The sequence below is a fragment of the Schistocerca gregaria genome, chromosome 1, assembly GCF_023897955.1.
Source record: "Schistocerca gregaria isolate iqSchGreg1 chromosome 1, iqSchGreg1.2, whole genome shotgun sequence".
Classification (NCBI taxonomy): Eukaryota; Metazoa; Arthropoda; class Insecta; order Orthoptera; family Acrididae; genus Schistocerca; species Schistocerca gregaria.
In genome coordinates this window covers 1,191,506,074-1,192,082,789 of record NC_064920.1, presented here as the reverse complement: position 1 = coordinate 1,192,082,789, position 576,716 = coordinate 1,191,506,074, and the positions used below count along the sequence as shown (strand labels likewise).

General features: G+C 41.4%; 1 protein-coding gene, 1 long non-coding RNA gene, 2 other non-coding genes and 1 pseudogene across 6 annotated transcripts; 4 read left to right on the top strand and 1 right to left on the bottom strand.

Moving 5' to 3' along the window:
- Window positions 1–260,812: 260,812 nt before the first annotated feature.
- LOC126284547 (uncharacterized) lies at window positions 260,813–275,068 on the bottom strand. Its single transcript, XR_007551497.1, has 3 exons — window positions 274,579–275,068; window positions 263,356–263,421; window positions 260,813–260,968 (listed from the first exon to the last, which is right to left on the bottom strand). It is a non-coding gene; the product is annotated as an uncharacterized LOC126284547 (long non-coding RNA).
- Window positions 275,069–294,981: 19,913 nt separating this feature from the next.
- LOC126284526 (uncharacterized) lies at window positions 294,982–565,092 on the top strand. 3 transcript variants are annotated; one of them, XM_049983541.1, is made up of 10 exons: window positions 294,982–295,094; window positions 340,417–340,566; window positions 373,525–373,597; window positions 421,097–421,151; window positions 462,041–463,812; window positions 484,879–485,047; window positions 493,671–494,196; window positions 499,402–499,562; window positions 506,879–507,393; window positions 511,208–512,972. In XM_049983541.1, the coding sequence occupies exons 5-10, from the start codon at window positions 462,411–462,413 to the stop codon at window positions 512,770–512,772; spliced, it is 4,338 nt and encodes a 1,445-aa protein (XP_049839498.1). In that variant the 5' UTR covers window positions 294,982–295,094; window positions 340,417–340,566; window positions 373,525–373,597; window positions 421,097–421,151; window positions 462,041–462,410; the 3' UTR covers window positions 512,773–512,972. The 3 variants fall into 3 exon arrangements, with proteins under 3 accessions (XP_049839498.1, XP_049839490.1, XP_049839483.1); XM_049983533.1 differs by lacking the exons at window positions 294,982–295,094; window positions 340,417–340,566; window positions 373,525–373,597; window positions 421,097–421,151 and adding exons at window positions 562,321–562,975; window positions 563,051–564,428 and having other exon boundaries at window positions 462,378–463,812; window positions 511,208–512,750; XM_049983526.1 differs by lacking the exons at window positions 294,982–295,094; window positions 340,417–340,566; window positions 373,525–373,597; window positions 421,097–421,151 and adding an exon at window positions 562,321–565,092 and having other exon boundaries at window positions 462,378–463,812; window positions 511,208–512,750.
- On the top strand, window positions 355,097–355,214 carry LOC126287626 (5S ribosomal RNA; annotated as a pseudogene).
- On the top strand, window positions 501,566–501,640 carry Trnas-uga (transfer RNA serine (anticodon UGA)). Its single transcript has one exon. It is a non-coding gene; the product is annotated as a tRNA-Ser (tRNA).
- A 9,729-nt stretch (window positions 565,093–574,821) lies between the features above and the next one.
- Window positions 574,822–574,903, top strand: Trnas-aga (transfer RNA serine (anticodon AGA)). The gene has a single exon. It is a non-coding gene; the product is annotated as a tRNA-Ser (tRNA).
- Window positions 574,904–576,716: the final 1,813 nt, after the last annotated feature.

Sequence of the window (576,716 nt, the reverse complement as noted above, 5' to 3'; positions counted from 1 at the left end):
GAGACTGGTTTGATGCAGCTCTCCATGGTACTCTATCCTGTGCAAGCTTCTTCATCTCCCAGTACCTACTGCAACCTACATCCTTCTGAATCTGCTTAGTGTATTCATCTCTTGGTCTCCCTCTACGATTTTTACCCTCCACGCTCCCCTCAAATGCTAAATTTGTGATCCCTTGATGCCTCAAAACATGTCCTACCAACCGATCCCTTCTTCTAGTCAAGTTGTGCCACAAACTTCTCTTCTCCCCAATTCTATTCAATACCTCCTCATTAGTTACGTGACCTATCCACCTTATCTTCACCATTCTTCTGTAGCACGACATTTCGAAAGCTTCTATTCTCTTCTTGTCCAAACTAATTATTGTCTATGTTTCACTTCCATACATGGCTACACTCCAAACAAATACTTTCAGAAACGACTTTCAGATACATAAATCTATATTCGATGTTAACAAATTTCTGTTCTTTAGAATCGCTTTCTTTGCCATTGCCAGTCTACATTTTATATCCTCTCTACTTAGACCATCATCAGTTACTTTACTTCCTAAATAGCAAAACTCCTTTACTACTTTAAGTGTCTCATTTCCTAATTCAATTCCCACAGCATCACCCGATTTATTTTGACTACATTCCATTATCCTCGTTTTGCTTTTGTTGATGTCCATCTTACATCCTCCTTTGAAGACACTGTCCATTCCGTTCAACTGCTCTTCCAAGTCCTTTGCCGTCTCTGACAGAATTACTATGTCATCGGCGAACCTCAAATTTTTACTTCTTCTCCATGAATTTTAATACCTACTCCGAATTTTTCTTTTGTTTACTTTACTGCTTCTTCAATATACAGATTGAATAACGTCGGGGAGATGCTACAACCCTCTCTCACTCCCTTCCCAACCACTGCCTCCCTTTCATGCCCCTCGACTCTTATGACTGCCATCTGGTTTCTGTACAAATTGTAAATAGCCTCTCTCTCCCTGTATTTTACCCCTGCCACCTTCAGAATTGGAAAGAGAGTATTCCAGCCAACATTGTCAAAAGCTTTCTCTAAGTCTACAAATGCTAGAAACTTAGGTTTGCCTTTTCTTAATCTTTCTTCTAAGATAAGTCGTAAGGTCAGTATTGCCTCACGTGTTCGAACATTTCTACGGAATCCAAACTGATCCTCCCCGAGGTCCGCATCTACCAGTTTTTCCATTCGTCTGTAATGAATTCGCGTTAGTATTTTGGAGCTGTGACTTATTTAACTGATAGTTCGGTAATTTTCACATCTGTCAGCACCTGCTTTCTTTGGGATTGGAATTATTATATTCTTCTTGAAGTCTGAGGGTATTTCGCCTGTCTCATACATCTTGCTCACCAGCTGGTAGAGTTTTGTCATGACTGGCTCTCCCAAGGCCGTCAGTAGTTCTAATGGAATGTTGTCTACTCCGGGGGCCTTGTTTCGACTCAGGTCTTTCAGTGCTCTGTCAAGCTCTTCACGCAGTATCTTATCTCCCATTTCGTCTTCATCTACATCCTCTTCCATTTCTATAATATTGTCCTCAAGTACATCGCCCTTGTATAAACCTTCTATATACTCCTTCCACCTTTCTGCCTTCCCTTCTTTTCTTAGATCTGGGTTGCCATCTTAGCTCTTGATATTCATACACGTGGTTCTCTTCTCTCCAAAGGTCTCTTTAATTTTCCTGTAGGCAGTATTTATCTTACCCCTAGTGAGATAAGCTTCTACATCCTTACATTTGTCCTCTAGCCATCCCTGCTTAGCCATTTTCCACTTCCTGTCGATCTCATTTTTGAGACGTTTGTATTTCTTTTTGCCTGCTTCAGTTATTCCTTTTTTATATTTTCTCCTTTCATCAATTAAATTCAATATTTCTTCTGTTACCCAAGGATTTCTAGCAGCACTCGTCTTTTTACCTACCTTATCCTCTGCTGCCTTCACGACTTCATCCCTCAGAGCCACGCATTCTTCTTCTACTGTGTTTCGTTCCCCCATTCCTGTCAATTGCTTCCTTATGTTCTCCTTGAAACTCCGTACAACCTCTGGTTCTTTCAGTTTATCTAGGTCCCATCTCCTTAAATTCCCACCTTTTTGTAGTTTCTTCAGTTTTAATCTACAGGTCATAACCAATAGATTGTGGTCAGAGTCCACATCTGCCCCTGGAGATGTCCTACAATTTTAAACCTGATACCTAAATCTCTGCCATATCATTGTATAATCTATCTGATACCTTTTAGTATCTCCAGGATTCTTCCATGTATACAACCTTCTTTAATGATTCTTGAACCAAGTGTTAGCTATGATTAAGTTTTGCTCTGTGCAAAATTCTACCAGACGGCTTCCTCTTTCATTTCTTAGCCCCAATCCATAATCACCTACTATGTTTCCTGCTCTCCCTTTTCCTACTGACGAATTCCAGTCACCCATGACTATTAAATTTTCGTCTCCCTTCACTACCTGAATAATTTCTTTTATCTCATCATACATTTCATCAATTTCTTCATCATCTGCAGAGCTTGTTGGCATATAAACTTGTACTACTGTAGTAGGCATGAGCTTCGTGTCTATCTTGGCCACAATAATGCGTTCACTATGCTGTTTGTAGTAACTTACCCGCACTCCTATTTTTTTATTCATTATTACACCTACTCCTGCATTACCCCTATTTGATTTTGTATTTATAACCCTGTATTCACCTGACCAAAAGTCTTGTTCCTCCTGCTACCTAACTTCACTAATTCCCACTATATTTAACTTTAACCTATCCATTTCCATTTTTAAATTTTCTAACCTACCTGCCTGATTAAGGGATCTGACATTCCACGCTCCGATCCGTAGAACGCTAGTTTTCTTTCTCCTGATAACGACGTCCTCCTGAGTAGTCCCCACCCGGAGATCCGAATGGGGGACTATTTTACTTCCGGAATATTTTACCCAAGAGGACGCCATAATCATTTAATCATACAGTAAAGCTGCATGTCCTCGGGAAAAATTACGGCTGTAGTTTCCCCTTGCTTTCAGCCGTTCGCAGTACCAGCACAGCAAGGCCGTTTTGGTTAATGTTGCAAGGCCAGATCAGTCAATTCTGGAGATAGTAAGATAAAATCGCTGTTGGTAAATGATTCCACGAGAGTGGCCGAAGCTGAAAAGTGGGTCCTTGAGGCAACTACAGACGCCAGAATAATGAAGAGAAAAAAGAAAGTGAAGAGAGAAGACGAGAAACTTGTAAACCAAGAAGATTATGCAGACTAGGGGCACCGTACTGTCAACAGGAAGGAAAACAATAGTGAGTGATTATAAGTAAGTAATCTTAATTTCGATTATCAGATGTCAATATTTCTAGAACATAACCTTGTGCTTGAAATGATATGCTGTAGTAGACTTTTTAGATAGACATGTTGTACGCATTACGTAAAGTTTCAAGCATCTAAGTTAGATAAACAGTGCATAGATCCCGATTATAAACAGGGAAACATAAATGAAATTTACTGAACTTCACAAATAATTATAATAAAGTCTGGTTTTTTTTTTTTTTTTTTTTTTTTTTTTTTTTTTTTTTTTTTTTTTTTTTTTTACAAAAAGGCTGTACATCCCGGATCGCATCCTTGTGAAACACCTTGGCATAAAGTACCAGATACAATATTTTATGCACCGTCCTTAGTATCTGCAGACTCTGGAACATTTTTCCTAATATAAGACTGTTTGCAGTACGAGGAAAATATACACAAATACTTCACAAGTGCACAAGTGATACGTACTAGCTGCTATATTAAAAAGAAACGGAAATGAGTGCACAAATGACCTAGTTAATCAAAGGTGTTGCTGGCTGCTGCAGGGTTGCGTAAACAAGAACACAATTTGTTTATTCGTTTGTTGTGGTCTTCACCCGAAACCTGTGTTGGTACAGCGTTCCGTTGTAATCTATTCTATGTAACCTTCTACATCTCTACCTAATTATTGCATTATAGTTCCATTCGAATCTGCTGATCGTTGTCCATTACCAAATTGATGGTTCTTTGGTGCCTCAGAATATGTCCTGTCAAGCAACCGTATCTTTTACACAAGTAGCGCTATAATTTCCTTTGTCTCCTCAGTTTGATTCAGTACCACTTCATTAGTTATACAAGCTACTTATCTAATACTCAGCATTCTTCATTAGCACCATATTTCGAAAGCGTTTATTGTCTTCTTGAATGTTTATATCCTGTGAGCCGGTGTAAAACCAAGTGTAGCTACACACTGTGTTCATTTGTGTACATAGCGTAATAATAATGCACGTTATAAGAAGCAATCTGACGTGAATACCACGAGGCAGTGCACTCAACACCAGTACTGCATCTAGCTGCACTTGGTGCATTAGATAATGTTTCTGTAAAACCTCCATCTGAAGATTAGCCTGAGTGTTCATGGTTGAATAAATCGTAAAAAAGCGACTGGCTGCATATTTAGTATCAAATAAACGCCAGTTTAAATCACAGTCGCAGTTCGTCATCCACAATGGATATACTGAAAAACATGCTTTTGCCTACTTGATTTACTCAAGTCAATACATCGTGTGTTATGCAAGACTTCCTACTGTACCTTTTTCTCATTTTTATCTTCTGTTGCTCACGATACCTGCTCTCTTATAGGTACCCATTCGTCTCGTAGTGTATTCCTTCCTCTATTTAAATCGATTTTGTGTCTCTGTGTTTTATCGCTGATACACTCTTAGAAGCTGTGGAGGTATTTCAGTCGAGATTGTCAAGATTTCTTAATCTACAAATGCCATTAACGTCTTCTGTCTGTCTACTAAGATAAGCTGTAACGTCAGTATTGCGTCACGTGTTCTCACATTTCACGGAATTCTAACATTGTGCTCAGTTTAGTTTGTGTAGACTGCTTCACCCTCTACACATACTCCCTCCACCTTCTAGCCTTCCCTTCTCTGTTTAGTTCCGGCTTGTCATCTGAGCTGTTGAAATTCGTACAGTTGCTTTTCTTTGCTCCAAAGATTTTTTTTAATTTGATTGTCCTACATGCAGCATCTGTCTTTTGCACATGTAACTGCAAAGCCTTTGTTGATTTGTGGTTTTTCACTTCCTGTCAGTGCAATTTTTTGCACATCTGTATCTCCTTTTGCCTACTTGATTTAATAATTTTTTATATTTCCTTCCGTTGTCGATTCAAGTCAACATATCGTGTGTTATTGCAAGACTTTCTACTGTACCTTTTTCCCATTTTTATCTTCTTCTGTTCACGACACCTGTTCTCTCAAACGTACCCATTCGTTCCGTAGTGTATTCCTTCATCTATTTCGATCAATCGTTGCCCAATGTTCCCTTTAAGGTTATCGACCCGCGATGGGTCTTAACTTATTAAGGTTTCATCTCTTAATTCGTGACAGTTACCTGTTGTAATCTGCAATAAATTATACTGAGTCTGCATCTACACCTGTAAATGTTTTAGAATTTAAACTTTTGTTTCGAAATGTCTACTGTACTGTACGTACACATCATTCTTTCATGATTCTTGAACAAAATGTTAGCGATGATTAAAATACGCTTGCGCAAAATTTTACCAGACGGCTCCCCCTTTCAATCCTTCCCCCTAATATTTCCTCTTCCTATCCCCGCCACCGAATTCCAGTCTTTCTTTACATTTCGAATCTTTGTCTGCTTTAGCAAACAGAATAATTTGCTTTATTTTATCTCAAATCTTTCCAAACTGTTTATCATCTATGGTGTTGGTAGACATGTAAACTTGTACCTGTATGGTGGGTTGGTGTTGGTTTTGTGTCTATCTTTGCTATGATAATGTTAATGGCACGTTAGAGAGAAGCTGAGTATTGTGAAACTATTTCATTGATTGTTCCAGTAACAAACACTAGCAAAGTGATTGAAATATATGATTTCAATAGATCAATAACTGAGGATCAACTGACAGACATATTCAGTTACAAATAAATGCCTCCCATATTAACTGTAATCTACTATCATTACAGTAAACTGTATGTAGGTACTGCAAATTACAATATTAAAAACTGTTATGAGAGTCACGAGAAGCTGGTATTCTGGAGTGATCACTTTTGTTAATGTTGTCGACTACATTAGGGATCAACCATGAACAGTGATTCATTGAATGTGTCTGAGCTTGACGTCACGTGTACCCCTCGAAGCTACGAGAACTTTCGGCGAAGTCTCTAGCGGACACGCCCGGTGCTATGAAATATTTATCATCCGATTGTAAGAAAATATCCCGTGAAAAAAAAAATTATACTGTTTTCCGTCTTACAGCCTTATATTCTCGCTCGATAAAGGGCTGAATTTTTTTCGTTATTCGTCATTGTTACTGGGCTGCACGAAATCAAGTACAAGACTGGACGTAATTTTAATGAAATTCCAGAGATAAAAGCGTATTGGGTAACCCTAAATTTGGTTCGTTTTAGACTTCCTATTAATGGAGATGAAATGTAGACATCGTATCGAAATTATAATTATAGCTGAGAGAAGAGCAATATGTATTTTCGTTCTCGATATATTGATCGATATGTTCAGTGGCGAGATATTGGCCGATATGTTCAGTGGATGGATCGCACTCATGGCGTCCACTTTCGTATGTTACAACTCAAGTAGGAGTGGATGTCAGCTAGAAGGGAGGTGTCGGGCAACACAGAAGTCTTTATTAATGAACTCCGCTGTTATCCGTGGCTCAACGGCCATCGCCACCCAGAATATGAGGATCTACAGCGGGAAAATGTGGATGGAGGACATTCTCCAACATTGTCGGAATGATAGGTATGTACTTAATACGTTGGTTGAATGCTATCCGTTATTATAAAATTCCGTCACCGTAGACGCTTAATCTTACTCAAGGTCAATTAAATGGAGAAATTTCTGGCCGTCAAATTAATTTAACATAGTATGTGCTTAAGAATTCGTACTTACGCACAAATACACAAAAAAAGGACTAGTCGTAAAAGTTAATTGTTAGGAAACTGTGACGTTGTTACTGCTTATTGATATTAAGGTACGACTCAACAAACAATAATATTCAAATCATTATCTGCCATAAACATTAAGGCTTGAAGTATATTACTTTTGTCGCAAAGTAGTGAAAACGAAAAATGTTTTTGTGCCTCGATAGTAAAACTGTCTTCGTAATTAATGCAGTTAGGGGCTGCTTAGTAAGATACATGTTGTTGCAATGTGCTTTGGTATTGCCTTTTTTTAATGAAAGCTTTGAAAGTCTACTATACAGCATGTCCGTGGAGGAATTGTCAGTGTTCAGGGATGTGACAGGAACGATTATTCGAAGCAAAAAGTCTGGTAAATATGGACTTTAAAGTGCAGACTAAGAGTTATGATCACTTGTTCAGCCGAAGATGTATGTTTCACATCAGTGATGACGAAGTGCTCATACCTCTTAAGGTACGCCCTTTGGAGCCCACGTTTACTAGATTGTTTTCTTTCGAGTGATCTTTTGTCACGCCCCTGACTATTGACCACTCCTCCTGAGACATCCTGCACATCATATGGACACGACCCCTGTGAACGAATCGTTTCGAAAACAGTGTCAAGTATATTTGTCAATCTGCAGCCATTTATAAGTGTGAAACCTTCATGTACCTTCTTCGACATTAATGTCGATTTTGTATATTATTCTCATTTTGTACCAGCTTGTTTACGTACGCGGGGCAACTTAGTTGATCAAAAAACCTGTCACTGTTTGATCACATAACTTATGCTGTCCACTAATCTCCAGTATTTCAAATATAGCTGATAGTGCTAGTCGCTTGATCGTTGAAATTATATACTTTTGTTAGAAAGACAATAGGTGTGGGAACAGGCTTATAGGCATAAGGTAGTGCCCCATTTGAGATAGTTTGTGAGCTTCCTTCCACCTTCTCTTGACCACCTGTTGGAGTGCTTTATCTAAAACGTGTTCTACTGACGAGAAAATCAGAGCTGTTCGTGTGAATATGAAATTAATAACGGCTTCACTTTCCAGAGGAGGAGAAATGCCATATGGTCGGATATAAAGTAATAACGTCATGTAACTAATATTTGTGGCTGATGAGCCACTAATGTTAGACAAGCTCATCAGCTGATATGAAAAACTTGAATGTTACAAGCAGGCTAGTTCGTTATCCGTCGGTATGTTGTGGTTGCTGGATATTCTACAGTAAATACTTTGCTAGCCGTCACTGACAAGAACGTGCGAAGATAATAGTGATATTTACTAAGCACTGCATTACTTTTTACTGACACAGTTAAGCTACAATGTGTGAATTTCAAGTTGGCACCGAGGGTTAGAAAACATAAGAAGAAAGTTCTGCCCACTTCTTGACTCTCACATGAAGAGCAGCGGTATAGGGTTGGGAAACAGTAACTACCTCCCTCGCACTAAATATCTGCTATGTATTGAGTATCTACGTACATGATTATACGCGGAAATAAAACGTACCTAGTAGACACATTCATGTCACATAATGGCGTTAATGGAGAGTGTTCCGTGTCAGGACTCAAAGGACTACTGCCTGTTCAGGAGCACTCAGGTCGAAGTTAAAGTTAAGAAATAGTACATACATCGTATCTCGTAGGAACAGAGTTAAAGCATATATCATTAAATAAACGAGAAATAACAGTGGCTTAACTAAGGTTGAGAGGGGTGGGGGGCTTTGGAAATGAATTTTGGTAATTTTTTTTCCCAATAAACATTCAAAGAATGGATATGATTCATCAGACTTTCAAAAACAAATCTTATCGCCAACGTCATCGAAGTTAAAGCAGAGACATGTTTTATTTGTAATACTTAGTACTACTGGAGCACTTACTCTGGAGACGCGTGTTGAGTTTGTGAGAAACGTATTGCTTGGTTTTAATTTGGAAAATAATCTTTCTACCTTAACAGAAGTAATTGGCAGAATAAATCACAGCAAAAGAGCAAACCAGAATAACTCGAAAAATAAGCTTCACACGAAAAAATGTGTAGAATCCAATATTGATTATTTTCGATGAGGACATCTACTGACGCAAAAATTTACCTGTCATCTCAGCCCCTTGGGGGTGGGGTGGGAAGTAACTTTAAAATTTCAAATGGAAACACACTTTTTTATTGTAGAATCAGATTCTACATAAAAAACTACGTACATTTTGTCCTGAACATTTGTTTTGATTCTTGGTAGTTGGCGCTGTAATTCAAGAAAATCCATGTTCTCATTTTTGGATGGAAAATGGTTACGGATAAATAAAAAATACTTATTTACTTCGTAAATATGGATTCGCTAAAACTAAAACTCTCCCCGTAGGGTGGGGTTTGAGAGAGAGGAATTAAAGTTTTAGAAATGTTGACCCAAACTTATCCGAATTTGCGGAAAAAATATTTGGGTCAACATTTCTAAAACTTTAATTCCTCTCTCTCAAACCCCACCCTATGGGGAGAGTTTTAGTTTTAGCGAATCCATATTTACGAAGTAATTGAGTATTTTTTATTTTTTCCGTAACCATTTCCCACGCAAAAATTAGAACATGGATTTTCTTGAAGTACAGCGCCAACAACAAAGAATCAAAACAAATGCTTAAGACAAAGTGTATGTAGTTTTTTATGTAGAATCTGATTCTGCAATAAAAAATGGGGGTTCCCATTTGAAATTTTAAATTTGCCTCCCACCCTGCCCCCAGGGGGCTGGGGTGGAGGGCTAATGTTAGCACCAGCAGATGTCGCTCTCGAAAGTAATCAACTTTGGATTCAACACATTTTTTCGTGTGAAGCTTATTTTTCGAGTTATTCTGGTTTGTCAACTTAAAACTACACCCTGTACGGTATATCAGGGAGACAACCTCCAAGAAAAATGTTTTAAAATTCCGCGAGAATATTAACTGACATTTTTGCTTCCTTTCCAAACGCCTTTGGCATAAGAGTTTTTATGCACACAGGGCCACATGGAAGATGTATGGCAATTTTTAGCCAGATATTCACCTCTTTTTCTGAATAGTTGCGAATTATAGTTGCAGATGCAAAAAGTAAATAGAAGTGTTATGCGATCGGAATAGCAAAGAAGTGCATGAAGAGCAGCATCCCTGTGGATCTGGTGCATAGGCCACAAGAACGTGGCCCCAGATGAAGCAAATGGAGTTTGTTAGAGGAGTGATACGCCATAAACCGTAAGATGAAAAAAGTAAAAGTAGCGTGTTATTTAGCATTTTACTGTAAAGTCAATATGTCTACACCTGACATATCGAGTAAACGATTTTTATTTTCAGAACCACTGGCAACTGCTGGGCCCCCTACGTCCACAGCATCAGTCAGAAGCCAACAATTCTGGACTGACAGTATCAGGTTAACACTAGCGTTTCAGTTAATTGTCGTTATTGAACTGGTGCTTTATAACTTGTGTGTTTTCCTGTTAAATTACAGATATCTTGGACAGCGAAGCTTCCAGTCTTGGTAAGGCAGACCAGGAACCAGGAGTCCTAATTAATAGTGCTTCTGAAGAACCAGAATTTTTTCCCCAGGTGTGAGGAATCAAAGAAGGTGGCCTTAGCTTTCTCTACTGCAGCAGATTTAGAAAATCCAACACCTGAACCAGTAGACAGCGGAACACTTCCAACTCCAGGTACCGATTATAGAACGTCATCTCGAAAAGATAGTGGTACATGGCCTACTTAAATGTTACTTTAGAATGATCGGCACTGAACGTTAACTTAATAGCTGTAAACATTTTTTTTTTCTAATTTATAGGTGCAGTGAACACCTTCATAAGCAAGATAAACATGATGAGAGGTAGTCATCTCGACAGTATGCTGTAAGCATTCAATGAGAGCTTGTCTGAAAAGTCAACCACAGATGATGCAGAATACTATTACTGCACGATTTTTGCTGCTACCTTGCGCCGGCTAGACTCTCGATCCCGCGAAAAGACAAAAATCGAAACTGGCAATCTGCATAAGATTTAAAATGCCCAAGTGAATCTAATGAGGCAACGTAAAACTGGCGTAAGGCCTAAAAATATACTGTCGTATTAGTGAAAGAAAAAATAAAAGTTATTTCTTTCTTTTTCGTTAACTACAATATGCAATGTTTTTATTTCATTTAAATTGTTAACAGGCTGGAGTATTTTTAAGTAGCCTTTATGTGACGCCTGTTCCTTTTAAGTTATTATTAGTATTTTCCGCTTCCTGTGTCAACTTTCAGGTACCTGGAAAGATACGAGCAGAATATTTGTGAAGGCTGCTCTCATCATGGCTCTGAGCACTATGGGACTTAACATCTGAGGTCATCAGTCCCCTAGAACTACTTAAACCGAACTAACCTAAGGACATCACACACTTCCATGCCCGAGGCAGGATTCGAACCTGCGACCTAGCGGTCGCGCGGCTCCATGCTGAAGCGCTGAGAACCGCTTGGCCGCACCGGCCGGCTGCTCTCATCAATGTGAATCAGTTTTATTTCAGTACATGCAGATTCATTATATTAACCGACATTCTGTAAGTTCTATATATCGTGCGCAGTTTCTTTAGTACATACGTATGAAATCGTTGGAGCAGAACAGCATTACAGTATAAGAGAATTTAACACTCTTCCCGCACACTGGCGTACCTCATTTCAAGTACCAGTTCAGTGATCTTACGTCATACATTAGATTTCCACATCAGGTTATCGGGAAGTAGCGACGTACGTGTGTCGAGGTTGGGTGCTTAATGTGGCCTTTCAGCAGGTCGTCCATGGAGAGGATACGTCGATCTAACCGCCAGAAAGTAAAGTGAGATTCATCGATGAACGTTACAGAATGCTCGCAATACCGCTATTCACCCTCGCTTTACACCACCAGTCTCTGTTTGTGGTGCGGTGTTAGCGGAAACGACAGACGGCAACTCGAAATCGTAATCCAAAGTCCAGCAATCTGCTCCAGCGGGTTCATGGCGACACTCGGCCTGTGCTCTCTGCCCGGTTTTCAGTTTTCATCTCTCTGTTCGTCAGAGCCAGTCCAACGATCGTACGATCCGTTCGTGTACTCCTCCAGCAAATACCTTGCCACACTGTTGTCGCGAGTCCATCTCGTCACGATTCGTCCTCCACTCGTTAAGCCAAAACGATTTGTTGGCATGATAGTCTCATGTCCATCATTTCTGTGATTCGATCTTCCCCAAAATCTGAAAGAAGGCGGGAAGCTGTACATGCTTGTGCCTCTGACCATGATGTCTTCATATCTTCACATAAAAAATTCCAGACACACCGAGTAACCATCATGTACTCACGCCATTCTTCGTCTGTAGGAATATATATTTTTCTGTACTAAAATATACTGAGAATAGGACTCATAGGGATAATGTTTTAACCTATACAGTTTGCATGAATAGAAAGGTAGAGTATCATTTTGATAGCGTTTGGTCACGGTGTAACATTTTACATTTGCGTCACTGGAGTTCCATTTAATATCACAAATTCGGCATCATAATTCGGGAGCTATAAATGCTAAAAAACCACTTGTGCAAGTCAGAACATCTGCCCAATTGCCCGGTACAACTTAGCCAAAACCGCTCCTCACTCTGGATATATATGGCCTCACTTAGAAGACTTCTTACAACGTACGCATCATCGACGGCTGTGCAAATTATTAGCGTTACTATTCTCTGTGACAGGTAGAACAGCAGTCAGAGGGCAGAGTGTATGTTGTTGTTGCTGTGGTCTTCAGTCCTGAGACTGGTTTGATGCAGCTCTACATGCTACTCTATTCTGTGCAAGCTTCTTCATCTCCCAGTAACTACTGGAACATACATCCTTCTGAATCTGTTTAGTGTAATCGTCTCTTGGTCTCCCTCTACGAATTTTACCTTCCACACTGCCCTCCAGTACTAAACTGGATATCCCTTGATGCCTGAGAACATGTCCTATCAACCGATCCCTTCTTCTGGTCAAGTTGTGACAGAAACTTCTCTTCTCCCCAATCTCATTCAACATTTCCTCATTAGTTATGTGATCTACCCATCTAATCTTCAGCATTCTTGTATAGCACCACATTTCGAAAGATTCTATTCTCTTCTTGACCAAAATATTTATAGTCCATGTTTCACTTCCATACATGGCTACACTTCATACAAATACTTTCAGAAACGACTTCCTGACACTTAAATCTATACTCGATGTTAACAAATTTCTCTTCTTCAGAAACGCTTTCCTTGCCATTGGCAGTCTACATTTTATATCCTCTCTGCTTCGACCATCATCAGTTATTTTGCTCCCCAAATAGCAAAACTCCTTTACTACTTTAAGTGTCTCATTTCCTAATCTAATTCCCTCAGCATCACCCGACTTAATTCGACTGCATTCCATTATCCTCGTTTTGCTTTTGTTGATGTTCATCTTATATCCTCCTTTCAAGACAGTGTCCATTCCGTTCAACTGCTCTTCCAAGTCCTTTGCTGTCTCTGACAGAATTACAATGTCATCGGCGAACCTCAAAGTTTTTATTTCTTCTCTATGGATATTAATACCTACTCCGAACATTTTTTTTGTTTCCTTTACTGCTTGCTCAATATACTGGATGAAAAACGTCGGGGATAGGCTACAACCCTGTCTCACTCACTTTCCAACCACTGCCTCCCTTTCATGCCCCTCGACTCTTATAACTGCCATCTGGTTTCTGTACAAATTGTAAATAGCTTTTCGCTCCCTGAATTTTACCCCTGCCACCTTCAGAGTTTGAAAGAGAGTATTCCAGTCAACATTGTCAAAAGCTTTCTCTAAATCTATAAATGCTAGAAACGTAGGTTTGCCTTTCCTTAATCTAGCTTCTGAGATAAGTCGTAAGGTCAATATTGCCTCACGTGTTCCGATATTTCTACAGAATCCAAACTGATCATCCCCGAGGTCGGCTTCTACTAGTTTTTCCATTCGTCTGTAAAGAATTAGCGTTAGTATTTTCCAGCTGTGACTTATTAAACTGATAGTTCGGTAATTTTCACATCTGTCAACACCTGCTTTCTTTGGGATTGGAGTTATGATATTCTTCTTGAAGTCTGAGGGTATTTCGCCTGTCTCATACATCTTGCTCACCAGATGGTAGAGTTTTGTCAGGATTGGCTCTCCCAAGGCTGTCAGTAGTTCTAATGGAATGTTGTATACGCCCGGGGCTTTGTTTCGACTCAGGTCTTTCAGTGCTCGCAGAGTGTATACTCGCGTGAAAGAGCGTTAACACTTGACAGACCTGGATAACGGCCTCACAATGAGTCTACATTTGGCCTGCTGATCGTGTCTCTAACACAAATCATTCTTAGCTTCTTTTTCTTCTCTTCTAAAAAGTAATATTTTATAATTTTCCATTTTCTAATTTCATGTATTATAATTTCAAGAAATAATCACCGCGGTATGTTAAACAGAAAAGGACAACACACTTCTACGCAGCTCCACCTACACGTGGCGCTGCATGGGTAAAGGTGCCGGTGGCCTCAGATGAGTAATCAAATTTCGTTGAACTGTTGTTGTTGTTGTTGTTGTTGTGGTCTTCAGTCCTGAGACTGGTTTGATGCAGCTCTCCATGCTAATCTATCCTGTGCAAGCGTCTTCATCTCCCAGTACTTACTGCATCCTATATCCTTCTGAATCTGCTTAGTGTATTCATCTCTTGGTCTCGCTCTACGATTTTTACCCTCCACGCTGCCCTCCAATGCTACGTTTGTGATCCCATGATGCCTCAAAGCATCTCCTACCAACCGGTCCCGTCTTCTTGTCAAGTTGTGCCACAAACTCCTCTTCTCCCCAATTCTATTCAATACCTCCTCATTAGTTATGTGATCTACCCGTCTAATCTTCAGCATTCTTCTGTAGATCCACATTTCGCAGTGGGGACCGTAAATAGAGTCTAAGAGGATTGAGTGGAGCAGTACGCCCCGCACAAAATTTATCAGATGGCTGGCCGTAGCTGTCTAAATGCAGCCTTGGAAAAAAACTTAGCCTTCCCAGGATGACCATCGTCGGTGATTTATGTGACTACCTGGAGAGAAGTCCCATTCTTCCAACGTTCTGTGGTGTTATTCTTGGCGACATGGTGTGGGGAGCCATTGGGCGTGACTTCGTATCACGGCTGGTAGTGACGGATTATTCATATGTTATTACCTTAAAGATTGTTTTATTAAAAAAATTCGGCATTAATATATACGGTGAAATAATAACAGATACACAATTGTTATAGGTAGAGGGCACTTTTTACTGTTACCAATCAGGTTATTGTTAAAAACTGCGATATAAGGTTTTAGCAGATTGAAATTTACTTCACTTCTGTACGGACAAGTTACTCAGTAAGTACAATATATGGTATGTTGGCATTGAATACGTTTCAAAAAATTTCTTTTTGTAAACTAAGATATTTCTATCACTAACTGTATCTCTCTTATTAATTACATTTTTAAGTTTGTCTAACAGATCTGAAGATGAGCAGCTAGCCAGAAACCGGTAATTGAAAATAAAAAAATAGCGATCGAAGGCTGAAACACCATATTTTTTTTATTACTTTTCCTCTTTCCTTCCCGGGTGCTTCGCGCCTTTTGCCAGGCAGTGTGCCCTGCCTTATGTGCCGCGCCCTGCGCTAAGGGGTGGGCGTGGCCATAGCTGGGCCCCCGGCCGGGCCTGTCGCCCACGCACCTGTTGCGGTCCCTGGGGCGGCTGCCGGCAGCCGGCATCGATCGCCTGACCCCAGCTGCAGCCCCCTCCACTACTCTGCTCCGCTTGGGTCACGTCCGGGCCGACCGAGCTGTGCTGCGACCCAGTTTCCCAGCCGCCCGGGACCGCCCGGTCAATCCTAGGCAAGCAATCGATTCGCCTGCTCCTCAGCAAACAAAGAAGCTGAATGCAATACTCTAACAAATCCGTCACCCTGCACCGAGGAACGTCAAACTGCGCTGATCATAAATTTAGTGTGAAAGCCGCTGTGATTAATACTGTGCTACTCGTTGTTTACACGACTTGTGGATTTCATTTTATTGCGCAATATTTCGACGACCGACCTTTAGCACTCTTTCTTTAGGTGTTACACGCAAGGATTATAAAAAGATCATTTGACTGATGTTGCCTAGAAACAGATCAGCCCTACGACTAAAATCGACAGGAAGATCATGACTCTTTTCACTTTCTTAGGCTCGCCATATAACGTCATTAGATGTCCTCCACCACAAGCAGGTGTGTCGCTAGGACATTATGGGCTTTTATATGGCACACAACGGAGCCATACCCGTTGCTAAACTATAGATAATGTGACTGCTTTGATCCACCCTGCCACGAACTCCTCTCCTGTGCCACCCACTTCTACATCTGCATCTACATTTATACTCCGCAAGCCACTCAATGGTGTGTGGCGGAGGGCACTTTACGTGCCACTGTCATTACCTCCATTTCCTGCTGCAGTCGCGTATGGTTCGCGGGAAGAACGACTGCCGGAAAGCCTCCCTGCGCGCTCGAATATCTCTAATTTTACATTCTTGATCTCCTCAGGAGGTATAAGGAGGGAGAAGCAATATATTCGATACCTCATCCAGAAACGCACCCTCTCGAAACCTGGCGAGCAATCTACACCAGGATGCAGAGCGCCTCTCTTGCAGAGTCTGCCACTTGAGTTTGCTAAACTTATCCGTAACGCTATCACGCTTACCAAATAACCCTTTGGTTCTTCTCTATCTCCTCTGTCAATCGTACCTGGTACAGATCCCACACTGATGAACAATACACAAGCATAGGTCCAACGAGTGTTTTGTAAGCCACCTCCTTTGTTGTTGGACTACATTTTCTAAGGACTCTCCCAATGAATCTCAAGCTGGTACCCGCCTTACCAACAATTAATTTTATATGATCATTCCACTTCAAATCGTTTCGTACGCACACTCCCAGATATTTTACTGAAGTAACTGCTACCAGTGTTTGTTCCTATATCATATAATTATACAATAATGCATCCTTCTTTCTATGTATTCGCAATACGTTACATTTGTCTATGTTAAGGGTCAGTTGCCACTCCCTGTACCAAGTGCCTATCCGCTGCAGATCTTCCTGCATTTCGCTGCAATTTTCTAATGCTGCAACTACTCTGTATACTACAGCATCATCCTCGAAAAGCCGCATGGAACTTCCGACACTATCCACTAGGTCAGTTATATATATTGTGAAAAGCAATGTTCCCATAACACGCCCCTGTGGCGCGCCAGAGGTTACTTTAACGTCTGTAGACGTCTCTCCATTGAGAACAACATGCTGTGTTCTCCGCTAAAAACTCTTCAATCCAGACACACAGCTGGTCTGATATTCCGTAGGCTCTTCCTTTGTTTATCAGGCGACACTGCGGATCTGTATCGAATGCCTTCCGGAAGTAATGGAAAATGACATCCACCTGGGACCCTGTATCTAATATTTTCTGGGTCTCATGAACAAATGAAACGAGTAGGGTCTCACACGATCGCTGTTTTTGCAATCCATGTTGATTACTACAGAGTAGATTGTGGGTTTCCAGAAACGACATGATACGCAAGCAAAAAACATGTTCTAAAATTCTACAACAGATCGACGTCTTCATCTCAGAATAGCACTTGCAACCTACGTCCTCAATTATTTGCTGGATGTATCTCAATCTCTGTCTTCCTCTACATTTTTCACCATCTGCTACTCCCTTCAGCATCATGGAAATCATTCCCTGATGTCTCAACAGATGTCCTATCATACTGTCCCCTATTCTTGTCAGTATTTTCCAATTCCTTTCCTCGTCGATTCTACAGAGAACCTCCTCCTTCCTTACCTTATCAGCCCACCTAATTTCCAACGTTCTTGTGCAGCACCACATTTAAAATGTTTATATTCGCTTTCGGTCTTCCCGCCGTCCATGTCTCACTGGCTACGATGCTGTGTTCCAAACATACCCTTTCAGAAATTTCTTCCTTAAATTAAGACCTATTTTTGGTACCAGCAGACTTCCCTGTGCGGGAAATGCCTTTTTCGCCAATGCTAGGCTGCCTTTTACGACCTCCTTGCTCCTTCCGTCATAGGTTATTTTGCTGGCTACTTAGCAGAATTCCTTAACTTAGTCTACTACGTAATCCATAATTGTAACGTTAAGTTTTTCGCTCTTGTTATTGCTGCTACTTCTCATTACTTTCGTCTTTCTTCGATTTATTCTCAATCCGTATTCTGTACTCATTAGATTGTTCATTCCATTCAACACACTGCAGCCCTTCTTCACTTTCACTCAGGGTAGCAACGTCATCTGCGAATCTTATCATTGATATCCTTTCACCCTGGCTCTTGAACCTTTATTTCCGTAATTGGTTCTACGACATATAGACTGAACAGCAGGACAAAAGACCCCATCCCCGTCTTGCACCCGTTTTAATCCGTTCACTGCGTTCTTGATATTCCACTCTTATCATTCCCTCTTGATTCTTGTGCGTATGGTATATTACCGTCTTTCCCTATAGCTTACTCCTATTTTTCTCAGGATTTTCAATATCTTGCACCATATTACACTTCGAATGCTTTTTCCAATTTTACAAATCCTATCAATGTGCCTTTATTTTTCTTCAGTCTTCCTTCCATTATCAAACGCAAAGTCAAAATCGCCTCTCTGGTGCCTTTACTTTTTCTATAGCCGTATTGATCGACATCTAACATTTTCCTGTATGTTATTCTTGCCAGCAACTTACGTACATGAGCTATCCCTTCTGCCTCATTTGATTTTAAATCTTCCATAGTTCTTCTAAATTCTGGTCCTGATACTGGATCGCTTACCTATAGGCTCGAGTTTCTATCACGTCGTCAGGTAAGTCCCCTTCCCCTCGCAGAGGCTCTTTCGACTTATCCGCTGTCTGCTCTGCATTTAACAGCGATATTCCCGTTGCACTCGTAATGTTAACGCCTCTGCTCTTAATTTCACCGAAGACTGTTTTGACTTATCTATATGCTGAGTCAGTCCTACTGACAATCATTTCTTATTCCATACCGTTACATTTTCTTATGTAGCCATTTCGCCTTACCTTCCCTGCACTTCCTATATGTGGGGGTTGCCCAGAAAGTAAGGCATCACAGTTTTTTCTTCAACAATTCTTCATTGAAAATCTTGAGAATTACACAGACGAAAGAATGGTGTTTTACCTATGCACCCTGTTTTCCCACGTTTCATAGACTTGGTACAAGGGTTTATGAAAATTTCGCACAGTTTCTTTCTCTGCAGTGAGAAATTCAGTGACGGCACGTTGCTTGTAACATATATCACCTACAGAGACCATTTCGAAACTGTCCGGCAGCTACGCTATCTGTCAGAAGTGACGGAAACTTGGCTCGCTCACTCATTAGACTTCAAATGGTACATACGTAACGTTTCGCATTGGTTGCATTGTTTTCGTTTGAGAAAAAAATGCGGTGCATTACTTTCCGGGCAACCCTCGTATTTCATTCCTAAGAGTCTTGTATTTCTGTATTCCTGAATTTCTCTAAACATTTTGGTACTTCCTTCTTTCGTCGATCAACTGAAGTGTTTCTTCTGTTACCCATGGCTTTTTCGCAGTTACCCTCTTTGAACCGACAGTTTTCTTTCCAGCTTCTGTCATCGTCCTTTTTAAACATGTCCATTACTCTTCAACTGAACTACTTAATGAGCTATTCCTTATCACACTATCTATAGAGAACTTCAAATGTATCTTTTCCTTTCTTGGTATTTCCGTACTCCAATTCTTTGGGTATTGATTCTTCCTAACTAAACTCTTAAACCTCAGATCACCCTTCATCACTACTATATTATGATCTGAATCTATATCTACTAGATGATACTCCTTACAATCCAGTATCTGATTTCGGAATCTCTGCCTGACCATGATATAATCAAACTGTAATGTTCCTGTATAGCCCGGCCTTTTCCAAGTATACCTCCTCCTCTTGTGATTCTTGAACAGAGTATTCGCTATTACTAGCTGAAACTTGTTACAGAACTCAATTAGTCTCTCTCGTCTCTCTTTCCTTGTATCAAGCCCATATTCTACTGTAACCTTTTATTCTACTCCTTCCCCTACAGCTGCATTCCAGTCTCCCATGAATATTAGATTTTCATCCCCCTTTACATACTGCATTACTCTTTCAGTATCCTCGTACACTTTCTCTATCTCTTCATATTCAGCTTGCGACGTCGGCATGTATACCTGAACTATCGTTGTCGATGTTGGTCTGCTGTCGATTCTGACGAGAACAGCCCTATCACTGAACTGTTCAGTTAACACATTCTCTGTCCTACCTTCCTATTCATAATGGATCCTACTCTCGTTATAGCATTTTCTATTCCTGTTGATATTATCATATACACATCTGACCAAAAATCGTCTTCTATCCATTTCACTTCACTGGCGCACACGTTATCCAGATTGAACCTTAGCATTTCCTTTTTCAGATTTCCTAGCATCCCTGCCACGTTCAAACTTCTGATATTCCACACCCCGACTCGTAGAACGTTATCCTTTCTTTGGTAATCCAATCTTTTGCTCATTGTCGTCTATCCCCTCCCAGAGATCCGAATGAGGGCCTAGTCCGGAATATTTTGCCAACGGAGACATCATCATGACACTTTTTCAGTTACAGGCCACATGTGTTGTGGATACACGTTGCGTGTGTTCAATGCAGGGGTTTCCATCGTCTTCCTGACGCTAGTCGGCGAAATACACAAAACGCATTCTCACCGGGAAGTGCGAACACCACATTAAAACATCCGCTCAGTTCGCATACTTCAATCGATTGTGACTCCAGGATACGAATATCATGGACAGTTTCAGTTTGGTCTCCCGCTTTACGAATGTCTCATTTTGCTTATCTTTGTAACTAATTAGGGAGAAGTTTGACTAGTGTTTCGCTCACGACAACTTATTTCCTATCTGACGGAAAATACAGTGGTCAAAATATATGTTTCATACTGCTAAAATAATAATACTGAACTTTGTGCTCCAGAAATACGTTATGATGTCAATAAACTGGTTTGTTTGTAATGTAATTCTGGCACAAACAATCCAAGTTTATACCATGAGAGGGCATTATGTGCACTTTAAGGCAACTTGTGATGTGTGTCATTACGAGAGTTATGCTTTTTCAGGATCGTTCGGACAACAATAACGCATGATCAGACGCCCTGTATATTCAGTCTAATGGAGCAGTGAGTGAGAAAGTTCGACGTCGCAGTAAATGTCGTGAGTCAAACTGATGTTTGTGGAATCTAGAACAAGCTTCTAGCGACAGAATCAGTTGGGCGTCACCACAGAAACAGCCATGGAAGAAAGACAACAGGTGTGCAGGACCCATATTAGCAAACAACAGAGAGCAGAAAACCTCAATACAACACGTTGATAGCAGTAGTTCCAAACAGCTGTAGGAGTGCTAGTAGCAACACAAACGGTGCGAAATAGAGTCCACGAGCAGGGATTACGTGCCAGAAGAACTCTCAAGGGTCCTCCTCTAAACCGAGTTCGGAGAGGGGATCGTATCACAATTACATGTAACCACTCTCTGTGGACTAGGCAGCAGTGGGGCACAACGCTGTTTCTTCATGAGCGGTATCAGTCTCCACTCCGACAATACACATACTCATGTGTTGGAGGCAACGAGGAGGGTGTTTACACCCTAACCACATCATAGACTGCCACCCTTATCGGGGTGGTTCACTCATGTTGGAATTACGTATGGCCGCAGGCCACCCTTGTGCCCGTACATGGGAGGGTGACTATTGTGAAATACCGGGACGACATCTTTGCAGGCATTGACGCTGTATTTGGTGAACGCTTTGGAGGGGGATTCACCCTAACGGACGACAATGAACACTTCTATCGTGAAAATCTCGTGAACAACTTCCTAATGGAGCCTAGAACCCGGTCGGATGGCATGGTCTTCACTGAGAATGCATGGTCGTTGTTAAAACGAACAGTTTTCAATCCTCCTGACCAGCCAGAGACCTTATACGGCATGATATATGCCGCTGTGGAGGAATCAGATAATATACGACAGGCCGGTCTGAGTGATTTGGTAAAACGTATGCCTAGCCGCATTCAAAAGTGTCTCTATTTACAAGAAGGCCACATGATTCATGAACAACGTGTTATGCACGATGATAGTGAAAGTTGTGACTGTATCTGACACGAAAAAAAAAAAAAAAAACCAGACTTGTTTCCTAATATGTCCAGTATTGACAACGGAGCAACATGCAACATTTATTTTGACCACCGTTTTGTCTGCAAACCGATGGTGTGGCAATGGATAGTCTATCATTACCTGTCGTGACGAGCTTGTACGGGGGAGCCTTTGAAGCAAAGGCACTATAATCAGCCAAGTTGAAACGAAAGCGTTTCTATCGCTATAAGGCGTGACGGCCGACCATAAGGAAGTGTCCTCGCAACATTTAGGTAGTGTCCACCCTAATACAAAATATGTGCCTTGAACCATCACCATCTCTCTCATAGGCCTACAAATTAAGCGCCAAAGGGCCGGTTTAAGGTCCAGGCGACACAATCCCCATTTGGGCGCTAACCTGAGAAGGTGCGCCAGGGGCCACAAGTGGAATATTTCTATATGGGAGGTGTGACAGTTAGTTAGCGACCGCTTGGGCCCCAAGCTGAGATGTGAACAAAACACGTGTCACAAATGAGAGTGCACTAGGGAAAAAGGGGGAGGTAGCACCAAATGATAAGTCGCTTGTGTGGAAAAATGTTCTCGAAACGACGTTGTGTGCTAAAGACTGGTCCAGAGAGGTCACCGCTGTCATACAATGAGGGTCTCGCCGTTCCCAAGGACTGGGAACTCAGACAGACAACCAGTGGGGACGTCGCAGGCGAAGTCAGCGATGCCTGAGGGAGAGGTTGAGGCGAGAAAAGAAAGGAGCCGAAAACCGCTTATCTCCCTTGTGCTGGCTCGTTCTCCGGAAAGACTGGTAGACTCCTATGGCATGTGACATGCCATATGTGGAACATACTGTTACAACAGTCCTGGAGAGGTAAAAGGAACATAAGTGAACGCAGGACTAAAACAATAAAGCCGAGCGATGCCTCGGTTATAACCACGAAATGACGACTTTTTTAATTCAGATGCCAAGCTCCCGAGCTGGCGTAATTAAGGAGCGTACAGAAGTACACGTGTACGAAAATCTAATATATAGGGCTGGATTGAATTTAAACGACTTTTGGAGCATGGCACTCAATTTATTCAGCTCTTGCTGGCCATTTCATCCACCTGAAGCGGAAAACGCTGGTATGAACGTGTCTTTCGTGGAATGACAGTGCGGGCTATGAAAACCAACGAGCATCAGAGGCCACAGCGGACTCCAGGAGTAGGACAGCTGGGAGAACACAGTTATAAATAGCGACTGGACTGGAGAGTATACAAAAATAGCACAGGTCACAGCAGCTGAAGCAGACGATTGGGTCCAGCCTCGAAATATTTTACATAAAAATGGGATTAACAACGCCCGAAGATATACCATTTGTCACACGAAAACAAAATTGAGCGCTCCAATCGCTATGACGTACCGTGAGTTAAACTTTTAGGAAACGCTAAAAGATGGTGAGCTTACCAACACTCTTCTGTAGAAACACTAATACACAGGACGGAGATACATATCTCACGAACTATTCTGATCGCACGTGTAAAACTTCCTGTTAGTGCAAATGATGTATGATATAGTGTTCACCTAAGAGTTTGAGAAACGCTTTACATGATGATTGTAAGAGTAAGCTTCCGCAGCCGTTGTCATTATCAATAAAATGTTCTGAAGTTTCGGTCGTATTTGCAAATGACCCTCCTCGGAGTGTTTTGCTTGTTGATGAATCAGAAAATCTTTATTTTTTATGTACTAGTGGAAGAAGCTATTCGTTACCTGATAGAGTATGATGAGGCTAAGTGTTAAACGTCCGTTATTGGCGTTTGGTGATTTCTTATTGTTGGTGGAAATAGCCGTCCTTGGTTGGTGTTTCAATACGAGTTCTTCACAACTTCACCATTGATCACTCAATAAGAAGCCATCAGCTGGTAAACCAATGACTTCATTTGACGCGTTTCGGGTAGAACCCATCCTCAAAATTATCTGCAAAGTAGATACATATAGCAAATAGCAGAAAAGCTAACTACACAAAGAATATACAACAGTGTGAAACTACAAATATTGTGAAAAACAAACAGCTGAATTACACACCATAAACACCTTGGTGATCGCATGTATAAAGAGAGCATATAACAAACAATGCTGTCATGGAAGAGTAGCTTACTTTCGACAAAGCGATAATCAGGAAGACAATTTAAGTCACCTGCGGGCGAAAATGAACACAAACAAAGTGCCACGTAGCGGTAAAAGAAAAAAAAATATCTTTTTTACTTTTTCGTAAGAAATGTACAAAAAAATAAACTTTCACATATGTTAAAAAAGTCAGAATAATAAAATGAACAAAGCATGAAAATTAGATTTGTATAGAAAGTATCACTGACAAAATGACAGATAAACAGAGTAAAATTCCAGCATAGATACATAAATTCAAACTTCTGTAAAAAATTACGTAAATAAACCAAATGAAGGAAAACAGTTTAATACGGCACATAAAAATTGAAATAATAAAAGTAATCACAAGATATAGCAAGTGCTCAAATCCTTGGAAGATTAGGTGGGGGAGGTCGCGCAAGTGAAACTAGTTAAAAGATAAAATTAATAATGTAATAATAAAAGATCATGGGAACGCAAAGGAAAACTGAGCACGTAAAACAATTTACGAAATCAACAGGCTAAGCGGTAACAACAAGCTATTCGGTACGTGAGTATTAATTATCATATTAGATGTAAATGTCACCGGGGACTCGAGCCCTCAAGAAATACATATTTAAGTATGCGAAACTGCTGCATGGAGGTTAAGATGTAAAAGAGTGGAATAATACATGCGGGAGTGCTTGGAATTACAGATTCAGTATTTCGCTGAATATTTTAAAGAAGCGCTGCGTCTATTATACAGCTGTTCGTCCAAAACTACAGATGGGTTGCACGATTAATGTTTGAAGATTACTAATTCTTCTAATACATCCAGTTCAAGTCCTTTCGGTTCAACATAGATTATCTGCAGCCCTCCATCTCTATGCCTCTCCCGTGATAAATGGGAACCACACCCTAGTGACGAAGTCCCTACCACTTTTAGCCGCATAAACTGAATTATAGGAGCCACGTGCAGTTTTCTAGACTCCTCCGCATCTATATCTATTACGTTTATCATCAAAAGAATTTCGCAAAAAAAACAGCCAATTTTTTTCCTCATACTAAATGTAATCTGTATTTAACTTTCTGAAATGCGCGCGCAATAGTGCCACTATGTGGTCTTGAATAAATAATAGAAGTATAAAGTGTTTTTTTTTCTGAGACTACGTTACATTGCATATCTCTTTTATCGAAGACTTCTGTTTTCCTCAATGGTACGCATAAAGGAATCTGAGTAATGTATCGGTACGATCTACTTTATTCAAGTACTCAGTGCTGAGATCTACCATGAGTAATCTGTTGTACACTGAATGAAAATGTACACTTTGGCATGCACTTGATTCAAAGCCTGTGCGAAATTCAAAATATCCTGTACATTACCATGGTACCCGAGCACGTCGTCGTTCACGTATCTACGATAAATAACATTTTTATCCGTGATTGGCAAATCATTTTTCAAGGTATTGTCTAAGTCGTTGATAGAAATTCAAGCTAGAATGCCACACAGGCTACACCCCATCGCGAGCTCATTATTTTGATGATAAATCTTACCACGGAACACAAAATAACTGAAGGAAAGAGTGAGACGAATAAGATCAACAATTTCATGAGCTTAGCCTTTACTTTTTTATGCTTCAAAACATTCTTACGAATGTTTTCCAAAGTTTCGTCAAGCGAAATGTTAGTAAAAAGAGTGGTAATGTCAATGTGGGTAACATGGAATCCTCTGGAACAACACAATCCCTAATTAATGCTGCCAACTCGTAGCTGTGCTTGAATGTCCGCGTATTAGAAAAATAGAAAGCTTCTTTCAGTTTGGTTTAGCAAATACTATTTATTAAATAATTTGGGATTTGAGAGCCATTCACGATCGGTCTCACCAGAAAATTCTATTTATGAAGCTTAATCTGTGACCTTAATTCGGACAATTTTAGATTCATAATGAAACGTCTTTTTTTAACAAAGTCTGAAGAAAATAATGAATTAGACTTATTCACACATTTTTCAAAGCGTCAGTAAATCTTTGCTTAAGATATTTCTTTACTTCCTTAATGCCGGTACTTTCAAAAATTTCTGAAGTCTTACTAACATAGTCAGTATCTGAAATGAATACAACCGAACTGACGTTGCCAGCTCTTGTTACGTCAACGCAACTTACACGTAACTTCGCGGTAAGGGTCCAGCCGGAAGACAGGAGGGCTTTGGATATGAATGGAGCATTAAGTGGTTTGACAAGGCCCTTGCGTGTTTTTACTGCCATGTCTGCCTGAAGACTTTCGGAAATGTTACACGGCTCACATACATTTCTAACGTCAGCAATGAGTCTTGTGCCACTCTGGCGGAACGTTTAAGCTCACTCCTTTGCTTGAGCTCATCAGAAGACAGCTCAAAAGGATGCGAAAGGATGCAAAAGGGTGTTTACACACGGCGTGCTTATTGCGCCTGCCCTCGGTGGTGCTTTGTGACACAAGTGTATCTAACTTGCGCGCCTGTCTACACGATAACACACCTCTTTCTCAAAACAGGAAATCGCTAATCGAATTACCCGAACTGAAAAGTTGTGTAAAGAACAAAGAACGTGAAAAAGTAAAAGGGAACTGTCCGATTTGCCATGTGAATTTGATGAATGTACTCAATCTCTGCAGTATCTATGCGACCATATTCTTTGTATGTCTGTTCTTGAGATCACAGATGCTCATCAGAGATATTACATTTTGATGAAAAACATCGAGTAAGTAGGATTGTATTAATGGAGGAATTATGTAAGCGAACGTGTAAGGTAATGCATTTTTTTTTATATTTGTAGTCGTGTTATTGTTAGAATATTACGTATGATTGACGTTTCCCGTAGAAATACTATAATGGAACATATAGTTTTGTATTATAATTGTTGGAATAAGTGTCAATGAAAATAGCTGTACACAGGAAAATTATTAATAACTATTTTGCTAACTTGTCTAGTTTGTAAGAACCTTATGAAATAGTGTATTGGTGTTATCGCTTAATGAGGCATAGTTATACTTGGAGTCTTCGTCCTCAGTTATCAGTCGTTTAGTTCCTCATTTTTCATTCTTTACCTTCATGAATGTCTTTGTAAACTCGCACTGTACATCGCGAGTTGTGCTGCAGAAGCGTTTTGTGGAAATTGGTAAGACAGAGTCCTGCGTTGCACATCGCAAGTACGGTAAACGAAATTTGATTTTTGACAGTCACATCATTAGTCCTGTATGACGAAAGGTTGCAAAGCAGACAAGCGTTCCGTGATCACAGGTAGGCCGACATGCTTGATCATCATCAAAATTCATGCCCACTGAAAGGTACAGTGATTATCAGAACGTATTTGTGAAAATATCGTATCATTCTACATCTACATTTACATCTACGTGATCACACTGCTATTCACAATAAAGTGCCTGGCAGAGGTTTCAATGAACGACCTTCAAGATGTCTCTCTACCCTTGCACTCTCGAACGGCGCGGGGGAAAAACGCGCACTAACTTTTTCTGTGCGAGTCATGATTTCTCTTATCGTGATGTTCATTTCTTCCTATGTAGGTGGGTGCCAACAGAATGTTTTTGCAATCGGAAGAGAAAACTGGTGATTGAAATTTCATGAGAAGATCCCGTCGCAACGAAAAATGCCTTTGTTTTAATGATTGTCACTCCAATTCACTCCATTCCAGAGGTTTAAAATCAGTAAAAAATTGTAGAAAAGTGCTATCTTTAAACCTTTCAAGCAGTTTATCAGAAATCGATGTGCGTTAAGTTTCATGCTCATTAGCTTTGTGATTACATTAACAATTCTGATACAGTGATTGTTTACAGGAATAAGATAAAGGTTAACAATATTCAGGGCCAGTATTTTAATCTGAATCATTTTGTTTTGCAGTCAGACAGCATATCTAAATTTGCTGTCTCCTAGGCGAGTTGTTGGACGTAAGCCTCCTAGTTAGTCTGGGTTTTGCATCGTCTTGCGTTCAAAACTTTATCTTCAACACAGTTCTGTTGCCCTGCACTGAGATTTACGTGTTGCACTACAGAAATAAGTTTTACCATTTTTCAGACGCCAACCAGACCCTTACAAAGACGAATTTAGAAGTTTGACATGGTCAACTTTCAAATTTTAGGAAGGACAGTACCTGTAAAGTTAGTTAATGCTTCTCTATATGCTTCTCTGATTACACTCTTAACCCACATCTGCTCACATCTACTTTTGATGGGTTGAGCGCTAAGAGACAAATTCCGTTACTTCGCATCGTTGGGAATGCACTGCTTATTAAATACAATCTTTAATTTTGAACGAACAGCTGTCTTGTAGACGCAAACGATACTTTACAATATACAGTGAAATAGCAGGCCTGTACGTCCAAGCACCCCCGACGTACCGGGTGATCAAAAAGTCAGTATAAATTTCAAAACTGAATAAATCACGGAATAATGTAGATAGAGAGGTAAAAATTGACACACATGCTTAGAATGACATGGGGTTTTATTAGAACAAAAAAAAATTACAAAAGTTCAAAAAATGTCCCGACAGAAGGCGCTTCATCTGATCAGAATAGCAATAATTAGCATAACAAAGTAAGACAAAGCAAAGAAATGCTCAATATGTCCACCATCATTCCTCAACAGTAGCTGTAGTCGGGGAATAATGTTGTGATTAGCACTGTAAAGCATGTCCAGAGTGACGGTGAGGCATTGATGTCGGATGTTGTCTTTCAGCATCCCTAGAGATGTCAGTCGATCACCACTTGCGACTTCAGGTAGTCCCAAAGCCAATAATCGCACGGACTGAGGTCTGGGGACCTGGGAGGTCAAGCATGACGAAAGTGGCCGCTAAGCACACGATCATCACCAAACGACGCGCGCAAGAGATCTTTCATGCGTCTAGCAACATGGAGCGTTTTTTTTTTTTTTTTTTGTTCTAATAAAACCCCATGTCAGTCCAAGCATGTGTGTCAGTTTTTACCTTTCTATCTACATTATTCCTTGGTTTATTAAGTTTCCAAATTTATACTGAGTTTTTGATCACCCAGTGTTATCCCATTCTTTAAATGTGCACCTCCATGCAGCTGCTTCCCGTACTTGTCACTTTTGTTATACGGATTTCTTGAGGGTTCGAGTCAACGGCATCATTGACATCTAATATGATAATTAATGCTCATTACCAGAATAGATTGTTATTACCGTTTAGCAGAATAGTTTTGTAAATTATAATACCCCCTCTATTTTCCTTTGCGTTCTTATAATATTTTTTATTACATTATTTATTTTATCTTTTTAATTGTTTTACTTGCACGATCTCCCTGACCTAACCTTGCGAGGGTTTGAATCCTTACTCTATCTTGCTAGTGCTTTTATTATTTTTGTTTTATTATACCTTGTTAATTTTTTTTCCTTCGCTTGTTTCATTGATTTAGTTGGTTTGGAGCTTTGAACGTTCTGGAATTTTTATTCAGTTTATAACTCATCACCCTGTAGTTTTGAACAAAGTGGTATGATTGTTTCAAAGTAAGAAATTTATTTATTGTTGGATGCTGTATAACGTACTGGATAACTTTTTCAGTTCTTTCATAAACATACCTAATTTCTTATATTCTTTATTAATGCAATGCTGATTAATATAGATTTATGTAGCACACGTTTCTCATATGCAGCCTTACTGAGCACTACCCCACGAAAATTATTCCTATGTCTTTTCCGCAGTTGCCATTACCTATTGGTAACCCCTTTTTCTTATCGTTGATGTCCGTTCTAGAATTTTACTGGACTCTATTACAAAACTGGCATTTTCCCAGGAAATTATACCATATTGTGACATCCTGTGCACATCTGCATAGTAAGCGAATAGCACTGTCCCAATAGTCCCTTATAGTATAACATTTCATATGCCTTCTTAACATGTAACAGTATTAATTAAATCATTTTTCAGTATTCTAACGTATTTTACGCATCTTAAACGAACTGCTGACCAAGCCGCGAGAAAATTCAAATGGCTCTGAGCACTATGGGACTTAACGTCTCAGGTCATCAGTCCCCTAGACTTAGAACTACTTAAACCTAACTAACCTAAGGACATCACACACATCTATGCCCGAGGCAGGAGTCGAACCTGCGACCGGTGCCAGACTGAAGCGCCTAGAACCGCTCGGCAACACCGGCCGGCAAACTGTAAGAAACTTCGTGTAATAAGTTTGTTCAGTGCTACAGCGACGTAATTCTTAGATTATATTGCTTCTAGCTTTTGTTCTTATGTCTCTAAAGCCACCTGTACCATTTTTTTCTCATTTTCCAGAGTAAAATTTGTCTAAACCATCCTTTTGCAGTTACCAGAGGCGTTCAGTGAGTAATGCAACACATTTTTGCTGCCCAATTTCGGGTGAAAAAAAGCGGAAAACAGTTTCATGAAGTTCGGACAGGTGGCGACGCTATACGTAGCCTTCAAAATGGCGTCTGCAACGGACGTGCGTTCCACGCAGAGAGCTGTCACAGAGTTTTTCTTTTGTCGTGGAAAACCAGAGCTTCGCAGTTATTCAAGCGCGCTTGAAGAATGTCTACGGAGATCGGTCAGCGAGCAAAAGCACGGCGAGTAGTTGGGTAAGGCGCCTGTCATCATTGCAACAAGGTCTTGCGAACCTGTCCGAGCTCCGCACACAACTCTGGCTCCTGCAATGTTGGAACGTGCGGACACTCTTACTCGAGGCGGTCGACCGATCTCAGTCAGACACGTCGTTGCACAACTGGACCCGAGAGAAGCTCATAAAACTTCATTGGACTGTTCTTTCTCACTGACCTACAGAACCGATTTTGCACCTCCCGATTTCCATCTGTCCGGCCCAATGAAGGATGCATCCCGTGGGAAACAGTACGTGGATGATGGGGAGGCTGGACGTTGGCTCCGACGTGGACCAGTAGAGTGGTACCACGCGAGCATAAAGGTGCCTCCCGGTAAGGTCGTAAGGCTGTCGTGCTGAATGGAGATGATGTTGAAAAACAGGTATTTGTTGCCAAAAGAGTTGGGAGTAACATGACGTACTGGTATCCTGAGTAAAGCCAGCTTGTTTTCAGAAGAAATGTACTGCGTTACTTACTGGACCCTCCTAGCGATTTTGTTGTTCTGAGAACTGTAACGAAGACTGTCCCATTCAGTGATTAACCCGCTGGTCGCCAGTGACGAAGCGAGTGGCTGCTCAAGTGGCGGCAGGTTGCGCAGGCGCGGCCGGCGCCTTGCTGCCGGTGTTCCAGCCAGCCAGCCGCGTGCCATTAACACGCCCCCCCCCCACCTCCCTTATTACCCCTTCTGCCCCCCCCCCCCCCCGCACCCGCTGCCCAACATCCACCTGTTGATGTCGCCCCTACCTCTCTCCTCTCTCGCTGACGCTCCCATCTAAAGCGACGGAAGGTAAGGGTTCGGCGGACTGGGCTCCCAGTGTTTAAGAACCTCATCTACCGCCGACCGTAATTACTCACAAAAATAAAACAAAAAACAGTCTGATCTTCACGCAGTCGGCCTGCACCGTGAGTTCCCACTTTTGGCTGCCGTGATTTCATCCTACACTGCGTCCCATTTTTGATGATTTCGTTTTTTACCTCAACAAGTCTACTGTGTCCTATATTCTAACTTTTGCCTCCTACTGTAATACTAATCTGTCCCTATTGGAAAATGCTTTCAATTCGCTCCTTTCATTGTATATTCCTGTCATAGGGCACGTAGCACTCCTGTTCGCCGTTCTTCTGGTGTCTTAAAAACTGTGGCTAGCGACACTGTTATTATAAAAATTAGTGTGAATGTACCAATAACTACGAACTAAACTGTGGGAATATTACTACCAGTTACTACTCGAACGATGAACTTCGAGAAAATGCACTTGCTCAAGAGACAACACAAATCAGAATACATAAGTCTGCACGATTTCGTGGCTGTTCACAACAATGATAAGACCTTGTGAGTCGTTAGGACGTGTCATATTCGTCTCCAGCCTTTTACAATGATCGACGTTTCGCTCCCTCTGCTGGGATCTTCTTTAGAGAGCCCACGGGGCCGGCCGGAGTGTCCGAGCGGTTCTAGGTGCTACAGTCTGGAACCGCGCCACCGCTACCTTCGCTGGTTCGAATCCTGCCTCGGGCATGGATGTGTGTGATGTCCTTAGGTTAGTTAGGTTTAAGTAGTTCTTAGTTCTAGGGAACTGATGACCTCAAAAGTTAAGCCCCATAGTGCTCAGAGTCATTTGAACAATTTGATCCCACGGGTGTCCCTGAATGGCTAGACACTGTCTACAGACAGTGTCGCATTTACTTACAAAGGGCTATTTCCCCGCGCTTTTACGGAAAAGTAAAGTTAATGGATAAAAATCTTTAGGTTTCTTGAACTTCTTCACATTGAAACGGAAAGAGACATCTAAATTTAACTTGAAAAAAACTTTTTACAGCCAAGATGTTATAACACTACCGTCTGCTGCAATTTGCTACTGCTGTTGTACCATAACCTTAAAGCAGGTTGTGAAATAAAACAATCTTATTAAAGCAATTATGGTATAACGTAACAGAGCAGTGTTACCCTCTGAGAGGAATTTTGTTGTGTTGACCGTGTTGTACATATCGGAGGTGGCTTATCGGAAGTGAAAGTCAGAATTACGGAAATATTTGAACAGTAACAAACAAAATTTTGCCTATCTGTACTGTTTAACAGGTAAAGAAAACGGTCGCCAGCCTAATTAGGCAACAGAATGATTAACATTCTCGTTCAAGAAAATAGTTATTAGTAACTTTAATGGATAAACACAACCTATACTTTGTCACACGTGAGTGCAGTGAACTCTTGACACATACGTATGTTTTAAGATTGAGGCTAACAACTGAAGCAGCACAAACTATTTGCAAAATTGTAACAGATACCGGAACACACTATTACTTTCAGGGCTTACACCAACTGAATGGTCTTTATAACGTTATTATTACTATTCACTGCAGAATCATTAATCGGATATAGGTTAAGTCTTTCTCAGTTAAATACTTTACTATTTAAAATGAAAGTTAATTGGAATCCAATAACAGGTTGCTTCTCACTATCATTTCAATAAAGAAAATATGGTTTTCATAATTAATGGTCTTTCCGTTACTTGTTACCGAGCATTAACACAATAGACAAACTGTGGATCCTGTTATACTATTCATATGCACTTCTAATATACAAGAGAGACAAACACTTAGCAAACATGAGTGTATAACGTTTCATACTGCAGTTTTCCACTCTTACTACGTTGAGAGACAAAATTAACATATATGTAAGATACGGACTCACCTTCTGTGATTTACAACAGGCAGTAGTGAGATCATTTACGAAGCAAAACTTTATAAGCCTCAGTCTTACGAACTCTTAATTTGAAGTTGGCAACAATACATTAATAAGCAGTTTTATTAGGAAAATTACTTTCATTAACTTTTTTTACTGTGTTAAAGAGGCATTAATTAGCAAAAACACTGGTCTTTAATGTTCTTTCAGTAGGGACACTCGGAAATCACTTTAGTTCAAACGGAGAGGAACCTGAGAGGTGTTATGATAAGGAGAAAAATCGAGGTAGCTACATAAATGCAGTTATAAATTACCTTATATTTGAGCACACTAGCACATCCATTTAGCTGATCCTTCACTGTACATTATTATAGTACTCCTTTACAGTGATTGCGCAATGTGGTGGCAACTGCAAGTCGGTAGGTGGAATTGCAGGTAGAATTGCTGGACTCTTTCATTTCTTGGTGGTGATGATAGATACAAATTCCAGAATAGTTCCAACTATTTATGCATCCATCCGAGGCATTGGAAAGTAGCAGGAAAAAACCTCTCTCGGAACCAGCACAATATGCAACATTTACATGGCAGTGCACAGTTTGGTAGCTCGTCCCCGACTGGTGGCTCGTCCCCGACTGACTCTTGTTCCACCTTTTCCACCTAGGCCAGCCACAATTTTCGCGCGCTACACAGTTCCGTCCCTGAGGGGAACCACAACAACTTTTACATACAAAATTACAAAGAACCCTAAGTGAGGATCAGCAGTTTACATAACAGTAAAGAAATACATTAAATAAAACAGAGCATTTGCACATACTGACATTTCTACAAAAAAATTATTCACACAGAAATTACAATTATATACAGTAAGTTTTGTTCCCTCCAAATGGGACAAAGAATTTAAAAGACAGATACACTACATTGCATAGAATCATATCATGACATAGAAGTTCTTACAAAGCAATGAGTATACAATTTTATGTTATCGATTCAAACAAACACATTTACAGAAGCTCAGTGATGTAACATTAAATGAAACAAAAACCAAAATAAATCATTGGAGTATTAGAGCTATGGTGTGTTGGTTAGTCCGTCAGTGAGTGATCACTGCGAGTTCCTGCTGCTAATAAAGCGTGTACACCGTTTGTTTGTTACATAGTTTTACGAGCTTCAAACAGGAGCGACTTATTTTCAGTTACCTGTGTAGTTACTAGTATATTTTTGTAATTTCTTAGGTGTTTGAGTGCTTACTAGGAACAATCTTTCATTTGAAAAACAGTGTAACGTACAGCACCGCCATTGCTATTGGCCCTCATATCGTACAGGCTTTTGTTTGTTTTTATTAGAACAGCTCAGTGTCGGTTAGACTGTCAGTGAGAGAGCACCTTGAGTTCATGCTGCTATGAAGGCGAGTACACCATTTGTTTGTTACATGTCTTTGCGAGTTTCAATCAGGAGCGAATTCAGAAACAGGAGCGAGTTCAGAAATGGATAGCCATTGCGATTGCTGTGTACAGATGCAAGCTGAGTTGGTGATCGTTCGCTCACAGCTCCAGGCAGTGTTGGCTTCCATCACACAGCTTGAGGCTGCTGCCAAGGGGCGTCACTGTGGGGGGTCGACACAGGTATGTGAGGGACGTCGAGCACGACCCACGTGTTCCCCAATCAGTCCACTGCTGTGGCCACCCTGGTTATTGCCTGCACTGAGGTTGACCTCTCACCGTGGTCGAGCAGGAGATCATTCCAAAGTCTGGCAGGCAGCGAAAGACTCACCGAGAGGCCGATCGCAGTGCGCGCCCGGTTTGTTTGACGAACAGGTTTTGGGCGTTAGATGTGGTGACGAAATCTCGATGGCTGTTGCAGAGGAAGCTTCTCGGCCCGCATTGTCTTGGCATTCACAGAGGGTGGGTTTGCTGGTAGTTGGGAGCTCCAACGTTAGGCGCGTAATGGGGCCCCTTATGAACATGGCTGCCAAGGAGGGGAAGGAAGACAGTGTGTATTCCGTGTGCATTCTGGTGGGAGTAATACCGGATGTGGAAAGGGTGCTTCTGGATGCCGTAAAGAGAACAGGGTGCAGCCAACTGCAGGTGGTGGCTGCACCGTCGCTTTGAATCGGAGAAGATTCCCTCTGGTTTTGGGCGGCTAGTGGAAATAGTAAAGATTGCCAGTCTTGCTTGCGAGATTAAGGCGGAGCTCACCATCTGCAGCATCATCGACAGAACCGACTGTGGTCCTTTGGTGCAGAGCCAGAGGCTTAGCAGGTTTGATATGGCCTGCCAGGACTTTCTCTCCTCTACCAACCACTCAGTTTTCTGCATCCTTCTGCAACGCCACATCTCTAATAATTTAGTTATCTTCTTTCTGTCCTTCACGCCATGATTCACGTTTCACTTCCATTCAATCATTTTCTCCAGACTTACATTCTCAGAAATGTCTCCCTGAAGTTTAGATCTGAGTTTGACATTGCTTTTAGGGGAGATTTCGCTCTTTGGCTGTGCTAGTCTGCCTTTTTTTATCCTTCTTCGTTCATCGACCGTGGGTTATGTTTCTTCTGAGTTAACAGAATTCCTTCACTTTGTTTATCGCGGGTGCCCAATTTTGATGTGGCATGCACCGCTAATCTCTCTCAGTCCTTACAATGTGCTCATGAAACTGTTCTTTAGTATCTTAAGCAGGCCAGTGTGTTTCAGGCCACAGCGTTGGTGTCAGCTGACGAGCCTAGAAGCTTCTGCGACTGGCGTACGTAGGGCAGAGAGGATATAGAACGCAATTTGATAACAGCAAGAAAAACACTTCTGAAAAATGGAAACATTGTAGCATATAATATAAAATTAAGTGTTAGCAAGTCTCCTGTAAAAATACCAAGTGCGATCAGAAAGTAATGGGAATATTTGTTTTTCTTACAGAATCTTTATTCGTCGACATCAACTTTGTCCCCTTCAAACTAATCCTTCTTGGATATAATACACTTGTGCCACCGCATTTTCCAATCTTGGAAGCATTCCTGGAACTCGTTTTTCGTTATGGTGTTCTGCTCCTGCAGCGAGTCTGTTTTTATCTCATCAGTGGTTGCCAAACGACGTCCTTCCAAGGTCGTCTTCAGCCTCGGGAATAGAAAGAAGTCGCAGGGGGTCATGCCTGTCGAAGACGGAGGCTGAGGCAACAAAACGGTTTCTTTTTTTGCCAGAAAAATATCGAACAAGCATTATCGAGATCCAATTTCCACTAGTGTTTTGGTCGTTTTCTTCGGACTCGCCCATGCAAACGGCACACAACTTCCAGGTAGTATTCCTTATTGACCGTAGGACCTTAAGGCAAGAACTCTTGATGCACCATCCCATCCCAAGTGATCGAACTTGTCGAATTTTTTCCGGTCTTGGCTCTTCAGGCAGTTTCTATAAGGACGACTGGGCCTTGGTTGCGACGGCATACCCCTTATCCCATGTATCGCCACCTGTTATAACCTTCTTTAGCAGTTCCGGATCGTTGTCGACTTCATTCAGCAACTCCTGAGTCATGTCTACGAGACGTCGTGTTTGGTCAAAATTCAACAGTTTCGGAACAAACTTCGCTGCTACACGTTTCATGCACAAAACATCCGAAAAAATTGGTTGGCATAACACAAAGGATAGGCCGACAGAATCAGAAACTTCTCTGAAGGTGATTCGGCTATTTTCCAGAACCATGCTCTTTATTTCTTCCATATTGCCGCAGTAATGTACAGGGTGTTTCAAAAATGTCCGGTATATTTGAAACGGCAATAAAAACTAAACGAGCAGCGATAGAAATACACCGTTTGTTGCAATATGCTTGGGACAACAGTTCATTTTCAGGCGGACAAACTTTCGAAATTACAGTAGTTACAATTTTCAACAACAGATGGCGCTGCAAGTGATGTGAAAGATATAGAAAACAACGCAGTCTGTGGGTGCGCCATTCTGTACGTCGTCTTTCTGCTGTAAGCGTGTGCTGTTCACAACGTGCAAGTGTGCTGTGGACAACATGGTTTATTGCTTAGAACAGATGATTTTTCTGGTGTTGGAATTCCACCGCCTAAAACACAGTGTTGTTGCAACAAGACGAAGGTTTAATGTAACCAAAGGACCGAAAAGCGATACAATAAAGGATCTGTTTGAAAAATTTCAATGGACTGGGAACGTGACGGATGAACATGCTGGAAAGGTAGGGCGACCGCGTACGGCAACCACAGAGGGCAACGCGCAGCTAGTGCAGCAGGTGATCCAACAGCGGCCTCGGGTTTCCGTTCGTCGTGTTGCAGCTGCGGTCCAAATGACGCCAACGTCCACGTATCATCTTATGCGCCAGAGTTTACACCTCTATCCATACAAAATTCAAACGCGGCAACCCCTCAGCGCCGCTACCATTGCTGCACGAGAGACATTCGCTAACGATATAGTGCACAGGATTGATGACGGCGATATGCATGTGGGCAGCATTTGGTTTACTGACGAAGCTTATTTTTACCTGGACGGCTTCGTCAATAAACAGAACTGGCGCATATGGGGAACCGAAAAGCCCCATGTTGCAGTCCCATCGTCCCTGGATCCTCAAAAAGTACAGGTCTGGGTCGCCATTTCTTCCAAAGGAATCATTGGCCCATTTTCAGATGCGAAACGATTACTGCATCACGCTATCAGGACATTCTTCGTGAATTTGTGGCGGTACAAACTGCATTAGACAACACTGCGAACACCTCGTGGTTTATGCAAGATGGTGCCCGGCCACATCGCACGGCCGACGTCTTTAATTTCCTGAATGAATATTTCGATGATCGTGTGATTGCTTTGGGCTATCCGAAACATACAGGAGGCGGCGTGGATTGGCCTCCCTATTCGCCAGACATGAACCCCTGTGACTTCTTTCTGTGGGGACACTTGAAAGACCAGGTGTACCGCCAGATTCCAGAAACAATTGAACAGCTGAAGCAGTACGTCTCATCTGCATGTGAAGCCATTCCGCCAGACACGTTGTCAAAGGTTTCGGGTAATTTCGTTCAGAGACTACGCCATATTATTGCTACGCATGGTGGATATGTGGAAAATATCGTACTATAGAGTTTCCCAGACAGCAGCGCCATCTGTTGTTGACAATTGTAACTACTGTAATTTCGAAAATTTGTGTGCCTGAAAATGTACTGTTGTCCCAAGCATATTGCAACAAACGGTGTATTCGTATCGCTGCTCGTTTAGTTTGTATTGCCGTTTCAAATATACCGGTCATTTTTGAAACACCCTGTATGTGCCAGGGCGTCGGGGCGGTCATTGTCATCAACGTTCTCTCGGCCCTCTTTGAAACGTTTACAACTCTCGTAAACTGTAGCCTTACTCACGGTAAATTCGCCAAAAGCCACAGTCGGCATTTCGAATACTGTGCTGCACTTTATTCCATTTTTCAAGCGAAATTTTATGCATGTTCTTTGATCCATCTTTTTCGAAAGTAGATTTTTTCCGAGAACTCGAAAACACGTATGACCTTCTCGACCTTTAAGTAAACTAAATATTGAAAACAGCTGCAAATGCCAACGTACATGGGGAAACTGCGTACCAACAAGATACAATGGAATTTTTAGGATCTGACTTATAAAGCTGGTGAAATTGAAAAATTCCCGATACCTTCAGATCGCATCCTATATAAGTTTGGAAAGTAGCCTTAAACGAAAGTGTAACATGAACTATAATGCTACAGAGAATAAGAGAATGATGAAGATTAAAAGGGTAGATCAGGTCGATAATTAAGAGCTACAGATTCGAATTACTGCTAAAATAAATTTTTAGCACAACTTGACTAACAGGAGGGGTCGGTTGATACGACAGAACCAGCCCGGGTGGCCGAGCGGTTCTGGCGCTACAGTCTGGAACAACACCACCGCTACGCACCAGGTTCGAATCCTGCCTCGGGCATGGAGGTGTGTGATGTCCTTAGGTTAGTTAGGTTTAAGTAGTTCTAAGTTCTAGGGGACTGATGACCTCAGAAGTTAAGTCCCATAGTGCTCGGATGCTGGAGCATCACGCTGTAATTAAGGTGCTGGCGGCCGGAAATAAAAATAGAAAAATGGCAAACTTCAGTGTGAAAGTGGAATAAATGTAAATGTTATGTGAGCTAGGTTGGTGTCTAGGCATTGTTAGAAAGAGTTATTTACCAGTACAGTAAAAGAAGTAAAATGGTACTTACAGTTATGGTTTGAAAGCAAATTTTCCACTTACATTCGAGGAAATTTAATATTCATAAAATAAAGAGATACTTTTTCTTGTTAGGTGAAACGATCAGATTTTGCAACGAAGTATGTTCTCCCTGGTAGCCATCTCTAAGCCATGTCTGATCGCCGCAAACTAAACTGCTGAAATTCAGCATAAGTATAGCTGAGGAAAGTTACAGGGAAGGAGGAGGGGTGGTAAAAATTGTGGAGGGACAAGAAGTAAACACCCTCACCCTCTCCTGGTCTCATCCCCGTACCGTTCTCGCCCATCCCCCATCCCTCATCCCCGGCAGTCTCCAACCGCCAAAGATTTCTTTATTCTCACGGGCTCAGGCGACTGTGCTTGCACAGTTAGTTAAAATAACTGAAAAAAATCTGTCACCAGATTAAAGTTTTTCAACGATTTCTCTGAAAGACTAACCGCGAGTATTAATCTAAACGGAAATGCTTTGGATCAAAAGGTGCTAATACCATTCTATTTGCGGGTTGGTCAGCAATGTTGTGACCGTGCATCGATTTCACAGTTCCAAGATGGGTAAGGACAGCAGCACACAATCTCTGATTTGGGATGGGGATACAAAACAATTTCTGAACACGAGAACAATGGTAGAAATGACATTTAGTCTTGATAAGTTTCAATACACAAGCTGTAATGACAAGATCGTAGCGAATTTTTTTGAGCTCCAGAGAGACGAGGACAACTGTGCCTGAGTTTTGTTTACGAACAAAGATCTTACCTGCTTACTGCAACGTGATCTGTTACAGTTACGAGTACAGCGCCCTCAGTGGTGCGAGAACCTGGCGTCGGAAGCAGAGGCTCACACACTTCGATTGCATGACACGTCTCCTCTCCAGTACTGTCCATCCAGAAGAGAGCTCTTCCACCCCAAAAACGGTCAGCCTTTCTTCGGGAGTTGGCTTTAGAGAATCCAGTCTTCATTGTGATGAGCACCACAGGTGACTAATGGTAATGATTACGTAGTGAAAATCACCTCTACCACCTGTTTTTTTCTTATAACTGACAGTTGGCAACACTCTCTTAGGATTTAAACGTTGGCTACAGTGCGCATACACAAGCTCTGGAATCTACGGTATTGTTGTCGCGCTTCGCAGCGCACGGATTAAGTAGAGGCAGTTTGGAAGCCAGTGTAGGAGCCCGCCTGCTGTGGTGCACACGTGTGTTGGGCGAGCGGTCGTCGCCAAGCTGCCGTACTGCTGTGTCCGCCAGCAACATCACAGGATTTGGTATTGAGGGTTGATATTTTTTACAATTTGCAGCGCACTTATTAATTTAAAGAAAAGGGTCTGTGTATGTGCGTAGTAGCAGACGGCAATTTTGATAATGATAGGAATTGAATTCTTAAGGGAAACCATTGTTAGGCGAATAGATTAAGTATTGATCTTTGTCATTGTTTTCTGTTGTAATTGTCAGGGAATTGTTTCACTATGTATTTAATTGAGAAGTATTTCAGTCTGTCTCAAGAGTTTGATTAATGTGCAATATTGCTTTAATGCCACTGGAGGCAGATTTACAAACGAAGCTATTGTTCAAAGAGCTTCTCGCGTTTTGTTAACTGAATGAGAAAGAATGGCTTTCAGAATATAATTTGTTGTTTGGATCATCATTTATCGAGTTTAGATTTGACCAAACCCTTTTTCTTGAATTATATGTAGTTGTCGTAAGCAGCCGCAGCAACAGCAGGAGCCGCCATACAGACATGCACTGCACTCAGCGTGAATAATTGGTTTTTTTATGTTTTTGTTAAATAATGGAATGCAGCAGATCCAGCAGTGGCAGCAGAAAGACCAAGTAAGTTATTTGTTGGCGCACAGGACCAATTCAAAATAAGTAAAGTTTAAGCGATCTGTGTAATATAAAGCAGCAAGAGTACAAGCACGAGTTTTTCAGTAGAAAACACGAGATAAGAAGGCAGAGCTCGCGACTTTCATAACACCTTCAGGTTGCCGAGTTGTGCTGCAGTCACGATAGTGGGTCTCGTTGTCACTTGTGATCAGAACCAGCTTAAGGTGTGGGCGAAGTGGGCCACCGCAGTCTGAAGGACGTCGCGCCTTCACGGCTTATGCAACTTCCTTTAACTCGTGAAAAATATTCAGCTAGGGCCAGTGAAAACTGTGACAGTGAGTAAAGATTTTACTCTTCATAAGGTGGGGAAATATTAACATATCACATCTCGTCCACAGTACAGTACAATTACTAAAAGGAGGAGGCTGCCTACGCCCATAGTATTCTTAATGTTAACTTGGAACTTCTCGTGTCGAATGTCCTTTGTTTACAGTTGCTGCCAACTTCAGCACTCCAATAATAGTGGTGTATTAGTAGCGGTGCTTAGTGATGTTATTCTCTGTTATCTATCATTGCCAATCTACAGAATGAATACTTGCTAGTCCATCGGTGTCCTCCCCAACGACTTACAGAAAAGTTATAAGCTGCAAAGGAAGTGTAATTCGTGGTGAAACTAGGAAAATCATACATCAGGTCACAGAATGCTGCGATCTGGAGAAGGGGAGAAAGACAATAGCGAAGGTCTGTTACGCGTTTGAAATTGACCGTCTCTATAACCCACTTACGCGTATCCCTGCCACTTCTGTATGTAATTTACACCTTAGCTACGGATCGGTAGGAAGCGTACTCGCCGGCCGGAGTGACCGAGCGGTTCTAGGCGCTTCATCCGGAACCGCGTGGCCGCTACGGTCGCAGGTTCGAATCCTGCCTCGGGCATGGAAGTGTGTGATGTCCTTATGTTAGTTTAAATAGTTCTAAGTTCTAGGGGACTGATGACCTCAGAAGTTAAGTCCCATAGTGCTCAGAGTCATTTGAAGCGTGCTCATTAGTGATTTGTTAGCTCTGCTGACAGTGGAGGCTTAGTCATTATTTGTCCTCTTCCCGCTTGCCCCTTCTTTCCGTACTCGTAATATAGCTGCCCTTTGTACATTTGCCGACTTGAAAATGCGGAACTAAACTTTGTTTACATATGGGCGAGGCCGAAGTCGTCCAATGAAAGGAAAAGATACAGTGTAATCACAAGGGTTTTTTCCCAAAAGAATCATTTAAAAGTCGTTGTTACGTAGGTTTTTAACAGGATCTCAACTATAACATTTTCATGGCTACTTGTTGTTGTGATCATCAGTCCTGAGACTGGTTTGATGCTGATCTCCTTGCTACTCTATCCTGTGCACGCTTCTTCATCTCCCGTTACCGACTACAACCTACATCCTTCTGAATCTGTTTAGTGTATTCATCTCTTGGTCTCCCTCTACGATTTTTACCCTACACGCTGCCCTCCAATACTAAATTGGTGATCCCTTGGTGCCTCAGACTATCCCCTACCAACCTAGCCCTTCTTCTAGTCTAGTTGTGCCACAAATTTCTCTTCTCACCAATTCTATTCAATACCTCCTCGTTAGTTATGTGATATACCCATCTAATCTTCAGCATTCTTCTGTAGCACCACATTTCGGAAGCTTCTAGTCTCTTCTTGTCTAAACTATTTATCGTCCACGTTTCACTTCCATACATGGCTACACTCCATACAAATACTTTCAGAAACGACTTCCTGACACTTAAATCTATACTCGATGTTAACAAATTTCTCTTCTTCAGAAACGCTTTCCTTGCCATTGCGAGTGTACATTTTATACCCACTCTGCTTCGACCATCATCAATTATTTTGCTCCCCAAATAGCAAAACTCCTTTACTACTTTAAGGGTCGCATTTCCTAATCTAATTTCTGCAGCATCACCCGATTTAATTCGACTACATTCCATTATCCTCGTTTTGCTTTTGTTGATGTTCATCTTATATCCTCCTTCCAAGACACTGTCCATTCCGTTCAACTCCTCTACCAGGTCCTTTGCTGCCTCTGACAGAATTGCAATGTCATCGGCGAACCTCAAAGTTTTTATTACTTCTCCATGGATTTTAATTCCTACTCCGAATTTTTCATTTCTTTCCTTTAATGCTTGCTCAATATAGAGGTTGAATAACGTCGGGGATAGGCTACAACACTGTGTCACTCCCTTCCCAATCACTGCTTCCCTTTCATGTCCCTCGACACTTATAACTGCGATCTGGTTTCTGTACAAATTGTAAATAGCCTTTCGGTCCCTGTATTTTACCCCGACCACCTTCAGAGTTTGAAAGAGAGTATTCCAGTCAACATTGTCAAAAGCTTTCTCTAAGTCTACAAATGTTAGGTACGTAGGTTTGCCTGTCCTTAATCTATTTTCTAAGATAAGTCGTAGGGTCAGTGCTGCCTCACGTGTTCCAACATTTCTACGGAATCCAAACTGATCATCCCCGAGGTCAGCTTGTACCAGTTTTTCCATTCGTCTGTAAAGAATTGGTGTCAGTATTTTGCAGCCGTGGCTTATTAAACTGATAGTTCGGTAATTTTCACATCTGTCAACACCTGCTACTTATAAGTCGCTCTTCCAGAATAGTAAAGACACTCCATATCGCCAGGTCTTATTTCCACCGCCCTCCCCCCTGCCCCGGTCCCCTACAAACAATCCTACGGGAGTTCTTGACTACTAAGTAAAGTCAGCGTCTGCCGAAATGGATGGTCAGTGCGAAAACATACGTGGTGGCAGAATACGATCTGATGGTAAAACTTTGACAAATAACGTAGATCAACAAAACGAAAAAGTTTGTTAATGCCGTTATCGAGAACTATAGAGGGAGCAGTGGCAACAATAGGAATTAGCGTAAGGATAGATCGTAATGTGAACAATATAAATGAAAATTCTCAGGTTTACTTCACAGGGAAATGAAACACTTCTTTGAAAATTTTGTGAAGGTCATAGGGTTTCCTTTTATAGGAGAACATTACTTGTGGAGAGGGAGAACCTACTTGCATTGTATGTTCAGCTTTATTGTGTTGTTTTAATTGCCTTCGTTTCTCGGTGGTAGCAAGAATTCACTGCGAACGTATCTTTTTTCTGTAGCATAATGTATTAATAACGAGTATAGTTTTATCTGGTACGTACTAGCCGCAGTTAATAGATTAAAATACAAGTTTTTGTTTCTCATGCTTTTCTACAGGAGAATTTAGTAACGGTGAATGTAGTTTATGTTTGTTTCATACGCTGCACGAACAGCGCAAACAGTTTAGGACCCCCGCTGCGTTTGGACTAAACGCGATTATACCGCTCGTGCGTCATTCGAAAGAACCAATAGCAGAACACGTCAATGATCCGCAGCGCGCCCAGCTAAAATGGGAATTGTGAAATGGACAGGTTATATCTACCGCCACGCTTCTCAACGGCTAGAGAACCGATCAGAGTGGCGCACGCAGTCATACCAATGTGCGTCCCTATTTAACGTTATGTTATTTTCTAATTCAGACAGATTGCTATGTGAGAATGAGTGTGAATCATTGTTTAAAACCGGTAAATATTGAATAAATAGGAAGTGATTGTTGATCGGGGTTGTAAATCGAACTAAAGCAAGTACAGAACTGTTTTGTAAGAACTTGTTTTATTTGTGAAGAAAAACAACGGTGTACATGCTTATTTATTGAGACTAAGGTGAGAAGTGAAGTTCGGTGGCAGGAGGAACAAGACTTCTGGTCAGGTGACTACAGGGTTATAAACACAAAATAAAATAGGGGTAATGCAGGAGTAGGTTTAATAATGAATAGGAAAATAGGAATGCGGGTAAGCTACTACAAACAGCATAGTGAACGCATTGTTGTGGCCAAGATAGCGTTCCAGGTGCGTTTCATCGGATTCAGATAATCCGAATTTGATGGCCAGGACATTAACGTGATTTCACTATCATGCTACTTAAACCACTGCAGCACGTGTCTGGCCTCCTGACACGGACAGTTACCCTGCTGGAAGATGCCATCACATTTGAGGAAGACATCAAGCGTAACGGGTTACATATGGTCCCTAATAATGTTCATACAGTCCACAGCTATCATGGTGCCTTCGGTTACTACCGCATGTGCCATGGAAGTGCAGGTGAATGTCCCCCACAACATAACTCTGCTTTTACCTGCCAGCGTCCGTGGCGCGCTGCACGTTTTGAACAGCTCTTCACGTGCATGGTGACGTATCTGGTACGACCATCGACCTGACTGAACAATAAACGGGATGCATCCGACCAGCCGACAAGATTCCATTGATCAGCGATCCTATCTCGAGGATCTCGTACCCCACTGTAATCAGAACTGACGATGTTATTGGGTCAACACGGGAACACGTAGGGGTCCTCTGCTGCAGAACACCGTCTTCAACACTGTGCGCTGAATGGTGTGCTCCAAAAAACTTGAGCGCCTGCGCCGGCACTTTACTCTGACGTCAGATCTGCCACACATCACCGTCTATCCAGTTTTAGGGAACAAGCAGTCCTCCGATCCCTACGTTCTGTGATGAGGTATGGACGTCCACCTTCTTGTCACCTACTCGTGGTTTCAGAATTATTCAACCACTTCCCATAGATGCTCACGACAGCAGCAAATGAACAACCGAACAACTTCGCTGTTTCCGAGATGCTCCCTCCGAGGCACTGGGGCACAATAATTTGTCAAAGTCACATAAGTCTGCGGATTTCCGCATTTGTACCACTTATTGTCGCTAAGATTATGCCCCAATGGCCCTGCTTTGCTCATAAACTTACCCTTCAGTGCCACCAGGCATCATACAACCTCGCGGTTGGCAGCGGCCATAATGTTTTGGCTCATCAAAGTAATTTACGAACATATACCCACAGATTGTATGCAAAAGTACTGCGATGCCTTAGATTACGCATAGTGTAAACGAGATATAGTCTGTCACAAAAGAAAGAAAACCAAAATTGCCGAAAAAATTTTATCCTTCAACTCGCATACTAATTCACTTGGTGGTGCGTCACCATACTGGCTAACATGTTCAAAAATCTGACACTATTGTCAATAATAATAAATAAATCATAAGTAAACTTTTATTTTAAAACAAGATGATACAACTTTACATATCAAATGGATATCAGAAATGCGCCTCCAGTCACGTCTTCGACCTGGAATCTCATTGACTGGAGTAGAATTGATCTACATCTACATCTACATGGCTACTCTGCCATTCACAGTTAAGTGCCTGTCAGAGGGTTCACCGAACCATTTTCATACTACTTGTCTACCATAACGCTCTCGAATGGGGCGTGGGAAAAAGGAACACCTAAATCTTTCCGTTCGAGCTCTCATTTCTCTTATTTTATTATGATGATAATTTCTCCCTACGTAGGTGGGTGTCAACAAAATATTTTCACATTTGCAAGAGAAATTTTATGATTGAAATATCGTAAATAGATCACGCCGCAAAGAAAACCGCCTTTGTTTCAATGAACGCTACTCCAACTCGCGTATCATGTCAGTGATACTCTCACCCCTATTACGCTACAACACGAAACGAGCTGCACTTTTTCGATGTCCTCCGACAATCCTACATGGTAAGGATCCCGTACCGCGCAGCAATATTCCAGCAAGGGGCGGACAAGTGTAATGTAGGCTGTCTTTTTAGTGGGTTTGTCGCATCTAAGTGTTCTGCCAACAAAACGCAGTCTTTGTTTCGCCTTTCCCACAATATTATTTATGTGGTATTTCCAATTTAAGTTGCTCGTAATTGTAATTCCTAGGTATTTAGTCGAACTGACAGCCCTTAGATAAGTGCGATTTATCGTATACCCAAAATTTATCGGTTTTCTTTTAGTACCCATGTGGATGACCTCTCACTTTTCTTTGTTTAGTGCCAATAGCCACTTTTCGCACCATACATAAGTTCTCTCTAGATCATTTTGTAACTGGAATTTGTCGTCCTCAGTGATGAGTTCCGCTTCGACTTTAGCCCCAGTGACCTGGGAAGACGTGTCTGGTACCAACGTGATTGTCACCCGCCGTACGGCGCGACAACCAGGAGCGATGGTCTGGGGTGCCATTTCGTTTCATAGCGGGAGCCGTTTGGTTATCATATGCGGTTCCCTTATGGCACAGCGTTACGTCCGATACTCTTACGCCCCATTTTGTTGCCCTTCATGGTAGGCCATCCTCGTCTTACACTTCAGCAAGATAATACTGGTCCGCCCACGGCGAAAGTTTTTACTGCCAGTCTTCGTGTTACCTAAACCCTACATTGGTGAAAACGTTCATCAGATCTCTCCACAATTGAGAACGTTCGGAGCATTATGGACAGGGCCCTCCAACCAGTTCGGGATCTGATGATCTAACGCTCCAATTGGACAGAATTTGGCACGATGCCTCTCAGGAGAACATCCAACAACTCTATCAATCGATGCCAAGCCGAATAACTGCTTTCATGAGGGCCTGAGTTGAAACAACGCTATATTGACTTGCTCATTTTGTGAAGCTCTTTCTCTTGAATAATGGTTCAAATGGCTCTGAGCACTATGGAACTTAACATCTGAGGTCATCAGTCCCCTAGAACTTAGAACTACTTAAACCTGACTAACCTAAGGACATCACACACATCAATGCCCGAGGCAGGAGTCGAATTTGTGACCGTAGCGGTCGCGCGGTTCCAGACTAATGCGCCTAGAACCGCTGGGCCACTGCGTCCGGCTCTTGAATAAATAATTCCTTTTTTTCTGAAATTGTAATAATTTGTTTGTCTGTACATGTAGGTCACATCTATTTATTTCCATCCCATTCTGACAAATCCTTAGCGCTGCGTCGTTTTCTTTTCATATTGTGTAACAAACAGACATCCGGTGAAAAATATTGCTAGTCTCAGATTCTTATCTACATGAACTACGGAAGCTCCTACATAATTAATTTTATGTTTTGTTTCACACGAACTGATCAGTAGATACCGTGAGCAGGAATTCTCAGTTAATTCGCGGGTAATGTTACATCACACAATCCTCGTCGCCGATCACCCGTAGGGTTAGCTACTTACTGTGTTGCTGGTCCCGGCGAAGGATCGACCCCTCGCACGGGCATGGGTGTGTGTGTTTGTCCTTAGGATAATTTAGGTTAAGTAGTGTGTAAGCTTAGGGGCTGATGTTCTTAGCACTTGAACGTTTTTGTTAGCTACTTACAAAAATTCAACAACCACTAACGACAATAAGCCACTTGACAATGTATCTGCCACATTCTTACAAGACTGATTATAGGAATAGCTTTTTCATCATAGCCATTGAGACTGTCCACTTGGTTTCGGCCAGGCTTCGGTGTCCAAGGGTAGTGGGTTAGTTAAAAGTTGAATCCTAGTGCGTGTTCAGTGGAAGCACTTAATCGTATAAAAATAATACAACTGGGCCATTCCCATGGATAAGGTGACAATATATCTCACGCATGTAATTCATGTAGTTCCTCTTCTCCTTCGAAAGTATGCAGTTCTCATAAGGAAACAGATTCTAATTTAATCAAAATGCATTCTTCTTTTTCATCGTCCTATGTTCTGATCAGCAACATTATTTCTAAACGCAAAACCGAAAAGCGTAAATATAACCGTCTGTATCAGCTGTATCAGCATTCTTTTAAAAACTAAGGAACGATAGCAGTGTTTTCATTCTTTGGAGATTTTACCCAACGATAGCCTGAAGCCTACAAAAGAGTCACCTGTAGACAAAATATCCTAACCATGTAAGTAAACCCACCGAATTTTCTAAGCGTCATGACGAACAACTGAAAGGTACTCAGTTGCGAAATAAAAATTTAAAAAAAAAACATATATCCTAAGAAAGCCCTAAGGGTAACCCTAGAGGTATTCTACTCAATTGCAAAATCCAAATGACGACACATTATTGGTGAGGAAAGTTGCGAAATCATGCAAAGAGAAATGTTTGGCGAGAGTCTGAAGTCGATACTTGCAGATGATGAAAAACCAACTGCTACCACGTCTTCATGATAGCCCACTGTCTAGGACTGTCTATTTTGTAACTCCCTGGAAAGAAGGACTATTGGCGAAGATATTTTCTGTCGTGCGAATTAGTTTTTTGTTGATACCGATATGTCATGGAGAAATTGTGTTGGTATATGGACCGATGGGATGGCAAGAGTGTGTGCTGTTTCTCTTTCTGTAAGATTCACACATTGCACGATACACACAGGCAGGCACTGGATTCTAAGTTCGTCCAAACAGAAGTCAATAAAGTTCTGAACTAAGCAGTTAGTGTTGTAAATTTTGCCAAAGCATAATCTTTAAACAGCTGGATTTTTACATTCTTTGTGAGGAGATGGGTTCTACTCATGATTCTCTTCCACTGCATACGGGCGTACCTTGGTTGTATCGTGGTAATGTTCTTCGTTGCATTGTGGAGCAGAAGGGTGAACTTCGTCTTTTCCTGCTGAACAGAAATCATACAATCGTGGCTCTGTTTTTGGGTGAAAAATGACTTCTGGTACTGTGCCAATTCGACGATGTTTTTGAGAAACTGAAGGATGGTATCGCAATACTAATATCGTCTTTCTGAGTTAGAAAGTACTTGCGTTTAAGAGAAATACTGGACTTTCGAAAATCCGGACGAAGAAGGGTAACTGAAAATGATTTCTTGTCTCGGTGATTTCGTGTATATACACTACTGGCCATTACAATTGCTACACCACGAAGATGACGTGCTACAGACGCGAAATTTAACCGACAGGGAGAAGATGCTGTGATATGCAAATGATAAGCTTTTCAGAGCATTCACACAAGGCTGACGCCAGTGGCGACACCTACAACGTGCTGACATGAGGGAAGTTGCCAACCAATTTCTCATATACAAACAGAAATTGACCGGTGTTGCCTGGTGAAACGTTGTTGTGATGCCTCGTGTAAGGAGGAGAAATGCGTACCATCACGTTTCCGACTTTGATAAAGGTCGGATTGTAGCCTATAGCGATTGCGGTTAATCGTATCGGGACATTGCTACTCGCGTTGATCGAGATCCAATGACTGTTAGCAGAATATGGAATCGGTGGGTTCAGGAGGGTAACACGGAACGCCGTGCTGGATCCCAACGGCCTCATATCACTAGCAGTCGAGATGACAGGCATCTTATCAGCTTGGCGGTAACGCATCGTGCAGCCACGTCTCGATCCCTGGGTCAACAAATGGGGACGTTTGCAAGACAACAACCATCTGCACGAACAGTTCGACGAAGTTTGCTGCAGCATGGACTATCAGCTCGGAGACCATGGCTGCGGTTACCCTTAACGCTGCATCACAGACAGGAGCGCCTGCGATGGTGTACTCCACGTAGAACCTGGGTGCACGAATGGCAAAACGTCATTTTTCCGGATGCATCCAGGTTCTGTTTACAGCATCGTGATGGTCGCAACCCAGTTTGACGACATCGCGGTTAACGCACATTGGAATCGTGTATTCGTGATAGCCGTACTGGCGCATCATCCGGCGTGATGGTATGGTGTGTCATCGGTTACACGTCACCGTCACCTCTTGTTCGCATTGACGGCACTTTGAACAGAGGACGTTACATTTCAGATGTGGTACGAACCGCTGCTCTACCCTTCATTCGATCCCTGCGAAACCCTACATTTCAGCAGGGTAATGCGCGACCGCACGTTGCAGGTCCTGTACGGGCCTTTCTGGATACAGAAAATGTTCGACTGCTGCCCTGCCCAGCACATTCTCCAGATCTCTCACCAACTGAAAACGTCTGGTCAATGGTGGCCGAGCAACTGGCTCGTCACAATACGCCAGTCACTACTCTTGATGAACTGTGGTATCGTGTTGAAGCTGCATGGGTAGCTGTACCTGTACACTCCATCCAAGCTGCGTTTGACTCAATGCCCAGGCGTATCAAGGCCGCTATCACGGCCAGAGGTGGTTGTTCTGGGTGCTGATTTCTCAGGATCTATGCACCCAAATTGCGCGAAAATGTAATCACATATCAGTTCTAGAATATTATATCTGTCCAATGAATACCCGTGTATCATCTGCATTTCTTCTTGGTGTAGCAATTTTAATGGGCAGTAGTTTTGATGAAAAAAATAAAAAAAATATTTTTATTATGTAAAAAATGAAAATGGATGAAAATGAAAATGTGGAGGTGGGGGAGGGGGGGGGGGGGGGAAGATATGACTTTAAATATTTATGGTATTTACTCTTTCAGTACGAACTTTGTTGTAGAACCCCTTATTTACGTGTGGTCATAAAAACTGATTTAGACCGAATTAAGCACATTTAAAATTACGTAAACCTTAGCAACCCTCTCATGCTGATAAATTCAAACTAACTGATTAATAACATTTATTTGAAACTTATTTAAACTAAAGTTTTTTACGTATTTCGGCCTTGGCACACATTTTCTAGATGCAGTGGGTTTTTAAATATTTACTGAACTCTTTCCGGCGTTAGCTATGGAACACAAGACTGTCTCTGTTAGCATAAAATGGTTAAATATTGCCAAGCCGACCTGAACGTTTAATTATCATTGACAAAACACACTTCACTATACGTTTAAGTTATTTGCTTTAGAAATGGAAAGAACCAACAGATTAACAATTTCAACGTTAATTATCCGCCTATGAATGCACAAATGTAAAACCAGTAATAAATTCAGTCAGCCTCAGGATCGCTGTGAAAGAAAAATATTTCGTAATTCACTGCTAATTTTACCTGCTCCCAATTTACGGGTTTGTTAAATGTGCCGCCGCTGCAAATCGTTCGGTCGCGGCACAGCCCAGCAACACCAACGATAATCGCTAAAAGTGCTGAAAAATACTTAAAAGAAATTTTATAGATGACATGGGCAAGATAATTTACATTAGTTATACACAATTTTGATAAATTCTAATGTTGTTAGACCATAACAATAATTTAAATAACACACCTGTACAATTTCTCCTCTAATGGCGGCTAAAGATAGATACAGACAAACGATGTCTACTCATTCATATAATGCTACGTCACAGGTTCCTCTCTCTCTCAGCTCTAGAGGAAGACGACAAAGAATACACATTATGTAGCTGATTTTGAATATCTCTTTGTAATCTTACAACATTATTTTCATCTGTGGCTATATTTTACATTTTTTCATCGCAGATATTAACATACACTCCTGGAAATTAAAATAAGAACACCGTGAATTCATTGTCTCAGGAAGGGGAAACTTTATTGACACATTCCTGGGGTCAGATACATCACATGATCACACTGACAGAACCACAGGCACATAGACACAGGCAACAGAGCATGCACAATGTCGGCACTAGTACAGTGTATATCCACCTTTGCAGCAGTGCAGGCTGCTATTCTCCCATGGAGACGATCGTAGAGATGCTGGATGTAGTCCTGTGGAACGCCTTGCCATGCCATTTCCACCTGGCGCCTCAGTTGGACCAGCGTTCGTGCTGGACGTGCAGACCGCGTGAGACGACGCTTCATCCAGTGCCAAACATGCTCAATGGGGGACAGATCCGGAGATCTTGCTGGCCAGGGTAGTTGACTTACACCTTCTAGAGCACGTCGGGTGGCACGGGATACTTGCGGACGTGCATTGTCCTGTTGGAACAGCAAGTTCCCTTGCCGGTCTAGGAATGGTCCTCGCCGATATCCCAGGAGCAACAGTGTCCCTGATTTGCTGGGAAGTGGCGGTGCGGTCCCCTACGGCACTGCGTAGGATCCTACGGTCTTGGCGTGCTTCCGTGGGTCGTTGCGGTCCGGTCCCAGGTCGACGGGCACGTGCACCTTCCGCCGACCACTGGCGACAACATCGATGTACTGTGGAGACCTCACGCCCCACGTTTTGAGCAATTCGGCGGTACGTCCACCCGGCCTCCCGCATGCCCACTATACGCCCTCGCTCAAAGTCCGACAACTGCACATACGGTTCACGTCCACGCTGTCGCGACATGCTACCAGTGTCAAAGACTGCGATGGAGCTCCGTATGCCACGGCAAACTGGCTGACACTGACGGCGGCGGTGCACAAATGCTGCGCCATTCGACGGCCAACACCGCGGTTCCTGGTGTGTCCGCTGTGCCGTGCGTGTGATCATTGCTTGTACAGCCTTCTCGCAGTGTCCGGAGCAAGTATGGTGGGTCTGACACACAGGTGTCAATGTGTTCTTTTTTCCATTTCCAGGAGTGTATTTCGTAATTACATTATGAGTATAGAAATATTACAATCATAAATACATCGAGAATATAATTACAGAAAATATTACAAAAATAACCAACGGTATTTACACAAAATTAAATAACATTTTTTGGTAAACAATTACAGTACATACGAATTGCTTCATAGCGGCGTACATAGTACAATTAAATGTCATTTCATTTTATTAATATTGTGTGTGCTGCCAGGGAACGTTACATTGCGCCCTGGCAGCATTTGGCAAAGAGTTTCTATACTTTGACACAATGGTGCTAGTAACGTTCTTTAAAATTCTGTTTTTTTTTTTTTTAATGGAGTGCCTCTTTTAATTAGTCCCAGGGTTATATATGTTCATGGCTCCCCCATTTGGGCGAAGGCAGACAGGAAACCTGGGCAAAACTGTGCCGAAGCCCAGCCATCCCAGTTGGTTCATGATTAATCTTGTCTCTATCACAGTCACATACAGTTCAACGAAAGTTTGTTGTGTGAGTTTAACAACTCGTAATTATCATTGTGTGATATATTGCAAGGTCACTTGTCCTAGGATATATCACTTAGTTTTTTGAAATCATTTAGTACAACGTTACTTTCATAATGTTCTCGCTACCTACGTGTTGCAAATCGATCTCCTACACTTGTTAGTGTTCATTTTCTCTCGTCAATTTACGGGTACACATAATAAGTGTTCAAGGTTTGTCAAAAATCGAGTTCATTGACATGTTATGCAGTTTGTGTAAATATTTTGGAATATGTCAATAATGCTGTAATTGGTGAGCGGTGCGAAGTGATTGTTGAGCGGCGCTCGGCGCGGCGCGTCTGCTCCGTGTAGGTCACCGCCGCCGGTGTTGACAGCTACGGCGCGGCGAGGCGTGTGGCTGTCTGGTCTGCTACGGGTTGCTGCGGCCGCTGCACGGCTGAAGTAGCCGGATGCGCGTTGTATATCAGCTCGTCCGTATGACATCTTCTTGCAGTGCTCCAGCAAACATGCAACAAGTTCCCAAACAGTGTGCTATCCTTATGGGCATTTTTCCTGCTGTGGGAAAGAACGCACACAGTTATTGGCAGTTATTATTCAGTAGGCCTTCACTAGTCTGGTTTGCACAATGTTTCGTTGTCACAGTTGCGCGTTTTATGGGCGCACAATATTTTTTCACTATGTCATGACTTGTCATTAGTCACACGCAAGTTTTCACCTTAGAACAAAATGTATCTGTGGTCAATGCGCTTTCCTGGCGTCCCTTGACACACAAAGAATATTTTTTTGTACACACGCACAGTAGAAGTTATAGTTTGACACTAGTTTGGTCCACCGTCTATTATCGGCTCACTGTCCGTGTCGTGTTAGTTCCTTGTCCACTTGCACACACGGCGATGATACAGTTTCTTATTGCTTGTTCGAAACAACCTCGTGACGTATTGATGCAGTTTGAACAATCACTGTCTGTCTCTGCCACACAATACTGCACTTTTGTTTAAGTTTTTTCAGTTACAATGTCCGTTGTGCAATTTTTTGTAACAGCACATCGTAACTTCTTTGTTCGCTCTTTACCAAGGTGTTTGATAATTGCGTACATGGTACAAAATATTAAAATTTCATATTAGTTTGCCCAAAAATCATTATTTATGTTCGAGTAGATTTCACTTGTGCATTCCAGCCGGATTCAGGGATATTGTTCAATAACTCCTTTGAAACTATGTCTCACTTTACTTGCAAGGTCCTACGTAACTACAGTGTATTCTCTGTAGGCTAAAATTGACTTGGACTGTATCAGGCTAGCTCTTTTTACTGATTCGATCTGCACGTGCTTCAATTGAAGCCTCTTTGTGCGTAACTTTGCGTTACTTAAATTTGCAATAAGTTTGCCTCCCATGGTGCCCTCGGGTCACTACTGGGTGCATTACTCTCTTTGATAATACTGGTTTGAAAATAAAGTTCTCAGGGTCTCATATTATTAATATTATTCCGGGTTCGGACCTGTCAATCTGACAGCTACACACATATAGATGTATATATACGTGTAATAGAAAAGACTGTACCAAGAAATATTTCAAGTTTGACACACATATAGAATATTATGCAGTACACAAACTAATCACTACTAAAATGTTCCTCCTGACTGATCTCTGTCATAATTTAACACTACAAATAATTGCACTAATCAGGTCATCTGTGCAGACATTTAGAGCATGTTTAAGGTAACACTAATTAAAAAGAAGACATAACAAAAATAATCATAAACAAAAGAGAAAGTCAATCATCTTCTTATAACTAAATACTTCTACACTAGTACATTATCTCTACAGATCACATCATTAATGTTCATTCATTTCCAAAAGAATGGTGTACCTCTTTACTGATAACACACAGGACTATTAGCCACTTACTGTAGGAATATTTTCACATCCTCACGCGGATACAGTCCCCGTACTCTCCATGATTGGGGATCTGCTAAGAGATAGCTACACTCATGTGGCACACTTACTATTCTAAAAGGTCCATTGTACACCAATTGCCACTTGCTATTCTGTTTCAAGGGTGCCGAGGACTTAGGATAATTGCGTAAGAGCACCAAGTCCCCAACACTAAGTTTCTGATTATTCGTCGCATGTCGATTGTATTTTTCTTTCCTTTTCTGAGCGCACCTGGTAAGTTTGCACCCTGCTTTCCTTATCCTCTCTTCCATAGGCTCAGGAATGACTGCGACCTTAGGCAAATGCGCCAGCCACTCATTCAGTACTCCATTATTATTTATTATAATCTCGGTTGGTGGATACCCCGTAGAGGCATGCGGGGTTGCGTTGTGAATTTCCAAAAATTTAGGTTTCAGATCTGGCCATCTTGTGTGCTTATATGCGATATATAACCTGAAAAATTTATTTAACTCTCCAAATGTTCTTTCTACTAAACTTGCTTGTGGATGAAAACGGGATATTAGTATGTGTTTTATACCTTGTTCATGTAAATAGTTCTTCCAGGTATGACCTGTAAAATAGGAAGCATTATCTGATATTATCGCTTCAGGCTAACCCACCTGCGTAAAATATTCTTTCCCTAACCATTTAACTATTCCACGAGCTGTGGCTGATTTAAGGCAGTATATTTTTAAGTATTTAGAGAAAAGGTCATATACCGCTAAAATGTACTTTAATCCACCCCTGGCTCGAGGATAGGATCCTGCTACGTCTATAGATACTCACTGAAGTGGCCGCTGAGGCACTATAGGATGCAGTTCAAACCTTGTGTATTTATTTTGAAACTTAGCTTTTCTGGCACAGAGGACAAGTCCTGATAATGGTACGAGTATGCAGGCTTATTCCCTTAAACTAACAGTACAGGATAAAATCCTTATTGTTTTGCCTATCCCAGCGTGACCCCATGCTAAGTGCGTGTGCCACACTACAGTTGGGATAGCCTGTTGCGGTATACACACGACTCCATGGTCATTTGACACACCTGTTTTATAATACAGAATATTATCTACTATTTTGAAGTTCTGCACACTTTTAAGATTGGTACCTTCTTTAATTTTGCTAATGACATCTCGCCAAATCGGATCAGTTTCCTGCAATGTAGACATATTCTTACACATATGTAAAAAGTCCCTCCTATATACCTTATCTTGTACTAAGAGTGTTCGATATTCCTCCGATTGTTCCAAAATCTTTGACACCGAGGATAGCCCTAGTGGGAGCCTCGACAAGGCGTCAGCTACAACATTATCTTGTCCTTTTATGTACATAATCTTAATTTTATATTCCTGCAATGCTAACCCCCATCTTAGCAAGCGGGTATGGTATAATTTGCAAGACATTAAGTAGCTCAGAGCCTGGTGGTCACTGAATACTTTGATTTCTTTGCCATGGATGTAATAGTTGAATTTCTTTACCGCCCAGACCACTGCAAGAGCCTCTAACTCAGTAGCGGAATATGCTCTCTCACAGCTGTTTTGTGTGCGGCTGGCAAAACCGATTACATTGATTGTTGTGGGGTCGTTGCTCCTGTCCCACTGAAACAAACAAGTGCCCAGACTGTATGAACACGAATCTGTCGCTATGCAAAAAATCTTTTGTCATGTCTGGGTGTCGCAGTATGTTTGCATTCACCAAGGCGTTTTTGATAGCGTCAAATGCTCGTTGACATTCTTCTGTCCACACCCAGTGCGCATTTTAATGCAACAGGCTCACAAACCGTCTAAAAAAGGATGCAAGACCTATAAACGCTTTGAGTTGTCTCTTAGTTCTCGGGCTTGGAAACCCTCGAATTGGTTCAAGTTCTTTGCTGTCAGGTTTGATGCCTTGTGGTGTTATTATGTGACCTAGAAATTTAATCTGATTACGTCCAAATTTGGATTTCTCAAGATTCCCTGTTACTCCCGCGTTCTTAAACCTTTCTAAAACTCTACCCAGTAGTTCTACATGCTCCCCCCAGGTGGCAGTAGCAATCACCAGACCGTCTACATACACTGTTACCCTATGCAGCAAATCCGGACCCAAAACCGCGTCGAGGGCTGTTATGTAAACTGCTGCACTTACATTTAGGCCATAAGGTAGTACCCTAAATTGGTAGCTCCTTCCCCCAAATATAAATGCAGTATATTTCCTCGATTCGGGTGTGAGCAGAATTTGCCAGAATGAACTTTTCAGATCCACAGATGTCAAATATTGCACTCCATGGAATTTCTAAATTTGCTCATCTAAGTTTTCCGGATGGGTCCTGACAGGTACAATAATTTCGTTTATGTCTCTTGCATTCAATACTAATCGTACCTGTCCGTCTGCTTTTGCCACCGCCACCAAAGGACTACTATAAGGGAACAAAGACGTTTCTATTATTCACCATTCGTTCAGATTTCTAATTTCTTTAGCTACTATTTCCTTCTTGGACCAAGGAATGGAGTATGAGGCTCGATAATAGGTTTTGTGAGGCTTCACCTCAATATTGTATTGATATCCCTTAACAATTCCTGGTCGTTCTGAAAATAATAATAACTGTACCAATAATAACTGTACCAAATCCTGCTGTTGATTTCAAATTTTCGGACTGTGATACTTTGTTCACAAGAGCGCCCACATTTGCTTTTAATTGATCACCTTGTACGTCTGGATAATAGAGATTTTGTCCTAGAGAATGATTATCTAAATGTAGTATCCACTGGTTCCTACATTTTATGTTAAGAGCATTACAATTAGACACAGGTACCTCTTCAGATCCGAGCATGGATAATTCTATCCTCCTACCCGTGTTCATCAAACTTAATTTTCCCCGAGAAAGATCGATTGCTGCGTCCCTTTCTCTCAAAAAATCTACCCCCAAAATGCAGGCTATCTTTAAACCCTTTACTACCCGTAACGAGCACGCTATGGCTTCTTCCCCTATATACATCTCTACCCACACTTGGAGTTTAATTATTTGTCGCTGTGCACTGATGGCTCCAGTGACTTTGCAATTGTTCACATGGAAAGTCGGCATACGCTTTTCCTTCCCCAGTACTCTGAATAAGTCCATACTCATGACACTGACAGTAGCACCTGTATCTACTATTGCTTGCACATCAATATTGCTAATTTTGATTTCTATTATCGCTTGAACTTTGTCTTTGTGCTCCTTTATGCACATGGGTGGTTCAGTTATTAATTCATGTCCCATCTGTACCCCGTCATTATACCTGAGGATACAGATTTACGATGTTTTGTTCTATGTTGGGCTGCTCTCGCTCCAAACCTCAGCCGACGATGGAGAGCGTATCTCGGCTGAATCTAGTTTGTTGGATTATTACTGGTGGATGGGTGTGGCTGCTCTGTGCCGCTGACCTCCACTATGTGTAAGTTCTGTTGAGTCGGCCGCCACGGTTGCGCAATTGGCGCATTTTGTGGTGGCTGTCGGTTATTGTCATATCTTTCACTGTTTTGCCGGTCCGGACTGGGCCTCTGGTTCTGTGGCCAAGTTCGGTTTGCATCGTTACAGGTATTGGTGTTCCACGGCCTCCTGGCATTTTTCCATCTACTATTGCTTGGTGGGCCTGTTTCATATCGGTCATCGAACCTCCTTTTCCGGTCACTGTTCACCGGTGGACTATTGCCGTTCCTGTCTCTACCTCTATTCCCGTTTTGTACATAATCTTGTCTCCTATTGTTACCTCCGCCGTTTCCATTATTTGGTGGAGGCGTGTTATTTCGACCATTTCTGTAACCGTTTCCGTTACTTCTAGCCTGTCCGGAGGCTGCCTTAACATCCTCCTGAATCAGGTCAGTTGAGTCCAGAACAGACAAGAAATGTTCCATGTCGTTCTCCGGTAGGTGTATAAGTTTTTCCTTTACGTGTATCGGCAAGTGTGATTTCAAAAGTCTGATCAAATCCCGGGATGAAATCTGCTCGTCCCAGTAACGGGTCTTATTAATGTATTTCTCAAAATATTTTCGCAAATTGCCTAATCGTGGAGAATACGGCTCTGGATTATATACCTCTTTCCGTAATCTCTCCTGAATACATGTTGACCAATATTTGGCCAAGAATGCCTTTTCAAATTGCTCATATGTGTCCCAACTGTCAGCTGCTTCTGTTGCCCATAATGCAGCATCTCCTTGTATGTTAGACAGAACGTACTGTATTTTCTGTGTATGACTCCAAACACTAGGCAAAATGTTTCTAAATCCCTTGATAAATACTACAGGGTGAACAGATTTCCTCTCCGTTGTAAAGATCTGAAACTGTCGGTTTCTAATCAGGCTTTCTTCAATCACTATTTTGGAGTGAGATTTGTTTGTTTCGCTACCATTGGTTGCCTGTTCTGTCTCGCAGTCGCAGTTTTTCACTGCTATATTTATATGCGTATCATTGTTGGACCTGGCTGGCGTCACACACGCCTGTCCGTCGCCGTGCAATAAACTGCTTTCCAGCTCCGCAAGACGACGGTTGACACTCCGCTGCCACCGCGGAATGTCAGTGTGTGCCGCCATTTGTAGGTCCTGCACATCCGCACTAGCGCCCAAGTCTTTGGCCTCAATCGCGGCGTGCACCTTCTCGTCTATTGCTTGACTGAGGTCGGTGTCTTTTGCCTCTAACCAGTTCGTAAATTCCTTTTCAATTTTGTTCTCCTGTTCGGATATTTTCTGCTCTATTACTTGACTTGTGTCAATTTCTAATTTTTCCATCCTGTTAGCCAGTACACTGATTTCATCTACGATACTGGCGTTAGCCACCTGAATATTATCTACTCTTTCGGCAAGTTCTTGCACCGCTTTGGGTATTGTTTCATAGTTTTGTCTCAAACTAACGATATCACTTTGCATAGCTTCCAAAGATTGCACTAACTGCAAGTCTCTCTCATGCTGGCGTCGATCACGCTGTGCTTGTTCATGCATAAACGTAGCTTGGAAATTGAGCATGCGCTCGAACGTAACTTTTAATGATTGCACTTCTGACACCTCACCACTCTCTGGTCCGTGTCTAGTGCGTGTGGGTGGCACAGTGTTTCTACTTTCAACTTAATCACTGGCTGGCAGTGGCAACACTTACCTTACCCTTCTGCCCCCAGATTCTCACATTGTACTTCCTGAACAACGCCACTAACATTACCTTGTGCCCCACTTTCTAACTCGGTATCACTGCTTGCTAACTGTTGTTCGTTATCCATGTTTATATTTTTCCGACTACGCAATCTAACCATAGTCAACAAAAGAAACAAAATCTGAACTAAATATCCTAACACTCAGGTTTCGCTGACATAATCACACAAGAAATGGTCATTTGTTGAAACACACGTATTATATACTGCGATGACTAACTACTCAAATGTCCTGTTATTAAAAAAAAAAAAAAACTAACAACAAGCACACCACTAATGATCCGAGAACACCACACTGAGGCTACTTTACTACCCACAGGACAACTACACTGTAGCTTTACCTTTTGGTGATCTATCTTGGGTGCAGCCGCCCCCTGGTATTGTGGTAGGTAATTAATTTTTTTATATAATGATCTCTCTTCTTCAGCTTGCCTCTGGGTATATAGTGTTCTCATGCAAAAAATCATATACAGGTATTACCACACAATATTGGTTAGGCAATACATACAATACATGAAAAAGTTGTTAATTGTTCTCCAACAAAGTTCGACTACAAGAATTCCCTAATTATCTCATGGATATTTTGTGGCCACTGCTTGTTCGGGCCACACGTTGTTGGGCGCCAGTTTGATGGAAAAAAAAATAAAAGAAATATTTTTATTATGTAAAAAATGAAAATGGGGGAGGGGGAAGAAATGACTTTAAATATTTACATTATTTACTCTTTCAGTACGAACTTTGTTGTAGAACCCCTTATTTACGTGTGGTAATAAAAATTGATTTGGACCGAATTGAGCACATTTAAAATTAGGTGAACCTTAGCAACCCTCTCTTGCTGATAAATTCAAACTAACTGATTAATAACATTTATTTGAAACTTATTTAAACTAAAGTTTTTTACGTGTTTCGGCCTTGGCACACATTTTCTAGATGCAGTGGGTTTTTAAATATTTACTCAATTCTTTCCCGGCGTTAGCTATGGAACACAAGACTGTCTCTGTTAGCATAAAATGGTTCAATAATGCCAAGCCGACCTGAACGTTTGATTATCATTGACAAAACACACTTCACTATACGTTTAAGTTATTTGCTTTTGAAATGGAAAGAACCAACAGATTAACAACTTCAACATTAATTATCCGCCTATGAATGCACAAATGTAAAACCAGTAATAAATTCAGTCAGCCACAGGAGCACTGTAAAAGAAAAATATTTCGTAATTCACTGCTAATTTTACCTGCTCCAGATTTACGGGTTTGGTTAATTTTATGGCGGAACAATTTTTTAAATGTGCCGCCGCTGCAAATCGTTCGGTCACAGCACAGCCCGGAAACAACAACGATAATCGCTAAAAGTGCTGAAAAATTCTTTAAACAAATATTATAGATGACATGGGCAAGCTAATTTACATTAGTAATACACAATTTTGATAAATTATGATGTATTTAGACCATAACAATAATTTAAATAACACACCTGTACAATTTCTCCTCTAATTGCGGCTAAAGATAGATACAGACAAAAGATGTCTACTCATTCATATAATGCTACGTCACTGGTTCCTCTCTCTCAGCTCTAGAGGAAGACGACAAAGAATACACATTATGTAGCGCTTTTTATACTACTGCTGATTTTGAATATCTCTTTGTAATCTTACAACATTATTTTCATCTGTGGCTATATTTCACATTTTTTCATCGCAGATATTAACATATTTCGTAATTAAATTATGAGTATAGAAATATTACAATCATAAATACATCGAGAATATTATTACAGAAAATATTACAATAATAACAAACGTACTTTACACAAAATTAAATAACATTTTTGGTAAACAATTACAGTACATACGAATTGCTTCATAGCGGCGTACATAGGACAATTAAATGTCATTTCATTTTATTAATATTGTGTGTGCTGCCAGGGAACGTTACATAGTGCAGGTAAAATTAGTGGAATTGGCGTAGTACATCTCGAAAACCTTTGTCAAGAGTTCGAGGATACATTTTCGGAATCTTCATCTGCTTGTTATTGGAACCACAAACCGTTCAAACGAAGATAACAAAAGAGCTGGCAACAGAGGACGGAGCTAATAGAATTCTTAAGTGATAGAATACTTCGAAATGAATTTAACTCGAAGTCTCTTAAAAATTTTTCAGTACATACTCGCAATGAATATCCCAATTTAAAAGAAGGGCAGTCAGTGGACTTGTTATTACCCCTCGCATCAACTTATTTGTGTGAGCCAACATTTGCCGCAATGTCGTCAAGACAAAATATAGCTCTCGGCTGTAACTGAAAGGGATCTGCGAGTTTCTGTTTGCAAATTTCAACCAAGACTAGATCCCAAATTCATGCGCACGCATCATACTTGGGTGTGAGGGTGCGACGCAAAACTTTTGAGAACTCCTAATCTCAGCCACGATATTCCGAATGAATTTATTATATTGATGTCAATTTCAGTTACTGATGAAGAGATTCTTAGGGTAAAAGAGGCAAAATATTTTTCGATGTCGCTCGACTCCACTAGAGACAGTAGCCGAGTTGAAAAAATGTGAGTTAAGGTTTTGTAATACATCAGCTGGCGCAATAGAAGAAAACTTTATCGGGTGTCTAGCCATCGCCGAGACAACCGAGGAATATCTTACTAACGCAGTACTGGAAGAGATAGAGATACATGGATTAGATATTCGAGACTGTTGTGTCCAAGGATACGACCATGGAGCAGATACGCCGAATATAAATAGTGGAGCTAAAACTCGAATATTAAATATAAATCCCTTGGCATCTTTTACACCCTGCGCGTGTCATAGTTGGAATACACTGTTGGCAGACGCAGCTAAATTCTTCAGCGACAGCAAAAACATTTTTTGGTTTTATTCAGGAAATTTATTTGCTATTTCCCAGATCCAGTAAACGCTGGAAGTTAATTTCAGGCAAATTAAAACTTACGATGAAATCTTTATGAGACAGAGGGTTGGAAAGCAGAATCACGGAAGTGAAGGCATACTATAGCAATCTGAGGATGTGGAATGAACTGAAAGCTTAAAAAATTACACGAAAGAATGAAACACATTCAGTGATTCTGATTCAGCTTCGAACGAAATGCTCCGCGTAGAATTTATCAGTCATTACTTTCATGCTATGGGATGTTATCGTATGTTAATACTGTAAGCAAATTATGGCAACCTGTAGAAGTTCATCTAAGTACTGCTCTTGAACACTTGCGTACATTTTGTGACTGGATCAAAGAATGTCGACAAACTGGGTTCGAGCAACAGTTGCCTGACGCTCGCCCTTTGTTGAGAAAAACAGTTATGATCTGCCAAAAGATTTTAAAAATGAAATATTACCCACCGAAAAGGATATTCATTTACGAAAGCACTGATGAAACTGTACAGTTTCACGAAAGCCAATACGAAACGGATATTTTAATACCATGATTGATCCCATACTGAGCAATATGGATTCTTTAAAATATTTTAAAAATATAGGTAAACTAAAAGTTATTCCAAACCGTATGTTAAAAATTTGTCAAGTTTTACACTCTGTGAAAGGTGTGGCTTCTAAACTTACCCGCCGGCCGGGGTGGCCGAGCGGTTTTAGGCGCTACGGTCGCAGGTTCTAATCCTGCCTCGGGCATGGATGTGTGTGATGTCCTAAGGTTAGTTAAGTTTAAGTAGTTCTACGTTCTAGGGGACTGATCACCTTAGAAGTTAAGTCCCATAGTGCTCAGAGCCATTTTTTTCACATCTACATCTGCATGATTACTCTGCAATTCACATTTAAGTGCTTGGCAGAGGGTTCATCAAACCAAAATCATACTATCTCCCTACCATTCCACTCCCGAACAGCGCGCGGAAAAAACGAACACCTAAACCTTTCTGTTCGATCTCTGATTTCTCTTATTTTATTTTGATGATCATTCCTACCTATGTATGGTGGGCTCAACAAAATATTTTCGCATTCAGAAGTGAAAGTTGGTGACTGAAATGTCGTATATAGATCACACCGAGACGAAAAACGTCTTTGCTGTAATGACTGCCATCCCAACTCGCGTATCATATCTGACACACTCTCTCCCCTATTACGTGATAATACAAAACGAGCTGCCCTTTTTTGCACCCTTTCGATGTCCTCCGTCAATCCCACCTGGTAAGGATCCCACACTGCGCAGCAATATTCTAACAGAGGACGAACAAGTGTAGAGTAAGTGGACTTGTTGCATCTTCTAACTGTCCTGCCAATGAAACGCAACCTTTGGCTCGCTTTCCCCACAATATTATCTATGTGGTTTTTACAACTGAAGTTGTTCGTAATTTTAACACCCAGGTACTTAGTTGAATTGATAGCCTTGATTTCTTTTGGAACTCATGTGGATCACCTCAAACTTTTTAGTTAGCGTTAACTGCCACCTGCCATACCATAAGGCAATCTTTTCTAAATCGCTTTGCAACTGATACTGGTATTCAGATGACCATACTAGACGGTAAATTACAGCAGCATCTGCGAACAACCTAAGAGAACTGCTCAGATTGTCACCCAGGTTATTTATACAGATCAGGAACAGCAGAGGTCCCAGGACGCTTTCCTGGGGAACACATGATATCACCTCAGTTTTACTCGATGATTTTTCCATCTATTACTACGAACTGCGACCTTCCTGACAGGAAATCACGAATCCAGTCGCACAACTGAGACGATACCCCATAGGCCCGCAGCCTGATTAGAAGTCGCTTGTGAGGAAAGGTGTCAAAAGCTTTCCGGAAATCTAGAAATACGTTATCAACTTGAGATCCCCTGTCGATAGCGGCCATTACTTCGTACGAATAGAGAGCTAGCTGTGTTACACAAGAACGATGTTTTCTGAAACCATGCTGATTACATATCAATAGATCGTCCGCTTCGAGGTGATTCATAATGTTTGAATACAATATATGCTCCAAAACCCTACTGCAAACCAACGTCAATGATATAGGTCTGTAGTTCGATGCCCGTATCAAGCGATTTGAGTTGCTTGCCCCTATGGTATCTACTTCTAAGAAACTCATGCTAGCAGCTGTTCGTGTTTCAAGTTTTGGAATATTCCATTCGTCTTCCCTGGTGAAGGCATTTCGGAAAACTGCTTTCAATCACTCCGCTTCAGCGGCACAGTCGTCGGTAACAGTACCATCGGCACTGCGCAGCGAAAGTATTGACTGCGTCTTGCCGCTTGTGTACTTTACATACGACCAGAATTTCTTCGGATTTTCCACCAAATTTCGAGACATTGTTTCGTTGTGGAACCTATTACAGGCATCTAGCATTGAAGTCCGTGTCAAATTTCGCGCGTCTGTAAATGTTAGCCAATCTTCGGGATTTCGCTTTCTTCTGAACTTCGCATGCTTTTTCCGTTTCCTCTGCAACAGCGCTCGAACCCTTTTTGTGTACCATGGGGGATCAGTTCCATCTCTTGCCAATTTATGAGATATGAATCTCTCAGTTGCTGTTGCTACTATATCTTTGAATTTGAGCCACATCTCGTCTACATTCGCATAGTCAGTTCGGAAGGAATGGAAATTGTCTGTTAGGAAGGCTTCTAGTGACACTTTATCCCCTTTTTTAAATAAAATTATTTTGCGTTTGTTTCTGGCGGATTTGGAAGAAACGGTATTGAGCCTAGCTACAACGACCTTGTGATCACTAATCCCTGTATCAGTCATGATGCTCTCTATTAGCTCTGGTTTGTTTGTGGCTAAGAGGTAAAGTGTGTTTTCGCAACCATTTACAATTCGCGTGGGTTCGTGGACTAACTGCTCGAAATAATTTTCGGAGAAAGCATTTAGGACAATCGCGGAAGATGTTTTCTGCATACCACCTATTTTGAACAAGTATTTTTGCCAACATATCGAGGGAAGGTTTTTTCTAACCTCACTAAATGAAGAATTGGAAATAACGATCCAAACTGATCCAACTTTGTTAGATATGTGGAACTACTGCTGCAGTACATAGCGGAAAACAACTTAGAACAAATTTGTCCAAATAACTGTATTGTCATTCCAATTTTGTTAACAATATCTGTAAGTGCAGCCTCTGCAGAAAGGAACTTCTTAAAATTAAAACTAAAACGAAAAATATTATTTAAGTAGTACAATGAGTCAACAAAGACTTTCAGCTTTGACAGTTTTATTTATTTAAGCAAGGATACAGCATCTAAACTAGATTACGATATTGTTTGTAGGGAATACAGTAAGGATGAAAATTAAAAAAAAATTGTTTCATTAATGTTTAACTGCTAGTTACTAATCACATTACTGAATAGAGTTACATAAAATTAAAATGATTTCATTTTTATGAACGAAGTTTGAAAAATTCGAAAAAACCTTTTATATTTAAAATGCACACCCTTTTGGCACCAGAGGGCCTCGAAAAGTTTATCTTGCCCACACCAAATATTGATATTCCCCAGTCACTGTATGTAATGTTAATGACCAAATCCAGAAACAATGACCACAATGACAGAATTTGTGTCTGCTGTTTTCTGGATGTGTCGATCAGCACGAGGTGTGCAAGTGACGTTATCTTTGTCTTCTTCGCAGTTTGAGCTTAAAAACTTCAATTTCAGTCGGTATCTTTAGTCACCCTTGCACAAAGTTTCCCCCGACATGCAACGAAGAGCTATGTATCGCCAAATGTGTTATATAATATTTCCTCTAAATCACAGGTAATGTATCAAACTATAATAACAACATGTTAAAAGAGAATATGGGCTTGGTGGTAGAAACGAGAGAGGAGAAAAGGTAATTGAGATCTGCCATAAATATCAGCTAGTAGTAGCAAATAGTCTCTTCAAGAATCACAAGAGGAGGAGGTATATTTGGAAAAGGCCGGAAGATAGGAGAAGATTCCAGTTAGATTACATCGTGTTCAGACAGAGATTCCGGAATTAGATATTGATTTGTAAGGTGTACTCAGGAGCAGATGTAAACTCATATCACAATTTAGCAAAGATGAAAACTTCGTTGAAGTTTATGAGTTTAATCAGGAAGAATCAATAAGAAAAGTAGAAGGATACGGAATTACTAAGGGATGAAGAAATACGCTTGAAGTTCTCTGAGGATAAAGATACAGCGATAAGGAACAGCTCAGTAGGGAGTACAGTTGAAGAGGAATGGACATCTCTATAAAGGAAAACACAGGTACAAGGAAGGTAACTACGAAGAAACCATAGGTAACAGAAGAAATAGTTCAGTTGATCGATGAAAGAAGGAAGTACTAAAATATTTAGGGAAACTCAAGAATACAGATCAGGAATAAAGAGACACAAGTAATTTTTTAGGAATGAAATAAGCTGGAAGTTCAAGGAAGTTAAGGCAAAATGGATGGACGGAGAATGTGAAGAAGTCGAAGAAGAACTGATTGTCGAAGGACTGACTGAGCATTTAGAAACGTCAAAAGAGCCTTCGGTGAAATTAAAAGAAAGGGCGGCAGCGTAAAGAATGCATTGGGAATTCCACTGTTAAATGCGGAGGAGAGAGCGGATAGGTGTAAATATTAGTTTGAAGGTCTCTGTGAGGGTGAAGACTTGTCTGATGACGTGATCGCAGAAGAAACAGGAATCGACAGGAAATATATAGGGGCTCTAGAATTAGAATCAGAATCTGAAAGAACTTTCGAAGATTTAAAAACTAGTAAAACAGAAGGGGTAGATGACACTCCACCGGAATTTCAAAAATCACCAAAAAACGTAACAACAAAACGACTGTTCTCGTCAGTGTGTATAATGTATGAGACTGGCAACATACCGTCAGACATTCGGAATAACGTCACAAACACAATTCCGAATGCGAGAATTACCGCCAAATCAGCTTAAAGTTGAGGCATGCAAGTTGTTGACAAGAACAGTATTGAGGAGTATGGAAAAGAAAATTGAGGATTTTCTAGATGACGATTCTTTGGCTTTAGAAAAAGTAGAGGTATCGGAGAGCCGTTTTAAGACTGAAGAAAAAACCAGGAATTGTCGACCTTGAAAAAGCGTTTGACAATGTAAAATTGAGCAAGATATACGAAATTCTAACGAAAATAGGGTAAGCTACAGGGAAAGACGGGTAATACGCAATATGTACTAGAACGAAGAGGGAAAAATGAGAGTGAAAGTCCAAGAACGAAGTGTTCGAATTAAAGAGGGTATGAGGCAGGGATATAGTCTTTCGTTCCTACTATTCAACCTGCACATCGAAGAAGCAATGACGGACACAAGAGAAAGGTTCGAGAGTGGGATTGAAATTCACGTTGAAACGATATCAGTGACAAGACTTAGTGATCACATTGATACCATGAGTGAAAGTGAAGAAAAATTACAGGATATGTTGAACAGAATGAACAGTCTGATAAGTGCAGAATATGAATTAAGAGTAAGAGAGACGAAAATAACGAAAAGCATCAGAAATGAGAACAGCAAGAAACTTAACTTCAGAATCGTGGATCACGACGAAGACGAAGTTAAGGAATTTTGGTGCTTAGGCAGCAAAATAACCTATGACGGACGGAGCAAAGAGGTCGTATAATGGAGACTAGCACTGACTCTCGCATAGAGAAGTCTGCTAGTACCAGACATATATCTTAATTTGGCGAATAAATTTCTGGGAACGGCACAGGATTTGGAGCTCAGTCCTGTGTGGCAGTGAAACATGGGCTGTGGAAAAACTGGAACAGAAGAGCAACGAAGCATTTGCGTTTTGGTGCTATAGAAGAATGTTGAGAACTGAGTGGAGTGATAAGGCAAGGAATGAGCAGATTCTCTGAAGAATTTGCAAGGAAAGAAATATATGAAATACACTGACAACAAGAATTATTATCAGTCTTCTTTTTGATGTGCATACCAGATTGTTAAATGTACTCAAATAATGAGGTTAAAATTGCCATTGTTTCGAACATTACAGTGATCTCCATTACTCTTTTTGGTTATTAGCCTTGTGACCAGTTTTGTAGTTTGAGACTGTCCATATTTTGCGCATTTCGTCCCCAGAAACAAATGTCATTCATTATTCATATAAACAACTCATATAAATTTACGTTAATATCCCACCACATAGTGATTTGTAACCGAAGACAATTGGAGGGAGCTGTAGAGGGTAAAAACTGTAGAGGAAGACAGAGGTTGGAATACATCCAACAAACAGTGAGAAAATAGGTTGCAATTAATTGCTATTCTGAGATGAAAAGATTGAGACCGGAGAGGAATTTGTGGCGGGCCACATCAAGACAATCAGAAGACTGATGACCCGAAAAGAAAAAAAAAGTAGGGAGAGAGAGAGAGAGAGAGAGAGATCGAAATGTTCGTATCAGTGCAAAGTGGATGCAGGCTACACTAGATACTCAGAGATGAAGAGACTTGTAGTAGCGTGGAAGAAAACAAGGCTACCTGAAGTCGGCCCCTACGGTAACGAGGCGACAGTTGGGAAGGGCTCGCTGCCGCGCCGCGCCGCGCCGCGCCGCGCCGCGCCGCGCCGCGCCGCGCCGCGCCGCCACAACTTCCTGGGCAGTGGCGGCCGTTGCCTCTCGGCTGAGGACTCTCCTCTTCTCTCTGCTTTGTCGCCCTGCCTTTAGAAGTTGCCGCGGCAGCCATTGTCTCTGCAGAGCAGCGCCACAAAACGCCGGCAAAGAAAACACTCCACGCACCTTCACACATCCTCTCCACTCTAAACACACAGTCCTTTTCTCCTTAGGAGCGTACACTCTTCGGAAAACTTTATTTTCTGTACGCTCATGTTCAGTGGAGGTTTCGCCTTTGAAAGACATTTGCAGATGATCCACCGCATAATGCCACGTCACACTGCAATAGTAATACTAACACAACAATAGCAGTAGTAGTAGAAAGTAGTAATTATATTTTCATTCATCTACACGTACATCTACATCTACATTTACATGGCTAGTCTGCAGATCACAATTCAGAGCATCGCAGACGATTCAGAGAACCATCTTTACAATAATTCTCTGTAATTCCACTCCGTAACAGCGCACCGCGAAAACAAACACCTATATCTTTCCGTGCGAGCTCTGCTTTACCTTATGTAGATCGGCGTGAACAAAATATTTTCGCCTTCAGAGGAATAAGTTGGTGATCGAAATTTCTTGAGAAGATCCCGCTGCAACGAGAAGCGTCTTGATTTTAATGATGTCCACCCCACATCCTGTACGCTGTCCGTGACACTCTCCCCTCTTTCTCGGCGATACATAACGAGCTGCCCTCCTCTGAATTTCATCGACGTACTCCGTTAATACTTTGTGGTAAGGACCCCACACAAAAGGCGACGAACAAGTCGTCGTGTGGATAGTCTCTTTAGAAGATCTGTTGCATCTTCTAAGCGTTCTGCTAATAAAACGCAGTCTCCGGTTCGCCTTTCCCACAACATTTTCAATGTGTTCTTTCCAAATTAAATTGTTCGTAATTGTGATTCTTAAGTATTTAGTTCAATTCACGACCTTTAGATTTCACTGATTTATCGCGTAGCCGAAGCTTAACGGATTCATTTTAGCAGTCATGTGTACAACCTCACGCCTTCCATTAGTTAAGCTTATTTGCTCCTGCACTCAAAATTTTTCTTAATCCAACATCGAGGTCGCAATCTGCGTGGTCTAGTATGAGCTCTCGAAAGCAATTACGCTGTTATCCCTAACGTAGCTTAATCATATGATCAATTATCGCTCCACGCTCATAGTTTACCTAAACCGTTTTGCAATTGACTTTGATCTTCTGATGACTTTAGTAGACGATAAACAAAACATGATCTGCAAAGAATCTAAGACGGCTGCTGAGATTGTCTCCTAAATCGCTTATAAAGGTAAGGAACAACAGAGGCCTGTAACACTACCCTGGGGAATGCCAGAAATCATTTTGATTTTACTCCATGATTTTCCGTGAATTGCTACGAACTTCGACCTCGCTGACAGGAAACCACGAATCCAGTCCCATGACTGGATCATTTTTACGGAGATATCAGAAAGGTGATGGTATTACATTTTAAAAACAACTGGAGTAAAATAAACGTCGTGTACTTACTGACAGGTCTAGCTCGGCAAGGGTAAGACAGGTATTCAGCTTTGGGCTTATGACAAGAACTATGCCAGCGTATGCCTGAAATAATTAATCCAAAAAATGGAAAACTAAAAGCGGGATGATCGGATCGAGATGGGAGCCTCCACCCTCCCGAATACAAAACGGTCTGTTTAAAAGAGTACAACGTCAATCTGTTTGTTCCTAGTGCACAATACTGCTTTGCAAATATGTTATTTAATAATAATCCAAAAGTCTAGTGTTACATTTTCAATCCATTTCTCACTACCAGTCACTCCAAACATCATATCACAATGTAACACAAAACGTACTTTCAGCTGACATTAGGAATGTAGAGATGATTTTACCTCAACTTTCCATGTGCTAGCCAGAAAAACTGAGTCAGAATGCCTTTGTAAAAACTGATTTTGAGCGCAGAAAGAAGATAAAGTGCTGGTTTTCTGCAGTTCAGAACTTTGTCGGTAAAGTATAGCAGACAAGGAAAAAAATAAAGAATTATTTACTTGTGTTACATTTTTCACCTAAAGCCTACTCAGTGTTATCTAAGTAACTCTTCACTGTATAGAATATACTAATTAATAGATACCTTTTAACTATCTTTTTAAATAAATTAGTTCTACTCCGTCTCCATTACGTTCTTGGAAAGTATTATTGTATAGATTTATTCCCTGACAGAATGTGCTGTTTTGATTTCTACGTCTTCCTTGGTAAATTCATTCTACACCTAGTCCCATAGTCATGGAGGGAATTATTTGTGCACTAATTATTATCAGTCTTCTGTTTTATGTGCATACCAGATTATTAAATGTACTGAAATAATGTAGTTAAAATTGCCAGTGGTTTGAACACTACAGTGATGTCCATTAATCTTTTTGGTTATTATCCTTGTGACCCGTTTTGTAGTTTGAGAACTGTCCATATTTTGCTCATTTCTTCCCCAGAGACAAATTTCATTCATTATTCATTTAAATAACTCATATAAAATTACGTTAACATCCCACCAAATACTGATTTGTAACCGTAGACAACTGAAACTGTGCTTACGTAGGAAGGCATTAATATTCGATCAGGCAGCTACCAGCTGATTGGGTCTGGTAGTATTACTATTTTATCAGGCAGTGATCTCAAAAATTTTAATGTCAGCTGACTGAGTATATATCAAACGTACACAAAAATGCGCCAAATCAGCGGGGAGTTTACTGGTAAATAACAATGAACCACTCATGCACAGTAAAACGTTAACAAACAATTTTTTCGAAAATATTTAATATGAAATCGTCGTAAATGAATGAATCTTTAATATTCGGTCACATAAGAGTCTGATTTAAGTTATCCTGAATAGGTAAAAATTGTATAGTCAATCTATATACATATATGACACTGACTACTCGTATCTTTCCCTGTCCGTTCACTTGTTATTGATCTGTCTTCATGCATGCTCTAAGTCGTCAAAGTGACAGTGATGGGACAACCAACTGGATTCAACAACTGAGTAACCATTAGATCGTTTTTTTAAGGTTTTTTCTTTAGCTAAATGTAACAACCGAGTGAAATTGGTCTCAATGAGCCATCAACTGTATGAACGTTTCTCACTCATGCTCCAGTTTCTAGTGATTTCACTCAATGTCAATATGCGTTAGATGAGTATGTGCCAAGCAAGATCGTAAGAGATGGAAAAGAGCCACCGTGGTACAACAACCGAGTTAGAAAACTGCTGCGGAAGCATAAACATAGCCAAAGCCTTGCAGACAAACAAAAATTACGCAAAGCGAAATGTAGTGTGAGGAGGGCTATGCGAGAGGCGTTCAATGAATTCGAAAGTAAAGTTCTATGTACTGACTTGGCAGAAAATCCTAAGGAATTTTGGTCCTGTGTCAAAGTGGTAGGTGGATCAAAACAAAATGTCCAGACACTCTGTGACCAAAATGGTACTCAAACAGAGAATGACAGACTAAAGGCCGAAATACTAAATGTCTTTTTCCGAATCTGTTTCACAGAGAAAGACTGCACTGTAGTTCCTTCTCTAGATTGTCGCACAGATGACAAAATGGTAGATATCGAAATAGACGACACAGGGATAGTGATACAATTAAAATCGCTCAAAAGAGGAAATGCCGCTGAACCTGATGGACTACCAGTTCGATTTTACACATAGTACGCGAAGGAACTTGCCCCCCTTCTTGCAGCGCTGCACCGTAGGTCTCTAGAAGAGCAAAGCGTTCCAAAGGATTGGAAAAGTGCACAGGTCATCCCCGTTTTCAAGAAGGGACGTCGAACAGATGTGCAGAACTATAGACCTATATCTCTAACGTCGAGCAGTTGTAGAATTATGGAACACGTATTATGTTCGAGTGTAATGACTTTTCTGGAGACGATAAATTTACTCTGTAGGAATCAGCATGGGTTTTGAAAAAGACGGTCGTGTGAAACCCAGCTCGCGCTATTCGTCCACTAGACTCAGAGGGCCTTAGACACGGGTTCACAGGTAGATGCCGTGTTTCTTGACTTCCGCAAGGCGTTCGATACAGTTCCCCACAGTCGTTTAATGAACAAAGTAAGAGCATACGGACTATCAGATCAATTGTGTGATTGGATTGAGGAGTTCCTAGATAACAGAACGCAGCATGTCATTCTCAATGGAGAGAAGTCTTCCGAAGTAAGAGTAATTTCAGGTGTGCCGCAGGGGAGTGTCGTAGGACTGTTGCTATTCACAATATACATAAATGACCTGGTGGATGACATCGGAAGTTCACTGAGGCTTTTTGCAGATGATGCTGTGGTGTATCGAGAGGTTGCAGCAATGAAAAATTGTACTGAAATGCATGACGATCTGCAGCGAATTGACGCATGGTGCAGGGAATCGCAATTGAATCTCAATGTAGACAAGTGTAATGTGCTGCGAATACATAGAAAGATAGATCCCTTATCATTTAGCTACAAAATAGCAGGTCAGCAACTGGAAGCACTTAATCCCATAAATTATCTGGGAGTACGCATTAGGAGTGATTTAAAATGAAATGATCATATAAAGTTGGTTGTCGGTAAAGCAGATGCCACACTGAGATTCATTGGAAGAATCCTAAGGAAATGCAATCCGAAAACAAAGGAAGTAGGTTACAGTACGCTTGTTCGCCCAGTGCTTGAATACTGCTCAACAGTGTGGGATCCGTACCAGATAGGGTTGATAGAAGAGATAGAGAAGATCCAAAGGAGAGCAGCGCGCTTCGTTACAGGATCATTTGGTAATCGCGAAAGCGTTGCGGAGATGATAGATAAACTCCTGTGGAAGACTCTGCAGGAGAGACGCTCAGCAGCTCGGTGCGGGCTTGCGGAGTATGGATGTAGATGGATGTAGATGTAGAGAATGTAAGACAAGTGAGTGATACAAGTCTCTGAGAGCTGCGTCAAGTATTTGATTGTTTTCATTCAGTCTAAGGGTGGGAGTGTTTTCGCTCACATATTTGTTTAGCCTTCCCGGTTATATATGTGCCGTAGCTACCCTTGATATGGAGCGCGGCATGCCGTGCCTGGCTTTGGCCACTTTTCAGGGTCACCTAAACCGACTTTCGGCCACTTTTAATGGGCACTTACGAGAGCGTGCTGAAAAATAGTACCTCCAAATTTATGTGAAAATTCTTAAAGCACTTTAAGTAAAACAAATGTTAATAAAATTCTACACATTTATTTTTCATTTATATACACTTATTTCTCAATATTTTTACCAACGAGCTACCAGTTTGTCGATGCCGTCAGTGTAGAATGTTTGAATGTTTGACTTTGTTGATTGAGCCACAGCCTCACCTCTGCTAACACCAGTTGGTCACGATCAAAGTGAAGACCTTGAAAGCGTTCTTTGACTTTTGGAAACAGATGAAAATCAGATAAGACCAGGCTGGGACATTATGGGGAATGAATGTAACTCCATTCTATGTCCAGAGTGCAGGCCTTCAGCTGGTCGATTTCCAATAATAAAATGCCAACAGCTGTCATTTTGGTTGTATTTGTTAGGCAGCCAGTTTGGGAATAACTTTATGCCATCTTCAGGCCTGCATACAGCGACTAACCCTAGTGTTAGAAACCAATGCAACACTGTCAACTGGCATCGTGAAGATTTTTCTCCCACGGGTATGGGCGCTCCTTGGACAGTTGCACACAATACGAGGGTTACTCGACATATGCAGGCCTGAAGAAGGCATAATGTAATGCCGAAACTGGTTTCCTAACAAATAAAACCAAAATAACCGCTGTTGGTATTTTATTATTCTGTATTACGGGGAATGATCGATGACAGAATACAGGGTGTCAGATTTTTGAAGATGTCACAGCGTTCGTGTGTGGTCTGCCATCGTCCTGCCGAAGGGGAAGGTGTTTCCTGTGCAGACAGACTCTTCAAATTTGAAACCTGATTATAGCACGCTGTTTCTCACACAAGTACATAGTTACGTTAGGCACTACCATCTTATATGTTACAATTCAGAGTCCTCCAGAAGCAGAGGCGACAAATGCAGGGTGACCATTATTGAAGTACATGAAAAAAAACAACATAAAGTAGTTACAAACTACGGCGTGCACACACTTTGTTCAACAGATAAAAGTCACTGCAGGTATTTGTATTTATGTTTTGACATGTTGGATATGCCTGTTGTTATTGGCGATGATGTGGCTCAGTCGAATGGCGAAATTCTGCATGACCCGCTGAAGTTGGAACATCGTTGCTATCGATTCCTGAATGGCTGTTTTTAGCTCAGCCATGATTTTGGGATTATTGCTGTACACCTTCTCTTTAATACAGCCCCACAAAAAGGAGGCACTTGTGTTCAGATCCGGAGAATATGGTGGCCAATCGAGGCCTATGCCAGTGGCCTCTGAAGAGCCCAGAGCCAGTATGCAGTTTCTAAAGTGCTCCTCCAGGACATCAAACACTCTCCTGCTTCGGTGGCGTCGAGCTCCGTCTTGCATGAACCACATTTGTCGAAATCAGGGTCACTTTGGATAATGGGGATGAAATCTTCTACCAAAACCTTCACGTACCGTTCGGTAGTCTCCGTGCCATTAAGGAATATCGCACGGATTATTCCGTGACTGGACATGGCACACCACGCAGTCACCCGAAAATGCGGGTTCCCAGTCCCCCAAATGCCCCAAGCTTGCTTAAGCACGAACACATCCAAGTGAAAGTGGCTCCGTCGCTAAACCAAACGATGCGCAGCCGCATATTAATTCCCATCATGCCGCGCAGCCAACCGTGCAGTTTGAACGTCCTAACGCAAACCGTTCAGAAGTTATGGCGATTTTATTTAATATAGATCAAAAACTGTCATCCTGTATGTAAACACGAAGAATAAAGATGTAGGATGTTAATAAAGTTTTTTTTTTTACTCAAAAACCTTTAAGAGTTTTCAGATAATGAATAGGAAGGTATCACAGTTTAGCGTGCCCTAATAGCATCAACGTTGCGTGGCAGAGAGTGCTTCTTACCAAGGTGCTTTCACCCGACATTATTTGGCAGAAAGTCCTTCTTATCAATATTGTGTCGCAGAGTGTGTATCCTACGGCAGTTGTGTGCAGAGGGTACTTCCTATCAATGTTGTGCGGTAGAGGAGTGGAGGGTGCGTCATATCGATGTTACATGGCTTAGGCTGCTTCCTCCCAATATTCTGTGGGAAAGGGAGCTTCTTACCGGGGTTGTATGACAGATATGACAGAGGTTGGTTAGAAACGACGTTACGTGGCCGAGGGTGCGTCCTACCAAAGATGCACGGTACAGTGCTTTCTACCTACGTTGTGTGGCAGAGGGTGCTTTGTTGCAGAGAATACTTCTTACCAATTTCATGTGGAGGAAGGTGCTTCAGAGCAGAAAACTGACACAGACATGTCCCCCCCCCCCCCCACCGCATGCACGCACTTCGATCACTTGCCTCTTAATCATGGTCGAGTCATGAAAGAGAACACTTATGTGGGTTCGCGGGGGTGCATATTTCTAGAATCCTCCCCCTACCACTCACGCTCGGACGTCGACTTCAATCAGCACCAGGCTATTTTCTGATGATTGGGTCGCCCCTCAAGGTGCGATATGCAACGCTCGTGCTCCCTACGAACAAGGGGGGGGGGGGGGGGGGCGGACTTACGAATGTTCACTGCCGAGCGACGGCGCTCCTTCTAGCCACGATGTACAAGCAATGGCGTAGCGGGGTGATCCCTTACATCCCTCGTACTTGATCTCCTGGTTCCAGCGTCCCTCACACCTTCGGTGGCGTTGGGCAACATTACGCCACATTTTGCACATGTATCAACATTTATCTTGGAACTTATTTATATCAGAGAAGAGCTTCCGCGCACGAGACCGCCATGCGCGAAGGATATTTATGTTTGGCTGCTACGACAGATAAGTCGTAATGTCACTGAACTCGAACACCCCAGGTTGCACTGGCCGAAGATTCCTTCGTACATTCGTTAGGGCACTGTGGTTCTCTGTCGCCTGTGGCAAGCTCAACACCAACCGACAGCTCCATGTAGTTGGACTAGTGGGGACTCTACTATGCCCGAAATGTCGCCAGTGGATGACGACCATCACCGCTTAACTTGTATCGCGGTGGAGGACGTCTGGCTCCTAGGAATACAGATGGTAGCTTGCTACCTCCGTGTGACCCCGCAACATACTACACCTGCTTCGTTCTTACACCCAGAGAGTGACTACTTTCCGGCGACTAAATCACAGTCGATCATCTGGGTCAAAGGTTGGACGGTCGCGTACCTCTATGGGGATGCTGCAAGTCGCGACTTGACTTTTGGTAATTCTTGCAGCAAGCCCACAATGAGGTTCATAGATGGTCACACTATCGGAAAACCTTTGCTAACTTTGTTCAGGCAGTCTTCCTCGACCCACCACGCAGTTGGGATGTGCCGGGTGCAGTCGGTGTGCACATTTGACAGCTGATAATGAGCCTCACGCTTCTCTCACCACTCAATATGTAATGCACATACTAAACCATGAAATGATATACATGTTCCTTCTAACAAAGTGTTCTTTATTGAAAATAAATAAACAAATAAATAAATAAACATCCCTGTTCCTCCAAATTTGAAAAAAAGTGTCAGCGCGACAGAATATCAATCCTAAGGGTCCGGGTTCGATTTTCGGTTGGGTCGGAGATATTCACCGTTCAGGGACTGGGTGTTGTGTTCTCCTAATCATCATCGTTTCATCCTCATCGACTCGCAAGTCACCGAAGTGACGTGAAATTGAAAGACTTGCACCAGGCAAGCGGTCTACCCCACGGGAGGCCCTAGTCACACGACATTTTCAGTTTTTACCATGATACAGACAAAATTGTAACAATTTGTTCCATACATTACTCGAGGCCTAGCTGACTAATCATATGTACACACCATATAGGTAATAGTTCTTAGCAGAAATGGTGATGAACTGGGAAATTTGTCACAATTTCATTTATAATATGATCAGTTACAATTTCGTCTGTAACATGATAATGCATGGGGCAATAACAGATTTGTTTGATGCTTAGCTGTAATAGAAAATGAAATGGAATAGTTTATTACAATTTTGTTTGATTCTGGTATTAGTGTACGAGAGTCTGTTGACATGGCTGCCATTGGCCCCAGTCACGATAACTGCAGTACCTCAAACACATGGTGGATTCTATTGGGATAAGTTAACATGGTGCCTGTCATTATCTCTGGCCATCTTCCATTAGTCAGAATGCGTTTTAAATCAATACTAGTAGCGTAGTGACGGTGTTGGCGTGGTGACTGCCATTACTCAGAACACATGGGTTTATTTACTTTAACTTGTAAGTTACCACTATAGTGCCAGTAAGTGAACTCTGTGTATTTTGTACAGTTGTACAGGATATCTTTATGTACTCGTACTTTGATAAATAACATCAAGAATTTAGATGCAGCGCTATCTAATTTGGGAGGTTCATTGCACTTCACACAGAAGGCAGGTACAAAGACAGAAATTTGCTCATTGTGAATGGGGAGCTAAAGAGAACAAAGATGAGGTAATACTGACTGGCTGTTTTGTTTCTTTGGCTGGTCTCGTGAAATACTGGGCTGTAATTGGGAGATCTAAAAGTACGTGTTTGTTTGTTTGTTTGTTTGTTTGTGTGTGTGTGTGTGTGTGTGTATGTGTGTGTGTGTGCGTTTGTTCGTGTTTGTGAATCACCCTCTAACACATAAACTTAACAAAAACGCACCCCCTGCCATGCAACACTGGCAAGAAATACCCTTTACCACACTACATCAATAGGAAGCTTGCTCAGATGGATGACCTTGAAAAGTAGTCAATTCTAGACACAGCATGCCCTGTTTCACCCCTGAGTGTACCTGAATCTCCAAGCATTGTTACTGTTGACAACTTTCTAGAGACAACTAAAGTATCTTACTACAGAGAAAGGCAAAAAGGAAGCATATTTCTATAATTTACGTATGTTCAACATTAACGTTTTTAGATTTATGTTTTTATTCAGATAAATAGGAATTTTTTGTACCTATGGTATTGGCATTAAGTACCAATTTTTGTTTGGTTTTGAAACTATGATTAACGGTGTTCCACGGGAAATTTGTGTTTATATAAATGAATGCTACCAAAAGCTTAGAACTTACAAAACAGTTGTCGGTTTCAGTATTGAAATGCTTCAGATCTTCAAGAAGTCATTCAAGACAGCTATCTTTAGACCAGAGGCCCCCAAACTTTTTTGTCTCGTTTTACACGTGATATTTTTTCAGTTTAGGATAGACCCCCAATCTTTCATATACCGAATTTTTTTTCAAATTGAGTATACCATAATCATGTTTGTGAAGTACAGTTTTCAAAACACATAAGATGTATTCGCTGTTGCGAATATGAACAACCAACAGCTGTGTAATGGAATGACGACAATGAAAATCTGCGCCGGATTGGGACTCGAACCCGGATTTCGTGCTCATCGCGAGCGGTAGCCTTACCATTTTTTTTTTCTTTTTGTTTGGAACCATTTTGTTCGTTGTTGTTCGTTGCCTTTGTTCGGGGCGGACGTTCCATGACACCTATTTAAGTTCATCGGTGATACATTCACTCAGTTTTTTATTGCAGAGGAAAGCAAACCCTCTGACCGAACACGCTGAGCTACCGTGCCAGCTCCATTTTGGCGACCCTAGCACGACTCACTGCTTGACCCAAACTTCAATATGTCATCAGCTGTGTCTGGCTGAGAGTCCTCTTCGGACAGCCCAGTGGTAAGGCTGCCGCTCGCGATTAGCGAGAAATGCGGCTTCCAGTCCCGATCCGGCACAACTATTCCATTATACAGCTGATGGTTGTCCATATTCGCAACTTTGAATACATTTCATGCACTTTATTACCGCTGTAATCGCCTCAATGCCTGTTCCTTCACTCTTGAATGCATGCATCGTAATTCTTAAAAACACAGGCATGGCATTATCGTAGATTTTAAAACCTCTTCAATGATTGGCAAAGTTAACTGTCCCCTGATAGTTCGCGGCTTTTCCAGTAGCGAGATATGGTAATGCGACCGAAAAACCACCATCTCTTTGTAGCATCCAGGTGAATATACCGGCCACCGTGGGTCCTTTTTGGAGTTTTTCTTTAAATATTTGAAAGTATTCTATATTCGAAAGCATTCTCTACTGTTTAATTGGGTTGATATCTTCTCTAATGATCCCTCAGCTGGGACGCTTTCATAGCGTCACTGCTGAATACTTTGTTACATGAAAGGCAGAAAGGTAATCATTTGTCCGACAATGACGGATTGAAGCCAAACTTCTAATAATAAACACTGGACTGTCTACCTTTATTTTCAGATTCTGCAATATCTAGTATGAAATATTATTTGGACAAAAATTAAGTTACTTAGATAAATATGATGAGACATAGCAATCAAAATCTACCCTCCCCTAACTCAAGAAATGTTCGCCACGTCTCTACGCAATCAGAGGATCTACAAAGTGAGAATACGATACAAAAATAGATCACTTACTTTCTCCCACACTCTCAAACAAAACTATATTCATTCCCTACAACTTGTGTGGTATCTAATTACGTCCACAAAGAGATGCATAAAGACTCCCGAGCTCTGCATCGGCGGAAAGTCGTTCGACTTCGACACGATCGTCTCATGTTGAGCCACAGGCAACCTCAGTGATGTTTCACAGAACATTGGGTACACAGCCATTACAAAGTGACTGTTGTGGCGTATTGTACTGTGCTGGACATTAATACCTATCTCTGGTCAGAGTCGAAGCGGTTCTTGACCCATCACGGATAGTGCCAGGAACGCTTTCCATCTCTCGAAAAAAGGCAAGGGATAGTATTTTATGGAGTGGAGCTAGAAAATAATTAATAATGTCGGTCAGTGCCGCGAGCAGAACAGCTAAAATAGTGTGTTGCTCCACACACTCTTAGCTGATTCTACGAATAGCGACGTACACAGGCGCAAGCGTCAGTCTTGTGAGAAGAATTCGGAATTTTGGTTGTGACATGTCTAAATAGTTTCCATTCTTGTGCAACACCATTTACATTTACAATGGACCCCCAATTATATTCCTCTGGCATGGACTCCACAGGCCGTAGACAACGTGCAGAGGCTACAGCTTACTATAGCACGTCCGTTTTCCTCTGTCTCGTCAGACTGATCCGTAAAGAGATAAAGAGCGTCTAGTTTCACAGTAAAGTAAAGGTGTGCTGCTTAAGGCTTTCTCGGCGGACTAGTTGTAGAAATGCTTCTTGTACGAAACGCTGGATATCATTGCGAACTCTCCATTATGTTTCTTATCCGTAACTGACTGACACATTCAGACGCGACGAACACACTGCTGTCGCATGATGGAAGACTGCAGTTTACACTGAGGTGACAAAATTCATGGCATAGCGAAATTCACGTGTGCAGATGGCTGAGACAGCGTGTACACAAGGTATAAACGAGCAGAGCTGTCAACGCATCTGAAAAGACTTCCGACATGATTATGGCCGCACGACGGTAATTAACAGACTTTGAAAGCGGGATTCTAGTTGGAGCTAGATGCATGAAACATTGCATTTCGGAAACCGTTAGGAAATTCAATACTGTGAGGCCCACAGCGTCAAGAGTGTGCCAAGAACCTCAAATTTCAGGCATTACTTCTCACCATGGACAACGCATTGTCCGGCGGCCTTCACACAACGATCGAGAGCAATGGCGTTTGCATAGAGCTGTCAGTGCCAGCAGACTAGCAACACCACAGAAATCAATGTATGACGTACGACGGACGTATACGTTAGGGCACTGCGGCGAAAGTTTGAGTTAATGGGCAATGGCAACGAACGATCGACGCGAGTCCCTTCGTTAACAGCAGGACATTGCCTGTAGCGGCTCTCCTCTGTTCGTGACCGTATCGATGGACCGAAGATGACTGTAAAACCGTCGCCTGATCGGATGAGTCGTATTTAAGTTGGTAAGAGCTAATGGAAGGGTTCTAGTGTGGTGCAGACCCCAAGTTGTCAAAAAGGCATTTTGCAACCTGGTGGTAGCCCCATAATGGTGGGCTGCGTTTACATGGAATGGACTGGGTCCTCTGCTCCAACTGAAACTATCATTGATAGGAAATTGTTATGTTGGGCTACTTGGAGACCATTTACATCCGTTCGTGGACTTCATGTTCCCTAAGAACGACGAAATTTTTGTGGTTAACGATGCGGTATGTCACTTGGCCACAACTGTTCTACACAATTCGAGTGAATGATTTGGACACTCAGATCGCACGACGTGAATCCCATCGAACATTTATGGGGCATTATCGAGAGGACAGTTTGTGCACAAAGTCCTGCACCGTCAACAGTTTGCCATCATGGACGGCTATAGAGGCGGCATGGCTCATGGGAGTTGCAACGACTTGTTGAGTCCATACCACATAGAGGTGCTGCACTAAGCCGGGCAAAGGAAGGTCCGACACGATATTAGGCGGTATCCCAATAATTTTGTCACCTCAGTGTGTTGCCGGCCGCGGTGGTCTCGCGGTTCTAGGCGCGCAGTCCGAAACCGTGCGACTGTTACGGTCGCAGGTTCGAATCCTGCCTCGGGCATGGATGTGTGTGATGTCCTTAGGTTAGTTAGGTTTAAGTAGTTCTAAGTTCTAGGGGACTGATGACCACAGCAGTTGAGTCCCATAGTGCTCAGAGCCATTTGAACCTCAGTGTGTTTACGGTAGCTAAAGCGCAGTCGTGAAGGCACCAGCGGTATTCCTGAGAGGACAGGCACGTCACACGTCGGACGACGACGAAGCATACAAGTAAAGAGTGTATATCCTGCAGTGCAACGAAGAGCGGATGACCAGTTGCTCTTTGCGGTGTGACGTTAATATTGCCGACGCTGAAACCCGTACTCTGCTACATTGGAAACCTGTGGTTTTGTTTGTAAGACTTGTTCAGCTGCGAATTTCGACCTCTTCTTTAATTACGGTTTCCCATCACGCTTTTCCTAAGTAAGAGAGAATTTTAGTACTTTCGTGTTGTATTCACCAAATAAGTTTGGTGTCCATGATAATGGTCGCAGGAAGTGAATCCCCACGACAGAAAGTAGGGTTGGCAGCGTGGCAGTAAGCAGCCCCTGTCTTGTCACAGGGCAAGATTTGATTACAACGGAAGTGATGTCGGCTACACAGTCAGAAAGTATATACGCAATCTCTCAGTCCTACCTCTGTTAATAATTCGGACTCGGCACATATTTCGACATTGTGCGACGACTGCAGCATCTGCGGGTCCAATGTCTGACCCAGTGGCTACTAACGGCAGCCTGTGATTTTTGCCAACTGTGCAGCGAAGTTGTGCGTCCGCGTAAATCCGCGGTCGGCTGATTAATGTTCATTTGCGAATTATTTGTCTGCGTCAGGCAGAAGTAGGATTGCTCCTTGCTAACAGCGCACTTGTGGCGTCAGAGCATAACTATGGTGGATGGATTGGATTGTCTGTAAGTCTTACAGCTAGAGTCGTAAGACTACCGTAGGCTACTGTGCACTACCGTAATTAAGCGTACACTACGGTAGCTTTCCTAGTAGCTATGGTCAGTAAAGTTAAGTACCTGCATTACCTGCACTTTGGGTGTGTTGCATAAATATAGAGCGTTACCTCATAACTATCGCTTTCTTTACGTATGCCATCGGTGTCTTACTAGATTCCCCTAAAACATCTAGAAACAGTGAGAGTATATAAACGGCCGCGTAACCTACGTAAAATTTTTGTTCTACATAGTTATTCTCCTGTCTATTACTCAAAAATAAACAGTATTTATAGCAAAACTGAAACTGTCAATGTTTATTTTAGGTTTTATTTGAAAATCATTGATTTGTGATGTGAAAAAGAGGTGTCTTGTAGTAAAAATAAAGAAAACAATACAACTCTATCTTATAGAGCGGTAAAACTCAATTTTCTCAACAAAAAGGAAAAATAAAACATACGACAAAACAAAAATATAACAAATATTTGTTCAATATGTCGTCAAACTTATGTATAACATTCTTCTGTTATTCATAAACAACTTTCGGCTTTATCAATAATACAGGTATCTACATCTACATCTACATGACTACTCTGCAATTCGCATTTAAGTGCTTGGCAGAGGGTTCATCGAAACACGATCATACTATCTCTACACTATTCCACTCCCGAACAGCGAGCGGGAGAAACGAACACCTAAATCTTTCTGTTCGAGCTCTGATTTCTCTTATTTTATTTTGATGATCATTCCTACCTATGTACGTTGGGCTCAACAAAATATTTTCGCATTCGGAAGAGAAAGTTGGTGACTGAAATTTCGTAAAAAGGTCACGCCGCGACAAAAAACGTCTATGCTGTAATGACTTCCATCCCAACTCGTGTATCATATCTGCCACACTCTCTCCCCTATAACGTGATAATACAAAACGAGCTGCCCTTTTTTGCACCGTTTCGGTGTCCTCAGTCAATACCACCTGGTAAGGATCCCACACCGCGCAGCAATATTCTAACAGAGGACGAACGAGTGTAGTGTAAACTGTCTCTTTAGTGGACTTGTTGCATCTTCTAAGTGTCCTGCCAATGAAACGCAACCTTTGGCTCGCCTTCCCGCCAATATTATCTATGTGGTCCTTCCAACTGAAGTTGTTCGTAATTTTAACACCCAGGTACTTAGTTGAATTGACAGCCTTGAGAATTGTACTATTTATTGAGTAATCGAATTCCAACGGATTTCTTTTGGAACTCATGTGGATCATCTCACACTTTTCGTTATTTAGCGTCAACTGCCACCTGACACACCATACAGCAATGTTTTCTAAATCGCTTTTCAACTGATACTGGTCTTCGGGTGACCTTACTAGACGGTAAATTACAGCATCATCTGCGAACAATCTAAGAGAACTGCTCAGATTGTCATCCAGGTCATTTATATAGATCAGGAACAGTAGAGGTCCCAGGACGCTTCCCTGGGGAACACCTGATATCACTTCAGTTTTACTCGATGATTTGCCGTCTATTACTACGAACTGCGACCTTCGTGACAGGAAATCACGAATCCAGTCGCACAACTGAGACGATACCCCATAGCTCCGCAGCTTGATTAGAAGTCGCTTGTGAGGAACGGTGTCAAAAGCTTTCCGGAAATCTAGAAATACGGAATCAATTTGAGATCCCCTGTCGATAGCGGCCATTACTTCGTGCGAATAAAGAGCTAGCTGCGTTGCACAAGAGCGATGTTTTCCGAAGCCATGCTGATTACGTGTCAATAGATCGTTCCCTTCGGGGTGATTCATAATGTTTGAATACAGTATATGCTGCAAAACCCTACTGCAAACCGACGTCAATGATATAGGTCTGTAGTTAAATGGATTACTCCTACTACCCTTCTTGAACACTGGTGCGACCTGCGCAATTTTCCAATCTGTAGGTACAGATCTATCGGTGAGCGAGCGGTTGTACATGAGTGCTAAGTAGGGAGCTATAGTATCAGCGTAATCTGAAAGGAACCTAATCGGTATACAATCTGGACCTGAAGACTTGCCCGTATCAAGCGATTTGAGTTGCTTCGCAACCCCTAAGGTATCTACTTCTAAGAAACTCATGCTAGCAGATGTTCGTGTTTCAAATTCTGGAATATTCCATTCGTCTTCCATGGAGAAGGAATTTCGGAAAACTGCGTTCAATAACTCCGCTTTAGCGGCACAGTCGTCGATAACAGTACCATCGGCACTGCGCAGCGAAGGTATTGACTGCGTCTTGCCGCTTGTGTACTTTACATACGACCAGAATTTCTTCGGATTTTCTACCAAACTTCGAGACAATGTTTCGTTGTGGAACCTATTTATGGCATCTCGCATCGAAGTACGTGCCAAATTTCGCGCATCTGTAAATTTTAGCCCATCTTCGGGATTTCGCGTTCTTCCGAACTTCGCATGCTTTTTCCGTTGCCTCTGCAACAGCGTTCGGACCTTTTTTGTGTACCACGGGGGATCCGTTCCATCTCTTACCAATTTATGAGGTATGAATATCTCAATTGCTGTTGCTACTATATCTTTGAATTTGAGCCACATCTCGTCTACATTCGCATAGTCAGTTCGGAAGGAATGGATATTGTCTTTTAGGAAGGCTTCTAGTGACACTTTATCCGCTTTTTTAAATAAAATTATTTTGCGTTTGTTTCTGATGGATTTGGAAGAAATGGTATTGAGCCTAGCTACAACGACCTTGTGATCACTAATCCCTGTATCAGTCATGATGCTCTCTATCAGCTCTGGATTGTTTGTGACTAAGAGGTCAAGTGTGTTTTCGCAACCATTTACAATTCGCGTGGGTTCGTAGACTAACTGCTCGAAATAATTTTCGGAGAAAGCATTTAGGACAATCTCGGAAGACGTTTTCTGCCTACCACCGGTTTTGAACAAGTATTTTTGCCAACATACCGAGGGTAGGTTGAAACGTGAAAAACAATTACCCCCCCCCCAAAAAAAAACCAAAAAAAAACACTAGAAGTTGTCGGCTCCCATTTTCTCTCTTATACATTCATTTACGATACTGTCCTTCAAAAAAAAAAAATGTTCAAATGTGTGTGAAATCGTATGGGACTGCCAAGGTCATCAGTCCCTAAGCCTACACACTACTTAACCTAAATTATCGTAAGGACACACACATACACCCAGGCCCGAGGGAGGACTCGAACCTACGCCGGAACCAGCCGCACAGTCCATAACTGCAGCGCATCTAATCCCATGCTGCTGTTAGTGTCCTCTACCAGTACTACCTGTGAGCCTAGCATTTATTACGTCTTTTATATAGTACACCAAAAACACCGTACTTTTGGCAGAACCTAACCCTGCTTACAGCGGAAGCACAGAATGACCCGTTTTAGGAGCGCCGTCTGTGGTGGTGAACCAGAGGTATGCGACGCCGCTCTGGGGACTGACGCCGGCGCGCCGCGCCTTCTGTGTACCGAGTGTGACGCCACAGACAGCACTCTGCAGCCCCTGTTGTTGTAACTTACACTGATGAGCCAAGTCATTATGTCCACTGCCCACCTAAAGATTGAAAGCCTTCTGGTACTGTTGCGGACACGTGACGTAGTAAGGAAAGAATATAAGCGGAAAAACAGACGAATGGACAGTCATTTCAGCGAAGATATGGGCCGCAGATGCGGAAATCCACTGACACAGGTGGTTTTGATAAATGACACATCGTTATGGCCCCGTGGCTGCAAACGACAATGTCTCAAACAGCGAAGCTAGAGGCCTGTTGGTGTACTACTGTCCTGAGTACCTATGGAAAGCGGTTGAAGGATGGTGAAATAACAGGGAGGCCATGTAGTATTGGATGACCACGTCTCATCACAAAACGTAGAGGTTCAAGGATCCTCCACTGCGTAAAGCATTATCTGTGTCTGGTCTGACGACAGAGCACTGTGCTGGGACAGGCACAAGTGTTTCAGAGTACGCCATTGTGAGGTAAAGGACGCCCTGGAAATATTGTAAGTTCGGAGTTCGCGTGGCCGTGCTGGGGCCTCTCGGCGGGTCGCGGCCCGGCAGCAACCACGTGGTGCCGAACGCTAGCTCAGCAAGAGGGGTAGCCCCAGCGTGTGGTCCAGTCGCATGGCTGCGAATTCCATGGTGACTCTGCGTCGATGAAGGAGACATGCTGGGAGTGCCAAAGATGGCGGACTTTGTGAAACATTAATGGAAGACATTTCACAGTTGGAATAGAAATTAATAGTAGCCAGATGAATCATTATACCACAAAAAGAAACATGTACATTACCATTATTTGCACAACGATTCTGATGGTGTAATCAAATTTTCAATATCTTTATTATTTTCAAGTTTAGTATCTGATGTTGTGTGCGATGAGGTGTTATCATGGAGCAATATGACTTTGTGTTGCCTTTATCCCGGTCGTTTTCCAGGTAATTTTCGATTTAAATCGATCATTTGCTGTCGGTAGGGATCAGTGTTAACGGTTTCACCAAGTTTTATCAGCTCATAATAGATTACATCCTTCTGATCCCTCCAAACACGGAGCATCGTCTTCTTTCCAAATCGATTTGGGCTTGCAGGGAATGTCGATGGTTTGCCTGGATTCACCTATGATTTACAACGCTTACGATTCTCAAAATATATCGATTTTTCATCACCTGTCCCTATTCGATGAAGAAACGACTTTCTTTCGTATCTGGCGAACAGCATTTCACAAGTGGTCTTTCGAGTTGCTTGTTGTCTTTCATTCACTTCATGCGGAACCCACTTTCCCACTTTCTGCACCTTTTCCATAGCTTTACAACGAATATAAACGGCTTTTTTCGTCGCATTCAATTGTTCCGTGAGTTGCTGTTGAGTTTGAGTATCATCTTCATCCAATAAGGCCCGCAATTCGTTGTCTTCGAACTTTTTCGGTGGTTTCCCGCCCCCGTCGTTTCTCACGTCAAAATCACCTTTTTTTTGGGTTACTGTGTGTTGACATTCGCTATCGGATGTTACAGGAAGCAGGTGGCGCTTCACATGCGGTGTCATGGACTCTACACTGACGGATAGCACCAGCTATATGGAAATTTCGGCTTCATACCTCTACACCTGGTACAATTCGGCAAAAAAGCCTGGAAATCGCTTCTAAGTCCTTTAGTAGGAAAACGTAAACACAACTAAGAGTTTTTTGTTCATCGGTTCAATAATTTATGACCCACACCATATGATATACTCCTGAGCTCTTTAACGTGGTCTCACTCTTTTCGTTCGAGTACCTGTGGGAATTGCTGTCGTTCAGTGACGAGTACAGGGAAATTTTTAGACTTGCTCAAGCACGCACGCACTTCGAGTTGTACCTATCGAGACTGGACCACTGGCCTTTGAATTTGTGACCTGACACTTGTATGTTAACTGAAAAGTACGAAGAAAGGGCGGAGTAGATAGACGATAGGAAATACGAAAAAGTGATACAATTGTTCAAGCTTAAACGTGAGGGATAAATATGGGTAAGGTTGGTGTAAGAGCAATAGGACAGCGGAGCCTCGTATCTCTGTCGCCTGTCGGGGTCAGGAAGAACGTCCTCACAGCGCAGTTGGTGTTGGGCCGGTTCCCGCGCCGCCAGCGGTACGGGCGAGCCTTCCCTCTCGAGGCTCCAGCATAAAGCCGGCGCGACCTTGGCGGAGCGTCAGCTCTCCAGCTCCCTGCGCGGGCCCATAAACCTGCGCTGTCCGGCGCTCCAGGCGTCTCCAGACAGCGAGCAGCGCAGTCGGTGAGGCGCGGCCCTCGACACGACGTGCTGTTGCTGACGGCGCATAAGAGTGCGAACCGACTGTCCCTTGACTTCTGTCAGTCAGCGAGTCCGTGACTCAGTCTTCTAGACGTCTTCTTGCGTTACGGCCTTCAACTGTAAATCTTGCTACGGCATCTGTCGTATTAAAATAAACTGTATCATATGCTCACTGTTTCGCCATTCACTGCTTTTAATTACTTTGACATCCACTGAAGTGTCTTACCTTCTCTTGTCTGGCGTAGTACAGCGACATGACATCTACATCTACATCTACATCGATACTCCGCAAATCACATTTAAGTGCCAGGCAGAGGGTTCATCGAACCACCTTCACAATTCTCTATTATTCCAATCTCGTATAGCGCGCGGAAAGAATGAACACCTATATCTTTCCGTACGAGCTCTGATTTCCCTTACTTTATCGTAGTGATAGTTCCTCCCTATGTAGGTCGGTGTCAAAAAAATATTTTCGCATTCGCTGGAGCTAGTTGATGAGTAGAATTTCGTCAAGAGATTCCATCGCAACGAAAAACGCCTTCTTTTACTGATTTCCAGCTCAAATTCTCTATCGTTTCTGTGACACTCTCTCCCATATTTCACGATAATACAAAATGTGCTGCCTTCCTTTGAACTTTTTCGGTGTACTCCATCAGTCCTATCTGGTAAGGACTCCACACCGCGCATTATTCTAAAAGAGGACGGATAAGCATAATGTAGACAATCTCCTTAGTAGGTCTGTTACGTTTTTTACTTACTGTCCTGCCAATAAAACGCAGCCTTTGGTTAGCCTTCCGGACAACATTTTCTATGTGTTCTTTCCAATTTAAGTTTTCAGTAATTGTAATACCTAGGTATTTAGATGAATTTATGGCTTATAGATTAGACTAATTTACCGTGTAAGCGAAGTTTATCGAGTTCCTTTTAGCACTCATGTGGATGACCTCACACTTTTCGTTATTTACGATCAACTGCCACTTTACGCACCATTCAGATATTTTTTTCTAAATCGTTTTGCAATTCGTTTTGATCTTCTGATGACTTTATTAGTCGATAAACGACAGCGTCATGTGCAAACAACAGAAGACGGTTGCTCAAATTGTCTCCCAAATCGTTTATATAGATAAGGAACAGCAAAGGGCCTATAACACTACCTTGGGGAACGCCATAAATCACTTCTGTTTTACTCAATGTCTTTTCGCCAATTACTACGAACTGTGACCTCTGTGACAGGAAATCGCCAATTCAGTCACATAATTGAGACGATATTCCACAAGCACGCAATTTCACTACGAGCCGCTTGTGTGGTACAGTGTCAAAAGCCTTCCGGAAATCCAGGAATACGGAATCTATCTGAAATCCCTTGTCAATAGCACTCAGCACTTCTTGTGAATAAAGAGCTAGTTGTGTTTCACAGGAACGATGTTTTCTAAGCCCATGTTGACTGTGTATCAATAGATCGTTTTCTTCAAGGTAATTCATAATGTTCGAACAGAATATATGTTCTAAAATCCTGCTGCATATCGACGTTAACGATATGGGCCTGTAATTTAGTGGATTACTCCTACTACCTTTCTTGAATATTGGTGTGATCTGTGCAACTTTCCAGTCTTTGGGTACGGATCTTTCGTCGAGCGAACGGTTGTATATGATTTTAAGTATGGAGCTAATGCATCAGCATATTCCGAAAGGAACCTAATTGGTAAACAGTTTTTATTAAGTGATTTAAGTTGCTTCACTACTCCGAGGATATTTACTTCTACGTTACTCGTGTTGGCAGCTGCTCTGGATTGGAATTCTGAAATATTTACTTTGTCTTCTTTTGTGAAGGCATTTCGGAAGGCTGTGTTTAGTAGCTCTGCTTTGGCGGCACTGTCTTCGATAGTATCTCCATTGCTATCGCGCAGAGAAGGCACTGATTGTTTCTTGCCGCTAACATACTTCACATACGACCAGAATCTCTTTGGATTTTCTGCCAGGTTTCGAGACAAAGTTTCGTTGTGGAAACTGTTGTAGGCGTCTCGCATTGAACTCCGCGCTAAGTTCACCAATCTTGGGGATTTTGCGTCTGTTTAAATTTAGCATGTTTGTTTCGTTGTTTCTGAAATAGTGTTCTAACCCGTTTTGTGTACCAAGGAGGATCAGCTCCGTCGTTTGTTAATTTATTACAATATTTCTTTGAGTTTAAGCCATACCTGGTGTACACTTATATTATTAATTTGGAAGGAGTGAAGATTGTCTCTCAAGAAGGCGTCAAGTGAACTTTCATCTGCTTTTTTGAATAGGTAGATTTTGCGCTTATTTTTCGAGGGTTTGGGGATTACAATATTCAATCTCGCTACGACAACCCTGCGTTCACTAATCCCTGTATCGGTTTTGATGCTCGTTATTAACTCAGGATTATTTGTTGCTAAGAGGTTAAGTGTGTTTGCAGCACAAACGTTTACTATTCACGTGGGCTTATGAACTAACTGCTCGATGCCGGCCGGGGTGTCCGAGCGATTCTAGGCGCTACAGTCTGGAGCAGCGCTACCGCTACAGTCGCAGGTTCGAATCCTGCCTCGGGCATGGATGTGTCTGATGTCCTTAGGTTAGATAGGTTTAAGTAGTTCTAAGTTCTTGGGGACTGATGAGCTCAGAAGTTAAGTCCCATAGTGCTCAGAGCCACTTAACTGCTCGGAATAATTTTCAGAGAATGCGCTTAGCACAATTTCGAATAATATTTTTTGCATACTTCCGGAATTAAACATGTAATTTCGCTAAAATATCGAGGGTAAATTACAGTCACTACCAACTATTATCGTATGAGTCGGGTACGTGTTTGAAATCAAACTTAAGTTTTCTTTGAACTTTTCAGTAACTGTATCATTTGAATTGGGAGGTCAGTAAAAGAATCCAATTATTATTTTCTTCTGGTTGCCTACAATAACCTCTGCGCATACTAATTCACAAGATGGCTCTAATTCAATTTCGCGATAAGTTAAACTACTTCTGACAGCAACAAACACCCCAGCGCCAACCGTGTTTAGCCTATCTTTTCGGAACACCGTTAGGTTCTTCCCAAAAATTTCGGTTGAGCTTCTATCCGGCTTTAGTTAGCTTTCAGTGCCTATAACGATTTGAGCATCAGTACTTTCTATTAGCTCATGGAGCTCTGGTACTTTCCCAACACAGCTACGACAATTTACAACTGTTATACCAAGTGTTCCTGTACCTACGTTCTTCCTGTTTTCAGCCTACACACTTTGTGACTGAAGCCCTTCTTGTGTTTTTCCGAGATCCTCTAACCTAAAAGACCGCCCAGTCCACGCCACACAGCCCCTGCTACCCTTGTAGCACCTGACCTATTCATCGGAACCCGAAACCCAACCACCCTTTGGCACAAGTCGAGGAATCTGCAGCCTACACGGTCGAAGAAATGTCTGAGCCTCTGACACGGTATGCCCTCAACAGGTCATTGGAAGTCGCCTGCATAAATACTGAGCCGTGCTGCCTCTGTGGCCGGCCATAATTATGAAAGGGTTGCCGGTGCAGGATTTTGTGGAAGAACTGTCATCTCGATTATGCTCCGCAAATGTTCGATACGATTCGTATCGTCTGATCTGAGACGCCAAATCATTCACTCGAATTATCCAGAAAGTTCTTCATACTAATCGCGAACAATTGTGACCCAGCGATGTGGCGCATGGTTATCCATCAAAAATTCCGTCGTTGTTAGGGAACATGAACGGCTGCAAATGGTCTCCAAGTAGCCGAACATAACCATTTCCAGTCAATGATCGGCTGAGCTGGACCAGAGGACCCCGCCCAGTCCATGTAAATACAGCCCACTCCCTTATGAAGCCACCACCATGGGCTTGTTGACGACCTGGCTTCATGGCTTCTCTTTTTTTTCACATACACAAATATTTGCATTGATGAAACTCGAACCCTGCCATCGTCTCTTATCAAACTAAATCGTGACTCATCTGACCAGGCCATGGTTTTCCAGTCGTAGGGTCTAAAAATATGGTTACGACCCATGGGAGGGGCTTCAGGCGATGCAGTGCTGTCACCAGAGGCAATTTCGTCGGTAGTCTGCTGGTGTAGCCCATTAATGCTCAATTTCGCTTCATTGTCCTAACGGATACCTTCGTCGTATGTCCATCATTGATTTCTACGGCTATTTCACGCAGTGTTGCTTCTCTGTTAGCACTGACAACGCTGCTCTCGGTTGTTATGTGACGGCCGTCGGCCACTGGGTTTTCTGTGGTGAGAGATAATGAGTGCTGCTGTGCATTTCGAAATTTTTTGGAAATTTGTAATAATGTCTTGTGGGACCAAACTGCTGAGGTCATCGGTCCCTAAGCTTACACACTACTTAATCTAACTTACGCTAAGGCAACATACACACCCTTGCCCGAGGGAGGACTCGAACCTCCGAGGACGGGGAGGGGGGGGGGGGGGGGGAGGGGTTGGAGACGCGAGGGCCGCGACAAGGCGCCCCTGACCGCGCGGCTACCCCGCTCGGCTCATTTCGAAGTATTGAATTCACTAAAGATTTCCGAAGTAGAGTGTCCCATGCATCTAGCTCCAACTACCATTATGCATTCACAGTCTGTTTATTCCTATAGTGCGGCCATGATCACGTCGGAAACCTTCTCACATGAATCACATGTGTACAAATGACAGCACTGCCTATCTATTGCCCTTTCATACCTCGTGTACGCGATACCACCGCCACCTGTATCTGTGCACATTGCTATCCCATGACTTTTGTCACCTTAGTATATGTAATGTGCATGATTTTATACTTCTTCAATTCTCGAATTTAAAAGTGTTTTGTATATTCAAAATTGTCAAACTTTATGTTTCTATATGTAGGTACATATATAAAGGAATGTGCTTGGGTCTGAGCTAGGGAAAATGAGGGTGGGGGTCATGCAACTTTAGCAATGCGTAATGAAATACTTTTGAGATTCCTCGACAAATGGCTCTAAATACACTTCTTACCAATTTAATATCCATTCCACGTTATAATTTCGTTCAAACTTATAATGAATTCATATCTGCCCATTTAGTGAAGACTCTTTCTCTGCCCACTTCTGTCCCACGCTGGATATGGCTCCTTGTCATTTCAAAATTCGTCATAATGTTTTCCATGACACATGACGACTGCAGGTCACCATAGGTAGCCAGCGTGACTCACATACGATAATCTGTTGCTATCAAACTGTCGATACAGATATCGCCAATTACGCATCTCCCACCAGCTCTAAATCAAGATGTTGTGCCAGTAGTCTGAGAGGATGATGGTAATGCTTTCTAAACCAGTCGACGAACGAAGGAAAGTTATTCAGCAGCTACTTAAAGCACTTACTAAGGACTTAAGAGCACTTACTTTAGTTCAAAAAGGGGTCCACTACTCAGGAACACTCATATTCAATAATTTTTCAGCAAACATAAAAAAATTTAGTTACAAATAAAGATCAGTTTAAATGGAGCCTGAAAGACTTACTGGCCGGCCGGAATGGCCGTGGGGTTCTAGGCGCTACAGTCTGGAGCCGAGCGACCGCTACGGTAGCAGGTTCGAATCCTGCCTCGATATGGATGTGTGTGATGTCCTTAGGTTAGTTAGGTTTAATTAGTTCTCAGCTGTAGGTGGCTGATGACCTCAGAAGTTACGTCGCGCAGCGCTCAGAGCCATTTGAACCTAATTCTTACTAGTGGCCAACTCCTTCTAATCCACTGACGAATTTTTTATTAGAAACAAATGATGTATTGTATATATATTCATACTATTCTAGTCCATTGACGAATTTTTTAATAGAAACAAATGATGTATTGTATATATATTCATACTATTAGTACCATTATTTCAGCTTTTTATTTAAAAAAATTGACATGTTCCACATCCACGAGGATCTCGTCAGCACGGATCTATGGAACGAAAAACTAATCTAATCTAATCTACGCAGTTGAGATATCTTTCTTTTTCATATACTTAGAATCTCCAAAAACCTTGGCAGCAATTAAGTGAAAGTGTTTGGTGGAATTACTTGTAAATTGTGAAAAAATTAAAACAGTCACTGAGTAAAAAAAGAAATTAATTAGATTTTAAAAATGAGGATCATTATTTTAATATATGTTGTTTTTTTAGTTACAGGTTTGGCTATGAACGTTATATAAATTACTTCAGCCAGTATGTCGTCTCCTACCTCATGAGTCGTGCTTGGGTAGCTCAGTTGGTAGAGCACTTACCCGTGAAAGGCAAAGGTCACGAGTTCGAGTGTCGGTCCAGCACATAGTTTTAATCTGCCAGGAAGTTTCATATCAGCGCTCACTCCGCTGCAGAGTGAAAATCTCCTTCTGGAAACATCCCCCAGGCTGTGGTTAAGCTATGTCTCCGCAATATCCTTTCTTTCAGTATTGCTAGTTCTGCAAGGTTCACAGTAGAGCACTTGCCCGCGAAAAGCAAAGGTCCCGAGTTCGAGTCTCGGTCTGGCACACAGTTTTAATTTGCCAGGAAGTTTCATATCAGCTTTCGCTCCACTGCAGAGTGAAAATCTCATTCTCGAATGACCATTTCCGACGTTGGATGCTAGTTACCCTTTATTACACAGAGTATTCCTACACTAACAGTAAACAGCATATAAAATTCAACGGCAAACAATTATACAAGATAGTAAAAGAAAATGGAAACAGCTATATGCGATTGCAGTCTTTCTAGGCATATTCCACTGATGAATTCTTCTCGGGTTATTGGCCGAGTGGTGGCGTCGTCTTGTCGCAACGTTTGAATGAGTTTCTTCGTCAGAAGATGATGGGTAGGAAACTCATTGAAACGTTGCGACAAGACGACGCCACCACTCGGCTAATAACCCTAGAAGAATTCGTCAGTGGAAACAGCTATTAAATATATTAAGTAACCGAGATTATAATGTCTTATCGTGTGACTGAAGCAATTTGAGAAGTGCTTGTCACTTCAGTTCCTTTGCGCATTGAGCTGCAGAGGTTCCCTGTAGGATATCTGAGTGCCAATGTTATTTGTAGTTGCCCAGTAATAATGTTTTCTAAAGAAATAGGTGAGGGCCAAATCTACAGTTGTCCCTAACATTGCAGTTCAGAGGACGGCGCAGCATAACATGGTCTGATACACCCACTTCTACTCATTCACATTTGTCTGGCTGAATTTTGTCGATTTCAAGCAGATAAGATGCAGTTCACTTTCCGCTATGAAATGGATAATCCCTTTACTTGAGTTCATAAAATGAAGTCTCGTTCTTTTGTTAATGGTTAAAGACAACTCGTGAATACTTCAGCCAGTGTCCTTATTGTCGTAGTCGCTTTGCCATGTACGGCTTCTCCAAATTTATGATTGAACTTCATTCATGATTTGCTCCTAAGCAGTTCCCCTCAACTTCTCAATATACGCTATCTGTTATCAATGGCATGCAGCTCCATATCTTATTGCGTAGGGGAGATACATTCCCAAAATTAGTAACAGTGTATCTGTTTGAAATGTCTATTTCGATACGTAAAGCATGTACCGTGAATACGTTTGGAGCACGGAATTGTATACTAGTGAATCAAGCACTTTGGGAAAACCAAAAAAAGGAGAGAATCAGAGTTTATGGGTGTGGAGGTGTGATGGTTTGTTAAAAATTAGGTGAACTGATAACATAATAAATGAGGAGGCTCTCCGCAGAATTAGAAAAGAAAGGAACACATAGAAAACTAATTTTCGACATCCTTCTAAAGCAGCACTCCTGAAATGCTTCGATCCTTTTCTATTACGGTTTTCTCAGTGTGTGTAGTCCACTGCCATATAATTCTGTTCTCCAAACATAACTTCTCGAAATTTACTTCCTAAAATTACCAAACTTTAATACCAGTAGAATTCTTTGCACCGCAATGCTCTCTTTGCCTGAAGTGATTTGCTTTTTGTGTCCTCGTCGCATTGTCCGTCATGTGTTACTTTGCTTCCAGTGTAGCTGAATTGTCTAATTTCCTCTATTTTATGCTCACTTATTTTGGCATTAAGTTTATCGCTAATATCATTTCTGCTATATAATTATTTTCGTCTTCCTCCCGTTTACTCTCAAGCCATATTCTGCATTCATTAGACTGTTCAATCCATTCAACAAATCCTGTACATCTACATCTACATCCATACTCCGCAAGCCACCTGACGGTGTGTGGCGGAGGGTACCCTGAGTACCTCTATCGGTCCTCTCTTCTATTCCAGTCTCGTATTGTTCGTGGAAATGTACGTCTTCTTCACTTTACCTCTATCGGTTCTCCCTTCTATTAAGTCTCGTATTGTTCGTGGAAATGTACGTCTTCTTCACTTTATCAAATTATACAATAAACAGCAAAAAACAAGCGAAGTTGCAATTTTAATTTCCTTCATTGGTGACTAGTTTCGAGTCCTAGGCTCACTATAAAATCGGGCCATAGAAGAGAAAACAAATAGTATGTACTCTGTACATTACACACGTTGCCACAGTACAAAGATTACTTATGAAAGTTGGTACATACCACTAAGCTATGCAGTACCGTTCATTACGACAGTCAAATGCTTGTTCGTTTCACTGAAACTCATGTAAAGTATTGCACCTAACTGGGAGATCACATTGGGGAGGGTCTAGGAAGACTAGCACAGAGATCGGTTATCGGAGCTGCACCGTCTAGCACCAACTTTATTTTATATATATATATATATATATATATATATATATATATATATATATATATATATATTGTTTTTATTTTTTCCAGTGTTTTATAAAATTATTAATTGCACATGCGGTAACAAGCATTAGAAATACATATTTCAGATAGAAACGAAATTTTCACAAGACGATGTTTAACTAGCAATTTCACTTTCACTAGCATTAGCAGCGTCACAAAATCCTATCACTGGCAACCTTTCACCCTGAATTTTAACCCAGACCTTGAAACTTTCTAACTTTAATGCATGAACCGTCCTTGGTAACTTCTTGATTGTGTGAATCATGTTGTTACGAATCTGGTGGTATATCTCTAGTCTCAAACGTACTGTAAACGAACTTGTATAGTGCTTTGGTTGTCACCTCCCTCACTGATTTTAGAGGGTGACAATTATTGAACTATAAGAAATAAAATCCTTATAACTTCTGAGCGGTTTGCGTTAGGACGATCAAACTGCAGGTTTGGCCGATGGGCATGACGGAAATTACTATTCACATGGGCACGAGGGTATAGTTTGGTTTAGAGACGAAGCCTTCTTTCTTTTGGAAGGGTTCGTCAAAAAGGAAAATTGGGACCGAGAATCCGTATTTTGCGATTGAGAAGTTTCTTCACCCTCAACGGGTGACTGTGTGGCGTGCAATGTTCAGTCACGAAATAATCACTGCGGCATTCCTGAATGGGACGGTCGCTACCGAACGAATGTTGTTTTGTGGCATGGGCCTCGATTGCCGCCATATTGTCCGAATCTGAACACATGCCACTCCTTTTTGTCGCTCTGTATTAAAGACAAGGTGTACAGCAATAACCCCAAAACCATTGCTGATCTGAAAGGAGCCATTCAGCATCGATGTTCCGACATTTCAGCGAGTCGTGCAGAATCTCGCTATTCGTCTGCGCCACATCATCGCCAATGAGAGCAGGCATATCGAACATCTCATAACCTAAATCCGAATAGCTGTAGTGACGTTTGCATGTTGAGAAAAGTATGCGCACGCCGTAGTTTGTAACTAATTTACGTTTTTTTTCATATAGTTCAATGATTGTCACCTAGTATCAATTCAGATGGAATGCGCTCGCCCTTATAATAATCGGAAGCCTTCCAAAGCTCTGTCAAAGTGTGACTGTAATACTGAATCACCTATCTCTACCGCTCCCTATAATACCATGGAAGTTATGCCCTGATGTCACAACAGATGTCCTATCCTCGTGACCCTTCTTCTTGTCGGTGTTTTCCATATAAGAGTTTCCTCACTGATTATACGGAAAATCTCGTCATTCCTTATCTTATCAGTCCACTTAACTTTCAACATGCTTCTGCAGCTCGACATCTCAAATTCTTCTATTGTGTTATGGTTTTCACATAGGCCATGTTTCACAAACATACAATGCTGGGCTCCAGACATACATTCTCGGAAATATGTTCCTCAGATTAAGACCAATGTCTGATACCGGGGTACGAAGTGTAGACAACCTCCTAGATGGTGTACCCCGGGCAACGCTGTAACATAGTACAGCGGCGAAAAGTCTACACATCCACGGCGGCCGGACGCGACAATGCCTCCCGGCCCACACAGAGGCAAATAGAGCCGAGTCTTAGCATGAAGAAGCTGAACGTATGCCAGTTCAACATAGAAGGCTACACGAGGACCAAGGGGGAAATCCTCGAAAAGATCTTAACGACAGAACGAGTGAGTGTCGTACTCCTACAAGAGACCCACCTCACAGATGAAACCATCAATCGACTGAAAATACCAGGATTTACAGCTGTGAGCTACACTGGACACGACAAACATGGCATAGCCACCCTAGTGAAGAACGAACTCCTATGAACACCAAAGTGGTACCAGCAGAGCATGCGATAGGCATAAAACTGGGAGAGATGACACTGTATGTCTACAAACCTCCATCAAAGAAATGGCCGACAGGTATCCTACCCGAGGCTAACCACCCAGCAGTTTACGCTGGCGATTTTAACTCTCAGCACACCAGATGGGGATACCCGGGATCCACAACTGAAGGGATTGGACTAAGTGACTGGGCAGACAACCGGGACCTAAACCTCCTTTTCGACCCCAAGGACACAGCGACCTTCAAATGAAAGGCGTGGGGCACAACGCCAACACCTGACCTGGCCTTCGTCACACGTGGAGCAACAGGTACACCCGTGCGAGCTATAAGAAGGGTCCTCGAGGCGCTCCCCCGGAGCCAGCACAATCCAGTAATAGTGGAGATCGGACTATCAATCCCAGTCATAAAATCCCCCCAATCCCCCGGTGGAACCTGAGGAAAGCTGACTGGAATAAATATCGATCCTATGTTGAGAAAACGATAAATCGGATACCACCAAAACCTGAGAACTACAAAATATTCGTAAACTTAGTACAAAAAGCGGCCCTAAATGCAATTCCACGAGGATAGAGAAAGGAATACACCCCCTGCTGGACGAAAGAGTGTGAAACACTACTGGAGGAATATGAGAAGACTGGGGACGAGGAGACTGCAGACCAACTGATCAATGCCATGAATGAGGAACGCAGGAGTAGATGGAAGGAGGCGATGGAAAATCTAGATTTTACCCACTCCAGCAGCAAGAGCTGGGGCCTGCTGAGGAAATTAGACGGTGCCACAGCGCCTAACAGACCCACTCTTGGAACCAGCGCATCTGTGATTGCAGCTGTCCTGAAACAGACCTCCAAAATGCAGCTAAAAACAGCCGAAAAGAGAGAAATTTCCCAAGAGCTAAGCAGTTTATTTTTTAATAACCCAACCAACATGGGCATTGTAAAAGATGCGGAGACAGAAGAGATATCCCAGGCCTTGAAGCTAATGAAGACAGGAAAAGTAGCCGGACCTGACAACATCCTACCAGAATTCTTAAAGGAATTGGGTACTTTAGGAAGAAGGTGGCTGGCCAAACTTTGTACGGAATGCATAAGCACGGGGGTTGTGCCTAAGAAATGGAAAGAAGCAAAAGTCATCGCAGTGCTGAAACCCGGAAAGACTGGAGATAATCCTAGGAATTACAGACCAATATCCCTGCAATGTAACTGCTATAAATTATTCGAGAGAATATTGCGGACTAGATTAACTCCATACATCGAAGCCAACCTCCCAGCATACCAAGTGGGTTTCCGAGCAGGTAGAAACTGCTGCGATCAAGTGCTGTCCCTTACAACCTATATTGAGAAAGGCTTCCAGAACAAGATGAAAACTGGCCTGGTCCTCATAGACCTCACATCAGATTACGACGCAGTACGGATTGAAGGGTTACTGCTTAAGCTAACTAAAATCATAAATTGCAAGCAGACTTACAAACTACTCAAGAACATACTAACGAACAGGAAAATCAAGGTCTCACTCCATGGTACGAACAGTAAGAGCATGGTTCTGAATAATGGTCTGCCACAGGGTACGGCACTAGCACCCGCTCTCTTCAATCTACACTCCTGGAAATTGAAATAAGAACACCGTGAATTCATTGTCCCAGGAAGGGGAAACTTTATTGACACATTCCTGGGGTCAGATACATCACATGATAACACTGACAGAACCACAGGCACATAGACACAGGCAACAGAGCATGCACAATGTCGGCACTAGTACAGTGTATATCCACCTTTCGCAGCAATGCAGGCTGCTATTCTCCCATGGAGACGATCGTAGAGATGCTGGATGTAGTCCTGTGGAACGGCTTGCCTTGCTATTTCCACCTGGCGCCTCAGTTGGACCAGCGTTCGTGCTGGACGTGCAGACCGCGTGAGACGACGCTTCATCCAGTCCCAAACATGCTCAATGGGAGACAGATCCGGAGATCTTGCTGGCCAGGGTAGTTGACTTACACCTTCTAGAGCACGTTGGGTGGCACGGGATACATGCGGACGTGCATTGTCCTGTTGGAACAGCAAGTTCCCTGGCCGGTCTAGGAATGGTAGAACGATGGGTTCGATGATGGTTTGGATGTACCGTGCACTATTCAGTGTCCCCTCGACGATCACCAGAGGTGTACGGCCAGTGTAGGAGATCGCTCCCCACACCATGATGCCGGGTGTTGGCCCTGTGTGCCTCTTTCGTATGCAGTCCTGATTGTGGCCCTCACCTGCACGGCGCCAAACACGCATACGACCATCATTGGCACCAAGGCAGAAGCGACTCTCATCGCTGAAGACGACACGTCTCCATTCGTCCCTCCATTCACGCCTGTCGCGACACCACTGGAGGCGGGCTGCACGATGTTGGGGCGTGAGCGGAAGACGGCCTAACGGCGTGCGGGACCGTAGCCCAGCTTCATGGAGACGGTTGCGAATGGTCCTCGCCGATACCCCAGGAGCAACAGTGTCCCTAATTTGCCGGGAAGTGGCGGTGCGGTCCCCTACGGCACTGCGTAGGATCCTACGGTCTTGGCGTGCATCCGTGCGTCGCTGCGGTCCGGTCCCAGGTCGACGGGCACGTGCACCTTCCGCCGACCACTGGCGACAACATCGATGTACTGTGGAGACCTCACGCCCCACGTGTTGAGCAATTCGGCGGTACGTCCACCCGGCCTCCCGCATGCCCACTATACGCCCTCGCTCAAAGTCCGTCAACTGCACATACGGTTCACGTCCACGCTGTCGCGGCATGCTACCAGTGTTAAAGACTGCTATGGAGCTCCGTATGCCACGGCAAAGTGGCTGACACTGACGGCGGCGGTGCATAAATGCTGCGCAGCTAGCGCCATTCGACGGCCAACACCGCGGTTCCTGGTGTGTCCGCTGTGCCGTGCGTGTGATCATTGCTTGTACAGCCCTCTCGCAGTGTCCGGAGCAAGTATGGTGGGTCTGACACACCGGTGTCAATGTGTTCTTTTTTCCATTACCAGGAGTGTATATATAGCTGACTTGCTAGAAAGTAAATCACGCAAATTTGCATTTGACCTGGCCATCGCATATCAGAGTAAAAACTACAACGATCTCGACGAAACACTGAATGCAGACCTTGAAGTCCTGAACACCTATTACTCCAAGTGGCACCTACTTCCCAACCCCAACAAAACAACCAGCACCATAATGCACCTCAACAACAGAGAGACACACAGAAAATTACAGATCTTTTCGAATGGCCATAACATAAGACATGAGGATACGCCTAAATATTTGGGAGTGAAACTAGATCGGATCCTAACGTACAGCTCACACCTCGGAGACACAAAGCAAAAACTAAAATCCCGCAATCCTATCCTTTCGAAACTGGCTGGAACAACATGGGGATGTGAAGCGAGCACTTTGAGAACTTCATCACTAGCCCTTGTCTACAGTGTAGCTGAATACTGTTCACCAGTCTGGAGGAGAAGTACACACGTATCTTAAGTGGATGTCCAGCTGAGGGCGACAATGCGAACAATCTCGGGAACACTCAGGGCCACCCCCTGTGCATGGCTTCCTGTACTAGCGAACAGAGAGCCTCCAGAAATCAGGCGATCACAGCTAGCCCTAAAAACCAACAGGAAAATTATAGACAAGCCGGACCTCCCTATCCACCAAGATCTGACACCGACAAAGAGGCTTAAATCCAGATCACCCTTTTGGAAAATTGGTGAAGAACTGCAAGCCTTTGAGCCGAGAACGGCCTGGAACGAAGTATGGTCGGCAGTTGAATTTAAGAACAAAAATTTAGTACACGATCCGAACAAGAAGATTGATGGCTTCAACCTACCAAGAAGAGTGTGGAATGCTCTAAACCGGGTCAGAACGAGTGTTGGGAGATGTAAACACCTGATGAACAAGTGTGGCCTAGCAGACAGCGCTATATGTGAGTGCGGTTCAATACAGGCAATGGACCATCTACTCGTGTGCAAAGTGTATGGCTGTGGTGGTAAACTCATGGACATACATAGACTCAGTGACTCAGCCATAGAGTGACTCAAAAACATATCTAATATAGTGTACAATTATATTGTTTTCATTTTTAGTATATAGTGATAAGAATATTGTAAATTATGCCTCTGTGATGCCGAACGAAAAGAAAGAAGAAGTCTGATACCAGTAGACTTCTCTTTCCTATCGACTCCAATTTTTTTTCTTCTCGTGATCAGAGACCTCCTTCCCCTCGTAGAGGCCTGTTACGTACTCTTTCCACCTATCCACTGTTTCCTCTGCGTTCGAGAACGGAATCCCTCCTGCACTCTAAACGCTGACGCCTTTCCTTTTAATTTAACTGAATGTTGTTTTGATGTTTCTGCATGCCGAATCCGTCTTCCCGACGACCATATTTTGTTTTCCAGTTTCTTCACGTGTTAACTGTAACCATTTCGCTTTTAGCTGTCCGGGGCTTTCTCCTTATTTCACTCCTACGTGACTTATAGCACTGAAAGACCTGAGTCGAAATAAGGCCCCCGGACTAGACAAGATTCCATTAGAACTACTGACAGCCTTGGGAGAGCCAGTCCTGAAGAAACTCTACCATCTGGTGAGCAAGATGTAATACCCTGAGACTTCAAGAAGAATATAATAATTCCAATCCCAAAGAAAGCTGGTGTTGACAGATGTGAAAATTACCGAACTAGCAGTTTAATAAGTCACAGCTGCATTCTTTACAGACGAATGGAAAACTGATAGAAGCCGACCTCGGGGAAGCTCAGTTTGGATTCCGTAGAAATGTCGGAACACGCGAGGCAATACTGACCCTATGACTTATCTTAGAACAAAGATTAAGGAAAGGCAAACCTACGTTTGTAGCATTTGTTGACTTAGAGAAAGATTTTGACAATGTTGACTGGAATACTCTCTTTCAAATTCGGAAGGTAGCAGGGGTAAAATACAGGGAGCGAAAGGCTATTTACAATTTGTACAGAAACCAGATATCAGTTATAAGAGTCGAGGGGCATGAAAAGGAAGCAGTGGTTGGGAAGGGAGTGAGACAGGGTTGTAGCCTCTCCCTGATGTTATTCAATCTGTATATTGAGCAAGCAGTAAAAGAAACAAAAGAAAAGTTCGGAGTAGGCATTAAAATCGATGGAGAAGAAATAAAAACTTTGAGTTCCGACGATGACATTGTAATTCTGTCAGAGACAGCAAAGGACTTGAAAGAGCAGTTGAATGGAATGGACAGTGTCTTGAAAGGAGGATATAAGATGAACATCAGCAAAAGTACAAATGAGGATAATTGTATGTAGTCGAAGTAAGTCGGGTGATGGTGAGGGGATTCGATTAGGAAATGAGACGCTTAAAGTAGTAATGGAGTTTTGCTATTTGTGAGAAAATTAACTGATGACGGTCGAGGTAGAGAGGATATAAAATGTAGACTGGCAATGGAAAACGTTTCTGAAGAAGTGAAGTTTGTTAACATCGAGTATAGATTTAAGTTATCACGAAGTCGTTTTTGAAAGTATTTGTATGGAGTGTAGCCATGTATGGAAGTGAAACATGGATGATAAATAGCTTGGACAAGAAGAGAATAGAAGCTTTCGAAATGTGGTGCTACAAAAGAATGCTGAAGATTAGATGGGTAGATTACAAAACTAATGAGGAGGTAAGAATTGGGGAGAAGAGGAGCTTGTGGCACAACTTGACTAGAAGAAGGGTCGGTTGGTAGGACATATTCTGAGACATCGAGGGATCACCAACTTAGTATTGGAGGGCAGCGTGCAGGGTAAAAATCGTAGAGGGAGACGAAGAGATGAATACACTAAGCAGATTCAGAAGGATGTAGGCTGCAGCAGGTACTGGGAGAAGAAGAAGCTTGCACAAGATACAGTAGCATTAGTGCTGCATCAAACCAGTCTCAGGACTGAAGACCACAACAACAACAGCAACAACGTGACTTATCTACATCTACATCTACATCCATACTCCGCAAGCCACCTGACGGTGTGTGGCGGAGGGTACTCTGAGTACCTCTATCGGTTCTCCCTTCTATTCCAGTCTCGTATTGTTCGTGGAAAGAAGGATTGTCGGTATTCTTCTGTGTGGGCTCTAATCTCTCTGATTTTATCCTCATGGTCTCTTCGCGAGATATGCGTAGGAGGGAGCAATATACTGCTTGACTCTTCGGTGGAGGTATGTTCTCGAAACTTTAACAAAAGCCCGTACCGATCTGCTGAGCGTCTCTCCTGCAGAGCCTTCCACTGGAGTTTATCTATCATCTCCGTAACGCTTTCGCGATTACTAAATGATCCTGTAACGAAGCGCGCTGCTTTCTGTTGGATCTTCTCTCTCTCTTGTATTACCCTATCTGGTACGGATCCCACACTGTTGAGCAGTATTCAAGCAGTGGGCGAACAAGCGTACTGTAACCTACTTCCTTTGTTTTCGGATTGCATTTCCTTAGGATTCTTCCAATGAATTTCAGTCTGGCATCTGCTTTACCGACAATCGACTTTATATGATCATTCCATTTTTAATCACTTATATTGTCATGAGAGCTACGATGGACTAAATAAAAGCTCTGCATCTTCAGGCTGAAGCTTTGCGGTGTCGTGCACGTGACATCAAGATGAGTGACACAGCCGGCGCATTCGCGGCCTCCTGCCACAGAGGCAGCTGCCGGTCCTCCGCCAACCGCCTGCCTCGACCTTGACCTGATGTTCCCTGCGTTGAATCACATGACTGTGACCCAACCCTTCCCTCCCCCCCGCCCCACTCCCAGCTAGCAGCGCATAAGCACAGCGAGCGCGTCTTCATTCTACCTACGCGAGCAGCGCACCTGAAGTAGAAACTGTGTCAAATTTATTTCTGCGGGCAGTGCTCAAACGACATCTTAAACCTTGTAACGTAACTACCACGGAAGCAAACGAACGGTTGCGATGTAATACACGTTCTGCTCGAGCGACTTTCTGGTCGGAAATGACTACTCGTGGTAGAAGCGCATCACACGCCAGGGAGTAAACCAGCCACCAGCCCCGTAGTCAGTAGACAGGTGACAGTGATCCAATGAAGGGTGGAAATGTCGAACCTTGGACATGCCAAATCTCACATCTGTCGGGACAATCAAAGAAGAATGTATCTCTTTTTGTACATAACTTACTTGTATCCAAAGAGGTGAGAAGGTATTTTGACACCACCTCGTCTCTGCGAAAAGATGTGGGACAAATAAGGATTAAATAATTTATTAAGTACGTTCTAGGTGCCACACCGGGCAATTGACTAGTTCTAATTTCCTATACGAGAGTTTTTGTTTCAAGTGCCATTTCTACACAGGCACAACATTTTATGCAGTAGAGACATTCTCACTAGTACAACTGTAGTCAACAGGTCAACAGAAACTATTTCTCATAACGAGAGAGGAGCAAAATGATGTGTTATATACCATATTCAAGAAAAAACACCTCAGTATTGACATCTGTTTCGTACACGACTCGATTCTTTGAATGAGATGTTGCTAAGTTTGCTGTGAAACTCACTGCTTCTTTGTGAAAGAAATGGTAATTTCCTCAACAGATCTTTCTGTTTTGCATCTTGTAAACAAGGTTGGTCTTTTTGATGAAATACGGCATTGCATACATCATCAGTGTCTTTCCTCCTTGAACTGACACATTCCCCCATTCCTCTATTTCAGAGTAATAATTATTGAGTGTTATTTGACGTGTATGAGTACGTGGCACTTTGATCGTACTGCGTCTGGACGACATACACTCCTCCGTTGACAGCGGAGCTTCAGCAGCATCTTTCAAAATCAATTGCTTTACTGTCACGTTAGTTTACAGCTTTATCTCTCATCAAAATCGGTATGCATTGGTATTACAAGGCTTTATAGTTTTAGCTCGCACCAATATTGAGGAACAAAGGCCTATATTAGCATTCTTCGTTTCCCTATAACTGCAAAATTTTCCTTCCATTACAAAGATTTTTATTGATACAAATAAAAAATTATATGTTTTGTTCTTACCAAACAAACTGTGCATAAAATCTACGAAAGTCTTGACGCACGATCCTTGGTACTCCACAGGGAAGCGCTGCCTGGCTCAAGGTAGTAATGATTGAAACAATTTCTCCATGATGTGGCACTTGTAACAACTCTAGCGACATGCAGCGGAGTTCCGAAAACATAAAAGTTGCGGAATCGCGTTTTGTGAAAAAATGACACTTGCAACGTTTCAGTTTCCGCTCATCAGTTGGTTGCGCAGACAGCAGAGTTCTGAAATGCTGAGTATTCTGAACACCGTTCACACTCAGAAATAGCGGGCTGTGTCATAGTCTGCTGACATCAGAAGTTGTGTTCAGTTCTCGACGCGTTCACTTCATGTATTGGATTTTGTGATTTTGTGTCTTCTTAACTTTTATATAACTATTTGCTCCGTTTTCGTGACAAACAGTAAAGGTTGCATGATAACCTGAAATTGAGTGTCCTCGCACGAGAAAACCCAAATACATGAAAGAAAAAATGGATACATTTTAGAATACATACAGAAAGAGAACGCCTATACTGAGCCTAAACGCAAAAACGGAAGTGTTAGGTGAAATATGTTTTTAATGAAAGTTATTAAACCAAATAAAGAACCAAAATAGTTCGATCGTAAAATTAATATCATATGATATGTTTATATGCAAATACTTTCTCGAGATAATAAATTTTTATGTTGTGAAATGTCTGGACGAAACTTTCCTATTCCTTCAATTGTCAGTAGTGTGGAGAATTTATCCTACAACCTTTATGCATTCTGCTTTCGTCATTAATAAACAAATCACTGAAATATGAAACAAGTGTAGGGAAGCTAAGGCGATGTGGCTGCAGGAAAAAATGTGAAGAAATATAAAGAGAAATTGCTGTCGGAAGGACTAACTCAGCACATAGAAAAATCAAAGCAGCTTCGATAACATTAAAACCAGGGGCGTTTAACATTGAGAATACTACGGGAAACAGCGAACTGGTGGAAGGAGAACACTGAAAACCTCTATGAAGAGGACGACTTGTCTGATGACGTGATGGAAGAAGAAAGAGAAGTCGACAGGGAAGAAATAGTGGCTCCAGTACCAGAATCACAATTTAAAAGAGCTTTTGTCCACTTAATATCAAAGAAGGCAGAAAGCGAATGGGATCGATAACATTCCAGCGGAATTTCTTATATCATTGGGGGAAGTAGCAATAAAAGATTATTCACGTTGGTGTATAGAATACATGAGTCCGGTGATACATCATCTACCTTCCGGAAAAACATCATCCGCCCAATTACGAAGGTAGCAAAAGCCGACAAGTGCGGGAATTATCCCGTAATCAGTTTAGTAACTCATGCATCCAAGTTGCTGACAAGAATAACATACAGAAGAACAGAAAATAAAATTCAGGATTTATTACAAGATGATTAGCCTTGCTTTAGGAAAGCTAAAGGTATGACAGAGGCAGTGAGAACAATGTGGTTGATTTTCGAAGCAAGAAGGGAGAGAAATCGAGGTACATTCAAATGATTTGTCCGACTTGAAAAAAGCGTTCGGCAATGTAAAATACTGCAAGATGTTCGAAATTCTGAGAAAAGTAAGGGTAAGCTAAAGGGAAGGACCGGTAATGTACAATATGTACAAGAACCAGGAGGGTGCAGTCTGACAGGAAGACGAGGAACGAAGTGCTAGGATTAAAACAGCGGTAAGACAGGGATGTAGTCTTTCGCCCCTTCTATTCAATCTGTAGAAGCAATGATAGAAATAAAAGAAAGGTTCAAGATTGGGATTGAAATTCAAGGTGAAAGCACACGAATGATAAGATCCGCTGACGATTCCTCAGTGAAAATGAAGAAGAATTACTGAATCCGTTGAATGCAATGAACAGTCTAAAGAGTGCAGAATATGAGTGAGAGTAAATAGAAGAAAAACGAAAGTAATGAGAAGTAACAGAAATGAGAGCAGCGAGAAACTTAACATTAGAATTGATGATCACGAAGTAGACGAAGTTAAGGAATTCTGCTACCTAGGCAGCAAAATAACAAATGACGGACGGAGCAAGGAGGACATCAAAAGCAGACTAGCACAGGCAAAAAGGGCATTCCTGGGCAAGAGAAGTCTGCTGGTATCAAACATAGGCCTTAATCTACGGAAGAAATTTCTGAGTCTGTACGTTTGGAGCACAGTATTGAATGGTAGTGAAACTTAGACTGTTGAGCAGCATTGAAGAAAATCGAAGCGTTTGATATGTCGTCCTTCAGCAGAAAGTTGAAAATTAGGTGGACTGATAAGGTAAGGAATGAGGAAGTTCTCGTCAAAAACTGTAGGGAAGACAAAGACTGGAATGCATCAAGCAAATAACTGAGATTGTAGGTTGTAATTGCTACTCTGATCTGAAAAGGTTGGCACTGGAGAGAAATTCGCAGGCAGCATCAAATGAGTCGAAGAATCAATGCAGAGGTAATGCACTAAGGCGCGAGGATTGACTCGGACTACTGGTCAAGTAAGACAAGAAAGTGACCCTCATAAAGGTGGCTTTATTCTCTTGAATTAATCGCACATTCAACCATAAATACTAAGCAGTTGAACAGTATCTGATAAGGTTGCTTCTGACTGTTTTTCTTTAACCTGAGCAAGCCTTCACTGCTGACTCGCGTCACCCACATCACTTTCCGCAGTACTTAATGTGACTGGGCTGCATTCAGATCTCGCCGTTTTTAGTACCTTTCCGTTAACACTACATACATTACCCTCAGCCATTATTGGCTTTCAGTTACTCAAGCTGCATTGTCCATGAAACATTATCACAGCTTGGAGAGCGCTGGTCATTCGTGCGAGCTGTAAAGCTACAGTCGTAAACGTAGTAAGCGTATGTTACCTCATAGCCTTCGTAGGTTCAGTCCAACTTTCGTGTTAATTTGCTTCTTACCAAGAACACTCACTCAAGAAAAGTAAACATTCTCTTTACTTTTAGTTCGTCGAAGAAATGTCGAAGATAAAAGAAACCTAGGACAAAGTTGAGAGAGATCATTATGTACGGCTGGGATGGTTCCCAGAGCTGAGTGATGGAAACCGTGAGAGTGATACAGCTGACTTAGAAAACGAGGATTGTGTGCGTGAAAACTACGAAGATTCAGGAAGAGAACAAGAAGCGTTAGAAAATAATGAATTTGACTCACAGGAAGAAGTAATTCAAGAGGTATCTTTTTTAGGAAAAGAAGGAATAACCAAATGGAGAAAAAGTAAACATCCAATAAATATTAGAAGAAGCTCTTGTAACATTACTACGCGTTTATCTGGACCCAAAATAAAACTCATATAATAAAAAAATAGCTACGGACTCGATTCATCTCATGTTAATTATATGTGGCTTACTGATAGAAGCCGACCTCGGGAAAGATAAGTTTGGATTTCGCAGAAATGTTGGAACACGTGAGACAATACTGACCCTACAGTGTATCTTAGAAAATAGATTAAGGAAAGGCAAACCTACGTTTCAAGAATTTGTAAACTTGGAGAAAGCTTTTGACAATGTTGACTGGAATACTCTCTTTCAAATTCTGAAGGTGGCAGGGGTAAAATACAGGGAGCGGAAGGCTACTTGCAATTTGTACGGAAACCAGATGGCAGTTATAAGAGTCGAGCGGCATGAAAGGGAAGAAGCGGTTGGGAAGGGAGTGAGACAGGTTTGTAGCCTGTCCCCGATGTTATTTAATCTGTATATTGAGCAAGCAGTAAGGGAAACAAAAGAAAAATTCGGAGTAGGAATTAAAGTCACGGAGAAGAAATAAAAACGTTGAGGTTCGCCGATGACATTGTAATTCTGCCAGAGACAGCAAAGGACTTGGAAGAACAGTTGAACGGAATGAACAGTGTCTTGAAAGGAGGATATGAGATGAACATCAATAAAAGCAAAATGTGGATAATGGAATGTAGTCGAATTAAGTCAGGTGATGCTGAGGGAATTAGATTAGGAAATGAGACACTTACAGTAGTAAAGGAGTTTTGCTATTTGGGGAGCAAAATAACTGATGATGGTCGAAGTAGAGAGGATAAATAATGTAGCAAGGAAAGCGTTTCTGAAGAAGAGAAATTTGTTAACATCGAGTATAGATTTATGTGTCAGTAAGTAGTTTTTGAAAGTATTTGTATGGAGTGTAGCCATGTATGGAAGTGAAACATGGACGATAAATAGTTTGGAGAAGAAGAGAATAGAAGCTTTCGAAATGTGATGCTACAGAAGAATGCTGAAGATTAGATGGGTAGATCACATATCTAATGAGGAGGTTTGGAATAGAATTTGGGAGGAGTTTGTGGCACAACTCGACAAGGTGAAGGGATCGGTTGATAGGGCATGTTCTGAGGCATCAAGGGATCACGAATTTAGTATTGTAGGGCAGCGTGGAGGGTAAAAATCGTAGAGGGAGACCAAGAGATGAAGACACTAAGCAGCTTCAGAAGGATGTAGGTTGCAGTACGTACTGGGAGATGAAGAGGCTAGCACAGGATAGAGTAGCATGGAGAGCTGCATCAAACCTCATCTAGCGTCTCGTATTCGTGCCATTTTTTCCCTTATTCGACAACAATACAAAATGACCTACCCTTCTTTAAACTTTTTCTATATTTTGAATTAGTGCTATTTTGTAAGAATCCCATGCCGCACAGTAACAATTTTCTCCCAATAACACCACTGGTACCACTTTTTTGACACTGTTCGGAAACAGGTGTTTTTAACAGTAGGGTACTTCACGTAGAAGCAGAAGGTCAGAATACCCCGACAAAGACAGGCAGTCACTTACATACGATACAACACTAATCAGCATTAATTAATTTATTTATCCGTACGAAAACACAGATTACTTTCAAAATATGTTGCCTTGACGAAACATATTTGCAGGTTCATAGTCCCAAAACGTTATCTTTTTATACGTATAACATTCCATCCAAAAATTGTTTTGAAGCTATTACAGTGGCTAGCAGCTCAGTCGATAACAGCATCGCCTGAGAAAGACAAAGATTCCTAGCTTAAGCCTCAGTTCGGCCCGCTGGTTTAAAGTCTCAAAACGCTCAATGCGATGGTGCCTCATTCTTCCTAACAACGTATTTCACATTACTGTCACCATAAAAGCTTACTGCTTCTTCGTTGTCAGTGTAACTGCAGGAGCCAAGTACCTCTCGGAAATATGTCTACGGCAGAATCAGAAAAGACGGTACGTAGATCATCTGAGTCGCTATTGAAGTACTTGGCATCACGGAGACTATGTACATTCGGCGTATCACGACTGTTTATTCAGTCATATCCAGCTTTGTGTTCGTGATATGATTTCGGAAAAAGATATGATGTGATTTCCGCGTAAAAATCTGACTAGGCTTGTTTGATTGCTCTACAGACCACGATGTGTATCCGGAACAAAAAGATTACAGCTTTTCCGACAAATACTAAGCTGGAACATACGAGCGCTCTGCTAGATCGGAAGAGCTAAATCTGTGGCTCTGTTTCTTAGTTGCAGCACTAAGATGTGTGGGACTCGTCATTATCAAGTTCTTTGTACATTGCATCAGCTTGCGTATGTGAGCTTAAGAGTTAATCGAATATTGTAGATCTCCGCACACCAAACTGAAAACCAAAAGTCGAAAGTGGAACTAGGAAACGAGTTTACTGCTTTGTCCATGTGCTCTGATGAGCCAAAAAACATTACGTAAGGTGATCACATTTCTGGGAGTCGAAGCTCGGACCAGTTTCATAACTGCTCACTGCTCAGAATGCCACAATGCTCCATAATTTTTGTAGTTATTAAAGCTCACAACTAAATGAATAGTAGGCACCAAATGATAATATAACAGACATAATCTAAAACATAGGCGCAAGCGAAGGTCTGTAAACAGAACATAACCATACACAGCTTTTGATACTAGTTAACCGAGTTTGAGAAGTAATAGAATTGCGAACAAATGTATTTCAAATTAAGTTTCACCATCATTATTGCTTTCAAAGTCCCCACTCTCATTTCAGTTTTGATGTTTTTATATTATTCAGCAAAGCAAATACACGCTCGCCAGCTGCATTTGTACCGGGAATACATAACACAAACTCCACAATGGCAGAAATATTTTCGTAAGGTACATACATTTGAACGATTTATACCAAACGCGTATCAGTGACAGTCTTTTCTACCTCCAGTTCTCTACTTGCTGAGATTTGAAAAACTGCTGCATATTAACGCACTCTAGCGGCAGCATGTTATCATTAGCGTTGCACTTCGGTAAACTTGTAGCGTTTTAGTAGCTCATCCCACATAGATACACAGTGCAAAAGAACCCATATGTAGTAAGAAAATGCATTAAATAGTCTGTTCACTGTTCAGTGTTATGTGCACTGCTATCATACAGTTCGCACACGATTTTAGAGAACTTAATGACGTTTATGATGAATACACTAAGTAGATTCAGAAGGATGTAGGTTGCAGTAAGTACTGGGAGATGAAGAAGCTTGCACAGGATAGAGTAGCATGGAGAGCTGCATCAAACCAGACTCAGGACTGAAGACCACAACAACAACAACAACAATGACGTTAATATATCCCTCAGATTCCATTTTGCTTAAAGCGATTCTTATAACGTGTGGTATGAACCTCGTTTTTCGTAATTTTATTATCTTCCTTCTTAAATTATGAAATACTTCTCCAACCTGTAAAACTATAATATGCTGTCCTTCTACCTTCACTACTGTAGTATCAAAAGTTCTACACTACTCACACCAATGAAATCCCTTCTTAGATATATTAGGGTTATCGCTGGGAAAATTTATATCAGTAACATCACCTTCAGCGCAAGCATTACTGAAGCTCCCGAACCTGAACGCGTCATCATGTAGGCCGTGAGAACGCATTAATATAGTGCGTCATGGTGTATTAGATTAGGGATACGATACTGAAATGAAGTATAGACACTTGCTAGAAGTAATTAGTTAGATGTTGAAAGTTCACGTGCCCGAGAATTTGATTTGCTTTCTAAAACTCGGAACATTTAGATGTCCCGGCAGAGTCCCATGCGGACAATGGGATTTGCCGAAGAAAAGCGGGAGTGTCACGTCCAATTTCTTTACTGTTATTTCACCTCCCCCACCCCGATCCATCCCATATGAGCAGAGTGTGGGCCGTCAGCGGATATAATTTGCCGCTCCACATGAGAGTAAAATTTTAAAACACATAAATAAAATCTGGACTTAGCGATGGACAAAAATAAACTTATTATACGATAAACAGACAGATCGTCAGTTGCATGTGTTAAAGTACAAACGTTTGATTGGGTGTTTAACTAACATATAGAGACAGATGAATGGAAAATGAGTGTGGCACACTAATGTAGAAGAACAGACAGTGGCATAAAGTAAAACGGAACGGCCGATGAGTTGAGTGATTAAATAGATACACAGATATACGAAGAGATAGTGGGTGTAGACGGCCAAGGTGAAGGGTATCATGGGAACAAGCATTTAAAGGTAGAGCGTAGAAGGTTTTTTGTGGGTGGATGTTTGGAGGAGGGATGGACGAAGAGTGGAGAGCCGCCCAGTCGGTTCGTCTGGTCACTTTACAAACACTTTACATTACGACCACTGCCCACGGTGGTACTGAATATCGCCTGGTGGCGTCGAACCCACTCGACGCGATAAGGAAAGTACACTAGGGATAAAAAAGACTATGTATGCAAATTTCTAGAGTTATTAGAGGAGAGAAAACGAATAGTTTTTGTTGTTATGTGACACCTAGGCCTATATTACAGGTGCACCGTTTCTGCGCTAAGGGTCGTTTAAAGGTTTGACACTGGGCTTGTCTTAGGTCTATACATTCACTTGTTTGGACTGCCTCGTATGCAACAATTACATCTTATTGTTTGGAAGGGTAAGTTTTCATAACAGTGCCCATGCCCCTGGATAAACAACTGGGTTATCACTGTTCATGTTGTGTTTACGTTGAAAGTTTCTACAGAAGTTACAGGTTTTTGAAGGCTGGTTGCTCTCTAGTCGAGTTTGCTGAAGTGCATCACACATATGGGGAGGCATGATACAGCAGCCGAGCAGCAAGGTGCCTGTGTGTAGTAAGATTTCCAGGGAAAACTATACCAAACCATAAGACATTTCAGAGACTTGATTGCTGTCTTCTTAAAACAGGGTCCGGTACGCCAGGCCGACGGGAAACTGATAGATCTCGCAGTGAGCGAACTGTTCAGTCTCAGCAAGCAGCGTTACAGCGAACTGAAGACAACCACAGCACCAGCCACGATCCATAGCGAAGGAACTAAATACCTGCAACACCAAAGTGTGGAATATCCTGCACCAGACGCTCACGCATCCTTTCAGGTATCAGAAAGAAGAAAAACCTATCGCTTGATGACGTTCACTTGCGTGTGTAATTCTGCTAATGGTTGTTGTTGTTGTTGTGGTCTTGAGTCCAGAGGCTGGTTTGATTCAGCTCTCCATGCTACTTTATCCTGTGCAAGTTTCTTCATCTCCCAGTATCTACTGCAACCTACATCCTTCTGAATCTGGTTAGTGTATTCATCTCTTGGCCTCCCTCTACGATTTTTACCCTGCACGCTGCCCTCCAATACTAACTACCAACGGATCCCATCTTCTAGTGAAGTTGTGCCACAAATTTCTCTTCTCCCCAATCCTATTCAATACTTCCTCATTAGTTATGTGATCTACCCATCTAATCTTCAGCATTCCTCTCTAGCACCACATTTCGAAAGTTTCTATTCTCTTCTTGTCCAAATTAGTTATCGTCCATGTTTCACTTCCATACATGACTACACTCCATACAAATACTTTCAGAAACGACTTCCTGACACTTAAATCTATACTCTATATTAACAAATTTTTCTTCCTCAGAAACGCTTTCCTTGCCATTACCAGTCTACATTTTATATCCTCTCTACTTCGACCATCAGTTATTTTGCTCCCCAAATAGCAGAACTCATTTACTATTTTAAGCGTCTCATTTCCTAATCTAATTCCCTCAGCACCGCCCGATTTAATTCTGCCAATGCTATGTGTGCCAAATTATGAAGACTCCTGACTTCCAAACTCTGATTTGTTTACTGCCACCACAAGGAGAAGAATATTTAACGGACACAGCAACTATGTTAATGTGAAACGTCGGCTCATCCATCTATTTGCAGTGCAAAAGACACTGGAATTTACGCATTTCCAACGTCAAACCTTCATCAACATATGTACTGCACGATAACCGTGAAAGAGGGTGCCCTATTTGCTACGATAATTCGGAGTATGTCATGGGCCACATATATGAGTTAATTTGTAAATTTGATAAATGTAATATCGCTTATAATTGTCTTTATAATTATACCCTTAGGAATCATGTTAGAGAGCAGATTTGTTGGTCAGAGAAGCTGGTTTTACTTTGTCAGAATAGAGTCAGTGTGTGCTAATAGCAACTGTATAGTAATGTACTCGGTTTGAAATGGACGGAAGCTGGCCCACCCTGCAGCAGAGGCGGCATTGTTAGGAGCAATTTTTGTAATGTGATGTTTAAACAGAGATATGAAGCAGAATGATTATTATATTGAACGAATAAGAAAAGGTAACGTGGTCTTTTGTATTTGTAATTACGTAGCATTCTTATTTTGTAAAAGCGTTTATAGTTTATATTTTGTGTAAGGTTTTTGTAAATAATTTATGCGATTCTGTCTTTTACTGCAGTAAAATATGCTAAAGAGACATTTTGTAAATTAGTGTATGTGTGAGAAGTGTGGAATTTGAATTGTTGCAATGACTTAATGAAGGTCAGTTAAAACTTAAATGTGTTGATTCAACTATTTCTTTGACTGATAGATCAGTACCCGATTTTTTATTTGCGTTCGTGGTTTTATTTGTCAGCACACTCGCATTGCACGTCGCGAGTACCGTTAGTGAAACTTTACTTTGACAGTCAGATCATTAAACATTAAAAAAAAGATTCCAGAGCAGGCGAGCGGTACACTGCGCACGGATAAGCCACAAATTTCATTGTAATTGTAGTTTAGAGTCAGGCACAGAGTGCTTTTACGAGAATATTGTCACTTTAAGATCAGAGATTTAATGAGAGTGAGCCGGCCGAAGTGGCCGTGGGGTTCTAGGCGCTACAGTCTGGAACCGAGCGACCGCTACGGTCGCAGGTTCGAATCCTGCCTCGGGCATGGATGTGTGTGATGTCCTTAGGTTACTTAGGTTTAATTAGTTCTAAGTTCTAGGCGACTGATGACCTCAGAAGTTCAGTCGCATAGTGCTTAGAGCCATTTGAACCATTTTAATGGGAATGAAATATTTTATGAAAGTGCTACAATACGATTTCAAGCAGATTTAAGAGATAAAATCAGATGCGTTTTATTCATTGATCATTTTTGTGTGATTACGATAATAGTTCTCGTACAACAGTTGTTTTCTGAACTAACACAGATCCGCAACATTCAGGGCCAACATTTAACAGAAAGTCATTTCGTCACAGAGTTAGCGTACGTAAATTTGATTGAGGACAGATTTCTTTCTCGCAGTCGTATTGTTTGATGAACCGGCTACTCTGGATTTCACGCCGTGTAGTGTTACTTAGCTTTGCATATTTTTACTTTACAATTCTACGAGCATTAAAACCATTTTGAAGAATACTTTCAGCCTCTAAATGCAGCCAATAGAAAGTATAAAAAGAGCATAAAATAACGTGGCTACCTCCTTTGCAGCCGTGTCTTCTTAAGTACACCCACATCACCATGAATTCATGAAATAGACTAAAATGAAATGGCATACATTGAGCGTGGGTATTAACAGCGTTCGCAACAATTGTTTTACACGTGCGCTGCCCTAGTTAACTCGCCGAAGCTACATCCCGCAGACAAACCCAGAAGTAACGCAAATGAGCTCCTCGCGAATGTAAACATGAAATCAAAGCGATACCAAAAATAAAAACAAAGACAATGCCTAACCATGCCGGGAAGCCCGGAAATTCAAATCCTCTCATGAACAGAAATCTAACGGTATACTGTGAAGTCGCTAGACACTTACAGATATTGAAAGAGATTGTAAAGATCCTGAAGAGGATATTTCTGTCACCTGCAAACTGTTCATTTAATGTATTATGATTTATCATGCTATGTGTAGTAAACTTCAATTGTTCTAGTAGATTCAGTTACCTACCTACATTTTATATATCCAAAACCGCAAGATCATCATCAATTCCCAAAACGGAATGGTCAGTTTTGAAATTATGAAGCCGGAAAGCGTCCGTATGTCCTTTGTACCTTAGCTTAAAGGACATAGCAGTTTCTCCTTTGTAGTTAGCATTTCCTGTTTTAAATTGATTTTTGTTGGCATCAGATCACTGGTATTTTTCGCCTTCATGCTGTAAATTGTTCTTTACCTTAAATCGCGGCTATCGTTGGTCTTAAATATTTATTAATAATATTTGCAAATATTAGCCACTTCCTTAGAAAGTTTACAGAAGTATAGAACTTTGGCTCTTTGTAGTCCGTGCGGCAATCGCCTTTACATTCACAGTGTTTTTGTGATAATCGTTACGTCTGGTTCGCTGTTTTTATGTTTATCTCAATCATTGTGTCTTGCTTGTTCACTGGGACTTCAAATACTCTATCTTCACTGTTCAAGAGAATTAGGGGAACACGAGTATCAAAGTCCGGTGTGTAAAATCTATTTTGATACAGGCGGTACCTGTGGTCTTATAGCATGGCTTGGTGCCTTGGCTTTCAATGTGGCCCACAATTAAACTCATTCGCCATCTACTGGCTGTATTTGCTTTACAGGTCTGGTGATCCCTCTGGAATAAGTGAGTACCGATGTCCTGTTGTTATCTAGTGAGGTAGACAGATGGCAGTTGTCATTTGTGGACGTTGTTTTCAACGAAGCACATGCAATGAGACATCTTCATGCAAACTGGAAGAGGGGTTTGTTTGATAAACTTTGCCTCTCCATGTGTCATCAGTAGATCGTGGACACACTACAGCGAGACATGTCAGTACACGAGCCGCCTCTGACAAGGTCGCCGAAGTATTACAGCCCCATGTGAAAGCCCAAATCTGGTCGTTCCTGTGTTTCAGCGTCGTAAGGATACCGCCAAAATAATGCAAGATGATCTCAGAAGGACCGCTGGAACCGCCGTGTCCGATTACACTGCGATGAGAAATAACATTACGCTTCAGACATGAGAACACCTTGCAGCTCACGTTCAGTTCTGCCGTTCCCTTGTCAATTAGCAACATCGCTACTGGCGAAAGGTGTTACTCATAGACTAATCCAGATATCCTGCGATGCAAAGTGATGCCCATGTTCGTGTGCGGAGACTAGTGGAGGGCGCCACCTGCCAAATGTTGCCCAGGAAGTGGACAGATTTCCAAGGTTCTGTGAAGCTGTGAGGACCTTCAGTGCTGCAACCATACGCATTCTGTCGTTGTGCTTGGTCGCCTTACTGGCAGGCAGTCAGCAGAGATGCCTGAACATTGAAGTAATGGAATGGCCCGCCATGAGTCCCGACCTACACCCCATCGGGCATGCTCGGCAGACGTGTACGTGGTCGCCCTGTACCGCCGCACATCCTCCAAGAACCCACTGGCTCATTGAAGACTGGCAAGGGATGCTACAGGGTGATCTCCGTAGACTTACAAAGCATGCCACGTAGGTGTCAGACAGTGATAAACGCACACGGCAGGCATACCTGTTGTAGAACATATCAAATACCAATGAAAAGCACCCAGTATGACGGGATGAATGATAGTTACCACTTTGTTTTCGAAACCTGTCGGAAATTTCATTCTTTTTGTGTAAACAATCGAGGATGTAACGATGTTTTGTTTTGTAGTTAATTTATGAAAGATAAAGGTATAGTTTGGTAACATACCCAGTCCTTCGTAATTGTTCAGTGGAGTATGTCACACGCCCAATGTCATGTTCCCCTAATTCTTCTTAGAAGTGTATACGACACCGGAAGTTTTTGCCTATTCAGATGACAACGGTTACTATTTATCAAAATATCTGTAACTGATGGTGATGACGATATACATTTCAAGAAGACGTTTCCATGTTATTTTATTTTTTATTTCTCTTCTTTATGCTTTTTACTGTTCTGTTTTGAAGGTTCTATACACTAATTCTGATGATAAACGGCTGATCTTCGAAACGAGTAAATTCTAGTGTTTTTTACACTGTAAATAGTTATTTGGGCAAACGTTACAAGAGACCAGTGGATTTGGTAGTGAAGAAATTACCTGACTCTAATTTCTGCGCCAGAATGACTCTCGACACGGAACCACCTTCAGAAACACCACTGATACCTATGCGTAACGGACTATCTGAACGGTTATTAATATTTTTCATCCTAGTGGGGAAACCTAAGTTCCAGCTCGTGATCAAATAATAACGTAATGTTCCACAAAAGGAAATCAAAATGAGTAAATGCAAAGGGTATATGCTCTATAGAAATAAGAAAACATATGCACTGAAATGAGTAATTTATTACAAAGACTCGCCTATGAAATATAATGTTAAAAGATAACAGTACAGGAAACCCATCTGGCAAGGAAAGCCTCCGTCACAATTATCTCAGCAGTAATGCTCAATTAGCGAAGTTACGTGAAGGTACGGGATTATCTATGTAACGCCTCCATCCTTGTGTAGGAATGGTAACGTTGTCCGACTGACTCCGTCTTGACATGGCAGTGATAGTGAACCACCCAACTGAAGAGCTATACAACTTGCATTAATCGATTAACTGCAGCTGTAAGATGTGAGATTGAAAGAACACGCCACTGAGGGTCTGACGCAACACCGAAAATTCCCTCAGAGATACTCACCGTAGACAGCTGACCGTCGTGGTGCTAAGGCTCGAACATCGGACTTCGCCTCTATCGCCACCCACGGACCCAACTCTGTGATGCGTGCTCGACGCCGTCTCTGTACGAACTCCTCTCCTCGGCAAATAGTTTTCTGTGGATGGTAATCACAGCTGAATAATCCATGCTTCAAGAATAAACCGCTTTCAGCTGTATATGCACTTTTTTGTGTAGGAGGACGACCAGTTTCGTGATGTCAGACCACACCTTCGTGTACAACTGTAACACAGGAAATTTATGTCGATATCACGATAAAAGAACAGATACCAGATACCTAACTTAGTAATCTGTACTCTACGACGAGCAATACGAAATACTCACACACCAGTAAAACATTTAAGTCCTGATCGGGAAGAACGGGGACGCAACCATCCCAAAATAAAATACTATTACCTGCAACGAGCAGTGCTTCATAGTTCAAATTGACGAGCTGGAAAATTGACATGTTAAAAGTGCGTTTCACTACTATGAAAAAAGGTCGAAAATTTCAGCTCGGCAAACTGTTAATCAATGGTACTATCGGGACCAGTTGTGACTCTTGCAAGAAAATATGAGAAGGAAACGGCCGTAAATGTGGCGAGACAATTCATGGCTCTTCCATCACGACAACGCACCCACACACTCATCCGTGATCGAGCGTGACTATTGTACAAGACACGCAATCACTACGCTGCCTCGTCATCCGTATTTATTCAGACCTAGCCCCTGCAGACTTCTTTTTATTTCCAAAGTTGAAAACCCCGTTGAAAGGACGAAGAATTGCAACCGTAGACGAGACACAAAAGAAAATCCGCAGACTGCGCTTGGCGCGATCCAGGAAGAGTCATACCAAGACTGTATCCGGAAGTGGAACCGGCGTTGGGAGAGGAGTATCAATTGAGGGGGAGAGTATGTCGAAGGAGACCATGCGCAATAAGTAGAAGGTAAGCACAGAAAAATTTTGTGGACCAAGTTCCGGAATTTTTTGAACAGACCTCGGCCGGCCGGAGTGGCCGAGCGGTTCTAGGCGCTACAGTCTGGAACCGCGTGACCGCTACGGTCGCAGGTTCGAATCCTGCCTCGGGCATGGATGTGTGTGATGTCCTTACGTTAGTTAGGTTTAAGTAGTTCTAAGTTGTAGGAGACTGATGACCTCAGAAGTTAACTCCCATAGTGCCCAGAGCCATTTGAACCATTTGAAGAGACCTCGTATGTTTTGTGAAGGTTCTGTGAGTATATCTAGTTCGTTAAATAAATGTCGGCAACGTTACCTTGGGTGGGCTTCAGTTATTACCTAGGTCTACATCTACATCCACACAGACACTCCGCAAGCCGCAGTACGGTGCGTAGCGGAGGGTACTCTGTACTACTGTTTGTCCTTTCCCTTCGTGTTCCACTTGCAAATAGAGCGAGGGAAAGACGACCGTCTGTATGCCTCCATATGAGCCCCAATATCTCGTACCTTTCACTTCGTCGTCCTTTCGCGCAGTGCATGTTGGCGACAATAGATTCGTTCGGCAGTCAGCGTAAAAAGGCGGTTATCTAAATTTTCTCAGTAGTGTTTCTCGAAAAGAACGTTGCCTTTCCTCTGGGGAGTCCCATTTGAGTTCCCGAAGCATCTCTGTCAGACTGATTTCTTGTTCGAACCTACCGGTAACAAATCTAGCAGACCGCCCCTGAATTGCTTCCATGTCTTCCTTCAATTCGACCTGGTACGGATCCCAAACGCCCGAGCAGTACTGAAGAATAGGTCGCACGAGCGTCCTGCATGTGGTCTCCTTTTGCAGGTGAACCACCCATTCCTAAGGTTCCCCCAATAAACAGAAGTCGATTATTCGCCTTCTCCGTCACAGATCTCACAAGCTCGTTCCAACTGGTATCACTTTGCAACTTTACGCCTCATATTTAAATGATTTGACACTAGTAATACTGTATCCGAACATAACAGGTCTGATCTTCCGAAGCGGCCACATTAACTTACATTTTTCCACATTTATGGCTAGTTGCCATTCATCACACCAACTAGAGATTTTATCTAAGTCGTCTTGTATCTGCCTACAGTCAATCTAACTGTTACTGCTCACACTTTGTGCATAAAATTCTAATTAATACTGTGATGAATGATCAGGACTGTCTTTATGGATTGTGAGAAAATCTTTGCTTTTGATCAACAGTGTATCAAGAAGTGTGTGCATTGGATATCTTTCTTATTGTAATTACGAAAATTTTCTTCAAATCTGTATTGGCCAGTGCCCAAAACAATTTCTAATTTTTTTTTGTGGGGAGCATGGGGGTTATGTAAGTAGGCTATTTAGGTTTATATATATTGGTAACGCCACGTAGCGCTCTGTATGAAAATCACTGACTGTGCTGTGTGCAGTGTGTGGCTATTTTGCATTGTTGGAATTTGCTATTGTAGTGTTGGGTAGTTGGCTGTTAACAGCGCGTAGCGTTGCGCAGTTGGAGGTGAGCCGCCAGCAGTGGTGGATGTGGGTAGAGAGATGGCGAAGTTTTGAGATCGGATGATCTGGACGTGTGTCCATCAGAGACAGTAAATTTGTAAGACTGGATGTCATTAATGATATACATATTATGACTTTTGAACACTATTAAGGTAAATACATTGTTTGTTCTTTATCAAAATCTTTCATTTGCTAACTATGTCTATCAGTAGTTAGTGACTTCAGTAGTTAGAATCTTTTATTTAGCTGGCAGTATTGGCGCTCGCTGTACTGCAGTAGTTTGAGTAACGAAGATTTTTGTGAGGTACGTGATTCATGATAGGTATAAGTTATTGTTAGTCAGGACCAATCTTTTGTAGGGATTATTAAAAGTCAGATTGCGTTGCGCTAAAAATATTGTGTGTCAGTTTAAGCACAGTCATTTATAAATTTTTCTAAGGGGATGGTTCATAACTTTGACACCTTACCGTAGATTGCTGCCCACCCTGTCCGCCAAATCATTTGAGTATGTAAAGAACAACATCGGTTATATCACACTTCGCTGGTGCACTCCTGACGAAACCCTTGTTTCTTACGACCACCTGCGTTCGAGGACGACATATTGGCTTCTGTTACTTAAGAAGTCTTCGAACCACTCACATACTCGTAACTCGGAGTATGGCTTCAGCACTCAGCACCCATAGGCTTCCTACATCATTTGGTGTGTCTCTGTAAAGGTTTTCTTCAGTTTAACGCAAAATATAATGCAGACGCTTTGCTCCTCTTACTCCGTCATCTCGGAATACTCAAACTGTGTGACACAGCGATCTAATTTTCCACATGCTCGAACCTTCGTTAACAGCCCTGCAATGGGGCACTCTGTCGAATGTTTTCCGGAAATATAGAAATATGGAATGTGTCTGTCGTCCTTCACCTATACTTCGCAGCATATCATGTGAGATTACACGCTTTCGTGCAATGAATACTTTTCCTCTTGATGATGAATTGCCCCAAAATATGATGCCATATGAAAGCAGTGCATGAAAATGGCCATAGTAGGCTAGTTTACTGATATGCTTATCACCAAAATTTGCAATAATCCTATTAATGTAAGTAGCTAACTCAAACGTTTAAGCAGATCATTAATGTGTTTCTCCAGTTCAATTCCTCGTCAAGGCATGTACCCAGAAATTTTCAGCCTTAGCAACAGACTTCTGTTCAGATGCTACATTCATCAATGGTGTTATGTCGTTTACGGCACACAACTGTATACGCTGTGTTGTTTCAAAATTTAGGTAGAGTCCATTTGCAGAGAACCACTTAATAACCGTCTGAATGACATTATTTACAATTTCCTCAGCTAATTCTTGTTTGTTGGGTGTGATTACTGTACTTGTATCATCAAGAAAACCATTTTTATCTTCATGAATATAGAGTGGCAAGTCATTAACATGTATTAAGAACAATAAGAGACCAAAGACTAAACCCTGTGGGACACCGTTCTTGATATTTCCGAGTTAGAGGACTCTGCTGATTTTTGCAGACTATCTATACTGCTAATTTCAACCCTCTGCATTATTCTAGTTAAATATGAAGTAAACCATTTGTGTACTGTCCCACTTATACTGCGATGCTTAAGCCTCTCTAGAAGAATTTCATGATTCATACAATCAAAAGCGTTTGAAAGATCGCAAGAAAATCCCAATGGGTTTTCAGACGATTTAATATTTAGCCGATGAAAGAATATATAGCATATACTTGGAGATAGCCTTTGAAAGATCACAAGAAAATCCCAATGGGTTTTCAGACGATTTAATATTTAGCCGATGAAAGAATATATAGCATTTTCTGTTGAAAAGCCTTTCTGAAAACCAAACTGACATTTTGTTAGTACTTCTTTTTTATAAATATGCGAAGCTACTCTTACATACGTTACGTTTTCGAGAATTTTGGATAGAGCTGTCAGACGTGAGACTGGGCGGTATCTGTTAGCCTCATACCGATTCCCCTTTTTGTGCAATTATTTAACAATAGCATATTTCAGTACATCTGGAAAACTATTCTAGTTCAATGAGCTACTACATACGTGGCTGAGAATCCTACTTATCTATTGGGAACAAGCTTTTAGTACTCTGTTGAAAATGTCATCAGTTCCGTGCGAGCTTTAACTTTTGAGTGAATTTACCTATTAATTTTATTAAATTGCGTAGGTATTGCCTCTTGCCAATGCAGCCGTGCATTTTCTACTGAACAGCTGGATTATGTTTCCTCTATAACAGTTGAAAAACGATTATTAAAAATATATTCTACTTCTGACAAACTTTTCATTGAGTTTGATTGAAATACAGTCTATAGGTGAAACTTCCTGGCAGATTGAAACTGTGTGCCGGGCCGAGACTCGAACTCGGGACCTTTGTCTTTCGCGAGTAAGTGCTCTACCAAATGAGCTACCCAAGCACGACTCACGCTCCGTCTTCAGAGCTTTACTTCTGCCAGTACCTCGTCTCCTACCTTCCAAACTTTATAGTTGCTCTTCTGCGAACCTCGCAGAACGAGCTCTCCTGAAAGAAAGGATACTGCGGACGCTGTGGCTAAGCTATGTCTCCGCAATATCCTTTCTTTCAGGAGTGGAAGGTAGGAGACGAAGTACTGGCAGAAGTAAAGCTGTGAGGACGGGCTGTGAGTCGTGCTTGGGTAGGTCATTTGGTAGAGCACTTGCCTGCGAAAGGCAAACGTCCCGAGTTCGAGTCTCGGCCCGGCACACAGTTTTAGTCTGCCAGGAAGTTTCATATCAGCGCACACTCCGCTGCAGAGTGAAAATCTCATTCTGGAGTCTATCTGTGCTCTCCTTAGTAACCCTCTTTGCTCTCTCAACATGTGGGAATGCACAGTAAATTCACATAGTAAACTTAAAAGGTTATCAAATATATACTTAATGAAAGTTTTTAATACTGAAATTGGCAGTATATCTTGGTACGCGTCTCGTTTATAATACTAAAGAACGATTACAGAAAGCAGAAGCCCAAATCACGGAACTAAGTCTAATCACAGTCACCCGGCGAGAAGCCGGCAAACACAAAAACCGTAGCAACTTCTTGGACATAGTAACGGTTGTCGAAAAAAAGAGTCTGAATGACAGCTGGTGAACGTTAAGAGCGCAATCACACTGACGTGTTTGAGGTCTTTTCGTACTTTGTTCTCATTTTCGTTCCCAATATTGGGGTGGGCTATCAGAAGGGAGACTATTGTACTTCATCCGTACATAAATAACACAAATGTATATATAGATTTTTTAAAAGACAAGTGATACTAACGTGACGATACATATTTACTTGGAGATACTATTTTGGCGGTTTTAAGTGCTGGAGCCCGTAAAACATTGTTAATTCTGTGTGGTTTTATTTTTTCTCTGTTTTTATTTTTTCGCTTTGTTCATTACTGAAATACGGTAACATTCACACATATTTTCTGGTTCATGTGTTTTTCCCTGTAGTACAAATTATAACTATACATTACTTTTTTTTGTTTTATGCTGCGTGTTTATTATTAATTTGTTTGTCTCTGGATCAAGCAATATATCAGTTTTATCTAATCTATTTTTTTTTCTAACAACCATGCAAAAATGTAATTGCTATACGAGTAGAAGAGAACGAGTTATACCGACAGTCAGAGAACCGCAGATAAGGTCTCGCACACACACACGCACACACACACACACACACACACACGCACACAGAGAGAGAGAGAGAGAGAGAGAGAGAGAGAGAGGGGGGGGGGGGAGGGAGGGAGGCAGGGGGTAGCGGGTCGGTATTGCGTCGGAATGAAATGAATGCCAGGTACTGCAGTGTGCTTAAAGTTAGAATACTGAAGGGACTGAATATTACCATGGATATTGTCTGCTGGAAACGTCCGACTCATTTAAATGGCGCGAGTTTCGTTAAGTGCTACAGACTACATTGACTATATGTACACGTGGGGAAGCCCTTGGGTAAAGTGCTATTGTTGCATGGCTGGACTGAATTGGTTGCTGTGATGTGAGTTACGAAAACAGATGTGTTTCGTATTCCTCCATTTGCAATCTAATGCGAATTCTCGAGCGTTTATATAGCAGACTTGTTTACAAAAGCAATTAAAAAGTTTTCTATATTTAAATGTTACCAACCAGATTCTAAGTTGTGACACATGTGGAAAAAATGGACGATCTACAATTCCAAATTCTGCTAGTTTTGCGCAATTTAAAAACTGTTAACTTGCTACTAACAACTACATTATGAGGCAGAAATGTTATTGTCGTGTATACAGAAACTTAGGTGAAATACAATACTAGTTTCTTCCGAACAGCATATAAGCAGCGGGAGTTGGTAGAGGAATATTACTACCCTCAACAGGTTATCACAATTGTATTTTGACACCGACGGACCTGCTGCAATTTCGTCGCAGCCGCGTAGTTGCTTACGACACCACACATCATACATCACGCACAAATAGGCAGCTTTAACACTCTCCATCGCCAAGAACCTCCCCCTCCAGAAAGACTCTCAATTTCTGATTTATTTTTTCACCTTATCATATACGTGTTCCTTATAATAGCTGGATTCAAAAATCCGTTTCCTTGCACCGTTTGTATACCCCACCAGTACTGCCACTTTACCTGATTTTGTTTTATTTGTCAAATGGCTCTGAGCACTATGGGACTTAACATCTCTGGTCATCAGTCCCCTTTTTATTTGTCGTTGTATGTACCTTTACGTCTCTTATAGGCATGTACTCCGGCATACGTGTGTTCAGCGACGTTGCTACATAACTTTACGATTTTTAAAGTTATGTATATTACTAAACCGCTATTCCGGAACCAAATAACAGTCTTAGTTTGCCTATTTAGCGGCTTTCAAGCGCAAAAAAAAGAAATTATTTTCAGTATTTTGCGTAATTATTGCCTGATATAAAAAAACAGTAAATTCTGTCATAATCTGCTCACTACGAGATATAATCTAAAGTTAAAAGTTTAATACAATAGGACAAGTATTGCAGTTAGAAAACGTGTACTTCTTTCGAGACAGTATAACTGACGGCGAGCAGATACCTGGACAATGTCCAGATTCATCTAGTATTTGAGAATGGTAGGACGTAGCAACTTCCACTAAACTTCACGCATTATTTCAAACCTTTACGAAACATTTTCTCGCTGACAACCCCTCCTCTCGCCCCCCCCCCTTTCCAACACACACACATACACAAATGAAAGGAACAAAGTTTATCGCTTACTATATTTTCAGTGTTCACGCAGTGAAATTTCAACATCGGGGTTGACGTTTTAATTTATTACTTCTTTACTACCGACTCTATTCGCAACATAGTTTGGAGTCAGAATATACCTGCGAAATTACAGTGTTGGAAGGCACAAAGTTCTCGATTACGACGTCATAACACTGACAGTAGTGAAAAACTAGCTTCCGCAAAACGGTGTGCAAATTACTCTGACTATATTCATCCAGCAGTTCGTACTGAGAGCATTTAGCTACTTCCAGCAAACGTAATATCCATAATTTCAAAACTTTCGTAAACTTCCTCCCATCTACATGCTTAAGGTTAAATATTTAAGATTTTGACACATTGAGTCAGTTGTAAAATAATCAGACGTTTGAAGCTGTGTATATGCGGCAGGTCGATTCTTAGGCTTTGCTGGTATTCTACGCAAGCTGAACGTGTAGTGCTCTGTCGTACCTAAAGGATTCTCACAGGCCTTCATAATGTCATAATTTAATCCTAAATTATATATGCTGATGTCACACATGCAGATAAATTGGTAACTGTATGTGTTACAAACAGATTCTGAATTCCTGAAATTTTAGTGAATAATTTACTACGGGTGGAAGTTTCTTATGCTGGCGTTTTACGTGTTTGCGTATTTAAATGCTCTGTTTGCTGAAATGTGGCGTCTGCTATTAGGTTTCTTTCTCCGACTAGCCACAATAAAGTAGGTTATTTCTCATTGATATTGCAAGATTCCCGAAGTAGCGAGTGAACTTCTTTACTTTGGCAATTATTGCTTAGAAAAATTACAATCTTTTTCGTTTATTTTGCGAAAGCACTCATGGAATTTTCGTACTTTATATTTTTGCGGGTTTCGTTTAGTGACTGCGTATGTAAATTTGCTGTACTTTGGTATCGAAACGGGGTTTTTCTGCTTTTAAATGGGTAATAATTGCGGTTCTGAGTTTAGGTACAAACACGGTCAAAATTTGATAATTTAATGTCTTCAGAGCTAGTTTCGTCACAAGCCCTCTTCGTGGGCCTTGTTATTGGGCCTGATGAGCCACGAATTCGTGCCACGTGAAATAAACAACACATCATCGATTTGCGTCCCATTCTGACATTCTCATAATTCTTTCGTGGTGCGTTGTGTTTCTTGTCTTAGAGTGTATTACGCTGATTCTGACTAAACGATTGCACGAACCAGTGAAGCGCTCAAAGTTAGACAGCACTCCCCAGACACGTAATGTTGCCACCGTCTGGAAGACATAAACTACCTCTACCGCGAAAGAGATGTTAGTGCAGGAATATTGAGGCACGAGCACGATCAGTGAATTGAAACAGAAATGTCGCTAGTGTAAAATTAATGCTGGTAGCTTGTTTTATTTGACGTGCTGACTGCATAAGTCTGGGATGAATTGCAATGTTGTCTTATTAAATTCCTACAGCTCTACTGTTTGTCTAACACAGTATACATCCGACATAAAAGAAAAATACTTAAAGGCCACCACACAGGAACCTCAGATCGCAGCCATGGGTAGCCAAGTCACGTGCTCTGTCCATAGATGTCACGTGTCCGTGCCATTCGCAGATCGCAGCGATCGATCACTGACAGCGCAGGCAACCAATCACCTGTCTCCAGCAAAATGGGTGGCTGCCTGCAACTCGTTTGTCTAGCTGTTGAACGTGTTTGTGTTGCTTTGTTTTGCTGGATATGGACGTAACGGTACGAGCTGCTGCCTTAACCCTGGTTACTAATCCCTCGTAAAATTTACGGCTGCAAGTGGTATCTCATAGTCGGTCCCTCCAGTCTCGTCAGTCTTGCGTACCTTCATGGAAAAGGTAGTTGTTCATAAAGGCTGAATTATATATTTCCTGACTGCAGTGATTTGCTCGTACTGATGATCTTGAAAATATATTGACGGGAAAAAATCGTAACTTTAAAAGAAATTAATGTTAAATAATAAAACTTGGTGAATACATTTGTGTAGGTAACATGTTTAAGTGGTTAACATTCTACGATCGCAGGTTAATTTAAGAGAGAGATAAGCTATTGCAAACGCGAAATGTTGGTACGCTAATAACTGGTGTAATCTCCAGAATGTTGAATGCAAGGCACGCAAACGGGCATGCATTCTGTCGTACTGGTGCCTGATATCAATTTATGGGAAAGAGTTCCATGTCTGTTGCATTTATTCGTTAAATACAGGGTCGGTTAACACTGTTTGTGGAAGACGCTAGAGTTGTCCGATGATGTCCAATATGTGTTGGACTGGAGACAGACCTAGTGATAGAGCATGCCAAGGTAACATGTCGAGACTCTGTAGAGCATTTTGGGTTACAACAGCGGTATTTGGGCGAGCGTTATCCTGTTGAAAAACAACCCCTTGGAATGCTTCTCATGAATGGCAGTGCAACAGGTCGAATCACCAGACTGACATACAGAATCGCAGGCAGGGTGCGTGGGATAACCAAGAGTGTGTCCCTGCTGTCATACGAAATCGCACCCGAGACCATAACTCCAGGTGTAGGTCCAGTGCGTCTAGCACGAAGACATGCTGGCTGCACGCCCTCAACTAACCTCCTCCTAAGTCCGGCTACTCGCCTGGGTGGTAACGTGTTCGCCTCCCATGCAAGCGGGCGAGGGTTCAATTCCCGGCCGGGTTGGAGATTTTCTCCGCTCGGGGACTGGGTGTTGTGTTGTCCTCGTCATCATTTCATCCTCCACAGCGACGCGCAAGTCGCTCAATGTGGCGTCGAATGAAATAAGACCTGCACTTGGCAGCCGAACTTCTCCGAATAGGGACCTCCCGGCCAACGACGCCATACGCTCATTCCCATTTTTACCTGCTTCTAACGAACACACGGCCATCCCTGTCATCGAGGCAGAATCGGTTTTCATCAGAAAACACACCTCCACCCTACATTCCCACGGGCTCTTACTTGACACAACATAAGTCGCAAATGGCGGTGGTTTGGCGTCAGTGGAATGCTCGATAAAAGGCGTCTGGTTCAGGTCTGTCCTTGAAGTAGCCGATTTGCATTGTGTCACTTTGATGGCAGTAGCTGCTGACATTGTTGCTGCAGATGTTGTACGATGCGCCAAAGCCAAAAGTCGAACACGATGATCTTCCCTCTCGGTAGTGCCCTGCAGTATCAAATGGTTCAAATGGCTCTGAGCACTGTTGGACTCAACATATGAGGTCATCAGTCCCCTAGAACTTAGAACTACTTAAACCTAACTAACCTAAGGACATCACACACATCCATGCCCGAGGCAGGATTCGAACCTGCGATCGTTGCGGTCGATCGGTTCCAGACTGAAGCGCCTAGAACCGCTCGGCCACACCGGCCGGCCCTGCAGTATCGCTGAAGGAATATCCAGCTTCCCGTATGCGTATTACAAAACATCTTTTAAACTCAATGAGTTGTTGATAATGACGTCTTTGTCGCCTGAAAAGTATTTTTTACTAACATCAATTCATCACGTCCATTCTCAAAGATAGCCAACGCTAACGGCCGTAAAACAAAACTGATTTGCATCCTCACAGTAATGTTGCTAACGCCACTCTTTTGCGAATCACTCAAAATTTGAGTAGACATAATCTTTCAGATGTAGAAACATGCCTACCAACTTTCTTTCATCTTGTACAACTCCTTCTTCGTGACGGAAGTTTTTACCGTTAGTGTATTACGAATACTTAATAATGGTATGCCTATTTTCTAATAATCGCCATACTTGTTTTATAGTTTAAAATTTATCGTGACATATCAAGCAGTCATAGATAGAAGAGTGTTAACTTATATCACGTTGGCCCTGTTCAGCGCTAATCTCGTCTTTCGCTGCTGAAAATAGCACAGCGTGGGTTTGATTTTCACTCTAACACATTGTGTGATTTCCTTCGTGAATCTGATAAAGACAAAGACGATGAAGAATGAAGTGGAGAGTAAATTTTTTTTCAGGAAGATAACATTATGTGCACAGACACTGAAGCAGCAAATGAAGAATCGGATGAAGAGTCCCTGAGTGACCGTGAAAGAAAGCAAATGACGATGTAAAATATTGTTGGAGTCATAGTAATTATAATAATTTGTAGCTAGTGTATAGCATAAGCTACGACTTTTTTCCGTAACATTTTGACCAATAAAACTGCCATTATAGAGTGTAAAACAAGGAATTTTGTACGTATTTTGTAAGTAACATACCACTGGAGATCTAACAGTTGAAATTAAGTAGTGGATAATCTAGAAACTATACCTTCCTTTGAACAAAGTTTGGAGTGTGTAACCTCTCCTATTGAAAATGTTCGTTGATGAATTTCGTGCTCCGATCAGCTAGCGGTAGAATGTCTGTTACTGTCGGATAAGGAACGTTACAAAAGAAGTCTAGATTCAGGCCAAGTGCGTATTAATTGTACTGCCAGCTCAAATAATCATATGCTGTCCGACGTGTAGGAGCACAGTTAAACGCAGATGCATACAAACTGCCATTACTGCACTAATCATGGTTACAGTTTATATACAGCAATAGTTTCTCCACTAAAGTTTTCAGCTTACGTAAGCTAAATAGTCTGAATCAGTGCGAAAATTTTTTTAGAGCGGCAAAGAACGCTCTGTTATTAATCCCTGTCTTTGCACTCATAAAATGTTTCGGTAAGAACGTAATATTATTTGGTTTGTAATAAATGTCAAACGAAGTAATGCTGGTTTATTATAGTCTAAGCATATCCTATCATTGTCTTAAAGAAGTAACTTTTCGCTAAGCTGGGTGGAATTAGTTAAGTACATTTCAGTCAAAGAGATTGCAATAAGATCCAGATTTCACCAGTTGCTTTAACGAAATCAAAGTATTTTCCCATAATTCGATACTGATATTCACTTCCTTTTTCGTTAAATTACTAACAGTCCATAACTTGGGAAAAAAGTTCAATCTTCCATTGATAATAATCAATTTAAGGCAAATTTCGGTTCTTTTCCTATCTTAACTTTACGTAATGATATACTCAAAGTTGCTGATCTACCTATTTCGAGCATAATGATTTCCAGCAGATCGCAAATCTCCAAAATGTAAAAACAAACTTGTATCGCCTACGTACAAGAGCACACGTTAAGTTACGACACGATCAAGCAAGCGCTAGAAGCACATTAACAATGTATAACTTTATCTTCTGTATTCCGCGGTGTCCTCAAAGACTACTCACAAGGAGTATTCTCTGAGTTCACTCGCTCCACTCCGTGATCTATAAGTACACTACTTTGCGATCTAATTTTACTTTAATTTGATACAAAAGGGACTCTTTTTTACTTTCTTTTGCACAAATACTAAGTTACTTTATACTGGATTTCTTTTCTATTTCTTTTTACACTGTTTCTCTTCAGTACACTTGCTACTATTTAAGTAATGCTATCACAGTGGGACTTTGCTTTCTTTTATTATAATTAAATTTGTATCCTGGATTTGGGGCTTGTATTGGGTTTTGGGTACTATTTTTATATTTTCAACTTTGCGTCCAAATGAAGCGGCGTTACAAGTAGTAAAATTTACAATGGTTTAGTGCTCTTTAGTTAAGAAGGAACGTTGTCCTCAGAATGCATTTTCACTCTGGAGGAGAGCGTGCCCTGATTTTAAACTTTCTGCGAGGCTCTTATGGTATGAAGGAGAAAACTTTTGTAGTTTGGAAGGCAGCAGGAGAGATATTTAGGGAGGCAGAGCAGTGAGAGCGGGTCGTGAGTCGTGCGGTCGTCAGACGGCTGTCTCAATTACGAGTCCCGATCTTCATTACATCCGTCTTCTCCGCGAAGCATGAGAAGGTCTCAAATTCAACACTGTCAAAGCTATCGCTTTACAACAGATGGCGGCAATCTTCACTGTAACAACATAGTCCAAACCACCTACTGTACTACGGAACTACGACTTATTGTAAACAATAGGCTGTAACAGCATCTGCAAGTAATGACACGAACACATCACATACTCTGTCTACATAATATACGATTTCAGACTTCAAAGAATGCACTATCTGATCAAGTGTCCGAAAACTTATTAGTGGGCATTAGCATGGAACACATCTGCGCTTAGCGTTTATGACCGCTAGAACTTCGCTAGGCACACTTTCAGTGCGGCTTCTTGGTGCCTGAGGAGGCAAGAACCGCAACCAGAGAAGGTCGTGATGTTGCATGCTGATGCCTGTAGCGAAGTCGACGTTCTAACAAATACCAGGGGTGTTCCATTGGGTTCAAGCCGGGAGTTACGGCAGGCCAGTCCATTTCAGAAATCTTCCTGTCCACAAACGATTGCCTTGCAGATGAAATCAAACGATCGTATGCATTGATCGCTGGGAGTCCTCATCTGGGGAAATTCGGCCGCCGAGCTGCAAGTGTTGTAAGTAGCCTGTTTATATGTTTGTATGTTGGCAACCCTACAGGCTGTAACTAATACCGCTGTGCCCTCGGTACGACACTCTGTGGTTGGACGGACTAGCAGTTAGCAGCAGCGGTTAGTAGTTAGCGAGCGGACGGCGTGGACATGTGTCCCTCGTGGAGACTCATTGTTGGCAGGACATGCATTGTAAAATGACGATGGATGTATTTGCTGATGATGAATTATTGACGACTATATAACTTTTGGAACTGGATGTCACATGAATAAGGTAAAATCTGCTAAATAGATTGTTTACTCTTCAGCAAAATCTTTCTTTTGCTGACCATATGCCTGCTAATACTTAGAGCCTGTAGTAGTTAAAATCCTTTCTATTTAGCTGGCTCTAGTTGCTGCTTGTTGTAATTGTTATGAAGATTTTATGTGATGTACGTGACTTATGAAAGGTATGGGTTATTGTTAGGATTTCTTCCAATTCAGGGCCATTCTTTTGTGTTAATTATTTGAAGTCATGTTGTCATTTTAGAGCAGTCAGATTGCGTTGCGCTTGTATACAATAAATGTATACAACGTATATAATAAATGAATAGTTTATTCAGTATGTCAGTGTTGAAATGATAAAAATAAGTAACGAGACAGTAGGTTCAGTTGCATTCAGCAGTTTAAGACTCACACAAGAAAGTTCCAGTGTTTGCAGTTGAAATCGTACTGTGAAACTTGGGTATCGATGGTGATGAAATGATGGTGAGTACAACACAACTCCTACTCCCCTAACGGAGAAAATCGCCTTTCTGGCCGGGAATCGAACCCGGGACCACTACATGGTAGTCAGACCCACTGACCACTCACCTGAGGGTGCGGTCTGCCTCATAGATGGTGCTTTATAATAGGGCGTATCGTCATGCTGATACAGTCGTTGTTGTTGTTGTTGTTGTCTTCAGTCCTGAGACTGGTTTGATGCAGCTCTCCATGCTACTCTATCCTGTGCAAGCTTCTTCATCTCCCAGTTCCTACTGCAAACCTACATCCTTTTCAATCTACTTAGTGTATTCATCTCTTGGTCTCCCTCTACGATTTTTACCCTCCACGCTGTCCCCCAAACTTGTGATCCCTTGATGCCTTAGAACATGTCCTACCAACCGATCGCTTCTTCTTGTCAAGTTGTGCAATAAACTCCACTTCTCCCAATTCTGTTCAATACCTCCTATTAGTTATGTGATCTACCCATCTAATCTTCAGCATTCTTCTGTAGCACCACATTTCGAAAGCTTCTATTCTCTTCTTCTCCAAACTATTTATCGTACATGTTTCACTTCCATACATGGCTACACATCATACAAATACTTTCAGAAACGACTTCCTGACACTTAAATCAATACTCGATGTTAACAAATTTCTCTTCTTCAGAAACGCTTTCCATGCCATTGCCAGTGTACACTTATACCCTCTCTACTTCGACCATCATCAATTATTTTGCTCCCCAAATAGCAAAACTCCTTTACTACTTTAAGTGTCTCATTTCCTAATCTACACTCCTGGAAATGGAAAAAAGAACACATTGACACCGGTGTGTCAGACCCACCATACTTGCTCCGGACACTGCGAGAGGGCTGTACAAGCAATGATCACACGCACGGCACAGCGGACACACCAGGAACCGCGGTGTTGGCCGTCGAATGGCGCTAGCTGCGCAGCATTTGTGCACCGCCGCCGTCAGTGTCAGCCACTTTGCCGTGGCATACGGAGCTCCATAGCAGTCTTTAACACTGGTAGCATGCCGCGACAGCGTGGACGTGAACCGTATGTGCAGTTGACGGACTTTGAGCGAGGGCGTATGGTGGGCATGCGGGAGGCCGGGTGGACGTACCGCCGAATTGCTCAACACGTGGGGCGTGAGGTCTCCACAGTACATCGATGTTGTCGCCAGTGGTCGGCGGAAGGTGCACGTGCCCGTCGACCTGGGACCGGACCGCAGCGACGCTCGGATGCACGCCAAGACCGTAGGATCCTACGCAGTGCCGTAGGGGACCGCACCGCCACTTCCCAGCAAATTTGGGACACTGTTGCTCCTGGGGTATCGGCGAGGACCATTCGCAACCGTCTCCATGAAGCTGGGCTACGGTCCCGCACACCGTTAGGCCGTCTTCCGCTCACGCCCCAACATCGTGCAGCCCGCCTCCAGTGGTGTCGCGACAGGCGTGAATGGAGGGACGAATGGGGACGTGTCGTCTTCAGCGACGAGAGTAGCTTCTGCCTTGGTGCCAATGATGGTCGTATGCGTGGTTGGCGCCGTGCAGGTGAGCGCCACAATCAGGACTGCATACGACCGAGGCACACAGGGCCAACACCCGGCATCATGGTGTGGGGAGCGATCTCCTACACTGGCCGTACACCTCTGGTGATCGTCGAAGGGACACTGAATAGTGCACGGTACATTCAAACCGTCATCGAACCCATCGTTCTACCATTCCTAGACCGGCAAGGGAACTTGCTGTTCCAGCAGGACAATGCACGTCCGCATGTATCCCGTGCCACCCAAAGTGCTCTAGAAGGTGTAAGTCAACTACCCTGGCCAGCAAGATCTCCGGATCTATCCCCCATTGAGCATGTTTGGGACTGGATGAAGCGTCGTCTCACGCGGTCTGCGCGTCCAGCACGAACGCTGGTCCAACTGAGGCGCCAGGTTTAAATGGCATGGCAAACCGTTCCACAGGACTACATCCAGCATCTCTACGATCGTCTCCATGGGAGAATAGCAGCCTGCATTGCTGCGAAAGGTGGATATACACTGTACTAGTGCCGACATTGTGCATGCTCTGTTGCCTGTGTCTATGTGCCTGTGGTTCTGTCAGTGTGATCATGTGATGTATCTGACCCCAGGAATGTGTCAATAAACTTTCCCCTTCCTAGGACAATGAATTCACGGTGTTCGTATTTCAATTTCCAGGAGTGTAATTCTCTCAGCATCACCCAACTTATTTCGACTTTCGACTACATTCCATGATCCTCGTTTTGCTTCTGTTGATGTTCATCTTATATCCTCCTTTCAAGACACTATCCATTCCGTTCAACTGCTCTTCCAAGTCATAGTCTCCGAACTGTTCCCCTGCTGTACGCGGTAAATAATGCTGTCCGACCGCTGTGGCCGAGCGGTTATAGGTGTTTCAGTTTGGAACCGCGCTGCTGCTACGGTCTCAGATTTGAATCCTGCCTCGGGCTTGGATGTGTGTGATGTCCTTAGGTTAGTTTCTGGGAAATGATGACCTCAGAAGTCCTACAGTGCTTAGAGCCATTTGAACCATTTGAAATAATGCAGTAAAATGTGTTCATATCGTTCCCCATTTAGTGTTTTTGTATGCGCAATACGGAGACCACATCTTAACCACGAGAAACACCTCCACATCATAACGCAGCCTCCTCCAAAATTCACTGATAGCACTATACATGATGACAGGTGAGGTTCTCTAAGCAGTCGCCAAACCAAAACCTTTCCGTCGGATTGGCGCAGTGTATGGCGTGATTCGTCAGTCCAAATGTCTCCTTTTCAGTTATGCACTGTCCAGTGGCATTGTGCTTTGCACCACCTCAAGCGCCACTTAGCACTGTCTACAGAAATACGTGAGCTTCTCGATCACTGTTCCCTGTTTCTTTTCAACACGGTGCGTAGAGACCAAGAAAGAAGTGCTCCGATTAAAAAGGACGTAAGACAGGCCCTACTGTCCAATCAATACTTCGGAGGAACAATGACGGACATAAAAAGGAAGGTTCAGGAGTGGAAATAAAATTCAGGCTGCAAGGATGTTAATGATAAGATTCGCTGATGACATTGCTATGTTGAGTGAAAGAGAAGAAAACTTGCAGAATCTGATTATTGGAATGAACGGTCTGATGAGTGCAGAATGTGGACTGAGAGTAAATCGAAGAGAAATGAAAGTACTGAAAAGTAACGGAAATGAGAACAACAAGAAACTTAAGGAATTTGCCTTGATGGAGCAAGGAGGACATAAAAAGCAGACTGTCACAGGCAAAAATGGTATTTCTGGCCAGGAGAAGGCTATGGGTAAGAAACATAGTCCTTAATTTGTTGAAGAAATCTCTGAGAAAGTACGTTTGGTACTAGCATTGAGTGGTAGTGGAACATAGACTGGGGGGGGGGGGGGGGGGGGGGGTGAGATCCAGAACAGCACAGACTTGAAGCTTTTCAGAAAAATGTTGATTGATAAGGTAAAGAATGAGGAGGCTCTCCGCAGAACTGACGTGGAAAGGAATATATGGAAAACTTTGTTAAGAATCGTTGAGGACAGAATTATGTGGAAAACACTAACAAGGATGAGGTAGAGGGTACGAACAGTGGAGGAAGACAGAAACTGAAATAAATTCAGCAAATAATTGAGGATGTAGGCTGCAATTGCTCCTCTGATTGTGAGGTGACGAGATTGACATGGAGAGAAATCCGTGGCGGACAGCATCAAAGCCGTCACAAGACTTATGACTCAAAGGAAAAGCACAGTCATTGTGCTAATTGGAACTCAAAAGTGATTGTCAGTGTCAATAAAATTCACCAACAGCTGTGTGCTTTAAGATATTACTTTATTTTATTGTGTACGCAACTAGTTTCGGCATTTCATTATGCCATCATCAGGCCCCACACGCATCTATCCAAATAAACGAACTTGTCGTGCAGCGCCATAAATCACTTGATATCGTGAATTCAATCGTTATTCAGTTGCTGAATTCGAAGATGTGATAGTAACTGAGCACACCTGCACGATTTCACTCCTGTACGTGTGTTCGTATAGGGCCTGAAGATGGCATAAGGAATGCCAGAACTGGTTGCTTTCACAATAAAATAAAATTGTATATTAAAGTACACGGCTGTTGGTGAATCTTATTGACATTGACAATTACTTGACCAGCCTATGTCCCCTGGCCATGATGGACCAACAGAGATCAAAAGTAATTCGTTGCGCTGATGTCATGCGGTTTCTTACAGGTGCCCTCTGCAGTGCTCGAAGCTCCCTGTCCATCATCACCAGAGGTCTGCGTGGCCTTATTTTAGGCCGGTATTCCACCATCAAATTTCTTTGTCAAAGATTTGATCAAAGATGTGATCAAATATTCCATCAAATATATTTGACAAAGATCTTTGACGTAGCGCTAGAATGGGTATTATTACACTGTCATCATAGTTTTCGTCCAAGTTCAAGATGGCTGACAACAAAAACTTGTTATTAACCGCAGCAGTTGCACGTACCACAATTGCACTGTGTACACATGCGGAAGAGAAGCTGGGGGAAAAAAGGAAACATACCTGGGTGAAGCCTTGGTTTTTACGACGACACGATAAAAGCATTCAACAAAACTTGTTACGTGAGCTTATAGTAGCGGACGTCAAGTCGTACATCAATTACTTAACAATGGACGAGCATTCATTTCTGTATGTGCTCAGTGAAGTGTATCCACATATCACAAAGCACAATATTCACTTAAGAACTGATGCATCTGCAGAAGACAGGCTCACTATAACACTCTGATTCCTTGCTACAGAAGAGGGTTAGGTTAGGTTAGATTAGGTTAGGTTAGGTCAGGTCTCCAATCTACGTAATCTATTTTTGTATTCAGCGTGCCTCACCTTGTAATGCGCCTCATCAGCTTCACACATCTCTATTAATTTTGTAGTTTTCGGCAAACACCAATTGTATTTACCGGCAATGTTTATAAAAACACTACAGACGACAGAATGCAGCGATGCTAGCGCTCCACGTGGTAACATGTCACATTGCGGTGAACATACGACCACCGACTTCTTTGATCAAATCTACAGCGAGGCCCTAGATTGATCAAATATTGGACGACATTTGACAAAGTCCCCTACTACGCCATCAAATATCTTTGACAAAGATTTTGGACAAAGATATGACAAAGAGATTTGATAGCGTAATACCGGCCTTAGCTGTGGCTTTTCATTTGTGGTTCACAGTCACATCACCAACAGCCGACTTGGGCAGGTTTAGCCCTAACCGAAGGTGGCCAGGTTCGATTCACGGTCATGACGGAGATTTTCTCCACCCAGAGACTGGATGTTGTGTTGGCCTTACATCTCATCGTAATAACTGACATGGCAGTCGCCTCAAACACACAGTCGTATCTTGATAGGACTGTACGTGTGGGAACCGAGAAAATGGCGTGGGAGGGGAGGGGGGGAGGAGGGGTTTCTCACTGCGCTCTTCTGGCCGATCTATTGTGCTGCAACGGCTTCTTGACTGGCAAAACAATGTCGGCCGTCTCTTTTTATACTGGCGTTATCGCCTCTCGTGACATCTAGTGGTCAAGACCGTATTAAATACCTGCCCGGCTACCTTAGATCATTTAACACTTCTACTTAATTATTATCAACTCGTCGGTAAGCTAATCCTCAAAACTTCGAAGGCAGATGAACTAACTTATCCAAAGTGCATGTCATCTGATGTTATCTAGAATCATAAGTAGAAGATTGAAACGAAATTTTTCTCCACATAACTGAAATTTTCGTAGATTGCCTGGATCTCCATGAAGTCTGTGGTTTACAGTGAAAGTGATCGGTTCCAGTTTTTAAACATTTATTCTTCCGTTCGTAAGAGCTGGTCAAATCCATCAAGACACATTGCAAAGCGGCCAATTGCACTGACGTTTTCAAAACACGTGACGTCACGCCGCGGCGCGGGAGCGCGCGGACACGGAATTTAGCGGCAGTCAGTAGCGAGCCAGTGGGTGCGTTGGACCTTCCATCTAGCTACGGACCCCCTTGAAGATGTCTCCCTCAGTCGGAGACGAAACGTTGGGAATTGACACAGAATTCATCAACCGACCACTGCATAACAGCCCAGATAATTCTAATGGACATGATATTTCCGGCCGTGAAAGTCTACATTTTAGTACATTGCAAAGAGTCCGAGTTGTACAGTATGTCTTGGTAAAACAACTGACTGGTTCACAAATTAAGAAACGTACTTTTTCACAACTTTAAATCTTAGTGAAATAATATTCAAGTAACACAGGTTACACTTCTAGATATCAGCTCAAATTGCCCGTCCCAGCAGCCTCGCTGCTTCCCTATTTATATATTCTAAATAATGGATGGTCACTTCGACCATTATTACTTAATAATGTCAACATATTTTTAATTTACGATTAAAAGTTCCAAAGCTAAGATGTCCTGATTACACAGAATAATACGCCTAAAATTACAGAATTGAATAATATGTGAAATTTATAATGTAAAAATCTTTTTAAATGTGAAAATTCCATCTAAATATGAGTACAATAATGAACTTCACAAAATTAATTAATACACGGTAACTACACAACGACTCACATTCCTAACAATAATTGAAGCTAAGAGGGTAAAACAAAACAGGTTTTGATTGACAGAATTTGTAACAGATGGCAAGAATTTTATAATTAGGCGTATATCTGGGTACAATAATACGAGTTCAATTAATAAAGTCATTAAGACAAAATGTTCTTTACAGCTTTGATCCTAAATTTACGTCTTACAATATGTGCCTTCATTTGCAAGCGACAGAATAACTTCTTGAATGAGTATACTACATTCCTAAAAGTCCAATTATTTGAATAATTACAGTTGGTGTTTAGTACCATATATTTTATTCCTACTGTTTTCACTAATTCAAGTCTTCCCCATTGCTATAATGAACACCACAGTTTGTTAAAAGCTAATTAGTCTCCAATTTAGTATCATTTTTATGAAATTCACGAATCACCACAATAGCAATCATTTTAAAGCGAGGTATTCTACTACACGATGTCAGGGAATCGAAGTTTTCATTAAATCTTTGTATATTAGGTATATTACAATCAGATACTTCATGGTGATGGATCGGGTTGCTCTAGACCCGCGTTGGGCGGCTGTTAAACCACAGTCACTCGGCCTGATAATTACTGTGGTCTGTTGTTCCTTGTTTGGGTGTAGACTTGGCCACTGTTTCTATGTTTCGATACAGTGTATCGATACCTGGAACTGTTTCAGTGTTTCGGAACGGCTGTGATTCACTGTTTCGAAACAGTGGTGTTTCATTCCGCCCCTGTCTCGGATAACCGGGCCAGATTCGATCTCGAGCCAGACACAGAAACTGTATCGTTGTTTTCAAATAAGGCTGTTTCAGTCCACCTGTGCTTGGAACGGACTAATTGTATCGAAACAGCGATGTTTCATTCCGCTCTGTGTCGGACGAGATTCGGGCTCGGCACAGGTACTGAAACACAACAGACCACTTCGTGAAACACTTTCAAGAGTGTCGAAATCTTTTTGACAAGCAATAGCATGAAGCTGAAGATGTCCGAAAATAAAGCTTCGTTTCTAGCTGACTGCCCTATTCCGAAATGGCGTAACATATGCTTTATAAACACTAACCAAACAATAAACCAATGCATACTATTCACATTCAAAATAATAAATATGTGAAAATAATTCAATTAAATTACACTTTTTTATAACATACGCTTCTCTATTCATGTACAGTAATCATATTAAGAAACGCAAGTAAGCCTACAACATTGTGAATAAAAAAAGGCGTAGAGTGACAGTTATTACACATTTACATAAATTTGATGTATAATTGCAAGCAATCTGATTGGCATATCACTGATAGTGTAATGGTGAAAGGGAAGGGCTGGGAAGCATGGTGAATTTATAGTAACGGTTCGAAACACCTTAAAAGACAAAATTTTTTTGGTGTTATTTATTCGAATTATTTGGCATTATTTGTGAGTCTATAGTCACTGTGCCTATTATCCACATTGATTCCCTTTTTGTGCATGGAAATTAGCAGGATGGGTCTATTACCCATACTAACGGAATGTGGGAATCCCTGTAGCATATCCGTTGTTTCTGCAGTTTGCTCCCACCTCCAGTTCCGTTCGTGGTGGTTCTTCTGTCTTCAGCTATGGCTGTCATGAGCTAATTTAAAAGTATGAAAGTCACACGACACGAAAGCAGCGCATTTGCTGCATGAAATACGAAATTAACAAGACGCCTAAGTGTTAGTTTCATACTTTCTGCGATATGATTAGCGCTCTCGCACCTCCAGATACTCGAGCGTCACGCCCTCCGCCTCGCCTTCCGTATACGCCTCCCGTCCCCCACGCGGATCCTCTGTGACCTCGTTCCTTTCATTCCTTTCCCCCATCTGCTCCTATTCCTCGTTCATATCCGCTCCCTCTACACGTCCCGCCACCTTGATCCCCCTCACCCCCTGGTTGTTCGCCCTTATCTTGTGGTCGTGCCGTAGCGGTCTCGCTTCCCACGCCAGGGTTCCTGGGTTCGATTCCCGGCGGGGTCAGGGATTTTCTTTGCCTCGTGATGGCTGGGTGTTGTGTGATGTCCTTTGGTTAGGTTTAAGTATTTCTAAGTTCTAGGGGACTGATGACCTAAGATGTTAAGTCCCATAGTGCTCAGAGCCATTTGAACCTGGTTGCTCCTCTCCTCTCCCATCCCTGTCCCCTGTCACGTCTTCATTATTGTGTCCCGTCTACCCTCCATCTCTACACCTTTCACCTACTTTCCCAAGGTGGCTTCCATCAACTCCCCCTCCCGGATGATGCCCTCTCTCCCTCCATTTATCCCTCCTACCAACTCTGATCCTCACCCCCCCCCCCCCCTCCTTTCCTCTGTCCTTTTCTCGGGCTCCCTCTCCCCACCTTCCATTCTCTTTTTTTCCCCACCTCCCCTCTCTCTGGCCCCGTCTCTCCCCCTAGTCCTTTTGCTTTTCCCTCCTCTGCCTTTTCTCATTCCCTCTCGCGTCTGCCCTGTCCTTCTCCACCCTTATGAGTCCTCTCCCTCCTTGGCCCCCCCCTTTTTTGTTTTTTCCTCTCCTCCCTCCTTGTTTTTCCCCCTCCTCCAGATCGCCCCCCCCTTTTGCCCTTGACTCGGGAGTGTCCTCTTTGTGCCGCCATTTTCGTGCAGTGTTTTACAGTGAGTGTTCCGTGTTGTGTGTCTTTTGGGAAATGTTGCGAATGGCCATCATACTGTCGCTGGGTGTGATTTTTTTATCTCTTGCGAACAGAAACCAGACTGTCGCATGTTTTTTTAATTGTGTGTCTACTATGTTACTTGTCTGATTCCTGTGTCTTTTATTAACATTGCCAACCCCTTTGCTTTCTGTTTTAACTTTCCGGCAATTTTTCCGACATTTTACACTTTAAGTCACCGTTTTCTTCTTCCGTTTTTAAAAATGTAGGCCGTAGAGCAGCGTACTAAGCTGCTGCCAGCCCGCCCCCTTTGGGGGTGGGGATTTGAAAATCAATAAAGGAAAAAAAAAGATAAAATGCGTAGGTTTATTAGATTACAAAACAGAAACTGTTTCACTGTTTCGAAACAGCGTACCGAAACATTACATTGTACTGTTTCATTTGTTTCGAAACAGTTACGTGTTTCAGTTTGCCCATCTCTATTTGGGCTGGACTGCGGCGGAGCTCTGTGCCTGGAGGCGCAGTCTGCCGTTGGCAGCTGGCCCGCCGACTTGGCAGCGCTCCAGCTCCAGCTCCAGTCCTGCGCACGTGGCCCTGACCTGCACACCCGTCCCTCGCACGTGCACCACGCCGCTCCGCCTCTCCACACCGCCACCTGTTAGCTCTGTGCAGAACGGTCCACAGACATCGTTGCATTCGTGATAAGTTTGGGGTGGCGTAATGGTTTAAACCGGCGGAACGTAAAGGCGAACGTCAGCGACTGGTCACGCACTCGAACGCCCTGGGACCTCTGCTGTTCCTGATCTGTATAAACGACCTGGGTGACAATCTGGGCAGTTCTCTTAGGTTGTTCGCAGATTATGGTGTAATTTACCGTCTAGTAAGGTCGTCCGAAGACCAGTACCAGTTGCAAAGCGATTTAGAAAAGATTGCAGTATGGTGTGGCAGATGGCAGTTGACGCTAAATAACGAAAAGTGTGAGGTGATCCACATGAGTTCCAAAGGAAATCCGTTGGAATTCGATTACTCGATAAATAGTACAATTCTCAAGGCTGTCAATTCAACTAAGTAGCTGGGTGTTAAAATTACGATCAACTTCAATTGGAAAGACCACATAGACAATATTGTGAGGAAGGCGAGCCAAAGGTTGGGTTTCATTGGCAGGACACTTAGAAGATGCAACAAGTCCACTAAAGAGACAGCTTACACTACACTCGTTCGTCCTCTGTTAGAATATTGCTGCGCGGCGTGGGATCCTTACCAGGTGGGATTGACGGAGGACATCGAAAGGGATCAAAAAAGGGCCGCTCGTTTTGTATTATCACGTAATAGGGGAGAGAGTGTGGCAGATATGATACGCGAGTTGGGATGGAAGTCATTAAACCAAAGACTTTTTCGTCGCGGCGAGATCTATTTACGAAATTTCAGTCGTCAACTTTCTCTTCTGAATGCGAAAATATTTTGTTGATCCAAAACTACGTTGGTAGGAATGATCATCAAAATAAAATAAGAGAAATCAGAGCTCGAACAGAAAGGTTTAGGTGTTCGTTTTTCCTGCGCACTGTTCGGGAGTGGAATGGTAGAGAGATAATATGATTCTGATTCGATGAACCCTCTGCCAAGCACTTAAATGTGAATTGCAGAGTAATCATGCAGATGTAGATGTAGATGGAACGTAAAAGTTATCGTCTTCTCTGGTAATGAAATCTGAGTATACATGGTACATCACATGAAACGTCCTTCCTTTCGTTTCGTGAATAGTTCAAGATACAGAAACGAGATTTCCAGCGAATGATGGTCGGAGGAGGTGTACGTAATATTGTTAGATTGGTAACATCCGTAACTCTTTTATCAACCGAGATACTACAGCAAATCAGTTTTTTCGTAAACGGGACGACATGTATGCTTTAATGGCATTCGAATTATTCTGAAAAAATTGTTCAAATGGCTCTGAGCACTATGCGACTTAACTTCTGATGTCATCAGTCCCCTAGAACTTAGAACTACTTAAACCTAACTAACCTAAGGACATCACACACCTACATCTACATCTACATTTATACTCCACAAGCCATCCATCGGTGTGTGGCGGAGGGCACTTTACGTGCCACTGTCATTACTTCTCTTTCCTGTTCCAGTCTCGTATGGTTCGCGGGAAGAACGACTGTCTGAAAGCCTCCGTGTGCGCTCTAATGTCTCTAACTTTATATTCGTGATCCCCTCGGGAGGTATAAGTAGGGGGAAGCGCTATATTCGATACCTCATCCAGAAACGCACCCTCTCGAAACCTGGAGAGCAAGTTACACCACGATGCAGAGCGCCTCTCTTGCAGAGTTTGCCACTTGAGTTTGTTAAACATCTCCGTAACGCTATCACGGTTACCTAATAACCCTGTGACGAAACGCGCCGCTCTTCTTTGGATCTTCTCTATCTCCTCCGTCAACCCGATCTGGTACGGATCCCACACATGCATGCGCGGGGCAGGATTCGAACCTGCGACCGTCGCTGTCGCGCGGTTTCAGACTGTAGCACCTAGAACCGCTCGGCCACTCCGCAGCCTAACCTATACTGAAAAGACGAATTAGATTTGGCGTTCAAACTTCTCGCAAAAGTATTCGGCAAATGTGACTATGCTAAAATACAAGGCGTCCTGACTGCGGTTTACACTTCTCAAGTGAAACCCTCATAGCAGGCTCCGTCGTTGTACAAGACTGTCAGAAAAAGTCTGAAAAGTTTGGTTTATTGTGGTGTTGCTGGGGACGCTGTGCTGAGAAACAACTGTTAAGAACAAAAATCGATATGTTGCGACGTATACGAGTTTTTTTTCAATGAATACAGGCAATCAGGATGTTGTGCGCGCAAGTTCTAGCTCTGGCACGCGTTAAAATGCAGTAATGCGTTGTCCTCTAGGGGTCCGTGAGTTACCACTCGTTGAAATGCTCCTTAGCCTTTAAAATGTGCCTTTTTTCGGAAGTAATAAATCTTAGCTAGGAGATCAAAAGCAACGTTTGTCCGGCTTGAGGAAACCGTACGAAGAACAAGTGTGGCTCCATTGTGTCTCACGGGCTGCTTGAATTTGTGCCCGCGACGACCTACACTCCTGGAAATTTAAATAAGAACACCTTGAATTCATTGTCCCAGGAAGGGGAAACTTTATTGACACATTCCTGGGGTCAGATGATCACACTGACAGAACAACAGGCACATAGACACAGGCAACAGAGCATGCACAATGTCGGCACTAGTACAGTGTATATCCACCTTTCGCAGCAATGCAGGCTGCTGTTCTCCCATGGAGACGATCGTAGAGATGCTGGATGTAGTCCTGTTGAACGGCTTGCCATGCCATTTCCACCTGGCGCCTCAGTTGGACCAGCGTTCGTGCTGGACGTGCAGACCGCGTGAGACGACGCTTCATCCAGTCCCAAACATGCTCAATGGGGGACAGATCCGGAGATCTTGCTGACCAGGGTTGTTGACTTACACCTTCTAGAGCACGTTGGGTGGCACGGGATACATGCGGACGTGCATTGTCCTGTTGGAACAGCAAGTTCCCTTGCCGGTGTAGGAATGGTAGAACGATGGGTTCGATGACGGTTTGGATGTACCGTGCACTATTCAGTGTCCCCTAGACGATCACCAGAGGTGTACGGCTAGTGTAGGAGATCGCTCCCCACACCATGATGCCGGGTGTTGGCCCTGTGTGCCTCGGTCGTATGCAGTCCTGAATGTGGCGCTCACCCGCACGGCGCCAAACACACAAACGACCATCATTGGCACCAAGGTAGAAGCGACTATCATCGCTCAAGACGACACGTCTCCATTCGTCCCTCCATTCACGCCCGTCGCGACACCACTGGAGGCGGGCTGCACGATGTTGGGGCGTGAGCGGAAGACGGCCTAACGGTGTGCGGGACCGTAGCCCAGCTTCATGGAGACGGTTGCGAATGGTCCTCGCCGATACCCCAGGAGCAACAGTGTCTCTAATTTTCTGGGAAGTGGCGGTGCGGTCCTCTACGGCACTGCGAAGGATCATACGGTCTTGGCGTGCATCCGAGCGTCGCTGCGGTCCGGTCCCTGGTCGACGGGCACGTGCACCTTCCGCCGACCACTGGCGACAACATCAATGTACTGTGGAGACCTCACGCCCCACGTGTTGAGCAATTCGGCGGTACGTCCACCCGGCCTCCCGCATGCCCACTATACGCCCTCGCTCAAAGTCCGTCAACTGCACATACGGTTCACGTCCACGCTGTCGCGGCATGCTACCAGTGTTAAAGACTGCGATGGAGCTCCGTATGCCACGGCAAACTGGCTGACACTGACGGCGGCGGTGCACAAATGCTGCGCAGCTAGCGCCATTCGACGGCCAACACCGCGGTTCCTGGTGTGTCCGCTGTGCCGTGCGTGTGATCATTGCTTGTACAGCCCTCTCGCAGTGTCCGGAGCAAGTATGGTGGGTCTGACACACCGGTGTCAATGTGTTCTTTTTTCCATTTCCAGGAGTGTATATGGCGCACTTCACTGCCAAGTAACAGGGGAACGGCGCAACGTTCCGAATTGTTTTCTTAACAACTGTTTCTGAACACAACCTCATTTGCGACACTCCTACAAACTTTTCAGATTGTTTCTTACCATCCCGTGTATTGCGTTTAAAAAAAATTCACTTATCCCTAGAGCAGGTAGTATTTGTCAGTACAAGAGGCAAAGTTCCTATAATTTTATGTCCAGAAACCAATACCCGTTGAGATATGGGTCTTTTATTTACCGCGCTACTGCTACCGTGGCAGCTTCGAATCCTGCGTCGGGCATGGATGTGTTTGATGTCATAAAAATGGTTCAAATGGCTCTCAGGACTCTGAGGTCATCAGTCCCCTAGAACTAAGAACTACTTAAACCTAACTAACCTAAGGAGATCACACACATCCATTCCCGAGGCAGGATTCGAACCTGCGACCGTAGCGGTCGCGCTGTACCAGACCGTAGCGCCTAGAACCGCTCGGCCACCCCGGCCGGCTGTGTGATGTCCTTAGGTTACTTAGGTTTAAGTAGTTCTAAGTTCTAGGGGACTGATGACAAGATGTTAAGTCCCATAGCGCTCAGAGTCATTTGACCCATTTCAACCTTTTTACTTGTGACTGGTAATGTGTAGTAATCTGTGTGGTTTTTACAGATGAGGCAGGCTTCACAAGAGGTGGCATGGTAAATTACCACAATATGCACTTGTGGTCACACACAAATCCTCGAACAATCGTGGAAATGAGGTGTTTGCAACGCTACAGTATCAATGTATGGACAGGACTCTCGGTCATAGAGCCATACACTGCACAAACCGATGAAACACCAGCACTATCGTAGAATGTTACTCTTTCAGAAGGTCAATGACTGTGGTTCACGCGCGATGGTGTAGAACTCCATTTTCTACGAGTCTTCTGACAGCACTTCGTGGGCCATCTACTTCTACATCTACATGGATACTCTGCAAATCACATTTAAGTGCCTGGCAAAGGGTTCATCGAACCATCTTCACAATTCTCTATTATTCCAATCTCGTATAGCGTGCGGAAAGAATGAACGCCTATATCTTTCCGTACGAGCTCTGATTTCCCTTATTTTATCGTGGTGATCGTTCCTCCATATGTAGGTCGGTGTCGCATTAGGAGGATAAAGTTGGTGATTGGGATTTCGTGAGAAGATTCTGTAGCAACGAAAAACGCCTTTCTTTTAATGATGCCCAGCCCAAATCCTGTATCATTTCTGTGACACTCTCTCCCATATTTCGCGATAATACAAAATGTGTTGCCTTCCTTTGAACTTTTCCGATGTAGTCCGTCAGCCCTATCTGGTAAGGATCTCACACCGTGCAGCAGTATTCTAAAAGAGGACGGACAAGCGTAGTGTAGGCAGTCTCCTTAGTAGGTCTGTTACATTTTCTAAGTGTCCTGCCAATAAAATGCAGTCTTTGGTTAGCCTTCCCCACAACATTTTCTATGTGTTCTTTCCAATTTAAGTTGTTCGTAATTGTAATACCTAGGTATTGCTGGTCGAGGTGGACGGATCGAGGAGGTCAGCTACCATGGTCTCCCTGTCTGCCGGATCGGAATATATGATTCTGGCTATGGGGACATTTAAAGGACAATACGCAGACGTTAGGGAGTAGGTGACCAATGCATGTGACACAGTCCAAATGGAGCCAGGTGTATTTGGAAGAGAGCGTGGTCCACTGGGAGGAAGGATGGAAGGATGTGCCAGGATGCGCTGTAACCACCTATGGTGTCTACTTGTACGCCACAGGTAGGAATCGGAGAACGAATTCGCCCATATCCCCATAGGTATTGGTTTATGGATACGTTATTCCAGGAGTTTTCTTCTAGTTTTTACCAATATTATCTGCTATAGGAATATGTGACAGTTCTGCTAAACATCCCGTGTGAAATAACAGGGTAAGCCCTCAAGGTTTAGGCAAGAAGTTTTTCCTCTTGTATCTTATTTACACATCATAGATTAGGGGTCAGCTCTGATTTTTGTAACTGTGTCTCTGTACTTCCAGGGTAATATAAATGGTTCAGATAAACTATCAAAAGTGCGTGCAAGCTCGTGTTTAAATGAACAGCTCTTGTGAAGCCGTGCAAACAGTCGAAATGTTTGAGAGAACGGCGGAGTGTGCCTTGAGAGCCCCACGCGACAGAGTTTACGCCGCAATAGCCAGTTTATGCCACCATACCTTCTCACTCAATCACATTTCTCGGATACTGTTGCAACAAGTTTGAACGCCAACATTAACGAGCGCTGTAACACACTGCTTGTCTTTCCATTTAAAAAAAAAAACTGCTTGCTTCTTTACATCGATTATTACAACAAAGTCACGTACCCCTCTGGTACCACTTTACGAAAAGTGGGAGATCCTGTAGTGTTGACTAAAAAATGGGATACGGATCTCAGGTGAGTCAGTCACCCTATCTCCATATGCGTAAAACTAGCACGGGCCCCGTATGCCACACCCGACAAGAAGCGAGAGGTTGCTTGCTGAAGATGTGCCAGATACATACTAACATTTGTACTTTATGACCAGATGGCCATTAGTGTGAACACTCCAATAAAGCGAGTGAGTCATTACGCTAGCTAATTTTTTACAATCTTTACAAACGCTTTTAGTGTGATATTACGAGGATGTACTTAAAAGTAAAGTGTCCTTTTTTATGTGAAAATTCTTGAAGCTTTTCAGTTAAAACAAACGTCATCAACATTCAACATGTCTATTCTCCATGTCTATATACACTGAGGAGCCAAAGAAACTGGTGCACCTCTCTAACATCGTGTAGGGTCCCGCGAGCACGCAGAAAAGTGTTGCAACACGACGTGGCATGGACTCGACAAAATGTCTGAAGTAGTGCTGGAGGTAATTAATGTCATCAATCCTGCAGAGCTGTTCACAACTCCGTAAAAGTACGAGGGGATGGAAACCTCTTCGGAACAGCACGTTGCAAGGCATCTCAGATATGTTCCATAATGATCAAGTCTGGGGAGTCTGGTGGCCAGGGGAAGTGTTTAAACTTATAAGTGTGTTCCTGGAGTCACTCTGTAGCAATGCTGGACTTGTGGGCTGTTGCACTGTCCTTCTGGAATGCACAATGGACATGAATGGATGCAGGTGATCGACAGGATGCTTAGGTACATGTCACCTGTCAGAGTCGTATCTAAAGGTCCCATATCACTCCAGCTGTGCACGCCGCGCACCATTACACAGCCACCACCAGCTTGAACAGTCCCCTGCTGACATGAAGAGTCCATGGATTCATGAGGTTGTCTCCATATCCGCTCGATACGATTTGAAACGAGATTCAGCCGACCAGGCAACGTGTTTCCAGTCATCAACAGGCCAACATTAGTGTTGACGGGCCCAGGGGAGCCGTAAAGCTTTGCGTCGTGCAGTCATCAGAGGTATATGGGTGGCCCTTAGACTCCCAAAACCCATATCGTGGATGTTTCGTTGAATGGTTCGCGCGCTGACGCTCTTTCATGGCCCAGCAGATCTGCAGCAAGTTGCAGTAGGGTGGCTCTTCTGTAACGTTGAACGATTCTCCTCAGTCGTCGCTGGCCCCGTTCTTGCAGGATATTTCTCCGGCCGTAGCGAAGTAGCAGATTTGGTGCTTTAGTCCTCTGAGGTGTTCTTTAAGTTCTTCAAACAGATTGAAATAGGATGGCGCTAAGTCAGAAATGTATGAATGGTGGTAGGTGATAGTAAGCCGAAGGCTTCGTATTACACTACTGGCCATTAAGATTGCTACACCACGAAGATGACGTGCTACAGACGCGAAATTTAACGACAGGAAGAAGATGCTGTGATATGCAAATGATTAGCTTTTCAGAGCATTCACACAGGATTGGCGCCGGTGGTGACACCTACAACGTGCTGACATGAGGAAAGTTTACAACCGATTTCTCATACACAAACAGCAGTTGACAGGCTTTGCCTGGTCAAAGGTTGTTGTGATGCCTCGTGTAAGGAGGATAAATTCGTACCATCACGTTTACGACTTTGATAAAGGTCGGATTGTAGCCTATCGCTATTGCGGTTTATCGTATCGCGACATTGCTGCTCGCGTTGGTCGAGATCCAATGACTGTTAGCAGAATATGGAATCGTTGGGTTCAGGAGGGTAATACGGAACGCCGTGCTGGATTCCAACGACCTCGTATCACTAGCAGTCGAGATGACAGGCATCTTATTCGCATGGCTGTAACGGATCATGCAGCCACGTCTCGATCCCTGAGTCAACAGATAGGGACGTTTGCAAGACAACAACCATTTGCACGGACAGTTCGACGACGTTTGCAGCAGCATGGACTATCAGCTCGGAGACCACGGTTGCGGTTACCTTTGACGTTGCATCTCAGACAGGAGCGCCTGCGACGGTGTAATCAACGACGAACCTGGGTGCACGAAAGCCAAAACGTCATTTTTTCAAATGAATCCAGGTTCTGTTTACAGCATCATGATGGTCTCATCTGTGTTTGGCGACATCGCGGTGAACACACACTGGAAGCATGTATTCGTCATCGCCATACTGACGTATCACCCGGCGTGATGGTATGGGGTGCCATTGGTTACACGTCTCGGTCACCTCTTGTTCGCACTGACGGCACTTTGAACAGTGCACGTTACATTTCAGATGTGTTACGACCCGTGGCTCTACCCTTCATTCGATCCCTGCGAGGTGCTTGTTCTGGGTACTGATTTCTCAGGGTCTATGCACCCAGATTGCGTGAAAATGTAATCACATTGCGGTTCTAGTATAATATATTTCTCCAATGAATACCCGTTTGTCATCTACATTTCTTCTTGGTGTAGCAATTTTAATGGCCAGTAGTGTATTATGGACAGTGCAGGGTTCGCGTGTGCTGTGGCATTGTCGTGCTGAAGGAGCTGCATGTGTGGGCGAGTCATTGAATCAGTGCTTTCAGGGCGTCGAATACAGCCAACGATTTCTCAAGTAATGACGTAGTTACGTTATACACCGCCAAGTTACATGCTACAATTTAGAGCCATTTAGCGTCAGAGGGTTGCAGCTTGGGTCAGTGAAGCGGAAAAGTCGAGCGACTAATATGCATGACATGTAAAACCTCAACCAATATTCACAACAGAATAAAATATTCGGAGGTATTACTTTGCAGCACGCTCTCGTATAACAGTACTACTAACTTCAGTATGTTTCAAATGCTGCTAGTAACATCATAAACGAAAACACTTGAGAAGTAAGTTAAGCATAAGTTTTATTGAATTATACACATAGGTGACAATATTTTTCAACAGTCACCAAGTCTCTGCATACATCGTTCCGTTATTCAACGGCAGAACTACACGCGTTGGCCACGGCGCCATTTTAGAATCGCTCCGTAAACGTCCTGATGATCGGAAAAATCTCATTCCCCCAGATGTTGTTTCAGCTTGCCAAGATGATGGGAAACACATGGTGCAAGATCTGGAATGTACAGAGGATCTGTATCAACCACGTCTGTGCCGCCTTCTTGAAATTGTTGGCAGCATTTCGCTACGGCTGGACGAGACATTGCAGTTGATCCATACAGAGCCAGAACGCCACTCGTGAGATTCAGAATCGTATTCTCCCGTGAACTACAACTTTAAAGTACTTATCACAGCTGCCGCGCCCTTTAGTTCCCTGACTGTGATGCACCTCTTATCCGTAGACCAGTAGAACTGTATCTGCAGAAAACCCAGAACATCTACTCTCTTCTCACAATGGTCCACTTTTGTTGCGTACTAGTCTTAGAGCTAGACTTTTTGCTATAAATGTGAGCTCATGGCTATTATGTAACTCATGACATCGAATAGGATAGCATCAAACATCTATACTAGTATCCAACACCAAATTTTACAACAAGCCTCGCAAATTATTTCTTTGGCCTATTCGGTGTGATACGGTCTGCCACTGATAAAAAATATGGGCAGAGATTGAATTATTCATTAAATAAAGAATCTGATAAAAAGTGATTTAGTTGTATTCCTCACTTAACTAATTATATTCATTGGATGTACAGACATCAAAAAAAGTTTTGCATCACCTCGGTACCGAGAGTTCCGGAACCTGTACATAAAATCAACATAAAAATCAGTTCTACCCTTCTTGTTGCTCATCAATACCACACATTGCTTGTTGTACCATTATACAGCGAGACCTTCAGAGGCGGCGTTCCAGATTACTGCGCACACTGGTAACTCTAATACCCAGTAGCACGTCCTTTTGCATTGATGAATGCCTGTATTCGTCTTGGCATACTATCCACAAGTTCACCAAGGCACTGTTGGTCCAGATTGTCCCACTACTCAACGGCGTTTCGGCGTAGATCCCTCAGAGTTGGAATGTGAAATTACAGTTTCGAGCTTTTCTGTGTCATATAGTAAATTTCTGAATTATATCAAATAATAAATTTCTTTTAACATACTGACATTTACTGTAAATAGCGGAAGATGAGCTATCGACCAGTTCCACTACAAGCTAAAGTACACAGTTTTAGTGACTGGAATCTCATTTCAGTCGACGCATTTCTAGACCAATAAGCTCAAGTCTTCAGGGATACATCGACCTTCACAGAATTATAAATGCTTGCAAGGTAAAAACTACAGGCTACACTAAAGCCATCTTATTCTAAAACTAGTCTCCTTACACAACTAGCTCCGTTGAATCCACCCACTTTTCTTACTCTGTAAAGCTTCCTCTTGCATCAGTCATGAAACAAAAATTCAATGCCAGAAAAAAATTTGTAGACCTGGAAACAGGACGAAGTTTTTGATCCGATAAAGCCATATACAACCTGAGGTATAGTAGACGTGTTGATAATGGTTTGAATGTCTCTCGGCAGCAGTTAGCATAGTGGCATAGCTACCAGAGTGCCAGTTGCGTCTACCCTTTTATAGGGAATTCTTACAGCCAGAAAGCTCAGTGTGGTGCAGACGTGTGAATAAAGGTAGCAACCTTGTCACGGGTACCCACTCGTGCTTCCTGCAGCCAAGCGAGCGTGTTTGAAAGTGGTAAAAGTGTCGCCTTCGGAGTGGCGGGACAGTCCTTTTGGAGAACTGAGATTGGACGTGCTGTGTCAGTTGTGCAACGATGCTGGTATCAGTGGTCACGTGAACATTCTCAGACCCGTAGACGAGTTTCTGGACGTCCAAGCAACACAGGCGCCCGACAAGATATTCGTATTGCAAGGAAGGGTAGCAGATCACACAATACCATACCACAGATAAGAGGAGTTGTCAGCCCAGACGTATCAACACGAGCTTCTGGTGACTGGTTACTAGCAATGGGACTACGGGCACACGCACCTCTAGCCCGTCTTCCACTCACGCCACAGTGTTAACGTGCTCAGCTCGACTGGTGCCGTCAGAGGACCACTTGGGAGATGGTCTTCAGTGATGGAAGTAGATTCTGGCAGCACGCAGGCGATGGCCGTTTGCACTTACTATGTAGACCTGGGCAGCACTGTCTCGTAGAGTACATTCGTCCAAGACACAATGGCCACACTGCAGGTCACCCTAACTCTTGAGTGAACTGGAAACCTCTAAAAGGGCGTACTATTCATTTCCGGTAGTGTAGTACTGACGTAGTGTGATTCAGCAGTCTACTAACCCATTTCTCGTTATTACGTCAGTGACGCGACAATGTACACTCGACAGGAAAAAAAGTGGGTCATCCCTGAATTCCAATGTGTAGGCTGCACCTGAATGTATGCAACCAACATTGCATATCTGTGTTGCACGTCGTCGCAACCCTCCACAGTACAGTCGTTGTAAGATACTACTAGAGAACACCGGTCTTTATGACAGTCCGTCCAGATGTAAAGTAACACCACGATAGTGCAGAAGAGATCAGAGAGCCCTTAACGTTTGTAAACTAAACTTGATTACAATAAGTGACATTTCAAACGTTATGGGACAATTAATTTTGTCACATAAATCGTTCAGTAATCCTTAGGCACAATTAAATATTTGAGACAGTATATGGATTTATAAAGTTGTATGGCAATTGGAAACACATTCTTTGCTGTCTGAAAGGTTTACGCAACACATGCTGAACGTCGTTCAACGTTCAATGGGGAGTGGATTCGCATCAACTTTATGTAATACTAAGCAGTTAAAAGAAAACGTGATTAACGGCGGCAACCACTCTATGGAAATCCCAACATTAACAGCGAATCACAAGTAATATCATTGTTCACATTACTCATCAACAGTTACTTGTACACGAAGTTGTACCTTAAATGACATGACCAACGTCTTTGTTCTGGATCCGGATTCAAACCCAGAACGTAAAGCCATTGTTAACCAAGCAAAGCTTTGTGCCTGATCGAGACTCGATCACTAGGCAGAAAGAGACGTCAAATATTGACGTTTGCACCAGTATCAGTTATCAATTCTCAACTTGAACGTAAATGACGATAAATTTTGTACGAAAGCAGGAACCCTAACATGACAATTACCTTCTTGGTAATTAACCTCGAAAGACGTTGTATAGTGTTGCATTGTCAAGGAATAAAGGATGCACATGTTTAAAATTGAAATGCCATCATGTAATGCTGGGGACAAGGATGCGAACCCAGCACCTAATCGGATTGTTGAATAAGTACGTAAAATCAGAAAGTAGATATCACAGTTTGTCACCAGTTGTGGGGTTGGAACGTTAAATGACGACTGAAGTTGTATTGCCTGACCGGGATTCGAACCCGGCGCCTACCGCCGTCGTTGTCTAACCACGAATAGACGAGAAATGTCCAATGTTGGTCCACCATCAGCGAGATGTGCACACATTTAACTAGAAATAAGGTGACGAAAACGTCTATGCTGACTGAGAGTCGAACGCCGCTCACATGGTTATAAAGACACATTAATAATCTACTTCATATTCAGTAGTAGCCAGGAGCAGCATGTTTAGTTGCAAACCTTAAGGCCTTACTCATCCCTAGTAACGTTTTGCCTAATATCTGCGATATCATGACGTTAATTTACAAGTGGATTGACTGCCGTAAAGAGCAATGTTCTCTAGTAGTCGTGTATCACTGAGATGTAAATGAAGTGCCTCAGCAGAAAGTAATTTCCGTCGTGCAGCACGTATTGTTTCAGAGACACTGAGTACATGATATAAGTGCACAAAACGTGTATTATATATGTACTATTATTTGGAGGAGCTGCCGCCAAACCTGTTCACTTTTACATTCCGCTAAGTTGTCGTGGTAGAACACAGGTTTTCTTAAGGCTACATCTAATGCACAGCGCTTACAAGAAAGTATAGTTTCCTGCGTCATGCTATTGCTAGCTAGGTGAAATATTTTGTGGTAGCTATGTTTAAAATGAATGTATTTTTGGAAGTATTGTTCGTCAAATATTTGAATAAATCGTCAACTGTAGGTGTGCCTGCACATTTTATAGCATAGTAGCTGTAGCTGCGTTAGTTTGTACTACAGACTTGGGTAGGTTAGGTATAACGTTTGGTCCTTCAAGGGGTGATCGTGACCATGCGGCCCGAGTCTGTACTAGCCGCGGCTCGCTAGCTACGGGCCAGCCAGGCTGGCCGAGGCGAGACGCAAGTGAGCGAGCTGGCGGTAGCGTAGGTGGGCCAACAGCCCGGGACGAGCCAGCACGGCTGCGCCGCATGCCTCTGCCTTCGCCGCTACGTTTGACGTAAATATGTTTACCTCCTCTCCTGGAATCAGTATAAGAGCGGCAAGCAGAAATACACATCAGGCTGTCTGCCATAATGGCTCACTAGGAGAGGTCTATTCGAGGTAGTGTCAAAAAATGGTTCAAATAGTTCTGAACACTATGGGACTTAACATCTGAGGTCATCAGTCCCCTAGAACTTAGAACTACTTAAACCTACCTAACCTAAGGACATCACACACATCCATGCCCGAGGCAGGATTAGAACCTGCGACCGTAGCGGTCGCGCGGTTCCAGACTGAAGCGCCTAGAACCGCTCGGCCACTCCGGCCGGGTGAGGTAGAGTCGTCGCCCTCATTGAGGAAGGAGAATGTTCCATCAGAGAAGCTGTCAGGCGGTATGGCGTACCACATGCCACTGCAACGAGATGGTGGAGGATCTGCCTTGAAAGAGGCACCACCAACAGTGCTCCTGGCTCAGGCAGGAAGAGAGTGAGCTCACAGCAGGAAGACCTAGTGTCTAGGAGCAGAGAAAATCCCTTTCTGAACGCGAAGCAGTTGCGGCGGGAGACCAACTTCCCCGGCTCCAGTGACACTATTCTCCGAAGGCTGAGGGACGCTGGACTGCATGCACGACGATCCGCCTGTGAAACAAGAGCTCGGCGAAGACAACGTTTTATACTGGCTAGCATTTGCGAAGCTCCATCTGAGGGCGTCGTGGGACAACGTCATTGCCACTGATGAGAAGTTGTTTTCCACCAATAACGACGGTCCACGAGTCGTTTACAGGCCGCAAGGGACTCGCCATCGACGCGAATATGTAACCACGACGAGAAGAAGTGGCCGGCTATCTGTTACCTACTGGGGTTGGAATTTTGCGAGATGGGTGGGAATTCTTCACAGGATATAAGGAACTCCGGACAGCTTGCAGTATGCCCACATATTGGAAAATGTGATGCCTCCGTCAGTGCGAATGCTGTACACAGAAGGGGACTTCACATCGGAGGAGGATCATTCTCCCATTCACAAGTCTGCATTTGTTCAGCAGCGACTCTCCAGGATTGGCGTCAACGTCATGGACTGGCCGCCACGGGCGGCTGATATGAACTCCATGGGAAACATGTGGGCTGAGGTCGCCAGAACATTAACAGAGAAATGGCCAACCAACCAACTACTGCGGACGCTCTTTGGGACTGCGTCCTGGAACCCTGGGAGGAAGTTGCTTCTTCAGGCTGTTACGTCCGACGGCTTATACATTCTATCCCATGACCCGTGATACAAGTACAAAATAATGAAGGATTCTGGATAAAATATTAGAGTTCCAAAAATGTTTTGTTATGTCTTCTTTTTCGTCATTTTTCCTCATTGGGAGCTAGTGGAAGATCGCGTGGCAACAGAAAAGATACAATATGGGTTAGCTTTCCTCTGAGTTGCCCTTTTAATTCAAGTGGGTTACTTTTGAATATACAGTTTGTTAAGTATTCTATTTTGATTTCATTTATACCCTGTCTACATACTTACAAACTAATCAGCGTACATGGACTCTGTCACAGTAGTTTTTGTTATTTCAAATACGTCTCTCTCTTCCCCTCCGTCCTCCACGCAATACGCCAACGATTTCATATCATGCTTACTCGCCGCGCGGTATAAGCCGAGCGGTCTGAGGCGCTGCAGTCGTGGACTGTGAGGCTGGTCCCGGCGGAGGTTCGAGACTTCCTTCGGGCATGGGTGTGTATGTTTGTCCATAGGATAATTTAGGTTAAGTAGTGTGTAAGATTAGGGACTGATGACCTTAGCAGTCAAGTCCCATAAGATTTCACACACATTTGAACATTTACAGGTTGTTTCAAAAAAGACCGGTATATTTGAAACGGCAATACAAACTAAACGAGCAGCGATAGAAATACACCGTTTGTTGCAATATGCTTGGGACAACAGTACATTTTCAGGCAGACAAACTTCCGAAATTACAGTCGTTACAATTGTCAACAACAGATGGCGCTGCAGTCTGGGAAACTCTGTAGTACGATATTTTCCACATACCCACCATGCGTAGCAATAATATGGCGTAGTCTCTGAATGAAATTACCCGAAACCTTTGACAACGTGTCTGGCGGAATGGCTTCACATGCAGATGAGATGTACTGCTTCAGCTGTTCAATTGTTTCTGGATTCTGGCGGTACACCTGGTCTTTCAAGTGTCCCCACAGAAAGAAGTCACAGGGGTTCATGTCTGGCGAATAGGAAGGCCAATCCACGCCGCCTCCTGTATGTTTCGGATAGCCCAAAGCAATCACACGATCATCGAAATATTCATTCAGGAAATTAAAGACGTCGGCCGTGCGATGTGGCCGGGCACCATCTTGCATAAACCACGAGGTGTTCGCAGTGTCGTCTAAGGCAGTTTGTACCGCCACAAATTCACGAATAATGTCCAGATAGCGTGATGCAGTAATCGTTTCGGATCTGAAAAATGGGCCAATGATTCCTTTGGAATAAATGGCGGCCCAGACCAGTACTTTTTGAGGATGCAGGGACGATGGGACTGCAACATTGGGCTTTTCGGTTCCCCATATGCGCCAGTTCTGTTTATTGACGAAGCCGTCCAGGTAAAAATAAGCTTCGTCAGTAAACCAAATGCTGCCCACATGCTTATCGCCGTCATCAATCCTGTGCACTATATCGTTAGCGAATGTCTCTCGTGCAGCAATGGTAGCAGCGCTGAGGGGTTGCCGCGTTTGAATTTTGTATGGATAGAGGTGTAAACTCTGGCGCATGAGACGATACGTGGACGTTGGCGTCATTTGGACCGTAGCTGCAACACGGCGAACGGAAACCCGAGGCCGCTGTTGGATCACCTGCTGCACTAGCTGCGCGTTGCCCTCTGTGGTTGCCGTACGCGGTCGCCCTACCTTTCCAGCACGTTCATCCGTCACGTTCCCAGTCCGTTGAAATTTTTCAAACAGATCCTTTATTGTATCGCTTTTTGGTCCTGTGGTTACATTAAACCTCCGTTGAAAACTTCATCTTGTTGCAACAACACTGTGTTCTAGGTGGTGGAATTCCAACACCAGAAAAATCCTCTGTTCTAAGAAATAAACCATGTTGTCCACAGCACACTTGCACGTTGTGAACAGCACACGCTTGCAGCAGAAAGTCGACGTACAGAATGGCGCACCCACACACTGCGTTGTCTTCTATATCTTTCACATCACTTGCAGCGCCATCTGTTGTTGAAAATTGTAACTACTGTAATTTCGAAAGTTTGTCCGCCTGAAAATGTACTGTTGTCCCAAGCTTATTGCAACAAACAGTGTATTTCTATCGCTGCTCGTTTAGTTTTTATTGCCGTTTCAAATATACCGGTCATCTTTGAAACACCCTGTATGTTTACTCGTTGTTAATATCTCTTCTATTCTCTTTCACACTGTCTCTCTCTGACACTATCGCCGCAAGTGCCCTTCTATTACACTCCCCCAAAACTTTGTAAACAAATCTAGCGGTTTCCAATGACGCTACATTTTCTTTTTTAATTGCTGCTGTCTTTACTCTCTATCATTTCTCTCACCACCTATGAAACCGTATTCTTTGATCTCCCCTTCCCTATAACCCATTCTTCGTTCTGAGAACAGTCCTACCTTATCTCTCGGTCCTAAGATAAAACGAACTGTGGCACACATCTAAGCAAGCAATACTTTGCAAGCATTTCACGCTTATATTTTGCACTTCTGCACTTATATCCATTCCCAGATCCCACCCTTCTTCCTGTTACGCGTCCCTTGACATCTACATCTACATCTAAATAAATACTCTGCAATTAATAATTATGTGCTTGGCAGGAGGTTCTGTGGTCTGATGGATTAATCTTGTATTGATGTGTAAAACGTGTAGGTTCACATCTCACGTGAGGCGTACATTTTTAACACACACAAGTAGCTCTCCTTCACCCCTAGTAACGCCAAGTGCAGAACGCCAGTAAGCTCCGTAGTTCAATATCCGCAGTAAAGATAACATCGCTTCGCTGCCGACTGGAGCAGAGTGGCATTCGTTTGAGCAGTGACAGATTGATAAACCCCGTAAGGCAGAGACTCTGTCACCAGTAAGCCGTCGTAAACTAGAAAACGTATTTCATTTAATGAAACAATGGCCATGTAAGTTCACAAGGCTCTTACTTTATTTGAAACTGAGACGTTGAAAATTGTGGTGCTGGACTGGGATTAGAATTCGATTTCACTGTGTTCCCGGAGATTGCAAACTCTTCTAAGCGTCCTCGAAAGTCATTTATCTGGTTTCGAATCCTCATCAGCACAAAATATTCATTATTTCATTTCAAGCCTTAGCATGTGCACTCCGAACTACTGGTGAAAAATAGTTGCATTTTCAACGTCTCTTGGTGCGTTGTCAGCTGTAACGTGTTCGTTTCAACTCACAGCCACATGATGAGCTTTTTATCACAACATTACAAGATCAAACGTTTCCTTACATCTTTTCAAGTTCAAATATTCCTCTCCATCCTACTGGTGAAAACGGATTTGGGTTTGACGTTGTGTTCGTTGTGATCACCAACGACGGTATGTTGTGGATTCAACTTCTAGCCAGCAGAGTATTTTCCATCACATCATTGAAAGTACAAACATGCCATTCCTAGCTATTATTGGAAAAGAATTGGATAGTTAAAGTTTCTTCATGACCACGTGTGCAGGGTTTGAATTCCATTCAGTACAGAACTTTTCGTCGCCTGATGTCTAGCAAAACTTGCGCCCATCTAGATACTGGTGAACCAACAATAGCTATTTATCGTCGGTTCCTGGCTAGAAAACGACTGTGCTAGATGCTGGCTTCGAATCCCAGTCAGGCAAAAACAATTATACCGAAAATCAAAGTTCCAGCATTTCGCTATTGGCGAAAACATTTGATATTTAACTTCTGATTTTATATACAGTCGTGCTCAAAAGTATCCGAACGACGTGAATTGCATTTCACCTTATTCCTATGCGACCTACATAACGCAGCTGTCTAGCAGGTCCTCTAATCACTCCTTGGTACAGTCGTTTGACTATTGAAAGTGGATCCAACAAATTACCACTAGAAAACACAGCTCTGTATCGCAATAACTCAAGATGTAAAGTAATACCACGATACTACAAATATCAGGGAACACCTCATCACAGATAAGACTGTCCTTAAGGCTTGTAAGCTCACATCTATTGCAGTAAATGACATACCTGAAATGTTAGCACTCTCATTATTATGTCAGATAGGTAATGCATGTAGTACGTTCGTTGTATTCATGATTTCCTCCTCAAAGTAACATACCGTACTTGTTATTTAACACAAAATGTCATAAAAAATTACATTATTCAAGAGCAGCTAGTTGAGAATTTGTATGAACTTCAAATGACACGACGAACCGCCTCGTTCTGCATATGGATTCAAACCCAGGTCATGCAGGCTAGGCCGTGGTGGCCGTGCGGTTCTAGGCACTTCAGTCCGGAACCGCGTGACTGCTACTGTCGCAAATTCTTCTCCTGCCTCGGGCATGGATGTGTGTGATGTCCTTAGGTTAGTTAGGTTTAAGTAGTTCTAGGTTTTAGGGGACTGATGACTTCAGATGTTGAGTCCCATAGTGCTCAGAGCCATTTGAACCAATCATGCAGGCTAAGATTTCGTGGCCGACGGAAATTAACAGTCATTCCTGACTAGCCATAAAGAGAGTGATATACCTCATTTTTGGACAGTATCAATTAGCAAATATCAACTTTAAATTACATAACGTAACATTTTTAACGGACGCGAATTCCTACCCAGCATCTGTTGTTCCTGTTAACGAACTACGAGAGATGTTAAATACTGCTTCTTCACAAGTAACTTACTTGAAATGCAGTGAGGTAAAGCTTTGTGTTGGACAGGGATTCGAACCCAGAGCCTAATCGGATTGTTATCGAAGCACAATCAACTATGAAATATCGGATTTTCTCAGCAGTAGCTAGATGTATTAACTGAAATGACGAGACGAAACATTAATTTTTCCTTCCCAGGACTCCAACTTTGCACGTATCGCTGTTATATTCTAGAGAAAGGGAACGTTAAGTATGGGTTTGTTACACCAGCAGCGACATGTGAGCATGTTTGAACTAGAAATAATATGTTGAAGTGTTCAGTGCTGACTGAGAATCGAACTCAAAACATATCGTTATTGACTACACACAAAGAGACGTCAGCTACCGAATTTCTCTCCACCAGCAGCTGGGAATAACATCCTTGAACTTACAGTGACCTCGCAAATAGTTCTGCGTCTCACTGGGAGTCAAAAACGTGGTGTTGATAAGACGTTGCGTGTTCTGTTACATTCGCTACTATATTTTTTTTAACGCAATTCTGCTGTCTGCTGAAATTATCAATTTAATGGAACTTTGAACATAATTCTCTTCACTTCTCAACCCAAAATAGTCGCATGTGGAAAAAAGGCTAACTTCTGCGTCATTTTGTTCTTTTCAGGTTTGATAGATGGCCAGGCAGCAGATGCGTCTCGAAGCTTTTGTATTATGTTTGGGGAGAGCGCATCGTGCCAAAATAGTCAGAAAAGTATTTTCTACATTAGCTGTCGTCTGGTAGTGGCATTTTATTCTTCTTCAAACCTTGTTTGACAGCTTTAACTCAGAACAAGTTTTCTACATGAATGTAATCAATATACTGCATGTGCATTGTCAGACTGTTATAAATAACATCAGAGAATTCGCATATATCGTTGATGCTTGATTTCTCTCTCATGTTTAGTATTGTTTTAACAGCACTAGAAGAAACCTTACTAAAACAATGCACTGTTTTAACAGAACTGAGTATCTGTACACAAGCGTGCCTCTATCTGCACGAATTAGTAAAATACTTCTCACTTAGATTTCGATTGGGTCTGTGTTTAAATGGTATGCTGTGTCATACTCAACAGGTATCCAAACGCGGCACTTCATAAATAAAGTTACGTATTCCTACAAACCCAAAATTTGCATGTCAGCAGCGGAAAGAGGCGTTACCTGTTGTGCAGCATTGTAAGTTTTCCACCACTGCACTTTGGGCTGTAAGTATTTTCTTGAGATTTGCTAATCAATTTATTTCCTTCAAACTTATCACCCTGGCATGGAAGTCTTAAGTGAAGAACATTATTGAATTTCGTATCGTTGACGGTCGATTCGAATTTCTTCAGAGACGCTTGTATTGTATAGCATCTTGGCAGTCAGAAAGCCGAGATCTACGACCATTAACTCAAATTACTGAGTCGAGCTGCCAAGAGGATTTGATGTGTAAAGGTTTTCTTCTGACTTTGTTACAGAATTTTTTTCTGGAAATTCGCAGCTCCATGAAATAATACACAAAAAAAGCTCCCACGCGCTGCCCGTACCACGGTTACAACTGACGATTTTTATTTCCGTTGGAACACGAGACACGGGAGGTACCACGCTGCTGCCAGCACGCCACTCTCGTCATGGTATTGGTCGCTCAGCCTCATAACGCCTCTTGAAAGATAATAAAAGTTGTCACTTATGTGAAGAATAGCATTTCTTTAGCCAAAACATTGAAATTTCTGTCTCAGTGTCTTAGTTTACGTGAGGATTATATACCACGAGTCATTCAAATGGAAAGGGAATATCAAGTGAATTTAGCGAGTCAGTTCAGTACCATACGCGAAAGTGATTGCACTGTCACAGTGTTGCCAAATGTTTGTGACGATGTTGTCAGTTCTCAGCTGTGCTAGGAACAGCTCTGTAACGTTATAGGAGGAGAATCCTTTGCTCGTGTCATAGTAGGATACGGAGAGAAGGCGCGGGGTTTGGTTAATATGCAGCGTTTTATCTTACCAGCTGTGTCAAACATTGAGGTGTGTAATCTTCCATCACGATTACAGTTTCCCACAAAATATATACGAATTAAACACTTACCTTGTTACTTTGTTACAAAAGATTATTTCAGTACAATAACAAGCCTTTGGAAATCAACTTTGCCAACCTGTCACGAAAAGTAAGATAACAAACACTTTGCACCTTGTGGCGATACCTGTAAGACACCGCTAGCCCACGCCTCTCGCGGTGTGCGTTTAACCCCATTTAAATGACGCGCCAAGCGCGCGCCCAGCGGCTGTACGATTAATTAAATAATCGGCGTGCTAATCACAGTTGAAATCTCTGGTCCAGAGGGACGTGAAGAGGCTGTGGTCCAGAGAGAGAGTAGAGTCAGCCGAGTCTTGTTCAGTCTTAAGAGTCAGTCGAGCTAGAAAGTGTCTTGTGAAACGATCATTCTGTGGATAATATTAGTGTGATGATTTCTTTTATATGTGTTGTGTTGTCTTCTTCGATGAGTAAAAAAAATTATAGGTAAAATAAATTTTTGTGATGTCCATCAATAAGTTCATTCCAGTAAAAATAGAACCACTTCCCTTCACCTTTATTCATCCTTTTTTCTTTCTTTCCTTACAACAAAAGAAAAACAAAAAATTACCACCCTCCCCCTTTTTTTTAAATTCCGGACATCACAACCTCGAAATCGATTGCATCTACGTGCAGTCTTGTGATCATACAAACAGAATTTCATGAATTGCACGAGAATGTAGAAAAATGTTGGTGCGAATGGAAGCTGTAAGAAACACAGTTTCCTAATTATTCTGTACCACGTAATAATCAATTCATTTGATAATTCAGAAGACAAGAAGCTAAAAATTATGCCCATTAAGACAGAAACTAAAGTGCAGATGCGGGCACGGTGCAGATGTACTCTTTTTCATCTTCAGATCTATACAAATAATGTATACTAACCAGCGTATTCATTGCTTTCGTAATGTTTCCCTCTTGTTTAGTCTTCTTATGATGAACTGGATCCACACACATGAGTCTGATTTTTTCTTTGTACCCTTCCATCTACTATCTTTGTGTGTTATTCTTCGGTGTTCAAAAAGCAAAATATTATGCCTGCTCCCGCGACGTACTAAAATGAGGTCGCAAAAAGGCTAACGAATTATAATCAAAATACAGTGAGACGCCAATTTGTCTGTCGTCATGGTGTTAAGTGGACAGAAATAGTTGGGTGTTATTGTCGTCTTTTCTTATTGAGATTTTCATATTACTGTGACACAAGACGTCAAGATAAATGTGTATATTCTCCGTGACGAAACATCCCACATTCCATTCATCCTGATCCATTCGTTACGTGCATCGTCGGCAATGAGTGATAGGAAAACTGTTGTGGGGTGACGAATAACAATAACAATGGTAGTAATTACAAATCAATAATCAGGGATGTTTACTGCATTACAGACGATCAACAAAGTAACCAGGAATGGCTGAGCGTGTAATTGGCGCACTGAGTAGGTGCTCTTACCACTTTGTTACTGAATTCTGTTCTAGTTGTTTGCAGAGAGAAAACAAAGAACCCCGAAGCCATACATATCGTTAGTACAACGAGATATTACCTATCAATTATCCTTGCTTTACATCACGAGACGAACATGGCGTCACTGAGCAGATATTTGAAATACATTTCTGTTTTCTCTCACTGGCTCTCTCTCTCTCTTTATTTTTATTTTAATTTTTTGAGGAAAGCATCGAGAAGCGCGATAATAAGCAAGTAGGCATATAAGCTGTTTACAGTTATTTTCATGGGGATACATAATCCAAAAATACAACTTTGAAGTGTGTTATTGCGTAATTCCAGTTATTGACAGTTTATTCGTGAGCTTGCTCGCATTCAGTGGGGTGAAACCTATCACAGAAGCAAGCAAAACACAAATATTTCTCGCAACATGCGCAACACATAAACGAAATCTCGCTTCACTGACGTGTTGTCGGATATGTTGCACGGAAAACATATCTGATTCATGTTGCTAAATCCAGCTCTATCAGATATCAATTTGTAAGCTTACGAAGTGTATAAAAGTATATCTTAAAATACTCAGAAAGGCCCATAGAGGTATTCGACTGAAACATAGCCATGACCTAAATTGTAACTGGGGTCGACAGCATCGTCGTCTACCACCTTGACAACTCGAGCGGTGACAGTGCCCGGCCGGTTACTTACGTTTACTGGTATCAAAGCTACAGCATCAAAACACAAAAATGTTAATAACCCGAAGATCATTAGTTTTGGAACCCATAGAAAGTAAAGCAGTCATTACTCGGAAAAGTGGTTTGAACACCACAGTGCTTTAATAGGCACGGTCTTGTTGGAGGTGGTATGCTGTTGCTTTCAACCGACTTTTGAGTTGACTTACCTAGCCAGTAAATATGCGAACCTACAGTTTTATGTGGCTTTCGGACCACAGTGTAACTCGGAATTTTTCACATCAACAAACACTGCCCCAGGGCAAATATGTGTAAAACGGCACATAAAAATCGTAGGACTGGTGAGGGATCGAACCTGAGACCTTCGTATCCATAGTCTTGCTCTTTATCACCTTGCCACCATGTAGCCAACACTGTGGTTTCTGCTTGCCATTAAAATTAAGGACCTCTCGTTTGTGCCTGCGTTGGCAGTTTCGTGTCCCTTAGGAGACCTTACCATTTAGGATTACCCTCGTATACGTGTGTGTAAACGCCCTCCAATGCCCCCTCAACGAAGACAAGGATACCTAGTCTAGCTTCAATATTACAAATACGCCTCAGTTTGTGGATGAAGGCAGACTTCGATGGTAATCATTTTGAATATTTATCAGTACTGTACCCATTGGTGTGAAACTCGTTTTCTACCAATGATTCCCACAGCTACAGGAACACTGCTTTAATACCTCTTACACAAAATACTTACGCAGTGCTATCAGACGAAAAGATCAACTTGACACAAACTGTGGGAAGTTTGTTTTACAACCTTCGTACCTGGATAAAGGGCTGTGTCTATTTGAGATATCTGTGAACGTTGCTGCATAAGACGATTTAAGAAGAAACTAAATTCCTTCAGCTACGCCAATGTTTAAAGAAATCGTGTTAACGGCACTAAATCGTGGTTTGTAAATCATTTACCAGCCGTATTCTGCCGCATTTCCCTGGTTCGAAGGCAAAAAGCTAACTGACAAATTTCACAAAAGGAAAAGGGGGACGAAATGTCACCCATTGGAAGAAGATATATTCCAAGCTCCACAGCGCCCTCTAGTACCGTGGAAGTTGGTCCCTGATGTCTTAACAGTTGTCATATGTTCCGGTCCCACCTTCTCGTTAGTATCCACCTTATGTTCCTTACTCTGCCGATTCTGCGGAGAACCCACTCATTGCTTACCGTATCAGTCCACCTAATTTCCACGATTCTTCTGTAGCGCCACATCTCAAATGCTTCGATTCTCTTCCGTTCCAGTGTTCCTACAGTCCATGTTTAACTAAAACACTATGCTGTGATCCGAAGGTACATTCTCAGAAATTTCTTTCTGAGTTTAAGGCCTCTGTTTGATATTAACAGATTTCTCTCGGCCAGTAATGCCCTTTTTCCCTGTGCTAGTCTGTTTTTGGCCCTCCTTGCTCCGTCCGTCATAGATTACTTTGCTGCTTGGGAGCACAATTCCTTGACTTCCTCTGCTTTGAGCACCTATTTTGATGTGAAGTTTCTCACTGTTCTCATTTCTGCTATCAGTTTTTCTCTGTCGGTGGCCCCTAATTGTCTAAGAATTTCGAACATATTGCCCCGTTTGACATTATCGAAAGCCTTTTACAGGTCAACAAATCCTATCAACGTGTCTTGATTTTACTTCAGTCTTGCTTCCATTATCAACCACAACGTCAGTGGTGCTTCTCTGGTGCCTTTACTTTTCCTAAAGTCAAACTGACCGTCTTCAGTTTTCCTTTCAGTTCTTTGAGTATCACTCTTATCAGCAACTTGGATGCATTAGCTCTTAAGCTGATTGTTCAATAATTTTCGAACTTATCAGCCCTTGCAGTCTTCAGAATTGTTTGGATGATGTTTTTCCAGAAGTCAGATCATTCGTGGGCAGCCTCATGCATTGTGCCAACCAATGTGAATAGTCTTTTTGTTGCTACTTCCCCAGTGATTTTAGATTTTATGAGGGAATATCATCTATCCCTTCCCACTTATTTGGTCTTAAACCATCCAAAGTTCTTTTAAATTCTGATTCTACTACTGGAATCCCTATCTCTTGTCTGCCGACTCCTGTTTCTTCTGCCATCACGTCACCAGACAAATGCTTCCCCTCGTAGAGACCTTCATTGTACTCTTTCCACCTATCCCCTCCCACCTCTGTGTTTCACAATGAAATTCCTGTTGCACTCTTTATCTGCCATCCTTTATTTTAATTTCAAGGAAGTCTGTTTTGACTTTTGTGCAGGCTGAGTCAGTTCTTCTGACAACACGATTGACCACAACTTCTCTGTACGAGATTTAATGGGCATTGACGTCATCGGAAGACCGCGCAGACAGGACCCGTTAACACGAGCGCCGTCAGAACGCGGTATGGTATTCCAACGGCCGCATGCAGTATTTAGCAGAGAATGTCGAAACATTACGGAGCGCGCGTGACTGCGATAACGCTAGAGAGGGACGTTAAATGAAAAGGCTTCTGTTCTTTGCATAATGGCCCTCCTTATCACGACTTGGACGGCGGTTACGGTCTGCTGCAGCGCCACCGAAATGCGCAACAGGAGAAAAAGGTTCCGCTATCGGAAGCAGCTACGCAGCTGGCGACAAGTTCGCGGAAGGTGGGCCTCTTTTATTGTGTTAGACGCGGGTCGTTCCGTAGCTCCATAAAGAGCCGCTTTATTCTCGTCATCCCCGCTGACCTCGCTGGGGGCTTGTTACGGCCGGTCGTGTAAAAAGCAGGACGCTGCAAAAAACCGTCGCGAGCGTAGTTCTGTCTCATGAGAGGCGTAAAATCTGGAAATGGCAGCCTCCTTCACGATAAAGGAGAAGCGACCGCTGTAGTGAGCAGGACCTTCTCAAGCGTACATTTATTTTTCTAACAATTGTCAGGTCAAACCACACTCACTGCACGAGAACAGTGCATAGAATTAAATCCGTGGTGGCTGAAAGTTCTATTCCATTTTGTCATTACATGGATAATTCAAGATATTGGAAACAGCCTCATGCTGTTTGGATTCAGTAGTCAAGGAAGTGGTAGGTCTGCTGTTGTTTTCTATCTACATAAATGATCTTTTGGATAGGGTGGATACCAATGTGCGGCTGTTTTGCTGATGATGCCTTGGTGTACGGGAAGGTGTCGTCGTTGAGTGACTGTAGGAGGATATCTACATCTACATGACTACTCTGCAATTCACATTTAAGTGCTTGGCAGAGGGTTCATCGAACCACAATCATACTATCTCTCTACTATTCCACTCCCTAACAGCGCGTGGGAAAAACGAACACCTAAACCTTTCTGTTCGAGCTCTGATTTCTCTTATTTTATTTTGATGATCATTCCTACTTATGTAGGTTGGGCTCAACAAAATATTTTCGCATTCAGAAGAGAAAGTTGGTGACTGAAATTTCGTAAAAAGATCTCGCCGCGACGAAAAACGTCTTTGCTGTAATGACTTACATCCCAATTCGTGTATCATGATGAGTTGGACAGGATTTGTGATTGGTGTAAAGAATGGCAGCTAACTCTAAATATAGATAAATGTAAATTAATGCAGATGAATAGGAAAAAGAATCCTGTAGTGTTTGAATACTCCATTAGTAGTGTAGCGCTTGACACAGTGACGTCGATTAAATATTGGAGCGTAACATTGCAGAGAGATATGAAGTGGGACAAGCATGTAATGGCAGTTGTGGGGAAGGCGGATAGTCGTCTTCGGTTCATTGGTAGAATTTTGGGAAGATGTGGTTCATCTGTAAAGGAGACCGCTTATAAAACACTAATACGACCTATTCTCGAGTACTGCTCGAGCGTTTGGGATCCCTATCAGGTCGGATTGAGGGAGGACATAGAAGCAATTCAGAGGCGGACTGCTAAATTTGTTACTGGTAGGTTTGATCATCACGCTAGTGTTGCGGAAATGCTTCAGGAACTCGGGTGGGAGTCTCTAGAGGAAAGGAGGCGTTCTTCTCGTGAATCAATACTGAGGAAATTTAGAGAACCAGCATTTGAGGCTGACTGCAGTACAATTTTACTGTCGCCAACTTCTATTTCGCGGAAAGACAACAAAGATAAGATAAGAGAGATTAGGGCTCGTACAGAGGCATATAGGCAGTCATTTTCCCCTCGTTCTGTTTGGAAGTGGAACAGAGAGAGAAGATGCTAGTCGTGGGACGAGGTACCCTCCGCCACGCACCGTATGGTGGACTGCGGAGTATGTATGTATATGTAGACGTAGAAGTTGCGGAAATACTGTTGGCAGACAACCTGCTCGATGGAAACGAGGGCTCCCATCTAGACACTTCATGAAAATGAGCGTTTGGCGTCATTGGCTGCGAGACTCCTTACGGGGCAGGTCCGGCCGCTTTGGTGCAGGTCTTATTACATTCGACGCCACATTGGGCGACCTGTGTGCCGGATGGGGATGAAATGATGATGAAGACAACATAACACCCAGTCCCTGAGCGGAGAAAATCGCCGACCCAGCCGGGAATCGAACCTGCTCCCGTAGGACGGCAATCCGTCTCGTTGACCACTCAGTTATCGGGGCGGACTTAGACACTTCATGAAAACCATTCATTTTACGTATAAGCACTTGGAGCGGTTATCGGTGTGCGACTTCGCCTCCTGGAATTCCAGCAATATTGCTACCCATTTTAATAATCAAACGCATAATTTGTAAGCACTGTGTATTTTTTGATTCGGTGTTTGCTACATTTTTAACTTGGACTCATAAATTTAACCTATGACATGGGCTGTTGCGCCTACTGTATTATCTGTGACGCATACGCACTTTTCTCCACAGTATACATCGCGTCTCTGAGATTTACCATTTCAGCGTGTAAATATACAGGTCAGAAAAAAGTCACGGGAAGGTGATATGCACGTATGCAGATGGCGGTGGTATCACGTGCATACAGTGTGGACGAGCAGTGCATTGGGGCAGATGTCAGGTGATAAGGTAACCGACGTGGTTACGGCCCCATGACGGGAATTAACGAGCGTCGAACGCGGAATGGTAGTTGGAGCTAGACGCTTGGGACATTCCATGTCGAGAATCGATAGGGAATTCAGTATTCCGAAATTCACATTGTCAAGAATGTGTCGAGAATACCACATTTCAGGCGTTACCTCTCATCGCGGTCAAAGCAGTGGCCGACTGCCTTCACTTAACAACCGATATTAGTGGCATTTGCGTAGAGTTGTCTTTGCTAACAAATAAACAACACTGTGTGAAATAACAGCAGGACACAATGTGGGATGTGCGACGAACTTATCCGTTAGCACATTGCCGCTAAATTTGGCGTTAATGAGCTATGGTAGCAGGCGACCGATGCGAGTGCCTTTGCTAACAGCACCACATCGCGTGCAGCAGTTGGGCCCTAGGCGACTGTAAAACAGTAGCCTCGTCAGATAAGCGCCGATTTCAGTTGGCAAGAACTGACGTTAGGGTTCGAGTCTGGCGCAGACCCCATGAAGCCATTGACCGGAGTTATCAACAAGGCACTGTGAAAGCTGGTGGTGGCTCCATAATGGTGCGGACTGTGTTTACTTGGTTATGTTCGCCGACTTGGAAACCATCTGCCGTCATTCATGGACCTCTTGTTCCCAAACAACGCAGCATGGCATGTCACCGGGCCGCATTTGTTCGCGATTAGTCTAAAGAAAATTCTGGACAACTTGAGCGAATTATTTGGCCACCCAGATCGCACGATTTATTTTTTCATGAGACCCAGAAAATATTAGATACAGGCTCCCAGGTACATGCCATTTTCCTTGACTTCCGAAAGGCGTTCGATAGAGTTCCGCACTGTCGCCTGGTAAACAAAGTAAGAGCCTACGGAATATCAGACTAGCTGTGTGGCTGGATTGAAGAGTTTTTAGTAAACAGAACACAGCATGTTGTTCTCAATGGAGAGACGTCTACAGACGTTAAAGTAACCTCTGGCTTGCCACAGGGGAGTGTTATGGGACCATTGGTTTTCACAATATATATAAATGACCAAGTAGATAGTGTCGGAAGTTCCAAGCGGCTTTTCGCGAATGATGCTGTAGTATACACAGAAGTTGCAGCATTAGCAAATTGCAGCAAAATGAAGGAAGATCTGCAGCAGATAGGCACTTGGTGCAGGAGTGTCAAATGACCCTTAACATACACAAATGTAATGTACTGCGAATACATAGAAAGAAGGATCCTTTATTGTATGATTATATGATAGCGGAAAAAACACTGGCAGCAGTTATTTCTGTAAAATATCTGAGAGTATGCGTACTGAACGATTTGAAGTGGAATGATCATATAAAATTAATTGTTGGTAAGGCAGGTGCCAGGTTGAGATTCATTTGGAGAGTCCATAGAAAATGTAGTCCATCAACAAAGGAGATGGCTTACAAAACACTCGTTCGATCTATACCTGAGTATTGCTCATCACTGTGAGATCCGAACCAGGTCGGGTTGACAGAGGAGATAGAGAAGATGCAAAGAAGAGAGGCGCGTTTCGTCACAGGGTTATTTGGTAAGCGTGATAGCGTTACGGAGATTTTAGCAAACTCATGTGGCAGACTCTGCAAGAGAGGTGCTCTGCGTCGCGGTGTAACTTGCTGTCCAGGTTTCGAGAAGGTGCGTTTCTGGAGGAGGTATCGAATATATTGCTTCCCCATACTTATACCTCCCGAGGAGATCACGATTGTAAAATTAGAGAGATTCGAGCGCCCACAGAGGCTTTCCGGCTTCTATCGCGACTGGAACAGGAAAGGGAGGTAATTTTTCAAAGAGAACATTAGATTCTTGCCCCTTACAAAATTTCCTCTCTCCTTGCCGTCGCATTCCGCGAGGAAAAGAGAGCGATACCCTGTGTGAGACAGAGTATACAAATAAAGCAAGACTTCTCACTTTGAGTATTGCCGCTACGTTCCCAGGTGTTCTGCTCGCGGGAAACGGCCAAACTTCCCCGGGCCACTTGAGATTCTTGGACACCCAAGTCGTGCTGTTGCTATTCAACTCGCCGCTCTGTCCGCGTTACCTAGAATCGCAACAAAACTGTTTTTCGCTCTAAGTTTGTAGTTTCCGCTGCATCGGGCACACGAGCGAATGTCCACGGCTTCCCTTGGCAGCGTGTTGGTGTATGCAGCGTCTTCGCCTGTCGCTAACCCCTGGGGGCCTGCCCTCTATGAAGCTTGCCGACATGGGCGCGCGACCGCCGCTCGCCCATGGTCACTACCTGTGTCCACCTGGTCGCCTGGCTTCCGAGCTGGGAACGCATCAGAAGAATTCCTGTCATGCACAAAGTGTACCAAGTTTGCAAAGAGAAGAATCAAAGCCTTTACCGATGCTTAATGACACAATAAATCACCTCCCTCATACTTCATATGTTGCAATAAACTAATGACTGATTTTAAAAGACATGATAACCTAAGACGCTTTTCAATGATTCCGGAAACCAGTAGTAGAAATGCTGAAGTGTGTTTACTCTGGAACGCTTGGAGTAATTTCAATGAACCTTGGTTCACACATGACTTATATATATAAAATAGTGCGGTGGGCGTGGGGGGGGGGGGGGGGGGGGGGGGAGGAGGTTGAAGTAAGACACTATAGCACCCCTAGATGTCGAGGAGAAGGGGATTAAAACTCTCGAACGTCTGCTGGAATTCCAAACACAACACGTACCATGCATTAAGATGGTGGGTGTGGTGGTGGTGGTGGAAGTGACGAGACTGATAAAAGCTCCTCGATACATGTACAGTACTTGTGTTATTGTCTTCATTTATATGCATGCTCGTTTCTTCTTATGTGCCCTGTTGTCATCTCATCTACATCCATTTCTCTTCCCTCTCGGTCTCTCCTTAACTCCTGATATCCACGTTGAGCTAGGCGATCCCGACTTTGCCAATTCACTGAGCCTCCCCCACCCCCCACCACCCACCCCCCATCCCTGTGGCGGTTTTTGTGTATCAACAACATGGACAAATGCAATGAATATGAATGATACGATACTCTATGGTATTCTGCGGTTTGAATTCACTCTGTTTTTTTTTTTTTTAGCAGTTGCATTGATTTGATTTTTTAAATGACACTGAAAATATTATACACATGTATAATGCATTACTCATAATACATCTTCTCCCGGATAACTATTTTGTTCAAAATGCGCAAGAATTCCACCTGACGTAGCGTAATAATGTTGACTGTAAGCTGTGTTCATATCACTAAAATTACAGGTCATACATCAGAGTTTTTATAATTTTTGGCTTCGATGGATTTAATTATTCTTAGCAAATTGATCATGAAAGGGAACCACAGAATACCACCCGCACACAACACTGACGTGTGCTACCAGAAATATTTTCCTCCGTGATTTGTGCGTAGCCTCATACATCAGCAATGAAATCTTGATCAACAATAAATACCATCAGCACTGTTCTTAGAAAATTCAGTCTGATTCGATTAATTTTTTCCTTTTTAAATAGAGTTCAGTACCACCGGTGCACATTTATTTCTTACACATCGTAATATTGTTTGCAGTTTCAAGCAATTTAAATTTGCCGCTGTGATAAAAGTTAAGATGGCGGCCAACAAAAGACATAGGATTTCCTTTTTAATTAAGATTTTCCTTTGCTCAATAAGTAATTAATCATTTAAATTGATGCTACCAATAAAAAAGTTATTAAATTGTTTTGAAAATTAGTTTAACACAAACCCATGCTATTTTCAACTAGAAGTACAGACGAAGTTGCTATATAATCGCAACTAACAATGGCTGCGCTTCTTGCAGCTATGATAAAACAATTAATAAAAAATTATGATTAAAACAGAAAGTGAATTTTCAATAATTAATCATAAATAGTTTTAACGCATTTGGGTCTATTTGTTTTTACCAGCAAATGAACAAAAAAGTACAATAATTTTGCGTTACATGTTTTTCATTCAACAGACCTCAATTCGATTTGCGTCTTGGGTTGGCGACGTACATCAGAAGAAGACGACAAAAGGGTACAAAAGAAAAGAAGAGAATGACATAGATTAACAAAGAATATGAGACAAATATTGTCTCTGTTTTACATAATTATAATCTTTTTAAGAAATAATTACATAATTGAATGAATATTATCCACACGTTCATATTCCACTCGTAATTCCCCCTCCCACCCACCACACACACCCAACTCCCAACTATAAAAAAATAGTAACGGAAAGAACAAGGGGGACAAATATTTAAATTAAATTATGCTCCAGATACGGAATGAAAATTATCAATACTGGATGCAGCCACACACACAGTACTAAATAAACATTGCGTTTTATGAAACGAATGCCCTGTGGCGTTTCTGTTATTTGCGGGCTGAGATAAATTAATTGGGTACCTATTCCCGCACTCTCGATCCTGAGCACTCAACAAATAATTCATTTTCTATTCAGGTGAAACGTCCATCAACATGGGGCGTAATATAAACCCCGAATTTTCACATCGGAAATGCAATTTCTGCTATTTAGAGGCTGGGATTAATTAATTTCGTATCTGTTCCCACATTTCCGTTCCTGAGTACTCAACGAATAATTCATTTCCAACTCAGGTGAAACGTCCATCAATCGGGGGCCTAATATTAAAAATCCCTGGATTTCCGCAACGGATATTCAATTGAAACTGCCTGTTTGCGTCCCTAAATATATCTGACAGCGTTGTTGAATAAAGTTCTGCTCTGTGTAAAATTTACAGTTCAGAGTCCCAAGAGATTTTATAAACTTCAAGGAATAAATATTAGGCATTAGTTCATTTAATGTTCTTCGCATCAAATAAAAGTTCCGTTGACTATTGCCGTTAACACTCTTCAATACTATCATTCAAATATTTTCAAACTACTAATAATAACGAATAAATACTGGAACAAATTTTAAATATATTCTCGAGTACACACTGCACGCATGACGCCTCGTAATTCCCTATCTACTGTTTTAAACATTTCGAGTAACATTTACATTGAATCGGTTAAATAACATGGCCTGGCGCAACATAAATCAATACAGCTGTCCGTTACTTACGCAAGTCGGTGACAGATTGGTACAGAGCTTTCAAAGTTATTCTTCGGTACCTACACTGGTGTTCCGAGCTCTGCTGTTCGGTCCATTGCCGCTCTGCTGTCACGACGCTAGCTGCTTAAGACAAGTACTTCTTTCCCCGGCAGTTTAGATTACTGCGCGGTGGTAAGCCATCCTTACTACAACAGTTCTCAGAATGATTAATATAAGTTTAATCCCCCACTTGCAAGTTGTTTCTGCGGCTCAGCAACATTTCCCCTTCATATCTCCTTAGTCCTATTACTCAGTAGAGGAAATAGAACAGGCCGGCTGATATAGACGGACCGTTGCAGCCTGGTGAATTAGAGTTCCGTTAATAAACAAGATCTACATTGTTTTGAGGAACTGTACATCAAGATAGTAACAGCAACATAGCTGTGAGTGCACATGGGGAAAAATCAGTCATAGTACAACACTTTTGGTTATTACTAAATTAACACTACACCGATAATATTACTCTTGTGAAAGTATTTTAATTTGACCGTGATCGTGCAAATAATGGTTAAGGATATGGACTATTTTCGTTTCTCTGAAGATATCTATTAAAAGGAAGCAGTAGCAGAACCAACTGAAATCTAACCAAGGTTCTACTAGTAACCCAGTAAACTGTAATTACGTAAGACGAAACGGTCGCCAGACTAATTAGGCAAATTGTACCAAGTACTGACGCTGTTCATAAAGAAAGTTACCTATTGGAACTGACTTTACCTGGTAGTGAAATACAGTTTTCGTTTATGGGACACGAGACAGAAGTACACTGTAACAAGAAATATACCAATGGTTTGGCATGACTAAGGAATATTAAAACATTTCGTCAACGTTCTTATCAGCACTTGTTGTTGATGTTGTTGTGGTCTTCAGTCCTGAAAAATGGCTCTGGGCACTATGGGACTTAACATATATGGTCATCAGTCCCCTAGAACTTAGAACTACTTAAAACTAACCAACCTAAGGACAACACACAACACCCAGCCATCACGAGGCAGAGAAAATCCCTGACCCCACAGGGAATCGAACGCAGGAACAAGGCGTGGGAAGCGAAAACGCTACCGCACGACCACGAGATGCGGGCTTCAGTCCTGAGACTGGTTTGATGCACCTCTCCATGCTATTCTATCCTGTGCAAGCCTGTTCATCTCCCAGTACCTACTGCAGCCTACATCCTACTGAATATGTTTAGTGTATTCGTCTCTCGGTCTCTCTCTACAATTTTTACCCTCCACGCTGCCCTCCAATACTAAATTGGTGATCCCTCGATGTCTCAGAACATATCTTACCAACCGATCCCTTCTTCTCGTCAAGTTTTGCCACAAGTTCCTTTTCTCCCCAATTCTATTTAATTCCTCCTCATTAGTTATGTGATCTATCCACCTAATCTTCAGCATTTTTCTGTAGCACCACATTTCGAAAGCTGCTATTCTCTTCTTGTCTAAGCTATTTATCGTCCACGTTTCACTTCCATACATGGCTACACTCCATACAGATACTTTCAGAAACGACTTCCTGACAGTTAAATCTATACTCGATGTTAACAAATTTCTCTTCTTTACAAACGCTTTCCTTGCCATTACCAGTCTACATTTTTATCCTCTCTACTTCGACCATCATCAGTTATTTTGCTCCCCAAATAGCAAAACTCATTTACCACTCTAAGCGTCTCATTTCCTAATCTAATTCCCTCAGCGTCACCCGACTTACTTCGACTACATTCCATTATCCTCGTTTTGCTTTTGTTGATGTTCATCTTATAGCCTCTTTTCAAGACACTGTCCATTCCGTTCAACTGCTGTTCCAAGTCCTTTTCTGTCTCTGATAGAATTACAATGTCATCGGCGAACCTCAAAGTTTTTATTTCTTGTCCATGGATTTTAATACCTACTCCTGACTTTTGTTTCCTGTATTGCTTGCTCAATATACAGATTGAATAACATCGGGGATAGGCTACAACCCTGTCTCACTCCCTTCCCAACCACTGCTTCCTTTTCGTGCCCCTCGACTCTTATAACTGCCATCTGCTTTCTGTTCAAATTGTGTATAGTCTTTCGCTCTCTGTATTTTACCCACTATACATATAATAAAGCATCAAGGCAATGATCATTAGAAGCAGATGATTTACTTATGGTGGGGCAGTATTAACTTGAACGTGAGTTTTTTTATCAGGTTTACTATTGGAAAATAATGTCACTGAAATGGTTTTCAGATACGTTTATAATTTGTACTGATTATTTTTTGTATTCTCAACGAGCATTCACTTCCTTTACTATTTAGCTCAAATTGGACATGTGGTACCTGGATCTGGTACAGTCTGAATATGTGTAGCTATTTGCTTATTATAATTCACAAATATTAATTAATGCTTACTTGTAATACGAAATTGAAATCTGACTCAACAGTTAGCATGGGGAACCCGAAATTAATCTATCAGTAGGTTCAGATCAAGGTTGAACATTTTAGTCACAACGCAATACGAGAAACACTTTTAACTATATGCATATGAAATTAAGAAGACTGTAACTTCCAAACCTGCACAATTATTAATCGTTCAAGTATACTAGCCAGAAGCTACTAGGAATATCACCGTTTTTGCAGATAAATGTAGTACTGTACTGAGATTTCAAGAAGAACAATCTTTAATCTGAATAGTTTAAATCTTTTCTTTCCAACTAGAATTAAGTAAAACTTTAACTTTGCTTTTATGGAAAATACGTGGAGTACTTGGAAACCAAGGACTACTGAACAATTGTGAAATTTACTACTCCCAAAGTTTATTAACTGTAGTGAAAGTTTATTGAAATGACTATTTAGCTCAATAAAGCACTTGAAATAGGATTCTGTCTAGCCAAATGACGAAAGATAAAATACTGGTGCTCAACACAAAGTTTACAGAACACAAACTTATTATTGAACAAGAAATTGCAAAAAAGGCGGGAAAAGTGTCCATGGCTCTTGTTGTGTAAGAAGTTCTGAAATGCTCTTCTTAACGTCGGATTTTCATAGTACACAGCTAACAGAAGTATGACAAGAGTAATAAGCCAAACTACTTCCAAATTCGAGTTATGTTATGTAATATGGCTGTTCTTCTTGCTTCGTTCGTTTCACAAGATGCGAACGCTTTGCCTGCAAGCTACCGATTGACCTTTCCCACGGAGGAGCCTTGCAGTTCGACGGTGAAATCCACCTTCTCTACTAACGCCAAAGCTATTTAATTGCGGAGGGTCTTCCCTCCAAGTTTCACATGATTATAAACCTACTGTCCCTATGCATGAAGCAATATTACAAATATAGTTTCAACATTTCCATTCTCTTACACAATATTATTTTTAACAATTACATCCATAGATTAATTACGATTACGTAAATTGTCATAAATAATGAAAAAAAAACATTGACGTATATGTTACATCGACGAGCATGATTATACAGAGGTCACAGTTAAGTAAGAACTGACAAAGAAGTTAGGTAAGATAAACACAGGTAATATCGATAAAAATGTTACAATAGCACAAATAGTTTCCCTTTTTCAGCATAATTACGCTCTTACAGCTCACAGGCGCCCAGTCAAAACGAATGAATGTGGCGCAAACGACAGAAAAGTTACATCTTAATTGTCCATCGTCATTGCTATATACGAAATATTTGAAAATATTTTAAATATTTCAGATTTGCTAAAAAATGTTTAGTTGAAGCAAAAGAGAGAAAACACCATGATTTCCAAAAACAGGTGGACCCGTGCTCATAATAAATTAAGTACTGGGTATCAGATTATACAAGCATTGCATTAAGACCTTGTGAATCCACAAGACTAACGGAAGTGTAAAAGTATCTAGCCTTTAAGCTATACCAAAATTTCTGCTGCATCAATAGTACCAAGGAGCAAGTCAGTAAAACTAACAGTTGATCAATCTCACGCAGGAACACTGAGATGCCGCTAGAATTTGTCAGTGTAGCAACAGTCTTTACTAAAAATCCGATACTGACAGATGCTGTAATGGTGCGATGGCGGAAATCCTGCGTACGTCTTACAGAGGACGGCTGTCTATGAGCTATTGGTACAATGTAAACAGAATATAATCCACCTAGCTCACATTAAAAGAACTGGTTCGAGTCAGCAACACGCCATGGACGTTTGAAATCGTATATCAATGTACTTAGTTTTTTCCCATTTTACCCTTTCCTATATCAATTTTTACTGTTTTTCGCTCTTTCCTTCGGGTGTCAGCGGTCTCCTTGATCTCTGGTATCCGGGGACATGTTTACGGTTGCTCTAGCCTAGGTACGGGTACGCACTCATCTTTCAAAATTTCGTCTTGTTCTTGTCTGTTCCACGTTGTATTCGCTAGCTATTCTATCTTAGCGATTCTCATTAAACACCTGGTCTTTAGTGACAAAGTAATCGAAATGTTCAGAAAACTTTCGTTACTGAATCGTCAGTTCTCCTTTAAAATCTTCTGTCTACTCTGTTTTTCACTTATTGATAACTCACTGCCATTGTGTTAACGTAAGGAAGGTATCGCCAAAAGAATCAACAGCACTAGCAGTACTGAATGTAAAATGATATTCCCATATAAATTGTCCAGATCACCCATCAATGTCGTTAACAACTTTCACATCTGGACCTTTTCCCAGAGGGAGGCGTTACAAGAGGAGCAGTAAGAGAAGCGGTTCTTACAATTGCTACTGTAAAACTGAGTGACAGTTCACACCAGATTCAAATATTCTTTCACGGGCAGTACACTGGATATAAATTTTCACTATTTCCCAACAAACCCTGTGTACTTTCAGGAAAGGATGATATTTCTGGCGAGGTGGAGCTCACAGTAATTGACTGCTTTGAGATTACTTTAATTTCCAAGCACAATCACAATTGTTTCTCGCGAAATTATCGATTTTGACCGGTATTTTACATTCTCAGATCAAAAACTACAGGCCGTGGCTGTTCCATCACAGTCGAAACCACGTCATGGTGAAGCTGAATAATCGCGTGCATTTTATGATCTGAAGGTGAACGGTGTCAGCCGGAACAAGTAATTTCGTTAGAAATAATTGTGATGACAATTCTATTACTCTCAGTCTCGTGTAAACTGGGTCTGATTCCACTGCAAATCATTTATGTCACCCGAAGAGCAGTACGCAACCAGTAAGTATATTCCAACTCGGCAGAGATTGACGGAAGCTTTCGACTGGTGCGCCATCCAACCACTGTATATCTCGCAATTCTGCTATGCAACAATGAGCACCCCTCAATTTTTGAATGTTTTTCGCACTGATACTCCGTATCGTACTGGCATAAATCAAAACAGATACACGCACAGATTGTGAACTTTTAATCTACAACGGAACTTCGACTGACCAAAAGTTCTCCAATTCATTTTTACTTTTCTCTTCGTCTCTTTTACTGCCCATTTACTCTTTTTTTTTACTATTCATTCCTTACCTCTAGCAGTAAAGCAGTATGTTCGAGCTCTGACCCATAGTGGAATAATGGTATTTTCAGTAAAATATCGGGCGGAATGGTAGTTGGTTTAGAGGGAATTTGGAGTATTTAGGAGGGGATTTCCATCTCTGAAGTTTACTTCCAACCAAGTGAACCCTCTGAGGCGTGTCGCCTTACAGTGCTCCTGTCTGAAGCCTGTGTATCGGGAGAATGAGCCATACGTGCACAGTGACAGATGGTCTGAAGCGGGTTCAGTCGAGTACCTAGTTCTAATTTTCATCGGCTAGAGGACAGTACTGCACAGAGACATTCAAGAAACAGGCAAAGAGAATGTTTTTGTGAATTTTTCTGTTTATTTCTTGAAGGCGTTTTTGTGTATTTGTGTTTGTAAAGTTTTTTATTTATTTATAATAGTGTCAATAATGCTTGAAATATGGCCTAAAGCCAATATGTAGATCATTGTTCAACGGATGAACGTTGTGCGACGAGGAATTTTGTATCATAATATGGTAAGTAAGTTTATGGTAGAAGGAAATCTAGTCCGAGTGCACATCGGTGAACGTTGGTGTTGTGTTTTGGCGTGTTGTGTGTGGAAAATGGTTCAAATGGCTCTGAGCACTATGGGACTTAACTTCTTAGCTCATCAGTCCCCTAGAACGTATAATTACGTAAACCTAACTAACCTAAGGACATCACACACATCCATGCCCGAGGCAGGATTCGAACCTGCGACCGTAGCGGTCGCGCAATTGCAGACTGTAGCGCCTAGAACCGCTCGGCCACTCCGGGATGCTGTGTGTGGAAAAACATATTTGTGTAATAATATTAGTTTCTTGGAGTCCTATACTTGTTAGTTTTATGTATACTACGTTACGGTAAGCTGTCCAGGCTGATGTTTTTGTTGCATGACAACTCCACAATTCGTTCTGTTATAAGACACAGTCACCCATGCTGCACATGAGTTATCAAATTTTGTGGAATCCATCATAATCTCGCCTGCCTTATTTTTCTCCTTGAATGAATAAATCATTGCGTGATATGCGTTTTAAGAATGATGAGGTGCTATTCGAGGTGGAAAGTTTCCTGAACGTCAAAATCTAAATTTCTACAACTACAGTCTCCGCCAGGTCATCCATCGTTGGGAAAAACGTGTGACTCTGAAGGGTGAGTACGTATAGAAGGGCTAAAGAGCCTCAAATACCATCATACTTGTTTGACAAAATCTCTCTTCTCTGTGCTCGTGTTTTCCAAACAATCCTGTACACGTACCAAAAACGTTTGTCAGTTTTTGAAGCTGACGCTGTTCGCCTCGTTAAGTATTTTGACACTAGTGGGAACGGCTACCAATGCAGATAAGGAATATCTTTGGCACTGTCTACGAAGAAGAAAGAGAGGACAGGATGCCGCTCCAGGGTATTTTGAAACTGAGAGAGAAATATACCCATGAAAATCTGTTAAAGGAAATATTAGTCTCAGAACCTGATGAATACATCTGTGTTCTCCGAATGGAGAGTCAAACTTTCAATAAATGTGTTACTTCGCCCCATGCTAAAATAGAAAACACAGGCATGTGAAAATTTATTTACTTCTTCTCCGTCCTCTAGTGACAGTTCATTAAAATACTACAACGTGGGAACATAGCGGTATACATTGTCCGTGAAAGACTCGGAGAACTTGGATTTTTGTTTATTTCGTTGTACTCTTGTTTGTATGTTGTGCGTAATACACTGATTTCCTTCTTAACCTCTTGATGCGTAATAAACAGCTAGGAAAGACGCAACATCTCTACCTTTTGGTAACTACCAGTGTTGTTTTGTTTTTATCCTTGATCGCAGTTGTGAAAATTCACGATGTTGTGTGGTAAATTGTAATAAACTCATTTTCGCTATACACGCCGGGCATCTTGTTCCTGTTGTCGTATCTGCCACCAGTCAATATTTCTCTCAGACACTTCAAACATGACCGATATTTAACATATAACTCAAACAGCCCCGTACACGGGCAAATATTTGTTTAATTTAGTAAAGTTTGACCAATATGTAGTGTACAGTGGCCACTCGCCGCGAAGGGGCATCTTGTTCCTGTTGTTTGGTGCACACGATAGAGCCAACTATAGCCTAAATGCTGGTTGAGCGTGGTGAATTGTCGCCCTGGAAAGTGCCACTGCTGAGGATGTAAGCTTCCACACACACACACACACACACACACACACACACACACACACACACACACACAGCTCAGTCGGAGACATCTGCCAAATTGCAACGCTCACACACTCACAAACACACACACAAACACATTAGCGCGTGCGTGCAGTACACTTGGATATATCAAAGAAAATTACTCATTGCATTTAAATAATTATTAAAAATCCACCTCGATTGCACAAACTACCTGGTGTTTACCTAGGTTTCAGCGTGGGTAACCACGCCTTCTTCAGAACAAATGTAAAACAGCTTGCCTAAATAGGCATAGTGAAAGGCTAAATTCAACACCTACAGCGGGAAGACCCCATGAAAAAATTTACAAATTTTTTACGAATTGGTGTTTGTAAAAAAAAAATGTTAGGAGGTCTTCCCGCTGTAGGTGTTGAATTTAGCCTTTCACTATGCCTATTTAGGCAAGCTGTTTTACATTTGTTCTGAAGAAGGCGTGGTTACCCACGCTGAAACCTAGGTGAACACCAGGTAGTTTGTGCAATCGAGGCGGATTTTTCATAATTATTTCGATACTTACGATTGCTGACGCGCTGCAATGCTGAAGGTTCCTACATTGCATTTACATCTCCCCCTCCTCCCTTTCAACCCGAGTTGTCCAAACGTTCCTCGTCTGCCGCTCGGGGTGTGTCCCATATGACAGGAGAAAAACGACATTCGGTGGCGGGAACCGAAAACAGCTTTTTTTTTACAAATAATGTAACTTTTATTGACAGATTTCGGAGGTTACACTGCTACTCAACAACGGGATCTGTGACAATCGAGAAAATGTCTGTGTATTCATACAGTTGTGTTATTTCCAAAGCCTTTCTGGCAGTTTATTCGTTCGCACATTTTTCCTCAAATTGTCGTTAATTTTGGATCTTGTGTTTATTAACATAATTTAAATTGTTTGCGGCTTCATTAGCACATGAGCACTGCAGAATGAAGGGGCAGCGAGGGGGCGGATGGAGGAAAACGCCATCATCAAATCTAGCCGCGAGGTGTGACGCGCTGCTTCCCGAGCAGGAATGCGCGCCGGGCCCCGGCTCGAATCCGCCCGTCTGATCAGTGTCGAGGTCCGGTGTGCCGGCCAGCCTGTGGATGGCTTTTAAGGCTGCTTTCCATCTGCCTGGGCGAATGCGGGCTGGTTCCCCTTATTCCGCCTCAGTTACACGATATCGGCAATTGCTGCGCAAACACTGTCTCCTCGTCCGCTTTCCTTGCCATTGCCAGTCTACATTTTATATCCTCTCTACTTCCACCATTATCAGTTACTTTGCTCCCCGAATAGCAAAACTCCTTTACTACTTTAAGTGCGTCATTTCCTAATCTAATTCCCTCAGCATCACCCGACTTAATTCGACTACATTCCATTATCCTCGTTTTGCTTTTGTTGAAGTTCATCTTATACCCTCTTTTCAAGACACTGTCCATTCCGTTCAACTGCTCTTCCAAGTCCTTTGCTGTCTGTGACAGAATTACGATACCCTCTACCAAATCCATTTCTTCAGCGATGCTCTATACCTTCACTCTGTGATAGCTATCTTAATCTTACTGATGGCAGTGCCGCTAAAGCAGAGTTACTAAATACGGTTTCCCGGAATTCCTTCACCAAAGAAAACGAAGTAAATACTCAAGAATTCGAATTAAGAACAACTGCCAACATGAGTAACTTAATCTAGAAATGCTCGTTGTAACAAATCAGCTTAAATCATCTTAAAAAATGCAAGGTCTGCTGTCCAGATTGTATGAGAGTCAGGTTCCTTTTAGAGTATGCTGATACAATAGCTCCATACTTAGCAATCATAACAACCTAAAGCCTGGCAAGCTGTACAGGTCACACCAATACTTAAGATACGAAACAGAAGTAATCCGCTGAATTACAGACTCATATCACTAAAGTCGTTTTGCAATAGGATTCTGGAACATCCACTGTATTCAAACAGTACAAATTACCTCGGAAAATCGATTTATTGACAAATAGCAAACATGGATTCAGTAAATACCGTTCTTGTGAAAGGAAACAATCTCTTTATTCTCACGAAGTGAGTAGTACTGTCTACAGGAGATGGATAAATTCATTCGATATTTTTAGATTTCTGGAAGGATTTTGATACTGCTTCTCACAAGCGACTTCTAATCAAACTGCTTGTCTATAGAGTATCACTTCAGCTGTGCGGCTGGATTGATTTCCTCTCAGGAAGATCGCAGTACGTACTAATCAACGGAAATTCATAGAATGAAACCCCCAAGGAACTGTTACAGGATCTCTGTTCCTGATCTATTTACGCGGTTTAGGAGGCATGCAGATGATGCTGTCATTTACCGCCTTTTAAAGTCATTAGATGATCATAATCAGTTGCAAAATTATGTGACAAGATATCTGCATGACGAAAAAAAAATGGTTCAAATGGCTCTGAGCACTATGGGACTCAACTGCTGTGGTCATCAGTCCCCTAGAACTTAGAACTACTTAAACCTAACTAACCTAAGGACATCACACACATCCATGCCCGAGGCAGGATTCGAACCTGCGACCGTAGCAGTCTCACGGTTCCGGACTGCGCGCTTAGAACCGCGAGACCACCGCGGCCGGCCTGACGAAAAAAGTGCCAGTTGACTCTAAATAATGAAAAGTGCGAAATCATCAACGTGAGCACTAAAAGAAATCCGCTGAATTAAGGTTACACAATAAATCGCACAAATTTAAAGGCTGTGAATTCAATTACAGACTTAGGGATTACAGTTACGAGTAACTTAAATTGGAACGAGTACATAGATAATATTGTGCGGAAAGACTGCGATTTATTAGCAGAACACTTGGAAAAGGCAAAAGGTTCACTAAAGAGACTGCATGGACTACGCTCGTCCGCTCTCTCCTGTAGTACTGCTGTGCGGTATGTGGTATCGATCACATAGGATTGACGGAAGACATCGAAAAAGTTCAAAGAAGAGCAACTCGTTTTGTACTATCGCGATATAAGGGAGAGAGTGCCACGAATACGATACGCGAACTGGTGTGGCAATCCTTGAAACGAAGCAGTTTGTAAGGCCAAAGTCGATATTATCTATACTTTGTCTCCTTTACTTATTGTGAAACGTCCCCATAGAAAAATTGTGCAAGACTGTGCTTAAACTGACACACAATATTTTTAGCGCAACGCAATCTGACTTTCAAAAATCCCTACAAAAGAATGGCCCTGACTAACATTAACCTATACGTTTCACATATCACTTACCTCACAAAAATCTTGGTAACTCGAACTACTGCAATACAGCGAGCACCACTACTGCCAGCTAAATAAAAGATTCAAACTACGGAAGGCACTAACCACTGATAGGTATAGTTAGCAAACGAAAAATTTTAATAGAGAACAAACAATGTATTTACCTCAATAGTGTTCAAAAGTCATAATGTAAATAGCAGTTCATGACATCCAGTCTTACAAATTTCAAAACTCCGCCATCTCTCTCCCCACATCCACCACTGCTGGCGGCTCACCTCCAACTGCGCAACGCTACGCGCTGTTAACATTCAGCTGCCCAACACTACAATGGCGAGTATTACAACAATGCCAACCAGCCACTGACTGCACACAGCACAGCCAGTGATTTTTTATACAGAGCGCTATGTGGCGTTACCAATAGAAAAACCTAAACAGCCTACTTACATAGCCCCCATGCTCCACACAAAAAATGTACAAATTGTTTTGGGCAGTGGCCAATACAGATTTGAAAATTTTTTTCATAATTACAATAATAAAGAAATGAAATGCACACACTTATCGATACAGTGTTGGTCAAAAGCTAAAATTTTCTCACAGTCCATAAAGACAGTCCTGATCGTTCATCACAGTAAAATAGCAGTGTTTTTGCTCAATGCCTGAGCAGTAAAAGAAAATGCACACTGAAGTAGTGGATTTCCATGCAGTCTTGAAGAAGTAGAGTTGTCCTTCCAACGGAAAGACAGTGCTGACTCTTGACATGCTGACAAGTAATGGGCCACAACAGAGCAAACCCACAGCAGAGTCAGTCAAAGTTTTGAAGAATATTGGTAGGTTGGTCATCACAGAGCAGACCCACTGTAGTCCTAGTAGAGATTATGGTATTGGTGGGCCACCAGAGGTGCAGACCTACTGCAGTCCTTGTAGAAATAATGGTATTGGTGAGTCATCAAAGGTGTAGACCCACTGTAGTCCTTGTAGAGATGGCTAGCACCCAACTGTTGCGACTGTGCAGGTGCACAATCACCATCGAAGAGTCTTGTGGACAATATGGCAAGTCCATAAACCACCACTTGTTCACTCACAAAGAATTTGTTTGAAATTTCCTTAGAACCAGCAATGCTGTTGTCCAGTCCCTTGCTGTACTATTAACACACGTGCAAACACTATCAGTCCCTACTTCTCACATATTGTCCATATACTATGACCAACAGAAACGTGTGCAGTGAAATGTAATTTACAAGTTACTTAATTTGATGAACTGGTGTCAATTACAATTTCATAACATGAGAATACAATAACAAAGGTACAAAATATATCATTAAAGAACATAATAGTACAGATAACTTTCGCAGTAATACAGGTTTTACAAATGAATCGAAATAACAAATACATCAGTGTTACAAGAATTATGACATAAGTACATACATAAAAGATCAGAATAACTTTTGAAACATCAACCTCACACATGAGCATTATAACAAAACAGAATAAATAATGTGTAAACATCTTTAAGAAGTAAATAACATGTTATTAATGCAAATTATGTTTGAGGATAACAGTATTCCTCATCATAGTGAACGTAGCTTAGTATTAGAAGAGAAAAAATTCTATGAAACAGTACACACAGACAGGAAGAAAATAAATACACAAGGGTACACAAACACATAGTGGGATTACACAAAAGGAAAGGACAGGGTTTGTTTTCAGGATAAGATTTGGTACTGCAGTCCAACCCAAAACTTCATTCCATAGATTGTCCCTCTTATTTCAACATTTGTTCCAGCCAAAAAAAAAAAAAAATCCTACCCAAGCATGCTTTCTGTATTCTGTTCACATCCTCTTTCAGAAATAGTTTTTCTCCACTGTACACTACTTTTTTGGCCAAACCATTTTCTTATAGCTTCTCAATGCTTTTCTTCCAATTCATCATAGTTAGTTTCTTATATGGCCTACCACTTCTCAAGCTAACTTAAATCTACTGAGCTCAGATGCTAAATTAAGGGACGAGGCAATGCAGCAGCACAAAATAATTAACACAAACAGCAATGACAAAAATTCAAATTGGCAAAGCAAGCAGCAATATTACAACTAATATAAGGCAATGATCAGAAAACAAGAAAAATAAATCAGTAGTAAAACTGGCTTAACAGAGTAATACAAAGTGAAATATAGTAGCGCTATGCCTGGCACACAGCAGCAGCAAATGCAATAAGTGATAACTAAACATGACAAAGCTCAAGCAGAAAAAAATATTGCAGTAAAGACAACAATGCAGAAAAGGGAAATGTCTGTTCACATATTAATATCTATGTCATTAAAGTGGTGTACCACAAAACTAATTCTACAAAAGATATTACCAAGTAGTTGACAAGAAAATTAAGTATGCAGTAACTGTTATTAATCCCTTCTTATTGTTCTTTCCTTTCCAAGTGCTCCTTTTTCGAAGAACGTGGGTCATGAAATGATTATTTAATAGATCTGTTGCCAGAAAGTGTTCACATTAGCAAATGCATTAATTTTATTTTATAAAACCAATGCTGCAACACAGCTGAAAACCAGATATCAAATGAAATAAGCAACTATGAAAGGCAAAGCATAAAAATATCATTCAATAGTCATGTGACATTTCATAAGTTAGTACAAATTCTCTCAACTCTCGTAGAAAGACGCTTGTCATTATCAGGTGTGCAGGTGCAAGAAAGCATCTTTCCAAGTAATGAGCGCGTCGTTTTTGCGATGCTTTCTACAAAGGCATGTCAATAGCGAGGAAAATGGCCTCTTTTTTTTCAACTAATGGCTTTCTTTTGTCAGGTGGCTGTCGCGCAGGTGGGTGCCCACGACGCATTACGTGCAGGTGGACACTTAACTGTCTTACCGATATATTTACGACACCAGTTTCCCCTACAGTGGCAGTCTCATATAAACAATTTCACAGGTCAAGAATTTGCGTTATTCATCTGTGGAAACAAAATCCTAATGATATAACAGTGTCCAAAAAATTTTCGTCGGCATTGTAATACATTCACGCAATTACATACATTTCATAACTCTTAAAGTACAATTCTTGGTTTCCAACAACCTTTTTCACAAACCAGAGTCCCTAACCACTACTCATTATTCCTTACCTTATTGGTCGACACTTCTTCAATATTTCATCATAACAGATACGTAGCATAATCAAATAACTCATATAGCATCAGCTTATTGATCATAAACATACCGCAACAGCACAGTACACATAGTCATCGTAATAATAACATCATAACACCTCAGTCAACTCTCAAAATCGTCGTAGTTTCCTATAATAATTTCAAAACCTAAAAAAAAAATTCTCTGCTCATGTCAAAAGTGTCATCTGCCTCAAACGTACTTTAAAAAACATTATCCCATACCAAATACATCATTCAAAGCTCGCATAGTATCACAATGGTTCCGAAAAAATATGAAAATTTCACAAAGCACAGACAAAATACAATTTCATAAGTGTGAAGTTATCCAACCGTGTAATTACGTAAACGTCTGTCACTGACGTAGTAAAATAAATATTTGTCTCTCTCAGTTAAATGATCAGATAGCTGTGTAATTCTGTGTTAGAGAAATATGGTACCGATGTGTAAAGATGTATAAGCAAATACCATATTAGCTAGGACTCCTTGTGCTTGCCATACACATGGTACACAAAGTATGTGTGTACCCCCTGAGGATTAATGTAATTGTATCCTCAGGTGTTACAGATTACAGCAATGGAATGAAATGTATCACGGAAAACCTTTGTATCATTGTACTTCAAATATCTTTAAAAATAAATGTTTTATGTACAAAATTAATCACTCAAATGCGTGTCCTGTAGCGCTAATGTGAGTCTTGCTGTAAGAAATTCTGTGGAAGTGTCGTAGTTATCGTCCTCCGAAAGCTATGTTCTGCAGAAGTCAATGTACTTACCTCATGATAAACAAAAGTGAAATGCTTTGCGTTTAGATATCGTAGTTACTACGCTTATTGCCGTGATGAAGTAAGTACTGTACTGTAACGTATTATTGTGCTACAGAAAAGGCTGTCTCATTGTAGCTATACCACAAAGTTACTACTAAAACATGTTTTCCTTTCCAGAAGAATTCAGAAAAACTGTGCAGATATAAAACAGATCGACCGCAAAAGCACAATGTAAATTGTGTCACACATTAGTAGCGTCGTGATATAATCGTGTAGCTATCAAAGAAACCAAATGCTAAGTCATCTTTAATCTCACAGACAGTACTTCAAATAAAGAATTTCTTTTCAACTAAACCAAAATGTTGCATTAAAATCTCATTAACAGTATATGTTCTAAGTATGTAAGCCTTATAGTCGTTACGTAATCGTGCAACTAACAAGCAAGAATGTACAAATACAACACTGTGTCGTCTGTTCACTATAACAATGCATTCGCAATTTCTGTTTAAAAATGTTCCCTAGGTTCTAGACTAGATACTTAACTTCAAAACATAGTTGTATGTTAACAGTTTCTCAGTGTGACAAAGCATACTAGAAATGTGAAGTGAAATGTTTTATGGCAAAGACAAAGTTAAAAGCAGATTATCTTTCAATAAACGGTTTTACATGTGAAATGTAGTACAATCCTTTACTCTTCCTAGTGCTCAGAGTTAACTTGAACGCAATTATCATGCGGTTTATGTCGGTAAAGAATGCTAAAATTTTTCTCAAGGTTAGCGCCTATGTTATTTTTCTCTGAGCCAGCCGGCGCACGTGGCTGCCTGCGGTGCGAGTCATTGTCTGCCTCTTTGTTGACGCGCGTCGTTATTGGGATTTGGAGGTCTAACTTATACAAATTCACCTTGTCGAGAAATCCCTGCTCTGTTTGAATCCCGCCAGTTCAGATGCAATTCAGGTCTGTCGTTACGATCACATCGTCTGTCGTCATGTCGGTAGATTCCATAGTTTCTTGTTTGTCGGTCATGTGGTGGAGAATTTCTTCCGGAATCGTAACTGCGTGGTGGACCGTTGCGTCTGAAGTTATTCTGTCTCCCTTGATAATAATTATTTTGTCTGTTTCTCTGATTCTCTCTGTGACAGTCACTACCGCGGAGAGGTGATCTTTCCCTGTAATTATTTCTACTCTGCCAACGGTTGTCATACGGGTGGTGTCTGTTTTGGTCACGATTTGTGTTGTGAGAATAGCCTTGTCGTGTCCCGTTATTATTTCTTTCATCGCGGAATTGCGACGGATGTGACCTGTAATTGCTGTGTTCCTGTTTTCGCGTTCCGCGATTGTCAGTGTGAATTTCTAATTCTTGTAACAGTCCCTGAAAAGCTTCAATGTCCTCTTTGCAACGCCCTGCCAAAATAATATGACGTAAATGTTCAGGCAATTTGATTAAGCAAATGCGGATGAGTTCTGAAGGGCTGTATGGGTTGGAAAGATACTGATTCTAACGTAACATGTCTTCGGAATATTTGACAAGACTGGAAAATTCAGATTGTTCGACATGTTTCATCATAATGATGTTATGTTTTACTCGGTCTTGTGTGGCTTGAGACCAATATGCTGAGAGGAAGGCATGGTAAAATTCTCCTTCACTGTGACAGTCGTGAATGACCGATCGCATTCTTACAGCTGGTTCATTCTCCAAGTAGCCACACATAAATTCTAATCTGTGCTCTAATGACCAGTTGGGAGGAAAACAAAGAGAGAATTGATGGAGCCACGCTTGTGGATGAATGTCGTTGCCAGAATTCTTAAATGTTTTGAATTTACGTGCAGAAACGAACAGCTTATAGTCAAAATCATCGTGTCGGCGAGTAGCATATCGGTCATTGTTACGTCGTTTCGACGGTTCCATCTCAAAATTCGGTTCACCTTGCCAATTTCTTTCATGATTTCCGAAATTCCCTGTGTTATTATTTTGTGGCTTTTCCGTATTTCTAAGTTCCTCTTCCTGTGTTTGAGAGCGAGTGTCCACTGAAATATGTAATTTTTGTGATCTTGTACTTCCCGGATTTCTCTTTTGTACTGTGTATTGATTTGATTTTGATTTTGTTTGAATTTTCTAATTTGTTCATACTCTTCTGTGTCAGTGATGGCTACGGGTCTTGTGTCATTCAGATCATCATCTGCCCTTGTAGATAAGTTAGTGAACTGATCCGAAAGTTCGGCTACTTTCTCCGATAGTGAACACATTTCCTCAGTGTGTTTTTCTGAACCAAGTTTCAGAGTGTCCATTTGTGTTGAAATCGAATCTACTGTGCCCTTTAAGTTTTCCTCAGTTCTTGCAAGTTGCGTAACCGAATCGGTGGATGCAACTGAGTCCATTTTAGCTTGCAAGGTGTGATTTTCACGAACAATAGTTTGCAGTTCTTATATTGTTGCTTCATGATTCTGTAATGCATTTTCATGCCGCGAAAAAAAAGGTTGAAAATGCTCACAAATTTGTGTTTTTACGTCATTACAGTCTTTTTGACATTTCGATTCAATGTTATGTAACTCAGTAGTTAAATCTTCACGTGTTTGTTCAAGTGTGGTGTCTAACTTTTGAAGCTTTTCCTGTGTTTGTCTCTGATTTTGTTCCATTGTGTCTAACTTGCTGTGTTTGTGTCTGGTATTGTTCCATTGTGTCTAACTTTTGAAGATTTTGTTCCATTGTGTCTAACTTTTGAAGCTTTTGTTGTGTTTGTCTCTGATTTTGTTGCATTGAAGCTTTTGCTGTGTTTGTCTCTAATTTTGTTCCATTGTGTCTAACTTTTGAAGATTTTGTTCCATTGTGTCTAACTGTTGCTGTGTTTGTCTCTGAATTTGTTTCATTTGTTGCATTAATTGCAATAATAATGTATTAGTGTCTGGAATCTGTTCCTCTATGCTTTTCGGCAGTGCATTTGCACCGGCAACATTCACATTTTGACAAGCAGAAAATGTGTCTTGACTCATATGAGAAGACGGCGAGGACGCAAAACCTGAATCTACAATATTTGCAAGATTGTGTCCTGCATTTCGGAATCCTGAGGCGAGCTGTCGCCGACCGATCGATCGATAATGCTTCCCTGTTCACTAATTGTTTCACTGCCTACACCATTCTTTGCAGCCCGCTCCATTTCCCTATGCACTATTACCAAATTACTACTTTAAACATTAGTTAATTCATTACATGGTGGCGCTAACACATTGCTTTCTTCTTCACTGTCATGTCTCAGTTTACTTTGGAGCCTAGTATTACGTTTTTCACACGCCATTATTGTCACAATATTTCACACGACAACATAGAAAAACACAATTTGAAGAGCAAAAATAAGAGAACACATTAACATAGCACTGAAAATAGTATCTAGTTAATTGCAAGCGCAGCTGCGAAATACTTGGTGCGAATCTACATGCATGCCAGAACTGTTTTACTGTACAACAATGAAAGACTACAACTACAAAGGAGATTCTCTACAATTACGCGCTAGCAATAAACAAAATCTACATTAATTACACAAACTACAAGAAAAAATCAGAAGATTCCAGTGAGGTATCCTCGGCTAAGGGTCGACATATGAAACGTCCCCTTAGAAAAATATACATGACTGTGCTTAAACTGACACACAATATTTTTAGCGCAACGCAATCTGACTTTCAAAAATCCCTACAAAAGAATGGCCCTGACTAACATTAACCTATACGTTTCACATATCACTTACCTCACAAAAATCTTGGTAACTCGAACTACTGCAATACAGCGAGCACCACTACTGCCAGCTAAATAAAAGATTCAAACTACGGAAGGCACTAACCACTGATAGGTATAGTTAGCAAACGAAAAATTTTAATAGAGAACAAACAATGTATTTACCTCAATAGTGTTCAAAAGTCATAATGTAAATAGCAGTTCATGACATCCAGTCTTACAAATTTCAAAACTCCGCCATCTCTCTCCCCACATCCACCACTGCTGGCGGCTCACCTCCAACTGCGCAACGCTACGCGCTGTTAACATTCAGCTGCCCAACACTACAATGGCGAGTATTACAACAATGCCAACCAGCCACTGACTGCACACAGCACAGCCAGTGATTTTTTATACAGAGCGCTATGTGGCGTTACCAATAAAAAAACCTCAATAGCCTACTTAAAATTGTGACGTCTGTGTAAACGTACTCTTTGGCATAACATATATATGAATGTTTTATTTATTATTTTTATCCATTTACGTAGTTGTAATTAATCTATGGATGTAATTTTAAAAGTAATATTCTACAAAAGAACGGAAATGTTAAAAGTTTACTTGTAATACCGGTTCATGTATAGGGTTCTTAGGTTTGTAATGATGTAAAGTACCTCCGCGACGAAAATGGCTTGTCAGTAATAAAAGAAGATGGATTTGGCAATTGGACTGTAACGCTCCTTTGTGACGACAGTTAGTTGGTGGCTAGCATGCGGACTGTTCGCTTCTTGAGAGCGGAATGAGGCAAGAAGAGCAGCATAGTTATATTACATAGCCTCGGATATGGAAGAAATTGGGCTCATTATTCATGGCGTTCATTGGTTAGTACTGAAATACAAAAATACGCCGGAAAGAGGAGAATTTTTAGACCTTATTATGCAGCAACAGCCATTTTTTAAATAAAAATAGCCACACAAAAAATCGCCACAGCTACTACCTTCATCTAAAGGCATCGGTTGAGTACTGTATAACTGCATGGACCAGTTATGTGTTTTATTCTTCGACGATAAGTTTGAGTTTCTGCAAACTTTGTCTTGAGCAACTATATTCTTTCCTTAATAATTTAACTAGACAGGATCCTATCCCAAGTGCTACGATATTTCCGATTTCCTATTTTATCAAACTAAAAAGTAATTTTCTTCTTTCACTACAGTTAATATACTTTGCGGAGTAGTAAACTTTACAGTTATTCAGTGGGGCATATGTTTGAAATATTCCCCGTATTTTCCATAAACGGATAGTTAAAATTCCAGCAAAGTACAGTTGCAGAGAGATCCTTTAAAGTGTTCTGCTTAACGAGCACCAGTTATAATTATTATGCAAGTTAGTAAGTTACAGAATTTACATTTTCATACATTAACAGTTAGAAGTGTTTCTCATATTGTGCGCAAAGTAAAGTGTTCAGTTTGGATGTGAGTCAGTTTGAAGAATAGTTACTGGATGCGTATGCCAGTCGTCGAGCCAGTTCTGCATTATGTGTGTTACAATAAGAATATCAAAGAAGTGCAACTTTCATTCTTATAACTCGTGTGTGCTGTAACAAGTAAATGGCTACCATAGTGGAAACTGTAACAGATCTAGGAACTCCATGGTTCATTTGAGCTATATAGTGCAAAGAATTGAATGCTCTTTGAAAATACAAATAGTAACCAGTACAGAAAATACAGTTACCTGAACACCGTTTCAATGACAGTATTTCCCAATAATTAGGCTGATAAAAGATCCTCATGTCTAAGCTGGCAGTGCTCCACCATTAATAAACATTTATTGGTAATCATCATTATCTGTATGCCTTAACACAGATAGTTAGTGCTACCGAGAGTCGGTTGCTGCTAGAACGTTTTAATATTCCTTCTGAGTTATTCATGATAAACCACTAGTACACTGCTTGCTAAAGTATACTGGTGTGTCGGTTCTAAGACCAAAAATAGTATTTCGGTATCAAGTAACGGAAATACCACCAGCTGACATTCTCTGTAAACTGTGCAAGCACTTGCTAAAAATTTACCTAATTTGGCTCTCTGCATAACTACAGTTTACTTATAATTAACAGAGCTTCGGTTCGTATCCCATTTGTTCTGATACTGCTTTCTTTCAATAGCAATCGTTACGAGAAAGGAACTTCAGTCAGATACCTTATCTATTAAGCACAGCAACGATCATGTACAAACCCTTTCACAGGAGCTATTATCGGTGTATACCTAATTTTTAGTAAGAACCGTTAGTGCTATACATTTTCCGTTGCGGCAAGACCTTCCCTTGAAGTTTCGATCACCAACTTTCTCCTCAGAGTGTGAACATATTTTGTTGTCACCCACGTACAGAGGGAGAAATGATCATCATAATAAAATAAGAGAAATCATAGCTTACTTGGGAAGATTAAAGTGTTTGTTTTTCTGCGCACTGTACGAGAGTTGAATCGTAGAAAAATATCTTGGAGGTGGTTCGATGAACGCTCTGCAGGGCACTTAACTGTGAATGGTGAATTGAATGTAGATTTAGATGTAGCTGCGCGTGAAGGAAGCTCCAGTAGTAATTCTGGAAAGTCAGAGAACCAGTGACAATGAAAATCTGAGGTGGTGCTGTCGGTGAGTTCAGATAGCTGTAATAATCCAGAATGAGATTTTCACTCTGCAGCGGAGTGTGCGCTGATATGAAACTTCCTGGCAGATTAAAACTGTGTGCCCGACCGAGACTCGAACTCTGGACCTTTGCCTCTCGCGGGCAAGTGCTCTACCAACTGAGCTACCGAAGCACGACTTACTTCCGGTACTCACAGCTTTACTTCTGCCAGTATCCGTCTCCTACCTTCCAAACTTTACAGAAGCTCTACTGCGAACCTTGCAGAACTAGCACTCCTGAAAGAAAGGATACTGCGGAGACATGGCTTAGCCACAGCCTGGGGGATGTTTCCAGAATGAGATTTTCACTCTGCAGCGGAGTGTGCGCTGATATGAAACTTCCTGGCAGATTAAAACTCTGTGCCCGACCGAGACTCGAACGCGGGACCTTTGCCTTTCGCGGGCAAGTGCTCTACCAACTGAGCTACCGAAGCACGACTCACGTCCGGTACTCACAGCTTTACTTCTGCCAGTATCCGTCTCCTACCTTCCAAACTTTACAGAAGCTCTTCTGCGAACCTTGCAGAACTAGCACTCCTGAAAGAAAGGATACTGCGGAGACATGGCGTAGCCACAGCCTGGGGGATGTTTCTCATTCTGGACCTTTGCCCGCGAAATGTAAAGGTCCCGAGTTCGAGTCTCAGTCGGTCACACAGTTTTAATCTGCCAGGAAGTTTCAGCTGTAATAATGTTTGAATAACGATGATTGAAATTCCGATTCATGAAATAACATACTTTTTAAACTTGAGAAATAAATTTTTGTAATTCGATTTACGAAGAAAGACAAAAAACTTCATTTTGTGAAGAAGAAAATTTTATCTGGGAAAAAGATGACCTTATCTACGGTTAAGCCTGACAATTGTTTTAGGACGAAATTGGGCTACCCTGCCATAATTCATCTAGGATACATTTACTGGGACAGAACAGATCAAGAGATGTTCCATACAATAACATTCGCCCAAGTATTAGACCTCATGAATAAGAGAGCTAATGTTCGCAAGGCAGGGACATGTTACATTAGTAATGCTTTTAATATATAATGCGAATATTGGGATTCTCTTCAAATCTTACATAACTCTTATAATCTCAAAGATAAAACTGAAAAATTTAATCATTACTACTTTGGTCCCTTCAGAATTAAAAAAGATTGTGCTTCCTAATTGCCTTGAAGTAGAGTATGTCAATTCAGGTAAATTTTAGAGGTTAAAAAGGACGATCTGAAATCCCATGTGTTGCGTTTCTCATTTAAACAAATAGTCCCATGGATCTGGAATTGTGTTTTACTGTACAGGATTTTTTGTCCTTAAAGTAAGAATATTTTTGCGCACCACGTCGCACCAACATGAATTTTGTGTGTCTCATACACCTCAACATTAAGGTTGTGAGGTGATAGTCAATGCAAATGGCCTGTTCACAAAAAAAATTTGTTACACATGATCCAAAGCTTCGATTAAAAGAAGTGAATTAATTAATATATTATCGAAGAAATTACAGGATTAACGGGTATAAGTGCAGATATATTAATGTGTGCTACCTTAATATGTACACACGTTAGTGCGTTGGGTGTTCGTTTCTCTGCGTCGAATAATCGTCCCTTAAACAAGTCACACAATTTACTACGTGGTGTTTTCCACAACGCCGTAATTGCACCACTAAGTGGAGTACCCCTGTCAGAATGGACTAACAATACTGCATCCACATGTCCTTACTTCAACAACAGGCCTACTGCCAAGAGAAAAATAATCACTAAAACGTTAGCTATTGGCTCATGTACTCGGACTTACTATCCAACCTAAACATTTACAACTTGTAATGGCTATAATTAATTATGTGCAAGTGACCTAAATACTGATCTAATATTGTATCTGCAGTTGTACCCATTACGCCCTGAGTATACATGTATGCAAATCATTTGTAATACTAAGCTGCTACATTGCTTTTGTTACTATGTACTCATATGACAATTGTGAACACCATGTGCAACACCTATGTTCTCTCTTATTTACATTAATTAACACTGGAGAATAACTTTGTTAGTCTCATAAGCAATTTTGCGTTCTGCTTAATATATAAGCTCCATACCTCCCAATACCATGTACAATAGATGAAATTAGAGATTTATTTATTTGTTTATACATGCAGTAAGCACTTGCCACTAATATTTCTTGTATTTTTTTCTGGTGTAGGACACTTTCAATTTCATTACTTTTTTGCCTGCTAATACAACGAAGCACCAAAGAAAGCGGTACAGGCATGTGTATTCAAATATAGAGATATGTAAAGAGGCAGACTACGGCGCAGAGGTCGGCAACGCCTATATAAGATAACAAGTGTCTGGCGCAGTTGTTAGATCGGTTACTGCTGCTACAATTGCGGGTTATCAAGATTTAAGTGAGTTTGAACGTGGTATTGTAGTCGGTGCACGAGAGATGGGGGCACAGTCTCTCCGAGGTAGCGATGAAGTGGGGACTTTTCCGCATGAGTGTGGCGTGAATATCAGGAATCCGGTAAAAAATTAAATTTCGGACATCTCTGTGGCCGAAAGAAGCTCCTGCAAGAACGAAACCAACGACGACCGAAGAGAATCGTTCAACGTGACAGAAGTGCAAGCCTTACGCAAATTGCCTGGTCGGACGAGTCTCATTTCAAATTGTATTGAGCGGATGAACGTGTACGGGTATGGAGACAACCTCATCAATCCACGAACCCTCCATGTCTGCAGGGGACTATTGAAGCTGGTGGAGGCTCCGTAATGGTGTGGGGAGTGTGCAGTTGGAGTGATATGGGACCACTGATACTTGTAGATCCGACTCTGACGGGTGAGAGGTACGCAAGCATCCTGCCTGATCAGCTGCATCCATTCATGTCCAATGTGCATTCCAGAAGGACAGTGCGACACCCCACACATCCAGAATTGCTACAGGGTGGCTCCAGGAGCGTAAATGGCTCTGAGCACTATGGGACTTAATCATGGATCACACTTCTGAGTTTAAACACATCACGCTGGGAACCAAATTCCAGAGACACGAACATTATTGAACATATCTGGGTTACCTTGCAACGTGCTGTTCAGATCAGATCTCCACCTCCTCGTACTCTTACTGACTTATGGACAGCCTGCAGGATTCATGGTGTCGGTGCCCTCCAGCACTACTTCAGGCACCGTCTAGTCCATGACACGTCGTGTTACGTGCTCACGGAGGTGCTTCACGATATTAGGCAGGTGTACCAGTTTCTTTGGCTCTTGAGTACATATGCGTTTATTACATGATACTTCAAACTTGTGCAGTAGCTTTATCAATACGTTCGTCACATTTTCAGTCTGTTTCGCATATGTTTCCTATGTTCCATGATGTTTCGGGGTTGTAGGCGGATAACGTCCACTTCTTGTTTTGTTATTTCGACTGTCAACCATTCAGCCATCTTAAGGTGAATGTATTGCACTGGAGTTTGCTAGTTCACATTGCTGACTTACATTAAAAAAAGCGCCGAGACACTTGCGCAAAGGCAGCAGCTAAGCCAAACGTAGCCCAGAACGATGTCGTCGAGGCCAAGATTTCCGTGGCAGAATTATGGATGGAAGGTTTTGTGGAGACACAATGATCGGCTTCGGCTAACTTACTGGGTTGTGAAAGTCCAGTGTGGCGATGATGTCCAAGGCATCTTTCGTGCACTGATCGCGTCATCTGATCAATGTAGGCTTTGTCACGCTGACAAGGTATTGCGTAGATTCCAGCCCTCTGCAATCCCAGATCGCCCTTTGCCAAACCGAGTGAAGAAAAATTCCTTATAGGTGGACGGAAGATAATTTTGACATAATGTCTTCATAAGACTCTATCTCATTTCGTCGAAAGATTGCCGACGTATGGGAGGAATGCCCTAAGTTTTATCTGCCCATTCTCCCCTTGATCTTGTGGATGGTCGCGTTTCTTCATTCTTAAAGCTATGCTGACCTGATTTGGAGAACATCCGTTATCTTTGAACACAGATATGAGGTGTTCAGCTCCTTTTCAAGGCTGTCTCCACCAGTCTCAACATGTACCAGGGGCACCAGCGTTCGAAGGACGGCCACAGTTCGTGATGGGTGCTGTGAGCTAGGCGCCTGGTCGTCCTGGTCAGTCGGAAAGTGGACGGATCACTGAGGCACTCCCTTTACCGTAGGCCCACACATACAGACCTGTATTCTGAAGCGCCACTGTCCAACACTCTTAACTCCAAGGAAGGACATTCCGTGGATTATTCTGCCGCGAAAATCCTTCAGTGGTTCAGTTGTCAAAGAGTCAGTGGAAATACGTCTGACGGAAGATGTGATTAAACGTGACTGCAGCTCTTCCTGAATTTTCTCTCCGTGATCCCGCATTTCGACAGCGAGCGCTTGTATAATATCATCGTTATGAATGCACTTGCGCCCCATAGATGGAGCAATATTTGAAGAGTGCGCGAAAATAGCTCAGGTTGCCCATGTACCGGCTATCTTTGCGCATGAATCTCCGTGCCGGTTTTTAATATAGTTAGCGATGTGAACTAGCAGTCTCCAGTGCAAAACCCTCACGTGTAGATGGCTCATTGGTTATCAACCGAAATATCGTGGCAGGAAGCCGAGTTACCAGGCTGTAATATCGAAACGGCACGGGAGTTCTCTTCATAAGGGTAAAATTTCAAGAATCATTTTCTATGTCATTCACGTCTGTATATGTACAACCAATTTGCTTGATAGCTTAGACCATCTTATAGTAACAAGCTTAGACGGACTTCATGCTGTCTATTAACTTTTTAGTCAATTTTGTGTTATTTATATTAATACACTACTGGCCATTAAAATTGCTACACCAAGAAGAAATGCAGATGATGAACGGGTATTCGTTGGACAAATATGTAATACTAGAACTGACATGCGATTACATTTTCAAGCAGTTTGGGTGCATAGATCCTGAAAAATCAGTACCCAGAATAAAAACGTCTGGCCGTAAAAAAGGCCTTGATACGCCTGGGCATTGAGTCAAACAGAGTTCGGATGGCGTATACAGGTACAGCTGCCCATGCAGCTTCAACACGATACCACTGTTCATCAAGAGTAGTGACTGGCGTATTGTGACGAGCCAGTTGCTCGGCCACCACTGACCTGACGTTTCCAATTGGTGAGAGATCTGGAGAATGTACTGGCCAGGGCAGTGGTCGAACATTTCCTGTATCCAGAAATGCCCGTACAGGACCTGCAACATGCGGTCGTGCATTATCCTGGTGAAATGTAGGGTTTCGCAGGGATCGAATGAAGGGTAGAGCCACGGTTCGTAACACATCTGAAAAGTCCACTGTTCAAAGTGCTCTCAATGCGAACAAGAGGTGGCCGAGAGGTGTAACCAGTGGACCCCATACCATCACTCCGGGTGATACGCCAGTATGGCGATGACGAATACACGCTTGCAATGTGCGTTCACCACGATGTCGCCAAACACGGATGCTAACATCATGATGCTGTAAACAGAACCTGGATTCATCCGAAAAAATGACGTTCTGCCATTCGTGCACCCAGGTTCGTCGTTGAGTACACCATCACAGGCGCTCCTGTCTGTGATGCAGCGTCAAGAATAACTGCAGCCACGGTCTACGAGCTGATAGTCCATGCTGCTGCAAACGTCGTCGAACTGTTCGTGCAGATGGTTTTTGTCTTGCAAACGTCCCCATCTGTTGAGTCAGGGATCGAGACGTGGCTGCACGATCCGCTACAGCCATGTGGATACGATGCCTGTTATCTTGACTGCTAGTGATACGAGGCCGTTGGGATACAGCACGGCGTTCCGTATTACCCTCCTGGACCCACCGATTCCATATTCTGCTAACAGTCATTGGATCTCGACCAAGGCGAACAGCAATGTCGCGATACGATAAACCGCAGTCGCTATAGGCTACAACGTGACTGCAAATGCTGTATGGGGAGAGAAATTGGTTGGAAACTTTCCTCATGTCAGCACGTTGTAGGTGTCGCCACCGGCGCCAACCTTGTGTGAATGCTCTGTAAAGCTAATCATTTGCATATCACAGCATCTTCTTCCTGTCGGATAAATTTCGCGTCTTTAGCACGTCATCTTCGTGGTGTAGCAGTTTTAATGGCCAGCAGTGTATATACATATTGTTTCATTTCTGTGGGTTAATAACCATGCTACTTGAATAGCAATATATTTACGTTTTTTGTATTTGTTTTAGTTTACACTTAGATGACGCCACCATTGATATTTTAACTTATTTTCGAATTCTCATTTATGTCTTCTTGTGACATACATGTCATAATTTGCTACATTATGATGTAACAACATGCAGCGTGGTAGGGACCACCACTAACGTTTAAGATGTATGTGCTGCGCCTGTGCGCTCCTTGCCTTAAAAAATCAAATCGCAGTCGCCACAATGCCAGTGGCGTGTTGGAACGTTTAAGTTTGGTTATTAAGTGTTACGAGTTAATAAACCAGTGAGTTTGTTATGTTGATCTCTACCGTACCTGATTGTGACTGGTACGCATTCTCTAACCTGACGCAAAGATTTCTCTCCGAGCTGGATATATTACCTCAGTTAAATGTTCTTATAATTATGCTGTGACCATGAAGATAGAGCGACGAAAAGTAAGACGTGGAAGCTTACTCTCGAAATTTTGCACAACAATAAACCATTGCCTTGAAGTGACAAAAGAATCTTAGGACCAACTGAGAATCGAACCACAGTCTTTGATTCTGCAGTCTGTTACTTAACCAGCGAAGACTCAGAACATCAACTTCCCATGCCTTCCCACGGAGACATACGCTAGTCAGTATAAGGGAGACAGAGTGAATTCCGCCAAGATTAAATGAATTTCCCCTCTCCATCTCATTCTTTTGTGTTCAGGGCGTCACATGAGCCTGCTGTGCGCAGTAAAAGCTCTGCTTCTATAACCTTACTGTGCAGGATTTCAATAAGTGCTTTCAGAATCACTGATTTATTCCTAAAGAATTTAATTTTCGAAAGAAGATAATGTGTTCTAAGAACGCTGTCTGCCTCTCTTGAGTTTTTCTCCTTTGCACTGGGGCTTTACTTCACTACCCGTCACGACAACAGGGCAACGCTTTCGAGTGCCCCTTACAGCGAGAAATGCTCGCGTGTAAAGAGGGCATTGTGCCAAATGCCATTTACTTCTGTGTAAAAGTCTCGCGACCTGAAAGAACGCGTTCAGAGCTACGAGAGCGGGACAGGCGATAAGGTGCTTCCTGTGAAGAATTGCTCGCTCCCGGCTTTTGTGCTGACAGAAGTGTTATGCGCCTACTATAAAACTTTGCTCCCTAAGCAGCAGACCATAAAGCGGCGACGGCGTCCAATTCCAGCGAAGCTGCTGATGCAACGCTCTGAATGGACCGATGTGCGTCGTTCTCAAAACATGCTACCCACACTCTCTCAGATTAAACTTAGCATTACAAGGATTGCATCAGACTGTCTCTTGGAAATATTGTTTTAAATTACAAACTTCCTTCGTCAAAAGTACGTCTTGTTATGAAAATCGTTGATCATACACATTTCAGTATTTATTATCGAAGCATCCTTGAAAGTCTATAATTTGTGTTTTGGAAATAATATTTATAACAGATAAATAAAAGAGAAGAGTAAAAACATGTTTTTTTGTTTTGACACTATTTTCTGTTTGTAAGTTGCAAACAGTTTACTGCACAACAGTTTCCGGATGTGTCAAATCCTTTTAAATTCATTTGCAATTTTTTACGATCATAAGTTTTAGAAAATAGAAAAAAGTTTGGCAATTTTGTATACGTTAATTGCACAAATGCAACAGCAACGCTTTGAGCATGCTGCGAAAGAGACTGGAATAAATTCATACGTTCAGTGCTGCTTTATTAATTCACGAAGATGGTCTTCATATAAAGAAAACATCGCATCGGAATGCAATAAATAACAAACTAATGATGTACAATATCTGTTTGTAGGCTTGCTTATCGCTAGAATGAGACTCTGCAGCGGAGTGTGCGCTGATATGAAACTTCCTGGCAGGTTAAAACTGTGCGCCGGACCGAGACTCGAACTCGGGACCTTTTGGAAGTAGGGGACAAGATACTGGCAGAACTGAAGATTGAGGACGGGTCGTGAGTCATGCTCGGGTAGCTCAGATGATAGAGCACTTGCCCGCGAAAGGCAAAGGTCCCAGGTTCGAGTCTCTGTCCGGCACACAGTTTTAATCTGCCACGAAGTTTCGTTGCTTATCGCTGTTCGAATACGAAAATCTGAAGTGAAAATATGGGACATCCGATCCTTCACACTATAATGTAAGTTGTTTTTGTAGGTGTTGTGAACTTCAGTCCGATAACTGGTTTGATGCATCTGTGCATGCTTTTCACTCCTTTGCGAGCCTCTTTAATTCCGAATACGTACTCCAACCTATATCCATTTGAACCTTCTTACTGTATTCATCCAAGTTATTTACAGCTTGTACAGAAACTAGACTGCAGATATAAAAGTCGACGGAAGCTGTGGATAAGAATTGAGTAAGACAGGTTTGTAGTCCATTCCCAATGTTATTCAGTCTGTACTTTGAGCAGTCAGTAAAGGAAAATCGGTAAGGGAAACCAAGGAGAAATTTGGAAGGAAATTGAATTTCTGGGAGAGATACGGCAAGTATCTTGAAAGAGCAGATGAATGGAATGGATGGTATCTTCAAAAGAGATTATCATTTGAACATCAAGAAAAGTAAAACAGTGATAATGGAATGTAGTTGAATTAAACCAGGCGATGCTGAGGGAGTTAGATTAGGAAACGCGACACTAAAAGTAGTAGATGAGTTTTGTCATACTCGCAGCGAAATAACTAATGGCGGCTGAATTAGAGAGTGTATGAAATGCACATTGGCAATAGCAAGAAAAGTATTCCTGAAAAAGAAAAATTTCGTAACATTTATCTCCCATATCTCCTTTTCTCTTTGTTGTTATTTCATCACCCTCGCCCCATACGGGTGGTGATGGGATGTCGGCTGTTTAATATTCCACTTTTCTGCCAAGACCTTTAAAAATATAACGAAGACGAAAAAACAAAAATTATTAAAAGATCAAAAGCCTACAGATAGGAATAATAACTATAAAAATTATGAATTTTGGTGGCATTTACATAAAAACATTAAAACTACTGTTTTTAAATAAAAATCAAAGGACAAAAAATACATACATTTAAAAACAGCAGTGCACTTTCACATAAAAGTTCAGGAATTTGCATTGGAAAGAAAATTATTTGGGAAGGAGAGAGTATGTTCTGTAGCGCTGAGGGGAGTAGGTAAAAGAATATAGAGATCGGTTGGATAGGAAACTATGGGGATGAAAGTTAGGCATGATAGTGGTATCAAAAAGAAAGGGAGGGGTAGAAACGGAGAGGGAAAGGAGTGCGTTGCCGTGATGTGAATGGAATGGGTGGAGAAAAGCTATAGTTGGCGGGACAGATAAATAGCGGAGCGAATCTCATTGTCTGGGAGAGGTAGTCAGTTGAAGCTGTGTTGATATAGGCAGTGGAGTGTGTGTAGGTGTAGGGACAGTGGGATGTTTTTATAAAGAGACGACAGCACACAGGGAATGGTGACCAAAAAGGAAGCAATAGTGTTATTCGAATCTGGTCAGTGGAAAGTATAGGATATGTGTAGGTGTTCGATGTTGGTGATGAGACAGCAGAGGATCCATGTGACGGAAGATAAATGGATGCAGAAAACGAGACGGATTGCATGAAGTTTACGGGTTTGGAGGGACATATATAACTTCGGCGGGGCGGACATGCATGCAACATTTGCATAGGAGAGGATATGTCAGATCAAGGTTTTACAGGGGTGGAGGATAGTGGATGGGTGTAATCCCCAAGGTCGGACAGTTTGAAGCTTTATCTTCTTCTTCTGTACGTATTATAAATTAAAGTCTCCAGACACAGTTCCTCTCTATATGTTCGGGCTAATCTAAGGAACTATTGGAGGCATTTTTATACAGTTTTCACTAATAAATCGACTGATTCAAGAGAAATGATTTATGCACAATTTTTTACCTCTAAGTAATGGTGAGTCCGTAATAAATGTACACTCCTGGAAATGGAAAAAAGAACACATTGACACCGGTGTGTCAGACCCACCATACTTGCTCCGGACACTGCGAGAGGGCTGTACAAGCAATGATCACACTCACGGCACAGCGGACACATCAGGAACCGCAGGGTTGGCCGTCGAATGGCGCTAGCTGCGCAGCATTTGTGCACCGCCGCCGTCAGTGTCAGCCAGTTTGCCGTGGCATACGGAGCTCCATCGCAGTCTTTAACACTGGTAGCATGCCGCGACAGTGTGGACGTGAACCGTATGTGCAGTTGACGGACTTTGAGCGAGGGCGTATAGTGGGCATGCGGGAGGCCGGGTGGACGTACCGCCGAATTGCTCAACACGTGGGGCGTGAGGTCTCCACAGTACATCGATGTTGTCGCCAGTTGTCGGTGGAAGGTGCACGTGCCCGTCGACCTGGGACCGGACCGCAGCGACGCACGGATGCACGCCAAGACCGTAGGATCCTACGCAGTGCCGTAGGGGACCGCACCGCCACTTCCCAGCAAATTAGGGACACTGTTGCTCCTGGGGTATCGGCGAGGACCATTCGCAACCGTCTCCATGAAGCTGGGCTACGGTCCCGCACACCGTTAGGCCGTCTTCCGCTCACACCCCAACATCGTGCAGCCCGCCTCCAGTGGTGTCGCGACAGGCGTGAATGGAGGGACGAATGGAGACGTGTCGTCTTCAGCGATGAGAGTCGCTTCTGCCTTGGTGCCAATGATGGTCGTATGCGTGTTTGGCGCCGTGCAGGTGAGCGCCACAATCAGGACTGCATACGACTGAGGCACACAGGGCCAACACCCGGCATCATGGTGTGGGGAGCGATATCCTACACTGGCCGTACACCTCTGGTGATCGTCGAGGGGACACTGAATAGTGCACGGTACATCCAAACCGTCATCGAACCCATCGTTCTACCATTCCTAGACCGGCAAGGGAACTTGCTGTTCCAACAGGACAATGCACGTCCGCATGCATCCCGTGCCACCCAACGTGCTCTAGAAGGTGTAAGTCAGCTACCCTGGCCAGCAAGATCTCCGGATCTGTCCCCCATTGAGCATGTTTGGGACTGGATGAAGCGTCGTCTCACGCGGTCTGCACGTCCAGCACGAACGCTGGTCCAACTGAGGTGCCAGGTGGAAATGGCATGGCAAGCCGTTCCACAGGACTACATCCAGCATCTCTACGATCGTCTCCATGGGAGAATAGCAGCCTGCATTGCTGCGAAAGGTGGATATACACTGTACTAGTGCCGACATTGTGCATGCTCTGTTGCCTGTGTCTATGTGCCTGTGGTTCTATCAGTGTGATCATGTGATGTATCTGACCCCAGGAATGTGTCAATAAAGTTTCCCCTTCCTGGGGCAACGAATTCACGGTGTTCTTATTTCCATTTCCAGGAGTGTATTTTTATGTTCCACATTTAGGTGTTTGGAGTGACACTGCGTGACAGTGATGGGAGCTACGAGCTGACCATCTCGAGAAGTGTTGGTGTCTGGCGGGAGAAACAATAAAATAACATTTACATGCGAACGTTACATATAACAGATACTATGTTAAGACCTCCTGTTTTGTAAAATTTGGTCTCATACAATCACACCTTCCACCCTCTCCCTCCCTCTCATTGTCTCTTTCTCTTCCTCTCCCTCTGCCTCCAGCCTAACTGTGAATCCCAGCCAAAATTGTTATTTGTGTATAATTTTACCACTGTAGCCAACATGATTCAATAATCATGTTGGCAACACCAACACCAATTTCAGTACAATTACTTAAAGTTTGTAACATACCATCTGATGGTATAAACGAGTATGAAGTTTAAGCTACATTAACTTGTCAAAATTGCATTTATATACCACCTGAAATATTTATGGCCAGCCCGTGTGGCCGAGCAGTTCTATGCGCTTCAGTCTGGAACCGCGTGACCGCTACGGTCTCTGGCTCGAATCCTGCCTCGGGCATGGATGTGTGTGATGTCCTTAGGTTAGTTAGGTTTAAGTAGTTCTAAGGTCTAGGGGACTGATGAGCGCAGATGCTAAATCCCATAGTGCTCAGAGGCATTTGAACCATTTTTGAAATATTTATTCCAACACTTTCATTTGATACCTCAAAACAAACATCTCCAAAATCCTTTAAAAATTATTCTATAATTACGTTGTTACGTAGTATATTCTTTGTACCTTGTGATAATTTTTTCGCTTCTGCTATACGATCTTTGCACCTAATAGTTTCCAGGCGCCATATTTGTTTAAAACTATGACAGTATACATGTGATGTGTTACGACAGTAAAAGGAACATGTGCCCACTGTAGGTACTCTATTTTAATTAATTTATTTTTACCGTTAGATATACGTTTAGCTTTTTGTCAAAAGAAACCCAAAATCATGTTTTGAAATAGTGTGTTGTTTCTCCACCAGACAGTGCCACACGTTCCTCCAAATGATCGTAACACAACACATACACACAAATGCTATACCAACAAATATAAATCCACCTGGCGATGAAGGTTTAAACCTTTGAAAAGTGTCGTGGAGATAAATAAACAGTGACTGGTAACAGTAAACTTGTTATTTCATGTAATAGAATAACAGCCGCTGCAAATGCAGAGAAAGCGAAGCTCGTGCAGCATTTGTTTCAGGCTTGGTGGTTTAGCTGACCGGCATGCTAGCGCAAAGTGTTCAGTCAGTAAGGTATTTAACAATGAACTTGAAGGGATATCGTGTGCCGTTCGTCTAGGCCAAAAAACGAGAACAATAACGAACAAAACGGAAAAAAAGAAAAAAAAGCTGTCACAGATGTCATGCGACATCCGCACAGAACAACTTACGAGAAACGACGAGTAAAGAGATCGAAAGAGAGACGACAGAAAAGGGGAAAAAACAAAGAAGCGGTAAAGTGCATATCTAGAGACGTAAAGTTCATGGAATAGGTTCTCAGGAGGGCCAAGGACTTTTTCCTTTGCCTTTTCACCTCCAATGATGTGGAGTTGCGCCACAAACGACACGTTATTCGATCCCACTTTCAGCTATAGGTCTCTTTTCGCCAGTTGAATAACTGGGATAGATTACAGACGTGCAAGTCGCTGAATAGGTGTCACTTGAAAGACCAAGCCATTCAGTCACGGGAAATTAATACTACCAAACTCTATACATATATCCTTCTTCTAGACATATTATTATTATTTTTATCATTTATTATTATGTGCGATTTTACTCTGTTTGATCACGCAAAGTTTCTTGATTTTTTTTTTCCACACTGCTCTCATTTTTTCTGCAAGGGCTCTCTTCCTTTTCTCTGTCTATTTTGTTCCTGCTTTCTTCGTAGATTCATTCTCTGACTTAACTCCCCATCAGTCCATTTTCTGCTTAAACACCTATTTGTCCAAACTGGCTGAATAATTTATCTCAGTTTTCTGTAGGTCCTTTTTGACCTCTTGTATCCAGGGTGTAGTTTTATAAAGAAGGTAAGAAGACGAGAGCTCGTAGAAATCCTTGGGTAACAGAAGATATATTGAATTTAAAGCAGAAAATATAAAAATGCTGGAAATTAAGTGGGTAGAAAGGAATACAAACTGGAAAAATGTAAGAATGTAGAGGCATATCTCATCCAGGGGTAAGATAGATACTGTCTACAGAAAAATTAAAGAGACCTTTTGAGAAAAGAGAACCACTTGTATGAATATCAAGAGCTCAGTTGGAAACCCAGTTCTAAGCAAAGAAGAGAAAGAGAAAATGTGGAAGAAGTATATACAGGGTCTATACAGAGACGATGTACTTGAGGAGAATATTATGGAAATGGAAGAGGATGTAGATGAAGATGAAATGGGAAATACGATACTGCGTGAAGAGTTTGACAGAGCACTGAAAGACCCAAGTTGTACAAGGCCACAGGAGTAGACAACAATCCATTAGAACTACTGACAGCCTTGGGAGAGCCAGCCTGACAAAACTCTACCATCTGGTAAGCTAGATGTATGAGACAGACGAAATACCCTGAGACTTCAAGAAGAATATAATAATTCTAATCCCAAAGAAAACAGGTGTTGACAGATGTGAAAATTACCGAACTATCAGTTTAATAAGTCACAGCTGCAAAATGCAAACGCGAATTGTTTACAGGCGAATGGAAAAACTTGTAGAAGCCGACCTCGGGGAAGATCAGTTTGGATTCCGTATAAATGTTGGAACACGTGTGGCAATACTGACCCTACGACTTATCTTAGATTGGTTAAGGAAAGACAAACTTACTTTTCTAGGATTTGTAGACTTAGAGAAAGCTTTTGATAATGCTGACTAGAATACTCTCTTTCAAATTCTGAAGGTGGCAGTGATAAATTACAGGGAGCGAAAGGCTATTTGCAATTTGTACAGAAACCAGATGCCAGTTATAAGAGTCGAGGAGCGTCAAAGGGAAGCAGCGGTTGGGAAGGCAGTGAGACAGGGTTGTAGCCTAGCCCTGATATTATTCAATCTGTATACTGTGCATGCAGTAAAGGAATTCGGAGTAGGAATTAAAACCCATCGAGAAGAAATAAAAAGTTTGACGTTCGCTGATGACACTGTAATTGTGTCAGAGACAGCAAATGACCTGGAAGAGCAGTTGAACGGAATGTACAGTTTCTAGAAAGGAGGATATAAGATGAACATCAACAAAAGCATAACGAGGATAATAGAATGTAGTCGAATTAAGTCTGGTGATGCTGAGGGAATTAGATTAGGAAATGAGACATTTAAAGTAGTAAAGGAGTTTTGCTGTTTGGGGAGCAAAATAACTGATGATGGTCGAAGTAGAAGGGATATTAAATGTAGACTGGCAATGGCAAGAAAAGCGTTTGTGAAGAAGAGAAATCTGTTAAGCTCAAATATAGATATAAGTCTCACGAAGTCTTTTCTAAAAGTATTTGTGTGCAGTGTAGCCATGTATGGATGTAAAACATGGACGATAACTATTTTGGACAAGAAGAGAATAGAAGCTTTCGAAATGTGGTGCTATAGAAGAATGCTGAAGATTAGATGGGTAGATCACATACCTAATGAGGCGGTACTGATTAGGATTGGGGGAAGAGGAATTTGTGGCACAACTTGACTCGAAGAAGGGATCGGTTGTTAGGACATATTCTGAGTCATCAAGGGATCACCAGTTTAGTATTGGAGGGGAGTGTGGAGGATAAAAATCGCAGAGGGGGACCAAGAGATGAAAACACTAAGCAGATTCAGAAGGATGTAGGTTGCAGTATTTACTGGGAGATGAAGAACTTTGCACAGGATACAGTAGCACGGAGAGGTGCATCAAACCAGTCTCTGGAATGAAGACCACACCAACAACAATAACAGCTATAAAATAAAAGCCCACTGAAAATGCTGCACCTGTAGTGTAACATGTTTGGATTAAAAAACAAAATTGTGTTTTGCTAAAAGCGGACGCTATCCAGAAACATATGTTTTATATCTATCTATATGTCTCTTCATGTTGAGTCCAACGAGTGTGTGTATGGGGCCACCCTAGTGGGAGGCGAAGTTAACTCTCAAGGTTGTTAGTCCTGAGATATATTATATCAGCCGCCACTAACATGTGGATCAGACACTGTTGGGGTGCCGCCACTGACATGTGGAACCGCCGTGCCCTTGGTACTAGTTTTGGTCCACCCTGGGTATTTTATTTCCCCAGTAGCCATCACATCTGGTGAGCATCCCACTACCCACCACCTGGGGAGGCGCTTGGTTGGAGACCAGTAACTCCCCCGAGTATCTGAAAATTGTCTTACATTGTTGAAATTATGTATCAAGAGGCTGAATCACAGTTTTAGTTCCTGGTAGAATCCGAATTATATTAACATTCTTTTCCTCTTCCTCTGTCTTTAACAGAGGTGACGTTATGTCCGGGCCAAGATTCGAACAAAAGAAATTAATTATACTCTGCAAATGGCGAGAAGACGTTTCGAATGAAACATTGAAAATTATTCTCTCCCGTTTCTTCAGATTTTGCTACGTCTATTACAAAACGTTTGGTAGTAAACAGATTTTTTAAAAATTTTTGTTCTAATTTACCTTGAAAATTCCTGAAGACAGGGATAAAGTTGCGGATGTGTCACAGCTATTCAACGAGTGCACAAGCGACTTTTTTTTTCCTCGCTCGAAGTGATAAAGTGCGGTTTGCACGAAACCTGACTGATACGCTTTATAGGCAGCTTTTCGGGGATACCAAAAAGCTTCGTCTTCACGTCAGCTACGAATATCATTGAACACTACTGGTCATTAAAATTGCTACACCAAGAAGAAATGCGGATGATAAACGGGTAATCAATGGTCAAATACATTATACTAGAAGTGACATGTGATGACATTTTCACGCAGTTTGGGTGCATAGATCCTGAGAAATCAGTACCCAGAACAACCACCTCTAGCCGTAATAACGGCCTTGATAGGCCTGGACATTGAGCCAAACAGAGCTTGGATGGTATGTACAGGTAGAGCTGCCCATGCAGCTTCAACACGATACCACAGTTCATCAAGAGTAGTAACTGGTATATTGTGCCGAACCAGTTGCTCGGCCACCACTGACCAGACGTTTTCAATTGGTAAGAGATCTGGAAAATGTGCTGGCCATGTCAACAGTTGAACATTTTCTGTATCCAGAAAGGCCCGTACAGGACCTGCAACATGCGATCGTGCATTATCCTGCTGAAATTTAGGGTTTCACAGGGATCGAATGAAGGGTAGAGCCACGGGTCGTAACACATCTGAAATGTAACTTCCACTGTTCAAAGTGCCGTCAATGCGAACAAGAGGTGACCGAGACGTTTAACCAGTGGCACCCCATACCATCAAGCCGAGTGATACGCCAGTTTGGCGACGACGAATACACGCTTCCTATGTGCGTTCACCGCGATGTCGCCAAACACGGATGCGACCATCATGATGCTGTAAACAGAGCCTGGATTCCTCCGAAAAAAAAATGACGTTCTGTCATTCGTGCACCCAGGTTCGTCGTTGAGTACACCATCGCTGGCGCTCCGTCAAGGAAAACAGCAGCCATGGTCTCCACGCTGATAGTCCATGCTGCTGCAAACGTCGTCGAACTGTTCGTGCAGTTGGTTGTTGTCTTGCAAACGTCCCCATCTGTTGACTCAGGGATCGGGACGTGGCTCCACGATGCGTTACAGCCAAGCTGATAAGATGCCTGTCATCTCGACTGCTAGTGATATGAGGCCGTTGGGATGCAGCTCGGCGTTCCGTATTACCCTCTTGAACCCACCGATTCCATATTCCGCTAACAATCATTGGATCTCGACCAAGGCGAACAGCAATGTCGCGATACGATAAACCGCAATCGTGATAGGCTACAATCCGACCTTTATCAAAGTCGGAAACGTGATGGTACGCCTTTCTTCTCCTTACACGAGGTATCACAACAACTTTTCACCAGGCAAAGCCGGTCAACTGCTGTTTGTGTATGAGAAATCGGTTGGAAACTTTCCTCATGTCAGCACGTTGTATGTGTCGCCACCGGCGGCACTCTCGTGTGAATGCTATAAAAAGCTAATCATTTGCATATCACAGCATCTTCTTCCTGTCGGATAAATTTCGCGTCTTTAGCACATCATCTTCGTAGTGTAGCAATTTTAATGGACAGTAGTGTAGTTTTACCTAGTAATAACATCTCCACTACACGCTTACCTGAGGTGAACTTCATAATTTTGCGACGTCCTTTCCGTATAAGTTCCTGAATCTGCTTAACTAGGTCGAATAAGTCTGTAAATCAGTTATTTTTACATTTCACTTACCCAGACTCATAGAGACTCATAGATCTGCCTCGGTAACACTGCACTGACTCCCACGAGCAGTTCTAAATCTTTCGAATCTCGGTTTGACGCATATTTCGTAACTCGTGCAAATGTTACTTCCATTTGTACAATTCACGTTCAGATATTACAAAGCGAAACAGACTTTGGGCACTGATGACTTTGAAGTGTTTTTTCCCTCCGTCGTTTAACCATAACATTTACAGCCTTAACTTTCTCACTGAAAATCTACTGCTGTAGATGTGTTTTTGGGCTTCATAGGTACTCTATTTTTGTTTTGAACTCTACTTAGCTCGAAAATCATGGTTCGAACCACAGTTCACGGAAATGCCCGAGTTATTTCCTGTGTCTTCTAATGTTCCACAACTTCTAACAAAATGTTGACATCATCGGAATGAATATCCAACAAATTGTCTAATAAATAGCACATATGTAGGTCTTCACGAGAAGCAGGCGATTTCGATTATGTGCCACGTTCTTCACATTGTATCTTTGAAATTACTTTGTTAGATGTAATTCCAATCTCTGTCTGCCTCTACAGTTTTTACCCTCTACAGCCCCCTCTACTACCATGGAAGATAGCATCTTAACAGATGTGCTTTCATCCTGTCCTTTCTTCTTGTTAGTTTTTTCCAAATAATTCTTTCCTCGCCAATTCTTCAGAGAACCTCCTCATTCCTTATCTTATCAGTCCACTTAATTTTCAGTGTTCTTCTGTACCACCACATCTCAAATGCTTCAATTCTCTTCTCATCCGCTTTTCCCACAATCCATATTTCTCTGCCATTAATGCAGTGCCCCAAACTTACATTTTCAGACATTTCTTCCTCGTATTACGGGCTATGTTTGATACTAGTAATCTTCTCTCGGCCGGGGATGTCCTTTTGTCAGTGACAGTCTGCTACTGATGTCCTTGCTTCATACGTTATGGGTTTTTTGCTTCCTAGATAGCAGATTTTATCTACTTAGTGATCAGAAACTCTGATGTTAAGTTTCTCGCTGTCCTCATGTCTGCTACTTCTAATTACTTTAGCCTTTCTTCGACGTATGAGCCATTTGAACCATTAGAACCATCTTCGATGTATCGACTGAACAGTAGGGGCGAAAGAGTACATCCCTGTCCTACACTCATTTTCAATTCGAGCGTATTCTTGGTCTTCCGATCTTATAGTAGCCTGCTGGTTCTTCTACATATCATATATTACCCCTCTTACCTCTATTGTTTCAGAATTTTGAACATTTTGCATCATTTTACATTGTTTGTTTGTCTTTAGTCTAGCTTTCATTATCAATCGCAACGTGAGAACTGCCTCTCTGGTGCCTATACCATTCATAAAGCAAAACTGATAATCATCTAACACATCCTCAATTTTATTTTCGTCTGTATATTGCTCTTGTCCGCAACTTGGATGGGTGAGCTGTTAAACTGACTGTGCGATAATGCTGGCGCGTGTCGGCCCTTGGAATCCTCGAAACAGTGAATGATGTTTTTCTGAAAGTCAGATGGTACGATCGCGAGACTCATACACTCTACACACCAACGTGAATAGTCGTTTTGTTGCCACTTTCCCCAGTGATTTTAAAAATGCTGCTGGTCTGTTATCTATCCCTTCTGCCTTATTCGATCTTCCAAAGCTCTTTTAAATTTTGATTCTAATACTAGATCTCCCAGCTCCTTCCTATCAACCTCCGTTTATTCCAGCATCACGTGGTCAGACAAGTCTTCCCTCTGACAGAAGACTTCAACGTGCTTTTTCCACCTATCCGCTTTCTCCTCTGCATTTAACAGTGAACAGACGCTCAGTAGCTCGGTATAGGCTTTTGTAGACGCTCAGTAGCTCGGTACGGGCTTTTGTTGACGTTTCGAGAACATACCTTCACCGAGGAGTCAACCGGTACATTGCTCCCTCCTACGTATATCTCGCGAAGAGACCATGAAGATAAAATCAGAGAGATTAGAGCCCACACAGAGGCATACCGACAATCCTTCTTTCCACGAACAATACGAGACTGGAATAGAAGAGAGAACCGATAGAAGTACTCAAGGTACCCTCTGGCTTGCGGAGTATGGATGTAGATGTAGACGTAGAAATCCACACTACACTCTAAATGTTACCACCCTTGCATTTAATTTCGCTGTAGTTTGCTTTGACTACTCTATATGCTAAGTCGGTGAGTCTAATAATCATTTCTTTTCCGATTTCTTCACATTTTTCATGCAGCCATTTGGTTTTAGCTTCCCTGAACTTCCTATTTATTTCATTCCTGAGTGAGTTGTATTTCTGTATTCCTGATTTTTGCTGAGCATTTTTGTACTTCCTTCTTTCAACGATCAACTGAAGTATTTCTTCTGTTACCCACGATTTCTTCGGAGTTACTTTCTTTGTGTGTATGTTTTTCCAACTTCTTTTTAAAAATGCCCTCTCCTCTTCAACTAAACTGCCTGCTGAGCTATTCATTATCGCAGTATCTATAGCCTCAGAGAGCTGCAAGCGTATCTCTTCATTCCTTAGTATTTCCTATTCCCTCTTCTTTGCATATTGATTCTTCCTGATTAGTCTCTTAAACTTCAGCCTTCTCTTTATCATTACTAAATTGTGATATAAATCTACACTCCTGGAAATTGAAATAAGAACACCGTGAATTCATTGTCCCAGGAAGGGGAAACCTTATTGACACATTCCTGGGGTCAGATACATCACATGATCACACTGACAGAACCACAGGCACATAGACACAAGCAACAGAGCATGCACAATGTCGGCACTTGCCATGCCATTTCCACCTGGCGCCTCAGTTGGACCAGCGTTCGTGCTGGACGTGCAGACCGCGTGAGACTACGCTTCATACAGTCCCAAACATGCTCAATGGGGGACAGATCAGGAGATCTTGCTGGCCAGGGTAGTTGACTTACACCTTCTACAGCACGTTGGGTGGCACGGGATACATGCGGACGTGCATTGTCCTGTTGGAACAGCAAGTTCCCTTGCCGGTCTAGGAATGGTAGAACGATGGCTTCGATGACGGTTTGGATGTACCGTGCACTATTCAGTGTCCCCTCGACGATCACCAGAGGTGTACGGCCAGTGTAGGAGATCGCTCCCCACACCATGATGCCGGGTGTTGGTCCTGTGTGCCTCGGTCGTATGCAGTCCTGATTGTGGCGCTCACCTGCACGGCGCCAAATACGCATACGACCATCATTGGCACCAAGGCAGAAGCAACTCTCACGCTGAAGACGACACGTCTCCATTCGTCCCTCCATTCACGCCTGTCGCGACACCACTGGAGGCGGGCTGCACGATGTTGGGGCGTGAGCGGAAGACGGCCTAACGGTGTGTGGGACCGTAGCCCAGCTTCATGGAGACGGTTGCGAATGGTCCTCGCCAATTCCCCAGGAGCAACAGTGTCCCTAATTTTCTGGGAAGTGGCGGTGCGGTCCCCTACGGCACTGTGTAGGATCCTACGGTCTTGGCGTGCATCCGTGCGTCGCTGCGGTCCGGTCCCGGGTCGACGGGCACGTGCACCTTCCGCCGACCACTGACGACAACATCGATGTGGGGCGTGAGATCTCCACAGTACGTGTTGAGCATTTCGGCGGTACGTCCACCCGGCCTCCCGCATGCCCACTATACGCCCTCGCTCAAAGTCCGTCAACTGCACATACGGTCCACGTCCACGCTGGCGCGGCATGCTACCAGTGTTAAAGACTGCGATGGAGCTCCGTATGCCACGGCAAACTGGCTGACACTGACGGCGGCGGTGCACAAATGCTGCGCAGCTAGCGCCATTCGACGGCCAACACCGCGGTTCCTGGTGTGTCCGGTGTGCCGTGCGTGTGATCATTGCTTGTACAGCCCTCTCACAGTGTCCGGAGCAAGTATGGTGGGTCTGACACACCGGTGTCAATGTGTTCTTTTTTCCATTTCCAGGAGTGTATATCTGCTCCTGCATACGTCTTACAATCCAGTATCTGATTTCGGAATATCTGTCTGACCATGATGTAATCTAACTGGAATCGTGCTGTATCTGGCAGACTTTTCTAAGTATACCTCCTCCTCTTGTGATTCTTGAACAGAGTATATCCTATTACTAGCTGAAATATGTTGCAGGAGTCGATTAGTCTTTCTCCTGTGTCATTCCTACTACCAAGCCCATATTCTCGCATAACCCCTCCTTCTACACGTAACTCCTTCAATCGTATTGCGATACTCCATTGCAATTAGATTTTAAACTCCCTTTACGTGCCGAATTACCTGTTCAGTATCCTCTTACAATTTCTCTTCATCTTCTGTTTGTGGAGTCTGTATGTATACTTGAACTATTGTTGTCGGTGTTTGTTTCCAGTCGATTCTGATAAGAACAATCCTATCACTGAACTGTTTGCAGTAACATACTCTGTGTGTAATCTTCCTACTCATAACTAATCCTACTCCCGTTAAATCATTTTCTGGTGCTGTTGATGTTACGCTATACTTATGTCACCGGAAATCCTCCTCTTTCCATTTCACTTCACTGACCTGCTAGGTCGATCGTTAGCTTTTCCCTTTTTAGATTTTCTAGCTTGCCTACCACGTTCAAACTTCTGAAATTTCACACTCAGAATCGTATTATCTTATCCTTTCGTTAGTTGTGGTTGGTAGTCCACCAGATTGTTATGGATGTTAATTCAGTTACAAATTCTAGCGAACAATTATTGTGAACAAAATTTTCAGAGATACTATGAACGGAATTTGAGTCCGCTGCTCGTGGTCTTGCTGTAGTGTTCTCGCTTCCCGCGCACGGGGTCCCGGGTTCGAATCCCGGCGGGTCATGGATTTTCTCTGCCTCGAGATGACTGGGTGTTGTGTGTCTATCATCATCATTTCATCCTCACTCACTCGCAAGTCGCCGTAGCGGCGTTAAAGGACTTGTGGAGGGGCGCGAGGGGTCTCCCGGCCACTCATTATTATTAACGGAATTTGAAATTCGGTTTACAAATCGCAATCACGTTGTGCTGTCAACCGTTGTGCCTCAATCAAGGCTTTGTGCCCGCCATGTTGAGAATGTGCTGTCTTCTGCAGCAACAGTAAAGGTGTACAATTGTCCAGCTGTCTAAGGAGCCACGAATTTAGCAAATTTCAACATTGTTTTAAATTCTTGCAATGTGTCTTAGCAGCTACAATGTTTGACATTGTGTTTCTTTCGGTATATTCTTCCTGTGCCAAAAAATTTCAGGGCAGGTTTCGACATGTCGGCATGGACACTTCCGTTGTTAGTACCACGCGTGTGAAGCTGTGGCGGATTGACACGCTGACATAAATTGAAGCGCTAGGAACACGTTTCCGTAAATATATGTCTGAAACATAACCTTGTATGGTTGTGAAACGTGAAACCATAAGCAGTACACGCAAGGAAAGAATAGAAGGTTCTGAAACGTGGTGCTACAGAAGAATCTGAATATTCAAGATACCATTGTTATGTCCTGTTAAATCAGAGGATAAACTGACATTCTAAATGTGGTAATTAACAGACGCAAAAAACTGCGTCGTCATAATTTCATTTCTTGAAGTGCAAATGTAAAGCATGAAGAAATGTGGAACGAAGGGGGACTTGGTAAACAGGAAACTTGGGAAAGACATATAAGTTAACAACCAAAGAATCCTGGTAGTGGACGTAAATCTGTCGGAACACCCTTCAAAATCAACGACACTGAAAAGTTTCGTTCAGAGCAAAAAATAGATGGAGTGACTACTGAGTGAAGGACGTCTGGCTTGTTCGTTACGTCTAAAATGATCTCATTTATTTTCAGAATTGAAATATTACATGGAACTACATAAAGGCAGTGTAGCAGGTCTGCCAAGAACGTGTCTTGCAGCTATTAATTTAATGAGTAAATTCATGTCTGAAACCTACATACACGAAGGCTTTTTTACTGTCATTGTTCCAATACATAACAGAAGCGGTCAAGACAAAACAAAAGGCATTACAGTATTCGCGAGAATCAACTTCGAAAACAGTAAATCAGACCGATCTTCGTCCAGTTATAAGCAAATTAAAGAGACAACAATTCCATTAGAAGAACGAACTCTACTGCAGTTGATAACTTTTCAGCGAATTATGTTTTCTTGACATATCGTTAGTTGTTACACTGTTCCGGAAAGATAAATCGTTTTTTTACAAGGTATTTTTCTTTCAGTAAATAACATTGGAAAGACATTGGCAGAGGTGGTAATTAGTCGTCAGCTACATCGTTGTCATCAGTCTCCACAGGTTTTGTGAACATAATGTAATTAAGTACAGTTAAGCATCTATGTAAAAATAAGTTCATAATAACTTTGGTTCAAAAAGAACTTTTTCACTGATGCGGGACTAGCATCTAACAGTTCAGTAGCGTAATAACAAATTATTTTTATGGCCAAATGAAATTTTCTGACGTCGGCCCAAGGCAATTGACTGTGAAAATAACACTATGCCGGCTATAATAAATGTATGAGTTTGTAGCGATACATCTGTCACCACCTTTTGTCGGCTGTATGCGATTTTCGCACAGTCAAGTGAAATTCTGCGCCGCTACATACGTTGCTCTAGTGACAATCCTTTCATTCTTTGTGTTTCTTGCATTTTCTGCGCTATTGCACATCGTCAGAACTGTAGCTCTCCTACTCATTCTCCGTTAGCCTTCCCAGAATGTTGAGGACTATATTACGCTCACGTCAAAAGCCTTCTCATGATGTAACGGATTGGATGCGATTATTTTACTCTTCGATAAATAAATTATTGTTCCAGGTTAATCGAGACGAATCTTTTTTTTACGCTTTGATGGCTTGAAAAAGCACACTTAAGAAATTCGAGCAGCCCTGATGTCAGCTGCTCCCAACCACTGGTGACCCGACATGATTTAAATCTGCAGAATACACAAGATAGTCGTTTAATATTTGTCAGAGGAAACCAGAATAGCCACATTAACCGTACGCTGCCGCATAATCGCGTGCGATGGTTTTCCCAATTGGAGGTAAGTTTTCATCACCCAGGAATTACTTTTAATTCAACGATGTTTTCCGTGATAGTGAGCTGGCTGGACCATCAATGTTCCTACAGGATATCATAACTGAGCCACCGACGGAAGAATCTTACAAGAGAATAGAAACTGAGGTCATCCGAAGAGTAACTGCATGGCAGGAATATCGTATCTGACAAACGTTCAAACAAGAGGACATCGGGGACGGTAAGCAGTCCCTGTACCACCGGCACTTAGTGGAGCGAAGTGGGTGGTTGTGCTGTTCGTGACAACCTGCTGCGTACTATACGGATCGACGCGTAGCACCACAGGTTAAGGTGAGCGTAGTGTCTCAAACGGAGTTGTCACTGAAGAACTTACAGGTCGCCTACAACAGGTTATCACTCTTGCACTAGTTAGCGTCGCGACAGAGCCACGCAGCGATACAGTATTAGCAGCTGTTACACCCATTGATCATGATTCGTTAGTGGCGGAGGTAGACACCCTATGCAAGCAGCTCAGCGAACTACAATCTCGAAAAGGTGCCTACACGAAGAAGAGATATTATCGTTGCAGACCAGGAGCCGATACTCAAATAATGCTTCGTCCCATAATACATATCCTGGCATCATGAGATGTTTGGAGAACAGGCGCGCAAGTGCATGAGTCCGTGCTCGTATCCAAACACCAGCGGCAGTCGATCTTACGCTCAGTTGAACGCCGGGAAGGATCGCAGTGCCTTGTTATCAGCGACTGAAGGTCAGGCCTAAGCAATCGAATATATACAGGTTCCGATGTGAGCGCACTGCTGCGGACCTCAGTGCATCGTTGTCGGCCACCGACCACGTTCTACTAGTCGACCACCAACAATTCGTCATTATCGGCGTAACAGAGCCATCGTGTGGAATTGGACTTGGGACCGCGCTGCACGTTCGTGTGGCACTCTACCGTCACCGACGCCTCGGAGCCAATCATCGTAGCTGAATGCCTGACATTCCACAAACTGATGCCAGACGTGGCGAATTATGGACTCGTGAACAACATGATGAGCCAGACTATGCAAACCAAAGACCACAAGTATTCTTCCATAGTATGCCAAAACCTTCTTTGACTAGGCCCCCTTGAGCTCTTTAAACAGGCGCAGCGTAATACCAAACCTATTATGTACACCATGAACAGTACCTCAGTGTCATGTAGGCATAAACGTTTGCAGTTCAAATGGTTCAAATGGTTGTAAGCACTATGGGACTTAACATCTGAGGTCATCAGTCCCCTAGACTTAGAACTACTTAAACCTAACTAACCTAAGGGCATCACAGACATCCATGCATGAGGCAGGATTCGAACCTTGTACCGTAGCAGCAGCGCGGTTCCGGAATAAAGCGCCTAGAACCGCTCGGCCACAGGGGCCGGCACGTTTTGAATCAGATCGCCTAGCAGTAGCTAAGGCAAAGTTTGCCATCGTGTTAAAGGAAGGCACAATCTGCCCCTTAAGTGGTCCTTGTTCGTGTTCAGTCCACGTGGTCCCTGAAAAGAGTGGAGTATCACGTCCATGCTGTGATTATATACCTCTTAATGCAAGAATGATTCCTGGCCGTTAGCCAGTGGTGCAATCGTGCCTTGCACGGTGCCGTAATTTTTATTGTGGGATCACACCAAGGTTTATTCCCAGATAGTGTTGCAGATAGAGATGTATCGAAAACAGCCACCATTACACTATTCGGTTTGTTTGAGAGTATGTGTATGAGCTTTGGTCTGTGCAATGTGGCTCAAATTTGGCAAAGATTTATTGACTCTTCGTTGACTATCTTGAAGACATCTTGACCTTTTCGGTCACCAAAAAAGAGCATCAGCAGCACCTCAGGCAGTACACCTGAAGCAATACGGTGTCGTTCCAAACACACCTAAATGTATATTTTGGTGATCTCAAGTCGATTTTCTCGGTCATTGTGTATCTTACGCATGCTTTTGCCGCTTCTCGACCAGTTTGAAGCTATTCTGTCCAGTCATAAGCCAAGCACCATCAAAGAGTTGCGTCGGTTCATCGGGATGCTAAACCTTTGTTGCCGACTCCTACGACAAGCTACAGAACTAGAAGGGCCGCCAACTGCGGAGCTGTGCGGCCGTAAGATCAAACGGAACTCTCGTGTGCACTGGAGCCAGGCAATGGACTCCACCTTCGAAGCGAAACATGGCAGATGCTACATTTCTGTCGCAACCTAAACTCCACACACTCTTAGCGGTAGTAGTCGAAGGAAGCCTACCATCTATAAGTGTGATACTGCAAGAATGGACAGATGACTCGTGGTGATCAATAGCTTTTTATTCTCAAAAACTTTGCCATCACAATTCATATGGTGTACCTAGGACCAAGAACTTCTCGCTGTTTATGAAGTCAAACACACTACTGGCTATTAAAATTGCTCCACCACGAAGATGACGTGCTACAGGAGCGAAATTTAACCGACAGGAAGAAGATGCTGTGATGTGCAAACGATTAGCTTTTCAGAGAATTCACACAAGCTTGGCGCCGGTGGCGACACCTACAACGTGCTGACACGAGGAAAGTTTCCAAACAATTTCTCATACATAAACAGCAGTTGACCGGCGTTTCCTGGTGAAACGTTGTTGTGATGCCTCGTGCAAGGAGGAGAAATGTGCACCATCACGTTTCCGACTTTCATAAAGGTCGGATTGTAGCCTATCGCGATTGCGGTTTATCGTATCGCGACATTGCTGCTCGCGTTGGTCGAGACCAATGACTGTTAACAGAATATGGAATCAGTGGGTTCAGGAGGGTATACGGAACGTCGTGATGCATACCAATGGCCTCGTATCACTAGCAGTCGAGATGACACGCACCTTATCCGCATGGCTGTAACGGATCGTGCAGCCACATCTCGATCCCTGAGTCAACAGATGGGGACGTTTCAAGACAACAGCCATCTCCACGAACAGTTCGACGACGTTTGCTGCAGCATGGACTATCAGCTCGGAGACCATGGCTGTAGTTACCCTTGACGCTCCATCACAACAGGACCACCTGCGATGGTGTACTCAACGACGAACCTGGGTGCACAAATGGCAAAACGTCATTTTTTCGGATGAATCCAGGTTCTGTTTACAGCATCATGATGGTCGCATCCGTGTTTCGCGACATCGCGGTGAACGCACATATGAAGCGTGTATTCGTCATCGCCATACTGACGTATCACCCACCGTGATGGTATGGGGTGCCATTGGTTACACCTCTTGTTCGAATTGACGGCACTCTGAACAGTGGACGTTACATTTCAGATGTGTTACGACCCATGGCTCTACCCTTCATTCGATCCCTGAGAAACGCTACATTTCACCAGGATAATGCACGACTGCATGTTACAGGTCCTGTACGGGCATTTCTGGATACAGAAAATGTTCGACTGCTGCCATGGCCAGCACATTTTCCAAATCTCTTACCAATTGAAAACGTCTGGTCAGTGGTGACCGAGCAATTGGCTCGTCACAATACGCCAGTCACAACTCTTGATGAACTGTGGTATCGTGTTGAAGCTGCATGGGCAGCTCTACCTGTACATGTCATCCAAGCTCTGTTTGACTCAATGTCCAGGCGTATCAAGACATTTATTACGGCCAGAGGTGGTTGTTCTGGGTACTGATTTCTCATGATCTATGCAACCAAATTGCGTGAAAATGTAATGACATGTCAGTTCTAGTATAATATATTTGTCCAATGAATACCTGTTTCTCATCTGCATTTCTTCTTAGTGTAGCAATTTTAACGGCCAGTAGTGTACTTTTAACTGCAGATAGAAGCAAGGGAATTCCCTGTCTGCATGAATAAGAATTCAAGATGTGGAGTGGTTACAACTGGTTTCTTATCTCTAGATAAGCTGAGGACAACTGGTGTCAGGTTATAGATTTGGGCTCCTTGGTGCCCCCATTTCTTCTTCCACAAAAAAACGACCAGAAACTGTCAAGGTCATCCAGGGCAATCACCCAGTTAATTCTGTGACTTATATTCAAGGTCATGGCGTCATCATAAGAAATAAAGAACGGCAGGAGTCCCAATAGGACCCATGGGGATCAATCACCCTCTCCTCCCTCCTGTTCACTCTAGATCTAAGTGTTGTCCATAGGGATAGTCAAGTATTTTATGTACTGAAGTGTCTGTCCCTAGTAGCTGAGTGGTCAGCGCGACGGAATGTCGTACCTAACTGACCGCGTTCGATACCCGGCTGGGTTGGAGATTTTCTCCGCTCTGGAACTGAGTGTTCTGTGTCCTTATCATCAACATTTCATCCCCATCTACACGGAAGTCGCCGAAGTGGCGTCAAATCGAAAGACTTGTATCAGGCGAACTGTCTACCTGACGGGAGGCCCTACCCACAATGCATTTCCATTTTTAGTACTGAAGGGATTTATAATAAATAATAACAAAGATAAAACAAATCAACTAATAGTTTACTATTAAGAATTTCTTTTTTGTGACATACTTCCTACAATCTTTCCTTTATTAACAGTGCTAGTTGTTTCTGTGATATACGCACAGTGAAATTTTCATTTACAATATTTTTTGTTCTAGTTTATTAACAATTTTTCTTTACAACGCTGTTTGTTATACATTCAGTGTACTTTCACAAAGAAATTTTTTCTTATTTACAATAATTTTCAATTTTTATTGTTGTATTTACAGATACATGTTTCTTATTTACGAAGTACCTTTCTTGAAGACTTATGACTATCAGATACAACAACTTAAATGCTATGTTTCCTATTATCTATTACATTTATCTTTTTCATTGCATTCGCTTACAATATACAGCATTTACATTTTCTTTCAGTGCACACAGCATTTGCATTTATTCAATCATTTCTTTCTGTTTATATTTAATCGATGATTTCTGTTCTGTGCGCAATACATACATGGAAAACAGGGACTGGGAGCATCAGGTAAAGAGAAAAAAAAGCACAAACACATACAGACACACACACAAATATATTTACAATATTTTTAAAAACAGGCATCGTGTGCAGCCAACAAATGTACATACACAGTGTGCGATAAAACATTCATACCTTCTCTCACACACAAAACTATGACAAATTCTCACTGAACTATTCTGCACATACACACAAACTACTTACTAATAAATAAACAACTACACACTCAATAACTCCAGCGAATAGTGTGAGTATGGGAGGATCCTGATTCCATCCCAACAGAAGAACCATTTGTTGCCCTAACGGAAAGCCCTACTTTCACTCGTAGTGCAGTATGTACCTCATGGCCTCCCGGTACAAAGATTAACTGGCGCACCATGTGAGGAGTGTGCCAACACACTCGGAACGTAACCACTCACAAATTTTAATCGTGAGAACCTGTGAGGCCACTCGATGCACGCTCTTAGCCCTCCTCCTGGTGGCATGCATCTTAGACCTGAGCCCCACAAACTCCACAATCTGTCAAACATTTGCCTCGTCTTTCATCAATCCAATAACCTTTTTGTTCTGAGGTGTTATTCCAAAAGGAATATTGGTCACATATTCAGACGTGTCGAATTCTTCGTGACTGTGCCTAGTTTTTCCATATGGATGACTACCTTTCACTCACTAAATGAAACCATCTGCATCTTTCTAGCCTCGCGGAGTTGATTCGCGGTCTTGGAGGTCACGTCACGGATTGTGCGGCTCCTCCTGCCGGAGATTCGTGTCCTCTGTCGGGCATGGGTGTGTGTGCTGTTCTTAGCGTAAGTTAGTTTAAGTAGTGTGTAAGTCTAGGGACCGATGACCTCAGTAGTTTGGTCCCTTAGGAATTCACACTCGTTTGAACATTTTTTTGTATCCTTCTAAAGTAACTAGTGGTCCACGAAGTTTGGCTTAGCAGTCTTAGTGAAAGCTGTATAAGTGACGTTTGGGAGAGGTCCAGCTTGCACATACTGATACAGACAGGTTTCGGGAACGGCACTGAAACCTTGATCATTTCCACAGTGAATTGTCCTTCACTGAAGATGGTGACCCGTCTGAAATTTGGTCTGGTGAAATTATCTCTTGCGTCAAAACACAATCTCGTGCACTGTGACACCAGTGCCACCAGTAAACTAAACGAACTTTGCGGTGTTCTCTAACATTCTCCATGCTCTTCTCCAAAAACGAATTATTCATTAATTTGTAAATGCCTTTCCCAGAATCACATGTCACGAGAGCATTCAGTAAGATATTCAAATCAATGTACTCCTTCAACCACGACCGCTGCTTGAGAGAGAGTCTGTGAGTTATACTAACAAGTTTCATCCCCAACCCGAGACACTGCTGCAGGTTTCTGTAATGCTTAATATAGCGATGTTTGTTCCCAGCGTTGTCAACAGCTTCGTCATCGAACCATTTTGCTTGGACTATCTGTTCCGGGCATAGCAGCAGGTCACTGGGTTCATTGTGCAGATGGGTGGGATATTCCGGCTCTGCCTACAGAACATGTTTCTCACCACCCTTCTCAGCCACATTATGTACCTCTTCCCTCAGTATGTCAGTTTTCTCCTTGGGCAGTGACGGAAACCATCCAGATGGCAGATGGTAGACTTCGTTGCATGGCTTGACTGTAGAAGCTTTTTACATCCAGGCAACTTAAATCGTCAAAAGACCTGTACTCCTCCTCACTCATTCGTGGGTTATTCGCCTTGGCATACCCTTGCACGCACTGGCAAAGTCTGCCACGTATCCTGTGTCCAAAAGCAAAGTTCGATGTTGACACGCGTCTTCGTTATCTTCGCGTCCCACAAAAGCCCAAACGCTGTGATGGAATAGAAGAAAAGATCCAGAAAAATGTGCCCACGCATGTACTCCAGAAATTCTCCAAGATGTTTGCAGCAGGTAGACGTCAGTACTCATGTCTTTTTTTTTGCGTATTCACCTAAACTTGTGATACTGAAATCCTGCCAAACTTTCACTGAATGTTCACACTTCGCATCCGTTGTGGCAGAGGCTGTTAGTTTACTATAGAACGCCATTGAGTTGGGCAGTGTGGTTTCGTTGAGTCTCTTCATCGAAACCATGTATTCGTATGGAAAGACTTCTTCATAGCTGGGGCTCTGGCGATATGTACATCCTCTGGACACATCCTCTCAGTAAATTTCTGAGGAGATGCGTGCAAATTGAATCCAGAAAGTGGAGCGTTAACCTTAGTCTCATTCTTTTGGGAAACGATATGAGCTCTATATTGTTGAACTAAGAAGTGGGCATCATATTGTAAGTAGGTTGTTTAGTTTTTTTAATTGGTAACGCCGCCGCTACGTAGCGCTCTGTATGAAAATCACTAGCTGTGCCGTGTGCAGTCTGTGGCTGGTTGGCATTGTTGTAATACTCGCCATTGTAGTGTCGGGCAGCGGCAGCTGGATGCTAACAGCGCGTAGCGTTGCGCAGTTGGACGTGAGCCGCCAGCAGTGGTGGACGTGGGGAGAGAGATGGCGGAGTTTTGAAATTTGTAAGAATTGGTGTCATGAAGTGATATATATATTATGACTACTAAGGTAAATACATTGTTTGTTCTCTATTAAAATGTTTCATTTGCTAACTATACCTATCAGTAGTTAGTGCCTTCCGTAGTTTGAATCTTTTATTTAGCTGTCAGTAGTGGCGCTCGCTGTATTGCAGTAGCTTGAGTAACGAAGATTTTTGTGAGGTAAGTGATTTGTAAAACGTATAGGTCAATGCTAGTCAGGGCCATTCTTTCGTAGGGATTTTTGGAAGTCAGATTGCGTTGCGCTAAAAAATATTGTGTCTCAGTTTAAGCACAGTCGTGAACAATTTTTAAAAGGGGATGTTTCATATGTCGACCCTTAGCCAAGGATACCTCACTGGAATCTTCTGATTTTTTCTTGTAGTTTGTGTAATTAATGTAGATTTTGTTTATTGCTAACGCGTAATTGTAGAGAATCTCCTTTGTAGTTGTAGTCTTTCATTGTTGTACAGTAAAACAGTTCTGGCATGCATGTAGATTCGCACCAAGTATTTCGCAGCTGCGCTTGCAATTAACTAGATATTATTTTCTATGTTAATGTATTCTCTTATTTTTGCTCTTCAAATTGTTTTTTTTTTTCTTTGTTGTCGTGTGAAATATTGTGAGAATAATGGCGTGTGAAAAACGTAATACTAGGCTCCAAAGTAAACTGAGAAATGACAGTGAAGACGAAAGCAGTGTGTTAGCGCCACCGAGTAATGAATTAACTAATGTTCAAAGTAGTAATTTGGTAATTGTACATAGGGAAATGGAGCGGGCTCCAAACAATGGTTTAGACAGTGAAACAATTAGTGAACAGAGAAGCATTATCGATCGATCGGTTGGCAACAGCTCGCCTCAGGATTCCGAAATGACAGGACACATTCTTGAAAATACTGTAGATTCAGGTTTTGCTTCCTCACCGTTTTCTCAAATAAGTCAAGACACATTTTCTGTTTTTCAAACTGCCAATATTGCCGGTTCAAATGCTTTGCCGAATAGCACTGAGGAACATGTTTCAGACACCAGTGCACTGTTATTACAACTAATGCAACAAATGGGACAAAAGCTTCAAAAGTTAGACACACTGGAACAAAATCAGAGACAAACACAGCAAAAGCTTCAAAAGTTAGACATAATGGAACAAAATCAGAGACAAACACAGCAAAAGCTTCAAAAGTTAGACACAATGTAACATAATCTTCAAAAGTTAGACACAATGGAACAAAATCTTCGGAAGTTAGACACAATGGAACAAAATCAGAGACAAACACAGCAACAGTTGGACACAATGGAACATAATCTTCGGAAGTTAAACACCACACTTGAACAAACACGTGAAGATTTAACTACTGAGTTACATAACATTGAATCGAAATGTCAAAAAATCTGTAATGACGTAAAAACACAAATTTGTGAGCATTTTCAACCTATTTTTTCGCGGCATGAAAACTCATTACAGACACGAAGCAGCCATAAAAGAATTGCAAACTGTTGTTCGTGAAAATCACGACACCTTGCAAGCTAAAATAGACTCAGTTGCATCCACCGATTCAGTTACGCAACTTGCAAGAACTCAGGAAAACTTAAAGGACACAGTAAATTCGATTTCAACACAAATAGACACTCTGAAACTTGGTTCAGAAAAACACACTGAGGAAATGTGTTCACTATCGGAGAAAGTAGCCGAACTTTCGGATCAGTTCACTAATTTATCTACGAAGTTAGATGATAATTTGAATGACACAAAACCGGTAGTCTTTAATGACACAGAAGAGTGCGAACAAATTAGGAAATTCAAACAAAGTCTGAATCAAATTAGTACGCAACACCAAAGAGAAATCCGGGAAGTACAAGATCAGCTGACACAGGTAATACAACAAATACGTATTTCAGAGGACACTCGCGCTCCAATACGGGAAGAGGGCCATAGAAATACGGAACAGCCACAAAATAATAACACAGGGCACTTAGGAAATTATGAAAGAAATTGGCAAGGTACACCGAATTTTGAGATGCAACCGCCGAAACGATGTAACAATGACCGACATGCGACTCGCCGACATGATGATTTTGACTATAAGCTGTTCATTACTACACGTAAATTCAAAACATTTAAGAATTCTGGCAACGACATTCATCCACAAGCGTGGCTTCATCAATTCTCTCATTGTTTTCCTCCCAACTGGTCATTAGAACACAGATTAGAATTTATGTGTGGCTACTTGGAGAATGAACCAGCCGTAAGGATGCGATCGATCATTCACGATTGTCACAGTGAAGGAGAATTTTATCATGCTTTCCTCTCAGCATATTGGTCTCAAGCTACACAAGACCGAGTAAAACATAGCACAATGATGACGAAACACTTTGAACAATCTGAATTTTCGAGTCTTGTCAAATATTTTGAAGATATGTTGCATAAGAACCAATATCTTTCAAACCCATATAGCCCTTCAGAACTCATCCGCATTTGCATAATGAAATTGCCTGAACATTTAAGGAATATTATTTTGGCAGGGCGTTGCAAAGACGACATTGAAGCTTTTCAGGGACTGTTACAAGAATTGGAAATTGACACTGACAATCGCGGAACGCAACAATTACAGGTCACACCTGTCACAATTCCGCGATGACAGAAATAATACACGACAAGGCTATTCGTACAACGTAAATCGTGACCAAAACAGACACCACACGTATGACAACCGTTGGCAGAGTAGTAATAATTACAGGGAAAGGTCGCCTCTCCGCGGTAATGACTATCACAGAGACAATCAGAGAAACAGACAATATGGGAACCAAAATAATTACTATCAAGGGGGACAGAATAACTTTAGACACAACGGTCCACCGCGCAATGATAATTCAGGGAGAAATTCTCCACCACTTAACCGACAAGAAAGAAACTACAGGAACTACCGACATGACGACAGACGATATAATCATAACGACAGACCGGAATTTCATCAGAACTGGCGGGATCCAAACAGAGCTGGGCCCTCTCAGCAAGTTAGGTCTCCTAATCCTAATAACGACGCGCGCCAACAAAGAGACAGACAATGACTCGCACCGCAGGCAGCCGCGTGCGCCGGCTGGCTCAGAGAAAAATAACATAAGCTAACCTTGAGCAAAATTCCAGTGTTCCTTACCGACGTAATCACATGATAATTGCTTTTCAGTTGACAGTCTGCATACTAGGAAGAGTAAAGGTTTACACCACATTTTACATGTAAAACCGTTTATTAAGAGATAATCTGCTTTTTAAATTTGTCTTTGCCATAAAACATTTCACTTCACATTTGTAGTATGTTTTGTCACACTGAGAAACTGTTAACACGCAACAATGTTTTGAAGTTAACTATCCAGTCTAGAACTTAGAGAACTTATTTAGACAGTATTTACGAGTCCATTGTTATAGTGAACAGACGTCACACTGTTATTGTGTGTGTACATTCTTGCTTGTTAGTTGCACGATTACGTAACGACTATAATGCTTACATACTTAGAACATTTACCAGTACTGCTAATGAGATTTTAATGCAACATTTTGGTTTAGTTGAAAACACATTCTTTATTTGAAGTTCATTCGGTGAGATTAAAGATGACTTAGCATTTGGTTTCTCTAATAGCTACACGATTATATCACGACGCTACTAATATTTGACACGATTTACATTGTTGCTTTTGTGGTGTATCTGTTTTATATCTGCACAGTTTTTCTGAATTCTTCTGGAAAGGAAAACATGTTCTAGTAGTACCTTTTGTGGTATAGGTACAATGAGACAGCCTTTTCCGTAGCACAACAATACGTTACAGCACAGTACTTTTTTCATCACGGCAATAAGCGTAATAACTAAGATATTTATATGCAAAGCATTTCACTTTTGTTTATCATGAGGTAAGTACATTGACTTCTGCAGAACTTAGCTTTCGGAGGACAACAACTACGACACTTCCACAGAGATTGTCTTACAGCAAGACGCACATTTAGCGCTACAGGACACGCATTAAACTATTTATTTTTCAACATATTTGAATTAGAAAGAAAGTTTTCCATGATACATTTCATTCCATTGCTGTAATCTGTAACACCTGAGGATATAATTACATTAATCCTTAGGGGGGTACACGCCTACTTTGTGTACCATGTGTTTGGCAAGCACAAGGAGCCCTAGCTAATATGGTATTTACTTATACAACTTTACACATCGGTACCATATTTCTCTAACACATAAATTACACAGCTATCTGATCATTTAACTGAGAGAAACAAACATTTATTATACTACATCAGTGACAGATGTTTACGTAATTACACAGTTGGATAACTTCACACTTACGAAATTGTATTTTGTCTGTACTTTGTGAACTGTTCATACTTTTTCGGAACCATTGTGATGCTATGAGAGCTTTGAATGATGTATTTAGTATGGGATCATGATTTTTAAAGTACGTTTGAGGTAGATGACACTTTTGACATGACCAGAGAATTTTTTTTAGGTTTTGAAATTATTGGAGGAAGCTACGACGATTTTGAGAGTTGACTGAGGTGTTATGATGTTATTATTACGATGACTATGTGTATTATGCTGCTGAGGTTTGTTTATGATCAATAAGCTGATGATATATGAGGAATTTGATTATGCTACTTATTTATTATGGTGAAATATTGAAGATGTGTCTATGAATATGTATATGTGTAATAAAGCAAGGAATAATGAGTAGTGGTTAGGGACTCTGGTTTGTGAAAAAGGATGTTGGAAACCGAGAATCGTACTTTAAGAGTTATAAAATGTTTGTATATGTGTGAAAGTATCACTATGCTGTTGAAAATTTTTGAACACTATTAAATTTAAATGATTTTATTTCTACAGATTTGTAACGCAAATTCTTGACCTGTGAATTTTTTTATATGAGACTGCCACTGTAGCGGAAACTGGTGTCGTAAGTATTTCGATAAGACAGTTAAGTGACCACCTGCACGTAATGCGTCATGGGCACCCAGCTGCACGACAACCACCTGACAAAAGAAAGCCATTAGTTTGTGCCTTTCAGAGGCACAGGTAAAAAAAAAGGAGGCCATTATCCTCGCTATTGACATTCCTTTGTAGAAAGCATCGTAAATACGACATCCTCAAACCTGAAAACATGATTACACTGTAGAGTTCTTAATTTATGTTATTTACTGAAATGAAATGATGAGAAATATTTCATGTCTATTGTCTTGCTAGCTGGAAGATTGTTTACTGCATTATGAAATGCCTTATGGCTAGCGAATGACGTTTCACGTCTTGCTTTGCCTATTTTGTTTAATATCTAGTTTCTTGTTGCAACACAGCATTGTTTAAATTAAAATTTAATACATGTACTAATATAACTACTTTCTGTCTACAGACCCAGTAAAGAATCATTTTATGATGCACTTCCTTAGAAAAGAGAGCACAAATAGACATTTCCCTTCACAGGACTTACAAAAATAATTTTTTTTACGATTTGGTAACTTATCTGCTAGCGTATATTCTAGTGATGCATCACTCTAGTGTTAAGATGTGACATAGGTATTACACATTTTTACTGTAATATTTTTTCTGTTTCAGCTTTGTCATGTTTAGATATAAATTATTACATTTATTGCTGCTCGCTATGCTTAATTGCATTTTTTTTGTCATTGCTGTTTGTATTAATTGTTTTGTGCCGCTGCTTTGCCTCGGCTTTGTCATGTTTAGATATAAATTATTACATTTATTGCTGCTCGCTATGCTTAATTGCATTTTTTTTGTCATTGCTGTTTGTATTAATTGTTTTGTGCCCCTGCTTTGCCTCGTCCATTAGTTTAACATCTGAGCTCAGTAGATTTAAGTTAGCTTAAGAGGGGGTAGACTATATAAGAAACTAACTATGATGAATTGGAAGAAAAGCGTTGAGAAGCTATAAGAAAATGGTTTGGCCAAAAAAGTAGTGTATAGTGGAGAAAAACTATTTTTGAGTGAGGATGTGAGCATAATACAGAAAGCAGGCTTCGATATGACTTTTTGGAAATAATGAAGAATGAAGGGAGATCTCTGAGAAGTAAAGAAAGTTTTGTTTGCAAAATACTGCAGTAAAACAAACCCTGTCCTTTCTTTGTGTTATCCCACTATGTGTTTGTGTACCCTTGTGTATTTGTTTTCTTCCTGTCTCTGGGTGCTGTTTCATAGAATTTTTTCTCTTATAATACTAAGCTACATTCACTATGATGAGGAATACTGTTATCCTCAAATATAATTTGCATTAATAACATGTTATTTACTTCGTAAAGATGTTTACACATTATTTATTCTGTTTTATTCTAATGCTCATGTGTGAGGTTGATGTCTCAAAAGTTACTCTGATCTTTTATGTATGTACTTATGTCATAATTTTTGTAACACTGATGTATTTGCTATTTCGATTCTTTTGTAAAGCCTGTACTACTGCAAATGTTATCTGTACTATTATGTTCTTTAAACATGTATTTTGTAACTTTGTTATTGTATTCTTATGTTATAAAATTGTAATTGACACCAGTTCATCAAATTAAGTAACTTGTAAATTACATTTCACTGCACACGTTTCTGTTGGTCATAGTATATGGACAATATGTGAGAAGTAGGGACTGATAGTGTTTTCACGTGTGTTAATAATTCAGTAAGGGACTGGATAACAGCATTGCTGGTTCGAAGGACATTTCAAAAACAATTTTTCTGAGTGCACAAGTGGTGGTTATGGACTTGTTATATTATCTGCAAGACTCTTCAATGGTGATTGTGCGCCTGCGCAGTCAAACAGATGGCTGCTGGCCATCTCTACAAGGACTACAGTGGGTCTACACCTTTGATGACCCACCAATACCATTATTTCTACAAGGACTGCAATGGGTCTGCACATCTGGTGGCCCACCAATACCGTAATCTCTACCAGGACTACAGTGGGTCTGCTCTGTGATGACCTACCTACCGATAGTCTTCAACGTCGACTGACTCTGTTGTGGCCCATTACCTGTCTGCATGTCAAGAGTCAGCACTGTCTTTCGTTCGAAGGACAACACTACTTCTTCAAGACTGCATGGAAATCCACTACTTCCGTGTGCATTTTCTTTTATTGCTCAGTCTTTGAGAAAAACACTACTATTTTACTGTGATGTATAATCAGGACTGTCTGTATGGACTGTGAGAAAATTTTAGCTTTTGACCAACATTGTATCGATAAGTGTGTGCATTTCATTTCTTTGTTATTGTAATTATGAAAAAAATTTTCAAATCTGTATTGGCCACTGCCCAAAACAACTTGTAAATTTTTTTGTGGGGAACATGGGGGCCTTGTAAGTAGGCTGTTTAGTTTTTTTTTATTGGTAACGCCGCCGCTATGTAGCACTCTGTATGAAAATCACTGGCTGTGCCGTGTGCAGTCTGTGGCTGGTTGGCATTGTTGTAATACTCGCCATTGTAGTGTCGGGCAGCGGCAGCTGGATGCTAACAGCGCGTAGCGTTGCACAGTTGGAGGTGAGCCGCCAGCAGTGGTGGACGTGGGGAGAGAGATGGCGGAGTTTTGAAATTTGTAAGAATTGGTGTCATGAAGTGATATATATATTATGACTACTAAGGTAAATACATTGTTTGTTCTCTATTAAAATGTTTCATTTGCTAACTATACCTATCAGTAGTTAGTGCCTTCTGTAGTTTGAATATTTTATTTAGCTGGCAGTAGTAGCGCTCGCTGTATTGCAGTAGCTTGAGTAACGAAGTTTTTTGTGAGGTAAGTGATTTGTGAAACGTATAGGTTAATGCTAGTCAGGGCCATTCTTTCGTAGGGATTTTTGGAAGTCAGATTGCGTTGCGCTAAAAAATATTGTGTCTCAGTTTAAGCACAGTCGTGAACAATTTTTCTAAGGGGACGTTTCAATATATGCTCAAGTTGTGTAGAAAGACGGTTATGTGACATGGCTGTTGACACTTCAGGTTGCATGAATTGTGAGCTGGGTCGCAGAACCTTCACTTTAGATGATAGTAGTCTCTAGGGGAGGTCTGCATCTCTACCCAGTGGCAGCCAACAATATGACAGCCAACTGCCTCCTCGTGCAGTGTGTAATTTTCCTCCGAGTGGGTCATGGGGACGTTGTCCCAACAAACATCAACTTCCCACAGAAGGTTTTGGGGCTCAGTGAACAAACATTACACAAGATTATCTCCAATGTAAAATTCAAATTTGTTTCGACTAGTCAAATGTGGACACAACTTGGCACACATGGCACCTACAGTATGTGCTGTTCTGTGAAGATGGTATAGGAGGCAGAAGGTTCGCTTTCACAACATGTGAAAGTCGCGAGCTCTATCTTCTTATTTCGTGTTTTCTACTGAAAAACTCGTGCTTGTACTCTTGTTAACTTTACTATTACACAGATCGCTTGAATTGGTCCTGTGCACAACAGATAACTTACTTGGTCTTTCTGCTGCCACTGCTTGATCTCCTGCATTCCATTATTTAACAAAAACATAAAAAAACCTTTTATTCATGCTGAGTGCAATGCATGTTCTGTATGGCGGCTCCTGCTGTTGCTGCAGCTGCTGCTGCTTACTACAACTACATATAATTCAAGAGAAAGTGTTTGGTCAAATCTAAACTCCATAAATGATAACCCAAACAAGTAATTCCTTTTTTTAAAAACTATATTCTCAAAGCGACTCTTTCTCATTCAATTAACAAAACGCTAGAAGCTCTTTGAACAATCGCTTCATATGTAAATCTGCCACCAGAGGCATTAAAGCAATATTACAAATGAATCAAACTCTTGAGACAGACTGAAATACTTCTCAATTAAATACATAGTGAAACAATTCCCTGACTTTTACAAAAGAAATCAATGAGAAAAATCAATACTTAATCTATTTGCCTAACAATGGTTGCACTTAAGAATTCAACTCCTATCATTATCAAATTAATCATCTGCTGCTACGCACATACACAAACCATTTTCTTTAAATTAATAAGCGCACTGCAAATTATAAAAAAAACATCAACCCTCAATACCAAATCCTGTGTCGCAGCTGGCGGACAAGGCAGTACGGCAGCTCTGCGACGACCCCTCGCCCAACACGCGTACGCACCACAGCAGGTGGGCTCCTACACTGGCTTCCAAACTGCTGCTAGTTAATCCGTGCGCTGCGAAGCGCGGCAACAATATCTTAGATTCCAGAGCTTGTGTATGCGCTCTGTAACCAACCTTTAAATCCTAAGGGAGTATTACCAACTCTTACATGCCACAGGAACAAGAAGGCAACTGAAATCGACATACCAATAAAGGGGCAACACTCCTGGTGGTGGGTGTTCTTAAACCTCGGTACGCAGTTCTAGACGGGTAATTTCCAGGTTTGAACAGATAACGAAGTAACTTTCAAGATAATCTTTCATACTTTTTTTGTCATCTGTCTTCTGACTGGTACCACGAATTCCTCTCCTGTGCTATCCTCCTCATATCAGAGTAGCACTTCCAACCTGCTGGATGTATTCCAGGCTCTGTCATCCTCTATTCCTTTACAGTTTTCGATCTCCCTCTAGTGCCATGGAAGTCATTTCCTCATGTCTTAACAGATGTCCTATCATCCTGTCCCTTCTCCTTAGCAGTGTTTTCCACACATTCCTTTCCTCTCCGATTCTGCGCAGAACCTCCTCATTACTTACCTTAGAAGTCCACCTAATTTTCAACATTCGTCTGTAACACCACATCTCAAATGCTTCAATTCTCTTCTATTCCGGTTTTCCCACAGTCCATGCTTCACTACCATACAATGCTGTATTCTAGACGTATATTCTCAGAAATTGCTTCCTCAAATTAAGGCCAATATTTCATATTAGTAGACTTCTCTTGGCCAAGAATGCCCTTTTGCCATTGGTAGTCTACTTTTGACGTCTTCCTTGCTCCATCCGTCATTGGTTATTTTACTGCCTAGGTAGCAGAATTCCTTAGCTTCATCTACTTCGTGATCATCAATCCTGATGTTAAGTTTCTCGCTGTTCTCATTTCTACTACTTCTCATTACCTTCGTCTCTCTTCGATTTACTCTCAATCCATACACTGCACTCATTAGACTGTTCATTCCGTTCAGCACATCATGTAATGCTTCTTCACTTTCACTCAGGACAGCGATGTCATCCTGAAACTTTCTTTTATTTCCATTATTCCTTCCTCGACGTACAGATTGAATAGTAGGGGCGAAAGGCTACATCCTAGTCTTACATCCATTTTAATACCAGCATTTCGTTCTTGGCCGTCCATTTTTTTTATTCCCTCTTGGCTGTTGTACATATTGTATATGCTCGTCTCTCCCTACAGCTTACCCCTACCTTTTTCAGAATTTCGAGCATCTTGAACCATGTTACACTGTCCAGCAGCTATTGTTCCACGTCAACAAATCCTATGAACGAGTCTTCATTTTTCTTTAGTCTTGCTTCCATTATTAACTGCAACGTCAGAATTGCCTCTCACGTGCCTTTACCTTTCCTATATTATTCTTGGAAGCAACTTGCATTCATGGCCTCTTAAGCTGATTGTGCGATAATTCTCGCACTTGTCAGCTCTTGCTGTCTTCGGAATTGTGTGGATGATGCTTTTCCGAAAGTCAGATGGTATGTCGGCAGATTCATACATTCTACACACCAACGTGAATAGTCGTTTTGTTGCCACTTCCCCCAATGAGTTTAGAAATTCTGATGGAATGTTATCTATCCCTTCTGCCTTATTTGGTCTTAAGTCCTCCAAAGCTCTTTTAAATTCTGATTCTAATACTTGGTCCCCTATCTCTTCTAAATCGACTCCTGTTTCTTCTTCTATCACATCAGACAAATCTTCCCCCTCATAGAGGCTTTCAAAGTATTCTTTCCACCTATCCGCTCTCTCCTCTGCGTTTAACAGTGGAATTCCCGTTGCTCTCTTAATGTTATACCCCTTGCTTTTAATGCACCGAAGGTTGTTTTGACTTTGCTGTATATTGAGTCTGTCCTCCCGACAATCATTTCTTTTTCGCTGTCTTAACATTTTTCCTGCAGTAATTTCGTGTTAGCTTCCCTGCACTTCCTATGCATTTCATTCCTCAGTGACTTTTATCCCTGTATTCCTAAGTTTCCTGGAACATTTCTGTACTTCCTCCTTTCATCGATCAATTAAAATATTTCTTCTGTTACCCATGGTTTTTTCGCAGTTACCTTCTTTGTACCTATGTTTTCTTTCCCAGCTTCTGTGATGACCCTTTTTAGAGATGTCCATTCCTCTTCAACTGTACTGCCTACTGAGCTATTCCTTTTTGCTGTATCTATACCCTTAGAGAATTTCAACTGTATCTCGTCATTCCTAATACTTCCGTATCCGATTTCTTTGTCTATTGATTCTTCTTGACTAATGTGTTAAACTTCAGCCTGCTCTTAATCACTACCATATTGTGATCTTTGTTTATACCTGCTCCTTGGTATGCCTTACAGTCCAGTATCTGATTTCGGGCCGGCCGCGGTGGTCTAGCGGTTCTAGGCGCTGAGTCCGGAACCAGGCGACTGCTACGGTCGCAGATTCGAATCCTGCCTCGGGCATAGATGTGTGTGATGTCCTTAGGTGCTTTCGGTTTAAGTAGTCCTACGTTCTAGGGGACTGATGACCACAGAGGGTAAGTCCCATAGTGCTCAGAGCAATTTGAGCCATCTGATTTCGGAATCTCTGTCTGACCATGATGTAATCTAACTGAAATATTCCCGTATCACCCGGTCTTTTTTCAAGTATACCTCCTCCTCTTGTGATTATTGAAACTCGTTACAGAACTCAATTAGTCTTTCTCGTCTCTCGTTCCTTGTCTAAAGCCCATATTATCCTGTAGCCTTTTCTTCTACTTCCCCTACAACTGCATTCCAGTCCCCGATGACTATTAGATTTTCATCCCTCTTCATGTACTGTATTACCCTTTCAATATTCTCATACACGTTCTCTATCTTTTCATCTTCAGCTTACGACGTCGCCATGTTTACCTGAACTATCGTTGTCGGTGTTGGTTTGCTGTCGATTCTAATAAGAACAACCGTGTCACTGAACTGTTCACAGGAAAACACTTCCTATTGATAACGAATCCTATTCAATCTTTTTCTCATGGTAACCTCCCCCTTGGCACTCCCTTCCCGGATATCCGAATGGGGGACTATTCCAAATCTTTTGCCAACAGAGAGATCATCATGACACTTCTTCAGTTACAGGCTGCATGTCATGTAGATACGCGTTAGGTGTCTTTAATGCAGTGGTTTCCATTGCCTTATGCATCCTCATGCCGTTGATCATTGCTGATTCTTCCGCCTTTAGGGGCAGTCCCCACTCCTAGGACAAGAGAGTGCCCTGAACCTCTGTTCGCTCCTCCGCCCTGTTTGACAAGGCCGTTGGCAGATGATGAATCAAAGACATTACTCATAGACCACGTAGAAAAATCTGTAGCAAAAATACGACGCCCTGTTATGGTTTGACGTTTAGGAGGAAAGTAGATGGGACATGTTTTTGATACATATAGTATTGTTCATTGCCCTTGGAGACTAGCAACAAGTCTACTTACTTCGGATGTTTACCAGCTACTTTGGTAAAGCAGTGGGATCAAATTACCAAATGTTTGACTTCTTTGTTTTGCACAGTGTGCTCATGGCCGTCTTCATCTTCTGGCTCATCAGGTCACAGTATGTAGACTTGAATCGAGGAATCTGGGTTATGCGTCTTGAATTCTGGTATGTCCTGAAATTTTATGGGGAATAAGGTGCCTTGGAAACTACAATGCCTGCAGACATGAGATGTATGGCATCTTTTCGTATCGCATTGCATGACTAGTATAACTTCTATCGCTAACCAGAAGCGATATTCTGGACATTAATTCTTGCACGTTTAGCACCAATATCTTTCGGAAGAGGGATGTAATTGAACCCCCTATTAAGTGGATCAGAGATATGTGAATAAACATCAAGGTGAAGTACACGACTGAGCGCCTTGCCAGCCGCTCTTTCCTGCATCTCAGAAAAATGGCCCGGTATGAAGCTCTTGGTAAAAGTTTCGAACCACTCAGTGATCGACACGCCCCACGATATCACATCAGTTCTCACACAAATTTGGGTGATCCTTGTCTCCTCGTCGCCACAGTCCTCCATCAGGGGAGGGTTGCGCCAGTTTACAGTAGAGTCGAATTCCACTGATGGTGAGATACCACGGGCGTTGACATATCCAGGGAGCTCTTCCCAAAACAGCTTCACATACGTTGACGAAAGTGGTAGTATTTCGGTGGCCTGCATTCACATTATTATTGATTCAGGCAAGTGAGACTCTGTCCACAAATGCGCCAGCGATCACTGGGTGGTCCAGTGAGGTTACAGGACTCATCTGGTGATCATTAATGGTGTGGGCGGCGGTGTTTCTGCTGATGCTGGTGCTACAACCAGAGCGATGTCACAGAGATCTCTGGTGGTGGTGGCGCTCACCAGTTGGGCCAGGGCGCGGGGACTGTTGCCCATCCCATGGAAAATGGACCACACTTGTGACGCCATGCCACGGTATGTCACATGACGTCGGTGGCCGAGGTTGCATCGCAGTTATCGACGTGACTGGTGCTTCGCGGTTGGCAGCTGGTACATCGTCGCAGATGTCGACAGGACCATCTGCGGCTGCTGCAGCTGTTGCTTCAGTGTTGACCACTGGTGCATTATCACAGACGTCAGTGGGTCTGGCTGTTGCTGCTGCTGCTGCTTCGTGACTGGCTGTTGCTGCTTGGAAATGGATCTGCTCAAGCACCCGGTTTTTGGTTAAGTATTGCAGATTACGTTACTACACAGGTGAAAGCAATGACTCTCGTGATGCACTATTAATATAACACTTTTTATTATCACTTAAAAATACAAAATTGTAATTATTCTGAAAACGTTTAACAAGAAGTAGAAAATTATATCAAGGTTTTTGGATGTAAAGATCAATGTATACACACATCTCAGTACTGCGACTCTGTGTATCACAGAACTCGTTGATCCATGTGTGCTGCAAGCAGTCGTGAGTTAGTACTAGTTATGTGATGGCGTTGTTGGTTGGACTCTAAATGTGGTATTTCACAGTTCTGATGCATCAGTTGTGATGTGCTGTATTGAACACTGGTTTTTCTAATTGTTTTCTTCGAATTATGGAAACTTTTATGACTGATGTTACGAAGTGAAGGAAGCTACATGCATTAAAAAAGTTCAAGTGAAATTGTAGTTTCTGCTTCATTGTTATATTTCACAGTACATATATGAGTGTAACAACCCATCCATTTTTGTCAGAAGCGAGATCATAAAATTAGAAACCTACCAAAGAAGCACTCTACACCAACGAGGCTACAGTTATGTAACGTTTATTGTTTTTAACAATCACTTGCTCATTTTCTATTATCAGATTATAGTGAGTTCCCTGTAACTGGTGTTAAAATAAAAGGCGCAACAGGAAGACACAGCAAAACAGTAAAAACCAAACTTTATTGGCTTTCATTGTTGATAGAGTGACTTTGACTTACAGATGCTTAATCATTCCTGGACTTCCAGAGAACTTTATTTTGGGGCGAGTGGATGGGAAGTGTGTGTGTGCAGGATTTGTCTGTGCATGACAAAAGCTTTACTACAGCACCGAATGAAAACTGTGTCTTTACTACATTTGCTGAAACTAATGTAAGTTGTAATGAAAAAATTAATAGCATAAAACTTTTAAGAAATGGATGGATTTATAGAGAGAGATATATCAGGCAAGATATAGATGAAATGGAATTTTAAATATTTGTAGGCACAAAGATTGTTTAAACAGGTGGCTTATGGACAATCAGAGACTTCAGGTGGAATGTTTACTGTGGTAATACAGTGTTGCTTTTAGTAACATTCCAGGAAGAGTTAAAGGATACTAATGCACTTAATAGTTAAAACCACAGAAACAGTTTTTCATAAACCCTTATAGTGTACACATAGCCAAACGAGCAGCTCTTGAAAAGGAGTTACAGAAAATGGAAACGTGACATTATTCAGAGAAGTTTGGTCCTTATAACAACCCCTTATTAATGTTTCAAGAAGATATGGAAGCATGATGTTAGAACTGGACTTCAGACATTAGAATAAATTTTTGTTGAAACACTACTACCTGATTCCAGACATCTGAATAAATCTTTGTAAAAACAGATCACAATGAGGAAAATGATGAACGTTTACAATAATAGAAAAACATATCAATCAAGACAAGTATATTATTAACAGCAGGATTTCATCAGGTTTTTTTAACACCAGAATCTATAATTTGTACTGCTTTTCTTTGCAGTGGACGATGTTATCAATACTGTGTGGTACCTTCTGGTAAGGAATATGGAGGTTCTATGGAGAATTGGAGAGGAAAGTAATATATGGAAAAATTTAACAAGAAGAAGGGACAAGGTGATAGGACATTTGTTTAGATGTGAGGGACTAACTTCCATGGTACTGTAAAGACCTGTAGAGGGTAAAAACTGTAGAAGAAATCAGAGATGGGAATACATCTGGCAAACTATTGATATTGTAGATTGCATGTGCTACTCCGAGATGAAGAGGTTGGTACAATTGAGGAGTTAGTGTGGGCCACATCAAATCAGTCAGAAGACTGGTAACTCAAAAATTAAATTAAATAAAAATAAAAGGAACGTTCTCGGTTTAATTAATCTGAGACAGAGTTCACTAGAGCATTAGATAATGTAATTGGGCAGAAATTTACACCTAAATTAACAGCTTAGGCAAAGGACATTTTAGTGACTGGGCGATGGTGAGATTCACACAATGGGCTATTGACAAAGTGTGTAAAAAACTGAAGCTAGGAGAAATAGCGCTAAAAATAGAGCAATGTAAATTTTCAGTACTTGAACTATAGTTTTTAGGACATGCCATTAGTAAAGAAGTAGTTTCTGAGACTTTTCTGCTAGATGTAATAGGTAGCAACTGAAATCATTTTACAGATTATGTGGTTGTCACAGAAAATTTGAAAGTGATCAAAGTTTAAATGTACCCTGTCTAGGTGATTTGCTTAAGGAGAACATTGTTTTGGCATGGAATAAAAACTGTGAACTGGCTTTTCAAAACATTAAGAAGGGTTTAAATAACCCAAAGTTGTTATGCAGACCTGCATTTAGTTCGACATTTTTTCTTGCACACTGATGGTAATCTGAAAATCAGTTTTCTGATCACACTGACAGTAGTTTGAAAATCAGTTTTCAGAACAAGCTCCATCACTAATCGACATTTAAATTCATTTAACCTCCCGATCTGTCTCCAGAGAAACATATGTGGAAACAGATCGGACGTCAACGTCGTGCCACTGACTGTATCCTGGATCCAATTTTCCTCAGCAGAGCCTGTAAAATTATTATGAAACCCTCCCCACCAAACCAGAGCATTCATAATGGGCTCATTTTGCCAAGTTGAAGCTGCTCAAAGTTGCGGCGACAACATGGCGTCTGTGACGAGACCTGCGACACCCTTGGTGCTATTGGAATGTCTTGGTGGCCTGGTTGTTGCTGCAGCTTCTGAGATGCAACACCCGACCAAACCGTCTTCATCCGAGAGTGACCGACGGACAGTGGTGAGTTAGCGTGTCGTTAGGTGGAACACGAGAGAGGGAACAGGCTTCCGGGTCTAGCTGCTCACGCCCCATTGACAGGAGCAAGGTACTACCCAGTGTTCATAATACTTCTGAGGCAGCATTGGTTGCCTCTCCTGATAGGGTAGCGGACGATTTTCCTACCCTGTATGGACAAGGGCAGAGGTCGGGTATGTTACTCATAAGCCACCTGGGTTCTGAGGCCACCCTCGGTTCCTTTTGGCGGACTGCTGATTTCGGAAAGGCAGCTAGCACCGCACACAGAGCGCAGGCAGAGCTGTCTATGTCGTACCCACGGTCGATCGCAGTCCTCTGGCTTGCACCAGACTGCAGTGTCTAAGCCAGAGGCTCAGATGACCCTGCAATGTATCTGATGCCAGTTTCTCGACCTCATGTATCAGGTGCACAATTGTAGGGTTCCCTGTAATCGGTCAGGTGTGCATCACACGCAGGAAGTGGCCACTAGGATGTCATGGAAATGGAACTTTCTTCTGTCCCTCCGTATCAGAGAGTTTTTTTTTCTTTTTTCTTATGGGACTTAACTGCTAAGGTCATCAGTCCATAAACGTACACACTACTTAACCTAAATTATCCTAAGGACAAACACACACACCCATGCCCGAGGTAGGACTCGAACCTCCGCCGGGACCAGCCGCACAGTCCATGACTGCACCGCGCTAGACCGCTCGGTGAACCCCGCGCGGCAGAGAGCGTTTATTATGCCCCTTCGTATCAGAGACGAACTGCCTGTCAAAATAGTAGTTACTTCAGCCTCAATGATCTCAGAGAATGCTCGTCCTCACAGACTGAATATAGAAAAGGTTAATATGATAAACTGACGGAGCATCCAAGGAAAGGTCACAGACTTATTATCGTTAATTGAATGTTAAAATGCTCAGACATATTAGTACCAGAAAGTTGATTGAAATCAGATGTAAGTAGCAACGTAATCCTATGTTCAGATTATAATATTAATTGTAAGGACAAAATAGTCACCAATGATGGTAACGTATTTATTGCATTAAAGAATTCGGTATAAAGAGAGCTTATCACGGACTCCGAACGTGACTTAATCTGTGTGCAGGTAAGCATCACAGGTCGGTCAAAAATGGCAATTAGGTGTGGTTGTATAGACAGGCTGGATCAGAAGCTGAAGTGGTAGAGCGCTTCAGAGTAGGGCTACAGAATATCACTAGTAATTTTTAACTTAATTTAATTTAATTTTATTTTTTTGGACTAAACTGCTGAGGTCATCGGTTTACACACTACTTAAACTAACTTACTCTGAGGACAACACACACACCCTCGCCCGAGGGAGGACTCAAATCTCCGATAGGGGGAGCCGCGTGAACCGTGGCAACGCGTCCAAGACCGTGTGGCTACCCCGCGCGGAGTAATTTTCTTCATCATGCGGTTGTAATAGGGGATGGCTTTATAACTTTTCTGTGTGCAGTCTTGTGAACTGAAACTGGTGTAAAGTAAACCACTATTCTTTATAACTCCTGTATCTGTGTTGTAATCCTGAACAATGCAAGTGGTGTAGTTACAGAAACGTTATCTCATAAATCAATCGCTAAAGTTGAAACCGTAATACTGTATTTTAATTAAGTCAACAAAATTAATTATAAAGCCAGAACTACAAACAAAATAAAAAACGCTGTATTGTGCATTACTGTGAGCAATCTTACAATGAATGTCGTCACAGTACATGACTTGTAGTTACAAAACACAAAGCTAACAGAATAAAAATGCTACGTAAAATTATAAAACAAATTCTTAGAGAATCAATAACCAAAATATTTCTATAAAAATTCCCCATCATTTTATGTATGCAATCCGGCTAAACAGACTCCCAAACACTAAATGATACACACTGCACTGTGAATAAGACTATCAGAATATGAAATGAAATCTGAAATGAACTTTATCTAAACTGAACCGATAATTAATTTTGAAAACGAAAGCTCACTCAGAATGACCTAACTGTAACCTGACTTTAATTTAAAATTGACCCTAATAAATTTCATACAGCTTAGTCCTACCTGTGGAAGCGCAAATGTGGTACTGCTCGTCGCAATGAATTTAAAAGATGCAATTCAGCAGCAAGCAAGTGTGCTCAATAGGAAAGAAGAAGCTTTACACAGTCTGGTGTAAGGACATGCTACTATTCTAAACAAATCACCTTTCACTTTTTAAGAAACTGTGTTCTGTTCTGTGCAGCACAGACGCATATAATCAGAAAATAACATCCATTCGTGAGGAGATGGAGAAAAGATTTAAACTTGCTAAACAACTGAAGGAGAATTGACCTTTGAAAAACTCTATTACGAAAACAGAAGCTCATTGTTTGACTATTACAATCATCTTTACAAAATTTATCTTTTACAACAAATTTTACTCTGCCAAATGATAAATTACTAAAAATCTCGAATGGGTGATAAAATCTATAACCTCTGATGGCCAGCCGTCTCAACAGGTAACATTATTTAATCATGTCTTATGAAATTTCCTCACTTAAACCAACAACGAAAAATTTTATTAAAACCTTCCATTATTTAAATACATCATAATTATGTGGAAGCAAGCAGTGCAGCAACAACTGTACCAGGTAATTTTTACTTCTGAAATTAATCTTTGCCTAATTATATTTCAAAATCCATCCTTCTCTGTATCTTTATCTCTGTGCTCTGGAATCTATTATAGATCGCTCAGTAGCATAGTTGTTTACAATTCTCTTTGAATGCTACAGCAATTGACAGTGCTACTGACTACCACAGTGCATGCACATAAGTTTTGTTCCAGTAAATGCTGTTGGTAGGTGGGGATACACTACACATGGCCTGCACCTGAATGGGATGGGGGAAAATAAGTTAGCTTCTCTTTCAGCAGAAACTGTAAGAGGGTCCACAGTCACACAAGGGGTGATCCCTGTGGTTAAAGGGTTCAGGCAGGCAGGTTTTTTAGGTTAAAACCAAAGTCCAGACAGATGACAATCAAGATAAACAGAATAAACGAAACTTTATGTACAGTAAATAGGGGTGAAGCTAAGGGCAGTATCAACTTACTTCATCGAAATACCAGGGGAATAAAAAATAAAGTAAATGAGCTATTAATGTGTTTAGATGATCTCAAAAATAAGAATTAGATTGATATACTCTCTCTGTCTGAACACCATGTAACTGTGGGCATGTATAGTGTAAGTATAAGTGGGTATAATTTAGCATCTTACAATTGTAGATCTAGGGTGGATTAAGGAGTTGTCATTTTCATAAACTGTATAAATGCAAAGCTGTAGAAGTAAGCAAATTTTGTGTTGATCAGCACTTTGAGGTTTGTGCATGTGAACTTCGCCTAGATAATGTAGTATTGATATTAGCAACAGTGTACAGGTCCCCATTAGGAGATCGGGAGCAGTTCATAAAAAGTTTGACTCCCTATTACGCTGTTTGTCAGACAAAAAGAAGAAGTTATTAATCTGTAGTGATTTCAATGTAAATTTTCTAAGTAAGTCTGATAGGAAAAGTGAAGTAGAAGTGTTTTTCACAGCATATAACTTAGAATCAGTGATCAGTTTCCCTACACATATAGCTCAAGATAGTAGCATGCTAATAGATAATGTATTTGTACAGAATGAGGTTGTAAAACAAACACATGCTTTCCCTGTGGTAAATGGATTGTCGGACCATAATGTACAACTGATTAACTTACAAAACCTAACAGGCTGTACAGTTCAGAAACGATTAAGTAAAAGTGTGAGGGCGCTCAACCCAGTATCTATAGAGCCCTTCAGAGAAAGCTTAAGAAATGTTAATTGGGGAGATGTATATAATGGGCCAAATGCCAAAGATAATTGCAACATATTTCTTTACAAATTTATATCCCTTTTTGAACATTGTTTTCAAAAGAAAATTACTAAATGTAACACCAAACACTTTTCAAAGAAACCTTGGATTACTACATATATTAAAGTGCCTTCAGAAAGGAAAAGAAAACTGTGTGAGACAGCAAGAACTAGTAAAAATTCAGAAGTAGTTTTACATTATAAAATAATTATAACACACTGAGAAAAGATGTAAGGAAATCAAGAAATATGTATATTAGAGAAGAAATTAAAACTCCAGCAATAAAATAAAATCAGTATGGAATGTTGTTAGAAGGCAGACAGGAAAAGTAACCAATGGGGTAGGTATTCTTACTATTAAAGAGAACGAGACCATCCTAATCAACAGTACACAAGTAGCTAATGTATTTGACAACCATTTCGAAATTGTAGCAGAAAAAATTGCTGAGAACATTTCAAAAGAAAAAGCCAGGCAGTACGTGGAAGTGTCTGTTTTGAAAAACATTCGTCAGATTAAGTTTCATCACCTGATGTTCATAGTCACATATCTAATGCATCAGTAACTCAAGATATTTTCCCAGACAGGTTAAAATATGCAATTTTCAGGCCTCTCTACAAAATAGGGGACACCACAGATGTCAATAATTATCGACCACTATCATTTGCCTACAGCATTTTCAAAAATCTTCGACAAAGTAATGTACTCAACAGTGGTTAGTCATCTCAACAGTAATGGAATACTTAGTAAATCACCATTCGGATTTCCAACATTCTGTTCCACTGAGACAGGAATACACAATTTCACTGTCCACATAATAGAGTCTTTAAATAATAAAATGTCACCAATAGGAATTTGATTGTGTGAACTATGACATTATGTTATAGAAATTACAATTCTATGGTATAAATGGGATATCATATCAGTAGTTTAAGTCATACCTACAGAACAGGAAGCAAAAAGTTTCCTTATATGGGTCAACTGATTTAAATAAATTTGCCACTTTATCTAAATATGGTGAAACTACATTAGGTGGTCCACAGGGTTCAATCATGGGTCCCCTGCTCTTCTTGATGTGTGTAAACGACCTCCCTTCCTATCTGAAACAGGAAGCTGAATGAAGCTGTTTGTTGATGACATAAGCATCATTATTAATCCAGTAATAGATATTCCAATTGAAAATGATAAAAAGAAGGTCTTGGGAAAAGTCATTAATATGTTTTCTGCAAATGGGCTTCCTCTAAACTTTGAAAAACACAGTACATCCAATTTTCTGCTGCAAAAAGTACAGTTCCTTCAATACCTATAACATATCAACAGAAGTCAGTAGACAGAGTAGAGCATACTAGGTTTTAGGGTGTACATATAGATGAGAATCTTAATTGGAAAATCCATATTTTGGATCTTCTAAAGCGACTAGGTTCAGCAACTTTTGGAATAAGAATAATTGCCCATTTTGAGCATATAAAAATCAGTAAGCTAATATACTTTGCATATTTTCACGCTCTGATGTCATACAGAATAATGTTTTGGAGTAACTCAACAATTAAAAAAAAAACCTTCACTGCTCAAAAGAAAGTGGTTAGAATAATGTATGGGGTTCGTAGTCACACATCTCGTAGGCACCTTTTTAAAGGTTAGGATTTCTTACAACAGCCTCTCAGTACATTTACTCAACAGCATGGGCCAGTTTAAAAACAACAGTGACATTCATGATTATAATACCAGAAAAAAGAAAGACTTATACTATCCTTTACTCAACCTATCTTGGCACAGAAAGGGGTAAAATATGCTGCTATAAAAATTTCTGAAAATTGCCAGATGAAATGAAATGTCTGACAGACAGCAGTAATAGCTTCAAAAATAAATTGAAATCATATCTCCTTGACAACTCCTTCCATAAGATTGAATAGGCCATTCAAGACAAAAGAAAATGTTTGAACGATGAACAGTGACATGTATGATAACATAAGCTCAAGCTGCTATAGATAAATTGATTGTAAAAAATTTAGTATAAAAATCATAGTAATCATCCATAAGTGCTAATGTAAAATGGCATATGCAATGTAATTATAACAATAAAAATAAGCAAAAACGATACTCCTAGCAATTGTAAATGTAAAACATTTCAAATGTTACAAAACAAATGGGGTAAGAAAATATGTGTAGGAGTAAACATCAAAATATTGCCTAATAATAATTATTGGTAAGAAATAATCAAAAATAATTATTTGTGTGCATATAAACTCCTCCTGAACAGGCTATAGAGGCCCAACAGTATTGACCGGCTGCCGTGTCATCCTCAGCTAATAGCCATCACTGGAAGTGGATACGGAAAACCACGTGGTCAACACACCGCTCTCCCATCGTTGTCAATTTTCGTGACCGGAGCCACTACTTCTCAGTCAAGTAGCTCCTCAGTTTCCCTCACAAGGGCTGAGTGCTCCCCGGATGCCAACAGCGCTTGGCAGACTGGATGGTCACCCATCCAAGTGCTAGCCTAGCCCGACAGCACTTAACTTTGGTGTTACCACTGTGGCAAGGACGTTAGCGTGTGTATATCCCAATTTTTACTAATTTACTACACACTATGCATCCACTACAGACAAATATAATATTGGCAAAAATCAGCTACAACACAGTAAGTCCAGGCAATGAAATAACAACAGACACTTAAGAACAGGTAACAACCATGGTTGGACTAATTCATGCAAAGATTATTGAATGTATTCAAAATACTGATGAAAAATTCCTGTTAGAAAGTCATTTGTCAGTAGTCAGTCAAACAAAAAAATATTGAAATATCATTCTATGCTATCAAGGAAAATGGCGAAAAGATCAACATGGTACACCAATCTAATCTTAACTTCTGATTAAATAATTTATAAATGACCTGTTTTGTTGCCTCACCTTCAGCATTTTTCTTCAAATGACATCCGCAGTAAAAAGTATACACAAAATAAGTAACTATCATTGCCCTTAAGTGCACTGAACTAATAAGAATTCTTATTTCCTTCTTTCATTCTTACCATATTTTCGATTATAAACATGTATTTCTATTTACCAATATCTCTTACATTTTCATTTTTTCATTTTGACAACTTCTTCTCAACTTTCTCTTCATTTCTCTTATTATAATAATTACCATAGCTTCATATAGTTACCATAGCTTCATCATGCTTTCAGTTCATACACATTTTGACCAGTGGTAAGTAACACCTGTACTTCTTTCTCTTGTTTCCTCCATTAGCATTCCACACCTTATTTCTAAAAAAATAAGAAAAGCCTCTATTTCATTACCATGCTTCCTTCATCAATATCCCACAATGCAACATTATTCACACATCTATCTTATTTATCTCTCTTTTTCAAAACCCTCAACATCACAAACAACTAAGAAACCTCAACACGTAGCATCAGTCTATGTAGATTTCCTCTTAATTCTTCACACCATTAAATCACAAAACAGCACAAACCTAAATACATACCACTCATCAAGAACTACATTTCTCTAGCACACCAGGAAAAAAGTGAGGTTATTCCATTTTGGTTTTTCCCTATGCTTAGTGTTTCATGTTGACATGTGATATAAATTACTTAATTCCATTATGTCCCTAAATTTCATTTTTGTTAAATATTATTGTACCTAAAAGGTGAAAGGAATGTTATCAAAACTTTTTTTTACATAAGGTCATTCTATAATATTAAAAGTTAAATAATGCCATGGCAGGAAAGATTAAATTTAAAAAGAAAAGTGTATTGCTTATGTTACAAGAAAAAGTAAGTAGTGTCTTTAATTTCGCCTCTGTTTCCCTCATTCATGCACGTTTCTCAGAATTTCTGATTAGTTAGTTTCAATTCATCACACTAGTGTAATCATTTTCTTCTGTGTAGCATTCCTTAGAAAACATTTTCAACTATAAATTTATTGGTATAAATTAGTTCTTTAAACACATATGAAGATACATAGAAAGTATCAATTACCAAATACTATATGTATACTTTACAATGCAAGACACATGAAAAATCCAACAGTAAACATTGTAGCAATGCATATCTCATGATCAAAACATGAATAGTTGGATACAAGAATGAATATAAAAATATACAAAAACAAAAAAATGTTTCTCAACTATTCAGTAAATGATGTTAGTTTTTTACTCAATAAATGGTTTTACACTTGTGAAATTGGCAATCCTCTAATCTTGCATGTACATAAATTTTTTAGTGAGCAAATACTTCTCTTTTGGATAGATTAACAAAATCCTGTTTTCATTGAATTCACCAGTTGTCACAATACTGAAATTTATTATCACTGTGGAACTTGTCTATGTTTCATTTTAACTAGTCCTCTTTCAAATTTGTGTCATGCACACCATTACAGCAATCATTATTTTCCATATTTTTTGCTGATCCATCAAATCATGTCACTTTACTTCCACTTTTTTTACTTTACTGAATTCCATCCATTCCCCTTGACTACATTGTGGCAAGGTTCTTAATAACTTCTGCCTACAACATTCTTTTCTCTTCCTCATATCTTATTTCCCTTTTCTCTAATTTTCTTGATCTCATATTCCTCTCAGTGTAATTTCTCATCTTATTTGATTCCTTTCATGATTAGCTATTATTCTGACCTACTGCTTCTTCATGTCAGTAATTGTCTAACACTTTTCCTTACCATGAATCATCAGAATTCATGGCTTCATCCAGCAATCACCTATCACGCTCAAACACACACTTCAGCAAAAGAATCTCACTTCAAATTCTGGCGGTTTTAAAGTTGTGAGGATGGGGTGTGACTCATGGTTGGATAGCTCATTTGGTGGAGCCCTTGCCGGCAAGAGCCATTTTAATCTGACAGGAAGTTTCATATCAGTGTACACATCACTACAGAGTGAAAATTTCATTCTAGAACCTCAATTCAGTCTTCTCCTCTTCATACATAATATGCATCATCAGTGCCTTCCTATCTTCAATCATTATTTCTACACTGAAACAAAATATTCAAATTTCTTTGTTATTACCAATCAAATTACACAGCCCAAACAGTTTCGTTAATACCTTAAAACACTATGATATAATTTTTTGCTTCTTATTAGTAGGTCCAGATTTTCTAGACAAATCATTATAAACATAATTATCTTATTCTTGTTGAGTTCAAGAGTTTCATTTTTTCCAAATATTCATCTATCACTATCCTATTTTGCCATCATCATGCAGTATGTGAGTTTTGAGTAATGTAATCCAGTTCAGTTATAACTACTGTATCTTTTCATTGGACAGCTTGATAACTGAAGAGTTGTGTGTAACAGATGCAAAGAACAGTTCAAGAGTAGGAAGCAGTGCAGAAAACTAGGAAACTGCACTGCAACAGCTTTGGACCATACACACACCACAACACATATATAATGGAGTAGGGAATCCTTGGTACGTTTTTTTGTGCTTTAGAAATACTTAAAATCTTCCAACTATCAGGAAGCACATTGCAATTAAAATTATCATTCTTGTATGCTCTTTGTTGCCCCAAATTGGGCATCCAATATTTTGTCTATGAAAGAAATTTTGTTTCTGAGAGTGTTCACTCACACACCATAAATTTCTGTGCTCATTTATCTAGTTGGCTTGCTATTGACCACAATGATTACAATCTCTGTCCCTATTACACATTCTTTGAATTTCTGTGAGCTCATCACGTATCTTATTTACTTCTAATTTCTGGTTTTGGTTAACTTTTATCCAACCATCCTTAAGTAGTTTCAAAGTTTTGTGTTTTCCTATTTCTGAAATAATGTTGTCTGAATGCCTATCTGTACTCATTGACAAATCTGTCTTTCATCATCTTTCACAAAAATGGTACCCAGTCAGATCTGTTTATGGAGACGATCCACCTCAAGTAAAACATAATTTTTATCTTTTCTTTTTATTTCCCAGACATACTTCACTCAAATTTCTTTCTATAAAACAGGAAAACTGTTCTTTTATAAATTTGAGTTTTTCAGTCAATATTTACAAATATGAAAAACGCACAGGGTTTTGTATGTATACTTTGTTACCACATGCTGTGGTTTTCCTGGATTTTTAGGTTTTTTAGTGCAGGTGCTTTCATTCGTAGTTCTCCATCTTTGAAAATAAAATAACAATGTATCTTTGAGAACAGAGAACAGAGTTCTGTTGCAGAGAAATATTAGTGTTTCCGTGTTTTGTTTGACTGTATTCTTGATGTCACTTAATATTTTAGAGATTCTGGTGTGATTTCCTAGTTCCAGATGAATTTTCAAGAACTGTGGCATTGAGTCCCCACTTCCTACAATGTTGGTATCTAATTTCTTGTTTTAACCAGAAAATTCTGGCACACCAACAAAAATAAAATGGGGAAAACAACAACAATAACTAAACACACATTTGAAACAAAGTAAGAAACTTTATAAAAAACAAATAGCAAACAAATCATACTTCCTGCAAACATCTGGTCAACTGCACAGACACAGAACCCACTAACTACGAAACAAATTTGCTAACAAAGAACCTAAATATGATGTCAACATACACATTACAAATAAGAAAGTAGAGAATCTCACTACAGAAAATGAATGCATAATGAAACGACAAGAAACAAACAATAGCTCAAACTTCTGTGGAAGTCTGACAATAGAGTTTATTGCAGAAGAAATAATATTCATCATAAAGGAAAACAAAAACAACATATTGACTGTAACAGAAACTGAAGAAGAAAAATGTCTTCAGGGAAATAATGAACAAACTTAAAAACAGTGGGTTCTCATCATGAAATCAGACAAGGGAACACAGGATGAATATAAAGATAAATCCATAATATTTCTAGCAGAGGACAACATAACAGCACTAACCAGTGACCCAACACATAAAGATACCAGAGAAATACACAGACACTTCTAAAAAATATTTTACTAACATTTGCAAAACAGAAAGAGAAATGGCTAAAACAACACAACCCTAAGGTACCTACAAAGCACAGCCTACTAAAGCTCTGCAGGAAAGATATTCAAATACATCCAATTGTAAATTTTAGAAGTGAACCCCCATATCACCTGGCCAGATAACTACAAACATACTACAGAAATGTTATGTACATATAACCAGCAGAAGCATACACAGCACCAAATAACAGATACAAAAAATTAAAGACATCATCATACCCACAACAGCAATACTCACATCATTTGACATCACGTCTATGTACACAAATATCCTCACAACTGAAATCATCATCATCATCATCATCAATCAACAACTGGAACAACAGAGTCATTCCCAAACACCACATAAAAGAAATAGCTATCATTCTAAAACTAATCACAGAGCAAAATTATTGGCCATTTGATAACCAGTTCCACTCACAATGGGATGGGCTTCCTAAGGGATCACCAGTCAGTGGACTCTGGGCCAACATCTTCCTCAAACACACTGAAAACAAAATATTTAAAACAATATTAAGACCCAAAAACGACAGGATAGTATATTGATATCACTATGTAGCTGACATCAAATGCCTTGTAGATGACAAATCCAGTTCCATCCACCAACTTTGCAATGATATAAGCACAGTTCACCCAAAACTAAAATGCACCATAGAAACAGAAAATGTCAAAATGAAAAATTTTGTTGATCTCACAATAGAGAATACAACAACTATTTTTAGGAAAGTCACCACCACTAGCACATCCATACACAAATACTTTATTTATCTGATGGTGCACAAGCTAGCCAGTTTCCAGTACATGCTGCACAGACAGAATAAAACTCCACTCATTGATGGCAACTCCAAAAAGGAATTAGAGACCATCAGAGAAATAGCTACACAGACCCGCCAGGTTAGCCGAAATCACAAATGTGCTGATTCCTGGACTTGGGTAGGCATGCCGGGCCCCAATCAAATCCACCTGGCGGATTAACGGCGAAGGCCAGCGTGCCGGGCACCCTGGATGTTGTTTTTAGCCAGTTTTCCACATCCCAATAGGTGATCACTGGGCTGGTCCCTACGTCCTGCCCCAGTTACACGACTCGGAGATATCTGAAGCACATTTGCACTATTTCATAATTTACACTAGATGAAGACAGATGGGAAACACTGATTGCATCGGGTGGTACAAGGTGGTGGCAAGAAGGGCATCTGACCACTCAAATTAACCTTGCCACGCCAACCCTGCGAAAAACTGCAGGACGAAGGCGTGAGTAAAAGAAAAGAAGAAACAAATAGCTATACAGAATGGATGTGATACAAACATTATAGAGAAACTGAATCACAAAGTTAAAACAAAAATAAGAGGACACCTAGCACACAAAAACAAACAACCCATCAGCAACTTCGAAACACAGACACACAACACAAACACACAGAACACAAACATACGGAATACAAAGACAATGGTATACTCTCACTTACAACAACAAAACAGCCCACAGAGTAGGCAACAAGGGCTAAAAATTGCCTACAGGACAGATAACTCAATATGGAGAAATGCCTTAAAAACTAAAATTTATATGTGTACAAGTGGTAAAAATATTTTACATGTTTTTAGAAGGATAATTAAAGCCCACTGAAGACGCCGAAACTTGACCAAAATACGTATGGGAAATGAAAGAAAAAAGAAAAATGGTGTTTTGCTCAAGGTCGACCCTCACCAAAAACAAATGTATTTGTTAGTAAACACGAGCAGAAGAGCTTCAACCTCAATATGGTACCCATTTGTTCTTTCTTTGTTTCCAGCTGTAGTTTCAATGCTTCGTTTTATTCACCTGTTTCGCTAATAGTTCTGTTTGTTCATTCTGTTCTTTCACTTGTGTGGTCATACCATTCGACATTACGCTGTCTGTTTTCGTTAACAATTGCTCTTTGTCCACACAGTGATTTGTTTCAAAACTGTTATCTTTTCATCTACCTTTGTGTGTGTTTCCGATTGTGCTACATTCTGTTGTCGCTGTTCTGTTTCGGCTTTGCTAAGCCTAGTCCTTTGGCAGAAAATCTTCATTAACCTTTTTCCTAGTTTGATTTCGCACTTTCTGTTTCATGTTTTTTTTTTCCTTCTTGGCCTGTTACGCCCATCTTGTGACATTATCCTCGATTATGTTCATGAGCGTTCTTGCAGTATTATGTAGGGGGAGGGACTAGATCGGGGGTATAGTATATTTTAATAAGTTGGAAGACGAAAGGCGACTTGTAAGAAGCAATAAAAAATTTTGAGGTCCGACCATGTTGAAAACCAGTGTAATACTGACTTTTAAATTGTTTCTTGAAAGAAATCATCCGAATACGTCATATCTTATCCTTTCCCTGAGTGCTGATTACAGATAAGCTGCCTCAGACAATGAAAAATTATAATTACTGTTCACCAAAAACAAGAAAATGCCACTAAAAGAAGCAACCAGTTCTCACAATACAGCACAAAACCTAATACACAAATGACAATACGCAAAGAAAAATACGTATTTTTTTTTTTCGCTAAAGCTAGCCAGCAAAGCAGCACATGAATGAACATGTTATACAATGTGGTTGTTGTAACTTCACTATCCAGACAGCACTTTGATCTGATTGATAAATTACCAAAATTACATAAAACCTCGCATCCTAGGCAGATTTTCCGCCAAGTTAAACTTCTGTATGTTTATTCTTGTGAGCTGAAACCAGAGGAAACTGAACTGTTGTTCTTTTTAACCCGTGTGTCTCTGCTGTAACATTGAACAGTGAAAGTAGTGTAGTTATTGAAACGCTCTCTCATAAATGAGTTGTCAAAATTAATTAAAAAGCCAAAACTGTACTCTGAATAAGCTGTCCTGTGAAACGCTGTATTGTGCGGTACAGCGAGCAATGCAAGTCGCAATGCGTGACTTGTGGTTACGTAACACAAAGCTAACAAGATAAAAGTGCTACAAAGAATTTTGAGAGAATAAATAACCAAAATGTTTCTGTAAAACTGCCCTGTGATTCTACATACGCAACCTGATTAAACAAAATTTCAGTCACTAAATGATAATGAAAACTTGGTACTGCTCGAAGCAATGTACATAAAATATGTAACGCAGCATCTAACAAGCTAAATAGGAAGGAAGAAGCCTTGTGCAGTCCAACGCAAGGACGTCCGACTATACTAAACAGATCGTGGTTTATTTATTTACGTACACTTTTTGCGTGAAGGCCATCTAGCTAATGCCTTTTGCAAACGTCACACGTAGGTTGAGTAGATTGATACAGATAACATTTAAATATAGTAGTGGTTCAAGCATTCATCTTAATATTTTAATTTTTACATGTCACAATAGAGAAAAGTAGATTAGAATTCAATGAGCGAATGTAAACATTTATGTACGAAGAAGGCTCTTAACTCGCTGTGGAACAGATTTTGTTCACAAGTTTTCAAAGCATGTGGCAGTATGTTAAACCACATATGCCCATTAATGTGACTACTGTCAACTATTTTTAATTTTTTCTTATGCCTGAAGTAGTTACCCTTATTTCTACTAGCATAATTATGCGTATCACCACACTTATTTACTTTTTTTACTATTCAGAAAAATATAATAAGTTTATACTAACACAAGAGATCTACTGTTAAATATGTATTTTGCACAAAGGTTTCACAACAGGTCTCTCTGGGCTTTGGTTCATGCATTAATGTAATGGCTCTTTTCTGTAACACTAATATTCTGTTCAGGTGCAGGTCTACAGCATTACCCCACAGCTGGATACTATAATTTAGAAATGGATAAACTGTTCCACAGTAAACAATTTTTAGTGTTTGACTTGGGACTGTTTTTGCCAGCTAACTTAACAGATACAAGCTATTGCTGATTTTCTCACATACAGAAGTAATGTGGTTTAGCCAGTCGAGATTTTTATCCAGGTGGACATCAGGAAGTTTAATGTTATCTGTTCCTGCTGATGTAATTTCACAAATATTGTTTACTTCAGCCTCATGAGAAATTTAAATGTTGCTGTTTAGACAGTGCTGCATAAAATGTGGATACTTCCATCACACCCTTAGTTACAGCCGAGTGTAATGTCTCAAATTCTTTTTCATAAAATAAGACGAAGGTCTCATCAGCATAGGTTACTAGATGTGATTTGAAGGGTATAAACCTAGAAGAGAAAGGAACCAATAATCGATCCCTGGGGAACCCTCTGGATTACTGTGTCTCTAGAAGACTGGAAGTCTATTACCTTATATATTTTACATGAAAGTTTAGTACACTGTTTGCGATTTGTTAAGTATGAGGAGCATAATTGCATAGATGAGTCCTTGATTTTGTAAGCCTTCAATTTCTTACTGAGCAGCCCATGGGTGACTGCGTCGAAGGCAGTGAAAAGAATAAGAGTATGCCTGCTGTCTTCATATCTTGGTCTAGGAGGCTGTACATATTATGGAGAAATTCAGCAACTGCAGTAGGGGTGCATCAGTCCTTCCTAAAGCCACGCTGTCTTTATGTTAAGAATTTGTTCTTTGTTAAATAAGCAGAGATCTGAGAAAGGTTAACCATTTCAAAAGCCTTACTTAATGTAGGGATCAATGATATTGGGTACTGGGTTGAAGTGTCTTATGTAGTCCCCTATTTAAGCTGTGGTTTAAGAACGCTTATTTTTAGTCTACTAGGATAATGTTTTTTGCTTAGTGGTTTGAATATTTCATATAATATGCATTTTTAACTACTAGACTAGACATACCATCCCATCCAGCTGAATTTTGTTCTTTCATGTGTGGTTCATCTTGCTTATATCTTTTTCTTTAACCTCATCAAATTCAAAACCCACTGCTTGAGTGGCGTGGTGTTGGATTTTCTAGTGATGATATAAAATGTTTCTTAAAAAGATTACGTTACCCTTTTGGTTCTTTTATAATATTATCATCCTGTATAATGCATAGTGGTTTTCTATTCCTAGTTGTGGAGGTTTTTCGATACTAATTTATCAGTTTCCAGGACTCCTTACTCACATTTGTAGATTGTGAGATTTCACTACTGTAGAATTGTTTTCTAAGGTTTGAAAGTTCTGCTTTAAAGGTTTTCTTAGCTTTTCTTTGAAAATGAGCAGTCCAGTTGATATGTGCAGGACATCTAGGTCATGAATATTTTGCTTGAGTTTAATGAGGCTGGCTTGAAGTCTGAATTTCTTATTTCTTTCACTCTGTGTATTGGCCCTGTCAGCATTTCTTTAATGGGACAACAGAAATCAAACTCTCTCAATAATATGTTATAAAACTCATCCCAGTTGTCGTCTGATCCTTCCACATGGTAGATTCTACCCCACTCCTCCTCAGCTAGTTTAATTTTCAGAGAGTTGATATTACTGTTGCTCATTCTTTCAAAAGTTTTGGTATTATTTTAGGAGCTGTTTTCTCAATTCTATCAGTTTTGCAAGATGGTCTGAGTAAAAGAAGTCTATGTTACTATACTTAACAGTGTCTTCAGCTGTTTTGTTAGTTACTGGATAATCTATCCTGGTAGAACTAGAATCTGAGAGCCTGCTATCCATGGTATCTAGATTTCTGAGATTGTATGAAGTTAATTCGTCTGCAGGTTTCGTGTTTGCTGTGTTGTTGGAGTTTGCTACAATTTTAAGGTCTCTAAGAACAGTAAGGTCATTGGGACCTGTATGCCTAATTATGGTATTGATGCTTTCGAGAAAATGGATTACATCTGCAAAAGGTGGTCTGCATTTTCCTGTTACTTTATGTTTTACTACATTGACTCCATGCTATTTTAGTTGAATTGCAATACCACTTCTAATATCCCCTCTTCACTATATTGCTCAGTAAATGTAAGTTTCTCATACCGAATACGTTCTCTCAAAAAGATTATCACACCTCCACCCTTCTGCTGTTTACTACAAGAACTACTTACAAATACATGACCATCTAGTTTATAAAGTTCATTTCATTACATTTTAGACTATATTCAGTTAATATTAACATTTGTGGCGAATTTTCATTTACAAATACCTATACTGTACTGCGTTTATTTCTAAGGCACTGCACACTCAGATGTGGCATGCTAAGTGATGCCTGCGTTTCTTCTCTGTTTATACATATGTGGATGCTGTAGTGTTCTGTGAGAGTGGAACCAAGATTATCTTCGCTGTTGTGCTTCTCTTCTGCATGTGTGATTACACTGAGTGCACGGGGTTCACACACATCTAGTTCGCCTGGTTGATCACTGTTGTAATTGTTCTTTTCTCTAAAAATGCTTGAGGATTATAACCAAGTGCTGTTGGCACCTTCTTGTTGGTGAATGGGGCACAGAGAGCTTTTATTTCATTCACTAACCTTGATTTTCCCCTCCTGTGCTGGATGTGTTCATCTCTGTCCATTTTGCTAATATCCATTAACTTTACATAGGTGACTTTCTGACGTAGTTTTTGTGGCACTGAATTGTAAGTTTCTATTTCCCTATTTACATAGCATCACTCTGGAGCTTCATATACTACATTACTGGTACGTTTGTTACGATCTCAGTGGTGTGATGTAATTGTGGCAATAACTTTCTGTAACATCTCAGTGCTGACTTGCTTTCATTTCTGTATACATCATTGGCGCCACCTATAATCACGATGCACCCGTTTTTCTTAAACTCGTTTGTTTCTACGGTTAAGATTTCAACCGCAGAACTGAATGTAGCTCCAGGTTTAAGCTTAGCAAACACAGAATAACGTAAGTTTGCATTTCCACGAAGGGAAACAGGCTACTTCCGTGGCAATCAGCGTAAATTACGAGTTTTTCTTGCCGCTTGAACATTTTTGTATTTCTGTTTAGAGCTTTGTTGGACATGTCTTCTACTAGAGAATAGGGAAACAATGTGAAAGACTGGACCGCTTTTGTTATCACTAGTTTTATTTAACAATCATATCAACAAAATCCTTTAGAACAACAATATCTCAATCCTGATTACTGTAGGTAATAAGAATAGTAAGTCTACTACCAATGTCTCTTTATGAAACAAAGTGTACCTCATACATACGAAAATTTTAAGACCACTGACAATTATACGCCTGACTGCTTAAATTAAGTCACACAATATTTATGACTAGTCTTCAGACACTGCAAACTGCTGTTCTCAAAAACATTTACCTAAATAACAACCTGCCAGAGATAGCAGGATAGCAGGATGAAGTTAATACAAAGGCCCTTGTTTCACACTCAAGAGTCAATCAATATCACTAAGGCTTACTAAGGTTACAAACTTCGGCTCCAAGGCCAGTAACACAATTAGCCAGCGCAAAGTTTTACTAAGAGTAACACAGCAACAACCTTTCACAATCGTATGTCACTCTTGAGAGAATGTTTAATAAAAATAATAAATATAATAAATACCCAAGTAAATATTAGGGTCAGAAATGATTAGCGAGGAGTGGCGCCAGGTCGCTCGAGGGCAGAATCAAAACTTAGCTTGGAGAAGCCAAGGCGGAAGGCGAGAGGCGGCAGTCCGTACAAGAGCCGCTTCTCGAGCTTCGACCCGCAGTCACCTCCCGCTAGCCAGGATTACACACCCCGGTACCCATAGGTGGAAAGGTAGCGCTTACTCCAAAACACCGGAAAGCCAGCTGTAACATTTAACAAGCGCACAGAACAGGTCCGCAGGGACAATGTAAACAGGCACCAAAAGATATTAAATAACAAGTTAAATTATTCACTAATAATACGGCACACTGCCTTTGCTCCACTGCGAATGGACTACACGGGCAAGGTACAACCAACAGCTCAAATCTTATCAATAACCTTAAGGAGAACTGCCTACTACTAAAATATAAAGAAACTTATAATTACTAGCAAGGCTAACGGCCACACCAATCTTAGTCACAATTAAATTACGTGAACTCGGCCGTTTAAGGGGGGTAGGGCGTCAAACGGGCCGACTTGGAGCATGAGAGGCACCAGAGGACATTTTAATTTCCACTGTCTATAGTTTTACAAAAATGGTTCAAATGGCTCTGAGCACTATGGGACTTAACATCTGTGGTCATCATTCCCCCAGAACTTGGAACTACTTAAACCCAACTAACCTAAGGGCATCACACACATCCATGCCCGAGGCAGGATTCGAACCTGCGACCATAGCGGTCTCGGGGTTCCAGACTGAAGCGCCTAGAACCGCACTGCCATCTCCGGCCGGCATACTTTTACAAGTAAATTCATAAAACTTTGTCAGCATAACCAGGAAGTATTCAGGATTCGCACTCGTAGCAGCGGAAGTTCAAAAACATAACAAAATATTTTTTTTTACATGTGAAATTTCATCAATTTTCCCTTACTATTGGCTGCATTTGTTGCTGTAGGTGCACTTTTCTTCATAAGTAAGAGAGACTGTTCGATGAATTTTGCACAGCATACAAACTATACTTGCAGGTGTCTGAAACTCCAGAATCTATTTACTTTATGAAAAAATGAATGAGCTGTTACGTTTTAAACTTTATGTTTAGAAAAAATCAAATTTTGTAGTTAATTATCTCAATTTTTACCACAGTTGGAAAATTCTAGAGTTTCATACACCTGTAAGTATGGTTTGTATGCCGTGCAAAATTCATCAAAGAATCTCTCTTACTTGTGAAGAAAAATGTATCTATAGCAAACAAATGCAGCCAACAGTAAACGAAAAAATGATGAAATTTCATATCTAAAAAAAATTATTTTGTTATGTTTTTGCATTTCCACCGCTGTGAGTGTGAATCCTGAATCCTTCCTGGTCGTGCTGACAAAGTTTTTTGAATTTATTTGTAAAAGTATAGAAAGTAGAAAATCAAATGTCCTGTGGTGCCTCTCCTACTCCAAACCGGCCCTTTTGACGTCCTAGCTCCCTTAATGCCCTGATCCTCCTGAAGTAGTATAGTTGCAATTCCTGCATTAGACGCGTCCGTCTGGACAATAAAGCGCTTCTCGAAATCCGGAACTCCCAACCCCGGGGGGTTCGAGATAACAGTCCTAATCGCTTCAAATGCAGCCTGCTGACTATCTCCCCAATTAAAGTCCTGTCTCTTCTTACGTAGATCATTCAGAGGACCGGCCAATTGCGCGAAATTGCGCACGAATCTTCGAAAATAATTGGCCATCCCGATAAAACATGCCACCTCCTTTTTGGTTTTCGGCGGAGGGTACTTCTTGAGGGAACTTGTGCGCGCTTGGTCGATTCTGACTCCGTCCCCAGAAATAAGATGCCCCAAGAATAAGACTTGCTGCTTAGCCAGAGCAATTTAGTTAGTTTGACAGTTAATCCAGCAGTGCAACACCTATCAAGCACCTTCCTAAGATGGAGGAGATGGTCTTTAAAAGTTCGACTATACACGACCACATCTGCCAAATAATTGTACACAAATTTAAACTTCAGGTCTCCGAAAACGTGGTCTAACAAGCGCGACAACATCGCGGCACCAGTGGCCAAACCAAAAGAAACTCTGTTGAACTCATAGAAATTCCAATCAGTACAGGACGCAGTGACCCGCTTAGACTATTCACTCAGAGGATTTTGAAAATAAGCCTGGTTCATATCTACAACAGTAAACCCGAGAACGAGGTAAATCAATTGTGAATATCTGGTAGAGGTACAGATTCCAGAATAACCTTTTTATTTAACACACGGTAATCTACCACTGGTCGAAGATCCTTGCCCATAGCCTTACGGACAAGCAACATGGGGGAAGCACAACGTGAGGTTGATGGTCAAATAACACCGTTTTTTAACATGCTCTCTAACTTATGCCTTAACATTTTCATCTTGGCAGGCAAAAGACGATACGGAGACTGCCAGACCGGGATGTTATCGGATAACTGAATTTTATACTCAATGAATTTTATGACTCCAAGTTTATCAGAAAGAACGTCGGGAAAATCGTCTAACAACCCCAAAAGCTGAGTACCCTAATCACGTGAGAGGTGGCTAATCTGAAATTATCTATCCCCCTTTTCAACCAAATTCACCGAAGCAAACTGACGACACGCACAAAGCGCAATCTTTTGCTGAGGTCTAAAACTAAAACGCAAAGTTTTGCTCGCATAGTCAAGTATCAGTCCGGTACGTTGAATAAAGTCACAGCCCAGTAACAAACCCTTAACGACCAAATGAGTAGTAGGCCAAATGAAATTACAAACAGAAGTACTTCCCTGGACCTGACCCAGCACAGATAAGACCTGGCCATTGACGACAACAACTCTGAGCGGTGGGTTTAACATCAGACAACTTATTCAAACGCCGGAACTCGAGGCACCAGACAAAATCAAATAATGACACCGAACTGCCTGAATCAATTAAGGCGCACAGAGGTTCCCTTCCTATACGGGTGCAAATATAGGGGAGCGGGGGCCTGGCGAGAGCGCGAATATGAGAACATCGAAGCCAGGGCTTATTCTTCCTGCTTGTGCTACCTGATTTAGATGGTTTCGGAACAGGACAATCACGCACTACATGTCCGCAACCACGCCTAAAGCAGTGCCTTCCGGGAGCAAATGCAGATTCAACGCGTTCCGTACTATCTGCTCAACCACAGGCACCGTAACTGATTCCCACGCCGGGAATCTACGAACACAAGAGCTTGGACATACTGAACCAAGCTGTCTAGCTTCGCAAAAATAGTTGGCCGATTAGAAAGTTTGAGCCGAGACCGATCTTCGGGGCGATGCCCTCCAATACATTCGTTACTGTATCTGCTCCAGAAACCGACAAGTTCAAAGTCAGCACAGCAGTTCGGATTCTATCTACATATTGTTCCAAAGTTTCTACAGACTCTTGCGCTCGCAATAAAAAGAACATTGCAGTTAATTTCTCATACGTGCCGATAACCTCCGAGAAATAATCTGCTCTCTCAGATCTTTAACTGAGCCTCCACACCTCAAAATATCTGACACTAATTGGTTCAACGCCCCTTCGGTTAAGCAATGAGAGAACAGCTCTGTTGGGAACACCTAACGTGTCAGCCAGAATCTCAAATTTAACTAACCACCATAATAATTTCTGAATCTTAAGTTATCAATTGGTACTTCTATATTCCGAGAAACAGGTTCATAATAGGGTTAGGTAATTTAGCGAAACAATCCCCAGTCTTTTCTTTAGAATGCCCTACTTGTGAAACTGGATTATTACGGGACTGCTGATCTCGGCTGACCACTTGTTCTGAATTCGTCCCCCCGGCTTCTAAATTTAACGATGCGGCTCTAATTTGCAACCCACGCGCACGATCCATAACCTGCTTAACTTCCTGTCTTTCCATGTCCTTAAGCTATATACTGTCCAAGTCTTTTAAACGACTCATACAATGAATTAACTGTGTTTGAACCAGATATACTTGTCTACGCGTGGGTTGATATCACTCAAAAAGGAAATGTTCCTATCCATCTCCTAGAGGGCACAGTCAAGAAACTGTAAGATGTCACCTACCTTGCAGCCGGCCGGTGTGGTCGAGCGGTGAGCGCTTCAGCCGGGAACCGCGCGACCGCTACGGTCGCAGGTTCGAATCCTGCCACGGGCGTGGATGTGTGTGATGACCTTAGGTTAGTTAGGTTTAACTAGTTCTAAGTTCTAGGGGGCTGATGACCTCAGATATTAACTCCCATAGTGCTCAGAGCCATCTGAAACACTTGAATCACCTACCTTGCCAACGATGTCGGGGGAGATGGAAACCGAACGGTCTAACGCCCCGCGAAACCTAGCGGCTTGTTCCGGAACACTTCCGGCTACCGGTTGCTCTCTAATTCGAAGATCGTACTGTAACAATTCTTTCTTCAAATAACAGGTGCCTGAACACTCTCTTAAAGCCATATCGGACGACAAGCATCTGAGAAGAAAACAAAATGTTAAGTGAGAACTTAGAATGACAATATTTCAATCATAAATCCAAAATAAACGAATGATAAAAAAGGAAAGGGAAGTCAATTCTACCCTCCCCTGCCAACAGAAAGAAACCACGCTCTGCTACCATTGAAACGGTCTTCTATTAGGGAATAGGGAAACGGTAGGAAGGACTGGACCCCTTTTGTCATCATTCGTTTTATTTAACAATCATATCAACAAAAACCTTTAGAACAACAATATCTCGATTCTGATGACTTTAGGTAATAAGAATAGTAAGTCTTTTTATGAAACAAAGTCTATCTCATATATAAGAAAATTTTAAAACCACCGACAATTATGCGCTTGACGGCTTAAATTAAGATACACAATATTTCTGACTAGTCTTAGGACACTGAGAAGTGATGTTCTCAAAAACATTTAAACAACAACCTGCCAGAGAGGCACCCAATAAATAGCAGGATGAAGTTAACACAGAGGCACTTGTTTCACACTCAATAGTCAATAAATATCACTAAGGCTTACTAAGGTTTCAAACTTCGGCTCCAAGGTCCAGTAACACAATTAGTCAGCGCAAAGTCTTACTAAGAGTAGCATAGCAACAAACTTTCACAATCGTATGTTGCTCTTGAGACAAGGTTTAATAAAAATATTGAATCTAATAATTACCCAAGTAAACATAATTAGAGGCAGAATTATTTACTCGAAGGCAGAACGAAAACTTAACTTGGAGAAGCCAAGGCGGAAGGCGGCAGTCCGTACAAGACCCACTTCTCGAGCTTCGACCCGCAGTCACCTCCCGCTACCCTGGATTTCACAGCCCCGGTACCCATAGGTGGAAAGGTAGCGCTTACTCCAAAACAGCGGCCAGCCAACTGTAACATTTAACAAGCGAACAGAGCAGGTCCGAAAGGACAATGTAAATAATGACCAAAAGATATTAAATAGCAGGTTAATTTATTCACTACTCAAACGGCAAACTGCCTTTGCTCCACTATGAATGAACTACACGGGAAAGGTACAACCAAAAGAGCAAATGTTATCAATAACCTTAAGGAGAAATGCCTGCTATTAAAATATAAAGAAAGCTTATAATTACTAGCAAGGCCAGCGGGCACTATAATCTTAGTCACAGTTAAATTACGTGAACTCTTACGACCCACTGTCCAGTGGAAATCGTAACGAGCACCAATTCTGAATATTTCATGATAAGCTTTACTGGGGCTCGCTGCGTTAAGGCTACCAAACACTCGAATGCAGTATATTTGACAAACAGATTACGGTCTTGCAGTTGGTTACGTATTAGACCAAACAAAAATTTTCCACGTGCTGGAAGAGGCATGCTCGTGCATTATATTAGTATTGAACAACTGTCTTGATCACCATGAACTGGTCATAGGCACACCTTTACTTCCACCCAGCAACAAACCTCCTCACAGGCGACAGGAAAGGCTCTCCACCAGGCTGCCCCGTACACGTGGTCGGTTCCCGCTCCACTATAAGCGCACTCTGGCTTCAGGTGACATCGAACGTCAACCGCCTCGTCCATGGCGAGAGCCTCTAGTTACCCCTCCAGCAAGAAAAAGGCAGCCAAAACTCAGTACGCTCCACAAGCAAAGATAAGAGCGCGAAGGCGAGGTCCTTGCAAATACGCTGGCGCGGCAGTAACGTCACGGCTCAATGTTGTTGTGTGTTGCTTTGCCTGTGCTAATACACTACTGGCCATTAAAATTGCTACACCAAGAAGAAATGCAGATGAGAAACGGGTATCCATTGGACAAATATATTATACTGCAACTCACATGTGATTACATTTTCACGCATTTTGGGTGCATAGATCCTGAGAAGTCATTACCCAGAACAACCACCTCTGGCCGTAATAACGGCCTTGACACGCCTGGGCATTGAGTCAGAGAGAGCTTGGATGGCGTGTACAGGTACAGCTACCAATGCAGCTTCAACACGATACCACAGTTCATCAAGAGTAGTGACTGGCGTATTGTGACGAGCCAATTGCTCGGCCACCATTGAACAGACGTTTTCAATTGGTGAGAGAACTGGAGAATATGCTGGCCAGGGCAGCGGTCGAATATTTTCTGTATCCAGAAAGGCCGTACAGGACCTGCAACATGTGGTCGTGCATTATCATGCTGAAATGTAGGGTTTCGCACGGATCAGATGAAGGGTAGAGCCACGTGTCGTAACACATCTGAAATGTAACGTCCACTGTTCAAAATGCCGTCAATGCGAACAAGAGGTGACCTAGACGTGCAACCAATGGCACCCCATACCATCACGCCGAATGATACGCCAGTATGACGATGACGAATACACGCCTCCAATGCGCGTTCACCGCGATGTCGCCAAACACGGATGCGGCTTTCGTGATGCTGCAAACAGAACCTGGATTCATCCGAAAAAACGACGTTTTGCCATTCGTGGACCCAGGTTTCGTCGTTGAGTACACCATCGTAGGCGCTCCCGTCTATCATGCAGCGGCAAGGATAACCGCAGCCATGGTCTCCGAGCTGATAGTCCGTGCTGCTGCAAAAGTCGTCGAACTGTTCGTGCAGATGGTTGTTGTCCTGCAAACGTACCCATCTGTTGACTCAGGGATCGAGACGTGGCTGCACGACCCGTTACAGCCATGCGGATGTCTGTCATCTCGACTGCTAGTGATACGAGGCCGTTGGGATCCAGCACGGCGTTCCGTATTACCCTCCTGAACCCACCAATTCCATATTCTGCTAACATTCATTGGATATCGACCAACGCGGGCAGCAATGTCGCGATACGATAAACCGCAATCGCGATAGGCTACAATCCGACCTTTATCAGAGTCGGAAACGTGGTGGTACGCATTTCTCCTCCTTACACGAGGTATCACGACAACGTTTCACCAGGCAACGCCGGTCAACTGCTGTTTGTGTAAGACAAATCGGTTGGAAACTTTCCTCGTGTCTGCACGTTGTAGGTGTAGCCACCGGCGCCAAGCTTGTGTGAATGCTCTGAAAAGCCAATCATTTGCATATCACAGCCTCTTCTTCCTGTCGGTTATATTTCGCGTCTGTAGCACGCGATCCTCGTGCTGTACCAATTTTAATGGCCAGTAGTGTAATAGAGAGAAGGCCGAAACACTGATTACGATCTTCCGAAACTGCTTCACCGCGGAAGATCATAATGCCGTCCCTGCTTTCAATCATCGTACGAACATCGAAACGGCAGGTACTCATATTGAGATAAGCGGTCGCGGCACAGAAAAGCAACTACAATGTCTTAGTGGTGGAAAGGAATCAGGACCGGATGAAATACCTGCAAGATTCTACAAAGATTATACGAAAGAACGTACTCCCCGCTGGCAGTAGCTTGAGCAACGAAATGTACCTCTGGAAAAAAGCACAGATCATTTCCGTTTTCACGAAGGCTCGTAGGATGGATGCACATATTTATGGGCCTATATCATTGATGTCAATCTGTTGTATAATTGTGGAAGATGATTTGTGCTCATATAATACGACATTTTTGGAGAACGAAAATCTCCTCTATGAAAGTCAACTTGGATTCTACAGACAGAGGTATCTCATATCGCTCTTTTCCTCCATGAAATTTGACGGTTGGATGATGGATGTGTTGGTATGTGCAAACGACAGCGAGGTCTTCAGCTCCTGTGCAGAAACAGTTTGAGGTGAGTGTCGGAAAAATACAATAAACAGGAGTATAAAACAGCACGGAAACGAAAAGTAATAAAGTGTAGGAAACTGTGTGTCTGTACCGACACGGGAGCAAGAAATTAAGTATTATGCCAATATTAAAACATCAACTAAACAGGAAGAAACCGGTAGAAAGAGGTAAAACAACTTAGCAGAAGTAAGTGACTGGCTGACTGCAAGAAGAAGAAAAAAGGAAGTATGAGCCAGCCACTCTGCAACACACTAAAACCTCCAGCCTAAAAACTTATGCCAAAGTCCAGACACATCACAAAACTATGAAACCTTAGTCACACTCGTCTCATCATCAGCTAAAACAGAGGGCAGGTCTCCACCAATATGCGCTTCTGTTGTAGATAACCGCGCTCAGGTCGATGCCGTGTTCCTCGACTTCAGGAAGGCATTCGACGCAGTCCCACACTACCGTTTGGTGAAAAAAATACGAGCTTACCGATTTGCGACTGGCTTCAATACACATTTACAGATAGAACTCAACACGTTGCTCTTAGAGGAAGAAAATCGACAACGGTAAAGGTAATTTGCGGAGGACGGCAAGGAAGTGTGATCGGACCGTTTCTGTAGAAAGCGTCGGAAGCTCGTGAAGAGTGTTCGCAGATGAAACATTTTTCTATTAGAAAATACCAACGCCAGAAGTCAATATAGACTTGTGGAGCGACCCGGAGACGATCTATAAATTGGAGAGACTTTGGCAGTTGAACCTCGACATTAATAAATGTAACATATAGGGAACAAGTTGGTAAAGAAATCCGGTCCTATAGATCTATGATACTGATGAGAAATTGCTGGAATGACTGTCTACCGTAAAATATCTAGGTGTATCTATTCTGAGCTCCCTTATGTGGAATGACCATATAACCCAACTAGTACGAAAACCAGATACCAGACTGAGATAGCCGGGCGGGGTGGTCGAGCGGTTCTAGGCGCTACAGTCTGGAACCGTGTCACCGTTACGGTCGGAGGTTCGAATCCTGTCTCGGGCATGGATGTGTGTGATGTCTTTAGGTTAGTTAGGTTTAAGTAGTTCTAAGTTCTAGGGGACTGATGACCTCAGCAGTTAAGTCCCATAGTGCTCAGAGCTATTTGAACCATACACTGAGATTAATAGGAACAATATCAAGGAAATGTAACTCATCGACGAAGGAAGTGGTCTGTAAGGCGCTTGTTCGATCGATTCTTCAGTACGGTTCATAATCTTGGATCCTTACTAGGTAGGACTCATAAAAGAGATAGAGAAGATCCAACGAAGAGCGCCGCGTTTCGTCACTAGATAATTTACTCGACACGAGAGTCTTACAGACATGTTCAAAAAACTCGAGCTGCAGACGCTACGTTAGAGTCTTTGTGCATCACGGAGAGGTTTACTGCTGTAACTTCGAGAGAGCACTTTCCGGGAAGAGCCGGAAAAGAATTACATGCTACCGCACATGTCGCGAAATGACCACGGCGAGAAAACTAGACAAATTGTAGCTAATACCGAAGCTTACAGACAATCATTCTTCCCACGTGCCATTCGTGGGTGGAACAGGGAAGGGGGGATGGTATACTGGTACCAGAAGTACCCTCCCCCACACACCGTTAGGCGGCTTGCAGAATCTGATGTAGATGTTACTTGTACATTTGTCTCGATTTTGTAATCACTACAGTAACATATAAAGTCCTCTCAGTCCAAGAGTTTCATTTTGTTTCCTTCCCTCCTTTTGGGTACTTCACTTGTTTTTTCTTTTTTTTTTCACTACGAGCTAACAACACGTACTACTCTGAACATGACTGTAATTTTGTTCTTTTTACGTCATCAGTCTTCTGACTGGTTCGAAGTAGCCTGCCGTGTCTTTCTCGCCTGTGGCAATTTCTTCACTTCTGCACAGCACAAGCTCTCAACGCCCTCGATAATTTGTTGGATGTATTACAGTGTCCGTGTCCCCTTAAAGTTTTTACCCTCTGCAGCTCACTAAAGCACCATGGAAGTTATTTCTCAACGTCTTAAAACATGTCCTGTAATTTTGTTCCGTCTTCTTGTCAGAGTTTTCCACATACTCCTCTCCTCACCGATTCTGCGGAGAACTTCCCCATTTCTTATCAGATCGTAAATATGAAACTTCTTCTATAGTATTACGTCTCAAACGCTTCGATTCTTTTTTCTGGTTCTTCCTCTGTCCGTAATTCACTACCATACAAGTCTGTGTTCCAAACGTACATTCTCAGATATTTCTGCCTCGAATTGAGGCCAACGTGTGACGTAAGTGGACTTCTTTTGGTAAAGTACTGCCCTATTTGGCTATGCTAGTCTGGTATTTACTTTCTCCTTGTTTTATTTTCGGTAATGTGTTATTGTGTTACCAAGCGAGCGGTCTTCCTTCCTTTCATCCACTTCGTGCTCTCCAATTTTAATGTAAAGCTCACATCTGTTATTCATTACCTTCGTCTTTCTTCGGTTTTCTCTCAATTCTTAATGCGGGCTCCTTAGACTGTTTCCTACACACAACACATACTGAAATTCTTACTCACTTTCATTCAGGCCAGTAATGTCTTCAGCAAATCTTATGATTCATATCCTTTCATCCTGAATGTTAATTCCACTCCTCAACCTTTCTTTTATTTCCGTCGTTGTTTCCTCCATGTATCGATTGAAGAGTCAGGGTAAAGACTACATCCCAGCCTTCTGGATTAGATGGATGATATTTTCTCCGATAGTCAGATGCTAACCCAAACTCGTTGCAAAAATTAGATCCCACTACGACCGGCTCTACAGTTCGCTTTATTGGCTATCACACGTCATAATGAAACATAATTGTACCAGATTGGGCAATATATTTACGCAGCGTATACATGGATTGTCACTTTTGGTGGTTCCTCGATGGTGAAAGAGGCTCCAATAGACATTAACAAATCGTGGCACATGACACTTATTGTGTATATGGCATTCAACCTTCACTGAACACTACGCAATGTGTAATAATTCTGCTGTGATACTACGGCACGAAAAAATGTCTCTAATCAGTCACCGAGGCAATTGCATTTATGTACTCCACAACATAAGCACCAAACACAATACTCGATACCCGATACGATGTATGGCAATTCTCTCTACCGCTCTCTCTCTCTCTCTCTCTCTTTCTCTCTCCCTACTACTCACTCTTTCTCTTTCTTTTGTTACGGAAGCTGATTCTAATTTGCCCCTCATCTGTCTGTATATAAAACATTTGCAATCGCGTGATAAATAATTAAGTATTTATATATTACTATTTTTATAACGATTACTGCGAATAAATTACATAAAGAGAATCTTTTTCAACAACGACCTGAACATATTAAGAAACAACCACTTAGCAATACAAAGAAAGTCTCTCAATACCAAGGGAAATATTTTCTTAGCTGTAAACTTGTGTATTAAGATAAATTTAGTCTTTGCATAAGATTGATAGATACTGTAGATTTTGATTTATTTATTTTTCGGGTTCCGTGCTACAATGCGAGTCAAAGCCATTTGGTCATGGAATGAGCCAGTGCATACTTACAGGAGGGTGATTAGAAAGTTTATAAACAAAGAATTAATGAAATTTTCTGACTGATTAAAACCTTATGCCGCACCGAAATTCGAGCTTGGGACCTTTGCCTTTCGCAGCTAACAAGGGAACCTCCACATCGCAGCCCCCCCCCCCCCCCTCAGATTTAGTTATAAGTTGGCACAGTGGATAGGCCTTGAAAAACTGAACACAGATCAATCGAGAAAACAGGAAGAAGTTGTTTGGAACTGTGAAAAAAATAAGCAAGATATACAAACTGAGTAGTGCATGTGCAAGATAGGCAAGATCAAGGATAATGTGAGGTCAGCAGCGCCGTGGTCCCGGTGTTAGCGCAAGCGGCTGCGGAACGAGAGGTCCTTGGTTCAAGCAACAGTTTGTGTTTTGGACCGGTCACAGAGAGGACTCACGTTAGTAGACTTCAGTCGCAAATGTGCAGCGTCGCTCGTGAACCGTACTGCTGAACTGCAGGCCGGCTGACCTGATGGATCGACGGCAGCCCTGATGGAAATCTATCGGCCAGAATGTGAAAGCACCCCAGTATCGGTCGCCAACATCCCTTACCGTATGTCTTTTGTACGAGAGTATATCCTTAATAGAAGTTACGTCCTCCGCACGGCCACGGATCCACACAGGACAGCACGGCAACTCTATATTGAATTGATGCGACAACCTCCCCTTAATAAACTAGAAGCTCGCCTACCTACTGTAAACTGGAAGCAAGTGTGGTCAAATATCAATAATAGTAATCTGCCGTCCGATGTATCTGCGTTGTGGTACAAACGTGTCAACAACACACTGCCCACTAATCAGCGTTTAGCCGATATTCAGTTTCTCACCTCCCCCAACTGTGGCAGGTGTGGCGTGGCCGACGCCAGAGAACACCGCCTGCAATGTCAAGCTGTTCCCGATGTGTGGAGGACGTGCCACCATTAAGGTGGCTCTCATCACGCGAAGTACGCCGGCCCAAGTCTCTGCTGATAGTGTCACTGTTCCGGATTTTAAATATTTCCCACGTCCAAAACACAATACTGCTGTGTGGTTGTTGGGCCATACTGTCTACGCCCTCATCGATCGGCAAATTCACGATGGACTCGCCTTTTTGGCTTACATTTGGGACCAATATTCTAAGATCAAAAACAGTGAAAAACATCATGAATATTTTGTCAATTTCTTATCAGCTGCATTGCGTCACGCGTATGCGAAAAAACTCTAAGATGTGTGCGAGCTCCTCTTATTTCCATCAATTGTCCATTCAGTCTCGCAATTGAGTTTTGATGATTCGTACACTGATCTCATTCTTGCGTCTTACATTTTGTTCTAGCAAAAATAAGTCTAGATATATAGATAGTGTCAGGTGGTGAAATATAACCCAATCTCCATGTATCTGTCTATCTTTGTTATATGTCCTACCTGTAAACTAGTATATATATGTTCAGATTAGAAAAAAAGGGAGGAAAGCTATAGAGAGAGAGTAACTGAGTTCAAGTCTTCCCTCGAGTGAAAAGTTTAATTTTTTATTTTCAGACAATTATCAAAGTTCAGGCACTCACACATATTAATCTTCGCTCTCCAAAATTCCAGGACATGTTCGGTTTTGCTTGGACATATGCAGGACTTGACGGTCTACACACAGAAAAATTTGAAAACGTTAACAACATATGTTTTGCAGAGCACATGGAAAACTGTACGACTGTGAAAATGTTGAGTTCATTTGTTGCAGTTTATGTGACAAACTCTCATGTTTTCATCACTTTTTTGGGAGTGATTATCACATCCAGAAAAAAACCTAAATCGGGCAGGGTAGAAGAATCTTTTTACCCATTCGCCAAGTGCACAAGTTAGGTGGGTCGACAACATATTCCTGTCATGTGACGCACATGCCGTCACCAGTGTCGTATAGAATATATCAGACGTGTTTTCCTGTGGAGGAATCGGTTGACCTATGACCTTGCGATCAAATGTTTTCGGTTCCCATTGGAGAGGCACGTCCTTTCGTCTACTAATCGCACGGTTTTGCGGTGACCTCGCAAAAAACAGACACTAAACATATCACAGTGAACAGAGACGTCAATGAACGAACGGAAAGATCATAACTTTGCGAAAATAAAAAAGTAAACTTTTCACTCGAGGGAAGACTTGAACCAAGGACCTCTCTTTCCGCAGGTGCTTACGCTAACCACGGGACCACGGCTCTCCTGAGCTCATATTCTCCTAGATCTTGCACATGGACTACTCAGTTTGTACATTTTGCTTATTTTTTTCACAGTTCCACACAACTTCTTCCTGTTTTCTCGATTGATATGTGTTCCCTTGTAAGTACTCTACCGATTGAGCCATCTAAACACAACCCAGCAGCAGCCCCCCGCCCCCCCCCCCCCCCCACCCCACACACAAACACACACAGCTCTGCTTACGCCAGTACCCCGTCTCCTACCTTCCAAACTTCACAGCTCTCCTAGAGCCCTTGCCCGTGAAGATCAAAGGCCTCGATTTCGAGTTGCGGTCCTGCACACAGTTTTAATCTGCCAGGAGGTATCATATCATAGCACACTTGGCTGCAGAGCGGAAATTTCCTTCTGGTAAGAATCACTAAAAGTCGAAAAAACAGGGACTATATACAAACAAACAACACATTATGGAGAAAAGTTCTCAACTACTTCAAGGAACTCCTGTACCGAACACAAGGAGCATGCTACAAGTAAACATCTCAACTTGGTTTTGAATCCTTCGGGTTCTTCATTCAATTTTTCTCAGTTCTGCTGGAAGCCTACTGAAAATCAAACATGGTGATTAGTGCAAGCCATCCCGCACAATTCTTACGGAAGTAGTTTCCAAGTGCATATTGATTTTCCCTCTAGTGTTCACTGAATGAGTGTTGCAGTTTCTTTTGCACGAGTCAATAGTGTCAACAACTAATCCCGTGATGTAGTTTGTATACAGGGGCGCCGCAGTTAGAATTCCACGGCGCTTGAACAACGACCGAGGCTTCGTGTTTTGCTGTCAGAGGTGTGGAGATAATTGTTATAGCGAAGATGCGTGGTTTCAGTTTCTGCACATCTTGAACGCGGTGCTTCCTGGAAAGCCTTCCTTCCACCCTCAGTCCTAAGAATTTTAAATGGTAGACACTGTTGAATGACTGACAACTTTCGGACGATCAAATTTAGCTTTTGAAAGAGGTACGTGTCGTAAATTGTATGCATTCCGTTTTTTTACAGTTCAGCGTTAATCTGTTTTCTGAAAACCACGTAATGATATTGCTGACCATGTTGTTAACTGCATACTTTATATTACGCTTCACGTCTTTCACAGCTTAACGCTTCAGTCATCTTCACGGATGGTAATCGTTGTGATATTCGTAACGGGATACGCTTTCGACTATAATGACTCATTCAAAAGAAACTGCAGCTTCATTCAGTGAAAACTGGACAAAAAAAGTCGAGGAGCAACTTTCCACAAAGCATAATGTTACAGAAAGTAAAATTTTCAGGAAAACCGAAAAAATTATACCGTAATAAGTATCTTATTAATTTTTTTAAATTTTGCGCAGAATATTTACGTAGGGTTTGTTGATAAATTGTGTTAATCGCAAGGACGATTTTTTTGTTTTAATTTCAAATATGACAACTTTTGTGATAGACTAAATGCGGTTTGTTGTCTTCTATTGAACAATACGCCTTTTGATGCAAGTTATTTTGGAAATAATGCATTTTGATTAGTTTTCTGTGACACTGAATCGATCAGGAAAATAATTTGTTTTCTAAACTTCGCTCTTGTAATATGCTTGGTATTGGTCACCTTCCGCAGCAGCTTTTAACATCAATTATTATTGTTTTTTCCGTCTTGAGATTACTGCAATTAATTGAGGATAATTTTACGTCATACGAGTTTATTTACAAAGTGTCTTCTGTAGTCATTACGCAAATGTGGATAGACTAGCTGTTACCGGCTGCTTCGCTCGCATATCAGTAGTTTTGTTACGAAGAGCAACGGTGAGTAAGTAAGCCATTAATTTTACGAGATGTCTATGTAGTGGTGCAGAGATGTATTTATAACAAAAAAATGTGCCTAGTCCGGCGTGTAGGTACGTAATGAATGTGTTTCTATTATTTTGCTGTATGTCGAATCTGAAACCATGCATATTTTCAAATCACATTTAAAAATGCCTCGATCCATTACATTCGTGCATTTTAGGGGATTCTCTGCCTCAGCTAGTACTGACCGTATGGTGCCTAAATTTGTGATCAATCCCTCTATGATCACTAACTTTTTTTTAACATAGTCAGTTAATAGATCTTTATCAAATGCAGCCTCACCAAAAGCCTCCGACGTTTCACATATAAAGGTGCGCCTCTCTGTTTGTCGTACAGCCTCTAAATGACACCGTCGTCAGAGTCGCATGTCGCTCAGCGTCTAAAATGCGACGGGCTTGTGACTCTTACAGTGTGTCTGTAGCTCTTACGGTCGCCTGACGTTCTGCATCCAAGTTCCGGCGGACATAAAATTCCTCTGAGGGTTGCTGGATTCGAGTAACTTTAGCTGCTTGAGCTCTCTTAGAACTATACGCTAAATCAGACGCCGTTGAGGCTTATAGAACAGTTATTTTTGAAGGTTACCGCCCAGAATTCTCCAGCTAAGACAGGTGATGTAGGAACTCATTATCATAAACCACGTGCACGATGACATTTGTTTGCATGACACGGAATAATCTATTGTTACTAAGAGTTGTCCACCATCGGGCCAGCATTGTATGCAAGCCACTCGCGTATACCACATATAAAAACATTAATAGTACTCAAAAGGATATACCCCTGTAAAGTAGAATACGGTCTTCCTCAAGATGCGCGTTTTCTTCACACCAAATACCATCGGAATTGGTTCGGCTGTCGAGTAGTGAAAACGTAACAGAGTGAGTTACTTTCGATATTAATAATACTTGTATAAGCATGGAAGTAAGAATTAAATATGTTGAAAGCTGAAAAAGCATTGTATTTAGTACGTTGAATTATATTACGTAGAATGCATCAACCAATAAAAGGGTTTTCACAAATATGATAAATTTCAAAGGTGAAAGAATGAATAGCTTTTCCAAAAAGTAAATACTTTACCTTAATTTGCGTAATATTCTTGAAATCAAAAAATATATTGCACTACACGCTATGTAAAGTAGCCTATCTTCTTCCTCGGGGTTCAAGCTATCACACGCCAGATTTCATAGACATCGACTGAGAGGGTTAGTTGCGAAAACGTAACACACCGAGTTATTTTCGCATTTATAATAGTACTATGGAAGTGTGGACTGGCATGGATTAAATACGTTGACGACTGTGTAAGCAGGGTATTCTAGCTGTTACCCATATCTGCACTCGAGTAACAGTAAAGTGAAACGAAATATGCGTTTCGCTCTATTGGCCGGGAGATCCCGATTGGGATGTTTAGGAGCTCCGTGCAAATCTTTTCATTTGACGCCACTTCAGTGACTTGCACGTCGATGACGACAAAATGACGACGAAAACGCACACATCGAGACGCGAGCCGAAAAAAAACGACCCGAGCGGGAATTGAATGCGGGAATCCATGATCGTGAAACAGCGCTAAGCGCATGAGCACGACCAATACACGCAAATTGGAACGCACGCAACGTAGAAGCTGTAAGAGACGCATGACGCTCAGCGGCAAAAATTTGAGGTGTTTGTGACTGATAGTAATATGGATGTAATGAATTAGACACGTACGACTCGTAATATGTAGAACTCGTATTATGTAGAACATTTCAGACAATTAAAGCATTTTTACAAATATGACAAAGTTCAAAAATCAGAGAGTAAATAACGTTTTCAAAGAGTAATTATTGTTCCGTGTTTCGCGTTATATTTTTCTAATTAATAAATATGTTGTGCTACACACTTTCTAAAGTAGTCTATGTTCTTCTCCAGTGTTCAAGCTATTTTTATGCCAAATTTTATCAAAATTGGTTCAGCGTTTGAGTCGTTAAAACGTACAGACAGAGCTACTTTCGCGTTTACAATATTAATATGAATGTTTGTACATTTTCGGTTGTTTTAAATTGAAAACAGTAATTTATATATAAAGTTCGCGTGTAATTTACTTATGGTGTTTCTCGTCTCGTTCACTTATTCTGCAAAGCACCGCATCTTCTCTCGTTCTTGGCGGAGGTTAATGTCGAAAGAAATTTTCTTACACATGTGTTTATATGTTTTTGGTTGTTTTAGATTTGTTTTAAAATCGTAGGTCATTTACGTACGGTGTTCCTGCCTTTTATTCACATGTTCAGCAAACCATTACCTCCTCCATCTTCTTTAGCCCAGGCTGACGTCGAAAGAAACTTATTTACACACATATAAGTGTATATATGTAACAGAAAGACTCTGAGTAAATTGCACGCCACCTTTATAAACAAAATACTGTTTTTAATATAAAACAACCAAAAATGTACATCCATATTTGCAGAATGACCACAGAAGATGCCTTGTAAATAAAAGCGAAATGCATTTGGCGTAAAGTTCTGTTTAATTACTTTCAGGCAGCCTAAGAGGGAGAACCGAGTAGTAATTCACTTTTTTAAATTCAATAATGCACTTTAACAGTATATGTAGAAACACAAATTTTACTTTTCTTGTTTCCAGTGGCAGTATTGACATTATTTTTCCAAGAAATGCTTCCTAGTCTCACAAACAGTATCTTGGACAATGAGTTCGTTACATGGAAAACTTATAATCCAGGCGAAAACTAAAGTACTTCATTTTCTCTCCAGTTTTTTCCACGTTTGAGGTATATTTGTTTTTCTACATCGTCTTTCTGTTCTTGTTTCATCCTGCTCAGAGATTAAACTTTGGATCTATTTGCAACTTCGCTAAAGCTCTATCCACATTTGCGTTACGGCAAAAAGCACTTTGAAAGATCGTCAGAACCGTAATTGAGGAGAGTTTTGATTTTCACACCAATTACCCTTTTGCCTACCATGCATTTGTAAAAATCAATCCTTTTCAGATCACTGGTCCCATTTACAGGCTTCAGAATTTCATATAGTTCCTTGTAATCAAATATTTGCAAATCTTTCCCCAAAATCCTTGTTTCAACCACATCAGCATGACCTTCATGGGTTAAATATTCCTGAAATATTTCCAGGTTTCTTTTCTGCTCGGCCAAAATACGGTCGACAGGTAAAAAGGAGTGTCCCCGAAATTTAAAGCAGAGAAGTACATCATTCACATGCCCTGGAGATTCTCTTCTAACTAAAAATGTCGAAGATCAATGACATAAACTCATCCACACTCTGATATAGTCTTTATCTTAACAGAATAATGTTTTCGCATTTGACTTCTGTATTTATTGCTATAAATACAGAATGAAAAAAAGAACCATACACCAAAAATGCTGTAACTGATAACGGATACTAATTGGTCATTGTTGCTCAGTTATAAGGTTTCACTTCAGTCTACCAGTCTTACATTGTAGCCAACAAAATGAAAAACCGTTATTTAGTGCATTTGGTGCTTTTCAAAGCTCTTTTTGGAGGCTTTAAGAGGTATTTTGACCAGGTATAATTATAGGGGGCTATAGAGCGAACTAGAAAGTGAAACCTCTCATATCAAACTCAGTATTGTCAACCAGTGGACATTATGCGTTTTGAAAACTTGCTTCTCGGTTTGAATAACATTTCCTTAAGCCCTGTGCGGAAAGATGTGCACAATTCATCATGTTTCCTTTTCAATAGGCTTTCAGCAGAGGTTAAAAAATTGATAGATAAATCCCCAATAATAAAATCCAAGTTGACAGGTTTCCTTGTAGCACACTCTTTCTATTTCTTACAGGAATTCCTCGCGGTAGTTATTCTCTCTGTAATGTGTTATTTATTACCATATAGGTGAAAGTTCCTAAAATAATAGAAGCGTGTAAAACGACATATCTCGTGTCTCTTGTTACTGCCATAAGTGACAGCACTTTATAGCACAAAAACATGTTCTTGTGTTGGCGACACTGTTACACCAGAAATATTTCGAGGCCGTTTGCTTGTACGCTTACGTGCACATCAGGTATTAGAGGCTGTGATAATTGTTCCGCCGTGGTATGCTTCGAGCATTTGGTTTATAATACTTTTTACTCAGAAGGTGAGTAAACGCTTCTTCTGCGAACATTTTAGGCATATTTCTGGGTATGTAGGGTCCATGCGAACAGAGAATGCTGTTACTGCGGGTGAAATGACATACTGTGGATGTGGTTAAAAGACGTAGGTACGTCATTTTATCCACAACCACAGTTTATGCTTCCAGTCTTTCCATTTGTTTCTGTTCGGGGTAATACAAGGTGCTAGGAAATTCCTTTTATAGACTTCTATGGCTTCTAGAGGAGAGTGAGTACATAATATTTTGACCAGGACTTATGTCAGGAAACGTCATCCAACGACACAACACAGCGTCAAAGTTATACACGGCGGACCCTCTAAATGTATGTATATATAGTGTGATTCCGTAATGATGTTACAAACTTTCTAGGATGATGGAGAACGATAAATGTATCAGTTTGAGATAACTGTCCCTCTACCGGGAACGAACGAGTCGAAAGTTATAAGCGCTAACCGTTCTGATATCTCTGACAGTGGAATACATGTACTGGTACTGTTATGGCAAGATTATAGCGTAGGCAACTTTCAGAGGTGGTAGTATGGACCGATCAAGAGAGAAATGTCTAATAAACGTGGGCTCTAAAATGCACACCTGAGGACCTATGAGCACTTGTTCACCTTCGCCACTGGGAAACCTGCGGAACATTTATTGAACAAGTGCTCAAACATAAAGTATGCACCTTAGAGCCCATATTTACTACACATTTTTTCTTCGTTTTGTCCATACTACAACTTCTGAAAGTTGCCTATCGTATCATCTTAGCGACAACAGTTGCAGTGCACGTATTCCACTGCTAAAGGGTAAGAACAATTTTCGCTTATAACTTTCGACTTGTTCGTTTCGGTACAGGTACGTCTATCTCAAATTGATACATTTATCTTTCTCTGCACCTTAGAAAGTTGGTAGCATCATCACGGAATCACCCTGTACATACACGCATTTACCAGCCGCGGGCGCCAGTAACTTTGACGCTACGTAGCGTCGTCGTATGACGTTTCCGGACATGGACTCGTATTCAAAATATTGTATACTCACTCCCCTCTGCAAGTAATTTACGAACGGGAATTTACGAACACACTCTATAAGATATAGTTCATTATTATTAATATTGTCATTATATCAGTAATAATCATTGGAAATTAAACGAGAATCGGTAACCGCCAGTCTTGGGATTCAGAGAGCATGTAGTAGGCTAGTGATGCTGTTATTAACAAGCAAATGTGCTGGCAGCAGGCGTCAACAATGTTAGGTTTTTCTCAGTCTAGTTTAAAAAGGCAAGTGCAAGGCAACAGTACGCAAGCTGCAGGAGATTTAGGTTGGTTCCATCAGAACTAAAAACTGAGTTATTTCAGCACATTAAAGAATTTGAATCCCGGCTATTTGGACTTACATTGAATGACGTAAGGAAACTGTCATTTAAGTTTGTCAAGAGGAATGAAACTGGCAATCGATTAAGGAAGCAGACATTGATGGCAGGTAAATATCTACTTAATTGAATAAAACAAATAATAAACATTTAATAGCCTACATGTAATTCGACAAAATACACTTCTGTGAAGTTTACATTTGACGTCTGCAAATAAAAATAAATATCATAGAGGAGTCAAAGAGTATGTCATTTTGCCTAGCTACTCTCATGACATGACACTGTGTAAGCTTCTTGATAATATACTGTAACAATCATATAAGGTATAATAAAGTTTTCTTTCATGAATCAATACGTAAGTAATAGTTTTTAGTGTTGACTTTCAAAAATAAAGGTTATAATTAAAAAAATGTACCAACAGTAAACTTTTCCCCCAATGGGATGCCATTTTAGGAAACCTCCCTCTATTTTCTATTTCTATAGTGTTTTATTAATTCTTTTTTGTGAACTTCCTGCTCACTATTCTGTAAACTATGAACTGACTCGTGCAAAGTCCAAGCACCTTTGGCCCTCGTTGCTTAGCGGGATAGCGGTAATATACATCAATAAAAGCAGTGGATCTGAAACAGAAAGCTTTGATACTCCCAAATTTATATGACCCCAATCAGACTCAAACCTCTTCCCCTTTGTTAAGGCTAGAGGACAACCTTCTGCTTCCCAGTTTCGAGATATGATTGTTCACCTTTTTCCTTAATCCCATTATGTTCCGATTTACGCAACATTACCGCATGGTCCACACAGTCAAATGCTTTTGTTAAAACGAAAAAAATACCTACTATCCTCAGCGTATCTCCTAGCCCTACATGAAACCTTCCTATGAGTGACAACAAATTACGTACAATGGGATGTGCAACTACTCTCCTATACACTGCTTTCTTTTGTAAGCAATGGTAAAAAAGAAACTGGATGGTAATTGTCAGCGTTATTTCCTTCAACCTTATTACAAAATGTTTTTTCTAATGACTATTTCAGTCTGTCAGGAATTTGACAACACCTGAAACATTAGTTAAACAGGTGACTGAGTACCGAAGCAATGTATTATGCACCGATATTCATAATCTACTCTTTAATGACAAATAAGTGATACAGTTTCATCTTTGTTTGCCACGTGCAGCTGCAAATTAGGTACTGCCTTCAAATACAAGCTTTCTGAGACTTCTGCATGTTTACCTGTGCCATTAAAATTTTAATTTATCTTGATGACTGATGACAGAAAATGATTAGTAAATATTTTAAAGAATTCAGGTGGATCAGTAGCATTTTCACTCTCTCACAAGAGAAGTGTATTACGGTGAGCACCTGTATTTTGCTCTGCTACCTCTTCCACAGTTGTCCAAATCGTTTTCATGCTTTTTTTTGTAAAAATCTGTTACCCAACTGTGAGTGTTCTTCATACAATCTCGACTTTTGAAAACAATTTTAACAGCACTTTCAACGTAGTGAAATTCCATGCACAGTGCGGTCTATATAAACACAAGCTAACTGCAGTGAACCAGAAAACAACAACCCCCGATTTCTCCTACATGACGTACTGATGCCATTAGTTATCCATATCGGTTGCTTGTTGGAACGAAATATGTGCCTACACTTATTTGATGAGCAACAGCTATAAGAGAAAGTGGTAGAGATTTGAAGAAAAATACTATACTTGTTGTTCAAGTCGCCTGCAATGCAGACTTCGTGCGAAGTTTGCCATTGGAGATTGGATTTAAATATCTGCATTGCAAGTGCATTCATATCTCTTAAGTATTTTGCTTACTACTTTGCTGCTTTGGTATACGAATTGCTTTATTTCATTTATGGTTAGTTATTATGACGAGTTAATACTATCGGGTCACACTTCCTCGCAAGCAAGATCTGGCATAACAGCGTCACCACGCGCCAAGTCATTGCAAACGGACACTAACATACACAACTGCAAAGCAACGCGTCACCTACCTCTGTGATGAAGTCACTAGTCCGGAAAACTTATGAACTGGTTTAGGGAAATCGCCGAAAACCGGACGCCATTTCAACAGCAGAACAGTTTATTGTCGTAGTGACTGCACCGCCTCGTCTCGTAAGGACGCCAGAGCCATTTGCGATTAAAAGTACACTTAAACTGATCCCGACGAGTAAAAACCATTTTAACATCACTTTCAATAAAGTACAGTTCTATGCAGAGTGCGGTCTATATGAACACAAGCTTTCTGTAATGAAGCAGAAAACAAGAAGAATAAACAAAAATATTCCGTGATAGTAAGGGGTCATACGAAAGGAAGCAACAGCAAGATATTACATCATATAAACGAAGGGCGTATAAGCTAAAATTCTGTCTGTAAACACGACTCGACTTACACTCACGAGTTTCAGATAACTGCTTATGTTGGGGAGTTAGGGCAACTGGATGGACGATAGATATTACATATTCGAAAGCCTCTTTCTTGCTGCAGTATTTTTACTTTCCAGACGTGTTTCGCCGTTTTAGGGCGTCTGTAGTAAATTGTTTTAACAATACACGGCTTCGTTTTTACCTATAATCTATGAAAAATCTTCTTACAGCAAAAGCATCACGCCGCATGTACTATAAATCTAAAGTTATTGCCACACCTCCCATGAAGTGTTTACATCCTTCAACTTCTTTCAACTTTCTGTGAGGTAGGAAAAAAAAAAAGATTCGATGAATTTTGGAAATAGAAGTCGATGTGCAGTTCCTAACCTATGACCAGATGAGACGAAACGCAGATCTGTCTGACAAGTAACAGTAAGCAACAATTTGCTTTTGTAGCAACTGTGAACTGTTTCAAAAACAAAAACGTAAATTATTCCAAAAAAGAAATCTACTGAAGATGCCTTCAGAAAAGACAAAAAACGCTTCTGAAAATTAAATATACTGTAGCGAGAAAAAGGCTTTTGAACATACAGAGCGAATATTTATTAACTTGTTGCAGAAAACGGCCACACCGACGAACTTAAGACACGAGAATATTGAACGACATTGCTAGTAATTGCCTGTGCCGTTGCGAATAGCAAAGACCGCCTGGAAAATTCAAACGGTTTTCTGCGCGGCGGGTAGCAGCTATTTACGCGCATCTCTTTTGTTATTTGCGCGGCGGTGCGACGGGGAGTGAACTGGTCGCAGGCCACTTGGTGGCCCACACCTGCGCAGTCGGCTGCTGGGCTGTCTCTACCCTCCCCCCTCCCACAAGACACGGGAAGCGCGTTACCGCCAGCGCGTGTGATTCGTGGCTCACCTGTCGCTTCGCAGCGCCGGAAATCAGAGGGCAGCGAATCAGAGCCACCTACGAGCGCCGCCGGCAATCGATTTCCGCGCGCACGCTTTCTGCGCATGTCCGGCGTGGGCCGCCAGAGGGTATTAGTGCGGAGCGCGCGGCTCGGCGCGCACCAGTTGAGCTCGAGGCCTCGAACTGGTTGGACGCTTGCTGAGCGGAAGACGTCGCCACCCGACTGTCCCAGGCAGCAGCGCCCCCTGACAGCCCCGCAGCCCAGTGAACGGGTAAGCGCCTCTCTTCCACACATCCGAAGCTTAGGCTACATAATTCCTTTTACCGCGGTACTGAAGTTATTCTTACGATTAGAAAATTTAGTTTGACGCTTTTTAGGGATGTTATATTGCATCATCAGGCGTAACCATAACATGACTTTCAATCTGCAGCGTAACGTTGGAATTGTGGTCGAATGATGTTACTGTCGTTAGTTAGTTGTGGGTCCGCGAACAAAACGAATAAGTGCTAACACATTGTTACTATACCGCTTCCCTCTAAACTCTTCGAGTGTTTGCTGTCTGTCACTGGGAAAGTAAGCGAGCAGGAGCTAACAACGCAGTTCTATTTTTGTATTACAAGGAGTAAACAGCAAGAAAATTCGATGTACGTTGCGTAATACTCATAATTATGATTGACGTCTGCATATGCAAAGTTCTCAGCCCCTGATGTTATCACAGTGAAGCAAGTGAACAGGAGCTAACACTGGAGTTCGATTTTTGATATTACAAGGAGTAAACAGCAAGAAAATTCAATGTGTGTTGGGTAATACTCATAATAATTATTGACATCTGCACATGCAAAGTTCTCAGCCCCTGATGTGAAGCATGTCAGAGTTGAAACATTGAGTTGTTCCTATTTAAGCCTATCACTTAATCTGAAATACGAATCGTGTTGTCTTTTTAACAAGCGCGAAACTTTCATACTCAGTTTGTTGTTTCATCACGAGTAGCTTCACATCTGCATTATGTAAATATATAATTTATAAGATGAATTAGTTTGAAACCAGATTTGTGTTACAAATTTTATATCCATCATTTACAGAGTTTTCGTGATTATTTTAAATGAAATTCTGAGGATTTGTCGCGTTTCCGTAATTGTAAATGCATTGTCCTCAAAGGGTATTCTTAAGTTTAGAAGGTAAATCTTAACGCTCTGGCAAACACATGTACTGAAAAGATGATCAACAGAAACAGTTTTTGATTGAAGGTAAGTAGCTTTTATCGCTGGACTCTATGGCACTATGAATGCTTCTGTTGCGTAACACTGTGTTCATGAATAAAGAAAGGAGGGTGGTTTTAATCTGTATGTTTTATTTTAATAATCAATGTGTCTTTAGGACATTTCTCAACTTTTCTTCTGCTTGTCAAACTATACACAACAAAAATCTTTGAATGAAGAGAGGCAAGAACATATCGCCACTTGGCCAGCCTCACTTGTGATTCAAACTTCATGAACTTTTGCTTACTGTATCTTATTCTCGGTTAGTGATGCGCTTAAGGCAGAATGTACAAGTTTTGGTGATTGAGAATTTAAGTTAAATAATCGATTATTTCATTGGCCTACAGGAATTCGTTTCTTTTATGACCTCTTCTGCAAAAGTACATGTTGCTTTCCTCTCTTAAAGTAATTATGTGTTGCGAGATTCGAGTTTATTCAATTTTCAATTTATTAGAAGGACAAACATTGAACATGGTTTCTTGTAAAATTGATACTTTTATTGAGTGTTTTCAATATAGATGTAAGCTGGTCTTTAAAGCTAACTGAAGTCAAATAGAAATCTTTATCGTTTCAGTTATTGTTTGCAAAATTTTCACAAGACTTTGGAAAATAAAGATATCAACAAAGTGTGAAAATTAGTAGTTATACCTGCAGCAGTTGTAAAGTAAAAGTCTATTTTTCACAAATGAAGTGAGAACGAAATTAACTGTATTACTGATCATGTTTTTAGAGAACATTATTTTATTTGTCAAGGAAGTTACAAAAAATATAAATTTTTCCATTTATGCAGATTTTACCTTGTCAATGTCAAGGGCAATTCTGTGCCTTACAATACAGGCAAATGATATAATTCCTGAATTTTTCGAGGCTTCCTAATCTTAGTCTTGATTCTTGTTAACTATATTATTTTCGTTTCTGTCATTGATTGTTTGTTGTTATAAGAGCTGAAAATGTAATTTAATGTTAACTTAAGACTACATAATTTAAAAATCGTGTGTAAAATGTGGTATCCATATACAGTATAAAAGTGTATATATGGAACATATCTCTTCCAAAACCAATTTCAACCAAACGTGGTATATGTATCACTTACTGTCTGGAAAGACTCATTGTAGAAGTGGGAACCACCTATCCACCAAATGGGAGGCAGTGAAAACGAAGCATAGCCCATGATGCATGATTATTGCAGCATCATGCATGACTTTTAGTTATTACTTCTTTACTACTGACTCCATTCACCAAACAAAAACGTAAACAGTACCCACATATATCACTGGATGTACCTGCAAAACTATATCTCTGTACAGCATGTAGTTAAGGAGATACAATGTCATGAACATTGGGCTGTGTGAAAATAAAACTTCAGGGTGAAATTTACAGAAGATACATGTGAAATATGTTAAATATATTTGGTGAATATGTACACGAGCAAATCCTTGCATAAAAATCTCATTGTAAGCTCCTGGAACGATTACAACAAACTTTGGTACACATATTAGTTACACTATGGAAAGAAAAACAATGGGGCTAAGAACCACCAACCTATGGTTTGGATAAGGGTCGCAATGTGGAGAGATAGAGGGGAAGAAGAGATGGACAGACAAAGATAGTGGGGGCAGGAGATCGATAGAGGGTGGGAGGAGGGTTAGACAAAGATAGTGGGAATAGGAGATCGATAGAGAGGGGGAGGAGGGTATGGACAGAGAGAAAGATGAGAAGAGGAGATTAACAAAGAAAGGAGGAGATGGACAGAGACGGGGGGAGGAAGGGGTAGGCAGAGAGAGGGAGGGGGAAGAGATGAACAGAGAGACATGAAGAGGAAATGGACAGAGAAAAGAAAGAGAAGAAGATGTATAGAGAGAGGAGAGGAGAAGATGGACAAAGGAAAGAGGAGGTGAACAGACAGATATGAAGAGGAAATGGGCAGAGAAAAAGAAGAGAGTAGGATGCACAGACAGACAGAGGAGAGGAGGAGATGAACAAAGAAAGGAAAGAGGAGGAGATGAACAGGAAGAGAGGGAGGAGGAGATGAACAGGAAAAGAGGAAGGAGGAGATGGGCAGAGAGAGGGGATGGATAGAGGGAGAATCAGGTTATAGACAAAGAGAGGGGGGAGGGGGAGGTGGACAAAGGGGGAAGAGGCAGATGTACAGAGGGGGGAGGAGCAGATGGTCTGAGAGAGGAGGGAGAACCAGATAGGACAGAGACAGAGGTATAATAAGATGCACAGAGAGAGGGGCAGAAGTAGATGGAAAAAGAGTTGGAGTTGGTATTTGTAGGAGCTGGACAGAGAGAGGGGAAAGAGAAGATGGACAGACAGGTTGAAGGAGTTGATGGACAGAGAGAGTGGAGGAGGACACGGCCTAATAGAACATTGGGTACTCAGATAATACCAAGGAAAAAAGTATTAATTACACTATATCGGCCAAATATATCATTAACAAAAATGAAGGATATTAGGAAAATTTAATACTAATTTTTAAGACAATATATTTTAATTCAGTTCTAAATAATACTAAAATAATATACCATTTTAGACTACTGAATTTGATTTGCACAAATTATACAATCTAAATTAAATACTATTCAAAATGTAAGTAGAACTTAATCATTACTAGAATCGACAACCTTTTGTATGCTGTTCTGTATGGTGTATAGCCCACTCAGTTGGAAGAATTAACTGGTTTTGATTTGAGAACATCTACCTGGCTCTCAAAAGTACAACTGTTCTTGGCCACTTTTTGCCTTAGGTATTTTCCAGTGATTTGTGAGTTTACTGATTGTATCTTCAGTTGAGTTTTCATTTATAATTTAACTTTCTTCCTTTCATTCTGTCTTCTCTTTATTCCATGTTTATCCTTTTCTACCATGACATTTAAACAACTTACAGTTTACATTTAATTCTGTATATGGTATCTTATGAAAATTGTATGTTTTATCTCTGTATCTCTGTAATAATGTTCTTCTTGTTCTTACATCTGTTTAATTTTCCATATGTTTATGTACTTAATGTAATATCATTTTCATTAAGAGACTGAAGCCTGCATGGTAAGTGAGTAAGTGAAGATAGTATGCAAATGAACAAATAAAGAATCAGTTCAGAATTACCCATTATATATATATATATATATATATATATATATATATATATATATATATATATATATAATCTTGAGCAGATAATCTGGAAAATCTCAGTTACTATGAATTATATGGTGACTGTACTCTCTGAGAATTCTGCTTGATTATTGTAAAAATTAATAACATTTTGTTGCAATCTTTAACCAAACTTAGTTTAACAAACCATTTGAGACAAGAGAATTCCAGCAGTGTGCAATCAGCACTGTTTGCTGATGATGCTGTAGGGTACAGAGAGGTGTCGTCATTGAGCGACTGCAGGAGCATACAAGATGACTTAGAGAAAATTTCTAGTTGTTGTCGTGAGTGACAGCTTACTCTAAATGTAGAAAAATGTAATCTAATGCAGATGATGATGAGAAAAAATCCCATAGTGTTCGAATATGCAGTATTGACATAGTCACATCAGTTAAATATCTACACCTAAAACTGCAAACCGATATCAAATGGAACAAGCACATAAGGATGGTAGCAGGCAAGGCAAATGGTTGACTTTGGTATTGGAAGACATCAAAACAATTCATGGATGGGCTGCTAGATTTGTTCCTAGTAGGTGACATCAACACATGCTTATTGTAAGGACTGCTTCATGAACTCAAGGGGGAATCCCAGGAAAAAAGATGACATTCTTTTTGGGAAATGCTGTTGAGAACATTCAGAGACCCAGCATTTGAAGGTGACTGCAGAACTGTTCTACTGCTGCCAATGAAGAATTTGCATAATGACCACAAAGAGAAGGGCTCATACAGAGGCCTACAGACAGTCATTTTTCCCATCACATTACTTGCAAGAGAAACAGAAAAGGAAATGACTGGTAGTGGTATTATGTACTGTCCAACACGCACCATGACTTGAGTAGAATATATGTAGATCTGGACCAATACTTTCTCATCACTACATATGTTTCAGTCAAGTCATCACTCTGTGAGCCAATGAGGTATGTTTCCAAAGAAGTTTCACAATATGGTCTTAAATTTACAATAGTTTTCATTATCTTTGTGCAGATGACTGCCATCAAGAAGCAAAAGTCCTTCTATTCAGCTTGAAGAGTAGATGAAGAGATAGACACAGTATATGAGAATACTGAATGGGTAAGTCACTATGGAAAGGAAGATCAAAATCTAGTAGTCATAGGGGATTGGAATGTGGTGTGGTTGTAGGGAAGAGATCAAAGAGGGTTACAGGAGAATATGGGCTTGGTAGCAGAAGTGATAGAGGACAAAGACTGATTGAGTTCTGTAATAAATTTCAGATAGTAATAGTAAATACTTGGTTCAAGAATCACAAGAGGTGGAGATACACTTGGAAACAAGGAGAGACAGAAAGTTTTCAATTAGATTACCTCATAGTCAGGCAGAGATTCCGAAATCAGGTACGTTAACAAGGAGACTATTCAGGAAAAATCAATGTGCCAAGAAGTGAGATATACAGAAATACTCAGGAACAGAGGGATACGAAGTTCTCTGTAGATACTACAATAATGAATAGCGCAGTAGGCAGTTCAGTAGAGGAGGAGTGTACACCTCTAAAAATATTGCAGCATTTGGAAACAAGAACATAGGTGCAAGAAAGTTAACAGTGAGGCAACCATGAGTAACACAACAAATACTTTAGCTAATTGATGAGAGAAAGACATAAAGAAATTTTCATAGAAATTCAGAAACACAGAGATTTGTCACTCAGAAATGAAACAAATATTAACTGCTATATGAAAAATGTGAAGAAATAGAAAAAGAAATGATTGTCAGAAGAACTGATTCAGCACACAGAAAAGTCAAAATAACCTTTGGTGAGATTAAAAGCAAGGGCAGTAACATTAAGAGTGCAGTGGTAATTACACTGTTTCATGTAGAGGACGAGTGGATGGGTGGAAAGACTACACTACAGGCTTTTATGAGGTGAAGAACTGAAAACGTGATAGAAGAAGAAACATGAGTCAGCAGAGAAGACATAAGGGATCACGAATTTAAAAGAAATTTGGATGACTTAAGATCAAATAAGGCAGAAAGGTATATATAACAAATCCATCAGAATTACTAAAATCATTGGGCGAAACAGCAATGAAACGACTGTTCACTTTCATATGTAAAATGTATGAGTGTGGCCACATACTATATGACTTTTGGAAAAGTATCATCCATACAATTCCAAAGACTGCAAGAACTGACAAGTGCGACAATTACTGCACAATCAGCTTAACAGCTCATGCATCAAAGTTGCTGACAAGACTAAGATACAAAAGAATGGAGAAGAAAATTGAGGATTTCTTAGAAGATGATTGGTTTGGCTTTAAGAAAGCTAAAGGCACTGGAAAGACAGTTCTGACATTGCGACTGGTAATGGAAGCGAGACTGAAGGAAAAATCAAGTCACATTCATAGGATTTGGGGTAAGCTATAGGCAAAAACTGGTAATATATGATGTGTAGAAGTGCCAAAAGGGAACAATAAAAGTGAAAGAATGAAGTACTTGGATTGTAAAGGGCTTAAGACTGGCTGTAGTCTTTCGCCGCTAGTATTCAATCTATACATCAAAGACACAAAGACAGAAATAAAATAAAAGTTCAAGAGTGGGATTAAAATTCTTCGTGAAAGGATATCAATGGTAGGATAGCTTTGTCATCAACGAATCCTAAGTGAAAGTTAAGAAGAATTACAGGCTCTGCTGATTGGAATGAACAATTTAATGACTACAGAATATGGATTGAGAGTAAATCAAAAAAAGACGAAACTTATGAGAAGCATCAGAGATGAGAATCCTGAGAAACTAAACATCAGAACTAATAGTCACAAAGTAGCGGAATTATGGGATTCAGGTACCTAGGTAGGAAAATAACCCTTGACCGACAGAGCAAGGAGGACACATGAACCAGACTGGCAGTGGAAAAAAGGCATTCCTGGCTAAGAAAAGGCTAAGATCAAAAATAGATGTTAATTTGGGGAAGAAATTACTGAGAATGTAGGTTTCGAGCATAGTATTGTATGTTACTGAAACATGGATTGTTGAAAACCTGGAACTGATGTGAATCGAAGCGTTTGAGATGTGACACTACAGAAGAATGTTGAAAATTAGGTGGACTGAAAGGCAAGAAACGAGGGGTTCTCTGAAGAATCGGTGCGGAAAGAAATATATGGAAAACACTGACAAGAAGGAGGGACACAGTGGTAAGATATCTGTCCAGACAGCAAGGAATAACTTCTGTGGAAGTAGAGGAAGACTGAGATTGGAATGTTGTTGTTGTTGTGGTCTTCAGTCCAGAGACTGGTTTGATGCAGCTTCCATGATACTCTGTCTTATGCAAGCTTCTTCATCTTCCAATACCTACTTCAACCTACGCCCTTCTGAATCTGCTTAGTGTATTCATCTCTTGGTCTTTCTCTACGATTTTTACCCTTCACATTACCCTCCAGTACTAAATTGGTGGTCCTTTGATGCCTCATAATATGTCCTACCAACCGATCCCATGTTCTAGTTAAGTTGTATAACAAATTTCTTTTCTCCCCAATTCTGTTCAGTACCTCCTCATAACTTATGCGTTATATCCATCTAATCTTCTGCATTCTTCTGTAGCACCACACTACGAAAGCTTCTATTCTCTTTTTGTCTAAACTATTTATTGGCCATGTTTCACATCCTTGCATGGCTACACTCCATACAAATACTTTCAGAAAAGACATTCTGACACTTCAGTCTATGCTTGATGTTAACAAATTTCTGCTCTTCAGAAACGCTTTCCTTTCCATTGCTAGTCAACATTTTATGTCCTCTCTACTTCGTCCCTCATCAGTTATTTTGCTCCCCAAATAGCAAAACTGATAACAAAACTGGTCTACTACATTAAGTGTCTCGTTTCCTAACCTAAATCCCTCAGCATCACCTGATTTATTTCGACTACATTCCATTGTCCTCGTTTTGCTTTTGTTGATGTTCATCTTATATCCTCCTTTCAAAGCACTGTCCCTTCTACTCAACTGCTCTTCCAGGTCCTTTCCTGCCTCGGACAGAATTACAATGTCACTGGGAAACGTCAAAGTTTTTATTTCTTCTCTGTGGGTTTTGATACCTACTCCAAATTTTTCTTTTGTTTCGTTCACTGCTTGCTCAATATACAGATTGAATAAAATTGGGCATAGGCTACAACCACGTCTCACTCCCTTACCAACCACTGCTTCCCCTTCGTGCTGCCTGACTCTTATAACTGGCATCTGGTTTCTGTACAATTTATAAATAGCCTTTCACTCCCTGTATTTGACGCCTGCCACCTTCGGAATTTGAAAGAGAGTATTCCAATCAATATTGTCAAAAGCTTTCTCTAAGTCTACAAATGCTAGAAACGTATTTTGCCTTTCCTTAATCTATCTTCTAAGATACGTTGTAGGGTCAGTATTGCCTCACATGTTCCAACATTTCTATGAAATCCAAACTGATCTTCCCCGAGGTTGGCTTCTACCAGCTTTTCCATTTGTCTGTAAAGAATTCGTATTAGTATATTTGCAGCTGTGACTCATTAAACTGATAGTTCAGTAATTTTCACATCTGTCAGCACCTGATTTCTTTGGAATTGGAATAATTATATTCTTCTTGAAATCTGAGTGTATTTCGCCTGTCTCATACATCTTGCTCAGCAGTTGGTAGAGTTTTGTCAGGCCTGGCTCTCTCAAGGCTATCAGTTGTTCTAATGGAATGTTGTCTACACCCGGGGCATTGTTTAGACTTAGATCTTTCAGTGCTGTGTCAAATTCTTGATGCAGTATCGTACCTCCCATTTCATCTTCACCTACATCATCTTCCATTTCCATAATATTGTTCTCAAGTACATCACCCTTGTATAGACCATCTATATACTCCTTCCACCTTTCTGCTTTCCCTTCTTTGCTTAGAACTAGGTTTCCATTAAAGCTCTTGATATTCATACAAGTGGTTCTCTTTCCTCCAAAGGTCTCTTTAATTTTCCTGTAGGCAGTGTCTATCTTACCCCTAGTGACATATGCCTCTACATCCTTACACTTTTCCTCTAGCCATCCCTGCTTAGCCATTTTGCACTTCCTGTTGGTCTCATTTTTCAAACGTTTGTGTTTCTTTTTACCTGCTTCATTTACTTCATTTTTATATTTCCTCCTTTCATCAATTAAATACAATATTTCTTCAGTTACCCAAGGATTTCTACTAGCCCTCGTCTTTTTACCTACTTGATCCTCTGCTGCATTCACTACTTCATCCCTCAGAGCTACCCATTCTTTTTCTTCTGTATTTCTTTCCCCCATTCCTGTCAATTGTTCCCTTATGCTCTCCCTTAAACTCTGTACAACCTCTGGTTTAGCCAGTTCCCATTACCTTAAAACGTCACCTTTTTGCAGTTTCTGCAGTTTTAATCTACAGTTCATAACCAATATACTGTGGTCGGAGTCCACATCTGCCCCTAGAAATGTCTTACAATTTAAAACCTGGTTCATAAATCTCTATCTTACCATTATATAATCTATCTGATACCTTCTAGTATCTCCAGTATTCTTCCATGTATACAACCTTCTTTTACGATTCTTGAACCAAGTGTTAGCTATGATTAAGTTAGGCTCTGTGCAAAATTCTACCAGATGGCTTCCTCTTTCATTTATAAATCTAATTTAATCTAACCCTTGTTCTTGTCAATCTTTCCCTAATGCTCTCCCTAAAACTCTTTATATACATTCAGCAAATAATTGAGGACACAGATTGCAATATCTACTGTGAGATGAAAAGGTTGTCACAGGAGAGGTATTCATGGTAGGCTACATCAAACCAATCACAAAAATGCAGTCTGCTACGCTAGTTACCACTTTCTGTGTGTAGTGCACTCCTGACTTTTTAATGGAGGGTACTATCATTCTCCACGTGATACAAGTGGTCGAAAACTCCACAATCAAATCGTCACAGAATCGTCTGAGCTTCTCATTCAAGTCTACGACGCAGCTCCAAAACAGAGGACCGCAATCGGTTGTGGGAGGGATGCTGTTGCGGTCGTTTTTAACAGAAAACCAATGTCGCAAGTCCGAAACTCAGTAATGCTCTCCCTCTCGTAGGCTTAATCTGTGCAAAACAGTGTCACTAAAGCTACTGTCCTAACAGATCCAGCGGCTCGAGTGGTCACTGTCATTCCCACTATACCAATGGTCCCTTCTGTTCATTGAAAGTGAACTCGGTTCACAATCAAGGTTTCATAATAACAGTAAAAAAAAGGCTCAAGGTCAGGCACTCAAACACGTTAGAACTGCTTTATGAGCAGAGTGTTTTTTGTGTGGTCAGTTGTATGTTCCTACTTCATGAAGTTTAGAAAACCAATTCTTATTCCTATCACAGAGTATCCAAAAATAACTGAAAATGTATATTCTGACGTTTTATAATTGTGTACAAAAATGTAAAAAAAGCATTTGAAACACTAAAAATCAAAAACTTCTAACGAATTCCTTAAAAGTGGTCAAAATCGCAATCGCGAGAAGGAGCTAACATTTCAGTTGGGATGCAGTTCTCAGAGATACCTGATATTAGGACACATATCCAATTCCCATACGTATTTAGCAGTTGTGGACCCTTTCCAGATTTTGTAGTATGCACACACACAGGTATATTGGCATTTTCTCCACAGATATGCTGACATACACATTCAACACAGACGTGTTCACCACTTCTTCCCTTTCACCTCTCTGCCCACTTTATCCCCCACCTCTATAAGTCTATCTCCTCCTTCTCACTCCATCTCCTTCTCCCCTTTCCCTGACCTCAACGTCTTGCCTCCTTCCCTCTGTCTGTATCCTCCTCCCATCCATCTGTCCATTACCCCCTCACCCTTCTCCACTTGTTTCCTGCACCCCTTCCTCTCACTGTAAATATCCTTCTCCTACTCCGTTTTTCTGTACTCGCTTTGCCCAACTATCTATCAATCCCGTCCACCCCCTCTCTGTCCATATCTTCCTCTTCTATACCTCTGTCCAGCTCATTCTCCCCCATTTCGCTATATATCTCCTTCTTCCCCCATCTCTCTGCTCAGTTGTGTCAATCTGCAGGTATTACCCCTGCAAGCCATGCTGCGGCTACCCACACAACATGCCTCCTCCTCTTCCTCTCTCTCTGTCTTCTCCTTTGCGAACCTCCTGTCTATGAGCATAAGTTTTGATGATGACAGTATAGCTTTGTTGAAGTCGTTCATCCAGTAAAATACTTTTATAGAAATCTTGGCTTGTGAAACTTTCTTCAGTTACAATACATACACAATGAAGCTAGCTTATTGTTAACAAATGCTGTTACACGCAATTGCACATGCAGTCAGCACGGTGCTCTGTTTCGTTGAAAAACGAAATTTTCGCTATGTTCTTGTAACTGTGGGAAAAGCCACAAAAACGAGCAAGTGAGGTAGTTGCACAAAGGAGTCACCTACTGTCTACTGCTGCACCAACAAAAGGTGGCAAGGTAGACTTTTAGTTTCGATGCGAAAGTTAAAATCATGTGGAATATCTATCGAAAATGGATAAATCTTTTTGAAATAATAAACAGCATTTTGTTAACGTTTTGATCAAAGATAAGTAATTTTATAGAGCATCCAAGATTAATGTCAATCGTAGCCAGTTACAGGCAAATATCAGAATCAGTGATAGTGGTATTAAGCAGCCTTTGATAACTTAACATTTCTGGTGATTAGTAAATTAATTCAAAATGAAACAGACTGCAATGAATTCATTGGTAATTCACCACGGACAATATGGCGGACTAGGGCAGACAAGATGGCGGACTGACAGACAAGATGGCAGACTGTGGCAGACAAGATGGTTGACAATGACAGACTGTGGCAGGTTATGATGTCCCAAGATGGCAGACTGTGTCATGAAGGCGCTACAGCTCACCTTCCACCAGAGTCAGTTGCATTCTGTTCATTGTGATGGGGCATCAGCAGCAGAGATCCACCAGGCAGAATAAGAAGAAGAACAAGAAGAATACTGCTATATTCAAGAGTAAGTGCTATTATTATTATTATTATTATTATTATTATTATTGCTATTATTAACCCAACCATTTCTTCTCACTGTTTGTTATGTGTATGTGCACAAGTATTTATATATTTTCCTTCGTTTCAGCAGCTCTGCAGCAGCCTCCTGATGCAGTACAATCAACCATGTTGGAGCAGGACACACATCTGTTTCAACATCTATTAGCTGCAAGAGCACTTGTTGAGCCACAGGAATGCACATATGGACCACCAGATATATCTGATCAGGACACACACCCTTCGTCAAATCACAGTGAAGTGGTTTACACTGAAGTGGGGTACATCATAATATCACAGCAGCCCTCCTTTTGCCTTTTGGGCCATTCTCCCTGTAAAGCCATCCATAATTTCAAAAATGTTGCTGGTGCAATATTTTATACATGAGCTGATATTTTGATTATGACTCATAAATGTTTGGTAGGTGGCTAAATTTTTCGCTCATGTTTTTTAGAATGTTCTTGAAACCAATTGTGAATAATTGACCTGGCGACATGGCACATTGTCATCCATAAAAATTCTGCCATTGTTTGGGTTGCATGAAGTCCATGAATGGTTGAAAATGGTCTGCAAGTAACCAAAGTTAACCATTTCCAGCCACTGATCAGTTCAGATGGACCATGGAACCCAGTCCATTCCATGAAAACAGAGCCCACGCCATTATGGGGCTATCAACAGCTTGCTCAGGTGCTTTGTTGACAGCTTGGGTCCATGGCTTCGTGGGATCTGTGCCACACTCGAACCCTACCATCTGTTCTTACTAATAAGTCAGGACTCATCTGACCAACCCATATTTTTCCATTAATCTAAGATTCAACCAGTATGGTCAAGAGCTCAGGAGGGAGACTGCAGGCTATGTTGTGCTGTTAGAAAAGGCATTCCTGTCGATCATCTCCTGTTGTAGCCCATTAGCGCCAGATTTCGACGCATTGTCCTAATGGATAAGTTAGTTTTATATCCCACAGCGATTTCTGCAGTTATTTCACATAGTGTTGCTTGTCTGTTAGCACTGACAACTCTACACAAATGCTGCTACTCTTGGTCATTAAGTGAACGCCTTTGGCCACTGCATTGTTCTGTCGTGAGAGGTAATGTCTGAAATCCGGTATTCTCAGAACTGTGGATCTAGGAAACTTGAATTCCCTAACAATTTCCAAAATAGAATGCCCCATGCATCTATCTACAATTACCATTCCATGTTAAAAGTGTGTTAACCCCCATTACAAGGCTGTAACTACGTCAGAAACCTTTTCACATGAATTGCCTGCATACAAATAACAGTTCTGCCAATGCACTGCCACTTTATACAGTAAGTACATGATTCTTCTGCCATCTGTATGTGTGCATATCGCTATCCCTTGACTTTTGTTATCTCAGTGTACTACTGTTTGCCATAAAATGTAATTTGACTGCCTGCAGGTCAAAGAATATGAATACAGGCATAAAAGCAGACAGTGAATGTAAAGAAGTAGTGAAAATTGAGAATGTCAAACATTGTATTAAACAGCAGATTAGTCAAATGGGTTGAAACAAGCTATGCCAGGCACTACCATACATCAATTCTTAGCTTCTACAGAATATGACCTATCTTGATCTCCTCCCCAGGCATCTGATGCTTTGATTTGAGGCTATCTATCACAGAGTTGTATGGGGATACAGCACTCCTCCATCTATCTAGAGCATTCAGTCATTATGAACTTCCGTGACGCTGAGAGTATGTTATTTTCAGATGGCATGTGTTAAACCTTTATTCAGTGATGTTGTTTGTTATCAGTATGAGTACAGTTTACATATGAATGATGTAGAGTAGTATATGAATTCATGCATATTTACAGTACCACAGTCAGATACTATTAGATATATAATTGTTAACTGCATACATACTGATTTCATCGATGGAATACCAAACTTTTTTGTTGCTCCTATATGTCTGTGTGCTACACAGGTTGAATTTATGGCACATAAGAAACAATTGTTTTGAAAATATTTTATCAATGAAAGGAGATGTACTGCACCTGATGTATGATAAAATAATGTTCCACTACAAAATTGTTTTTATTTATCATTAAAATATCAGTTTTAAGGTTTATGAAGAAGCACAGCCATTGTAACTCAGTGACTAAAGAAACAAAAAAATAAGATTCACTACCAAACTGGTTAAGGTACAAGCGCTGCAAAACTTGGTAGATATGCTAACGTATTATAAAGAACTAATTTACACTGAAAAAAAGTGTTACAATTTTGACCACAAGTGTAAATTTGGTGCTGTACAACACTTCATCTGTGTCTCTGGTGCTCATACTCATAAAATTGAGTTTGGTTTGGTGAATAATAAAATCAACATGCTGCCTTTCTCACTTGTTTGACCTTTTCTGCCCACTTCCTGTTCCTAATCCATCACATATGGAAACATTTCTATATTTCTTTCTTGCATTTACAGCGCCAGATCTGCACCTGGTGGCCAAAATTGGAACTAATTCTTTTCCATTGCAAACTGATTGCATACTAATGAACTGCAATAACTATAAAGTTTTGATTCCATATACTAATTACAGCCCACTCTGGACCTCTGTGAGTAGCTCCCCTTTAATTATAAGCACCTGGTAGCTTCTAGGCCTGGATGAAATGACTGGCAGAACAGGATTAAATAATATACGCAAACCTTCACCACGAATCAATAACTTAATCTCCATGGTGAATCAATATGTCAACCTTCACATACAGACAGAAAAACGTGGCTAAGGACTGTAATTTACAATATGTTTTGATTAGATAGCCACAAGCAACTGAGATTTGAATCCTCTCAACCCCAGTGGCTATTGACTAGACTAGCCTAGGCACACCCTGAACTAGGTCAGTAGTTTGCCATTTGCCCATCTCCCATCCTACAAAGACTGGTAACAGCTCTCTCCTACACTTCACATTCAGTACCTGTTGTGTGTGCTACTTTTTTTGTTTCTTCAAGACTGCTTCTATGTGCATGCATGTTCATCATCATAATCCTCTCACTCTATGATCATAATCGTGGTCGTCACAGTTTTCTTGCTACATGTATCTCACCACCTGTGCTGCAGTCATCTTGTCATCTCTGTCTCCATCAGTTTCTCCACAGCCACCACCATCGTCACCACCTTCAACTGTTGTCATCCTCATATCACCCGTAATACCAATGCTGTCATACTTCATCATTTCGATGACACTTCATTGCCAGTAATTGTCATATGTTAACTGTGCCCTGTTCCATTATCCCAGTATGGACACTCCTGCTACAACCATCATTGATACCATCCCATCCCCTGCTCCACTGTCACTAAATGGAGCACTTCCTCCAATCCTCCAACCTATGTCCACACTCCCCTACCCATAGTCTCAGTTAAATCTACAATTACTTCCTGTCTATCTCTCGACCTCCTCTCTGCCTTTGCCTGTTCTGCACTTCTAGCTTATCCCACATCTGCCACTTCCACTATTTCACTGCCAGCAAGCATAATATCATGCTGTGTTACCATGACAACACGAAAAGTCTCAATCTGTGTCACCTAGCCAATGAGCTGCCACACCACCTCAAGGTAAATGTAAGGGCATGCACCACGAGATGTTTCCTGATCCACCACATAAGAGCCTTAACAGAGACACCACTACTAGCACAGTTAACAAGAATCCCAAACCAGTCCCATTCCCACTTAACACATGGACACCGCTACCCCTTCACACTGCCCCCACCTCTGCCATGCATGTTCTTCCCTGCCTCTTTATATCTTCATCTTATCCCATCCAGGCTCAAATTCCATAATGCCAAACCCTCACTTGAAATCAAAAAGTGTTTCCCATACCTTCTTGTTGCCAAAACCACACCTCACAAAGCTTCACATTTTACTAAATCCATAAACTTCCACACAGACCTGCAGTGTCTGCAGTGATACCAACCCTATCTACTCCACCAAATGCAAAGCCAAGCTGCCACCCATCAAACCAGTGTTAACTGTGCCCCCCCAAAGTATTGATAATTCAATTCATCTTAACAATTCCCACTGCTCACCTCCTACTGCCAGTGATATCTTCAGCTTTCCTCTCCCTCATCATCTAAAATATCCACCCATTCCAATGGCCACATATCCACTAACAAATTTCCCAAGCTGCCCACTCCAGATTCCATCTCAACATAAAAGCCACCTACTCATCAAACCAAGTTCATTTCATATTCACATGCTCTGACACTCTCATTCAAACCCTCTCCACCTCTCACTATGCAACCCACTCCCTAGCCTCTCACCATGACTGAAGACCATATTTTAATACATACTGTGCCGTAACACAACATCCGTAATGAAACAATCCTCTAACCATATCATATTTGAACCTCTCCCTGTATCCTCCACCATACAGATAACTGCCTTTCCCTGACCAGAGACTGAGTTGCAACTGGCCTCTAGAGGCAACATCCCTGTTCAGCTACAGTGTTGTACAAACACCTTATTTTAACACCTTCCTCAGAATCCTAACCTTAGCTTTGTATCATTTACATCTGACCTAATCTCCCCATCCTCAATGACTTTCTCTCCCACATTTACAATCTTTTCCACCTCTACTATTGCCACTGAGCTCAACATCCATAGTAAGTCCTCTGTGATACTCCAGCAGTAGCGTCAGTTTACAGACTCCCCCGAAGGTGACACTGTGCCCATCCCACAGCACACCCATGCCAGAAACGCCACCACTCCAGATGTCATCCTAGTATCTGTCAACCTTCTTACACACTTCACTGGAGAAGTCCTTGATCCAATTGAAAGTGACCAACTACCTGTTCTCATCATCATATCCTACACACTGCATCCACACACACCCTTCTATTTTCATCTAAAAGTTGTCCAAGACTACTCCCACACTAATTGGAATGCCTGCTGAGAATCCACAGATAAAAAGACTGAATGGTTGGATGCCCCTCCCACCTAACTTTCCAGCAATCTGACGACATCCCCTCTGCTGTGTCCTTTTTGCAGCAAATCTCGCCAGATGCTAAATGAGACCCCATATATCCTTATCACTGCATTCTCCCTCCAACAAGCCTTACTGCATTTCTGAGAATCCCTTCATTTGCACCACTCCTTCATACAGAATTGTGACCAGGATACACTCACACACCAATGACAAATAAAGAGAAATGTCAAGAATTTGTTTAATGCTAAAAATATTGGAACTGGTGCCAGACATGCACTAGACTCCATGCTACACCTCCCATTAACTCTTTAACACATTGGAAAGCACTCTGTAAAGTCACTGGTAGTTATTTCATCCCTCACCACCTGCTCCTCCACAACAATCATCCCCTGCCTGACAACCTGAGCAAAGATGACCACTTTGCATATCTCTCTGACATCTTGTCAACTCCTCATGGCCCTCATTGTGATTACTCCAATTCGTGAATGCACATTGTCCATTGTTCCACTCCTGGGTCGTAGCTTCTACTACTTGGACAATATACCACAAATGTAATTAAATACACCAGTCACAGCCCACTACATAAACAAGTACATACTTCACAATAAATGCAACACTTTCCTTATCATGAGCACATTACCTATCAACGTCTCAAAGACTGCTCCCTCGTCTTTCTAATCACCCTTACAGTCCTTTAGACCACAATCCTCTTTACAGTCTACTATCCTGAACTGTGGAAGAGCCTTGCTTTATTCAAACTGCGCAAATCTTCTACAAATACCTTCTCCTACCGCCCCATCTGCCTCATCTCAGTGTTTAGAAAGATTTTCGAATCCATTCTGTCCCAATGCATCCATCAAAACATGAACCAAAAGCCCCTCCTTCCTGTCAATGAGTGTGGCTTCTGTCCCAACTTCTCCTCTGATGACCAATTCCACTCATCTCCTATTTTAATAGATCAACAATTGTAAATTGGATATCTTTGTCTCCTTAGATCACGAGACAGCGTATGACAATGTATGGCATTCGAGTCTCTTGTTCATACCCCACACTTATACATTTCCAATCAAATGTCTGACTTATTATAATTTTCTCATGTAATCATGTGACCGTTGGCACTAATAGCAGTAGCAGTGCTTTCCATCCCATTCCAGGTGTGTCCCAAGACTGTGCATCTCTCCTCCCCCATACCTTCTCTACACTGCCAATACACCCAAACCTTCTACTCCAGACCACCTCCTTCAGTATGCTGATGACACCACTTTCAGCACCCCCACTCCAGTAATCTCAACAATCCCTCCAGCTCCACATCAATTAGTTTAGCTCACCACTTCAAGACCCACGAAATAATTAAAGGATGAAGCACCTGCACCTTCCACCTCCATGACTTCTACTTTATCATCTACAGTACACTAAAATATCTTGGACTAACCAGCGACTGGCAACTAACATGGAAACGTTACCTACTAACCACCTAACAGAAAGCCCACAACAGACTAAAGTTACCAAAACTACTAATTGGCCAAACTTGAGGATCGCATTATACTCCACGCCTGCAAAAATCTTGATCTAATCCAAACTCTCATATGTAAATGTTGCATAGATATCCCCTCCATCTAAGTTCTGCATGTCCTTCCAGGTTCTGTGTACCTCCTCTACTCAGATTTAGCAGTCATGATAATCTGCTTAGAATTTACATCTAAAACAAGGAGCTGCATGTCATGATCTGAAGGTCCATTTATTACAGGTTTTATGTTATGATTTTGTTCCTTTGATATGTCTATAAAAATATTATCAATGGCTGCCCTTGAGGATTTAGTGATCCTAGTTGGAAAGTTTACAGTGTGAATTAGATTGAAAGACAACATTACTAACTGCAGTAAATTTTTACTGCTACATTGAATTAGAAAATCTGTATTAAAGCCACCAGCAATCAAAATTTCTTTGTTTCTTACTGTTAAATAACCCAAAAGAGCTTCTAGATGATTTATGAATAGACTATAATTTCCTGGAGGTGCTCGGTAAATAGTTACTATACTATAGGATCTGTTATGGAACTCTACTTCTGTTGCACATGCTTCTAGATGCTGCTCTAAACAGAATTTATTAATGTCAATGTTCTTGAATTTATGGCAGTTTTTAATAATACTCTGCAGAAGTAGGAAGCTAGCTTGAATCCTGAAATGTCTAACATACCTATACGAGTGGTCACTTGATGTTCATAGAGGCAGATTATGTCAATTTGGTTAGATGAATTCATTTCATCGATACAAATGAGTAGTTCATCAACTTTATTTCTGAGTCCCGGAATGTTCTGGTGTAATGAAAATAACTGATACTGCATACTAATTGGATTGTAACTGCTTTGGTGAAGATGAACTGGCAGTATCTGATTACTTTCTGTTAAATATTGTTTAAATGGAGGCTGTATGCTAAAATCTGACTCCTGTTCATTTGTTTTCTCGAAAACTCTTTTTCTGTCCCCCTTCCCTATCTTAAAAAGAAGGCATCGCTCTGACACCTGTGACCACTGGTATTTTACCACTTGCGACAGTGTCCCCCCTTAAGTTTTCTGCAATCAACCCAGACAGTTTTCCCTTCCCTTTCCTAGTGTAGTCCCACCTATCAATAGCATCCACAGGAATCAGACCAATATGGGACCCTGTATCCGTCCTAAGCAGCCACTCCAACTCCAAGTTCACCCTCCCTACAGAAGAGTTCACATGAGGCCGATCATTGCGTCTCAACACAGACAAAAATCCCACACTTCTATGCTTCGTTGCTGATGCTATCTTCAACAGGTCACTCTCTATGGAATATCCAGAGTCTCTGTCAATGCTGTTTCCCGGACCACCCACTATAACCACGGCATCCTCCTTCGTGAAATCCTTGCATGAAGAACCTGTATCCTCCGTTACCTGACCCAGATCTGCGCTAGGCTTGAAAAAGTTTGTGACCTGGTACTCTGGACCTAGATTTTCCTGCAGTAGTTGGCCAACACCTCTACCGTGGTAACTACCTAACAACAGAACTTTCTTTCTCTTTACAAATATCCCTACCTTTTACAAGTCCTTGAAAGCTTGTTGTGCCCTTTCTACAGCTTCAGCTACATGAGGCTCATCCGATTCTGACTGAGGCAACAGCTCAAATCTATTTTCAAGATTTATCACAAAGCTGTCTGATGCTCTCCTTTGCCTGTTTCCCCTATTACCTGTTGCCACTTCGCACCTGTGTTCATCCTTCTCCCTCTTTAACCTGTCCAGATCCTCCCTTGCCTTGTCTAGGTCAGCTTGGAGAGCTGCAATTTTCCCTTCCTGTTCCAGTATTTTCCTATCTCTACTGCAGATTCTACAATACCACTGGTGAGCTTCATTTATTTCCCCGTTTCTCACGCCACTACATTCGCCCCAATGAAAGAAACTACAACATCCATCACATCATACTCCAGAACTAACGATCCTATGGCATGTCACACAATTCTCACTCATGGCAAAAACAGAAATCGTATAAACTGATTTAAGTACTGACTAATACATAAACAAAGGACCCTAGAAACTATTCAGGCAGATATAAATAAATTGAAAGAGTAATGAATAAAAAAACTGGTGATTACATGTAAGTTTAAGTCACTGTTTACCTACAATTCGCGCGCGTGAAATTAAGCCTTAAGTCTGTGCTATAGGTGCGAGAAGGAAAATATACTTCTTACCCCCTTCAATCTTATTTAACATTTCACTAACACTTCCAGTAATGTAACACCACTTATAATATATGTATACCAACTGGAAACGTTTACCTATAAGTTTAATTCACTGTTTACTTACGATTGGCGCGCATGAAATTAGGCCTAGGATTCGTGCTACAGGCGCGAGAAGAAAAATACGCTTATTACACCGTTTAATCTTATCTTATACTTCACTAACACTTCCACTAATTTAACAACACTTGTAGCTTAATAACAACGCTTTTTATAATTATTTAGTGCAGCAAATACTCGAAGAGTCCACGTCGGCGCAGTGTTGCCAACATCCTGACCACCACCTGACAACCATCTGACCACAAATAACATATTATCAAGAACACAGTTTGGCTTTCTGAAGGGTTCTGATATCGAAAAGGCTATTTACACCTACAGTGAAAATGTACTTAATTCATTAAATATCAAGTTACAAGCAGCAGGTATTTTCTATGATTTGTCAAAGGCATTCGATTGTGTAAACCACAACACCCTTTTAAATAAATTAGAATTGTATGGTGTCACGGGCAGTGCTGCCAAATGGTTCAAGTCATACCTTGCTAACAGGAAAAAAAGGGTGTCAGTGCAAGGGACTAGTGAATTAAGTCATCAGTCATCATCAGAATGGGAAGAAATTACATGTGGGGTCCCACAAGGATCCATCTTAGGGCCATTGCTTTTTCTTGTGTACATTAATGATCTCTCATCAGTTACACTGCCAGAAGAAGAGTTCGTTTTGTTTGCAGATGACACAAGTATTGCAATAAATAGTATGTCGAGTATAGCTCTAGAAAGATCTGCTATTGATATTTTCATGGATATTAATAAATGGTTTAAAGCCAACTCACTGACATTAAACTTCGAAAAGACTCACTATATACAATTCAGAACCTGTAAGAGGTTTCCACCCAGCATATGCATAAAGTACGAAGAAGAGCAGATAGAAGAGGTTGACAGTCTTAAATTCCTGGGATTACAACTTGATAATAAATTCAGTTGGGAGGAGCACAACACAGAACTGCAGAAATACCTTAACAAATCTGTATTTGCAATTCGAGTGTTAGCGGACATAGGCGACATAAAAGTGAAAAAGCTTTCATACTTTGCCTGCTTTCATTCCATAATGTCATATGGTATAATATTTTGGGGTAACTCTTCAAGTCAAACAAAAGTTTTCAGAGTCCGAAAGCGTGTAATACATATTATTTGTGGAGTAAATTCACGAAGGTCCAGTAGAAACCTCTTCAAAGAACTGGGTATACTAACTACTGCATCTCAGTATATTTACTCCGTAATGAAATTTGTCCTAAATAATATATCTCTTTTTCCAACAAATAGCTCAGTTCATACATACAATACCAGGAACAAAAATGATCTGCACAAGGACTTAAAAGCACTTACTTTAGTTCAAGAAGGGGTCCACTACTCAGGAACACTCATCTTCAATAATTTTCCAGCAAACATAAAAAATCTAGTTACAAATAAAGATCAGTTTAAAAGGAGCCTGAAAGACATACTAGTGGCCAACTCCTACTCCATTGACGAATTTTTTAATAGAAACAAATGATGTGTTGTATATATTCATACTATTAGTATTGTTATTTCAGCTTAGAAAAAAAGTGACATCTTCCACACCCACGAGGAACTCCTCAACACAGATCTATGGAACGAAAAACTAATCTAATCTAATCTCAGGTTAATGTTTTAGGGTTCGCTTGTTGATAAATTCTATAACAGAGGATTTCTAGGCTTTTGGCCAGAGCTCAGTTATGGTTTGTGGGATTTGGTAAATATCTATTATGAGGCGTTCAGTTCCATTGTTGTGTGAACTGTAGACATTGATATGTGTCTCATGAAAGATTTTTAGCAGTGTTGTTTTGGATATTATTATTAAATGTGAACCAGTGAAGTTTTTTCTGTCATTATTATGCTCGTTTTAAAAAATCTGTATTAGATCTGTATTATTTAATGTATTAATAAAAATGTTCAGTAATAAAAATGTCAGAAAATGGTGACACTGCTAAATTATGATCATGCCTTCGCAACCCCTGTCCTCTTCCGCACCACAGCTTATGTACCACCAAGAAGTTTCAAAAGTGCGCCGACGCCGGTGCAGAGTGAAGCTGAGTTGTGATTTTCTTTGCAATCTATTTAAACGCCTTGCAAGCACCTTCGCGGTTACAAACGTGTGTTGGGTTTAGCGGTTTCTTATCTCCCTGTTAACGATGGTGAACCGTTCTCGGCAGATTTATCGTGTGCCTAGATCTCGTTCAAAAAAAATACCGGGCCTACATAAATTCTTAATCGTGAAAACATCACTGGGACACGGTTCGCCAAGGTGACTCACTTCTGCACTGATTCCTAGTTGATTCCAGCGCTACTCTGCCCAGTCGGGGGGGATATTAAATTAAGGTCCGCAAGTTAAGCACACGCTTGCGTATATTCTGAAAATGATGCATCCGAAGTACTCACAACTTTGCACATTAACCACAGCAGACTGTTATGGCAGTTATGAGTCCCGCATAATCCGCGGTAGTTACTCGAGGTTTCATTTCTGATCACCTAATTCCTGGTGCCTCTAGTTCAGTTACGACGCCTTTGAATACACAGAAGTGAATGTCTGATCACTTTATGTAAATACTGCTATTGTTAGCCTGGCAGTATTTTATGAGCCCTACTGCTATTAATGGATAAACAGTTACCACCCTCCCTTAATATTAAAATTTATGATACAACGTAGAAACCATATTAGAAAAATAAATAAAATTAATCTTCGTCTTCACTAGAAGCACAAGGGTAATGAGTGTAGCAGATATTCCTTCTTTAAATGAAATGCTTTAAACATCAATGGGGTTTTCATTCAGCTTTTACAGAATTGGAAAATATCTGCTAAGCTCATAATCTTTATGAAACCTTCTTTACAGGAAAATCTCATTGTGTGTAATATTCGCGCTTCGTCTCTTAATTCTGCAAGTTCAGTTTTCAAAATTTTAGTGTACAAATTGGAGACAAATGGCACTCAAAATTATCACACGAATCGAATTTATTCCGTTTCAAAGACTACCACATTTAATATTACCCGATTATTTCTCTCACAAATTTTTATGAAAGATGAGTTTGGAATAGATTTCCGATACTATTAATATCGAAATGGAATCTTATTCAGTTAAGAGAACATTACATTACTCTCACGTTTAATCTGGGCGACGTTCAACAGAATAATAAGATACGTTAAACTAGTCGTAAAAACTTTTATCTACACAAAAGAGACAAAGAAATTCTTTCTTAATTACCTTCTCTGTACATAAAAGTGAATGTACTGACTGACTGACTCATCATTGTCCAACCCAAACCGCTAAGGACAGAAACTTGAAATTTGGAGAAAGTGAGGATCATGTGATGCAGGCGTCGTTTAAGAAGCTGCTTTTCGAAATTCCAATCCTAAAGGGGTGAAATATGGGATGAAGGTTTTTTAAACAAATGTCGCTATTAAGTCTATTTTGGTTTCTCAGTCAGAAATAAAGAAATACTTGTTTCAGCATTTTTTAAATTTACCCAGATGGGGCGAAATTGTGGGTGAAAGCTTTAAGAATTTCTGAAGTACACCTATGAAGACCGGTATTTAACTTCTCAAATAAAAAAAAGCCTTTATTATTGTTTATGGAAACTGAGCCCCTAAATGAGTGAAACTGGGAAGAAAGGTTTTTTTTATAAATATTTCATTGTGAAGCATTTCTTAAGCTAATTCTACGGAAATTTGTATTTGACTTCTCTGTTAGATATAAAACATACGAGTGTTTGGAAATTCATCCCCTAAGGGAGTGAAACATTTTATGAAATTTTTCATTGCAAAAACATTTTTAAAACGAAATTTTTGAAAACTGGTGTTTGGCTTCTCTGTTAGAGATGAAAAATACGTGTTTCATTGTTTTTGGAAATTCACCCCCTAAAGGGGTGGAACATGGTCAGACTGATTCGATGACTCATCGTCACCCAGAATGGAAATCTGGTTAGGACAGAAGTCTTGAAAAACCATTATGACCACCTATTAAATAGATCAGTTGAAGAACCAAATACAGAACTGGAAATCCACACTTACAATGAGAAAACTCGCATCACCTGGACAGAAACAGAGGCAGCCTTAAAATGTATGCCTAAAGGAAAATCTTCAGGTCCAGATGAAATGAACGTAGACATGATAAAGGCAGCAGCTATCCAAGGCATACAATGGCTGCACCGAGTACTCAGTGCCATAAAGGCCGATAACAAAATACCTGCGGATTGGAGCAAGGGTGTAATAATTCTCCTGTTTAAGAAAGATAGCAGGCAGAAACCCACAAGCTATAGAGGAATGACCCTATTGTCTTATGGGCTGAAAATAATTGAGAAAATCATAGAAAAGAGACTGAGAACTGTCCTAGAATAACAGCTGGAGGAGGAACAATGTGGCTTCAGAAGCAACAGATCAATAATAGATCTAATTTTTAGCACCTGCATGTTGATGGAAAAGTATTCGGAGGGAGGCAAGAACCTGGTCATTGTATTCCTGGATATAGAAAAAGCCTATGATAGTGTTATAAGAGATAAGATCTGGGAACTTCAAGGAGACGTCAGGTGAACTGAATGCTTTTGCCTTTGCTGATGACATCATGATATGGGATGAAACTGAAGACATCATGATATTAACTGATGACCTCATGATATGGAATGAAACTGAAGAGGGAGTACAGATCAGACTAGATGAATGGAAATCTCAGTTCCAGAAACATAACCTCAACATCAGCAATACCAAGACAGTGGAGATGGCAGTCAACAGAGATGGACAACCAGCAAGTGTAAAACTAGGAGACCACCGACTACAGTGTGTGGACAGTTTTCCTTACCTTCGAAGTGTAATCTCCAGTAATAATTTGGTCAGAAATGAAATCACCAACAGAGTGAAAAAAGGATCTGAATTCCACCAAGAAGTGAGATCACTATTATGGGATGAGTTCATTACAAAACCGACCAAACTGATGATGTTTAATAGCTATTTCATACCAGTATTGACCTATGGTATTGAAACATGCACCCTCACAAAAAGAGAATCTTCAAGGTTGCAAGCATCAGAGATGAAATTTATTAGATCCACCATCCAGAAAACCAAGATGGACAAGTTAAGGAACGAGGTGAGGAAAGAAGCTGTAAATAAAGACATCCCTATTAGATCGAATTGGCGCATCTAGATTTCGATGGTACTGGAATGTGATGAGAAAGCTGCCAACCACAACAGACAAAATAAATTTGGAAAGGCAGGTGGATCGGAAAAGATCTCAAGGAAGACCTCGAACCCGATGGATGGACTTGATCGAGGCTGATGTAGTGACCAGGGGATGGACAGTGGATGATGATCTCCGTGAAAAGGCGTATTTGGACAGGACTAAGTGGAAGAGGCACATTACCGCTACCCAGGAAACTGGAACTGTTAAATGATGATGATAGTCGCCCGGCCTAAACCGCTGAGGATAGAAACTTGAAGTTTGGAGAGGGTGTAGATCTTGCACTGTAAACATCGTTTCAGAAGGGACTGTCTTAAATTCCGCTGCTATGGGAGTGAAATGAGGGATGAAAGGCTTTTTGAAAGTATGATGCTGTTAAGGGAATTTTGAAGCAAGAACTACAAAAATTGGTATTTGGTTTTTCAGTCAGAAAATGAGAAACACCTGTTTCAGCAATTTTGAAAATTCAACCATTGAGGGGGTAAAGTAGTGGATGAAGGTTGATTTGAAAATGAAAAATTAGTAAAGAATCACTTCAGGATTTTTAACGCTACATCTATCACAACTGGTATTTCACTTGTCGGTTGGAAATAAAGAATGTGCGTATTTCAGTGTTTCTGGAAATTCACCCCCTAAGGGAGTGCAAATTTTAAAAAAATATTTCGTTATATTAAAAAATTAAAGCTAAATTTATGAAAATTGATATTTCACTTCTCGGTTAGACATAAAGAAATATTATTAATTAGAGGATGAAAATTGTTATGGGAATATTTCCACAAGAACGCAAAAAGCATGATTAACAAAACCTTTGGGCTTCAGCTTCCAGAATCGCTTTTTGGTCAGAAGTACATTGCAATTTGTGAACAACATAAAAACAACAAAAAAATCTCTGCAGGCCGTACAGTCTACGTGACAATAAAAATCATTGTCCTTAAATCTGTCTGCGTCTTTTATTGTGTCTGCTTATACTTTACGTTGTAGCGCGGCGACAAAATGAAACTATCTAGTGTTATTGTATTTGGTGATTTTACTAAAAAAATATATAAATAACTATACGTATCACGCGAATACATATACAAGGTGATTTTGCTAAACCGGGACAAACTGCAGAAAGCGATCCCTAGGAGTATAAGGAGGAGTAGAAAAAAAAACAAAAAACAAAAAAAAAAAACAAAAACGGTGCATGGACATACGGCCGGCAGCGCATTCCAAGTGAACTACTCCCACTTAATGGCGGAGATAAAAGGCCTTTGACAGCCGATGTTCCAGTGGTTTAAATCAAACACCAGAACACACACTGCAAGCGGGAACCTTCATTCTGTACTAACGGTTAAGCTTAGTGTCAAGATGGCAGTGAACTCGAGCACGACATTATCCTTCGTGCCACCAAAGGCACGTCTTCCAGGAGGGGAAACAGTGCAGGATCTACAGATATGCCTACAGATACGCCTGTGAGGTTTTGTCGAAGGATGACTAATACCACGGGATGGTAATGGCCATCCTGCTGAAGAAGACACCAATGTATAGTCTGTAAACTGAAGAGCGGGCGGACAAGTCCTCACTCTATGTACATCGCTACGTCATAAGTAGCAAACACACACCGTTTCACACACGAAACGATACCGGCCTTTCGGCAGCGCCTCTTTTAAATCAGTGGGAACGCAGCTTGCAGATGTCCCTACGAAGCGTTTATTTGCAACTAAATGCGTTAACACCATACGGAATGCAGAATCAGTAGCTAATATAAAAAATGGAAGAAACCCAAAACAACATAATCCGCGTAAATCACCGCACTCTGTACTGCACTGCACGGCACTGCACTACTGATTCTTATAAGGGGCGGATCTGACATGTGGATCACCGATTTTGATCAAATTTTGCAACAATGATCTGTATTGAAAATAAGAGACACGTGTTTCGGCTTTCTGCTAGACACACTAGTTTCTGAGCGAATCGAGGTCAAAGTTGATGCCTAAAGCTCGTATTTTCAAAGAAATAAATCGAATGATTGTCTAAAAACATTTTTATTAATATAATCTGGGGTCCAAAGTTAATTATGTTCAAATTATTAATTTTTTGTGTATTTTCGTACTGTAGCTATCAAGCCCGTCAGCCTAGCGCAAGTAGCAGAGCCAGGTTGGTGGTCGAACGCTCAAGGCATTCTACCACCAAACTTGTGGTCTGTGTTGGATTCTTGGTCGTGGCGTTCTTCATTCAATATTTTTTGCGGTGTGTCTCATAATATTCTGATGAAAACATAAATGTTTCTCGCGCGATGCGGAACAAACGAACTAAATATCTCCGCATCGACATGTTTTCCGGTACATTGTTCGTGCAAAACATATCTGGTTCACGTTGCTAAAAGCATCTATCATAAACCAGCTGGATTCGTACCACGCGTATAAAAGCATATTTGGAAAAACAGATGCCGACAATTGGTTAGGGACCAAAGTAGGAATATTAATAACATCCGCCCTATCTTGTAGTTCTCTGCTATGACGTCGCATGATAATGAAGCCGTCCGGTGAGATTCTTACCTGTCGGAACAAAGTAAGCGTCACACGGTTGACAAAGAGATGAACATTTCCGTTTCATCATCTAGGTTCAAATGGCTCTGAGCACTATGGGACTTAACTTCTAAGGTCATCAGTTCCCTAGAACGTAGAACTAGTTAAACCTAACTAACCTAAGGACATCACAGACATCCATGCCCGAGGTAGACTTCGAACCTGCGACCGTAGGGGTCGCGCGGTTCCAGACTGTAGCGCCTAGAACCGCTCGGCCACTTCAGCCGGCGAAAGTCCTATCGTAGGGCGTCATGTATCACGATGAAAGTGTCAGTACATTATACACACTTAGTTGATTATTAATCACACCTGCCGATGGTATACTTCAAAGAAAGACAAAGAAAAGTATTCCGATTATCAGAATATTATCAGATACGCCGAAAAAGAAAAATCGAATGAAAAAGAAAGCAACGATGAAGAATCGAACTCGTACCAGTAGATCGATAGCCTAATGTCTGAATCGCTCGACCTCCGACCTCGCTCTGCTAGCAGCGTAGGGTGACGGGAACCCTTCTTACAGCATGAAAACACAAAAATTCGCATATTATTGTTTTTGGGTCCCGTAGACGATCTTTTGATGTATAACAATGAAAGTACGATTTTCCATTGTCAACTTTGACCTCAACTTTTTTCAAAAACTACGGAGTGTCTATCAAAAAGCCGAAACCCGTGCGTCCCTATTTCCAGTGTAGATCGTTGTTGCAACACTTGATCAGGATCGGTGACACACGTGTCTGACCCTCCCCTTGTTAACCTTCCTGTGCAGCAGTTGCAGCTAACTCCTGGAGAGAGCCCTTCACCCACCACAAGCGCTGGTCTTCTTCAGTTACGTCAATCATGTCAACACTTCGAGCTGGCACAGGGCGTACTGTAGAGTATTGTGTTTGTCGTATCACGCGTTGATTCCAGCTCTGGCGATGGCGTTGTGGAATTCTAAGGAGTTATATTATTCCGGTCGGTGTTCAGACTGGTTCCTTTAATGCCTCCAGCTTTTCATTCTCTTCGTTTAGAGCCGGAGCGGCGTGGCTGCGTTGGTTAAGTCGGTCCGCGAGCTGCGACCGCAACCGGTTTGTGAAGTCAGAGCTTTCTTTAATCGCCCGGCCAGCGCTTATTACTGCTGCATCCGGCGCGCAGCAGACGCCTCTGAGCCGGGCGTTCCCCACTCCAACCGCGCCCTGTCCACATCAGGAGAGAGACTCCTACTCCTAAGGACACGTTCTGTCTGATCACAGGGCGGACCAACATTCGTACATCCGGACGCCACTGTGCAATCCCTTGTGTTCTAACAGTACAAATAGTGTCTAAAAAAATTTCGCCCTTTGCAAATTTCCGGTACAAAATGGAAATCACAGAAAGACAATTTCGCAACTCTGTACTCACATGTACGACAAATATGGTTCAAATGGCTCTGAGCACTATGGAACTTAACAGCTGAGGTCATCAGTCCCCTAGAACTTAGAACTAGTGAAACCTAACTAAGCTAAGGACATCACACACACCAATGCCCGAGGTAGGATTCGAACCTGCGACCGTAGCGGTAGCGCGGTTTCAGACTGAAGAGCCTACAACGGCTCGAGCACTCCGGCTGGCCTACGACAGATATCCTAATTGCCATGCTGCAGAATTAGTGCAGTGGGTAGATTAGATTAGATTAGATTTACTTTCATTCCAATTGATCCGTAGTGAGGAGGTCCTCCAGGATGTAGAACATGTCAGGATATAGGACATGCCAACATTACATGACAAATATTTACAACTCAAACAAATAAGCTCATGTACCATTCCACACGTCCCAAGTGCCATGGTCGTCATTTTTTAACGAACGCTATATGAAAGAATCATTTTACAAATTCACTGAATTTAAAAAAAGTTTATTTATTTATTTATAAGGTCATAAACGTGTAATACAACTGCTAAATACTTATTTACAATGAACACATTACTGCACTGAACTGGTGCAGAAGTTAGATTGTAATCTCTCTCTCTCTCTCTCTCTCTCTCTCTCACACACACACGCACACACGCACACACACACACACACACACACACACACACACATATTTACAATGAACACATTACTGCACTTAAATTGTGCAGAAGCAATATATAATCAGTTGGTTCTACTGAGAAATTCAGCGATGGAGTAGAAGGAGTTGGCCACCAATAAATATTTAGGCTTCTCTTAAACTGAATTTCATTGGTTGTTAAGCTTTTTATGGCTGCTGGCAAGTTATTGAAAATGTGTGTTCCTGAATAATGCTCACCTTTTTGTACAAGACTAAGTGACTTTAAATCCTTGTGAAGATTATTCTTATTTCTAGTATTGATTCCATGAATTGAGCTGTTGGTTTGAAAAATTGATATATTTTTAATGACAAATTTCATTAAGGAATAAATATATTGGGAAGCAGTAGTTAGTATCCCCAGTTCCCTAAACAGGCTTCTGCAAGATGTTCTTGAGTTCACACCACATATAACTCTGCAAGTTTTTGTGCCCGGAAAACTTTAGCTTGGCTTGATGAATTGCCCCAAAAAATAATCCAATATGACATTATGGAATGAAAGTAAGCATAGTATGCCAGCTTTTTCATTTTTATATCACCTATGTCTGACACAACAGAGATTTGTTAAGATGCTTCAGCAGTTCTGTAGTGTGCTCCTCCCAGTTTCATATTGGCGTACTCGAGCTCAAGAGCCCGATACCAGGTCTGGCTTTAATTTTTTTTATATTTTATAATTCTGTTATGCCCCACAACGCTGCAGAATACACTGTTTCTTCGAGGATACATATTCTATAACTATAAATCATTTCAAATTTTGAACAGAACAATTTCTAGTAGAACACGTCAGAAATAGTCATGAAGAATAATAATCACATAGAACTGAATACCTGCCATAGCACAAAAGAGGTGACAGACATGCATACAAAGAGCGGAAATATAGACTAAACACTGAAAGAAATAATTATTCATTGGATGACGATGACAGCAGTAACCTTGACATCGGTTTGCACCAGAATTCTTGTACACGTACTGAGTTCGAATACAATAAATTTCCTTGAAAGCGGAAACCCTCTGTCCACTGATCAGCACGCAATTAGAAAACATCGCTCGTGCGAAATTCATTTTGCACTTTTCTCACATACTGTCCTACAAACAATGGCCGAATGGGAACAGGCAGATTGAATATTCCTCGATTTACGGAATGCGTTTGACACTCTGCCCCACTACAGGCTGTTGATGAAGGTCCGAGCATAAGAATTAGGTTGCCAGATATGCGAGTGACTCGAAAACCTTTTAAGCAACAGAACCCAGGTTGTTATTCTCGACGGCGAGTGATCATCAGACTGTAGGAGGACACAAGATGACTTAGACAGACTTTCTAGTTCGTGTGATGAACGGGAGCTTCCACTAAATGCAGAAAAATGTAAGTTAATATGGATGAGTAGGAAAAGTATTCATGTAACGTTGGAATAGAGAAAGCGATATGAAATGGAATGAGCACCTCAGGTTCCTACTCAGGAAGGCGAATTCTCGATCTCATTTTATTGGAGAATTTTAGGAAAGTGTAGCGCATGGAACGCTAGTGCGACCCATTCTTGATTACTGCTCCAGTGTTTGGGTTCCTACTAGGTCAGTTTAAAGCAAGAAATTGGAGCAATTCAAACATGTGCTGCTAGATTCGTTACCGATAGGTTCGATCAGAACGCAAGTGCTACGCAGATGTACGTCAAATAAAATGGGGAATCCTTGGAGGGAAAACGACGCTCTTTTCGCGAGACAGCATTGCGGAAATTTATAGAACCGGCATTTGGGGCAGACTGCAGATCGATTCTACCACTGGAAATGTACTTTTGACGTAAGGAGGAAGACGAGAGAAATGAGGGTTCGTTCTGAGACTTACAGGCAGTCGTTTTCCCCTCGCAGTATTTGCAAGCGGAGCAGGAAGGGAAATGACTAGTATTGATACGTGGTACTTTCCGCCATGCATCGCACAGTGGCTTGCAGAGTGTTTATGTAGATGAAGATGTAATGCAGATTAGTAGCAGACTTTGATAGTTACCTGTGAAGCGGCTTGCTAGCCGTGTTGGTGACAACAATCTCCTAAAGAAATGTAATGGATACGAAATTTGTGAGCATGATAGCTGGTACTAGTCGATTGAACTTATGGAGGGAAGGTAGAGTGGAAGCAGAGAACGAACGCAGTGGACGCAGTAGTGCAAAATAAGATAATTAGACAAAGTGAGTTTAAGGCTATAAAAGAAGCATGGATAGATCAAGAAGCAGAAGGTTGCAGTCAGCGTATTTTTATTTTTTCCCCTTTTTTTCCTTTAGGAAGGTGTATAAACGATGCTGACAATGGATCGTAAAGCATGGGGGGGGGGGGGGGGGGGGAGGGTAATGTGTGGAAGAGACAAAGTAAACATTTAAAGGTAAAATGATTCTTTAAAAGTGGAGTAATAAAAAAAAGGTACTCTCATGTTTGTGTTAGTGTTAACAACTGCATCTTTTTGTGGGCGACTTGCTGTAATACCGGTGTAACGACTAGGAAGCCAGATGTCACAAAACTTTAAAATTTGCGGGTAGACACGAAGTCAGACTCGAGTCTGGCAAAACTCCACGCAATGCAGTGAGTGCACATCGCAGCTACGCCCTACTGACTGCAGGTACTTGACCACTGTCAATCTGCCTTCTACAGAAAGACAGTTACGCAAGAAAAAACTCATTATATGTACACGCAAAGGGGGTTCTTTCGAAGGAACAGGCACCACGAATTCATAAAATAACTTATGAATCACGAAAAAACTGTAAGAATACCACCTGTATTTCACAAGACAAGCAACAAAACAACCAAATGAGCCGCTGAGCTGTATCTTTCTTTTCTTTAAAAAAAATGTTTTCTGAATCAAATTACTAAACACACCTGCATGCATTTTTAACTAGTGCAACTTACGTTTTATCTTAAAAGAATGAGAGAAATCATTGGTGGTGTGACATCATCGAAACGTGTGATAGAAACGTTGAGCAACAAGAAATTAGTTTCCTCGCCAAAGGATGTTTATTGTTCCGGTAAACACGAACTCATTCCAATGCCACCACAGATTTTGTAAAGTCTGTATTGAAAGTTTTACAAAATAGCTGAAGGATAATTTAAACGTTTGCCGACCCAACTTCTCGTGGGATCTAAGTATAAATACAGTGTACCCAGATACAATCTGAAAAGCTTGAAAGGGTGTTGCAAGGTAGGTTGTGATGAGAAACAATTGTTAAGAAAAACTGTCAAGAAAAAAAATTAAATACGTTGCGCCGGTTCTGCTTTAAGTAACAATGAAGTTAGCCAATCAGGCCGTGTCGCGCGGATTCAAGCAGCCGTCCACATACGTTTAGTGTGCCCATTGTTCTCACAGCGCACGAGACTGATCAGCCTTTGGCTCCGGTTCGATCCTTACTACAGTCCCACGTCCAGGTTTGATATTGCTCTCACGTTCAGTTTTAGGAAATCAGCGATGAATGCGTGTGGCAACACTGTCCATGTCGGGCAGCTTGGATTTGCTCGAGGAACTGCCTGACGGGCCAACTTCAATGGTAATTAACTCGGAAACGTCGCAGCGAATCGAATGTTGTTCTTAACAATTATTTCTCAGCACCATCTACCGCGTGAGGCCCTTACAAGCTTTTCAGACTATTTCTGACCACTGTGTATGTGTGACCACCCAGTATGTGTGGCACAAGACTGGTGACTTGTCATTTAGTCGTAAGGAACCATCAGACCCATGTAAAGCGAGTTCCACGAGGCAGTGAAACCGGAGCAAGAACTTCTAACGGTGCTCTCGGTTGCGCTAGTGAGACAGAAAATGGCTCACCAGCAGTAAGTAATACAAACAAGCGAAACTGTGTCAAGTTTGCAGCAAGTTTTTTGACTGATTTCGTGTCGTAGACGCATGTCTCCTGGAATACCGTCGCCTCCCTCCGTAACAGAACATTTGGCATGGCTGCCTCACTTTTTTGGGGGTGGGGGGCATTAAAACTGGATCCGACTGAATCTCATGAAGACAAATAAGAAACTAAATAAAGAAAGAGTATCGCCTGCGATCCTTGAGCTGAGGGAGAAACAAGAGCATCACGCATGCCACTCCAAAACCGGCTTGATGACGCCTTACTGCGAGATTCCAGTGTGACTGCTGAAACGACTCTCGAAGCGTGGCTGTGATAGTACGTCTGTCAAATGGAACTATTTTAACAGCCCCATTAGTGAAGTCCAAAAAACGTTGAATGGGGGAAATAATACGTGAGTCGCTAATTTTTGCACATGGCAGGAGGAAGTGCTGTGAATAAAGTACTATAAATCCTGTCCGTTGGAGTATGAGTGCGAGAATAGGGGTGCGTTTGAAGGTCAGTCTTTCAAATGTTTCTTGGACACCGCGGCCTCTAGAAGAAACATATATTGATACAAAATTAAACTAAATTTCCTACAAAAAAGGTCCTGCTCATTTTTTTCTGCTAGCACTAATAGTGTGCACGATATGGGAGACAGAAAAATCGCATATCATTAAAATAGTGATTTAGTGTTTTGTTTGTTGTTAAATCAAGTTTATTAAATATGTATAACGAATAAGAAACAAACCTACCCAAGGTATAAACTTCGATCGTGACCGGCTTGAATAAGTTGTAGTGTAGACCTAAATAAGAGACATGTATTTTTTTATAAGTGCCCAAGCGGCCGTTGAGGAAGTAAACACACATGATACAAGAGTGGTTACATTGAACAGAAACCATCTAAATGTGAGAGACATGTTCACGTATGCTTTAAAAACTTGATCCCTATGAACTTGATCCTTGAACCTTCGATCACGTTCAGTAACATATTTGTAACACTAAGGCTACTGGATTGGAGCAGTTTAGGTCTGAAGATGACGTAGTGTAGCGTCGAAACTGATTGTCTAGAAATAAACCTATACAACGGCGACTGGTATTTTTTTTTTTATTGAGGATGTAAGATAATGTAATTTTCAGCTCTGACTAACTACCATACGGTCGGAAGTTATTGACTGTAAAGTTCGATATATTCTTACTTTAATGTACAAAAATACTCCATCAAGTCCGTAGTAGTCTGAAGCTTTCAGTATAAAGAACGAAACCTAACGCAGTGTGTAGTAATTTAGTGATACTCTCTAATACCCAGTTAAAGTTTTCACCCTAACCTTCTGCTGAAAGTACTCACGGATTTTAATGGTTCGAATGCTCGCTCTTACTCGGACTTTGAAGGTACTCACTTGCGGCTGCGCAGAATGTCACGCGGAGTTTTGTTCTTCGGAAACAATGTCACAATTTGCACAGAAAAATTTTGAACTTTTCGAAGTGTCATTTACGTTTCTTTTGTTGGTCTTTGGGTACACAAATACAGCAAATCCAAACTTACAGTACTGCCTATCTTTTCAAGGCATGACTCTATCGTTTCTTCACTTCATCATAAATTTAAAACCAATCTCAGCGACAAGATGAATAACATATGAATAAGTGCAATCGCCTCGTAGGTTAACCAACAGATTTCCAATAAATCGAAATAAACACCTGCCTACACGCACACGCGCTTCCACAAAGCAAAACTTAATGGTTACAGTTTCATCGTAGCTATTAACAAGAATTCCACAAGCAATTTATAAATGTCTATATTCATTGTATTCATTTTAGAGAGTTGAAAAATTCTAAGGGCGTTCTTGATTCATGTTGACCAGCCCCCTAAGTAGCTAGTCTGGTTCTCTTCCGTGGCGAGGGCAGCCAACGTAGATGTGGTTGACGTCGTGAATCTCGCCATAGTCGCAATACGGCGATGGTATGATGTGGAGTTTATACAGGTATTGACGGTAGCAGCCGCGGTTGAATTTCAACCTGGCAATGATCTTTACAAACTGCTTCTCGCTGCCTACGTCAGCTGAGGTATAGCATACCATTGGGCCTTCAGCACACCGCTGGGCCTTCGGTAAATGCTAGTGCATTTGTTTGTACCAAGCGCCCTTGTGTAGAGCTTCGCTCTCCCTCGCCTTGTTCTATTCGCTTTTGGTCATGCCTTTATCTACAACAAAGCAATCATCAAGAGGAATCCATCGTATTTGTATTCCATGTCAACTGCATCGTTCTCCAGAGTCCCAGCATCGCCCTTGATGCAATACGGGGTTTCATTGCAGCACTATTACAGCAGCAGCTATTCGCTATAGTAGATAACAACTCCTTTTGGCTTTACCAGTTAACGCCAGTGTTTTTTGCACAACAGTTAGCGAGTTCGTGATTATTACAACATGATTAGCTGCGGTGTTCATCTTAGCGCTTTTGCAAACGCTAAGAGTTTAACCATTTAAAGTGACTGCGCTTTCGGTAGGCAAAATAGTTCAGTTTTTTTTAACACACGCTCTGAACACTTGGCTATTGTTCGAGAAGGCTTTTTAAATTGCTGTTATTGATTATTGGGTTCTCAGACCAGTCCACAATAATGCGTACGGTCAGCACCTGGTTCATATGTGCGCGCACTTGTAAGGTAGCAGTTGGGCTCTGTGAACGAGTTTCTGGTACTTGCTTAGCGTTGAAACTGCCTCCACAAGTGGTATGTAGAGCATATATTATTACCAGCAACTTTCATATAGACCAATGATCACCATTCAAAGATAAGGGGAATTAGAGTTCTTTCTGAGGCGTTCAGATAGTCGTTTTTCCCTCCCGCGATCCGCAAGTGGAACAGAGGGGGAGGGGGGGGGGGGAATATGACTTTGGCTAGAATAGTGCCCTCCGTCACGCACCGCTTAGTGGCTAGAAGAATATATATATGTAGATGCAGGTGTTGGTCTACGGATCCAGTAACAATTACTGTAGCATGTCACTGTAAGGTCTCAAAGTTTATTTGTCAAGTCATCCCCAATCCGTTTTTGGCGTTCCAGAACAAATTTTCTGGTGAGGCATTTTATACCCAGTGAGAAAGCTGCTTCCATTGTTTCGGTTAACAGTGCGTTCATCGGAGTAGATCCTAGAGCTTCTGTGCGTAATCGCACTGCGTTGTGTTAACACGTGTTGAGTGTCTGCAGTAGCTGCCTCGTGTCTGTGCCATACAGCATGCAGGCGTAATCTGCTCCAGTAGCGCGCGATACATATGAGAAGCTATTACAGGATCCGTGCCCTACGTATTTCCCGTAATGCGAAGAAGTATATTCAGAGCGCCTTCACTCTTAGCTTTGGTATGGTCTATATGGAGGGACCTTCGAAGCTTATTGTTCGCAAGAAGACGTAGATATTTAACACATCCTCTAAAGGAAACCTAGTGAGCACCCACTAGTATAGTTTCAATAGTTTTGAACCTTCGTCATGAGCGTATGCTAACTGACGACTTACTAAATGTAATGTTAATTCCGCTCAGCTAGAGCCAGTGTCTGAAGTTTGTATTGTTTGGTTCAAATTTTTTTTAACGGCCTACAATGAATCATCAGTAGCACAAATACACAAATCATCGGCATATTGCTGTATGGTAATTCTGTCTAACAGGTTCACTAATATATAAATGTTTTTCTTAAAATTATCTCGATAAGGAATTCAAAATTTCTGTTTTTTTTTCAGACAGTGAAATGCACTGTGCACTTCTGGCATTTTTTGTTATCTGTGTTACTCATTTCTGAATTATGAAGGTAGTTTGCAGTTCATCATAATCGAAAACATCTATACACATTTTTACAAAACATGTACTCCTTAGTGTTTACAAGACCACTAATACCAATATTTACATTAATATCCAGCTCCTTCTATTTCTGTTTTTGGCGAAAACCAGATGTACAGCGATACTGTGTTGTTTTCGGATACCGGACAGGCCAAAATACGGTAGATCACTTACTTGCCCCGTAGTCTGGTAGTAGGTTTCAACACAGAACATGTACCTTAGTACAACAGCATTTAAGCGACTGAGTCACGATGACATAAAATCAGTTAGTGCTAATTTACCATTGACAAAACCAAACTATTTTGTACTTTCCGTAACGTTGGCACGTTCCCAATTTGAAAGAAAGAGAAGACACCAGTAGCTTCCAGAATTGCGATGAATATGCTACTTGAAGATAGATAGATAATCTACTCCTTTTAATCGTCTGCTAGAAGGCTACCGCAGCTTAGCGACTCGAACGATCGGAGAACTCGATAAACGGCTTCTACCGCCTTCGTCGCAACGTGAACGCGTCATGATGACATCATACTTTAATTCGCCGTGGTGCAAGTAGCTTCTTATCTCGCGAATATGCCCGGCATTGTCAGGTCTAAACGCCGCGTCACGTTGTCTGAGAAACCCGTGAGAGTTAGACGCTAGTATGCTACCTCTAGGAGGGGGAAGATTTGTCTGGCGTGATAGAAGAAGAAGCAGGAGTCGATTTAGAAAGAGATAGGGGAACCAGTATTGGAGTCAGCTTTGGACGACTTACGGTCAAAGAAGGCAGAACGCATCGATAACATTCCAACAGAATTTCTAAAATCATTGGTGGAAGTGGCAACAAAACGACTATCCACGTTGTTGCGTAGAATGTATGAGTCTGGTGATCTGACTTTCGGAAAAGCATCATCCACACAATTCCGAAGACGGCAAAGAGCTGACAAGTGCGAGAATTATCGCACAATCAGCTTAACAGCTCATGCATCCAAATTACTTACAAGAATAATATTCAGAAGAATGGAAAACAAAATTGAGGATGCGCTAGATGACGATCGGTTTGCCTTTAGGAGAGATAAAGGCACGAGAGAGGCAATTCTGACGATGCGGTTAATAATGGAAACAAGACCAAAGAAAAATCAATACACGTTCATGGGATTTGTCGACTTGGAGAAAGCGTTCGACAATGTAAAATGATGCAAGCTGTTCGAAATTCTGAAAAAAGTGGGGGTAAGCTATAGGGAGAGACGGGTCATACACAATATGTACAAAAGCCAAGACGGAATAATAAGAGTGGACGACCAAGAACAAAGTGCTCCTATTAAAAAGGGTGTAAGACAAGGATGTAGTCTTTCTCCGCTACTGTTCAGCCTGTACATCGAGGAAGCAGTGATGGAAATAAAAGAAAAGTTCAGGAATGGAAATAAAATTCAAGGTGAAAGCATATCAATGATACGATTCGCTGATGACATTACTATCGTGAGTGAAGGTGAAGAAGAATTACGTGATCTGCTGAACGGAATGAACAGTCTGATGAGTACACAATATGGACTGAGAGTAAATCGAAGAAAGATGAAGGTAATGAGCAGTAGTAAAAGTGAAAACAGCGAGAAACGTAGCATCGGGATTGATGGTCACGAAGTAGATAAAGTTAAGGAATTCTGCTACCTAGGCAGTAAAATAACCAATGACGGACGGAGCAAAGAGGACATCAAAAGCAGACTAGGTATGGTAAAAAACGCTTTCCTGGCCAAGAGAAGCGTACTAATATCAAATATCGACCTTAATTTGAGAAAGAAATTTCTGACAATGTATGTCTGGAGCACAGCATTTTATTGTAGTGAAACGTGGACTGTGGGAAAACCGGAATACAAGAGAATCGAAGCATTTGAGATGTACTACAGACGAATGTTGAAACTTAGGTGGACTGATAATGTAAGGAATGAGGAAGTTTTACGCAGAATCGGAGAGGAAAGGAAAATGTAGATAATACTGCTAAGGAGAAGGGACAGGAAGATAGGACATCTGTTAAGACCTGAGGGAATGACTTCCACGGTACTAGAGGGAGCTTTAGAGGGCAAAAACTGTAGAGGAAGACAGAGATTGGAATACATACAGCAAATAATTGAGGACGTATGTTTACAAGTGCTACTCTGAGATGAAGAGGTTAACACAGGGGAGAAACTCGTCGTGGCGGGCCGCATCAAACCAGTCAAAAGACTGATAGGGAAAAAAAAAGTACCTGACAGTGACATGTTTTTGGGGTTCTTCAGGTAGGTTTGCGTCTAGCATCAGCCTCCCACACGGCTAGTTTTAAGCACTCATTCCACTTGAAATCGGTCCCCACCTTAAATCGCTCGCTTAGGTGCCTTAAGCTCGTGTCTGATTCCAGTGCCTGATTGCCGTCGGAGTAATGGAAGATGTCAGATCTTATTGTCTATTTGTGCACATTACATTACAATGTTTAGAATCAGTTGCCAACCTTTGTACCAGGCGGTGGTCGTGTACAAGTTCGCGAAGCGCCTAGACGTCATGGCATCTGGAGATCAGACAACGACTAGTGCGCTTCTAGACTACGCTTTACGGGAAGCTCTGCCGGAGGCGTTTGTCGTTAAGCTGGAGTCGCAGCTTCGGCAGAAGATGTGCTGTTTCTCCACCAAGTTTGTAAGCCCGGACTGCGCTGCCGTCAGAAAGACAGAGGCGTCCAGTGATAACCGAACAGCGCTCGTACGATGTCGCCGACAGTAAAGAATGTTATCTTTGCAGCCGCCACCTCTGTTGGCCGTTCCTTTTATGTTCTTTCCTTATGTCGCCGGGAACTTGCCGTCTCTAAACATCCTGAGAGGTATCACTGCACGAGAAAATGAGTTTTGCAGGAGCGTAAACATTTTTCGCTGAGCCTCAGTTGCTTTCTTTATCTTCCATTTAATGATAAAGTACATTTTACGCCTCAGTTTCCTGTACTTTATGTGACCAACGTCGTTTCGTCTTTCTTCAGACATCGAGCGCAGTAGGAATAGCTCTGTATCCTACCGGCAAACAAGCAGCGAGGTAACACACCCGCAAAACAGCATTGCCTGTGCATCCTATGAAATTCCAATGACGTCCTCCGTAGAACAGTTACATTTATGTGCCCTTCATTTTTTAATAACACAATTTGATTTTCCCCTTCTTCCGAGTTAATAGGAGTCGATGTAGTAGCTTCATAACTGCTTGAAAGTTCGACCACGTGTGAACTAGGTAATTTCTAATATGTTTGCGAGGTTTAATTTTAATTCACCAGATACTGTGAGACCATCTGAGGCAAAGCCACTCGGTCATGGAACTATCCACTACATAGTTCACAGAAATCTGACGAAAAAGTTTGAAAATCAAAAAAGAAACCCGTAAAAATTAAAAAAAAGAAAAACACACACACTCGAGATTTATGATACTATGTGCAGTAATAATACGTTGCATTGTGAAGCTCTAAAGTAATGCGATGAACTCCTGTACGATCTTAGATTTGAAAATCTGCGGTTTCTCACTCTTTTTTTTTCTTAATTCTTGAGGAAGCCTACTGAAAATGAACCTTGCAGATAGTGTACAGTTTTTTGTATAATGGTTAATCAACTGTTTGCAAGTTATAATGAAATCAAGTTATGTAGCACGATTGTGAGAAGTTCAGATACTCATATTACTGGAACATTTTAAATAATCATATTAAGTTCTTTGCAATCTCGCCACTGGTATACTTTCCAGAATAAGAACATAGTATGAAAAAATAACACTTTATTACGTCGATGCGCCTCAAATGGTTGGTGCTTTAACTGAGCAGCGACCTCAATAAAACAACAGTTGTTGTTGTGATCTTCAGTTCGAATCCTGGTTTGAAGCGGCTCTTCATGTTAGTCTATCCTGGGCAAGCCTTATCATCTCTGAATAAGTACAGCATCTTATACGCATTTGAATCTGCTTACTATATTCATGATTAGGTCTCTCCTTCTACTATTCCCCCACTCCCACACCCTCACACACTTCCCTCCACTATTAAACTGACGATTTCTTCAGGCTTTAGGATGTGTTCCACCAACCCATCCGTCCTTTTAGCAAATTTGTGCCACAAATTCCTTTTTTCCGCATTTAGATTTAGTACTCCTCATTAGTTATTCGATTTACCTATGTAATCATCAGCCTTCTTCTGTAGCACCACATTTCAGAAGCTTTTATTTTCTTTTTGCCTTAACTGCTTATCCAGTGCTTCACTTCTGTTCAAGGCTATAATCCAGACAACTACATTCAGAAAGGCCTTCCTACATTTCAGTTTATGTTAGATGTTACCAAATTCTTCTTTTTCACAAACGCTTTTCTTGCAATTGGCAGTTTGCATTTAATACTCTCTCTACTTCGGTCATCATCAGTTATTTTGCTGCCCAGAAATCTACTACTTTTAGTGTCTCATTGCCTAACCAAATTCGCCTCAGCATCACCTTATTTACATACCATTAACCATGCTTTACTTTTGCTGATATTCATCTTCTAACATCTTTTCAAGAAACTAGCCAATTTCCCTTGCAAGTATTTTTTTGTCCCTTGCAAAATTACAATGTCGTCAGCAAGTTTAAAAGTTTTCACGTCTGCTCCTTCAATTTAGTTTCCTTTCCAAATTTTTCTGTGGTTTCTTGTACTGCTTGCTCACTCTACAGATTAAATAACATTGCGGGTAGGCTACAACTATGTCTCACCCCCTCCTTAACCACTGCTTCCCATTCATGCCCCTCGATTCTTATAACTACTGACTGGTTCCTGTAGGTACAAGTTGAAAATAATTTTGCGCTACCCACATTTTATCCCTCTTACCCTTATAATATGAAATAGTGTATTCTAGTCGACATTTTCAAAAATGTTCAAATGCGTGTGACTTCCTAAGGGACCAATGGCTCTGAGCACTATGGGACTTAACATCTGTGGTCATCAGTCCCCTAGAACTACTTAAACCTAACTAACCTAAGGACATCACACACATCGTCCGCCCCCGGTAGCTGAGTGGTCAGTGCGACAGACTGTCAATCCAAAGGGCCCGGGTTCGATTCCCGGCTGGGTCGGAGATTTTCTCCGCTCAGGGAGTGGGTGTTGTGTTGTCCTGATCATCATCATTTCATCCCCATCGACGCGCAAGTCGCCGAAGTGGCATCAAATCGAAAGAATTGCACCAGGCGAACGGTCTACCCGACGGGAGGCCCTCGTCACACGACATTTTATTTCATTTCATCACACACATCCATGCCCGAGGCAGGATTCGAACCTGCGACCGTAGCGGTCACGCGGTTCCAGACTGATAAGGGACCAAACTGCTGAGGTCATCGGTCCCTAGACTCACACACTACATAAACTAGCTTAAACTACCTTATGCTAAGAATAACACACGCATCCATGTCAGAGGGAGGACTCGAACCTCCGGCGGGAGTGGCCTCGCAGTCCGTGACATGCCGCCTAAACCGCGCGGCCACTACGCGCGGCCGACATTGTCAGAAATTTGCTCTAAAACTACAAATTTTTGAGTCACTATTGCCTCGCCTGTGACCACATTTTACCGTAACACAAACTGACTTTACTAGAGGTCGGCTTCCGTCGATTTTTCCATTCCTCTGTAAGTTATTCACGTCACTGTTTTGTAACCATGAGTTACTGAAGCGATGTTTAGATGGTATGCACACCTATAATTAGTTGCCCTCTTTGGAATTGGCACTATTATATAGTTCTAGAGTCTGAGGGTATTTCTGCCTGTCTCATGTATCTTGCACGCTAGGCGGAGTAGTTTCGTCATGCCTGGCTCTCCCAAGATGCTCAATAATTCTGAAGAAACTTCGTCTGCTCGCAGAAGAGTGACTAAACCCAATATGTTTAAACGGCAAAATTACTGAGTTATAGCCTGTACTTAACGCTTTCGTCTAAACTACCTAAAAAGTTCTTCTCCTTCCAGAGCAGCTACACAGGTAGGTGTTCGTTTCTGACGCCCGTGCTTGTCCTCCTCTGTCTGCCGAGAAAATCAATCTGTATTGGCCAATTAGAAGGCTTCATTCTCCCCGTTAAGCTGTCTTCCTGTCCATTGTTTACATATATATATGTGCCTGATGTTAGGGGCACAAAGCTTCTAAATCGATACCAAACAGACAAGAATCAATAAACACAGGTGATTGGAAACAAAATAGTAACAGATTAGTCTTTATTCTGCAGAATAAAATATTGTACGGCTTATTTCTCCAATGTGCACCACTAAGGAAGCAAGAAGAGCCGAATAAGATACATTTGCAACTTTTTATCCGCTCCATCCCCTGTAGAAATTTAGCGACGTCAGGTACCGCCTACAAGGCGAAACAGCAACCGTAAGAAATAAAGTTGTGATGCAGCCGCAAGCCGCGTACAACTTCCCATATTTTCAATTTCGCTTGTCAGACTCGAGACGTGGAAAATTACCTTTCGTTAGGATGACCTAAAATGAAATAATACCACAGATTAATTTACAACGTATTAAAAAATGGTTCAAATGGCTCTGAGCACTATGGGACTCAACTGCTGTGGTCATTAGTCCCCTAGAACTTAGAACTACTTAAACCTAACTAACCTAAGGACATCACACACATCCATGCCCGAGGCAGGATTCGAACCTGCGACCGTAGCAGTCGCACGGTTCCGGACTGCGCGCCTAGAACCGCGAGACCACCGCGGCCGGCTACAACGTATTAACCAGCATTTAGTAGCCGACGGCTATATGTTAAATGTACAGGGCGATATTTATTGAACTATATGAAATAAAATCGTAACAATTTCTGAACGATTGTGTTAGGCCGTTCAAACTGCACGATTGGCCGCGGAGCATGATGGGAATTTTTATGTGAATATGGTTTGGTTTAGCGACGAAGCCCACTTTCTTTTGGTTGAGTTCATCAATAAGTAATAATGATTAATGGGAATATAGGATTGAGACTGCAGTGGTTCCTTTATTACATTGGCTTCTCTGGAATTGTGTGCAGGATCTGTTACGCCGGCCCCGCAGACAGGAGCACCGCCTGGCAGCCGGAGCAGAGTTGGCTTCGCCCGCCACGAAGCGCCGTGCTTGTGTCTGGCAGCCGCAGCGGACTCCCTGTGGGCCTAGCAGTCCCACCTCACACACGCGCACGCACGTGAGTACTTACTGCTCTCAATGGAAAGTAATTTTGTAAAATGCTACTGCATTACAGCACACAAACTTTAGCTTTAGCGCAGGGCCGGTGCTAGCCCAAGTGGCGCCCCGTGCGAGCTGCTAGTCGCAATTTTTGTTTTTACTTTTTAGATATACCTAGGTTCCAGACACTGAGTGGCCAGTCTCAAAGCTCTTAATGTTTTTATATCTAATGTGCGAGTAGTATTGTCAAACAAAACGGGCGGTCAGAGTTTAATAGTTGCTCATGCAGGTGGAGACAGGTGTTTCATGGCTCAAAAACCAAGACGTCCGACTATCACTCAGAAATGGATAGCAAAAATGTTCAAAAATACGTCGAATCCCAACTTATGCCAGGCTTATTAGCAATATCTTTATCCCTTGTAATTACTCGCAGCGCATTTACCCATTCGGAATACTTCTAACCATTGTAGGTGTTGGACATGCTTGGCTGAAGTAATGTTCGACCATTTTTTCCATAATGCGGGAAGAATAAAACACTCGGAAACTGCCATTGAAGGGCTTAGCAAAATTGCTTCAGACTTAACGTGTAACCACAGTATCGAGCATTGCATTCGAATTTCCAAATTAGATTTCGTCTTCTGCAAAATTAGTTGTGCGTAAACGCACGTCGCGTAACAGGCTGGCAGCGCTCCACTCATAAGGATACTGGCGTGTTCGCCACACTGCTTCTCCCTCTCTGTTCCTCTGGCGTAAGCAAGACGGTGCTGCCACAGTGGCGAGGAAGAAATTAGTCCACCTCTCTCCCCTTGTTCAACAGGGGCGGCTGGCAGGTAGTCGAGGCGTCATACAACTGCACCCGAAGCCGCTCCGTCCGAAGTTTGGTTTCGAATCCCCTCTTCGGCATGAATGTTGAGTTTGCCCAAAAAAAAAAAAAAAAGCTGGGGGGGGGGGGGGCGGCAAATTTGCCGCCCCTCGGAAAGAGCCGCCCCGTAGGGCCGCACGTTTCGCACGTGCCTTGCGCCGTCCCTGCTTTAGCGCCCCTGACTTCTGCCACACCCAGTACACTTTAGCGCACTTGCCGAGAGTATTCTGAAGAATGATGGAGGTGAAGATCATTTAATAACTTCTACGCGAAACACTATCTTTTTGGTTGAGAAAACAGTGGTTCATACGATTTCATTCGAGTATATCTGCCGGATTTATGAGGAGAAAAATATGGAGTACATTGTATATTACAGCACAACGTTACAAAATTTTATTGCATTGAAGGTCCACCTCCTATGACAACAAAATGATTCAAATGGCTCTGAGCACTATAGGACTTAACTTCTAAGGTCATCAGTCCCCTAGTACTTAGAACTACTTAAACCTAACTAACTAAGGACATTACACACATCCATGCCCGAGGCAGGATTCGAACCTGCAACCGTAGCGGTCCCGCGGTTCCAGACTGTAGCGCCTAGAACCGCTCGGCCACGTCGGCCGGCCCTATGACAACAGTTTTTATAAAAACTGGGTTATATCAGTCCATCTTTTTGCCATTCTCAGCTGGTACTTTTACTCAGTTCTATATCATTTGGATACATTTAAGTAATAAATATCATGAAAAAATTAGGCCTAAAACAGTTTTTGTCGCCTGTTGTTTTTACCTTGATTCCTCTCCATTGTTAGGTTCTGTAGAACCCTCTTTACATTACTGTATATTGACAGCTTTTCATCTTGAATTAAATGACGTTACTGTGTAGGGTAAGCTGTACGGAACGGCGGGTGATATCCAGTATGTACAACAACCAAAAGAGAACAATAAGACTGGAAATGCAAGAAGGCAGCCGAGCGGTTCTGGGCGCTACGATCTGGAACCGCGCAACTGTTACGGTCGCAGGTTCGAATCCTGCCTCGGGCATGGATGTGTGTATGTCCTTAGGTTAGTTAGGTTTAAGTAGTTCTAAGTTCTAGGGGACTGATGACCTCAGAAGTTAAGTCCCATAGTGCTCAGAGCCATTTGAACTATTTTGAACTGCAAGAAGGACATGCTCGGATTAAAAACGGTGTAAGGCAGGGAAGTAGTCTTTCCTACTTTTCTGTCCATATATCGAAGAAGCAACGGTGGAAATAAAAGAAAAGTTCAGGAATGGGATTAAAATTCAAGATGAAAGGATGAGTTTCGCTGATAACATTGCTGTCCTCAGTGAAAATGAAGAAAACTGACGAAAAGTGAAGGCTGTGTTGAATGGAATGAACAATCCGATGCGTACAGAATATGGATTGGGAGTAAATCGAAGAAAGACGAAATTAATGAGAAGTAAAAGAAATGAGAAAACCGAGAAACTTAACACCACAATTGGAGACGACCAAGTAGATGAAGTTAAGGAATTCAGCTACCTAGGTGGCAAAATAGCTCACGACGGACGGCGCAAGGAGGACAAAAGGGCATTCCTCGCCAAGAGAATGTACGTCGGGAGTACAGCATCGAATGGTAACGAAACATGGACTGTGAGAAAACCGAAGCATTTGAGATATGGTGCTACAGAAGAGTGCTACAAATCAGGTGGAATGATGAGTTAAGGAATGTGGAGGTTGTCTGCAGAATCGGCGAGGAAAGGAGCAATTCGATGATAGGCAATGAAAACTTCGTAACTTCCTCTGAGAAAACCTCGTCATTTCAATAAAGAGTAAATCCATTATCAAAGATTGATTTGAAAGTTGATGAATTTCTGTAACCTGTCATTATCTGGGCTTCGACTAAATAGTTACTTACACTTTTAGCAACTGTATATGTATCACTTTGCATATTTTTTAAGTAACTGTTTTGGCTTCTCTTGTAAAATTTATCAAAATGCAGTATGAAGTTTTCATTGCCTACTGTGGATATGGAAAACACACAAGAAGAAGTGACAGGATGATCTCTTAAAATATCAGTGAGTGACGTCAATGTTACTAGAGGGATCTGTAATCAGACGGACTCGAATTCCAGCAAATTTTGTCTCCAAATGCGGCTACACCTAGAGGTTCGAAACCAATTTATAAATATTAAATATGTTGAAATGTGTGTGAATTCCTAAAGGACCAAACTGCCGAGGTCATCAGTTCCTAGACTTACAATTAAACTAACTTATGCTAAGCACAACTCACACACCCATGCCCGAGGGAGGACTCGAACCTCCGGCGGGAGGGTCTTTTTAAAACAATCAACCGATTTGCACGGGCGTATCGCTTACATACATGTAAAGATTTTGTCGAGCAGGTGTGGAGTTACTTTAACCACTACTATTTGGCTTTGCAGTTCACCTAAAGTTGCTGGACGAGGAGGTATATAGACAAAATACACGAACAGTCTAAAAATAAATACATAAATGAAATAATAATAAATACGGTAGATTGGCGCCATCTAGCACCGCAGTATTGCCCTACTAATGATCTATCGTCGAGGCACTCACAGTTAGAAACTTTCTCACATGAAGGTGCCAGTGCGGCAATGCTCCGTTCTGTTGAAAAAAATTGAAATTTTTGTGCATGTTTTCGCAAAAGCGAAAAAAGAGCATTTCACCATCAGTTTCTCCATAATGCATGACAGCTAGTCGCAATAATGACGAAGAACATATTTGAATTGGTCAGTAGGTGCACTGGCACTGCAGTTACTTTGTAAAGTTTAAGTTTTGATTATGTGCACAGGTCTGTGTGCAGATGCATCTGACATGGCAGTCTAAAAGGTAAATGGCAAAACGGTTTTCTCGGCCGCTTTGCGATACTTCTCATTTCAGACCGATACTCCACTGGCCACACTGTGCCAGCAACGCACCGGAGAGCCATGCGGCGATGGCAGCTCACAAGAGGATTGTAAATACTCATCCTCACCGATTTGATTCGTATTAATAGGTTGTGTAGATGACGGCTAGGACACCAACACCTGTGAAAAGGAAGGAGCAACTGTCAATCGTTTGTGAGAAAATCGAGTTTGAAAGTTTTAGGCAAGCAAATACACTGGTGTGTGGTGGCGAGTAGCCGAGGAGTGCGTAGCCGAGCGTGCAAGCGCCTCGTTTCGTAAGATGGAGTACTCCGGACTGAATCTCGCTGCTGCTGCTGCCTTCATTTTCTTCGTTCTCACGTAATTTTAGTAGCTGGTATATTATCATTGTGCAAATTATCAGCATCTAAGGAATTTCTTATTGATGACGAATCTCAAAATTCGAGTTTTTTCCCAACATTTAGGAAGCAGTTTACCATTATAACCGTATTCCTGCAGGTAAATTTCAACCTACCATGAGCCTCTTTTACCGGTATATGTACAGGTACGTACCGTATAAACCTATTTTCCCGATAATCCTGCAGCTAGTTTTGACCCGCCAGAAGTAGCTGCATGTACACAGGCAACTTTTGGTTGGTGGAGGGAGAAGAGGAACAGCGTTTACAAACACGAAGAATGCTTCATTCGTGTGTTAGCCCCCGAGGTAGTTACAAGTCAACGCTCCAAGATGTCTGATTTTACGAGTAAATATATTGATGAGCCTGGTTCTTTGACTGCAAGAGAAGTGAACCTGACTGAGAAACCGAATAGCTTTACAGTGAATTTTCAAGAGTACGATTAAAAACGGCACTTCTGTACAATAAACAGCTCCTTCTCCAAAACAATCTCATCGCGTGGAAACCTTATGCAGTAATAACACAAGAAAACACAGAAACTGGAGAAGAAATATTTCACGAAATTTTCGAAAAGCTAGCGGAGAAAGATCTCGTGGTACGGGACGAACTAATTGCCCACCAAGACATCGATGAACAGGGTGTTAAAGAAACTGAGGAAGTCGTTTCACATTCATCAGACGATTACGAAGCCTAAGATAAGCAGTCGTAAAAGTCCGGTGATTACGTTCCGCAGCATTACAAGATTATGGTCGTCAATCTAGCGAGAGAGTTACCAAGACGGAGATTGGGCAGTCTTCGTAGAAGAGGAGCTTCAAGCCTCAAAAGCATGAAAGGTTTGAAAACACGGAAAGAACATACAAATGTGGAACAAGGGATGAACAACTTAAAACAAGTGATTCGTGGATCTGTGACCGTTTCAGAGAAGCTCGAGAATGTAATCGGCAGGTGACGACGAGAAACCTCCAACAACGAGCTCCTGCTGCTGCTAGCCAATTTCCTGATTTAAATTTCAAGCTTCTGACTCGTGGGACGTGCTCTTCAAACAAAGGCAACGGATTCGTCAGAGAAACATAACCAAATTGTGTCCAAGAGGGAAAGTGCTTCACTTCAGCAAGTCCTTGACGCAACTGCAAAATACGACAAGGATTTTGCTATTAGCACTGATCAAACAGATATTACACGTACGAATACCTGATTCATTTACGTCAGTTTGCAATACTACTTGTACAGACCATACGATTCTAAATAGTAAATGTTTGGTCTAGGGTGCGAATATCAATCGACTTATGACCGAACTCTCGCCGAACGCGGAACAAAGGTGGTTCTTGTGTAGCGAAAGGACATTCGTACGATGTACAGTATGCTGTCACCTTATCTGGAAAATTACTACCAACGGTCTTTATTTGGACCAAGGGTGCAAAATGCAGCTGATGAACACGCTCGCATATACGATAATATCTGCGAAGTCCGGCAAACACCCCACAGTACTATATTGGTAATTTGTAATTGACGTGTTGAAGCCATACGAGGGACAAGAACAATTTCTTCTGCTCCTCGCTTCATAGGGAGGACAGACGAATCCGGTTTTGTACAACGAAATTTTTCGAGATAAAGCGAGTCTGCCAACGTGCAGTATTGAAGTAATTCCTCCAAAATGTACTCCGTCGATGCAGCCCTGCGTTGGTTATTTTTACAGGCAGATGAAAATCCTTATAAAGCGACTACAAAATTGCTCGTACATCATTAAACACAACAGAGAGATAACTTGAAGAGAAGACTTCAAGACTTCAATCAATCGTACGCCATCAGTTGTCTGCACCAATATTCGGTGATATAATCAGCTATGCGTGGTACGACGCGAAACTGAGTGATGATTGACAACCGTTTATGACCGTAAACCAAGTTTGTTTTTCAGTAGAAATATTAAAAAAAACATGCTCATGCAAAAACTCGGCGTTAATTACCTGTACTACGTGCCATAATAACGATTGTTTTGCACGTTTCTTCAATCAGTATCATCCTGATTCTTGCAGTGCTACATACGTGTCATAAATGTAGAAACAATGTTAGTAAAAATACTATACCGATGTGATAAAAATGGTCGTATATTTTTATTATTTCCAATGTCATTACAAAAATATTTTCTTTTTCTTTTTTTTCAGAATAAATATTATGCAAAAATAAATAAATCAGTAAATACTGATAGTTTATTCAGTTATAAAAAATCTATTGCTAGAGTTACGCGGGAATTAAAGAGCAGTGAGATTCGACCCAGAAACGTTGCGCTTATGAAATTAAACAATTATTCATTTTGCTGCAGACTGCTTGCCTGTTAGCGACGACACATTAGTGTATATACACATGCCTATAACTTTCAACCTCGATTTTCTCGAAAACAGTTGAGAGTTGCGCCTTCTTCTTTACATAAGATGAAGTTTTGTCCAAGCTCTACACACCCTGTCAACATGAATTAAATGGGTATTAAATCGGTGAGGGCAAGTACGTAAGGTCCTCTTGCCTAAAGGGAAGTGGTTCCGCGCGGTGGTGGGAGAAAGTGCTGGTGTCGTCCGTGAAACACCTATAGCTGTGAGTGAAGTGGAAGAAATCGCAGCGCACGTCCCTCACTTTCGTTAACGTGTGTCTATTATTTTGATTTCCGCGTAACTGAGCCTTTGGACATAGGTAAAATGCCTTTCCTCACCAGCGGATGTGCATCTTTACGTGACCTTGCTGCGGTCTCGCTTTTAGACCTCAGGCAGCGCCAGAAAGTTGTCGCAGCTCGCACTGGTCGGTAAAAGAGCCAACGGCTTCCGGTCAAAGTCCGCCCCCTGCTTGGCGCTGAGCGTAGACAAGCGGTGATCTTCCGGCCCATCGTGTGCATTGCTGGTCGTCTGAACTTGGGGATACCCTTCGTTCAAGTCGCTACCTTCAGAAAGCGACGCCGAGTTCGTTGCTGTAGCTGCCAAACAGCACTGTGGACGTCGCAGAGGACTCTTGGCCTCCCTTGGAGAGGATTATATTGATAAGTGCGAGTCTTGGAGAGAGACGGGCAGTTACTATTCATAGAAGTCACAAACAGCATTGTACATGTCGTCTGTAGTTTTATTACTAGATAAATACCCCAGCTAGAATGGCTAAAATCGAAAAATGTGTTTTATAATACAAAGACGTGGCTGTTTACCACTATCTAGAAGTGCACCGATAAACTTTCAGTGGTGATAGTAATGGACCAAAACAAGGAAAAAATGTGTGTTAAAAATTGGCTCTAAAATGAGTACCTTACGAGCTATTTGCACTTGCTCGTTTTCTACTGAACAAGTGCTCACAGCTCTTATGGTATACACTTTGAGCTTTGCAGTAGTAGAGACGTGTTTCGCAGTATCGAAAATGAAAACGTGCTCATTGCTCTTAAGATACGCATTTTAGAGCCCATGTTTGCAAGATAATTTTTTCTTGGTTTGGTCCATACTACCTAGTCTGAAAGTTTGTCGATGGCGTTCTGGTTCACACTGCATTTGTGTCCAATCAATGTGTGGAAGTATTTTTTAATTTCTTTATTTTTTTATGTGTATAGGCTGAAGCAGCGAGTAAAAATTTGTACCAAGGCCAGGAATCAAACTCGGTACCCTTGTTACTAGGGAGGTGCGCTGGCCACTAAGCCACCTCGGCACACCGGTTCCCACAACTGCACGGAATACCCCCCATACACCCCCCCCCCCCCCCTCCCATTTACATTCGATGCTGAGGTGCTGTTCCAGAACATGGAGTGCCTCGGCAAATCTGTTCGTGTGTAAGCGGTAATTTAAAATACAGTGCTCCAAACGTACATTCTCACAAATATCTCTGTCCATTTAAGGCCATTGTTTGATACTAGCAGAATTCTCTCGGCCAGGAAGGCCCTTTCTGCCAGTACTGTTCTGCTTTATGTGTCTCCCTCGCTCCATATGTCACGGGCTATTTTGCTGCGTAAATAGCAAAATTCCTTAACTTCATCTACTTTGTGATAATCAATCCTGAAGTTAAGTTTCTTGCTGTTCTTATTCCTGCAGCTTCTCATTACTTTCGTCTTTCTTCGATATACTCTCAATCCTTATTCTGTACTCAGTAGACTGTTCATTAGACTGAGTAGATCCTGTAAATTTTTCTTCGCTTTAAATGAATGTCATCAACGAGCCGGCCGGAGTGGCCGTGCGGTTCTAGGCGCTACAGTCTGGAACCGTGTGACCGCTACGGTCGCAGGTTCGAATCCTGCTTCGGGCATGGATGTGTGTGATGTCCTTAGGTTAGTTAGGTTTAAGTAGTTCTAAGTTCTAGGGGACTGATGACCACAGTAGTTAAGTCCCATAGTGCTCAGAGCCATTTGAACCATTTCCTTAAGGATTCTTATCGTTGATATACTTTCTCAATAAATTTTAATTCCATTCTTGAAATTTTCTCTTATTTCCATCATTGCTTCTTCGACATACAGATTGAGCATTAGGAGCAAAAGGCCATATCTCTGCCTTACACCCTTTTTTAATCCGACACTTCCGCCGTGGTCAGAGAATCTTATTATTCTCTCTTGGTTCCTGTACAAATTGCGTGTTACGTGTCTCTCCCTATAGCTTGTCCCTATTTTCCTCATAATTCCGAGAATCTTTCGCCTTTTGACATTACTGAACCCTTTTTCCGGGTCGACAACTCCAACGTAAGTGTCTCCATTTTTCTTTAGTCTTGCTTCCATTATCAACAGCAACGTCAGAAAGGCCCTCTGGCTCCTTTACCTTTCCTAAAGCCAAACTGATTTCATCTAATACATCCTCAATTTTCTTTTTCGTTCTTCTGTACATTACTCTTGGCAGCAACTTGGATGTTAAGCTCATTATGCGATAATTCACTTATTTGTCACTCTTGCAGTCTTTGGAACTGTTTGGACGATATTTCTGCAAAAGTTATATGGATTGGCGAATCTCATACAGTCCACACATCAACGTGAATAAGGGTTTTGTTGCCACTTCCCCCAACTATTTTAGAACTTCTGATGAACTGTTATCAATCCCTTCTGGTTTATTTGATCTTAAGTCTCCAAAGCTCTTTTAAATTCTAATACTTCGTCCCCTATCTCTTCTACATCGACTCCCGTTTCTTCTTCTGTCACATCAGACAAGCCCTCCCCCTCATAGAGGTCTTCAATGTATCCTTACCACCTATCCGCTCTCTCATGCATTTAACAGTGGAATTATTATTGCAATCTTCTTGTTACGACCCGTGTTTTTAATTTCACCGAAGATTGTTTTCATTGTTCTATCTGCTGACTCAGTCCTACCGACAAATATTTCTTTCTCAATTTCACCATATTTTCCAGCTTCCGTGCACTTCCTACTTACTTCATTCCTAAGAGACTTGTATATCTGTATTCCTGAATTGCCCTGAATATTTTATTACTTCCTTCTTCATTGATCAACTGAAGTATGTATTCTGTGATCCGTGGCGTTTTTGTTTCCAACTTCTGTGATTGCCCTTTTTAGAGATGTCCATTCCCCTTAAACTGAACTACTTACTGAGCAATTTATTATCGCAGTATCTGTACCCTTACATTACTTCAAGACTATCTCTTCATTGCTTCGTACTTCCGTATCTCTCTTCTTTGTGCATTGATTCTTCCTGACTAATCTCTTAAACTTCAGCCTACTCTTCATCACTAAATTTCGGTCTAAGTCTACATCTGCCCCTGGGTACGCCTTCCATTCCAGTATCTGATTTCTGAATCTCTGCCCGACCATGATGCAATCTAATTGAAGTCATCCTGTAAGGCCGGGGCCTTTCCTCAGCCTAACCTCCACCCGTTGTGAGTCTCGAGCAGAGTATTCGCTATTACTGGTAGAAATTTATTAATAGGTTAATAAATCTATTTACCGCACAAGCACAGATCGTTGAAGACAACGCCGCGTGACAGACAGTTGTGACTAGCCGATCCAGAAGATTCATAAATGAAATAACACCGAAAAGCGTAACCTTGGCCTGAAGCAGTGTAGATTAACACATGTGGTACTTAGCAAAGCTGCTGTGTTCTCGTATGTTCCTCCCTTACTGGTCGTCAAAATATGAATGTGCTGTTTCAGTGAAGCGATTAAAACGCAGAGTAATGGAACAGCTCACGTCAAAGGTCTGGGTAATGCGACTATTGTGCCTTCTAACACTGGTCTATTGCCGTGCGGGTAAACAAAAAATGATGTAGCACGTCCACGTATTGCCCTTTTCAAGAGTTCGCATTGTTCTTTTCCGCTCCGTTTTAACAGTTTCATTGAAACTCAACATTTACACTTATAGGAGGAATAAGGGAAGGACACAACTCGTATTTTGGGGAATATGACGTTGTAAGTACAGCACAATGTTAACGTACTGTATGTTGTTGTGAGTAAATGTTTACTTTTTCGCAAAGAATACCTAAAGACTGTTACACGAGATATTTCTTCAGCGACGAGTGACTTCTGTGGGCTTTATATTAGTTGACTTCCAAACATCTGTTACAAACGAATTCGCATTTACAGATACTTAAATATCTTCAACATTTCGCGGTCCTGTCAGCAACTCTATAAATATTAATTTTAATAATCAACAGCCTCAGTTGCACTGTTTATCTAGAATTTACCTAGGTTTCAGTCGGGATAACCCAACCTTCTTCAGACTAACAGTAACTACCGTTTGTCCATAGTGGACATCGTCAGGCTAAAACTACAAATCCATTAATTATCGTCAGACTATAAAGCTTATCTGGAACTGCCTCGTCCCACTTCGAGACCGCAATGCGGCAGCCTCGAGTGTTGTACTGGAACTTGAGCAGTAGTTTTAGCTTGAAGATGTCCACTATGGACAAACGGTAGTTACTGTTAGTCTGAAGAAGGCTGGGTTATCCCGACTGAAACCTAGGTAAATCCTAGGTAAACGATGCAACTGAGGCTGTTGATTGTTGAAATTAAAATTAATTTACAGATACAGTACTAGCACCGGCTTTGGTCGACATTCGACCAGTTGTGTCGATATCATAAAAATGTGACTGCGCTTTACATGTTGCACTATCACAAGCAGAAGGCATTGGACCTCATCTATGATTTTAAAAGAAAGTCTTGTATGCTAAAGTAACACACTCCAAGTAAAACTGTGTCTGTAGTTTGAGCCTCAGAACTGATCACAAGAAATGCTGCGTTGTAGCTGTGAATATAACTGAAATAACTCTTTGATTTCTCTTTAATTGTTCGAACAAGTTAGTCTCTTAAGCAGAGTGCTGAAAACTATCTTTTTTGTGTTAACTGCTCAAATTAACATTTCCCTTGTGTCAACACAATGTGAATGTCGTTGTATCACGTAACGTCAGATGTAAATTCATCAAACTGCAGTTATCATTCTCAAACATCTTTGGAATTTTGTTCAGCGCACATCTTCCAAAACAACAGTAGAACTGTCGTTATCAACTGACCAGAAGCACCATAGACGCTATGAAGCTGACAGCGAACAAGTGTTATTAAATTTTGTAAATATCGCAACAATCTCTGATCGGAAACACGTGCGATCAGAGACTCTTGTGGTATTTACAAAAACTTAATGTCCACATTATTCCTATTACTCTGTCTAAGCATAAATTGTATCTGTTTAGCTCTTTGTCTGTAGTGCTCTTCTGGGAGGCACAGCCTAAATCAAATATGTCGTAGCTACTGAGAATGAAGAAACTGAAAATTAGGAACTTACTTCAGATTGTGTGGTAACGGCGGCAAATGAACACGAAGTTAGTTCCGTTTACTATTAGACAAAAGTAAGCGAAGAAACTGACGCCAGTAAACAACGTTATGTGCAGACCTTGATAGCCGATGAGGCTCCATTTTGTTTTCAAATGCTAACAACATCAACGACTTAGCAGTTGCGCCATTGAAGCTGACCGATATGCGTGTGTTACTGCAAATGAGTCATTTGCAACATTGAAACATGAGCGGTCCTAAAGCGCGATTTCATGAAATGTTATTAATCTCGTGTGTCATTCATACCATAGCATCTGATTGGTGCGCGGAATAGAAGTTCTTAGCAGAGTGAGAGAAAGAGTGAAACTTTTCTGATGTGTAAGTCTACTCCCCTTTATTCCTCTTCGCGGCTGAGTACACACGTCACTATTTTTGCACATCTGTAGCTAGGTACCTTTTTAATTATGTAACTTTCTTTTCGCCTCCTGTACAGTGAGGTGATAAAAGTCATGGGATGTTTCCTAATATCCTGTCGTACTTCCTTTTGCCCGTCTTAGTGCACTATTTCGACGTGGCATGGACTCAACAATTCGTTGGAAGTCCCCTGCAGAAACACTTATCCGTGCTGCCTCTACAGCCATTCCTCATGCAAAAATGTCGCCGGTGCAGGAGTTTGTGTTCCATGTGATCTCCTGATTACGTCCCATAAATGTTGGATGGCATTCATGTCAGGCGATCTTAGTGGCGGAATAATTCACTCGAATTGTCCACAATGTTCTTCGAACCAGCCGCGAACTATTGTGACCTGAATTGTCATCCATAAAAAATCCATAGTTGTTTGGGAAGTCCATGAATGGCCGGAAATCGTTTCCAAGTAGCCGAACATAACCATTTACAGTCAATGATCGGTTCAGTTGAACCAGAGGACCCAGTCCGTTCCGTGTAAACGTAGCCCACACCATTCATTATGGAGCTACCACCAGCTTGCACAGTGCCTTGTTGACTACTTGTGTCCAGGGTTTCGTGGGGTCTGTGCAATACTCGAACCCTATCATCAGGTCTTACCAACTGAAATCGGGGACTCATCTGACCAGGCCACGGTTTTTCAATAGTCAAGGGTCCAACTGACATGGTCAAGAGCCTACGAGAGGCGCTGTAGGCGATATCGTACTCGCGTGGGGCGTCTGCTTCCATAGCCCATTAACGCCAAATTTCGCCTCATTGTCTTAACGGAGTCGTTCGTCCTATCTCCGACATTGCGTACTGCGATTATGTCACTCAGTGTTGCTTGTCTGGTAGCAATGATAACTCTAGACAAACGCTGCTCCTCTCGGACGTTAAATACTGGCTATCGGCCACTGTGTTGTTTGTGATCAGAGGTAACGCATGAAATCTGATATTCTTGGAACTCTCTTGACACTGTGGAGCTCAGAATATTGAACTGTCAAACTATTCTTGAAACTGAATGTCCCACGCGTCTAGCCCTAACTGCCATTTTACGTTCGAAGACTCTTAATTTCCACCGTGCGGCCATGATCGCATCGGAAACTTTTTCACATGAATCACCTGAGTACAAGTGATAGTTGCTACAACGCACTGTCCTTATAAACATTATGCACGCGATACCACCGCCGTCTTGTATATGTGCAAATCGCTATCTCATGACTTTTGTCACCTCACTGTGTGATTATAATTAAAAATCGATGCTTCGCGATATCCTTCTTGGAATAGATCAATTAACCCACGAATAGATTTCGCTTAATGTACTTTCGAAACCTTATGTTTCTGCGACACAATGAAAGCGATACCCGCTGGAGGTTTTGGAGGCCATTTCTCAGCGTCGCATTGTGCGGGAGTAGTTAAGTAATTTCCGGGCAGACGCCTGGGCTGCCGTGCCCTGGCTGTGCCCCCGGCATCCCGCCTCTGTTTGGCGGGCCGTGCCTATGCGGCTGCCACGGTAGGGGCGCGCGTCGTAAAAGCCGGCAGCGCCGCTACAGAGAACCGCCCGCCCTCTCTGGTTTATGCAGTCGCGTCGTAGCTGTGAGCGAGTTCTTTGTTTTCGCCGCTTTGCCTTTAGGTGGCTGCTGTACCGCTGCTGCTTCTCCTCTTGTATCCTCCCCCCCCCCCCCCCCCAAAAAAAAAAAACCGCTACTCAAGACAAGGGCGTTCGCAGAATACAGGATTGCACACGGCTCTGTACTGGCACCTTTGTTTTTCACTGTTCGGCAAAGACGCAAAAGTTGCATCAACGAAAGATCAACTGTTGCAAAAAGAAGGGCATGGATTAATAAATCAAGGAACCACAAAAAGTTTGAAACATCGCTGTTGCGGGCCCACATTCTGAAGATAGGATTGATGTAGCTCTCGTCGCTAGCCTGTCCTGTGTAGGCCTCTTCATCTCTGCGTAACAGCTACATCACACATTCTTTGGATCTACTTGCTGTAGTAAAATGTTGTTCCCCCTCTAAGAGTTCCTACCCCTTCCATTACTAAACTAACGATTCCTTGATGCCTTAGGATATGTCTTCTCACTTGATCCCATTGAAGTTTTCCATAAATCCCATTGAAGTTTTCCATAAATCCCATTGAAGTTTTCCATAAATTTATTTTCATCCTAATTCGGTTCTGTACCTCCAATTTGTTACTCAGTCTACCCATCTAATCTTCAGCATTTTTCTATAGCTCCACACTCCATAGGGCAACGGCCTCGCCGCAGTGGATACACCGGTTCCCGTCAGATCACCAAAGTTAAGCGCTGTCGGGCGTGGCCGGCACTTGGATGGGTGACCATCCGGGCCACCATGTGCTGTTGCCATTCTCGGGGTGCACTCAGCCTCGTTATGCCAACTGAGAAGCTACTCGACCGAATAGTAGCGGCTCCGGTCAAAGAAAACCATCGTAACGACCGGGATAGCAGTGTGCTGACCACACGCTCCAAATATCCACATGCTCACTGAGGATGACACGGCGCTCGGATGGGCCACTTGTGGCCTGATGACGGAGTGGTTTTTTCCACATTTCAAAAGATATATGCAGACTGAAGCAACGAATGGCAAAAATTTTCATTCGTTGCTCCAGTCTGCATATCTACATCGCAGATGTTTGAGACTTGAAAAGATCTCTGGAACCATATAGTTTCATTTCATTCAAGGTCCTATGCCTGGATTTTAGGCAGGACCCCCATTTAGTTCAGTACCGAGGTAGTATTCCAGTACAATAAGAGAGCTTCTGTCTGTTCGAGTTTAGTGGGAATAACAAGTGAGCAGAGACGCGAAACGGAATTTCGATTGCGGAAGGAGGCATGCTAAGGAATTCCGCGCATTTGTGCAAACCCACTGTGCCGGGGTGACGTAGAGGGTTGCCGGCACGGTAGCTCAGCATGTTCGGTCAGAGGGTTAGCAGCCCTCTGTAATAAAAAAAAAAAGAGTTAATCGATTAACAACGAACTTAAATCGGATGTCTTACGACGTCCGCCCCGAGCAGATGCAATAAACGAAACCCAACAAAATGAGATTTTTTTAAAAAAATAAGAGGTTAGCGCATCTGGCTAGCGAGCAGGAGACCCGGGTTCGAATCCAGACGTTGGTACAAATTTTTATTTGTCATTTCAGTCTGCATACATACATAATAGATGTTTGAGACATGAAATGGTCTCTGGACGCGTAGTTCCATTTGACATTTCATAACCTTCTGCAGGTATTCGCTTCTTGTCAGTACTGTTCAAAATTCCTAGTCTGCTGGTTAAATTGTGAATTAATGTTAGCCCACGACCAATTCACACATGTAGTGGAAGTGGACTCAAATCTCCCCAGTTAATGAAACCAAATCTTAGGAATGCAAGACGAACGAGTACAGTGCTCGTTGCCATCACACAGTAACAAGTAAAACTGAATCGTACTGATACCAGACGAACGAGTTGAAAACTTGTTGCTTTCACAAAACAGTAAGAAATTTATCCTTGTGTTTGACCACTGTGCGCAAAGAAAACGCCGACACAGTGAAGTTAACAAACTGGGTATATAATAGGTTACATATACTGTATTAAACGTAAAGCAATTACAGCTCTCGGTCACAAAATTTAAGTATTTTGACCAGGTTTTGACACCTATATGAGTGCCTTCATCAGAAATTAAATATTCAAATTGGCCTATAATATAAATACAAAATTATGGGAATTTTTTTATATAAAAGTGTAAGTACTGCCTAACAGTACAGGAAAGAAACAGTACTTACATGTTACGTATAAGATAAATATCAAGAGAGAAAGGCTTTAGTCACAAAAATTTAAAAAAGAATACATGAAGGCGAGCCACTATGGGCTGCTCGTATATATAAAGCCACAGGTAGTAACAGACTGAGGCGCCCGTGTTAGCAACTGCGGGCAGGTGAACATTACACCAAGAGTGCCATCTAGTAGCCGTAAATGTAAGTAGGCTACTTAACATTTAAAATATAGACAGCTGAATGTTAAGATGAACAGCATTGAGTACATGAACTAACAAACAAAGTTCTATTTGACAGCAACAGACATGGTAACTTATTGTTTATGTAAAAGCTTAGAAATACAGTTTGAAGACTGAAAGCTGATTAACAGTAATGTTAATGGCCACCCCCTGCAGCTGAGTGGTCCAAGACGACTGGGTGTTGTTGTGTCGCCTTCATCAACATCATTCATCCCCCTTATAAAACTGGCACTGTAGCTCAGCGTGTTCTCTCGGAGAGACGGTGGCCCTCTGTAATAAAAAAACTGAGTAAAGGAATCAACGATCAGCTCGAACGGATGTCATGTGACGTCAGATCAAACGCAAGGAGCAACACGGAACAAAATAAAGAAATAATAATAATAAAGTGACCGCGACAGGATGTCAATCTTAAGGGCCCTTGTTCATTTTCTCCGCTCAGGTGCTGAGTGTTGTGTTGTCCTAATCTTCATCATTTCATCCCCATCGAGAGGCAGGTCGCCGAAGTGGCGTCAAATCGAAATACTTGCACCCGGCAAACGGTGTACCCGACGGGAGGCCCTAGTCACACGACAGTATTGTTAATGAGCTTTCAGTCTTCAAACTGTATTTCTAAGCTTTCGCATAAAAAAGAAGTTACGATGTCTGCTGCTTTCGACTAAAACTTTGCCTGTTAGTTCATGTACTAAATACTGTTCATCTTAACATTGATCTGTCTATATTTTAAATGTTAAGTAGCCTACTTATATTGTCGGCTAATAGATGGCACTCTTGGTGTAGTGTTCACCTGCCCGCAGTTGCTAACACGGGCGCCTCAGTCCTTTAAAACTTTAACATAGATGTATGTCCAATGTCTCACCTAACCAGGAATAATTGTGGGACACGTTAAAGGATCTTGAAATTTAACTCAAATATTCGTATAACAGAAGTTTAGTTCCTCTGAATGCTTCAAGCAATTAACAACAGATTAACAGAACAAAGTTATCCAAATATTCAAATAAATTCATCAACTGAGGCGTTAACACTGTGGGAGGTACCAAAATTTATAACGATGCTCAGGCTTGTCTTTGGTCAGTTGACGATACTTTGAATTTAACTTCTGCTGGTGGAGTGGCGCCCTCCGCAGGGCAGGATTAACATGTGACGATGCGGGAAATCAGCACTGGAGATAAGGCCCACCCACTTTCACATTTTCTCCGTGTCTGAGGTCAGAAGCTGTAGGGACATCTCCCCACCATCACCTGTACCCTTAAAAATGCCTGATTACCTGCGAAAAGTTTAGTTTTAACTCTGATGTGATGTGAGCCGTACACCGCGAAGGTATTCGATGCTTCTCACTGTGCGTCCTGCGTAAAATCAGAGTCACAGCACGAGCTTTCATAGTTAATCACAAATTTTTAAGGTGGAGAAGTGAGGCTGGTGATAGCTTCGCTGCCGCTCCTGCCCCTTAATCGTGAACCAGTGGGGAAAGGGGGTCGACCTTACTGCCACAGTGCTGATTTCCCACAGCAGCACATGGGAATTGCACTTCCCAGATCACGCCACTCCGCCAGTATTAGTTAGAATTCGAAGCTTTATCACTTGACCAAAGAGAAGCCTGAACACCACTAGAAAGGAAGCAGACATTGCTGCCGGCAGCCATTCATCTCCTAATGAAGAGAATGACGATTATCTTCGAAATTTCGAGACTGAACTCCAATTTGTTGAAGTTTGTAGACCTAGATTTTATAAAAGAGTTTCACTTATTCGCAGGATTGCTTGTGTCTTCAGCAACATGTGGTGACGTTCATAATTCGATCTGAACAAAGCAATATTCGTGATCCCCTCCATCGGTAATGCTGGAATTCAGTATGGTGTTGGCCCACTCTTAGCCTTGATGACAGTTTCTTCTCTCGCAGGCATACGTTCAATCAGGTGTTGGAAGGTTTCTTAGGGAATGGCAGCCCATTCTTCACGGAGAGCTGCACTGAGGAGAGGTATTGATGTCCGTCGGTGAGGCCTGGCACGAAGTCGGCGTTCCAAGACATCCCAAAGGTTCTATAGAAGTCAGGTCAGGATTCTGTGCAGGCCAGTCCATTACAGGGATGTTATTGTCGTGTAACCACTCCGTCACATGCCGTACGTTATGGAAAGTTGCTCGATAGTGGTGGAAGATGCAAGCGCATTCCCCGAATTGCTCTTCAACAGTGGGAAGCAAGAATGTGCTTAACACATCAGTGTAGGCCTATGCTGTGATAGTGCCAGGCAAAACAACAAGGGCTGAAGCCCCCTCCATGAAAAACACGTCCGCACCATAACAGCAGCGCCTCCGAATATTACTGTTGGCTCTACACACGCTGGCAGATAACGTTCACCTCGCATTCGCCATATCCACACCATGCCATTGGATCGCCACATTGGATACCGTAATTCGTCACTCCACAGAACATTTTTCTACCGCTCGATCGTCCAATGTTTACGCTTTTTACACCAAGTTAGGTGTCGTTTGGCATTTACTGGTGTGATGTGTGGCTTATGAGCAGCAGCTCGACCGTGAAATCGAAGTTTTCTCACCTGCCGCCTAACTATCATAGCACCTGCAGTGGATCCTCAAGTAGTCTGGAATTCCTGTATGATGGTCTGTATAGATGTCTGCCTATTACATGTTAAGACCCTCTTCAACTGTCGGCAGTCTCTGTCAGTCAACAGACTATGTCGGCCTGTACGCCTTTGTGCTGTACGTATTCCTTCACGTTTACACTTCACTATCACACTCGAAACAGTGGACCTAGAGATGTTTACCAGTGTGGAAATCTCGCTTACAGACGTATGACACAAGTGACACCCAATCACATGTACCAGTGTGGAAATCTCGCTTACAGACGTATGACACAAGTGACACCCAATCACCTGACCACTTCCGAAGTCCGTGAGTTCCGCGGAGCGCCCCATTCTGCTCTCTCAGATGTCTAAAGACTACTGAGGACGCTGATGTGGGGTACCTGTCAGTAGGTGGCAGCACAATGCACCTAATATGAAAAACGTATGTTTTTGTCGTTTCCGGATACTTTTGATCACATTGTGTACATTGTCAGCTTCCCAGACATTACATCCGCCATTTCTCACTGAAGTAGGTCCCCTATTAGCATCAGAATGAAACCCCTGCTAGTCCTCCCACTAAGGAAAAATTCCTGGCAGTACGGGGCACTTCAGCCGAATCTTCATTGTCACTCAGAATATTTGTCACGAAGAAACAATTACCGTAACATCATAGCTGAAAAACTCCAGCGTGCAGTAAGTGTGGAGGTTTGTTTTCCTCTCCTCATGGGGCGGCGCTAGCAGCTGGACGAAGCAACTCCGTCGCGATTGCTTAATAATGGTGCAGGGCCCCGACGCTCTCGTCTTCCAAGAGGTGTCCTTCAGCTCCATCTGTGACAATTTACATCTAATCACGCAGCCTTGAATGCCTCGTCGTTCTCATTCACTAGATAGCTCTCAGCGCTTCTAACCTTCGCTGCTGTACGACTGCCGTTGCTATTTAGTACCACGCAGAAAATTTTTCGCAGAAACTGAATGCTGCTGTCTTCACGATGAAAATAATTATCATAATCTTTCACTCTGAAGTGCAAAGGCAAGTTTACTTTCCTTACTTTCACTTTTAATGTCTTCTATGGTGATATACTTTAGGGTAGCTTCGTACAATCACCAGAGAAAGGGCGGTCAGAAGGATCTGCGATATCGATTTGCGAAATTCGTGTGAGCTGTCGTTCAGGTATCTTGACATTTAACGTTGCCATCCAAATAAATATACTCTATCATGAGGGTTTGTTGAGAGTAGTGACTCAACAATCAGTAAGCGAACACTAGACGGAAAAATGACTTACCCCGCGACCCATGGCTAGGGGTGCGTCTTCGTTAGTCATCAGAACATCCTTAGTCCAGAGTTCGAACCCATTTACTGCTGAAATTTTGAATAAAAATCGTCAGCAGTGGCGACCGAAGGCTTCCGGCGTGAAGCGTAATCCAACGGCCCTGGCCAAAGAGCGTGGAGGTTCAAGCCACTCTCTTGCCTCTGGGGTAGGAAACTTCTCCTAACGGGTGAATGAATCAGCAGTGATGAGCGACAAGAGGACGCAGAAGGCAATGTAATCTCTGCGTGAAAGACACGTAATGTGTGTCCACAGAACATGTGGCTCGTGACTGAAGAAATTTTGGCATGACCTCTCCACTGACAAAAGATTCCGGATTAGTTCCCCATTCCGATCCCTGGGAGTGGACTGCCGAGGGGGCCTGAACATGAGGAAAAGGTGGAATAACCAACGGTAAGATAACATTCTACAAGTCGAAGCTTGGAATGTCAAAAGTTTGAAAGTAGGAACAGGATTCGTTATGAATAGTAAGGAAGGGCAGAAATTGGAAATTTGTGGTAAGTTCCTATGGGACCAAACTGCCGAGGTCATCGGTCCTTAGGCTTACACACTACTTAATCTAACTTAAACTAACTTACGCTAAGGACAACACGCAGACCCATGTCCCCAGAGGGAGGACTCGAGCCTGCGACGAGGGTAGCCGCGCGAACCGTGGCTAGGCGCCTGAGACCACGCGGCTACCCCGCTCGGCAAGGAAGGGCAGAGAGTGAGTTACAGTGAATACTTCAGTGATAGCGTTATTCTCATCAAATTGGACAGCAAACCAACGCCGACAACGACAGTTCAAGTAAACATGCCGACGTCGCAAGCAGAAGCCGAAGAGACAAAGAAAGTATATGAGGATATTCAACGGGTACGGTAGCATACTGGCAGTGACATTTTTGTCATTTTACCCGCCAAAGGAGTAAAACAGAGAATGGCTAATGCCATTCAACTGTCCACAGCTCGTGGTCGTGCGGTAGCGTCTCGCTTCCCGCACCCGGGTTCCCGGGTTCGATTCCCGGCGGGGCCAGAGATTTTCTCTGCCTCGTGATGACTGGGTGTTGTGTAATGTCGTTAGGTTAGTTAGGTTTAAGTAGTTCTGATGTTAAGTCCCATAGTGCTCAGAGCCATTCAACTGTATTCTACCGATCGCGTGGAGAGGGGTTCTGGGATGCTCACTAAAGTCAAAGAACACCCTTCCGTGTTTTTCTGTTCTACTCATGTATGTTTGGCTTCCCCAAAAATTAATTCATAGTGAATGCAAAAGGCCAGAATGGAGTCGTTAACTCATTTTTTAAGTTATATTTGGCAGAACTCGTGCATACTGCAGATATAGCTGCGCTAAGACGCTTCTTTAATTCTACAGTGTGCCTATTACAGATAGGTTTGGGATCTAGATGTTGTCCCAAAACTTAACCCTACGTTTTCCTTGCTTTCCTTGTACGTAGAAACTGAATTTTGTGTACTGCTCCTTTTCATAGCTGATTGACAATCCATTTGCCGTGAACTGTGTGTACTTGACATGATTCCTCTTGCCTTCTGTCTCGGGTTCGTCCGTACACGTTTGTTTGACGTTTTCTGACGCCCCGCCTGCACAAGGGCTGTCATTATCAAAGCTTCACGCTCCATTAGTGGTAGCGGACTTGGGGGTGAAGCTTTGATTCGTACTGGCGACACGTCAAAAAATTGTCAAACGTCGGCCAAAGAACCCGGGACAAAAGCCATAGGCATCATATCAACAAGTGGGGAGGAAATCTCTAGAATTGCGTACGTGTTCATATGTTTTTTACATAGTTCATTAGCTGCCTCTTCTGCAAAAGAACTGGTGATGATTTTTAATTCTATACTTGTATCACCTGTAAACAAGGACTAAATTTGCTTCTTATTGGAATGCAGATGGCTCATTTATGTACCAGAAAAAAAACAAGGGACTCAAAACAGACCCCTGTGGCATACCATCTTTGAGTGCTTGAAATTCTAAGTGCATGTTGCTATGAGGTCAATATTGGAACTGATACATTGTTGTAAGATGCACTTACTATCAGGACAAAATACCGTCCGCCACGCACTAAACAGTGGCTTGAGGTGAATGTATGAAAATGAAGACTTATCTGTATAGCCTCGCATGCAACAGCTTCGGTGAGAGGAATCGAAGCTCGGAGGAAGTTGTGGAGCGCAGCTACTCCAGCAGTGTTGTGAGTAGATTGCAACAAGCTGTTGAAATCAAACTGTTGGTTGACAGACTTTAATAGGAACGCAGCAGCGGAATTGCTGTGGAGGAATTCTGCATTCGTAACGGACAAATATCCCCGGGACAGAAATATCACGGCTTGGAGCTGAATGTTCGTAGCCGCAACCGTTGGAGAGAAACGTTAACTACATACTAAGTCCGGCGTCCTGTAAATCTGACTGTGATTCTGAAGAGCAAGGCACTCGCTGTTCGCAGTCGACGCGTTGTGATGACAGACTGGGATGGCAGCCTTCCAGTACTCACAGATGTTTACCGAGGCTTGTCAGCATGACATATCAGTCTCCGCCAGTTTCAAATTGCGGACGATATACGACCTGTGCGCTTGGACTCTCTTTGAACTGAACCGTGAGTTCTCTGTCGTCGTAAAGTTCCGTTTCGTCAGAGATTCTTTCACGTTTCCCTATCTATTTCGCAAAAGTGCATCCTTCAGTAAACTGTGCTACAGCGGTGAAGAACATGGCCCGTCTTCTGGGACTCATCTGCACAGATGACGTCAGTGCCGTTGAAAAGAATTCATATTTTTGTCTTTAACAGGCAGGGATAAAATGTCCTTCCATCTGTTCCGACACGAACAGAGTCCAAGTTTAAAGATTTCCGTATTTATTGCAGGCTTTAACACACATATTACATAGGGGGCTCTTGTGATAACGAAGTTTGCAGACAGCTTTGAGCTGAAAAAAAGTGCCAACTCTAGCTCGTTCCTAAAAAAATCATTTGGGTCAGTTTTTGATTGGTCTTTTAATTCTCAGTTATTTTAAATATTTTTAACAAAAAACGCATAAACGCAATAATTATGCGAGACATGTTAAAGATCAGAACTGAAATGCGTTGCAAGGAATCCTGAACAAGTGCGTGTCACATGGCAGGTGAACGTTCCTTGTACCAAAGTCATCTGGGGATAAAATCACAACATTGGATATTTGAAACTTCTGTGACGCCACACCATGGGGCCACGCTTGTAGCAGTCTCATTACTGATCGCTAACCTACACCGTAACTAGACATTGTTTGTTCTTGAGTTACCAAATGTATATTGTTCCAGAATATGTAAAGGACACGATACAGCAATCAAGACAAAAAAGCTCTTTATCGTCAGTAACATAAATGCATCTGACTCCTTATATTTCAAGAACGCAGCAGATTGTAACATAAACACAGCAAATCTAGAATGAGATTTTCACTCTGAAGCGGAGTGTGCGCTGATATGAAACTTCCTGGAAGATTAAAACTGTGTGCCCGACCGAGACTCGAACTCGGGACCTTTGCCTTTCGCGGGCAAGTGCTCTACCATCTGAGTTCGAGTCGGGCGTGAGTCGTGCTTCGGTAGCTCAGATGGTAGAGCACTTGCCCGCGATAGGCAAAGGTCCCGAGTTCGAGTCTCGGTCGGGCACACAGTTTTAATCTGCCAGGAAGTTTCACAGCAAATCTAAATATGTCTGAAGTACAATGGCTGTGATTTGACAAACATAAGCCTCATCTAGATAAGACCAGGAGAATCTTAAATGAAACTGAGGCCTGGAAAGGTGTGCGAGTGAAGGACATCAAGAAAATGCAGCTACCTGTCCTGGATGTTACCTGCGACATTTGTGAAGAAGAGAAGAACGATCTGATTGAAATGATGCAGTACCTGATAGATAATGACCACTTATAGTTTTACAAAAGCGGAATGAACTTTTCTAAGTTTTTGATGAGTATTGACCTACATCATTTAGAGCTTTTCATTGTATTTCCACTTTCAGTAAGATTTTTATGCTATTACAAAACAGTGTTCGTAATTTCCCTTTGTAACTACATTCACATCATGCTTACTTTCACGTAACACACACATCAGTAGTGCAATTGTCACTATTAACTACCCAGTAAACTCATTTTCCGCAAATTCATTAGTTTGGCACTTAGAGCTTATTTTATTTCAGGTCTTCATTTAGCCTAACTTGTTTTCCTGTCCCTTAAGGAAGCGATACGTAGGAGATTTTACTATATACCTAGATTCGCCGTTTAAATCTTTTTCTTGAAACTTATTGCCTAGGCTTTCGCGAGATAATTTGTTTCTGTCTTCAAACATTTGCCAGTTGCGGTTCTTGGAGCATCTCTGCGGCACTCTCCCAAGGATCAAAAACACCTGTGACTTGATTACGCGAGCTGTCCTTCTTTGTGTGCGTTCAGTAACTCCAGCTTGTCTTAATTTGGTGCTGGTTCCACACCCTTGAGCAATATTCTAGGAAGGCTCTGTTCTGACATATGATTTGTAAGCAATCTTCTTTGTAGACTAATAGCCCTTCCTTAGTATTCTACCAATGAACCTAAGTCTGCGACTGAGGCTTTGTGATCGTTCCATTTAATTGAATTCGCAGGATGACATTCTTTATATGGTGTACCGTTGAATATGAACGACACAGAACTAGAAGTTGTTTAATGGGCGTAATACTGCAACGAGCTATGGAGTACGTTGTGTGGCGTAGTGTTTACCTTCACTAGTTGGTGTGCTGCGAATCACCACTTCAAACCCGATCATCAGCAATTATTTTTTATTTAGTATTTATGATTTCAGGAATGTTCTTGGACCGTTTTTCGTTTTTAATGTTTGTATATTCTGAAATATTCGATATTTATATAAATTGCTGCACTCTCCTTCCAGGAGCACACTTACGCTCTGGCTGTAGAATGTTGTCAGTACTGCTTTGAGAACTTCATTGACGCTGCCTTCGGATTTGGACTCGGTTGTGGTTTCGACGTGATAATATTTTCCTCATACGCGCAGCCTCCTTCCGACTGCACTGTATTGCCTTAGCCTGGGGAGATATAAATACGTCGCCGGTCGTCCGGGACGGCGGCGCCTTTAATGTTTGGAGAAGCTATTCCTGGCGGACACTCCACGCCGCCCGCCACGACTGGAGGAGGGTGCTTTCAACACAGGGTGCCGGAAGGCATACCCTGCACTTCCGCTTCCAGTCCGCAGGAGATACTTTTCTCCCTGTCTCACCCATGCTGCTATCTACCCAGCTATTTTTAATCCTCAGTATCGTTTACTGAATTTTCAGCACAGTCAAAGAAAATTTGGTGCGGGTTGCTTGCGTAACTTGTTTAAGGCATACAGCGAAATCGAGGTAGCCTTACGTGCTATATTCTAAACTAGATTGTTCATAAAAGTTTCCCAGATATAGAAATATATTTAGAGCTTTGCATATAAAATGCTAAAGAGGCTGATAAGGCAAGAATAGGTGTGATACATAAAATGCCAGTAATGAAGAGTCTTATGTTGTTGACGTTGGACTATGATTTGGAAAGTGCAACTGGTCGTGATATAAAAGACAAATTAAAACAATTATTTCTTTCAGTCGCCTTTATTGCCTTTCACGGTCTCTTTCTAGGGTTCAAGTGGTTCAGTGTATAACATTACAACATTTTTAGAAGTTTCTCAAGCACAGTAACTATTATTGTCATCATCAGTGACTAAAATTATAAAGACTGGATTCCTCAGACCATCAAACAACTGCAGTAACCAATAATTATGCTGAAATCTGTACACATTTCTATCGATGTTTCGCAGTATCGACTTACATGGCACTCTGTTTCCATATAAACCCGTACGTAAGACGGAATTAGACCTATTTTTGTTTTGCAAACGATTTTTCTGAATCGCATATGTAAAGAGTACAGTGGTGAGATCTTGAAAACTAAGACTAAAGTCTGGAACAGGTTGTAGCCCGAAAGACAATTATTCTGTGAAACGTGACTTTGGAACATGTACAGGACTCTTCTGCATTCCACACTTAAGTGCCTGCCAGACGGTTCATCGACTGTCTACCGTTCCACTCCCGAAGAGCGCGCGGTACAAATGAATCTTTCCGTGCGAGTTCTGATTTCTCGTATTTTATCACGATGATGATTACTTCAAATGAAGATAATCGTCAACAAAATAATTCCACGTGGCTGGGGAAAGTTGGTGATTGAAATTTCGTGAAAACATCTCGCCGCAAAGCCTTTGTTTTGGTTACTGCCACGCTTGACTCGCGTATCATATCCGTGTTACTGTCGCCCCTGTTTCGCAGTGATACAGAACTAGCTTCCCTTCTTCGAACTTTTTCGATGCCCTCCGTCGATTCTGTCTTCTAAAGATCCCATACCGCGCTGTCAATACTGTTTGGTAAGAATCCAGCAAAGCGCAGCAATTTTACAGGTCAGGGCGAACAAGCGTTATGTAGGCAGTCTCTTTAGTATGTGTATTGAATCTTCTAAGTGTTATTGGCCAATAAAACGCGGTCTTTGGATCGCCTTCCCTGCGACACGTTCTAAAGTGATCTTTCCCGTTTCAATTGTTAGCAACTGTAATCATCAGGTATTTAGGTGAATCAACAGCCTTTGTATTTGTGTGACTCAACGTGTAACCGAAACTTAACAGACTCCTTTTAGTGCTTGTGTGGATGACACCATATATTTAATTATTTATAGCCAGTTCCACTTTCCGCACCTGAATCATTTTCTATCTTCTGTTGACTTTGTGGGTCGGCAAGCCTCAGTATCATCTGCAGAAAATCTAAGAGGACAGCTGAGGTCTCCTAAATCGTTTATATAAAGTAGGATCAGTAGAGGGCATATAACACAACGTTGGGGGACGCCAGAGGTCAGTTTGTTGTACTCGACTATATTCCACCAGTTACTACGAACTGTGACTTTCTGACGGGAAATCACAAATCTAGTCGCACAACTGAGACGCACGCACGCAGTTTGATTAGACGTCTCTTGTAAGAAAAATGTTAAAAGCCTTCTGGAAATCTAAAAATGTGGAATCAGTTTGCATCCCCTGTCAATAGCAGTCGTTAATTCGTGTTAGTAAAGATATGGTTGTGTTTCACAAGAACGATATTTTCTGAATCCGGGCTCACTACCTGTCGATAGATCGTTTTCTTCAAGATAATTCGCAAGTTCGAGCACAGTGTATGCTCCAAAATGCTACCGCAGACTGACGTCAGAGATATGGATCTGTAATTCAGTGAGAAACTCCCAATTTCTTTTTTTTTTTTAACTTCGAGGTCTTTAGATCCGGATGTTTCCCAAACAACGATTGTTTATGATTGCTAAGTATGAAGCTTGTCTATCAGCATACTCTGAGCGGAGTAGGAATCCGACGGCCTGATATTCGAGTTTCGATCCGATAAACATTTTTCATCTGCCAGGAAGTTTCAAATATAATACTTATTGTAAATTCCATGTGACTAAGGCCTCCCGTCGGGCAGACCGGTCGCTGGGTGCAAGTCTTTCGATTTGACGCCACTTCGGCGACTTGCGAGTCGATGGGGATGAAATGGTGTTGGTTAGGACAACATAACACCCAGTCCCTGAGCGGAGAATATCTCCGACCCAGCCGGGAATCGAACCCGGGCACTTAGGATTGACATTCTGTCGCACTGACAGGGGCGGACATAATACTTATTGTAGCTTAATGATAACATATAAATAATGCCTGGTTATAGGAAATCTTGTTGCGGAAAATAAGAAACATATCCCTCATTTAGTGACAATTGTTCTCCATACGCGTATCTATGCGAAATTTGTCCTCTTAGCGTTCCCAGAGATTGGAAGTTGATGGCGTTATTGGCAAAGAGGCTGCTGTTTGCCAGTAACGGCATCAACTTCCAATCTCTGGGAACGCTAAGAGGACAAAATTCGCATAGACACGACGACCGCAGGTGTGACGTCCCGAAGCAGTGAGTCACAGTGGCGGAGGAATTGTTGGGCAAAATAAAAGCAACTTGCTACAAGTTCTCCTCTGTGTTCGTGCCTCGGCAGTGTAGTTCTCAATGGGCCTCGTGTTTGCCGTCACAGCCGTGCTGCGACGTACGAGCAACGCTGCTCAGACATCGCGCTGTATTTCATGACAGATTGCTATCGCTCGTGCTGCTCCCGGGGACTTGAAGCGTATCTGATGCCGCGTTGCTTGCTCCGCCGCCGCGCAGAACATCAAAGCGTGCTCCAGGAGCGCGGGGGAACCCTTGCAAACCGACCCACAGGTGTTCCGTTCGCGACCGCCAACGGCTTATCTGTGCGCCAGCACGCTTCCTTTCTGTCGCTTCGCTTATCCCTCCATCATCGGACGTCACCTGTTTCTTCCGCAGGATGCTGCGTGTCTCTCAAGTCACTCCGCGTCGCCGATTATCATTCCGTCAACGCTTTTGCCTTTGCTTTTCCCACATTTGCATACATACTTCACAAACTATTACATCACTGCTAGTTATTTCCTTCCCTGAGAGAAAACGACTGGCTATAGGCCTCTGTAGTACCCGCCTCAGTGGCCGAGATCGCAGTCAAACGCTAGCTCAGCGTGTTCGGTCAGACGGTTAGCTCCCCTCTGTAATAAAAAGCTAAGTTAATCGATCAACAAAGAACTTAAACGGGTGTCTTCCGACGTCCGCCCCAATCAGCTGCAACGAACGAAAGCGAACAAAAATGAGATTTTAAAAAATGGGTGGGGGGGGGGGGGGGGGAAGAGAGAGAGAGAGAGGAGAGAGAGAGAGAGAGAGAGAGAGAGAGAGAGAGAGCTGGCTGGTCTCGGTAATAAACAACTGAGTGAAGGGACCAACAACGAACTTCAACGGGTGTAATGTGACGTCCGCTACGACCAGATGCAACGAACAATAACGATCAAAATGCAAGAAATAAAGAAAAACAAAAAGCCGCTATCGCACGCTAGTGCGTTGACGCTTGCCTCACAGTTAAGCGGGCTCAAATCCTGGTGGTGGAAAAATTTTACTGCCAGTATTTGACTGCTAAGGGGAGGAGAAGTGGAGGCGTCAAGTTCCTGATCAGCAATCTTTGCACCAATCTGTGTCCTGGATTAAATTTCCAAACAGAAGTGTCTCATAAAGTGAGGGTATGTGATACTGTTAATCACCCATCGAACGGGGCGTTAAGTTCGGCCGCTTGTTATTCGAGAGCAGGGTATGTGCAGTCACCGGCTTTCACCCTCTTCCTTCCCTTCATCCACAACAACACAACGCCGCACGAGCACTTATCGCAGTCCTCCATACAGCACAGACACCTGCTTCACTACACCTGGCTAAAAAAATATGGTTCAAATGGCTCTGAGCACTATGCGACTTAACTTCTGACGTCATCAGTCGCCTAGAACTTAGAACTAATTAAACCTAACTAACCTAAGGACATCACACACATCCATGCCTGAGGCAGGATTCGAACCTGCGACCGTAGCGGTCGCTCTGTTCCCGACTGTAGCGCCTAGAACCGCACGGCCACTCTGGCCGGCACACCTGGCTGAAAGTCAGGTTTCTTTCAGAATAAGTTGTTACAATAGCTCCGTACTTTACAACCATATGCCGATAGACGCTCGTCGAAAGATTCGTACCTAAGGACTGGAAAGTTGCACAAGTCATACCAACACCCAAGAAAAGAAATACGAGTAACCCACTGAATTACAGACCCATATCACTAATGTCGATTTTCAGTAATATTTTCAGTGTTCGAACATCAAGAATTACCTCTCAGGTAACGCTATATTGACATGCGGCGCGGATTCCGAAAAAATCGTTCTTGTGAAACACAAGCAGCTCTTTATTCCCGGAAAGTAATGAGTGTTATTGACAGGGGATCTCAGATTGTTTCGATATCTCTAGATTGTTACGATACTTTTAGATCTCCAGAAGGATTTTGACACCGTTCCTCACGTCAGATTTCCAATCAAACTGTCTGCCTACGGAGTATTGTATCAGTTCTGGCCCCTATATTTGTGATTTTTCTGTCAGAAAATTCGCCTTCGTAGCACCTGACGTAAAGTCACCAAGTGAAAGAGAATTAGTATATGGCGTAATAGGCCCTCCGCTGTTCCTGATCTACTTGAACGATTTAGGAGACAATTTGAGCAATCCTCTTCACCCTGTGGCGCATAGCGTCCACTACAGTGGACAGCTGTTAATGGTCGTTTCTTTGGCATTTTCAATCAGTCCTGAGGCTGCAAATGAACACTGCAATGGGCACTCCCTACTGGTGTTGTGTCCTGCATACATCTGCAGCCTCATGACTGATTGAAAACGCAAGAGAATTGACCAATAAAAGTTGTCCACTGCAGTGAAATTCATGCGCCACAGGGTTAAATTGTTTGCAAATGATGCTGTCATTTACCGTCTTGCAAAATCGTCACATGATCAAAACCACTTGCAAATGATTTAGGCAAGATATCCGTATGGTACGGAATGTGACACTTGACTCTAGATAACGAAAAGTGTGAAATCATCCTCATGTGTACTAAAAGGAACCCGTTAGATTTCGGTTACACGATAAATCACACGAATCTAAAGGCTGTGACTTAAACTAAACACTCAGAGATTACAACTACGAATAGCTTCGACTGTGGACACAGCGAAGCAAAGACTGCGATTTATTGTCAGAAAGAAAATGCAAAAGATCTATTAAAGAGACTGACGATATTACGTTTGTTCATCATCTTTTGGAGAACTGCCGTTCGATGTTGTATCCGCATCTGACAGTATTGACGGAAGACATCGAAAATTTCAAAGAAGGGTAGTTCATTTGGTATTATTGGGAAATACGGGAGAGAGTGCCAGGGATATGGTACGTAGATTGGGATGGCAATCATTAAAACATAGGCGTGTTTCGTTACGGCAGGACCTTCTAATGAAATGTCGGTCAGCGACTTTCCTCTCAGAGTGTGAAAATATATTGTTTGTGCCCATCTATATAGGGAGAAATTATCGTTGTAATAAAATGAGAAAAATAGTGGTTAGCACTCAAAGACTTAAGCGTTCGTTTTCCAAGCTCGCTGTTTGTAAGTGGAATGGTGTGGAAATAGCTTGAAGGTGGTCTGATGATACCTCCATCAGGCACTTAGTTGTGAATTGCAGAGTAATCATGTAGATGCTCATGTGGAGGTCGCATTTCGTACAAGGTCGGAAGAAGGCAATGGTAAACCACCTCCACTTGGCCCTTGCCCAGAAGGGCGGTGTAGGATTGCTGTGAGTGGTCCCCCACGTTCATTCTCTCAGTTTGGGACTTCTTTGATGTACGTCGGAACGATTTCCAATATCCCTTGATTTGTTTGTGCGGTCCTTACGCAAGAAAATATGTGGAGGCAGTAGAATCTTTCTGCAATCTGTCGCAAATGCTGAGTCTCTAAACGTCTTTGACAGCGCTTGGTAGGAACATCTTCTTTCTTCGAAGGATGCCCATCCAAGCTTATGGAGAATATACTTATCTCTCTCGTACTGAAATAAATTAAAGGGACTAAAATGAATGGATCGAGAGGCTGACATAAGTGAAGAGGCAAAGACAGCGAATGTCAACAGTGGAAGCCGTTCAAATACGCCAAGCATGCATTGTGATGAACAACCACTGCGGTCTGGGGCGCTGCAGTCATGGACTGTGCGGCTTGTCCCGGCGGGGGTTCGAGTCCTCCCTCCGGAAGGGTGTGTGTGTTTGTCCTTAGGATAATTTAGGTTCAGTAGTGCGTAACCTTAGGGACTGATAACCTTAGCAGTTAAGTCCCATAAGATTTCACACACATTTAAACATTTTTGAACCATTGCCAGCTGAAAATTTCTACCAAACCGGGTCTCAAACCCAATTTTTTTTTCCCAGCTTACCAGTCCTGTGCATTGAATTTACCCTCCGCCACACACCGTCAGGTGGCTTGTGGAGTATGGATGTAGATGTAGAATGTATGTGTCGAAGGTGAATATAAGTGTCGAAGGTAAAATCGTCGCAGTTTATTACATTTACCAACTATCAAGTACAGTGACGTGAACCATAGTGGTAAAGCGTACAAACCGTCGGTCTTCCTGAATGTCGCGAGTAATTCACGTCATAACGATCCTAGTTTAAACGAAAATTCTGTTTCTAATGCGTTTTTTCGATGGTGTTCTCCCCATACACGGCACAACTGTTTCAAACTGCGTCCGCTACTTTCACTCCTACGTTAAATCCAAAGCGAATAAAATGTCGCAAACGTTACACACTTTCCGTATGACGCTATATTTCCTAAAGCTCAAACAACACTCCTCATAACCTTCAAATAATCTTATGGAGCATTCAGTGGACCGGAGCACGTTACCAGATTCAGTCTTTCATTGTCAGCGATCTGCCAACTTATCATTTCCTAGCACAGACACACAGTTTCTCTCACGGTGTGGTTAATGACAGCAGCACTAAAACATTCGATACATTTCCTTTCTGTAGCTGAGAATATCCTTCTGTCACCAGACGTCACCTGCTTCTACCGTAAAACGCTGCGTGACCATTCATGGCGCGCATACAGGCATTTCAGCAGTCATTGTTCCCACAAGTCCCCGTAAGCGATTGGAGCGGGAAGACCCCATAATTCATGGTGTTATGGAAAGTGTCCTCTGCCATGCACTTCACAGTGGCTTTCAGAAATCTGACATATACGTAGACGTAGAATTACATTACAGGAAATCTACTGCTGGTTGTAGCTTGTAGACTAGCGGCGATATTGCTGTTTGTGACTTGAAAGTGATTTGTTGTATGTTGTCCGCAGGTGTCGCGTTCTAATTCACCGACGGAGAGAGAACCCGGAGAAGGAAAAGCAACTACATCATGCTCTGTAACACGTAAGTCACTGCGAATAGCTACAAATATTAAACAGTGTTAGCCATTTTAGCGTACCATTGATGTCTAGGGGGTTGAGGCGTGACGCCTTCGCATCGCTCCTGTCACTTGTTAGGACGATATCGTTATAGGCATGAGTCATCGACAGATGTCACCAGCTGACATGGACCTGAGTTGCAGAGCTGCACGTAGTTGAACTAGTAGACGGCAGATGTCAGCAGTTGACAGTTAGTACTAGCAGTCGTAGTCAAAACAATGTTGTAAAGTTATGTTTGATTAATATTTAATGTATTTGCATAATTGTTTTATATGTGTACTAGTTAGCAGTGTGAGTGTTGTATGAGTAAAGAAGAACAGAAGTAAATGAAAATTGTTTTGTTTATTCACGAAGTACCAGTTAAACTATACAGGGGATTTACTATAATTAAATGTGCAGTCGGTTAATGGTACTAATAAATCATGAGTAGAACACAAATTAATCGGTAATTTCAGAAGGAGTAATTTTATATTTGATACTTTTCTAGATTTATTTATTTAGCAATTGCCATAGAAAGAAATGTTTTACTATGATTGGTCATTGAAGTAAAGCGCAGGTTAGCGCGGGATAATACTGCAACACGATATCAGCCAATCAGAAAAATGCAGGCTCGCGCCAATCTATGCTGCGCACAAAGCGTTTGTTGTGATCTACGGGGGTCGGGGCTGCGGGTTCGAACTAGTAAGATCTCATCGAAAGCAGCTCCGACGAAAGCACTGTAAAATCGCGGAAAAATGCTAATTACGAGTTCGCGAAGTAGTACAATGTGTATTTAAGTGAACGGTATAGCGGAAGTCGTGTGGAATTTCGGACGGAATATCAAAATTATTGCCTTCGACTGTTAGTTAAAACCGCGTGGCGAGTTGTGCGATATAAGACTGGAACAGGTATTACGTGTAGAGCAGAGTGCACAACATTTGAGCGAATATTTTAATAACCAAACGATCCGGTGAACTCTGTTAACTTCAGTAACGGGTGTAAATATAAACTGGCTACGTGTGTGATTGTAGTGTGCGTGTGAACTTTAAATTGAGTTCCACTTAGTACGGACTTGGCAGTATTAACTGTGATCTTTATCGTGAGAATACACCTGAAAATTTACATTGCCAAGTTAAAACTTTTATTTCAGTAGCTAGCCACATCCCATTTACCGGACAATTCTATGTATGTTGCGACCTGCAATAGACAGTAGTAGTCTAGTATTTTCTACTACAGCTTTTAGCTAGACAAATGAACATTGCTGGACACTGGCAGGGCGGTAAAAATGAAACGTGCCGCGCCGGAGGGTGGACAAAAAATGGAAACAACAACAACATAATACATTAAAGTGTCTTAATATGATGTATGAAACTCGTTGGCATTCAAAACAGCTTCCAGTGGTCTCTTAATGAATTAATACATATCCTATACGGTTTTCTTTCCTGCAAAATAGTGGCAAGTTCAGTTAACGATGATGCATGTGACTGGCAATGACGCACCCTTCTCTCCAAAGTAGACCACAAAGCCTCAGCAATTTTGAGATCTGGCGACTTGTGGCCACTGAAAATGAGACGGTTCATCCCTGTGCCCACGAAACCAGTCGTGGATGATGCTAGCTGTGTGAAAAAGTGCCCTGTAGTCTTGAAACACAGCATCACCTTTGGGAAACAAAAGTTTTTCCGTGAGAAGCCCCTGTTCAGCCAGGTTGGTCACGTAATACTTGACAATAATGCGACCCTTTAGAGCAACAATAGGCCGCCATTGAATACAATGATACTTTTTTAGTAATCGGTCTTGTGACTGGTTTGATGCTACCCGCCACGAATTCCTCTCCTGTGCCAACCTTTTCACCTCATAGTAGCAGTTACAACATACGTCATACATTATTTGCTTGATTTTTCCAATCTATCTCTTCCTCAATAATTTTTACCATATACAGCTCCTCCAGTACCACGGAAGGTATTCCCTGACGTCTAAACAGATGTCCTATCTTTCTATGCCTCGCTGCTTCTGCGTAGAATCTCCTCATTCCTTAGCTTTTCTTCTGTTCCGGTTTTCCCACAGTCAGTATTTCAGTACGATACAGTGCTGTGCTCCAAACATACATTCTCAGAAATTCAAATTAAGACGTGTGTTTGACACTACTAGACTTCTCTGGCCAGGAATGCTCTTTCTGCCAGTGCTAGTCTGCTTTTTATATCTTCCTTGCTCAATCCGTCATGGGTTATTTGCTACCTTAGTAGCAGAATTCGTTAATGTCGCCTATTTCGTAATCCCCAATTCAGATGATACGCTTCCCTCGTTACTTTCGTCTTTCTTCGATTTAGTCGCCATCCCTATTCTATACTCAGTAGACACTTCTTCCATTCAACTGATCTTATAATTCTTCTCCATTTCACTGAGGTTAGCAATGTCATCAGCAAACCCTATCCTTGATATACTTCCACTTTGAATTTTTATTCCACTCTTGAACCCTTCTTTTATTCTTGTCATTGCTTCTTCAATGTATAGTTTTAACAGTAGCAGCGAAAACGTCCCTGGCTTAGAACTTCTTTAATCCGAGCTCTACGTTCTTGGTCTTTCAGTCTTAATGTTCCCTCTTGGCTCTTGTACATAATGTATATTACCCGTTTTTCCCTATGTCTTACACTTATTTATCTCGGAAATTCGAAAATTTTGCACAATTTGACACTGCTGAACAAATCATATGGACGTGGCTTGATTTTGCTCAGTCCTGCTCTTATCATCCGCAACGTCAGAACTGCCTCCCTGGTGCTCTTACCTTTCCTGCTGCCAAATTGATCGTCATCTAGCAGATCTTCGTTTTCTTTCCGATTCTTACGCATATTATTCTTCTCAGCAAATGGATGCATGGGCTGTTAAGCTGATTGTGCGATAATCCTCGCACTCATCGCCTCTTGCAATGTTGGGAATTGCGTGGATGATATTTTTTCCCGAAATCTATCGTATATTGCCTGTCTCAAACATTCTACTCACCATCGTGGATTATCTTTAGCTGCCACTTCCCCCAATGATTTTAGTAATTCGATAAAATGTTATGCATCCCATCCACCGTATACGATTTTAAGTCTTCCCCATCATAGACTCCTTCAGCATAAACTTTGCACATATCCACTTTCTTCTCTGCATTTAACAGTTGAATTCCCATTTCTCTCTTAATATTACCGAATTTGCTATTAATTTCACTGGCGTTAGTTTTTACTTTTCTATATACTGAATCAGTCCTGCCGGCAATACATCTCTTTCTCGATTTCTTCACATTTTTCATGCAGCCATTTCGTCTTAACTTCCCTGCATTTCCTGTTTATTTGTTCCGAAGTTCAAATGGCTCTGAGTACTATGGGACATAAAATCTGAGGTCATCAGTCAGCTAGAACTTAGAACTACTTAAATCTAACTAACCTAAGGACATTACACACATCAATGCCGGAGGCAGGATTCGAACCTGCGACCGTAGCACTCGCGCGGTTCCAGACTGCAGCGCCTAGAACCACTCGGCCACCACGGCCGGCTGTTCCTAAGTGACTTGTATTTCTGTATTGCGGAATTTCCCTGGACTTTTGTATCTTTTTTTCGCCGGACAGCTGAAGTACTTCGTCTGGTACCGATGATTTCTTCGCAGCTACCTTTCTCGTACCTACGTTTTTCCTTCCACCTTCTGCGACTGTCCATTCCTCTTCAACTGTGCTGTGTACTGAGCTACTCATTATCGCAGAATCTACAGTCTCAGAAAACTTCAAGCGTGTCTCCTCATTCCTTAGTACTTCCGAAGCCCGCTTCTTTGCACATTGATTCTTGTTGACCAGGCTCTTAAACTTCAGCCTACTCATCATCATTACCGAATTGTGATCTAAGTCTATATCTGCCCCTGGGTACGCCTTCTCACCCAATATCTGATTTCGGAATCACGGCCTGGTCCTGATGTAATCTAACTGAAATTTTTCTGACTCTTCCCAGCCTTTTCTAAGTATACCTCCTCCTCTTGTGATTTTTGAACAGGAACTCAGTTAATGTTTCTCCTCTCTTCATTCCTACTACCAACCCATATTTTTCCGTAATCCTTACTTCTAGTCCGTCCCTTTGAACCACATTCCAATCCCCCATGACTATTAGATTTTCATCTCCCTTTACATACTGAATTACGCTTTCAGTATCCGATTCTCTGCCCCACCTTCCTGTTCATAACAACCGTATCATTTAAATATTGACAGTAACTGACTCTCTGCTCATCCAACTACCATTATACCATTTACTCTTCGTCGATATTATCCTATACTCGTCTGAACAGAAGTCCTTGTCGTCTTTCCATTTCACTTCATTGACGTCCTGTGTATCTAGACCGAGCCTTAGCGTTTCCCTTTTCAGATTTTCTAGCTTCCCTACTACGTTCAAACCTATTATAATGGTTGCCTCCTCCTTGCAGTCCCCTCCGGGAGATGCGGATGAGGGACTAGTCCGGAATCTTTTGCCAGTGGAGAGAACATCATGACACTTTTTCAGTTACAAGTCACATGTCCTGTGGATACACATTATGTGTCTTTAATGCAGGGGTTTCCATTGCCTTGTGGATCCCCATGCCGTTGATCATTGCTGATTCTTCGTCCTTTTAAGTTCAGTTTCCCACACATGGTACAAGAGAGTGCCCTGAACCTCTGTCCGCTCCTCCGCCCGCTTTGGCAAGGCCGTTGGCAGAACGAGGGCCCCCAGACCAAGTGTGTATCAGGACGTGGCTGCCTGAATAAACCCCCAGTCCCCGGTCATGTTACACTCTTCGGATATAAACTTTGGCAGGTGTCGGGAACAATGCGAAACAAAACTCATCTGACCAGACGTAGTCCAGATTTCATGGCTTCAGCACTACGTTTTCCTGCTACGGTCATTTACATCACTGATGGGTGGTTTTGGAATTACGTCTCGCTCTGAGTTCCCTTCACGTTGTTTCGGTGTTGGCAGTGTTCGCGACTGCGGCATTTAGTTCCGCAGTGACGGTTTGCAGCTGTCGTCCCCTTATTTTTCATCGTTATCCTCTTCACTGCCCGTCCGTCGCGAGCACTGAACACACTCTTTGGTCCGCGTTGTGACTTGGCTGATGATGTCTTTCCCGTTTCCCTGTATGCGTTATAAGTCTTCGATACGCTGCCTCTCGAAACACCAAACACCCCGGCTACCTTCGTTACGCAAGCACCCACCCACCGTACTAGTAGCAGTAGTTCGAATTCGCTGTCTCCGAAATAATGCGCTCCCAACCACACAGAAAACTATTCTGGCCGCGACTGTAACTTGCAACGTTGCACGACCGCCGTTCGTCGTCAAATACAACAGCGCAGCCTGCAGTCTTGACTGACATCTGCATATATGTTAAGACATGTATTACTCGCTGTGTTCACTTATTTTTGTCCAATCCCTGTATAAATCACCTCGACTCTGCATTTGTATCAAACCTCATACACCACTTTGTATTAGTTTTGCTTGTTTCGGCAGATAGTATCTAGTAAGGACATTGTAACGTGGCAGTCTTCTGCGAGCGCAAACGAACGAGTACCTAAGACAAGCTCAGAGCTGAGCAGGGTTGAGGGGAACAAGCCCCGCCTCGCAGTGCTGGTAGTCTAGACCAGGGGTCTCCAAACTTTTTAGTCCGCGGGCCACATTGACTGCGTGTTGCGTAAGGCGGTAACGAGGAAGGAGCTAATACTGCTCAACAGCCGCCCCATCTTCACCCCCTCCGACTGGGAACACATCTGCCAGGTCGCAGAGAAGTGGGTGAAGGAGGAGTGCCGCTCCGGCAGGCGTCAGCCTGCCCCAGAGGACATGCCAGCGACAAACTACTTCGCTACTTTAAACTCAGCGGGGTAGCCAGAGGCCCATTCGAACGAGAGGCCACCCATACGACAACATAGAGGATAAAGGAGGAATAGCAGCACTGCTGCTTAGCCTCCATCATCTCCGGACAGAGGATGTCCGTGATTTAAGCGAGACGAGACGAGACTCCTCCACGAAGTCATAAGGGCCAAGACCTACCTAGTGGGATTAAAGCATCCTAGCACTTCACGATCACCGTTAATGTATGGCTAAAGGAAAGATGAAATCGCAAAAATCAAAGGTTGTGGGAATAGCAAGCACTGAAACGAACTACGATTTTTATTTAATCACATAATTTTGATTGGTGGACGTACCTGACCGAAATTCTGGCGTATTTTACTCTGGCGAATTTCACCGACAAAAAAGTATGTCACTGCACGTTCTTCACGAAAGCGTCCTTCAAAGTTAACGAAATCTCAAAATCATTGTTAGTAACACTATTACTGCAGCACGTAACGGAGATGGAGCATAATAAGTTTAGTTATGTAGTCTTGTAGCGAGTAGCAGAGCCAATGTCGCGTTGTATTGGTCGCGATAGGCCTCGAAAGTCAGTATAGGTACCACCTGAAATATCTGGCGGGCCGGATACCGGGGATGTCCGGCCAGCTAACGCGGGCCGGTTTGCCGGCCCTCGCGGGCCCGCGGGCCGTAGTTTGGAGACCCCTGGTCTAGACCCTTGCTCAGTGCTTTCTAAAAGAAGAACTGAGACCCTTGCGAAGTTGTCAGAAACTTACTCGAACCTCCTCCTCCGCGATGGACCAGAATTGACCTGTTCACTAATTTCAAAATACAATACGAAAACCACGATTAATTCACAATCCATAGCAAAGCGAAGTACGCAAAGCAGTCAGTAAAGGCTACTCCCCAATTGCTTCCTTAGGTTGGCATTTCAGGGCTGACATCTAGCCACCATAGTTCAAAACCTGCCATGGTAAAGTGGCCGCATAATAATGACACAAGGATAAGATACAAACCTAACTTGTGCGATAATTTTACCTCGCCATATCTGTTTAAAATTCTGCTATCTGATACAGACGCCTCTTATGATTTTATTGCTTCCGTAACTTAAAAATGAGGTAATGGTGACGATATTTAACAAATTGATGTTGACACGGTATAAGCAGTTTTTCAGAACTGGACCCCTCCTGTGTTTATAAATACGTAACTAATCAGCTGAAGCCAGATAACCGCAGATTTATCAGATATAACGCAGGTGTCTATCTGACAGTAGTCTCTCACAGAAATGTGGAAGTATCTCAACTAAAAGATAACTGACGTAAGCAAATATTATCTTTTGAAAATTGTTAAGACTTTATTTTCAGCAAGAATGTAGAAACATATAGAAATACCTTACTAAGAGTTGACAACCAAAGACTAATGTCTATTTATAAAACAGTTCTTCACTGTGGAATACTGCCCTGAAGCTTACAACTAGAAGTTGCCCTTCTGGTTGAGGAACTGGGAACGCAAAAGAGAAATATAGAGATAATCAGATTATAAAGGAAAGAGAAATTCATCTTCTTGGATACATTGTTAAAAAACGTCTCATGATAACTTATCCCTTTGACATCTTTTTTTGTTGTAAAGTTGTCGCTCGTTCGGATTTCCCGGTGGAGATGCAGACGAGGTTATTAACAAAAGAGCTTTCATTCAACGAATTTAGGCCCAGAATACTGGAAGTTTCATATTTGTGAGAACTCTTTCTAATTGGGCACGTTATCTGAAAAAAGGTGAAACGTGTTACTTGAATGGAAAATGGATAGTGTAAAAGATTCGGGGACACTCTAAAATCTTAACACAGATATAGATAGGTGGACTTCAAATGGATTAGTGAAGCGACTTAAAAGAACTATAAGCGGCTTATAGCGTTAAAGACGTGACTGAAATAAAGTTTACGCCTACCAGAACTGTACGAGTTTTACATAAGCAAGCCGTAAGCTGATAGTGAGAAGACAGGAGAGGGTATGCGTGTTTCTGCCAGCTGACATATGTACGCGAAAAGGGATGAAAATTTGATAAGCTCGAATTGTTTGAACACCATAGTAAGCGAGATCAACAATGTCACGTTTGTTGGACAACATGGGGTGTGGGAAGAACCTAATTTTGGTAAACAATCTCTTTAAAAATAACTGTGAGAAAGTTGCACTTTGAAATTAAAGAATTTCACATATGAAATGGACAATATATTAATTAGACAAAGATTTAGGGACCAAATATTTGAAACGTATACGCTCCACTAATATGGATTCGGGTCGTAGTCTAGTAAAGACGGAAAATAGACTGAAATAACTTTGAAAGTGTTAAAACAAAAATATAATAAGTACAAACGAAGAAATATTGAGACCTAATAGAAATTTTCTGAGGCAGTATCAAGTGAACTATATGGAAGCATTGGTGTTGTGGTTATGAGGTAGAAATGGAATTACATTTAAAAAGCAGTAAATAAAGCAGCATAGGTAACCATAGATTCAGGAAAGGCAAAACCAAAAAAATTGACATATCATAAGTACATTATCTAAACCGATTCGTGTTGAGATAACTATCTTATCTTAAGGTCACTGATGAGGACGTCCAACGTCAGGTTACCTACTTTGGTGACATGTATTGAAGGACATCCACCCTCCCCCCCCCTCTCCCCGGGAACCAGTGGAAATTAATAAAGGTCACCAAGGGAACCCCCACCCCTCCCTTCCCCCTCTCCTACCAGCGACCAATGAGGCTCAAACACCCCCTTTCTGTCTTGTATAACTGGGAGAGAAGTCGGTAGGTTCACACCGGAGCTGCACACCTCTGGAAGAATTTGTAAGCTGTACCTATTTGTTAATAACAGATTATGTTAAGTCGTGTCATCAAGGTCTGTTTGTTAATAGCAAATTAATATTACCTCATTCAAGGCACGAGAAGAGACCACTCCGTGGCAGATATTTAAGTGCTTTATTCTTTCACAATTTTACGTACTTCCTTTCTTCCAATATTACATATTTATCCATATTTCCACCTTTTTTCGTATTTCTCCCCATTTTTATTTTTCACCTACTTTCGTATTTTTTCTGTATTTACACAATTTTACGATTTTCTCCAAATTTTTTCATGTTTTATCCAATTGCAAGAGCTACTGCCTGCTCTTCTCGACAACACAATGCTCTCAGTTAGTCACAATGCAGCTCCCGAACTATCCATCATTGTTGTTGAAGCTCTCCATCTGATCTTCATCTTTTATAACTGGCGTTCATTCTGGAGCTGGGCAGCATACGGAGAGGGTCAGTCTGTGTGCATTTTTTAATAACAAATAACGTTACGTCATGTCACTCGAACTCTATTTGTTAATAACAGTTTAATATCACGTCATTCGAAGCACCAGTAGAGGCCACAGTCATGCAGATATGTAAGTACTCTCACTCTTCCACAATTTTCCGTATTATTCTACATTTCTCGCGAGTTCCAACCCACCGCTCTCGACGTCACGTCACCCTGGCGTTGCGTCATGTCACAGCGTCACGCCACGACGTCGTGTAACAGTGTCACGTCGTGTCGCGACGTAGTGTCGTGTCGCGACGTCACGTCAACGTCGCATCGCGTCGCGTCGTCACCGTTCTGCTCTCAGTCCGTCACAGCGCATCTTGGGCCCGATCTAGTTATCATTCGTAAGCCATCACTTTATTACTCGTGTGTGTAAGGAACGGACCAAGTGGATAGAAATAATCACGCCATAAGACATTTTATAAGCTTTGCAGTTTTACTATTTCAAACAGAGCTACAGTACGTATAGGAAATACTAAAGCATGATAAACCTTGTTAAATCACCACTGCGTTACTAGATTGTGTGAAATCGTAGCAAAATTCTGATCCGTCCAGCCAAGGTACTGTGTGTACAGCACAGCACTACAAAATACGCACCCAGAGAGCTCACTAGTAATAGGTATGTCGCCTGCAGGGTAGCCCACCCCTCAAACTCCAACGTGTGGTGTAGAGCCGTGAACACTGCCCCTCTCCCCCCCCCCCCCCTCCCTCCCCTGCCCCAGCAACGACCGAGAAAGATTATAATTTTACGTGTAATCATCTCCGGCTTGGTTGCTGGCGGCAAAAAATCGTTGAAGCTGCTATATCGATGGAGCTACATCAACCGAGGGTCCTCTGGCCCAAGGTAATGACGACGATATGGAATACAACACATCGTTGGAAATATCAAATAGATCCCTGCATTTTCAGGGACTAACCCCCCCCCCCCCCTCCTCCTCCACCAACCCCCAACCCTCTGTATTCACCGGACATTGCACGTCAAATTATTCAGATGACATGCCGGTAGCATGTTGAATTCCTCGAGCGGCTGCGGTCACCACTCAATCCCTGGCCACGAACGAGAGAGCCCCACATGTCTCCACAAGATTACGCCGAACCATCCCTCCACGAATGGTAGAGAAATTGGCATTATTTAAACAGTATGTCTGTGTAATCATCTCCGACGCGACCAACCTCATCAATGGCGCTAAAGGCACCGCTACCAGATCATTCTTTCAGCACAACGAAACAATAGTAACTCACAGTCAAGTCCGCCCGGCTATACGCGCGGTCTAACCCGCTGCTTCACGAGCGAGAAAGCGGATTAGTGTCGAGGTCCGGTGTGGCGGCCAGCCTGTGGATGATTGTTAAGACGATTTTCCATCTGCCCCTGCGAATGCAGTCTGGTTCCGCTTATTCCGCCTCAGTTACTCTGTGTCGGCAATTCCCCACGTACGCCTACACCATAATTACCCTACACTCTTGGTGCGGCGGTGGGGAGGTGGACTGCTGTGGCCTGCTGTGGGGTTGTGAACCACTGAGGGCTACAGCGGAACGAAGCCTATCCGTCGTTTCTAGGTCCCCAGTTCAATACACACAACTCAGATTCGCCTACAAGGTCACCTGCGGAAATCTGTGGATGACTTTACGGGAAAACGTTGCTAATAGTTTAAGTGCTAACCACTACCCTCCCTTACTCCTTTCTCAGGGGACCAATCAGAATGAAGCCTTCAAGATCAGTTCTTATGGGTGGGTGACCCCATTTTCAGGAAAACAGCACTCCCAGGTAGAATGAAGACATAATCATAATTAATATATCTAAACAAAATAAATCCTTCAATATTATTAGTACATGAAACGTTACTATAAATCTCATACATTAACCACAGGAAAATCCGAATGCGGCCATCACTGCTAATGTCATTTCGACTAATAGAATTCCAAAGAATCACGCTAGACAGCTAGCACACCGCAGTATTTAAAAGAATTATTGCAACGAAAACTTACCGGTGCATTAATAATGAATGACATCATATATATAGTGTGTGTGTGTGTGTGTGTGTGTGTGTGTGTGTGTGTGTGTGTGTGTGTGTGTGTGTGTGTGTGTGCAACGCAACTATAAGGCTCGCAAGCAGATACGCAAACAATCCAAAGCATATACTTCCTCGCCTCACACACGAATGAGATTGAGCAATGGCCACAGTGCACCAAAATATAAACTTTTGTATTTCGACAAAACTGTTATACAGAAATGCGACAGAATGAAATTTAAAATGATTGACACCACATACGATCGTCAAGCCACAGTAAATGAAACAATAATATTTTTAAAGGGTTACATTACTAGTTTCGACGCACTGGTTCATCAGTTTCAAAAGCCTGGAAAACGGCACTAATAATTGCTTCCAAACTTCTTTCAACTATTACGATAAATACACTAAAACCAGTAAACTGAGGCAAAGGCAGCAGAAACCGGCCACGAGACGTCTTGAGAATTTTTGGTTGATCAATCATTTCACACCTTAACACGGTATACATGAAAACTGCACTGGGATGAAAGATATATATACTCGTGCGTTACGTCATGCAGTGATGCAACGATCATTTTGCAAACAAAGGCTGACACGTCGTAATCTTATAACGTGCAGCAAGCCCAAAACTAGAACACAGCACGCAATCGTATTGTGTTGTGCTAATGAAATCTTACAAAGACTATGCACTCCCATATGGGACTAACACAAGACAAAAGGAGGTGGGGGAAGGGGCGGAATCACCGAGCTGTGCATATGTCAATTTACTGATGGAGAATTCATTATCCCATCGCACGCGAATTTCCATCGCACTGTCCAGTGGTCGTTCTGCTACCGTTAAACGGAAAAGTAGTTGAACAGTGTCCATGAATTAGCGACAGCGTCTCTAATCGCTGGAAACTGCTTGATAAGACTACCAGTATGTCACCTTCTTCTTTTTCCTTTGACTGTGTCCCGTATCTACACAGGTTTGACGTATTAATGATCGTAATTGGTATTGTTAATGATAGTGGGTGGCCGGAAGTCCTTCTTATCGCCACACCATTACCTAACGGGACGGAAATTGTGTACCAAAATGTGGCCGCGTGTTGTGTTACGCCTGCGCAACAGTGCGAAAGTTTTCTAATTGTTTGCGACTCGGTGTAACTGAGGCTGGACATGGGTGCTAACCCAGTGTTCACCTAATGGGATGTGGGAATCCGCCTAAAAACCGCGATTAGGACGGCTGGCACACCGGGTGGATTCGATCCGGGATCGATGCGCCGTCCCGATTCCCAAAAGGGACTTGCTGGCATGCGCGTCATTCTGGGCACGCTGAGTGCGAAGACGGATTGTCGCCAAAACTCCATGTTACCTTTAATTAAAATCGAAGTAGGTAATGAAAGACAAACTCATACTTAAAAGGTTATAAAGCAGTGATGACTGTGGGAAAACCGGAACGTAAGAAAATACAAGCATACGAGATGTGGTGCTACAAAGAATGATGAAAATTAGGTGGACAGATAAGGTAAGGAATGAGGAGGTTCTCCACGGAATCGGCGAGTAAAGGAGTATTTTCAACCACTGACAAGAAGAAGAGACAGGATGATAGGACATCTGTTAAGACATCAGGGAATAACTTCCATAGTACTAGAGGAAGGCAGACATCGGAAGACATCCAGAAAATAATTGAGGACGTAGATTGCAAGTGCTAGCTGAGATGAAAAGGTTGGCTCAGGAGAGGAATTCGTGGTGGTCTGCATCAAAGCTCACAGGCCAGCCGCGGTGGCCGAGCGGTCCTAGGCGCTTCAGTTCGGAACCGCGCTGCTGCTACGGTCGCAGGATCGAATCCTGCCTCGATGTGTGTGAAGTCCTTAGGTTAGTTAGGTTTAAGTATCTCTAAGTTCTAGGGGACTGATGACCTCAGATGTTACGTCGTATAGTGCTCAGAGTCATTTGTACCTTTTTGAAAGCTGACAGAAGACGGTTGACTCAAAAGAAAGGCAAGCTTGTACCTTATTGGACAGGTTGTTTAGCTTCTACGTCGAAGGGACTCCTGCAAGTGAGATACAAGTTAAGACCATAGTAAAACTGTACAATGGAGAATTCCCGTATCCGTAGCCGCACGGTCAGCGCGGCGGATTGTTAACGAAGGGGTGCCGGTTCGGTTTCCGTACACGTGGCGTCTGGGTGTTGCGTTGGCCTCGAGTTGTTGTTGTTGTTGTTGTGGTCTTCGGCCCTGAGACTGGTTTCATGCAGCTGTCCATGCTACTCTATCCTGTCCAAGCTTCTTCATCTCCCAGTACCTACTGCAGCCTACATCCTTCTGAATCTGCTTAGTGTATTCATCTCTTGGTCTCTCTCTACGATTTTTACCCTCGACGCTGCCCTCCAATACTAAGTTGGTGATCCCTCGATGTCTCAGAACATGTCCTACCGACCGATCCCTTCTTCTAGTCAGGTTGTGCGACAAGCTTCTCTTCTTCCCAATCCTGTGCAATACCTCCTCATTAATTATGTAATCTACCCATCTAATCATGAGCACTCTTCTGTAGCACCACATTTCGAAAACTTCTATTCTCTTCTTGTCCAAACTAATTATCGTCCATGTTTCACTTCCATACATAGCTACACTCCACACAAATACTTGCAGAAATGACTTCCTGATACTTAAATCTATATTCGATGTTAACAAATTTCTCTTCTACAGAAACGCTTTTTTTGCCATTGCGAGTTAGTATCATCATAATTGACAGTAGCTCCTGAGGTGTCTGTATGGGCATGTCTCTAAAGCCAGTGAATTAAAAAAAAAATACTGCTATCTTCGCAGGTGACATCGCCCATTTATCGAAAACAAGTAATGTAGGACAACTCTTGGATCTAACTAGCAAGCTACGTTTCACGTAATTTTGGTTCAGGACAAACAAAACGAAGGCTTATGGTGAGTGGTGAATTGGGAGAACAAAGAATTCTTAAATGAAAAAAATAATAATAATGAAACAAAATAAGTTACAATTGACGTACCACAAGGAGAGCCAGAAAGCAAGATGGTACAAGATAGCATCAGAAGGTGGGGAAGAAAGCGAAAGATTTATACAACTAAATAGCTTTACTGCTATTAAAAAGTGACGCAGAATTAAGGAAGAAGACTCTAATCTCAACTCGCACCCCTGGAACACAGCACTGTTTGGAGAATGTTGGACAACCAGGTACTCGAACCGTCTGGAATGTGGAGTGGAGAGCAGCGTCCAACTGTTTGATGCTGAAGCCGCCTCATACCCTGGGAGAACGTGGAGGGCAGAATTCTGCCAGGCCGCGAGCTGAATCACTGCGTGGGATTATGCCTGCCCGCCTGCCTCTTGCGCAACGCTGAGCCGCGAGACATAATGTCACGGCTGTAGCGGCCGACGTCTGCACACCGCGCTCGCCACGGGCGCAACCGCCGGTTATGTGGCCATTAAGACAATTTTAATGCCCAGTCGCGGCACTCTGCTTGGCTAAATGCCGACTCATAAAGCCGGGCCGAGCCGAGCGCGAGCAGAACACAGGAACGTGTTCCACGTAGCTCTGGGACAACATGTGCACTCAGGCATTACAGGAAGGAGATCGAAATTTCGGTAACGAAACTGTAAGTTTGCGTTATGTTCAAACGGTTCAAATGGCTCTGAGCACTATGGGACTTAACATCTGAGGTTATCAGTCCCCTAGAACTTAGAACTAATTAAACCTAACTAACCTATGGACATCACACATACCCATGCCCGACGCAGGATTCGAACATGCGACCGTAGCCGTTGCGCGGTTCCAGATTGAAGCGCCTAGAACCACTCGGTCACACCGACCGCATTGGCGTTCCGTAACAAAACTGTTAAGCTGACGATCCGCACACAGTGGGCTGTCCGCCACATTCTTGGGTTTAGATTACAAGAACGAAACGTGTATATAGGTGGTCAGTGTGTCATTTTGGGAGTAAATAACACAAAAACACGGATATTGAAAAAAAATTGATATTTTTCACCGAACTATTTGGATATGTGTCATATGTTCTAGATCAGGAATCAAACATTGTTTTTATCCCAGTAGTGAAATGTTTTCCACAATATCTTTTAGGAGTTCCATTTATAAACTGACAACTGAAATATATACAGGGTGATCAAAAAGTCAGTATAAATTTGAAAACCAAATAAATCACGGAATAATGTAGATAGAGAGGTACAAATTGACACATATGCTTGTAATGACATGGCGTTTTATTAGAACCAAAAAATAGAAAAGTTCAAAAAATGTCCGACAGATGGCGCTTCATCTGATCAGAATAGCAATAATTAGCATAACAAAGTAAGACAAAGCAAAGATGATGTTCTTTGCAGGAAATGCTCGATATGTCCACCATCACTCCTCAACAATAACTGTAGTCGAGGAACAATGTTGTGAACAGCACTGTAAAGCATGTCCCGAGTATGGTGAGGCACTGGCGTCGGATGTTGTCTTTCAGCATCCCTAGAGATGTCGGTCGATCACGATACACTTGCGACTTCAGGTAACCCCAAAGCCAATAATCGCACGGACTGAGGTCTGGGGACCTAGGAGGCCAAGCATGACGAAAGTGGTGGCTGAGCACACGATCATCACCAAACGACGCGCGCAAGAGATCTTTCACGCGTCTAGCAATATGGGGTGGTTCTAATAAAACTCCAAGTCATTCCAAGCATGTGTGTCAATTTTTACCTCTCTATCTACATTATTCCGTGATTTACTCAGTTTTCAAATTTATACTGACTTTTTGATCACCCGGTATTTATGCAAGTACTATAAAACGTTACATTTTTATTAAATTTAAAAATACAGTAGTATTCGTTGAGTTACCTTAGTAGTAACGTGCTTGATGTTAGTATATTTTACTATATCATCAAATGTATTTAAAATGTTCCATAACAATAAAAGTTCCGGCAACTGTGACGGAAGCTACTCTGAAAGTAACATGTGGTCAAAAAAGCCGAAAAAAGTCGTTCAGTCTTCATAAATTACAACAAAAGTACATAAGCGTAAAAATTTTTATGACTCTTAAGTACTTTCTAGTCCCTGAATTGTTGACAGTGGTACATAAGCATATGATTCTGAAGTGTCGTCTATCTCGAACACATCTGTATAGCGTGGGCTCACTATCATTGTAATTAACATTATCAACAACTTCGTATTCACGGTCAGACGAATCTGACACATTTGTGTTCCGAAGTTGTATGATTTGAGATTAGAGAACAATAATGGGCTAACTGCCTAAAACATGTTTCCAGGCTAATATTTTATTAAAAATTTTTTAATAAAAATCGTGGACCATTTTTTTTATATTATGTATGGTAAGATTTATATTACTATCGCAAAATTATAATGAATTTTCTTCTTCACAAGAATGGAAAGTAATATTTTACAATGAAAACTCGAATTCTAAATGCTTTACTTTTTTCGGCAAAACGAGCCAATGACCGAAATATCAAGATTTTCTAGTAATTGTTTATCTAATAACATTCTACAATTAATTATTCTGAAACTTTATTTTTACTTGTAAAGAACATAAAGCAATTTTAATTGAATACTTCCTTGAAGAATGCTCTATTATCTTCCTTCAAATATGGCAACATATGTTGCACATTCCTCTTCTTGTCAGTTGACAAGCTGCTTTTATATGGTTGTGATGGTAAAACCATGTCCTTGATTATATTAATGATGATACCTTTCTTGACAAACCTGCAAATGTTCGTTGTTTCAAGTTCAGTAAACAATGTTCTTGTCTTGATGACCCTGGTTGTAGCGTTTTCAGTTCTGATATATTTGCTTTTGGAAGTATTTGATTTTGTCCTGTTGATGCATGAATCAGCAGCTCTTCTGCAATCAGATAAGTCCTCAGCAGTGACAAAAAATAAAAATAAAAACAAGTGACAGAAGGCGCAATCAGTAGATTTTAATCAAAAAATGAGGTTAAAATTCACTGTGTTACTGTCATAGACAACACTCATAATGAATTGTAAAAACTTGGTCGCCCTTAAAAAACGCCCGCGTTAGACTCAACAGCGAGCCTGCATATATGCATACACCTCTCATGACATCTACTGACCTTTATATGCATCGGTATAACTGGTGACCTTTATCCTGCTTGTGAGGTTGTAAAAATTATAAAGGCACCTGGATTAGGTGAGGTGAATTTAGAACTTTTATAATACAGTGATGTAATACGCATTTTAAGAATTTTACATTGAAATATGTCCATTATAATTTCCCATCTTTTACATCTACTGTTTTTACATATTTTTCTTTGTCTCGGGCAGTTTTCTTTGCCGTTATACCTGTGGCCCATTGACCGACTTCTGCATATTTACAGTTGCTTTGGCTGCACTGGTGTATGAGTGTATCTGCCTGAGGTGTTTCAAGCGTTAGTGTCTTCGACCAATGTGTAGCGAGGGCGTGGTCGCCAAACACGGCTTGCTTGTTTTGAAGGAAAACAAAGCGTTCTGTTTCAGCCTATTGCGTGTTTGGGCGGCTCTGGTGTGAGTTTGTGTTTTTCTCGTGTATAATATGATGTGCTTTTGACAGAGGCTGGATGACATTACGATGAGAAAGATAAAGAGCGATAAACTGAGAGCACCTTACGGTTTACATTCATGCAGTGGTACTGAGAATCGAACGTAATATTTTCTTTATGCCGACTCCGGAATACAAGGTAGTGTGTTTCTTTATCTTACGACCTGGCGAGCCATATCGGAACAGTTGTATTGCTTAGGCAATAAGTAAAAGAGTGGCAGTTGCGATTACAATCAATGTGGGGCAGAATCTATTCTGTTTAAGTGTCCTAAGTGATTCGTGACCGGGTGTAGCAATCAGGAATTACATTCGTCGAATAGTCTACGTGTCTAACATGATTTTCAAATGAATGTGAGGAACTGACCTTTGTTTGAGTATGGTAAGGATAGCACGTGTTTCATGTAACTTTGATTGGTGTGTCTATGTAAACTTTTGTATGTTTGAAGCACAATAATTCAAAGTCAGCGCATGTCTTATACCTTTATTTCAAATCCATATTATTCATGAAACTTCCTGGCCGATTAAAACTGTGTGCCCGACAGAGACTCGAACTCGGGACCTTTGCCTTTCGAGGCAAGTGCTCTACCATCTGAGCTACCGAAGCACGACTCACGGCCGCTCCTCACGGCCGCTCCTCACAGCCCCATTATTCATGTATTCAGTTAAATGAAGTGCAGTTTTGTGAGATAATAGATGGGGGCAACTTTAAGGCCTTGTATCTATGCCTATTCGTAAGTAATTAAGCAAAATGTTTCTGTAACTAATTTAATTAATATTTCACTTAGTACTGTTTTTGCTTCTACCGAACATTCAGAAATAAGTCATTTTAGCATTAATAAATTATTTTCAAATAATGGAAGGTAATTTCATCTCAAGAGTTTCTGGGCAAAAACTGTTTTGTCGTCTTGTTATTGCGTTCCGTGACAACGTTACATTGCTAGGTCATAATCAATACTAGGTCATTTCAGACGCCGAAACAATTTCTCTTGCATTACATGTGCGTGTCTGTGACGAAGCGTTCCTGAGGACAGTCAGATTACGTAAGACAGTAATATTTCCTTTGTGCGCTATTGACTTTGCATATAGAGCATCGACAGTCGGAGCAGTTTCAAATGAAACTTAAATGTTAACTGCTACTAGGCAAGTCACATCCAGTTTAGCAGAAACTGTTTCTGTTCTACTCAGTAGAATAAAAACAGTGTACTTGTTATTCAACGTAAAATATGGAAATTTTCTAGCAAGAAGTAACAGAAGAATCCAAAAATAAGATTAAGAGACACCATACAACATATACTCAATAAATGCTGGGAAAATTGCTAAATACGTTTCTGTTGGTCAAGAGCTTTAGTTAAAAATCTCTTCAAAAGAGAAGATCGCAAAAATTGTGAAAATTAGAGTGGATAAGTATACACAGCTTGGGATGCCGCGGAGACAAAGGCATCTCATTGAAGTTTTAGGGGTGATATAATTTTGTATTCTCGCACCTGCTGACGTAGGTCACGTTATCTCCAACGGTACGTTTCAGAATACAAACTTTTCTCTCTGTTTAGTATACAATGTACAGTAACGTTCTTATTGTCCCTGCACCGCTGTGAGATTTTTACCAATCCTTTCGTTACTCAGAATATTGAGGATATCCGATTTCAGTTCTGTACACCTCTCATGTAACGTAAGAATAACATGCTATTAATTTTTTATTTTGTTATTATGCAGTTATTTTTGTTTTTGTACTTTCAGCGCTTCTATCCCTTTACCAGAACGATTCAGTCAATATGTTATAAAGATGATTTACATGCAAACAAAACTGGCTACCTGAGAGAGACCGCTTTGTAATGAGCTGTATTATTAACAAAACAGGCCTCCAGTGTGATTTGAAATTACGGGATAGATGATTTGAATTAAAATACGTGTAATTCTGACGTATAGCTTGAGTGACGCTATTAAGACGATGTCACGGTCCACCATTTCATTACCATTCGCAGCTGAAGGGGGCAGTTATGATGATAGTTTGACAGAGTGAGCTACACATATGTAACATTGGGTAGGGTGCTGTACTTTTTGATTAATGTTATAGCGAGAAAAGTGTTGACAGCCGTATTGGAGTGCATCAGATACAACTGAATCACGATGTCATTGCACTTGGCCTTTACTGGAAACACGCGGTTGTATTTTGATAACACGTACAGTGGTGACTAAGGAAAACGCGCGCACTTTGAAATATTGCAGTTCAGTTGTTCATGTACTATTAGCCCCGATTACACGCTGACTCACAAAAAGAGGGGTAAATCGCCTTCACTTCTTGATGCTGCTATTGTTGTCGACTCGTCCATGTTTTTGTTTTGGATATTGATAGTAAACAAACATCCCGTACAGTTTTTGTTTATTTATCACACCTCAATACCACCTGATACATCGAACAAATCCACGGAAGTGAACCCTATACGAAACACTTGAACCAAGACGAGTACATCGGTGGCAGTTTTGGTTTTCTGGTATCTACTAATTGGAGCAAACGGAATGCCAGGAAATGAAAACAGAATTCAAACGGGACTGCGACGTGAAGGCTGACGCGCCGCCTCCCGTACCCAGCACTTCCCCGATGCGTCACGCTGCCTGCCGCCACATAATGTTATGTTATCGATCAGCGCCCGCAGGAGGCAGGGACTGGCGACACCTGGCGGAGGTCAAACTCGCGACCTCCAGTCCGTGACGCCAGGCGCAGCGATGACTCACAAGCCGTTAATGCGCCTCCCGCCGTACGACTGCAGTCGTATGCGCCAGTCCGCATTCGCCAGAACAGCGCGCTACCGTCCTAGCATGAAGTCATGTTACCCAGAATGAGTAACTGCGCGTGTTTACATACGCTATTTCTTCCCACCAGCACAACGTGAAGACGAACGTTTGAATGCAGGTTAAACTTCAACGAAATCCTTATCAAGATTGCTTGAGAAGCAATGCATTAATTCAACCTGTGTTAGTGTTCTAAATAATATATGCAGCTACTGTCGTTATTTCATCGAGGTAGAGGGTTATTTAGAACTCAGAAAGGAGTCAGCTAAGAAGATTTCGTACCATCATAACTATTCACAGCAGTTCTGCCAGAAATGTACATATGCTCGAAAAAGGACAGTGATGAAGGAACACGGGTGAATGGATCGCCCCTCAACCATTACCGATTCATGATTACACAGTACTGTCTCTACGGCACGTAAATTACCTTCAGTAACGAAAAGATGGATTTAAGATAGAAAATTGGAAAGTAGGCAGAAAATCAACTGAAAATAAGATTACAGTATAGTACACTGAACATGGTGAAAATAAAATGAATATATTATCAATGAAGTTAAAGAAGCAGCTGATGGGTGTTTGTATTTAGGCCAGCTCAGGACAACAGCACAACCGACTCAGGGTAAACCAACAAGTCTGAGGTGCTGTCTTCCATCGAAACAAGCCAGACACACTGCACCTCTTGGAAAGTCTGCAGTGACAAGTGCCAGGGGGAAGCAAGAACGTAAGGGTAGGGAACGGTTAATCATCTGCAGTACAAAAAGTTCACCGAATGATAGCACACCTAGGCTGCTATTACAGTGGCACCAGCATCTGCCGAATCTTTTCAAATCAATACGTCAGTAAGAGCACCGTCTCATTACGACCGATCACAACCATCCGAACGTATAGAGACGGTCGACGGAATTCATATCAGTTTGTTTTCTCAGATCGAATCGGCTGACATTCCCACACACAAAACATGCATATTGAGAAATTTTCTAGATTAATTCAAGAAAGGGGAAGTTTCTGGCGTCTCGAGAATGAGAAATAAATATCATAACAGAGTTATCTTTCGGAACCTATGGTCTAAAGTAGCAAATTTATTTGAAAAGACAGGTTTCTAACAACTTGAAAATTTAATGGTAATTAATTGAATGCTACGCTGTATTGCATTAAACAAGTTCTCTGGCTGTCGAGCCATGTATATACTCAATGCCGCACGTCATTTGCAGCACAACCAACATCCCTATACGATATTTTGGGGCTACATTATTCCCTCATAAAGCTATAAGAGTAACTGAAAAAGATTGCGTGTGTCAATTTTGATGCTTAAAGTCACTGTAGGGAATCTTCAAAGAGTCGTGCTAGGTGGGCATTTTTGTCTGCGAATTGCTTTTACTGCCTGCTGATGCTTCTATGCCAGTAGACTTGTGATTTTGATATATATCAGGTGATGTGCAAATGTGGAGTATGTAGTTCCACTTCAGTACTTTAGGTGTTCAGAGTATCTTATTCTAAAATTTTCTTCTACTTTTCACAAATTTGCTGAATGACAGTTGTTAAGTTAATTCACATATATATTGTTTTCCCGGATATATTTTAAGTTCTTCGTAGTGTTTGTTTAAAGTCACTGTGAATATCATCTCGAGTGTGTAATACGTTTCTCTCTTCGCGTCATATATTCGTAGAACTTGTTTGGCAATTCCAATAAATGAGGATGTATAATACTCCCCACATTTTCTCCAAGACATACATAACTCACACTCTTCCATTCGGAGTCGTTTGAATGTCAAAAGCTGCAGTGCAGGGCTCCTATTTAAGTACAGTTCAGTGATAGGATTATTTTCATCAGAATCGACAGCAAACCAGCTCCAACAATAATTCAAGCGTGATGCTCTTCAGGTTGCAAATATTTGTTAAGGACACCTTATAATCACCATGAGCTGCATTTAAAATGACATTTCCATGTTTACGTTATGAGGCAGTTGTTTCCAAGCACGTCACCCTTTGCCATTTGACAGCAGCAACATACACTGCTGTCTATATTGTGAGAGGTGAACATTAATTTGAATTTATAATTAATCTGAAACTTCCTGGCAGATTAAAACTGTGTGTTCGACCGAGACTGGAACTCGGGACCTTTGCCAGTCGCGGGCAAGTGCTCTACCAACTGAGTTACCCAAGCACGATTCACGACCCGTCCTCACAATTGCACTTCCGCCAAGGTACTGGCGTGTGTCAGCTGGTAGAGCACTTGCCCACGAAAGGCAAAGGTCTCGAGCTTGAGTCTCGGTCCGGCACACAGTGTTAATCTGCCAGGAAGTTTGAAATCAGCGCACACTCTGCTGAAGAGTGAAAATTTTATTCTATAATTAACATATATGTCATTGATGTAGTGATACGTATATCCCACTGACGATGGATTCTATATACCCGAATACCGAGTTGTGTATTAAGCATTTTAAATGCAACTCACGGTGATTACAAGATGTCCTTTAATAATAGGTCAGGTATGCATGCTGACGTAGCAAGCAGTGGGTAAAAGAGATAAAGGGAGTATATAAGGACAATGAACTAGTAATTCAGTATGTCAAGGGACGTGATATTCTAACAGTCATGAGCAATTTAAACCCAGTATTAGGGAAAGGAATTGAGGCTGTTGGTTCAACAGCATATGGACTCGTTAGCAGGAATGAGAGAAGAGAAATACTAATTGAGTTCTGCAACAAAGTTCAGCTGTAATAACGAATATACTATTAAAAGTCACAATAGGGTGATGTATATTTGGAAAACGTCAGGGACACGTGAAGATACGAGCTGGATCACATAATGGCGAGACAGAGACTCCATAATCAGGTATTGTATCGCAAACTGTACTCAGAAGCAGATATAAACTCAGTCTACTATTTGGTAATGATGAAAAGCAAGCTGAAGTTTCAGGGAGTCGTCAGGAAGAATCGATGAGGGACGAAATGGGAATCTAAAGTGCTGAAGAACGATCATATACGTTTGAAGCTTTCTAAGAGCGTAGACAGTACGATAATGAATACCACAGTAGCCAGTACAGCTAAAGGGTAGTGGACATCTCTAAAAGGGGTAATCACATAAGTTGAACAGACAGATTTAGGTGCAAAAAAGGTAACTGCGGTAAAGGTTGGTTCAAATGGCTCTGAGCACTATGGAACTCAACTGCTGTGGTCATCAGTCCCCTAGAACTTAGAACTACTTAAACCTAACTAACCTAAGGACATCACACACATCCATGCCCGAGGCAGGATTCGAACCTGCGACCGTAGCAGCCGCACGGCTCCGGACTGCGCGCGACCACCGCAGCCGGCGGTAAAGGTTGGGTAACAGAAGAAATACTTCAATTGATTAGGAATTACATAAACAGCAAATCGAAGGAAGCTAAGGCGAAATTACTGCAGCTTAAATGTGATGAAATCGAAAAAGAAATGGATGCCGAAAGAACAGATCCAGCATAAAGAAAAGTCAGAACAACCTTGGGTGAAATTAAAATCGAGCATGTGAACATTACATGGGCAAATATCTGTTAGGTACAGTACGTATGTAGATTGTGGACAGTTCAGAGTGTGGGTCTCACGGGAAGCGTGCAAGGGACAAGTCCCTGCAGTCGCGCTATTCATCTGTGTCGTCGGTGGCTCAGATGGATAGTGTCTGACATGTAAGCAGGAGATCCGGGTTCGAGTCCCGGTCGGGGTACAGATTTTTAGCTGTCCCCATCGAGATATGTCAACAACACCTATCGGTAGCTGAGGGTTTCAATTTATTATCATAGTCTAAAAAGCTTGACACGAGGAATAATTCCTCTTCGTGTAATTGTTGACTCTGAAGATGAAACCTTCAGAAAGCAGTCATACTTTACATACTTCCAATGATTAATACAATATGAAACAATTTCCTGGAACAATTCCACCCATACACTCAAAGCATTCGTTGCGCGGAAAGGCCCTAAGAACAATATCTGGTGCCAGTTATCGGGCACCATGTACAGAACTGTACGAACATCTTCAAAATACATTTTATTGCATATGAAAATTTCAATGAACAACCAATCGCAATGTGATTATATTAGTAGCTTTCATAATCATAATATTAGGAGCACAAATAACTCTACTACTCACAACTGACCCTTACTCATGCAGAGAAGTAAGCTGAGTATGTTACCAAAAAAAAGTTTAGACTACCTCCCTTAATAAGTAAAGATACCGCAAACACTGCAGGCAATCATAAAAATCAAATAGAAATCAATTCTGGTTGACAATTCCTCCTACTTCATACGCAAATTCTTGAATACGTATTATCTGCAAATGGTTGGGTTATGTTTAACAAATTTCATTCAGATTAAGATTAGACTAAAAATTCAGTTTTGTAGTCTGCAAGTACTCATATTTTCACAGAAGAAAATGCACGAAACAGGATTTGTACACATTCTGAGATGCTCTATATCTTAACTGATTGTTGTGGTCCACGGAACATGCAAATGACCAAAAATTATAAACTTTCTTAACTTAATACGAACGTTGATATTCAAGACCGCACATTCTTACATATGAGCTCAGCAATCGTAAGCAATGTAGTATTGTTGTCAAGGTCGCCTTCTACCTGTGAACAACGTATTCGCAATTATCTCACCCCCTTCCTTTCTGTTGTAGGTAGCATTTAGCCTTTCTCCACAGTGTCACCGTCTTTTGCCACTAAAAGTCATTAGCGGTAATTATTCTCTTACTTAGTCACTTCCCATGCGCTCAGCCCCAGAAATATTCTACGCCGACAGCTGGGGATCACACGAGCAACAGTCTGCGCCTCTTCTTGTGGAATTATACCCGCTGGTCTAGTACTTTTCGCACGAGCGTCTACATTATTGATAGGATACGTTACGTAAATCCTTTGTGGCCGCTGCACGTCGCATGGCCAGGGATTAATGTTTTACACTCAGCGCTCATCATTATTTAACTAATGCCTTCAAATTAACTTTTGTGACTTGTTCGTTTCTCACGATCCAAAATGTACGAGTCAATTAATAGTTTTCGAAGCCTTTGCGAAGCTCTAAATTAAGTGCTGCCAGAAGCAACTACGAAATCGTTCGACATTTCCACCTTTGATGTCACAGTCTTCCCTTTCAGAGATATTTACGTCTACCCCAGCAAAGCGTACAAATGCATTTGTTAGTGACTTAAGTAGAATAAGAGATTTCTCAAGTGGTACTGATTGTATGGAAGTTTATTGGAACCTCTGCATTGGTAGAATTCATTTGCAGACAGAAATATTATTATAAACCTTCCTGGCAAACTAAAACTGTGTGCCGGACCGAGGCTCGAACCGTGACCTTTGCCTTTCTCGGGCAAGCGATTTACCGACAGAACTACCCAAGCATGACTCACGCCCCGTCCTGACAGCTTCACTTCTGCCAGCATCTCTTCTCCTCCCTTCCAAACTTCATAGAAGCTATCTTACTCTTCTGCAAGGTTCGCAGATGAACTTCTGTGAAGTTTGGAGGGTAGGAGACGAGATACTGGCAGAAATGAAGCTGTGAGGAAGGGACGTGAGTCGTGCTTGGGTAGCTGAGTCGGTAGAGTACTTGGCTGCGAAAGGCAAAGGTCCCGAGTTCGAGTCTCGGTCCGGCACACAGTTTTCATCTGCCAAGAGGATTCATATCAGCGCACACTCCGCTGCAGAGTGAACATTTCATTCTGGATATTATTATAAATTATGATCTTGATATCCTCGGTGAAAGTGTAGAAGAATTACAGGGTATGTTGAATGGAATGAACATTATAATGAGTACAGAATACGAATTGAGGGTAAATCAAAGAAAGACGATAGTTATGAGAAGTATCAGAAATGAGGAACAGAGAGCAACTGAACATTACAAATGAAGGACGAAATTTCTTAGCATGTACGTTCGGAGCACAACACTGTATGACAGTGAGATATGAACTGGGAAAAACCGGAACAGAAGTGGTGGTACAGAAGAATGTTGAAAATTAGGTGGACTTACAAGGAAAGGAAAGAGGAGCTTCTCTGCAAAATCTTCGTAGAAATGGAGAAAATTAACCAGTAAGAGAACGGGCCAATTGGCACATAAGTTATTAAAATATTTATTCACACTTTTGATGATTTTGTACAATGATACAGTTAAGTCACTAATAAAGACTCACAATGCATATAACATGACATGGAGACCAATGCCTGGCGCTGCCGGAAATCGAACACGGGTACTCTACGCGGCTGTCAGCCGCACTGAGCACTTAGCTTCTGAGGCGGACCAAATGTGAACGAAGGTGGGTTGAAATTGCTCCAGCGGTTCCAGCACCGTGCTCACTAAACCTCTTATACAAGTTGTGCACCTATTTGAACATTCTACTGTGCAGTAGATCGGGCCTATGACTGGTGGTATATCCTCGCTTTCTCCGAACCAGCAACCGCTCACCTAGGCTAGGACAACCTAAAGTTCATTGCGTTTTTTTTTTTTAATGCGCATACGCTTCGTCTCCACAGGTGAAAGAATGCTGTACGATTGTTCGGCAGTGTTAGTCAGTTTGCCGAACAAGTCCGGATTTCCCTTTTAATTGCAGATTGGACACTTAATTCATCATGAAACCTGTAGAATTTAACATGTTACGTATCCCCGACGCAATGTCAGTTGGAACAGTGCCCAACAGAAACAGAAAAAAATATTTGTTGTAGTCTATGGTCGCAATTTTTCTTTTGCCTCTTGGTTACCAGTTTCCGTTCAAGGCACGAGGACGGGCTGAAAAGAAATGCCACTGAATTTTTTTACGTGAAAACTCTTAAAGCTTTTTAAATAAAACAAACGTTGTTAACATTGTGCATCTTTATTCTTCATGTCTACATATTTAATTCTCAACATAGTTATCCTGGAAAAGACACATTTCTCCGAAAGAGAGTCGGCTTGTTGATATTGTCACTGTAGAATGTTTGACTATATTGACGGAGGCACTGCGTCATCTCTGTGCAGCGCTTCGTCATTACCAAACTGAAGTCATCCCAGGTGTTCTTTACATTTTGGAGGCAGATGAATATCGGACAGGTACAAGTCGGGACTGTAAGGGCGGGGGCGGGGAGGGGGGGGTTGCAGATGTCGCAACCCCCGTGTGTGGCCTGTGGTCTCGCATTGTCATGCTGAAGGAGACGTTGCTCCATGCGTGGGTGAACCCTTCGAATTCGAAACTAGATTACGACACTCTATTTTTCACGCACAGACACAATTACGTAGAACACTGCTATGTTACAAGCTGTCTAGTGGTAGAGGTCTGCAAATATGTAGACGTATAGAATAAAGATATAGGATTAATAACGTTTAATGTAAAGAAAGCTTCCGATGTAAAGCTTTTTTATTGCCCTGTTCGCGTGTATGTACACTGGATTACTAGTTTCAACAGGACTGAGGTGCCATCTTCAGATCCATAGAGTACACGTTATCAAATCATGCCGTATTCTGTGGATCTGAACATGGTACTAAGTTCTGTCGTCAATAGTAATCCAGTGCACACACACGTCGTCAAGGCAATAATAAACTTCATATCAGAAGCTTTCTTTACTTTGAATTAATAGATCGCTTTCCAGCCGGCAACGTCAGGTATTTTTAATAATGTTTGTTTTTTTAAAAAAATAGTTTTGACATCAAAATTTCAGAGGCATCGCTTTCCAGAACGCCCGCGTACCATCATCAGGCCATACCATGGCGTGCAGTCGTCATGTTCACTTGCTAAGTAGGTGTGTCATATACACACACATGTCACACCGACCTGGGGAACAAGCGTAACGACTGCGCACCAGGTGATTGTCTGATGATGGTACTTAATATCGAAACCAGTAACAAAAAGGCAAAATATAAGCTGCGACCATAGACTGAAGCAAATTTTTTTGCTACATCCGTTATACACTGACGGAAATGTTACACCATGAACAACTTGACGCATTGCTGCGAAACTGACACATCAGTATTTATTTGATTATGGAATAACTCGAATAAAATTCCATCCAACTGCAAGCATCTTCTCGGTATTCTCCGCAAAGAAAAAAAAAACCTTGCACGAATAAGTGATGGCTGCTGCACGCGTATAACATTAGTAGATCTTTTCAGGGGTGGTTCGTAACACGGCATGCCCAGCGGACGCGCAGTTGTACCTTATAGCCATCTTCCATTCTTAGAGAAAGGTTGAATCATTAGCGTGGGGGCAAGGGAGAATCATACTATCAGGTCTCATAGAAAGTTGTCTGTAGGGGACTAGCTGGTGACGACATAGATTCAGGGTAACAGTGTGACAAGAAGAGCAGGCTCTGGTCCTTCCAGAAGTATTGCACCACGAGATCGTAGAATTACTCGACTGGCTCTGCTAGCAGACTGATGACAACAGCTGAAATCCGGATAGGCGTTACTTGCTGACTACCACGAACCGTCGTGGGCAGATTACTGTAAACTGGGTCTGGTCTTACCAGCCTGCTGGTACTACACCACCCATAACAGAGCCTCACAACTTGCAGAGCTAGAGTCAAGTGATACATTAAGTGCGTTCCGTGATGCCTGGCGATGAGCCTCACTTACTTTTTTTTTTTTTTTTTTTTTTTTTTTTTTTCCGACGAGATCGACACTAACGTATCTGCGGAGGACGTAATGAGAGGGCACGATAAACAGCGATCCTCGAGTCTCATACCTTTCTGACTTTTGAAATCAAGTTGTGGCGACATATTAATATGACGATGAGACTGGTTCGGTAACTGTTGAAAGAACGCTGAATGCTGGCCAATGTGTGACAAGAATGCCAAAACCTTTTGTCTCCTCCATAACCAGAGCACCAAATGGCATATTGCAGCAGGATCACACAAGCTTCGACACTGCTGTTTGCGGCACGAGCGCATAAAATACCGATCATTCACTGACTTGTCCGGCCGTCTGGATTGCCACACATCACAGGCCTAGAATGGGATGGGAAGAAGTATACTTTCATACCAGCCTACAGCAAGCAATCTTCACGAACTGACACAGCATGGTGTTTGAGTCATGGCAAGAAATTCCTCAAGATGACACTTCGCTTCCGTGCCACCATGAATACAGAGTATTATTGCATGTGGTGACCATACTTCATACTGATGTTGCTGGCAGAGAACAGTTCGCTTATTTAATGCCTCCAAATTCTTCCAAGAAGGCTGATAAATTGCGGACTGGTGCTTCGTGACGTAACACTTTCCGTTTCCGTCAGTGTACGTCGTAACCTGCAGGGTGGAGATAAATCTGAAAAGTATGATGTGGAGGGTCACATCAGAGAGCTGACAGCTCGGTAGCAATCTCCTGGCACCGGAGACAGACACCCATGGCACAGCCGGGGGTCAGACGCGGCTCACGAAAGGTTAGCGTGCTGCACGAGGCGACAGCCCACGGGGGTCAACGCTCGGCCCGTTCCTTTATTGAGCGCAGACATCGCGAGACACGCCCGACTCATCGTTAGCAACACAAAAGGTGACTTCCGCCTGCTGGCGCGCCCTGCGCCCTATCAACCCGTAGTATGCAAGCAGGGTGTCCTGATTAAATGTTGTTGTTGTGGTCTTCAGTCCTGAGACTGGTTTGATGCAGCTCTCTATGCTACTCTATCCTGTGCAAGCTTCTTCATCTCCCAGTACCTACTGCAACCTACATCCTTCTGAATCTGCTTAGTGTATTCATCTCTTGGTCTCCCTCTACGATTTTTACCCTCCACGCTGCCCTCCAATGCTAAATTTGTGATCCCTTGATGCCTCAAAACATGTCCTACCAACCGATTCCTTCTTCTAGTCAAGTTGTGCCACAAACTTCTCTTCTCCCCAATCCCATTCAATACCTCCTCATTAGTAACTTGATCTATCCACCTTATCTTCAGCATTCTTCTGTAGCACCACATTTCGAAAGCTTCTATTCTCTTCTTGTCCAAACTAGTTATCGACCATGTTTCACTTGGCTACACTCCAAACAAATACTTTCAGAAACGACTTCCTGATACATAAATCTATATTCAATGTTAACAAATTTCTCTTCTTCAGAAACGCTTTCCTTGCCATTGCCAGTCTACATTTTATATCCTCTCTACTTCGACCATCATCAGTTATTTTACTCCCTAAATAGCAAAACTCCTTTACTACCTTAAGTGTCTCATTTCCTAATCTAATTCCCTCAGCATCACCCGATTTAATTTGACTACATTCCATTATCCTCATTTTGCTTTTGTTGATGTTCATCTTATATCCTCCTTTCGAGACACTGTCCATTCCGTTCAACTGCTCTTCCAAGTCCTTTGCTGTCTCTGACAGAATTACAATGTCATCGGCGAACCTCAAAGTTTTTATTTCTTCTCCATGAATTTTAATACCTACTCCGAATTTTTCTCGTGTTTCCTTTACTGCTTGCTCAATATACAGATTGAATAACATTGGGGAGAGGCTACAACCCTGTCTCACTCCCTTCCCAACCACTGCTTCCCTTTCATGCCCCTCGACTCTTATAACTGCCATCTGGTTTCTGTACAAATTGTAAATAGCCTTTCGCTCCCTGTATTTTACCCCTGCCACCTTCAGAATTTGAAAGAGAGTATTCCAGTTAACATTGTCAAAAGCTTTCTCTAAGTCTATAAATGTTAAAAACGTAGGTTTGCCTTTTTTTAATCTTTCTTCTAAGATAAGTCGTAAGGTTAGTATTGCCTCACGTGTTCCAACATTTCTACGGAATCCAAACTGATCTTCCCCGAGGTCGCTTCTACCAGTTTTTCCATTCGTCTGTAAAGAATTCGCATTAGTATTTTGCAGCTGTGGCTTATTAAACTGATAGTTCGGTAATTTCACATCTGTCAACACCTGCTTTCTTTGGGATTGGAATTATTATATTCTTCTTGAAGTCTGGGGGTATTTCGCCTGTCTCATACATCTTGCTCACCAGATGGTACAGTTTTGTCATGACTGCCTCTCCCAAGGCCGTCAGTAGTGGAATGTTGTCTACTCCCGTAGCCTTGTTTCGACTCAGGTCTTTCAGTGCTCTGTCAAACTCTTCACGCAGTATCTTATCTCCCATTTCGTCTTCATTTACATCTTCTTCCATTTCCATAATATTGTCCTCAAGTGCATCGCCCTTGTATAAACCCTCTATATACTCCTTTCACCTTTCTACCTTCCTTTCTTTGCTTAGAACTGGGTTTCCATCTGAGCTCTTGATATTCATACAAGTGGTTCTCTTCTCTCCAAAGGTCTCTCTAATTTTCCTGTAGGCAGTATCTATCTTACCCCTCGTGAGATAAGCCTCTACATCCTTACATTTGTCCTCTAGCCATCCCTGCTTAGCCATTTTGCACTTCCTGTCGATCTCATTTTTGAGACGTTTGTATACTTTTTTGCCTGCTTCATTCACTGTATTTTTATATTTTCTCCGTTCATCAATTAAATTCAATATTTCTTCTGTTACCCAAGAATTTCTATTAGCTCTCGTCTTTTTACCTACTTGATCGTCTGCTGCCTTCACTACTTCATCCCTCAGAGCTACCCATTCTTCTTCTACTATATTTCTTTCACCCATTCCTGTCAATTGTTCCCTTATGCTCTCCCTGAAACTCTCTACAACCTCTGGTTTAGTCAGTTTATCCAGGTCCTATCTCCTTAAATTAGCACTTTTTTGTAGTTTCTTCAGGGCCCGCAGCTTCCGTCGCATAGATTGTGTGTTCTGCACAAATTTCTTTTGTTTTCCTTTAATGGACTTTTGTGTTGTTCACAAATTCCAACAGCTTCTAAACCTTTCAAGCTAATCATGCTCATAGAAACATAGTCTTTTCCGAAAGTACTTCTCACCAAAAAACTATTCTGCTAGCTGGAGTCCAGTCCAAGGTTTTTGATAATCTTGCCTTTTGTGTTCTTGCGGTAATATTTCCATAGGATCTTTCATCCCCTAACACATATTTCTTTATATCTAACCGAGAAATGAAATATCAGTTTTCGTAGATTTGGCAATTTTTTAATATAAAGAAATATTTTCGTCAGAATTTTCATCCTCTGTTTTACCCAGTTGGGGGATGAATTTCCAAAAACAGTGAAATGCGTACTTTTTTTAAACATTTAATTGATAAACGAACTTCAAATTCTCACAGCTTTACCTTTGAAAATGCTTTCACAATAAGTTATTTTCATAAAACTTCCTCATCCCCTAGTTTACTCCCTTAGGGAATTGAATATCGAAAATCACTGAAATTTGCATTTTTTTATTTCTAACCGAGAAGTTAAATACGAGTTTTCATAGATCTAGCTTTGAAAATGACGTAGTAGTTTTTAATAAAGATCTATTTTCAAAAAAAGAACTTTCTGCCACTATTTTACCCCGTTAGTGGTTTAATTTTCAAAATTGCTAAAACACGTATTGTTTTTAATTTCTAACTAAGAAACCAAATACCAATTTTTGTAGTTCTAGCTTCAACATTGTCTTCCGAGCGACCTATTTTCAAAAAACCTTTCACCACCTATTTCACCCACTTAGAAGTGGAATTTTAAACAATCCCTTTTTAAACAACGCCTACAGTAAAGGATTAGAACTCTCTCCATAGTTCAAGTTTCTATCCTTAGCTGTTTGGGTTGGGTGATGGTGAGTCTGTCACTCTGGACATTGTCTTTCATATACGTAGATAAAATGTAAGAACTCGAGACGCAGTTTTGATATTAATTAACGGTATGTTTCTACAAGTATGGTAACTCAAAATGTTTTTCCACACAAATAAAGCAATTTGATATACGTACCGTTTGAAGCAGGACACGTGTCTAATCTGCATACCACTCCTCTCCAAGTGTTTTGCACCATAGCACCAGTAATATTTAGGATCACTGCACGAATGCAATAACGGAGAGCTGGTAGGTCGTGACCTAGTATCTGGTTCACTAGAGTCTTGATAAACCCTCGTTTTCATCCATTTCTGCCAAAATTGTCTCCGCGAATGGGTTCCGTCACGGCCTGCCGTCAGTCTTGATTTTGAAACGAAGCCGTAGTTTGTACGCCCCCTAGGGACAATCTTTTATGGGCGAGACTTCGTGTACTGTCGAACGAGGTAACTGTAACTGCCTACTTCCTTGCCGGATTGACTTGCGAGGTCTCCGCTGGAAGGACGTACGGAGTAATTCAACAGTAGCCTCTGGAACTGCGTGCTTGGCGTGTTGGCCCGACATCGAAGACAAACTCCAGTCCCCCGAAGTCGCTTCTCCCATTTCCCGATTGTTACGTAAGTGGGATCGTCGTCAACTGGTCACTGAAAACGACGTTGTATCACTGTAATAGACTCTGGCTTCACGAGAAAACTGCTGTGGAATCTACTTGGCTATTGACCCGCGATCACGTTAACAAAACAGTTACGCACATGGGCATTCGGTACCAACTGCCGCAAACAAACACGGAAAAAAATTGAGTTACGGTCGTCGTATAAGCAAACCGCCAATAAATATCTCAATTACGTCTCAAGTTATTACATTTCATTTTATTACTTGTTTAACTCGGACGCCAAACGATTTACAAACCGATGGTATTAAGCTTTTTTCCCCTTGATTGTTACTTCAATTCCACATCAGGGCGCGAGCTGGTTGCATGACAAAATCCGCTCTTCATCAAAAGATTCAAGTCCAGCGGACCAAATGTTAGTCGCCTCTTAAAAGAGTACACTGGTCGCTTTGCGCTGTATGTGGCATACAACTGGAAACAGACGAGATTCTCAAATGGTTCAAATGGCTCTGAGCACTATGCGACTTAACATGTGAGGTCATCAGTCCCTTAGAACGTAGAACCACTTAAACCTAACTAACCTAAGGACGTCACACACCCACGCCGGAAGCAGGTTTCGAACGTGCGACCGTAGCAGTCGCGCGGTTCCGGACTGATGCGCCTAGCACCGCTCTTCCACCGCGGCCGGATACGAGATTCTCCACAACTGACATACGTCGTGGCAGTGATACGGCGTGTTACGTGCCAGTCGCTCGTAAGGAATCATGACAGTAAGACGGGTAGAGGTAGGGACGCAACAGAATGACAGAAAAGAGCTGAACGTGCCTAGGACCTCATCGACAACGAAGTAGTCCGCTTTGTTGGTGTATCGTAGGAGTTTATTGTAGGTCGCCGGAGTAACATAAGGTACCCAGCTGCTGGAAAAAAGCGCAGTCCTTTCTCGTTTTCAAGAAGGGTCATAGGACACATGCACATAATTATAGGCCTATATCCTTGACATCTGTTGTAGAATTATGAAACATGTTTTATGTTTCTGTATTATGACGTTTATGGACAACTCAAATCCCCCTATAAAAACCAGCCTGGATTCCGAGAACAGAGATTTTGCGAAACTCAGCTAGCTTATTTCCTCCATGAGATCCAAAGCGCCGTTAACATCGTCGGTCAAGTTGATGCTGTGTTCCTCGACTTCAGGAAGGCGTTTTATACTGTCCCGCACTGCCGCTTAGTGAAGAAGAAGGAAACCAGCTTAACAGGTACCGCGCAAGATATGTGACTGGATATAAGACTTCCTTGCAGGTAAAACTGAACATGTCGCTATTGACGGATAAAAATTTAAATGAACAACTAGAATGTGTCGGAAGCTCTTCAACGTTGTTTACAGATAATTCGGTTGTCCATGAGTGGTATGAAATGTCGTGTGACGAGGGCCTCCCGTCGGGTAGACCGTTCGCCTGGTGCAAGTCTTTCGATTTGACGCCACTTCGGCGACTTGCGCGTCGATGGGGATGAAATGATGATGATTAGGACAACACAACACCCAGTCCCTGAGCGGAGAAAATCTCCGACCCAGCCGGGAATCGAACCCGGGCCCTTTGGATTGACAGTCTGTCACGCTGACCACTCAGCTACCGGGGGTAGCAACGCCAGAAGACAATCACGATTTTCAGAAGGACCTACGGAGGACTGAAGAATGGTGCGAGGGCTCGTAGTTGACCCTGAACATAGATAAATATAACGTACTGCGCATACATAGGGAAAGAAATCTAATACCGTACATCTACATTATTGATGACAAATTGCTGGAAACAGTAACGAGCGTATGCTATCTACGTGTAACCATGCGGAGCGACCTTAAGTAGAATGACCATATGAGAGAAATAGCACGAAAAGGAGATGCCAGACTGAGGTCGATAGGACGAATCTTAACGAAATGCAGTTCAGCCACTAAAACAGTGGCTTAAAACGCGCATGTTCGATTCTTGAGGATTGTCCATTAAGACAGACCTTGTGCACCGAGCGAGGTGGCGCAGTGGTTAGCACTCTGGACTCGCATTCGGGAAGAAGACGGTTCAAACCCGTGTCCGGCTATCCTGATTTAGTTTTTCGTGATTTCCCTAAATCGCTTCAGGTAAATGCCAGGACGGTTCCTTTTAAAGGGAAAGGTGGATTACTTTCCGCATCTTTCCATCATTCGAAGGAACTCGTGACCTCTCTGTTAGGTCCCTTCCCGCAAATCAACCAAACAACAGACCTTTTGCATCACGAAGAGGCTTACTATTGAAACTTCGAGAGCGGAATTTTCGGGAAGGGTTGGACAACATATTGGTTCCTCACACATACGTCTCGCAAAATGACCACAACGAGAAAATTCGAGAAATTACAGCTAATGCGGAGGCTTACCGACAGTCATTCTTGCCAGGCACCATTCGCGAATGACGAGATCAGTTAGTGGGCCAGAAGTACCCTCCGCCATACACTGTTAGGTAGCTTGCGAAGTATTGAAGCATATGTAGATGCAGATGTCAGTGTGGATTGTTCAGTCTATCTGAATCCGTTTGCGAGCGGTTATTGGGAATGGAATTGCATGTAATGGAGATATTTTGGGGGGAAGAGGTGGGGAGGGGGGGGGGGGGACCTCGCGAAATGATACGGCACAGCGAGGAGTACGACCTGAGTGGAGCAAACGGCACATAAAGTAGGCAGCAGCTGGCTGCGGGCGTGCGGTGTCAGCCGACGAGTCACGATTTTGCTCCTTCTCAAATGATGCAGGACGTGGAATGCACCAACCGCCGAATGAGAGGGTTAACCCGCGATGTGTGAAGGGTGTAGAAACAGGTAGGAGGTCATTATATGATATTTTGGGGATATTTTACGTACCATGATTTCTGCCCACTCATTCGGGTTAAAGTGAGCATGAACCCAGGACGTTTACTGCAATAGCCTAGGTGATGAAGTGCCATTTCTTGTGTTCTGCGATGACAAGAGCCGTCTTCACAGGGCTGTACGTAAACGTTCGTGTTTGGACTAAAGCTGCGCCATCCTATTTCACTTCGATTGCACCGTTGAATCACCTAATCTTAATCGAACAGAAAATGTATGGGAGCGTCTCGAACAGCGGGTGGAACACAGCAGTCAGCTTCCTCGTAATTCTTTAGCTCCACGGGATCTGATCACCATCACCAGCGAGTGGTTCAAGCCGTATCAGGCATACCTGAAGAAGCTTACGGGCTCTCTTCCCCGCCGAACTGAGCTAGAGAAGACCAGCGCGCTCTTTCGTGAGTGGGTTAAAATTTTTTTGCCCGGTATGCTTACGAAGTCCTATAAAATCTGATGCAGAATACAGATGACTATTTTGTATTTTAAAACAAAATAACCTGAAGATTCGTGAAAAGTTTTACAGGCTGACGATTTAGTGAACAACTGAAACATGACGACGATGCTGACGCAGCCGTATGATGAGGAAGAAACGGAGATTCATTCCTTCACGATCGGAAGTAAACGGCTGTTTTCTTCCATAATTTAGACCATTATGGTACATTCTTTGCATAAGACTTTAGTGCATATCTCCATTTCTAAAGTATAGACAGTCTGCGTAACGTGTGCGTCTCTCTCGATATACTGACCCTAAGCTCATGCGTGTCTTTATCTCGACAGAGAGGACTTCTTTATTCCGCTACCTGGCAGTGTTACTCGTAGTTGTATGTGCAGATCTCGTACAGAGAGCACTGCATATGTAATGCGTGTGCGTGCGTTCGGCTGTAAAAAGACACGAGCTGGCGCACGCCCAGGGCCTGTCATCGGGCAGCGGCGGCAGCCAACGTCTTAATGACGAATCTCAGTAATGGACGGCCTCCCCTGTGCTTCCTTTGGTGCACTCGTACCGCACAGAAGGGCCTTTCCACTTTGTTAAAACGGTTTCAGGTCCTCCAGATTAATTCCGGAACGAGATCAACCTGTCGCTTCACATGTCATTGTTGTGGTCTTCAGTCCCAACTCTGGCTTGATCCAGATCTGTCCTGTGGAAGTCTCTTCATCTTTGCCTACCTACTGACACTCACTCGACCCATTCATCTAATCCTCACCATTACTCTGTTGCACCAGATTCTACTCTGTAGGAATCAACATGGTTTCCGGAAACAGCGCTCGTGTGAGACCCAACTCGCTTTATTTGTCCACGAGACCCAGAAAATATTAGATACAGGCTCCCAGGTAGATGCTGTTTTCCTTGACTTCCGGAAGACGCTCGATACAGTTCCGCACTGTCGCCTAATATACAAAGTAAGAGCCTACGGAATATCAGACCAGCTGTGTGGCTGGATTGAAGAGTTTTCAGCAAACAGAACACAGCATGTTGTTCTCAATGGAGAGACGTCTACAGACGTTAAAGTAACCCTTGGCGTGCCACAGGGGAGTGTTATTGCTTTTAACAATATATATATATATATATATATATATATATATATATATATATATATATATATATGACCTAGTAGATAGTGTCATAAGTTCGCGGATGATGCACTAGTATACAGAGAAGTTGCAGCATTAGAAAATTGGCATTCGGGAGGACGACGGTTCAATCCCGTCTCCGGCCATCCTGATTTAGGTTTTCCGTGATTTCCCTAAATCGTTTCAGGCCAATGCCGGGATGGTTCCTTTGAAAGGGCACGGCCGATTTCCTTCCCAAACCTTCCCTAACCCGAGCTTCCGCTCCGTCTCTAATGACCTCGTTGTCGACGGGACGTTAAACACTAACCACCACCACCATTAGAAAATTGCAGCTAAATGCAGGAAGATCTGCAGCGGATAGGCGCTTGGTGCAGGGGGTGGCAACTGACCATTTTCGTAGACAAATGTAATGTACTGGGAATACATAGAAAGAAGAATCCTTTATTGTATGATTATATGATAGCGGAACAAACACTGGTAGCAGTTACTTCTGTAAAATATCTAGGAGTATGCGTACGGAACGATTTGAAGTGGAATGATCATATAAAATTAGTTGTTGGTAAGGCGGGTGCCAGGTTGAGATTCATTGGGAGAGGCCTTAGAAAATGTAGTCCATCAACAAAGGAGGTGGCTTGCAAAACACTCATTGCACCTATACTTGAGTATTGCTCATCAGTGTGAGATCAGTACCAGGTCATGTTGACAGAGGAGATGGAGAAGATCCAAAGAACAGCGGTGCGTTTCGTCACAGGGTTATTTGGTAAGCGTGATACCGTTACGGACATGTTTAGCAAACTCAAGTGGCAGACTCTGCAAGAGAGACGCTCTGCATCGTGGTGTAGCTTGCTGTCCAGGTTTCGAGAGGGTGCGTTTCTGGATGAGGTATCGAATATATTGCTTCCCCCTACTTAAACCTCCCGGGGAGATCACGAATGTAAAATTAGAGAGTTTCGAGCGCACACGGAGGCTTTCCGGCAGTCGCTCTTCCGGCGAACCATACGCGACTGGAACAGGAAAGGGAGGTAATGACAGTGGCACGTAAAGTGCCCTACGCCACACACCGTTGAGTGGCTTGCGGAGTATAAATGTAGATGTCGAAAAGTCTCTTTTTCCCTTTTGTTAAAAAATGTTCAAACGTGTGTGAAATGTTATGGGACTTAACTGCTAAGGTCAACCGTCTCTAAGCTTACACACTGCTTAACCTAAATTTTCCTTTGGACACACACACACACACACACACACACACACACACACACACACACACATGTCCGAGGTAGGACTCGAACCTCCGCCGGGACCAGCTTCACAGTCCATTACTGCAGCGACTTAGATCGCTCGGCTAATCCCACGCGGCTTTCCCTTTTGTCTGAATAACCAAACATCAATGTTTCATTTCCGTACAATTCAATACTATCTGGGCAAATAATTAGAATTGAAGGTATTAATATGATAAATACAGTCTAAGGGATAAAAGTACAAACAAATATTTACAATTTCAGAAAAAACCGCATGGTTTATTTAAGAGAAAGAGCTTCACAGATTGAGCAAATCATAACGTGTTAGTCCACCTCTAGCCCGTAAGAAGGAGTTATTAGGCCTGGGATTGATTGATAGAGTTGTTGGGTGTCCTCCTGACAGATACCGTGGAAAATTCTGTCCAATTGGCGTATTAGACCGTCAGAATCCCGAGCTCGTTTGAGGGCCTTGCCCATAAAGCTCAAAACATTCTCAATTGAGGAAAGATCCGGTGGTCTTTCTGGCCAATGCAGAGACTGGCAAGCACGAAAATAAAGCAGTAGAAACTCTAGCCGCGAGCAGGTGGGCGTTATCTTGCTGAAATGTGAGCGCAGGATGATTTGCCATGAAGGGGAACAAACCGGGGCGCAGAATATCGTCGACATACCGCTGAGCTGTAAATGTGCCGTGGATGACAACCAAAGGGGTCCTGCCATGGAAAGAAACGGCACCCCAGGCCTTCACTCCTGGTTGTTTGGCCGTATGGCGGGCGATAGTCAGGTTGGTATCCCACCGCTGTTCGGGGCATCTCCAGACACGTCTTCGATCTGGAATCTCATTGGCTGTAGTAGAGTTGCCTCCAATGATCAGTCCCGCTTCGAAATGAGCATGTCTGGAGACGTCCTGGACACTGATGGGATACCAACCTGACTGACTCCCGCCATATGGCCTGTCAATCAGGCGTCATGGTCTTAGGTGGCATTTCCTTTCATAGCAGGACGACTCCTTTGGTTCTCATACGCGGCACTCTAACAGCACAGCGGTACGTCGACGATATTCAGCGCCCCGTGTTGTTGCCCTTCATGGAAAACCATCCTAGGCTTACATTTCAGTTAGACAACTCCCGCCCGCACACTGCGAGAGTTACTGCAGTTTGTCTTCGTTGTAGCCAAACTCTACCTTGGCCAGCAATGTCGCCGAACCTCTCCCCAATAAAGAACGTTTGCAGCATTACGGGTAAGGCCTTCCAACCAGCACAGGATTTTGACGATCTAACGCGCCAGTTGGGCAGAATTTGAGACGATGTCTCTCAGGACGACATTCAACAACTCTGTCACTCAGTGCCAAGCCGAACAACTGCTCGCATAAGGCTCAGAGCAGAAACAGCACTTCATTGACTTTCTCAATTTATGTGCCCTTTCTCTTGAGTTAATCATCCATTTTTTTTCTGAAATTATAATCCTTTGTTTGTCTGTACATTTATATCACATCTAGAGATTTACGTCCCATTCGCATAATTCCTTCACTGTCCATCTGTCTTCTTCTTATTTATTAAGGTGTATATCACAAGCTGCGACATAGTCGCTAATAAAACACTGATCTAGAATCTGTAGAATAGATTTCTTTTATTTTTATCTGTGATCACAAAACTGTTCGATCCGTAAACTACAGGTTAGTGCCAGCGATGAACATTTTTCACAACTACAACTAAACATGAAAAAAAAATACCTAGTGGATAGTCTGCATTTTAAAACGTAGTTACGCATATTTTATTGTTTTAAGACTACACTGTCCACTATTTGTTAATGTTTTGTGATCATAGAAATAAAAGAAATTTATTCGACACGTATATTATACCTTTTTATTTCTGTATCATGGCCCCGTGTGCCGATTCGCATAATTTCTTTTAAAACCTAGTGGTATATCATGGGTGATTACCTCTACAGTTTTCACTTACCAGAAATTGTTCTGGATAAGATTCGTTTCAGAACGAATGCGTTAAAACAGCATCTCATCCTCAAAAGATATGAGAGACCAATTTTGTATTGACGGAAGTGATTCAACAGGATCCTACTGAAATGTTTAGAGTTAAAAATAATCTTATACCGTTCCAGAGTGGTTTTCATCTGTCTACGAGCACAATTTTAATCAGAGATTACAAAAAAGTGAAGAAGGGAATGAAGAAAGATTAGGGATTGCTTTTTCCGTCGTCGACAGGAGACGTTTTTAGAGACGGAGCCAAGCTCTAACTGGGGAAGGATGGGGAAGGATGTGGTCCGTGGCCTTTCAAAGGAACCAACTCGCCGTTTGCCTAAATCTGGATAGGCAGGCGGGGTTTGAACCAATGCCCTCCCGAATGTGAGCCGAATGCTTTACCATTGCGCCACATTGCTCGGTACATAATGAAACAAAAGTTTTTGAAAACTGAAGTTGTTCTGTTATTATAAATATTGGGTAACAGGAGGAAATAAATAAAGCAAGAAAGAGAGCACTTTAAATTTATGGATGCAAAGATGCCTGTCCATGCCCAAAGGAAGCTTCAATATGAGACGAGCACGACGCTTAAAGGCGCCAGCGACATCCATTGCAAAAGGGCAGACGAAGTCACGTTAACTCAGAATGACAAACAGAACTAAAGTTTTCGCTTTGTTCGCGCAGCACTCCGAGGCTACTTGCGTTGCAGATGAGGTGAGAGTTCAGGTCGGGGGTTTTCTTAGAATACCAGCAGTGCAGATGAAATGGCTTGATAACTTAGTAGCTTGAGAGCGAAACCGGTCATCGGGTCACGCGACGTAAACAGGGTAAGTTAGCGACTACTCTAGAAATGGATCTTCCTGTATTTGCTTGCAGGGTTTGGTCGACGAATCTTGAAGCATCTATAAATCGTACTAACCCGAAGTAATTGCTGTAACCGTATTTGAAACAGATCTACTTCCTTGTATTTTTGTGCTCTACGGTTTCGTAAGAACCGTAGAAGAAGGGTGCTTAGCGTATCGGATGAAATTTGTAATATTTCCAGTGAAGCTCATATTATCAAGACAAGAGATTTAACACTTTTCATACACGGAATTTGCTCTTACCCTCATTCGCCATTCGCGGATGCATTTATGATAAATAACAAATATGGATTCAGTACAAAAAGTATAAACGAAATAGTTGCCGATGTTACTCCCAGAGTACAAACTTTTTATGACGAAGAGTAATAAAATATTAGAAGAGCCATTGATTAGAGCTCATTAAATAAGAATCAGGCTGACATCGATACAAAAGAAAAACAGACAGAGAAAGTGAAAGAATTGTGTTATTTCTAAAGCAATAGAAGATTATACGGGCTAATATCAAAGGAAAAGAAAGCTATCTTTAAGAATAGAACTTTACTGATACCGTACATTCAAGTCCGGGTGCGAAAAACAGATCCGAGACTAAGTGTATCTCATAGCAAAATATGGAAGAGAATGTGACAGATAAAGCACGGAGACTAGATGCACAAGAAAGAGTATAGAGAGAGGTGAATATGGAAAACTATCTCCAGCAAATTGAACAGTTGGAGGAAACTTTTTCCAACATATCCTAGCGTAATTAATTTGACATTTTTGGGAACACTGGAAAAGTTGTAAAGGAGCGACAAATTGGTTCATGTGGCACAGTTATTGACCACGTTTCGAGTAATGGGTGTGTAGCCGGGAAGATGGCAACACAAATGGATAGTTTCAAAATATTTGAAGAGTCAGTACCATAAGAATAAGACATTTTTTTTTAACCGATCGATTTTCTGACAGAAGCTCTGTGCCGCTCTGAAACTGTCCTCATGCAATATATTTCAGTTGTGGTACGGCCGAATTTGGAGTAACACGCGTTGCAGAGTAAAACTGACTGGAGCTGTGGAGCGATACACTTTTATCACAATACAGTGTTCATTAATAACATGGATAATACATATAATTCTAAACAAGCAAATCTTTTTCAAATATTTAAAATAAACACAGAACATTACAGACAACCTATTAAATGAGTTCACAATCGATAGAGCAACTTTTAGCGAGAGAAAGCAACGGCTATGATTAGAGGAATATTAAAAGTTTCTCCAATAAATACACAGTGAATAACAGTAATTAGAACTTTCTTAATGATGAGACAGTGAGTAGAGAAAAACGTCTGAGTGGCAACGAATACATGTGTGTGTAATTTCCGTACAGTAATTAATGTTTTCTTAATTTTTCACAAAGAACAAAACATACTGTTATGAGGGAAAAGCCAATATTGAAGACATCGGGAAAGACAGCAGAATAAATTACACGTAGAACCTTGACCACAAAATGCATAGAATTGATGGGCTCTAGTTTTTCGTGCTCAAAGTCCCACAACTTAACTATGAAAATTAATAATAAAACAACAAATGTTAGCTTAATTTAGCCCAAAACAAATTTATCTTCCAGATGTAAGTTTCTAATAAAATCGTAGTACAAATTTGGTTCGAACTTCACGAAAAAATGTTAGCCACGGTACTCATAACTAGACGTTACCAACGACGAACAATATCAGTTAAGACGGTGCAAGAGCATGCACAACTTTCTTCTGCCCATATATGCTACGTAGCACTAGCGCCTGTTCTATTTCTTGACAGCACACAGACTGCCGTATAGTGTGCAGACTTAAAAACGAATCGGACTGTCTCTCGGGACTCCCTGTGTGCAGTCCACACTCTCTAGGAGTAGAGAGCCGACGAGTCCGCCAACCTCCCCCGCCGACCGGATCTGGCCCGACACGTTCGCCCTTGTGTGGGCCATTTTGTAGCGGCCGGGCCCTTGGTGAGGACGCGTCGGCTCCACCGGCCCACCGCTGCCTGCTAACGCCGACCGCTACGCGTCACTCCACGCTCCGCCCTTCACTCTTCTGTTCTGGAGTGGTGGAAGCTGCCTCGCAGTCGCAGTGTGCCCCCACACACAGTCATGCGAGTCGGCCTGAGAGTGGGCGGCAACACCAGTCAGCACAGTACTGCGAGCCTTCCGGACTGCTCGCTCGTACTGCCAACCACTCAGCTCCACAGGGCCTCTTTCAAGTCCGTTGTTTTTCCATTCCTTCATTCCTTATCCGCCGACGCGCTCGCCCAGCGGATCAGCCTCAACCCGTCTGCGTATGTGTGGGCTATGGGCTCACTGTTGGGTCTGTGGTCCAGCTCCATCAGTTCTACCGGTGGGCCTCTAACTGCTTAGCTCGGCTGATGTCTGCCAGCCCACACTTCATCAGCACAGCCAGGTAGCGTCCTACAAGTGGTTGGATGGTCGGAGCTGTGGTTGGCGAGCTGGTTGGCAGACCAGTTGGGCTGTGAATGAGCGTCGACCGTGTGTGGACTCTGGTGACCGTATATGGCAGTACTGATGGAGTTTGGCTGGCAGGCAGCAGTCAGGCGAAGTGGATAGACCGACTGAGAGCTCGAACACACATGGGTGAGCGCGTCGAAGACCTCATCCAACTTTTTATGGTAACCTTAATTTTTTAAATGGGTAGAAGGTAAAAATGAACGCTTTGCTTGAAATGACATGGGGTTTTATTGAGACCAAAAAAAATGCAGAAAATTACCAACAAATCGCGCTTCATATGATACAAAAGCAATTGATTTTTAGCAAAGACGATGTTCTTTATAGTAAATGCTCATCATACCACCCTTCATTCATCAACAATATCTGTAGTCGAGGGACAAAGTTATGAGCAACACTAGACAGCAACTCAGTAGGTATGGTGGGAAACTGCCTTCGAATGTTGTCTTTTAGCATCCTTAATGAGGTCGAAAGACCATGGTAGACTTGCGACGTCAGGTAACACCACAACCAAAAATTACACAGGTTGAGCTATGAGGACCAGGGAGGCCAGACGTGACGGAAGTGGCGACTTAGCACTCGATACTCACCAAAATATGTTCGAAAGAGATCATTCACAAGTACGGCATTGTGAGGTGGAGCGCTGTCCTGCATGAAAGTAAGTCCAGCAGTTGTTTATCAGCCAGCCTAGGGATTCTGCAACATATCGGCGTACTTCGCACCCTTTCCCGGCGACAGTTTGAAAATCAGCACCCTGCATTTCCTCGAAGAAAAAGGGTCGGATTACGATTGATATGGTAAAGCCACACCACACCGTCGCTTTCTCGCCATGCAAAAGAGTTTCCACGATAGTTCTAGGATTTTCGGTAGTTCAAATTATGCAGTTGAAGGTGTACTCATGCAACACCACTCCGTATCGCGGTGCAGCGCCAACTTTTGGCCGACTTTTGTATTCGCTTTTGGTTTCAAAAAAGCCTCATGCCATTCCGGGAACGTGTGTCAAGGTTTACCTATCTACCTACTTTATTCCGTGAATTAATGTAGTTTCAAATGTTAAAAATTTTTGAGTCACACCGTACTTGTAAGTTACTCCGATTGGTAGCTGTTCTTGATTCGAATTCTGGGAAATTTACTTCGTCTTCTTTGGTGAAGAGATTTCGGAAAACCACATTTAGCAACTTCACTTTTGTGACACTGCCATCGGTAACAGTACTATCGCTATCGCATAGTGAAGACACTGAATGTGTCTTCCCGCTGGTTTATTTTACATACGACCAGAATCTCTTAGGATTTTTTTTAGTTTTCTAAAGAGAGTCTTGTGGAACTTATTAAAAGCACCTTGAAACGATGCCTGCATTACATTTCGAGCTTCTGTAAAACTTCGTGAGTTCAGGTGATTTTGTTGTTGTTGTTGTTGTTGTGGTCTTCAGTCCTGAGACTGGTTTGATGCAGCTGTCCATGCTAATCTATCCTGTGCAAGCTCCTTCATCTCCCAGTACCTACTGCAACCTACATCCTTCTGAATCTGCTTAGTGTATTCACCTCTTGGTGTCCCTTTACGATTTTTACCCTCCACGCTGCCCTCCAATGCTAAATTTGTGATACCTTGATGCCTCAGGACATGTCCTACCAACCGATCCCTTCTTCTAGTCAAGTTGTGCCAAAAATTCCTCTTCTCCCCAATTCTGTTCAATACCTCCTTATTAGTTACGTGATCTACCCATCTAACCTTTGTTTTAAATCTGGGATGCTTTTATCGTTGTACTATCCAGAACAGACCACTGCCGAAACCAGCGTCACGTCACCGATACTTTATGGCCAGAATCTACAACAATCCGTGGAGACGTCATCCAGCTTTCCGCAGGCTCACAATGCGACTGCATTCAAATGGCTGAAGTTGTTCAACAGGAATAGGTTCTCGTCAGCGCGGACATGAATATATTTGGAAACAGTGTTCTCCTCTACACTCACCGCAGTTGCTGCCTGCAGAGTGAAAACAGAGGGCGCACGGACAGCCCTCCTAAGTGCTTTCTCATCACCGATGAGTGTGACAAATGAATCACTAATACCTGAACCCCTTAATATGCCACTGGTGCTCCATTTTTTTCCGGCACTGCATCTTGTTAAAATGTAATAGTTTCTGGATTTTCATGGGCAACATGCCACGTGAAAAGTAGCTATACAAACGACACAGTACAATAGTGGACAATGCAAACTAACAAAAACCAGTGCATCAGATTGTTGTCATTCAATTTACAACATATGTCCAAAACAATGCGTTTTACAAAATTACATGTAGGGTGAAAGTTATTGGTTGGAAATTGTTCCTAACAAGTACGTTAAGTTCTTAACACAAATACAAACGAAAAGCTAGTTTCATTGCACGTAAAAATTATTCTGGAATTACAAATTGAGAATTGGTTATGATTTATGTTTAAGTATCGATTATTAGCAGTGAAATCAAGGCAGCGGTGTTTTTGCCCCCGATGAAATTGAAATATAATTAATGTGCAGTATGAATCAATATAATAAATTGAGTTTTATACTGACCAGATAAATGAAATGAGAGTGTTACAAAATTTATGTAAGCCTATAAATGTGACAGCCTGACACTTGAGGTCAACAGTTCATGTCATACTTATCCTAACGATCGTATATTGGTACTTTCCACAGTGTTACTTCTATTTACGTGTCGTGTTTGTGTTTTTCAGAATGAACCGAAGGAAGGCTAAACTTAGCCGTCCAATGAAGATCAGCCAGATGAGGGTATGTATAATTTATTTCAGTAAACTGTTATTACTTCTATTTTGATGTGATTGATCTCCTATGATAGAAACATAAAGGAGTTCAAGTGTATTTCATTAATTCATTGTCGCTGGTTAATCCACTCACCTGTTTTATTGGTACGATTCAGCTCACATTATTGCCTTAGAAATAATACCATTTCTTCTTCAGATCGCTTTGTTTCCATTGCGTGGAGTTGCAGAAGGATATGTGAAGATGAAATTGTACAATTTAGAAACCAGTTATATTAATTCAATATCAATAAAAGAAATGAATGCTTCATCTAGTGCACAGTTTTTTTTTGGTGAGAGAGAAAGAAAAACAAGAAAAAAAGGTAAATGGCGGAAAGATAGAGTGATCGTACGAAACGTCATAGCAAAATACCGTATTATTTCCTATCACAAGAATGAGTGACGGGCTATTTAAATACCTTTTTTGATAAAATTATTTGACAGTGTAGGGAAGCCTTTACTGAACTTCCAATTATTAGTCGGTTTTACTTGTGGGCTTAAAGAACTGTGTCATGTCTATAGCAGGTACGGTTAGCGTGTGTGCCGTTACTTAGATGGAAAGTCAGCAGTCAGGTTTTAAGCTCGTGTTTGTAGGCAGGTCCTCATCATAGACAACTGAAAGATGTATCTTTTGTGAAACGTAGCTTGCAATTTACAGAATTCCTATATATGTTGGAAGGGGGAGGTGTTCGTGACGCCCACGTTCACCCATGTTATTTCGACTCCTCCGGAAATTTATCGCAGCGTTCTGCGGAACACATTTGCTTCTTTTGATGTCCGATGCGGGCCACAGGACGCTGCGAGAAATGTTTTCCTAGGCAAGAGGCGCTGAGCGTCAGAGCTTAAAAAACGAAAGTAGTGTTTATTTTCTACAATTTGATAACAGTACATGATACGAGAACTACGTTCTGACGCCTTTTCTAATTCGGTGAAAATGTTGTGCTACTGAAATAGAGAAATATTTAGGCTTTGAAGAAAACTTGATGTTTCGCGCTACTCAATAGTAACACGCCACATCTCCTGACCTATTTCTCGTACAACAACATGATTTCATAGTTGGCTTCAGTAGTACAGGTCGACATCGTGTACAAGCATTATGGCCAATAGAGTGAGTAACAGTGAAGTAATAAATTAAAATGTAATTATAACGCGTAGTTTTCAGCAAACCAGCAACCGAAATGTAGCAATCGACAAACTTTTCCGCTCCACATTTTTTGTGGGGGATCAAAACGAGAAAAAGTTTCGGAAAGGTTTGAATTTATTTTTAAGGTTTGTTGGAAATCGGTGGGTGCTACAGTTTCCCCTAGGCGAGAGCAGTACTGTGTGCCTCATTGGCAATTTGTCATTGTACGCGCGATGCAGGGCGGCACGGCAGTATTATCGGAGGCAGTGAAGGCAAAACATGTGGCGTAGTGGAGCTCTAAAAACGTGTTAATTCTGGCACTCCGAAAGTACATGGAAGTTAGTTAAGAGGAGGAGGACTATATATTATTGAGAAGCGTACTCCAGAAGCGCAAAGCAGTCACACAAATGTTCTTATATCGTGAAGAAGAACAAAAGAGTTGCTCGATGAAGCGGAGAAATGCCAGTTTCCACTGCCTTACAACGTAAACATATCAAGGTTAACGAAGTCCCCAACGATAACTTACTGCGTGTCGGCGGTTACGTGAAAACTGAGGTATTCGCTGTGAGAAGCGGATCCACTGATTACTTCAACGGGCCGGATTTTAATCAGCTTTCACAGTACTGATGGCAGCAACAACATCCAGCTCATTATAATGGTGGTTAATGGCCCACTACAGATACAGGGTGGTGCACTGATCGTGAGCGGGCCAAATATCTCACGAAATAAAAGTCAAACAAGAAAACTACAAAGAACGAAACTTGTCTAGCTTGAAGGGGGAAACCAGGTGGCGCTATGGTTGGCCCGCTATATGGCGCTGCCATAGGTCAACGGATATCAACAGCGTTTTTTTTTTTAAATTCGAACCCCCATTTTTTATTTCATATCCGTGTAGTACGTAAAGAAACATGAATGTTTTAGTTGGACCACTTTTTTCGCTTTGTGGTAGATGGCGCTGTAATAGACACAAAAATACGGCTCACAATTTTAGATGAACAGCTGGTAACAGATAGGTTTTTTTAAATTAAAATACAGAACGTAGGTACTTTTGAACATTTTATTTCGGTTGCTTCAATGTGATACATGTACCTTTGTGAACTTATCATTTCTGAGAACGCTTGCTGTTACAGCGTGATTACCTGTAAATACGTGTAACGACAATCCTCTCAACAGCGAGTAGTTCGCCTTCCGTAATGTTCGCACATTCTTTTACAATGCGCTGACGCATGTTGTCAAGCGTTGTCGGTGGATCACGCTAGCAAATATGCTTCAACTTCCCCACAAAAAGAAATCCGGGGACGTCAGATCCGAATAACTTGCGGACCATGGTATGGTGCTTCGACGACCAATCCACCTATCATGAAATATGCTATTTAGTACCGCTTCAACCGCACGCGAGCTATGTGCCGGACATACACCATGTTTGAAGTACATCGCCATTCTGTCATGCAGTGAAACATCTTGTCGTAATATCGGCAGAACATTACGTAGGAAATCAGAATACATTGCACCATTTAGATTGCCATCGATAAAATGGGGGCTAATTATCCATCCTTCCATAATGCCGCACCATACATTAACAAGCCAAGGTCGCTGATGTTCCACTTGTCGCATGTCGCAACCATAGTGGATTTTCCGTTGACCAACAGTGCATATTATGGGGGTTTACCTTACCGCTGTCGGTGAATGACGCTTCGTCGCTAAATAGAACGCGTGCAAAATATCTGTCTTCGTCCCATAATTTCTCTTGTGCCCGTGGCAGAACTGTACACTACGTTCAAAGTCGTCACCATGCAATTCCTGGCGCACAGAAATATGGTACGGGTGCAATCGATGTTGATGTAGCGTCCTCAACACCGACGTTTTTGAGATTCCCGATTCTCGCGCAATTTGTCTGCTACTGATGTGCGGATTAGCCGCGACAGCAGCTGAAACACCTACTTGTGCATCATCATTTTTTGCAGGTCGTGGTTGACGTTTCACATGTGGCTGCACACTTCCTGTTCCCTTAAATAACGTAACTATCCGGCGAACGGTCCGGACACTTGGATGATGTCGTCCAGGATACCGAGCAGGATACATAGCACATGCCCGTTGGGCGTTTTGATCACAATAGCCATATATCAACACGATATCGACCTTTTCCGCAATTGGTAAACGGTCCATTTAAACATGGGTAATATATGAAGAAGCAAATACCGCCTGGACTAGCGGAATGTTACGTGATACCACGTACTTATACGTTTGTGACTATTACAACGCCATCTATCACAAAGCGAAATCACTCATATTTCTTTACGTACTACAGGAACATGTAACAAAAATGAAGGTTCCTATTTTTAAAAACGCAGTTGATATCCGTTTGACCTATGGCAGCGCCAGGTAGCGGGGCAACCATAGCGCTATCTGGTTTCCCCCTTCAAGCTAGACGAGTTTCGTTCATTGTAGTTTTTTCGTTTAATGCTTATTTCATTAGATATTTGGCTCGGTCACTATCAATGGCCGCCCTGAATATTTACAAATGTATTACATTGGACATAATCAAATAGATTTCTCCTGGCATGTTTCATTTATTTTCCTTGCGGTTCCTGCCAAAATTAACAGCTTTTGCACTTCTTTTTTCATCTCCGTGTAAGCCATATTTCACAAACTAAGCTGTTCGAATATCAACTCGCTAAGCTGCTCATTCTCTGAGGCAGAGAAGCGGCAAACCGACATTTCTGATGAATGTTTCAACAATTATATCTTGTTGCCTGTGCGCGCCGAACAAATACAGCAGCTGTCGTCCAGTAACCGCTGCTGCTCAGCTCGACTCCCCGCATTCCTCCAACGGAGCAAATCTCTGCGACGCGACGTGCCAGAGAGACTCCTCCCGAAGCACGCAGGCGCGTCCCGCAGGTAGGGCCGCACCACAGCAGAACGGTCTGGTCCGTTTGCTCTGTGCGAGGGGACAGGCTCTCTCCTAAGCGCTTGACGCAGCACGTTGCGGGAAATCCCCGCAGCTAGGAAAACGTAGCTCGAGATGGATTTCGCAGAGTAGGCCGAGCGAATGGATACAGGAATAGCCTCCGATGCTGAGGCAGCAGACGTGTTCAGGAAAGGTCGGCGTTATCAGTGAGACTGGTCTTCCAGCGGCGGTGTGTGCATTTCTGCCCTCTGCCAGGGGCGACGGAGCGCGCCTGTGGCGGCTGTCTTTGACGGTTTGAGCCGAGCACTTCCGGGAAGGACTCATGCAAGTTTCACAGCGTCAGCTCGAGTTAAGCTTCACGCCGCGCCCCTAGGGGGGCGGAATGCCCTTTCCGAGAAATCGGCAGCTCAGTGGGAACACGCGCCGCGTCGAGAAAGGCCCAGTTCACACGAAAGTCGAAAGGACGCGCAAGTAGCTTTGACTGACGACGCGCCGACTGTCTGCAACATTTCATGCGTATCGCGCCGGTGCCACGTTCCATATCCGAGCGGCGACCGACCGAGTGAACGTAATGGATCCGAAGAAAAGTAAACGAGTGAGTGATTCACGCTACCTCACTCCCATCCCTCAGTCCTCAGTGACCGGACAAGATCTGGCAAGAGTCTCCGCACCGTAGTGTTTACTCACGAGAAACAATAATAGCGTACATCTGCTACTCGTACAGTCGTGGACAAAACGAGCGAGACCCCTCGCCTTTCCGTTATGATGATCCGCACAGCTTTAAAGTCTGCTACACAGCATAACAGGCAGGGCGACGAAGTGCTACCAACATACTATGCACAGGCGTGAAATTGACAAACTATCCGACCTTTGTCAGACTGTTTTCAATCTTGTGTATGACTATATTAATGCTGATTAGTGTGTTAAACACAACACGTAAATATAAGATATAAATGAAATAAGAAACGCTTATTAGTATGATCTGTACTAATAAAAATGAATTTCAGCTTATAGATATAACTGTTTTACTAAGACAAAGTACCCCAGACCATTACGAATTAGGAAAATATTAAGCGCATTCGGCCACGAAACGGTCTGTGTCAACGTTCAGACCAGTCATACTGTATGTCCGTTGCTGACCTACCATGAAAGTGTGCAAATTTGGCAATGCGTGAAGATTCATAACGAAATTCAGCTAGAAATCATTAAGGCAATTATTGACAGAAGCGGAAAAAGTAGGCAGTAACAAGTATGAGCCGGCCGCGGTGGCCGAGCGCTTCTAGGCGCTTCAGTCCGTAACCGCGCGACTGCTACGGTCGCAGGTTCGAATCCTGCCTCGGGCATGGATGTGTGTCATGTCCTTAGGTTAGTTAGGTTTAAATAGTTCTAAGTCCTAGGGGACTGATGACCACAGATGTTAAGTCCCATAGAGCTCAGACCCATTTTTGAACAAATTTCTGTTCTTCAGAAACACATCTCTTGCCATTGCCGGTCTACATTTTATATTCTCTCTAACTCGGCTATCATTAGTTATTTACTGCCCACTTAGCAAAATTCTCCTACTGCTTTTAGTGTCTCATTTCCCAGTCTGATTCACTCAGCATAGATTGTTTTCTCATTTTATATCCTCCTTTCAAGACATTGTCTATTTCATCCAATTGCAGTTCCAAGTCCTTCGCTATCTCTGACAGAAATTCAGTGTCATCGTAAAGCCTCAAAGTTTTTATTTCTGCTCCCTGGACTTTAATTTCTTCTGTTATTTTTTCTTTGGCTATCTTTACTGCTTTGCTCAGTGTAAAGATGTAGTAACATCGAGGATTAGCAACAACCTTTACTCACTGCCTTCTCTACCAGTGCTTCCCTCTGATGTGCTTCTCTACCACTGCTTCCCTCTCATGTCCTTCGACTCTTAAAATCATAAACTCGTCAAGAAATATATCCATTTTAACCCGTCGTGTATGAATTATATGCTTCTGCGAGGCGCTTTGTTAATGGGATACGCCACACCACGACCAAATCGTGGTATATTGTGTTTCTGCCTGTAAGCGTTCAGTGCATCTCACCGTTGTTGTTTACAAACCAGATAGTGAACCTAGCACATAACTGAGGTCACTACGATCATTATCAGATATCGTAAGACGATGGTCATCGTATTTGGCGCTCATTTTATCGAAGAGAACGAGTTTCCCACCAGAGTGCAAGTGCAAATGTACAAGTTTTTCACTGATGCAGAAGGTAAAACGTTCAGTCCCAATGAAGCTGATCTCGTAAATTCATATTTCTAGTTAATCGTCGTCATCAGCCGTTTGACACCAATTCAGGATAAAGGCTTCCTCGAGAGTTTGGTATGCATTAAGGTATGTCCACACGATGCCTCGTTTCTCATGTGCTATAGCAGACGAGCTTATTGTGATGAATGGCGGACAGAAAAAGAACGACGGAGGCTGTGGGTAAAACAGTTTCTAATTAACGGAAGTACGAGGATGTCACAGCAAGATTTTATGGAAAACTGCAGCGATAAGGCTGGGAATAACACTTCGTTAGCTGGCGGCCGCCGACTTAAAAACCATTTTGAGCTTTTTATCTCTCATTTCAAAACAAAGCATTTCAGTTCAAAATGATTCAAATGGCTGTGAGCACTATGGGACTTAACTTCTGAGGTCATCAGTCCTCTAGAACTTAGAACTACTTAAACCTAACTAACCTAAGAACATCACTTACATCCATGCCCGAGGCAGGATTCCAGGCTGTAGCGCCTAGAACCGCTCGGCCACTCCGGCTGACAAAGCATTTCAGTGTTTATTCCCGAAACTGAGTAGTATTTAAGAGATTTTCAACATCGTTATGTGAAGTTCAATTGATTTTCAGTACAATATTTGTAATTTGTTTTATAAAATAGCTTTTTTACGTAACTTTAATAAAATTATTATATATGAACATCATCTGGCTCGACAAATTCAGGAATGTCGAAAGTCACGCATTCCAGAATCCACCAGAACGAAGATTGTGTTTTCCAGCACCATTGCCCTTCTTTTCAGTACCTACTAGCAGATGCACCTATGCCACCTTTTCTTTTGTTTAGATGTCAGGCTCTTCAATGGTTGTGCTATTAATATGAATACAGTTTTCACATGCATTTTTTATAAACTGGTAGCCTTCTTCTTCTATGTTTCCTACTTCGAGAATTATTTTATTATCTACGGTAATATGATCTGAGACTCTCAATCTTATTTTTATTCCCCGCTAAGGTCAAGCTAATATTGAACTCAGAACATTAGATCTCAAATTTTTATTCAGATAAATTTTAGAAGTGCCATTTCATAAAACATCTTTTTGTCTTAAGTCACCTTCAAATTTCAGCGTGCTATCTTCGACACCAACACACATCACTGCACGTAAATCACCTTAAAGCATAACCTCACACACTACACAACGATACACACATGCGCGTCAGCTGCCTGTCGTGTGCTAAACAGCGCAAGAGATTTCCACCTAATTCGGGAGACTAGAAATCTACTCTGTAGGAATCAGCATGGGTTTCGAAAAAGACGATCGTGTGAAACCCAGCTCGCGCTATTCGTCCACGAGACTCAGAGGGCCTTAGACACGGGTTCACAGGTAGATGCCGTGTTTCTTGACTTCCGCAAGGCGTTTGACACACTTCCCCATAGTCGTTTAATGAACAAAGTAAGAGCATACGGACTATCAGATCAATTGTGTGATTGGATTGAGGAGTTCCTAGATAACAGAACGCAGCACGTCATTCTCAATGGAGAGAAGTCTTCCGAAGTAAGAGTGATTTCAGGTGTGCCGCAGGGGAGTGTCATAGGACCGTTGCTATTCACAATATACATAAATGACCTGGTGGATGACATCGGAAGTTCACTGAGGCTTTTTGCAGATGATGCTGTGGTGTATCGAGAGGTTGCAACAATGGAAAATTGTACTGAAATGCAGGAGGATCTGCAGCGAATTGACGCATGGTGCACGGAATGGCAATTGAATCTCAATGTAGCGAAGTGTAATGTGATGCGAATACATAGAAAGATAGGTCCCTTATCATTTAGCTACAAAATAGCAGGTCAGCAACTGGAAGCAGTTAATTCCATAAATTATCTGGGAGTACGCATTAGGAGTGATTTAAAATGGAATGATCATATAAAGTTGATCGTCGGTAAAGCAAATGCCAGACTGAGATTCATTGGAAGAATCCTAAGGAAATGCAATCCGACAACAAAGGAAGTAGGTTACAGTACGCTTGTTCGCCCAATGCTTGAATACTGCTCAGCAGTGTGGGATCCGCACCAGGTAGGGTTGATAGAAGAGATAGAGAAGATCCAACGGAGAGCAGCGCGCTTCGTTACAGGATCATTTAGTAATTGCGAAAGCGTTACGGAGATGATAGATAAACTCCAGTGGAAGACTCTGCAGGAGAGACGCTCAGTAGCTCGGTACGGGCTTTTGTTGAAGTTTCGAGAACATACCTTCACCGAAGAGTCAAGCAGTATATTGCTCCCTCCTACGTATATCTCGCGAAGAGACCATGAGGATAAAATCAGAGAGATTGGAGCCCACACGGAGGCATACCGACAGTCTTTCTTTCCACGTACAGTGCGAGACTGGAATAGAAGGGAGAACCGATAGAGGTACTCAGGGTACCCTCCGCCACACACCGTCAGGTGGCTTGCGGAGTACGGATGTAGATGTAGATGTACGCCTTCCAATCCGAACAAATTATGCATGCACAAAAAAGCATTCTTAGTTGCATTTTTGGAAATGTAGGTGCTTACACAAACTGGAACAAGTGAAAGGTATTGTGTGTATGCACCTTTACGGTTTCCAGCCCCACGCATCTACGTCGCTCGTGCACCACTTCCGGTATCGTGTACCCACTTTTGTTAGATTGTTGTTCTAAAACTAAAGTCCATCGGAACAGACGTCGGAAAACGCAACGGTTGCGAGCGACCTCAGCCGATTGGCGTCGTCGGTTGAGGGCCGCCTTCTCGGCCGTTGTCAGTTTTAGTGACCTGGAGCCGCTGCTACTCGGTCAAGTAGCTCCTCAATTGGCATCACGAGGCTGAGTGCACCCCAGCAGGTCAACAGCTCACGGCGACTGTCCAAGTGCCAAAGATGCCCGACGGTGCTTAACTTCGGTGATCTGACAGGAACCGGTGTATTCACCGCGGTACTGTCGTTGACAGATCGTTGTTATTCTTCCGGTCCTTCCTTATCTTCTGTAGTCTAACAAAACAATTCATTGCTTCGAGTACCAGCCATTTATCTGGCTTCTTGCTACACACGCGTAATTCCAATTTAATTTTTATTGAGGGAATAATTACCTCGGCCATTCCAGCCTTCTCTCTGATCACTTGCTTGTTTCCTTTCTTTCGTAGTAGTTTCATCACGCATCTATATATTGCTCGGTGAGCGCCCTTAGTTTTTGAACTTTGCTTTTCTTACTCATTTAAAATCCACGTCTCATTGCCACAAGTCAGAACGTTTCTTTTCAGGCGCGTACTAAGCTTAACTGTTTTGTTTCCAAAAGCACCGCAGGCCGTTTTCATTCTACCAGCGTCTCAGCTAAATTTACGGGGCGATTCAGCCACCCCTACTGCTGTCACTTGATGCAAATTCTCTCGCTAGCTGCGCGCAAACTATCAGTACTATACATCTACATTTACATCTACATCTACATGATTACTCTGCAATGCACATTTAAGTGCTTGGCAGAGGTTTCATCGAACCACAATCATACTGTCTCCCTACCATTCCATTCCCGAACAGCGCGCGGGAAAAACGAACACCTAAACCTTTCTGTTAGAGCTCTGATTTCTCTTATTTTATTTTGATGATCATTCCTACCTACGTAGGTTGGGCTCAACAAAATATTTTGGCATACGGAAGAGAAAGTTGGTGACTGAAATTTCGTAAATAGATCTCGCCGCGACGAAAAAGTCTTTGTTTTAATGACTTCCTTCTCAACTCGCGTATCATATTTGCCACACTCTTCCCCCAATTACGTGATGATACAAAACGAGCTGCCCTTTTTTTGCACCCTTTCGATGTCCTCCGTCAATCCCACCTAGTAAGGATCCCACACCGCGCAGCAATATTCTAACAGAGGACGAACGATTGTAGTGTAAGCTGTCTCTTTAGCGGACTTGTTGGATCTTCTAAGTGTCCTGCCAATGAAACGCAACCTTTGGCTGGCCTTCCCCACAATATTATCTATTTGGTCCTTCCAACTGAAGTTGTTCGTAATTTTTACACCCGGGTACTTAGTTGAATTGAGAATGAACACGACCTTTCTTTACGAAATTTAATGTAGTTAAATTTCGCGTTGGGATGCGGTTTCGCTAGAGACCTTAGTTTTCGAGTTTTTCAAGAAAAACGTACAAAAGTAACTGTCAAAGGCACCCCTACCCCCACACTCAATCCCACCAGCCAGGACTTCTAGTATGTTTTTCATGACACTTATTCCTACTATTGTGCTAATATTTGCTACGGTACCAATTATTTCCCATATTCGACCTTTTCTTGGCCTTCACTGACTAGCTTTATTTAGCTCCAGCTTAGTCGGGCACTTAAAAATTGTAAGATTGGCGTTTGCGTAAATTTTAGCTAAGAATTTTTGTGAATTTTAACACCGTAAAATAAATAATTATATCGTTGTATTTATGATACTGCACTTGGAAGGATTAAGTTTGGATGGAATTGTCAACGTCCTTACTTTTAGCGTATTGTTCACAAAAGTCGTTTTCCATTCATTACACCCACGGACACATACAAATTAATCATGTTAACGAAATAGCCAATTATTGGTGGCGTAGTTGCCCAATCAACTGAGACCATAAGAAAGGTCGAATATCCGGAATAGTTCGCGTAGTCAGAAATTTCTGTACAGTGGTAGGAGGGAGTGCCACGAACAATATACTAGATATCCTGACTGGTGAGGGATATCTGTGGGGTGAAGGTGCTTGAAGGTAATTTTTGTGCGTTTCTCTTCAATAACACAAAAACCGTAGGCTCCACGGAAAGCATATCCCAGTACAAAATTTAAATAATTTAAATTTCCTGAAGAAATGGCTTGCGCATTTTTCTCTTTAGGACTAATACACTGATGTGAAAAAAGTCATGGGTTGCTTCCTAAAATCGTGTCGGTCCTCCTTTTGCGCGGCGTTGTGCAACAGCTCGACGTGGCAAGGACTCAGCAAGTCCTTGGAAGTCTTCTACAGAAATGTGCCTCTATAGCCGGCGTAGAATTTTGTGCTCGAACTGACCTCTCGATTATGAGCCATACATGTTCGCTGGGATTCACTTTGGTGGATGGCCAAACCATTCAGTCTAATTGTCCAGAGTGCTCTTCAGACCAATCGCGAACAGTTGTGACCAGGTGGCATGGTGCACTGTTATCCATAAAAATTCCGTCGTTGTTTGACAACATGAAGTCCATGAATGGTTGCAAATAGTCACCAGGTAGCCGAACATAACCATTTTCCGTTCCATTCTACGCAGATGCACCATTATAGAGACAGCACCAGCTCGCGTCGGTTATCTGCTGCTACAGTCAATTAACGTTAAGTTTGTCGCATTGCTTGTCTGTTAGCACTGTCAACTCTACGCAAACGCCGCTGCTCTCGGTCGTTAAATGGAGGCCATCGACCACTGCGTTGCCCATGGTGGGAGGTAGTGCCTGAAATGTGGTATTCTCAGCACACTCTTGATACTGCGGATCTTGGAATACTGACTTCCCCAACTATTTGCGAAGTAGAACGTCCTATGCGTCTAGCTCCAATTACCATTCAGCGTTCAGAGCGTGTTAATTCCCGTCGCATGGCCATAATCACGTCTGAACTCTTTCACATGAATCACACGAGCACAAAAGACAGATCGACCAATACACTGCTCTTTTATACCTTGTGTACGCGATACTACCGCCATCTGTATATCTGCCTATCACTGTATCATGCCTTTTGTCACCTCGGGACAGTTTTCTCGTAGCGAGCGAGAGAAATCCCTCGTGTGGTTTATGAAGGCTAGCTATACATTGCAGGTTGCATGAAAGACAGCCGTAGGGGCAGCTGAGTCATCCTGTATAATGAGTTTCATCTGACATGTTCTCACTTTATTAACAGCTATCACGTTTCCTTTAGTTGATGATGATGATGATGATGATGATGATGATGACGTCCCATACTCCGAGGAGCGTAGGGGACGATGCGGGAGACCCGCCCCGTCATACTAGGCAACGTCCTAGTTAGTTAGTGCTAAAAATAAATAAATAAAAAGCAGATGTAAAACTTAGAATATGTATGCACTTGTTGTAAACGGAGGAACTGAGTTTTGTTGATGTAAATGGAGTTCAATATTCGCAAAACATCAGGTACTGTAAAAGAAAATAGCTTTCATTGATTTTCTCGTACGTAATACCCAAGCAGTGTTCGAGGAGTGTTTATTATTATTATGGCTATTATTAAATACACCATTTCAATTGCCCTGACCTACTCATACAGCGTAACAACGGATTAACGATACACCGACCAGCCTGAGAGTGGTTTTTAGGCTGTTTTCCTTGCTCGTTTAGCAAATTTCTGGGTTGGTTCCCACGTTGCGCCTCAGAAATTACGATACACAAACAGTTAAAATACGATCACACACAGAAGAAAGTCTACACATTTCACACACAGGGGGTGCACACGATTTCCCTCCCTCAGGTGGCTGATGACTGCGACTGAGGGGTAGCATCCTGTAGCAAAGTTAAATAAATTAAATCTGTCAAGACTTGAGAACAGCAGAGCTCATAATTAAACGCAATAAAAGACAACGAAAAGATGAAAGAAGATCGCTACTGAACTGTCTTATGTCACACACTGAAAATCGGCCTGCGGAGTGCAAACGTTCTACGCAATAATAGATGTAGAGTCCGAATTGGAAGCAAGAAGAAGGAAGGATACGCACGTCGAGTTGCGACAGCACTACGGCTGCACTGCGGGAACGCACACGTCAGATTGGCGGATTTGGTTGCGTTCCAAGGAAAGGTTGAGAGAACGCCAAGGAGAGCGACTTCGTGATGTGTAGTCCGCGGCGTACGGTTGAAGCTCTTGTAAATCGTGACTGCGGCAGTCTCCGCCATAAACGTATCGCGGAGTATTGCCCGCGACTATACTCGACGCGCTGGGTCTGTGTGCGTGTATTTAGACTCGATGGCTCTTAAGACATACTAATAGAACTGAATCTGAAAAATAAAATGTACGATATAATGCGTGAATTTTGTTTTATGAAAATTAGGCCGTGGGTCAAGGCATAACTCTTTGCCTGTCGTTTCAGATGCCTTACTTACTTAGAGAGCAGTTACAGCCTCAAACACTCTCAGAAAACGGAATTGTTTATATAAACACATCCACTCATAACGAACTTCGTTCACAGTAATATACAGCTTGTGAAAATGGGCGACATCTGAAACCCGTCAGCCAGGAAATATACACCAACTTTGGTTTTACAGTGTCCTTTCTTCGAGAACCGTTTATGCAGCGGTCGGATCGTGACGTCATCAGGACCGCTGCTTCAGATCGTGGATCGATCCTACGTTTTTAATGGAGCTTGTAAAGGGGCAGAATTGGCGCTGTTTGTTTTATTTAGCACTATGATCCACAACTTTCTAATTTCGTTCCTTATCCTTTTCTGTTTGTTTCTCTGGTTTTGAATTACTGTGACATCTTTGTACGTCCTAGCGTAGTGATGATCAGATCTTGATAAAATCACAGTATAATAGCAACGTACTTGGTGGTTCTCTGGTCTCAGTGCTACTGCTGATTTTTCCCTTTCCCCTAGCGACAATCACTCTTATGCTCCTCAAGACGGATGATAATGGTTCTTTTTGTAGTTCCTATGCACAGAAACGAGTGGAGAAACTGGAAGAAGCCGATCTCACAGGTCAGTTTGGATTCCGAAGAAATGTAGGAACTCGCAAGGCAAAATTGACTTCTCTTAGATTTCTCTTAGAAGATGGGTCAAGGAAAAGGAAAACCTACGTTTATAGAATTAGTAGCCTTTCTATAATCCTATAAAGAAAGCCTTCGACAATGTTGACTGGAAAACTCTCTTCTAAATTCTGATGGTAACAGAACTAAAATATGGAGAGCGAAAAAATATTTACAGCTTATACAGAAACCAAACGGTTAATTCAAGTGACACCGAGGGAATTAGGTTAGGAAAGTAGCAGATCACTTTTGCTATTTGGGCAACAAAATAACTGATGATGACCGAAGTATAAAGGATATAATATATATACTGGCAGTGGCAAGAAAAGCGTTTCTGAAGGCGGGGAACTTGTTAACAACGAATATAGATTTAAGTGTCAGGAAGTCTTTTCAGAAAGTGTTTGTATGGAAGTGAACCATGGCCGATAAACAGTTTAGACAAGAAGCGAATAGAAACTTTTGAAATTTGATCCTACTGAAGAACGCCGAGTATTAGATTGGTAGATATCGTAGGCAATGTGGAAGCACTTAACAGAATGGGGGAGAAAAGAAGTTTGTGGCCCACCATGACTAGAAGAAGTGATCGGTTGGCAGGACACATTCTGGGACATCAAGGGATCACCAATTCAGTACTGCAGGGAAAAGTGTGTGTGTGGTTAGGGGGGAGGTGTTAATATCTTACAGGGAGACCAAGAGATGAATACAGTTGGCAGATTCAGAAGCATGTAGGCTGTAGTAGTTATTCGGAGATGAAAAGGCTTACACAGGATAGAGTAGTATGGAGAGCTGCATCAAATAGTCTTCGGACTGAAGAAAACAACAACAACATGTGCTCTTGACCGCAGGTGCAAGAGATTTTATACACTCTGCTGAAGCAAGCGGCGGACTCAAATTTTCGCACACCTTTCTTATTGGTTTAAACAGTGTACCAATACCGTTTTTTCTAGTTACTCCACTGATGTGACCTTTGCCAGTTTTTATAAGTGGTTCATTAGAAGCTCCGATCCTTTGAGGCTGTAGTGCCGTATTTATATCTTTCTCAGAGTAGCCATTTCCTCTGAAGGCAGTTCCTAAGTGATTGAGCTTGTCATCAAAGCACAGTGACTCACAGATTCTTTTAGTCCGGTCCACCAATGTTCTGATCACTCTTCTTTTCTTCTCGGAATAGTGATAGCTTTTATGATGGTATATATCCGTGTAAGTGGGATTTCAGTAGACTTTACGCCGATAAAACAAAACTCACTAATAACACAAATACCGGCCGTGGAAGACTGCGTTCTATGTATGGAATAACTTTTAGAAAGATATTATCGTCGCCTATGACTTTTCAAACAAGTGATCAGTTAATAGTGAAAATGTGCTGTGGTTTAATGTCATACATGTAAAAGATGCAAAAACATTATACTGCGTAAGGATGTCCTGTTGACATATATGCGCGTCAGATTTTGTTGTTTAACATTTGAATAAGCTGAAACATAAAATTTTATTATACTCAACTTGAAAATTGCTACAGGGTCAAATTGCACTAGTGAGTTTTATGTACATGGGAGAGTCGTTCAGTATCGAACGGGTTAAAGTACTGGCCACTATTATGATTGCGCTTTCCGCCTGCAGACAACAGAAATGTAAAGTAAGCAGCAGCAAACTTGTGTATCCATGTGACTGCAGTCAGATATCATCTTCCTCGGTTCAGTGCTTTGTCTAATTTGAGTGCCTGATAGTCGTTGCTGTAGCTCCTAGCGAATGGAAGGTAATTTGAGGTATGTGGTATCCCTTTTTAAGCTAAGACATTAATTTCGTTCCTGTATTTCGGTTATCTATGTTATGTAAGGAATGACATCTAACAAATCTTTCATGATACTTTTTATATAAGAACGTACAATATGAACAGATCCTACAGCGTGTTTGTCGTACTGTGACGGCTACTGCATTGTCGGCCAGAAGTTGTTTCAATTTTTAAGTTGTATTTTCTTCTTCTTACTTTCTTCCGTACTGACACGGCGGAAAATGAGAAAAAGTAAGAGGAAAATTAAATGTGCAGTGCGAGGTTACGTCTAACAAAATGGCAGCGAGAGAGGCAGCTGAAGCGTTTTCTGTACCTCGAAGCACACATGGAGGCAGTATAAGAGCAATTAAGCAGAGTATTTCCGTAGCATTAACTCCTCAGATGGGCAAATTGAGAGCACTTTTGATGAAGAAACGAAAACAGAATTAGTGTATAACGTGAAAGATTTAGGTAATAAGTTGATGCCCCTTAATAAAAAGGAATTCTTGCAACATGGGTTTTGCTCTGGTTGAACGTATGAAGGTACCTCACCAGTTCAACAAACAGAATAAGGTTGCGGGAAAGCAATTTTACTATCATTTTATTTAGAGATATCCTGATCTCTGTCTAAGAGAAACAGAATCTACAAGGCTTTGCGGTCTGTGCAAGACAGTGAGCTAAACGTTGGTGAAATGAGCTGAAATAGTAACAATAAGATACCATGCTTATGTATTCTATTCTTGTTCAATAAGTATCACTGCAGTGTGTCACTAACTACCGACATTGTCAAAGAAAGGACAATGTCCAATACTGCAAGACACTTTCTACGGTCCACGTAATTGTAGCTATTTTACTTTCGATGTAATGAGTGCTATAAATAAAAATACAAAATCATTACTTTTTTCAATTCATAGAACATATCTTTAGGTAAGGGAGCAGTAAATTAATATTCTGATTAATCGCCACACTTACACAGTAAAATCAAAACACTTCAGTCGGCCGATATTGAACGTCTCTCTCCTAGTAGTTTTAACAGCCAGGGGCGATGACGATATCTGTCAAAAGTCTTATATGAGTGTGAACCCCATCCAACAAATAAAAAATAAATAAATAAAACATGGAGGCAGTGACAGATATGAAAAATTATGAAACAAATATAATGCCAGATTACAGATCCGAACATTCCAGGTTTCAGGCCTCAGCTATTCCTAGTACTCTTTTTTGTCAGTTATCGCTTATTTCACCTCCGGCTATGTTTGATAATGTGAAAATTGCTAATTGGCCCCTAAGGTCGGAGTCTACGCTCAAAGCTGTAGGTCTTCTATGACAGGGTGCGTAAGTCAGGTAAGATGTCGGAGAAAAATGATTCAAATGGCTCTGAGCACTATGGGACTCAACTGCTGTGGTCATCAGTCCCCTAGAACTTAGAACTACTTAAACCTAACTAACCTAAGGACATCACACACATCCATGCCCGAGGCAGGATTCGAACCTGCGACCGTAGCAGTCGCACGGTTCCGGACTGCGCGCCTAGAACCGCGAGACCACCGCGGCCGGCTGTCGGAGAAAGCCAGTGGTATATAATCTCCAGTAACATTATGCGTAATAAAGCTCTGTGTGGTTCAGACCAACCTCTGGATTCAAGACAGCCTTACACGAAACGAACACTGAAGTGGACCAGCTGCTTAGTATAACATGTAGGTATAAATACACTTTCTGTAAACCAGCGATTGTGGAAGTGTGCTCTCCACGAAACCTTGGGGCTCTGCCAAAATAACATCGGTGTACAGAACAAAGCACATTAAGTCTTGTGATCAGAACCACTACTTTCAGTCAAGTAGCTTCCCAATTGACTTCACAAGGGCCGAGTCCACCCCGCTTGCCAACAGAACTTTACAGACCAGGACAGTCACCCATACAAGTCGTAGCCAAGCTCGATACGGCTTGAGTGACTACGTTGCCATTGCGGCAAGGCTGTCGACCCTCCCCACCTCTCTCATCCGCATAGGCCTACACTTCGAAAGCTTTCGTCGCTGCGCTGTCTATGCTTCACTGACCGGGGCTATGTAAACTCTCACCTAGCAGACTGAGTACAGTTGGTACTCGAGTTTGCAACGCGCAGTCCAGTTCGGCAGAGTGAATCCGTTCAGCAATCCCGGACCGCAGTATATTCGATTCGTATTTTTCGTTATTGGTTACAATCTTAAAATTCAATATCTTGTGGCGATATTATTCTATGTTTGCCTCACTGTAAAATTAAACTGTTGATTTTAAAAGATAGAAAGGAGCGTTGGCATAAAGGTGTTGCAGCCAAATATTGCATCCAAATTTCAAAGGTGTTTCGTCCGCAAGATGATGCGTCGACTTCAAACTTCTGATGAAGGCGTCAGATTGAAGAAGGTGATGTGACGAATTCAAGTTACATGAAAGACATGCATCTCGTGAAATGACCACAGTGACAAAATCAGAGAAATAAGAAATAATACGGAGGTTTACCGGTAACGACTTTTCCTGTGCGGCATTAGTGAATGGAACAGGGAAGGAGGAAAAGATAATGGTCAAAAGTATGTACCACCACAAAAGGTAAAGTGTCTCGCGGATAATATGTATATATGTAGATGGAAATGGGCCAAATGATAGTGACATGTCGCATTTTCGAAATTCTGGCTTGTGTTAAAGCTCTCAAAGTGAGTAATGTGTCTCTTTATAACTTCCAATTGCAGAAAGCTGAGTAAGTGGAGTGATAGAAGTCTGTACGTAGACCCTGTGTTTGCAGTTTCATTGTGTTTCACATGAAAACGCAAAAATAGCGAAATTGGAATAGTGGCTCATAAAGGTAAATACACTGAGTTGATAAGTCACAGGATAGCGAAGTGCGCATATACAGATGGCTGTAGTATTGCGTACACAAGGTATAAAAAGACTGCACTGGCTTAGCTGTTATTTGTGCTCAGTTGGTTCATGTGAAAAGGTTTCCGACGTGATTGTGGCCCCACGATGGTAACAACAGACTCTGAACGTGGAAAGGTAATTGGAGCTAGACGCATGGGACATTCCATTTCGGAAATCGTCAGATAATTCAGCACTCCGCAACCCACAGAGTTAATGCTGAGAATACCAAATTACACCGAGCGAGGTGGCGCAGTGGTTAGCACACTGGACTCGCATTCGGGAGGACGACGGTTCAATCCCGTCTCCAGCCATCCTGATTTAGGTTTTCCGTGATTTCCCTAAATCGTTTCAGGCAAATTCCGGGATGGTTCCTTTGATAGGGCACGGCCGATTTCCTTCACAATCCTTCCCTAACCCGAGCTTGCGCTCCGCCTCTGATGACCTCGTTGTCGACGGGACGTTAAACACTAACCACCACCACCACCACCAAATGTCAGGAATTACCTCTCACCATATACAACGCAGTGGCCGACGACCTTCACTTAACGACCGAGAGCAACGGCGATTGTATGGAGTTGGCAGTGATAATAGACGAGCAACACTGTGCGAAATAACCACAGAAATCAATGTGGACGTACGAGGAACGTATCCGTTAGGATAGTACGGCGAAATTTGTCGTTGCTGGGCTAAGCAGTAGACGCCCGACGAGAGTGCCTTTACCAACAGCACTATATCGCCTGCAGCGTCTCTCTTGGGCTCGTGATCATACCGTTTGGAACCTAGACGACTGGAAAACCATGGCCTGGTCAGATGAGTAACGATTTGAGTTTGTGAGAGCTGGGTTCGAGTGTGGCACAGACCCCACAAAGCCATGGACACGGGTTGTCAACAAGGTACTGTGCAAGCTGATGGTGGCGCAATAATAGTGTTGGCTGTGTTTACATGGAATGGACTTGGCTCTCGATATGAGCCGATCACTGGCTGGAAATGGTTATGATCGGCTAGTTGGAGACATTTGCAGCCATTCATGGACTGCATGTTCCAAACAGCGATATAATTTTTATGGATTATACTATCGGTTTGAGGAACATTCTGGACAATTCGAACGAATGATTTGGCCACCCAGATTGCCCAACATGAGTCCCATCGAACATTTATGGGTCGGGAGGTCAGGTCGTGCACAAAATCCTGCACTGGCAGCACTTTCGTAATTGTGGACGGCTGTCTACATCTACATCTACATGATTACTCTGCAATTCACATTTAAGTGCTTGGCAGAGGGTTCATCGAACCACAATCATACTATCTCCCTACCATTCCACTCCCGAACAGCGCGCGGGAAAAACGAACACCTAAACCTTTCTGTTCGAGCTCTGATTTTTCTTATATTATTTTGATGATCATTCCTACCTATTTAGGTTGGGCTCAACAAAATATTTTCGCATTCGGAAGAGAAAGTTGGTGACTGGACTGTCGTATATAGATCACACCGCCAATAAGCGCAACCTTTGGCTCGCCTTCCCCACAATATTATCTATGTGGTCTTTCCAACTGAAGTTGTTCGTAAGTTTTACACCCAGGTACTTAGTTGAATTGACAGCCTTCAGAATTTTACTATTTGTCGAGTATTCGAATTCCAACGGATTTCTTTTGGAACTCATGTGGATCACCTCACACTTTTCATTATTTAGCGTCAACTGCCACCTGCCACACCATACAGCAATCTTTTCTAAATCGCTTTGCAACTGATACTGGTCTTCGGATGACCTTACTAGACCGTAAATTACAGTATCATCTGCGAACAACCTAAGAGAACTGCTCAGGTCATTTATATAGATGAGGAACAGCAGAGGTCACAGGACGCTTCCCTGGAGAACACCTGATATCACTCCAGTTTTACTCGATGATTTGCCGTCTATAAGTATGAACTGCGACCTTCCTGACAGGAAACCACGAATCCAGTCGCACAACTGAGATGATACCCCATAGGCCTGCAGCTTGATTAGAAGTCGCTTGTGAGGAACGGTGTCAAAAGCTTTCCGGAAATCTAGAAGTACGGAATCAACTTGAGATCCCCTGTCGATAGCGGCCATTACTTCGTGGAAATAAAGAGCTAGATGCGTTGCACAAGAACGATGTTTTCTGAAACCATGCTGATTACGTATCAATAGATCGTTCCCTTCGAGGTGATTCATAATGTTTGAATGCAGTATATGCTCCAAAACCCTATTGCAAACCGACGTCAATGATGTAGGTCTGTAGTTCGATTGATTACTCCTACTACCCTTCTTAAACACTGGTGCGACCTGCGCAATTTTCCAATCTGCAGGTCGACTGCTACGGTCGCAGGTTCGAATCCTGCCTCGGGCATGGATGTGTGTGATGTCCTTAGGTTAGTTAGGTTTAAGTAGTTCTAAGTTCTAGGGGACTTATGACCACAGCAGTTGAGTCCCATAGTGCAGAGAGCCATCCAATCTGCAGGTACAGATCTATTGGTGAGCGAGCGGTTGTATAAGATTGCTAAGTAGGGAGCTATTGTATCAGCGTAATCTGAAGGAAACCTAATCGGTATACAATCTGGACCTGAAGACTTGCCCGTATCAAGCGATTTGAGTTGCTTCGCAACCCCTAAGGTATCTATTTCTAAGAAACTCATGCTAGCAGATGTTCGTGTTTCAAATTCTGTAATATTCCATTCGTCTTCCCTGGTGAAGGAATTTCATAAAACTGCGTTCAATAACTCCGCTTTAGCGGCACAGTCGTCGATAACAGTACCATCGGCACTGCGCAGCGAAGGTATTGACTGCGCCTTGCCACTTGTCTATTTTACATACGATCAAAATTTCTTCGGATTTTCTACCAAATTTCGAGACAATGTTTCGTTGTGGAACCTATTAAAGGCATCTCGCATTGAAGTCCGTGCCAAATTTCGCGCGTCTGTAAATTTTAGCCGATCTTCGGGATTTCGCGTTCTTCTGAACTTCGCATGCTTTTTCCGTTTCCTTTGCAACAGCGCTCAGACCTGTTTTGTGTACCATGGGGGATCAGTTCCATCTCTGATCAATTTATGAGGCATGAATCTCTCAGTTGCTGTTGCCACTATATCTTTGAATTTGAGCCACATTTCGTCTACATTTGCATAGTCAGTTCGGAAGGAATGGAGATTGTCTGTTAGGAAGGCTTCTAGTGACACTTTATCCGCTTTTTTAAATAAAATTATATTGCGTTTGTTTCTGGTGGATTTGGAAGAAACGGTATTGAGTCTAGCTACAAAGACCTTGTGATCACTAATCCCTGTATCAGTCATGATGCTCTGGCTCTATATTTCGGCAGAGGATTTCCAACGACTTGTCGAGTCCGCGCCACGTCCAGTTGCTGCATCACACCTTGCAGGAGCAGGTCCGGCACGCTATTAGGAGATATCCCACGACTTTTGCCACTTCAGTGTAATTTTAACTGTCGGAGGTCACAGTGACACATTTCAATAAGGTGAATATAAAGAGTTACGTAGCTGTTGGCGTGACACCGGGCCGGCGCCACCGCGGCTGCTCAGCCGTCGTAATGGGCTGTAACCGCGGACACGGCCGCCATTAGCCAGGAACAAGCCCGCCGTGGGCAGGCGCCCAGGGGGAGTTACGCAGACACCATCCTCCAGTCTCTCTCCTCCAGCTTTCGAAGAGGACCTGCAACACACCACTCATTGCCCGCGACCGGGGGCTCGTGCTCTCCGCTACAATGGACACAAGAATCGGCTTCCAGCACGCGGAGGCAGGGCGCATTGTTAACCTTGGATATGATGAGTCTGTCTTTCCCTAATTCTTCTACATGTGGATCTACCTCAGTACTCCGCAAGTCAAAGGACCGTATGTGGCAGGTGGTACCTCTGGTGCCGCTAACAGATCCCCAGTTCTTGTTCCAATCGCGTATTGCGCGTGGGAAGAATGATTCTCGTTAACCCTTTGGATCAGCTTTAATTTCTTTTATTTTCTCGTTGAAGTCTCGTGAGTACTCGGCAAGCCAACTGACAGTGTGTGGCAGAGGGCACCTCTGGTGACGCTAACTTATACCCCATTTCTTTTTCCACTCGCGTATGGCGCATATGAAGAATGATTCTCGGTAGGTCTGTGTATTAGCTTTAATTTCTTCTGTTTCCTCGTTGAACTCATTTGTCGTGAAGTATGTGGAAGGCAGTAATGTTGTCTGATTCTTCCCGGATCGTATCCTCTCGAAATGTCAATAGTAAGCATCTCCCTGATGCACAACGCCTCTCGTCTAGCGTCTGCCACAGTTTGTTGATCATCCCTTTGATGCCCTCGCGTGGACTAAACGATCCCGTGACGGAACGCACCGCTCTTCGTTGGATCTTCTCTGCCTCTTCTACCACTCCAACCTGGTAAGGGTCCCAGCCTGATATACAGTACTGAACAATACGGTTTATCAATTTGAACAGTTCTCGGGTATCCGACTGGGTAGCGTCGTAACTTCTCCACAATATTTCGGAAGACGTACTCGCTGCCATCTTCAGGTGGTTCCTGACGAATGCTGTGCTGTTCCTCTCGGCGCCCTACATATACCAGCCGTTACCCCCAGCACCGTTCCTCTTCTGGTGTCTTCGGTGCGGCAAATAAGACAAGCACTCAGACAGACTGCGCCAAGAGAACAATAAGAAGAAACAGAAGAACGCAAGTCATTGGAGTGCATTCCGTTTGTCGGAAACACCTCAAGAAAACTCGGTCGAATCCTGGGGAAACACAAGGTGAAATGTGTATTCCGACCCCCTGCAAAATCCTTGACTCTACTGGGTTCAGTGAAAGATGACCTAGGCCTTCGAAAACCAGGCGTTTATCAAATTCCCTGTCAGTGCGGAAAATCATACATTGGGCAGACAGTCTGCACTGCGAACACAAGCGCCATACCGAATTACGCCAGGCCACTAAATCAGCCGTGGCTGACCATTGTATAAAGACTGGCCATACTATGGACTTTGAAAAAACAAAAATATTCTGTCAATCCTCCTACTTCTGGGACTGCGTTACTAAAGAGGCCATCGAAATCCGACTACCGGACGATCTAATTAATAAAGACAGCGGCCTTCAACTTAGTCATGCTTGGAACCCATCACTCAGCCTGGAGAGAAAGATGCGGTCCCAGGGATCGAGCACCGCCCCCGACGGCGGCAGCAGGGAGACTGCAGACCCCAGTTGAGACCCAGGCGCCGCTTCCTCCACCACCTCCAGTAGCCGCCGCGCCGGCCGCACCAAAGACACCAGCAGAGGAACGGTGGAGGGGGTTACGGCTAGTTTAAACAGCATTCGTCAGGAACCACCTGAAGATGGCAGCGTGTACGTCTGCCGAAATATTGTGGAGAAATTACGACGCTACCCGGTCGGATACCCGAGAACTGTTCTAATTGGAAGTACGCCGGGAAAACTTCAGATCGCAATACGCTTTATCGTTCGTGCCGGCAGCTTTTGCCTTGCCCGGCACCGATCTGCCCTGTTGTCAGACTGATAAGAACCATGAGTGCGGAATTCCTTGCGCTTTACGAGGCTGATCGTGACTACTTATTGTCGATAGTCGTTACAGGCGATGAAACATGGATTCATGTGTCCCAACCGGCAACATAACGGTGATCCATGGAGCAGCGCCACGCCACCTTTCCTGCGAAGAAAAAGTTCAAAGCTGCATCCACATCCGGTAAAAGCATGGCAACGGACTTCTAGGACCCTCACGGGGTTATTCTGTTAGACGTGCTCCCTCATGGTGAAACGATAAACTTTAAGTGTATTGCACTACTCTCAGCAAATTGAAGAAACGACCGCAGCGTGTTCGTTGCCACAAAAATGTGAACGAGCGTCTCCTTCTCCATGACAACGCTAGGCCTCACACAAGTCTGACAGTTCTTCCTCACCCACCCCTACGGTCCGGATCTCGCACCTCCCGACTTCCATCTGTTTGACCGAATGAAGGATGCCCTCCGCGGGAAACAGTGCTCGGATGATGGGGGGGGGGGGGGGGGGCTATTGAGGCAGCAAGCCGTTAATTAGTAGCAATGTACCGTGCGGTTATACAACCCCTCCCAGTAAGATAGTATAAGGCGGTGGCATTGTACGGAGATTACGTTGAAAAACAGGGTTTTGCAGCGCAAGGAAGGGGGAATAATATGGTGTACTGGAATCCTAAATAAAACCAACTTGCTTCCACAAAAAAGTGTTGCATTAGTTACTAAATGTCCCTCTTAGATACTCCTCGATATTTCACGATAGACATCGTTTCCAGCAATTTGACACCAATGGTATTGTTGTACAGAAGTGGATTTCACTTCCAAGTGTGCGCCAACATGTTAGATTTAGTTGTGTTCGGGTCAACTGTCAGTGCCTACACTACTCATCAATCCTCTATACGGGGTGTTACAAAAAGGTACGGCCAAACTTTCTTCACATACAAAGAAAGAAAATATGTTCGTGGACATGTGACAGGAAACGCTTACTTTCCATGTTAGAGCTCGTTTTATTATTTCTCTTCAAATCACATTAATCATGGAATGGAAACACACAGCAACAGAACGTACCAGCGTGACTTCAAACACTTTGTTACGGGAGATGTTCAAAATGTCCTCCGTTAGCGAGGATAAATGCATCCACCCTCCATCGCATGGAATCCCCGATGCGCTGATGCAGTCCTGGAGAATGGCGCACTGTATCACAGCCGTCCACTATACGAGCACGAAGATTCTCTACATTTGGTACCGGGGTAGCGTAGAGAAGAGCTTTCAAATGCCCCCATAAATGGAAGTCAAGAGGGTTGAGGTCAGGAGAGCGTGGAGGCCAAGGAATTGGTCCGCCTCTACCAATCCATCGGTCACCGAATCTGTTGTTGAGAAGCGTACGAACACTTCGACTGAAATGTGCAGGAGCTCCATCGTGCATGAACCGCATGTTGTGTCGTACTTGTAAAGGCACATGTTCTAGCAGCAGAGGTAGAGTATCCCGTATGAAATCATGATAACGTGCTTCATTGAGCGTAGGTGGAAGAACATGGGGCCCAATCAAGACATCACCAACAATGCGGACACATGCCCACATAACATCTTTTCTTTATTTGTGTGTCAGGAATGTTTCCTGAAAGTTTGGCCGTACCTTTTGGAAACACCCTGTAGATCCTTCTGCAGCTATTTACCGTGTTCTGGCGTTGCTATCTCCCTACAGACAACCGCAACATCTACACTGGTTACGGTTCGGATGTAGTAAGCTGGCGTGACAGTGAGTGAGTCTGTTATGACGGTAGGTCGTTTCCAACACGTGTCTTGAATAGCTCTGGTCGGAAGCTGCAGTCTGGCAGATGAGTGTTGTCAGTTGGTGTGGGGAATGGCCAACAGAATGGCTCCTGTGTCCGACTGGCTGAAAGAACTCATTCCGAGAGACGCCTGCAGGCCTGACTCAAATTTTTCAATGATGCTGATGTAACTGCCTACGTTCTCCGAACACTAATACCAGAGGAGCTCCAATACAGGGTGCCATGGCAAAATACTGCAGGAGAAATGGATATGCTGCAGAACTACAGCTTGCCTTCTCATAAGGATATACGAAAGTTGTAAGCCACCTTTATTACTAAATGGCTATAACAGTGACACAGCCCTGACTCCAGGTTTGTTAACCTAACGGCTGCCAGGGGCAACAAAAATTTAATTCTCAGTATTTCATATAACTAACGACCTAATTTAAAGGTCTTAAATGCTGTCATAACCAACTCATTAATGGGTATAGTCTTACATTAAAGGTTTAAAACAGTAAATCAATTATTAATGTTAAACACTGAAAAGTTTTGCAAACTCAAACAGCGATTATTTAAAAAAAATTTAAATCATTGTTTCAAAATATTCTCTCTTTAAAAATCAATACGTTTTTCTGCATTCTATGGAACCAATCTTAGAGCAAAAAAGTAAATCATAAGCTGCTGGGTCAGGGTTTCTGGTGGACACTCCATGGTGCTGATCTTTAGAGCATCTAGTTACTAAACAATGGTAGTGGAAGTATATTATAAATGATTGATGCAATTTCACAGAAGTGCTCAAGCTATATTATTTGACATATTGTCACAGAACATTGCACATACATAGAAAAACTGAGAGTATATATATATATATATATATATATATATATATATATATATATATATATATATATATAGAAAGTGCTCCATATATGCCTCCCACTGATTCTGCAGATATAAGCATATTGCTATTAGTCTGGTGAAAAACACTGTGAAGGCGAGGTCGCAGTTCTGGTGTATTTGTTTGTTTGTTGGTAGATGAGGCATAAACGCTGAAATTTTTACAAAACCACACACAAAAAATCAAATTAGGTTAGGTCAGGACAGTATCGAGGTGCTGACTCCTGATCATCAACCTCACCATCACCGATACATTGGTTTCTCGCTTTCCTGTTTAAGAATTCACGAACATTATAATGGAAGAGGGGTGGAGCATCATCCTGTTAGTAGGTGGAAGTTCACTCTGTCGGTATCCAGTTGTGGCATGAGCCACTTTCCTAGCATGTCCAGATACACATGTCCTGTAATGGTTTTTTAGCAGAAGAAAAAGAGACCGTAAACCTTAAACCGAGAGACTGCAGAGAACACGTTAACTTTCGATGATTCTCGAACATGCTGCACGATAGCGTGTGAATCTCGGTCATCCGGGACCGCACATTATGCCTGTTCACTGTTCCATTCACAAAAAAATGTTCCTTCATCACTGAAGACGAGTTTCTCACACAACCCATCCTCTTCCATAAGCTGTTGCAGCAGTGCCGAAATTTCAATCGCGAGTCAGGGCTTGTAGCAATTCTAAACGGTAAGCATTCAGCTCAAGTCGTTTCCTCAAGATCTTCCAAACGGCTGTTTGTGACTTGTTCAGCTCTCTGCTCGCTCTCTTCGTCGACTTCTGTGGGCTACGTGCGAAACTCGCCCGCACGCGGTCCACCGTTTCTTTACTGGCTGCAGGCCGACCCATTGATATCCCCTTGCAGAGGCAACCTGATGTCTTAAACAGCGTATACTATCGGAGTTCTGAAGTATCGTTGCACTGTTACGGCAGATTATGTGGAAGCATTTCCAGCACAAAACGCGAATTCTCGCCGCCTACCGCCATCTTGCCTAACTCCTCGCTGCTGCGCTCTCGTGGCAGAAATCTGAAGTGCCACTACAACAAAACAAAATTGACATTTTCTGTATGAGTGTTGAGTTGTGACAATGTATCAGTTAACGAAGCTACACCGAGTTTAAGATTTTCCTCCCTGCACCAACGTTAATGTGCACTTATAGCAAAATGTGCAGCAAAAAGCAACAAAATTGAATGAAAGAAGAAAAGAGTTCCGTAAGGGAGAGGCAGCTGCCCGTCAGACGACGCAGTGCGCTTCCAGTGAACGACGGGCGGCCTTGTTTTCTGCCGCCCCTGCCGGTTAGGCATCACGCCTGTCTGTCGTCATCCTTTAACTCCACGCGCCGGATGTTGTTGTTGTTGTCTTCAGTCCTGAGACTGGTTTGATGCAGCTCTCCATGCTACTCTATCCTGTGCAAGCTGCTTCGTCTCCCAGTACCTACTGCAACCTACATCCTTCTGAATCTGCTTAGTGTACTCATCTCTCGGTCTCCCTCTACTATTTTTACCCTCCACGCTGCCCTCCAATGCTAAATTTGTGATCCCTTGATGCCTCAAAACATGTCCTACCAACCGATCCCTTCTTCTAGTCAAGTTGTGCCACAAACTTCTCTTCTCCCCAATCCTATTCAATACCTCCTCATTAGTTACGTGATCTATCCACCTTATCTTCAGTATTCTTCTGTAGCACCACATTTCGAAAGCTTCTATTCTCTTCTTGTCCAAACTAGTTATCGTCCATGTTTCACTTCCATACATGGCTACACTCCATACAAATACTTTCAGAAACGACTTCCTGATACATAAATCTATATTCGATGTTAACAAATTTCTCTTCTTCAGAAACACTTTCCTTGCCATTGCCAGTCTACATTTTATATCCTCACTACTTCGACCATCATCAGTTATTTTACTTCCTAAATAGCAAAACTCCTTTACTACTTTAAGTGTCTCATTTCCTAATCTAATTCCCTCAGCATCACCCGATTTAATTTGACTACATTCCATTATCCTCGTTTTGCTTTTGTTAATGTTCATCTTATATCCTCCTTTCAAGACACTGTCCATTCCGTTCAACTGCTCTTCCAAGTCCTTTGCCGTCTCTGACAGAATTACAATGTCATCGGCGAACCTCAAAGTTTTTACTTCGTCTCCATGAATTTTAATACCTACTCCGAATTTTTCTTTTGTTTCCTTTACTGCTTGCTCAATATACAGATTGAATAACATTGGGGAGAGGCTACAACCCTGTCTCACTCCTTTCCCAACCACTGCTTCCCTTTCATGCCCCTCGACTCTTATGACTGCCATCTGGTTTCTGTACAAATTATAAATAGCCTTTCGCTCCCTGTATTTTACCCCTGCCACCTTTAGAATTTGAAAAAGAGTATTCCAGTCAACATTGTCAAAAGCTTTCTCTAAGTCTACAAATGCTAGAAACGTAGGTTTGCCTTTTCTTAATCTTTCTTCTAAGATAAGTCGTAAGGTCAGTATTGCCTCACGTGTTCCAACATTTCGACGGAATCCAAACTGATCCTCCCCGAGGTCTGCATCTACCAGTTTTTCCATTCGTCTGTAAAGAATTCGCGTTAGTATTTTGCAGCCTTGGCTTATTAAACTGATAGTTCGGTAATTTTCACATCTGTCAGCACCTGCTTTCTTTGGAATTGGAATTATTATATTCTTCTTTAAGTCTGAGGGTATTTCGCCTGTCTCATACAGCTTGCTCACCAGCTGGTAGAGTTTTGTCAGGACTGGTTGTCCCAAGGCCGTCAGTAGTTCTAATGGAATGTTGTCTACTCCGGGGGCCTTGTTTCGACTCAGGTCTTTCAGTGCTCTGTCAAACTCTTCACGCAGTATCGTATCTCCCATTTCATCTTCATCTACATCCTCTTCCATTTCCATATTATTGTCCTCAAGTACATCGCCCTTGTATAAACCTTCTATATACTCCTTCCACCTTTCTGCCTTCCCTTCTTTGCTTAGAACTGGGCTGCCATCTGAGCTCTTGATATTCATACACGTGGTTCTCTTCTCTCCAAAGGTCTCTTTAATTTTCCTGTAGGCAGTATCTATCTTACCCCTAGTGAGATAAGCTTCTACATCCTTACATTTGTCCTCTAGCCATCCCTGTTTAGCCATTTTGCACTTCCTGTCGATCTCATTTTTGAGACGTTTGTATTCCTTTTTGCCTGCTTCATTTACTGCATTTTTATATTTTCTCCTTTCATCAATTAAATTCAATATTTCTTCTGTTACCCAAGGATTTCTAGCAGCCCTCGTCTTTGTACCTACTTTATCCTCTGCTGCCTTCACTACTACATCCCTCAGAGCTACCCATTCTTCTTCTACTGTATTTTTTTCCCCTATTCCTGTCAATTGTTCCCTTATGCTCTCCCTGAAACTCTGTACAACCTCTGGTTCTTTCAGTTTATCCAGGTCCCATCTCCTTAATTTCCCACATTTTTGCAGTTTCTTCAGTTTTAATCTACAGGTCATAACCAATAGATTGTGGTCAGAGTCCACATCTGCCCCTGGAAATGTCTTACAACTTAAAACCTGGTTCCTAAATCTCTGTCTGACCATTATATAATCTATCTGATACCTTTTAGTATCTCCAGGGTTCTTCCACGTATACAACCTTCTTTCATGATTCTTAAACCAAGTGTTAGCTATGATTAAGTTGTGCTCTGTGCAAAATTCTACTAGGCGGCTTCCTCTTTCATTTCTTAGCCCCAATCCATATTCACCTACTATGTTTCCTTCTCTCCCTTTTCCTACACTCGAATTCCAGTCACCCATTACTATTAAATTTTCGTCTCCCTTCACTATCTGAATAATTTCTTTTATTTCATCGTACATTTCTTCAATTTCTTCATCATCTGCAGAGCTAGTTGGCATATAAACTTGTACTACTGTAGTAGGTGTGGGCTTCGTATCTATCTTGGCCACAATAATGCGTTCACTATGCTGTTTGTAGTAGCTTACCCGCATTTCTATTTTCCTATTCATTATTAAACCTACTCCTGCATTACCCCTATTTGATTTTGTGTTTATAACCCTGTAGTCACCTGACCAGAAGTCTTGTTCCTCCTGCCACCGAACTTCACTAATTCCCACTATATCCAACTTTAACCTATCCATTTCCCTTTTTAAATTTTCTAACCTACCTGCCCGATTAAGGGATCTGACATTCCACGCTCCGATCCGTAGAACGCCAGTTTTCTTTCTCCTGATAACGACATCCTCCTGAGTAGTCCCCGCCCGGAGATCCGAATGGGGGACTATTTTACCTCCGGAATATTTTACCCAAGAGGATGCCATCATCATTTAATCATACAGTAAAGCTGCATGTCCTCGGGAAAAATTACGGCTGTAGTTTCCCCTTGCTTTCAGCCGTTCGCAGTACCAGCACAGCAAGGCCGTTTTGGTTAATGTTGCAAGGCCAGATCAGTCAATCATCCAGACTGTTGCCCCTGCAACTACTGAAAAGGCTGCTGCCCCTCTTCAGGAACCACACGTTTGTCTGGCCTCTCAACAGATACCCCTCCGTTGTGGTTGCACCTACGGTACGGCCATCTGTATCGCTGAGGCACGCAAGCCTCCCCACCAACGGCAAGGTCCATGGTTCATGGGGGGGGGGGGGGGGGGGGGGGGGGGTACGCGCCGGATACAAGCGTTAATAACACCTGATCACAAGCCAGTCCGCGCGAATTTGTTCGATTTGATTCGGCGTTCATCTCTATCTCTCTGTCTGCCTGCGTAACTAGGTGGTACGTGCTCACTTCTCATGCAAGTGGGGCCAGGTTCGATTCCCGGCTGGTTGGAGATCTTCTCCACTCGGAGACTGGGTGTTATTCTGTCCTCATCATCATCTCATCCACATCACCGGCGTGCAAGTCGCCCAATGTGGCATCAAATGAAATAAGACTTGCACTTGGCGGCCGAAGCTCCCAGGATGGGGCCTCTCGGCCAACGAGGCCATATGCTCATTTTGTGTCATTTCATTCCATCTCTCTACCAGCTTTTCTCTCCCACGTCTCCACACCCTTCCTTGTGATGTTCCGTTTCACGGCTATAATCTGTGTTTGGCTACTATTGTCCGTTCTGTCCGTGAATGAAGTAGGCAAATGCTGGAAGGACGTCATAAGGCTAGTTGCATCTGCACTCTGCCGCCCACTAGCGCACTATTGAATTCACTATTGAACTGAAATGATAGCAGTTTCTTCAAAAGACTACGCTTACTTTCTTCGGCTAGAAAGTATTTTCGGCCTGCCACATGCACGCTGGGGTGGGCGCTGCAGACGTATCTTGAAACTATGTATGGTACAGCAGGTACACAATTTCATGTACATATTGACAAAAATTAAAATTATGAGAAAGAGTAGTCGTTTAATGTCTACAAATATGACTAGTTCCTCGCCTCTTCTACGTAATTCAAATAGTAGACTTTGCAAGTGATATAGTGATCGATGCGCAGTGACCAGCTTTCGTCCAAAGCAATAGGCAAGTTCACTCCTTAGTTCAGAAGGGGAGGCCAACATTGTTTGCCACCTATCGTGCAGTCGGCGATGACAGAATCGTGCCGAATGCCCCGCAATCTTTCTCAAACGATTTTACGGAAACTATTTGGTAAGAAAAAAAATTCATTTTCGCGTTACTTGGAGCTTTATATGTCAGGTTCATGAAGATGTGGCCATCGTTTCGTCAATTATCGTAGTTACTGTGATATTTACATGGTAGTAGGACATGGCGAGAAATTAAAAAAAAGTTTGGAATAAAAAATAGGAGTCGCTATGATTTTGCTTTTGGTGCATATTGCATAGTATGTTGCTGCATATTAAATTTAACTAACATATCGAATTTTTCTTTAGACTTGGGCGGAGGTCTCTACCTGTCATCAATAACGAGAAAACTGTTCTGATGTGGCACACTCATTTGCGATCGCGCGGCCCCAGCGACAAACATCCCCAACATTCCCCGTATTTCAGAAACAATTTGAGGTATCGAAAAGAGATTTTAGCAAATGACAGTATGCAAGGAGGGGAGTATGCTGCTATATTTTTAGGAGGGAAAACTGAATTATTAATTATCCACCGTGTTATTCCCCTAACAACAGATTTTTTAATGAAAGAATTAAGCTTTTAAGGGACATCGATAGCTGGTGAAACAAGAAATGCTATGGGATTTGGAACAACATAAGTGAGGACATTTACACGTTTATTTTTTAATGAGGATGTGCTTTCTCATAAGCTACTGACCTTACTTTTCCTCAGTTCCTCACTTAATAAACTTAATAAACTACTGTTTCAGAATTGTCTCGCCATTGTGTCTGCCGTTGTTAGTGAGATGACATTTTGTAACCTCCGCTGTCTTTTGGTTCAAAATGGTTCAAATGGCTCTGAGCACTATGGGACTTAACATCTGTGGTCATCAGTCCCCTAGAACTTATAACTACTTAAACCTAACTAACCTAAGGACATCACACACATCCATGCCCGAGGCAGGATTCGAACCTACGACCGTAGCAGTCGCGCGGTTCCGGACTGAGCGCCTAGAACCGCTAGACCACCTCGGCCGGCGCTGCCTTGACACACTCACTCTGTAACAGTGACATATTTAGACTGTGAATAATTCCTAATGCCGTCATTTAGTATTATGTCCCCTTTGGTGAATAATCTCGAACAACTAGCATCAGAGTAGAGGGCACGGGTAGAGGAAAGAAAACTTGATGAAAACATGGGCTACCTAGCGCATTCTTTCTGGTTATGAACCTGTAATTAGTAGTGTTTATGCCATCAAGCAGTACAATTAGATAGGTGGAAAAATTATGTGAACGTTAGCAAAATAAGCAGATCAGACAAAACTGACGTATATGACAAAATCTCGTCAGGAAAGATTTGTAAACGGATAGAGCCCAGTCAACGAAGACGAAGTAAGATCGAATAGGGGGACAAAAATGGTGTAATCGCAAATTTTTCTGCGGTGATAGGAAGGAGTAGCGGCCGGAGTGGCCGTGCGGTTCTAGGTGCTACAGTCTGGAGCCGTGCGACCGCTCCGGTCGCAGGTTCGAATCCTGCCTCGGGCATGGATGTGTGTGATGTCCTTAGGTTAGTTAGGTTTAATTAGTTCTAAGTTCTAGGCGACTGATGACCTCAGAAGTTAAGTCGCATAGTGCTCAGAGCCATTTGAACCATTTTGAGGAAGGAGTGTCATGAACAACACACTAAACATCCCGAACGGCGGGATGTAAGCTTAAGCATAGGAATGGGATGGGGGGGGGGGGGGCGGGGGGGGGCGTTTAAAGTCTCTTTTTATGTTTTCCTTAAATAACTCGAAAACCCCGTCCTCTAGGCGAAATGTTTTTCCAACCTTGCAACTTAGGAACGATTAGTCCTAGAGCAAAAACGAGTAGGACCTTTAGTGTAGTAAGTTGAATGTAGTTTAATTTTGTACTGGGAAACAGCCGCGATTTTCGAGCTATTCACGAAAAACATAAAAAACTTACCTTTAAACGCATGCCCACCCCTATGCTCACATCCTATCGGTAGGGGTTTTTAGTATTTGTCACGACACTACCACCTACCACTATACAGAAATATGCGACCACAAGATGTTTTTAGAACTACTTAAACCTAACTAACCTAAGGACATCACACACATCCATGCCCGAGGCAGGATTCGAACCTGCGACCGTAGCGGTCACGCGGTTCCAGACTGAAGCGCCTAGAACCGCACGGCCACACCGGCCGGCTGTTCCCTAATTTACCTTGGTTGACTGCACCAGTAGCGCCACACATCGTCATGTTCATGAAGATAATGGCCGTCTTCTGCAGCAGTTCGTGGCAGTTTCGTTGGCAGAGAGATAAAAAGACGGGAAAACTCTCTCTTACACACATTTTTTTATGTGGTATCAAGTTTCTGTGATCTACAGCTAAACTCACATGACAGTATCTCATGCTTCTCAACACTGGGTAATCCTTCCCGCTTAAATGTGTGCATCGGGAATTTCTTAGTACACAGACACACACTGAGGTTATTCCAGTGCTCACTCACCCAGGATACATAACGGTGTTACGATATTCTACGTCTACGATATCCTCCATCAAATGCTAGAATATCAGGCGATTTACCACATTTCTTCGAAGCAATGGAAAGGAAATATTCCGCGGAAATTTGTTAGTAGGAATTAATTCTGATGGTTTCTTTTTTTAAATTTCATAACATACAGGAGTATTCGTATATATATGCCTACCTTAACTACTTCGCCCGCAAAATTATTTGAAAATGTAAACTTTAATGCAGGGTAAAATTTCACAGGATAATATCGACTAAAAAATTGACAACTAGGCAAGGAAATTGACTCATTCTCCAACAGCCGAAGTCGAGGCAACTGACAAATACATTTGCTTTTCAAAACATAATGAAATTCTCACAGGGAAGAGAGAGAGAGAGAGAGAGAGAGAGAGAGAGAGAGAGAGAGAGAGAGAGAGAGGGAGGGAGGGGTGGAGACTGCTGTGTTAATACAACTGAATGCTTTCGAATCAATTATGCTAACAATTTTTTTCGCTCTTATTTTAGTACCTGATATCGTTATTATTCAAAAGAATGATCATAGATCAAAGATCCCTACACTAGCTGAACAAAACATACAAGGAGTACAATTTAAAATTTTGTAGTGATACAACTAAAATTATGGGATTCCTATGAACATATCCAGTCAGATCAAAAGTGTTGTAGATAATTTAGTTTTAGAACAAGTACCTCGAATCTGTTACTTAACCTAAGTTTCGATTTAGACTCCGATATGGAAATTAAAATACACTACTGGCCAATAAAATTGCTACACCATGAAGATGACGTGCTGCAGATGCGAAATTTAACCGTCAGGGAGAAGATTCTGTGATATGCAAGTGATTAGTTTTCCAGAGCATTCACACAAGGTTGGCCCCGGTGGCGACACCTACAACGTGCTGACATGAGGAAACTTTCCAACCGATTTCTCATACACAAACAGCAGTTGACCGTCGTTGCTTGGTGAAACGTTGTTGTGATGTTTCGTGTAAAGAGGAGAAATGCGTACCATCACGTTTCCGACTTTGATGAAGGTCGGATGGAGCCTATCGCGATTGCGGTTTATCATATCGCGACATTGCTGCTCGCGTTGGTCGAGATCCAATGACTGTTAGCAGAATATGGAATCGGTGGGTTCAGGAGGGTAATACGGAACGCCGTGCTGGATCCCAACGGCCTCATATCACTAGCAGTCGAGAAGAAGGCATCTTATCCGCATGGCTGTAACGGATAGTGCAGTCACGTCTCGATCCCTGAGTCAACAGACGGGGACGTTTGCAAGACAACAACCATCTGCACGAACAGTTCGACGACGTTTGCAGCAGCACGGACTATCAGCTCGGGGACCATGGCTGTGGTTATCCTTGACACTGCATCACAGACTGGAGCGCCTGCGATGGTGTACTCAACGACGAACCTGGGTGCACGAATGGTAAAACGTCATTTTTTCGGATGAATCCATGTTCTGTTTACAGCATCATAATGGTCGCATCTGTGTTTGGCGACATCGTGGTGAACGCACATTGGAAGCGTGTATTCGTCGTCGCCATACTGGCGTATCACCCGGCGTGATGGTTTGGGATGCCATTGGTTACACATCCCGGTCACCTCTTGTTCGCATTGACGGCACTTTGAACAGTGGACGTCACATTGGCACAGTGACTCTACCCTTCATTCGATCCCTGCGATACACTACATTTCAGCAGGATAATGCACGACCGCACATTGCAGGTCCAGTACGGGCCTTTTTGGATGCACAAAATGTTCGACTGCTGCCCTGGACAGCACATTCTCCAGATCTCTCACCACTTGAAAGCGTCTGGTCAATGGTGGCCGAGCAAGTGGCTCGTCATAATACGCCAGTCACTTTTCTTGATGAACTGTGGTATTGTGTTGAAGCTGCATGGGCAGCTGTACCTGTACACGCCATCCAAGCTCTGATTCAATGCCCAGGCGAATCAAGGCCGTTATTACGGCCAGAGGTGGTTGTTCTGGGTACTGATTTCACAGGATCTATGCACCCAAATTGCGTGAAAATGTAATTACATGTCACTTGTAGTATAATATATTTGTCCTATGAATACCTGTTTATCATCTGCATTTCTTCTTGGTGTAGCAATTTTAATGGCCAGTAGTGTTATTTAAACTAACTTGCTAGAGAAAGGACAATACACACTCCCATGCCCGAGGGAGGACTCGAACCTCCTACGGGGGAAGCCGCGCGAACCATGACAAAGTGCCCCAGACAGTGCGGCTGCCCAGCTTGGCTAATCGTTTCGGTTCGGCTACTTTTTCTGTAAGAATAATTTCCAATTTCGGAGTATAGAAGACAGTAAGTAAAGACATTTCGGATATTTTATATGTTTTCATTGATTGTAGTACAAGATAATATTCTGAAGCAGCTCCTCACTTACGCAAAAGTTATTCATTGCACAAAAGGTAGTAATCAGAATTATGTGTGGAGTTAACACTAGTTCATCTTACAGCCATGTTGTTTATCAGTTGAGAATAGTAAGTTTATCCTGCGGCCATCGGTTTAAGAAGCTGGGAATAGTAGCCACGGCCCCATAGTACAAACTAGGTGATTATATTAACATTACAAAAAAACCAAAGCAGTGTAGATGACGCCGAGACAAGTAATTCAATATAAGACACATGGGGCTGCAAACGTTGGGAAACACCTAAGAAGTGGGTGACAAACGTTGCGACGTACCACGCTTCACGTGCAGCGGCTGGACTAGTCGCTCCTACCCTCGCCGGTACACGACCGTGCCGCACATCGCTCGGTTTTTCGAACACCAGTTGTGAATGTGATCCGTTGTAAACGTAGAAGTTGCAAAATTACTGTCAGTGCTGTAACCAAGCAAAAGGTGTTTTATTTTGCGTTTCTTTCCTTCTGTCCTTTCTTTTTTGTTTACATACTTTATTTAGTAAAGAAAACGTAGGTCATTTAGTGGTAACGACGCAATTCGAAATCCTATGCTCGTGTACTTATGACGCAAAACGCTAGTTTTTTGTCGTACTGTACTTTGAAATAAGCCAGCGGGATCCGGAACACCAGTAAATGAAATAATAAGTATGGTATTACTGCAATGTAAACACATAACCGTCTAACGCAATGAAAGAGAAATTCTTCCTGTCTCATGCAAGATTCGAACCGTTAGCCCAGATACGCTGTCGTCGCGCATGTAGGCCCGGTGCCACACTGACGTGAATGCTTGACTTCCAGGAGGGACAGGCAAATACGCTCAACTGCTGCACCTGTAGCTGGCGACCCATTTTCAACATTTGTCATTCACTTTTCGGGTATTTTCTGACATTTGCGGCCCCATGTGTCCTTTGTTAAATTACTTGTCTCAGTGTGGTGTACGTCGCTTTGGGGTTTTCAAACATTAATAAGGATCATCCTGTACAATAGAACCTCACTACTCCTACCTCGAATGGTCCGTCTCCCCGTGTACCTCGACGAGCCCATTTCCGGTTTTGTTTACCTACACGGGCCGCTGCTACATTCACATCTGGACTTGTCCGTGACTCATCGTCTGCGATATGTGTCGGTAGGCAGTTGACCGTTGCTAGATACAATAGTTCGATCAGTTTTAGTACGAAATGACTTGTTTGCAAGTCGATCAGCAGCTGTAATTTACAGATTAGTGACAGTGTTCCTGTTACATTTTCAAGTGTGAGAAAATAAATTTTGTTACCAACTATAGATACACATGTTGAGCTCAGTGACGTGAGTGAGTGGATCAGTACAGCTGACGTTCACTGCACGACTCACTGACGCTGTTATTCGAAAACCAATGAGTACGGAAAAGATGATGACGACAAGAAAGGCAACGAACCTACAGCTCGAGTGTCACACACAGATGCTAAAAATGCATGTCATATAGCCCTTCAATACATCTAACGAAGCTCTACGTTTACCGCAATAGACATTTCGTGGATTAGGAAATACCGGAACATCGCAGCAAAATCAATATCGATAGTCGTCTCCTTTTTCTTTTCTATTTGCTACTGTTTTAACATGGAATGGTATTCCAGACAATATTATCAGTTGTAATGGGATATTACGTGCCAGTAACAGTGTTCCTCTACTAATCCGATCTCTTTTGCGTTCCGACCACGCTCCTGGTCCGTTACGGGTCGGATTAGTGAGGTTCCAATGTACAATCACGTACAAAATTCGTTACGAACAGTCCATATGAGTTTGTGAGTAACAGAAACATTCACAAGTACAACACTAGGAGCAAAAATAATGTGCATTACCCTTTAACGAATCCATCTTTGGCACAGATAGAGGTTAAAACTCTTTGAATACGTACCCATGGACAAACAATGTCTGAACGTATAGCAGAAAATCTTTCAAAATGAATCAAAAGACGTTTCTGCGTGACAACCCCAACTGTCCCATAGAGGAATTCTTGAAAAGAAATAGTAAGTAATTTTTAGAGAGTAGATTTTTTATGTGTTCTAGATTTTTTCCTGTAGACGTGTTCCACGTCGTAACGTTTATGGTGAATACACTGATAAGCCAAAACATTATGATCATATACTCAAAAGCGTGTTGGTCCACCTCTGGAACGCAATTCAGCCGTGTTTCTGCGTGTCATGGATTCTACAAGTACTTGACAGGTTTCCAGAGGTTCATGGCACCAGGTACCTACGCACAGGTCACACGCTTCCCGTAATTTACGGGTAATCGGTTTGTGCGCGCGGAGATGGCGTCCGATAGCGTCCCAGATGTGTTTCATCGGTTTCAGATAAGCCGAATTTGGTGGTCGAGGCATCAAATGGCTCTGAGCACTATGGGACTTAACATCTATGGTCATCAGTCCCCTAGAACTTAGAACTACTTAAACCTAACTAACCTAAGGACATCACACAACACCCAGTCATCACGAGGCAGAGAAAATCCCTGACCCCGCCGGGAAACGAACCCGGGCATGGGAAGCGAGAACGCTACCGTACGACCACGAGCTGCGGACTTCGAGACATTAACGTGAGTTCACTATCGTGCTCCTCAAACCACTGCAGCACGATTCTGATCTTGTGACCCGGACAGTTATCCTGATGGAAGATGCTACCGCTGTTGAGAAAGGCATCGAGCATAAATATTGAATAATGTTCACGTAGTTCACAGCTGTCACGATGCCTTCGATTACTATCGCAGGTCCCGTGGAAGTCCAGGTGAATGTCCCCCATAACATAACACTGCTCCCACTGCCCTGTGTCCACGTCGCGCTGTTTATTTCGAGCGGCGTTTCGCCTGTATTCCGGCGTATCTGAACAATAAACGGGATGCATCCGACCAGGCGACACGATTCCATTGATCCGCAGTCCAATCTCGACGATTCCGTGCCTACTGTAATCGTAAATGACGATGTTGTTCGCTCAGCATAGGAACAGGTGCGGTCCTGTGCTGTGGAACACCACGTTCAACACTGTTCGTTGAACGCTGTATTCCAAAACACTTGTGCCTGCGCCGGCACTGTACTCTGACGTCAGATCTGCCACAGATCGCCGCCTATCTTGCTTTAGAGAGCGGGCAAACTTCCGAGCCCTATGTTCTGTGATGAGGTATGGACGCCCAACTTCTTGTGGCCTATACGTGGTATCAGCATTCTTCAACCACTTTCCATAGGTGCTCAAGAGAGTGGCATTCGAACAGCCGACCAGCTTGGCCGTTTCCGAGATGCTCGCTCCCAGGCACTGGGCCACAACAATCCGGCTTTGGTCAAAGTCGCCAAAGTCTGCGAATCTTCGCATTTGCGCCACTTACCTTCGCTAGAATTACTCCCCGTTCATCTCTGCTCCGCTCATATGCTTCTCTTATCGAGTCGCGTCCCCTCGGCGCCACCGTGCAGCATACAGCTTCAGTGGTCATAATGTTTTGACTCGTCAGTGTATGTTCTGTGGAATAAGTAATTGAGTTCCGCCTTTTTGCTGGGTTGGCAGGAGGAGCCGCCAAGCGATGATGAGGACCAACACAGCAGGGTAGAGCGGCCGCCGCCGCCTACACACGCCAAGTATCGCGTCAACCCGGCAGACGCGCCTATTACGCCGCCGATGACGCCCCCACGCCACGGAGCCGCTTCCTGCAAGATAGCCGCAGCGGCCGCCTCTGCCTCTGCCCCACCGCCCCCGCCGCCACCCACGCCGCAGCCGCAGCGGGAGCGAGGCACGCACTACTCGATCGCCGTGACGCTGCCGCCGCCGCCGCCGCCGCCGCCCCCGCCGCCCCCGCCGCCGCCGCCACCGCCGCCGCCGCCGTCAGCGCCACCGCCACCCCCCTGCGCCGGCGGACGAGCACGCGCGTACCGTGCACATGTTGCTGACGGTTCCTCCGCCGCCCCCGCCAGCGCAGCCGCCGCCGCCGCCGCCGCCGCCCCCTACGATCAGCGGCAGACAACTGAACCGGCTGCCGCCGCCGCCGGCCGTGCGCTACGGCCCGCCCACCGTCCTGCCGCCTCCCGAGCTGACAGCCAGCGCCCACCCTCCCTCGCTGGAGGACCGGCAGCAGCAGCGCACTGGCGCCACAGAACGGCCACTGGCCGCCCTCGCACCGACTCCGTATCCTCCACCGCCTCCCAACTGCAATGATAATGCACTTCCGACTCACAGCGGAAACGTCCGGGAGCGGAGTCCACCACGCGAGAAGCAAAGTGCTGCACCTCCCAGTTTACCGTACAACTTTCAAGTTGACTTCTCAGTCCCACCTCCACCAATATCTCAGACATCTAGCATACCCTCAAACATACTATCACTTCTCGGACATGCTGCATTTGAGCATACTACAAATGGCTTCCTACTAAATGCTCCTCCATCAAATGTTTCTCAACCTCACATGTCCCATCCCCGAGAACATACACAAACTGTTCAACCGACTTACCCGAATGAAGTCCAAGTATCGCAGCTGCGCACCGTGACTCCATTTAACTCGACTCCGGCTGCTGTGTCACAGCCCCTTATGCCGGTGCATCATTTTCCTCCATCTCATACTGTGTCTCCAGCTAACAATAACCACTCCTTCATGCCTCTGCACCATTTGACCCAACCCCAGGTGCCAAGACACGAGGCACCACCTCACGTGTCCCAGCATCGTATGCCTACGCATCACAGTTCTAATTCCCACATACCTACCCACCGTCCTTACCCACCTATCACCCCACTTCCCCACATGCCCCTAACTGATGTGCCACCCACCCACGGAAAATCGCCCCACAGGACACAGCAACATCGACCGCATTCACGAAGAATGACCGAACATTCCACTGCTCACTGTAGACCGCAGCCTTATGTCACGGATTCTTATAAGAATGCTTCTTTGGACACACCGTTTGCAAATCGTGGAGGCACACATCACACCTCTCGTGAAGCATTTAGGGACGAGTACAATCAGTGCTACAGAAGGGATGATCGTGAAGCCTCTAGCTTGGCCAATAGCCTGCCCAATTTTCTGAACTTCTGGGTACCTCCACCATTGCAGACTCCACGGTTACGACCACCGCCTTTACCACCGCCTCTGCCACCATCTCTACAGCCACCACAGCAGCATATGGAATCGTCAAACCAGACGCTGTTGTCGCACCTACTGGCTATGCCGACACCACCTCCGGACCAGCATGACAAGACTCTGTCTCCTGTTACAGGGAATCTGTATTCAGGTCATCCTCACAGTTACCATGAACAGTACTGGAACCAGCAAAGCAAACCATCTCCACCTATAGGTAAGTGGCCTTTATTCAGAGGAGGATATAACTTATTAATCAAAGTTGTCATTCCACTTTGGCCATGCCAGAAGCCTTCGGTGTTTATACATCAAGATTGCAGTTTCAACATTTTGTCCTCACTACACCATCATGTGTTCTACAATGAATCTGTCCCTATGTATATAAACAAATCAAAAAAAGTTTTGCATCACCTCGATTCCGAGAGTTCCGAAACCTGTACAGAAAATTGGAATAGAGATCAACATAAACATCATTTCCGCTCTTTTTATTGCTCATGAAAACCACACATTGCAAGTTGTACCCCCATACACCGAGACCTTCAGAGGTGGTGGTTCAGATTGCTGTACACATCGGTACCTCTAATACCCAGTAGCACGTCCTCTTGCATTGATGCATGCCTGTATTCGTCGTGGCATACTATCCACAGGTTCATCAAGGCACTGTTGGTCCAAATTGTTCTTCTCCTTAACGGCGATTCGGCGGAGATTCCTCAGATTGGTTGGTGGGTCAGGTCGTCCATTAAACAGTAAACAGCCCTTTTCAAAATCTATTCCAGGCATGAACGAGAGGGTTCATGTCTGGCCACTCTAGACGAGAGTTGTCGTTATCCTGAAGAAATTCACTCACAAGATGTGCACGATGGCAGCGCGAATTGTCGTCCATGAAGACGAATGCCTCGCCAATGTGCTGCCGATATGGTTGTACTATCGGTCGCAGGATGGCGTTCTCGTATCGCACAGCCGTTAGGGTGCATTCCATGACCACCAACAGCGTACGGCGGCCGCATGTAATGCCACACCAAAACAGCAGCCTGACCGGGTTGCCTCCAAACACGTCTCCGACGATTGTCTGGTTGAGAACGTGATTCCAATCCTGAGTGGTCCACTCGGCATGTTGTTGGGCCCATCTGCACCGCGCAGTTTGAGTCGTAACACGACGTCCTGTGGCTGAACGAAAAGGATTATTCAACATTGTGGCGTTGCTCTCAGGGTTCCTCCGAGCCATAATCCGTAGGTAGGGGTCATCCACTACAGTAGTAGTCCTTTGGCGGACTGAGCGAGGCATGTCATCGACAGTTCCTGTCTCTCTGTATCTCCTCCATGTCCGATCAACATCGCTTTGGTTCACTCCGAGACGCCTGGACACTTCCCTTGTTGAGAGCCCTTCCTGGCACAAAGTAACAATGCGGACGCGATCGAACTGGCGTATTGACCGTCTAGGCTTGGTTGAACTGCAGACAACATGAGCCGTGCACCTTCTTCTGGAACTGATCGGCTGTCGGACCCCCTTCGCCTAACTGGCGCTGCTCATGCATGGTTGTTTAAATCTTTGGGCGGATTTAGTGACATATCTGAACAGTCAACGGGACTGCTCTGTGATACAATATCCACAGTCAACGTCTGTCTTCAGGAGTTCTGGGAACCGGGGTGATGCAATATATAGTTCACAAATTAAATAAGGATGTAGAATTACATACGTGGGCCAATGGTACCCACTTAACAACGTACTCTACATAAGTAATTATACATTCTTAGTTTTCTTTATTGTCTAATATGTAAGCTCTGTATAACTGCTTTTGGGGACGGACTGCTTTCAGGCCACCTGACGAGGAAAAATAGCGAAATTGCAATCGTGATATACAGACAGTAAAGCTTTTTGGTTAATTTTCAGTAACTTTACCATGTCTGTGGACCCAGCCCTTATCAAAGTAAAACTACCGCTATAACTAACAGATTCAAAGGTTTTGTCTCTATACCATAGTCAGTAAAGAACAATGTCTCTCTAATAGCAAAAATTAACTGTTGTGTTCAGAATGATGCATGTCGAAAATGTAAGTGCTACAACTATCATGATCTGGCCGTAGAATTTGCAGCTTTGCAGAAAGCATGTGGATGCGTAAAGTGAGACACATTGCTCTAAATTCTCTTGAAAATTAAACTTAAGATTTTTGAAAACCAGGCAACCTACAATACTACAAACCAGAGAGCAATAATGTGTCACATCAGTGAAGATATACAAGGTGCTCTAAATCCCCTTACAGACTCGTCGGACTTACAGAGGGTACTGAGTAGGCGATACTTTGAAACGTGTCGTTCCTATCCCTACAGCCGTTTGAAAACATGTTTTCTAGCTAGGTACACAACAGGCTAGTCATGGTGGGTGTCGCTTACATCGGATCCGCTGTTGTCATTTGAAGTAAATTCTACCTCTCCGACCTGGTTCGAACCTCATTCACGAGTCTGTGTGTTAGAGCAACATGATTGAGTACACCTGTGCAGAATACACCTACATGCAACTTTCTGTATGGCGAAGCTCACGGTAATGGAAGAGCTACTCGTCGCCTTTATTGAGTTTATTTTTTTCCACAGCGCTCGATTTCGTCGCTACCATTTTCGCCACAATTACGCAACTGCTTTCGAGAAAGGGGTACCTTCACCGTCAGCAGGCGTGACTGGTGTTCCAAGGAGACACCGCACTCCCCAGTAGTTCAAAATGGCTCTGAGCACTATGGACTTAACTGCTGTGGTCATCAGTCCCCTAGAACTTAGAAGTACTTAAACCTAACCAACCGAAGGACAACCCACACATCCATGCCCGAGGCAGGATTCGAACCTGCGACCGTAGCGTTCGCGCGGTTCCAGACTGTAGCGCCTAGAACCGCTCGGCCACTTCGGCCGGCTCCCCAGTTGTCAGAGGCCATACTACATCACGTTGAAGCGGACTCGTCAATGAGTAAACGAGCACTAGGACAGATGTCAAATGACATCAGATCCGACGTAAGCATCTCCCATCATGACGACCCTGCTGCATTCATACGTAGCAAACATGTTTTCAAATGGCTGTAGCACGGAAACGGTTTATAGGTTCCATTTCAAACTATTGTCTACTCAGTCCCCTCTAGAGGTAAAAAGACTGTAAGGGGAATTTTAGAGCACTCTGCATATTTCATGAGAGAATTCCCAGATAACAATGAGGTTGAGCGAAATTAAACTGGTACGTAAAATATTTGCAGCAAGACTGACGTGGGACTGATCCTTCATAGTGAACATCACAGAGATGTTGCAAATGGCCGCCATTGATATTGATGCAGCGCTGTGTTCGATTTAACAGCTCTGCCGGAGGAATAGCAGCTATTACATTTTCAGGAGTCTTCCAGCGCGTGAAGATTATCTGAGCATCCCTGATCCTTCAATTTACCCTACAGATATAAATCACAGGGAAAGAGATGAAACTAGCGAGGTGTCTAGGAGGTTATTCTGCCTACGGTAACTGTTCTCTCCTCGTCATACACCTCACACACTTGTGACAAGTTTGTCAAGGTAGTATGTGTTGTTGCTCTGTCTTGCTGAAAATATCCAGACATCATCTGGGAGTTGATTCACGTACGGATTTAAACACTTTCTGGACGTACTGGTTAGGATAAAGAATTTGATGAAAGAATCGTTTCATGGTGCGGACACCAGACATTGTGCACTCTACACCAATCCTGAGATTATTCAACGATTCTTCAAAGTACTGATGGAAATAGTCTGATGGATAATGGCCCATGTTCTGTGGATTTATATACCAACAAGCCCTCAAATGAAGAAATGAAAAACAGAGGATCCAAAAGTAGTGATTCCAGTTCACTTAGAAACCAAAGTCCCACTTGCACAGATAAACGGCGTCGAAGATTTCGTCGGACTTTGTTCTAGGTCATCCTTCTCCCTAGTAATGATTTTGGGTGATCTAACAAATATGGTACAAGAAAGTCAAACAAAAAGTGCAGCCACCCGTGAGAACTGGTGCTAATTAGCTAATGACTGGCATATCTTGAGGTTGGTCTCAGGGTGAGGGTAAAACAACGATAAAATAATAAAACAAAACATTACACAACTGTAATTGTCATACAGCATAAACGAAAATGTGGTTGCCCATAAGCAGCAGAATAAGTAACCTATAAAAACCTAATGTTAAATAAAACGAGTTAATATCAACGACAAGTGACGCTATGGGTGGGAAATTTGGGGATTGATCTCCTAACAGCTGTAGTGAACTCAATAGCACGTTAGTAGGGAACTTGTCAGAAAAAAACAATGTGCGAAGCGCATCATGGGACTGGAAACAGTAACTGGTGTAAGTGAAGAGACAATTCTCAGTCATTGGCAAATATTAAGTGTCGGAAAGCGACTATAGAGAAAGGGAAGTATGGGCACCATTGTACTACAGTAAAACGACGAGTACCGAGATATTTGCAGGTCAAGTACCACTCGTAATAGAATTGTGCCTAGCAAGCTGCGCACCATTTGTATGATACCGTAAGTTTAAAACCCGCCGCTGAACTTGTGTAGAGAGTTCAATAGCGTAGTAACAGGAATACGGCCGAGCAAAAAACGAGATGCACCAAGCGGTGAGAAGCAATAACTGGAGTTAAGTGGAGAAACAGTTCTCGTTGTTAGTCTGTAGCTAAAACGCCGAGTCAAAAGTGACTATAGTAGGAAAGAAACGTGGTCATCATTGCGTACTTTTGTTACTGTGGAGTAAATACTTCAGGAAATTTTAGTATGGTAGTTAGCTGGATAGGATGGTCATAAATGGAAGGTGCGGGTAGTGTGTCCTATAATTACTGCCTGGCTTTTGGAGGGATTAATCTTAAGGAGCCATTGGTTACACCAGGAGGTAAAGTGGCTGAGGTAGATTTGGAGGGATCGTTGGGGTTTCTGGAGCGTAGGACAGAAGGCGTGGGAAGCAGTGCCGTCAGCACACTGAAGGAGGTGGATGGGAGGACGTCGTTTGGACATTTCAACAGTCACATACATAATTCTCATTTGAAGCTCTAAATCATTCACCAAGAAATACCGGATTGAGTAGATATAATATTTCTCTATAAACAATTAAAGACCAGCATTTGCTAATAAAATTTAAATAACAAAATAGAAATTCGTTTTTGTTCAAAATGCGTTTTTTTACCTCAAATACTTTCCCAAAAACTCTGAAAACGCAATTAAAAGTAAGTTCACTTCCATATCCTGCTTGCTACCATCACAAGCAGAGTGCTGCACTGTAAAGAACGAAGGCTTAGCGCCACCAGCAGACAGCTGCATTGTAAAACAAGGGTGTTCGATCTTTAGACCACGATTTCATATTGCCGTCAATAGATTGCTGCACGGTTGAAAACGTAACAGACTTATAAATTAATTATTTATCCACACTACATCTAAGATTGTGACTTACAGCACACCCTCAAAGCATATATTGCAGCATTTAGAAAAGTTCTCAAGCAACGTTTAAGGAGGGAGAAAGTAAATGCATCGTGTAATTCGCTAGAAACATTATACAAAAAAAACTGTAACCAACTACACCACCACAAAGACACACAACACAATTGTCTTGTTAGGCAAAGAAAGAAAGAATAAGAAGATGTGTCCTACAGCTTGCAAACACACAACCAGAAATACGGTAATAGTGAGAGTTATGACATTTCCAAAGACAATGAGTCGATATCTCAGAAAAACTATTTATCACACATTGAAAGACGTCTCACACTTTGCAAGAACAAATTAAATATTGATGCATCTCATGTATCTGTCTAACACATTAAAATACATGTTTATCGTAAGAATCCGATTTGGAAGCTTCACGCGGGACTCGTTATCTTTGTGCGAGTTCCTTATATATATATATATATATATATATATATATATATATATATATATATATATATATATATATATATATATATATATATATATGAATGCAGAAATGAGTAGCTCGGACGAGGAAGAACTCCTCCTCGCATTAGCGATACGAAATGGCACCAAGAAGAGGAGATGTTGGGTGCACGACATTAATAGCAAGAGAGAAACAAGTTTGTTTGCGTGGCCATCTTCCGCAGCAAGCATATAAATACTTGTTTTGTAAATTAAACTGCCTTTTGCTGCTGCTATTTAGTTTATTTCTCCCATACGCGTTTCGCCTTTTCTTGTTTTAAGGCATCATCAGTGGGATGATGCCTTAAAACAAGAAAAGGCGAAACGCGTATGGGAGAAATAAACTAAATAGCAGCAGCAAAAGGCAGTTTAATTTACAAAACAAGCAAGAGAGAAAGCTTAGGAGAATACCATCGTCTGTGTATTGAACTAGAGTCTGACGAAGATAGGTTCTTCAAGTATTTTCGTATGTCGCGAGAATGTTTCGAGGAACTGCATCTCCTGATAAAAGGGGGCACCGAGAAGTGCACAACGAATTGGAGAAAGCCAATCGATACAAAGCAAAGACTATCCATTTGTTTGGGGTAAGTTTACCATTTGTAGCCTCTTTGTATTTCATACAGAACACATATAAATTATTCCATTTCAGTTTTGCTGTATCGTATGAAAGGTTCGGCTATCCCACAATGTAGTTAGGAAGGGAGTGATAAATTGATCTGCATTGTTTGTGAATACAGCAAAACGATAGTTAACATCTAGTTCCCTATGTCCCACTAGACTGAACTTTCTACTAAATAGATTGTTTTGTTTCATTGTATTCATAACATTGTCACTGAATTTAAACAAACATATCTTTGGTCGTTAACTTGTCTATTCGTTCTACCAGCATAATTTAGTTTAACCTTTTCCAGATACTTGGCTACAGGCGACAGTCAGCAGACCATAGCTTTTTCTTTTCGGTTAGGATGTTCAACGGTCTCAGAAATTGTGAAAGAAGTGTGCCAGGCAATATGCGCTGTTCTACAGCCCAAGTATTTGCCTACTCCTACAACAGAGACGTGGAAGAAATCTGAAGAAGGATTTCTAGAACTTTGGGGGTTTCCGAACTGCATTGGAAGCATAGACGGAAAGCATATCAGGTTAAAATGCCCGAAGGATAGTGGATCCCAGTACTTCTGTTATAAACAATTCTTTTCGCTAGTTCTCCTGGCGATCGTTGATCCATACTACAATTTTACAGTAGTTTACATTGGAAGTTATGGGCGTCACAGTGACAACACTGTTTTTGAGAATTCAGCTTTCTATCAAGAGTATATCAAGGGCAAAAGTATTCTACCTCCAAAGCCACTACTGGGTACAGACAGCCCTGTTCCTCGTGTTTTCGTTGGTGACGAAGGTTTTGCACTTCAGACTTATTTGCTGAGACCACATCCAAAACCTGCAGTAATCAACAATGCAAAGAAGAAGCAATTCAATGCCTGGCTTAGCCGATCACGTCATGTAGTCGAAAATGCCTTTGGTATGTTGGCAACAAAATGGCGCGTATTTTAAGAGCCATAGGAACCGATGTTGAAACTGCAGAACATATTGTTAAAGCGGCTAGCTGTTTACACAATTACGTTATATCAAGTAATAACAAAGAATACCCACCTTCTGAAAGTGAAGAAGAGTGCAAGCCAATACGTGCATTTGTAGATATTGGACCAACTAATCGAAGGTTACCTATTGCTGCAATTCAAGTTCGTGAACATTTTGCTGATTATTTGAACAGAAGATAAACATATTGTTGTGACAAAAGCAATGAAGTTATGATAAACTGCGAAAGGGCTAATATGTGAGAACAGAAAGACTAGCAGATTCTTTAGAAAAGTTCAATGTTTGGTGTATTCCATTTGCTACAGCAATTGGTTTACAAAATATTAATATTATTTCTATACAAGTATAAATAACACAAGTACAGAACTTTTACATATGAAAAATCTGATGTGCTCAAAGTTGTGTGAGGGTGATCTTCTCAGGATCCATGTCCTGACTACATCGTCAGTTGATGTGCCAGTATTTGCACCACCAAATGCAGCGGGTTCACGGAAATCAACGTGGGCCGAGTCTACTGAAAGACTTTGAGAGACATGTGTTGGCTGTTGTTCATCTAATTCCGCGAGCTCAGCCTCTGCAAATAACTGTGCCAGTTGAACTTTAAGCTTAGCTTGTGATCTAACTGTAAGACGTTTGTATGTTTTTGCATAGGTTAAAAATAAATGATCAACTTCGTCATGCTTATCCTTATACTGATGTTTCTCTTGCAAGTAACTAATTATACACTCACCATCAGCACTTGGTCCCTGCTTTCTCATTTTTTTTTAGCGGTTGGCTTCTTTCATGCTGAAGATGGTTCCCAAACCTCTGTGCACTGCTCTTGAGATTCTCCTTCATACTCAAGTGTTAGCAACTCTGGCTGAGGAAAAATTGTGGAGTCTGATGAGTGTTCAGCTGACTGTGAACTTGTCACTTGTGACGGCCTCTCTTTCAGCAAGGAACATTTGATGTTGTTGGTCGTGCTTCCAGAGCACAGTCCATGAACCTCATGTGTTCACTCCACCGCCATGATCTGTACCGTTTCAAGCTCTGGCCGGTGGTGCCTTTTATCATCTTCTTGTGTTTGACGTAGGCATCTCTCAAGTTCCTCCACTTCGTTTTCAAGGTCTCGGCTGCAAATGAACAAATGTACCGGTAATGTATTCTTGTAGATGTATAAAGAAAATAATGACTATGGCAGATGTCTGAAATGGAAACAATCACATTCAAAGAGATCTCTAATGTTAATATCATATGAAAATGCTTCTTATGATATGCTACTATTCCCATTCAAATATGAAACTCTCTTTCCGTAAATGTTCCTCTGGTATTGGGTTTTCGTCCTGTGACAGTTTTCAGTTAGTCTAGCCAGTAATTATTTTCTTTGTCATCAAAGATTTTTTTTCCGTATATATAGCAAGTTGACAAAACCAGAACGGTAGAATTTACACCTGAAGTAGAACATTCTACCATTTCTTGGCAGTAAAACAAATGGGTATTAAAATATTGAGCTATATAAGCATTTGTATGATCCATGTGAACTCTTAACAAGCTGAGACTGTCATAGCAATGGAGACATACGCTGTAGTATCTCATAACGCAATTAACTGCAGAGCAAGACTTGTCGCATTTACGTTGTTACTACAATATCAGATTTGGGTAACAAAATACCTTTTAAGGAAAGATAACCATGACACCTCTGTGACGCTACAAACAATATTCTATTTCTGTGTTACTTAGTCGATAAATTCTTAAGTGACTGTAAATGTTAACCAAACAACGATGTTTCGGATTCTGCCTGACTCACGTAGTACTGTCACCGTCAGAGGGTGGTACTGGCCACAAGTCCCACCGCCACACTTCCAAAGTGAATTGCAGTGACCCAGTCACTGCCCTGTGGATAAATTTACTGTGGTAAAATTATTCTCATAATATCGGAAATATTACTTTAATTTGTATCATGAAAGAGTTGCGTGGAATAGTATCTTCTGTTATTAGCGTTAAACACAAGCGTGGGAATAACACACGACCTCAAAATATACAACGTGGGGAGAGACAATGAATTTTCGTTTAAATGGAACACTATTATCATACATCAAGACCGATTTTAACAAAGGTGACGGTTCTTTTTCTTTCCACATTCTATGTGTAGCTTTCCATTATGATGGCATTGTTGCTTACACACTTCCAGCTCCTTTAAGTTATAATATACACTAGATAAATTCCAGTACTTAATAATATACTTTACTACATTTTTGCTTTTGTGGAACTTAAAAGTTTGCTAAAATATTAACCATTTTGATCCAGTTTAGCAGCTGTATCCTTCCAGCCTTCTTCAGAATGTTCTTGTAATCAGGATCGCGTGTATCATACAAAAAGTTGTATTCTCTCACCTCCTCTATAAGTCTTCCTGTGTCCAAGAGCGGCAAGACAAAACCAACCTCACGCCGCCGCTTCCAGTGTGACAACAGAGCAGTTGTATGCGCCAACAGAGCAGCCGCTTTGGCTTGCCGCGAATCTGTAATCTGTGACAAGCCGGCGGCGGCCGGTGCGTCAGGCCGGTTGGCGGTGCGCCAGAGCCTCACTCTGTGTGACCGCCGCCATCCAAAAACGCGCGATTCAACAATGCGGTCTGCCTTCTGCGGTTCAAGGCCACAGGCCGGACGGCCTGGCCGGATTCTGTCTGGCCAGGCCTTAAGTCCGATGTCTTCCCTAATATAAACTTCCGTTCAATCTTTCACCCAATTTTCCTCTTCTCACATCGTCACTGTTGCCGAGGCTCGGGTGGGGGATGCTTCGTGCAAAACTTTCAGAAGTGCAGGTGGAGGCGAAGGACCCTTCCCTCCCCTCCCCTCCCCTGCCATCTCACGATTCCTGGAATGGCCTTGGAAACAAGAAAGTGGTGATACTGAAAGTCAGCGAATTATTTTCACTTGCAGCTTGCGTCATTTTGCGGAAGCTGAAAGTGCTGCTGTAATACTGCCTCAAAGGTCAACAGTTGAAGGTTAGCTCGTACCTGCAGTGCCCCACTACTAATGTAGCTAGCGACGTTCACATACGCAGTATGTAATAAGTACAGTAAATTTGACTACCTGACCGTGAATGAGTAAGGGCTCATTAACTGTAATCACTAGGGCATTTTAAGAATGGAGCACTTTAAGAATAGAATATGTATACGTTATTATTTACATATTACTAACCACCTGTAGCAAAAATAAATCGCCACTTGTAGGTTGTAGATGGTTTAGTATCTGCAGTAATAAATAGTGAACTACCTGGTAATACAAGTGGCTAACCACCTAGAACTGAATTGCTTCAGCACTCATAACAGTAGCTACAGTACCTAAAAACTGTAGATACCTAAAAACCTGTAACTATAGATGATCGATCAACATACTAAAAATCTGTGTTGTAAAAGAACTAGCTTTATGTAAAAGATGAGCCAAACAGTAGAAGGTTGAGTAATTGTAGCTGTGAATAGTTATGTAAATGTAACTGTACATAGCTAGGTAACAGCGTACGCCCAAGTTGTAGTGTGTAAAATACTGCTAAGGTTTTGGTGGTTATAAATAACAAATTAACGATCGTCTGAGTACAGTGATTTACTGCAAATTATTGAAACTAACGTCCACTTGCCAATCGACTGACTACAGCAAACAAGTAGCTACAGTAGCGACTGCAACCTACCAATTCACAATGTTCTACACATGAACATTAATAGGTTCATGTAATTAACTATCTACATTTAGAGAATCCAATTGTATATCAGAGGATGGCTGTACAGCACTGCAATCGTAATAGACCAATAATAAGAAAAACGTGTTGGAGGCCAGGGGTGGGGGGAACTGAGGATGGGAGGGGGAAGATTGGTTCTGAATACAGAGAAAAGAGCGAAGAAACAGAGAAGCTAAACTGTATGAGCGAAACGTAAGATGTCAATTAGGGAGGGGGGAGACGTGTGATACGGCAGTAAACTGGATGGGAATGGGTCGGTGCTTCCCTGCTGACCTCATTACAGCTGTTTGGGGATCGGTTTGGAAATTTCCTATCCATAGCACCACTTGCCGAGACGAACGAACGCGCCAACAGCGGTAGCAGCAGCAGCAGTTGTCTGATACACAGTAACTTAGTTTAATTTCTGTTTTCTTTTTTCACGTGCTTTTGCAAAGAAGTGCCTGTGTAAGGCGGCTTCCTAGCGTAATTTTCCCGTCTCTTGAAGCTTCACGTCACGACACTGAGTTTAAATCTCGTGCTGGTGCACAGCATATAGTTTACATCAGTGCATTCTAGTTTGCATACTTATCTCGTGCAGTACTTTGGGTAAGCAGAGTTATTAGAAAGAGGTTACAGTAGATACGTCGACTTCAGTAGAGAAACTTATTTCTGTTTCAGTAGATAAACTTATTTCTGTTTAACAGCTTGCAGTTTCAGGGTATAGTGAGAAATCTGCAGAGCATTTTTTAGAGTTTCTTTATTCTCCTCGTTATATTTTACGTACATTCCAAACTCAGTCTCTATTTTTTACACACGATATGTCTAGAGACTGTGCTAGTTGTGAGCAGACACAAGGAGAATTAGCCGACCGGCCGACATGCTTCTGGCTGATGCTCAAAGTTGCGGTGACATTGGGGCGCTGGTGACGAGACGTACGACACCTTTGGTGCTTTTGGTCCGTCCTCACTCGAGAGTGGGTGGCAGACAGTGGCGGGTTCGCGTATCACTGTGTGGAAGGCGAAAGAGGGAGCAGGTCGCGCGGCTGGTTCCCTACGGCTTAGCAACAGGTACGAGATGCTACCCAGTGTTGATGATAACTCTGAGCCAGCACGGGATGCCTCTCCTGTTGGGCCAGCGGCCGACTTTTTTGCCGAGCCCGGACAAGTGCAAGGGTGGCGCTTGTTATTCGGAACTCCAATGTTAGGCGGGTGATGGAGCCCCTCGGGGGAATAGCAGACAAGGTGGAAAAGGGTACCAGTGTGCACTCGGTATGTTTGCCGGGGGGTCTCGTCCGTGATGTGGAGGGAGGCCCTGCCGGCGGCTATCGAGCGCGCTGGGTGCACCGGCTGCATGTACTGGCACATGACGGCACGAATGACGCCTGCCGCATGGGTTCTGAGGCCATCCTTGGCTCCTTTCGGAGGAAGGCTGATTTGGGGAAGGCGACTAGCATCGCACGTGAGGTGCATGCTGTCTGTTTGTAGCATCGTACGCAGGGTTCATCGCGGTCCTCTGGTTTGGAGCAGAGTGGAAGGTCTAAACCAAAGGCTCAGATGTTTCTGCGACCTTATCGGATGCGAATTTGTCGACCTCTGCTGTCGAGTGCAGAATTTTAGGGTTCCCCTTAATACTACACTACGAGCAGGAAGCGGTTACTAGGGTAGCGGGGTACGTGTGGCGTGCACAAGAAATCCTGCGAGACTCAGCTCGCTCTGTTCCCCTATGAGTTCCACAGAGCCGTTGACAAAGCCGTTCAGGTTGATGTAGTATTGCTTGACTTCTGGAGGGCATTTGACGCCGTCCCGCACTGCAGTTTAGATAAACAAATGCGAGCTTATCGAGTATCGGAGCAGATTTGCGGCTGGATTCAAGACTTTCTTGCTGATAGAACTCGACACGTCGCTCTAACCGCAACAAAATCGACATATGTAAAGTTAATTTCGGAATCCACCAAGGAAGTGTGATAGGACCGTTACTGTTTACAATGTGTATAAACGATCTAGTGGAAAGCGTCGGATGCTGTTTAAGGCTGTTCGCAGATGATGCGATTGTCTACAACGAAGTAGAAACGCCAGAAGATAGTAAGAATTTGCAGAACGACCTGCAGAGGATTGATTACCGTGGCAGGCTCTGGCAGTTGACCCTGAACGTAAATAAATATAACATATTGCACATACGTCGGAAAATAAATCCACTTCCGTACAGCTACACTATTGATGACAAACTGCTAGAAATAGTGTCTAAGGTAAAATATCTACGATTAACTATCCAGAGCGACCTTACGTGGAATGACGGCGTAAAACAGATAGTGGAAAAAGCAGATGCCAGATTCAGATTCATAGGAAGAAACTGAAAAAAAAGTAACTCATTCACGAAGGAAGTGGCTTAAAGGAACTTGTTCGACCGATTCTTGAGTATTGTTCATCTATCTGGGATCGCTACCAGGCAGAACTCAAAAAATGGTTCAAACGGCTCTGAGCACTATGCGACTTAACTTCTGAGGTCATCAGTCGCCTAGAACTTCGAACTAATTAAACCTAACTAACCTAAGGACATCACATACATCCATGCCCGAGGCAGGATTCGAACCTGAGACCGTAGCGGTCGCTCAGTTCCAGACTGTAGTGTCTAGAACCGCACGGCCACTCCAGCTGGCCCAGGTAGGACTGATGGAGGAGATAGAGAAGATCCAATGAAGAGTGGCGTGTTTCGTCACGGGACCGTTTAGCTGGCGAGAGAGCGTTACGGAGATGCTAAAGAAACTCCACTGGCAGATGTTACAAGAGAGGCATTGTGCATCACGGAGAGATTTTCTATTGAAATTTTGGAACAGCACGTTTCAGGAGGAGTTGGACAACATATTACTTCCCCCACATATATCTCACGTATTGACCACGAGGAGAAAATTGGAGAAATTAGAGCCAATACATAGGATTACCGACAATCATTCTTCCCACTATTTGCAAGTGGAACAGGGTTGGAGGGACCAGATAGTGGTACCGGAAGTACCCTCTGCCACACCGCATTAGGTGGCTTGACGGAATATGATGTAGATTTTATGGATGTAATCAAGGGCTGTAAGTAGAACCCTCTGTCATTAATATAAATGATATTTAATCTATTACAAATAAGGACCTTCTTGTTCCATATTTAGTTTTCAGTCAATTACTTTAAACTATTTCAGGTGGCTTAGTGGCTTCACATAGATAATGTTTTTATATCAAACTGTACCCATATTTTTCACCACTGAAACTAAGGGAACTCAGCACCAGACCTGGATCAAAGAAATGGTCAATCTTAACAGGCAATTAAATTCAGCAGGTGGATTTGATTACATTCAACACTGCTGCATTCACAAAGATTAGATTAGATTAGTTTTTCGTTCCATAGATCCGTGTTGAGGACATCCTCGTGGATGTGGAACATGTCACATTTTTCATTTTTTATTTTTTTAGTCTGAAATATCAATACTAATAGTATAAATATATACAGAACATCATTTGTTTCTATTAAAAAATTCGTCAATGGAGTAGAAGGAGTTGGCCACTAGTAAGTCTTTCAGGCTCCTTTTAAACTGATTCTATTTTTAACTAAATTTTTTATGTTTGCTGGCAAATTATTGAAGATGAGTGTTCCTGAGTAGTGAACCCCTTTTTGAACTACAGTAAGTGCTTTTAAGTCCTTGTGCGGATCATTTTTGTTCCTGGTATTGTATGTATGAACTGAGCTGTTTGTTGGAAAAAGAGCTATATTATTTAGGACAAATTTCATTAAGGAGTAAATATACTGAGAGGCAGTAGTTAGTATACCCAGTTCTTTGAAGAGGTTTCTACAAGACCTCCGTGAGTTTACTCCACAAATAATACATATTACACGCTTTTGGACTCTGAAAACTTTTCTTTGGCTTGAAGAGTTACCCCAAAATATTATACCATATGACATTATGGAATGAAAGTAGGCAAAGTATGCAAGCTTTTTCACGTTTTTGTCGACTATGTATGCTAATACTCGAATTGCAAATGTTGTTGTTGTTGTTGTCTTCAGTCCTGAGACTGGTTTGATGCAGCTCTCTATGCTACTCTATCCTGTGCAAGCTTCTTCATCTCCCAGTACCTACTGCAACCTACATCCTTCTGAATCTGCTTAGTGTATTCATCTCTTGGTCTCCCTCTACGATTTTTACCCTCCACGTTGCCCTCCAATGCTAAATTTGTGATCCCTTGATGCCTCAAAACATGTCCTACCAACCGATTCCTTCTTCTAGTCAAGTTGTGCCACAAACTTCTCTTCTCCCCAATCCCATTCAATACCTCCTCATTAGTAACTTGATCTATCCACCTTATCTTCAGCATTCTTCTGTAGCACCACATTTCGAAAGCTTCTATTCTCTTCTTGTCCAAACTAGTTATCGACCATGTTTCACTTGGCTACACTCCAAACAAATACTTTCAGAAACGACTTCCTGATACATAAATCTATATTCAATGTTAACAAATTTCTCTTCTTCAGAAACGCTTTCCTTGCCATTGCCAGTCTACATTTTATATCCTCTCTACTTCGACCATCATCAGTTATTTTACTCCCTAAATACCAAAACTCCTTTACTACTTTAAGTGTCTCATTTCCTAATCTAATTCCCTCAGCATCACCCGATTTAATTTGACTCCATTCCATTATCCTCGTTTTGCTTTTGTTGATGTTCATCTTATATCCTCCTTTCAGGACGCTGTCCATTCCGTTCAACTGCTCTTCCAAGTCCTTTGCCGTCTCTGACAGAATTACAATGTCATCGGCGAACCTCAAAGTTTTTACTTCTTCTCCATGAATTTTAATACCTACTCCAAATTTTTCTTTTGTTTCCTTTACTGCTTGCTCAATATACAGATTGAATAACATCGGGGAGAGGCTACAACCCTGTCTCAATCCTTTCCCAACCACTGCTTCCCTTTCATGCCCCTCGACTCTTATGACTGCTATCTGGTTTCTGTACAAATTGTAAATAGCCTTTCGCTCCCTGTATTTTACCCCTGCCGCCTTCAGTATTTGAAAGAGAGTATTCCAGTCAACATTGTTAAAAGCTTTCTCCAAGTCTACAAATGCTACAAACAAAGGTTTGCCTTTTCTTAATCTTTCTTCTAAGATAAGTCGTAAGGTCAGTATTGCCTCACGTGTTCCACCATTTCTATGGAATCCAAACTGACCCTCCCCGAGGTCCGCATCTACCAGTTTTTCCATTCGTCTGTAAAGAATTCACGTTAGTATTTTGCAGCTGTGACTTATTAAACTGTTAGTTCGGTAATTTTCACATCTGTCAGCACCTGCTTTCTTTGGAATTGGAATTATTATATTCTTCTTTAAGTCTGAGGGTATTTCGCCTGTCTCATACATCTTGCTCACCAGCTGGTAGAGTTTTGTCATGACTGGCTCTCCCGAGGCCGTCAGTAGTTCTAATGGAATGTTGTCTACTCCTGGGGCCTTGTTTCAACTCAGGTCTTTCAGTGCTCTGTCAAACTCTTCACGCAGTATCTTATCTCCCATTTCGTCTTCATCTACATCCTCTTCCATTTCCATAATATTGTCCTCAAGTACATCGCCCTTGTATAAACCTTCTATATACTCCTTCCACCCTTCTGCCTTCCCTTGTTTGCTTAGAACTGGGTTGCCATCTGAGCTCTTGATATTCATACGCGTGGTTCTCTTCTCTCCAAAGGTTTCTTTAATTTTCCTGTAGGCAGCATCTATCTGACCCCTAGTGAGATAAGCCTCTACATCCTTACATTTGTCCCCTAGCCATCCCTGATTAGCCATTTTGCACTTCCTGTCGATCTCATTTTTGAGACGTTTGTATTCCTTTTTGCCTGCATCATTTACTGCATTTTGATATTTTCTCCTTTCATCAATTAAATTCAATATTTCTTCTGTTACCCAAGGATTTCTAGCAGCCCCCGTCTTTTTACCTACTTTATCCTCTGCTGCCTTCACTACTTCATCCCTCAAAGCTACCCATTCTTCTTCTACTGTGTTTCTTTCCCCCATTCCTGTCAATTGTTCCCTTATGCTCTCCTTGAAACTCCATACAACCTCTGGTTCTTTCAGCTTATCCAGATCCCATGTCCTTAAATTCCCACCTTTTTGCAGTTTCTTCAGTTTTAACCTACAGGTCATAACCAGTAGATTGTGGTCAGAGTCCACATCTGCCCCTGGAAATGTCCTACAATTTAAAACCTAATTCCTAAAGCTCTGGAATTGCAAATACAGATTTGTTAAGGCGTTTCTGCAGTTCTGTGGTGTGCTACTCTGAACTGAATTTATTATCAAGTTGTAATCCCAGGATTTTAAGACTGTCAACCTCTTCTACCTGCTCTTCTTCATACTTTATGCACATGCTGGGTGGAAACCTCTTACAGGTTCTGAATTGCATATAGTGAGTCTTTTTGAAGTTTAATGTCAGTGAGTTGGCTTTAAACCATTTATTAATATCTATGGAAATATCATTAGCAGATCTTTCTAGAACTACAATCAACATACTATTTATTGCAATACTTGTGACATCTGCAAACAAAACGAACTCCGCTTCTGGCAGTGTAACTGATGAGAGATCATTAATGTACACAAGAAAAAGCAATGGCCCTAAGATGGATCCTTGTGGGACCCCACATGTAATTTCTTCCCATTCTGATGATGACTGATGACTTAATTCACTAGTCCCTTGCACTGACACCCTTTGTTTCCTGTTAGCGAGGTATGACTTGAACCATTTTGCAGCACTGCCTGTGACACCATAGAATTCTAATTTATTTAAAAGGGTTTTGTGGTTTACACAATCGAATGCCTTTGACAAATCACAGAAAATACCTGCTGCTTGTAACTTGTTATTTAATGAATTAAGTACATTTTCACTGTAGGTGTAAATAGCCTTTTCAATATCAGAAACCTTCAGAAATCAAAATTGTGTTCTTGATAATGTGTTATTTGTGGTCAGATGGTTGAGAAGCTGCCTGTAGATTACTTTTTCTAAAATATTTGAGAATGCAGGCAAAAGTGAAATCGGTCTGTAGTTTGATGGCATCTCTTTATCCCCTTTCTTGAATAGAGGCTTAACATCTGCATATTTCAGCCAGTCGGGAAATGTCCCAGTTATAATTGACTGGTTACACAAGTAAGTTAGAATTGTACTTAACTCACAAGAACATTCCTTAATTAACTTTGTTGATATTTCATCGTAACCACTAGAATGCTTTGTTTTTAAAGATTTTCTTATGGAAGGTATTTCTTTTAGTGATGTGAGTGACATATTCATGTACCTGAAGCTATTTGTAAAGGCTAGTTTGAGATATTCAAGAGCATTATTTACTGATCCTGACAATCCTATTCTATCAGTAACGGATATAAAGTACTTGTTAAATAGATTTGCCACACTATGCCCATCGGTTACTAATGTGTCATCTACCCTTAGTGCTATTTGCTCCTGTTCCTTTCTGGTTCTACCAGTCTCCTCTTTCACTATATCCCATATTGTTTTTATTTTGTTCCCTGACATTGCTATCTTCTTCTCGTAGTGTATTTGTTTAGATGCCTGAATTACTTTTTTTAATATTTTACAGTATTCCTTGTATTTAGCTAAATCATCAGCATTGGAGCTATTCTTGGTCGACAGATACATTTTCCTTTTTGTCTTACAGGAAATCTTTATTCCTTGGGTGATCCATGGTTTTATTATAGACTTCTGTTTAATTTGAGTAACTTTTAGAGGAAAACAGTTTTCAAACATGGTACTGACATTGTTCATGAATGTGTTATATTTTTCATTCATGTCATGAGCACTATAAACATCTTTCCAGTTCATATCTTTGAGCAGTTTTCTAAAACACACAATTTTTGGTTGATTGAATACTCTCCTGTACTCAGATTTAGCAGTCTTGATAATCTGCTTAGAATTTACATCTAAAACAAGGAGCTGCATGTCATGATGTCATAGTCCATATATTACAGGTTTTATGATGTGATTTTGTTCCTTTGATTTGTCTATAAAAATGTTATCAAGGGCTGTCCTTGAGGATTTAGTGATCCTAGTTGGAAAGTTTACAGTGTGAGTTAGATTGAAAGACAACATTACTAACTGCAGTAAATGTTTACTGGAAGATTGAATAAGAAAATCTGTATTAAAGTCACCAGCAATCAAAATTTCTTTGTTTCTTACTGTTAAGTAACCCAAAAGAGCTTCTAGATGATTTATGAATAGATTATAATTTCCTGCAGGTGCTCGGTAAATAGTTACTATTATATAGGATCTGTTATGGAACTCTACTTCTGTTGCACATGCTTCTAGATGCTGCTCTAAACAGAATTTATTAATGTCAATGTTCTTGAATTTATGGCAGTTTTTAATGAATGTGGCAACTCCTCCTCCCTCCATATCTACTCTGCAGAAGTAGGAAGCTAGCTTAAATCCTGAAATGTCTAACATATCTATACCAGTGGTCACTTGATGTTCAGAGAGGCAGATTATGTCAATTTCGTTAGATGAATTCATTTCATCGATACAAATGAGTAGTTCATCAACTTTATTTCTGAGTCCCAGAATGTTCTGGTGTAATAAAGATAACTGATACTGCATACTGATGCGATTATAACTGCTTTGGTGAAGATGAACTGGCAGTTTCTGATTACTTTCTGTTAAACATTGTTTAAATGGAGGCTGTATGCTAAAATCTGACTCCTGTTCATCTATTTTCTCAAACTGAGTCTGTCTGCCAATCTCTCCCTCTGACACCTGTGACCACTGGTATTTTACCACTTGCGACAGTGTCCCCCCTTAAGTTTTCTGCAATCAACCCAGACAGTTTTCCCTTCCCTTTCCTAGTGTAGTCCCTCCAATCAATAGCATCCACAGGAATCAAACCAATATTGGACCCTATATCCATCCTAAGCAGCCACTCCAAGTTCACCCTCCCTACAAAAGTGTTCAAATGAGGCTGATCATGGCGTCTCAACACAGACACAAATCCCACACTCGTATGCTTCGTTGCTGATGCTATCTTCACCAGGTCACTCTCTATGGAATATTCAGTCTCTCTGTCAATGCTGTTTCCCGGACCACCCACTATAACCACGGCATCCTCCTTCGTGAAATCCTCGCATAGAGAACCTATATCCTCTGTTACCTGACCCAGATCTGCACTAGGCTTGAAAAAGTTTGTGACCTGGTACTCTGGACCTAGATTTTCCTGTAGTAGTTGGCCAACACCTCTACCATGGGAAAAGATGCTGTAACTTAACAAATGAAAGCGTTGGTATGTTGATAGAGACAAAAAACACAAAAACACACACACAAATTTCAAGCTTTCGCAACACGCAGTTGCTCCATCAGGAAAGAGGAAAGGAGAGGGAAAGACGAAAGGATGTGAGTTTTAAGGGAGAGGGTAAGGAGTCATTCCAATCCCGGGAGCGGAAAGACTTACCTCAGGGGGAAAAAGGGGCAGGTATACACTCGCACACACACACACATATCCATCTGCACATATACAGACGGATATGTCTGCGCGCGAGTGTATACCTGTCCCTTTTTCCCCCTAAGGTAAGTCTTTCTGCTCCAGGAATTGGAATGACTCTTTACCCTCACCCTTAAAACCCACATCCTTTCCTCTTTCCTGATGAAGCAACTGTGGGTTGCGAAAGCTTGAAATTTGTGTGTGCGTTTGTGTGTTGTTTTGTGTCTATGAACATACCAACGCTTTCGTTTGGTAAGTTACAGCATCTTTGTTTTTAGATTTTTTTTCCCACGTGGATTGTTTCCCTCTATTATATTCAAAAATAAACATTTATTTACATAAAAATCTGTTCCCTAGTTGTTAACAAAGCCACCTTTCCTATTCACCTACTAGCATTAATAACAAATTCTAAATAAACATTATTAGAGCTGCCCAATGTATTTGACTTTAGTTCATTAAATGTAGTGATATCTTCCACGATGATGTGCCAATATTAACAGTTTTCCTACAGAAAAAAAAAATATTTCAATGCAATAAATCTACTTAACATGCAATAAAGTGGCTAGTTGCATAAGAAGTGGAATTGTGCTCAGTTCCAGAGTACCAGCAGCCTCACCACACAGATGCTAAAAGAAGAACATTTGACACCATGATGTCAAGATGGTCACAGGATGTGCCCCATCGGCTTGCCAGATACCATGTGCCAGCCCAGCTTCATCCTGACATGGACAACTCAGCAATGCAGATGGATGATACCTGCAGGTATAACTAGCCACAATACACTACTTGCTTTGTTACCATACCAAATGTACAGAAGAAAGGGGAAGAAACAGTGTACTTCATTTTACTGTGGTTTTCCTATGTGACGAAATTGACAGATTCTAGCTGCCTTTATTATTTGGACCCAGTGCAAGTTTTCTGCTTGGGATTTCACTCTTCCAGTTTGAAGACTTACTACATGTTTGTATAATTTGACTTGATATCGCTTCTGACAAACAAAGTCTTTTGTCCTCACAGATGATGAAGATGGTGTCTCTATAGCACATTGCTGAAAGATCTACTTAAAAAAGCAACACTTAACATGAAATTGACAATAACTATGGATTCTAGTATTATCTCAAGATCGTTATTAAGTCACTATTTATTGTGAGCACATCTATCTAATGTTTAGACTGGTAATAATTAAGTCATATTATCAGAGGTATGTTGATTGCAATACTTCTGAAGCTCATCTAATTCTGTTGTAGTGTGCAGTTACACAGTCAATTTAGTCTTATCTGGCACACACATATTTATTTCTCATGATTATACAACTGTAATAGATGAACAGGAATCACAGTTGCAAGTGCTCATCACCAGGAAGACAAAATTATACCTTAAATAAATGTGTAAAAAATCAAGGATTTTATGCCTATCAGTAGAATAAAATCATTTATGTTACAGAAGTTCTCCCAAAACAATGCCCTGTCCCCGTCTCCTATATATGACAAGGTACGGCCAAGTGTAGAGGAGCCTCCAAAATGCAGAACTTGACTCTCTGTTGAGCTAACTTCTCAACACCTAAACCCAATAACTTAACTGAATCATAATAGGTGTCAATATGACAAAAGAAAGCAAATACAAAACAGGAATATTATGATGCTACTATAAATAGTGAGTTAACAAGCTTTTCAAAATATATATGGTCTTCTGCTAGTCACTCTAGTTCTATCAATTTCTTGAGTCTCATTATCATCATGTAATTGTGTACTTCAGGTTTACAACATGTTACATTACATTTGAAGGAGATATCAAGGTGGTAAGGTAATGACCACGATTCTCTCTTCTAATCATCAATACTTTTATTACATGACAAACCTACAGATCGAAGGCTAGGCCGGAACTGAGGTCCCGGAAGTATACAAAACAAAGATCAACTCGAAGCCATAATACACATATGATGTTCTGGCCTATCAATCCGTGGATCAATGCCACATAGCCCCCCCCCCCCCTGCAGTATGGAATACATACCCGAAGGTGGGGGGGGGGGGGGGGGCGCTTGGAGTGAGTTTAAGTGGCTTACAGTGAGTTTCTTCGTGTCTAACGGCTGGGCGTGGAGCAAATCCTGCAATGCTGATGCTGAAGTCTTGAAGTGATGCCAGCAGTCGTAGTCATCGGCCAGTGCGGGAGCGCTGGTGTGGAAAGGTGTTGTCGGCAGGGAACCTAACGATCACCTTTCCACTTGGTCTAATGTAAGCACATAGGTAAACACACGTAACACTTCCAGAGATTTTGAAATGCTTCACTACACCTTGTGACACACCACCTAACGAGTCACAGGAATTGTCACACGCAAGCAGCACTAATAACCACCAATGTCATTAGGATGAATGTGGGTGGAGAGCTCGTAAGTGACACCTGCTGATGGAGAGGTATGCTGAGCCGGTGGGGTGGGAAAACCGTAGCACGATAAGGGCAGTGTGCTGCAAGTAGAGGGTTGAGTGTCAGATGGTGATGTCTGAGTGGGTGTGGCAGGAACCTGTGGGCTGCACTGGTTAGAAGAGCAGCACGGTGTGCTGCCGCATGAAGATGGAACTGTTATATTAGAACCCTGGGAGCTGGGGCCTCTGCTATGGGAGCCGAGAGGTGGTAAACCTCGGAATGAGCATGGACTGCTTGACGGGGCTAGTGTAGGCGTGAGTTTACTAGAATCATGAGCAGAGGAAGAAGGCTGAGGGTGGCCAGAGTGCGTGGTCTCTTCAACGGTGGGTGAGGTAGGGGAAAACTCGACATAACCAGGTTTAACCCTGTTGAGGGAGACAGTAGTTACTGAGCCCTTAATTATGATATCCATTGTGTTACTGGTTCATTTGACAACTCTGTACGGGCCTGTGTAAGGGGTCTGTAATGGGGCTTTTACAGTGTCATCGTGAAGGAACACAAATTTTGCAAGTGTCGAGCGCCTTGGGAACATTTGTGTGCGGCGGAGTGTGTCTGGAAGGGGGTGGGGGTTGAAACTTGTTACAGTGTAACCTCAGCCATTCTACCAAGTACGGCAGTTCGGATTGTTTGGCGACTGGAGTAGGAGCAACAAGTTCGCCTGGCAGTGTAAGGGACTGGCCGTAGGCGAACTCGGCCACTGAGCCTTTGAGGTCCTCCTTCAAAGTGGTCTGCAAACCGAGTACGACAAATGACAGGACTTCCATCCAAAGGAGGCCATGGCAACATAGGGCCGTCTTAAGCGTCCTATGCCAATGTTCCATGAGGCCGTTGCTTTGGGGGTGGTATGCTTTTGAATGAATTTTCTTGATGCCGCGCAGCCTACATAGTTCAGAAAACAAGGCAGACTCAAATTGATGGCTTTGGTCGGTCGTCAAGTAAACAGGGCAGCCAAAGTGTGAAATCCAAGTGTCTATGAAGGATCGTGTCACTGATTCGGATGTAATATTGGGTAGCGGGGCAGCTTCCAGCCAACGAGAGGTTCTGTCTATAATAGATAGCACGTATCTGTAACCCTCGGAGTGGGTGAGGGAGCCCACCAAGTCGATGTCAACATGCTGGAAGTGACTGGGAAGAGTGGTGAAACTGCCTAGTGGGGGCAATATGTACCACAAAACTTTATTTTGTTGGCACGGAATGAAGGCACAGGCCCAGGCTTGGCAGTCATGATGCATGTTGCGCCAGATGAAACGCTCTGAAATAAGTCTGGTAGAGGCTCTCACACCTGGATAACCTAGGTTGTGTAATTTGTTGAACACTTGTCTCTGTAGAGGTTTGGGTATGAAGGGACGCAGTGTACCACTTGATTTGTCACGCCAGAAAGGTGGATCGCACAGGTTTGAGTGACGAACTGTGATCGGAAATAAGGTCCATAGTGTCCGTGTCGGCAGACTGCAGCTGAGGCAAGTTAGAGAGGTCTATCAGAGTTGTGAGAGCGCCGACATGAGACGAAAAATCTGCGACCACATTATCTGCACCCTTGATGTAGCGTACGTCAGAGGTAAATTGCAATATAAAGTCCAAATGACGGAAGCATCTAGGTGGAGGGTCAGTCGGAGGGTTCTTTACAGCGGCCAGTTAAAATGTAGAAGTCCCTACCCTCAACCTCGGCGGAAAAGTGTTTCACAGCCTCGTAAACTGCCAAGAGCTCCCTATCAGAGGCTGAGTACTTTTCTTGAGCGCCGCTGAGCTTCTTAGAAAAGAACTGCAAAGGAGAGGTAGTATCTCCGACGGTTTGGCTGAGGACAGCACCTACTGCAGTATCACTGGCATCGCCAATAATAAAAAAATGTAGCGTCCAGATGCGGGTGGGCAACAGTCACAGCGTTTGCTAGTAGATACTTCAGTTTGTCAAAAGCTTGTTCCATGGCAGGAAGCCCAGCATGGAGCGAAGCGGGACAGGTTGTTGCGGCAGCAGGTCACAGTGGTCATGGCAGTTGCTTGACAGGTTATTATGCAATTGGTCCTCCACCTCTGCAGCAAAATTGTCCATCACAGAGTCACTGATGAGCTTCGTGGAACCTGATGCACTCAAATTACTGCACTGATGAACACTCAGAGTAGCAGGCTGGAGAATGTTATTCACGTAGTGTGCAACCGGCACGGAGTAATACACACGTGGAGCTTGCACATTCAAAAAGGCTTCCTGTTGTGGCACATTATGAAAACTAGCTCCCCACTATTTACAGTATTTGCATTTAAGTTTGGTATCAGTGTGTAGTGGTTTCTTGCACTGCTGTGCGGCGAAAACTGGAGCACTTGGGGGCTAACAAAGCTGGAGTCGGAGACTGCTGGCGTTATGTTCAAAACCACTGCACCTGACGAGGTCCCTGGGTTCTCAAGGCTATAAGACTACGGAAATTCACGGCGGGCACCGACTACAGCTGACGTGCTTGAATTTAGTTGCTGTTGTTGGTGAAAACTGGTCTGCGGTGGCGTATTGTAGAAGGCCATTGTGTAGCAGACAAAGGTCCATGTGGAATGTGGAAGCTGGCGCGGTAGTCACTTTGTACTCGGTTCGACGGATTGTTCGAACTTTGGGGTCACCACTGAAGGAGATATCAAGGTGGTAAGGTAATGACCACGGTTCTCTCTCCTAATCATCAAAACGACAAATGTACAGTTCTAAGGCTAGGCTGGAACTGAGGTTCCGGAAGTATACGAAACAAAGATCAACTCGAAGACATAATACACATATGATGTTCTGGCTTATCAATCCATGGATCGACACCACACATTTATTGTTTTCCATGGATCTCTTGGCGAGGAGTCTCAGATATATGGATATTGTACAACTCTAATGCAGACAGAGTTATGAGCTATAATCCTTGTGAAGATATTCATCATTGATGGAGTAGGAGGAGTTGGCCAACAGGAAGTTCTTTAATTCACTCGGAAACCAATCTTTATCACTTACAAAACCTTTGATATGCTCTTGTGAGTTATTGTATATATGAGTACCCATGTATTTGACTCCTTTTTGTACTAATGTTGAGCTTTTATAGTCCTTATACAGATTGTTTTTGGTTCTGGTATTATAATCATGTTTTGCACTACTTTGTGTAAAAAGAGACATGTTGGAAACGACAATGGACATCAATGAGTATATGTACTGAGAAGAAGTAGTTAGAATACCAATTTCTTAAAGAGGTCTCTGCGTGATGATCTAGGATTGATACCAGATATAATTTTAATGATTCGTTTCTGAATTTTGAAAAGGTTCTCTTTGTGAGAGGAATCACCTATTTCTGCTATCATGCATACTGCAAATGTAGCTGAATTAAGGTGTTTGATTAAGCCTAGAGTGTGAGTTTTCCAATTTAGGTTGTGGTCAATTTACAGCCCTAAAAATTTGATACTGTCAACAGCTTTAATTTCATTGTTTGAATACATTATACTTCTAAGGTCAGTTATTCTTTGTGAGGTACTAAACTGTATGTTCTGAGTCTTGTCAAACTTCAGTGACAATCAATTTGCTGTCAACCACCCATTGATACTTACAAATATTTCATTAGATAATTGCTCAGCGAGATCACAGGTACTGTTCTTTATACCAATACTTGTATCATCTGCAAATAAGACAAAATTTGCATTTTATGACACTGCATATAGAAGGTCATTAATTTATAATAGGAACAACAAGGGGCCTAAAATAAAACCCTGGGGCTTCCCTTGCCTGATGGTTTTATATTCTGAATGACTGTTGTTATGTGGTAAGCCTGATACAGACAAACACTGTTTTCTATTAAAAAGATAGGATGAGAACCATGAGCCTGCTACTCCTGTTATCCCATAATGTTTCAACTTTTCTATAAGGACATCATGCTTAACACAATTAAAAGCTTTAGCCAGATCCCGGAATATGCCAAGTGGTATGGTAAAAACTTTTGATTTATTGATTCTAATATATCATTTGTAAAAGTGAATATAACTTAATCTGTTGACAATCCTTTCTGAAATACAAGCTGATTGTGAATGAGAATATTTTTCTGTACTAAGTGTTTATAAAGTCTAGTGTACATAACCCTTTCAAACACTTTTGAAAATATTGCCAATAATGAAATGGGCGGAAGTTTTCCACTGATGATTTGTCTCCTTTTTGGTGTAATGGTTTGACAATAGCATCTTTAAGCCTATCTGGAAAAGTAGCACTGTGAAGGGATACATTACATACGTAACTCAGTATGTCACAAAGTTCTGAGCAGCAACATTTAATTATGGTTGTGCTGATTTCATCATAACCACTGGAACATTTGTTTTTAAGAGAGCTAATAATATTGGAAATTTCTTTTGGTGAGGTAGGACATAGTTGAATTTTGTTATACTTCTGTGGAAATGCATTTTTTAAATATTTTAAGCTGTCTTCTGAGGAACCATTCAAACCTAAGTTGTCTGCTACTGAAAGGACAAAAAGTTGTTGAAAGTGTCTGCAATTTTGGAGGTATCTCTAATCAACTCATTATTTACATTTAACATAATTTCTTAATTTGCCTGGTAGTTTTTTCTGTTTCACATTTCACTATGTTCCATATTGTTTTTGTCTTGTTATTAGAGGCATTTATTTTTTTCTTGAAAGTAAATACATTTTGAGGTCTGATTACTTTGTTTAGAATTTTACAATATAATTTGTTATGTGATTTAGCTCTGTAGTTTTTGCTTGACATTAAGTACAGTCTTCTTTTTGTTTTGCAATATACTTTTATTCCATTTGTAATCCAAGGTTTTGAAACATTTAATCTATGTGCTTTGATTACTATCTTAGGGCAGCAGTTTTCCATGTGACCTATGACTGTATTAGAGAAACAGTTATATTTTTCATTTTCCCAGGTGAATTGTATACATCTTTCCAGGCTGTATTCCTCAAACAGTTTTTTATACCTTCAATTCCTGTTTCATTTATTATTCGTATAGTTACCCACTTCCTGTTATTAGTTGAATCGGACCCCACTATATTAAATACAAGCAACTGGGCATCATGATTTGAAAGGCCATTAATACTGGATTTATACTATGATTTGCTAGTGTGGCAGTATCTATGAAAATGTTATCAATAGCAGTGCTGCTCGTACCCATAAGCCTGGTTGGAAACTGTACTAAGGGAATGACATCAAAAGAAGTGGTAAGAAACTCTAGTATGGATCTTGAGTGACTATCCTACAGAAAATTTAAATTAAAATCTCCACTTAGTATGCGTTCATTATTTTTAAGAGTTAAGAAATTTAATACTGCATCAAGCTGTTTAGTGAATAGCTGGAAATTACCAGTTGGAGCCCTGTATATTACGACTATAATTATTTTTCTTGTGTGTATTTCTACTTGTGTGGCACATGCTTCAAAATGCTGATCACTACAGTGTTTAAGAATATCAGTGTTTATATAATTATGACACTTTCTAATGTAAGTGGCAACTCCTCCTTTCTCCATCTCTTTTCTAAATTACTTTGAAGCTAAGGTATACCCTTTCATATTAAGCAATTCAATTTCATTACCTAAATGATGTTCACAAATACAAATAATATCAACAGGATTTGTAGAGTGTAGCTCATCTAAACAGATCTGAAATTCATTAATTTCATGTTTTTATTTTGATGTAGTAAATTTACTGTTACTTTTTTTTGTCTTCACAAGTATTATGCTTAACATTTTCAGATACATCTTGTGTAGATAATGAGCTTAACCCAAAAAGAAGTACTGTCATGAGTTGCAGTGTCCTCCCTTAAAGAATTTGCTATCAACCTAGCCAGAATATCCTTCCTTCTTCTATTGAGATGCAGGCCATAAAAAGTAAAGTCCCACCTACTAATAGAGTCAACAGGAACTAAATCAATCCCTGACCCAGCACAAGCATGAAACAGTTGATCCAACTCCATATTGACCCTCTACACAGAGCTGTTCTACTGGTGTTGATCGTACCACTTGAAAAGAAGCACAAACTCAACTTTGGTGTGGTTAGTTGCTGATTCTATTTTTACCAGGCCACTATCAATACTGTAGCCCTGGTCCCTATCAATACTGTTCTCTGTTCCACCCACTATTAAAACATGATCCTCCGTGGTGAAACCATTACACAAAGATATTATGCCCTCTATCACTTGGCTCAGAGATGCACTAGATTTGAAAATGTTTGGAACCTGATAGCTGTCAACTAATTTTCCCTGCAGAAGTTGTCCCACATCTCTTCCATGACTGCTACCTAACAGCAGAATTTTCTTCCTACTTTTTCTGAAGCAACAGGCTTCCTAACTGAATTCTGCCATGCATCAGCTACACCTACATCTTCATGAGGCTCTTCATTACTTAACTGTGGCAGCAGGGCAAATCTAATTTTTGTGCCAACAATGAAACTGTTACATATACATATTGAGAACAACACTATTTTATAACTTCAATATTCTGTATAATACTACATCTAAAGCAGCCAAACTGAATTTCCTTACGTGGTTTATCTTCACGTCCAGTTTACATCAATTTTCTGTTTGTATGGACACCAAAACACTGTACATATGAAGCTTTATTACCAATAATCTAAATATAGTTCATTAGAAACTGGTGATTAAATATAAAATCTAACATACTAGTCAGCTGAATTATAGATGAGTGGTGTAGTTTGTCTATGACGTATCTTTCTCTTCTGACTCATAATTGTGTAAATGCAGCAGTGTCAGTGAAATAGTTCTGGCACATTTTCCACTTGTTGCAAGCCAGCTGCCTGTGTAAAGAACTCATGACACATTCTTTATCTTGAAATATTCTGTATAGGGTCCCCTACCATCTGTTTAACTGTGACGCCAAAGTCTGAGGCATCCTGTGAAATTCTCTGTTATTGTTCATGGCAGCAAAAGGAGAATTACAGCTGGAAATTTGGGTGATAAAATGGTCTCAATTTAATAATTTTGTTTTGTTGTAGCTCATCACATTACGGGCGTGGAGTTCGCGGCCATTGCTACGGCAATCGTCGAGTGCGGAATGTGCCACTTCCATGTTCCCGGCTACGTAATTTGACAGAAGTGAATGTGAATGTTAATGAAGGTGACAGAACAGTTGTGCCACACAAACAGCACCGTGATGACCTGAATGAACAATTGTACGAAAAGGGTGCTGAAGCCTGTGCGCTGTTATCTGCAATCACAGCTGTTCGAAGAACAATTGGTGGGGCTGCTTCGGCAGCTCCAGGTGTAACTACCAGTGGCGGGGTATCTCCCACTGGCATGCCGGCACTCCCAGCACCACCTGTCTTACCCGCGCTGCCAGCACCACAAGTGCTTCCTGCACTGATGGCAGCACCATGGGCCAGCCCTGCAGCTACGGAGTCTCCCCATAGCACGCCGGCACTCCCAGCACCACCTGTCTTGCCTGCACTGCCAGCACCACAAGTAATACCTGCACTGATGGCAGCACCGTGGCCCAGCACTGAAGCTACTTCGGTCAGCCAGGTGGGAATGATACCTTGTGCCAAATCAGACACATGTTTTTAAAGTGGTCATTTTTCACATATCTGTAGTAATTATTATTCCTTAATCCTTGGAGTCGACCAGAAATGAAAAACTGATTTTCACCGAATTCTATTGCAATTATTGTAACAGATTTGTTGCTCATGTCCATTTATGTGAATGATACACTACATCTCCTCATTCTCTCATTATGCCTGAAGCATTCTGAAAAATAAACACTGCACACTCTCATTGTAAAACAGTCTACATAAACAGCTGCAGTCTTGTGATTGTGAGTTAAATATTTTATGTAATTACTGTTTTAAGTATACTCACAAAAATGGCCAGCCCAGAAGATAATGTGTTGGAGATGAGAGACTTTTAATATCTCTAAGGATTCATGATCATACATGACTCTCTAATGTAATTTTTGATTATTTTAATAGTAAAGCTACTTTCAAATGCAGGCGAAGGCAGTACAGTGAGGGGTCTACTGATCTACTCTCCAGAAAAAAAGAATTATATTTTTACAAACTGAGTTTGCATGCTACCCACCATATAAGCAGGTTTATTAATTCACTACTAGTTTGAAGGAAGCCAAACATGTAATGCATTCTGGCTAGTAGCATGCGTACTCAGAGCCATTTATTGTTAACCTCAAAAATATTTACTGTTACTCTTCTTGCAATTGAAAATACCAGATGACTCTGTTTTCTGGAAGCTTCCAGTAGTGTTGTATAGTCTATTCTCACAATATCTTTTCTCATGTTACTAGCTGGTCAAAAGTACCAAAAGCAGAAATACACAGAGTATTTGCATGTATTTGAACTTTACCTGCCAGACAGCAAAATATGTTCAAATCTCATACAAACTTCGGTGACCAAGTTAAAATACTAATAGGTAACACATGCCTAATATGAAGTTGTAGTACTGGTGTGTTTAGTTATTAATAATTTCATTTCAGAAATTTTGTCTTCCATTTTGTAATAAGATACCTTACTGCCTTCAATCCTCCCATACCATAAAACTATCATGAACTTTCATGTACTCCATTCTCAGATCCTGGGTATGATTTTGAATACTGGCATAAGTTTTCTAGACAAAAGAGAAAGAAACATCAAATCTAATGCTGGTAATTCCTTATAATGTGCATGTCCATATGCCTCTCTCAAATATTTTTCAAATACTTGTTTCTGATATTTTTATCAGTGTTACTGATTTTTCATGGTGGTCTTCTGTTCTGCATGATACTAAATTATTTATCTTCATGTCATCAGACAGTGTGGAAGCTCTGTAAATTCACTCTATGGAATGAAAAAATTCATTTATAACCACATTGTACATCATACGGTAGTGTTTCCAGTACACCTTAGTACCATACTTCCACATGCTGCTGAAATCAAACCAGAGGTATGTCATAATTTTCCTAGAATATTTCTCCGTCAACATGTTTTTGGACCCCTACATTGATATCACCAGGAAATACTGACCGATAACATACTGAAGATATAAATTGTCTAACAGTGGACTCAGAATCCCCCAGTGGCGGATTATGCACATTCACAACACACATTCTTAACAATTAACTAAGATAATTTTTCAGCTTGCTGATCTTGGCAAGAATTTGTATTATGGTTTCTGCTTTTGTATGCATGTGGCAATTTCCTCTTCCATATTTGCCCTTCATGAGGAAAACACCAGTACTTAACTATTCATACATCCCTGAAAGCACAATATTTTCTATTTTTGATCATTATTTTATTTTAATTTCATATACAATTCAAAATTAAATTAGGTCAAATAGAGAGAAAGTCTGGTAAACTTTCTGCCTCCTGTCAGTCAAATTAGTGTTTGGCACAAGTAACGGGAGAGAGAATAGAAAAATAGGGTACAAGGATTGCTTTCACAGGTGAGTGAAAGTGTGGAAATGACTGCGCACAGGACCAATGGTGATGTGAAGTCTAGAAAAGTAACTAAATAAAGAAAATAAAAAATTGAATCAGTACCTACTACAACCTTTAAATAATTAAAATCTTGAATATTGCTGGATGAAACAACTGTAGAATGGAACCTATGTGAGGATAAAGTGAAATTCAACCAGTCAGTTGCAGAAATGAAATGTTTATTCAAACCCTTGACTTACGTTTTGACGTCTTTAAAAACATCTTTCTCAGAAGGATCAATGGTTACACACCTCAATAGTGAGTAGTAGTAGTAGCAGTAGTAGTAGTAGTAGTAGTAATAGTAGCTTTATTCATCCGTAGATCTCTTTTTACAAGGATATACGACATGCCAAAGTATTTACAAGTTTAGACCAATTTAAAATAAGCTAATTTGTATACACATACACTTAAACACTTCTAGTTAGAGATAATCATTAGATTTAGTCCTGGTGTACATTTTTTTTTTTTTTTTTTTTTTTACAAGTGACTTATTACATAACGTAATGCCACATTGTTACACACACACACACACACACACACACACACACACACACAATGGTGTTCTCTGTGCCATTTTCTGTACTGCAACTTCCCTTTTGCTATCCTGAAAAACTGAATCAGCATCCCTCTATAATGATTGCGATGGGCTCAGAAAGAGGAAGACATTTATTTATTTATTATTAGTATTGTGCTATGCATATCTTGGATGTAAGTTTTTCTGGGAAAGCAAAAAAGAAGCAAACATAGTGTGAATGTGTCATGTGGAATGTTGGATGTTTTATAATCATTATTATTATTTATTTGTATAACTTTTTTTAAGCAAACCCCTACTCTGTTTTGTCTAAGTAATCTTTCAATGTATAAAATGTATTGCATAACAGGTACTTTTCAGCTGCCTTTTTAAATAAGTGTATTTTTGCAATTTCTTTAACCTCTTTTGATAATTAGGATTACATACATGTTAAAAAAACAGGTACAAGGAGAAAAAGAAAAATAACTCACTACCATACAAGTTATCCACATTAACTAGTTACATTCCCACTAGTTATGTAACCATTTGCTGGTCATATAACCAGTAAGTGTAAATAACTATTTGTATTATAGTGAGTTATTTTTCACTTTTTCTGTATAGCTGTATTTTAACAAGCCTGTAATTTTAGAAACTGTAGCTATCCATTAAGCCTTCTGAAGAACACTTAAAAAAAAAAATCAAAACCTAGGTTAAGGGGATTGAATAAACCATTCGTTTCTGCAACTGAATGGATGTATTTCTCTTTATCCTTGCAAAGTTCAAAACAGTCACTGTGTAGAGAAGAAAGAATAATAGTAGTTATGAACTGTGTACAAGTTGTCACAGAAAGTAAAATTTACTCCATACCTCGAGCCAGAGTATATGAAAGCGTCAGCAAAGTAGTCATAACTAATAATGAGATTAAGCTTAAACTCACACTCCATGACATCAGTACTGAACTTTCTCTTTATTAGTATCTTGTATTTAGTATCTGTATGAGGTATGTTCAAAATATTCTGGAACTTTGTCTACAAATTTTTTCTTTACTTACTTGTTACTTATTGTGCATTGTCTCCCTCAAAACACTCTTCTCCACAATTGATACACCACTCCCAATGGTGTTTTCACTTTTGGAAGCAGTCTTGGTATGCCTCTTGCTGGATCGTATGAAGCACCATCTGTGAATTTTCTTCGATCTCATCTTTTGTTGCAAATCTTCATCCATTCAACACGGTTTTCAAGTTGGGAAATAAAAAAAGAGCCCACAGGGCCAGGTCTGGAGGGTACAGAGGATGAGGCAGCACAGTCTTTTGTGCAATAGTTACACATCAACAGGAATGAATGTTTGGATGCATTGTTGTGATACAAGAGCCATGAATTGTCTCGTGACATTCAGGTCATTTCCTTCTCATATTTTCTCACAGGCGTTGCAACACATCCCGACAGTGCCATGGATAAACACTTTCTCCCTGTGGCATGAATTCATGATGAACTAATCCTTCAAAGTTAAAGAAAGGTATCAGCATGGGATGAACATTTTATCTCACCTGATGAGCTTTTTTTGGTCTTGGAGAATCTTCCCCAGCCCATTGTGAAGACTGAACCTTGGTCTCAACTTCATAACCATAGATCCACATCTAATCACCAGTTATGACTCTTATGGAACGTCTCATTCTCATTTGTGTGATCCAAAAGCTCTTCATAGATTGCACAGTGAAGGTCTTTCTGGTCTTGACTGATGAGCCGTGGGATGAACTTGATGGCAACACAATGGATTCCAAGACACTGTGTCAGGATTTTATGACGTGATCCAACTGAAGTGCCATATCCTTCTGCAATCTCTCGTACAGTCACTCTTTGAGTGGCCTGCACAATTTTGTTGATGTTCCTGACATGAACGTTGTCAGTAGATGTCGAAGGGCACACTGAACGAGGGTCTTCTTTAACTTCCATCCAGCCATTTTTAAACCATGTGAACCATTTGTAACACTGAGTATGGCTTAAGCACTCACCACTGTAAACTTCATCCATTATTTGGTGAGTCTCTGTAAAGGTTTTCTTGAGTTTCACACACACACAAAAAAAAAAAAAAAGAATGCAGAGGTGTTGCCCCTCTAACTCTGCCATCATGAAGTTCGCAAACTGTGTGACACAATGTTCTGCTCAATGCAGCACTACACAATAACTAATAGACTACAAGAATGAAACTTCCGGCAGTCACACGTTAAGCACAGCCTTGTGCAGGGATGCCAACCGCATTTTTCTCTAACACACCATTGGTGCAAAATTATGAATATTCTGGAATTTTTTGTACAGACCTCATGTAAATCTAGTTTCTTAATTGATGATTTATGTGTATCAAGACCTTAAGCTCATACATTTATAAGTATCAAATGAACAAAAATGAATTTAAAATGGTGATACAATGCTGTGTGCAATTTTCTGGTTTGTGCTGATGTTGGATCTCCTTGGTAATGCAAAGCATTCAAAATATATTACCGTAGTGTCTCATGAACGAAACATCTCATGAACATAAAATCATTTTAGTTAATTTTTATAGATGTTCCATAGGGAAGCTTAATGTTTGATTCATAGCATCTGATAATAAGTATCTGGTATTGGAGGACAGTTATTATCACAGAGAAATATTTTGCCCAAATGTTTAGTTATCAGCTGTTTTCCTCTTAATGGTGACTTTAGGATTTCAATTATAATACATAGCCACAAGTGAAATTTACTTTTTGCTTTCTGCAGGTCAATGAAGAAGACAATACAAACGAGAGACTGTGCCATTACCCAAGAAAGGCCACAGATGTCAGTGATCAGCTAACAGTGCCTTTTACTAGTCCTGTCATCCAAAAGGATGACACAACAACAGTAGCAACACCATCCCAGTTTAAAGAGCTTTTTAGGTTGTAAGTATACGGAATAAATAAGAACTGATCTGAAGCAAAACATTTTTGAACATTTACAGGAAATTACAACCATTTAAAGTTATGAGCAGTTCGGTTAATAACAACTAGTACCTTGTCTGCTTTCATCAAGTACTGACTTGCATTACATGGAAAGCCACCTGAAAAATAGAGAAGTTGCACTGACCTATGACCCCAGAATAACTACAGGCAAATTATGAAAATTGATTATGCCAGCTCAACACTATTCCAGATGTGCTCCCTAGGTATGAGGTTTGTTGAAATCAAAGTCAGCCTGCCTCTAGACTGTTAACAAAACCACATTATAATACTGAATGTTTAGGTCTCCCTTTATGAAGTTATCAAATAGGTGTCATTGATCTGCTGTTAGCCTCTCCTCTCACTTAGCAGTCAGGGGCAATGCCAGAAATATGAACAGTGTGCTCTGTAAACACATGCTATTATGCTGCCACTTGCTTGTATTGGTGAATAACATATTTTATCAAGTCAGGTAATTTCACTGCAAGATCCGATTATGTTGCAAATATAGTTAGTAGTAAAGAAGTAATAAATTAAACTATCATACCTTGATGTTGCTGTATTACTGCATGGACAGTGGAAATACAGTAAGCAGTAAACTTTTGTCTTTCATCTTTATGTGGAGGGTATCAGCAAAAAACTTTTTTTTGAATGGTTTGAAATAATGTGTACAGTTTGTTGGAAGTTCCTGCATTCTCTCATTCTTAAATACTGGGTAAATAAAGTCCAAGCATTTGCATGCCATCAGTTATGTTGCCTCAAGACAAACACACAGTTTCTAACTGTAGTAGTTGTCTAATTGTGTTAAGCTTCTAACAAAAGATTGTGCCTCTTGAAGAGTAGATTATGGCAGCTTTTAGATTTTTAAAGTGGGTCAATAATTACATGAAATATTGAAAATCAAATTTGGTAGGCAACCTGCAAATGGGTTTGGTAGCTGTGCCCTGGATTAGAAGTTTAATAATATGGATATGTATAACCTTTTCAATGGAGAAATAAAAATTGCAAGATTCAAAACATCAGTGACTTTACTTGTTGGTGATAAAAGGAATGTAAATCAATGTAATTTGAGTATATAGCAACTGAAGGTTACACAGTAATCACTGAAATGATCGAAACACATTGTAGTTATATACTGAAGCCAGTGACTGGTTCTATCTTTTTGTTGGTATTTTAAGCATACAGTAACAGACTCAAAAGCCATTCCGTCTTGGATGAAAATATTTGTAAAAAGGTACTTATGACAGTTAATTTACGTCAGTAACTTAATAATAGTGACTTAAGAGGCAGTAAAATATTAGATTGACATTTCATTTCTATAACATTTCCAATTTATGTTTAGTGCTGTGGACATAAATACGAGTATAAGGGTATCTTTCATTACTTGCTATGTCATCCTCTTCTGCCTGACATGTTCTTTCCATTTCAAACAAATCATCAGGAGCACAGTGAAAATATAGCGCTTTTGAATGGGGACAACACAAACATTACAAAAAAAATGAACACTAAACAAATTCAGAAACCCCAGCACACCAACATATGTAACTATAACTGTACACCAACAGTAAAATACTCCAGAATGAAATTTTCACTCTGCAGCGGAGTGTGCGCTGATATGAAACTTCCTGGCAGATTAAAACTGTGTGCCCGACCGAGAATCGAACTTGGGACCTTTGCCTTTCGCGGGCAAGTGCTCTACCAACTGAGCTACCGAAGCACGACTCACGCCCGGTACTCACTGCTTTACTTCTGCCAGTATCTCATCTCCTACCTTCCAAACTTTACAGAAGCTCTCCTGCGAACCTTGCAGAACTAGTACTCCTGAAAGAAAGGATATAGCGGAGACAAGGCTTAGCCACAGCCTGGGGGATGTTTCCAGGATGTTCGCAGGAGAGCTTCTGTAAAGTTTGGAAGGTAGGAGACGAGATACTGGCAGAAGTAAAGCAGTGAGTACCGGGCGTGAGTCGTGCTTCGGTAGCTCAGTTGGTAGAGCACTTGCCCGTGAAAGGCAAAGGTCCCGAGTTCGAGTCTCGGTCGGGCACACAGTTTTAATCTGCCAGGAAGTTTCAGTAAAATACTGACAAATATTGATATCCATGCATCAGAATCTTCAGTGCAACTCAAGACATAAATCACATTTTCTAATACACATACTCCCTTGTAACGGCAAAATAATATTTCAGTTCTTGTATAGGAAACTAAAGTAAAACTATATACATAAGCTACATTTTCCAATACACATATACACTACTAATAGTGAAGTCTTGAAAGGTATTTCGGACGCTGCATCATAGTAGATGGGCTAAAGTAATGTACATAAGGGATGCCAGTCCCTTCTGATGTTGTGAAGGTCATACTCGAGTTGTTAAGGTCATACTCGAACCGCACCAAGGACCATATTTAGTGTCTTCACTCATCACTGCCACAAAAGTCTTTGGTCACCTACGAAACAGCATCAAAAGCCTGACAGATAGTCAACCAACATTTAAAAATAAATTAAAAGAATTTCTAGATGACAACTCCTTCTACTCATTGGCTGAATTTTTAGATATAAATTAAGGGAGGGAAAAAACTAACTTAAGCATTAGTGTCATGCAATATTTTATGTAATGTTATATCTTGTACAGACATCTTTCATTAACCTGACACGTTCCACATCATTACGAAGTGTCGTATTCATGATCTATGGAACAAGTATAAATCTAATCTAATCTAATCTAATCAACTCAAACTAAGAAGAATAGACAACAGTGAATGCACAACACAAAGCAAAGCAGAGTACACAAAACAGTCATCAAAAACTACAGAGCAACTGTTTGCTGAGGTTGACAGTACTGTAAACGAGTAGTTCAGGCATTACCTCTGCTGGTATCTTTAGGAACCACAGACCAAAACATCCTCTACCTAAAACTGCCACAATATAATGTCTGCATATAACATACTCCAATACGTCACAACATACTATTCACCGAAAGCAAATTATGCCTCAAAACAAGCATTTTTCAAGATTACATTAATTTTATGTTCAGTTGGAAAGCAGAAAAATTGTTATCACTGAGAAAAAAGTGAAAAACTACGAAAAATAACAAACAGGTGTTTACTTACTTTTAAAACAGATTAATCCTTCCCACCATATAGCAGAGTTGCCAAATTTGCAGACAGGCACAACAAAAAGACTGTCACAGTAAGGCCTTCGTCAAAATTAGACGACACACACACACACACACACACACACACACACACACTTACTCATGCAAATGCAACTCACACACATGACCGCAGTCTCGGGTAACATAAGCCACACTATGAGCAGAAGTACAAGTACATGATGGGAGTTGTGTCTGGGTGGGGGTAAGGAGGAGGCTGGGGTGGGGAGGGGGAGAGATAGTAGGGTATGAGTGGAGGACAGGGAAGTGCTGCTGGTGAGTGCACAGGGATGAGGTGGAGAGAGTGCAGGGTAGCTATGTGCAGATGGTAGGTTAGACAGAGGACTAAGGAGAGGTGGGAAGTGTGGTGGGGTTGCGGAAAAGGAGATAAGTAAAAGACTTGGTGTGATAGTGGAATGAGGGCTGTGTAGTGCTGGAATGGGAACAGGGAAGAGGTTGGATGGGTGAGGACAATGACTAATGAAGGTTGAGGCCAGGAGGGTTACGGAAACATAGGATATATTGCAGGAAAAGTTCCCACCTGCGCAGCTCAGAAAAGTTGGTGTCGGTGGGAAGAATCCATATACCACAGCCTTTGAAGCAGTCATAGAAATGAAGGATGTCATGTTTGACAGAGTGCTCAGCAACGGGGTGATCCACTTGTTTCTTGGTCACAGTTTGTCGGAGACCATTTATGCAGACAGACGTCTTGTTGGTTGTCATGCCCACATAGAATGCAGAACAGTGGTTGCAGTTTAGCTTGTAGATCACATGACTATCTTCACAGGTACCCCTGCCTTTGCTGGGATAGATGGTGTCTGTGACTGGAGGTGGTGGTGGGAGGATGTATGGGACAGGTCTTGCATCTAGATCTATTACAGGCATATGAGCTATGAGGTAAGGGGTTGGGAGTAGGGGTCATATAGGGACGGATGAGTATATTGTGTAGGTTCGGTGAACAGTGGTATACCACTGTGGGAGGAGTGGGAAGGATAGTAGCAGGACATTTTTCATTTCAGGGCATGACGAGAGGTAGAGAGACTGCAGTCATGTGTGTGTGAGTTGCATTTGCTTGAGAGTGTGTGTACATGTGTCTGTCGTCTATTTTTGATGAAGGCCTTACTGGCTGACACCTTTATTTGCAACAGTCTTTTAGTTGTTCCAATCTGCCACTCAGCATCTCTGCTATATGATGAGTAGCAACTTTCCTTAACATAATATTGTTACGTTCCATGCTTGATTTTGCATTGTTCCATTAATCCTTCTGTTATTGTGATTGATGGTTAATTTATCAATCACTCTTTGCACATCAATGGTTTCGCACAGCCCTTTCTATTTCAAGAATAGACAAATAAACCTTAGCTGTTCATCAGGCAATGAATTATAGGGTGTAGAAAAATTTCCTCTACCAGTATTGTGACTTCTATACCCTATAAAGGAACAGTCACAGAGTTCAACAGCATCCACTATGAATAAAATTCATTTAGACAATGAATTCCTTAGATAATTTTTTACATATCACACACACAAAAATGGTTATCACAAGACACAGAGAAATGTGGAATAGTCACTACTATTTGATTTAATTTGTTCAAATCATGTAACACTAGTTTATATTGCTCTAACACCTTGAGCAAAGCAGGTAAATTGTCAGTCTTTACTCTGTTATGGTGTTCATGTCTAATGATAAGTTTTTTTTTAATATCTTAATTTCTGCCTCCAATTATTCAGTATTACATGAATAATTTTGTGCCAATGACAGTAACATTTAAACAATGGAAAATCCAGGATGGACTGTAACATTATTATCAAAAGAATAACAATATTATCAAAAGAATAGCTTTTCATAGTATTGTGGCACTAACATTTGTTCATTCACAAAAAATATTCACTTTCTGGATTTAGACAAGTGATTCCAGAGTTTGAAGTAAAACATCTCTCAAGTTCAGTGTCTGTTATATGTAAAACTTTATCAAATACTAAAGATTTGAAATCAGTCGAATGTATAGGTTCCAGGCTACCCACTCATAAAAACATATGAGTCCCTGCACTGTAACTTTTAAAAAAAAAAAAAAAAAAAAAAAAAAAAAAAAAAAAAAAAAAAAAAAAAAAATCTGTGGCCAATTTGATTCCTTTGCATGTCGCCTCTATGACAAGATTCAACTTTTATTATGAAAAGGATAGATTTCTACTCACCATATAGTAGAGATGTTGAGTCGCAGACAGGCGCAATGAAAAGACTGCTAGACAAGTAAGCTTTTGGCTAAAAGGCCTTCTTCCGAACTTTAAAACACACACACACACGCACACACACACACACACACACACACACACACACACACACACACACATGCAAATGCAACTCACATACACATGACCATTGTCACTGGTTACCGAGGCCAGACTCAGAGACAGAGAAAGTGGTCACACGCGCGCCCCCGTGTGTGTGTTGTCAAATTCAGAAGTAGGCCTTTTAGCCAAAGGCTTATTTGTCTAGCAGTCTCTTTATTGTGCCTGTATGCGACTCAACATCTCCCCTGTATGGTGAGTAGCAATCAAGCCATTTCATAACACTGTCATTATTCCATCCTGGATTCCCTATTGTTCAAAACAGCAACCAGCAACAGCAACGAGCTGCTGATGACTTCAGAACAATGATCACATCTAACCACTATGACAGTTAAAAATCAAACAATGGAAACTCCAGGATGGAATGTAACAATATTATGAAAAGGAAAGTTGCCACCCACCATATAGCAGAGATGATGAGTCGCAGATAGACACATCAAAAAGACTGAATAAAATGTTATCAGGTTTCCAGCGTCAATTGCTTAAAACTACACGTGTTTTCAGCCAAGCACTCCTTGGCCATTGTCAAGTGTTATGACTGCCAGTAGGCTGTTGGTGTGCCCTTATATACGCTACCTGCTGGCTGTGACGTCACTGGTGCCTGTGACATTGCCATATATGGGCATGTTTTGAGTCGGCGTCCGATGTGCCCTCTTCAGCCGCGCGATCGCTGGATCCCACACAGCGCTGAGCTGCAAGCCACCTTTTCTATTCAAGGTATTTGCGGTAATTTTTTATTTCAATAGCTTCCTTTATTAAACTATCCCAGAAGCCGTTAGTGCGAGCCACAACAGAGGTATCATCAAATATTATGTGGTGACCGTTTTCTAACGCATGCCCAGCTAACGCAGATTTCTCTGGATAGGTGATAATACCCCTCATGTTCTTTCCTGCATTGTTCCACAGTGTGCACTGTTTGTCCGACGTACTTCTCGCCACACTTACAAGGTATTTCGTAAACTCCAGGTGTTCTGAGACCTACTGCGTCTTTAACTGGTCTCAGTAATTGACGGATTTTTGTTGGAGGCCTGAAGATGGATTTGATTTTGTGTCTTTTCAATAGGTGGCTTATCTTGCCCAATACAGAGCCACAGAATGGCAGCACAGCAAGTTTCTTTTCCTGCTCTTTGTCGGTGGTCTTATTCTGATATTTCCCAGAAATCACTTCTCTCATTTGATGGGCCCTGTAGTCGTTATTCCTGAAAACCTTGCATGGGTGGCTCAGTTCGTGGGGCAGGTTGTCGTCGTCTGACATTACTCTTGCACATTGCATCAATGTTTGTAATGCTGTGCAGGATGATGATTGCTGATGGCATGGCATATATAAGGGTGCACGAACAGCCCACTGGCAGTCATAACACATGACAATGGCCAAGGAGTGCTTGGCTGAAAGCTCGTGTAGTTTTAAGCAATTGACGCAGTTGGAAACCCAAGAACATTTTATTCAATGCTTTCAACAAAAAGACTGCCACGCTACAATATTTTGAACAACAAGACCTTTGCTGAAAACAGGCAAGGCAGTTGCTGTTGCTCACAGTGTGGTTTCAGCTGCCAGAGCTGTTTTTGCATGTGTGTCATCTATTTTCGACAAAGGCCTTGTTGGCCGATATATTGTGACAGTCTTTCTGGTGTGCCTATCTGCGACTCAGCATCTCTGCTATATGGTTAGTGGCAACTTTCCTTTTCGCATTACAACAGTTAAATTCTTGTGCATGTAATCATAATTTTTTGGCCTTAAATGATAAAATACTATATTATTTGTTATAGCTGTTCTTTTGTTGACAGGTACGTGGAAGGATCCTTTGGTGATACTTTACATGTACACCCAGGACAGTCAACCCTGAGTGTAACACCAAAGGATCCCCACACAGCCTTGCTACAATCTACTGGACAGGTGATGGATGTTGCTACAAGAGAAACGAATACTGGACTGTTAGCCACCAGCGGGAGACTAATGTTACCAGATCCATTTCCATCTGTAGCACCTTATCTTGGACTTAAAAGCACACCTGAAGAAAGAGAGAAGTTTATGAAGAGCTTTTGGACATCAGTTTATCAGCAGCAAGCTCTCAAACTAGGCCTCTTGCCGAAGTTACAAACCAGTCTGACACCGCATGTTGATCAACTGGGAACACAACTATATCAAAAAATGAGGGGACACAAAGAGTTCAGACATGCCCTAGCTGAGCTTGATCACCAGATACTTGCCCGTGGCAGCCTTGGATCATCAACACCACTTGCTGCACTTCCTCCGGCACCTTCTATACATTCCAGCACATCAGATCCACTTTCTGCCTATGGTTAGAAAAATTTCTGTTTATAATATTCTTTAGTGTTGTGGTAATAAGATGCTCCTACAGCTATAGTTTGAGAAGTTTAAATCATGTGTTTATTGAGAATATGAAATACAACTTATAGCATAGCTGTGCCTCCATGAAATCAGGCTGAAAAATGTTTATGATGCAGTCCACGCCAAGTTTACAGTTCAAACTTTTTAACAGCACTTTGATGTTGAATAACCTATGGTTTATGGCCAGATCGAGTCTCATCTGCTTAAATTTACACAGATAATTGGTTAACACCATACTACACGCTGATGTCCTATAATGTGATTATGTAATAAAATGGAACACCTACAGCGGTCCTTTTGATGTGTTTCGTGTGCTTCAGTACACCATCTTCAGGCCTTAAGTGATGTTGAGGGCGTTAACACCAATCATATACATGATTCCATCAGTGGCCAACGTCTATGAATTGGTTTTCACAAACTGCATGCAACAATGATATTGTACCTCCATCAGCCACCAATAGTTGTATGTGTCTCAGTCTGTATGTCTGGGCAATTTATTAAACATGCTGAACAGACAGTGACTGAGTCCCCACAGTGCACATGTCAGTACAAATAATGCCATACGCATTGATTCTCATCAATCCTTTTTCCTTCTAACAACTCACAGTGAGAGTGGGAACAGCTTCCCTTGCTTGTTTTGTTTTGATGATGTTCACAATCTTTAGCACTGTTCCTAGAAATGACTACGGACCTTGGTTTTCAGTTCTCTGATCCACAGACTTAGCTTATTCAGTGACAACTTGGTCTTTGAACATCCTGTAAGTAACTGCCCCTGCCTCTGAAAGAATGTGCTGTGGAATGCATGTTGTTCTATGTTTTTCTAGGTTTTGTGGATAATGTTATCTCAGAGAACACTATATATATCAATAAAGAAAGGTGTTCTCTCTTTTCTTGTTTTTGTGCATAATTTTAACTTATAGAACACATTATTTTTATTCAAATGTTCTGTATTTGACTCTCCCAGGGAGATCTGTGCATGTTGCATATAAAGAGTCCATGGATCTACACAAGGAACCATAAACTCTTAAGACTATTGGTGATGATGGGGAGGAAGATACAGTGCAGTAAAGAAATTATAGTATTAGTTTGCTTGCATTTCAGAGCAGTCAGTTCTAATATAATCCTCATTCATCTCAAATGAGACATAAATCATTGATAAAGTGTAAGTGATATATTTTCATTTTTATCTGCATGAACAGCTGGGCGTCTGTTGAGAAGTGGGTAAATAATGTCCATGAATCAAAAAGGCATGACTCATTCTGCACTACTCTTTCTGGTTCTAAAAATAACAGTTTACCTCTCTCCATTGTGGACTCTGACCACAATCTATTGGTTATGAACTGTAGATTAAAACTGAAGAAACTGCAAAAGGATGGGATTTTAATGAGATGGGACCGGATTAACTGAAAGAACCAGAGTTTGCAGAGAGTTTCAGACAGAGCATTAGGGAATGACTGACAAGAACACGGGAAAGAAATACAGTAGAAGAAGAATGGGTAACTTTGAGAGATGAGATAGTGAAGGCAGTAGAGGATCAAGTAGGTAAATAAGACAAGGACTAGAAGAAATCCTTGGGTAACAGAAGATATATTGAATTTAATTGATGAGAAAGGAATACAAATGTCTCAAAAATGAGAGCGACAGGAAGTGCAAAAAGTCTAAGCAGGGAAAATTACTGAACAATCAGTTTAATAAGTCATGGGTGCAAAATACTAATGCGAATTCTTTACAGACGAATGGAAAAACTCGTAGAAGCCGACCTTGGGGGATGATCAGTTTGGATTCCATAGAAATATTGGAAGACGTGAGGCAATACTGACCCTACAACTTCACTTAGAAGCTAGATTAAGGAAAGGCAAACCTACATTTCTAGCATTTGTAGAGTTAGAAAAAGCTGTTGACAATGTTGCCTGGAATACTCTCTTTCAAATTCTGAAGGTGGCAGAGGTAAAATACAGGGAGCAAAAGGCTATTTACAATTTGAACAGAAACCAGAGGGCAGTTATAAGAGTTGAGGGACATGAAAGAGGAGCAGTGGTTGGGAAGGGAGTGAGACAGGGTTGTAGCCTATCCCAAATGTTATGCAATCTATACATTGAACAAGCAGTAAAGGAAACAAAAGAAAAATTTGAGTAAGAATTAAGATCCACGGGGAAGAAATAAAACTTGGAGGTTTGCCGATGAAATTGTAATTCTTTCAGAGACAGCAAAGGACCTGTAAGAGCAGCTGAATGGAATGGACAGTGAAACGATCACATAGATAATATTGTGGGTAGAGCAAACCAAAGACTGTGATTCATATTGGTGGAATACTTAGAAGGTGCAACAGGTCAACTAAAGAGACTGCTTACGCCATGCTTGTCCGCCCTGTTCTAGAGTATTGTTGTGCGGTGTGGGATCTGCATCAGGTGGGACTGACAAATGACATCGGAAAAGTACACACAAGGGCAGCTCGTTTGGTATTACCGCAAAATAGGGGAGATAGTGTCACAGACATGATACATAAATTGGAGTGGCAATCATTAACACAAAAGTGTTTTTCATTGCGATGGGATCTTCTCATGAAATTTCAATCACCAGTTTTCTCCTCTGATTGCTAAAACATTCTGTTGGCACCCACCTACATAGGGAGAAATGGTCATCACGATAAAATAAGAGAAATCACGGCTCACACAGAAAAATTTAAGTGCTCATTTTTCCCGCATACCGTTCGAGAGTGCAACGGTAGAGAGACAGGTTGAAGGTCGTTCATTGAACCCTCTGCCAGGCACTTTATTGTGAATAGCAGAGTGATCACGTAGATGTAGATGTACTTGAATCAAGTGATGCTGGGGGGCTTAGATTAGGAAATAAGAGACATAAAGTAGTAGATGAGTTTTTCTATTTGGGGAGAAATAAGTGATGATTGTAGAATTAGAGAGGATATAAAATGTAGACTAGTAATGGCAAGAAAACTGTTTCTGAAGAAGACAAATTTGTTAACATCGTATATAGATTTAAGTGCCAAGAAGTCTTTTCTGAAAGTATTTGTATGGAGTGTAGCCATGTATGGAAGTGAAACATGGACGATAACTAGTTTGGACAAGAAGAGAATAGAAGCTTTCGAAATGTGGTGCTACAGAAGAATGCTGAAAATTAGATGGATAGGTCACATAAATAATGAGGAGGTACTGAATAGAAATGGGGAGAAGAGGAATTTGTGGCACACCTTGCCTAGAAGAAGGGATCAGTTGGTAGGACATGCTCTGAGGCATCGTGGGATCACCAATTTAGTATTGGAGGGCAGCACGGAGGGTAAAAATCAAAGAGGGAGACCAAGAGATGAATACATTAAGCAGATTCATTAAGCAGATTCAGAAGGATGTAGGGTGCAGTAGTTACTTGGGAAGGAAGAAGCTTGCACAGGATAGATTAGTATGGAGAGCTGCATCAAACCAGTCTCTGGACTGAAGACCACAACAACAACAACTATTTCCATTCACTGATGTTTTTCTCTTTCATTTTCCTTGTAGCAATGTTTATGTAACAGTTTTAGACAGCCATACCTAAAAATTAAAATTTCAAGGGGATTACACAAATCAACCAGGTTTTAAATACACTGCATATTTTTATTCAGCATTTTGTACTTGTTATCGATTGTGAAATCTCATGGTAAACTGTCAGCTGTTGCTATGTAATGATTATGTCAAAGTTTGTTAGGTAAGTAATAGCTCTCAGTTGACTATGAGCAGTTCTTTTTTAACACTTGTATTTATTGTTTTCAGGTTCTGCCCTGGCACAATACACCCAGAGCGGAAGATCTGCTACCTCATCATCATATCAGAGTGACTTCCTGAAGTCAGCTCTACAAGATATGAATTCCTCAGCACAAACTCCATCTTTACCTGCTTGTAGTAACAGTGGATGCTGTAATAATGCAAACTGTAAAATAACAAAGAAGCAACAGCAAAAAAAAGAACTGGAGCACTTGAAGCTAGTTCAAAGGCAACAGTTGCAGAGGAAAAGTGCAGAAGACACAGTGATACGGATGAATGAAGAAACACTGAGAAGGAGGAATGAACAGCTGCAGCAGCAACAGCAGAGAAAAACTGAAGAAGACACAGTGAAGCGACTGAATGAAGAGCTCCAGAAACAAGCGATACAGGCACGTATTGAACAAGAACGACAGTCACAGGGCACTCGGAAAAAGAAGAAAACTCTGACACAGATACAGGAGCAAGCAGAAACAGCCCATGCCTTGAAAGATGGACTCTATGTTCCAGTTCTACAGCAGCACAGAAACGAACATGGGATCATTACACAGAGCCAACACTTAGAAACAACGCCACACCAGGATATGAACCTGCAGTTAAACAAAGTAAAAGCAAAACGAGGATGCAAAAGAAAATCAGAATCACTTGAACAAGAATGCACCGTGCAATGGGCAATGAATTTTGAAGGACATAAAGCTTCACAAAGCTCTTCAGTAGGAAGAATGCAGAGAGGTGTAATTGTGCATGGGAAGGAATATGTGAATCAAATGTCAGAAGGTGCACATCAGCAGCAATTCCATTATCTGAACAATGAAAATATAAAGGATTCTCAGACAGATCAGTCAGAGCAAGTGAAACACAAAGAGCAACCAAAAATGTCACAACTAACACAATTGCTTATGCAAGGGCAGTCTGAAATTGGTATGTGTCACAAGGGGAATGTTAAAAAACAAAAGAAAGCTCTGAGAACATCAAAGACGGTTGCTGAACAGGTGATTACAGAGCCTAGGCAAACAAAGCAACCAGAAATGCCTCTTAATATATCAAACAAAAAATCACTGCATGTGCAGAATCTGTTTACTGATCTGCATGTACAGCAGAAAATATCTGAATACATTAAACAAGAGACAATCTCTAGGCCATCTCAAGGAACTGTAATAAAATCTAAGGAAGATCAGGAAGCTCGGCTGAATGTGTGGTGTAACAGTACTCTGAATACAGCAAATGTAGCAGAAGATTTGCAACAGGCACAATTTGGAGTAGACTTACAGAGAAAACATCTCTCATTAAGTCATGATGACACGGTGTCTTCACAAATGGTTGATGACACCCATGGCTTGGATCTCAGTAGCCAAAGACATGTACAAAAACTTATGTGTGATAATATTACAGTAAAGACAGAAGAAGGTATTGAAGAAATTTGTGATCAGACCACAAATGAACAGAATCAAGAAACATTTGACTTCCTGGAGGAACTGGATGAAATAAAATTAGATACGTTGCAGCAGCAGAATACAGACCAACAACAAAATCTTCTAGAGCTTCCATCATTTGGGTGTGTACACATATTGAGATAGAGTAGTATAAGTTCAGAATGTATGGACCTTTCTCAGATACAGGTAAAAACTATATTTTCTGTGTAATACAAAAAACATGTGCCCTCTGTAGTGTTGCTTTGCATATCATTAATTTCAATTACTTTGCCTCACGAGGAATTCTGACCACAACACACTACATGATTTTGTAATTTTACAGTTCTATAAATTTCTACATTTATTTTGTAGTGTTTTATTTCTTTTGTTTTCTCTTCATTTTATCAGCACCTTAAAGATATTTAATATGAACTATTTGCTTAGTAGATTTATCTTCACACTCATGCTAAGGTATGACCTGAACCAGCAACTCTCTGGCTACCAATATTTCATCTAATGAAACACAGTTAACGAAACTGAAAAGTAATATTGAGAAAAATAACAATAAAACTGAAACATGTGTAAGCCACAAAAAAATCAAGTATTGTCAAAGCCAAGAACACAATGGTCACTCTCCAAATGCCACATGGAAATCTACTTTGAAAGTTTATAGAAACAACTATAAGTGATAAACCTAGCAACGTATTACCACCCCATATGTATATGAAGGCAATTGCAGTATACAGACAAGTATTTAAGCAGTCATTTTTTCCATGATCTATAAATGAATTCAACAGAAGAAAGCCCTAATAACTAGTACAATGGGATATGCCCTCTGCCATACACTTCACAGTAGCTTGCCAAGTCTAAATGTAGATGTCCTTTCCAGTTTGATTTTAACTGATTTTTTTTATCTGGTCCTGTTGATTACATAATGAACAAATGGTGTACTAGTAATAAAGAACAAGTCAAATGAAATAACACAAGTACTTATTTTCTATGAACAACTGACTGTGGACAATGTTACAACCTGAATTTTATTGGTATAAGTTCAAGCAAATGCTTGAAGTGGCAAAATGGATGGAGGCACCCATTTTTATCGCAGTGCCACAAATAAATTATGAAATTTACATTTTGTCATTACAATTTAAATTTAAATACAAAACTATCTTCATCACATAAATAAGTTCAAATGAATACTTAATAGTGCACAATAAATGGTAGATCACATTTTAACCTATGATATAAATAAATTTATATTTTATCACTGTAACTTATGTTAGGAGTACACAATTTTGTCTTCATAATGAAAGTAAAGAGTTTCTTTCCACTATTTTTACTAAAAAGAATTCTTATTACTCTAGGAACTAAGTTTATTCTCTGAGGAGTGTTTTTCATTTACTTTTGAATACTTGCATGTTATTAATTTCCTTTTTTATACTGTTGGAAAGCTTGATATATACTTTTCTCCTGACTCAGTTACTCCCCTGTGGACTTATGTGAGAGTTTCAGAGCCTTGGTGGAAATTATTCCCATCCTGTGTTATGCTTGTAAATTTCACAATTTTTCTGGTTCTGGAATAATTCCTTGTTGCTGGCTACAAACATTATCAGCGAGTATATATATAAAATAGAAAGAAACTTCCACATGGGAAAAATATATTAAAAACAAAGATTCCAAGACTTACCAAGTGGGAAAGCGCCGGCAGACAGACACATGAACAAAACACACAAACGCACACACAGAATTACTAGCTTTCGCAACCGATGGTTGCTTCTTCAGGAAGGAGAGGAAAAGATGAAAGGATGTGAGTTTTAAGGGAGAGGGTAAGGAGTCATTCCAATCCTGGGAGCGGAAAGACTTCCCTTAGGGGAAAAAAAGGACAGGTGTACACTCGCACACACACACACACACACACACACACACACACACACACACACACATCCATCCGCACATACACAGACACAGACACAAGCAGACTCTTTGCCTTTAAATATGTCTGCTTGTGTCTGTGTATGTGCGGATGGATATGTGTGTGTGTGTGTGTGTGCGAGTGTACACCTGTCCTTTTTTTCCCCTAAGGGAAGTCTTTCCGCTCCCGGGATTGGAATGACTCCTTACCCTCTCCCTTAAAACCCACATGCTTTCGTCTTTCCCTCTCCTTCCCTCTTTCCTGAAGAAGCAACCGTCGGTTGCGAAAGCTAGAAATTCTGTGTGTGTGTTTGTGTGTTTTATTTATTGTGCCTATCTACCGGTGCTTTCCTGCTTGGTAAGTCTTGGAATCTTTGTTTTTAATATATTTTTCCTATGTGGAAGTTTCTTTCTACTATATATATGTCTGTAACAGTAATTATTCTGAGAGTCTTAAAGAGACCTCTATAGGATGGTCTGTTAGAGACCCCACATATTAACCTCACTACTTAATTTTGTAGTTTGAAGACCCTTTCAACTCCTGTAGCATTTCCCAAGAAGATAAAACCATAGTTGAATACAAATGGAAATAAGCAAATATGACAAAAGCAATATTTCTCTTCAACTTTTGTAGTCCTGCCCTCCTCAAAATTATCAATATACCGCAATATTTCTCTGTTAGCATGGTGAGAAATAGCTCTCAGGGCAGAATAGGCTGTGCTAAGTTGTTTGACCAGCTGATCAATTCACTCTCTCCATCTTAAAGGGAAACTCCCCCCCCCCGGGTATAGTGGTAAGATGGCCCAGGGGATAGCCCGTCAAAAACTGAACACAAAATGTGTAGTAAGTCTTATGGAACCAAACTACTTAGGTCATCAGTCCCTAAGCCTACACACTACTTAATCTAACTTACACTATGGAAAACATACACACCCATGCCTGAGGAAAGACTCGAACCTCCAACCGGGGCAGCCGCACAGACCGTGACAAGGTACCTCAGACCACATGGCTACCCTGTGCGGCAAACTGTATACAGATCAAGCATGAAGTAAGGAAGAAGCTGCACTGAATTGTGGAGGTGGAAAAAATCAAAATAGAAACAGTAACAGTGAACGGTCCAAGTTCAACAAGTGCCATATTGAGAGAAATTGATCAGCCATGGCATTATTGCTGAGTGGTCATGACGTAGGATTGTAAACCGGACAAGCTATGTTCAAAACTCCCTAATGACTTTTTTTCCCCACATCATAGGGAACTGTCCATCCAGTCATTGGAATGTTTGTTCTCTTTCTGTAGTCTTGGCAGTCATCAGTAACGTATAGTATATACGTTGGTTATAGAGTATGAGTCGTCGTAAGAATACATTACTGTCATAAGTAAATGTGATGAGCAGTGAGATACCACATAGATGTCTCATAGAAATGAAAACCACAAATAAACAGGTGTGAACTATGTTGCACCAAAAGAATTCAAGAGTCAAAACTTCCAAAACAGAATGAAACTTCAAAAACGTTAAAAACATAGTTTTGACAGCGCACAGAGAAACTCTGTGACTGTGAAATTGTTGTGTTACTTTGTTGCACCTTATGTGACAAACTATTACATTTTCATTATTTATTTGGGATTGATCACATTCATATTCATAGGAACATCTGAACGAGCAATGAGGCCTGTCTCACTCATTTACCAGGTGTACTAATTAGGTGCGTCGATAAGAGATTCTTATCATATGACACACATGATGTCACTAATGCCAAGTATGACACACCAGACTTGTTATCTACTGGAGGATTCGGTTGACTTGTTGCCTTGGAGTTAGCTTTATTGTTTTTTGTTAGTTTTTGAAAAAAAATAGGGTTAGACTATTTGGTGGGAACCATTTGTACTTGGTCAATGACTGTCAGGACTGTATTCGACACTATGGAGATGGGACCCTCGATCAGAATACTCATATGATCTGCAAACATGACTATTTTTGCTCTGTCATAATTTGTAACTGGTAGATCATTAACGCAGATCAGGAAAATCAATGGCCCAAGGATTGAGCACTATTTTACATTTATACAGCCTGAGTTTACTGTTACACTTGCCTCCATTGAGATAACTCTTTGCTTCCTGTTGTGTAGATAAGAGTCTGGCCATGTCAAAAGATTTATCTTTGCTGTCATAGGATGGAAGCTTTTTTAGCAGTGTTCTATGATCTACACAGCCAAAAGCTTTAGCAAGATCACAAAAGATCCCAATTAGATACCTTCTGAGATTTAATCCACTACTCTTTCAAACACCTTTGAGAGCACTGGCAGCAAAGAGATGGGCCAATAGTTGGACAGTATATATCTTGCCCCACATTTGTGGATGGGTACCTATTGCAGGTTTCAGTCTGACTCGAAATGTCCCAGTTTTCATTGACTGGTTACATAAATAGCTTGATATATGATGATGGATTCAGTCTACACATGATTTTACAATCATATTTGATATTTCATCATATCCAGAAGATCCACAGCTTTTAAGTAATTTTTGATTCTTTCTGCATCTTTAGGAGTTGTGCTTTTCAAGTGATGTGCTGTATTTGGTGTGATTTGCATGTGATGTAGTAGCTCCGTGCCTTCTGTGGAAGACTGTTTATTATGGTTCCCTGTTCTTTCAGCTACAGTGAGAAAAAAGTTATTAAAATCAGAGGCTGCAACTTTTTGATTATTCTTGTCTGAACCACAACCAGAGGACTGTGGAGTCCTACTAGTTCACATTTTATGTTCCCATTTGTCTCACCTTTTTATGATATTCCATATGCTTTTTACTTCATTGTTTGACTTGCTGATTTTTTTCTGCATAATGCATTTATTTGGCATTCCTGTTTACATGTGTTAGAATTTTAGAGTATTTTTTAATGTAGTTTCACTGCTAGGATTGTACTAGCATTTTTTTATATACAGGTCTCTCTTTTTGGCACATATTTTGATGCCAGCTGTTACCCACTCAATCCTTCCGCAATATGTTGATTTCATTTTAATCTGTCTTTGCAGAAAAAAGGCTTCAAAATGTGTGAGAAATAAGTCCAGGAATGAATTGAATTTCTCATTCATTGAAACTGCCTGGTGCACTTCCTCCCATTTTTCATGGTGTAAACTGTTTCTAAACAAGTTAGTAGATTCTGCATTTATTATTCAAACATGTTTAACATGGGTGTGATCATTTATCATTTACTTTTTTTCTACAGGTGAGTTTTAAGGCTGTCAATTGACTTTCGTGATCAGACAGACAATTTATTATGGCTTGTGTTTTTACATCATTGTAATTTGTGAGGTCTAGGAACAGATTATCAATCAAGGTCTTGCTGTGTCCATAAAGTTTTATTGGGAATAAAACCATCGAGAGTAGGTTGAAAAATGAGAATTCCAGTTGTTTATGACTGTTACTATTTGAAAGAAAAATAATGTTAAAATTGCCAAGTACTATATTCTGTTATTTCTGTAAAGTTTTGTAAGAACTAATTCTAGCTGTGAGATAAGCTTTTTAATGTTCCTCAAATATAAAGCAAACAACTCTAGTGACACACACACTCTCTCGCATCTCACATAAGTAAGCTCACATTGCCTTCTAGCTTTTTTTTACCTGAGAATGGTAAACATTTGCACTAAAATTTACTCTGTTACTGCTATGGATATTTTAGCTACATTATAAATATTTTCAACAAAATAGATATGCAATAAAATGTGCGAACTGTCGACACACCAAGTGAAACTGTAATAAATGAGGGGTCAAGCAATTTGCTGATAAACAGTATTACAAAACGTTAGATAAAAATAAAAGACTTTCATGTAGGTGCCAATGGATTAAGGGAATGGAGAATATGGGTAAAAGTAATAGGAAGTTGCATTAAGGCAGTCAGAAGCAGGAGTAGTGTTATTGCTGCACGAGAAACATGGGAGAGAAAAAGTCACCCACGTTTCTGATATCATTATGATGATGGGTGGCTACACACAAAAATTAGCATTTGTTCCTAGCTCATATAAGCAGCTAAATAGTGAGTCGAATGGCTGTTTGAAAGCTGTGCGACAGCACCAGATGAGGGTATTTTTTAGGCTATATGACAAAATTAGACTATACGACAAAAGAAATTCCCTGCCAGCTAGTAATGCTGTTGACAGTTTTCAGCTGTGATGTGCAAATTGCTGCCATAATGACTTATAGTCATAGCTGCCCAACTCTGCAGAAACACTGAGATGTTGCCACAGAAACATAGACAATGTCATGGTATGTGATTGGCCATGGCAGATGCACAAAACAGTCAAACACACTATAGTAATACTCAACAATGTAAAAGCTACCAAAAGGAATCTTAAGATTTATCACACAGTTAGAGTATTAATAAAGTTATGTGGAATTAACTGTAGAATCACTGTCTGTAAAGACCAGATTTTCTGTTGGATTGAGTAAGGACACCTACAGCTATGGGAGTCAAATTTCTGCTGTTTTAACTGAAAAGTGTGGTGTGACAGTCACTGATGATTTATTTTCAGACACAGACATATACAGTGATTTAGTTGTAAATCAATAATGAAGATATCAGCTGTAACCAACAAGTCTTCTCTACAGATTCAATTCAGAACCGTCCAACTTTCTCCTGAGTCACTAAGCCTAATGGTACAGCCATCCTGCCCACCAAATAAACCTGAGGGATAATAAGCATGTTGCCCACACTACTGCACATATGGACACAGCCTATCACAGATGCAGTATTGGATATTGACTCCAATCAATCCTTTAAACAATTATAAAGTTGACTTTGTAATGAATGAAATTCACATACACCATATTTCAGGAGCACAAGTTATCACAACTATTTATTCTGAGATAATTAAATGCGAGATCAAAGATGAAAATAACCAACTACTGCCAGGTGTCAGTAAGAAAACGTAGTTTTTCCCAGCACCCTCACAAGTTCTCAAGATGTTAACTCATGAACTCTGAAAGTCCAATGGCTTGGAAGTACTATCACAGCTTAATTTTTGAAAGCCTGTCCATCAAACAAATCAGCTAGCTGCTTGTCGGTACTGATTGACTTAATGCTGAAATTTTTCCCATTAATGTAGTGGTGTCTCACACTGATGCAGTTTGTTCGGACATGATACACATCATTTTGACTTAGAGCCACGCCTCCTCTATTATCAGAGAACACACTTACTGGTTTTTCACTGTGTATAACACACAATTAATAGTGCAATCATTGACTGTACATTGTTTCTTGCACTGCTGTTGATAGGTCTATGTATTTGATTTCTGTCACTGACAAGTCGATCATTTGTTGCCATTTTGAACTCCATGAAATTGCTGCCCCAGTGAACTTAAAAATGAAGCCTGTCAAACTTTCAGTTTCAGTAATTGCACTTTTTCGGAAAGTCAGCCCTACCATGTATCTTGTAATTTATTTGATTGCTTCCCAATGGATTTTTCAATAGTTGGGGCTGAATACACTTATGACCTCATTAACATATGCATTGTCTGGTCTTGTGCCTCGAGCCAGATAATAGGAATGGCCCAACAGCTTGCAATGTAACAAGTGCATTATCTGTCAATTTTTCTTCATATTTTTATAATTTCAAATAAGGTTCAAATTGCAAATTTTCTTTTATCAATGCTAATCGTGCCTTGTATTCTGTCTTGTTTTATGCTCATGCCAGAAAAGCAACTGAATTCACCAAGGTCTCTCATCTTAAAATGATTCATTAATCCTTTCTTCAATTCTCTCTTCCCTTTATTATTTCTAACACATCTGCTTACAAATCTCTGGTTTCATTTCTCAAAGAAAATTTGTGTTTCATTGATTGTCAAATTAGCAACTGGCTTTCTAAATCGATAGTAATATTGACACCTGAATCCTCAATTGCCATAATCAAGTGTTGGAAATCTACTAGAAATCCACTAGCATGATCACAGCTATCAAATCATCTGTTCAGAAACTGATAATTCAAGACCACTAGTATTCACTTGGCATAGATTGCTGTCACTTTTACTCACGAGTTACCATATTTTGAGTGTGTTCAATGTGATGTTATTATATTTTTGTTAAGAAAATTCAAGATTTATTTGCTGAACTAACTGAACAACACTTCGAATTTGTTCAGCAAGTGACAAATACGCTTCAATATTTTTCTCAGAAGACAACTGTATGTTCATCAGGCAGCTCAATACAACTAGATAAGCTCTTATCTTTGAATACGGCTAGCAAATTTTACTATGCTCCTTCAGCAGTTGTTGTTGCATGAAGTTTGGATATAGAGACATTCTGTACATTCTTTCGATCTTCATCAGTGCCAACAACTGTTACCTATGGGCCTCATGTTTTAGGTAAATTTAGTCACAAATTTCCAGTTGTTCCAGTTGGCCATACCAGTCAACTTTTCACAACCAAACTGTGACTGTCCAACCAAAGCCATCTTAGTTCAATTCAGCAAATAAATCCTGAATTTTCTTAACAAAAATATAATGCCATCACATTGAAACACACTCAAAATATGGTAACTCATGAGTAAAAGTGACAACAATCTATGCCAAGTGGATACTAGTGGTCTTGTTTCTGAACAGATGGTAGTTACAGATATGGAAACTTCACTGATCTCTTGCTGCGCACATAAACCACTGGGCAATGACTGCAATCAGCCTTGTAGGAGATTATAATGCTGACTCAGTAATGAATGAAATTTACATATGTCACATTGCCAGGAACACAAATTATCACAACTATGTACTCTGTTAAAATTACAAGAGAGATCAAAGGCAGAAATAACAAATTACCACAAAAAACATAGTTATTCCCAACATGCAGGAATGTCACTGAGGTGGCAGAGCTGTACACTACTGACACACTCTCTGCATAGTGATCATGTACCACTGATTTCGAGAGCTGACTGTTTGATGTGGTGGATTCCACATTTTACCAAAATTAAAATTGCCATTGTGTTTAAAAATAATCATTCATCAGATGGCTCCCTTAATTGCCAACTGCAGAATGATGTGGATGTAAGACATAAATGATTTTGTAGTCCATAGGATGACCTGTCTCAATGAAATGCATAGCCACTTCTAGTTCATGGGGCAATTGGTGAAGCACCATTTTTTTCTTTTTGCAACATTCTTGAACAGTTTGCATTCCCTGCCCAATATCTAAGAGTTGACACTGTCAGATGATTTTGTATGCATGTCTTACACAGCATTAGTCATCCTTCACAGAAACAGCTAGAGTGATTGTCCTCGATGCTGGGTGACCTTCATGTTATGCTTACAGAGAAATATAAGAGAGAGAAAACGACTCACTACATGTAGTAAGAAGTCCATGAATTTGAAATTTTTCTCTGTCAGCTTCCTGACCCACTTTCAGTTTTAATAGCAAAGCCTTTTGTACTTTTTGCAGTTGATACCACTTTTTTGAGTTGTTGAAGTTCCTCATGCAGATTTTATTGCCCAAAGTAGTACAGGATGACTGATGGGAGTAATTCAGATGTAAATTTATGACATTTTTGTAATTACATGCCATTTGAAATGCATATTATGAAAGAAAAATAATGCCCAACAAGTGTGTTCACTTTCTCAAATGCAAATCTCAAGTCCTTACTGAAAATCACTGTAAGTGGTCAAACTTATCATGATCCATTGCTTCCACTTTCTGCACAACTACCTTCTTCAAATCATTCAAGGGAATAAACTTGTGATTTTATGTATATCAACAACAAGGAGTCACAAATGCTTAAACTGGCAGACCTTGGAGGCCACAGGGTATCACAGGAATGGGAAATGACACACCATTGAAAAATACCCTCAAACCACGACCGTAGATTTACATTCAGTGTGTGGGGTGGCATCATCTTGTCGAAAATAAACATTGTTCTTGTCATGTAGACATCGCCGTCACAGCACAGATTTACATTCAGTGTGTGGGGTGGCATCATCTTGTCGAAAATAAACATTGTTCTTGCCATGTAGACATCGCCATCATAGCTGTGGGTGTAACAATGTTCACTGTTGACGGTCACAGTGACACCATTTTCATCTTCAAGAAAATACGGGGGAGGTGGGGGGGGGGGGGGGCAATGATGATGAGACAGCTAATCACAAGCACATAGTTACAGTGTTTCATGAATTACAAGTGTATTCTCAGAAACCCAGTATAGAAAATTTTGCTTGTTATCCTCCCCACTCAAATGAAAATGAGCCTCATCACTCAATGATTATCACAGTTACAGTGTCTTCAAGTACTTGCTTTCAGATGATAAAGTCCTCTCCTCTTGATGCTTATCTGTTCCCTTCAGCTGCTGAACAATATAGACTCCGAATCAACAACTGTCTCATGCAATGCTCTGCTGCCCACTGCACCATCACTACTAAAGTGACATCTGGTATCAAAAGCACTGCTGAAGGTTCCCCCACTCTACCTCAATGAAAAATATCTGATTCCCGTTGGTCACCTGGTATGTGCCCTATGGACATGTATATTGAGGACACAACTACACAACTAGTGCACGATCAATGGTGATAGCGGTCTGCTTGACAATAGACTCCATGCCCCAAAGTGCCACTGTTTTGTGATGAACTAAAACATCCAAACAGGGAAGGCATCTACCATTTTTCATCTCCATCATGAATTACATGTGTTTCCAGAATGGAATTAAGGTGGCAAAGAATTGATGAAGTTTCTTCCCACCATGGAGCCATATCACAAATGTGTCATCTACATGTCTCACACAAATACTGAGCTTAAAGTTAGCGGAGTTTCATGGCTTTTCCTCAAAGTGTGTATAAACAAAGTAGTCACCAGAGGTGACAGAGGTCATCCAATTGGCAACACCATCAGCCTGTGCAAAGAAATCAGATTTGAATAAAAAATATTACATGGGTGCATGCTGAAATAAAGTTATTATCTTTTTATGAAAACCTTTTGCAAGCAAAGATAAGGACTATGTGTTGGATTTGGTGTTAAACAATAACACTGCATCAAACCTGACATGTGAGTCTGTACTGTAGAGCCTGAGAATCTTCAACCACCTATTACATTCATCTGAATTCTGAATGTGGTGAGAACGTTTCTCAACAAGTGCTCCTAAAAGTGAGGACACCTCATTCATCTTGAGATATGTGCAACTGCATAGCAGGCTGGAATTTTAGCACTCCAGATGTCATATAACATCCAAACAATTTTACTACCTTGCGAATTAGTACAACAATGGTTTCAGCAGCCTCATAAAATTTTGGACCTCACTAACTAACTGGCCTAAATGATGGCTGTGCTCTAGAATGGATTCTCCTTCCCTCAAGAAATTGTAGTAGTTTTAAAAACCTGGGGTGCAGGGCCACCAAAGACTGTCGACAGAAAACTGAATTTATCAGCAGGCTGAAGACTCATAACAGATAGCAGTTCAAATTTACAAGTCACTTTTGATGAAGTATTATTACTTACTGAAGTTCCCTTTATGGAGTCCTTAACTTTGTTTCCAGAAATAGATCATAACTTTATTTCAACATGTGATTACTTAAACATATTTTTAAATAAACAGCAAATTCTTATGAACAGAAAGACAATGTTAACATGGAGAGCCTTCCATCACCTCTGATGGGCAATTTGCATGAGGGACTATGAGGAGGAGGTGCTGTACTGTTAATTTTAAGTCCTATATTTGTTGGCGGTATGTTCACAATGCATTTGTGATGGACTCCATGATGGGGTTAAACGCCATAAATTTTTGCATTATTATATTTCCGTCCTTGAAAACATCCAAAATGTCATCAGCATGGGAAAGACCAGATATATCCCTGTTTTTTTTTTATGCTCTAGTTCATCGCAAAACAAATAACACTTTGGGACATGGAGTCTACCCTAAGCCAACACAAATGGATTTATATGAATTTATATCTGCAAGCAGACAACTGTCACCATCCATCACACCTAAGTGGTGTCCTCAATACACTTGTTCAGAGGGCACAAACTATTGTGGATGATAAACATCTCGTGAGGTACTTTAACACCTCAAAAAAATGTTTGAATACAATAGATACCTACCACCTGAAATATGCAAGGATTTTCTATTCAAATTGAAGGTGAACATCATAGGTCAAGATGCTGAAGAGGAAAGGCTCAAATCTGTGGCCATCTTACAATGTGTAGGTAGTCTCTCTTCTGACAAAAGTTGAATTGTCTGCAAGTACAAAGACAAAGTTAACCCCAGCATCATGAATAGCCACTCCCATCACTTCTGTGAAGCATGACTATTTATTACATAAGGTAAGTGTACACAAGGCCCCTGCCAGCGTGCACTTACATGTGTTAGACAAACAACATGAATCATTCAAGAATATTGCATGGGACCAATGCTTCAACTGTCTGCTACAGTCTGACCAATCTACGGTGCTCAAGCAGATCGTTGAGAGAGGTCACTCCAAGGACTAAGAAATCAAGACCTCAACATCTACACCATTCTTCCCAGACTTTGTGATTAAGAAAGCAATCAAAATCCATCCAACAAAGAATTTACTTATTTATGATAATATGTGAAATCAAGTGCTAATGTTCATAAAGTAGAACATGTGACACAATATTCATTATAGATGACATGCCAGTAATATACATCTCTACTGTCCTAGTGACATTTCTGCAGCTGTGATGGTCTGTGTCCACATGAACAGTAGCATGAGTGACATATTTATCAGGAGTATGGAAGGACTGCATCATCTCTCATAGTTCAGAAGATGGCTGGATGGTTCTCGACTGAAACATTGGCACAAGAAATTCACTGCATACAGCTCCAAGCTTGTAACTTGTATAGTATAAGCAGTACACTGCGGAAATGTAAAGATTCAATAAAAAAAAGTTGTGATGAATAAAAAAGATCAAATGCTAACAATACAATGTGCTGAACTGATACAGTTGAATACTAAAGAAAATATGAAAAATTGTATCAAAACAAATGAATCAGTTAACAGCACTTAGAGAGAACACACTGGGAAGATATTTAGAAAACAAACTGCTCATATGAAGAATTTATACCTATATGGAGCTTTATATTTTTAAAGTATCTTTTGAAAGGACGAGTGTGCTAAATCTAATTAAGGCAGTGGACTGTAATCAAATATTGGAAGTACATTCCAGTATTATACATGGTATGATTAAAAAGAAACAACAAAAAACATTAGCTTTATTGTGGCAGACATATTACACATTATGAACTGGCATTAGTTTCAAATATAGAACACTCAATGGAATTACAAAAATCACAAAAATCATTACATTGTTAAGCCCTAGTAGTGACATTTCTAGCTGAGTACTGAAACTCTATACTTGACAGACCTTCAACTATCTCTGTAGTCAGTCAGTTACTGATGGCATATTTTCAGATACTTAAAATATTAAGTAGTAACACTCCTGAACACAAATAAAGTTAAATAAATCACCTCTAATTAAAGACCTGTTTCACTCAGTACAGTCTTTCCAAAATTCTCTGAGAAATTTGTCTGGAATACAATAGTGCCCCATTTTATCAAGAAAATTTGTTAACTGCCACAAACGATTCTCTAGAGAGACTACTGAATACATTACCACAAATGAACCCATGATGAACTAAAAAGGAAAATATATCCTGTTAGGATATTCTGTTATTTTTCCCAAGGACTTTAATAGTGTTGAGCATAAAATCCTGCTGGTAGCATTACAGAAGAGAGGTCTCATTACTGTCAAAAAATTTTATCTTCATACCAGGAAGGAAAACATGCCAGTGGCAAACTGCAGCACAGAAGTGAAACTAAGCTCATAATGAGGAGACAGAGGATTTGGAAACCTTAAATGAGAGCTACTAAATTAACTCCTGTTTTTAACCTCCATAAGTATTGGCCTAAGAATTTTTAAAGATGGATCAAAAGTAATAAGGGTTCAGTCTCAACTATATGAAAACATGTTCACAGTTAAGGCTCTTAATCTCAAAAAACTCATCTCACTCAGTTTTATGCCAATAAAACAATTGTGTAGGTATCAAAAACAAGCATTAATAGTCCGAAATTAAAAGAAACACTATGCATAAAATTTTAGGGAGTGTAGTTGGAATTTTATAAACTAAAATTTCAACTTATAGATAAACTTGAAGCTCAGTTTGGCATGTTTTCTGCTTGGAATTGCACTAACTTGTATTTACGATGGTGGTTTGATAAGTCTAGCATATTTTCATGAAAGAATGTAACATTTTTACAGCCTAAAGTTCATTGGTGACAACTGTTTGTCTTGGTCAGTATGTCAACTTTGATTGAAAATGGAGAAAACCTAGTTTTGTGCTGTTATTAAAAATTGTCATTTGAAGGGTTGGACTGCTGCACAAATCAGATCAGAACTTTAAGATCATGTGGTTTCCACAACACCATTGATGACCACTTACTTTGGGTTAATGAATTTATACATGATCAGACATGCATCAAAAGTTGAAGAGTCCTACAGCTGCCCAGTTGAGCTCACCACAAAGGAAACCTTTGACAAAATCCATGATATAGTAATTCAAGACTTCTGAATAAAAATTCATGAGATTGCTGGGGCTGTAGGCATTTCAGGTGAACGAATGCGTAATATCCTGCATGGGGAATTGGCTATGAAGAAGTTGTATGTGAGCAGTGTGACGCGATTGCTCACAGTCGACCAAAAGCGCATCTGGCACAACATTTCAACACAATGTGTGATAATGTTTAATCGCAATCTGCAAGACTTTTTACACCAATCTGTGATTGTTGATGAAACATGGATCCATAATTACACGTCTGAGTAAAATCAGCAGACAAAACAATCAACAAAGGCTGGTGAAAGTCCACCGAAGAAGGCAAACACCATTTTGTCAGATGATAATCCTCATAGATTACTTGGAAGGAGGCAGAATCATAACTAGAACCTAATATGCTTCATTGTTGGCATATTTTGAAAATTACATTGGCTGAAAAAAGACCAAGATTGGTATGCAAAAAAGGACTCCTTCACCACGATAAAGCTCCACCCCATACATCAGTTAAAGTGCTTGAATTGGGCTTTTAATTGGTTCCTCACCCACCCTATTCACCAGACTTAGTTCCAAATGACTTCTTGTTGTTGCCTAACTTGAAATTTTGTCCAGGAAGAAATTTTCATCAAATGAGGATATGATGGTTGCAGCAAAATAGTATTTTGCAGAGTTTGACAGAAAGTATTCTGCTAATGGGATGAAAAAGTTGGAGTATTGATGGATCTAGTGAGTTGTTTACTCAAAAACATTTTTTTTCTTACTTTTTACCAGACTTCCCAAACCACCCTCATATGTGGTGAAAGTTTGCTGCAAGAAATTATGTAAAATGGATAACTACAAATCTTGAAAGGACCACTTCAGGGATCTCGTAGTTGTTGCACCTGGCTACCATTAAAATTACTTTTTAAACTGCAACAAGCAAAGGATGTGCTTTTTTGGTGCTCCACACGGTAGCAATTCTGACTGAAATAAACTTATGCTACAGTGTTTGTCTTTGGTGCACCAGTATAGAAATTGGCACAGAAACAGATAAATGAAAAATCCGTGCAATTCACATATTTATTTATACATAAAAGCCAACTTTACCATGTTCCTTTGTGTGAGACCACCCACATAAGATTCATGTGCCGATTTGAAATTCTAGATTTGCATATTTTACCATTTGCCTTGCTTATAGATAATCTTTCATTGATTGTAACAATACTCATTTATATTGTGATATATTTGCTTCAATGCTTACAAGGAATTAGCAACTTTTTAGCCCAACAGATAATGATCAGGCTAAATTTAAAGTTATCTGCTCATTGTCCTGTAATGGATAGCACCAGCTGAAATGCAGCTCCACTGCGAATACTGCTCTTAAACATTGAATGAGTCAGTTGACACACGTAAGCAGCTCGAAATTGCCCTGACGACTGTCAAACAAATGGTGGCTGCTGCAAATCAATGTGTTGGGAGAGCTCCCAAGGGTCATGTATCTGTGGTACTAGTACCAAAGGTACCTCAAGTTCTGCCTGCTCCTGTGCATCCTGCATCCTCTGCAGAAAGTTCGAGATCTGTCATTATTCGTCCACTTCACTGTTAGAGGTGTTTCAATGGTAGAGCTAGGCATCTTGTACAGGATGGGTGGGGTCCAGGGAGAACTCAGTGTGTTGCACCGATCCACCCAGACCAACAAGCCCTGAGGTGCTGTCTTTCATTGAAACTGAAACTGAGCCAGTGGGACTCACTTCACCTGGTTTGAGGAAACCTGTTTTGTCCGGAATCAAGAGGAGGCAAATGCAAAAGGGTAGGAGTCTATTTATCATTGACAGTTCGAACACATGGCAAATGATGGTACCTCTTAGTGAAATGGCAGCAAGGGACAAGAAAGGGCACTAGACACACTTAGTGTGTATGCCTGTGGGCCCCATTCAACATGTTGTAGAGGATATTTCAGCAGCCTTTGAGTGAACAGGGTGCAACCAACTGCAGATCATGGTGCACACTGGAACAATTGATGTCTGTCATGCAGGCTCCCAAGTTCATACTTGGGTCATTCCAATCACTGGCACAGAAAGTTGAAAGACCAGCCTAGTGCATGGAGTTTCAATGAAGCTTACAATCTGCGGCATTGACCCATAACTGATCACAGCCCTTTGGTGCTGAATTGAGTGGAAGAACTGAACTGGAGACTTCGAAATTTCTATGACAAGCTAGGCTGTGAATTTCTGCCCTTGTGCTATTGTTGAGAGCCACAGGGTCCCTCAAAATGGTTTAGGAGTGCACTATACAACAGAGGCTGCTACTCAGGTACCTGACTGTGTGTGGGATGCTCACTACGATTTTATATATCAGGTGACTCTCCATTCAGCCCAGATAATGATACGTTGTAGGAATCCCAGAAGTATCACCTTTAGATAAAAAAAAATGCCTCACACAGGTGAGACAAATCATTCTGATTAACTGTGGAAGAATTTGGAAAAAAGCGACAGAGTTTGAAGTGCTCCTGAAAAGTAGTAAAGGCCACATAATACTAGGTACACAAAACTGGTTGAAACCTGAAATTGAGTGCAGTGAGATTTTTGGGGGAAATTTAAGTTTACATTGAAAGGATGGGCAAATGGGAAACGGAGTTTGTAAATTTGTTGCTGTGGATGAGAAACTCAAATCCACTGAGATAGAAATTTAAGCTGGATGTGACACTTTTTGGGCAAGGCTCAGTATCAGGGACGGGCATAAACTGATAACTGGATCCTTCATTGTGCACCAGACTCATATCCTGATATAACTGAAAACTTCAGAGAAAACCTCAGTTCACTTGAGCGTAAGTTCCTCAATCATCCACAATTCAATTGAGAAAATTATAGTTTTGTTAGTGGTGGGCATGGTAAGACATTATGTGAAACATTACTAAGTGCCATCTCTGCAACCTATCTACAGAGTGGCTGAGCGGTTCTAGGCGCTACAGTCTGAAACCGTGCGACTGCTACGGTTGCAGTTTCGAATCCTGCTTCGGGCATGGATGTGTGTGATCTCCTTAGGTTAGTTAGGTTTAAGTAGTTCTAAGTTCTAGGGGACTGATGACCACAGAAGTTAAGTCCCATAGTGCTCAGAGCCATTTTGCAACCTATCTAGAGCAAATAGTTTGGAACCTAGCTCATGATGGAAATATATCGGATCTAATGGCAAAAAATAGACTTGATCTCTTTGATGATGTTCACATCAAAACTGATATCAGTGACCAAGATGCAGTGGTGGCAACAGTGATTACCAAATTACAAAAGACAACTTAAACAAGAAGAAAGTTATATATGTTGAGTAAACTAGATAAAAAATCAGTAGTGCAGTAGCGCCATATCTCAATGAGGACCTTTAAGCTTTCAGAACATTGCAGAAGAATGTAGAAAACTATGGCTCAAGTCTAAAAGAATAATTCATCATGCACTAGTAATGGGAAGGAGGGACCCTCCATGGTACACAGTCACTATAACGAAACTACTAAAGAAACAGAGATTACTGCATAATAGATGCAAAAAAAAAGCATAGGAATATAGATAGAGAGATGCTGAATCAAATGCATTTGGATGCCAAGAGAGCAATGTGTGATGCCATCAATGGCCACTGTACTAGATATTGTCAAATGATCTTTCACAAAACCCAGAGATTCTGGTCATATGTAAAAGGTGTTAATGGCACCAAAGTTAGTGTCCAGTCCATGGGGAATGAGAGAGGAACTAAAATTGAGGGTAACAAAGGAAAAGCTGAAATGCTTAACTCCATTTTCAAATTTTCCTTTAGAAATGAAAATCCCAGTGAATTGCCGCAAATTAATCCTCGTACTACTGAAAAGATGGGTGAAATAAGATTTAGTGTCAATGGTGTTGAGAAACTGGTGAAATTGTTAAAACTGAACAAAGCTCCAGGGCCCAATGAATTCCCTGTCAGATTCTATACTGAACTTGCAGCTAAGTAACCCCCCCTTCTAACTATATTCTATCATAAATCCCTCAAACAAAAAGTCATGCCCTGCTCTTGAAAAAAAAAAAAAGGGAAGAAAAAAGACACAGGTCACACCTGTCTATAAGAAGGGTAGTACAAGTGATCCACAAAACTGCCATCCAATATGCCTGACATTGATTTATTGTAGAATCTTAGAACATATTATGAGCTCAAACACAATGAGATATCTCGAACAGAAAGACCACCTCCATGCCACCCAGCATGAATTCTGAAAACATCAATCATGTGAAACCCAAGTCATATTTTTCTCTCACAACATATAGATTGGATCAAGGCACCCATGTAGATGAAGTATTTCTTGGTTTCCAAAAATCATTTAGCACTGTAGAAACTTATGTTTATTGTTAAAAGTAAGCTCATACTGAGTATCAAATAAGATCTTGACTAGATTGAGAACTTTTTGGCAGGGAGAATGCAGCATGTTATCTTGGATGGAGAGTTATCATCAGAGGTACAGGTAACTTCAGGTGAGCACCAGGGAAGTATATTGGGACGCTTCCTGCTCATGCTGTATATTAATGACCTTCCAGGCAATATAAATAGTACATCAGACTTTTTGCAGATGATGGAGTTATCTATAATTGGGTACTGTCTGAAAGAAGCTGCATAAATATTTGATCAGATCTTGTAAGATGTCAAAGTGTTTCAAAGATTAGCAACTTGTTTCAAATGTTTAAATATTCAAAAATTTAAAATTGTGCACTTCAAAAAATGAAAAAAATGTACTATCCTGTGACTATAACATCAACAAGTCACTGCTGGAATTGGCAAACTCATACAAATACCTGGGTGTAACACTGTAGGGATATGAAACGGAATGATCACATAGGTTCGGTAATGGGTAAAGCAGGTTGCAGGCTTTGGTTTGTTGGTAGAATACCGGGGAAGTGCAATCAGTCTGCAAAGGAGATTGCTTACGAATCACTCATGCAACCAGTTCTAGAATATTGCTGAAGTGTGTGGGACCTGTACAAAATATGACTAACAGGGGACATTGAACATATACAGAGAAGGGCAACATGAATCTTCACAAGTTTGTTTGATCTGTGGGAAATTGTCAGACAGATACTGAACTGATAGACTCTTGAAGACAGATGTAAGGTATCTGAGAAAATCTAGTTTACTAACAGGGTTTCAAGAACCGGCTTTAAACGATGACTCTAGGAATATACCACCCCCGGAATATACTACATACCCCTTCTTATTGCTCATATAGGGATCATGAGGATAAGATCTAATTACAGCACATGCAGAGGTATTCAACACAATCATTCCCATGCTCAATGTGTGAATGGAGTGGGAGGAAATCCTAATAACTGGTGCAATGAAATGTACCCTCTGCCATGCACTTCATGGTGATTTGTAGAGTATACATGTATCTGTAGATGTATTTGTTGCTAATAAGAAAAATAAGTTTTTCATTAACTATAATTAACATTAACACTATAAAGGCCATAAAAATAAATTTTACTAGACTGCTCTCCCAGCTAGCAGACATAGCAGAATAAACTGTGGATATCTACAAATTGAAAAGAAATTAAAACCATGTATTACTTGCAGTTCTTCCTAGGAATCAGACACAACAATTGAAAATTATTGTAAGCAGCTTGGTGTAATGCTCACTGCAGATCTACTCCTGCTCTTACAGTGTGAGGCCAAATGAAGCTTTGTAAATAGATGAAACATGTTTGTTCCATGGTAGCAGCTTTCTTGCTAATTTTGTTTTGTTAATTTATAGCCTGTTTAAGTACAGACAGAAAACAGTATTTTGAGGATAGCTGACTTTTCACAGAGCATACAAAGCGATTATCTGATGGCTACATCTCTCTGTGAATGAGTTGTATTTCCACAAATCTGAAGGCAGACATAATGTAATGGAACAGCATCTCATTCCTGTGCTTAGCCTTATCTCCTACATTTTTGAGAAAGATTAGGTACATTCTATCATTGTAATAAGCAGTTACTATCCTACTTTCTTATGTGTATGGGGGCTGGAAGTTCACTTGCAGAGAAGAAAGAGGATCACACAATGTTCCCTATCACTTGCTCTCTTTCACTGGTTAAGAATTTTTCTCAGAATGAGGAAGATTTCACAGCAGTGAAAAAATGGTAAAACCTTTTTTGTTGCTGCACAGTTTATTTTTGTGTCAAGCATATTGAAGAATAGTATCCTTTTCCGAACTTATTGTTGAGAACATCTTCATGGAAGTGGCGCTATTTTCAGTCACCAAGCTACATAAAAAGCAACTGAAAAGATACATACTATGTGCAATGAACACTTCCTTCCTCTGTGGAAAGTTTTCTCCAAAAACTTTTTAAAAATTTGTTTATTGAGACTTTCCTCTGTACAGAGGTTTTTCTCCAACATAACAAACACCAGGAAACTATTACCTCTGTTACATAAGATCTTAATTCATCTCTTCACAGTGTCCCGGCCCTCTATATCTCCTTCCTCTGCGCCAAGACTTGTCATTGTTAATTGTATGTTTTGGAGCGAGTTGGTCACCAAGCAACCTCTTCTCTTTGTTCCCTCTGGTTCTTATTCCAGGATCATTTTTGGTATTGTGGCTTCCTTTGTTCTTCCTTCTGTATATCATGTCATGTATTCTTTCTCTCACTTCCATTCTCTTTATTATTTCATCATTCCTTATGTTCTCTTTGTAGTAATTCTTGCTTATCTTAGCCAGAGGTCCATTTCTACTGTTTGTAGTTCTTTATGTGTTTCAGATAATTAGTACCTGTCTCCACTCCATAAGCAACTATGGTCTCTAGTATTGATTTACATATGACTCTTTTGGTTTGGTTTATCACATTTCTGCTCCAAGATTGAATACAGCATCTCAATGATGCTCCTTCCATTGCTAATTCTTCTATTAATTTCTACCTCTGATTTTCCCCCATCCCTAAAATGGATCCCAAATAACAGAAAGTACTGACCTTCTAAATTCTCTTTCCCTCTATGTATAAGTCACTTGGATTACTAGTGAGGTCTTCTGTTTTCTGTTAATTATTCTTCAATCCCCAGTTTTTGTATTTCATTGCTAGATGATTACGTACATAATTTTCATCCTACCCATCTTGTGTTATAAATACCTGACTGTCAGCAAATAGTAGGTGCTTCAAATAAACTCTGTCTTAAATTTCTATCCACATTCCAGTGCATTTATAAGACCATGACTTAAGACTAATGTCTATTTAGATTTTAAAGCAATGTTGGTGACATAGGGCAGCCTTGTAACACACCCTTGCTTGTTCTTATTTTCTTTTGAAGTATGTTACCAATTTTCACTTGGTGTGTGTTATTTTTAAATATTTATTATATTATTTTAATTAAAGGACCCTTTATGTTCACCATATGTAACACTCTCCAAAGTGGTTTCATCAGGACAGTACCATACACTTTTTCTAAATCTATGAAAATTAATCCTATGTTTTTTGGTTTTTCCCTATGTTTCTGCATGATCTGTTGTAATGTGAAAATATGATCTATGCATGATACCAGATGTGAAGCTACATTATTCTTTCTGGGTTTTAAAATTTATTACCAACTTGTTTTTAATTATTTTCACAAAAATTCTCATTCATGTTTATAACACAAATTCCTTGACAGTTCGAGCTGCTTTAGCGATCCCTTTTCTTAAATATGGTATTAATATATCTTAGCTTCATTTCCTTGGGTACATTTTATTGAACAACTGTGTTATTAGTTTCACAATTTTGTCACCACCATATTTTAAGAGCTCCAGACTGATACTGCTTGATCCAGGTGATTTACCATTCTTCCTTGTTCGTAATACCTTACTCACCTCTAAAATTTGGATCTCCTTCTCTTCCTGTTCCTTTCCTTCCTCTGTTCCTTTCTCCAGATAATCTTCTCTATCCTCATTTAATAATTTCCAGAAATATTCTTCCCATTTCTTTGGTCTTATCAGTTGAAGATTGGGTTTGGCTTTCATCTCTTGTTGAAGCCCTTTTAATACTGACCACACTTCTTTCACTCTCCCAAATCCTAGTTTGCTATTGACATTAGCACATGCCCTTCCCCATGCTTCATTCTTTGCTATCTTCATTTTTTCTTCACTTCATTTTTCTTTTCCCTGTAGACGGTTCTTGTTGCTTCCAATTTATCATTCAACCACTGATTGAATGCGTTCCTCTTTTCTTTAACTACTACTTCTTTCTCCTCTCACATTATTCTGTTGTTCACCTGTGATTGTTTCATCTTATGCTCAGCACCTCTGCTGCTAATTTGTAATGTTGATTTTTATGTACTCGTACATTTCCTCTGTACTTTCTTCAAATGATTCCTCCAATGTAATTTCCATTCTAATGATTCTTCCAATGGCCAGAATTTTCATTCTGGCCATTCTGGCAGCAAAGAACATTTGTACATTTTCATTTTGTAGACTATCAATATTTAAGTGTCAAATTTGAACTTTCTCAGAAAAATTCATTTTAGTGTGGTTACTATCATTCTTTGCATTCTTCCATGACCAAAAACTCTTCATTGTTACTCGATAATAGTCAGATCCACACTGGGCTCGTCTATAAGATCTAACATGTGCTGCTCTGAAATTACTTGTCTGTCTAATGATAACAAAGGTTGGGACAAATAAAAGTTGCCCAGAGAACAGAGTACCAGGAATCAAAGAAACAGAGCAAAGGAAAGGAGATACAGTACTAATCTGACTATAGCAGATGTTGAAAGTGACCACAACTGATCTCTTGGCACTTTGGGGCCTGGTGACCGCAGTCTCATCCGAAATGTTCTGATGCAGTTCTAGAAGACTATGAGGGTTGTTGTGATACACCTTACACTTGATGGCTCTCCATAAAAAGCAATCACACACAGACAGATCTAAAATCTGCAGCAGAACGTTTTGGATCAGACTGCGGCAATTCCAGCAATCCAGCTTTGAACCACCTTCAGCAACCTGCTGACCAGTGCTCAAAAGTGCAAAGAGATGAATGTTAGTCCCTTTCAACATATGCTAGTGTCAGGTTAGTACTGTATTTCCTTTCTTCTGCTTTGTTTCTTCACACCTTGGAACTCTGTTCTCCAGGCCACTTTTACTTGCCCCACTCTAATCTATTACAGAAAGAAGTTCGTTAATATTCTGTTGCCACATACAGTTATGAATATCCTTGTGTTTAAAAAATTTGTTGATAATTTTCAAATCGAACCAATTCTCAAATTTCAATAAATAATTCTCCATTGTCATTATATTCAGTCTCTCCATGTTTCCCCACTATCGTACATGATTCCCTAATTCCTACTAATCAGTTTACAATTCCCATAATAATTAGTTCTTTCCTCCTTGGGACGTTTTCTACAGCCTCTCTAAGGATTTTCCAGAAAGTGCTTTCTTCTGATCTCTTGTAACATTGTTGGGTGTGTATACTCCAATAAATACAAGATTCCTCGCAAATGGAGTCATTTCCACTATAACAACACATTCACAAATAAGTCACCAATTTGTGATTCTCTTTTTCCATGCTTTCTTTATCATAATGGAGACTCATGCTTTGGCTCTTACCGCTTTGGGTACCCCTCCAAATATGCGCATAATTACAAAGTTCTTCTCCTTTGCCTTTCCTCCTGGTCTCAGAGAGTATGAGAACATCTATTTTGAACCTGTCAAGTTCTGTTGGTAATACATTCAATTTTGTGCAGACACCTTGCACATTCCAGCAACCGAATGTCATTTTCCTTATATCTTTGCCAGTTTGTCATTGAAGATTCCAGTTTTTTATGAGGCATATTACTATGTTAATTTAATTTTTTCATGTGAGTGAGAAGCTGGCCCACTGCACAATATCCAACCTGGACAACCAGGTAATTTATTCTTAAGGTTTCCTTGATTTAGCCTTTGATAAGCCAATATTATGCTACAAGGCAGCAGCCACTAGTTTTATTTCATCCTGGTAATTTTACTTCCCTGGTATCCGTCATATCTGGTGACCATTCCCCTTTTTGCCACCTGGATAGGTGCCAAATGGGAGACTAGCAACTCTACATGGATATAAAACATTAATTGGTAAAACATATGAAATAAATTAACTTTTAACCATTTTTGTAGTGGCAATTACAAAAAAGGTTTATTATACATACATTTAAATCAGATGTACTTGTTTATTTAAAAATCACTCAGAATGAATTTGCTGAAATGCTGTAGTTTTGAGTGACCAAAAAATTATTTATAGAATAAAAATGTATCTTGTTGGGATAAGCATAATTTAAACTTTCAATTAAAATTTATTTTTTATAAAATATTTTTAAAAGTTTCTCGTTTTTCCTTCATGTGATGGAGTGAGAATCTTATGGGCCTTCACTCAAGAGCTTTTTAGGAACGTTAACGTTAAAATGTCTTATTTTTGTTGTCATCAAATTTTCCATTATGCACAAAATGTAGCACTTTTGTTAAAAGTAAGCTCCAAATTGTAACATCCAAAGGTAATTCATTTATTATAATGGAATATAATAAAAGTTCACTATTAACCACAAGACCAAAGACCAGATATGTTACAGGATATCTGTGATACATAACAACCTATTCAAGTTCCTATCAATCTACATCTACATGTATACTCTGATAGCCACCAAATGGTGTGTGGCAGAGGGCACAATTTGCGTCAAAGTCATATCCACCCCCTCTGTTCCACTTGCCCACTTGCAGATTGCACTAGGGAAAAATGGCTGTCTGAACGCCTCAGTACAAGCTCTATTTTCCCTTATCTTCGAGTGCTGATCATTGGGCGATTTGAAAGTTGGTGGCAATAATATATGCTCTATATCCTCGGTGAAGATCGAATTTCAGAATTTAGTGAGCAGCCCCTTCCGTTTAGTGCGTCGTCTATCTGCAGGTGTGTCCCACTTCAAACGTTCTATGAGATATGTAACACTCTCGCAATGGCTAAATGTATCAGTCATGAATCTTGCTGCTCTTCTTTGGGCCTTCTCAATCTCTTGAATTAGACCCCACTGGTAAGGGTTCCATACAGACGAACAATACTCTAACACTGGATGAACTCATCCCAAAATTCAGTGAACTATGATTAGTGTATTGTTTTTCCCTTATGCATTATTGTTAATAAAATCTTTTGCAGTATGGAATTGTACATCAATATTTTGTTGAAGTACAGAGGCAGCCAATTTCTAGAAAAATCATCTAATAAATCCATTTGATTATATAATTTACATGCCCAACTACTGGAAATATTTCAGATTATTCACTGAAAAAATTATGTGGAAAATCTATGGGCCTAGTATAAAATATATGGACCTAACATTCTCAATAAAGTAAAAGAGTAAATTCCGAAAGAGTTTTGTTGAGGGCAGTGTAAATTATTTCATATCATGAAAGTCTGCTGCCATACAGCAAACCATAAATATAAAATAATAAAAATATTAGCAATGAAAAATGTTATGAAGACACAAAAAATTCATGCAGAAAATGTCTGACATATTCAGCAATTGTTAACACCTCTAATAGTGAATGGAATATGTCAAGTTCGTGTAGGCTACAGCTCTCTCTCTCTCTCTCTCTCTCTCTCTCTCTCTCTCTCTCTCTCAGCTCCCCACCCCCCAATCTTTACATGATCACATGCATAAATGAATGTTCCTGTTGTTTCATTAATATATCCCATATTGATTTTTAGTACTAGATGACAAACTCAGCATTGCCTGGATATTTATGGTGCCAATTTTCTATTACAAACAAGTGCGTAAGATGAACTATGTTGTGGCGTAATATTGAAAAACTTTCATTTCCATGTACTCATGAAAACATGTCTGAAATTATGCAGTAGACTTGGTGTGAGATGATCCTGGACAGTTTCTGTACACTGGATTCAGCTGCTTCGCGCATCTTAGCCTGCAGCCATTTGTGATCCTTAATTTTACTCAACTCTAGAAGTGCCTTAGTAGTAAAGAGTAAACGTATTAAAACTTAATGCATGATGCATCTGCCCCCCCACCCCCCACCTCCCTTGCACCTCAGTATTTATGATGACATATCTCATGAACCACATGTCATACAATAATATTTTTTGTAGGTACATTTTGTGGCATATGTGGGTACTGTCTACAAAATCACTGTAAAAATAGTTAGTAGAAAAGAAGTAATAAATTTTAAAAGGCTTGCATGATGTGGCAGTTTTTCATGATTCTTCTTCCGCCAATGGTTTAGGAGGAGACGTGGGACACACACACACACACACACACACACACACACACACACACACACATATCCATTTTTATAGTATGTATGGATGGAATTCGTCTTAGCCGCTATTTCCAAAGGTCATACTCATAGCATCACTAACAACGATTCCAGAGAACATGAAATAAGTGTTATTCCAAATAGTATTTGACTATGCTGAAATAAAAAATTCAATCTTCTACCTCCATAAATAATGGAAAACACATTCTGAAAGATATACTGATGAGCCGAAACATTATGACTACAGCTACTTAATAGTGTGTTGGTCCAACTTTTGAATGCAATACAGCAGAGGTTCTGTGTCACATGGATTTGACAAGTCCTAGGTAGGTTTCATGAAATATGTGGCTTGAGATGACTACAGGTCATCCAGTTCCCATAAATTATGGTTTGTGTGTGGAGCTAGCATCTGATAAAATCCCAGAGGTGTTCAATTCTATTCAGATCAGGCAATTTGGAGACCAAGAAAAGTCACTATAATGCTCCTCAAGTCACTGAGCACAATTCTGGTCTTGTGACAAACAGATATCCTGCTGGAAGAAGCATGGCCATTGGGAAAGACAAGTATGAAGGGATGTAGGTTCAGATTCAGATTCTTTATTGCCATTGACCACATACAGTAGAATAGGCTTTTACAATGATAGTAAGGTACAAATATTGATCACATTACATGTAAAAATTAAATATCTTATATACCACTACAATCTTACTTATTAATATCAATATTGTCAATATCATAGAACTCTTTTATATGATAACATGGGTTTTATGCTAGCCAGTCATATAATTTTGTTTTGAACATTTTAAAAGGCAAGGATCGAGCGGCAAGAGGAAATTTGTTAAAAATTTTGAGGGCGTTTACTTTATGGGAGTTTCCTGTTATTGCTAGCCTGTGCCTTGGAATGTCAATATTTGCCTTACTTCTAGTATCGTGCTTGTGAATTGTTTCCCTGATGATACATTCTTTAATGTTATTCCTGACAAAGAGTGCAGCCTCATAGATATACAGATTCACCACTGTTAGTAACCTAAGCCTGGTAAAAAGAGGGCGACAGTGTTCTACAGGACCAGCATTACACATTATACGAACAATTTTTTTTTTTTACTTTTAAGATGTTACTGATATGAGGAGAATGTCCCCATATGAGTAGGCCATATGATACATGTGACTGAAAGAGTCCAAAATATGCTACACGGAGATAATTATTATTGACCATATCTCTCAGTTTCCACACGAGGTAGGCCACTCTTGAGATTTTTTTGCAGATTTGGCTTATATGCTCTTCCCAAGTTAGTTTGGCATCAATATGTATTCCTAAGAGCTTGACACTTTTATCTTCTCTATTTTTAGATAATCCTAACAGAAACTTTTGGGTTTTGTCTGGTTTACATACAAGTTTATTGGCTGCAAACCATTTTAATGCAGAGTCAAGAGTTTCTTGTGTAATCTTATCAAGGGTTGGGATGTCATGGTGTGAAGTAAGCAGGGTTGTATCATCTGCATAGCAGATTGCAGACTGTGATACAGAATGGGGCAGGTCATTGATAGCCACAATGAAAAGAAGGGGCCAAGGACAGAGCCCTGTGGCACACCTGTACCAATTTCTACTAAGGGGGAATGCTCATTTCTAATTGAGACAAACTGTCTTCTGTTGGTCAAATAGGAAGAAATTATTGCTAATGAAGATTTTTGTATACCATAATACTCCAGTTTTGTTAATAATATGTTCAAAGGAATCCAATCAAAAGCTTTACTTAGATCACATAATACAAGTGACACCATCTTCTTATTTTCAAAGGCCGTTAAAGTCTGATCAACAATTTCCAGAACAGCTGCAGTGGTATTTTTACCTGGTCTAAATCCATATTGATTGTTGCAAAGCAGATCATGCTTTTCAAAATAACTGCTTAAAGTACATGAGTGATTCAATTATTTTTGAAAATATTGGCACAATAGATACGGTTCGGTAGTTTTGGGGGAGTTGTTTATCACCCTTTTTGAATACGGGGATAATTTTAGAGATTTTTAGCAAATCTGGGAAAACTCCATTCTCTAAACATCTGTTAAAAATAAAGCTTAGTGGCTTACTTATGAGATGGACTGTTCTTTTAACAACATAATTGGACATCCAGTAACAGTCCATACATTTGGAATTCGATAGTTTAGCAACAGTTTTACAGACTTGATCAGGCGTGATATTGTTCCAGTGAAACAAAGGTCCCTCAGACAGCTGGGGACCAAGCAGATCCCTTGACAATGTGTCTGTGGCTTTAATTTTGTCTCCGAGTTCTCTGACTGATGTGACAAAGTAGTCATTCAATTCTCCTGGGTCCAGCAGAGTTTGACATACTTGGCTGTGAGAATTATCTTGTCTGATAACTTCCCATGCTGCCTTACACTTATTTGGAGCACCTTCTATATACCTTTCACAAGCTGCTTTTTTGGCTTCTCTGAGCTTAGCTTTGTAATACTTTTTATTTCTAAGGTAAGCATTGTATACCATATCCCTCTGTTCAGACCCTTGATTGTCCTTGCTTTTATATGTTCTATACAGTATGAGCATATTTTCTCTGATTTCCGCTAGTTCTTTTGTATACCAATTTATTTTTGTGTTTTTACGTTTAACTGAGGACCTAACTTTTATTAACGGGGAACAGGAGTACCATACGTCTCTATATTTTTAAAGAAAGCTTCAAAATCATTTTCAACTCCTGTTTTTCCTGGATGACACTCATAAACAGGTTCCCAGTTTGTGACCTTTAACTTGTTAATAAATGACATAATGTGCTCCTCTCTCTGACCTCTTACCCATGCCACATTAAATTCATTGGAATAAGATGGTTTATAATGGTAAAGTGTTAAAAGCAATGGATCATGATCTGCAAAAGCACCATCAGCCAAGCTAACCACATATTCCTCTCTATGCAAATTAACAATAATATTGTCTAGGCATGCATCATTACGAGTAGGACTCTTGTTCGTGCAGTGCAAGTTTAAAGATCTTAATATATTAAAATATGTTCTGGAGTCTTGTTGTCGTGCATTTCCCATTTCAATATTAAAATCACGACAAATAACAATCTTTGTTTTAAACTTAAAAAGTTTCATAACTACTAGTTCAAATTGCTCAAAGAAAACATTTATGTCTCCATTTGGAGACCTATACAGGCTAACAATTATTATGTTTTCTTCAGTCAGTCTTATACAGCTAAACTCAGCATTTACTTTTGAACAATACGGCGTTATATCTAATTTTGAAAATTTTTGGCCATGCTTGATATAAATTCCAGCACCCCCATTTTTTCTGTTTTTCCTGCACATTATATCAGCTAAAACATATCCTTCAGGAACAAAACTGCTAACTTGATTTTCTGTTAGCTAGTGTTCTGACACACATATCACATCTACATCCTTAATGTTACAATAATGTTCTAATTCTAACAGTTTATTTCTTAAACAACGAATATTGACTTGCAGTAGCCTTAATATTTTGTCATTGTTTTCATTCTCAAGTGAGCATTCATCTGCATGTGGCAAATCCGAGTTGCACATATTGTTTCTGATTAAATTGGAATGGCTGGAATATTTACTTCCGCTAAAAAAGCATTTTCATCAGTGCTCTTGGTATACGCCACTGTTCCGTCATGTTGCATGTTAAATTATAAAGATATATCACTTTTGTCTTTTAAAGGTATTGCATGCTTTATACCACGCTGCATGTTTGATTTTGCACGAACTATATCCAAGATCTTGCGACTAGAAAATGTTTTTCCCAGTCTGTTGATGTGCAAGCCATGTGATGTATGAAATCGTTTCCCTATTGTGCTTATATCAATGTATGTTGTATTTTTGAATTCCCTGTATATATTTTGCACAGCTTTATTAGTTTTTTCTATTTCGTTGTTTACACAGGACCAATTATGTAGGTCGTGACGATGTGGTACAGAAAAAACGATCACATTCGTGTTCCGGAATTCGTGCAACCTCCATTTAAGGGACAGCACGAAATCTTTTGCTTCGTTTTTAGCTACGTCGTTTGTCCCCGCAAGAAAGACAGAAAAATCGTTACTGTTCAGACCTGAGATTTTTTTGTGACTGACTGCAGTTGCTGCCTTGAAATTTGCGCCTGGTTTCACTATGCTGTTGACCTTATGTCTGCATATACTTTGCAGTTCGGACGCTATTCCCCGCCCTTGGCTATCAGTATAAATGTCAATTTTACATGTGGGCCTATTTGTTGCTGGAAGATCACTATTATTTGGTCTATAATCACAACAAGTACCTATTGCGTCTTGATTCACATTTTCTATGCCTTCTTTTTGGTCAACGTGAGACGAAGAGAACACACAAGAATTACAGCGGTCGGTAAATGAATATTGTTCACATTCACGTTATGTAGGTTGTTTTTCCGCGGCGAAATACTTCCTTCTCTCGTCTTGTTCCGGCCGTCTTCGTTCCTGCCATGTAGTTTCACATTGTTCACAGGTTTTTCATAGTCCATATTAGAAAGTAGTTGATAACGATTGTCATTCACTAAATTTCCGTATATTACAGTGTCTTCAACTGTTTTTACTTTACGCATGCTGTTTTTAAATGACACGTTTGTCCACTTTTCTGAGTTGTTAGAACTACATTGCGGAAGATTTGTTGAGTTTTGGTTCGACTGCGACTCGGTTTTTTCTTTTTGAAGTTGAGAGATACCCGTTTTTAATTCACTAATAACGAGTTGCAAACTTGAAATACGCTCTTTATGTTTCGTAATTTCATCTTTACACTTTGCACACACTTGCTTTTTCACTGCCCAATTCACGATTTTTCGCGACGATACTTTATGAACTTTCACCCTGGCAGCCATCTTGGTCTGCAATAATGTTCACATAGTCCACAGTTGTATGGCACCTTTTATTAATACCAAGCAATAATGTCCATGTAATCCACAGTTGTCTTGCACCTTCGGTTAGTAGGGCAGGTCCCATGGAAGCCCAGATCAGTGTCCCTCATAGCATAATACTACCCCACTGGCCTGCATTTATGGCATGGTCCATGCTTCAAGCAGTTTTGCCTGCATGATGCTGTATCTGGACATAACCATTGACCTGCTGTAACATGAAACATGATTCATTTGACCAGGTGACAAATTTCCACTAATCTACGGTCCAATCTTGATAATCCTGTTGTGATGTTCTACCACAATTTTAAAAATACAAATCGTTAAATGTTTGAGTAATATCCATGATTGATTGAAATAAAAGTTCCACTTTCACTGAACATGGTTACTGATCTCATAGGTTATGATCCTATACAATATATGTTTCCTTCAAGGCCACCAAACATAGTGCCCCTTCCTGCACCCCTTGCCTGATACCACAGCCACTAGCTACCAAATGGTGCATTCCTTACATTGTTTCAACTTAAAACATCTCTTTGATTATATACATAACTTTTTATTATATTTTAGTGGATGCTGTGACTTGTACTATCACAATTATTCCTCAAAATTTTGATATAAATAAAATGAATAGCATGATTTTTTAACAGATGGCTGCTGCCCATCAGATAAGTAACACTGAAATTAATGAAAAACTAAAAGAGTTTCCATAGCATTTAGAGGGAACAAATTTGACAACAATAACAATAATAATAAATATAACAACAATAAAAATCATATTTTCCCCTGTTCTTTTGCCTTTATGTATCTGTAACTACAAGTATGAATCAAGTCATATTAAATCATTACATACTAGTGTTTGGCCCTCACAATAATCATAACAGGAATAATACAAATAAATAAATTTTACAAGAAAAGTTCTGGCAGGAACAATAATAAATTGGAGCACATAATCCACTCATACGAAAAATTTACAAATCCCTCTAAATTTTCATGGACTCACTTTCACCACAATCACTTAACATGTTCTTTAGTTTTTGAATGTAATGTCGTAATCTATTATAATCTATTGTCTTGCTACACAGCACAAGGACTGAACCATCTCTGATAATGCCAGTACTGTGGCTGAGGAAAGCTTGAATTTTTTAGACGTACAAATGTTCATCCAGCTCATTCACTCTCACAAAAGGAGGAAAAATCAACCGAATTATTGTAAAAAAAAAAAAATTTGAAAATTACATAAACATTATAAAAAAACAAACAATGAAACTACGGGTTAGAATATCAACACTATTAGGAAAAAGACAGATTGCTACTCACAGTAAAGATGACACGTTTAGTTGTACACAAGCACAATGAAAAGACAGTTACACATTTAGCTTTCAGCCAAAGCCTTCTTCAGAGATGGAAACATGCACATTCATTCACACAAACAAGCACCTCACACACACACACACGAACCACCATCTCTGGCAGCTCGGACCAGAAGGCATCTGTCACATAGAATGGAAACAGCAATCTAGAGGAGGTGGGGATGGGGAAGGCATAGCAGGGTATGAGTGGGGTGAGAAGAGAGCACTTTCCGGTGGAGCATGCAGTGACTAGAAGGAGGCATGATAAGACCACCAACAGGTGCAGTGTTGGGAGGCTGTGGGGCAGAGAGGTGGTGAAGGAGGAGGAATGGGGAGTGGAAAAGGAGAGGAACAGCAGAGGGGAAAGACCAGAAGGTGCAATGGCAAATGGCAGCATGGAAAGAGGACAAGGAAATGAGAGTAGGGAGGTGATAATAGGACAGAGGGGGCAGAAGCTGTTGGGTAGAGAGTGTGAGGACATTAGGTTACTATAGGTTAAGGCTGGGATAATTTCAGAAGTGGAGAACGTGTTGTAAGGATAACTTCTATCTGAGCAGTTCAGAAAAGCTGGTGATAGAGGGGAGAATCCCCATGGCCTAGGTTGTGAAGTAGCCATTGAAATCAAGCATGTTATGTTCAGCTGCATGTTGTGCCACATAATGGTTTACTTTGCTCTTGGCCACAGTCTGATGGTGTCCATTCATCCTTGTTAGTAATCATACCAATATAAATAGCTGTGCAATGATTGCAGCAAGTGATATATGACATGGCTACTTTCACAGGAGGCTCGAACTCTGTTGGGTAGCGTAAGCCTGTGACAGGACTGGAATATTAAGTACTGGGTGGGTGGATTGTGCAGATTTTGCATCCTTGTCTTCCATGGGGGATCAAATCCCTGATGAAGCATGTGTTTCAGTTGTACCAGTTTGGGGTGGTATTGCATGACACAAGTGGCGCTCCTTTGTGGCTGGTTCTTGAGGATGGTGGGAGGATAGAGGGAGTGTATGGAAATACCACAGGAGATCTATTTGTGGATTACCCTGGGGGATAGTGCCTGTCTGTGAAGGCCTTTGTGAGACCATCAGCACACTGGACAAGAGAGATTGTGTCCCTGTGGATATGTTGTCCCTAAGCAGCCATGCTATATGGAATGGATTTTTGGTTGTGGAAGGAATGACAGCCATTGAAATGCAGGCACTGCTTGTGGTTGGTGGGTTTAATGTGGACAGAGGTATGGCTGGAACTATCAGAGAGAAAGATGTCAATGTCCAGGAAGGTGACATGTGAGGTTGAGGAGAGACAGGTGAAGGGCATGGGAGAGATGATGTTGAGATTGTGAAGGAATAAGGATAGGGTGTCCTGGCCCTGAGTCCAGATCATGAAGATATCATCAATGAACCTCATCCAGACTGGGGGTTTGGTGTTTTGGGAGGTTAGGAAGGTCTCATATAGATGGCCTATGAACAGGTTGGCATGTAGGTGCCCATGGCTGTGCCATTGATTTGTTTGTGTATCTTCACTTTAAAGGAGAAGTATTTGTGACTTATTATACAGTCATTAAGGTCTATGAGAAATGACAGAATAGATTTGGACTCTGAATGATGTAGGGAAAGGTAGTATTTAATGTTGACAATACCATAGGCTTGAAGGATGTTAATGTATAGGAAGTGGCATCAACAGTGATGGATAGGGACCAAGGAAGCAAAGGGGTGGGGATGGTGGAGAGTCAGTGAAAGAAGTGGTTGGTATTTATGACTTGGGTAGCTAGATTACAGGCAGTTGGTTGGAGGTGTTGGTCAATGAGAGCCAAAATTCTTTCAGTGGGGGACACAATAATCAGATACAATCTGGTGTCCAGGATTATTGGGTTTGTGGAGAGAAATGGATTCCCTAGAAGTTCTGTGAAGGGCCTAAGGCTTTAAGCAGGGATTGGAGGTTACGTTTGACAGAGTTTATTGATGGAGAAGGCAGAGGCCTTCCATCAGGTAGTCACTGTAATTATAATGATAGTGGTGGAACCTTTGTCTGCAGGTAAAATGTTTAGGTCAGGATTGTTTTGAGGCTAAGCATGGCTGTCCTTTCTCCTGCTGAAGGTTGTGGTTATTAGGAAAGGACTGGCTCTGAAAGCTTGCATAAGTAAAACCTCTTCTTATATGTGTGTTCTCGTGCTGCTGCTTGGTGAGTAGATTTTTTACCTATCCAGTTACATCATTTGTAACACAGGTAGCTTAATAAGTTACTAAGCTCAGAACAATGCTCTTTAATTAACTTTGTTCATATTTTATCATAAGCACTAAAATTTTTTGATTGTGAAGATTTTGTGATGGGCATTACTTCTGCTACAGTAGTGAGGATCAGATTCTTCATAGTGAAATTCTGGTTTGAGGTATTCCATGGCAGCGTCTGCTGAACCTTTTTAGTAACAGATGCACAATGTTTTGCAACACTGCACACATCTGTTAGCAGTGTATCATTTAGTCTTAATGCTATTTGCCCCTCTTCAAGTCTGGTTCTACCAATCTCCTCTTCCTCTATATCCCACATTGTCTTCTTTTGTTATCTGATGTGACTTTTTCTAATGTATTTTCTTTGACATACATACTACTACCTTTAATATTTTGCAGTACATCTTTTAATGTGCTACAGCATCAACATCAGAGCTGTTTCTGACTGAAAGATACAAGTCCTTTTTGTTTTACATGATACCTTTATTGCTTGAGTAATCCATGATTTCTTTGTAGACTTTGGCCTAATATAGGTTAGTTTCAGTGCAAACTCGATAAATAAGATAAGTACTTTATTAATAAAAGTGTCGTATTTTTCATTCATGCCATTAGTGGTGTAAACATCACTTCATGTCTTTGAGAAGTGTACTAAAATAACCAATATTTGGATTACTGAACAGCCTCTTGAATTCAGATTTGACAAATTTTATTTCCTGTTCAGTATTAACATTTAACAAAAGAAACTACTTCTTATGGTCTAACAGGTCATTGACTACTGGTTTTGTTCATTAGATCTTTCTATAAAGATAATATCACTGGCTCTTTGTGAGCAATTAGCTAACCTACTTGGGAAGTTTTAGAGTAGCAATCAAGTCAAATCATAGTGTTACTGCCTCTTTTGGATTTTTGCTGGGAGAGTTTTTAATAAAATCAATGTTATAGGCACAAGCCACCACTATTTCATTGTTTTTTTGTTGTTAAACAAGTCAGTAGAGCTTCAACATGATTTTACATCAGATTAAAATTACCTGCAGGTGCTTGATATACACCTACTATTGTGGGGCCAATGGCCCTGCCACATTGGTAACACTGGTTTCTGTCAGACCACCAAAGTTAAACACTCTCGGGCTTGGCTAGCACTTGTATGGGTGATGGTTTGGATCTGCCAAATGCTGTTGAAATATGGGGTGCACTCAGCCATTGTGAGATCAACTCAGGAGCTACTAGATTGAGAATTAGCGGCTCAGGTCATAAAAACTAACAACGACCAGGAGAGCAGTGTGCTGACCACATACCTCTCCATATCTGCATCCTGTGATGCCTGTCAGCTGAGGATGACACAGCAGTCAGTCAGTACCATTCGGCTTTCTGAGGCCAGTTTGGAGAGCATGGGATTCAATTTCACAGACGTGATGTATGTAGCAAAGAATGCAGAGAAGCAGTATTTTGCACAGGGAGCAGAGTTATTTCTCAGAAGCCTGTGCAGTGAAGATGTGTTTTTGCAGTACCAGGTGTATGAGAGCCAGGGGCTGGTGTAATCTTAAAAAGGTGAAGGTCATTAAGAAAGGAGGGATATGACCCAGAACATGGAACATTCATGGTAAGCCACTGGGGGGGGGGGGGGGGGGGGGAGGAATTCCATGGTTTTAGGCGGCTTAAAAAACGAGAAATGGAATGGGACTGGGTTTTGCCCAGGGAAAGGGATAGTTTTCTGAACTGGTGCAGACAGCTGGAGCAAGGGACCACTGTGACAGGGATGATGTAGGGGAAACGAGAATGATGGGGAAATGGCCAAATGAAGGTGTTGGATAACAGAAATACATGTAAAAACATGTAAAGACATACTGAGATATGTAAAGTATAGAAAAATACCTATACATGCGTGAAACTATGTAAAAATATGCATAAATGCTTGTGAGAAAAGAAACAGATGAGGTATGGGAGTATATTTGTGTTGGTATAAGGGAAGAGAGAGGAACTGTGTAGCTCGAGGATCACAAGTTCGTGTGGCAGAGTAGATTAGATTAGATTAATACTTGTTCCATAGATCATGAATACGACACTTCGTAATGATGTGGAATGTGTCAGGTTAATAAAAGATGTCTGTACAAGATAATACATTACACAAAATATTGCATGACACTAATGTTTAAGTTGTTTTTTATTTTATTTTATTTTTTTCCCTTAATTTATATCTAAAAATTCAGCCAATGGGTAGAAGGAGTTGTCATATAGAAAGACTTTTAATTTATTTTTAAATGTTAGTTGGCTATCTGTCAGACTTTTGATGTTGTTTGCTAGGTGACCAAAGACTTTTGTGGCAGCATAATTTACACCTTTCTGTGCCAAAGTCAGATTTAACCCTGTATAGTGAAGATCATCCTTTCTCCTGGTGTTATAGCTATGCACACTGCCATTACTTTTGAACTGGGTTGGATTATTAACAACAAATTTCATAAGTGAATATATGTACTGTGAGGTTACTGTGAGGATCCCTAGATCCTTAAATAGATGTCTGCAGGATGACCGTGGGTGGGCTCCAACAATTATTCTGATTACACGTTTTGGAGCAATGAATACTTTCCTACTCAACGATGAATTGCCCCAGAATATGATGCCATACGAAAGCTGTGAATGAAAGTAGGCATAGTAAGCTAATTTACTGAAATTCTTATCAACAAAATTTCCAATAACCTTATAGTATATGTAGCTGAACTCAGACGTTTCAGCAGACCATCAGTGTGTTGCTTCCAGTTTAACCTCTCATCAATGGACACACCTAAAAATTTTGAAAATTCCATCTTAGCTACAGACTTCTGTTCAAAGTCTATATTTATTACTGGAGTTGTGCCATTTACTGTATGGAACTATATATACTGTGTTTTATCAAAATTTAAAGAGAGTCCGTTTGCTGAGAACCACTTAATAATTTTGTGGAAAACATCATTTACAATTACATCACTTAGTTCCTGGTTTTTGGATGTTATTACTACACTTGTATCATCAGAAAAAAGAACTAACTTTGAAACTTCATCAATGTGGAATGGTAAGTCATTAGTGTATATCAAGAACAGTAAAGGACCTAAGACCAAACCCTGTGGGACCCTGTACTTGATAGCCCCCTAGTCTGAGGAATCAGCTGTTGTCTTAACATTACATGAACCACTTATTTCAACTTTCTGCATTCTTCCAGTTAAGTATGAATTAAACCATTTGTGCACTGCCCCACTCAAACCATAATGATTTAGCTTATCTAAAAGAATTCCATGAGTTACACAATCAAAGGCCTTTGAGAGATCACAAAAAATACCAATGGGTGATGTTCGGTTATTCAGAGCATTTAATATTTGATCAGTGAAAGTGTATATAGCATTTTCTGTTGAAAAGCCTTTCTGAAATCCAAACTGACATTTTGTTAGTACTTAATTTTTACAAATATGGGAGGCTACTCTTGAATACATTACTTTCTCAAAAATGTTTGATAGAATTGCCAGAAGAGAGATTGGGCAGTAGTTGTTGACATCCGACGTATCCCCCCCCCCCTTTTTTTATGCAATGGTTTTACAATGGCATATTTCAGTCTATCGTGGAAAACACCCTGCTCCAAAGAGCTATTAGATACGTGGCTGAGAATCCTACTTATCTGTGAGGAACAAGCTTTAAGTACCTTGCTGGAAATGCCATCAATTCCGTAAGAGCTTTTACTTTTCAGTGAGTTTATTATTTTATTGATTTCAGAGGGAGAGGTTGGTGGAATTACAGTTGTTTCAAACTGCACAGGTATGGCCTCTTCTATTAGTTGCCTTGCCTCTTCTAGTGAATATCTAGATCCTATTTTTTCCGCAACATTTAAAAAACGATTATTGAAAATATTTTCAATTTCAGATTGTTTGTTAGTACACTTGTCATTCAGTTTTATGGCACTTAAGTCTTCCTGTACTCTTGGTTGCCCTGTTTCCCTTTCAATAATATTCCAAATTGCTTTAATTTTATTATCAGAGTTACTGATATCAGACATGATACACATGCTTCTGGACTTTTTAATAACTTTTCTTAGTACCGCACAATAATTTTTATAATATTGAACAATTTCGGGGTAAGTACTCCCTCTTGCTATTCGATACAGTTCTCTTTTATGGTTGCAAGATATTCTTATTCCTTTAGTTAGCCAAGGTTTTTTACATGTTTTCTTGGAATTATGTTTAACTATTTTCTTCAGAAAACATTTTTCAAATACCCTTAAAAATGTATCGTGAAATAAGTTATATTTAAAGTTTGCATCGGGTTCCTTATACACTTCATCCCAGTCTAGCTGCTGTAGGCTTTCCTTAAAGTTTGCAATATTTATATTGTTAATTGAGCACACTGCTTTGAAAGTCTGATTTGATATACTGCAAGGAGCTATGTCATGTACTGTAACTAGTTGTGCACCATGATCTGAAAGACCATTCTCAACACGATAAGCATTTATGTCCTTAAACTTATCTTGGTCTATAAAAAAGTTATCTATCAATGTACTGCTGTTCTTTGTTATCCGAGTAGGAAAATCAATGACGGAGCTCAAATTGAAAGAACTGAGTAATACTACAAGGTCATTCTTCCTATTACACTCTTTCAGGGAATCAACATTGAAACCCCACAAATGATAATTTGCTTTCCCCTGTCTGACAGATAGCACAACAAAGCATCCAAGTTTTCTAGAAATAGCTGGAAATTCCCTGAGGGGGACCTATACACTGTTACAATTATGAAAGTGCAATCATTTAGCTTAAGTTCAGTGGCACATGCTTCCACATGTTGCTCTACACAAAATTTTTTAGTTTCTAAATTTTTTACACTATGGCAGCTTTTGACAGATATGGCAACTCCTCCTCTCATCATATTATCTCTACTTACATGTGCAGCTAATTTGTACCCATTGATGCTAACCTTTTGCATATCAGTGTCAATGTGATGCTCAGACAGGCATAGTACATCTATTACATTCTCAGTTTCTATATCTTCTAAACAAAGCAGAAGCTCATAAATTTTATTCTTCAATCCCGCAATATTTTGATGAAATATACTAACATTATTTTTTACTTTACTTTCGTGAGTATCTTGAACTTTTTTAACATCTTTAGTACTTGCCTGGCTGAGTTTCCCACTGGACACTGATCTTACACTAAAAAAGAGTTTCCACCCCACCATGAGATGTAATTCCTCCCCCTTTAAACTTCCTGCTATCAGCCCAGCCAGTTTACCCTTCCCTTTCTTGTTGAGGTGTAGGCCATGTCTAGTATAGTCCCACCTACGGAGTGAATCAACAGGAACCACACCAATGTGTGACCCTGCACCAGATCCAAGTAGCTGTTCCAACTCCAAATTAAGTCCCCTGACAGAAGAGCTCAAATGAGGTCAGTCGTGGCACTCCAGAACTGACACAAACCCTGCACTGGTATGACTCGATGTTGATGCAATCTTTGCCAGGTCACACTCTATGCTGTACCTTGGATCTCTGTCAATACTGTTGCCCGGCCCACCCACAATAACCACGCTATCTTCCTTAGTAAAGCCTCTACATAGTGAAACTAATTCCTCTGTAACCTGCCCCAGTCCAGCACTAGGTTTGAAAAAACTTGAGACCTGGTATTCTGACCCTAATGCATCCTGCAGAAGTTGGCCCACATCCCTAGCATGCGAACTACCTAGCAACAAGACTATCTTTCTCTTTGCAGACTTCCCTACATTCTTATTCAATTTGCTGCTGAAAGCTTGTTGAGCCCTGTCTACATCTACTTCTGTGAGAGGCTCATCAGTTTCTGACTGACGCAACAGGTCAAACCTATTTTGTACATTAATAACAAAGCTGTCAGAAGAATTTCTTGGCCTGTTCCTTATGCCTGTTGCCACTTCCCACCCCTGTTTACCCTTCTCCCCTCTTAACCTGCCCAGTTCTCTCCTAGCCTCATCTAACTCAGCCTGAAGGACAGCAATTTTGCCCTCCTGTTCCACAATCTTTCTATCTCTACTGCATAGCCTACAGAACCACTGATGAATCTTGCTCATTTTCCCAATTCCCACGCCACTACAATTGCCCCAGTGAAAAAAGTTACTACATCCATCACACCAGACCCCGGAGCTAATGATTCTACGGCATGTCAGGCACTTTACACTCATGGTACAAATCGATTTCAGTGACAGAAAGACAATTAAGTTACTGGAGAACAATGAAAATACGTGTACAAAAAATTAGGCCTACTTGCGACTATGTAAACAGTGGTTCAGAAGTTTTTTACTGGAAATACTTAAGACATGACGATACTATACAGATATATAGGAGTGGCAAACGTATTTAGACCACTAAACTATTTGTAAATGCACTTAAAATTGCTCAAAAGTTCGACCTGGCCGCGATATGTAAACAAAATGAACTTTATGTGATTACTGTGAAAATACGCGAGTAAGACAAAAACCTTTAATGGTACACTTGAAGAGCACTATAATTAACGTAATAAATTAGTTTAAAGTGTTAAAAACAGTTTATTACTACTTAAATTACTTATCTTGTACGAGAGCTGTGACTCAGACGTCCGTATAGAAGGCGCAGGTGTAAATGTGGTAAATAAAATGCCAAAACATGCAAGGATGAAGAAGGAAGTGGGATCAATACAAATAATTATAAGTGGTGGAAATATAAGCACATCAAGTTATGTCATTCTAATCAAGTTACATATAGCATGATATATTACTTACCTTTCATATTGGCTTTTAATGCCGCTTCTCCCATCAGCACTATACCAATGTCCTTTATGTAAATCTTACACTTTTCTTTGTGAATGTCTTTTGATGGCACTAGCCACTGTTTACATTCATTCTACAGTTGGCTAAATGCACACTTTCCAAGTACTTTAAAAACACGCCTGTTCTGCCATGTTTCCACCAGAAAAGTAAGAAAAAAGGCCGATACATTGCAGATTGATAGTTTGCCACAGACATTTTATTGCCACAGGTGTTCTATTTGGATAAGGTTTCCATGCCCTTTGCCATTGCTGCCAATGTATAGTATCTCCTACTGTCGGCATTGCAGTAATGAGTTTACATACAGCAAAGGGTCTCAGTTGCCAGTAATGTGTTTTATCGTATCCCTCCTCCCCCAACTCCATTCTACACGCCTGAGGTGGGAATAGCTTTATCCCTCTCACCCTGCCCTACACATCTCACAGCTGAATGACCTTCAAAAATGTTTTGGTCTTTGACCTCCACATGCAGTCTTTCTTTTTCCTTTTTAACCGACAAGTTAATTGATTTTTGAATTTTAATATAACTGCAAAGACAAAAATAAATACTTATAAGGACTGTAATTTTTGAAAAATTGATAAAAAGTGCTTAAAAGACTTTTATTGCACAGCACGAAAATTAAGTACTTTTAAGAAATGAACCCTGATTCACACAAGCAAGCACTTGACTGCCATATCTGCATATCTGGCTGCTTGGACTGGAAAGCAACTGTGATGTAGAATGGAAACAGCAATCTAGAGGGGCGAGGAATGAGAAGTGATAGCAGTGTACAGGTGGGGTGAGAGAAGAGTGCTGTCTGGCAAAGTGTGCAGGGTCTAGAAGGGGCAATGACAATACTGCCAACACATGCAATATGAGAGGCTACAGAGCATGGAGGCGGGAGGTGGGTGAGGGGGACCCGGAAAGGAGAGAAGCGGGGGGAGGGGAAAGACCGTTGGGTGCTGGGTGCATTGTCAAAGGCAGCACACAAAGAGGGTGAGGGTATGAAATAGGGAGGAGGTGATAGGACAGATGGGGTTGAACTGTCGGGTGGAGGGTGTGAGAACAGTAGGTTACCTTAGGAGCAGAGAATGTGCTGCAAGGATAACTCCCATCTGCGAAGTTCAGAAAAGCTGATGATGGAAGGAAGGATTCAGATGACCTCAGTTGTGAAGCAGCAATTGAAATCAAGTTTATGTTCAGCTGTTTTTATGCCACAGTGTGGTCTGCTTTGTTCTTGCCTACAGTTTGGAAGTGGCCATTTGTCCTGGTGGACAGCTGGTTGGTAGTCATACTGATTTAAAAATCTGTGCAATCATAGCTGGTATATGACATGGCTGCTTACACAGATGGCCTCTGATGAGTTATGATAAAACAACATTTCAAAAATGCAAAACTCTTACAATGCAAAATGTGGAGTTCCAATGCATCCTTACTTCTTGTATCATTTTCAAAGTTTATACTTTGAGAATTCCTTCCATTTTTTTTACTGTTCTCTGAAATCAACTCGTATCTGTATCCATCCAATGATGTAAGAGGTCGTGCCAGGTCGATATGAATGCAGGCGAATCTAGCTGGTGCACCTTGAAAGTAACCAATGTCAGTCTGTACATGACAATCCACTTGACTCTATTGGCAAAAAAAGGTGCCCAAGTGTGTGCATCTTTGTAGTTGGAAGTATAATCATGTATGGAAAGTTCTGGTGAGAATTACAAATTATTTAGGAATAAAGGTGATGTCTCACTGAGAGGCAGAAGTGCTGCATCATCGATAGGTACACTGCTAAACTGTTGCCAAAAGCAAGGTGGACCACCCAGTGTTACAACATTCAGCAGAGCATAAGGAACGAGATTTCATGGCTGCTTCACAACCCATGCCATCTGGATCCTCCCAACAACTACCAGCTTTTCTGAGCAGCCCAGGTGGGAGCTATCCCTATGGCACAGCTTTCACTTCCGTAACCTTCCTAGCCTAAACCTAATGTAATTCATTGCCCCCTCACCTCCACCCAATAGCGTGTGTGTATGTACACCATGTATTCCATCCCCTGTCCCAGTATCCCTGACCAAATCATGTCCCCACATCAGCTAGTTGTGTGCTGTTATCTCATGCCCTAGTCTAGGAAATTGCATGCCCAGCTGTCTGCCACCTGCCCCCTCTACCTGCACCCCTAATTATCCCAAGATGGCTCACCACTCTCCTGTGAGCCGTTTTTCCCCCAATGCCCTTCCTGCCTCCCACCTCTCTCTCCATCCCGCATCCCACCCCAACCCACACCCCCACTTCACCCCAACACACTCACCTTGGGCCAGAAAAGAACTGTAGCTGACTGAGCAAAATGTATGGAGACAGGCATATGCATGTGTGTGTGTGTGTGTGTGTGTGTGTGTGTGTGTGTGTGTGTGTGTGTGTTTTTGTGTGCATGTTTTCCCTACCTGCTTGGTACCTTTTGTTTGTATAACTATTGATGACACAGCAGTTTCGCCTTTCAGTGAGTCGTCTCCTTTATTCCTAAATAAATCCTACACGGAAGGCCACACAAAGCAGTCTGTAAGCAATCTGAACATAGCATTGGACGCTGTCGAAGGCTGTCTTGCAGAACATCCACAAAATGTACGGATGTGGTTTGTTCTGAGAGGTGTCTCACTATAGTTTCAGCTAAAGAGTTGGACAGAGAAATCTGGCCGAAGCATAGCCCTGTAGAAGAGTCATTCAACAACTTCTGTAATTGTTGATCCACTGCCTGCTCTACAGCCAGTTCCCTGTAGTCTATAATCTCTGCCACATTACAAATATGAGAAAAGTAGGAAGCCATTAAATTTTCAGCACCTTTTACACACTGAATGTCTGTCATAAACTTATGAACTGAATATGTACACATCGAATGTCTGTCATAAACTTATGAACTCAATGTGTTGAAACTGTACTTGTCACTAATGTTCTGGAATTCTGTGGTAATGGGTTTTTGATGTGTAAAAAAAGTCACTGGTTGAGAGTCTGTTAGAGGTCAACAGCATTTGACTGACATAGATTGCTAACAGCTCTCTACCTTATGCACTCCATTCTTTTGGGATGGTTGCAACCATTAGAGGAAAACTTGATTGCTATCAATTTTGATCTACTTGTTGGTGGCATGCTGTTCCGATTACCAACTGACTTGCATCAACAACTACAACCAAGTATGCATGAGATACTGAGTGAGCAAGTGACGCTGCTTGACTTAAGATCACCTGGAGGTTGCAAAATGCCTTGTCCATTTCAGGTATCCCCTTAAGAGGTCTGCATCGAGTGGCATCATGTCCTGTAAGTGCATTGGTGAATGGTGTCTGTACAGTTGCTGTTGCCAGGTAGTATGGTGATAAAAATTTACCATACACATGAATCATCTAAGCTGCTGGTAATCTTCTGGCTTTGGCAAATATTGTAGCACTGGAATCCTTAGTGCCGATAGGTGAATGTTGGTGGCTGAACCAGTAGGTCCAGAAAGATGACTTGAGCCTTCCCAATGATGCATTTGTTTTCAATTAATACAATTCCATGGCCAAACAGCCATTGGTATACTTTGCACAGATGTTGTTCATGCGCTTGAGGACCAGGGGAGAGTACCAAGATGACATCCAAATAAGCTAAACAAAATGTGCCCTTTGAGTGCAAAATCCACAAAATGTTGGCACACCTGAAGAGTATTTTTGAAGCCAAAAGGAACGAATAACAATTCAAATAAACCAACTGGCATGATCACCGCAGTCTTTGGAATGCCACTAGTTGTTACTGGTATCCACTTATATGCTTTTTTACAGTCAAAGACACTAAAAACTCTTGTGCCAGCTATCATGCATATGAAGTCCTGTATGTTGGGGACCAGATATCCATCTGGTGTTGTTCTTGCACTTAAGGCCTGGCAATTGCCACGTTTCTTGCATTTAAGGCCTGGCAATTCCCATGTGGCATCCATGAGCCATATTTCTTGTAGGCAAGTTGTAGGGGCAAAGACTATGCCTGCCAGACTGGGAAATGATTCCATCCTGTAATTTTTCCACCAAATTGAGGGTTAATTCTGTGTGCATGTAGTGAGACAAATTGTCTGGGTGCACTGTATTGTGCTTTGTGCCATTACAGTGAACCTGTAGCTGTAACTCACTTGATGGTTTAATTTCACAATCCTCAGAAGGTGTCTGTGTCGTAGCGGTGCTGTATTTATTAGAGGAGCATGAGCTGTTGATCCTCTGCAACACACCATAAGCAGGCATCCTTCTAGTTCCTGATACTGCACAGTGGTCAACTGGGCTCAGTAATCACGTTCCCTGCACACTGCTAGTGCAAAATGCACAAGGAAGATGGTGCCTAAAATAGGTTCCGAGACATCAACAACTACAAATGACCATGTGCAAGGACATGATAGATGTTGAAAGACCAGTTTTGTTTGTTATCAATATGTAAACCCAGAAATTTGGATGATACAACTTTCACTATGTTTTTGTCTCTGCATTTTATTTCATTTTCCAATTTTTTGTTTACTGTTTGAAACTGAATGAAATGAGTCTTATTAACATCGAGGGACGGACCATTTGCAGTGAACTAATCTAGAACTTCTGGGAATATAGTGGTCACAGTGTTCTCTAGACTGCAGGTGGGTACCTTGTCAATCATAATGGTTGTGTCATCTGCAAATAGGGTGAAATGCGCTTCTTGGGTCACACACCATGGGAGGTCATTTACAAAGATTAAGAAAAGTAAGGGACCAAGCATCGAGCCCTGCGGCACTCCACATTTTTTTGTACCCCAATCAGAGCTGGCACGCTCCTTTGCACAATTGTTTAATACTACCTTCTGATTTCTGTCATGTAGATACGACTGAAGTCACTTCCCTACTTTATCTTCTAAGCCATAATGCTCAGCCTTTCTTAGAAGAATCTTGTGATCTACACAGTCAAATGTATTGATGAACAGATACTATCCATCACAACACGAAAGTATATATTATGTTTCATTTATTTGCACTTGTTACTTTCTTTAGCTGTAACTGCATGTGATGATTTTTATTTGTTTAAAAGTTAATGTGTACACTAAGAACATCTGTATACTAGCTGAGTGACCACCTTAATCTAAAGAGTTTGTTCATTGAACTTGGATATTTATTTCCCAGCATGCATTACATTTTTCATAGGCCATTCAGTGTCTTTGCTAGATCATTGCAGTAGGTTAACCTGGACTATTCACAGAACAGTGTCTGAAGCAACCTTTGCAGAAACAAAACTAAGAAGTTTATTGCAAGTTAGTCTGCCAGTTTCTTTTTACAAATACTGTATTTGAAAAGTTTAGTGAGAGTTAAAAGTCCAAGTATTCTCAGTCATTCAGGGTTATTTACTTTTTGCACTTACAATTTGAATCCTTCACTGCATATCTCAGTATATTTGAAAAACACCTGAAGACATTCAGTAAAAAGGCCAGAGTTTAGAACAGTATTGACTACATTTGTGAATCCACATTTTATTTAACTCACTTTCTAGTTCATATGAACTAAATTTTGTAGTTGCTTATATAATTTTCAGTTAGATTTCTCACTACATATTCTGTTTAAATTTGGCACTTATAATGTACGTTTACTTCTTTTATATTTGTGTGTTTTGGATAATTTTATGAGTGTCAATTAATTTATTACAGTAAGATACCAGTAATTTTGTATATTACTGCTTTAATAAGTTCTTACCTACCTCTGTAATGGATGAATGAAATACATTGCCTAACTGTATTCAAGCTACTATTTTTTTCTTTGTAGTAAACCCATTAAATAATTTTCAGCCTGTACAATTTGTCCTTGAACTTACTGGATGCCTTTTGCTGGTTGATAATAATGTACCGAGGTTTGTCAGTAACTAAATGTTACAATTCGTGATCAGTGACACACAGGTGATTTAGGTGAACTATTTATGATGAACTATTTATTTATTATGAGGCAGTCCAGAAGTAGGAATCTACTGTAGAGCATCATGTCATCTGGAATGTAATGGAACGGTAGTGCTTGGAATAAAACATCATCAAAACAGCATAAAAAAAGACACTAAGATAAAGGGTTTATGTTACAAAGTTTTCAAAGGTAGTGCGTTTGTGTTATATATATATATATGATATTTTTGCATTATGTCAACTGCCCTATTTATGCTTACATTTTATTGTAATGAATGCTGGCTTTGTTTCACAAATTCTAAGTTCTTATATGATGATGACAGTAGACAAAATCTAACTATAAACGAAAATACATTAAGCCATCTACATAGTATTTTTTGTAAACTGAATGACATGCAGTGGGCTATAACAAATGTTTTATACTTCATATAACTTTTGCCCATTCTTTATTCTTGTTGTCACCACTTGTTCTTAATAATATCTTTATTATTTGACCCATGAGAGAATATGTGTTGTTGTTTGTCAGTGCCAATCGGACAATTTTATATTAAGCAAAGTTTAATATGAACTGCCCAGTAGTCCAACCTGTTAAGTAACAAATTTTGATAATAGTCTTCATAAGATGTTTATCACACCATTAATTTTTACTTTTAAGAAAATATTTAATTTCAACAGAAGAGAAAATTTAATGCTAAACACATTTCAAACAGTTTGAAAACACAATGAGGTGACAGAAGTCATGGGATACCTGCTAATAATGTGCTGGCCCTTGTTTCGCCTGGCACATTGGAGCAACTTGATATGGCATGGACTCAACAAATTGTTGCGAGTCCCCTGCTGAAATAATGAACCATGCTGCCTTACAGCCACCCACATTTGCAAAAGTGATGTCGCTGCAGGATTTTGTGCACGAACGGACCTCTCAATTACGTCCCATAAATTTTTGTTGGGATTAATGTTAGGTGATTTAGGTGGCCAAATCATTTGCTCAAATTGTCCAGAATGTCCTTCAAACTAATCACAAACAGCTGTGGCCTGGTGACACGGCACACTGTTATACATAAAAATTCCGTAGTTGTCTGGGAACATAAAGTCAATGAATGGCTGCAGGTGGTCTCTAGATAACTGAACATAACCATTTCCTAGTAAATGATCGATTCAGTTGGACCAAAGGATCCTGTACATTCTGTGTAAACATAGCTCACACCATTATGGCGCCACCACCAACTTGCTCAGTGCCTTGGTGGCAACTTGGGTCCATTGCTTTGTTGGGTCTGCTCCACACTCGAACCCTACTATCAACTCTTACCACCTGAAACTGGGACTCATCTTACTGAGCCATCGTTTTCATCATCTATGATCCAACCAATATGCTCACAAGCCCAGGAGAGGCACTGAAGGCAATTTTGTGCTGTCAACTAAGTCATTCACGCCAATTGTCTGCCACCATAACCCGTTAACACCAATTTTCACTGCACTGCTCTAATGGATAGATTCATCGTACATCCCAAATTGATTTCTGTGTTTATTTCATGCAGTGCTCCTTGTTTGTTAGCACTGACAACTCTATGCAAACAGCCTAGCTCTCGGTCGTTAAGTTTAAGGCTGTCAGCCACTGCATTGTTCACGGTGAAGTGAAATGCATTAAATCTGGCATTCTCGCCACACTACAGTTTTCCCTAATGATTTCTGAAATGATTCATGTTCAAATTCTGTTAATCCCCATCATGTGGCCACAGTCATACAAAAACCTTTTCACGTGAATCACTTGGGTATAAAGGACAGCTCCACCAATACACTGCCCTTTTATACCCTGAGTATATGATACTGCCACCATCTGTATAAGTGTATATTGCTAAACTATGACTTTTGTTACCATAGTGTATATTATTTCAAAGTATTTTGATGTTTGTATATATTTTCAGATCTTATCTGAATGTGGATGGAATGGAGGACACAGATGTTGAAGAAGCAGATCTGAATGCAGCCTACCATGCAGTTGTGTCACTGCAGCAGTCTGAAATTCCTGATGTACCAGCAACTCCACCCTCCCACACAACTCGAACATCCGAGTATTGTCAGTCCCCAATGAATGGTTCAACAGCTTCCAATCTTTCGAAGACCACGCAACAGCTGAATGAGGACCAGTGTACTTCAAAAGTTGTTCAACTGGTTCCCGTTGTTCAAATGCCTCAGAGGAGTCCCTCACCAATTTCAGTGCAAATGAAAACACTTCCTGACACCAAGGGACCAAAAGCGAAACGGAAAACACTGCGGCGATCAAGGACATCATTTGAGAAAGAAGAAGATATGGACACTGAGCCTCCATCAGACAGCACTCTTAGTAGTAAATGTGATAGTGCCCAAGAAGTTATACCTACACTTGATGATACATCTCATGCTCAACCAGTTTCTCTTCAGAACAGTGCATACAAACATACATGTACTTCATCTGAAGCAATAACTGATGCAGCTATGGCTACTGTTCCTATTAGTATCAATACTAGAAATGGACCACTAACAGCAGTGGCACCTAGAAACAGTAGAGCAGTTACAAATGCTCTCCGAAAGGCAACTCGTGTAAGTAATCCTGATGCAAATTTGACAGTGTCGGCTAAATTTGTCTCTAATTCTGATGCCCAGGTTATTTTCCAGCCTGTATCAACTGACAGTGCATCTGCAACAGATATGGGAGTAGCAGCCACAGCAGCTGAGACAAGTGACACAGCATCACCCACATTTCAGGCTCAGCAAACTCGGAAAGGTGTGAAACGTAGATATTCCACACGCCGATCAAAGACGTAATGGATGTAATCTTTACAAACCTAAAAGGAAGTTCCTAAATTAGTAAACAGCAGTAATAAAAATATTTTTGTATTGTCACGTATCTATATTTTTGAATGCTATTTGACTCGTTTCTAAAAAAAAGAGTATTATCTAATAACATATATGTGGTGCTATGTGCTTACAAAATGTTTGAAAATCTAAGTTTTAGCTTTCATTTTTTGACTGATGTTTTCAGAATTAATAATTTTAATATTTGCACTGAAGAAAAGTTGCATATTACCATTCATAACTGGCCAGGTTTATAACTGAAAGTAAGTGAGAATGATTACTTTTAAGGTACTAGTGTTAGTTGTTTGTCTAGTTTTAGCTTTCATTTTTTGACTGATGTTTTCAGAATTAATAATTTTAATATTTGCACTGAAGAAAAGTTATATTACCATTCATAACTGGCCAGGTTTATAACTGTAAGTCAGTGAGAATGATTACTTTTAAGGTACTAGTGTTAGTTGTTTGTCTTTAGGTGTGTGTGTGTGTGTGTGTTAAATATATTGCAGAACATTACTGAATTAAATTAATGGCCAGTGCCCTTTAAGATATGTATTATCCACCTTTGTTAATAGATGTCAAATCTTTTAAAGATTAACAGAAAAATAACTTTTGAGAATGGCACTAATGATGTTATTATGAGAAATATTGATCTTGAAGGACATTATCACTTACTCTAAATGGCATCATGGCCTTGCAATATAATATAGGACTGTGTGCCTTGCTGACGACATTTACTGTTATTTTTACTCCATAACTTTTCTGATTCCCAGATGTCTGTTTCTCATAATGTACCTGACATTTAATTTATAATACATGCTGGATTTCCCCACAATATACAGCAAGTTGTATACATTACTACAACAATTTTTACTATGAAACTCATGTTTAAAAACCTCTCAAGGCAATCAGCATACTAGTTCCTACTAATGTGCACACAGCCAGCATATTATTGTTACACATTTATAAGTAAGCATGAAATACAGATAGTTGATAATATCTACATTCTCTGAAATTAATTTTGACTATCAACATAGTACTATAAGTACTCGAGTTGAAGCATAAGCATTTTTGTGTGCCATTACTGGTTGTTATTTTTCTTGTATTACAGCTTACAGTAACTTACAGTAATACCAATGAAGCCGTTGGTCTGAGGCAATTACTGCAGCTGATTTGTATGTGGCCCTTCAAAGAAAGAAAATTAAATGTTTTCTCTTATTAGAAACAATGGTTCCCAAGGAAAACTGTGATAAAAGAATAATAGTGGTAGCAAAGAAAAGAGCTGACGTTAACAGCACTGGTAATTTAGATTTTTGATGCTATATTGTTATTAGTTGAAAGGAAGTGCTTTAAACTTATGATATTCGTGTTTCTATTCTGAGGCCAGTATTTCAGGCAAAGAAATGTTTAAGGAAGAACATTGTGTGTAATTAAAATTTGACCATTTGTGGTTGTTTTGTTACAATATTGGTGTTTTCTAAGAACGCTACTGTGTATCTGTATTTTACTACCTTACTGTTTTCTATACTGACTTGTTATAACTGACAGAAGTTAGCATTATTGGTCTGTGCGAAGAATTTTACTTGGTTCATTCTGAAAATTACAAAGATCATGTGTGTAACTTGACATTGTGTTAAAGTTATGTATTCCAGCAACACTCAAAGAGGGAAGTTACCTAAATGTATAAAGACTGAAGTATGAAAGCAACACTTCTCAGAGAGGAAAGTTACCCATTTGCGTGCAGACTGAAGTAGAGAATTTTTCCAGTAGTACCAACATGACGAAAATTACAGCATTTTTATCATCTGCCATTTGTATTCACTGCTGCTTAGCAGTGATAATAAATAAAAATGCTCAAAAACAAATTTTGTACTTATAAAAAAGAGTTTACTGAAAACTTAATATTTCGTTGTGTAATTTTATAAATTGTTTCTTTAGATAATATATTTTTATGACAATGTATTTCTATCTGTCAAAAGACTGATACTAATATATTATCTACTTCAGACTTCAAGTATTAAACCATGTGATTGTATACAGAACAACCTGCTCCATTGAGTGTTAGGGACAAATTGTTGCATTTTGTACCTGCACCATCTGCACATTCTGACACTATACTCCTGTAACAATTCTTGCACTAATATAATATCAAGTATCCTAACAACAAAGCTGATAGAAGTAGCTACCATTTGTGGCCAGAGAAAATCCTTTCTCCAGGCAAACATAACACAATACATACACAGATAATAATGGAAAAAATTCCCAAGTCATTTAACAGTGAACAAATTACAGCAACAAAATAAACTGTGAGACTTGAAACATGTCAGACAAAGGGAACTTGGTAATTTCAAGCACAAGATCTTATAAAAGAAATGAAAAAAATTATCTTATGCTGATAAAGGATGTGGAAGTCAGTAAAATGATCTGACAGAAGGAAAAATGAATAACAATAATTAAACATTAACACAAGCTGAGAGACATATATGCAAAAAAATGTAAATGGCAAATAATTAATGATGTGAAGGTAACAGTAAATCAAGAAAATAATAAAATACAATTACTTTGATGGAATACTGTTTAGGTGCTCATCTCTCATTCTTTTTCTCACTTTCTTCATCTCCCTACCTTTCATAAGATTTGGATTGTTTTTTATTTTTGACCTCAACAGAAAATATTTTCCTTGCCATCTTCTGCTGTTATTAAAATATTAAATACTGATGTGCTATTATGCTTCACAGTGCCATAGATTATATGAAGATTGCTGTTTAACAAACATCCTCATTCCTCAGATGGATGAACAATTCCTGATTTATCATCTGTCACACAGCTTTGTACTCAGGTGTAATGGAAGTTGAGATGGTCATCAAGTTTAGAATGAAAAGAAGTGCAGATGTATGTGTAGTCAAATAAAGGGGAGAAAATCATAAATTGCAGCTGTTGATAGTGTTATTTAAGTTCAATTTATTCATTTTTTCCCTTTCTTGTACACTGATCATGATATATGAAAGTCAAAAATGAAAGCTACAAGCTGAATATGATGTATATAAAGGCTGATCTGTATAATGTGGCTAGATTATGGTCTACAAGTCTGCCACATGGAAAAACATGTTACTGTATCCTGAGGTCATTGGATTAGCTGTTCCTTAAACCAGAACATGGAGACAAGTCATTTGTTATATTAATCTGCTTACACTCGCACATTCTTCATATTACTTGTTACCTACAAGTCTCGGTTAATGAGTGGGTAACATTAATTTTGGTTTATGACTGCTATGCCACCTTCTGAGTGGAGGGTATTATTAAGTTTTTTAGTAGAATATTTCTTTTTTTTCCTAACAGTCAGTCACAACATGCTCTTAGCCACTTTATGGTGTTAGTAGTGTTCTCTTCCTAACAGTACCAAGAGAATAGAAGGGCACATATTTTTCTACTGGAGTGATCTAACAAAAAGTTATTCCCTGCTCTGTTACTGCATTTTTTCAAAGACAAATGTTTTGATATCTCAGGACACAGCATCTGCATTTGTGTATTCCGGCTAACCACTTTACCACTAAAACTACTGACAAGCAAGATATTTATGTCCTCTCTGCTGATGCAAAGAGTGAACTTTTATAACTTATTCCTTTGTAAAATCATTATTCTTGTACACTCATGAAGTAACAAAAATAGTTTGAGGGCAAGTCATGAGTTGTTCTTGGTTAGCCCAGTTAGAGGAGCACTTGCCCATAAAAGGTCCCAGGTATGAGTCCCAAAGACTGACAGCATTTCACGAAGCTATAGCTGCTTGGTGATTGTAGCATACTATCTTTGTCAATTTATTTCTATGACACATGCAAATCAAATGCTGCCTCCAGCCACCAATAACTTTATTTTGAATCATGCATAATGCCAATCTGAATCCTTTTGGTACATCTCAATCTGCTTTATTTTATACTGTGTGTAAGTGAGTAAGGAATGTTACAAAAATTTATTAATAAATAAAACTGGTATCATGCTGAATATACACAGAAATATGTGATAAATGTGTCAAGCAATATCTTTATAGAATGTATGTACAAGATTCTTTGATTTTGTTGATTTCTATGTCATCAAACTCTATGTTAATATAAGTGCTGCAGGTAATAAAGGTAACTCTCACAGTATAACAGTAGCAGTGAGTGGTCAATAGGCAAACAAAGAAGAATGAAATTGTTACTAATGTCCTCCTTCAGAGTGTACTAACAAAAACACAGACAGCTACATTGTCCTGAAGGGCTAAATTGCATCAGTGCAGCTGTGCTACTGGCCTGTTAGGGTGCATTGTTGAGATAATGTAGCCAGATGGGAAAAAGTAGTTGTTGTTGTTGGCGGTGGTGATGTGGTCTTCAGTCCAAAGACTGGTTTGATGCAGCTCTCCATGCTACTCTATCCAGTGTGAGTCTCTTAATTTCTGAATAACTTCTGCAACCTACTTCCTTCTGAGTCTACTTACTGTATTTATCTCATGTCTCCTCTATGATGTTTAACCCCCCCCCCCCCCCCCCCCCCACACACACACACACACTTCCCTCCAATACTAATCTGGTGATCCCTTAATGTCTCAGAATGTATGCTATCAACTGACTTCTTCTTTTGGACAAGCTGCGCCACAAATTTCTTGTCTCTTCATTTCTTCAGTGCCTCCTCATTAGTTACATGATCTACCCATCTAATCTTCAACATTCTTCTGTGCCACAACATTTCGAAAGCTTCTATTCTCTTTTTGTGTAAACTGTTTATCATACATTTCACTTCCACACATGGCAACACACCTTCAGAAAAGACTTCCTAACACTTAAACCTATATTTGATGTCAATAAATCTCTCTTATTCATAAATGACTTTGCTGCTGCCAGTCTTCATTTTATATCTTCTCTACTTCAACAACTGTCAGTTACCTTGCTGTCCAAATAGTAAAACTCATCTACTACTTTAAGCGGCTCTTTTCCTAATCTTATTTCCTTAGCATCGCCTGATTTCGTTCGTCTACATTCATTATAATTGTTTTGCTTTTGTTGATGTTCATCTAAATTCATCCTTTCAGGACACTGTCCATTCGGTTAACTGCTCTTCCAAGTCCTTTGCTATCTCTGACAGAATTACAATGTCACTGGTAAACCTCAAAGTTTTTATTTCTTCTCCCTGAACTTTAATTCCTATTCCAAATTTTTCACTGGTTTCCTTAACTGGTTGTTCAAAGTACAGATTGAACAACAATGGGGATAAGCTACAACCCTGTCTCTCATTCCCTTCTCCACCAATGCCTCCCTTTCATACCCCACAACTCTTATAACTGCCATCTGGTTTCTGTAGAAGTTGTAAATAGCCTTTTGATCCTTGCATTTTACCCCTGTAACCTTCAGAATTTCAAAGTGAGTATTCCAGTCAACACGTCGAAAGCTTTCTCTAAGTCTACAAATGATGTAAATGTAGGTGTTCCCATCCTTGGCCCATCTTCTAAGAGAAGTTGTAGGGTCAATATTGCCTTGCGAGTTCCTACATTTATCCAGAATCCAAACTGATCTTCCCCAAGGGTAGCTTCTACCCATTATTCCATTCTTCTGTAAAGAGTCTGTATTTTGCAACCATGACTTATTAAACAGATAGTTTGCTAATTTTCACACCAATTAACAACTGTGTACACTGGAATTTGAATTACTATATTCTTCTTGAAATCTGAGGGAATTCTGCCTGTCTCATGCATCTTGTAAACCAGATGGAAGAGTTTTGTCATCGCTGGCTCTCCCAAGACTATCAATAGTTCTGATGAAATGTTGTCTACTACCAGGACCTTGTTTCAACTTAGATCTTTCATGAGTTCTGTCAAATTCTTTTTTCAGTACCATATATCTCCGCTCATCTTTCATCTACGTCTACTTCCCTTTCTATAACATTTCCTTCAAGTTCGTCTCCATTGTATAGACCCTCTATATATTCCTTCCACCTTTCAGCTTTCTCTTCTTGGCTTAGGACTGGTTTACCATCTCAGCCCTTGATATTCATACAGCTGCTTCTTTTTTCCCCAAAGACCTCTTTAATTTTCCCTTATGGGGTATCTATCTTTCCCCTAGTGAAAAAGTTTCTAAATCTTTACATTTGTCCTCTAGCCATTTCTATTTAGTCATTTCGCACTTCCTGTCAATCTGTTGTTAGACTTTTTATTCCCTTTCGCCTGTTTCATTTGCTACATTTTTAAATCTTATTTTTGCATCGATTACATTCAATATCTCTTGTGTTATCTAAGGATTTCTACTAGTCCTTGTATTTTTACATACTTGATCCTCTGTTGCCTTCACTATTTCATCTCTTAAAGCTGAATATTCATCTTCTACTGCATTCCTTTTGCATATTCTAGTCAATTGTTGCCTAACGCTTCCTCTGAAACTCTCAAACACCTCTGGTTCTTTCAACTTATCCAGGTTGCATTTCCTTAATTTCCTATCTTTTCGCAAATTCTACAGTTCATAGCCAATAAATGGTGGTTAGGGTCCACATCTGCACCTGGAAATGTCTTACAATTTAAAATCTGGTTCATAAATCTATGTCTAACCATTACATACTCAATATGAAACCTTCCTGTGCCTCCAGATCTCTTCCACGTATGTAACCTTCTTTTATGATTCTTAAACTAAGTGTTAGCAATGATTAAATTATGCTCTGTGCAAAATTCCACCAGACTGCTTCCTCTTTTATTCTCTCCCTTTTACTGCTATTGAAGTCCAGTCCCCCATCACAATTAAATTTTCGTCTCCTTTAACTATCTGAATAATTTCTTTCTGGCATCATATATTTCTTCATCATCTGTGCAGCTAGCTGGCATATAGACTTGTACAACTGTGGTAGGCATGGGCTTCGTGTTTATCTTGGTTAAGATAATGTGTTCACTATGCAGTCCAGAGAAATTTGTTAACATCGAGTATGGATTTAAGTGTCAGGAAGTCATTTCTCAAAGTATTTGTATGGAGTGTAGCCATGTATGGAAGTGAAACTTGGATGATAAATAGTTTGAACAAGAAGAGAATAGAAGCTTTCGAAATGTAGTGCTACAGAAGAATGCTGAAGATTAGATGGCTAGATCACATAACTAATGAGGAAGTATTGAATAGGATTGGGGAGAAAGGAAGTTTGTGGCACAACTTGACCAGAAGAAGGGATCGGTTGGTAGGACATGTTCTGAGGCATCAAGGGATCACCAATTTCATATTGGAGGGTAGCGTAGAGGATAAAAATCGTAGAGAGAGACCAAGAGATGACTACACTAAGCAGGTTCAGAAGGATGTGGGTTGCAGTGGGTTCTGGAAGATGAAGAAGCTTGCACAGGATAGAGTAGCATGCAGAGCTGCATCAAACCAGTCTCAGGACTGAAGACCACAACAACAACAACCAACAACACATGCAGTCCATAGTAGCTTACCTCATATTTTCTTACTCATTGTTAAACCCACTCCAAAAAGTGTAGCTGAGCATATCCCACCTCCCCCCTGTTTGTTAGACTATTATAATGATGAGACTATGATTTGGTGACACATGATGGCAGTGTGAAATGTAAATAAAATATGATGTACTTGATCAGCTGTACATAAGACTGAAAGATTTTCAAAGTTTCTCTGTGACATGCAGGAAAAGTAACTGAGTGTATATGTAATTAATTCATTAAATAGAATAAATGAGCCTCAAGGGTGAACCATGCAAATTAATAATGTAAAACACAGAAAAAACAAAAGTTTGATGATTAATTAAAGGCTGAAAAATAAAATTAAGGTATCATTGATCCGGCAAAAGGCCATATGGAGACATATATTCACAGGAAGAAGCTGGCAATTGGGAATAAGACATGTGGTTAATTATTAATGTGTGAGGTCATGTGCAATTTCAGTGAGGGTTAAAAAAGTTGTCACCGACTAATTTTTGATGTGTGTGTGTGTTTTTTTTGTGTGTATTTCTGTTTCTGTTTGTCAGCTCTGAAGAAGGAAGCTCAGAAATAGCAATATGAAATCCCATTAGTGTTAAACCACATACATAGCAACTCAATCTCTTATAAATGTGCACAGTCTTCATCATCAGGAGAAGACTATCAATGAAAATGGAGCAATCCTTTGGACACCTGAGTTTCTACTCAAATGTGACGTGGTTTTAACACAAAGAGAATGTTATACAAAGATGCAAACACAAAATTATTCTCTCCATTCTCAATATCTGAGATACAAACACTGTACGAAATGTGTGATAACAGTCAAGTATTCAAGAATGAAAGAGAGACATGGTTGTTTCATTTACCAAAGAGAAAAAGTGCAGTGTTTTAATCTGAAGGATGTGAAACTTGAGTGCACAGTATTCTTTTTCAGTTGCCTGAATACTTTCTTCTGTCACTGATATATCAAAAATTTGCCGGTTACAACTTTTTTAACTCTGACTGAAATTGCATGTGACCTCACACATTAATAATTAACCACATATCTCATTCTCAATTGCCAGCTTCTTCATGCGAAGATATGTCTCCATATGCCCTTTTGCCAGATCAGTGTTACCTTAATTTTATTTTTCAGTCTTTAATTAATCATAAAACTTTTGTTTTTCTCCGTCTTTTACATTATTCCTTTGCATGGTTCACCCTTGCGACTCATTTATTCTATTTAATGAATTAATTACATTTACACTCAGTTACTTTTCCTGCATGTCTCAGAGAAACTATGAAAATCTTTCAATCATATGTACAGCTGATCTAAGTACATCATATTTTATTTGCAACATTTCACACTGCCATCATGTGTCAGCAAATCATAGTCTCATCATTATTATTAGTCCAACTAATTTTCTATTTTTATTCATACAGATCAGTACTTTCATTTGTTTAACTCAAGTTAATTACAATATGAAAGTTAAAGAACCAACTTGCATTTAAAGATTCAGTTATGACAACTTTGGCAACATATCCATTTGCATTTCTTAAAGGAGCATTCTTGAATATAAAGAGCATCATTACATTTTCTTGGTGCTTCCACAAGACTGGGCACACAAAAAATTGTTTCTCCAAACTTCCTTTAACCAACAAAGACATAAATTTACGTATTCAAGCATGGTTTTACATTCAATTTGAAGGCTTTTGATTATGTACAGACCACTAGAATCCCATGTACATACTGTTTTTCTGTTCATAAGGGCTAGATCACAACAAATTATAAATTAAACTGAAAGGCCCGTAGGTTTTCTTACTGTGCAAGACAGAATAATTCTTTCACACTATTAAAGCCACAGCTAACAAATTCACTGCGCTAGATTCTCACATAACAACATCGTACCTCTACAAAATTACACAATTTCTTCGACATCCATCTGTAGTCAGTTGTTGACACCATCTTCAGCTGAAAATTTAATAGTTCATTCTAGTCTCTGTATAAAGCATTGGGTTAAATCACTATACATCATGGGATTAGGATCTCATATGATTCATAGTAAATACCTCATCCACTGTAAATTACACACAACAGGAGTGAGCAGGTGTGTAGAAAATATGCTCTACTTAATATTCAAAACAGGCAGTTCCAAAAAGCCATAAAAGAAAAATGGTAGTAAATTTTGTTAAACAAAAGAAAAGAAACAAGATATTTTCTTGAAAGACTTATATTAACTGTAAGGAAAATATAAGTTCAAGATTATTATTTTGCATGAATTCTGAAAGGGATTGAAGTTAGTAAATAAAAATATCTATTGTCAAAAGAGAAAATTTAAAGTTCTCTTCCTATAAAACATATTTCAAATTATTTTAACATTCATATTTTTAACCATGAAGAGGCTACCGACCTATTCACACTACACAAACATGTGCAGATTGTGTGTTTATGAATGTATAAAAAAACTGTTGCTCTATGTGCTAAAAGTCTTTGTTTTGTGAAAAAATAGCAGCAGCTTTGCCATTGATATTTGTGAGTTCTTTACTGTGTAGAAGGCTGTTTTTAAAAGTGGTTTTATAACAGTTTGATCTGATTAGCCGAGTATGGAATCAAATCAAAAGAATTTAAAAAAATATTGATGTTAAATGTTTCTCAATATCTTAAAAGAGACATTAATTTATGAAGAAATGTATTAAAATGTTGTGAAGAAATTCTTTAAAAATCTATATGTTTACAAAAATAAGTGTTTGTGCAATAGATTTTGTATGCAAATTAAAATTGTAGAAATATGTATTTATATCCAGAATTTTGAATACAAATTTCATAATTTAATATTCTTTGTGCACTGAATTGGGAAAGAATGTGCAGTTATTAGGGGAAACTGTGGTAACAGATATTTGGTGCATGTCAAGGATAAAATTCTGCATTTACAGTTCTGTTCAAGGTAGGTTGTTGTAATTTTTTTCACCTAAGGGCACGTGACATTGTGGTCATTAACGTTCTGCCACAGTAAAACAGTGCTGAGTGAAAGTATGCTTAACAACTGCATCAGCACATCAACACAATGAAAGATATATCTAAGTGTAATGCATGTAGAATTAAGTGTATTGCATAACTTACCCACATACAGATGCAGTTTAGTTTATTAGCCTTATGGATGCCTAGGAACTTCATAGATGGCACATTATCCAGTACATGTCCACTGATCTCTGTCTAGGTATAAGTAAATTTATTTTTTAAATTGTTGGGTCTTTGAAAATATAGTATGGGTAGATAAAAATCTACTAACCAAGCAACAGAAGGGTAAAACACACAAAAAATGTGCAAACATGTGTACTTTTGGAGCCAGTGGCTCTTTCTGGCAAAAGGGTTGAAGAGGAGGGAAGAGGGATTAAGGAAAAGGACTGCTGGGTTACAGAAAAGACATCCAGGACACCAGGTTACTGGATGACAAAGAAAGATGGCACAGGACAAGATTTAGAAATCTGAGAACTTAAAGATGAAAGACTGGGTAATAAACTAAATAGGTCACTGAAACGCAATGTGACAGAATCAGTAAGACTGGAAAAGCAAAGAGCATTACACATGGACATGACAGACAGAGTGGAGGGGGGGGGGGGGGGGGGGGGGGAAGCGCATAGAGAGTGGACAGTAATGGTAAGACCATAGAAATTAATGTAACTTTACAAGAACCAAGCACTTGTTGTAAAGTCAATTCCCACCCATGAGATACTGAGAAACTGGTGTCAGGAGAGAGAATCCACGTGGCATGTATGGTTGTAGAGTCGACTCTGCAAAACGAACGATATAGTGTGTTGTTAGTATAGTCATAACAATATAGAAGGTTGAATAGAGTTTACATAACTGCTGGCAACTGGTACATGGCTTGCCTTTCCCATGTGGCTCTCCCTTTGATAGCATATGTTCTGTCAGTTACAGGGATAGTGCAGGTCATGGTAGGGAGATGCTTCAGCATGGTTGCCACAAGTTACTCCAAGTGAAATTCCCTGTATTTTACTGATTTACAGACAAGTTTTAGCATTATTACCCTGAAAAGGGTAAGTTGTAACGGCTACTGTGCTGGCCACGGAAGCACTACAGAAACGAGTGAGGCCATGTCGTTTTCTGCTGTCAGGTTGCTTTAAAAAGAGCAGTTTCACTTGTCGAGAGGCGCTTCTGCGACCGGGAGTCGTGGCCGAGTGGTTAAGGCGTCTGACTAGAAATCCGATTCCCTCTGGGAGTGTAGGTTCGAGTCCTACTGACTGTGTTTCATTTTTGTGTCAAGAGCTGAAGAGAATCTCCAACGGAGCCGTGAAATGAGCAATACGTGGGAAACATTGCATTCGAGATGATTGTGAATTATAAGTTGACAAAGAGATAGATAGATGTATAGATAGATAGATAGATAGATAGAGAGAGAGAGAGAGAGAGAGAGAGAGAGAGAGAGAGAGAATGTAAGGACTTCTGTATTTCTAAATATGTGAGCAAAAATCTTAAGTACCAACATTAACATTTTTTGTAATGAACTGTTTTTAGATGGAGAAAGCAAACCAAATGGTGTATGTGTTTCATTAAGACCACTGACGTTATTTTATTTCAATAAAACAAAACACATTTGGTGACAAAAGTATGCATTTACTTGGAGTCTCAAGACATATTTAAAATACCTTAATTGATTTTAGAAGTAACCTCAGAAAAAAGTAGGCCTCTCGAAAGAAGTGTATAAGGCGGGAAACGGTTGTGTAAACCAACAATATAGGTAACCACCAATAAAATGTTGGTTTTATACAATGTACTTGCAGTCAGACAGTCACAATTCCTGAAATCCATTGTCTGTGGCCTCTGCCCTGCTGAGGAGCACTGCAGTCCTGGGACCATGGATAAACCATGAAAATCCACCAGATTACGCCACACACAAACAGACCCAGCCTGCGGACAGATCAGTGAGACTAGACCCAATAGGCAGGGCCTGCACATTAGTGAGAAATTATGGGCTTCAGGTCGGCGGGCCCCAAACCATCAGAGAGATACCAATAGAAATGGTCTGCAGTTTTGGCCCATCATGGAAGTTCAATTGTGTGGCCAGCTAGTCATGTGTCACAGACTCCATGTTGACAAAATGAGCCCACGGTGATCAATCCGTACTACAGATAACTTACACGATTACTCTGAGAATCAACATTATCGCAGATAGGTTGCATCTCACCATAAAGATGATCGCTGAGCTGCAGACAAGCTCATAGAAAAGACAATCACACACTCACAACTAAATCTTTGACCAGCCTTTGTCAGAAAATGAAAGCACACACATATTCACACAATCAGTCAGACACAACTCAAGCACACATGACCACCATCTCTGGCTGCTGAGCCAACAATCTCTGAGAATGAGATCCAAACAAACCACTCCTCATGCCTCCGTGCCCCTCGTTGGCAGCTGCTAGGCTAGCTCAAAAAGTGGTGGCAGCAGTGACTGCAAGCTGAGGGGAGTGGTAGAAATGGGAAAAACAGTAAGAATGCAGAAGCAGGGAAGCAGTGCATATGCTCAAGCTGTTGAAGTAACTGATTAATATTTTCAACACCATGGCAGAACTGAGTAACAAGCGGCGTACTACTAAGCTGTTTTCTGGGTGGAACAATAGGACCAGGATTGGCCACGACAACACAAGATATCAACTTTTGAACTAGGATGGTGGGATAATTACATACAGTGAAGGCTGAGTTGTGAATGGTGGTGCACTAGTGTAAAGAGTCTGTATCTGAACAAATACATTTGGCTCCAATGCCATGTTTGGCTTGGAAAGATGGCAACTGTCAAAATGTGAGTACTCTGGTTTGTTTTTAGGTTTACTGTGAATAGAAGGGTATAGCTAACCCTTAGTGAGGGAAGGTCAACATCAGGAAAAGTGGCATGAGATTTGGAACAGGACCATGTGAAATTTAACTGGGGAAGTGTGTTCAGCAAGCTTAGTATAAAGGAATTTTTTACTATTGAAGAAAAAAATGTACTGGGCATAAGATATTGTTTACTGTTCCATAAAAAACTGCATCTAGCATAATGCAGACCCACTGTGTTTGTT

Excerpts from the sequence above, each read along its gene's own strand:
- LOC126284526 (XM_049983526.1), top strand. The coding sequence starts at position 462,411 with ATGTTGCTGACGGTTCCTCCGCCGCCCCCGCCAGCGCAGCCGCCGCCG. Across the intron at positions 494,197-499,401 it reads AAGCTACTTCGGTCAGCCAG|GTCAATGAAGAAGACAATAC; the intron begins GTGGGAATGATA and ends TGCTTTCTGCAG. Across the intron at positions 507,394-511,207 it reads AGATCCACTTTCTGCCTATG|GTTCTGCCCTGGCACAATAC; the intron begins GTTAGAAAAATT and ends TATTGTTTTCAG.